The sequence below is a fragment of the Phyllostomus hastatus genome, unplaced genomic scaffold (genome assembly GCF_019186645.2).
Source record: "Phyllostomus hastatus isolate PE091 unplaced genomic scaffold, TTU_PhHast_1.1 phas_contig_254, whole genome shotgun sequence".
Lineage (NCBI taxonomy): Eukaryota > Metazoa > Chordata > Mammalia > Chiroptera > Phyllostomidae > Phyllostomus > Phyllostomus hastatus.
The window spans coordinates 20,971,587-21,548,302 of NW_025333810.1; the positions used below are offsets into that span (position 1 = coordinate 20,971,587).

Consider the following 576,716-nt stretch of genomic DNA (forward strand, 5'->3'; position numbering starts at 1 on the left):
TGCGGTTCTTCAACGGTTCAGCAAAGGACCGTGTTTATCCCCACAAATATAAAAATATATAAATACAAATACAGGCAAGTGATCTAAGAAGCCATTCATTGTTATCTGTTTTCATGTAGGGCTGTGGGTAGAATTTAGGTTAAAAATGAATTCTGCTAAGCACGTTGCAAAATAATTATCTCCTATATTTTACATTAGAACAAATTGACCTGCAGAGAAGTACCTTTTTATTTTAATTAAAACAGGAATGATTCACAACCTACACCATATTGAAAGTTCCAGGTTACTGCTCTCATATTCATTTCTGAGCTTCCCAGCATTTTTAGAAATACCTCAAGTTAAAAATCCTCATGAAACAATAAGGTATCACAACTAAACTCCCTGCTCACCTTCAAACACCACAGCTTTTAAAATAAAGGTGTCATCGAAGTGTGGACACACCCACTGCATCACCACTGGGATTAGTCTCTGGTTATGCAAATCTAACGCTGCCAGGCGGGAGAGTTTACAGCCTCAAAGACGGCACAGAGGAAATCCTGCTTCCCGCTAGGCTCAGGCCTGGAGTGTGTGCGGGCGTCACGGCGGGCAGGAGCTCCCAGTAGGTTTCGCCAAAGGGCGAACCTCGCCCGCAACTCCGGAAGCACCTGCGGGAGGGTCGGGAAAGCCCCCGGCATCACCGGGGCAGCCGATCGCTCCAGCACTACCGCGGGTACCACGCGCCTGAGGGACAGCGGCCCAATAACCCTGCAGCATCTCGCGAGATCTCGCCAGCTCAGCCTAAGTACTGCGCGCTCATAACTTAAAAAAAAAAAAAAAAAAAGCCAGCAGTCTAGATCCTCTAGAGCTGCCCGGTGTGGTGGCAGCTGCCTCGGGAGCTGCAGCATTCCGCGTGCGCCGAGGCAGGGCCCGCGCGCCCATTCGCTAGCCGTCGGCAGCCGGGTCTGCGGTGGCTCCGGCTACCGTCCAGTAGACGCGCAGCCCTAGGGGCGGGGAGAGAAGAAGGCGGCCGGGGGGCCTGCTCCTCATCTCCGCAGAGCGGGGCGGGGGAAGGAGGTGGAGGAGTGGGAGGAGGGCGACGGAAGAGGAGGTAGCGGCGCGGAGATCTTCCCGGCGACAGCGGTCAGGAGGTGCACTGCTGCTCCTCCACCGCGCTGCTCGTGCTCCCCGAAGCCCGGCGCGGACTGGCTGGACACGATCCCTGCGCTGGCTGTTCTCGCGCGGGGTCGGGGTCGCGCAAGACCTTAGGAGGGCCGGGGCGCCGGGGGAGCGTCCGCTGGGCGTCACTGCGGGACCGCGGGTGGGCGGGCTGAGGGGTGGAGGAGCCACGGGCCCCGCCTCCCGCGTGCTGCAGCTAGAGCCGCCACTGCCGTGGCCCCGCCGAGCCTTTAAACAGCGGGGACCGCCCCGCGCCGGCTGCACTCTCGCGCTGACTGGGCTGCGGGCGGCGGAGAGCCGGCCACCGGGAGAGCGACTCCCTCGTCAGGCGTTGCGACCGCGGAGGGCGTGCAGCCCGCGACGTCCGCCAGGCTCTCTGGGTCCGCCGAGGGTCGGGTGGTGATGGAGCCGAGGCCTACGGCGCCCTCCTCCGGCGCCCCTAGGCTATCTGGGGTCGGAGAGACGCCGCCAGCCGCCGCGCTAGCCGCTCCCGGGGTGGACCTGCCCGGCGCGGCTGTGCTCTCGGTGCCGGAGGATGCTGCGGCCGCTAGCCTGGGTGGCGGCGGGGTCCGCGGGGAGGGCGCCGCGGCGGCCGGGGACGGACTGGGCAGACCCCTGGGGCCCACCCCGAGCCAGAGCCGCTTCCAGGTGGACCTGGTTTCCGAGAACGCCGGGCGAGCTGCCGCGGCGGCGGCTGCAGCTGGTGTTGGGACGGGGAGCAAGGAGACCTCGGTGGATGGGAAAGCAATCGGCGAAAGCGGGCCTGCGAAAGGCAGCGAGGAAGCCAAGGGCCGCTTCCGTGTGAACTTCGTGGACCCGGCTGCCTCCTCTTCAGCTGAGGAGAGCCTGTCGGATGCGGCGGGGGTCGGAGGCGACGGGCCCAACGTGAGCTTCCAGAACGGTGGGGACACAGTGCTGAGCGAGGGCAGCAGCCTGCACTCGGGCGGCGGCGGCAGTGGGCACCACCAGCACTACTACTATGACACCCACACCAATACCTACTACCTGCGCACCTTCGGCCACAACACCATGGACGCCGTGCCCAGGATCGATCACTACCGGCACACAGTAGCGCAGCTGGGCGAGAAGTTGCTCCGGCCCAGTCTAGCGGAGCTTCACGACGAGCTGGAAAAGGTGAGCTCTCCTGGCCCTCCTTCCTTCCCCAACCACTGGTTCGCACCGACCGCGGGATGTGGCCGCTGGCTCTCCACCGGTGAGGTGGCGGGAATGGATGTGCACGACTTGCAAGCATCTCTGGATTCAGCTGTCAAGGGTGGAATTGCAGAGGAATGTAACTTAATCTCTTAAAAGTTTGCTGCGGGTTAGACTAGTTACGAGATACAGGAGAGATTGCATTTAATAACTTTCCTCTTGCACTTACATTGCTCGTTTATGCTGGTTTCCACCCGACCTTAACAATTACCATCCCTCTGAATGAGTTATGCTTCTGGACCCTGGGAAGGGAATGTACAGGAGGTATAGGTGAGAAAGAAGGTCAGTTCGTAGAGAAGAGCACACCTCCATCTGTGTTAAAGATTGTATTGTAGGGCTCACGTACACCCATTAGGGGTCCCAAGAGTGGGAACTTCAGTGTTTGAAGAAAAAATATTAAAACTCAATTCCTGCAGTCCTGAATATGCAAAGATCATAAATCTTGGGACATGGTGTTCCTGATAATGGCATAAATCCATTTTTAATGTAAACCTTTTGGGAGAGTACTATTTAAAAAGGCGGGGGAGGGGCTCAGCTGGGAAGGGAGGGAAGAGATAGAGAGAGATTGAGAGAGTGAGTGCTTTTTTCTGTGGAGGAAGTCCAGAAAGACTTTCTGGGGTCTTGCATAAGTAGTTAACACTTTGTGAAGAGAAAATCATTCCTATATCGTTTCTGTAATTCTATTTTATGGCCATATACGGCTTTTATCTTTTATTTCTTTATGGTACAAAATTGGGATTTCAAGACAACATTGATGCTTCTGAAATTCCATCAATTAATATTTAACTTTTTTATGGGTTGGGATTACTTGAAGTTTGCTTTTACAGTGTGTAATGACCACATTGATGGAATGTGGTGAATGCAGAGTTGGTACCGTACAGGTTGAAAAGATCACAGTGTGGACAAGTTTAAATACAGAAGTATGAAGTTTCTTTTTGATACGATTATTTGATCTCATAGTCATTTCATACAATAATGTATTTGTCCCAATGTTTGATAATGTAGCATTCATACAGTTTGAAATAATTCTCTCAACGCTTACAACTTATTGAATAGAAGCCTGACATCATTTAGCTTTGGATAATAGTACTCTTTTGTTATTCCGTTGTGGTATTTTGTCATATTAGAAGAAAAACAGTTTTCATGATGGTTACTTATACTCCGATAGTTTCTCTCAAATCTATTATTTTTTCCTTTCAAACTCAAAATCTTTACAAAGTTGATATGTACCTGGTAATTTTCCTTTTTTGTGTGAGAACTTTTATTATTGAAAACACCAGGTTTATTTCACCAGAGCTGAGTAGGTTAGCAGTAAAGCACTTTATATTTACCCGTAAGTTCTAGAAAGGCTTTTTGTACATTGAAGGATGTTATATTCCTTGAACTTGTATGCCTCCTAGGAAAGTGTTGTTATTTTAAATTAAGTTTTCTCGGTAAGGGAAAGGCATTTGAAGTTCCCCACAACTTTGGTTTTGTGTGTGTGTGTGTGTTTATTTTGGCATTATTGGATCAGTTTACAATGTCTAAAAAAGAACACCTGTATTGTAAGTTGTGTAGCAGTGGAAGGCACCCAGCTTTTCAGTTTCAGCTTTTTCAGCTTTCAGGGTTATTGTAAAGACTAGAAAATGCACATAAAGGCTCATGTTCAATGCTTGAAAAATAATGGCTAGTGTAGTTAGAGTTTCGATCTTATATTGGCCCTTCAGAAAGTATCTAAACTCCATGAGTCCAATTTTAGACCCTCTTAATTCCTACATTATTTGATGAATACAGTATGTAAAATGTTATGTTCAGAGTTTCACTTATGCAACAAGTGGTATAGTGAATTCTTTGTAGTTTTTTATATTCTACCACTGAGGTCCTTTATGGCCAAAAACCCCTCTAAAAACGTTTATTAGTTAACTAAGCATAGAATATAATATTGAAGATAATTTTGCTTAGAAGTTAGCAAATACATTAAAGAAAAGTTTTGTGTTAGGGAGTACATATCTGCCTATACCGCTGTTAGAGGAGGGCAGGAGTGGGGGATAGTACTGATTGGGCAGGTCCTAAAAGTTGTTTCTCATCCTGTCTAGATTGAGTTCTGTCTCCTTAAAACCTCTTCTAATGCTTCTAGCCCTCAGTGAACCAAATGTTATAAAATGTTAAGAGTTTTATAACATTTAATTTTAGCGCTTTATTGATTATCATGTAGTATAATACTTTGGTCACCAAATACTTAAGGATCTACCATGGGTCTGACTCTATGCTAGGAACTATGGAAGAACAAAAGAAGTGAAAACATAAGCTGTCAGAAACTTAGGGAACTTGTCTTCCTTCTACTTGAATCCTTTTCATTACCCAGCACTGTGATTTTTTGAAGTACTTTGCCTAAAAATCCAACTGAAGGGGATTAGTTAAATATCTGTGGTGTATCTTGCTGTATTATGCAGCCATTCTAGGGCCAGGACTCTTGAGTTGTCCGTTTATCGAATATTTACTGGTCAGAGGAGTTTCTTAGCTGTTGGACACATGGATGTGGCATTGTGCAATGAGGCAGTGATTAGGGAGACAGATACCGACTCAGTTTAAACATACACTAACCAAATAGTTGTACATATAACATAGTTATAAACTTTTTATTTTCAATGCTAGGGAAGCAAAGTATAGGCTGCTAGTGAGGATATAATAGGACCTAATTTTAATTGTGGCTGGGGAGGCCTGTTTCAAGAAGTGTGACATTAAATCACAAACCTGAAGGATAAGTTGATGATAGGGTAGGAAAACATTCTAGGTCAAAGGAACAGCATATATGAAGGTCATAAGGTGAGAAAAGGATACATCCAGAGAACTATAAGGAGGCCAGTGTAAGATTTTACTATAAATGTAGTTAGAAGTGATTGAAGTATTTTGTGTGAGGTAGCAACACAATCTGTATTTTAACATCTCTGGCTGCTGGGTGGAGAATGGACTGGCAGGGGCAAGGATGGAAGTAGGGAGACCCAATCTATTACTATGGTCTGGGGTACAGAAAATAAGCCTTGGTGGCAGATTGAATTGGATGTAGATAGGTTGGGCAAGGGAGTGAAAGAGAAGCTGATCCTCAGGTTTTGGACTTGAGCAACTGAATAGATGGCAGTACTGTTGCCTGAGATGAGAAAGATTAGAGAAGGAGTAGATATTGGCAGGGTGGGTAAAGAAAGAATTCTGTTTGAGTAGCCTCTAAGACATCTTAGTCCATGAGTCATGAGGGAGGGAGGCAGAAATATATGTGTGTCGTGTGTATGTGTTTGTGTATATGTGTATGTGTGTATGTAGTGTCTAAGGTTGTGGCTGAAATTACCTAAGGAGAGTGAGTAGATAAGAGAACAGGTACAGGTTCTGGGATTGAGCCTAGAGAATGTCCAAAGGTATGTTAGGGATCGGGGAGACACTAGCAAAGGGAATTAAGGAGAAGCTGGTAGGCTGGTCATAAGTAGATAGCTAGGAGAGTAGTGTCAAGGGAGCTGAGAGAAAAGTTTTTAAAAAAGCAGAAACTCTTCAAAACTGATGCCAGTAATTGATTTTTTTTAAAGTACTTCTAAAAAATACCCAAACTAGTGATTCCTGCCCCTAAGAGAAGAAAAAATGTAGAGGAAGGGTAAACAAAGACGTATTTGATGGAAAACTTCAGCTTGTACGATGGAATGCATGTGGAAAAATATGGTGGGTAGACAATACATAATAGCTCCTACTGGATTTAAAGCATCATTAAAACAAGTTTAAAAGGTAGCATTACCTTAACATAGTTGCCTTTGGCCAAAGCTTGGGAGCCTTTTGCTCGTGATATGTCAAGCCTTTGTATGTGGCCTATTTTCAGCCTTTTTCATTAATCGAAAGGGAGTTAAAGAGAGCAACTATATCAAGTGTCTTTTATACCTTATGAACTTGTTGAATTTTTAAATTTATTTCTTAGGAAATAAAATGATGATAATGGTGATGATAAGATGGGCACATAGAAGCTGAAGACATTGCTTAATGTCACTCTCACAGAAAGTGGTGCAGGAAGGCTCCCTGTGGAGCACGCCCTCACTTTTCTTCCCCCTTTCTTTCTCAGCATGTATCTCTGCTCCCTTTCTCCTAAGTTCTAAGGGTCCCTGGGAGACTTACTACCAGGGGGGCAGTAGGCTGTAGCCCCTTGTCCTGGGCCAACCCCCGAACCTGTCTCCAAGGCCCCCTTTTCTCTGACTCTTCCCCACTTTGGTTCACTTCTGTCACTGGGACTTTTACTTCTCAGTGAGTCCATGCAGCCCAGTGTGGCTCACTTTTTTCCTAATGTTCTGGGGAGCCAAAGCAGAGCACTGCCCCAGGCTCGCTTCTGTTGCTTCTTCTATCCTGAGCCCTTCCTTTGTTTCACTGTCCCCAGCTTTAATAAATGTTCTCTCAAAATTAAAAAAAATACATAAAAAGGAGGAAAGAAAGTTGTACAGAGGGTTTCACACCCTGGTTTTTCTAATTCTAATGCCAGAACATAGTAGTAATTCCCCTTTCTTATTTCTTCCTGCCTATCCCCCAGACTGGCTCTGGGATGGCAGGGATGCTGAGGGGGACATGTTGGGGATACCACCATCACCTCTCTACCATGACCTCCCAAGAGGGTAATGATCACATAACAGAGAAATGAGGAGGAATTCTTGTGATGATGTATCATATGACCGTCTCTTTCACTGGGATCTGAACTTGTGTCTTATTCATCTCCATACAGAGAACAGATACTTAATAAAGATTTGTTCATTGCATGTATCAGGGCCGACAATCCCTCCCACTTAACAAGAACTTCCTGTAAAACATAAACAAGTATGTTATCTCCTGACTCCTATAGCTGCTTTGGACTGGGCTGTGTTGATTCTTGGGCAAGCAATTCCACACACTACTAATTACTTCAGTACGCATCTTAAGTTCTTCAAGGTTACCCTGGAGGAACAAGGATGAGCCACGTCCCTGAGGTTAGGGAGTATTTAAGTTCCAGGAGTGAGTAAAGGTGGGACCCTGATAAGAAATGCTTGCATGTGGTAAAGTCACACTTGCACAGTTTTGCCAGAGGCTTTGCCCTGTCAAACCCATGCCACCAGAGGTTAAGTCTGTTTTATCCATAATACTGTATGCATTCCCTGAATGTGGAAGAATCATATGTATACTGCCATCATACTTGATGTCTCCTGTTTGTGTATTTGTCTTCATGCTCACATTTCCAATCCTGTGCAGTTGGTATCTAAAGAACTAAAATAATATTTCTTGGTTATGTATTGAGTGTGTTTGCCTTCATTAATTTTTCATTACATGTTTTATATATGTGTTTGGAAAGTCTGTAGTAGTAATCAGATTGGTTCCATTTCATTAGTATTCATTGAAGTGAAATGAATATTAATTTGATTATTCAACAAATTCTTACTGAGTACCAACAGCACTATTCTAAGTGCTGGGGATTTTAAGTGCTGGGGATACAGCCATGAACACAGCAGAGTTACGGAGCTTTCATTCTAATGGTAGCACACAATAAACAAACAGGTCACATGTAATTGTGAAGAAAACTGAAGGTGCGTAGATGGTGATGGCTGGGGTGGGGCTGTTTTGGAGGAGTCCGAGAAAGCCTCTCTGATAGGTGAGCAGACACTAGAAGGGACTAAGGGAGGAAGTATCTGGGGGTAGAACACTCTAGGGAGATGAGCTGCAAACACCAAAACCCTGAGACGGGAGTGTGCTTGGTGTAATCGGGAAACAAGGAGACCACTTGGGCTGGAGTGAGGAAGGGGAGAGCTTTAGGAGAGGAGGTGAAAGCAGTAGTGAGGAACAAATATTGGAGAACTATGTAGATCATGATAAAGACTTAGGATTTTACTCTTGAGTGATGTAGGGAGCCATGGAGGGCTTTGAGCATAGACTTGACAATCTGACTTACCTTTTTAAAATACCTGTCTGCTCTGTGGAGGATGTACTATAAGAGGGTAATGGTGGAAGCGGGGAGACTTGTTAGAAGCCTATTACAGTATTTCAGTCAAGATGATAGGACTTTTACTAAGATAATAGAGTGTGATACAGTGAGAGGTGTTCACATACTGAATATGTCTAAAAGGTAGAATTGTTAGGATTTGCTGATGGTTTGGATGAGAGGGTGTATAGAAAGATTGATGCCAGGGTTTCCCCCTCTTTCGAATGGAGTCTGTAGCTTTGGAGATTCTGAAGACATCTGGGAAGAGCAAGTTTGGGAGGTGGATTCAGGAATTGGATTTCATTTTAGAAGTGAGTTCTACAGTGGGGTAAACACCAAATTGCAGCTCTTGGTTAGTGAAATAAAAGAACTTAAGAAAATGAGATTTAAATAATTGTATAAAATGTACTTTTATGCTACAAATTTAGGTAAAGCCATGAAAATCAGTAGTTTTTTGAAGGGATGGGGAGCCTAATACATTGATTCCACAAAGTGAAAGTGTTGGGGATGGACAGCAAGGAAAACTACTTAAAATACTGAAGTTAAAAATATATCATTGTTTTTAAACAGAAAGTAATTGGCTTTCTATTTAAAATATGAAAGCTATCATCTGCCAGTGGCTTTGTTATTCTAACACTTTCACTAGATCCAGTAGCAGTTCTGTCTTAAAACTATTACACAAGCTATGGTCCTGAACTTGGGGATTTCTAATTAGAAGAAGGGGAAAATCTGAAAGCAAAATTAGCTTAGTGGACTGTTGTCTCTCTCTCTGCAGAAGCTAATTATGGGCTGGTGTGTTTGTATTACCCTTGGGCTCAGGAATTTCTCTGCTTTAAATGTTTACTATGCTATTCCTGAACATTCACAAATTAGATATTCATTTAGGTTAAAAACCACTGGCATGGTTCTTTCTTGAGTTGGTGTGAATAAGTTCCTTTAACAATGTAGCTTTGAGTTTAGTATGCAAATCACTTTGGAGGGTAGGTGGCTTGGTAGGGCAGGCTTGATTACTCCACTGGAGGAAGACTTAGAGGATCCATGACCATCTGCTGTAATATGACTTCTACACCATCATTTTACCTAAGTAATTCTTATTAAAGTCACCAGTCACCTCCATCCTTATCACCAGTACCAGGACCCTCCCCCCCCCGCCCCCCGCCCAAGCATGCAACCTTCCAGCAGCATTTGATGTTCTTTTGAAGTCTTATCATTTCCTTGGCTTCCATAATACCACTCTGTCTTTCCATTTTTCTTCTCCCTCTCTGTGGCTCTTTCAGCCCAGTGTCTTTTGCAGTTTCCTTTATTTTTAAATTTAGCCAGCCTCAAGGTTTGATTCTTGATTCTGGCTTTTCTTCTTCCTCTGGCTTCTTTCTTCTCTTCCTATGCTGTATTATCTGTCTGTAGGCTAATGACTCCCAACATTTTGTCTCCCACCCCATACCCCTTTTCTGAGTTTTAGGCACCCATTGCCTGCTGAACATTTTTGCTTTGTATCTCAAAGGCACTCCATACTCACAAACTTATGATTTCCTCCCTCACCCTTCAGAAGCAAAACAACCTAGGCCTTTTTTCAGTGGGCCCTATGTCTCCGTGAATTCATTCATATTGCACAAGTGAGAAACCCAAGTCATCCTTGACAATTTTATTCCTCCATATCCAGTCCATCACCAAGTTCTATCACCTCTATTTCCTAAATATTCCTTTTATCTTCACTGCTGCCATCCTAGACTCAGTTGTGGCATGTCCCTCCTACAGTAGCCTTGTAACTGGGTTCCCTGAATTCACTGTGCCCTCCCATCATTATTGTACCCAGAACAATCTTTTCGAAACAAAATTGGTTATGTCATCCCTTGGCTTAAAACTAGCCCTGCACCGTCTAGCTCTGGCCTACTTGTTCCTCAGTGTTAAAATTACTCAATGGCACAATTCCTTTGGCCATTTGTGATACTATCCACAAACTCTTCCTTTCTGCCCCTTCATAACACACAGTTAACTTTTCAGTTTAAATATTTTACTTTAATCCTTATTTCCTGAGAGAGGAAGCCTTATTGTTCTCTGGTATGGAACAACCCCTTTTTTCCTTAAAGCTCTTACTTCATTTAGTGATAGTATATTTATTAATGTGGTTGAGTCAACTGGAGCTGATGTCAGACTCCATGAGAAGCAGACTATGTTTGTGGTTGTTTGTCATTATGTGTGTAGTACCCTGTGTATAGACCTGACATAGCTGACTCTCAAGCAGTGCATATTGAATAATATAACTAGTTTCTTTTTAATGAATTAATGTAGTAGAAAAGAATCTTAAACTCTTTTATATGTCTTATATTTGTTATCTTTAATCTCTGTAGTTCATTTGACAGGCAAGTTGCCCCAATTTGCACAGTTGGAGTTTAAGGCACAGAAGAGCTAAGTAACCTGTACAGTTAGAAGGCCTGTGACTGGCAGAACCAGGGGTGGTAACATTCTTACTTCCAGTTGGTATTACTTCCAAAGATTTGGACTCCTGAGTTTCATTCTATGGATATATCTTTTCCTAGTAGAAAAGTCTTCAAAAAGAAATACAAGAAAGTTTCTTATTTGTTTTGAAGATATTATTTATTTATTTTTAGAGAGGGGAAGGGAGGGAAAAAGAGAGGGAGAGAAACGTCAATGTGTGGTTGCTTCTTGTGCGCCCCCTACTGGAGACCTGGCTCACAACCCAGGCATGGCCCTGGCTGGGAATTAAACAGGCAGCCCTTTGGTTTGCACACCCAGCACCCAATCCATTGATTCATACCAGCCAGACCTAAGAAAGTTTCTTACAAATGGAATTTTGCTAAATTTTTTCTTCCATTTCCTCTGCCTTTTCATATCTGCCTCCCAAAAGCGTAATCTAAATTTGCAAATGTTCTAGGGTTGTGTTTATTAATACTGTAACCACTAATCACATGTGGCTGTTAAACTCAATTTAAATTCAATTTAAGATTTCAGTTCAGTTATTTGAGTCACATTTTAAGTGCTCAATACCCATACATGGCTGGTGGCTATTATATTGGACAGTGGAGATGTAGAACATTTCCATCATCACAGAGGTTACTGTTATATAGTACTATTTAGGAGACCTTTTTCCTTTCCTTGTTCCTCCTTTTTCTTCTTTTCTTCCACATAGTCACCACTAGTTTAAAATTATTACCATTCAAATTTTCTTCTAATTTTGCATGGAATTCTTTCTTAAAGGTTTCCAGAATATATTAGGCCCTCAATGAAGTGTTTATTGAATCAGTGGAATTTATCTTTTTCTGTCTGAGAATTGAAATGTGGTCTTTAATTAGAAAGGCTGTGTCGAATTTCTTAATATGGTACAAATTGTTAGTGTTGCTAAAGCACTCTTAAGCTACATACCTATATTTGGTCTTCAAATCTACATTTGGGGGAGATGGGTTTTCAGGAAGTCTTGGTAGCAGTCTCATTTTGGAAGGTTGTGATTCGCCTAAAGCCACATAAGTAATAGTTGGTAAAGCTGAAATTTTTAAATATTTTATTTATTTATTTTTAGAGGGGAAGAATGTGTAAGAAAAACACTGATCGAGTGCCTCCTGTCTTACCCACAACTGGGGACTTAGCAGCCCAGGCTTGTGCCCTGATCTGGAATTGACCTGGTGACCTTTCTGTTTGCAGGATGGTGCCCAACCAATTGAGCCACACTGACTTTTTTTGAAATTAGGTCTTTGTTTCCCTATCCTCTTCTTCTGGACCAGTGATTCCCAAATTTCTAAAAGGATCACTTGGAGAAAAATTAGACTTCTCTCTTCCAAAGAATGTATAGGCAACTTTTGAAAACCTTTCTGGTGATTCCCAGAAAGTCAGGTTTGAGCCCAGTATCCCGGACCATGTTGCAAGTCTTACACTTACTTTGGTTGTCCCTACGACCGTAGCACACAGTTATTTTCTTTACTCAACTTTAAAATACCCCTGTGGTAGACATGTGCTAACGATCAAAGAGCTGGCTTTAATCATTAGACAGCTATAGACTAAATTACATTAAGTTGCCCATTATTGAACATCTGCCATATTTCAGGAGCTCTCTGTTGTCTGGGCACAATAACCTTCCAAACCAGGTAGTTTACAGACAGACAAACTCAGAGGCTATAGCAACTTGCCCACGTCTCACAGCCAGTAAGTGTTAGATGCTGCAGTTAAACCTAGGCATGTTAATGAAAGCTTGCATGTCAGTATTAGGACAAACATATATGTTGCTTATTAAGTGGTCTGTTAAGATCCTACAGGGAATTTAGACATAAAAGTACTGTTAAGTTTGAATCCTGATTAGTTCATGTGGAATAATTGGTCCTAGATATTACCTCTTTTTATAGAACCTAATGGTTTCAGCTGTAAAACAATCAGTCTTTACTACTTCGAAATTAAGCTTTATGATAATTATTCTCAGCACTGGCTTACCTATACATTTCTAGAAATAATAGATTTGGCTTGGAGAAATTACTATCCCACCTATTTCAATCTCAGTCATTTGGCAGATTTGCTTATCATTAACAAAGCTGGTCCAGTAATTAAGCAAAGCAACAACATGACAACAAAAAAGATTTTACATCAAAGGGATTCACCACATCTGCACTGGGGACTATATAGTTACACTTTATACATAGTTATAAAAAATATTGCTATCTGGTTTCTAGAACCAGGGCAGGTTAGAAGGGGAAATGAACACTGGGAAAGGTGGATCCAGAGATAGCCAGCATGTTGTACAGACAGAAGATAAGAAAAGCAGAAAGACAGTTCTCAGAAAATAGCAGCCTAGAAGAGCCCTTAGTGTAGATCCAAAGATAGGACTTAAGTTTTGATTATTGCAGCATCTCTAACATTGTGCTGGCACAAATTAGCAATAGTGTTTATAATCTTTTTTTTTTTTTTAAGATTTTTAGAGAGAGGGGAAGGAAGGGAGAAAGAGAGGGAAAGAAACATCAATTGGTGTGTTTCATATGTGGCCCAACCCAGGCATGTGCCCTGACCGGAAGTGAACCAGCAACCTTTTGCTTTGTAGGACGATGCCCAACCTAGTGAAACGGGTTAGGGCCAGTGTTTATAATGATAAAAAGTAGAGTCCACAAACTACACATTTTTGGAAAATTAGTCTCAAATCATCCTAGAGCATCAAATTTTATTTTATTTCATTTTTTAGCATGTATCAGTCAATATTTTTTAATTTTTTTTATTGTGGAGTATCAAATTTTAAAAGGCTGAGGATTAATCCTTTTCAAAACCAACACTTAAAGAATTTATTCTAAGAGATTTATTATGCTTTGTTTATTTAAAATGTTCATTGTTTTACTATGAAGAGAAAATAATATAGAAGGGTTGGACAACAAAGTGATTAAACTATAATTTTGTATGCTACTCTTCTTGTCTAGCATTAAATAACTTATTAGTAAATAAGTTTTCTGGGTCACCCATAGTACTCTTGTATTTAAGTGAATGTTTGCATGTATGAACTATATGACACATGTATCATAACTTCCATTTTCTCTTTGTAGCCTGTTTAGTCCACTCACATTTATTGTGATTTGGTTATAGTTAGGCCTGGTATTTTGCAGTTTGTTTTCTGTTTTTCATTCCTCTAAACTTTTTTAGTATGACTTTCTAGTTATATGTCTTTTTGCATTATTGTTTTAGTGCTTACTCTACTTAGAATTTTGAATTTCTTCAGCTAATATATGGGAACCATAGAACAGATTACTTTTCTTTCCTTAGTGCTCTAGTTGTCATAGAAATTATAAACCCAACAATACAATGTTGTATTTTTGCTTTCAGCAGTCATATGGCTTCAAAAGAGAAAAGAAAAATAGATACCACATGGGATTTATTTTTATTTTTCATTTCCTCCTGTAGATCTGTGTTGCCATCTTAGTACTTCTTCCATGATTACTTCTTGTAATGGAGGTCAACTGGCAACAAAATTCTTTCAGTTTTTGATTATCTGAAGATATCTTTATTTCACTTTTGAAAGATAATTTTGCTGGATGTAGACTTCTTGGTTGACAGGGTTTTCTTCGTTCAGCACTTTGATAAACACTTCAGTGTCTTCTGGCCATCATTGTTTCTAAGAAGGAGAAAGCTCATCTCTATATATGTTGTTTTTAAGATTTTCTCTTTACCTTGGCTTTCAGCAATTTGACTTGCAAAGGAGTATTTCTCTTTGTGTGTCTTCTTTTTTGGGTCTGTTAAGTTTCTTAAGTTTGTAAATTGATGCTTTTCACTGCTTCCTCCTTCTGAGATCTCCATTCTGCTGTTGAGTCCATCTAGTGAATTTTTCATTTTAATTATTGTGATTTTCAGGTCTAGAATTTCTAATTAAAAAAAAATTAGCTTCCATTTCTCTGTTGAGCTAACCTCTCTGTTGCTCCCTGGTACCACATTTACCTTTAAGTAAACTTGAACATGTTTATTATACTTAGTATGAAGTTACTGTCTCCTAAATCTACCATCTGGGCTTACTTGGGGTTAATTTCTAATGATTTTTTTCCATCTGATTATGGGTTATATTTTTCTGTTTACTAATATTTTGGTGTGAAAACTGGAAATGTAGATAATACATTGTAGTGACTTTAGGTTGTGGTGGTGGTTTGTATTCTTCTAAGGATTATTGTTTTCTGTTGTAACAAGTACTTGCCTAGGTTTAAACTTCAAACTGGGTCCTCCCCAGCTTACTCAGTTGCTCATGTCTCTGTTCCATTTTATGGTTTCTACCTGCTTTTTTTTTAAACCTGGCTCCTGGGGGAAGGAGGGTAACCACCCCTACACCAAATCTCAGTTGTTAGCTGAGATTTGGGGCTTACTGTTGCTATCATTCCATTTTTTTCCTAGAGATTCTCACTTAATTTCCAGTTCTTCTAGGTTTTGGACTCTCTTCTCTGATGGTTCAAGCTAATAAGGCTTCACCTAAAACCTTCCAAGTTACACATATCTAGGGAATGCTCTCAGTTTAAAAAGGCAGTGAACTCAGGAATCTCGCCCAAAGCAGCTCTGTCTATTAAAAGTACCTGTATTTCCTTTCTGGTTTTTGCTTTTTGTCTGTTTGCCCTAGGTTCGTTCACATGCATGTATAGCCAAGCTGTTAGTCATGAATTTGAATCTTGGTCTTTCCACTAATACTTGTGTTACCTTCAGAAAAAGGACTTGCCACCTCTTATGCTCAATTTCCTTCTGTAGAAAGTGATACTTAACAATGAGAAGAAATTATATGTTCATGTGCGAAATACATGAAATACCAAGTGCATGCCATGCACTAAATGTAATTTTTGTTATCACATGTTTATCCATGTACATTGTTTCTATAATATTCTGTCCATTTATGATGTCACTAGTCATATATTTATATTCTTGACAACTTTTGGTTTTTATTTAAAAAAGTAAAACATTTTGAAATGTAACTCACATTGTTAATACTATTAATACTGGAAGGTACAAATTTTCTGGTAACTTGAATTAAAATGTTTTCAAGTTGTTGGTTTGTTAACATTAGCAAGTTGTACGGGTTTGAAATACATAATTATGCTATTCTTACTGCATTCTGTTGTAACTCAGTCTTGAATGATCAGTAAAGAACATGATGGGCTAGGAAGAGAACTGAATTCTTTGGCTGCAGTCAGCAGTTCTGACTTGGTTCATTGTAAAGTCACATGGGCACACCATCCACTTTTATCTCAGGCACTTGAGTTTGAGCTTTGCATTAATGCCACTGGATATTAATAGACCATTGTTAACCAGAGCAGATTGGATGCCTGTAAAACAATACTTTGTTTTGAGAGAGTAGTCTGTATGGGGAGCATTACACTGAATACACCAATCACCGACAGCACGGATAGGAAATGTTGGTAGTTTGGGGATGAAATAATGGCTAGTACTTGATGAAAAAAAATTGTTAGAATAAACTCAGCCACTTTGGTATCTAAATTTGCATATATGTGCATCACCTTATTATTCATTTGGCTATGTTTCATATTAATTTAACACTTTGGCTTATGTTAGTATTAAGCAGATGCTTTCAAACTATATTAGTTTTTATCTTCAAAGTATCTTTATTAATACTTCATTAATACTAGTTCAGAGGTGGTTTATAGGATTTAATAGCATTTTTTGGTGAACTTGAACATTTTTGAAGTGCAATTTTGGGTTGATCTAAATCAATACTAAGATGCTTGTAAACAAAACAATAAATTCTTATATATTAACAGTGCCCTGAAATAAAGACTCCCGTTCCTTTAGTTGTCTTTAACAGAGGCTTAATTTGCTTAACTAAAGCTGGACCCAGAAGTTTAGCTTCTATTCTCAGACTGTGCAGTCCACCATGAACCTAGGCTAGCCTAGATGTAGTGTTTATCATTTGCCACTGAAGGAAATAGGGAAGGGAGGAAGTTATCATTTACTAAGCATGTTTTTATTTATAGAGAAGTTGCAGAACATTTCTACTAGTGGGATATGTGACCATCAAAGCTGCATTCTTTACACTATGTGCAACTGACTTGCCAGTGGCATAGGTGATAAATCCTTTCTCACCAGGCAGAATGGTGATACCATGTTTGTAAGTAAAGGTTATTGTTTTTGTTATATTTTTCCAGAGGTAATCTTAAACTCTGCCAATATCAAATTATTAGAAGCTATGTAGTAGAGTCTAGATGAATGATGTTTTGCAGTATTTATTTGTATATATTTGTTCAATATCCAGTTATTTAAACTCATGGCATGGGCAGTCACAATAAAAGATCACTTATTTCTTGTTTATAATAATAGCCAAAATTTACTTAGCACTTAGTCTGTTACTATCAGGCAATATACCAAACACTTAACAAGTTTTGCTACTCTCTTAAAGGTCTTTCTTTTTATTGTGGAATATAGCAGAGAGAAAAAAACATAAACGTATAACCTAATTAAATGACCACCACCCAGAGCTAGGAGCAGAACGCTGCTGGCACGCCTGGCAGTCAGTCCTTAGTGCGCTCTTTTCTGATCCCTCTACCAAAACAGCTGCTGTCAGGACTTAGGGTGATAATTTCCTTGGGCCTTTGTCCTGATTCCTCCCCCAAAATGGCTTTTACTACCTTTCTGGATTCCTGAACAACATTACAGTTGATCCTTGAATGATACAGTTTGAACTGTGCTGGTCCACTTAAATATGGATATTTTTCAATAAATACTGTACATGTATTTTTTTTCTTATGATTTCCTTAATATTCTCTTCTCTAACTTAGTTTATTGTAAGAATATAGTATATAATGCATATAACATACAAAATATGTTTTAACTGACTTAATTTATGTTGTTGGTAAGGCTTCTAGTCAGTAGTAGGCCATCAGTAGTTAAGTTTTGGGGGAGTCAAAAGTTATATGTGTATCTTCCCCTAATATCTACACCGTTCAAGGGCCAACTACAGTATAGTTTGGCATGCTTTAAAATATTACATAAATGAAATTATACTGAACATTTTTACCTTCTTTTGTTCACTGTGTGTATTTATAATTCATTCATTTTCATTGCTATTTCATTTTTATTCCATTGAATGAGATGCTACAATTTATTTGTTCTTCATGAGAAGAAACTGTGTGTTGGGTGGACGAGGAAGGAGGAGGCTACTTTTAAGCTCAAACCTACAGGGTAAGAAGGAGCCCAGCCATGTTCATAGTATATTATAGGCAGAGGGAACAGCAAGCAGAAAAGTCCCCTGGGAGAAAATACTTTAAAACCAGTATTTCAGCAATAAAGCAATATTATTATCTAATTAAATATTTCAGTTGGAGCCCTTTTAGTAATTTTCTAAGTTAAAGGATAGGAGTTTGAGGGTGTATAAAAAACTTAAAGGAAAATTAATAGAAATAGGAAAGTGATCTATGATTAGAAAAATATAGAAACTTCACTTCTAAAACAGACTACTATTTACCTTTAATCATATGAAATTTTACTGTGTGGTAACAAAACCACACAGGACGAATCTCAATAATTCTGTGTGGGTAATTTTATTTTTCAAGCCTTCCTGAAAGGGTGTGGGTCCAGAGGTTGCAATGGTAAAGGATATTAGGGAAGAAAAAATCTAGTATGACCTAGTATAACATTTGACTAAAAGGAATTGCTGGTTGAGCAGCTAATGTGGGTTTTTAATTGGGAGGAAAAAATCTGTAGGTAATACAGAAACTGAATGATCAGCATATTTTACCTACTCTCTCTACCACAATAGCCTCCAAGTAAACTTCCACAGTTAAATACACACACAACTTTATCTAGTACACAATTTTGTACTTAAAACATTTGACATACCTTCCCGGTGGGTTATGCATGGACACTAGTCTCCAGAGGTGATCTGATGCAGCTGTCTGTAACAGTCCTGTAGGGCAGAATGTCATAGATGCAGTGGACCCTGGAGGAATTTCTACAAAGCAGAGTTTTAAAAAAATTCTTTCTGGTGCCATCCAATGCAGAACTTCTATTTTTATGAGGCCGTATTAGAAGCCCTTAGGTTTGGAAGCAGAGGAAGAAGTGAAACAAAGGTGAGGAAAGGTGAAACAAAGTAAAGTGAAAATAGCTGGGGAACTGGGAAGTTTGAGCAGGATGATTTCCTGAGTTGGGTGATCTATCTTTAGTTCCCTTGCTCAAAGTAGATACCTAAAGTAATTTTCCTTGGCTCACTGTGACATGTGTAATTCTACCATTTGGAAGATTCACTTCACTGCCACATTAATAGACATACGATTTGGGGTAAGTTAACCTCTCAAAAAACTGTTTCCTCATTTGTTAGGGGAGGGAAATAGTACCTACCCCTCAAAGATGTACCAATACAGGAAAATAGGACACCAAGCATTAGGGAAATGTCTGACACACAGTAGGCTTTCAGTAAATAGTATTTGTTATTAAAGTAAGCCAGACAGATCATGAGGGTCTCACATACTAAGAACTCTTTGTCTATTGCTTGGGAATAAGTAACTAAAACTTAGAGATGTACAACCAGATTTTATAAGAAACTCTTGAAGTCAGAAAAACTATTTCATTGTATCTTGTAATATTGCTTAACAAAAAAAAATCTGGTATGTGTCACAGTAAACTTGAATTAGATTGGATTCTATGTGAGGTTTCATTTCACCCCTAAATATGCAAGCCACATTATTTCCTAACCTACAGACCAGTTCTTATCCAGGATTGAATTGGGATGTTCAGTTGACATGAGGAAAAAAAAAATCACCTCTTTTCCCTGTTGTATTTTCCAAGTATTTGTGTAGTTAGAGGAAATTGTGAGGGGATTGCTCAGAAACACATAGAAATAACGTGTATTTAACTACTAAATAGGCTTTTCCATCGTGTTTTTATTTAATGCAAGTGCTAAATTGGGGTAGAATTTAAAATTTAATTTCTAGAAGGGATTATTATATTGGTTTTATTTTGTAATCCTCCTTAACATTGGACTTGTGACTTTTTTGGTGGTTGTAGTTACCAGACTTCTTTAGCGTTTAAATGATACAAACTGCCAGAATAATTTGAAGTTGGATAAGTTGAATGAGGGTAGATGTTTTTGTATATTTTAAAATTTTTAAATGCTCTACCATAGCTTCTACTCTGTACTTTCTTCTTAAGTAAGCAATTATTAAATGCATTAAAACTGTATAGCTATGTTACCCCCCCCATTTTTTCCTGTTCATGTTGGTTTTTTTTCTGTCACTTGTATATTATTTAGTAAGGTTAATTTACTGTGTAAAAAGGTACATGAATTGTGATTGGGATCTAAATTTTATTTCCCAGATCAGAATGCTAGGCACAGTATAGTTTCCTAGTCTTTACTTGGCAGGGTTAGTCATTGTTTCGCCCACACTTTGTGACAGCATGAAAATGATTAGTCAATCCATAAAACTTTGTCTTAATGAAAAACTGAAATGATCTCATTTTTTTCTTTCTTTGCAATTTCTTCATCTTCAATAAGTAATCACTCTTGCTTTTTATTTTGTATAAACAAATACCTTATCTTACACAATCTTCACATCAACTATGCCAGTTACTATGATCAGTTTAAGAACCACTTTCTACTTGCAGAGGTGTCAAAAAATTTTGTTCCTCGAAACAAATAGACCTTTACACAGAAGCAGAAAGACTCACCATGGGTCCATAAAACATCAAGATTTAATACAATATATATTTCAGAGATGTAGTGAAGGGACAGAATTGTAGTGAAGCCCTTACCAATTTGCAAGAATTGAAGCTCAGATAGATCTGAGCTTCTCAGCAGATGCCACAAGAGCAGTGTTGACTGGACACAGAGCGCTGGGTTCCAGAGAAACTGCTGTCGTTGCTCTGAGAGGGTCAACTGAGTGTATAATCTTGTTCTTGTTAAAATGGCCAGGCATTGAGATGCCAGGCCACCTAAGAATAAGGTTTGTTCCTACTAATTCTTTTGAAATATATAACTATAAGTGAGTCACATTCTCACATTTCTAATGTGACACTGCATGAAATTTAAATTGGTGTATTATAATCAAGTTGTATCACACTAGAAGCCTCAGCTGCTTTATGTGGCTGTTTTATTACAAATTGATTTTCTGTTTAGAGAGCCTCAAGACTCCAAAGGATGGTACTAGAGGCCGAGATTATCATCTCCATTTTAGAGGTTAGGAAACTGATTTTCAGAGAGAGGCTGACTTGAAAAGAGAGTATTATTGAAAAGACACCTAACCTTTTTTTGATTGGTTAAGCATTCAATTTAATAGACGCTAGTGGGTACAATGGAAAATGCCCTGGATTATAGTTAGAAGACATATCTTTCATCTCTAGTCTCTACTATAAAAGTATCACCTCTAGAAGGGCTGGGAACTAGTATGGTGCTTGATAAAATAGAGTAGTAAGTATTTAATGAATGAGTGGAAGGATATATATGATTGTGGTTTATGCTGATAAACTTTTTTTTTTTTTTTTTGCTAATTCAGAATCTGCAAATAACATCACATCAGTAATTACTTGGGACATTTTAATACATTAAATACAGTTAAGGCAATGGAATGTTTCCCTCTTCAGAGTGTCCATATTTCAGCATCCTGAAGTCTACCTGTAAACAATATTGTGGCATCCTGAAGACCTAAAGAGACACTTTGGTACAGCTTTGCTTAATTGTTCTTTAAAACAATACCAAAACAAACACTCAAACATTTCTTCCTCTTTCCAAATTAAAAAAAAAAAACCTGTAGCTTATTATCTTTTGCCAACTGTGGTATGAAATTGCTGAGCAAATACCCTTTTGCTCAGGCTTTGCCAGTTAAACTGTAAAAACAATAAATTCATATGAAAAATGAATAGATTGGAAATAAACATTGGCAGAAATGTGTTTTATTAGTATTTTAACTGTTATTTAGAAAGTGTACTGTTTAAATGGTCTTGATTTCTCTTTGCACAACGATAAACACCTTTATTAACTTACTGTGGAAGAAAATGTGGTCATATATGACTTGATTTTTGCACAGTCATCTTTCATGGATGTTAAGTCCTTGGCCAGCGACATTGCAGAGACCACCTATGCTATGCATCATTGTATACTTGAGATAAAATTTTTGTGAACTTAGAAACTGGGATGTTCAATGAAAGATGAAAAACTGTGATATTTTAATGTAATGTGTACTTAAAGCATTTAAGAATGAGAAGCACATTGGTGTGCACTTCTGGAACTGAGAAGGATGTGATAATGTACACAGAACATAATCCTAACACTATAGGTTACAGAGATAGTTAAAGCAATGTCAAGGTTTTTGATTATAAGTTTTCTAAAAACTTGAAGAAGTGTTGATTTTTGTTTGTTATTTTAAAAAGAAATCTGATTTCATCATAGGTGGTCACCTGAATAGTGAAGAAAATTCTAGTGTTAGGGAAGAAACAATAGCTTGATTTTATAAGAATTTTTCACTGAAAAGTCATCATTAAACGAAGTCAGTGTGTTATGAGCACTGTTTTCTCTTAAGTCAAGCAGAATTGAAATATGAACTTTGTTATGTAAAAGATGATTTAAATCAGTGAGTTAAACGACAAGTTAATTTTTGTATATTGGAAACAAAATTTTGTAAATAAGTCATGTGCAGTAAGGAATAAATCTAAAATACATTTTATATTATAAAGAATTTTAATTATTAAGAACTTACTATCTTGTCATTCTTTTTTTGAAAGTTGAGTATCAGGAAATAAAAACTAATCAAAAAGAAATTATTTTCTTTTATTTAGAGAAAAATTGTTCAAGGTACACTGATAACTTCTAATCCCATTGGTTAAGAATTAGAGTAGTAATTGTAATGAAACATCTAAGTGGCAAAATTAATATTTACACACACGTCTGAAATTCAGAGGAGAGGTCTGATATGGAAATGAATGGGGTTATCACTTACTATTTATCACATTTAGATGGTGCCTATAGCTTCAGGCCTGGTAAGATGACAGTAGAAAGAAAATATGGAGTGAGAAAAGGAGATGGGTCTAGGACCAAGTGTTGAAGGGACTTTCCTGTTTTATTTCTGGGTAGAAGAGGGTGGGAGAAAGTATGGTGTTTCAAGAAAGAGGGAGTTGTTAATGGTATCAATTGTTGTTTCAAAAGTCCAGGGAGACAGAAACTGAAAATGTACATTGGATTTGGCAGCGGAGAGGTCTTTGGAGGTTTATAAAACTAGTTCAGTGTTGTGGTGGGGTAAAGCTAGGTTGGTGTATATTGAGGAATGTTCCGAGTGGTGTTAATGATCAAGTTGAGGAGGACAGTTGAATATACAAGAGAGAAGAGATTATCTGTCTACAGTGTAAAAATTCTCCTTTTCTATGCTCCCTGCAAATAATGACCATGGGGACCAGAGTTCTCTTTCATTCTTGTATTTTCTATATCCCCAGTGAAATGTTCATCTCCTCATGTTTTCTCTCTGTAAGTTTCTCTTTTCATTCTGTTTCCATAGCTTCACCCACAGGTTTGTCATTCTGGCCCCTCTCCTAAGTTCCAGTCATGAATTTTTTAACTGCCTGGTAGAACTCTTTAATTGTCTCATGTCTCCTCAAATTTAACAGGTCCAACTGAATTAATCATTTCCTTTTCAGACTGACATAATTTACTAGTTCTCTATTTCTTTCATTAAGAAATTTTAGGCCCTGGCTGGTGTGGCTTAGTACATTGAGCCTTGGCCTGCGACCTGAACGGTAAGGTCCCTGGTTCAATTCCCAGTCAGAGCACATGCCTGGGTTGCAGGCCAGGTCCCCTGTTGGGGGTGTGAGAGAGGCAGTGGATCGATGTTTCTCTCCCTCTTTTTCTCCGTCCCTTCCCCTCTCTAAAAAATAAATAAATAAATTTTTAATAATATATTTTTAAAAAAGAAAAGAAATTCTAGTTCCTGAGATCTTCCTATCTGGATCCTCCATTATTTCCTATGTCTTTTCCTTGTTTTCCCATTCTGTTCTCACCTGACTCACCCTCAATTCCTGCTTGGTCAATTCGGAATCACAATGCTTGGTTGATTCAGAACCCTTTTTGAAGGGTTATTTCCCGAAATAAATCCAAATTAATTTGTCCCACCTCATTTAATATGATGTTATCCATAAAATCACTTATGTGCTATTTTTGACATTTTTATCCATTATGTAAAAAACAAGTTGAAGATTTTATTTATTTATACCTTTATATCAGCATAATTTATAGTTCATAATTGTAAATGTGAAACTTTCCTGATTGTAAGGTCTTTATGCAGTTTTTTTAATGTGTAGACCAAATGCCCTACCCAACAATTTACTTACTTCTCTGAAACTGATGTATTTAAAGAAACAAAATACAGGTATCTCCTACTTTTTGAAAATTGGCTTTATGCCACTTTGCTTTTATGAAAGACCTGCATTAGTACCTGGTTTTGCTAACTGAAAAAAATCCAAAGAGAATTCTTCCACTTATGAAAAAAAAAGGCAAAAAGTGAAAATAGCATTCAGCATCTGTTTTGCAATGAGCCATTGTAGAGGCAGGGCTCAAGGGGAGTGGCACCACCAACCTGCTTCTCTGGGAGGTACATTCATCATCCTGGCATCAAGCCACCCTAAGCTTTGAAATGTCTGGGAGCATCTGTGCTTTGTTTATTATGTGTGTTTGCTAACAAGATGTGTCTTAAAGTAATTGCTTCTTCACTTTATGCCATTTCATAGTCTGTGCTTTTGGGTGTGAGAGAAACCTGTATGTGTATTCTACTTTGGTTTCCTGTTACTTTAAGAAATTAATACAATTATAAACACAATCTCATTGTATTTAAATATAATGATTGAACTATAGTAAAAATGTTTTTCATATTTTTTGAAATAAAGCTATTGGAACATGATGAGGAAGATAAACTTTCATTTTATGTGGACCCATCTTTATTTTAAAATACTATTTCATATATTATGGAGAGTCTTACTTTGTTTTTGAATATAGTTGTTCTCAGTATAGTGGAAACTAGCATAGTTGCTAATAAATCTTCAACTTTGAAGTGGAATTCTGATAAACACCCACAACAAAAATTTTAAGATGCCTGCATACTTTTGCACTATTAAAAAGATGCCTGTATCAATACTTAGTCTTAGGCTAAGTAGCCTATTATATACACAGACATACATCTTTAGTTTTCTTTTAAAAGAGATGGAAAGAGAGATGTCTTTTTGTGTATATTATCCACATTATATTCTTTGGTAATACTTGGAGGTTTTGTAATAATTTTATAGTCTTTCATAAGTTAACTGAACAGTACTAAATATCCTAGAATGAAACCTAAGGAACTGCTGTCTGCTTTAGAGTTAATTGAATTAAGAGGCAAACATTTTTGTTTTGGCTTTTTATTTGAATAATTGAACAGTTAAGTCATCAGGCCCCATGAGAAATGTTTTTAATTTGGGATACTCACTGATGCTTGACCATCTAGAATGCATCTGACAGTGGAAGTAACCAAAAGTGGGTTGCTCATGTGATTGAGCTACACAGACCCCTAGTCACAATTTTCTTTTCTATTTATACATATTTCTAACAAGTTTAATGGTTACTGGTTTCCATGTGCATACCAGAATCTAAGGGAGGGAGAGAGAACAATAAGGCAGCACATTGACTGAAATGAGGAATGACAGTCTATTGTCTGATATAAGAGATGAGAAAGTGACCAGAAGTAGTCATTTCAAAAAGTATTCATGACCCCAAAATTCCATTCTTAGGTGTATACCCAAGGTAAATGAAAACAAGTCCACATAAAAACTTGTAGACAGATGTTTACAGCAGCATTATTCATAATAGCCAAAATGTAGAATTGCCCCAAATGATCATCAACTGGTGAATGGAAAAACAAAATAAGGTAAATCTCATAAATTGAATATTTGGCAATAAAAAGGAGTGAAATACTGATACATACTATAGCATAGAAAAACCTTAAAAATGTTATGCTAAGTGAAAGAAGCCACACACAAAGGACTCAGAACAGCAAGTCCATAGAGACAGAAAGTTGGTAAGTGATTGCCAGGAACTGGAGGAAGGGGGACATGGCAAGTGACTGCTAATGGGTATGGAGCTTTTTGGGGGAATGATGAAAAAATTGATTGCGATGATAATTGTACAACATTGAATATTCTAAAAATCATTGACTTGTATACTTTAAATGGGTAAATTATGTGGTTTGTAAATTGTATCTTAAAGCTTTTTAAAAAATATAGCAGGTTGGGATGACTAAAAAAAATTTTGTGGGAGTAGGTAGTTCTGTGTTTCATAAGCCTTATAGTATAGTACAGTAATCATTGATACAGTAAGTAGTTTTGAAACTGTTTTTTGAAAGGGCAATTATTATAATTAGTTTCTCTTAGGATCTGTTTTAAATTTGTGAACTATCAGAAATGGTTAACATTAAAGTTCATTTTTAAGTTCTTAGTGATCTTTGAATTTATTTTCTATATATTTCACATAGTTGAAGTTATAGCTCTGTCTGTTAATGCAAACATAGGGGTTAGTTGAAAATTTTATTATTTTTCTCTTAACATCATTAAAAAGCCAAGGTAAAGTAATTTTCAAAAGATACATTTAATGGCATTATTGCATCTATTACAATATTTCTTCTGTTGCTTAAAAATCTAAAATTAGCAGTAGTTAAGATATATAAATTGGAATCTAAGAGCTAATTTAAGTTGATAATACTTTGAAAAAGCATATAATATGTTAAACAGAATTAAATGACCCTATGAGACTAACAAATACTGGACAGGGAAAATAAGGAAGTTTGGATGATGTTACAGATTTTGCTCTGTGGTAACAGAACTTGCTGTAGTTCATTTCTATGAATATTCAGTATTAACTAGAGGGTATCAACCACTGAAAATGTTTTTCTTTAATGTACTATAGGAAATCTAGGTCTTGGTTTTCAAGATTAAGTGATAATTAGTTTAGTTGGCTCATCTACATTTAAAGAATGGTATTTGCAATATAGCTGGTTTTTGTTCCCTGCTCTTGAGAATATGGGTAGACAAGCAACTGCAGGGATAGTATTAGAGACTTGATTCTAGGCCTAGACCATTTTCTGTCTTCTAAAACCTCCCTCCACCCTTCATGACCTGCTTAAGACACTGTTACTGGTTTGGCAATTTGTCATGACTTGGTTGTGTTGGGACTGAACAAAAGTTGAGAACCCTGGAGAACGAATAGAGAATAAGCCCCAGCTGTTGTGGCTCAGTGGAATGAGTGTCAGCCTGTGAACCGAAAGGTCACAGGTTGGTTCAATTCCCAGTCAGGGCACGTGCCTGGGTTGCGGGCCAGGTCCCCAATGGGGGGCATGCAAGAAGCAACCACACATTGATGTTTCTTTCCTCTTTCTCTGTCTCTTCCCCCTCTCTAAAAATAAAAATCTAAGAAGGAAACACTGGTTATGGAAATGTATTGTGTCAACCAGTTCATGTGTGAATCTGAGACAAATTGCAAAGGAAAAAATGAACAGCACTGAATGATTGAAACGAGTAAAGAGGAGTTGTAAGTGAATGTTGGGATACTTGGGAATATTGCTGTCATGGATTATAAAGAGAAAACTGTGTTCATTGGTGGTGAAAAGGAGCTCTAAATTGTTAATGTTGAAATTTCAGATGTGGGAAAGATGCCAACTAGGTGATAAGAAGTTGTGGACTGGAGGTCTGAATTTGTCTGAATTGACTGACCTAGCTAGCCTGTACTTAGCAAACAATATTTAGTATGTTGTTCAGACACCGCCAAAGTGTAATTAAAATTTGAAATTATTAAAATAGGTTTCCTGTCATATGATTTAAATTTTTAAAACTTAATAATTTTTTTTCAATTCATTGCTTTATATTTTCCTCAGGTAAAATATTCAGAAACCATTCATTCTTGGAAGTTTGTAATGTGTCCTTTTAAAACATGGCTAAGTGTATTTAGTAATGTTTGTTTTTATGAGATGATTTTAAATTTTAAATAATTCTTAAGCATTAATTCACATTTTTCCATTTATAACCAGGAACCATTTGAGGATGGCTTTGCAAATGGGGAAGAAAGTACTCCAACCAGAGACGCTGTGGTCACATATACTGCAGAGAGTAAAGGAGTTGTGAAGTTTGGCTGGATCAAGGGTGTATTAGTATGTATATATATACTTATATTTTAGAGTTATAACATTTCTATTATAAAACCTTAATAGTATACTCAAATTCTGAAGAGAAGTCTTTTTTTCTCTTTAAACTTTTTGATCTGAAAGTTAATAGAAGACAAAATTAATAAATAACTTCCTTTCGTTGTGCCTATTAAATTCAGTAAAGGAACTATATTTTAGTTTAATCAAATTATACTTGATTACCTCTAAACTGTATTTTATTGCCTCATAAATTTCACATAGCGTCACCTTTCAGTAGTTAAGTAGGAAGCTGTCAAATTGATGGGAGCATCAGACTCCAGAAAGCTGAGTAGGCAATAGATCTGAAATATACCTGTTTCCTTTTCTGCTACCTCATTATCTTTAGGAGACATGTCTAGAGGTTACAGGGAACAGAATAAAGAAAAAATCCTTTTCTTCAGTGTCGAGTTCATGTCAATAGACAGTTTTAGGTGATAAAGGTTCAGATTTACTGCTGTTTTCCTGTGTCTGAACAGGCACTAAGGCTCTATCTGACTAGAGTAGACAGGCTAAAATGACCTCTCATTGGGATTTTGAAAGCAAGTAATTGGAGTTGTATAAACATTTAGGGGAGAAGTAGAGGGAAAATCTCAGTTGTAGTAGTGATTTTATTACCTAGTCAACAGACTGAATGTGAAGCTCCAGATACTTTAGTTTGCCTATTCTTAGATTTTAGTATTTTAGACTGTATTCTGTGTATGAGCATAGTAAACGAAAGTAAATTAGGCATTGTCTTACAAATAGTTAGGATTTTTGAAAGATATGTGAACAACTGGCATTTTGTGTCAACAGATATGTAATATACAGTAGAAATGAAAAGAGGATATTATTTTTAAAATGCAAAAATTAAGCTTATGTGCATTGACAAAAGGAAACATGAACTACTTTTTTTAAGGACTGAAGTCTAGCTTTCTTGTTAAGTTGCTTCTGGTGCTTCAGATAACTGTGATGGATGTGTGTATGGACATATATACCCAGTCATATATTACATTATACATTTAGTTGCATTAGCTCACATTTAAGCTAATTTAAGCTAAGAGGTTCTCATTTACCTCTTTTAAAAAACTGTTAAAGGAAAGGTTGGGATAAGACTTATGTTTAAAATGACTTCCTATAGATTTAAATGTAGTTATCCTCCTTTTGGCTAGTATAGAATTTGTGCTGTATTATGTACTTGATCACTTTTTTTCATCTGTGACTCAGCCTCTCTTCCTTTTCCAGGTACGTTGTATGTTAAACATTTGGGGTGTGATGCTCTTTATTAGATTATCATGGATTGTAGGTCAAGCTGGAATAGGTAAGTGAAGCTACCTACTGCTTGACTCATTTAAAGATGAATGAACAGAAGTAGCGTGGTGCATGTCTGGGCTCTGAACTTTACCAAATAGAAGTAGTTGGAATCATTCTAAGCTTTCATCTCCCTTCTACAAGATTGTTGTCTTAATATTACTTTTTTCATAATTCTGATTTTATATTTCTAAAATGGGATAAAAATAAGGTAATTATTTTGAAATTTAGTATACTTGGACTGACCATTTCTAAATATGGCATGTTTAAATAAGAGTGAAATTCTCAGTCTTGTCTCTTCTTCTCTAAAGGTCTGTCAGTCCTTGTAATAATGATGGCCACTGTTGTGACAACCATCACAGGATTGTCTACTTCAGCAATAGCTACGAATGGATTTGTACGAGGAGGTAAATTCAGTCTTTTCATATCATTGTCATCAGATTATTGTTACTAAAAAAAAATGAGATTTAAATCTTATTTTTTTACCTTTAAAAAGCAATATATCCGTCTATATAGATACGAAAGCTACTACTAAACACTTTCAAGCTAGTATATTTGAATGTAAAAATTTATATTGACCCATTCATACACAACTTATGTGCTTTAAGTTATTTAGGGTGCTCTTTATATTTGGTAGCAAGAATGGAGCTTCTCATTAGGTTTCTTCTTCACTGGGCTGCCTGTTGGCCTCCTCCCAGGTTTCAGCCCTTGGATCAATAGAGCTTAAGGATCGTTCTGTATTTGGTCTGTACTGTACAAATGTAACCTCATTCCTTCACATTGAGGGAAACTTAGGCACAGTTCTTTCTCCATTATCTAACAACTGTTGTGGGTTATCCCTGGGACCCTGAATTCATAGCCTCAACTCTAGCTGTCTTCTGTGGGTGCCTGAGGCCTCTTTCATTGGAATTCATAAGATCTGCCTAGTTAAGCTTTTACCCTCTCAGGAAGAGTACCCAGGAGACTAAGAGAATGGCCCTGGGACCCCTGAGAACAAGAAGAAAAGAATTCCATTTTCCAAACAAAAACTCATCATTCAGCTAGAGAAAGAAGAAGAAATATGTACCAGCTTCTATAAAGTCATCATAGCAGATCACCTGAGAAAACTATCAACCTGTTCCATCTGCCTCAGCTATTTTTCAGACCTATACTGGACATTATATACACACAATTTCTGATTTGTAGTTTTCTTGGGTAGAGAGAGACCCAGATTGAGACCCATTTCCCCCCATTCTCTCAGAGGATTCAGATCACTGTGGTCCTGGGGGAAGCTGGTAGCTTACATCCATATGATTGTGACTATGCTGGACATGATCACCATTTGCTGAAGTTTCATGTGTGCATGAAGCCTGGATTGAACAACATTGGGGCATAAGATGTGGATGTGTCCAAAGACTTATCAGACAACACCAAAAGTTGCTTTTTGACTTCTTGTGTACTAGGTGCCCTAGGTGCCCCGTGCTTCATTTCTTTCTGCTACTATCAGGGAATAGAGTGGAAGGAGAAAGGGAATGGGGGGTGGGGTGTTCGAAGGAGTCAGGAAATCATTCAGAGAATTTCTCCTTATCTTCAGCTCTTTGAATCAAGGTTGTGAGCCTCAAGGGGGGAGTGGGGCATAAAGCCACCGGCAACATGAACCCCAGGCCATTCTCCATGTGAATCCAAACTTATGGGGGGTATAGATTTTCCTGCACTGTGGTTAAAAACCTATTTCATCTTTCAATACTACCAATAGTTTTCATATATATTCACAAATATATCTGTCTCAGAGACTGTCTTGTCTTCTGTCCTGGGACACTAAGGATGTATGAGAATGTGGAGTGCATAATGATGTATCCCAACTAATTACTGTATGTTGCAGTTTTGCCCAAGTTCCCTCAAAATGATAGAATCAGCTCACAAAGGAAAAAACTACAGGGAAAATTCCGTTGCCTCATACAGTTCTGAATTCTTATTACCAGATATTCATACACATGAGAAGGGAAATACATTTGCTGAAGTAATGAAACCTAAACAGGAAAAATTGAAAGGCTTTAATTAAAGAAATATCTAAAGACTTTGAAGATTTGCTAGATGGCTTTCATTATCACTTGTCAGTAGTGACTTTGGACACCTGGCTAATTCTTTACAGAATATAAATGAGTTGCATCATCTACACTGAACACTTCTTGGAGATTGTTTCAGTGAATGTAAGCCCCTTCTGTCTTCTCTGTTAGGTGCCTCATGGAGTTGGAGACCCCTAACAGGATTTATTGGTTTCCTGAGAAAACAGTATTTTCCACATGGGAGAAAGTAAATGCAGGCATTAAGCTGATGAGATTACATTGCATCCTGTATTCTTGATTCTAAATTGAAAGTAACAGATCAGTAATGACCCATAGATTTTATCGCAAAAGTATATATTGCTTCACTCTGTCCACAGAAATCACCTGTAACAAATAATCATCCCAGTAGCAGTGAGCACCCCTAGTGCCCACATTGTATATTTCTATTCAAAGGAACCAGGGGACCTTGGAGAAAAGGTTGATTCCAGATCTGGGCAAGAGATGTGCTAGAGGAGTTGAGACATCCTTTCACATCAGAAAGTAGGGAAGGTAACAAAGGCTAATTTTATGTCCAAAGGACCCAGGAGCTGACTTGAAGCTAATATGGACTGAAGTTTTCACAGTTTGAACAGCAGTACGATTATTATTAATAATAACGGATTTGGATGAAAACATGTACAATCCATGAGCTCACAGATATCACACACACAAAAAAATCTGTGTTTACCTTTGAGACATGCTAGGGAATGCTATGAAATTGGTAAAGATGAAGAATCTAATGTTGAACAAAGCTTTTCTGAATGAAAGTTTCCTTCCTTGGACTCAATGTAACCAAGAAATTAATAAAAGATTTTTACAATTTTGATAATATACTTAATATGAGAAGAAGGAAAGAGAATTAGAATATTACAACTTTGTAAACCCTTTCCCCAGTAAGAGTACCTGTGAAGTATCGTTTCCCCACAAGTTGAATCTGAATTGCATCATACCTGCAGCTCCAGGAATCATTTTATATAATACGCATATAGGGGGGAGAGGAACTTACTAAATGACACCATAGGAGGACAACAGCAAATTCCAGACTGGGGATCTCCCTGGAACAAGAAGATTTTATTCAACAAAATTTTCCAAGGAGCAAAAGATATATAGGGTGTTATGGTTGAAAACAAACTTTAAGAAATTCAATATATGTATATGTGTGACTTTGTTCACTGTTCCTAACAATAAACTACCTGCAGATTTAGTAGGGTGGGACCAAGAATCTGATCTCTTCTAGCTCAACCACTGAGGACTTGACTGGATTGCTTCCCTTGAAAGGGTTACATAGAGGACAGTGACAGAGCCAGAACGATGCCGAGGATCAGGGTGCCAAAGGCTTAGATAGGAGAAATGGAGGGATACTGTAGGAATAGTGATGTCTGGAGACCCATGACAGGATTTATTTTGGTTTCCTGAGACCCATCTTAATTTCCTATGAACTGAAAGTTGTTGATAAGGGAATTAATGGGGAAATAAATATTTTACCTATAATTTTGCTTACCTGTTGGAGTTGCTCTGGTTAGTAATTTCAATTTGAAGAGCCCCTTTTAAACTTGTGCAGTTACCTTATAGAAAGAACTATTTTGAGGTAGGACTTGATAGTTTAATTTTATATATCTTAATTCTTAACTGAATTATAAAGTCTGTGTTTTATTAATATTGAATAATATTTTATTTTTATTTGGTAAGGTATGTGTTTCCAGCCCTCTGGAAGTTGTGAAATGTGAACTTGTCCTAGTGTTGGGTGCTTTTTGCCACAGGAGAGATTTAATATTACCTAGTAACCTTAAATTGCCTTTAAAAGTACTTTTCAGAGATAAAACAGATACCAGTCTGGAAAAGTGTAGGCTGATTCAGTCCCCCTCACTCCCCAATTCCCCCATTCAGTCTTAGCTGCCACATTTAGACAGAGAGCACAAGGACCCCTTTTCCCCCTTGCACCTGCAATGGAAGTAGTTTTTAAATCTATGAACTGCTTGTAAACATGTCATAATGTCCAGTTATGAATGTTCAGTGTTTCTGGAAAAAAAAAAAAAAGGTAAAAACTCAGCAAATAAATGTTTAGTTTCAGGCTTGATTAGATTTTAATAATAATTTTGGGGGGCACTGTTTAAAGTTACTAGCAGCAGGTTAGTGAATCATCCCCTCAGTTCTCAGTCTCCACAGAAGAAGAATAGCAGTGACAAGTAACTGACCTCAGACCTTACCTTCACTTCTGGCACAGTCCCTGCCCTAGTAGACACAGTTATGTTCTACAGGCTATTGCCCAGAGCTCTCTCCTGTTCAGCAAGTCCTATCAATCTTCTTGAGAATTTGGGTTTTACAGAATTTAGTTGGGCTATGTGCAACAGGTTCTGCAACTTAGACGGTCCTGGCCAGCAGCCACTTTTGCTTAGATCTGCATTTCCTAGATTCACACACCAGAGTTCTCCCATCCTCAATTGTTACCTGTGATATGACCCACTTGCGAAATAGAGGGCAACCACAGGCAGCTTTTTATAAGATGGAAGTGAAAATTCTGGTCTTTAAATCATATTGTTATATGAACTGAGCAATAGAAGGGAAAAAGTTCCTCAACTACTTTTTGTTTTGGAGCATTATGTTAAAAGCAGAAGTCAGTACACTTTCTAATAAAAACTCAGGCTATATAAAATTTTAGACAGGTAGTTTTGAGAATATAAATATAAACCTTCATATTCTGTGACTAAGTTAAAGTGTTAAGTTACTTATATTTCAATCAGTCAACAAATAACTAAACAATGTGTGATAGGGTTTGTAACAAAGAAAATCAGACAAGATCCTGTTTTCTTGTAGTTTATGTTCAGAGAATAAAGGTAATTATTTGTTGAGACCTCATTGCTGGGCATGAGACCCTGGTCTTGACTCTTAGTGTATTTACTGTACTATAAATACATTGCTGTATTTAATGCAACATTCCTGTTGGTCTCATAATTTGTGTGGGTGATAACACAAAAATGGAATAATTTATACTTATTTTTCAACAAAAGTAAATTTTATGCAGATTATACTGGTTAATCTTTTTAAAATATCTGAAATATGTCAGAATTATTTCTATATACTTACGTCTTTTTCTTTTCTCTGAAATAATGGAAGACCTCTTCACTTTTGTAAGATAAAGCCAAACATTGGAAGTGAAAAGCCAACATTTTACATGTTATGGCAGAAAATTGCTTTCTATATTGGTATAATCAGATTTCCATCGACTGTCAGATTTTTTCTTTAGTTTGTATGTTACCTGCACCAATAGAAATGCCCGCCTTCTAATGTTGTAATTGTTCTCTTTTCCCTTTGCACAAATACCAGTTGCCTTTGTCACCTAGTTGGAGCACTGTTTGGGATGCTGCCTCAGCCAGTGCTTCCTGAATAGCTATTCTTATTAATCTCAATAAATGTCCAGTTACCTCTCTACTTTGAAAGTGAGCATTTTATTTTTAGATTAACAAGTCCCTTATATAACTTTATTAATTCCTATCATCACCAAGCAAGGAGTTGTAGGTTAGAGTTCAGCTCCAAAGTTCTTCCCTTTCATTGCTAATTTCTTTGAAATTGTAGCTTTTCAGATCAAATAAATGTTTGAAGAAACTGGGCTTAATTAAATATAACATGTTTTCAATTCAGTAAAATACTACTTATATGCCTTAAGAAGCTCAGATGTGAATCTGGCAGATCATTGTAAATAATTTTTGAAACATTTCAATTTTGCCAATCTTTAATGATTAAAATTATTTTAACTTAGTTCCCCAAAGAGTCTGCTGCAGAATTAGAGCTGTATGTTTGCTTTTATTTACTTATTTTTTATTAAGTTTATTGGGGTAACATTGGTTAATAAACAACAAATTTCAAGTGTAAACAATTCTATAATCAGATGTATATTGTATTGTGTGTTCACCACCCTGGGTTATATGTCTCTGCTTTCAAACTTTAACTTATTCAGGTGATCAGTCACAATGATAATGTAGTAGTACCCAATTCTGATCTGAAGATTCCATGTTTATTACTTTGCCTCTACCTCTTTGATTTAATAATGGCAACAGAATAGAGGAAATTTGCCAAACATTAACAGGCAAACAGACTTCTTATTGTGTATTTGTAAGGCAGGGTGTTAGAATGTAGTTCTTAGAACAATAACCAAAACATATATGGCCTGTTTTTTCATTCCCTCAATGGTGTCATTTGAAGAACAGTATTATTACATCTACTTTATCACTTTTTTTCTTTTTTGGGTTATGCTTTTGGTGTCATATTTAATAAATATTGCCTAACCAAAGATCCCAAAGATTTTCTCCCAGAACTGTTATAACTAGGTTTTCAGTTACATCTATCATCACATTTAGTTGATGTTTGTGTATGGTACAAAATAGGAATCAGTGTTCATATAGATGTCCAGTTACTCCAGCACTATTTGTTGAAAACCTTATCCCTTTTGTAGAAAAAAATTAATGGACCCTAATTACCCAAAGCCATCTATAGATTCAGTGCAATTCAAGCTAGTCAGAGAAAGACAAATACTCTATGACCTCACTTATATATGGAATCTAAAGAACAAAATAAACTGACAAAATATTTGAAACAGGCATGGACACAGGGAACAGACTGACAGCTGTCAGAAGGGAGGGGCGTGGGGGGACCAGATGAAAGAAGGTGAAGGGATTACGCAAAAAAAACACATTCAGGGTCCAGCAGAAGTAATGCCTGCTTGAGTGTGGTTGGTAGGGTAATGATATGGGTGTAGTAATTTATAGTTTTAATTAGAACATTACCTGAAATGTCATATGTGTGCTTGAGTGTGGTATTGTTATATTACAGAGTTACATGCTTATGATTTTGTAATAAAGGACATTATTTGTGCTGGATTATTTATATATAAATATATAAAAACATAATATATGTAATATATAAATATAAATATATATGCTGTATATGTGTGTGTTATATGTAACATGAAGATGCAGACAATGAGGTGGTGATAGCCAGAGGGAAAGGGGGTTGTGGGGTAGGTTGAGGTGGTCAAAGTGGAGGAACTGGGGACAGAAAGAGACTTTGCTTGGGGTGACAGATGCACAATTCAGTGTGCAGATGTCTTTTTGAGTTGTACACTTGAAACCTATATGGTTTTGCTTATCAATGTCCCCCAATAAATTCAGTAAAAAATAAAACATCTCAAGTTAGATGATACAAATAAAAAAATCCCAATGGCATTTTTCACAGAAATAGAAAATATTATTCTGAAATAAATAAGGAATCACAAAAGACTCTGGATAGCCAAAGCAGTCTTGAGAAAGGAAAAAGCTGGAGCTATTGTACTTCCTGATTTCAGACTGCATGGGCACCTAATATATGACAAGGTTACCAGGAATACTCAACGAGAAAAGGATAGTTTGCTCAGCAAAGGGTGTTAGGAGAACTGGATATTCACATGTAAAAGAATGAAACTGGATCCCTTTCTTATACCACTCATCAAAATCAACTCAAAAAGCATTAAGGACTTAAACATAAGACCCGAAACCATAACATTTCTAGAAGAAAATACAAGGGAAAAGCTCCTTGCTGGTGGTGTTGGCAGTGATTTTTAATTTTTTTAATATGACACCAAAAGCACCAGAAAAAAAGCAAAAATTAACAAATGGGGACCACATCAGACTAAAAAGCTTCTGCAGTGTGGTGATTGCTGTGGGGAGTGGGGTATAAAGGGACTAAATGGTAATGGAAAAAAGATATAGTAAAAATTAAATCCCCCCCCCCCCAAAAAAAAAGACATGGGTTGGACCATCTGAGACTCAGAACTTCCTGACTTAGTGAATAAAATGATTTATGTATTTATGCTGCTGGGAGTCACAAAAATAAAATAGATAGATAGATAGATAAGATTAACTCCATAAAGGAAAACAAAAGCAAACAAGAAAACCTTAAAAGTTTCTGCATAGCAAAAGAAACAAAGTGAAAAGACAAGAATGGCAGAAGACCTGAAGAGACGTTTTCCCAAAGATGACAGCAAGTTCATGAAAAGGTGTTGAACATGACTAATCATCAGGGAGATGCAAACCAATACCACAGTGAATTATGAGTTATCACCTCATACCTGTTAGAATGGCATTATCAAAAAGACTAGATAATAAAAGTTGGTGAGGATGTGGAGAAAATTGAACCCTTGTGCATTGTTGGAAGTATAAATTGATACAGCCACTCTGGATAACAGTGTGGAGGTACCTCAAAAAATACAACTACCACATGATCCAGCACTCCTAGGTATTTGAAGGAAATGAAATTATTATTTGGGAGAGGTGTTTGCATCTCTGTGTTCATTATGTTCATTGCAGCATTATTCATAATAGCCAAGACATGGAAACAACCTGAGTGTTCACTGATGGGTGAGTGAAGAAAATGTGATGTATATGTGTATACACACACAGAGAGGACTATTACTCAGCCATCAAAAAGGAGATCTTGCCACTTGCAACAATGTAGATGAACCTTGAGGGTATTATGCTAAGTGAAATAAGTTAGAGAAAGAAAAATTCTGTATAATCTCATTTACATATGGAATCTAAAAAAGTTTAACTCATGGCAACAGTAGAAAAGTGGTTACCAGGAGTTGTGGGGTGAGAGAAGTGATGAGATGTTGGTCAAAGTGTACAGACTTCCACTTATAAGAAGAATAAATTCTGGGAATCGAATATGCAGCATAAAGACTATAGTAAAATATACTGTTGTATACTTGAAAGTTGTTAAGAGAATAGATCTCAAGTATTCCTACCATAACAACAATAAAAAATGATAATTGTGTGAGGTGAAGGGTGTGTTAAATAGCCTTATTTTGAATGTATATGTGTATCAAATCATCACATTGTACAAAATGTTATATGTCAATTATGTATTAATAAAGCTGGGGGGAATATTAATTGACTTTGCATGTGTGATTCTGTTCCTGGAATCTATTCTAGTCCAGTATCTATAGATTATCTTTAATCCATTACCTCACTATCTTGGTACTGTAGCTTTAGTAATTCATGAAACTGGGTAGTGTGAATCTTTTAACTTTATTTTTCAAAATTGCTTTGGCTATTCTAGTACTTTTTAAAAATATATATTTTATTAATTATGCTAGTACAGTTGTCCCATTTTTCCTCCCTTCACTCATCTCCACCCTGTACACCCTCTCCCACCCACATCCCCCCCCCTGTAGTTCACGTCTGTGTGTCATAAGTTCTTTAGCTTCTACATTTCCCATACTATTCTTGCCTTCCCCATGTCTATTTTCCACCTACCATTTTTGCTACTTATTCTCCATACCTTTTCCCCCTCTCTCCTCCTCCCACTCCCCTGTTGCTAACCCTCCATGTGATCTCCATTTCTGTGGTTCTGTTCCTGTTCTAGTTGTTTGCTTAGTTTCTTTTGGTTTTGTTTTAGGTTTGGTTGTTAATAATTGTGAATTTGCTGTCATTTTACTATACTGTTTTTTTTTTTTATCTTCCTTTTCTTAGATAAGTCCCTTTAACATTTCATAAAATAAGGGCTTGGTGATGATGAACTCCTTTAACTTTACCTTATCTGAGAAGCACTTTATCTGCCCTTCCATTCTAAATGAAAGCTTTGCTGGATAGAGCAATCTGGGATGTAGGTCCTTGCCTTTCATGACTTGGAATACTTCTTTCCAGCCCCTTCTTGACTGTAAGGTCTCTTTTGAGAAATCAGCTGACAGTCTGATGGGAACTCCTTTGTAGGTTACTGTCTCCTTATCTCTTGCTGCTTCTAGGAGTCTCTCCTTCATTTTTACCTTGGCTAATGTAATTATGATGTACTTTGTTGTGTTCCTTCTTGGGTCCAACTTCTTTGGGACTCTCTAAGCTTTCTGGACTTTCCTTTGCCAGAATGGGGAAGTTCTCTTTTATTATTTGTTCCAATAGCTTTTCCACTTGTTGCTCTTCCTCTTCTCCTTCTGGTACCCCTATAATTCGGATGTTGGAACGTTTAAAGATGTCCTGGAGGTTCCTAAGCTTCTCTTCGTTTTTTTTTTAATTCTTATTTCTCTATTCTTTTCTGTTTGGTTGTTTCTTTCTTCATTTTGGTCCACTCTATTGTTTTGAGTCCCAGTTTCCTTCCCATCACTATTGATTCCCTGTGCATTTTCCTTCATTTCCCTTATTGTAGCCTGCATTTGCTCATCTAATTTGCACCCAAAATCAACCAATTCTGTGAGCTTCCTGATCACCAGTGTTTTGAACTGTGCATCTGATAGCTTGGCTATCTCTTGGTCGCTTAAAAGGATGGGTTCTGGGGCTTTGATTTGTTCTTCTGTTTGAGCTATCTCTCTCTCTCTCTCTCTCTTTTTTTGGTCTGGTCCAGCCTGTTACAGTAAGGGGCGGAGCCTTAGGTGTTCACCAGGGCGGGCACCCCAGTTGCTGGGTTGTGACGTTGTATGTGGGGACGGGGTCGAGAGAGAACAATGGCGCTTGCTCCATTCTGTGTGGGACCTCAGTCTCTTCTGCTGCTTCCCCTGAGCAAACTGGGCCCCTCTGGTGCCAATTCCCATGTGGGTGGGCTTGTGCACACCATGGGACCCTCCAAGGACCTCTCCTGTGAGGTTAGGTGTCTCTTCCTGTGCCTCAACTCCCACAGGTGTCCTCAGTCGGCCTCCCAAGGCTCTATTTCCCAGCGCTGGGATCCTGGGTTGTGAGCAATGCCTTGATTTACAATTACCGCCTTACTGGGTCTGCTGGTTGCCACCCCTTGGCCAGGGTCTGCCAGCTGCCACTTGCGCAACCAGGGTCCACCTGCTGCCGTCTTGCACGCCCTGGATGCCTTACGTGCCCAGTCCCAACTCTATCTTGCTCTCTGCCCTGAGACCCTCGCCTGGCTGCCTGACCCCGCACCTCCTACTGGTCTGGATGAACGGGTCTATTTCAACTTCTTGGTTGTCCGACTCCCATTCAGATCAATTTTCTGTCAGTTCTGGATGTTATTCTGTTTCTAAATTGTTGTTGTCCCTGTCTTGGTTACGCATGGAGGCATGGTGCTTCCACCTATGCCTCCATCTTGGCCGGAAGTCCTAGTACTTCTTCATATAATACCTTTTCATGTAAATTTTAGAATCACCTTGTTGATTTCTGTGAAGTATCCTGGTAGGATTTTGATTGAAATTGTGTTGAATCTAGAGGTCAGTTTGGAGAGAATAAACATCTTAACTATTGTCTTCCATTCTATAAACATGGTATATCTATTTCATTCTTTTGGGGCTTTAAGTTGTCAGTACAAAGGTCTTGCAAATATTTTTAGGTTTAGACTTAAGTATTTCCTGTCTTTGAGTGTATTATAGGTTACTTTTTAAAATTTCAGTTTCTAGTTGTTCATTGCTAGTATGTGGGAAAATGGTGGATTTTTAAATATTTACCTTGTAATATATTTGTATTAGTATTTTCCAGAGAAACAGAACCAACAGGGTGTGTGTGTGTGTGTGTGTGTGTGTGTGTGTGTGTGTGTGTGTGTGTGTGTGTGTAGATTTATTTAAAGGAATCGATTCCCATGATTATGGAGGCTGAGAAGTCCAAAACCTACAGAGTGGGCTTGCAGGTCTGTAGACCCATGTAGTCAAGTATGAAGGTCGTCTGCTGCAGAATTTCCTCTTCCTTGAAGGAGGTCTGTCTTTGTTCTGGACATTTGAAATACTAACTTGAGTACTGTCATTCCCCCCCCCCTTTTTTTAGGAGGAGCATATTATTTAATATCTAGAAGTCTAGGGCCAGAATTTGGTGGTGCAATTGGCCTAATCTTCGCCTTTGCCAATGCTGTTGCAGTTGCTATGTATGTAGTTGGATTTGCAGAAACTGTGGTGGAGCTGCTTAAGGTAATTCACCTTTTTTCTAGTCATTTGTTTCCCACATCTTTACTGAGGGCTCATGTGTCACTCAACATATATGTGCTAGGAAAGCAGTGATGAACGCAAAACTCACCCTTCGAGAACTTTAGTGTGTTAGGTAGACGAAGAAGAAAATCTTAGAATGTCAGAAGTGGGTAACTGTAGGAGACCTTGGCAACACAAAGAGGGAGCAGATCACTTAACTTGCCATCCATAAATGGGGGTGACCGAGGAGTGTTGAGGAACAGAGTCTAGACTTCAGCAGGCTTATGGGAAAGGTGGGATGTGGTATGAGGGGACAGGGGAGAAAAGGAAACAGGCCTGAAAGGGATGGAGTATGACATGTTAAACTATAAATATTTCTGTATGACTGAAATACAAAGTGGCAAAGAGATTTAAGACTAGAGAGAGAGGAAAAAGTACCAAGCCAGGAAGATTCTTGTTCAATATCAAATTAGGTCTTATCTTGATTGGAGTTGGGGACCATGACTTGATGAAATATTGTGATATGACCTAATGAAATATCTGACCACAGTGTAGGGAATGGATCGAGGGAACACAACTGGAGATGGAGACCATTTAAAAGGTGGTTGTAGCTATGCTAAGAGGGATGTAGTGTATATTAAGAAAATGATGAGGGGCTGGAGAGATGTGGGTGAATTGGACAGATTTTAAAAATGTTGAATAAGTGGGTTGATGGTAATGGGAGGGAGAAATTAGAGAGAAGGACTTCAGATTTATACACAGATTTCTGAGTTGGGGATTTAGATGGAAGGCAGCAGTCTTCACTTGAGATAGAGAACACAGGACAGTTTGGTTTTAGATGTCTAATTTGAGGAACCAGCAGGATATCTAAGTAGAGCTGGCCAGAAAGTAGTTGATAATACTGTTCCAAAGTTTAGAAGAGAATTTGTTTGAAAAGAATCATTGGATGTGTATAGTTACAAAGCAGTAGAAGAAAAATAGGATTCAGTATTATTAAATGAGAGAAACCTCAACTGACATTTCATGTTAGTTTGCTGAAACGCTTCTTCTGCAGTAGTATGTGGTACATTAGGAAATGTAAAATCTGAAAACAACGGACACTTAGATTGGCATTGCCCTCATCAGTGGAGGCCAAAAGGATGAGGGAAAGGAGGGCTGTAAGTAAACAAGCAGTAAGATCAAGTTCTTGTTCTTTTATTGTTTAGTTTATGGGGTTTTTTTTTTTTTGCAGATTTTTTATTGTATATGTTTTTAATTTCATTGATACTAAACCACAAATACTTTTTTGCTCATAGAATGGGAACAGTGTATTTGGACAACTGCATGGAAGTGTATTCATCTCTTACCTTTATGCAGACTAAAAAAGGCCATTTGAAGCACGAGTTCACTAATCACAATGAATGCAAAATATTTCTGCTATGTAACTTAAGAAAATCCTTAGTGTTGTACAATTTAGTCATATTATGATTTATATTTACTGTTAGGAATTCCTTTTTTGATTTACTGCATCTGATTAAATATAGCATTAATTTGATATTTTGATGTCATCAGATGCTTTACATAGGTTATCCTATTCATTTATTAAATAGGCATTTATTCAACTTCTACATGTAAGGCACTGTGATAGCTCTAAAATGTTTCAAAAGAATTAAAGAGTTTACCTAAAATAACTAATCTTGATCTTACATTTATAATTTCCTTTTGCTAGGAGCATTCCCTTTTTATGATTGATGACATCAATGACATCAGGATTATTGGAGCCATTACTGTGGTGATCCTGCTAGGTATCTCGGTAGCCGGAATGGAGTGGGAGGCAAAAGTAAGTAATGATATCACTGGAATATCTGGAAATATTTAATGTATGAACTTTCACAGCTTTTGTTTTAGGAATGCTATGAAGTGTCGTAACATTTTTAGATTTTCTAAGTTCCTAAGTGGTCATTTTCAGAGAGATTTATGTATAAGGTTACTTTCTAACTGACAAGATGGGGAAAATTTGGAGGTAGCCATAAGTCTAGGATCCAGTTAAACAAGTACTTTTTACATTTTTGACTTCCTACCTCCTCCAGCCCTTTCTATGATTTACATTATATAGACATGCTCAGGTCAGTATATTAGGTAGCCGTAATTAAACTGTTGGCTTTGTAATTTACTTACAAGTTCAATTTCAAAAATTAACATGGGGGGGGCAATAAAATTCAATTTAGTGCCATTAAGGATTAGAGAAGCTAATCTTGCCCCTTGTTACTGAAATCTCAGAAATCATGACTATCCAAGCCAGTACTATTGCTTCTGTAAAAAAAAATTGCTGGATTCATATATTAATATGTAGGCAGAGCACCCAAATACAGGGGTGGGCAAAAGTAGGTTTGCACAAAACACAGAATTTATTCTTGTATTATCATTAATGAAAGCTGGCTTTTTGAGCTCTTATGAGATTGTACATAAGTGCATTGTGCTATTGCTACTGTAGTAATCATAACCTGCATGTCTTTTCCATATGAACAACTGTACCTATAACTTTGCCCATTGCTGTATATTTCTGTATCTTTGAGAGAATATCCCTCAGTACAGCTTTTGTTTCCTGAGTAATGCATGTTCACAAAGGTGCTGCTGAGCATCTTAGTTGCTTCAGATTTTTTAGTGTTTACTTTATAGATTTTATAAAAATCACATATTTGTGTTATAGATGAGGTATGATAATATTTACCGGATCAAAAATTAGGACAATTTTTTCATGGTAGGTAAGTCATTAGTACAAAATTATAAACCATTTACTTATACATTTAACAAATTGACTTTACTAAAACAATTTCAATACTACCTGGGGCATTACCATATATAAGTGGTCTTTAGTTCCACAGATTTCACAGTTTTTCATGAGTATCTGCTCAATTTTATTGGGAGGCTGAGAGTGAAGGAGGAGAAGCAGGGGTGGCAAAATGGGTGAAAGAGGGGGTTAAAAGGTATAGATTTGCATTTACAAAATAAGTCATGGGAGGTAATGTTCAGTCATGGTGACAGTAGTTAATAATACCGCACTGTATATTTGAAGTTGTTCAAAGAATATATCTTAAAAGTTCTCATCACAGAAAAAGAATTGTAACTGTATAGTAACAGATGTTAACTAGACTTCTTGTGATTATTTCACAATATATATAAATATGAAATTATGTTGTACACCTTAGACTAATATCATATTTTGCCATGTGTAATATGCTCCCATGTATAATATGCATCCACATTTTTGGCCCAAACTTTCAGGAAAAAATCTTTCATTTTCATTTTTAATTCAATTTATTTATTTATATTTAGAAACAAAACCAATTACTGCATTCCAGGGCATTACTTTGCATACAGATATCATCATTGCTTTCTAGTTACACTTTTAATATATAAGCATAAATAAAAGAATTTAAAACATTTATATAGATACAGAATTAGTACTATCCATGTATAAATGCACATCCTTATTTTTCCCTCAAAAATTTGGGAAAAAGTACACATTATTCACGGCAAAATATGGTATATTGTTATATGGCAGTTATATCCTGATAAAACAAACAAAACAAAAAAAGTGAAGGAGAAGAAATGGTAGTTCTCATAGATTGTTCCTGTCTTCCAGTCCCATTGCTAGTTGAATTCCCCTCCTGGGTGTTCTCTTCTTTTTGTACTTTCCCTTCTTTTCATATAGCTGTCACTGAATCATCATGAGGTTTGGAGTTGGTCCGAAACTGGGTTTGTAGCAAATATGTTGTCCATGTCTCAAGACTGTACTGTCAGGTGAAGGGGACAGGAAAGAATGATACATAGAATGGAAAGTCTACAGTGTTATGTAATTCACATATAGTGCTTTATGATTTGGGGGAAGGCATGCACATCGTTAATGCATTGCAAATATATATGACATCATCCTAATTTGGCTATTCATTTTCCCCCCACTGTATTGAACATTTTAGGATAGTACTTTAAAGACTGTTCATTTAATAAAAGTTTACAGAACACCTACTTGGTGCTTGGCATTGTTTAGGGCACTGAGGAAACAAGACAGAAGTCCTTTCCCCCATGGAAGTTATATTACAGTGGAACTGAATCAATGTACAACATCAGAGATTTTATTTTGATTTTTAATGTTTAAAATTCCAGGCTCAGATTGTTCTTTTGGTGATTCTGCTACTTGCTATTGCTGATTTCATCATAGGAACATTTATCCCATTGGAGAGCAAGAAGCCCAAAGGTTTCTTTGGTTATAAAAGTAAGTGAAAAAGAGTATTTTTAAAGGTGCATATGATACCATTCTATTAGTAAATACCATTCTATTAGTATATTTTAGATATTTTGTGATGTAATTGAGTTTGATGTAGTGACTGATTGGCAATTCAGTTTAGTTTTGTATCCTTTATGTATGTTACAATTGGAGTAAAAAATCACTTTTATTTATCTTGCCATTTCATTATTAGCAACAAAAGATAATAGAATATAAAAAAAATCAGTGTTACTGAAAACAGGTGCTTTAGTTCTCTACTAATTTTGGGAATTTGTAAGTGAAAGGTAACTTTTGTTCTGACATGACTTTTTCGTTCTTTTAGTTGTATTTCTGAGACAGAAAGTAACTAGAAATATTAGTTTCTGTGTAATTGCAGTTAAAGTTTTTCTACAGTTTGCATTATTAATTGTGTGATAATTTTCGACAGTTTTTATCTTCTGTAACCCTTTTCAGTCTACATCTAATTGTCACTACTGGTGAAATTTACTTGCTATTATTTCCTGAAGGATCTATCTGTATCTTCTCCCCTCCTCTTCCAACTTGGCAGCTCATAAAAGTATGACGTAATTAGCTAGAATAGTAATAATTTATATTGCATTTAGCTAGCACATCTGGGCCTATTTCAGTCAGATGTAAATAAATCTAAATATACTTTGGAATGTGACTTTCTTTTTTGGTGGTTGATGCTGCTTGGTTCTCCTCTCATTATATAACTGAGGCAGTGTGAGGAGTAAACTGGTTATGTTGTTAAACTTGTCAGTTCAAATTACTGCCTAATAGGGGAATTCATTTTTTCCTTTTTGATATAAGAAGTGCCTCTCTTTCACTAAAGACCAGTCCCTCTACGGTATTTTGGATCCTATTTCTTTTACTTTCTCAAAGGCATTTATCCTTTTGTAATTGATTTGCTTCCATGTATCAAAACTCTCACCTCCATATAAGCTTACGAACTTACTCTAATAACTCCCATCCTTGAAAGTGCTGTCTCCTGTCTTTTATTCTCAGCCAAGTTACTACCTCATTTTTCAGTTCCCTTTCATAGACAAATTTCTCAAATCTGTACCTCTCACTTATTCGTTATTTCAGAATAATTTCAAACTTACAGAGCACTCGAAAAATTGATACAAAAAAAATCCCCTTAAACCCTACACCTAGATTCACCAATGGAGAATGCATTTATATTCCATTTTTTTGCCACATATGTTTTATCACTTCATAGATATATAATCATTGATACTATGATTACTAAACCTTTTGAGAGAAGTTTTAGAAATCATGGCTTTACCTCTAAACATTGTATGTAAGCACATATCTATAAGGAAAAGGACAATTTGGGAAGTTTAACTTTGGCACAAGGCTAATATCTAATATATAGTCCATATATAAACTCTTCCAATTGTTTCTATAAAAATCTTTATAGCAACTTTTTCTTCCTGTTCCAGGATCCAGTTCATGATCATGTGTTGCATTCAGTTGTCATGTCTCTTCATTCTTTTTTTAAATGGTTCTGTACATAATCTTTAGTCTCCTTGAATCTGGAACAGCTCCTTAGCCTTTTTCTGTTTTTCATGTTGACATTTCTCAAGAGTACAGGCCATTTGTTTTGGAGAACTTTCTCCAGTTGTATTCATCTGATTTGTTTGTATGGACTCAGGTTATTTGTGTTTTCCAGGAACACTACCTGAACAATGTTTTCCTTAGTTTATTCCACTAGGACACTCACCTGAGGTCATTTTTCCTTATCAGTGATGGTTTTAACATCGAAGAGAGTGGTACTTCAGAGGTTTCTTTATTGTGAGGTTGCCATTTTCTTCTTTGTAATTAAGTAATCTGTAATCTGTGGTAGGGTACTTGGGAACAGTAGGATACTGTTCCCATCATACTTTTACCAGATGATTTTATTTCCTTACTTTAAATCTTTCTCTGCTTTCTGTTTGTCAAGCTGACTTTCACATGGTGCTAGATCCAGTGTGTAGTATTTTAGTCCTCTGCTTCTCAGCAACATTATGCTCAGTTGTCCCATTCTCCTTGAAATACTTTTCTTGTTTTATGTCACACTGGTCACTGTCTGTCACTCCTGTTACCCCTCCTCTTCTTCCTCTCCTCTAAATGTCAGAGTTGCACAAGTCTGGTACTGGGACTCCTAACTATATTCTGTCCTTTGACGATGTGTTTCTCAGTGGCTCCAAATGCTGTAAGAGACTGACATGTTTCTATTCCTGGATTTCTTTTTTAAACTCCAGGCTTAACCGTAACTGCTTATTTGATGTCTCTCCTACCTAATCCTCCTCAGAATTTCCATTTGAGTACATGGAAGAAGCCAGGGTCTCAATGTTTCCTACTCGCCCCTTTCCTTTCTAATCTTTCTCCAAACAGTATTTGATTCTCCCCTCATAGATTGAATCACTGGAGTAACCACCCAATTGGTCTTCTTGCTGCAGATGTTGATGCCTTCAGTCCACTGTCCACACAGCATCCACATAAACCTTAATCACATCATGTCGTTTGCATGTTTCTAAGCCCACACTGGCTTTTCATTATATTTAGGATAAAATCTAAACACCTTTAAAATTTTGCATTGTTTAACCCCTGCTGATCTCACCAATCTGGTTTTATTCTTCTCCTTACTGTATAGGAGCTTTACATTCTTTTAATTCCTCAAAAGAGCTAAGCCTTTGTCCTACCTCTGGGACTTTTATAAATGTCATTTCTTATTCCTGGTGTAATCTTTCCTGTAATCGTCACCTGGCTGATTCTTGCTTAGTAAAGTCTCTTTGTAAGTATTGTTTCCTTAATTACAGTTCTTTAGCCTTCTGTAACCACAATGAATTAGATTCTGTCATTTTTAATCACAATACCCTGTTTCTATCAGTATATTTACAGCTTTTCATAATGACCTGTGTTTTTACTTTCTGTGTAGCTCTCCATTGCTACTCTTAGGTTCCATAAAGGTAGGAACACTGTCTCGCTTCTTGCTATTGTATCTCTTGACATACTAGATGGCTTTAGTACAGGACCTGGCACATTGTAGCTACTTAAATATTGAATGGATGGATGAATACATGATAGTTAATTGGTTGTTTTAGTGTCAGCACTATCAGAATAGATAGAAATAGTAGGACTAGTTGAAACTTTCATTGTTGAAATGGAAAGGACCTTTCCTAATTTACTTTAAATAAAATTATCTGGAAGCCCCCAAAATAGCCTCAAAAATCAAACAAGACACCACTAGGAAATAGAGAAAGCTGCACAGACAGTATTTAGGTTGGGTAAAAAATGGGTCCAGATTAGTATGATGTCCCTTTTGTTTTCCTACCTCTTTTCTTATTTCTTTGACTTCTGAGGTTGAGGGGGTTATCCACCCTTTGATTCACCTTTGGATTAGTGGTAACGGTCAAGTTAGGGGTGACTGAAACTGGATTATTAAGGTAAACAAAGAGTTTATTAGTTATTAGAACTGAAGAAATATCAGGGATCATACATACCACTTACTCTTGACCTAAATTATTATGGTCTAATTTGCTATCTGTTAATTGCCAAAAATATTTTGTTCTCTACAGCTGAAATATTTACTGAAAACTTTGGGCCAGATTTTCGAGAGGAAGAGACTTTTTTCTCTGTCTTTGCCATCTTTTTTCCTGCTGCAACTGGTATTCTGGCTGGAGCAAATATCTCAGGTGATCTTGCAGTAAGTACCATATTGATTATACATTAGCACTATATTGATCATATATTAAATGGTATACATATAATTATATTTAAAGGTATACTTAAAAAAATCTTCTTGTCTTCTAGGATCCTCAGTCAGCCATACCCAAAGGAACACTCTTAGCCATTTTAATTACTACGTTGGTTTATGTAGGAATTGCAGTATCTGTAGGTAAATAACCTTACATTTCTTTATATGTTTCAGAAATTTCATGATGTACATAGTATAAATAGTTATTTCATGACATTTTTAAATTTAGAAATATTTCAGGAAAAAAGACATGATGTGGCATATTTTAATTAAAAAACAGTTTCAAATAAACTAGTAGTGATCTTCTGTAATCACCTACTGCACCTCCTCCAGGATTTTGTTAATTATAATAAATTAGAAAATTATGTAAGATCTGCAAACTCTTAAAATTTCAGATATATTTATAGAAAATGTTATTTAAATGTAAAACTAAATGCATTTAACTCTTTTCTTTAAAAATTCTTGAATATTTTTATATATGGTGGTGATTTAGTACTTTCTTCTAATCTCATTATATGAAGATTGTTTCAAGACTATTAAGGAGTACCTAGCATTTTTTTATCATAAAAGCTGCTTTTGATAAATGGGATATACTACATTGAATGAAAACACTAAAGTCTTAATAATTTGAACAAAATGGTGTTTACCATTTTATTACATTTATGGACACATAGCAGTTTAGAACTTGAAAGGACAGTGGTCATCCAGTCTCTAAAATCAGTGTCTTATAGATGACAAAATTGAAGTTTAGAGATTTCACTACCAAAGATAACTGGTGCTTGCTTTAAAAAATTGTTTTCATGGCAAAGTAGATTTTAGTTTTTTGTTTGTTTTTCAAATAAATTCTTTATAGGCTATTTATAAGAGTAGTTTCTTTAATTGAAACATTCTAATCCAGAAAAAAATTACTAACTTAATTTACATATGATTTGCATACAGTGATTAGATGAATTGTCTCAAATTCATCAATTTTCATGAAACTATATACTTTACCCAGGAAACATATATTCTTTTTTTAAAATCATTGTTCAAGTACAGAAACATATATTCTTGAAATGTAAGCATTGTTTTTAATGCATAAACTCTATAAAGTTCAAATTTTATACTTAAAATTGTTTTAAGCATACTGTAAGAGTCAATCTTATTTTAATACCAATTTAAAGAATCACAAACTCCAAATTCAGACACTATAGAATATAAGGTTTCTGTAGTATTTCTGTAAGAAATTTTATTGTTGCCATATAGTCAGTCATTTTGGGGAAGTAATGACAGAATTCTTTTTACAAACTCTGCTGCTAATTTGTGTAAATGTAATTTTTAAAAATCACTAAACAAGAGTTAGAAATGCTAATAATCAATATTAGTGTGGTGGGCTAAATTCAGATTTTAAAAAGGAATTGGATGTTATTTAGCCTTATAATTCTTACATAAATTTCATTTTTAAAAAACAAATGCACTGTAAGCTATTTATAATCTTACCAAAATACAAAATTTTTTTTTCCTTTAAAAGTTCCTACCTAGTGTTCTTGTATATTTCATATATAAGATAAAGAAAATTTAGTTTCATAGCTAAAGAGAATTAGTTTCACTTTAAAGAATGATATAACTGAATATATTTCAAATTGGAAAGTAATTTGTTATAGCAGATAAATGTTTTCTGTTTTTATCTGATCCTGTAACAGTACTGGCCTTCATATCCCTTTTTTTCTATCTACACTAGCCCTTGGAGAATTGGAGTAGCCCTTTCTCCTGGTAATTCAGCGGCTGAACCAGGAAAGATTGCCTCTGCACCAATATAACTAGCTCAAAGCGATGGGGCCTTTTTTCCCACAAAATGTATTTTGGAATGTGAAACACATAGAAGTGTAACTACATTAGAGATAGAGAAGGCTCAGTTCTCCCCTCTGCTCCCCAGTGGTTTCAGAAGTACCTTTAAGGAAACATGGTTTTGCAAACATTTTCTGAAAGTTAGATGAAGCAATTTGAAAATAAAGAACTATGTGTAGTCTGTCCAGTCATTAAAATAGTCTGCCTTTCAAACTTAATTTTTTCTTTATTGTGAATTTTTTTCTGTAATGCTTATATTACCTCATGATAAGATAGTCGTGTTAAACTATTTCAGAAGTAAAAGTACTTTCTTCAAGAAAACTTTGTAAATGTTTATTATGGGAGTTTTCAATTTTGCACAAAAATGGAGAGCATTTTCTAATGAGCCTACTATAACAACTGTCACCCAGCTTCAAAAAAGTTTTCAAGAATTATCAGTACGTGGTTAATCTTGGTTCATATATACCCATTCACTTTGCCCCATAGGATATTTTTAAGAAATTTCTCAGATACCATATATTTTTTAATATCAGGGTAGACTTACTAGAGACAAAGGTTTAAATAGAATTATAATTCATCAGTGTTCAACTTATTTTCCAGTACAGAAAATATTACTTGAAGTCTGATCTTTTGCAGGTTTCAAATATAAAATATTTGGAATACAGGAAAATATTTCTGCCATTTGGAACTCTTCCAACACAGGGTTTTTATATTTGCTTAAGGACGTCTTAACCAAATAGGCCAGGAGATAGTTTTCCTAATATACCATTTATAGACAACCATTTCCAAGGTTTTTAACTGTATAGGTGTACATAACTACTCTTTATAAGGTTCCATTTCACACCTTAAATACTGAGGAAAATGGTGCTTTCCAAATTCTGTTTCATGTAAAGCTATCTTAACTGTCAGTGCAGTGTGAGCTATTATAAGCAGGTGTATATATATAGTCTATATATATATATCGACAATATATATCTCGACTATATATATATATATGTAGTCAGTATCAGAATTTCTTTATGGGTATATATATATAAATTTGAAATGAATATAAAAGCTAGCTATATTATTTGTTCTTATTGTCACTTGTGCTTCAGGCTCTTGTGTTGTACGGGATGCCACCGGGAACATTAATGACACTATTGTAACAGAGCTAACAAACTGTACTTCTGCAGCCTGCAAATTAAACTTTGACTTTTCTTATTGTGAAAGCAGTCCCTGTTCCTATGGCCTAATGAACAACTTCCAGGTGAGCATCAAATTTATGTTATATACACATTCTACTGTCTAGGATAGAATAATAATGACAATAAAAATAATGTCATTAAAAATCTAGAGGTCAGACTAACTTAGAAAGGAGGGCTCTTCTTACAGTATGCCTAGATATATTTTTTAAAAGACTGTAGGTAACTAATTGGACAAACAGAAAAATATGAAAGAGTAAAATCTGAAGTCATTAAAGAGCAAAAGGACCTGCAAGGGTAACACTGAGAATGTAATATATGTAGTACAGTTTCAGACAGGAAGGATGCGTTGGGAGCATCTCACACATATTTGTTGGGTCTGTTTCTGGATTCTCTGTCTATTTCATTGATCTGTGAGTCTATACCTCTACCAATACTATACATCTTGATTACTGTAGTTATATGATAAGCCTTAAAGTCAGGTTGATCAATTTTTTTTCCATTATATCCTTTTTCAAAATTGTTTTAGCTATTTTAGTTTCTTTGGTTTTCCATATAAATTTTAGAATAACCCTATGTTTTTATTCTGTCAACAACAAATCTTGTATGTCAGTTTGAGAATTTACATGTTTATTGTTTTGAGTGTTCCAGTCCATGAACACAGTATGGTTCTCCATTTACTTAGATCTGCTTTGATTTCTTTCATTAGCATTGTGTAATTTTCAGAATAAGAGTAAGTCACACAAGTAACATATTTTGTTAGATATATTCCTAAGTATATAATTTTTATTTTGAGCCATTTAAATATATTCTAGTTGAAATGAGTTGTTTTCTAAATAGAGGTGTCTCAATTGTTTTAAATATAAATACCTCTTTAAAAGTACTGGTCAGTATCAATAGTGTTATTTAATTAGATATGGCCTATATAGTCATGCTGTGATAAACCACTACTTAACAATAGAATTAAATTCTTAATGGATGCTTAAATGTTCCTGGACTTTTAAACTATACGAACTATATAAAGGTTAGTAATTGCAAGTATTTGGAGAATATCAGTCCTACTTTTTTATTATTACCTTTATTAAGATACTGAAAGTGAAATGAAATCTTTATAAAAATTTATAGGTTTTTTAGAAACTGAGAACAGATTATGTAAAGGGAGAAGGAATTATTAAAATTTAGAGGATAATTTTGAGAGTTGCTTGATAAGTCTTAGAATGCTAGAAAGAAACTCACACAAAGATGTAGTAGATTCAGGAGACTGAAACAAAATATTCTGTGGTAAATTTTATAATAGTTCTAATTCTAAGTAAAAAATAAATTAAAAATTTTCCTTTCTGGTGTTTTCCCAGTATTATGTAAACACAATAAGCAGAATGGTTGAGGGTTTAATATATTTCAGAACAGTATAAATTTTATGTAGAGTATATAAATTTTATAACAGAATTTTGGAACTTAAATTTTTAATGACATTATTTTTATTTTCTATTGTATAGCTTCAAGCAATTGACTGTACTTTCAGTGGTTTTACATTTTGAACCCAATTATGTAACAGAAGTTTGTTTTTGCTAGTCACAAGACTAGGGAAAATCGTAGGAATGAAAGAAACTATTCATGTTCAGCTAACAATTCAGGCCAATTCTGACATTGATATTGTGTATGAAAGGCACAAATGTTGGTCTCTGCCCAGTGACTGAAATGCCAATCAAATTTCTGTGTTGCTGCCTTAAAGTAGAAAAGTGTGTTGTTTTTATCAACTCTAGTATGGACTCATTCAAGCAAAGAGGAGTTGTGTACATAAAGCTGCTTTTCTAATTTAAGTAAATTTTTAAAAAATGCTTTGTAAAGTGATACATGTGAAAAAAGTCCTATGAAAATGTAAGTTGCTAGTCATTTGAAAATGAAGAATGAAGGGTGGCACACATAACTGAGGGGCATATAAGTTGAAGTCTCCATCATGAAATATATACAGAGCCACACTTTATAATGCCATTTTACATGTATTTGACTTTTAGTACTTCAGGAGAAAAGTGAGTTGGTCCACCTTATTTGTCTTAAATTTTAAGTTTTTATATATATATTATGTTTCTTATCGTACATGTTCTCTTAAACTTTGACTCACCCTTGTTTACTAAATAAAAATGTGAGCTTCTGTGCTCTCAGGCCAAGCACTTCATACTCATACTTCTATGCCACTGCCTTCTGTTGGGACAGGACTCCAGTCCCGGTGTGTGTGTGTCTGCGTGCATATGCGCGGACTCTACCCTCTTCCTTTATTTGGTGCTTCACTCTGCTTAGAATGCAACTGCTGCTTCTTTTTCATATGTCCAAATCGGTGTGCCCTGAAGATTTTGTTGAACTCTAAATCATCAACACATACAAACCTGACACACAAAATTTCACCATTCATTTTATTTGCCATGTTTTTAACTTTTATTAGACTTTCATCTTTTATCTTTTTTTCTTTTCTTTTTCTCTTCTTTTCTCCTTCTCTTCTCTTCTCTTCTCCTCTTCTCTTCTCTTCTCTTTCCTTTTCTTTTCTGACAAAGCCATCTTTTCCTTTTCTGCTTTGTTTCCATTATACATTGTAGGCAACACTGATGTTACCAGTATTGATGTTATCATTATTGTTGCTACTCAAATTTTATCATAAAATGGTAGGAAATGCAGAAGTTACTGTGTAAATATGTAACTAGAAAACAGGAAAGTTGGCAAATAGTATTTCCAGGTGCTAAACAGGGAACATTATTTACCTCAATTTGAGTTATGGAAGAAGAGAAAATGTAATTTTTTCTTCAAAACATAAAAGGTGAAAGATTATGATTTTAAGTAATGCCACTGGTGTCAATTTTGCCTTAATCCATCAGTGTATTGCATTTTCTGTTCTCCACTTTTTTCTTCATTTATCTCCTGTCTTTCCACTTACTTAGCTTAGAGGTCATTGAAAATAGGCATGGAATTCTCTTGTCATCTATCAATAAGTATACACAACAGAAATGAAGTCCACCCATTTTTATCTTGCTCCACCTTATATGAGGAACTAAAAAACCCCACAATTTATTAAAAATTGTGTATTTATTCTTAGATGTTTAAACTTCAGTCACCTTTAAAGTCATTTGATGCAATATACCTATCAAGACTTTTTACGACTGCTCAAAAGAGTTTTTGAACTGATCAGTTTTGATGCCTTTTAGTGCTTCTGCTGTTCTTTGTCTCATCTCTTCCACATCGGCAAAATGTTTCCTTTTGAGGACTTTTTTCATCCAGAGAAACAACACAAACTGTCACTGGAGTGAGATTGGGTGAACAAGGAGGGTGGGGCACAGGGCTCATGCTCGTTTTGGTCAAAAACTGCTGAACACTCAGTGCGGGGTGGGCAGGTGTGCTCTTAAATCACCCATCATGAATATACAAGAAAAAATTTTAGACATTGCAACATGACAGTTTGAAATATTTTACACATCCTGTATAAGCACAAATACAATTATCCCACTCAAGTAATTTAATGTTGATGAAATACTCTTCATCTAAAATGTAGATTCCATATTCATATTTCCTCACTTGTCCCATGAAATCCTATATAGTTATTTTCCCCACATTTAGTATCCAATCTGGGATCATGCGTGGCAGTTAGTTACCTTGTTATTTTATAATCTTTTAATCTAGAGCACTTCCAAACTGGCCTGTTTTTTTAGGATGCTAACATTTTAAAGAGTTAAGGCAAGTTATTTTGCACTGAACTCCTCAGTTTATATTTATCTGCTTGTCTTCTTATGATCCAAATGATCTATCCATTAAAAAAAAAAACTTCACCATTGGGAAATGTTTGAACATGTACAGAGAGAGAGAAAGCAATATAATGTATCTAGTGTACAAGTTTTCCATATTCACCAATTATCAGTACATGGCAAATTTTGCCTTATTTGTAATTCTCACTTCAGAAGTAAATCCTAGACATAGATTATTCTACCTGGAAATATTTTCACATTTATTTCTAAAAAGTACTGTTTAAAAAACAAACAACACCTCCTCAAGAACACCTAACCACAACCCCAACAACTATCTTAATCTCCAAAAAGGAAACAATCTTCCCAACAGAAGTATATCAAATCACCTTGAAATATTGCTGCCAAAAAATCTGTACTTTAGTCTGAATAACTGTCAAGATCTACCTAGTAGTTTATTAGAAATAGAGGTGAGAGGAACAGATTAAATAACATAGTGGAGATGCAGTTATCAAAATCATGAGTCAGGGGGTTTATAAGAGAAATGGCATAAAAATAGTATCATGTAAAGGAAAGGGTAAACCTGTAGATTTAAGAAGACTTATGAGAGACATCAAATGTAAAGTATAATCCTTCTGTGGATCCTGATTTGAACAAACATATTTTGAAAAGCAAGAAAAGAGGGACAGTTTGGGAAGTTTGAAAGCTGATTGGTTATTTAGTGCTGTAAAAGGAATTATTTAGTGCTTAAGCTGTGACAGTGGCTTTACAATTGCAGTTTTAAAAAGTTCTTACCCATTAGACATAAATACTGAAATATTTATGCATGAAATGATATCTGTGGTTTGATGCACAGTCATGTGGGGACTGGCCCCGAGGTGGTCATTGCTGAATTTGGGTGATGGATGCTTGGTGGCTGTATATGCTCTTCTCTCTGCCATTATACATCTTTGAAATTTTACAAAATAAAAATATTTTTTTAAAGGTCAGGGTTAGTGGTAGGTCTGTTTCTGAGTTTGTAATGTATATAACAAATTATTACTGTTTATTATTATCAGGGTTTCTATAATATTAATCTTCTTTATTAGAATAATAATGATATATTATGTTCTTTTTTAAGACTTATTTTTTTCATTTTCACCACTTCTTTTTAAGGTAATGAGCATGGTGTCAGGATTTGCCCCATTAATTTCTGCAGGCATTTTTTCAGCCACTCTTTCCTCTGCATTAGCATCTCTTGTGAGTGCTCCCAAAATATTTCAGGTAAGCATTTTAATGTTACATGCTTTATTAAAGGGGGGTTTAAGGTAATATACTTTAATCTGGGATTGTAAATATTTTTAAATTATTTGCTTTTGTCAATCCCATATATATATGTATGTATGTATGCATGTATATAATATATATACACACAAATCAAGACTGGTATATTTAATTTTATGTACATGAATACATATATTTACGTAAACATATATTTACATAAGGTCAGAGTGTAGCCTTTAAGTTCTATTTCCAGAAGTAGTGATGAACTTTTTCTTTATTTAGACATACTCTATTAGTATAAATTTTCATGTTGTCTCAACAAAGATAAGGAGTGCAATCCAGGACCATACATCAGGAGAATTAAAGTCTCTTGTTTACATTAGCATGGGGCTGACCTAAGTGTTTTATTTTTACAAATATTTGAATGCCTGATATTGCTATATAGTGTGTTAGGTACTCAGAGTATAACGATGACTGAGATAGATTTTATCTCCCTTTAATGAGCATGAAATGAACAGCTGATACTGAACAGAAAATATTTTTATTACTAAATCAAATCAATGAAATGTTGATTTTTGCAGCTTTGTTCTTAATGATGTGTTGTAGCCAGTTAGTACAGTAAAGATGTAGAATATATTTCTTAAAATAGTTTTCAGTATTTTAACAAAAATGATTAAGTTCTATAATTAGGATTTTTATCTGCTTTAAGTCTAGCATTTGGACTTGATTTAAAGTAGGTCACATCTCCATCATATTTCTCAAGCTTCCAAATGTCTTCTGTTTCTGTGCCTGCTTTTCTGATTCTTTCTTCATAAAAGGATTTCAGCATAAGGCAGGGTAAGGTGGATAAAAACTGGTATGGTAAACCCTTTCTGATTCTTGGAGTGTGTGAATCTCCTTTACAGTTTGTAGGTGAAGCAGCGTGGGACAGGGGAAAGTGCAAAAAGAATTAGAAACATAGGTTTCATTCCTGATTCACCTGTTGTAACTGTAAGCAAAGTTGCATGCCTGTTCTCCAACTGTGGCATTTATTTTATTGTTTACATTTCTTCATTAGGCTCTATGTAAAGACAACATCTACCCAGCATTCCAGATGTTTGCTAAAGGTTATGGGAAAAATAATGAACCTCTTCGTGGTTACATCTTAACATTCTTAATTGCACTTGGATTCATCTTAATTGGTTAGTCAAATAAATGGTGTGCTAATGTAGATTTTGATGCATTTATATTAGCTCTAAACATGAAATGATTAAACAATAAACAATGTTATTTTGCATATTATACTAAGTTTCTTTTTAATCAAATGTGTATTTAAAAATACTGCAAATAATAGCACTCAGTACATATTTTCTTTTTTAAAGATTTTATTTCTTTTTAGAGGAGGGGGAAAGACAGGGAGAGAAACATCAGTGTGTGGTTGTATCTCAAGGCCCCTCCCTTACTGAGTACCTGGCCTGCAACCCAGGCATGTGCCCTGACTGGGAATCGAACCTGGGACCCTTTGGTTGGCAGGCCGGTGCTCAATCCACTGAGCCACCCAGCCAGTGCCATATTTTCTAAAATTATTATCATCACTAAAGTCCCCATTAGGGCTGGGAAGAACTTTTAGGTTCTTGTCCCTAAAGCCAATAAAGGAACAGTATAAAGGGAAGGATTTCAGAGTCTCCCCTGAAGTAGGGCCTCTGCTGATCTGCTCTTTGGCACTTTGCCTCTGATCACCATGAGCTGATGGGTCTTATACTTGTATTAAAGGTCTGATTCATTAAAATTGTGGAAACTAACTCTCATGTAATGCTATGTATGTATTCGGTATAGCTGCTTTTTGAGAACAAGTGGGCAATATTTAGTAAAGTTTCCCGAAATCCAGCAATTCTCTTTTGGAGTATGTACCCTACAGAAACTTAGATATGTGCCCATAGACAGGAATATTTTTAGTGTTAATTATAATAGTCAAAAATGGAAGCTACCTGAACACTTATCAATTGAACAATGAAACTATAGAGTAATATTCAGCAATGAAAAAAGAATGAACTTGGTTTTATATAAGGATGAACTTCAAATAAATGTAAAATCACATTGCAGAGTGATACATATAATACTATTTATTTAACTTATAAAACACCCAAAACAATACCACATAATGCTAATTGACCATATATATGTATGTAGTAAAACTATATAGCATTAGAAAAAGAATATACCAACTTTGGAAAAGTGATGTGTATAGGGGTTTGTAACTATTCATAAGATTTGATTTCTGAAAAGCAAAGTACATGAAGTATGTATGGCAAGATGTATTTTTAAATCTGGATGGTTGATATAGGAGTAGCATTATACTATTATTGAAAGGTTTGAATAATTCATAATTTTGAAAAGTTAAAGTTGTCCTAATATACCAGTAAATATGCCTTGTTTCTTTTGCAGCTGAACTGAATGTTATTGCTCCAATTATCTCTAACTTCTTCCTTGCGTCCTATGCACTGATCAATTTTTCAGTATTTCATGCATCACTTGCAAAATCTCCAGGTGATTTTTCACTTTTAAAAAGTTTTTAAAATGTGGTAATGCCTTTGATTTTAGAGGAAATAAATTATTTGAGTGCATTTTTAAAATGGTATGTGTGGGATTTGCTCATTAATGCCCAGTGTGTGTTCTTCATAGTTGAGTCAGATTAAGTGAGTCTTCAAAGATCCCTTTATTATGAAGTTTACTGGTAATATTCATTTTTTTATTTTGTTTTCATCATTTAAGATAGCATTACTCCCAAATTCTGACCAGCACTATGAAGTAATTATTTTGCTTTTTGGGGGGTTTGTTTTTATTGCTTATTTAGTTGCTTTCTCTTTCATTTGTAAGAATATTTTGACTCAGTTAACCTGTCCAGAAAAATTTTTCACACAGTGAGTTCTGTGGAGTTCTAATATAGAGGGAGGTCTTTATCAACTGAAAATATCTTTGTTATGGAATTTTTGTTATAAACCATGACACTAGTTGGGCATCAGGGAAGGAAATGAAGGAATAAAAGCACTGTTCCATACAGGCATCAAAAAATCTCTCAGAAAAGGAAAGAATAAAGTGTGGAAACTTAGAAAACAAGTATCTTCGTTTCAGATTTTCTTAATTCTTTTTCAAATCTAAAAATATAAATTTAAGGGGTTGGTATGACTTTAAAAGGGCAACACAAGGGATCTTTGTGCTGGACTCTTCTTTAATGTGAATGTATGAATACCAGTATCTTAGTTGTGGCATTACAGTCCTGTTTTATAAGACACTGTAATTGGGGGAAACAAGGTAAAAAGCACCTGGAATCTCTCTATTATTTCTTATAACTTTGTGTGAAGTTGTAATTATCTCAAAATTAAAAGTTTAATTTTTAAAATACTGTAAATTTTATTGAAATGATTTAAAAATAATAGGTTTACCTGTGGAACCACCTATGAATGGATATTTTAAAGCATTATCTTCGACATTTTTTAGAATGAAGCTTAATTCATAAACACTTCACCAAATAAGATGTTTCTATAATTAATTTTTTTAGCAAATGGATGAATTTTTAACAATTCTTAAGAACATTTTGTTCAAACTGTTTTGTGTGTTGATTAGAATATGGGTATATCTCATACTAAAAATCAGGAAAGAAAGTCACCACACTATTAAGGGCTCAATTTAAACTTCTTTTGAAAAACCTTCTCTAGCTTTTAGCATTCACTGGGGTAGGTTGACTTACACTTTTTTGGTAAAGTGTTTATTATTGGATTTAGAACTAGTTAGATAGAATAATGTGGAAATAGATGTACTCTTTTTATGGCCATCAAGAATTGTGAAATTTAATTGTTATTAGTAATGGTCTATGACTTTACTGTTTCATATAGCTGTATACTTAATATTTAAAGCCCTTTCTGTGTAGCAGCCAAAAGGAAAGTTATTTTGTACATGAATATGTACTGTTGTCTAAAGCAGATGAGGTATGTGACTTTTATTTATGTATTTTATTTGTTATTGTTAGGATGGCGCCCTGCATTCAAATATTACAATATGTGGATATCACTTATTGGAGCAATTCTTTGTTGCATAGTGATGTTTGTCATTAATTGGTGGGCTGCACTGCTGACATATGTGATAGTCCTTGGGCTGTATATTTATGTTACCTACAAAAAACCAGGTCAGTAACCTTTTCTACTTAGTATTTCAACCTACAAACACCTAAAAGTTCTTCGTTATTTTTCATATCTAAGTATTATGTTTTATATATTATTCATTTACTTATTTTTTAAGATTTTATTTATTTATAGGGAGAAGGGAAGGAAAGGAGAAAGAGAGGGAGAGATACTTCAGTGTGTGGTTGCCTCTTATGCACCCTCCACTAGGGACCTGGCCCCCAACCCAGGCATGTGCCCTGACTAGGAATTGAACCAGCGACCTTTTGGTTCATAGACCTGCACTCAATCCACTGAGCTATTCCATTCCAGCTGGAGCTCATCTTTTATATATTTAAAATGTAGTTTGTCTACAACTTCAAATATATTTTTTCCAAATACATGTAGTTTCGTAAAACAATTACATTTTATTCTATGGAATTCCATTTTTACCCATAAGTTAAATTTTAAAACTATTTGTAGAAAAATAACAAATTTATATTTTTGACATTCTGTTGCACTCAGTAGGCTTTAAGATTATTCTCTGACCTGGCTGGCATAGCTCAGTGGATTGAGCGCGGGCTGCGAACCAAAGTGTTGCAGGTTCGATTCCCAGTCAGGGCACATGCCTGGGTTGCAGGCCATGGCCCCCAGCAACCGCACATTGATGTTTCTCTCTCTCTCTCTTTCTCCCTCCCTTCCCTCTCTAAAAATAAACAAATAAAATCTTTAAAAAAAGATTATTCTCTGAAAGGATTAGACAGTAATACTGTAGTAGCTGTTAGCTTAATAAGCATATGTATATGTATTACCTACCATGTCTTAGTACCTACTATAATATGTACAACGGAATTCACAAAATGCCAGAAGACATAGTATCTTCCCACTAGATTACTGTGTGGCAGGGAAAATTGGACAAACATGCTTTAACTGGGACATAGTCAGATTACCTAGAAGTATCTTATTGGTAACTGTTGGTATATTGTCACATAAGAAGATGATGCTAAGATATATTAGGATTGGTCCACTATTCACTATGGTAACCTATAACACAGAAGAAAGATCCAGTGGTACTAGTTTGAAAAATTTTGGCCCAATAGAATAGACTAGGGAGAGATTACAAGACTAGTTGCAGTGCAGTCATTTAAAACAGTGAGGAAACATTTTGTAATTCTAATACTACATGATGAAGTTTTGGATTAGAGTGGCGGCTTTACAAATGAAATGGACAAAGAAGGTATTATTTTAACCATCTTAGAAGCAATCATTTCTATAATGTGCCTATTACGTCTCTAAAGTAACAAATGCCTAAAATCAACATTTGTGTCCAGGGTGTTTATTCAATAAGGGGAAAAAATTGCCTATTCAAATAACTTAAAACTGTTAAGTACTATAAATAGGACTTCTTAATATTTGGAGAGCTGCCTCTTTCCCTTTTAACCTTTGGCTATATAAACAATAATTTTTAAATGTTTATTTATGAAAGACTGTTGAATTGCATGCATAACATGTCTGCAGTCCTGTCATCTCAGTCTTTTCTAATTTGTACTTTTTCTTTAAATGCAATTACAGTTCATATTAGCATTGTCTTAATGTTGTCCTGTGAACTTGAACTATTAAAAGTTCCAACTATAATAGTTTATTTTAGCAATTGATTTTGTAAATGTGTGAGCATTGTTTCCTTCTCTTTGTGTCTCAAATTGGTTATTGATTAGTTGTTAACATTAGTGTTCTGCTGTGTAACACTGTCTCCCCACAGATGTGAACTGGGGATCCTCCACGCAAGCCCTGACCTACCTGACCGCACTGCAGCATTCCATTCGTCTTTCCGGAGTGGAAGACCATGTGAAAAACTTTCGGTAAGTGATAGGTAACGTAGAAGCATTTTGTCTTGGGTGGCAATCAGTTATTTACTTGTTCATATGCTGACATTTCATGAAAAGTTATTTAAAGGCGTAGAATATTTTTTGTTTTGGTTGGACTTGGGCAGTTCATTTAAGAACAAGGTTGCGGGGGTGGGCTGGGATGGGAGTAAAAGGCAGAAAACTAATTGAACAACAATTAAAAGAATTTAAAAAAAGAAAAAAAAGAACAAGGTTGAGGTTCTTAGTTATCAAATTTTACGAAGAGATAAATTTTCTCCTACGTCACAAAAATGTGAGTGTTTTAGAGGTCTCATCTGAAGACTTTTGAATGGTAGGTATCATCAAGCAAACAGTGTTTTTCCCCCTGTGGCCACTGAAGTCATGTAACTACGATATAACTACTAAGTGTGAAACCCATAAAGATTTTTGACATACTTTATTTTGTAATTTATTGTAATATTATTCACTTATGTATATCCTAAGAAATTATAGATTATACTTAGTTAAAAGTACACTTGTAATTTTTTTTAAAAGATTTTATTTATTTATTTTTAGAGAGGGAAGGGAGGGAGAGAGAAACATCAATGTGCGGATGCTGGGGGCCTTGGTCTGCAACCCAGGCATGTGCCCTGACTGGGAATCGAACCTGTGATGCTTTGGTTCACCGCCCAAGCTCAGTCCACTGAGCTATGCCAGCCAGGGCAATACTTGTAATTTTTTAAAAATAAATCATTAGATGGTCATTCTCATACTGTTCACTTAAAGCCTGGCTGTGAACAGGTGACTTTCTGTAGTCATGAGAACCACCTCTTACTGGCTTCTGTGCAGGAAATACGGAAATATGTTCCATGTTTGTCAGTAAACCAAAAGGGAAAATGTGTTTTAAAGAACCTTAGGAGTGGATGAGCACCAGAAAAGACGTGCTCTACCAAATTTCTCCGAGTAAGAAAAGTTTTTGTGTATTCTTTTTGTTACTTGTTTTGATCCACATGTCCTGTTTTTTCTCAAATGAAAAGTCCACAGATCTGCAACTTTAGAGTAGAGAGAAATTGGGGGGAAAATTAAAAAAGGAATGAGAGCCCTCATAGGAAAACTTTAATTTCATTGCATTGTGGATACTTGATGCCAAGTATGACAGAAAATAGAAATCATTCCTTTATGGAAAAAGTTGTATCCCAGAACTGAAGAGCATATGTACTCAACAAAGTTAATTTGCTGTCGAACTTGTTGCTTTAGTTTATTATAATGAGGGGAACATTTTTTAAAAAATATTTTATTCCACTAAGGCTTTTAAGATTTTCATCAGAATTACACATTTATATAGTTTGAAGAGGAAAACTTAGGTTTGTCACTAAAATCAGTGTTTTCCCCACTTATCATACTCCTGTTCCTCTCATACCACAGGCAACCACTTTCAACACTTATTTAGTGTTTACTTCGTATTTCTAGACATGCTTGTCTTGCTACACTTTTTGATTTTTAATTCTAGTCTTTATCTATTGATATCGTTCATCCACATGCACTTCCCACACCCTCTCACCCTTCCCTTTACCTCATCCTCCCAGAATATTTTAATGACATTATTTTGATTAGATCATGCCTAGCATTTTTTATAACTTTTAAAGATGATTCAGAGCCAAGTCATGTGGTAAATTATGACTCCTTTTTCTTTCCTGTATGGCTTTGTTTTCTCTAAAGTCAATCATTTTTTTTTCCTATTTAATTTTTTATCACTATCACAGCCTTCATTAAACTTGCTGAAAGATTTTGTTTCCTTCACTTTGTTGTTTCTATGTCCTTGAAGTATCTTTCTCACTGTTTCCTGTTTCTTTAATTTGGGTTCTTAGATTTAGCCTTTTCTTAAGTATCTGTGATCTTTGGCCAGGGAAGTTTTACATTGGTGGGTAGGGCTTGTTAGTGAAGTCCTTAATGTAGATTGATGTGGCCTTGATGGTTCCTTTGAGAAATTTACCATATTTTGCCATGTATAATGCACTCCTGTCTATAGTGCACAACCATGTTTTTGCCCCAAACTTTCAGGGAAAAAATCTCTTATTTTAATTTTTTAATTCAACTTTTATTTATTTATATTTAGAAACAAAACCAATTATCCTATTCCATGGTATTATTTTGCATATGTGCATGTTGTTACTGCTTTCTAGAGTTAAGCATAAATAAAAGAATTAAAAACATTCATATAGATACAGAATTAGTACTACCCATATATAATGCACATACTTATTTTTCCCTCAAAATTTTGGGCAAAAAAATTGCACATTATACACAGCAAAATACGGTAAGTCATCTTAAAGGCTTTCTTTTTGATCTCACTAGATTTCCCAGAAAAGAATCTTTTAATCTGCTTGTCGCTAAACTCCTGGCTACCAGAGTTCTGACAGCAAAGTGGGACAGGAGCTCTGCGTACTCTAACTTCCGTATTTACAGTAGATGTGTCTGCCCTCCACTGTTGCTGGTGCCTCCCAGACCAGTGGCCCTCTCCAACAAACAAGTCCTGGCCTAATAGGGTTGGAAAGGGACAAGGACAGTTGCCCATCAGAGAGACGGAAATAATTTGGCTTTGTCTAGTTGCTTCTTATGAAAACCTTAAGGCAGTTCTCATTTCACTTTCTTTAACACATTGCCCCCACCACTTCCAGATGCACCTACTGCCTCTAACTTCTCTTAGGCATTTGGGTTATTTTTTAGGTGTAAAATCAGGTAGCTCCACAGATTTCTCTTATACTCATTTAGGATTTAGCCTTTTTTCTGGTTTGTAAAATATTGTATTGCCATTCCATCTATTTTCTAGCTTTTAATATTTTAATACTGTTATATCCTGTTGTAAATATTCTTTATATTTTTGTGGTTTTTGTGGCTTAAAAGATCCCATTATATCATGGAAATTTTTGAAGAAGGAGTTAAAATGAAAGCAGATGTTCATACTCTGTCATTGTTACTCAAAGTCATCCCTAGTATATTTTGCACCATACCTTTTTTGGTGTGATAAAACTATACCAAATTATGTAGCCTTTGTGCTGTGTTTACTATTTAGTAAAGATAGGGACTACTAGTTAATTTCCATAGTAATAGGCTATATTGAGTGTAGGTTAAAATACTATAACAAAAAGCTGAAAAAATACAGTGGCTGAATAACAGACATCATTGTTATGTGCTATTCAAGAGACGGGTGGTTCATGGCATTTTTGTTGCACCTGGTCATTCAGGTTCCATGTTCCTTGTATCTTCTCAGTCTGCCATTCCCTGGGAGGTGTTTCATCCATGTGGTCAATGTCATTGCCACATCCACAGGAAAGGAAAGGAAAATTTGGAAGATGGCCAGTTTCCTTATTAAAGGACATGACCTGGAAATAGGAATATTATGTGGGCTGTAAATCAGTTATAGGGCTATTTTTAGCTGCTAGGAAGGCTAGGAAATACAATCTGTAGCTGGGGAGCCCACACAGCCAGCTAAAGCGCAGATGGGGGCAGTGGGCTGTATTCACCGTGTGGGCCGTAGAGGACGACTGCACGTTTGATTGCCCCAAAGCGTTTCTCCCAGACAGAATTGGTTTTTAAAGTTATGAATGTTGGTATATTTTTCAGTCTTTATTTTATAACTAACTACCCTAACAATTAATTCGGTGACTAAGGCAGAATTTTTCATCTATTTGCTTTTTGTTGTTTTAATTACATAAATTCTTGTTTTAAAGAAGTTTTGCTTATCTGTTTGAACTTATAAAATAGATACCTGAATATTTTTTCATCAAAGATTGATTTCCATTTGTAGTTGGAGAAAATACATATGAAAGTCATGCCACTGTTGTGTGTTTGCAAAGGCATTTTAATTCAATTTTGGCTGTACCCAGAATTAATTAGATTTAAAACTTTTAGTTCAAGTAGAAGCCTTAGAAGGCTTTTCTGAACCATAGGTGGTTTTACTCATAACAGTCATAAAAATTAAGCTGGATTAGAAAAGGCTACTATTACAAAGTAGAAGTAATTAGGAAGTGATCAAGCTAAGAAGGACAGTGACCTGTTTTTGTAGGGCCATGCTGTCAGGAAGTTTTGTGAAACCTGTGAAGGAACTGGAATATTTATTACCTGTAGAAGATGAAAAGTTGTTACATATTTTTAAATCAGTATGGTCCTTTCTGTAACACCTACCAGAATCTCGATGTATTTATTTCCTGTTACTTTCGAAGAACACTTGGCATGATGTTTATTCCCAGAAGGTTGTTTCTGCATTTCCCATACATCAAAAGACCCTGGTTAAAAGTCATCTTTTATGAGAATCCTGTGGCCTGTGGCTTGAGGACAATTCCACAAATGAGATTCTAGCTTAATAATATATTCTTTTTTTTTAAGATTTTATTTATTTATTTTTTAGAGAGGGAAGGGAGGGAGAAAGAGAGAGAGAGAAACATCAATGTGCGGTTGCTGGGGGTCATGGCCTGCAACCCAGGCATGTACCCTGACTGGGAATCGAACCTGCGACACTTTGGTTCGCAGCCCGTGCTCAATCCACTGAGCTATTAATAATATATTCTTAGAGAAACAATTTAAAATCATGTCCATGTTACCAAAAACCTAAACTCTAATGTTGTTTTTCTATTTAATCTTAAATTAGGCCACAGTGTCTTGTCATGACAGGTGCTCCAAACTCACGCCCAGCTTTACTTCATCTTGTTCATGATTTCACAAAAAATGTTGGTTTGATGATCTGTGGTCATGTGCATATGGTAAGTGTCTGTTTTGTTTTCTATATTAAACATTTTTCACTCTGTGTATATAATCTATATTATGTGGGGCTTTCTAGAGCTGAAATAATTTGGGAAGGTAAACAAATCTGTTGAGCTTTTTAAAAGGTAGTTATTTTTGTCAAAATATTTTTGCTGCTCAACTGTCTTAAAACCTTATTTCTAAAAAGATATTGGAATTTGAAACCTTAACTGTTTTTCTTATTTATTTTTAGTAGTTTTTAGCAAACTATGTTGCCCTTATAGTATGGCTTGGCTAAGCAGAATAGCTTATTGATGACTAAGGAGCCTAAATGAAATTCAGTGTGTCTTTTTTCTTACTGATAATTTCTCAAAAAGTCCTGGGAACACTAGGAATGTTTACTTACCAGAAAAAGAAAAAGGAGGTTGAAGGAGGTAGACAAATCATGGTAAATATCTAGTATTCAGTATTTAAAAAGAGTAGAACAAATGCTGAATTTCCAAGTTGAAACACTTTTAATTATCCATTAATGTTTGTTTTAACCACAATGAAAAAAGAAATAATAAAAATAGTGGTAAACATTCATCCAAAAGTAGTTTTCTGGGTTTTTTTTGGCATCTTTGATATTGAAAATAGTCACTAGATGATGGATTGCCTGTTCTGCACAAGAAATTGGGGTATTTATTGTCAGATTAGCTTTTTCCCAAGCTTAATTGTTCATCTTGTTGTGGCGCTAGAAATGTGTGTTGTTTGCCCGTGTCTCGGCCCCTGCTAGAGCCGCTCTCTACCTAAAAAGCAGCAAAGTCAAAGCCATGTCTTGTGTGTTTGTGTGCATGTATGTGCAGTGCTGGAAGGACATGTGGAAACATGGATCCTACTTGGGACCCATCGAGTTTTCTAGTTTGCTTCAAGTTCATCAATTCACGCTGGAATCTTGAGCACAAGAAATTAAAAATGAGGCATTTTTTCTACTAGGAAAGACAAATTATATTTTTCCTTTACTTATTCATGTGTTATTAGGGTGTACTCTTAAACTTATTTTTAGATTTTTTTTTGCTTTATACATTTGTATATAATACATTTTATGAATTGTATACAAGGATCAAATGGAATTGCTAGTTAAAACTCATTTCTTACATTCCTGTTTTTCATCGTATAACAGAAGTATGAAGAAAAAGTATTTATATTGTATAGCTCATTCTGATTTTCAGTGATGTTCCAAGGTTACTGAAAATTAATAACTCAGACATTTGGGGCAAACAGTAAACAAACTGGGGAACTTCCTGTGGAAAAACAGGAGGCTACTTTTCTCTACAGGATCTCTTCTCCAGACTTAATAATTTCTAATTGCATTTATTTATTGAGAACTTCTTGTCTTTCAGTCTGTTTTTCTTCCTTTTCCTTCTACAGGCACCCGCTGTGTGCCTAAACTATTCCATCAACTCCATCTTTTCATAAGTATTGGAAAGAATTCACTGTCATGAAAATGAACTACTGTTAGTATACTTCTTTTCTGACCCTTCATGTTTAGGCTCCTTGTTTAAGCCCATGTAACAGCAAGATTTTTGTAATTGTGGAATAGGTTGCTTTTGAATTAAAGATATTATTAATATTTTTACCTTTAAGGGGCCTCGAAGACAAGCCATGAAAGAGATGTCCATTGATCAAGTTAAATATCAGCGATGGCTTATTAAAAACAAAATGAAAGGTTTTTATGCTCCAGTACATGCAGATGACTTGAGAGAAGGAGCCCAGTATTTGATGCAGGTGAATTTCTAATGCCTTTCAAATGACATTTTAGTTTTTTGTAAGCTTTTAAAAACTTATCTAGGTTTCATTCTTCATATTAATACAAATGGTAAACCTTTTTAAATTATTAAAGTAAGCTACTAAGATGTGTTTAATTTGAGAGTTAAAGGGACTACAGAAACTGCTTTTGGCTGACAAACCTATCATCTTAGCCTACTCTCTAACCTCATTGGTTTTGTTTGGTTTTGGTAGGAGTGTTAAGTAATGGCAGCCCTTATTTACTTTTTAAAGAAATTCTAGCTCTTTATTGTATTTCTCACTATTTATTAACTAGTACTACAACTTAAGACTTTTGTTTCAGTGTTGTGTATGGCATAGTAGCCAGATTGAAGGATTTGGAATCAGTCGTAGGTCTAAATGTAGCACTGCCACTTCCTTAAATACAGATTTTGGACAGAGCAAGTTAATAAACTTCTCTGAAACTCGGTTTCCTCAGTCCTAGAGGTTGTGAAAAAAATGGGTTGATACAGTGTTTGCCAGCAGATTTTTATAGGAACCCCTTTCTTAAAAAGCAGCTCTCTCACTGGTGTTAGTTGTGGTTCTGCTTTGTTAAAGCGGAGGAGGGAGGCTCAGAGTACTGTCATCTGAGCCCTTTCAGTTTTGAGTTTCTCAAAACTTGACAAACACAGGGTTAAGAATAGCCTTGGCAATTCTCAGAAATAACAAGGGGTAAGAGTGGCCTTGCATTGGCAGATACAAAGCTTTATCATAAGACCATAGTGATTAAGAAGTGGTATTGAAGTAGCAAACAGAAGAAATACAGAAACAAACAGAAGAAATACAGCCACCTGTTGAAGAAATTTAATATTTGACAGAGGTGGCATTGAAAGATGAGCTGGGCCAATTGATTATCCATATGAAAAAATAATATAACAGATCCTTACAAAGACTTCTGTGAAAGACAATTTTTAAAAACTTTTAGAAGAAAATATAGGGGAGAATTTTTTTTAATGCGACACAAAAAGCTGAACTATGAAAAGGAGATCACTTATTTTTTAGGTAAAATTGTAATGCTTTTGTGTTTATAAAGAAAACATGAAAATGAAAAAGGAAGCCACACCTAAAGAAGATAACATGTTACCAGCAAAAGAATATGGTTCAGAATATATAAAGGAACACTATAATATAAATTAATGAGAACAAAAGCAGCAAAGGATATAATGAGGAAACCTAAAAGACAAGTAAAAATTAAAACTGCAATACAGTTTTATTCCAAACCCATCAGATTGACCAAAATTAAGTCTGCCAATACTAAGTTTTAAGAATTGTGGAGAGCAGATGGAAATCTTTGAACTGCGTGGTAAAGTAGATTGACTTGGCAATGTTCTGCAAATTTGAAAGTGTGTAGATATCCTAGGACATTCCATTCGTAAGTGTATACCGTAAAGAAAATTTGGTAAGTGAAAAAGTGTATTTCAAAGTGCACACCGTTATTTGTAATAGTGAAAAAACATGAAAGAAACTTCAGCACCATCAACTGCAGAGTTGAAAATTGTGGTATAATAATGCAGAGTGGAATTCTATATAATGGTGAAAGGACATATACACACACACACACACACACACTGAGAGGAATAAACTTCAAAAAGTGTTAAGGAAAAACTGCAGGTTAAGAAAAGAATATGAACAATTTCAAGATAAAGATATGTAAATTTGTGATTTGCATATATAAATTTAAAATATATACATATGTTTATCTGTTGGGGTGTCTGACCTTTTGGCATCACTAGATGAGGAAGAGTTGTCTTGGGCCACACATTAAATACATTTCAACACACAATCACACACAAAAAAATCTCATAATGTTTTAAGTATATTTACGATTTTGTGTTGAGCCATGTTCATAGCCATCCTGAGCCTCATGTGGCCTGTGGGCCACAGGTTGGACACCCCAGGAAATAATGGAATACATAGTAAAAATACAAAGAGGGCATGAAAAAAGATACATAGGTCCTTGGTGTGTATTTGTAATGTTTATTAAGGTAGATGGCAGGTATATGATTATTTATTACTTTATTCACTTGTTCGTGAAATATTTAAAGATTTCAAGTAGACTGTGACTCCTAATCATAAGGTTGTTTCTAATGGGTAAACATTGCTTACTTTCATACAATTTATAGGAACATTTTAATAACTACTTTACATTTAATACATTTTATGAAGGAGATATTTCCTTAGAGCAATGGTTCTTAAACTTCATTATGCATGAGAATCATCTTGTAGACATGTTAAAATACAGACTGCCAAGCCCAACCTTTGAGGTGATTTCAGGGGGCGTGGGGTTAAGGCCTGAGTATTAGCATTTCTAATAAATTTCCACGTGATGCTTTTAGTGCTGGTCCAGTCCAGGTACAATACATTGATATTTCCACTTACAGGAGATATCTAGGATAAGCAAATTCATAGAGACCAGGGTCTCTATGATTCTCTATGATTGATTCAATGTTTACCAGGGTCTGGAGGGAAGTGAGAATGAATAATTATTACTTAATGGTTACAGAATTGCTGATGAGACAGTTTTTGAAATAGGTAGTGGGATGGGTTGTATAACATTATGGATGTAATTAATGCCAATTAATTGTACATTTAAAAATGGTTAAGATGGCAAACTATTTCATTATTTTTTACCACAGTTAACAAAAAAAAAAAACTAAAAGAGGTGCACCCAATGTTGGGAATAGAAATTTAAAATCTTAAAAAGATACAGTTCATTGGATTTTGGGGCATTTTTAGAGGAAGCAGGAGAGAGAGAGGTATCGCCTTTGTTGTTCCACTTATTTATGCACTCATTGATTGTTTCTTATATGTACCTTGACTGGGGATCAAACCTGCAACCTTGGTGTATTGGGATGACACTCTAGCCAACTGAGCTAGCTGTCCAGAGCCTGCATTTGGACCTTTGCTTCTAGGTTTTAGTGGCTGTTATCAAAATATGAGACTCAGAATTCCACTGTATTATTGATTTTTATCAGACTCAGTATATCTTTTAAGATGTATTTTTCCTATATTTTAGGCTGCTGGTCTTGGGCGTATGAAACCAAACACACTTGTTCTTGGATTTAAGAAAGACTGGCTGCAAGCAGATATGAGGGAAGTGGATATGTATATAAACCTATTCCAGTAAGTATACCCTTAATTCAGTAACTTGGTTAAAAAAATGTTAATTTTGGAAGCTTGCACTGATTTTTGAAGCCTGTTTTTCATATAGTCTCTTCTGGTAGAAGCATAAGAATGAAAAGAATCATACACGGTTATCTGGGTTTTGAATTGATGATCTATTAACAAAAAAAACCTGACTGTTCTGTCTCTTTATACACAGGAGCATTTGCACACATGTACACATAGGCACACTCATATACTCTGGCTTAGTAAGCTTTCTCACATCCCTACAGCTACTGCTCAGCGGAGTTCCTGAATGTTGTTGGACCCATCACCCTCTAAGTTAAGTCACTATAATAATATCGGATGCTGAGGGAGGCATTCTACTACTGATATGAACCTCAGAGTTTAGGTTCATTCATATCTCAAACTAATCTTGTAATTAATCATTTGGCTCATCTATTAGGTTATTCACATTTCTTTCTTTTTTTTTTTTTATGTACTCCTATGTTTTGCTTGTCCATCCCTTGAAGTGTAAGTCCTTGGTTTACTACTCATTTTTAGTCCTATTTCCAATGATCTCTAACAGAAGCCTTAGTTTTCATTTACATCACTTTAACTTCACTTTTATGGGTTTTCTAGTGGATTCTTTTTCTAATTTTGTTGCTTTGTCTTTCTGATTTTATTCAGTCCGTGTTGTTACGTATTCTCCTCACTGGAACTCCTTGTATCTGTGGATAAAGCACATAAATATTTGCCTGTGTCACGTATGATAGTTTGGTCTTTATAGAAGCTGCCTTAAAACAATTTGAGGAAGTAGCCAGCTCTCATACTTTTACTTTTTAAAAAAAATCTCTATTGATGAATAAAGTATATGATGAATGTTAAATTTTTAATTATTAAATGCTTTCAGTAAAATTAAAGCTTTGCTGGTTTGTCATATGTTGTGACTACTCTTTGGCTTTGGGTTTATTACTTTTTTGTAAACAAGGATTCATTCTACATTAAGCCTGTTGCCATTCAGTGGAAGAACCTGAAGTTTTTGCAATTTGAAGTTCTCTTAGTATACAGGTGGCAAACACAAGGCCCATGGGCTGTATCTCACCCTCCACCTTGTTTTATCCGGCCCGGCACCTTGTTTCTTGCTGAACTCCTTGCCCCTAGTTAAGGAGTTAGTTACATTTATACAGACCTAAAATTATATTCGACCCTTTGAAGGAAACCGCCAGGCTGATGTGGCCCCCGGTGAAAATGAGTTTGGCACCCCTGCCTTAGTAGATTTGAGGAGAAGTTGGGTTTACATGATTTGTAGTCTTAACAAAGGTTCCAGGGTTGGGGGGGAGATGTGGGAAAAGGCAGACAACTGTACTTGAACAACAATAAAATTTTAAAAAGTGGAAAAAAAAAAAAAGGCAGTTGTACATTTAAAAAAAAAAAGTTTCCAGAATTAAAGTCTGGTTTCAGTTGTGTATTAGGGTTTAATGTGTATTATTGTAAGTATGGGATGCTCCCATTTGTGTTTTAAAAAAAAATTAAAAGGACATATGAATACATCTCTGCAAATGCATGTAAATCCTAGAACTACTTTTTAAACTAGTTTTATAAAAATTTTTAAATTACTTAAAATACCTTTACCCTGACCAGGCCTGGATTGAGCATCAGCCTGCAAACTGAAAGGCCTCTGATTTGATGCCTGGGATCAGGACACATGCCTGGGTTGCGGGCCAGGTCCCCTGTTGGGAGTGTGAGAGAGGCAACCATTCGATACTTCTCTCATACATAGATGTTTCTCTCCCTCTCTCTCCCTCTGTCTAAAAATAAGTAAATAAAATCTTTTTTAAAATACCCTTTCTCCTTTCAGAAGTGATCCCTTCATACTGTACAGCCTGCTCTCATTCTCAGTGAAATCAGTCTTGTCTTCATGTGTTTCTCTTGGTTAGGACTACAAGTTTAAATTAGGGATATGATGGGATTCCTGAAAGTTGTTTTTCCATAATTTTAGCTTGTTTCCAATAGGAGAAAAACAGTTACTGCTTTAAACAGCTGCTGTAGGTAGACTGTCAGTACTATAAAGATCTACACATAAGTAGTTTTCGGAGGTGTTGTAGCAAAGGGGAAGGGAAATGGTGTAGGATATGAAACTAACATGGCTCTCACCATAATTTTTAAAGCATATTAAAGAATCAGACATTTAAAGCTAAAAGTAATTTCAGAGATCATCAATTAGTGCCTTCATTTTATAGAGGAGGGGATAAATTTTTACGATTTTTTCTTTTTTCTATTCTAGTGATGCCTTTGACATACAATACGGAGTAGTGGTTATTCGCCTAAAAGAAGGTCTGGATATATCTCATCTTCAAGGACAAGGTAAATCTTATTTGAAATAAGTTTTTCATTTTATTTTTTTTAATTTTTTAAAAATTTTTAAAAATATTATGCTATTTTTATTTTTTATTTTTAGATTTTATTTATTTTTAGAGAGGGAAGGGAGGGAGAAAGAGAGAGAGACAAACATCAATGTGCAGTTGCTGGGGGCCATGGCCTGCAGCCCAGGCATGTGCCCTGACTGGGAATCGAACCTGCGACACTTTGGTTCGCAGCCCAAGCTCAATCCCCTGAACTACACCAGCCAGGGCCAAAATAAGTTTTTTATTTTAAAAATATAAATTACTTTGTTAGAAAATTATATAGATTGGGTTGGCCAAAAAGTCCATATGGTTTTCTTCATTAAAAAAAAAGACATTTTAATATTCACCAATAACTTGACTGATTTGGATATTTTGAGTATATAGGCTAGCTCCCATGTGGTATAATATTGGTAGTTCTCGATGTCTCAATTTGATCACTGTCAACCTCAGCTGGTCTACCTGACCATGGAGCATCTTTCAGCAAGAAACTTCACAAACACTTTTGACACAGTCAGTCAGTCACAGTACCTTCTCAACACACTGCAAGAATTTTTTGCATTTCAGTTGCATTTTGACCTTTGTTGAAATAATAAAGCATAGTATTATTTATAGCGTTCCCTTGGGTAGTTATTTGTAGTGTTCCCTTTTACTCAAAAAATTCATAGTTTGGCTAATAAATCACATAGTTCTATAATTTGTCAAGATTTTGAATGTGATTGGAACTTGAAAATATTTTCATGTGCTTATAATCATTATGAAAATTGTTTTGAAATCCTTGTTATTCATCATCAGGATTTGAAGACAGGGATTTGGTTAGGCACAGGAATTAAGAGCACAGGCTTTAGAGTCAAATCTGCTTTAAAAACTCCAGCTGTTTTTCTGAGTAGTTTTGTAGGCTGAGCAAATGTGCTGACATCCAAGCCTCAGTGTCCTCATTGGTTACCACTACCTCATGGGGCTGCTGTGAAGACTGAAAAGGAGATGTGGCCTGTGAAGCTTTGAGCGCGGTGCTGGCACTGAGCTCACAGTTCCTGCTGTTCTCTCAGTGCACACAAGTCACTGATGGGGATTGTGGATAGATAGTCAATTTCCTATTATGTTTATCTTCATGATAAATGTTTTTATGGTGGAAGTTAAATGTTTACTAACTCTTTCTTAAAAGACAGAAAATGAAAAAAGTACTCCAGAATGAAGAATGGTACTTTCACCATGAGTTTAGGGAAGGACTCCATCCCCTAGTTTTGGCTCTGTAGTTACGGGTATTTTTCAGTGTTGTCTGCCAACTTTTGTGTATAAGAACATTTGTCACAGTTTACATTTTTCACATGTGTGAATGACTTTGAGAGAAGAGTTGGTTCACATTGCATACACCAGTCTTTTGTCTACCAGATTCCTGTGTTCCATGAATCACACTAATTACTGACTCCCCAGAACCAAATTAAAATGCCTGACATTTAACTGTGGCTCAAGAAATCAAAGTGAAGAGTCATTTCAGAGCAGATTATTTGTTTACATCAGAAATTACTTATTATAAACTTACTTCGTAATGAACTTTGCTTGAAATTGTCATTTAATTGATGTTATACTGTTCTTTAATGGTTAAAATAAGATTTAGATAATATTTTAAATGTTTTCATATCTACAGAAGAATTATTGTCATCACAAGAGAAATCTCCTGGTGTTAAGGATGTGGTACTAAGTATGGAATATAGTAAGAAATCAGATTTAGACACTTCTAAACCATCTGTTGAAAAAACTGTTACACATAAAGGTAATTTCCATTCAAACAAGAAATTTTATTAATGGTAATGTTTTAATTTGGAGAGAAGTAGTTTTTATTATGTAACATAGCTAATAAAATAACCTGTTGTCAAATTTGTGCTTTGCATTTCTAATTGTTCAGGTAAAATTTATGGCTTTCAAGAATATCTACAAAATAATTAATTTTTAAGGTATTAAAGTAGATTACAGAACAGAAACTATGCTGATTAAATACCTACTAACATGCTCTTGTATGTTTTTATTTATACTTGCTTTAGAGAAAACATTTTACTTTGAAGCATAAGTTAAATCTGAATTTGGAAAGAATGCATGATAACATTGAAAGGAATGAAGTTTAATAATTAATTTCCTGGGTTTTGGGGTTTTTTTTTTTGTAAATCAAGGTATTTAAATACCAGGGGATTTGTTATATGCTGAGATATTCGGTATATTTTTATATCTACTGCATCTGAAGTTGTTCAGGGAAGACAATGTAATAAAAAATCAAGTGTAATGTTATTTCTCAATTTAGTCTCTCTGAAGAAACAAGCTATTTGTATTTGGTTGCTAAACTGTTCAGCCATAATTATAGGCATAGTACTCCTGGCAGCTATGTGCTTTAAGCCACAAAGAGATTTTCAGATTTCACAAGACTTTCAGATAATTTCATCCACAAATCTATATGTCATGTTTATGAAAAGAGGGATGACTTCCAAATCTTACTCTCCACCCTCACTCTCTTACCTCTGTTTGGTCTAGTATCTCCATCTGTCCTATTCCCAGTTGACATGCAACAAGCAAAAATCTGCACTGTAAATCATCAAACCATATCATATTTTTGATTCCTGTAAACTAATTACCATTCTTTTTCTGAAATTGATAACACTGGACAGTTCCTGTCTCTGAAAATTGATCTCTTCTAGATTAATAAGTATTGATGTTGTTTTTTATTTCTTTCCTCATTTATCTTGTTTGCTTAGAATAATGGTAGTTGAGAGCTTAGTTGAGACCCATTTTGCTTTTCAGTTCTTTGCTGGCTTGATTATATTGTCTTTACAAACTTCTGTAAACTGATTATGACACCACTGTTCTTATGTTCCTGCATTTATGTTTAGTTTATACATTCTTTCATTTCCTCTTTTCTTTTGTCTTTTTCTCTTGCCTAAAACAAATCCTTTACAGAATTCGTTAGGAATTAATATATAAAACTATGATGGGAGGGGAAGAAGTAATATTTATTAGGCATCTACTTTGTGCCTCCTACAATTTAGTGGATGTTCTCTATACACTAGCTCATTAATGTATCACAGTCTTAGGAAGTCATTATTTTTATAAAGTAGGAAACTGGTTCAGTACATTTCTATTTATCTCTTTATTGTAAAAACGTAAATACTTTCAACTTAGTTTAAATCAGCTTCAATTTTTTTTTACATTTCTGAGCTCTTTGAAATGAAAACAGAATGTCCATAGTATAAATTTTTTTTATCTTTGAAGGCAGATAATATCAAATATCTACAGGAACAATAATAATTGATACTAGAAAAATAAATGTAGTAATTGAAATGTTTCTTGTTCCATAACAGGCATAAGAAATTAGCATTCAAAAATAGCATTAATTTTTTTGTGTTTTTCTATTTATGTTTCTAGTTATGTTCAAAATTAGCATTGAAACCATAGAAAAGAGGATACAATTTTAAAAGTCTTCAGAATTATAAACATTCTGGTATAGTTGTCATACAGTCATAGATATTTGGCATGTCTCTCTGGAGTACTGAGGCATATAGTAGTATACAGGGGAACAAAAAGAGCATCCTTTGAGTACTTATTTTGTGTAAAGCGCTGAGCTAAGTGCAGTAATGTTTGCAATGTAACAACCTTAAGAGGTAGGTATGTTTCTTACAACTGAGGAAAGTGAGGGGTTAGTGATATTATTGGAATGCTAGGAGTCTGGCTCAGGAGCCCACTGCAGTGTCCTCTTCTCTGTCCAAGTTGGAAGTTTTATATGTCTTAAACAAAGGATGCAAGTTTATATTAAGAAAAAAAAAATGAGATTAGGAAAACCATTATTAACTCCAAGAAAACATTTATAGGTATTTGAAATTTGAATATAAATGGACCAATGTATGCATACATGCTTACCATATGTATGTATACACACAATGTCATATATTTGAAAAATATCACTCCTGTATAACCTTGTATTTTAAAAAATTTATTTTTAAAAAAGGGGGAAGGGAGGGGGAAAGAGAGGGAGAGAAACACTGATGTGAGAGAGAAACATCAATCGGTTGCCTCTTGTATGTGCCCTGATGGGGTGCTGAACTTGCAACCCAGGAATGTGCCCCAGCTGAAAATCGAACTAGACAACACCAAACTAAGCCACACTGGTCAGGGCTAACCTGGCACTTTGTATAAACTAAGAGACTCTGTCTGATCAAATTTCTCACCATTTCAAGTGGTGATTGTTTTTTACAAATACCAAATATCCATTAAATGTCTCCAAAATTACTTTGTAGTCATTTGCATAGTGATGCAGTGGCACATTTAGAGTTTATGTAATATCTTCAATGTCCATTTTTTTTAATGTCATAGTTCTCAGTGAGCCATAGTTCATCATCTTGTCAACTGATTTCAAATATAAAGGTTCCAAAATTCTGCTAAGGTTTTGGTCAGTTGCATAGGAATATAATTCAGGGGTGAGTGTTAATCAGTAGCCCCATTGGAGATGTCTAAAATATGTTTGCTGTTTGAAATCCTGAACACTCAGTGTAGAAAAGATCGTCAATCCTGATTATTTTTCAGACTCTTTCTTTATACTGTTTTGTTTATTAATGTGCTCTATTTACATTTTTATTATTTTATTAATATAAAGGCAATTAACTTATATTTTGTGTTTTTTAAACATAATCTAGATGAGGAAGAGGATGGCAAGACTCCAACTCAACCACTGTTGAAAAAAGGCAGGCATTTTTCATCATTTTATTTTAATCAGTTTTTCATGCTGTTAACTGTTTAACTCCAACCTTATGATTTTCTTTTTTTACCTTAGTTTTTATTTTCATGGTGAGGTGATATTACAGTTACTTATTAAATGCAGATTAGTAAAAATATCATTAGTCCAATTAAAGATTTAAATCATCCCAGGAAAAGGTGACATATCAAAGACAAATTCTTTTAAATCATCATAGCATCTCTGAAATATTCAAATCCAGGAAGTCAACATTAATTTTTTAATTTAAACTGCATGGTTTAGATGATAAGTGGAGACACTGAAATAGGTTTATTCAGTGCCACTGCATTCTTTACCATCAGTGGTAACCAGCCAAGTCCTTAATTTTGATACTAATATATTTTTCATTTCAAAAATTACAATATTTCTCACAGTCCTGCTGCGTTTGGGAGATACACAGTCATGTCAACGTACATGAACTTTATGAGAAGGAGATAGAGGTGAGAGTTACGGAGCAGTGTGGTTTGGTAGCCATATTTCATCACGCAAAGTCATTCGTCATGTTTGCATATGTCGTGGCAGCATGAAAAGTGAATGATGGACATACTGCAGAAGTGATCAGATTTCCTCCTCTGGATGTCTGCTTTTAAAAATTTGGTCTAGGAGTTTCATAATAGTCATTTGCTTGCTCACAGAGCTGGTGTTGATTTTTTTTTTTAATTTCCTGGGAATATAAATGGAACTCCCTTGGTATGTTGTTCTTTCCACTTGTAACATATGGTGGTACCCTTCCTGGGAGTTCCCACCATCTTTCCATGGTTCAAAGAAAGATGTGGTTATATGGCTCTAGAATTCAGTGTCACATATGAAGGGGACAAATGCTAGGTAAAATGGGAGTTTTTCCTTGGACTGAGAGGTTTCACTGTGATAATTGTCAGATTGTATTGGTATGTCTTCCACTTCCTTCTGTGTTTCATATTACAGATAACAACATTTTATTTAAAAATTGTTTTTGAGCTTTAAATTACTGAGAAACCACATTACAAAAGAAATATATTCATGAAATAGTCATGAACTTGTCCAGTTAGCCTAAAACAGCTTTTCAAAAATCAAAATCCAGCAGTCAGTTACAATTTTCTTGATTGGTATTTATGATTTTCTTTCATTCAGAATGCTTAAAAATTCTGGAAATTAGTATAATTTGGATGAACTTAGCTATTGTAAAGATGTATTTATCTGTAACCATCTTAAAAGTATGTTTAAATATAAACAACTGAAAGCTTATGATGGATACCATATACAACTGTCTGCATTATTAACATTTGAATGTGTAAAAGTTAGAAAACTGTATGAATTCAGCAAAAGGGACTTTAATATTGCTCTTTTACATCTTATTTTTCTGCTTAATCCTTTAGAATCCAAAGGCCCTGCTGTACCTTTAAATGTAGCTGACCAAAAGCTTCTTGAAGCCAGTACTCAGTTTCAGAAAAAACAAGGAAAGAATACTATTGATGTCTGGTGGCTTTTTGATGATGGAGGTAAGGTTGTTAGTATATTTTTAACAGTTTTAAATTTACTGAAGTTGTGGGATCAATACTAAGAATTGACATGTACTCCTCACTGTAGACTCCATTCCAGTTTTGCCAACATTCCTAAAAGCAACAGGATTAATTTCAGAATCAGATGTCACACATGTTGTCAAATCTCTCCATTGTCCTTCGGTTTGAGAGGTGCTAAGTCCTTCCTTGAGCTTCCTTAAGCTTCATGACCTTAACATTTAAAGAAATATGACAGACCAAACATTTTGTACAATACCACTTAATTTGGGGTGCTTTTTGATGCTTCATTATTAGTTTCAAGTATGTATTCTTGGTAGAAATATCACAAGTGATGTTGTGTTCTTTTGTCTGTATCTCATCAGGTGGCACTTAATGCTGCTTCGTCTCGTCACTGGTGGAGTTAGTTTTGCCTATTAAGTAAGGTGGTTTCCACCATGTTTATACACTGAAGAGTTTACTATTTCCACCTTTTATAATTATAGGTATTTGGGGGATGAGGAGTTACTCTGTGACTATGTACTCTGTGACTATGTAATGGTACCATTGTTACTGAAACTTTTACCACCATCTTTAGCATCCATTGACACTTCTACTTGAATCTGTTGTTGTGTTGTGTTTATGGTGGCCAAATGATGAGTTTTCAACCCTATTATTTCTTCCTCATTTATCAGTTGGCGTGTTACTGTAAGGAAGAACTTTCTTTTTATTTCTATCTGTGTGGACTCATATTCCTATTTTATTCAGTGGGATATGATTTGTTATTCTCATTATTTATTTTGATACTCAAATTGTCCCTGATTTCCTGGTTAGTCTGACTTCTGTGTCCCAGTCACTCCTTATTTTCCAATACAGTAAGATGTTCCAGGCTCTGTTCTGTACTTTCCTTACACCATCCACTGAGTCACCCTTTATTCAAGGAGCCCTGATTCCTTTTTGTGGGGAGTGGTACTGAGAATCAAAGAACAGGGTGTTGGACATGCTCGTTGGTACCAGTATGTCACTGCCCCCAGGTCCTCAGAGTGGACAGATCTGAGCAATACACACGTGTGTGTCTGGATGTGTGCATATAGATTGAAAACCAGTTCCAGTCTGACACTGCAGGGTTCAGTCCAGCTTCTCTCTTTTTGTTTCTAATGTCAGTAAGAAATGACACACCCATTAGCTTTAATGAATATTCTCATTTTCCCAGTCTTCCTGCATGTGACCAATCTCCCAGCTTGGCCAGGCCCCCATCCCATGTCACTGAACTCCTCACGTGGGCCCTGACTCCACTGGGCCTCCCTCCTAGTCAGGCCTGCCTATGGCTCTATGACTGAATCAAGGAAGGACAGAAAGAAAAATTTTGTTTTATATTGAGTTGTTGTAAACATATTGTTAGAGACCTAATTGAATTAAAGGTTTTTCATTAAGTAATTTCTTGTTATATTTTTATGATGCAGGTTTGACCTTATTGATACCTTACCTTCTAACTACCAAGAAAAAGTGGAAAGATTGTAAGATCAGAGTATTCATTGGTGGAAAAATAAACAGAATAGACCATGACCGAAGAGCGTAAGTATACTTTAAATTGAAGAGCATTTAACTAGCAGTACTTTATTATTACTGTATAGATTTCATAGGATAAATGTTAGGCAATCCATAAAATGTCAGTCATGTTGCTTTGTTCTGTACCAAAGCTGAACATTTTCAAATAAAACCTCATTCTTTTTAATTCAGCCTTTATTTTTAAACTGTAGGTACTTAGTTTTCCTGATATGTAATATTTTTAATATATTGATATTTTAGAAAGTATTAATATTTGTTATTAAAGTATCAAGCAGCTTTTTTTTTCACATCAGCGAGAAATTGCACAAAACTTACACTTGCACACATAGGCTACATTTTGTAGACTCTAGACGTCAGAAACGCAGGTGCATTTGTCATCCGCCCCTTATTTGTCTGTGCCGTCGCCAATGTAGTTCTGGCCTCAGTGCTTCTCTGAGTGCCTTGTGTGGTGTCTCTGGACCTTTTTAGCATGTATTTTGCATATTGCTCCCAATTTCATGTTTGGAAAGCAGAACTTTGATCTTATGATTCTTCTGCCCAAAATACTAGATAACTTTTTCTGTTACATACCTTAGACAGTCTCTGCTAAATGTGACAGTCAAGGTCTTTTATAATGTGTCCTTCTGTTCCCCCAAGATGTGCCTTATACTTCAGTTTGCATTTCTGCACCTGCCCTAAATATGCATATGATTTCAGACTTTTACTCCTTTGTCTACTCTACTATAAACAGAGCTGTACTTCTCTATTAAAATACTCCATTCTTAACATTCAGGATAATTGTTACCTTCTTCCTAACACCTTCCCTAATTTTTTCCCTTCCCCTCCACTAGTTGTTATATTTCCTTCCCGGATCACGATACACTTGATACCACTCATTGTTTATTTTCCTGTCTTAGATTTGAGTTTTGTGGGTCCTATAACAAACACACAGCAGGCACTTAGTAGATTTATACCAGAGTTCAGCTAGGTGTTTACTCATTTCAAATAGTGAATTATACAAGAAGTAGTAGAAATAACTTAAAAATTAAACCTGTTGCTCATCTGTTTCCTAATATCTTAATTTAGAATATTCATGTTATTAGAAACAAAATCCTGTTTTATTTGCTTTTCCTGTTCATGTGTTTCAACTTTGCTGTTGTTGCCACCAAGGTATCATTGCCAGCTATGCTGCCAAAAAGGCATTTACTGAGAAATCAGAGGCTTGTTGAAGCTCCTTCCCATGCCTGTCCAAGTTCATTCTAGCCCCACAACCCTGCAGTACTGTGTACTTAATCTACCATCAATTATTATTGCTTCAGTTTGGTCCCAAATGTCACATTTGAGCCTTTTGAGGTATGCATTTGGCATGGAGGAAAGAACAATCCAAAAATAATTAGACAAATAACTGTTCACTTGTTTTTACTGAAATCCATATACTTAATATAGTTTGACTAAAGTTAATTTTTCAAGAACTAGCTACATTCAGATTTCATTATTAATACCTTTCTCTGTCCATTATTGAATACTAGGAGAGATTCAGAGAAAGTGAAAGAATATAACACAAAAGTCTCTACTCAGGGAACTTGAGACATCAACCTTGTGAATGTATCCAGATGGACTTGTTTAGAATGTGATAGGTATATTTCCTAAAAATCATGCTTTTCAGATATACAGATTCAGCCCTAAATAGAATAAAACTACTTATATACAGGCTTCATGTATCTCAGCACTCTTTATTTTTGTTTTAGGATGGCTACCCTGCTTAGCAAGTTCCGGATAGACTTCTCTGATATAATGGTTCTAGGAGACATTAATACTAAACCAAAGAAAGAAAAGTAAGTTATTGAACAAATTACTTTTGGATACTTTTGGGTTAACCTACTCAGACACTCCAGTAATAGATCATTCAATTTAAACTAATATGTGGACCTTTTGCATGCTGTTACTTACATTTGAAGTCAGCTTTCTAAATTTAGCATTGATAGTTGGCATGCTTTTATAATAGGTATCAAAGTAAGTCTAAGGGCCTTAAATTCTCAGAGAGTTCAATTACCACTTTATAAGTAATTTCTGAAAATTATTAATGCTACAGAAATTTCACATGGTTCTTCAAATTTCCATGGTTTCTGCTCACACTCACTGTGACCACTCAGTCCCTACTCCACATACAAATTACTTCACACTGTTTTGTTTTATTACTAAAATAGGAGAATCTAAGAGTTTGCCTATAATAATTGCATTCAAAATTTTCAAGATTCAAAAGTAGATTTGTGGAATAGTCTATCTGAAAATGATATATAGTGATTGTTATAGTTACATGTATATTACCAGGCAGAATTTTAATTATTCTCAGATAAATGTTGTATAAATGATGAAACTGGTATAAAGAATTCTTTTCAAATAAAAAATAATGAGGTTATACCTTGTAAGGATGTACTGAGGGAGAGATTTATTTCCTATTATACAACAATAAAAACCAGGAGCTTTGTATAGACCTGATACTTGAAAAGGAGTGTTCAGGATTCAGTTCCAGTGTGTGTGAGGAGGCTTCCCCACACCAAGCAATTTTCAGACACCAGCAGAGCATTGGAGAATTCAACTCAAGTAGGACACTTTCTACCCAGAAATAGAATCACATTGCACAGGTAAAGGGCTGATCCTCGTAGGAACTGCCCTCTACTTTTGATTGTAGTCACAAGCCCAGGCTGTTTACCTGTACTTCTGACCAGCTGGCTATAAATCAGATGTTCACATGACCCCCTCTTCACTGTCAGTTTGCTAGAATGTCTCACAGAACTCAAGAAAACCCATTTACTCACTAGATTACTGATTTGTTACCAAGGATATTAGAGGATACAAATCAATAATCAGATGAAGGGCTATATAGAGCAAGGTTTCCAACAGAGGAGCTTGTGGCCTTATGGGGCTTGGGGCCTGGCAAGGTGGCACTTGGAAGCATTCTGGTCTCCAGATAAAGAGAGAAAGGGACCAATGAGCTGTCCTCCCCAGTTTTATGGAGGATTCATTACATACTTGTGATTGACTGCATCACTGCTCAGTAGCAACTGACTCAATCTGGAGCACCTTCCTTCTTCTGGGAGGCTAGGGGTGGATGAGGGGAGATGACTGAAAATTTCAATCCTCTAATCACAAGGTGGGTTCTCCTAGCAGTTCGCCCCTACCCTTGGATGGGGTCCAAAAGTCATCTCATTAACTTTATAAAAACCTTTATCACTTTCAACACTCAGAAAATTCCAAGGGTCTTGGGAGCTGTGAGCCAGCAACTGTAGGTGAAGACCAAATATCTTATAAATCACAGTATTGCAATACTGAAAAAATGTTCTTCAGATTCATAGAGGATTGGAATGCTGTTCATGTTCTTTTACTATCTTTTGTCCTGTTAAGTATATTTGGATCTAGATATTAATTCTGCATGTTCTTAAATATTTAGTACTTGCCCACTCCTCCCTTCAAAATGTTCTGATACCTGTTCTTATACTACTTTCATTTAGTGGTGGTGCTTGCACTGGGATGGCCTTTGAATGTTTTGAATAAAGGAGTAACACAATTTGACTTACTGCTCGAAGGGATCATTCTGGCTACTGTGGTGAAAATTTACTTGGGTTTGGGGTGGGGTGGACATAGGAGCAGGGGCAGATAAAGGGAGATCAGTAGAGTATGGAGGGGGGCACAATAGATGGAAAACACTAATTTTTTAAATTATAATTTTGTGTTGAAGATCTCATCATTAATTCAAAATAAGGTTAATTGTTATTATTCTTTCTTTTAAAGTATTATAGCTTTTGATGAAATGATTGAGCCATACAGACTTCATGAAGATGATAAAGAACAAGATATTGCAGATAAAATGAAAGAAGATGAACCATGGCGAATAACAGATAATGAACTTGAACTTTATAAGACCAAGGTATTCTTTCTCTTTTGCTTACTTTTCATTAACCTTCCATGTTATTTTTAAAAAATAAGACATAAAAATAAGTATCAAGAACTACACTTTGTTATTTGGTGGGGGGGAGGGTGTAACCAGTGTGTAAATTAAATCTACTTTAAGTTGGGTTTATATGTGGACATTATAAATAAATAATTTTTAAAAATTATGAAACTGATTTTTATTATACCAAAATTGATTTTGGTTTCTTTTGTCTACTTCAGTTTTATGAACCATGATAGATTCTAATTTTGAAATGGTCTAGGAATGACTTTGTCTTGTTTAATTGCAGACATACCGGCAGATTAGGTTAAATGAATTATTAAAGGAACATTCAAGTACAGCTAATATCATTGTCATGTAAGTAATACCTGTACTGATTGTCTTAAGTATTTATTTTATGACAGTGCAATTAGGATTAATTTCTATACCAAGTACATATCTTTTTAATTCCCATAATGACTTAGTAGTTATAAAGAGGAAAAAACAAACTTTTAAAAATACACTTTTCTTAAAGCATATGGAGAAATCATTTAAGGTAGGAGGAAAGAAAAATCTTTAGCTTATGAATCTAAATTCATTGTCATAGTTTGTTTTGGATTTTTTTTTTTCTTTCTCCTTTCTCCCACCTTTTAACTTTGTTTTAGCTTTGGAAACAGTGTAGTGCAGCCATCAAGCTAAGGGGTACGATGGCCCGAAGTTTAAGTTTGGACCCAAGCATCTTCTTCATAGAAATAATGAAGTTATTTGGAGAATTAAATTTAAGAAGTGGTTTCTGTCTGAATCCCACTCCAAGTTCCCACCGACTTTACAGACAGACACATTGTCTTTGCAGTGAACACAGATGCTAATGCTCACTCTGGCTTTCCTTCCACTAAGCCAGGTTAGCCTGGTATTACTTAAACCCAAATTTTCTCAGTCCTGGCGCCTGGGTCCTTAAATAGGTAAGGAAAGCTCAGGCCTTCAAAAACACACCAAATGATTACATAAAATAACACCAAAGGATTATGCTTTTGATTAACAACAAACATTTAATGCACCAGAAAATTTTAAGTTTTGCTCAGTGATGATCAGATATCTGTAATGGAACATGCTAAAACAAAACATATTGCTAGAAATCGAGAAACACTACAGAGCATACTACTGCCCCATCTACAAATAGAAGTGAAAGCTCAGAGAGAGGATACAAATATGTAGAAATAATTATGTTTGAATTTTACTTACTTTCTAAATTCATATAGAAACATATTTTCCTTCTAAAAGAATTATATACTTATTGAAGAAGGGGAAAGTAGGGGTTTAATGTTAGGCACTAAATGTGTTATGCTATTCTAATGAAAAAAAATGTTTAAACCTTTTGTTCAAAGTTGAAAAAGTAGAAATAGTGTTATGGGAGTACAGTAGTTGCTATACTATATGCAGTGTTTCCCTGTGCTTAAAAATATTCTTTTACTACAGTAATTTTTAGTTACTATATTGTGACATAATATAATTTTTATTACATTTTATTCTTTTCAACTTAAATGCATTGCTGAATTTCCTTTCTCTTTTTGATACCAGGAGTCTCCCAGTTGCCCGAAAAGGTGCTGTGTCTAGTGCTCTCTACATGGCGTGGTTAGAAGCTCTATCTCAGGACCTACCACCCATTCTCCTAGTCCGTGGGAATCATCAGAGTGTCCTTACATTCTATTCTTAAATGTTCTACACAGTGGACAGCCCTACAGATGGTACTTCATTGCCTAGTGAAGTAACTGAAATCTTCAGTGACACGTTAACATCACAATGGTGAACTGTGACTTTTCTTTCACTATTTCATTAATTTGAAAGCACACGGGGAAATTTTTTCCATTGATACGTGTATGGAGACTTCAGTTGTAGTCAATAATGTGTCTCAATTTTCATGATGATTCCTTGTTGTTGGACTAAAGCTCATGAGAGTAAAGTTTTTCTTTGCTACTTGAATAGCAATAAAAGTGTGTTATTTTTGATTGATGAAAGGAATACAAAAAGCCTTTAGCCTTGCGGTGCCTTCTGAAAATAACCAAATTTCATCCATATATTGTCTTTTATAAATTTATAGAATGTCAAACTTTGCCTTCAGCCATTATTTTTTATTTTTAGTCTCTTTCACCATAAAATAAAATGGACACTGCTTTTCTTCTTCCATTGACCAGTTTAATGTTGAGTACTGTATGTTTTCTATTATTTTTGTAAAGGTATATGTTAGCTATTAAAGGTGAAGGTTAGGGCAAGTTAATGAAAAATGCAAAAAAAATGGGAACCAAAAAGTGACCCAAGTTTAGGTTTGTATAAATATATATAAAGGTAGACCTAGCAGGGACAAGCCCAATAAACCTTTTTTTTTTTTTTTAACTTCTAAGTGGCTCATACTTCTATCTTTATTCAATTATTATTAAAGCCTTAGGGAAGGTTGAAGATTTATCCAGTACTAGATACCGATGAAAAATTATATATTGTCATTCTTTGACAAAAATCCTCAAGATCATTTGTATTTATTAGAAGAGTGATTTGTCCTAGAGTTTTCCTCAAATCTGAGGGACTTTTAAGAAATGCTAAGCAATTTTTCTGGAGAAAAAATACTGTCATTTCATAGAATATCTCAATAAACACTACATGGAATTTCACTATACCATCCTTTATAAATCATTAAATGTTTCATCAAATGGTTAAATGGACCACTGGTTTTTTAGTGAAATGTTTTTAGGCTTAATTCATTCAGTTGTCAAGTACACATAGTCTTAATTAATATACTCAGGTTTGAACAGATTATTCTGAACATTTAAATCTAATCCACTCTTAATACTTCAAAACTTTTGTGTTAAGAAAACTGCCAGTTCGTGCTTTTGAAATGTCTGTTTTGACATCAGTCTACTATTACAAATACGACAGTGCATATGTACTGTTAGTAAAAGCTTTATATACAATTATTAATGTGAAATTTTTCGTTTTTTATTCAAGGAAGGATTTCCTAAAAACATTTCAAGGGATATATATCTACATGTCTGTATGTGTGTGTGTGTATATGCATACACAGATGCATATATGTATATATAATGACATTTATGTTGCTGGGTTTTTTGCATTTTAAGTGATCAAGACTCATTAGATTAAAATTTTGTTTTAATACACAAAAGTTCAAAATTAGATAGTTTCCTGGAGAAAAGAGATGATCATTTGAAGGGCATGTCATTCACAGTTACCATTTAGTTAGAAAGTGGAGAATATTTCATCTAAAGAGTGGGTTCATTGATGTAAGTTTTAATGGTGAAGAATTTATGCAGGTTTTAATGAATCTTGATAGAAAGCTATAAAAATTACTACTGTTGTTAATAGTGCAGTATTTTAGCTGCGTGAATATGAACTAAGTTAATATAAAAATGGAGATCTGATAATAATTTTGAAATCAGAATGTTAAGAAAATGAAGTAATTGTTTTTCCAAAATATTTTTTCCTACCTATAACTCACAGCATTGTTGCATTTATTACAGTTTTTGTAGTATTTGGGAGTAAAGATGGTAGAAATGTCGTATTACTCAGTAAACAATATTTATGTTTGAATTTTTTAAATGGATAATAGGGCATGAACTGAATGCTGCTATCTTGAAATGTGCACAGGTACACTTACTTTTCTTTCCGTGTTCTCCCCGTTCAGGAAACATCATTGTGATCTATACTGCAGGAACCAAATGTCATGCATCATACATATGTGTATAAAGTACATAAAATATATCTAAGTATGCATAATGGGGAGGGTAATATTCTCTGTGAAGTAATGTAAGAAGCTTTTCACTTTTTAAAAAATGCATTACTTTTCCTTAACACTAGATACCAGGTCAAAATTTTCAAGGTTATTATAGTGCTCTAATAAAGTTCAATAATTAGTTCTTAGAGTTGCTAGATAGTGTTAAAGCTATTCTACTCTATTTTATTTATACTAAATTTGATTATTTTAATGTCGTTTTTCAGTTCTAATCATTGGTGATAACTTGGAAACTAATTATGCAATGGCATTTGACAGTTCATTATTTCTATAGGTAAAAATTCAGTGGGATTAGCGGTGGTGAGGTAATTATTAATGGTTAATTAAATCAGATATTTATTTGTTCCATTATTTCATTGGTATTTTAGGTTTCCTTTTACATTCTTTTTATATGCTTTCTGACATTACATATTTTTAAAGACTATGGAAATAATTTAAAGATTTGAGCTCTGGTGGATGTTTACCAAGTTTGAAAATGTCATATTTTGATAATGCTGTACTATAACTGTCACACAAATGCTTTTCTAATGTTTTAACATTGAGTATTGCAGTTGCTGCTTTGTAAAGAGGTTACTGCAATAAAGGAAGTGGATTCATTAAAACTATTTAATGTCTACTCATATGTTTCATAAATCTATGTCAACTTTGGTTTTAAACTATTGTTGGTATGTGAGTTTTTAAATTGCTTTTACCTTAATATTCATGCCTTGGAATAATCACTATTGATGCTGATAGTGTGATTGAGCCACATAAGATGTAGCTCATTCTGATTTTTAGGAAAATTATTTATCTTTTTAAATTTTGCTTTATTTATCTTTGGTCCAAATAATGCATTTACGGATGAGGAAACTAGAAGATTAAATGGATTCATAGTTCCTGAATATAATCTGATTCTTTCCTTTCTAACATACTTGTAAAACTGATTTACAATTTTTTCAATTTCTCATTTCAACATTTTACAGTAGGTATGTTATATATGCTGGACAGCTATTTATCCCCTTTTTACTCTTGAGAAAGCAGCTTGGAGCAATATAGGGAGTTTCCCAAAGTCATGTGGTAAATCAAGTAACGGATGTTGGCCTACAGCCCAGGTCTCTATCTCCAGGGACATCTCTGTCATGCATTTACTGCTCTCTGAACCATAACTGAGAGGGCTGTGCTGGACTGTCACTTCCAAACTTTCTATACAGGTAGAAAAACACAGACTGACTTCAAGCTGCCTTAATAGATCTGAAGCCAAATGGATGTGTCCATTGTATAATCTTTGCTTCTTGCTTTTATTCTCTTTGGGGAGTTAAAAAAGAATTCAAAGGCCAACTATGAATGTGGCATTTCCTAATATCAGGAACATAACTCATCTTTGATCAAGCAGGGTTTTTCGTTCATTCACCAGAAGAAAGATAAATGTCCTTGATATGTGTCTGTCTTTGTGTAGCAACAAGATGTTTATAGGGTTTGAGCAAATAGTTGGTAGTTTTATGTTTAACTGTTCATGTAAATATGGCACAAATCCTAGGGTATACTCATCAGAAAGGACTGTTTAGTTTCAGTTCAGATAGTGGATACACAAAATATGTTGGTGGAGTATCCAATTTGACATGCTATTTTTTCGCAGACTACTAAAATACCTAAAGATGTAAGTCTTAATGTTCTTTATAGCATTTGGAGGCAGTGGTCATAGACCTGTTTCATATGTGTGACAGGCATTTCAGATAGACAATTAAATGGTAGCATTAAGAACTTCAGCCCATTTTTTCCCTTGTATCTGCCACTGAGTTTTCTGTTAGGCAAGGTAAGAGTTAGAACTATTGTTTTAAGGAAAATGTGAAGGATTCTGAATTTGTCACATGCTGATGTGCAGCCTTATTTGTAGCTGCTGTCCTCACAGATCAGGAACTCATTCCCAAAAGTAACAGTGTCTGGTCAACACATATACTTTGTTCTAGGGTATGAATGCAGAGCACCATACAATATGATCAGTGATCTGTGGACATGCAAAAACAGAGGACCCTGACTCAGTCCTTGTCAGATTTCATTAGAATACTGCGGAAGCCTCTGGGCCAGGTAATTGCGCAGATTTTGTCATAGGAGTTAACTTATCAGTATAAGAAGGGAAGTAGTTTGCAGACCAATTTCATATCCAGCTCTTCTATCTCTAATAACAGATACACCAAGAAAAAGTTTTAAAATTAAGACGGCAGTGTTTTTTACTATGGTAAGCATAAAGGCATATAAGAACTACTATAACACACATGATTATACTTGCTCTTTGACATTCTAAATGAAATTCAGCTCCAATTTAAGTCACTTTTAAATGAGATAGTCACAATTTGCAAAGCAGTGAGCTTCAGGAGTTTATCTGAATGACCAATAAGCCACAGGTTATTTTTATTTTAAGCCCACATTTTTTGCCTGAGTTCCTAAAAATGTTATTAGTTAAGAAACTTAAAAGGTGACAAAGGCAGTTTGGGAATGGGGAGTTGGCAGTAGGATAGAAAGTTATGTTCCAAGAAAAGAGGTTTATGGATTGTGAAAGATTTGCATCTTTATGGCTAACAGTCTTGCAGTCATGCTTCCTTTTGGGAAACGGTGAATTGTGAAGAACGGAAGTCAGAGTGGTTGTTTCCAGGGTTGTTTTTTCTGAATTTCTAAACCTGTTACTTAGCTTCTCCTGTTAGGTACATGGTACCAATCTCAGAGGTATAACCAATAGCTTTCAGGTATGTTTGTCTCTAGCTTTTCCATCAGTACAGATAATCTTTTGTTTACTGTCTGTGCACCTGTGACTTAACTGTTGTTGACAAATTGCATTTTTGATGGTAAGAAGCACAGGTGTATCATGTATTAAAACACTAACTAGAACAGGGGTTTTCCAACTTTAGTGTGCATTGGAATCACCTGGAGGATTTGTCAAACTGTGTTTTATTCCTGCCAATCAATCTCTTCTAAAGGAAATTCCTCCCTGTCACACACGCTGCTTCTCAGTATAATGCTTCTTTGTATTTGCCTTTGTCCTTTACCCATGCTTTATCTATTGAGTTTCTTCCACAAAGTACACATATTTTCATTTCCTCTTACATTAGCTATGAATTTAAATGACTTTCCAAATTCATCAGTGTGTTCCTTTCATATTAGTTATATCTTCATCAGTGGCAAGTATAGAACCCAAAGTAACCTAACAGAAAAAGGAAGTCCAGGAAGGCAGTTGCTGAGTTCAGGGACTCAAGTTAGTGCGAGCAGGGGTTCAGACAATGTCATTAGGGCTCTGTCCCTACCTTTCCTGCTCTGCAGTTTGCCTCTCGAGCTTGACTTGATTCTTCAGGTAAGAATCACCATGTAAGTATCCTCAATGGCTTCTGAAGAAACCATACTCAATCCCAATAGTGATGACTGTAGATAAAAAGAAAAAGCGGTGTGTTGGCAGCAGAATAACCTCATTATTTGTTAGGAGCCATACCCTCTCCCTTGGGTTTGCCCTTGGAGTCTGGGGTTTATATAGCCCAGGAAATTAGGAAGGGCTTCAGATCTTCAGTCCGATATGGCTGGCTGCTCCAGAAGATGGGTTGCCCAGGTCCCAGCAGTTGGTTCAAAGGTCAGCAGCTCAGTAGGCCAAACCTGGGCTACGGACAACATTACTAGGTTCCTGGATCTCTGCAACTAAATGCTTATTTATAACCATTCCCCCCACCCAGCACCTGCACAGCCACCCACAAGTGTGTGATCAGAGGCCATTAGGCAGAGGGTTGTCAATTCCCTTGTCTGCAGCAGCTGAATCTGCAGCACCTCTCCGTCCTTTCTCTTTAGGGTAGTGTCTCAGGAACTCACTCCCACACCAGGGGGCAGCCTCTCCTTTATTTTCCTTCCCCTTTCCTTGCCAGTGGGTCTTCATGACCCATGGGAAAATGCAGAAAAGCTCTGCTAGTAAGCTCTGTGTCACAGAAGTGCCTGCTGTTCCTACAGCAACTAGAAGTGCAATAACCATTTAGCAATGTCTTTACAAATACAATAGCAAGAGTCCTCACCAAAACAGGCAGAGTATACACTTTCTGAAGTAAATGAACAAAATCTATTTGGTATTTCTTACTGTTGCATTAAATTCTTAGCAGCTCACCTTGTTACCCTTGAATATTATGCCCAAGCAATCTTAACCCAACAAAAGCTTTAAAAAGCATAGTGCAGGATCAGCTTGTTGGGGGGAGAAGTCATTCATTAGTACCCACTCGGACGTGGGAGGGAGCCAGAGGGCACTGGCATCAGTACCAAATAGGAGGTTCTTACTGTAACAGTTCAAGTGAGAGATGACAGGTGAGGGAGGGATTGAACCAAGTAACAGAAAGAACATAGTTTAGATTCAGGAAACCTGAGGAAGAATTAAAAAAGGTAGTAACATATCACTCACAAAAATTGCAAGACTTAAGTAAGACTTGAAACCATGAAACTGGAAGAAAACATGAATAAAGCATGGCATGGGTCTTGGAAATGATAATTTGGACATGACACCTAGAGCACAGGCAAGGAAATAAAACAATCAGTGGACTACATCAAACTAAAAAGTTTCTGCACAGCAAAAGAAACCATCAGCAAAGTGAAGAGGAAACCTTTGGGTGGGAAAAAATATTTCCATATCATATATCTGATAAGGGATTAATATCCAAATTATATAAAGAACTCATACAACTTAATAGCAAAAAAAAACCTAAATAACCCAATTAAAAAAATGGGCAAAGGACCTAAATAGATATTTATCTAAAGAAGATACATAAATAGCCAACAGGTACATGAAAAGGTATTTGACATCACTAGTCATTAGGAAATGCAAATTAAAACTACAACTGAGATTATTTCACACCTGTTAGAGTGGCCATCATAAAAAAAAACAAGACAACATAAATGCTGACAAGGATGTGGAAAAAAAGAATCCTTGTGTGCTGTTGTTGGGATTGTAAGTTGGTACAGCTACTATGGAAAACAGTATGGAGATCCTGAAAAACAAAAACAGAACTACCATATGATCAAACAATTCTACCTTTGGGAATATATCCAAAGGAAATGAAAACACTAAAACACAATGGAATGTCATTCAGCCATAAAAAAGAAATCCTATCATTTTCAACAACACAGATGGACCTTGAAGGAATTATATTATGCTAAGTGAAATAAATGAGAGAGACAAATAGTATATGATTCACTTATATGTGGCATCTTGGGGGTGGAGGGGGAACCTCATAAAAAGAGATCAGACTTCTGGTTACCAGAGGCAGAGTCTGGGGGAGGCAAATTGAAGGAATATGGTCAGAAGGCAAACTTCTGATTATAAGATAAGTATGAGGGATGTAATATACAACATGATGACTATAGCAAACACTGACTGACACATGATATATAGGAAAGTTGTTGAAAGTAAATCTCAATTCTCATCACAAAGTTTTTTACCTTTTATTTTTATTGTATCTACACAAGAAGATAGATATTAGCTGAACCTATTGCAGTAATTATTTCATAATAAATGTAAATCAAACCATCATGTTCTATGCCTTAAACATATAGTGATGCACATCAATTATTTCTTAATAGAACTGGGGGTGGGGGGAGACCACAAGATGTAGTGTGGGTAGGAGTAGTGATGGGCATGAGATGAGGATGACATCAGGGTTTCTGGCGGGGCCAAGAGCAGGTGCTGAAATTGATAAAGCAGGAAGTTGAGCAGGTTTGGGGAAAGGTGTACCTGTGGGGGAGGAGGAAAGGAGCTCTTCGGTGTGGAGACACGTCAAAATGACGTAATATGGGAGGCAGAGACAATCATTTTGGGCTTACTGTTTACTTAGGTTTTCTGTTTCTTACTGTGTCAGTTTTAACGGTCACACATTAATTCCTATGCATTGAATTTTTTCAGCAATCAGTTGGAGCATGCTTTTATAGTTTCAAATTTTATACACTTCATAGATTTCTTTTTTCCCCATTTCTTGATTGGATTTCCGTTCCCTAGAAGAGGCCACACTCTTGGATATATCTAACACTTTCACTCATGTTCTCAGGTGACACGGCTGAACAAACAAATGCAGAGAGGCAATACTCCACATTTTAATTCTCACCCTCATCAGAAATAACCTAAATTCCATGGAATATTTTTTCTCATAATCCCTAAAAAGATACACTATTAGATATCAATCTGTGGAAATATATTCATTGGTTTCTGAAAGATAACACCACCTTGCAAATCTGTAGATAAAGCAAAACTCATGCTCCTATCTCCAACAGGCTGAACTGTTTCAAAACATCAAAGGAACTCTTCTGTTTGTAAAACTATGGCACAAAATTAGCTCCCTGGCAGGAAGCTGTACACAGAGCTCAGGTTGCACAGAGAGCTGACATGTCCTGTTGGAAGAACTTGTACTGGAATAGCTGATAAACAAAAGCTATCTCTTGAACTTTTAAAAAAATGATGAGGAAGGAAGTCACCAGTATAGTTCAGTGATAGAAATATTATTTTCTGCTTACTACAGGAGATCAGAGAAATTAAGAAGTTGAGCATGATGATACTGGAAGGCCCTTGTGTGAGAGGAAACATAATTGACGGGGCTTTCCAGGGCCAGGTGTCAGTCCTGACTCTGCTGCATACTGTGAGACGCATAGTCCCTCTAAGCTTTGCTCCTCAACTCAACAATGAGGAGAATTCTACCCACTTCAGAGAGGTGTTGTGAGATCTAAGTGAAAATGTGCCCACTGATGGCCTGTGGGGAGTGTTCAGTTGATGTGCACTCTTGTTCCTCCTCCATCTCTCCAGAATTAGCAGCAGGTAGACAATACTCCACTGTGATGACTCAATCTTCTTGCTCACCATCCAGGGCAATCCATCATCCAACTCTACTGATGGCCTTCTAAACATCTCAAATCTCCGCCTCTCCCCAACCAAAAGATTAGCTATGACATCAGTTCTGGTTTCCAGCATGGTGAGACTGACCATGTCGGGCCTATTCTAAGCCTAATGTGACAAGGAGGAAAAGTGGGGACTATAAAGCCAAGGCAGAGGAAGAACTCCCTGATCCTGGAGAGGCAGGCCCTCTGGTGTTGCCGTGGGCCACACATGTGGGCTCCTCACTCCTGCAGGCTCTCTCCCTCCACATGCCCTGCATGTGGTGGGTGCATCCCTTCAGAACCAGGGCCCACCTCAGAGCTACGTCCACCAACTTGTACCTTTGCACTGTCCCTCCTTTACACTATTTCTTTACTAGCTCTTCAGCAAACCCATGCAAAGGGCACTTCAGCTGAGTCCACATCTTCATTCTCCCTAGTCCTTTCTGTAACTTAGACCCAGATTTTGTGGACTGGCCAAGATTGATCCTATTTTGCTCTCAAATTATTGCACAAGGTTTCTCATTTGCCTCCCATAATTACATCATTTGCCTCCCATAATTACATCATTTTGACCTGTCTCCACACTAAAGCCAGGGTGAAGGCTTTAAAACAAAGTTTTGCCAATGTCATTCTTCTGCTTAAAACCTCTTGACCCCATTTCCAAGAACTTCAGCATCTTCTGAGTCCTTTGTCCCACTCTGTAGGTTCATTCTCAGCCACTATGCCGCTGGCCTTCAGCCCTCTACCTCAGCCAGACTAACCAGCTGCACAGGGCTCCCTTTTGCTTCTAGGCAGTTGGATGTGCCATTTTCTCTGGCTGATCTGCCCTTGACCGGCCTCTTCAAGAGAAAGCTCAAAATGACCTGCTGTGGGAAGTTTTATCTGATGCCACCAGGCTGCCTTAGGGCCCCTTTTCTCAGCTCTGCTCGCCCGTCTGCCTCTCTCACAGCCTCACCACGTGCAGCCCAGTTACCTTTCTTGGTTCTGGCTCCCTGTGGGCAGTGACCTTACATGGGGCTTACAACTTAACATTGTGGAATATGTGAGGAAATGAATGAAGTGAATGAATAAACAAAAGAACTTGTTTTTATCTAATGAACCCTTTGGACTGTGTAATTTACTTTGTTTTCCACTTAACTTTGACTGATAGGTCAAGGACTATCAGGAGTTTATGGTGGATAGTCAAGATATTAGGTCTCCTCCTGGCCTTTCATATCCTTTCTCTTACTCCACTCCTACTCCTTACTCAATGATATTAAAATATCGACACTTTCTGGACCTAAGAGGGAGTATTGAAATATTTTAAAACTAAATAAATTTTTTTTCATTGTGATAAAGCCAACTGAGCATCTACCATCAATGCCTTGTCTTGTCAAGTGTCTGAGGACCAAATGCCTCTCAAACCCATGATCTTCATACATACTTTATGAGCAAATGCTGTGTAAATATTATTCATAACTTTTCTTCATTGGCAAGATCCTGCCTGCTCTTTGTATGATAGCTCAAAAGTCACCTTCTCTGTCAAACTGTTGCCATACTCCGGCAGCCCCCTCGCTTGTCTTCTTGAGCCACCTGTGTTAATTACTTGATTTCCCCATTAGACTGAGAAACTGACAATCTCATATCTCCAGCAGCTTATCTTAGTTGTGAGAAGCTAGGAAATTTCAGCACAGGATTTAATTAATATGACAAACATCTATTGAACTACCACATCCCAAGTACTGCGAGAGGTGCAGAGAACATAAAAAAGAGTAAGAGACTGTTCTTGTCCTTGAAGAACTCACAGACTTCTATTGTAAATAAGTAATTGCAAAGCAATGCCAAAATCCAAGAACAGTGAAGCAGATTTTTAAAAAATGCTCTAGCAAAACACTCGCTGGAGGAATAGGGCAGAACTATTGATATGGGCCTGGAGAGTTTCCGATGGATACTTTTTTCATCTCCATAGTTCATGAGCTGGCGACGCCAGGAAACGCAGGGGGTTAGGGTGCCCGACTTGAAGGAACTCACAGTAACAGCTAGCAACTATTTCCATGTGTTATCTCTTTGAATCTCCAAACCTCCAATAAGGCAGTTTCCATTATCATGCCCATTTTATAAGAAGAAAAAGAGGGCTTCCAGAGTTTAAGTGATGTCCTTACCAAGGACTCTTACTTTGACCTTAGAGAAAAATCAGGTGTGATGTGCTGCCAAGTGACATAAAACTAGGAAGTCCTGACCCCGAGATGCCATACACTGGAGAAGAGGGCACCTCCAGAGCCCTGGCTTCAAGAGGGACCTTCATTATCCCAACACTATAGCCACTCTGAGCCAGGCCTAGACTGTAGGAGGCTGATCCCCAAGGGAGATGGACACAGTCTTGCATCTGTTCCTGTGCCCATGGACTCAGATGTGGGAGCAGGGAGAACAGGAGGAAAAGAACTGGGGGTGGGATCTGGGGCTGGGGAGCCGGGTGAGGGGTGCCCTCCTTTAAGACGTCCTTAAAAGGCCACTCACAGGTGACATGAGCCACCAAACCAGGCTCAACAAGGAAGTCGGGGTGGGCAGTGTGGTGGGGACCGCCCTGGGGCTCCTGCCCACCTTGGCTGAGAGGCAGTGGGGCTGGGAGTAAAATGCTCATGTCCAGAAAGGGAGCCAGTATTTAACTAGGTGTCAAGTGTTTCCTTAAGAATTAGACACCTGCTTGGCCAAGTCCAGGCAGCAGTTTATATTTTAACTGCCCTTTAAATATTTCTCGGTGGATTTGTTTTTTGAGGATTACTGAACAATTCAGTCCCACAGGTGTCTGCTGTTTTGAGAAAACTTTGTGCTGAAAAGTACACAAATGGAAGTAAATCCTTATTTATTGTTAAACCTCCAGTCTTTTGAAAGATTCTTTTTTGAGACAGGTGACTCTGAGGGCTGGCATAATCTCAGGGTCCTAAATGGAGTGGGGGATTCCTGCTGAACCAGTGTGCTCTCAACTCAGGTGCAGAAGAGCAGGAGACACCTTGATGGTTTCCTTCCTCTCCCTCCCTCCTTCCTCTCCCTGTCTTCCTCCCTCCTTCCTTCTTTTTTCTCTCCTTTTCTTCCTTCATTCCTCTCTTCCAATTGGTATAACTGTAGTTATGATTTAGCTCATTCCCTTCTGTCCTTTTTGTAGCATTTCTCAAGTTTCACTATTTTATTTATTATTTTTTGGAGGGGGGTGTTTTGAAGGACAAAAAAGTGATCTGAAAGTATTTTACTTTAAAATCATAATTTTTCCTTATTTTTGACTTCAGTTTTATTAAGCAACAGCCAGCAGAGTGAAGAATGGATATGGGTCCCTTTGCCTGCTCCTGGGGCTAGGTAGAGAACTCCCGCAGGTGGAGAACCTGCTCAACTCCGCAGCGACCTCTACTGGACCCGGGTCGCGGATTCCACGTTTACGCTAACGAGGGCTCCCCCGTGTGGCTCCAGGGTTAGTAACGTCTATGACTTGAATACTATTAACTTCCGTTGTCTTTTGAGCAGAGAAGACGCTCTTGGGTTTTTTTAGCACATTTCTTTTTGTCCCCCTCAGAGCAGAAGTTGTTTCCAGCTTTTCTCAGGCTAACATGGACTCTGGCAGAGGAATAAAACGAGGAATAAAACGTCCAGTTTCATTCAAGTAACCAAATCCTGCCTGGGAAACAAGCTGGGGTAGAATCATTGCAGGACGCCTCAAGGCTCCTCTTGCTGTGCAAATGAGGAAATGGGGAAAGACCTAGAAGAGACGAATAATATTCACTAGGTGCCAGGCACTTTCCATCATTATTTAATCTTAGAATATCCTGATTTAAGTAGGAATTATCTCCATTTCACACAAGAGGAAACTGAGGCTCTGAGACCCAAGATCTCAAAGCAATGTAGGCAGTGTTAAATGTCGACCTTACTAATTCCAAAGCTTTGCACTAAAAGAGACATCATACAATAGAGAAGAATTTCCTGCTCAATTCCCTCTCTCGAGAGATGCCACACTCAGAGGAAGTTCCTTAGGTTTTTAAGTCCAATAACCTCACATCTGTATGGCTCATCTATAGGAATTTTTTATTTTAATGAAGTCCAATTTAATAACTTTTTATTTTGTTGCTGTGCTTTTGATGTCAAGTCGAAGAAATCAATTTTAAATTCAGAGTCATGAAGATTTACCCCTATGATTTCTTCTAATAGTTTTATAGTGTAGCTTTTATATTGTTATTGATCCATTCTGAGTTAAATTTTACAAATGGTATGAGGTAAGAATCCAGTTCATTCTTTTGAATGTGGTTAACCAGCTGTATCATCACCATCTGCTGAAAGGACGTTCCTTTCCTCCACCACAAGGTCTTGGCAGCCCTGCTGAAAATCAGTTGACCATGAACAGATGGGTTTGTTTCTGGACTCTTCAGTTTTATTCCGTTGATCTGTATGACAGTTCTTGTACCAGTATGATGCTGTCTTGATTGCTGTTGCTTCATAGTACAAGTCTGCACTTCTTTTGTTAAATTCATTCCTAAGTGTTTTGCTGTTGATGCTATTGTGAATGCAATAACTTTTCTTAATTTTTTTCAGATAGTTCATTACAAGTGAATAGAAGTACAATTCATTTTTGTATATGGAGCCAATATACTCTTAACCTTAATCCTGTTTGAACTGTATTTTTGGTACTTGAAACTGAAGAACGCAAACCAATATTTTTCTCTAGACTTTGCCATGACTGGCTTCCCCAAAGGTTGTGATATAGCAATATGTTTAACAGTGTTTACAAAGAGCTTTCACATGATTTTATTTGATCCCCACTCATCTTGAAAGGTGTACAAAATGGATATTTTTTACCTGTACTTTAAAGGTGAGGAACTGAATGGTGAGGGACTATATGACTAACCTAGGGCTGAGCTTGGTGAGTGCCTTATCTGGTACCAGAACCCAGGTCTTCAGACTTAGGCCAAAGCCTTTTATGCAGTGATGTCCTGTAAACCTCCTCAGGCCTGACAGATTGACCGTCCTGATGGGCCTGCTTGGAAGCAAGGGCAGGGCAGGGCAGGGAAACACTGCCCCGAATAATGACACAGAAGCTGGGTCTGAGAGAAGGAGTCACGACTGCACTGAAACTCAAGGGACTAAATTCTAGTGCCCACTCCAAAAAGAAATCATTATTTATCAACTGCAGAACCTTTTTTTAAAGTCTTAATTCAAAAGAGAAAATGAAACTGCACACCCCCTGCCAAAAAATAGTTTGGAATATTTGTGGTAGATAATTTACATTATCTTAGGAACTATACAATCTCTTTAAAGTGCAAGACCAATAGCTGAGGAGGCAAATTAGGCACTGCATTTTTTAAAATAAACATAATTGTGATGAAAGTTGAGAGTCTCTCCTCAGACAACTGCAGTTCCGCTCCACCCTGCCTCCTCCAGAGCCCAGGGGGGCAGCCATCAGCAGATGGGGAGAAGTTTGGGGGACTGCCTGTGTACTGACTTAGAGTATTCAAGAACAGGTTTCAGAACTGAAGAACTCAACATCCAGAGCAGAGCAGAAGTGGACACCTGAATGCCTTGGCAGAAGGCCGTGATCCTGAGCCTCACCTGTCGTTTCAGTAGACACAGGCCACTCGTTGACTGTTCCCAGCAGTTCTCATCCCTTTCCTCCTTTTTACCTTCTCTTTAACACAGAATTAGTAGCAGCAAGAGCTGCTTCCCCCCCGCCCCCCATGTTTCTTGTTGCTTGTTTTTCTTCTAGGGACTGGACCAATCACTGTGTCCAGGACACAGAGACAGTGCAGTAATGAGATAAATCTTACATTTTTTGAAACTTTGAATCACTTTTTAATATGACTGACTTTAGGAGGAGATCACTAACCTAACAAAGGGGAACTTTTGATGTCCAGAGCAAAAAAAGAAAGAAAAGAAAAAGAAAAATCCCCACATACAACTAGCGCGTCAGCACAGCAGCATTGATTTTCTGGGCTCCCCATACATTGCTGCTACAACGACCTACACATTGTCAATGTGAAATCAGGAAGAGGGACAATTCTGCAGCCTTCCCACACTGGGACATTGTGTAGAAACTGCAAGGCTCCTAGAAGAAATCCTCTCAATGTTCTTGCTACAGGATCAGGCACAAGCATTTCTACATGGGGAAACTCAGGAAGGTGAGCCCTCAGGACTATCAGAATCACCCTTCAGTTAGAAAAATTTTAGGCACTACCAGACAAGCTGCAAAGTTGCCAGGACCTGGGCTTTAGGAAGAGAAAGGTATCATTCTTTCCATTCCCATACAGGCCTTTCTGCTTGGGATGCAGATCCATAGTGATAGGGAAGGATTAGGATCCTGTAATACTCATCAAGTATAGAATCAAGGCCTAGACAGAAAGAAGGAGCCATTACATGGAAACCAAAAAATGTTTTTTTCATCTCTTTTCTGAGTGTGGCATTTGCTTGCCTCAATGATTGTTGCCAAACCCCATAGGACCTCTGGAAGCACTCTAAGCACCAAACTGTAGGTGCCCTCCCATAAGTCTGAATGACAACAGCAAAAAGCAAAAAGAATTGTCATGACAAACATGATTTATTCACTGCTATTACCACCAATTGGCTGTCTGGGCAACCGGAGAACTGTAAACAAAACAAGGCAAGGAACATAACTTAAGAAGAGCTCTTCCACATGTTTCTTTGGTTGCTGTCCTGGAGTTTAGGAGAGAAACTTGAGGTTAGGTATGTGTGCATAAAAGTAGCAGATGCTATAGGTCTTGAACATGTAAGTCCAGAACCATGAGTTGTTATTCTAGCTCTCAGTGCTGTTACAGACAATCAAATACAACTTTAAACTCTGCCTGTGAAACCCAAAGCCGACATCACACTCAAAGCGAAAAAATTACAAGCATTACCCTTAAGATCAGGAACAAAACAGGGCTGTCCACTTTCACCACTCTTATTCTGCATAGTACTGGAAGTCCAAGATGCAGCGATCAGACAAGAAGAAGAAATACAAGCCATCCAAATGGGAAAGGAAGAAGTAAAACTCATTATTTGCAGATGACATGATACTATATAGAGAACCCTAAAGATTCCACCAAAAAACTACCAGAACTGATCAATGAATTCAGTGAAATAGCAGAATACAAAATAAATATCCAGAAATTAGTTGCATTTTTATAAATCAATAATGAGTTACTGCAAAAGGAAACTAAGAAAACAATCACATTCACAATTGGTTTAAAAAGAATAAAATACCTAGGAATAAATTTAACTAAGAAGCAAAAGACCCAAAACTCAGAAAATTTCAAGACACTGAAGAAAGTAATTGATAAAGATATAAATAAGTAGAAGCATATACTGTGTTCATGGTTAGGAAGAATTAACATCATTAACATGTCCATACTACCCAAAGAAATCTATAAATTCAATGCAATTCCTATCAAGATACTGATAGTGTATTTCACAGAACTAGAACAAATATTCCAAAAATTTATATGGAACCATAAAAGAACCCAAATAGCAACAGCAATCTCAAGAAACAAGAACAGACTACTTCTGGCCAAGGTGGAGGTGGAGGTAGACATACCGTGCCTCCTCACACAACCAAAAGAAGGACAACAACAATTTAAAGACAAAAAACAACCACAACTGCCAGAAAATCGAACTGTATGGAAGTCCAACAACCAAGGAGTTAAAGAAGACACATTCATACAGACTGGTAGGAGAGGCAGAGTCCAGAGGCCGGGAAGACAAGACTCATGACAAAGTGGTGGCAGGTGGACCCAGTGAGGTGGTGGATTGTGGAGGGGGGCGGGCAAGGCTGCAGCCCCAGCAAGGCAGTGGATTGCAGACTGGGTGGTCACACATTCACATGCAGATAAACTGGGAGAAACAACTGGGGAGCAGGACGGAACTTGCAACCCAGGGCCCCAGCATGGGAAATAAAGCCTCAAGCCACTGGCTGAAAACATCTGTGGGGGTTGGTGCAGTGGGAGAAACTCTCAGTCTCACAGGAGAGTTCGTTGGAGAAACCCATAGGGCCCTAAAATGTACACAAGCCCACCTACCTGGAATCAGCACCAGAAGGGCCCAGTTTGCTGGTAGGAAGCAAGGGAAATGACTAAAATACGGCAGAGAGTGGAGCAAGTGCCATTGTTCCATCTCAGACTCCTTCCCCACATACAGCATCACAACACAGCAACAGGGGTTACCCTGCCCTGATGAATACCTAAGGCTCCACCCCTCACTATGTAACAGGTGCATCAGGACAAAAAAAATGGCCAAATTGAAAGAACAGATCAAAGCTCCTGAAAAAATACAACTAAGCGATAAAGAGATAGCCAACCTATCAGATGCAGAGTTCAAAACACTGGTAATCAGGATGCTCACAGAATTGGTTGAATTTAGTCACAAATTAGATGAAAAAATGAAGGCCATTCTAAGTGAAATAAAGGAAAATGTACAGGGAACCAATAGTGATAAGAAGGAAACCGGGACTCAGATCAACGGTGCAAACCAGAAGGAAGAAAGAAACATCCAACCAGAAAAGAATAAAGAAATAAGAACTCAAAAAATGAGGAGAGGCCTAGGGACCTCCAGGACATCTTTAAATGTTCCAACATCCAAATCACAGGGGTACCAGAAGGAGAAGAGGAAGAGCAACAAGTGGAAAAGTTATTGGAACAAATAATAAAGGAAAACTTCCCCAATCTGGCAAAGGAAACAGACTTCCAGGAAGTCCAGAAAGCTCAGAGAGTCCCAAAGAAGTTGTACCCAAGGAGGAACACACCAAGGCACATCATAATTACATTACCCAAGATTAAAATGAAGGAAAGAATCCTAGAAGCAGCAAGAGAAAGGAGACAGTTACCTACAAAGGAGTGCCCATAAGACTGTCAGTTGATTTTTCAAAAGAGACCTTACAGGCAAGAAGGGGCTAGAAAGAAGTATTCCAAGTCATGAAAGGCAAGGACCTACATCCCAGATTGCTCTGTCCAGCAAAGCTTTCATTTAGAATGGAAGGACAGATAAGTGCTTCTCATATAAGGTCAAGTTAAAGGAGTTCATCATCCTCAAACCCTTATTATATGAAATGTTAAAGGAACTCATCTAAGAAGAAGAAAATAAAAATATGAACAGTAAAATGACAGCAAATTCACAATTATTAACAACCACACCTAAAACAAAAACAAAAACAAACTAATCAAACAACTAGAATAGGAACAGACCCACAGAAATGGAGACCACATGGAAGGTTATCAATAGGGGAGTGGGACGGGGAGAGAGGGAGAAAAGGTACAGAGAATAAGTAGCATAGATGGTAGGTAGAAAACAGATAGGGGGAGGGTAAGAATAGTATGAGAAATGTAGAAGCCAAAGAACTTATATGTATGACCCATAGACATGAACTAAAGGGCAGGGGGAATGTGGGTGGGAGGGGCCGTGCAGCATGGAGGGGAGTGAAGGGGGGGAAATGGGACAACTGGGGGGAAATAGCATAATCAATGAAATATGTTTTAAAAAAAGAAACAACAAAATTGGAGGAAACACACTACCTGATATCACACTGTTCTACAAGGCCAGTGTAATCAAAACAGCACGGTACTGGCATAAAAACAGACATATAGATAACTGAAATAGAATAGAAAGCCCAGAAATAAACCCACACCATTATACTCAATTAATATGTGACAAAGGAGGCCAAAACATACAATGGGGTAAAGATGGTCTATGCAATAAAGGGTGTCGGGGAAAACTGCACAAATATGTCCAAAGAATGAAACCAGACCACCTTCTTACACCATGCAGTTTAATCATATTTGATTATACATTATTGCATATGGACATTTTGGTATTATTTAGAAATATGTGCCCATATATTCATCTCTATAAATCACCTATGATGATGGCAGATGAGGTACAGATAAAATGCTAGACCTGGTTTGAAAACCAAGCTGACATTCAGAGGGAACACTGACCAAATGACGAGGACCAGAGTTCAGAGCAGAAGGGTTAGGTAAAACAGATACCCACGCTCAGCCCACAAGCTGGCAAATGGAGCATACACGCCTTCCTGTCTCTATCACACATCTCAGTGACACCCAAGTGAGTGGGTAAAAGCTTCCATGCATGGAGGCCCCCAATCAATTACTACATTGTCTGCTGCCATCTCAGAGTTCGCTCAAGGACAGCCCTGCTGCTGAGTGTGGGTCCAAAGGCCCAAAACAACTCAGACCCCAGCTGCCACCAAAGGAGTGCTCCCTCCTTCACCAACAGAGGCAGCCAGCCACCTGAGAGAAAATAGTTGGTCTTGTGCTATACCCTTTTCCTTTTCCCTTTCTGTCTTCCTCCTGTCATTACAGGGCTGGGAAAAGAACCAGAAAGAAGTTTTTGTCTTCATTTTACTCAGGTAACCCTCCCCTGACATACTAAAGAGTGTAAGATCCTTATGTCCCCATTGTCCTTGGACAGGTCCTTGCACATAATTGACCCTCAGTGAATTTTGTTAAAAAAAATTTTTATTGCCCAAGTGCTTTTTTTATTGCTTGAGACATTGTTAAAATTAATTGAATCTATAATCACTCTTAATGCACTTGTGGTTCTGTGTACCTCAACAATAGTGACAATGCAGGATAGTTTTGTGGCGCTTTCCACCTGCCTCTCTGTTTTTGCTTTTGCACATCAGAAAGAAATTACTTCTTGCCTGCTCTAGCTGAAGCCCTGAGTCCTGATTATGTGTTTATGTGGCCACAGAGAAACATTCATCTCAAGTAGAAGTGGCCGTTTTCTTGAGCTCTCACAAAAGGCTGAGCCAATATAAAGATCCCTTAAAAAACTTAAATACTAGTTTCTACAAGAAAGCAAATGCAAATATTTATCCAGAAAAAAATATTCTTCCCAATGCAAATTCAAAGAAATACAAATTAAAGCAAATATGAGGTGACATTTGCCACTACTTAAATTAGGAAACAAACATCTTAACATGGTAATCAAATATGCTAATATGTTTGTAGTGAATCCACTTTATTTTTATAGCATATTGGGAAGCAATCTGACAATATTAATGTCTACCAGTAGGATTTTAGTGAGCACAACTTCACAATGTAAATGGTGGCCCTCCACATAAAAGTGTTTATCTTGTAATCTTTGCTCCCAGGTGTTTTTTGCTTAAGGACATAATGCAAAAGAAGTTAAAAGCTGTATGTGAAGACACTGAAGACTTCCAGTGTTAGTAACATTACAGACTTGGTTACCTGAAAATCTTCTGACAACAAACATCTTGAAATCATACATAAAATATAATAAATATAATAAATATCAGGTATAAATAAATCAGAGTTACATGTATCAACATGACTAAATTTAAAAAATATTAGCAAGAGAAATGTTCATACAGTATGATAACAATTAGTAAAAAGTTTAAATCCTAAATAATATTATATATTGTTTCCAATACATACATTTATAGAAAAAAATGTAAAGCCAGCCAGTAATATTACCAAATTCACATTACTGATTACCTCTTCGAGACAGCTGGGAATATTTTATCAAGAGTGGTCTTTCTACTATATCCTTAATCTTATTTCTTTTTTAAAAGATTTTATTTATTTAATTTTAGAGCAAGGGGAAAGAAGGGACAAAGAAAGGGAGAGAAATATTGATCGGCTGCCTCTCACACACCCCCAACTGGGGACCTGGCCCACAACTCAGGCATGTACCCTTACTGGGAACTGAACCAGCAACCTTTTGATTCACAGGACTGTGCTTAATATACTGAGCCATACCAGCCAGGGCTAAATTTTATTTCTTTTAAAAACAAAAGATCTGAAGCAATATGGTAAACATTTGGTGAGTATTAAGATTTGACAAAAGTAGGTTCATGCTAAAAATATGTTATAATAAAAAAGATATTCACTCTATAGTGTTTTAACAAGAGATAATATAATAAATGTTCAATAAGTTTAGAGTTATTAGATAAATCATGACATTTAAATTTTATACAATATCATGCAGTTGTAAAAAATGAGCATTTATAAGGCATATAGTATAATCAGAATTAAGGGAGGCAGTTTTATAAACAAATTCCATAGACACTCATTCAAAGAAACATCATCCTGAAATCTAATACCGTAAAATTGTTAGAATCCAATCTTCCAATCTAAATCTCCCAAACATATTCAAAGCTCCTCCATTCTCAAAGCACAGTAGAAGCTCTTATCTTCTGCCCTACTGAAGATGGTAGAATAAGTAAACTGGCACCCTCCCACAACCACATCAAAATTACAACTAAACTAAAGAACAGCCATCATTGAGAAGATTATCTTTCTGTTATCCCTAATTCTTACTATCTCATAGGTAAGGTTAGCTACCTGGGAAACCTCTATTCCCCTTTTCCTCTACATTTTTAATGTGACTCCAAAACCAGTCCTACAGACTATTCTTTCATTCCTGAAGATTCTGGATTTATTTAGTTTTTCTATCACCAGTAACTCTAAGCCCGTTCCAGTATAAACCACTCAAGCATGTTCAAAGCCTTTCATTTGTTCTCCTCATCCATTGTCTCAGTCCTGCCAATTAATGGCCCTGGAACTGAACTGACAAAGAAGGAATTGTCCTTCATCTTATCCGATGAAGGAGAGGGAGTGGCCATGAACATACTGCATTAATAACATTTTTCTGGCTAGTAAAAATAAGTGAGCCCTGGCTGGTGTGGTTCAGTGGATTGAGCACCAGCCTGCAAACCAAAGGGTCGCTGGTTCAATTCCCAATCAGGGCACATGCCTGGGTTGCGGGCCAGATTCCCAGTAGGGGGTGTGCAGGAGGCAACTGTACAGTCATGTTTCTCTCCCTCTCTTTCTCCCCGCTTTCCTCTCTGGCTAAAAATAAATCAATAACATCTTTAAAAAAAAACAAGTAAAATGTTTATTATTTACTGTTAAGCAAAGAAAGTCACACTATGAAATTCATGTTTGCTATGACTTAACTATAGATTCAAACTGAAGTACCTTTCGATTTCAAGTAATAAGGTGGGCTAGGTATTTGGATCAACCTTCCCAGTGAAGGTAAAAAAAAGGAAAAATAGCAAAAAATAAAATAAATTTTTAAAGCATCAAAGTGCTAAATAATAAGGAATTATTGGGCCAATGTCTAAATGAAGGTGGTCACTGAAAAAGCTAAGTAGAACCCTCAAGACACAGTGCTCAGAAAGAATTTTCCATATCTTTCCAACATGAACTTTGGTTTTTAGGACCTTAAAGGGCACATGGGACCAACAAAAAAAATGTTCACGGCACACTCAAAGTAGGAGTGTAGCAGAAGATCCTCTCAGAAAATGCTGAGACCTCAGAGGTTCACAGTCTCAAGTAAGCATCTGTCTAAACTCCTGACTCTAGAGGAATACATTGAGGACTGCTTCAAAGTGAAAACAAACAAACAATCAATAGCCAGAAGCTTATCTCTACAAGGGTTTGCATTCTAACATTATCTCTTTTGTGGTCCAAATAACTCTATGAGCTTAATTGATAATTATCCCGGAATAATAATGCTCTGAGGTACCAGGAAGAAGCAACATCAGTCTTCTTTGAAAGTGAGTACTTTATCTTATGCCTCACTGAATTCTCATAATGACTTTCTCAAGAGAGTAAAAAAGTTAACTAGACTCACTGTGATGTCTACTTTCCTATGTTAATGTGACTGAACTAAGGGCTGTGTAGTAGCTGATAAAAGATTATTTCTGGGTGTGTCTGTGACAGAATTTCTAGGAGAGTGCCGTTTGAACCCATAGACCAAGTAAAGAGTATCTACACTCACCACTGTGAGCAAGCATCATCCGATTCCTTGAGGGCCCAAATAGAACAAAAAGGTGAAGGAAAGGCAAATTTTTGTTCTCTTTCCTTAAATTGGAAAGTCTTTTCTTGTTCTTGTACACTGAAGCTCCTGGTTCTCAGCCTTTGGACTGGCACTGACTTGCTTGCAGACAGCAAATTGTGGGACTTTGTAGCCTCCATAACTACATGAGCCAATTACTATAATAAATCCATATATAGATTTATTATAGTAGTAGATTTATATATAGTAGTACTTTATATATATATATGTAAAAAGCCAAAATAATTTTAGGACTGTATAAATGTAACTACTCCTTAACTGTTAAGTTGAAATTACATTCAGCCCTTTGAAGGCAACTGTGAGGCTGATGTGGCCCCTAGTGAAGATGAGTTTGACACCCTTGGTCTAGGAAATATCAATGGGAATGAAAAACTTATAAAAACTTATTATAAGCTTTTAAGAACACAGGCTTTTTTTCCAAAAAATTAAACAGAACTTCTTGACTGATTAACATTTAAAAAATTGGATAGACAGATTTAATAACAGATTCAACATAGCTGAAGAGAGGATTAGTAGACTAAAAGATAGCTCAGAAAAAGTTACTCAGAATATAGGAGAGAGAAATGAGGAGATGGAAAATGTGAGAGAGTGAGTATGAGATATGGAGGATAGAGTGAGAAAGTCAAAATACATTTGTTAGGAATTCTCATATAAGAGAAAGAATGACATGGGATAAAGGCAATGTCTGAGTTTAGAACACATACTTTAGATGCTCAGAAATAAATGAAGAACATAAATAAAAAGAAATTCACTCATAGATATTTAATAGTGGAACTGCAGAAAATCAAAGTCAAAAAGAAAATTTTATAAGTGGTAACAATTTGTGACGACATGGACCGAACTTGTGGACATTATGCTAAGTGAAGTCAGGCAGAGAAAGACAGATACTATGTGATACTGTATAGTGTCACTTATATGTGGGATCTCAAAGAGACAAACTCATAAAAAAAGAGACTAGCACTACAGTTACCAAGGGCTGGGCGGGGAGTGTTAGAGATGAGGACATGCCAATCAAAAAATACAAACTTCCAGTTATAAGATGCATCATTTCTGGGGACCTAGTGTACAGCACGGTGACTAGAGTTAACTACTTGTAAGAGAATAGACTTTAAATGTTCTTACCCCAATAATAATAACAAACTATACTTAAATAAGGTGATGAACATGTTAATTAACCTTATGGTAATCCTATCACAATATATGAATCACATTGTATATTTAAACTTACATAATGTGGTGTGTAAATTATATCTCAATAAAGATGGAAAAAACTAAAAAATTAAAAGCTGCAAGAAAAAAATTTGTTATCTTGACAGTAAGCTTCTCAACTGCAGCAGTAAAATTCAGAAGATAATAGACTTCTGGCCAAGATGGAGGCATAGATAGACACACTGTGCCTCCTCACACAACCAAAAGAAGGAAAACAACAAATTTAAAAACAAAAAACAACCAGAACTTCCAGAAAATCGAATTGTATGGAAGTCCAACAATCAAGCAGTTAAAGAAGAAAACATTCATCCACACTGATAGGAGGGGCAGAGATGGGCAGTGGGGCAGAGAGAACCTGTAGCAAGGTGGCAGCTGGAGGACCAGCTGAGGCAGCAGCTGACAGACAGGGAGGTCCCACATTTGCATACAGATAAACTGGGAAGAACAACTAGGAAGCAAGACAGACCATACAACCCAGGGTTCCAGAGCAGGAAAATAAAGCCTCAAAGACTCTGACTGAAAACACCTGTGGGGGTTGGTGAGGTGGGAGAAACTCCCAGACTCACAGGAGAGTTGGTTGGAGAGACCCATAGGGCCCTAGAACATACACAAGTCCACCTACCTGGAATCAGCACCAGAAGGGCCTAAGTTACTTGTGGGAAGCAGGGGAAGTGACTGGAATCCGGCAGAGAGTGGAGCAAGTGCCATTGTTCCATCTCAGACTCCTTCCCCACATACAGCATCACAACACAGCAACAGGGGTTACCCTGCCCTGATAAATACCTAAGGCTCCACCCCTCCCTACATAACAGGTGTGTCAAGACAAAAAAAAAATGGCCAAAATGAAAGAACAGATAAAAGCTCCAGAAAAAAAATACAACTAAGTGATGAAGAAACAGCCAACCTATCAGATGCACAGTTCAAAACATTGGTAATCAGGATGTTCACAGACTCAGTTGAATATGGTTGCAAATTAGAGGAAAAACAGAAGGCTATGAAAAGTGAAATAAAGGAAAATATACCAGTAACCAACAATAATGGGAAGGAAACTGGGACTCAGATCAAGGGTTTGGAGAAGAAGGAAGAAAGAAACATTCAACCAGAACAAAATGAAGAAACAAGAATTTAAAAAAATGAGGAGAGGCTTAGGAACTTCCAGGACATCTTTAAACATTCCAACATCCGAATCATAGGGGTACTAGAAGGAGAAGAGGAAGACCAAGAAATTGAAAACTTATTTGAACAATAATGAAGGAGAACTTCCCCAATTTGGCAAAGGAAATAGACTTCCAGGAAGTTCAAAAAGCTCAGAGAGTCCCAAAGAAGTTGGATCCAAGGAGAAACACACCAAGGCACATCATAATTAAATTAGCCAAGATTAAAGATAAAGAGAGAACCTTAAAAGCAGCAAGAGAAAAGGAGACAGTTACCTACAAAGGAGTTCCCATTAGACTATCAGCTGATTTCTCAAAAGATACCTTGCAGACAATAAGGGTCTGGAAAGAAGTATTCCAAGTCATGAAAGGCAAGGACCTATATCCAAGATTACTCTATCCAGCAAAGCCCTCACTTAGAATAGAAGGGCAGATAAAGTGCTTCCCTGATAAGGTCAAGTTAAAGGAGTTCATTGTCACCAAGCCCTTATATGAAATGTTGAAGGGACTTATCTAAGAAAAAAAAGATAAAAAATAAGACCAGTAAAATGACAACAAACTCACAGTTATTAACAACTGAACCTAAAAAAAAAAAAGTAAAATCAAACTAAGCAAAAAGCTAGAACAGGAAAAGAACCACAGAAATAGAGATCACATGGGAGGTGATCAGTGGGGGGTAGTGGGAAGGAGAGAGAGGGGGAAAAGGTACAGAGAATAAGTAGCATAAATGGTAGGTAGAAAATAGACAGGTGGAGGTTAAGACTAGTATAGGAAATGTAGAAGCCAAAGAACTTGTATGTACAACCCATGGATATGAACTAAAGTGGGGGAAAGTGGATGGGAGGGGGTGTGCAGGGTGGAGGGGAATAAAGGGGGGAAAATGGGACAACTGTAACAGCATAATCAATAAAATATATTTTAAAAAAGAAATTATGACTTTCCAGCAACTAGATTTAAAAAAGAAGATAATAAAATATCTTTAATGTGTTAAGCAAAAATAAGTGCTAACCTAATATCTTTTAAGGATGAGGATGAAATAGACATTTGCAGACAAATGAAAATTGTGTTCTAATCAGTAACCCTCACAAGAGAAAATTCCAAAGGTTGTACTTGAAGTGGAAGTAAAGTAAATCAGAAAGAATAGATATTAAGAATAAATGAAGATAAAAGGGAATGACTATATGAGTAAATCTTAGTAAGTACTGACCACATAAAGCAATAATACCTTGTATGTTTTTAAGCAAAACAGAATTTAAATAAGCAATTTAAGCAAAAATTTGGATAGCTTCCAATTAAAAGAATGAAAAGAATGAATAAATGAATGAACAGTATGAGAAATACTCAAGAAATCTCCCCAAAAGGCAAGAATAGATTGAAAAAGAACAGTAGAAATAAATACAAAACACAAAGATGTAGTATAATTTGAAATCAAGTAGTGTGATATGATACCTCTAGCTTCATTCTTATTTCTCAGGATTACTTTGGCTATTCGAAGTCTTTTATGGTACTATACAAATCTGATGATTATTTTTTGTTTTATTTCTTTAAAAAAGTCATTAGGATTTTGATGGGGATTGCATGAAATCTGCATATTGCTTTGGGTAGTATGGCATTTCAACTATGTTGATTCTTCTAATCTGTGACCACAGAGTATCTTTCCATTTCAATTGGTTTTTCAATCTCTTTTAATAATCCTTTGTAGTTTTTCAGTGTATAGGACCTTCACATCCATTATTAAGTTTATTCCCAGATGTTTTATAACTTTTGTTGCAACTGCAAACAAAATTGTTTTTATTTCTATTTTTTTAATTTTTCTTTTATTATTAATGTTTGAATACAGTTGTCTCCATTTTCCCACCACCACTCCCCTCCCCACCCTGCTTTGCCTTTGTCCATGGGTCCTTTACACATGTTCATTTACGACCCTTTCCCTTCTTTCCCATGTTATTTCCCTCCACCCTCCCATATGCTTACTGTCAGTTTGTTCTTAATTTCAATGTCCTGGTTATATTTTGCTTGCTTGTTTGTTTTGATTAGGTGCCACTCATAGGTGAGATCATATGGTATTTGTCTTTCACCACCTGGCTTACTTCACTTAGCATAATGCTTCTCCAGTTCCATCCGTGCTCCTTCTTTCTTTCTGCTGTATAGTATTCCATTGTGTAAATGTACCAGTTTTTTGATCCACTCATTTACTGATGGGCACCTAGGTTGCTTCTAGCACTTGGCTATTGTAAATTGTACTGCTATGAACATTCTGGTACATAAGTTCTTCTGAATTAGTGTTTTAGGATTCTTAGAGTATAATCCCAGCAGTAGAATTGCAGGGTCAAAAGGTGATTTCATTTTTAGTTTTTTTGAGAAAATTTCATACTGTTTTCTACAGTGGATGCACCAGTCTGCATTCCCTCCAACAATGTACTAAGGTTCTCTTTTCTTCACAACCTCACCAGCACTTATTGTTTGTTAATTTGTTTATGATGGCCATTCTGATTGAAATGGTATCTCATTGTGAAATGGTATCTCATTGTGGTTTTAATTTGCATCTTTCTGATGGCTAGTGAAGCTGAACATCTTTTCATACGTCTCTGGGCCCTCTGTATGTCCTCCTTGGACAAGTATCTGTTCAGATCCTTTGCCCACTTTTTAATTGGGTGTTTGTCTTCCTGGTGTGGAGTTGTGTGAGTTCTTTATATATTTTGGAGATCAAACCCTTGTCCAAGATATCAATGGCAAATATATTTCCCCATAAAGTTAGTTCCCTTTTCATTTTGCTAATGTTTTCTTTAGCTGTGCAGAAGCTTTTTATTTTGATGAAGTCCCATTAGTTTCTTTCTTTTTCTGAAATTTTATTATTAGTATATAGGAAAGCAGTAGGTTTTTGTACATTGATTTTGTATCCTGCAACTTTACTGTATTTGTTTATTGTTTCTAATAGTTTTTGGTGGAGTCTTCAGGGGTTTCTATATAAAGAATCATGTCATCTCCAAAAAGTGACAGTTTTACTTCCCCATTCCCAATTTGGATGCCCTTTATTTCTTTCTCTTGCCTGACTACTCTGGCTGGGACTTCCAGTACTATGTTGAATAAGAGTGGTGAGAATAGACATGCTTGTCTTGTTCCTGATTATTACATGAAAAGCTTTTAGTTTCTCACTATTGAGTATGATATTAGCTGAGGGTTTATCATATATGGCCTTTATTATGTTGAGATATTTTCCGTTCATATTCATTTTATTAAATGTGTTAATCATAAATGGATGTTGTATCATCAAATGCTTTTTCTGTATCTATTGATTATATTACAGAGAAACGATAATCAAAACAGCATGGTATTGTCAGAAAAAATTGACACAGAGACCAGTAGAACAGAACTGAAATCTCAGAAATAAAACTATATGTATAAGGGTAAATGTTTGACAAAGAAGCCAGTAACATATTTGCAATGGAGAAAGGAAAGCCTCTTCAATAAATGGTGCTGGTAAAATTGGAAGGCCACTTGCAAAAGAAAGAAACTAGAACACAGCTTGTGCCCATGTACAAAAATTAATTCAAAATGGATCAAAGACCTAAATATAAGATCTGAAACAATAAATTACATAGAAAAAACATAGGTACTAAACTTATGGACCTTGGTCTTAGAGAAGATTTTACGAATTTGACACAGAGGCAAGGGAAGTAAAGGCAAAACTAAATGAATGGTACTATAACAAACTAAAAAGCTTCTGCACAGCAAAAGAAATGGACAATAAAATAAAGGTAACCAATTGAATGGGAGAAGATACTTACAAACAACAGCTCTGACAAGGGGTTAATATCCAAAATTTATAAAGAACTCATACAAATCAACAACCAAACAAACAATCTAATTAAAAAAATGGGCAAAGGACCTGAACAGACATTTCTCCCAAGAAGACATACAAATGGCCAAGAGATATACAGAAAGATGCTCAACTTCACTAACTATTAGAAAAATGCAAATCAAAACTACAAGGAAATACCACCTCACACCTGTTAGAATGGCTATGTGGCCCAAAACAAAATCGTAAATTTACTTAAAACATTATGAGGTTTTTTATAATTATATGTTGCAATGTATTTAATCTGTGGCCCAAGACAACTCTTCTTCCAGTGTGGTGCAGAGATGCCAAAAGCTTGGATACCCCTGGTTGGAGAGAGAAAGGAACCCTCATCCACTGCTCATGGGAATGTAAACTGGTACAGCCACTATGGACAACAGTATGGCTTATCCTCAAAAAGTGAAGAACAGAATTACCGTATGACCCAGCAATCCTACTGGATATCTACCCTCCAAAATTTGAAAATATTTATTCACAAAGATATATGCAGTATTATTCACAGTGGCCAAAACATGGAAACAACCAAAGTGTTCTTTGATACAGGATTGGAGAAAGAAGATGTGGTGTGTATATACAATGGGACACTACCCAGTCACAAGAAAATGTGAAATACTGCCATTTGCAACAACATAGATGGACCTTAAGAATATCATGCTAAGTGAAATATGTCAGTCAGAAAAAGCCAAGAACCATATGAGTTCACTCATATGTGGGATGTAAAACTGAAACTCATGGACACAGACAACAGAATGGTCATTACCAGTGGGAAGGGGGTGGGGGATAGTAAAGGGTAATGGGTGCCTATATATGGGAATGGTAGATGGCTGACTTTGAGTGATGGGCACACAATGCAATATGCAGACTTGTGTCATAGAAATGTATACCTGAAACCTATATAATCTTATTAACCAATGTTACCCCCCTAAATTTAATAATAAAGAAGAAAACACAAGGGTGTCATTACAGTAACCTGAATGAATTGTATCCTCCAGGTAAGGGAAAAAAGAATGCCTGCTTGGATACACAAAATCCCCAGCCGTATATTGTTTACAAAGAGACATATCTAAATCATAAGGACAAACAAGGGTTGAAAGTAAAAGGATGGAACAGAGTATACCTGGTCAAGTCTAAAAACATGACTGGTGCATTTACATTAATATTTGAGAAATGAAACTTTCAAGTATGAAGCATTACTAAAAAAATAAAGTAGGTTGCTCTTAAAGGATAAAATGTTCAATTTACAAGAGAGCTATAATAATTAAAAATAATTAAAAATGTATATGCATTAATAGCATATCCTCATAAAATATAAAGTAAAAATTGACAGACCACCCAGGACAAAGAGACAAATCCAAAATCATAGATTTTCCCACACCCCTATGTAATTGTTAGAAAAAGCAGAAAACTGCAATGAAACATGCAAAGAAGAAAATACCGGTGGGATTATGCTTGACTTTTTTTCTTCTATTTTCCTCACCTCACACTTGTTAGAATGGCTATTATCAAAAAGACAAGAAATAAGAAATGTTGGCAAGGATGTGGGAAAAAAGGGAACCCTGGTGCACTATTGGGAAAGATGTAAAATGATGTAGCTACTATGAAAAATAGGTATGTAGTTTCCTGAAAAAAAATGAAAATAGGACTGACATAAGACTCAGCAATTCCACTTCTGGGCACTTATCAGAAAAAAACAGTCATTAAGTTAAAAAGAGACATGCACCTCACACTCACTGAAGCATTATTTTTAATAGCCAAGATACAGAAACAACCTATATCTTCATCAATGGATGAATGGATGAAAAGATGTGACATGTATCATATGCAATATAATGTACACACAATGGAATACTATTCAGCCATAGAGAGAATGCAATCTTGCCATTTGTGACGACATGGTTGGACCATGAGGACATTATGCTAAATGAAGTAAGTCAGAGAAAGACAAATACTGTATAAGCTCTCTTATATGTGGATCTTCAAAAACAAAACAAGAAAACCAGCTCATCCATACAAAGAAGAGATTGGTGGTTGTCAGAGGAAGGGGGTGGGAGATGGGAGACATGGGTGAGGGGGGTCCAAAGGTAAACAAAACAAATCCCCTAACTCAAATTTGCAATTACAGTTGAACAAGAGACAGAGGAGCCAAACTGAGGCTTCCATGCATTTGTGTTTTGAGGGACTACAGAAGTTGAGGTTGCCTATCTTTCCCGAACATCTCAGTGTCTGTGAGGGATTATGAACAGCAGAGGGAGAGGAAAGAACCCGTGGATCAGGTGTTAACAGCATGTTTTCCAAAGATTCTCCTTCCTGCTTTTCCCAATAACTTTGGTTTTGGAAAGTCCCTTGTGCTCCTCTGAAGTAAACCAAGCTGCCCCCCTGGGAGTGGGCCGTGGTCTGGCCATCGGCTCTGTCCCCTTTGATCCTGATTCCAGGAGGGAAATGACCTGGAAAGGAGCTGGGATCCAGTCCTGTGGTGGAGCAAACACACTTCCCAAGATGTGAAAAATCCCACTTGTTCTAAGTCATTTTGCTTCCTGCCTGGGATGTGAAAAGGGTCCCTTGTTCTCAGTGAGTGGGGGGAGTGCAGTTTATCCTGGTATGAGGTAAGGCACTTTATATTATTTTATTGTCTGTGCAGAATGAACTGTCACCGCCCAGATTATTACACAGGAGTCTTACAGTCTTACTTAGTATCAGAGGAACACACCCAGAGGCCAGAACAGTTCACCAGAGACTGAACGAACAGCAAAGTATGGAAGAGAGCCATTCCAAGATGAAAGATGTTTCCTGGTGCCGAGTGAGGTGATGGAAAAATAAAAAGCCAGACAAGTATGTACACAAATGTAGAAAGGGTACCTCTTCTCCAACTCCATGCAGTACTTAGGGCTTGCTTTTGCAAAGTGCCTTTCATACGAACTCTTTCCAAAACCGCTTTACAGTTAATAAAACGCTGTGCATTAGCCATTTGTTGGTGTGCAGTAATAAATCATGGTAGAGGCAAGGGAAAAAATTACATTCAGGAGATGACACTGCTGTCAACTGTCTGTGTGGTGGGGACCACTGCTGCTGGGCCACAGTAGGGCTGGCCTAGCTCACCTGCTCCACTCTTGCAGGGTCTTCTGAGGCTCAGTCAAGCAAGGATAACCACTTTTTGAACAGTAGCCACAAAGACTGGCTTCTCAGTATTTCTCAAGCTTCACTCACCTCCCCATGTCCGCTGTCTGTCCAATTTGTAAGGCAGAGATACCAAACCACACACAAATTGCCACTCATTAAGTTAGTTTTAAGTGTGACAGCTGAGGGTAAAAGGTTGAAGACACAGATACACAAGGTACAGAATTTGGGAGAAGTTTGACTAAATTTAGCCAAGACCCATACTCAATCTCGAGCCATCTTTAAGCCTCAACAAGAGATTTTCAAACAATAAAATTCTATAAAACAGAGTTTATTCTAGAAGCTGAAATAGAAACTGAAGTATTCATTTTATAAAGTAGAAATGTTTTTGCAGCTTTGCTCAGAGCAAGAAGTTTCTCTTTGGTGATTGTGAAATGGAAACAGTAGATGGCGATGTTTCCCTTATTTTGGGGGGAAATACCTGCTTGAAGCTGAATAGAGTCAACATTTAAAATGTTTCACTTGTGTTAGAAATATACGTATATCCTACTAGAAGTCAAAGAGTTTCTCTCAACTTTTTATGAGCTGCTTATACCTTTTGGCAGTGGTAAGGTTGTGTACTTCTATACTGCAAGGTGCAACCAGAGGATCAGGTACAGGGAGGACTGTATGCTAAGCCCAGGCCACTTGCTTTGACCTCCTAGTATATTCATCAAGGGAGGTAGTCAGGAGCTGACAAAAACCTAATGAATTACCAGTTTTGGAAAAATTACACTCTATATATTTGTTTGGAGGAAATGGTAGACAAATTGTAGGACTGATATGCTTTTACCACAGCAAATTTCAGAAACTGATAATAAAAGAAAAGCAATGGTAATAATATTACAAATATATTCACCAGTGTTGGCCATGATCCAGGAACTGTGCCAAGTATTTTTACGTGTTTACTATTATTAATTGTCAGAAAAATCCATAAGGTAGGTATCAGGACTCCCCATGTCACTGATTCTCAGAAAGTTTAATGATTTTTCCTGAGGCTTTAGAGTTAGTCACTGGGTCGGCCAGAACTCAATTTTAAGCCTGTCTGACTTTTTGCTGGCTACTCTAAACTATAAAAATAATTTCTCTCACTTGTCTAAAGTCGGTTAAGGTAAAGGCAAGTTTACTGTTTTTGGAATTGGCTTTCCCAATTTTGATTAGCTAAGTCAAAATTTAGATATGAGCTATATACATTTCAGAAATGTGAAATAAAGAAGCCTGTGAGGTTAGAATACTTAGAAAAAATTTTAGAACCTATATGCTACCCAAAATAATCAGATCAAGTTTGATGTGTGTGTTTGTGTGAATGTGTAATACACATACAATCCTGAAAATAATTAACATGGCAATGGCATTATGGACTGAGGAGCCTGCCTGCTTCTCTTTTAATGGTATCATTGCAAATTCAAAAGAGCTGTGTGGTACAAAAACAAGCTTCCCACGCTGCCATCTCATAAATCAATAAAAATGTTTCTTAACCATTATATACTTAAGTATAAGTTTATTTCAAGGAAACACTTTTCCCACAGTGAGCCAGGCAGCAACTTTCCTCACTGGCGAACTGCTACTTACTGCCGAGTCCCTAAGGATGTGCGGCATTAGAAACCTTCCTGCCTGCCTTCCTCTGGGAGGTTCGGGTAGCAATGGATAAGCCCACAGTCAGTACAAAGGCACTTGCTCAGAATCTCTGCAACACAGAATGTATGTGCCTCCTTTGTGAAGTCAAGAAAACTCCTTGGGACCAATCAAATCCTTCTGAAATCACCATGGTAGGAAAGAATTCCCCAAGTATGTACTTGTGATGTTAGTTACACTTCAGATGAGCACAATGAGCAAAGTATATAAAAGCCCTGTAAAGGTTGCCTTTGGAATATCTTCATTTTTAGAACTTAGGGTGGAAGAAAAGCAGAGGTAGAAAAAAATATCTGCCAATCCAGTTCCCAGCTGGGGTTTGCTCATGCCTTTGAATGTGAAGTCAAGGCCAACCAAACCATTCCATATCTCCTTTAATTTTACTTCAGGACAACCCGTGAGTCTTCCCAGGCAGGGGACAAATCTGGGTGAACGTGAACTCCAAATCCAAGAGTCCAGGCCCACCTTTCATGTTCACAAGATTGGGGCAAGAGTACAAATGAAAGCCCTGGATCCTGGTTTCTCATTTTAACTTTATAAATCAAGCTAAAAACTGTTGAATCAAATATGTTCTATCATCCTTCATTGACAAATATGCTTTCTGATAGCCTGAAGAGAGTCTGGATCCCCAGAGCCCTCAGGATTCTGCCCCAGAACATGGACATGCAGGGAAAGCTGACCCCTGGCTGCCCAAGAACCTTCTGTGCATGTGTGTGTACACCCCTGTCCACCTGCCCATTCTCCGATCTGTCCCTTGCCCTTCACCCCACCCCCAGCCTTGTGAACTGCCCTTTGGAGAAAAGACCCAGAGAAGCTGCTGATACGTCTTCTAGAAACTGTCTGGGACAGACATGAGATGTCCCATGAAATGGGACAGACATGAAAAGCTGCATGAAACGGGACCAATGGAGTGGGGAATTCTGGGGGCCATGTTTGAGCTTGGGGGAGAGGTGAGGGCCCTGGGCCATCGTGCTCGCTTGCCCCTGCAGACTTTCCACTCCATGGAGAAGGGCACAGCGGAGGACAGCCAAGGCAGGGCACACAACACATGGGGGCCTGGCTGAGGCCTTCTTGAATGAATCTAAATGCACCAAATGTAAGATGCTTCATAACTGGTCAACAGTATTTCTAAAGGCCAGCTTTCTCTGTAGAAAAGGAGGTCATAGGAAGGAACAGAAGATCAAGAATGGGCAAGGAAAGAGAGTCAAGAGAATGTTTTTCAGAAGAAGCAGGAGGAGGGTAAGGTGATAACTGCATGGCTCAGATAGAGGACACCAGAGATGAGCCCAGCTGCTTGAGGAAAGACATCGACTCCTGAACTGTAGGCCTAGCATTTTAGAAATTAGAGAAGTATGTGCATCTCTAAGAAGCACTGCCTTTAAAAATAGAAGAAAATCCGAGTCTCACAGGAGTTAACATTTTGGTTGTTGGAAACATAAATTACAGTCAGGCCACTATCTCAAGTTGGGAGGGACAGAGATGTGTGGGGTCCCTCAGTTACACATGGAGGAAAGGCAGCCTGGAATGGCCCAGGTGACCTCATGGCGAGGCCTCTTGGGGGAGCTGCCCTGCTGTCATTCACCCAGGCCTCAGCTTCTGCTCTCATTTCTTTGGGTGGCCACTGCACACATACCCGACTCTTAGGGCTCAGCCTCTCCTCCACATCATTTTCTATTTCTACTCTGTGGTGTGACCTATATGCAAACCTTCCCAAGAGATACTCTAATTGGATTATCCTTATCCACTATGAAACACACAAAGTCTTCTTGAACCCCTCCAGGTGTGCTGGTGACTATTAGCTGGGCTACTGAGCACTCCAAACCCACACTGGCCAGGGTACCTGGCCACCTGACCTGAGGCTGAGGTAGGCCTTGGACTCACACCTGACCTAATTCAAGGTTGGCTGCATGAAATAACCTTGGCCAGTCCAGAGCTGAGGGCTGTGAGCTGATTTGCTAAAATAAGGCAAACTTTGCCCATGATGTCTTTTAAAGCTAATTAAAAGACAAAACACACAAAGAAAATGATTGAACAGAAGGGGAGGCATTATGGTAGCCAAATGTTTACCAATATTTTGCTTTGGCTTGCTGCTCCATGAAGTGAAGCATTTGAATTCAGTGATCTCCAGGTCCTTTCGGGGCCTGCCTGCCTCTGATTTGATTTCATGTGCTGGACTGCAGCGTGGCCTCGTGGAGGTGAACACAGTGTTCGCAGACGCTGTCGTAGCGCCTTTCCCACGCAGGAACCGCCTGCTTTGCTTTCATTACCCCCTCGGAGAGCGGCGTCACCTCCCTGTCCTCTTTCCTCTAAGAATTAGTTGTGTGCCAGACCTCAGGAGGTCATTTTCAAAATCCACATCTCAGAAAAAAACACAGACCTTTGGTGACCACAGTGTTGAGGGGGCCTGGCAGAAGCTTTGCCAGGAGCCACGCTGTTGATCCTGGCAGGGTTTCTGCCCTGATGTGGACAGGGCATGGGAGACCAGCCTCGCCTGCTCTCACTCCCAGTTCCTGCTCCCCTGCTGTGCAGTAAGGCCTGGGTTTCTGACTCGCAAAGGGAGCCAAGCAGCTTGCCTCGGGCCAGGGGTTTGTGGCCTGTGCCCGTAGTCTCCCGAGCCAGCCTTAATGTGCTCAGATGAGCTTATGCCCAGAGAGAGACCCACGGCTGGAAAATGACTCAGGGCCAGATGCAATCAAACCCTGGACCAGTCAGGTCTTAATGAAAGCTGGAATATTGCAGATCACACCTAAAATATACATCATATAAAACATGCAGTGGGAGGATGTGAATTATTAACTAGAGTTTCCCACCTCTTTCCACCACGATGTCCTTGCCAGTTGGGCTGAGACCAGAGCCTGGCATTGTCCCTTGGGCTAGGGAGAAGTATCAGAAGGGAGCTGGAAAACAAAGAAGTCTGAGCTTTTAATTTCAAAAGCCTTGGATTCAGGTATTTTAGGACCTTGAGACAAGCAGCCACAACTAGTATGCACCCCCACTACATAAAGGGCCCTAGGCTGGAGGAAGGGATTGTTGAAAAAGGAAAGGAAAAAAAAAGAGTTCCAATTAACTTTGCTTATGAAGAAATAATCCAACATAGAATTATCATTCATCAGAGAGAGAGAGAGAGAAGGAGGAAGAAGAAGAAGGAGGAGGAGAGGAACAGCAGGAGGAGGAGGAAGGGGAAGAAGAAAAAGAAAGAAAGGAAGGAAGGAAAAAGAAAAGAAAGAAAGAAAGTTAGTCAAGTCTCCACCCAATTCCAAATAAACAAAACAAACTTAAACCTCATAAAATAATAACTACTTTTTTGCTCCACAGGCACCCAAATAAAACACGCCTCGCACTGAGTTCATGTCCGTTCTTCAGCCCCAGTCTGCTCTTCCTCTGGTATTTCTGAACTTGGTTGGTGGCAATACCACCCAAACAATGTCCCCTAAATTACTGTAGAAACCAACTTGTCACTTTCTACTTCTTTCTTTCTAACCCTCTTCTTTGCTGGTGCCAAGAGATTTATCTTCAGAGCTGGAATACTCCTCAGTGAACTCTCTTTCTGTTTATTTCATCTGCGGATAGTTAAGAGTGGTCTTCAGAACTTTTTCCTTCAAATCTCCCCTAAAATAATTTTTTACAACTATGTAACTGCTACATATTATCAAGCTTCCCTCTGAAATGTTTCATCATAATTTCAAATACTTGCAAAGGATCTAATCCAGCATATTATAGATACTGACATGTGTAAAGAAAAGCATTTTGTTTCTCATTGTTACTCTTTAAAATATATTCAATAAAATCTAAATACTAGTGACTGAGACACAGTATCATTAATTTTAAAAATATGTTTCAACAAATGGCATTGATACAAATTATGTCTATATGAAAAGAACTTGAGTCTGGGCTCATACATCAAATTCTACAAAAGAATTAACTCAAAATTATCATAGACCTAAATTTAAGACCTAAAACTATAAAATTTCTAGGAGAAAACTGTGTAATCTTGGGTTAGTAAAGTGATTTTAGATGTGACACCAAAATAACAACTCATAAAAGAAAAAAATTAATAAATTAGACCTTATAAAGATTTAAAAATTTTGCTATGTGAAAGACACTGTAAAGAGGATGAAAAAACAAGCCACTGACTGGGAGAAAGGATCTGTAAATAATATATCTGGAAAAAGACTTATATCTCTCAAAACCCTACCATAATAACAAAAATAAAATAAAATTTTGACAAAATATTTGGATACTAAAAAAAGATGCTATGTGGACAGCAAATAACCACATGAAAAGATGTTCCATTTCATCAAGGAAATGCAAATTAAAACTGCAGTGTGACACCATTAAACATCCTTTGAATGACTAAAATTAAAAAACATAAAACAAAAATCTGACAAGATCTAGTGCTGGTGAGGGTGTGAAGCAGTGGGAGCTCTCATTCATTGCTGGTGGGAATGCAAAATGGTGCAGCCAACAGTCTGGCAGTTTCTTTTAAAGTTAAACATGTACTTGCTCTGTGACTCAGCAATCCTACTTCTCATCAATGAAAGCAATCACTTTCATTCATAATGGCCAAAACACTGGAAATATATCCTTCCACTGCTGAATGGGTAAACACACGATGACCTGTGCGCAAAACGGAATACTACTAAACAATGAAAAGGGGTGGACGCTTTGATGAGCTCAACAGAATGGTTAAAGTCAGACCCCAAAGGCTGTATGATTCCACCTATAGATATTTGGGAAAAGATAACACTATAACGCTAATAGTCATTGCTACAGCGGTTACCAATGGTTGGGGCTGAAGGAAGAACAGACTACAAAGAAATAGCTTATGAGGATTTGGGGTGACGCAACTGTTCTACACCTTGATGGTGGTGGTGAAATCATTTGCCAAAACTTAAATACATGTACATTTTATTTTTAACACATTGTATGCGGGAAACGTATTTATATGTTTTACGGTGACTGGTGGTAGAGCACATGATAAAAACTACCTGCAAACAATGTGTTAAATATTCATTTTCACTTTACTCCAAGAATTATATCCTAATATATTTTTATAGTTGAAAGTCTGTTATTAAAGTCATTATCTCTTTCACAAAGTATACATAAATTGAGAATTAAAACATTTAAAAAATTTCATGTGATTATAAGTCTATATATAATTTTAACATGCTGGTTAGAGTTGTTTCTGCCATCCATAATAGTTCAAAATGGACCAAATTAGCTGAAATACATTATAAATTTTGGTAATTAATAAATGTAAATTCATATAAAAAGGCATTTACATAACAAGTAAATGTTTTTGAAATGTACCTCCTAATGAGATGGATGTTTATACTTTTTTTTAAGATTTTGTTTTATTTTCAGAGAGGGGAAGGGTGAGAGAAAGAGGGAGAGAAACATCTATGTGTGATTGCCTCTCACATGCCCCCCAATTGGGGAACTGGCCTGCAACCCAGGCATGTGTCCTGACCAGGAATCGAACCAGCAACCCTGTGGCTCACAGGCTTGTGCTCAATCCACTATGCCACACCAGCCAGGGCAAGATGTTTATATTTTGAATTATGCCTTTGTTTGCATCTTCTCCCCCACCCCCACTCCCACTCCCAAGTACTTTTGCCCTAGGGTGTTGCGCCTCAGTAAAGCTCTGGGTGCCTCACTTGCTCTCATAAGGGGAGAGGGTGACTGGAAGCACAGCCAGCCCGCCACTGCAGGCTCGCCGGTCTGAGGAAGGAGGACAGGAGGAGACTGAAGATCTGCCTGGGGACCACTGGGAATGACTCAGACACCTGCTGCCTTTGAGTTCATCCTTCCCCATCTCTGCCTCGGCTGCACCAGCAGCTTCTATCCCTGGTCTTCCTTCTCTGATCTGTGGTCCATCCAGACATCAAGCGTGTCTATCTCTCTGAATGACAAACTTGATCCAACACTTTCCTCCTTGGCCTTCAAAGTTCACTGCCAAATCTTCCCTCTCCCCTACCACCCTCCATGTACAACACCCTCTTTATCTATGGTATCCAAACTCCTGAGCCGCTCTTCTGTGAGCTGGGTCGTGAACACCCTCATTATGCCCTTATCTGCCCCACCTGTGCCCTCACTGCCTGGTCTCCGCTCTAGTCTGAGCGTTTGGTGAGCACGTTCTGTACATTTCTCAGCTCTCTTCCTGTGCCAAGCAGAGTGCCTGTCCTGTGAGAGGCTTTTAGGGGGTAGCAGAAAACTGAATGTCAGAGAAAGGGAAAGAAGAATACCGCTCTCTTTTTTAATTGCCATAAAATGTTTCAGTGTGGAACAGAAAGAGACAGAGAGAACTTACACCTATCAAACATTAAGGTTTATAGGACCCTAAAATGATTGGTCCATGCCTGTGTGGCATTTTAATATTTTTATAGAAAGGATATGCCAGATGTGAGCCTTGCCTTGTTGGGCTGTAAAGTCTGATTGGGAAGGGGCCACGTGTGTGTTCTCTCCATTTCTTCACACAGGGTGGGCTCTAAATATATATTAAATGACAATGAATTGCCAGAGGGTTAGGTTGGTTTGTTGATCTTGGCACTCAGGTTAACCATGGTGATGTTAATAACGAAATTCCCTTTCTGAACACAGCCCCTTTTCATCCACAATATGACATGCTGTGGCTTTGAAGTCTCATCTTATGAAGGGGAGAACAAAAAGGATGTTAGTGTTATAAAGTTCCAGTACCATTTCCCATAAATGCATCTTTTAATTGTACTTCCATAAAAACTGCTCAACTGTAGCAGATAGGGACCTCTCTTGTTCTGTCCAAGAGGAAACTGAATGAAGGGAAGGCTTGCCAAGTCACTGGGAGCGTGCGGGTTTGCACAGCAGCATCAGCCTGTGTGGGAAGGCTGCGTGCTGTACCCCGGACTCTGAGTCAAATTTGTGCCACCAGAAGGGACCAGCTAAGTCTCAGAGGTTGGGGAATGTCATGGAGTTGTGACAGCACTAGTCAGCAGCCTTCGTGGTGGATCAAGGTCCAACCACAGAATGCCTTTGGGTTCCTGGCTCCCTGCCCCCGTGAGAGAATGACTGGCAACCTTACAGTGTTTCGGTTTTACTTATTGTAAAAATCCACTAGTCTTTATTCAATCTGGCATCCCCATGGCCTCTCCAGATAATGTGTCGCAGACACACATGAGCCTTTTCGAAGCCCTGGGGCTTCCTGGCGAGGTGAGTAAAGGAAGCATGAGCAGAAGCAGCCACAGGCCAGGGGAGTTGGTTCCCATCTGCTGTCAGCCCGACCTTCTCTCTGGTCCAAGGCTGGTGGTTGCCCTTTGACACACAGCTTTGTCAGATCTCCCAGTTTACTGAGATTCCCCAACAGCTTTAAAGGGCTTCAGTGGTTATGGTTGTTAAAATCTGTAGATGAAATAAGTCTGGAAATTTAAGTAGAGAAACTTGCTGGGGGAATCAGGGGAGGTGGTGGGGGTGGGGGTCAGAGAAAAATTGCTGAGTGTTCAGCAATAAGAGAAAGAAAAACTGCCTCCCTCTCTGTTTTAGCCAGCCTAGTATGGTGCACCCCTCCATTATTAAATGCCCTTAAAAAATATACGAGAACACAGAGACTTTCTAGTGTCCTACCTTGGTCTGGTGGCAGCTAGGAAGAGGTAGGTTTGGAGAATGGGGATGGGGTGAGAGGAAGGGGGTAGGTTTCAGGAGGGTGGAGGTGCTAATGCCTTAGCCTTTCAGGGCCCAGGCTCCTAGAAGCTGAGAAGTTACTACTTTTCTGGGAGAGGGAATTATGCTAAAAGGGGTGGGAGGGCCTTATGTGCAGGCCCAGTGGCCTGGGGCGGGGACATGGGACTTGCTGTGGACAGGAGGGAGTGAACTATTTATTCTAGGGAGCTGAGACAGAAAAAGAACCCGGGCCTGGATCAAACCCGTGCTTCCCCTATAATTTTCACCTCTGACCACAGTTCCTTGAGAGTGTTGTAAGAGTTGTAGCCCCTTGAAAAATTGTAGCACTCTAGATGTTTCTTTAAACTTTTTCCCATCTTCACTCTGACAGATAGTATAATATCCATCCTGATGAAGGAAGCTCCAAGAAGTTATAAGCTTTTGAGTTAAGGAGTATAATTGTGGCAAAAAATGAATCAGGACAAGAAATAGACTTATAAACTTAGGTCAAGTTTGGAAGGTCCATGGGAGGGATCTGGATACAATGCTTTTATTCTATAGATGAATTGAAACAAAACAACAGAGTTTCTTGCCAAAGAAACAGCCAAAGCAGTAGGACAATCAGAACAAGAATGCTTAGTGATTGCTAATTCAGTACAAATCCTTCTTCACCAGGCTATTTTAGCAATGGGGCCACACTAACGTGCATGTACGTTATGCCTGTGTGTATGAAAGGGAGACAGAGGTGGGGATGGGTACTCAGGGACCCAGAGCACACCCCCACATACTTTTAGGCTGACCTATTCTAGTCCCTAGGAATGACACCCTTGCCATTGGTGGGCCCTCTGATCTCATAATACACACACTCCGCCAGCCTGGCTGTGGCGATGGACAAATATGGGTACATCTGCCAAAGGAGGTGGAGTTATCCTTTGATGAGGCTGAGTCACTGTCTTTGCAAGCTGCCAGCCAGCTAAGGGAATGGTTCCCTTCCCTTAGAAGAAGTCACTGACCCTCAGTGCACTTTGGCCCCCTGGTTGTTGAGAGGAGCAACCTGGCCTTGAGGCTTTGTGATATATGGTCTGGAGGATAGGCAGCCATGCAAATTCCTGTTCTGTGCAGGGCAGTGTCTTTCTGAAACCCTGCTGTCCATCAACCTGCTCTGGCCCCACCAGATTCACTGCGCAACAGAGCCTCATCTGGCACTGTCTTTAGGGCCTTACTGTCCTCCACAGAAAAACCCCATGAAGAAAAAAAGTAAAATGAGCTTACTAAATACAACCACCTATACTATTTAAATGAAAGCTTTAAAATTTAAGCAGTACAGGTAATTACTTTTTAAAAATTAATATACATAATTTAATAAATCTCCTGTGAATGTTTATTAGAGACATTAATGCCAACCCAGGGACAATTAACATATGGAGGACCTCTGTTTCATCTTAATTATGCTTTATTTGCACCAAGGAATTGAGATTTAATTTTTTTTCTAAACTGTGCTATTGGCTGACCTTGCCAGGATTAGGTCACTCAACACCAGTAATTCTTACCCAGACTCTCTGCAGACACTACACATTTGAGCAATCATTTGTTTCACTGTCCCTCTTCGCTAAAGCATCTGTTGTAGGTGGCATTGTTCCAATCCCACTTAATCAACAAATTAAACTTTCCCAGGAACAAAGAATGGTCCCTACAATTTCTTCAACTGCCCTGGCTTAAGTACAGCTTGGTAAAAGCTGAGGGGTGACTAATGCTACCAAAAATGGGTGTTCTGAATCTTGCATGGTGGTCTCCTCAGTTTGCAAGGGGGCAGCATCCCACATCCCACAAAGAATGTGATACACAGGGGGGATGCAAGCATCTCACAGGCAGGGCCAACTTGTGGGCACTATTAAATAATGGAAGAAAACCTTGGATATGCTAACTATTTAAACTGCACGTTGTCCCACAGTTTATTGCTGGAGCCATATACTAAATACTTTCTCTACTCTTCCCAAAACATATTATCATGGCTCTCAATATTGATGAGTTAGTCACAATGTTTTTATAAAATGTGCTTTAAAAGTTAATCTCACTTAAGCAAGGTCTCCCCTTTCTTTTCCCCTCTCCCTCTCCCTCTGTCTTTTAATCAAGAGTGTTTTCTGACTTCAGCTTATATGTAAATACCAAGACTCTTTCTTGGCTGGCTTCATTAATGATATCTCACTTTCCAAGCTGATTATGATGCTTTGGCTTCTTATTGCATGTGCTTTTTTTTTTTCTGTACCAAGAATGATAAGAGAAAAAGTAATTTACAATTCTGAAAAGTTACCCAAAATGAATTTTTGGAGAAGGAAGCTCAAACCCACCCAGATCAAAGTCCACAGGTCTCAAGATTCATATTTTGCTTGCCTTTGATCAAGGTATAATTTGGGTATAAAAGTAAAGTCCCTAAGAACTTTACTTTTTCTAGAAGGTTTAGGGAGGGAGAGGTTGGTATGTCTAGAAAAGGGAGTTGACATTTCTGGGTTGGCAGGGATTACGTGCTGTTTGGTGTTGAAAAAACCAGCCAAAGTATTGAATAAATTAATTTTGACACTTAACACTAAAGATAGCTGGAAAAGTCACACCAAAGGAATTTGTTCCACCTCTTGTAACCTAGACTTTCTCCATGTGGAGAGACATGAGGGAGGCAGTCAGTCATTTGAGTCTTGACCTGAACACAGGAGTGTTCACTGCAGGAAAACCAGCAGCAAGTATGGAATGGAGGGGATGAGTGCCTCCTCCCTGTCTGGCTGTGCTTGGCGTCCTAAAAAATGCCTTACTTTGTCTAACCCCAGCAGCAGTTTGGGGCAGGTACATGGCCATCTCCACTTTCACTGAAGTGGTGTGCCAAGGTCCTGGGTCATGGAGATAGCACAAGCCAGAGCTGGACCTCAAACCCTTGTCTTATTCTGAAGCCTGTTGTCTTTGTACTTTGTTACACTGCCTAAGCTTAGCCCAGAGGTGGAACAAGAAAGCTCTCTTCATGTCCAGTTGATAGGGATTTCTTTACTCAGTGATGAAGTCCATTTAGAACGTATTTTTTCTAGAATGCCCAGGATTTACCCACATGAAACCTACAAATTCAAATATCCCCCCTCAATTTAAGTAAACCATTTCAAAAGTTTTCATATTTAGAAATGATGATGAAATACTCTTCTTCCTCCAAAGGCACTGCCACAGACTGAACATTTGTGTCCACCAAAAATTTGTATGCTGAAGCCTAATCCCTAATGTGGTGGTATGAGGAGGTGGGGTCTATGAGAGGTCATGAGGGGGGCGCCCTCATGGATGGAGTTAGTGCCCTGATGAAAGAGACCTCAGAGAGCTCCCTTGCCCCTTCCATCATGTGAGGACACAGTGACAAGACAGCCACCTATGAATAAGGAAAGTAGGCTCTCTGCTGGTGCCTTGATATTGGACTTTGCAGACTCCAGAACTGTGAGAAATAAACTAGCATTGTTTATAAGCCACCCAGCCTATGGCATTTTTGTTACAGCACTGCAAATGGACTGAGATAGGCACATAAAATTAATTTCACCTTCTTCTGCTAACCATAAGAGAAAATTCTTTTAGACCTTATAATGGGCTAAAAAGAGGATCTATATTTTATGTTAGCCTTACAGTGACTTCTCCCTGGAGCTGCTAAGGAGTTAACATCTTTGCACATCAGTCTTTTAATGATTAACTCTGGAGGAGAAAGAAAGCCCTAACACCACTCAGGAGTCTTGTGGCAGGTGTTCCACGGCTTTATTTAAGGACCATACTTTCCAAATCAGATCTCTAACCAAACCTTGGCAGAAGGGCCTCCCTTTGGCTGTCTCCCAAAGTGCCTTCCCATGCATTTGGGGGAATCCTTCCTCTATGAGCTCAGAATGTAGTCAGATTGCCTGAGTCTTTTACAACACATAAGCCAAGGGTTTCTCTTGGAGTTTGACAAATGATTTCTACTTCCTTTTGCACAGGTACACAGAGATGTGTTTAGAGCCTCCTATAAAAAATTTTTTTCAGAACACTTAAAAAAAAGGCAACACCACAATGGAAAATAACTTTGTCATCTGTTTCTCGTTATTTTCTTATCTGTGTCTCATCCTTCATTTTGATAGGTGAGGTTTTATTTTTAGACTCTTGTCTGTCAGGCCAGAAGGCTCTTGCTGTGGTTTTCCATACATTTTCACCTCTATTCTCGTCAGTTCCCTTTTAATGGGGGATTGTTTGGGTTAACTTGGCTGGTGAAGTGTAAGTGCTGCTGGCATGCTTAGTGCTGGAGCTGTGCTTAAAGCATGTGTGTGGAGAGTGTTACATTTGCAAGCTGGTTTCGGGGTTGTGGTTATTCCACTCAGCATTTCCATTTTTAAATATCTTTGTTTTTTGAACCATCCTTGTGGCAGATCTGATTCATGACTATCAGAACTAGAGTCCATTTCTCACCACTGCTTTTGGAAGAAATGCCTCTTTATTTGGGAGCAGATTGGAAGAGGGGTCCATTTTGCTGCTGCTTTAAGAACCAGAATTAGAGGCACAGAAGGTTATCTGGGTATTTACTAATTGCTGAGTATTTACTAATTAATATTTATTAATCAATTAATTATTAAGTTGCATTCCAATGCATGTTCTTTTTTCTTGAAGTTACCAGTGCTATTTTTTATAACTTACTTTGCATATTGCCAGATCTTTCTATTTGCCTTGTTTTCTTTTCCTTTGTGAGAGGATAACCACATGGTGGTGATGTTTTACTAATCCAAATTTCTCAACTGTCTTTCTCCTTGTATCCCTTCATAGGGAATGAGGACTCAGATGAGTTGTGGCACTTTCTTTCCAAGGGCTCATTTCTCGTTCTGTTTGGGAGATGCATGTGCAGGGCAGGGGAGGATGGTGAAAGCAACGTGGCCCTTGGGGAAACCTTGGTTGTGGATTACATTTCCTTTGCTCAATAAAGCCCATGTGACCTCTAAATATTAAGAATCCTCATTAGAGATGGCAATTAGGAGAACATTTTTTTCTGTCCATTTATTGGATAATTTTGATGCTAAACCAGGCTGTTCTTTACAGCAACAACTTCCTGGTGGGCAAGCCTATTTTAATGGGATTCCTATCAACCTGGTGGAAGGGAGAGTCCAAGTCCCTAACCTGGAAGAGATGTGTGGCAGTTTAAAAAGTTCACTGCAGTGGACCTTTACCCTCTGTGGAGTGCCTCCCAGGGCAACTAAAAAGGGACGATGAAATTACCTGCATTTCCACAATACCCTTGGTTAAATGATAATAAATGTTGTTCCCACAGGGAAAGTCTGTCCTGGCCCCAGCACAGGACAGCAGTGGCTGCCTGTGGCATGCTCAGTCACCAGTCGGGGAAGCTCCTTAACACAATGTCATCTTTTACTCCTTTATTTTCCCTTTAATATTCCATACCTATCTCATCAATCAATTCTGTGTGCTCCACCTCAAATATATCCAGAGGCACCGCCCCTCCACCACCTCCACTACTTCTCCCTGGATTACCCCAGTGACCTCCTTTCTAGTTCAGCTTTTGCCCTTGGCCCTCCAGATAGTTCACAGGGAAGCTAGCTAGAGGGCAGATCAGATCATTTCACTTCCTCCTTAAAGCCTGTCAATGGCTTCCCATTTCATTCAAAATAAAATTTAACTCTAATAAAATTCAATCTCTTTATATAGGGCCTCAAGTTCCTTCACAGCCCCATCTCTCCAGCTCCCCTCTCTCTCCTTTTCTTTTCTCTGCATTCCACTATGTTAACCTCTTGTTCCCGTGAACATCCCAAGTGCAAACCTTAACATTCCAAGTTTAACGCTTTTTTTTGATTCTACATTTTTTAATTTTTGTTCAAGTACAGTTGTATCCATTTCCCCATCACCACTTTCCCCCCATCCCACCCACCCCCACCTCCCACTTTCAATCCTACCCACTGTGGCTTTGTCCATGGGTCCTTTACACGTGTTCCTTGGTGACCCTTCCCAAGTTTAGTCCTTCTCTGACTGAGTCCTCTGCTCTAGCCGTACTCAATACCTGGAAGTTCTTCACCCAGCCTTTTGCACTCACATGTATTTGCTAACTTTTTGTCATGCACGTCTCAACTCCTCAGCCCTGCTCCAGCCATTCTCCACAAGGGTCATCATCAATTTTGCTGTTTTCATCGTCCTTGTCACTAGCGCACGTTTCCTTATTCACTCCTCTTTATTTCCTGCCTCCTCTTTAGCATCTATGTTTCACAACATTGGGACCTTGGACATGTTTTCCTTGATGCCTGCATTTTATAAGTCTTTAAGACAGTAAGTATTTTTCAGTGAATGAAGAAAGAATGAATACACACAGAGAAGATGGTAAACTGGGGATAAAGGTTTTACTGCTGCATTTTATCTTTAATATTCATTTGTTTATTCATTTGAGAGATACTTAATTGCTTACTACGTGATAGGCACTGTTCTAGGTCATGTCAATAGAACATAAACCAAACGAGATCGTGCCCTGGTGGACATGCATTTTAGAGTGAGGACACAGATAACAAATACACAGATGTCAAAGGGTTACAGGTGCAGAGAAGAACTCTAAACCAGATTAAAAAAATAGGTAATGCTGCGGGCAGGTATGAATATTTGCAATGTTAAAATAAAAGGTCATCAAGAAGGGCTTCTCTCACAAGGTAACATCCAAAGGGAACAAGACATGTGGGATCTATTGGAAGAGAGCTCCAGGTAGGGCATATCCACTGACTTTAAGCAGAAGTCAGTCTGGTATCTTTCAAGGGCAGCAAGAAGGTCAGGCCTAGCAGGAGTAGAGTGGTGAGGGGAAGAGTCATAGAATTTAAAGAGACAGAGATAGAGGCAGATCACAAGGGCCTCGTGGGCCGTCATTGTGAGTGACACAGGAAGCTGCAAGGTTTTGAGCAAGTAGAGAAGTAATCAGACTTACATTTTTAGTGGATCTCTCAGGCTACTATGAGGTGAGCAGACTGTAGCGGGGACAAGAGTGGAAGCAGGGAAGACATTTGGGAGGCTCTTGCAATAATTATAGTGAGAGGTGACAGTGGTTTTAGCCCAGGCAGTGGAAGGGGTTCCAAGTGGTAACGTGTTCATATGTAATGAAGGTGGTGCCTAGAGGACTTGACAAAGAGTGTGAGAAGAGCGGAGGCAGAATGACTCCTTGAATTTTGGACTGGATGGTCGCAGAGGCCGCAACCAGCACCCCTGGCTCCATTTGCATTTGATATGCAAGGGAAAAAAGCACCAGATTGTTGTTACATATTTGAGACATAAACATTTCAAAGACTCCTAAAAAATGGAATAGGCACCAGGATTTATAAACAAGTTTGCTCATCTGGACTGCCAGGTTTAGCCTGAGAAGCACAAAAAAAATGCACCCAACTGGGATCTCCCCCACAATTACTGTGCTAATCATGTGGACACCAAGCTGTATAACTAGATTTTGCTATGCGTGTTGGCTAGTGAAAGCTTAGTGCTACTTCCTTTTGCACAGGTACAATGTACAGAGAAGCCTTTGCTTAAAACATAACAACCCCACCCCGAAATTATTGTTTAGAATAATGAACACTGTACAAACTACTGGTTTAGGAGGTCAGCAATTTGGGCTAGACTCAGCTAGGTGATTTTTCTTACCTGGTTTATGTATGTGGCTGTGGTCGTCCATTGGCTCAACTGGCACTGGCTGTGGGCTGGGCCCAGTGTCTCCAGCAGCCCAGCCCATGGCGCCTCACATGGATGCTGGGTTCCAGGACAGAACAAGCAGAAGCTACAAGATACATTGATGGGAAGCCTCAGAAGATGCACAATGTCACATCTACTGCATTCTATTGGTCAAAGCAAGTCACAAGGCAGCTCATTAAGCTTCTCTTGACTGGAGGAACTGCAAAGAATTTATGGCCATTTTAAGTATACTACATGCCAAATCTGTGGTTCAAAGTATAAGGAATTGAATGTACAAATTTTGTATTAGCCTCACTCTTGGCTCTTTTATAAGACTTATGCTTATTTGTAGTTTATTTCACTTTGCTTCCTATTTATGTTATCTTGCTGATTTTATACACACTAAAAAACTACCTTTAATACTGTTATTTATTATGCCTTAACATACTTTACAATAAACTTTTTTACCTTGATATCTGGGTTGCTTTGTCTTAAAGAACGTTGCCCATAAGCTTTCTGTGAATTTCAATAGTACTCCACAGCTTCAAAGTTAGTTAGCGGATATTTGAGGGAGCTAATATCTTCCTGTCTGGGTCTGGCTAGCACTTTCTCCAAAGATTTATTCCACCTCCATTCAATGAAAAGAGGATATTTCAGCATGCAAGACTGACAAACCACAAAAAATGTCTTCAATGTACACTATGGGGACATTTTACTTTAATTTCATCTCTGTGATTTGATGGATTTTAAAACATATCCATTGGAAAGAAAGAAAAACTCTAGAGCTGGTAAATTTAGCAAGAATCATGACCTTTCATTGTTTTTACTTTTATTTTTATTTTATTTATTTGTTTGTTTATTTATTTATTTATTTGTGGTTTCCTTCTTCTCCCAAGTAGCTGGAGAATGAAACAGATCCAGTTGGAAAACTGAGCACTGACATCCTTACCAACTGGAAAACGATCTATCATGATCAAGTTTCTTTGAGAGTTTCTTGCTCTCTCTCCTCATGTCTAACTACCAAACCAAATTCCAGGAGAGTTATTGTTCTGTTGGGACCAGCTGCCCACTTACTCAATTAGCTTCTCTGGGCATGGGGGCAGACCTCTTTTTCTAAATAACTAGAAGAAATGTACTTTTTTAGGAAAAATTCACCATATTAAAAAATGGCAGGATTTGGGTCAGAGCACCTCTTCCATTGAAAACACTGTGGCTAAAACCACTGTCACCTCTCACTCAATTATTCCAACAGCCCAACTGCCTTTCCAGCTTCGACCCCTGTGCCCCCTACAATCTGCTCACCTCCCTGTAGCCAAAGTGCTGCATTAGTGGGTCCCAGATCATCAGTATTCTGATTTCTTTCCCCACTATAGATCAATTTTGCTTATTCTGGAATTCCTACAAATGGAATCCTTTTGTGAATACTACTTTATGTAAGCCTCTCATGCAGCATAATATTTTTGAGATTCATTGATGATATTGTTTTTATTAGTTTGTTCATTTTTATTGCTGAGTAATATTCTAGTGCATGAATATGCCTGCTTGTTAATATATTCTCTTATTGATAGACATTTGGCATTTCTCTAGTTTTGGGTTACTATAAAAAAAGCTTCAGCGCAAATTCTTGTATATCTTTTGTAGACATATGTTTGCATTTGTCTGGGGTAAATACCTACCAGTGGAATTGCAGGAGCATAGGAAAGGTATGTAGTTAGCTTTATAAGAAGGTGTCGGGTCTATTCCAGAGTGATTGTAACATTTTACATTTCATCTAGTTATATATGAGTCTCCTTGTTCCTTATGTTGCTAACATTTAGTGTTGTCAGTAGTTTAAATTTTAGCCATTCAGGTTGGTGTGCAATTATATAATATTATGGTTTTAATTGTCTTTTTGTATTTATTCTTCAATTACAGTTTACATTCAATATTATTTTGTATTAGTTTCAGGTGTATAGCATATATGGATTGGACAACCATACACTTTACAAAGTGGTCTCCCTGATATTTCAGGTACTTCCCTGGCACCATACATAGTTATTACCATGTTATTGACTGTATTCCCTTAGCTGTACTTTGCATCTCCAGGAATATTTTCTGACTACCAATTTGTAGTTCTTAATCCCTTCACTGTTTTTACCGCCCACCCCCAAACCCCTTCCCTCTGGCATATAGTTTTAATTTTTAGTTCAACAATAATTATGTTGAATCCTTTTTCATGTGCTGAATTTTCATTTGTGTATTTTAATTTGTGAAGTATCTGTTCAAATATCTTGACTGCTTTAAAATATTGGGTTCTCTTATTACTGAGGTGTAGCAGTTCTTTATATATTTTGAGCACCAGTTCCTGTGAGCTATTTGTTTTATAAATATTTTCTCCCAGGCTGTGCTATGCCTATTTATTTTCCTAATGGTGTCTTTTGCTGAATAGAGGTTATTGATTTTGGCCAAGTCTAATTTATTATTTTTTTCCTTTTATGACTTTGCTTTATTGCTTTAGATTTTTACATTTGCATCTATGACTCTTTTGGAGTTAATTTTTGGTATGATGTGAGGTAGGGCTTGAGGTTTATATTTTCAACATGGATATCCAGTTATTCCAGCACTATTTAAGGTTATATTTTTCTTATAAAGTTTATTTATAAAGTTTTGAGTACTTACATATTACTTTTCTATTGCTGTTGTAACAAATTGCTTTAAACTTAATAGCTTAAACAACATAAAGTTATCATTCTATCGTTCAATAGCTTGGAAGTCTGACACAGGTATATACCTGAACGAAATTAAGGTGCCAGCAGGGCTGTGGTCTCTTCTGGAGGTTGTAGGAGAGAATGTGTTCTCTTACCTTTTCTAGCTTCTAGAGGCCACCCACATTTCCTGACTCACGGTCCTGCTGTGTGTTGAACTGCGTCCCCCAAGAAAATAACACTGAAGAACTGCCTCCTGGTCCCTGTGAAGGCAGACTTACTGGGAAATGCAGTAATGCGCCACAGAGCAGCATTTCGGTTGAACTACATGTACGTAGTAGGTGGGTAAGATTATAACGGAGCTGAAAAGTTCCTATCAGCTAGTGACTTGCGACGTCGCAGCCATCTTCACATCATAGCCATAGAACGTCACGGCCATGGCAATGACGTACTTCGTAGCCGTCATCACGGCGCGTAAGGCGGTACTATTTTGTGTGGCGCATTGGCGTGTGGGCGGGAATGTTACGAGCTGTGAACGCTTGGGGGCGCTCCCCCGACCCTTGATATTCCCACAGCCTTTTCCCATTCTAAACCTTTGCTGGAACTGGACACGCCCTTGTTTTTATTATGATTGAAAGATGCACTTTAAACAATAACCATTAGGAAAATTTGAAGAAAAACTTTATTACTCACAATCCCTGGAATGTACAAGGTGTGTCAAGGGCAGACATCGAGGTGGGGAGGAGGGGTGACATGGGGTTGGGGGAGAGAGACAGCTCTCTCTGCAGGGGCTAGGGTTCTGCTTGAGTGGAGGGTAGGGTTCGTGGGACCACTTTTTAATGACCAATTTAAAAAATATGAGCAGGAATTTGAAGAATGGGAAAAGATAAAAACAAGTAGTCCGAGGGGTCAGTTATCAGAATCAACCAAGATCTCTAAGGCAAAGGGCCCTCAGTGGAGAGGGGCCGGCCTGGCTCCTCACCTAGCCCTACTGCTGGTGATATGTTTATTCAAGATAGCAGGGTTTGATATCAGGTATTGTGATCCCTCCTACTTTGCTCTTGATTCTCAAAATTGCTGCAGCTATTCGGGGTCAATTATGGTTCCATATAAATTTTTGAAGTGTTCTATATCTGTGAAATATGCCATTGGTACTTTAATGGGTATTGCATTGAATCTATAAATTGCTTTGGGTAGTATGGACATTTTGATGATGTTAATTCTTCTGATCCATGAACACAGTATATGTTTCCATTCGTTTGTGTCTTCCTTAGTTTCTTTCTTCAGTGTAATGTAGTTTACTGAGTACAGGTCTTTTACCTCATTGGTTAGGTTTATTCCTAGATATTTTGTTTTTCTTGTTGCTATATCAAATGGGATTTTTTCCTGATTTCTGTTCCTGATATTTCATTGTTGGTGTACAAAAATACCTTTGATTTCTGAATATTGACTTTGTATCGCTGCTTTGGCAAATTCATTTATTAGGTTGAGCAGTTTTTTTGTTGAGTTTATAGGATTTTCTATGTACACTACCATGTCATCTGCAAACAGTGACAGTTTTGTTTCCAATCTGGATGCCTTTTATTTCTTTTTCTTGTCTGGTTGCTGTGCCTAGGACTTCCAATACTATGTTGAATAGAAGTGATGAAAGAGGACACCCTTGTCTTGTTCCTGACCTTAGTGGGAAAGCTTTTAGTTTTTGCCCATTGAGTATGATGTTGGCTGTAGGTCTCTTGTATATAGCCTTTATTATGTTGAGGAATGTTCCCCCTATTCCCACTTTGCTGAGTGTTTTTATCATAAATGGGTGCAGTACCTTATCAAATGCTTTTTCTGAATCTATTATATGATCATGTGATTTTTGTCTTTGCTTTTGTTTATGTGACGTATTACATTTATTGATTTGCGAATATTGTACCATCCTTGCATCCCTGGGATGAATACCACTTGGTCATGGTGTATGGTCTTTTTAATGTATTGCTGGATGCAGTTTGCCAATATTTTGTTGAGGATTTTAGTGTCTATGTTCATCAGCGAAATTGGCCTGAAGTTTTCTTTTTTTGTTGTGTCTTTATCTGGTTTTGGGGTTTAGGTGATGTTGGCTTCTTAAAGAGAGTTTGGGAGTCTTCCATCTTCTTGGATGTTTTGGAATAGTCTGTGAAGGATAGGGGTTAGCTCTTCCTAAAAGGGAACCCTAGTGCACTGTTGGTGGGATTGCAGACTGGTGCAACCACTATGGAAAACAGTATGGAAGTTCCTCAGAAAACTAAAAATGGAACTGCCTTTTGACCTGGTAATTCTACTGCTAGGATTATATCCTAAGAACCCTGAAACACCAATCCAAAAGAACTTATGCACCCCAAGGTTCATAGCAGGACAATTTACAATAGCCAAGTGCTAGAAGCAACCTAAGTGCCCGTCAGTAAATGAATGGATCAAAAAACTATGGTACATTTACACAATGGAATTCTATGCAGCAGAAAGAAGGAGCCTCTACTCTTTGTGATAGCATGGATGGAACTGGAGAGCATTATGCTAAGTGAAATAAGCCAGGCAGTGAAAGACAAATGCCATATGATCTCACCATTAACAGGAGCCTAATCAACAAAATGAAAAAGCAAGCAAAACATAGCCAAAGACATTGATATTGAGAACAGGCTGACAGTGACCAGAGGGGAGGGGTGGCGATAATGGGGAAAAAGGGTGAAGGGTTTATAGGAACAATATAAAAGACATGTGGACAATAACAATGGGGGGTAGAAATGGGGGGAGGTGGAGAGGGTTGGGGTAGTGAGGAGGGGTGGGGAAAGGCAGAAAGCTGTACTTGAACAACAATAAAAACAAAATAAATTTTTAAAAAAAGATAGTAGGGTTTGAAGTGGGTGCTTTGGCAATCTAAGCAATCAGAGGTTAAGGAGGGCACTTGAATTACAAAAAGAAAAGCCAGTTGTCAGTGCTGACACCTGTTTGTGGTGATGCTGGTGTAAACAAACCTACACAGCCAGCCATGGAAAGTACAGCACACGCAATTACGGTAGTGGGCTACACCATCTTGGTTTGTGTAAATGCACTCTGTGAGGTCTGGATCATGATGATATCCCTGGCAACATGTTTCTCAGAATGTATTTGCATCATTAAGTCATGCATGACTATAGTCTTTGGAGAGGTAATTTAAATTTAAGTTGGTATGAGGTCATACTGGAGGAGAGTGGGCTCTTAATCCAGTGTTATTGGCATCCTTATAAAAGAAAAGAAACAAAGGAATGACCCAGGAGGGGAGAACATCTGTGATGATGGGTGGAGACTGAGTGCTACAGGTGCGAATGAAGGAATGTCCAAGATTTCTGGCTAACCAGAGGGTGCGTGGCCCCACTCACACCTTGGTTTCAGAGTTCTAGGCTCCAGAAGCCTAGAACACAACACATTGAAGACAATACTGTGAGACAATACATTTTTATTCTTTTAAGCCACACTTGGTTTGTTGCCTTCTGTACAGCAGCCCTAGGAAACTCATATTGCCTTCTTTACTCATCTTCAGAGCAAACAGTGATGGGTGAAGTCCTTTTCAAAGTGCTTTTCTCTGATTCTTCTGTCTTCACATCTCTCACTGATCACAACCAGAAAGATGCTGTCTTAGTCTTTTCAGGCTGCTATAACAAAATGCCATAGACTGTGTGGCTTATCAAAAACAGACCTTTATTTGTCACAGTTCTGGAGACTGGGAAGTCCAAGATCAAGATGCCAGGACTCGGTGTCAGTGGGACCCTGCTTCCTGGTTCAGACGCAGTTGTCTTTTTGCTGTGTCTTCACATGGAGGAAGAGGATGAGGAAGCTCTTTGGGGTCTCTTTTATAAAAAGGGCACTGATCCCATTCATTAGGGCTCCACTCTCATGACCTTATCACCTCTTCAAGGTGGTACTTCCAAATACTACCACACTGAGAATTAGGACTTTAACGTAGGCATTTGGGGGGACACAAATACAGTTTATAGCATATTCTCTGTGTTTGGGACTCATGTGGTTACATTGGACCCATTTGGACAGTTGTTCAAGATAATTTCCCCATCTTTTCTCCATCGTAGGTCCTTAGCCTTAATCATATCAGCAAAGTCTCCTTTGCCAGGTAAAGGACCGCATTCACAGGTTCTAGGAATTACAATGTGGACATTTTGTGGACACTGTAGTTTGGCTATCATAACTTTTACTTTCCAAATCTTCTATAGTGCATTTTAAAAATCATTTCTGTGTTCAGAAATTAAAAATAAATGTTATTTAAAAAAAATCAAAGATTCCTAGATTGTACAAAAAATTGAGCCAAAAAACCCTCTTAAACATATAAAATAATATTAATAATATTCAATCATAAAGTTATTGTTTCTTTGGTAACTTGTTAATACATATGGTCATTGCATTTTATTACTGTGTTTTGGCTTAGTTATTAATGTATGTAAATGTTAAGCTTATGATACTATATTTGGCAAAATATAAATTGTAGAGATTTGCTTAATGTGTCATTTTAACAAAATTTCCATATTTTATGGGGTGTTTAACTTTATTCATAAGTATGAATAAATAAATAATAATAACTTTATTTTGAATAAAGTACAGGCTTGCAGAAGTTGTATTACTGCGACATAACTTCAATCAATGTAAACTTTGGTCATTATAATGTCATGTGATAGACATATATGTGTGTGTTTTAAGTAGCTAAATCTTAACACAGATTGGTAATTATTCCTTCAATATGGTATCATATCATACTTACAAGCTTCAGATCATCCTTTAAAGATGCCTTTTAATTTTGATGATAAAAAGCATTATTGTGAGTGATTTCTTTGTGAAGATCTTCAATATACATCTGTAGGATGAATGAAAATAATCAACTGTCCTAAAACCATGCATATGAGCCTTTGTAGCAGGGGAAAGATTTGTAGTATAGCCTCATGAAAAGTGCTGTATCTCAAAACTATTTAGGTGGAACTGGAGAGAGCATGCTCTGAAATCTGTGTTCAGTGATTTAAAATAATTTAAAAAGTGTAGAACATACACAGGTCAAAGATGCACGCCAGGAATTTAAATAAAATTGGTTTGTAAAGTGTGAATGAAGGAAAATATTTTTAAATAAGTATGTGACTAAACTGGTACATGGAAAGGAAAATTATTATTTTACGCCATTCCTAAAACTTAGAGATTCCATTTGGCCCCACATTCACTCTTTCTCTCTCTTTGTAGTCTCATTGGGAAACGTGGGAGTTCACCGTACACTTGGGATTGCCTCCTGTTTGGGCGTGTGTGTTATGTTAGGAGGCATGATTTGTTTGGGGGCTCATCAGGTAGCAGCTGAGAGAGCCAGGACCAGGGCCTTGGAGACACAACTGCTCATCCTGGTGCTCTGATCCCAGCATGACTCCAGTTTCCTCTTTTGAAGAGTGACTAGGATATCAGGAGGGATGGCTGCTATTAGGAGGACCCTGGAGAGACACTCACATGTCACTGACTGTCCCTTCATCAGTCCTTGAAAGAGACTTGAAGGAATTGAGGGAACTGGATGTTTGTAGTTTATGGACAAGATCTATGCTATAAAACAGAAGTTTTTTTCTTTTAAATTATCAACAGCAAAAGGCAACTTACAGATATACAAACTTTCAGGAACATGGTTGATATCTTTCCTCTATTTTGTTTTCACTATAAAACAAATATGAGGACAAAGTTAGACAGATAAAGTAGATAAAAACAAATTCAAAACAGACACCGGAAAACATTTTTTTTCTTATTCTGAAAACCATTTGTATGTAGTATAGCCAAGGAGACAAGGGTGAAGAATTAAGCTGCCACGTTGCTGGAGAAATGGTTTGCTGACATAACTGGCATTGGAGAAGCTGGCTCCTTAAGATGTGAATTGGTTTTGTTAAGCCAAATGCATTTATTCTTTCAAAAATGTCTTGTGTAATTATTTATTCTACACAGAGCTTCATATGCATGTACTCAATCAGCCCATGGGAACAGTTTAGCAGAATATTGCAGGAAAAGCAAAGGATGACAGCATGGAAAGAAACTTAATTAATTAAAGTGGTTGACATAAAACTACAGCATTTGATTTATCTTTCTTATACTTAGCTGTGCTATTTCCACCCTTCTTTTTGGGCATGATCCTCAGAGATCGTGAATGGTTCTTATGGCAGTTTTCCTTGGTCCTTTGTGAAATGTAGAAAACTTCCTCCTGGGCAGAGCAGACCCCACCTTTCTCCACACCTTTCTCCAGCATGTGCTTCAGAAATGAAGAGACCTGGCTGTGGTTTACCTTCCTGGGATCGAGCCCAGAACAGCTCTGCCCAATCCCATCATGCCCCAACTAGAGATGGAAGGATGCAAAAAATAATGAATACAAGTGTCAAAGCTCTTGAGAACAGTGTGAACCCATCCTGAGTAACTCCATCCTGCTTAGTTATTCATGGTAACAGAGGGCACAGGAGAAGGGATTGAGGAGAATGCAGGTTCTTTCTTCTTGACATCATTAAAACAGATGTTGATCTATTCTAGGCCCAGAGCTTGGAGATTGCCATACTTCTAATCCTCATAAAGTTAGGAGTAGGGTAGATATTAGAGTTCTTAAAATGCAAGCAACAACTTATTCCAACAATAAAGTGAACTGATTGCAAGGGTAGCTCAGAGAATTTTGTGAAAATTGAAGAACCAGGCTTACAAAGAAGATAGAATGGAAAAAAAATAAAAGCACATGTGCCACAAACAGAGAATGTTACCCAGGAAATCAGCAGCCAGGATCTAAATCCAGAATTGGATTTCTGCAAAGGCAGCCCTATACCCACTCTGCTGTGCTTCCTGTCAGGTCTACATGTGCACAAGGGTCATCACATGGTTTGTTTTGCCACTTATCGCAGTAGGGTGACTGCAGTGAAAGAAGAGATGACAGTTGGAGTGTGGTGAGTAGATATGGGTAGAAAAGGAGAAGGTTTGATTTTGGTAGCAAAATATTCTTATACTTCTTTCCAGTCTGTCCTATCTGGGCATCCTGACACCCCTGTCTGCTGGTTTTACCACTACTTCTCCACTTGCTCTTTCTCCCATCCAAGTGCTAACCAGGCGCGACCCTGCTTAGCTTCCAGCATCAGATGGGATCAAGCACATTCAGGGAGGTGTGGCCATAGGCTCGGACAGCTCTTTCTATTCTATTTCTAGATATCATTTTCCCAAGGCTTGGTTCTAGGTCTTCTTTTCTTCATCAACTCTCACCCGTGTTCCAATGATCCCTCACTAGCTACTGACAACAGGATATGGTCCAAATGGCTCAGCATGAACTTTAGGATTCCTCACCCTTGAGCCGCACCCTACTTCGTAATCATTTGTTCTTCATGGTCCCACCACTCAAGTCCCATTGGTCTGTCTTTACTTGTATTCCAATGTGCCATCCACATTATGACTCCTAATGTTTGTTTATATGATTCTGTCTTCCAGGAAATCCATCCTACTCTCTACCTTGTGTCCAAATCTGCCTCATAGTACAAGGTACGGCTCATCTCCCAACAAACCTACATTTCAATGGCCACTCCTTTTTCCAAGGCAAAACCTGGGCCATTTGTCTGAGATATTCACCATGGCCCTTAGGCACACACCATTTTATAGTCTTATGTGGGTACCCTGTTTCTTTGAATTGGTATAAGAACTGTGTAATCTCTTTCTAAGAAATTATTAGGCCTTTTCTCTCGTCCACAACACTACAGAAGAAACAGCATCTTTAGTCCAGCTTTGGATTGGGGGTCTTCTCATGTGACAAAATTATAGTCAGACCGTACATGAATGGGTTCCCTCAGTATAGGGGTGCTGGGGTCAAACAGAGCAGGAGGAAGGAGTAAACCCAGGAGTGGAAACCTAGGTAATTTATACGGACCAAGGGGCTGTTTTTTTGAGTTTTCAGTAATTGGCCATTCACAGCCTCTACTGCTCTTCTATTAGTGGGACTCGTGCATGTAGCCATGGTCGTCTGCGTAAGGCTATAATGTAGGCGTCCCCTATGGTTTGCTTTAAAACTCATGTAAAGCATTGTTCTGTTTTGCTTTGGAAAATGCCTATACTACATCCTGACACTTAATCTGCAGCTGTAACAGGGTTACTAATGTGAGTTGTTGGTTCTTGGCTATTTCAAAAGTAAGCCAACTTAATCTAGTAGTAATATCTTTTTTAGGCTCACAGGAAAAAGGAAAAATAATGACAAGCAACACAAGCAACCAGTGTGCTCTCCCTAAGCATTCTTAGTAAAACAAATACGTGTTTTTAAAGTTTTGAAGGTCTGGTTTAAATAAAACATTTAACCCTTTGAAAGCCAAGGCGCTAGTGTGCTTTCAGAGAAGTGTGTGACTTAGGTGGGGACTTCTCTGTGGCAGCCAGTGTCTCAGCATTCCAGTGTGTGCACAACCTTTGGTTTGTAGGCACTTGGGAGCAGTTACACAGAGGGTGGGGCAGACAAAACCAAAAGCAGTGCCTGAAGCCTGCTTGGAAAACATTTTTGGATTCAGTGTGTGCCAAAACCATAGGAACTGGCCTGTATCCTCAGGGTTTAAAAGAGATCTGAATAGGCTCAGCCTGAAGTGGAGAAAATGAAGAGCACCAGACTACAGCCGGGCACCCAGGGCTTGGGTCTCACCTCGGTGGAAACTAGCAGTGCAATTAGCTGGCTTATATAAACCTGGGCCCCAGTTTCCTCACTGGTAAATATGAGTAAGTTCCTAAAGGCCTTTCTAGCTCTGGCATTCCATGACACTAAATCATCCCAAAAGGGATTCTCCAGTGTCCATGTTCTTCACGTTTGGTTTCCTGGGTCTTTAGGTGTGAGGGCTCTGTGTAAGGGCTGTGTCCGTGGCACGAACTTCCAGGGCTGCAGCCCACAACTACTGTCTGTGAAGGAGATTTTATAGGCTCAGGAGCACTCAGGAGACATGCCTGCATGCTGTTTGTCTGGATGTGGTCCTACACCGCAGAGGGAAGGACAGTTTCAGGGCCAGGCTTAGGGAAGAGCTTTGTGTGAACGTGGAGGCTCATTCTCCTCCTGGTGGTGATAGCGATAGGTGGAGAAGAGGAAGAGCAGGGACAATTACTCAGTGCTTTGTGTGCCGGGCTGGCCCCAAGCGTGGCTTGTTGTAGTGCACTGAATCTGCTGGAAACCAAGGCTCAGGGAGATCGTGCACCTTGTTCGAGGGGATGGATTCAAACACAGGTCTGCCCAGTGACATCACATCATGGTGGCTCAAGTCATTTTTCTCTCCCCTTTTATTTACAACTAATTGGATATTCATAACCAAACCCTATGACCATGTGAACCATGTGAACAGAAGTGCTGTGCACATTACACTGGGACACCTGGAAATCTCCTACCCACCCGTGCATTCAGGTGGATGCAGAGGCTCTCAGAGGGCACTGCAGACCGGGGAGTCAGTGAGCCTGCCCCAGTCCCCACTGAGGGTCTCTTACTTACAAGGTGATACTGCCCTGGAGTTGAAATGTGAGTTTTTAATAAGCTGTACATTTTATCTCAGGATGTCCACTGCTCTGTACATGTAAACGATTTTTAACAAGAATTAGGGTTAGAAACACATACTTCTTATTAAGTAAGAAAACTGTGGCTTTGTATTTATTTGAGAAAGCAATCATGCTGAAAAAAGATAAAGGAAAGGAAGAAAGAAACCAAAGGAAAGAAAGAATCCAGAAACTTCACCCTGGCCAGGATTCCAAGTATGGCTGTCACCTTTACTTTCCGTGGGGCATTACTTAATCTCCATCTTTCTAGTCTCTTTAAAGATTCCTAAAGTCCTACCCTACCACTCCTGGCTTTCCTTTCTCAATGGATTTGTCTTTATCTTTAAATGGATTCCAATAATCCCCTCAAGGACCCAAAGATGTGTGATGTAGACTCTTTCCAAAGTTTTTGGAGCCAGAAAGAAAGTAGCTGTTTGAATAAATTATGTATACTCTCTTGTGGACTACTGCAGATTGGGGGTAGAATTGGCCACAAGCAGCATGGAAAGACATGAATAGAATTGATTGTCTTTCAAAGAGAAGGGAAATGTTCGGATTTTCAGTCTGTTCTTGAGAAACGTGAATATTTCTGAACTATTCAGTTGAACCACAGGAAATTGCCTTTTGTAGGTCAAACATGGCCAAATAATTGCCAGTTCCTCATGGTTCAATTTGACAAATGAATTGATTCATTTCCCTTGAAGCATTAAGGACATGAACGTAAACAATTGTAGACTCAAACATAAAGATGCTCTGTAAATTTTAGTTGTATTTCCCACCTCCACACCAAGTATTTATTCTTTGAACCAAGAAGGCAATGAATACAAAAAACAACAACAAACAAAACTGTAGAGTATTTTAAAGGGGCAGATTGTATGAATGATCCTGTTTGATATTCCTAGATAATGAAAAGGGACAGATGTTTGAATTGAGTAAAGTTCTTATATATCCCTGAGTTATTTTCAATGTTCATGTGCAAACATGACCAACTTTCATCTACCACAAGCAAGCAGCAAAATCAGATTTTAAAAAGCTCCAGGTCTAAATGCTAGGGGAAAGCAAATTCATGTCAGCTGAAGACCAAATTATTGCTTATCAATACTTACCACATGTACCTCGTAGATTTGGATCATATGTCAGGGCTTACATCATACTTTACCTTTGTGCAGTTTTCTGTAACTTAGCCGAGGTGATTTGATTTCTGAGGGGAAATTAATGGGAATGACAACATGGTACATATCGTTAGCAGTTAATTACCAGAGAGACAGAGATTACTGTAATCATGGCTGTGTCAGTGCTCGCTGTAAGAGAACTGCAATACCACCACCAGAGGCGCCTAAGAAGGTTCTTCTGGGAAGAAGTGTTTTCAAGTAGTTATTTTCTTTTAGCACATTCTTCTATGCAAAGCCTCGAATGGTCTCTTATTTTTTCTGTGTAAAGCACCTAAATAGTATGGATTCTCAACCATCCTCCAAAGCAGATTAAAGCTAAAATACGCCAGTTTTTGTGCAACACTCAATGCTAGAGAAGTTTGGTTCTGGGTAATTTCATATTACCACACTCTGCTGCACCAGAAATAGATGCCAGCTGAAACTGAACACGCTTGTTAAGTTTAGAGGACACCCCTAGGCAAGTACATACTTTCCTCACTCCATGCAGCAAATTTCTGATTGGCAAGGAATAGCGTTAAGATCAGCCATAATATTTCCTTGTTTTCTCATTCCTTGGATGAAAAATTTAAGCACAAAAATTCTCAAACCTTGTATCGAATTAACTTCTAAGATGTTTCTGTACTTGTTTCAATAGTGAATCAGAAGAGAGTTCATGTTAAATTACTTGTCACCTCTAGCCATTTCTCCACCAAGGAAAGTAACACTGCAAGACATAAGAAGCTGTGGATTATTTTGGGTGAAGATACCTTCGACTCGGGGTACACCTGCTGTGTACTTTTGCCTAAAAACTCCAGCTCAGGAAAGCCTTAGTGAAGGAAGACTCTGAGAGAATGTTGGACTTCCTCACAGGTGTGTTAGGGCGCTTTAGCACAAGGGCACTCAGAGCCTATGTGAGGAGGAAGTGGAGACACTGAGGTCCCTAGAAGGTGGGTCCTAGGAGGCTTAGACTCTCTTCCGAAGTGAACAACTAACTGCCGTGACAACGTCCTTCTACTTGAACATGAACTGAAAACTGCGGTTGTCAGTTGAACATGGCTGCTTACTTTGCGTCACAGATTTGACAACATTCCCTTGTCTTCCTGTAAATGTACCTGGTTCTCCTTCTGGTACTTTCTTTCATACAGGTCCCCGTCAAGCAAAGTCCCTGGTCCCTCCCACAGAAACCGCAAGGGATGTAGTCCCATAAAACTCTCAACCAGCCAACTACCCCAAAATAAGCTTTATTGCAAGAAAAGTGTCATATTTGATACATAGACCTACAAAAACAAACAAGACCCAAAACCATAAGTTTTTCCTCACAAACACTTGATTACAAATTTACAAGTTTTTTTTTTTAGTTATTAAAATAAAACAAAACAAAAGAACCGCAAACTGGATACAACTGGTTACTAATCTTTGGTCAGCATAGGTGTGCGAGGAAACCCGGAGCCTGCGTGTGCTTTGGCCATTTCACATTGAGGTTTGGTCACTGGTCCAGGGACAGGTTCTTGGGTTGAGAAGAACATGGACGCACTCTTATTATAGCACATTCTGGTACAATATCTTTTTAAATGACTAAAGCAAACTAAACATCAATTCATTGTACAAACATCTTTCATACACAATAGGCTATGATAAAATGAGGCATATGGTGTATAACTACAGTATTAATGAAAATTCTAAAAAAAATGGATTTAAAAAAAACAACATATATTCCTTGGCTGTACTGCATGATTTGTTTGCACATATGGCAATCCTGAAATAGCTTGAACATAATAAATGCACCATTAATCTAAGACAGCACCAAACACTACAGAATGCCAGGTGTTCCTTTTCAAAGGAACGGCAGTTCTTCAGCTGCCTACAGCACCACAAGTACGCAGCACGCCCTGGGTGAGAATGAGGTGTTGTGGGGAGCACATGTGCTTCCTTGAGGTTATGAGAAGGAAATACAGTACGGTTTGGCCTGCAACGCTACTGGTCTCACAAGCAGTCAAGGTATTTTGCTACAGTGTTGTGCTTCATCTTCGTCGCCTGGTGTGTCTGCTGATGTGGAATATCGTCACAATGAGCTGCTCTGGCTTTGATCTCTTTCGTAAAGGATCTAATGACATTTCTGTCTTTTAAATTATTGATTATACTGCCCATTCAGCTCTGTGAGGCTTTCTTTCTTTTAAATAATCAGATGTGTACCAGTTGGACGACTGGCAGAAAACCAAAGGAAACATCTCTTGAATCTACTGAATTTTTAAAAAAGCACCTCTAAAAGAAATAGCTCAATTTATAAATCTAAAGAAAAACAAGTGAGTTTCCCTTTTTGTTTACATAGTTTGTTCATTTCTCCATATATTACTGCATTAAAAATAAATAAACATCTATATTTTTTTTAATTAGCAACTATAGCAAAATACCCAAAGTGTTACAGACTGCTAACAGGAAAAAAAAGAGCTCACATTATTTTTGTGCATTTAGTGCCATATGCTGATCTCTTGAACATTTAGGTTTTTTTTAATATATTTTAAAGTGAAGTTATATAAAAAATACAGTAACCACGGCTGCCTTTGTACTCAAATCTTTGGCCACACCAGAGTCTAAATTATCCCTCCCTGTGAGGGTCAACATTCTGAAGTCTGAGACAGGGAGGAAAGAAACAAAAGCTGTCCTTTTTTCCCTCTTTAAAATCAGTCATTGACTTTCAAAGGCTTCTGAAGGCTGGCTGTGCGAGGATTTGAGTCTGGAACCCAGTCTGTAAGTGTTAATAGAGTTGAATCTGCAGCCTCATTCTGAGAGCCTCCCCGAGTTCCCCTAGGAGGTAGTCGTCCTCATTGCTGTCTTCCAGTTTCTTAAGCTCCTTCTTCCTGTACAGAGGGATGCTCGTGATTTCCAGTGTGTACGTGCCGGGCACCAGCTTCCTCTTGGCCGTGTGCAAGTAGCTGAGCCCGTTCCTTTGGTGGATGCGGAAGATGCCGTCGTCGTTCCCTTGGGAGATGACGTAGCGGACGTGGTTGTTGAGGGGCTCGATGGCAGGCATGAGTTCCAGGATGTGCTCCTTAGAGCCGAGGCCAGACAGGTTGAATTTCATTCTCATGGGGCTGTCCATGTCGACGCTGTCCAGGCTGACCTGTTCAACCTGGAGAAAAAGCAGGAAACGATGTGGGAAGAGCTTCTAGCAGCACAGGGAGAGGACTCCAAAGGGACCGCCTGCTGGGGCTGCAGCCACAGTGACAACCTATTGCTCCCCCTTTCTGTACTTTCCTCCAGGGTGCCGCGTGTGCAGGAGGCGACTGTACCTTCCATCAGCTGTGAGAGAAGGTCAACTCCACAGCACCTGTCCAGCAAATCTCTTGGCCTTAACCAGATAGAGTTACAAGGCTGAACTTACAGACAGCATTCACATTTCATTTTTTTTTAAATGAGTTTATAAGATATCATGCTCATTAGTAATAAAAGAAGACAACTTAGAAAATAATTGCAAGTCTTTTTTTTTTTTTTTCTGTAGTGAAAAGAAGAAGTTCAGCTGTTATCCAGCAGCAGCAGCAGGGACTGTCCCCAGAGGAATCTGCACTTGGAAGGCCTGGCCTGATTTGCAAGGCCCACAAACCACAAGCGGCATGTGGGAGCATGTTTGCTAAGAGCCATTAGTGCAGAGGGAGGGACCCGCAGAGACCTTAGTGCTCGGGTCTGAGCCAGCTTCTGTAAAAGCCAATGGGGCGGGGACCAGATACACCAAGTCTCAGTCAGAGGGATGGGCGGTTTAAGAATGCTACTTCAGTAAGACAGGCAAAGCCAGCAAACAAACCAAAAACACCAATGCTTTGATTGGGCACCTGTTAAGTAAGAGCTTGGCTACAGTGGCCCAGAAGTGCCCATCAGTGTTCAGACAGACTCATATCCCAAGAACTGCAATGGACTTCCCAGACAGAATTTCTGTGTTTGTAGTTTGGGATGCTTGATGAACATTACAATTGTTAGATTTAAGTCAGGTACCTCAGTCTTCTTAAAGTAAATGTAACATTGGCCTAGTTATTATTATACAATAAAACCACAGACCTTTTGGCGAGACAAAACTCATTTTACAGATAAAGTTTCTGGGGCCCAGGAAACTTTTTGAAGCAAGTTGCACAATTCCCACAGCCAGTTGGCTGTGGACTGTTTCTTTGGTGGAGGAATTTCTCAGTGACATTAACTGAAGAGGCTGGTGCTATCCCTGGTCTTTGGGAAAAATCATCGGCATCTCCAGCTATTACTCAGCGACATTCAGGCACCGTTCCAGGCACTTCACAGGATCAACTCAATCAATGCTCCCATCACCCTTCAGCAGTAGGGATTTTTTATTCCCATTTTTTAGATGAAAAAGTCGAGGTAGAAAGAGGTTAGGTAAATGTGCCCCATGTAACATCGGTGATAAGTGGGGACAAGTGGGGACAAGTGGGGAGGGCAGGGAACATATTCAAAGCCAGGCAGCCCGCGGCCCACCCCTTTAATCTCTCTGCTAAAGGCCATTTACGACCAAGAAACGCCAGCAGCAGGTGATTCAGATCTTCAGTTCCTTAAAAAAATTCAAGTTATTTGGAGATAAAATTTTTATGGGAGGAACACCTAACCTATAAATGTCACAGACTATGAGACTTAGTTGGCCGACATACTGAAAAAGAAAATCAGCCTAGTTTACCACAGATACATAAAACAATTGGACTAATTCAAAGTAATTTTTTTGAGTTATTTAAAAAATAACTATTTTCTAGGTGGACATCCTACTGCCTTTGGCATAAGTCCAAAAATAAAACATATCATCTGAAGCTGTGAATCACAAGTTCCCCCCCTGGCCTTGTGTTCTGAGCTGATAATCAGCTCCCTTTGACTGACCTGTCTCTGCCATGGTGTGTCCACTCATGCAGCCATTGCATTTCAAGACAGTCCTACTTCCCCAAGCCTGGAACCTTCATAAAGGTTAACTGCAGAACACATGTGACTCCACACGGATAAAATCTTGTGACAAAACAAAGAGAGGTTTACTCACAGTGGGAGTTTCTGGCTCATGGACACTTCTCTTCTGTCTGCCGTCTTTCTTCGAGTAGCCGTTGATTTTGCATTCGTAGCAGGCTTCCGGGGACAGGGCGTTCTCCTCGTCCACCTCTGCATCCAGGGGCAGGTACTGCCCTTTATTAAATCCCATTCCGGAGATACAGTGGCTATTTGCAACAAGAAGCAAGGTGGAGTTAGATTTTATCAGTAACTTTGACCACAGTTTTCTGGTGGTAGAGCCAAGATCTTTCAGAAATAAACCAATAAAGCAAACTCTAAGCTCACAAACATAAAAACCTAACAGTCTCCGTAACTCTTTTCTTCAACACTTCATACAGGAGATTTCCCTTATTCTGAAAGACAAAATCATGACAGTGAGCTCCAGGCTTCCCCAGTTTTATTTTCTAGTAGTACACTTTTTAAATTTAAGTATAATTGGAATACAATATTATATTAGTTTCAGGTATGCAATATAATGATGTCATCTTTATTCCTTAGGACGTGATCACCCCACTAATTCTAGTAATCATTTGTCACCATACAAACTTAGTACAATACTATTGATTATATTCCCCTTCACCCTTCTCACCACTCCCCCATCTCCCTCGCCTCTGCAACCATCCTTTGGTCTCTGTATCCCTGTGTCTGTTTTTGTTTTGTTTTTGTTTGCTTGTTTTAGATTTCACATTTAAATGAAAACACAGTATTTGTCTTTCCCTCTCTGACTTATTTAACTTAACATAATACCCTTTAGGTTCACTTAACATAATTGCCATGTTATTGCAAATGGCAATTATTTCTTTCTTTTAATCCTGGCCTGAGAGCGGACGTGGGGGAGGGAGAGAGAGAGGGAAAGAGAGAGTGAGAGGAAGGGAGAGAGAGAGGGAAGATGGGAGAGAGAAACAATGGGTTCCTTCCTATATGCACCCCAGCGGGGGATCAAACCCGTAACCTAGGTATGTGCCCTGACCTGGGATCAAGCCCACAGTCTTGTGTATGAGGCAATACTCCAACCAACTGAGCCACCCAGCCAGAGCTCATTCTTCTTTGGTGCTGCATAATATTCCATTGCATTATGTACCGCATCTTCTTTATCCATTCATCTATCAGTGGACACCTAGGTTTGTTTCCATATCTTGGCTATTGTAAATAATGCTGCAATGAGCACTGGAGTACATATAACTTTTCAGATTACTGTTTTCATTTCCTTCTGGGGCATCCCCAATTTTTAATCCTAAATAGACTAAAGCACTTGAGTGTCGCTAACTGCGGAAAGCAGAAGCAGAGTATGCATTTCCAAGAGAATGCTAAGAGAAGTTCTGTGGCTCACATCAAAGCTCTCTGCTGTAGGGACTGAGATTTTGGAACTTCCATTTGGGTGAGTGAAAGGGTCAATGTGTTGGCTCTGAATGACCCGTGTCTAGGCAAAGCCTTCTGTTTTAAGCATTATTATGTAGCGATGGTAGACGGGTCAGTCCATCCCCTCAGTGCCTGTCTCATACACTCCTTTCTGAGGAAGAGGAACCCAACGGACTCCTAAATCCCATTCCGGAGACACAGTGCTGCTAGCACTGTGCTGCCTTGATGGAAGGATGCAGGTGGACAGCACCTCAGCCCCAGTTGACAGGGGCCTGAGAGGCTGCACTTGGGAAAGTGTGATTAGCTGTAGGAAACACAGCCCTGCGGGGCCAGGCCCTAACCTCAACCCTGTGCTGAGAAGTGCCACACCGATGAGGCAGGTCTTTTCTGTGTGATAATATAAGGCCAGATGAGCAAAAAGAGGGACAAACTCGTTCCTCAGGGACCACTGGGCAGGTGCCTGCTAAAATTCATAGAAAAACCTGGGGAGAAGCCGTTTCCACTTGTACCTCACAACCCAGGTGTCCATGGCAAAATGTGAGCTGCATTTTAAAATATCTGTTACTCTCTGGCATTGAGGGATCTGATGGAATCATTTTAGGCCTTTATGTGGGGAAGAAAGTGGTATTTGTGCACAAGTTCAAGTCCTATGCATACCACAAAGGAAGTAATCCTGTAATATGGATATAATCCTAATGCCTTCTTGGTGCTTCTCCCTCCCATACCCTAAGTGATCTATGCTTTTGTCTCTTGGGCTTCTAATCACCATTCACTTCCCTGCAGGGCCAGGCCACCAGGCAGCCTGAACTTAGGAGGGAAGGCTGAGTTAGACCACGACCCTTGGACAACCTTTGCGTTCTGGTGTGTGGGAAGGCTGGTGGCTTACCCCTGTCCCACTCTGTAGTACCCCGGTGGGCAGCCGCAGAGGTAGCCCCCTTCCGTGTTGGAGCAGCCATAATTGCAGGGGTTCTTGGAGGACGAGCACTCGTTCACGTCGTGACAGGCACTGGAGAACTGGTCGAAGGAGAACCCTGAGGGGCAGGCGCACTTGTAACTGCCCAGGGTGTTGTAGCAGGATGCAGAGCCGCAGGCGCCGGGGTTGGAGCACTCATTCTCGTCTGGCGACACAAAGCGAGAAACTCTTTACAAGGGAAGGCGGCAGGGATGGGAGGAGCCCATGTCTCAGAGTCCCTATGATTTAAAAAACGTTCAGTCCCCTGGCTGATTTATAAAGCATATGAAAATAAAACATAAATAAAATGACAAAACCCAACAAATCATCCTAAATTTTTCCTGTAGAAAACCTTGCCCAACAGTTTTATATACTGTCTGTGCTGTTTATGAATACATCGGCAGCCCTTCGGGACAGGTATTTGCAGTCTGCCTGCTGGACTGCTCTTCTCTCAGCTGACGTCACTCAGCAGCCTGTTCTCTCCGCAGGTGCACAGAGGCAGTAGGTTACCGCTGCTGGAGGCTGTGGGGAGGGGGTAATGGAGAATGACTCTTCACAGGGAACTGATGGGGATGGGGATCGTTTTGGGGTTGCTGAAAAAATGTGGTGGTGGTGCTGGCTGCACACTCTAGTGAGAACACAGCAAAAACCTTTGAACTGAATACTTTAAAAAGGTGAATTTTATGGTATGTGTATTATATCTCAGTTTAAAAAAGCCTACATCTATTTTTGTATTTGTATCCATTCTCCCAGCAGTTCCCAAAGCCTTCATTATACTATATATGGAGAAAATATATAAAAATCTGAATACCCTAAATGAAAATGATTGCAATAAACACTATTTATTTGGGTCTATTGAACCAACAATCAACTTTTAACTGCTCCAGGGCCCATTTGGCGCAGACTGTGCCTTCTGAGAAGGTTCGCATCCAGCTGTCAGCCGACGCAGGTCTTACTAGTTCAATGGCTAGCATTATACTCTATAAACACCTGACAGCAGGATAATTACAGGTTACTCCTGCGGTTGCATTTATCATTTTTACAAACTCAAAACCCAATTGTGCTTTTAAATCTGGAGACTCCAGCTTTGCCTTTAACTGTCTGGTTGGCATGCAGTGTGTGGCTAGACTCCTTTGGGGTTTATGATAAATTCAAATCTCACCCTGGACACAAGTCGCTTCTGTTCTGTGGGAGATTCTCTCACAGTTTTGCGGCTCCAGTGGAGCACAGTGTGTCTGTGTTCTTAATACATGACAAGTGTCTGTGTCGGGCCACGTGGGGAAATGAGCCTGTCTGCCAGCGGGTGTGCGCCTGGGAGCCGGCAGCGAGAGCGAAGTGCAGAGCGGCCGGCGGGCTCGGCGGTTATGGAAGATGCAGATGGCGTCTCAGTGAAGAGGCCTCTCAGACAGGAAATTAAACTCCATTAAGTACAGCACTGAGGTTACCGAAAGGGTAGATGTTATTAGGCACATTTTTGTATCATGATTATGGTTTCAGAATTAAACTAGACTGCCAAATGTGGAATTCTTAATCACTGGATATAAAACCTGCTATGATTATCTAATATGTACACAAATCCTTAGCCTTCATTTCATGGGGAGAAAGTATATATATATATAAAAATTCCTCATAGCTATGCTACCTATTACAAATATAACTGCTATTTTATTTCTACCGACTGAAGACTTGAAATTCTGCCACAAAGGCTCACCTGCTTTTACAATTAAATATGACATTTATATGCACCATTTCTCTAACAGAGAATTTAAATTAGGATAGAATTTCACAAAATGATCCTTCTATGAAAATGGTAGTAGACATTGTGTTAAGTAGAAAACTTACCAGGCAAAACCAATTGATGGAATACATCTCATTTTAACATACCAGTGACAAAAAGTTTTAAAACATATAATATTTTTGGAAGCACCATGATATATTTCATATTTATATGCTATAAAGGTACATCATAGTATAATTTTATAGACTTACGTAGTCTGACTTTTACAGTATGTTCTTGTGTGAGACATACTTTGAATTGACTCAAGCCTCACCAAGCTATGTTTGAATTATTTTGAAAGGCCACAGAAGCAACTGGAAATTACTAATACTAAATAACTTAAAGCCTTATATATTAATACAATTTTTTTCCTTATATGAAAATGTTAATAATATTAATTTATTTTTAATTCTGAATAATTATAATGCTTGCAAATATTTGAGGATGCTACCTACATCTGTATAACCTATGCACCAGAATGTGATAAATGTTCTGTGGTAACTGGCTGGAAGCTTCCTAAAATATTCATTTGAATGAAAAGCTTTTTTCAATATTAGCACTTACAAAGAACCGTCATTGTCCTGAGACTGGAAGTAGTGCTGACAACAGTGCAGGTTTACAGTTGAACAGCACTGCAGTGATCTGACGCAGTGATCTGACGCAGTGATCTGATGGTTTGTGCCTCTGCCAGGACGCCCAGACCGGTCTGTCTAGGATTCCGCTCTGGTCTCCCCTCAGTCTGAATGACTGAAGATACTGACACACACAGGGACAAATAAAAATGATGTGTGCCTTTTGATTTGCATTTTGTCATAATTCTTGTTTTGTTTTGTTTTTGCTAACTTGTTGCTTTTATTAGTTCTTAATGGGTTGTTTAATTCTATTCCTGCTATATATTTGAGTTAAAATTCCAACTGTGTTATGTGGATTCAAGGAGGGAAGTCACAAGTTTTATTAGTGACTAGCAGGGGTTTTCAACCCTGCAAAGAAAACTCCAGAATCTGTCAAGTAAATCTCTGCTGTATCTTATTCACTCAGGGATCTGATGCTGAGAGACACCCATTCTGGCCCAGCAAGCTTACAAATACTTACAGTTGGGGATGTCTGCTTATGTGTCTTGAGTTTTGAACTCATCTTTGAAACCATCTATCCTTCTGTCCACAGGGTCCCTCCCGATGAGAAGGCACACTGGCCTCTGGCTGTACTCCAGTGTGAGATGTCCTGTGTGCCTGCCTTGCTGAGGTGCCCACTCCAAGGACCCCACAAAGGTCTTGATTTTGAGTCAGACCAGATTTAGTAAAAGCCTCTGTGTCTATTTTTGCCTTACATGTTTACAGACAGAAACTTCAGGAAACTTAAAAACTTAGAAATTGAGTTGATACTCCATACATATTCCTATTCTACTTATGATTACCTTAAAAACAAGAATTATATGTTAGCTGACATGTAAAATATTAGAGGATCATTCTTTTCCATTTAGTTCCATAGAATTAACTAAGAAGTCCATTTTACTTACTAAATAGTGTTGTATGTCATGTTTTATAAATGACACAATATAATAAAATAGTTTTATACTGTTTTAGTAGCTATCTAAAGAATTACCAGTCTCTATATTCTGAACAGTGTCCCTCCAATTTGCCTCTGTTTATAAATCAAGAAATCAGGGAATAGGACTTTTGCTACATTTTTTTTTCAGTGAAGAGAGAAAGGAAACTTATAAAATTATTTTGATTGTCAGTCTAATTCATCATTTTGATAATCCTTTAAAACTCTGTCCTTAAGGTCTTGATCATTAATAGTTTTTGCATTTTCACCAAGAGTATGTATTCGTGGTGTGGCCAAGTACCTGTGTTCGACCTGGCACATGGGCATAGAATACTCCTAACTTTCAGAGTTGGTTTCCTCCTTTGAAATTTATCTTTTTTTCTCATTTCACCAAACTGTCATTTGAAATTTCTTGTGAGAGGACCATAAAGGATAAACTCTGATTAATTTATGCAGTAGATTGAGCACAGTAAAATATTTGAAGTACATGTGAGGCAACTGAAATCACAACATAAGCAGGAAGCACCCTGCCATTTCTCTGCAAGACCACTGTTCTCCTTTCAGCTTGGTTACACCAGCGTCTAATGTCACAGTGGGTTATATGGTATGTCCATGAAGTGCATTCCAAAGGGACCAAGAAGTCAGGTTACTGGCTGGGTTCTCAAACAGAGAGTGGTATTCTCTTTGATCAATTGCTCCTTAAAAAGAGAATTTCCTTGACTATCATCAATCCAAGAAACAGAGCAGAGTACCTGTTTGGAATTTTTAACAAGATTTTCAACTGGAATTTTCAACAGAATTTGCTATAACTAGGTACCATTTGTACCTTAAAATACTTCAGCTCCTTCATTATACCTGTGTGACTGCACAGCTCAGATGGATGGTCCTCATTAAGTTGATCTGAATTCCTTCAGATTTGTATGAGGGAGATAGATGAGTAAGCCTTCAATCCCAAATCTAAAGATACTAAACCACTGATAAAAAGCCCCTGACCTTGTCAAATGAAGATGATAATTCTTTTTTTTTTTAACTCCCATTCCACCCCACCCACCCATCCCTCCCCCACCTCCCTCCCATTTCCACTCCGCACCTAGTTTTTGTCCGTGTGTCCTTTATATTTGTTCCTGTAAACCCTTCCCATTCTGCCCCAAAATTCCCTCCCCTCTCCCCTCTGGTCACTGTCAGCCTGTCCTGTATTTCAGTGTCTTTGACTATATTTTGCTTGTTTCTTTGTTTTGTTGTTTAGGTTCCTGTTAAAGATGATGATTCTTGACACCATCTTCAGAAACTCAAAATTATATCCAATAGAAAGTTAAAATTATAAATGCTCTCATTGAGTTACCTTTCAGGTACTTAAAATCATATTTCTCATTGTGGGTATTTTCAAACATACACAAGTACAGAGACTAATGTAATGGACTCCCATGCACCATTCTTAAGCACTGTTTTTTAAGTTTTAGGATTCAAAGTCTACATTGAAATGTTAACCTTTATTATTTGTTCATTTCACTTATGATGCTTTATGGTGAGAAAAGCAGATGCTACCTAGGAAGTGAGTACTCACCAACACACTGATTCCACTGGTAATGCTGGATATACCCTTGAGGGCAACCACACCTGTAGCCTCCTAGGATGTTCTGGCAGCCATGCTGGCACCTGTGGTTTCCATCACATTCATCAACATCTGCAAAAATAAGCCAGCAAGATCTTCATGTGACCTTTTTCTACTAGTCTTAAATATACTCCCAACACAGCCTGGGGAAACTATTATCAGGGAAACAAACAAGTAAGACACTCAAAGAGGCTGTGATTTTTCCAAGTCACATGGTTATCAGTGGTGGCACAAAGAATGCTTCTGAGATAAGATTTCATTCTTATACTATCCACCAGACCATGCTATGCCAATGCTCTAAATAACATCTTGATTTCAGCAAGTCGACCACAGCTACCACAAATGTTGTGCATATGGTCTGACTTATTCAATCAGTGATATAAACATATTTGCATTACATATTCTAGTAGATTGAAAAGCGATTGACATGTAATCCTCATTTTCAGGAAGATACAATCACTAGAGATTAGCTAAAAAGTGTAATTGTTTTGCACACAAATTTTTTTATTACCATTCAAGATTAATTAGAGGCAAATTTTAAGTATTTAAATGTTATTTTTAGACATGCTGCGGTATTATTACACATATGGGATAATTTCTTTGTTCATACATGCATACACTTTTGGAATGACTATCGAGGCTTTGAGATCTATCCATAAAGAATAAAATAAAATTGGCATGTCTGACGTGCATGTAACAAATTTATATGGATAATTAATAAATGGTATCTTATGTGGAGAGTCACAAGCTTAACTCACACGTGGCAAGCAGCTGTATGTTCAGAATACTTTCAAAGTCTCAACAACTTCAAATATAAAATATTAAAATAGAAAATTTTAAAAGAAATTTTCTTGGTGGAAAATTAGATACATAAAAATGCCCTACAATTTTTTTTAAAAGATTTTATTTATTTGTTTTTAGAAAGGAAGGGAGGGAGAAAGAGAGGAAGAGAAACACTGATACGAGGAAACAACATCGATCGATTGCCTCTTGTGCGCACCCTGACAGGGGACTGAACCCGCAACCCAGGCTCGTGCTCTGACTGGAAAGCAGACTGGTGACCTCTTGCTTTGCAGGTCAACCCCCAACCAACTGGGTCACATGGGTCAGAGCATAAAGATTATCTTAAAAACTTTGAATATATTTCTACAATTCATAATCATATACGGGTGGTGACTAAAATCAATAAAACATAAGTTGCAGTATTATATAAAATATAAGGGTGTTATATATAGTCTCACAATCTCTGCTATAAGTATTTTGTAAAAGATACCAATCATAATACATTTGTCTTATAAGACAAATACTGAAGAATCATGGGCAGATTTTTATTGCCACTTGAAACATTCCCTCAGACTTCACAGGAAATACCCACTGAAGGGAGACTGGAGGAATGCCCATTGTAGAAAAGAGAGTGAATCAAGAGTCCCAGGCCAAATAACCTGAAAATAGCCATATGTGTTTCCCAGTGCTTTTGGTACATTTCTCCAATTCTCCGTGATAATTGGTTCTTGTTCTTACACTTAACTTGTACACATTTAGGTATCATACAACAAAAGTCCTTTTTTTCCCCCCGGCATACTCCTGCATTACTGTAAACCATATTAGGTATAGAATTCTTTTTCAGTTCAATTCCTTTTTAGATCAATAACTGAGTAAACTGTTCAGTTACCTTAAAGCCAATTCATACTCCCCAAATTTCTGTTTCATCATATCACAGTTTTTTTCTGCCTCCAAAATAATATATGAAAACTTGTAAACAAAAATTAATTTCTGGGTTTTAATTTTTTAAACACCTTTTTCTTCTTTTGAGATGATTAAACTTTCTCATTCATTGGCTTGGAAGTAAAAGTAAAATAGTGTGTTACATTAGACTAAGGATTTTTGAGCAAATTAACTCACCTTCACAGTTGAGTCCAGTAGCATCAAGTGAGAACCCTCTCTGGCATTCGCAGCTGAAACTCCCAGGGGTGTTTTGACAGATGCCTTTTGCTCCACAGAGGGAAGGCTGAGACCCACATTCGTTGTTGTCTGGCAAAGCATGAAGGAGGAGGGGATCAAGCCTCCCAATTACTACATGACCCAAATTCCACTACACAAAGTATAAAGTGAAATATGAAGGCCTAAGTTTCACAACGTGAGAGCAGCATTTTAGGGAAATGTATGACACAGTTCACTGTCATATGAAAGGCAAAAGTGGTAAAAAAAACGTGTATTTCAAGAGACGTGAAATCAGAGCACATCCTGGTTTGACTGAGGACATGGTTTTTCATAATACAACTGAAGGTCCCTTAACATATGCGCCTTTTAATATAAAAAAACCCAGCGTGTTCATTAGCATGGGCTAAATTACGGTGTACCTTTAATCACGTGTTATGTAAGCACATATGGTTACATTTAGAATGCAATATAAAGGCACTGCTCAGAATACACCTACTGTGTGTGTGCTCAGACTACACAGGCCTTTTTTCCCTTTAAGTGTTGCTCCTCAGGGAAAAAATATAAGCAACATTTTTAGACCATTAATTATGAGGGATTGGTTTTAACTACAAGTACTGAGACACTATTCTACCATTTTAAGTATATGTATTATACATCTATTAAAAGTTTATAAAATTTCCCATTTGTAGTTTTGTCTTACCGATACACGCAGTGTGATGCTGTGTGAAACCAGGTGGACATTTACAGGTGAAACCTCCCAGGGTGTTGACACAGAGGAACTGGCAGTTGTGTTGTTTGGTTTGACACTCATCGAGGTCTGAAATGAGAGAGATACCCACACAAACCAGAGCAGTGTTATCTGGCTGTGCATCTTCTGTCATGAGGCCACAGGAGATGTATATTTTCTATTGGAAATATTTTGTCTTTATTTTTGCGGGAAGCTTTATAGACTTCAACATGCATATGACATGCAGTTTCTTTTCAAATACATGAGGGCATAAATATTATGGGCTACTATAATAGGATAACAGGTGATACATAACACAAAGTTTTCTTAAAGAAATTGGATGAATAACTGTGGTTTTCATAAACTGTTCTCAAAGTTAATACCGAAAGGTTGTAATTTTTGCATGTAATGCACAGTTTAGTACATAGCTGGCCACTTATTCCTATTAAACGAGGGGATTAAATAAAAATAAAACAGAATCTGGAAACTGATGAAGGTCTTAGCATAAACACTGAGTCAGGTTCTCAGGATCCAAATGAAAAAGACCATCATAAATACCAGAGAAAGCAAAAACACAGCATTTGTGATTCTAGTCATAAATGGAATTAATATTTGGACTGTTCTAACAGAAAACTCAAAGTGGAATTTTGGTTAGTACTTTAAGATGTGAAAATATATTTAAATGCATTTACAAAGCAATATAAGATGTAAATAAACAAGACTACTTATTATTTTAAAGCTTAAAAACACAACTTTAGCTGCATTCACTTATAAACAATGTGCAAAATTAAATTGATTGATTCATAATGGTTCACTGAATAGGTACAAGAGAATAGTACTGCTTGCTATTTTATTTATTTATTTTTATTTCTTGGAAATATAACTACATTTTCTTGAGAATAATCTGTATTTCAAAAATTTAATTAGGAATTTCCTCAGTCCATCAATTTTATACTGATGAGATTTAATATAAAATTGAATAATGAGTATAATACTAAAGCTATTTTAATTATCTAATTTAGTTTGAAAATTATTTTTAATACTACCTAAGCAAAAAAATTAAATTTACCAGTTCATTTTCCATCTCTGAAAGTAAGTGTAATAAAGATAGTTTGCAGAAATAAAATCTTAGATAAGAAGCAAAAAAAATCTTATTTTAGTTACTTGTCTATCTCTTTTTTCACCAAAATTAATTTGTTTTAATTCTATTTATTTCTGAATTTGTTTTGTTCTAAGAAGTGAACCACTGTAACTGGGTTTTATTCTGCCTGCCTCCTACCTACCATGTGTCCTTTATTAGAATTTCTGTGAGTATACAGTGGTCACTACGAAGGTGAGCTTTGATGAAGGAGGTGCACATGTTACAATCCCTGATTAGCTACACATGAAACTGAAAGAAGAGAGACAGACAACGGTCACAAATGTCAGCCTCTTCACTCACCTTTGCACGTCTTCCCATCCTCTTGCAGGACGTATCCCCGCGGACACGAGCACTGGTAACTCCCCTCACTGTTCTTGCAGATGAAATTGCATGGTTTCGGGGATTGGGAACATTCATCAAGATCTAAGAAAAAAGCGATGTGAAGATTAAATTCTTGGTTAAAAGGAACAACTAGCTTCTCTCCTCCCTCCATATTCTCACTTCATTCTTTTAGCTTTTCCTTATCAACTTAAAATGAAAACAGCCAGAGAGAGAGATGATGCAAAGAATGATTTTCACTCAAGCACGTACTAATTTACTTTATAGATCAATCTATGGACCTTGGACAAATACAGTATCTTGACAGTTGACTGGGCTCAAAACCCCCCCCTCAATTCTTTAGATTAATGTACTTTGCTTTACAATTTGGGGAGCATAAACTTAAGAGATTTCATTTCATCTCATCTCATCTCATCTCACCTTGGACGTGTAGATGTAGCAGAATTTCTCTTAAACTCTCTAGGCTGCCACTCCCCTAAGTATCTTGTGGGGTCATGGACTGTGCTGAAAATCCTCCACTTGCCCCTCCTGGTCCAGTCTTCCTTTTGGTCCACCCTGGTCATGGGCCCAAGAGACTGCTTCCTTGCGGTCTGTGTTCTGGCTGGCTCCTGTCTCCTCAACTCCCTCCCCACAAGACGGGCTCAGGCTGACTGACTCATTGGATCAGAGCTCACAGCTCCTTCCAGGCAGCCCTCCATGCACAACTTTCTCCTTCCAGGTTCCAGCAACCTCTCCCTCCTTTCTTTGGGCCCAGGAGTGGCATAGCCCCAGCACACAGCACTGTCCCTTGTGCTTCTGCACATGCTGCCCACACCTTTGTAGACAGTCCCTTTGCTAAGGCCTCCTTAAACTACCCTCATTTGATTATGCCCCCTTTTCCTGCTAGACTGTGGTTGATAGCAAACGATCTCCACTTCCTCTGTAAGACATAATGATTGATGCCCACAGAATGCTGGAAGCTCATGATTCCAGCCTGTTCTCTGTTACTTTCATGCCCAACCAAGAAAACCAAGTTTGGTTATTCTTGACCTTTTCGTGCCAGCTGGGCTTGTTATTGAAATAGGTACTATAGTGAACATCATGTTAAGTTGGTGAAATATGAAGGAGAAAAGATTTTTTTCTTTGATGAAAACAAAATTGAATACTTTGGAAATACTCAGTAAAGGTGAGTCATCCCTGCCCCTGAACTGTGATAGAATGGTTGTAGGTGAAACAAAAAATTAGAAAAAGAGATTGTCAAAATGTACTAGGTTTCTATACTGAACTGCTTTGCAACTGCAAATGTTAGATGATGCTTACTTGGTATATTTTATGTGAAATAGCAATGAGAAACACGCACAAAGCATTCTCTCTTTATATTGCAAACATCCACATCCACAACCAAAGCCCTTTTCTTTTATCAAAAAATGAAAAATGTCATTTATGCGTCTTAAATTAAAACTTAAAATGCTAAAAGTTCATTTTTTATAATTTTTGTTTCTCTGACAGAACAGACTTTTTGATGAATTGAACAGTTCTGTGTCCCACATGATGGGACAAGGCCCTGGACCACTATGAGGACATGAAGAACCATGTTACTGAAAGGAGTGGTATCATTTTAGTATAGTGTACACATTGCTACACTGCAGGGACCCTTAATAAACATACTCTACTGACAGTAAGTGACTTGTAGGAAATAGTAGCTGACAAGCTCCTAGACGCAGCGAGGCCTTGCCTTACCTACACACGAGGTGCCGCTGATATCTGTGGTGTAGCCGACCTTGCAGAAGCACCGGAACGAGCCCATGGTGTTGATGCACTGGCCGTTGGTGCAGAGGTTCGGCATCACCTTGCATTCATCAATATCTGTAGGCCAAAACAAAAACAAGACCAAAAACAAACAGAAGTTAATATCTGGTTACAACTGGTTAGAAACCAAGGGAAATTATGGAAGTGACATGCGATCACTAGCCACCAACATTAATAATGATGCTGAGTGCCTTTTCATCATTTGGGCTAATGGCCACGTGAAAGGGATAGAAAAATAATCCGAAGTGATAAACAGATGAAGCCTGTGTTGAAAGCCCTGTTTAAGTTTACTCTTTTTGCAATCTAAGTATGAATTACTTTGGGGGGATCTAGAAAGCCACCTTTGAGAAGTTCAACTAATTTGGAATTTATGGTAATTTTCCATAAATTGGCCTCAAATCTGCATTTGCATTAATTAGTTTATAAAGGGTTTTATTAGCAAATAATCAGACACAGGAGTGAGCATCTGTATAGTAAGAGAGGAAAATCATATTTTTCAGGACATTAATTGGCTGCACAAAAAAGTGGAAACCACGAATCAGTTATAAGAGTTGCAGGTTTGTAAATAGGTTACAAACAAAATAAATTCCAGTGCACACTCAAATAAATAACCAACATTTATTTAAGTAAGTATAGTTTGGGGGCTACAAGCATGGCCTTTGGGGTCAGATAGATATGGTCCATTCCTGAGTCCATCCCTTAGAAAGAGTGGGATCTCAGGAAAACTACTCCTTACTTTAGCTTGTGCTTTAGTTTCCTCATCTGTTAAAATGGGATTAATAGTAAATTCTACCTCTTAGATTTCATATGAAGATTATATCTTCTAAAGTCTTGACAGCATTCATAAAACGTATATACAAGCAAACATGTACTAATATTTTAGTGATTATTGTTATTGTATCAATTTGTCTACTTTTCCTTCTAACTGATCTGAATGAAATTCACAGCGTTGATAGTATGCAAGAATTTCCTCAACTCCTTACCTCTCCCATCAGTGGTATATCCTGGGCCATGAGGACATATCTTTTTGTACTGCGCAGTTCCAGGAAGTGGGCAAAGTTCACACTGGTGACCCCATCCTCGCCCCCCGTCACAGCAGCACTCTGACTTGGTGACAAGATTGCGGCTGCTGGACGCCATCTGACACATGGTCTGCAGCACCTCTGCAAAGCAGAGTCCCTGTCGGTTGTCTGAAAGGACAGTGGAGTCAATAGGCATCAATGTCATGGAACTGACTGACTTCATCATCTCCAACTTCAAATTACATGGGACAATCGGTACTTTTATCCTTAGCAATAACTTTTAAGGAGGTAAATATTCTTTTATACGGACAGTCACACTGTTTAAGGCAGTTTAACAATTATAATGTTTTGCTGGAAAAGTTCATAGAGTGTTTGATCCATATAGACAGTTTATTAAATTTGACAAAAAGTGACACTAATAGTTTAGAAATAGGTTTTTTAAATTTAATCCACCAGCAACTAAGTGATAGTAAACTACCATTCTTGTAGAATTAAAATAAAAGAAAAATAAAATGAAATTCTTTCCCTTTAAATAAGCAAACAAGTATTAGGATTTACTTTTGAGAAGCATTCTAGACTATGCTATAAATTTGGTACATATTCATTCAAATCTTTCATTTTCTGTATCTAAAAGACTGTTCAAACATATAGACTAAGCAGTTTTTTTTAGTACAAAGAAAGGGATTTCTCTGATGTAGATAGGCAAGGAGATCTTTACTATGGTCTTATGAACTATCCTAGTGAAACTGTTAATATACATTAAAAACAGCACACTTTCTACATAGGTTATCTTTTTAATGTCCCAAAAGGCTGATGGTTAGTGAAGGTCTAGACTGTCTAGACTAAAGACAAGAAAAAACAAAATATATTTTCTTGACTAACAATTTCCTAGGATTTAAAGCAGATGACATCATTCTGAGAAAAATGTGATGTAGTAGAAAGTTGCTGTTTTTACACCAAATCAAATGATGAGTAATCTTATTTCTCTTTGTTTGCCTTAAGTTTTACTATTCCGTACTTTTATACCTGCCCATAATTAACTAAAATGATTTATAATATATGCATTATAGTATAACACAATGTCTGAGATTTATATTTTCCACAAGAAAATATTTTCTAAAACATTTTTCTGTACCATAAAATAAAAATTAACCTTTATTGCATTTTTTAAAATATGGCCTTTACTTTAATATCATTAATATAGCAGAGCTTACCTCACATCACAAATATTTTCCTTTGGAATTAAATCATCCCCTGATGTAAGTTTTACTAAAGTCACATTTTCCATAGACTTTAATTAATATTAATTTTGGGAAGACTATTTAAGATGGTTATTTATATTACACATAGGCATGCAAACAACGTACACACAGACACATACGTCATTATTTAATAGGTGTGTATCTTTAGGAAGAGGTAGGTGGATTACTCAGATTGGGAGTTTTGTTCAGCAGACTAGGATATATGAGTAGCGATCTTCTGTGATGACATCATAAAACAGATGTTTTATTTACCAAGAAAAACAGACTCATATATCAGCTTACCGAGGCATTCAGTGCCTGAGGAACTTGATTGAAATCCTTCATTACACTCACACCTGTAGCTCCCAATTGTGTTAACGCAACGGCCATTTTCACAGATCCCTGGCTTGGTCCTGCATTCATTTTCATCTTTAGAAAAACAAAAATGTCAATAATGAGCAGATTAGAAATTTATACTTTAAAATTTTCTGTTAACGGGTTATATCTTATTTAAAACTTCTTCACCAAAATACTAATAGGATGAGAGAAAAACTAGTCATGTGTGAATACTCACTTTTAACTTTGACTCATTCTTCCAGGTGAGTTCTTTCTTAACAAAGCGTTTTCTTTCTCCCCGTTCCCCCCACCCCTCCTTTACAGGGAAGGGGTGGTGTTTGATGAAGAACTGGAAAATTGGCCCCCAAAAGGGATAGACTTGCCCTGAGACACCAGATAAGGAGAAGAATCTTGGGGAAGGGGATGCTAGTTTTTGTGATGCGAGAGAAAAGTTTGGGGCATAGGGAAGTAGGTGCTAGGGAAGGGTGTTTATTTAAATTTTTTAAAATAAGTTATTCCTTTCATCTTTATAATTTTTAACCTCCAATTTATTTTGCATGTGCTTTCTTTTTATTTGCAATTGCCTTGAATATCTTGTTCCTTTCCTCTCCTTTTTTTTTTTAAAGATTATTTATTTAGTTAGACAGGGGGAAGGGAGGGAGAAAGAAAGGGAGAGAAACATCAGTGTGTGGTTGCCTCTCATGTGGTCCCTGCTCCGGACCTGGCCCGCAGCCAGGTGTGTGCCCTGACTGGGAATCAAACCTGCACTCTTTGGTTTGCCAGCTGGCACTCAATCCATTGAGCCACACCAGCCAGGGCCATTCCTTTCTTCTCAACCTGGCTTACATTTTGATTTGGTATATTTCTTGTAACAAAGCACCAATCTAGATATTTTAAAAATTTTAGAAGTACATTTATTGTTAACCAGCAATTTCAACTATTTATTATGATTACTGGTATGTTTGTATCTTACCCTCCTTTTTATATTATTGTTTTATATTTACCATACTATTGCCCCTTGTCTCAATATTTTATTCTTGTTTATTCTATTATAGTTGTCCCAATCCCCCCTCCTCCATGCAGCCCACTCTGCCCCTGCTCCCATAGTCTGTCCCCACTCAGCTCTCAGATAGGCACTAATACTCCCTTGGCAATCCTGCTGTATGTCCTAGTATGTCTACGCTCCCATTTTTTAAAATGACTATCACGTATTAAGGCCCTTCCCCTCCCCACGATGAACCACCTGTCTGTACCCTCACTTTCAATCTTTAGTCCTTTTTCAACAGCTGAAGTATCTCTGGTTTTTCTCAAGTCCAAGTCTTTGAACTTGTACTCTGTATTTCACAATTCTCTTTTTTTCAATGAATCATTCCTTCAGCATACATTTTCTAGTGACTTACATCTTTAAAAAAAAAATCTCCCAATAACATATTATTCTTCCAGCTACTGCCACATTTTGGTTCCCCTTCGGGCAAACAAAAAAAAGTTTTTTCTGCTCAGTTCTTGGACTCTCACTTTAAAAAACATTTTAAAAAGTTTTTACATTTATTTTTAGAGAGAGGGGAAGGGAGAAAGAGAGGGAGAGAAACATTGGTCGGTGGCCTCTTACATGCCCCCAGCCAGGGATCTGGCCTGCAATCAAGACATGTGCCCTGACTGGGAATCAAACCGGAGACCTTTTGGTTTGTGGAGTGATACTCAACATTCTAAGTCACACTGTTTGACTCACTGACTCCCATTTTATTTTATTTTATTACAGCTTTATTGAGGTATAGTTGACAAATGAAACTGCCAGATAATTAGAGTGTATATGATACATATACCTTGTGCAAGGATTCTTCCTACTGAGTTAATTGACACATATGCATCAACTCACGTATTTACTTTTTTTGTGTGAGAATATTTAATTTCTACTCTCTTAGCAAACTTCAATTACATCATACAGTGTTACCAACTATAGTCACCATGATATATATCAGATCCTCAGACTTTATTCATCTTATAATTGCAAATTTGTACCCTTTTGCCAACCTGTCCCTATTTTCCCAACCCCTGCCCCCAGGAAACCACTTTTACATTCTGTTTCTCTGAGTTCAACTTTTTTTCCAAAAATTACATTTTATTGATTATGCTATTACAGTTGGCCTGATTTTTTCCCCTTTTAGTCCCCCTTCGCCCCAGCACCCCCCACTCCCTCAGGCAATCCCCCCACCATTGTGCATATCCATGGGTCATGTGTATAAGCTCTTTGGCTACTCCATTTCCTGTACTGTACTTTACATCCCCATGGCTGTTCTGTAACTACCTATTTGTACTTCTTAATCCCTCACCTCTTCACCCATTCTCTGACATCCCCCTCCCATCTGGCACCATCAAAACTCTGTACCTTTGATTCTGTCTTTGTTCCTCTCATTTGCTTTGTTTTTTATTCAACTGTTGACAGATTTGTATTTTTTTTGCCATTTTATTGTTCATAGTTTTGATCTTCTTTTTCTTAAATAAGTCCCTTTAACGTTTCATATAATAATGGTTTGTTGATGATGAACTCCTTTAGTTTTTTCTGATCTGGGAACCTTTTTATCTGCCCTATGATTTTAAATATCTTTGCTGAGTAGAGCAGTCTTAGTTGTAGGTCTCTGCTTTTCATGACTTTGAATATTTCTTGCCAGTCTCTTTTAGCCTGCAAAGTTTCTTTTGAAAAATCAGCTGATAGTCTTATGGGAACTTCCTTGTAGGTAACTAACTTCTTTTCTCATGCTGCTTTTAAAATTCTTTATCTTTAACCTTTGGCATTTTAATTATGATGTGTGTTGGAATGTGCCTCTTTGCATCCATCTTGTTTGGGACTCTCTGTGCTTCCTGCACTTGCATGTCTATTTCCTTTACCAAATTAGGTTTTCTTTCATCATTTTTTCAAATAGGTTTCCAATTTCTTCCTCTTTTTCTTCTCCTTCTAGCACCCCTCTGGTGTGAATGTTGGACCTCTTGAGTTGTCCCAGAGGCTGCTTTATTACTACCTTCATTATGGAGGGTTCTTTTTTCTTCTTGTTCTGATTGGTTGTTTTTTGGTTCCTTATGTTCCAAATCATTGATTTGATTGTTGACTTCCTCCACTTTACTATTGTTTCCTTGTAAATTGTTCTTTATCTCAATCAGTATATCCTTTTTTTCTGACTGGATCTTTTTTATGCTTCTGAGGTCCTCATTAAGTTCCTTGAGCATCCTTATAACCAGTGTTTTGAACTCTGCATCTAATAGATTGCTTACCTCCATTTTACTTAGTTCTTTCTCTGGAATTTTGTTCTTTAATTTGGGGCAATGTTTCTTTGCCTCCTTCTTTTGGCAGCCTCCCTGTGTTTGCTTCTATGTATTAAGTAGAGCTGCTTTGACTCCCTGTCTTGGTAGCGTGGCTTAATATAGTAGGTGTCCTGTAGGGTCCAGTGACACAGCCTCCCCTATCACTCCAAGCTGGGCAGTTGAAGTGCACCCTTCATGTGGGCTGAGTACACCCTTCTCTTGTAGTTGAACCATCTTGGTTGCTGTTGGCAGACCAATGGGAAGGATTCACCTAGGCCAGTCAGCTGTGACCCCTTACCACTAACTTCCACCCTCTGTGGAGGATTAGCTATGTAGGGGCAGGATGGTGGTGCTCTGATATGGTCCGTGGCTATCCACTGGGTGCACTGGCCCTGGGGTTTCCTAGATGGTACAGGCCAAGGTCAGCCCCAACCTGTGTTTTTCCAGTACCACTCTGCCTGAACTATAAAGCAATCTGAGATGGCTGTTGCTTGTGCTGGGCTTGGAGATCCCCAGGTAAAGCCAAGCTGTGAATCTAGGCTGGCTGCTGCTAATGCTGGGCATGGGGCTCACTGAGGCCAGTTGTTTGTTTGTTTGAAAGGATTTAGGAATTTGTGAAGCATGAACCAACACCAGCCATTCATATGGAAAAGCACCTTCAATGGATCCATAAGTTGGATGGGGTGGAATCTCTGAGGATCTGCAAGGTGGTCAAACAATGTTAGCCAGGCTGATAGAGTATCAAATATGGCACCAGCTTGCCAGCTCTGTGGCTCTGTAGGGGGAGGGTTTAGAAAAGGCACAATGGTTTCTGCTCACCTTGATGCCAGACACTTCAGTTTCTCCCACTGGTAACTTTCAAGCTGCTACCCCCTATGCTGGATTTCAGAGGGAGTGAGTCTGAGTAGGTGAGCCCATGTGTGGGTTCTTTAAGAGGAACTGCTTGGGACTCCCACAGTTTCTTCCACCGACTCAATCCCCACTGGTTTTTGCAGCCAGAAGTTGTGGGTACCTATCTTCCTGGCACTGGAACCCTGGGCTGGGCATTCTGGTGTGGGGTTGGAACTCCTCACTCCTGAGATACCCCTCCTGAATTTTTATCCACTACATGTGGGTGAGGGACCAGCTTGTTCCACATCTCTGTGCCTCCTACCAGTCTGCACGGAGATGGTTTCTTTAATTCCATAGTTGTCAGACTTCCATTCAACTCGATTTCTGATGGTTCTGAGTGATGGTTGTTCTATATTTTAGTTATAACTTTTATGTGGTTGTGCAAAGAGGTAAGCCATGTCTGCCTATGATGCCACCTTGACCAGAAGTTCTTTTTTCTGTTTTTTAAAGATTCCACATATAAGTGATACCATGCAGTATTTGCCTTTCCCCAGCTTATTTCACTTAGCACAATGTCCTCCAGGTTCACCCATGTTGTTACAAATAACATTACTTCCTTATTTTTAAAGGCTGAATAGTATTTCACTATACACATAATGTGTATATATGTATGATATATATATATATATACCATATATATATGTACAGATCATATTTTTGATTCATTTACCCACCAGACACTTGGAATGCTTCCGTACCTGACTATTATAAATAATCATACAATGAACACAAAAGTACAGATATCTTTTTGAGATAATGGTTTTGTTTCCATTGGATATATACCCAGAAGGGGAATTGTTAGTTGGTAGTTCTATTTTTAATTTCTTGAGAACATACATAGTGGTTGCACCAATTTACATTTCCACCTGCAGTACCCGAGGGTTCTTCTCTTTTCCCCACATCCTGGTCAACACTTATCTCATCTCTGTTGTAACAGCCATCCTAATAGGTTGGGATCTCATTATAGGCCCCCCCCGCCAATTTACCTCATGATTAGTGATGTTCAGCACTTTTTCATATACCTGTTCACCATTGTATATTTCTTTGCAAAAATGCTTATTTAGGTCCTTTGCCCATTTTAAAATCCAGTTATTATTATTATTACTATTTACTATTGAGTTGTATGAGTTACTTGGGTATTAACTCTCACCAGTTCTGTGGTTAGCAAATATTATCTCCTATTCCATAGGTTGCCTTTTCATTTTATTGATGCTTTCCTTTCCTCAGCAAAAGGTTTTTACTTTGATATAGTTCAACTTTTTGTTTTCACTTTTGTTTTTGGTGTTAAAAATAAAATCGTTGCCAAGACCAATGCCAAGGAGCTTACCAATGTTTTATTTTAGGAGTTTTATGGTTTTAGGTTTTACTTCCTAGTATGTGATCCATTTTGAGTTGATATTTGTGTATGGTGTAAGATAGTTGTCCAGTTTCATTCTTCTGAATGTGGCTGTCCAATTTTCCCAGCTCTATTTATTCAAGAGACTATGTTTCCCTATAGTATATTCTTGGCTCCTTTGTTAAACATTAATTGACCACAGGTTTATTTCTGAGTTCTCTATTCTTACCCAAATTGATCTATGTGTTTTTATGCCAATACCCTAACATTTTGATTATTATAGTTGTATATATAGTTTGAAATCAGGAAGCATTATACCTCCAGCTTTGCTCTTCTTTCTCAAGATTGTGCTGGCTATTGTGGTTCCATACAAATTTCTTGAAAGAATGATCTATGGTTTTCATTTCTACTTCCTAATCTCTGGTTCTTTTTGTAATCTATGTGCTCTATTGCAACATGTAAACTATTCCTGAAGAGGTCACCAAATCTAATTACTTCTGTCTATATCTTACTCTATATCTCAGCACCATTATACACAAGTGACTACTCTCTAAATGTCTGAATAATCCATTCTTGCAACTCTCATGACTTCACAATGACCTGGAGAACTTCCTGTCTTGCTGGCTACTTAGTTTTAGTCTACTGAATATTTTTAGTCACTCCAAATAGTGTGGTACCCAGAGCTCAGTCACTGCTTCTTCTACTCTGTTCTTTCTCAGTGTCCTCATCCTATCTTATGATTTTTAAAACACTACCTATTTGCCAGCAATTTGTAGTTACAGCCCACCTGATGTTACCACTGCAAATCTAGTATGTATCTGACACTTAACATGGTCAAAACAGAACTTTATCCTTCTGTGCCCATAATCACACCTGTTTCTTCCAGTCTTACCCTTATCATCAGTTTATAGTAGCTTTATAAAATCAATTATTCCAGTAAAAGCCCTAGGATTCATCTTTTGTACCTCTCCCTTAATCCACAATATCCAGTCAATCCATCAGCTATTTCTGTCAATTATCTCCAAAGTATATTCTGAATCTGTCCATTTCCCCATGTTTCTACACTGCTATGACTTGTATCTGAGCCTCCTTTGTCTCTCACCTGGATGATAAAAATAGCTAAATAAATTCTGCTTTCACTCCTACACCCTTACAATGTGTTATCTACAAGGCAATTGGAAATCTTTTAAAATGTAATTTAGAGATTAATAAAAACTATCGATTAACTGAAATTTTACTGTATTTCAAGCACCGTTCTAAGGATTTTTACATGAATTCCCTAATTTAATGCTTCCAATAATCTTCTGAGGTAAGTGATCTCATCATTCCTGTTTGTTTTTAGATGAGAAATTTGAGGCACATGGGAAGTCAACTTGCCCTAGGTCACAGAGCTAGTAGATATGAAACTAGATTTCTCACACTCACCATCCATCTTCAGGGTGCACACTCTGAGTCCCTCCGCCACAATGTGCTTAGCATAAAGCCAACTCTTTACCATGGCCTGAAATGCCCTGCCTACTTCATGCCACTCTCCTGGCAGAAACATCAGCTACACTGGCTTTCACTGATGCTTGAGGGGTCTTTGTTCTTGCTATTTCCTTATTTTTCCTTTCAAGTTCCCAGTTCAAATGTCACTTCATCAGAGATGCCTTCCTTAAAAGTGTATTTGAAAAAAATGCTTAATAGCAGCCCTGGCTGGTGTGGCTCAGAGGATTGAGTGCCAGCCTGTGAACCAAAGGGTCACTGGTTTGATTCCCAGTCAGGGCACATGCCCAGGTTGTGGGCAAGGTCCCCAGTAAGGGGTGTGTGAAAGGCAACCACACATTGATGTTTCTCTCCCTCTCCTCTCCTCTCTCTAAAAATAAATAAATCAAATCTTTAAAGAAGTGTTATCTAAAGTACCATATTTTGTTGTGTAAAATGAACACTTTTTTCCAAATTTTTGAGGGAAAAATAAGGATGTGCATTACACATGTGTAGTACTAATTCCGTTCCTATATAAATGTTTTTATTTTATTTATGCTTATGTGTTAAAAGTATAACTCTAGAAAGCAATAATGATGTCTGTATGTTCAAAAATAAATTCTAAAATTCTTTTATAATACAAAAACAAGTATCTAAATATAAATAGACAATTGAATTAAAAAATTAAAATGAAGTATTTTTTCCCCCTGAAAGTTTGGGCCAAAAACCTGGGTACTCATTATACACAGCAAAATATGGTAGTTCTCACTCAATCACTAAATCTTATTTTCTCCAAAAGATTTACCACTATACAAGATTATCATGGTATTTCTTTATTTGTTTGATGAATGCTTCTCCCTGACTAGAACATAAACCACTTGAGAATGGGTGGGGATAGGAGGAAGGAAAACTTGTCCTTCTAGTTTATAATAATATCCCTAGAACCAGAAACATAGCAGATGTTCAATAAATAATTAAGTAAATGAATGACTATTCTGCAATCATTTTCCATGGAGCAGTGTACTCTTCTGATATGCAAGTTTAAATATTTTCTACCAGAATTTCTTCTATGCCCTGACCAGTGTAGCTCAGTTGGTTGGGTATCATCCTGCAAAGCCATAGGTCATTGGTTCAATTCCTAGTCATGGTACATGCCTAGGTTCGGATTAGGTCTGTGGTCAGGGTGCATATGAGAGGTAACCTATTGATGTTTCTCTCCCTTTCTTTCTCCCTTCCTTCCCCCCTCTCTAAAAATAAATAAATACAATCTTAGAAAAAAAAGTATTTCTTCTACAAATACTCAAATATACTTAAATATTTTTCCTGTGTTTATTTGTTTAGCTTTCTTTTTTTCAGGGACTTCATTTATGTGTATGTTGACTTTGTCTTCCACCTCTGTTATCTTCTTATTAATCACTTCCATATCACATTACTAACTGCATTGGCATCCCTCTCTATTTTTTATTACTTCCAATGTAATATTAATTTCTGTGGTAGCTTTATTTCTTTCCTAAACTCTGCTAGACCACTATTTCTTGATATTGTTCCATCTTCTTTTTTAATGTCTTCTTTCTATTTGAATTTTATTGATATGTTAGTTATTAAAACTATTTCTCTAAACTCTTCTGTTTCCTGAGGTATCTTAGTCTATCTCTTATTTATTTTCCTCCCTCTACCCCCACGCTGCCTCAGAATATATACATCAGTTGCAATCTTGCATAATTATTCACCTTTGAACAATTTTCTCCAAAGGCTGTTGCTGAAAAATAGTGCAGGAGAAAATCACCAGTGTTGAACTGGACATAATCAACAGTTTCCATTCAGGTTTGTTGTATGAACACTCTCTCCCCAAATCTGTTACGCTCTCTGTCCTTGGGATGTGCACACTCAAGCTTTCAGGTAACTTAGGAGTTCAGTGTGGCTCTGGGTCAAGTTCTTAAGTCTCAATGTCGCTATGATTTCTCTTTTGCTTCTGTGTCTTTTGACACTGTTATGTAGTACAGGGCTGCTACAGAAATACCCCATACTTCTCTCACTCACCTATGTGCTTTATCTCCTATCCAAAGATTGTTGGATAAACTTTAAAACTTGGGGCAGTTACTGTATTTTGCCATGTGTAATGTGCACCACGTTTTTGTGCACATCATACATGGGATTATTATGCCCATGGCATGTAATCATTATACCCGTGTATAATGCACCTCCTGATTTTTCCCTCAAAAATTCCGGCAAAAAGTGTACATCACACACGGCAAAATATGGTACTTTTACAGATATCTATATTCTGCCAAAGCTTAAAGAAACACTATGCCACTGAACATCTGTGTTTTTGTTTGAAATTTTATATTATTTCAAGGATATTTTTCAGAGTCTGTAATTGGGACCACTTCTTCACTTAATCTGAGACTGTTCTCTCCCTGCCCTGTCATAGTTCTAAAACCTTTAGGGGATGGGAGTGGAATAACACATTTTTATCCTGTCATTGTTAAAATGAAGCCTTCTCCAGAAAGTATTCTGTTGGCATTTGCATTGAAATTTAATGACCTTAGTAAAATTTTTCTATTTATTAGACTTCTCTACTCATTCATTTCACAGCACAGATATGCCACATTTATTTAGCTATGCTCCTATGATGGGCATTGAGGTTGTTCCCTATTTTTTTTGTTGTTGTTGATACAAGAAAAAGTGCAGTGAACATTCTTGTATTTCCTCCCCCATGATAGGTTAATTTTGAAACAGCTTTACTGAGGTTTGATTTAGATGCTATATAATCTGCATGTTTTCAGTGTGCAATAATGATTTTTAGTAAATTACCGTGTTGTACAGTCATTGCAAACTAGTTTTCGAACTTTTCCATCTTCCAAAGGGATCCATAGCACAAAAGGGATCCTTTTGTATCCACTCTCTATTCCAACTCTAGCATCAGGCAATCACTAATAGATACACTTTAAAGAAATCTTATTTGGGTTTTTTGCCAAAATAAAAAAATTATTAGTGATCTTCAAATATTTTTCCAAAACTACCCACATTTTTTTCTAGGTACTAGAGGTTAGAAGTAGGGGACAGTTTCTTAATTAAAAGAGGGGAGCCTCTGTTCTGGAGGAGGAGGAAGACTGTGAAGGAGGTGTGGTGTCCCAAGTGACAACACTTTTGGGAAGAAGTGCTGAGACAATGGATGCAGTGGCCAGGACCAGTTTACACGGCAGGAGACTTTGGCTTGCATTACAAAATCACAACATTTTAAACTCCTGAAGTCAGCTTAGGGATCCAGCCCTCCTCCTCCCTTTACATGACTTAACTGAAGTTCAAATATGTTAAAAATTATGGCCAAGGTCACAGAGATATCTAGCCTTTAATGGGGTTCTGGAGATTATCTGCCTCTTCACACTCCTCATTCATGGAATGACTAAAAAGAGAGACAGAGAACATTAACTCATACTTTTATTTTTCCACATAAGCATAATTGTTTCAAGGAGTTTTCGACACTTCTAAATCTAGTGTTTTAGATTTATAGGATACAGAATTATGAAAAACAAGAGGGCCTATATTCTAGGACAGACCTCATTGCCACTGCAGTATCCAGAACCTATGATACTGGCAAGGACCCTGTAATGGAGGAAATCTGGCACAGCCTTGAAACAGCTAGAAAAATAGTGGACTTACAGTTAAGATAATTTGGGAATAGTACCATAAATCCATCTTGGCATAGGAGTATTAAGTAAGCGATATCATCCCTTAAAGCCTTACCTACGCAGCCTTCTCCGTCAGGCCTCCGGGTCATCCCAGGTGGGCAGATGCACATGAACGTGCCGATCAGATTCTTACACATCATGCCTCTAGATTCACAGTCATGTAGTCCTTCAGCACATTCATCCAGGTCTATACCAGATTTTTAATAGAAAAAATATTAAAATAGGAAATTCTCAGGAATGGGCTGTTGTTCAGTAGCTTTAAGCATATTTTTGGTTTTGGGGGTCCAAACATGTAATCATACATGTGACATAGAAAGGAGGAGTCCCGTCTTTCTGGGCTGTTGCCTATATTCTAGATTTATAAGTTTCAGCTTTGGTCCTAATGGTAAGAAGTCCAGGAAAAGGCAATCTTTGTTGTAATAAGAGCCCAAGAGTGTGACAGTTGGTGAGCTCCTCGACCCATCCTATCTTTGACCTGACTGAACAGACTACCAAGTGTCTTGTTATCTAGGTATGGAAATCTACCAGCAAAATGCTGTCATAAGCATTTCTGTAAAGCTCTGGAAGAAGATAGCTGAGAATTATAAAACCATTAAAATATGTTCCCAGAATGGCAAGTAAAGTTCTAAACACTCCCTTGCCTGTGGCCTTACCTTTGCACATCTTCTGGTCTTCCCTGAGTGCGTAGCCAATTGGGCATGTGCATTCATAGGACCCGAAGGTGTTCATGCAGCGGAAAGCACACAGCAGAGGGTTCTGGGCACACTCATTGATATCTGATCAAAGAAACAGGCAGCCATGTATGTGCTCAGCCTAGGGTTCTAATTATTTGTAAAGAAACACTGATGTATTTACTTGCAAGTTACACAGAAAGCAATGGGATAATCTAACTTCCACTTCTCGTGTGGAGAACTAGATATCCAACAAGTTCATCCTCCAACAAATAACTATAAACTCTGAAAAAAATACAAAAACTGCTACCTAGAAATGATGTTAGCAATAAGTTGAAACTCATCAAACCACCAGCAAGGAATGAGTTCTTTTTTTTTTCTCCCCTGAAATTACCCAGTCCGGGCAGTGACAGCACCTGGCAGCTAAGTCTTCACTAAAAACTTTCTCAGCTTCTGTGGAAGGAGCCTTGGGGCACACAAAGTTGCTGAAGAGTGACGGGAAATCCCAGAAAGCAGAGGGCCAGAGATGGAAAAACAGTATTTTTTTTTTCTTTGCATAAAGCCAGCCCAAGCAGCTGACTTAACCATGCATGTGTGGGGAAAATCAAAGAGGCTAACCACTAAGGTTCATAGGGCAAAACTGAAATCTGAACCACTGTTTTCCATAGGCCTGTCACTCAGCTTTCATTTTTACTTGAGTTAATTGTCTGCCAAGACAATAGCATTCATATTCTTAGAAGTAATATAACTGATCCCAGAAGATATCATTCACAATATCCAGGGTACAATCCAAAATTAAGCAACATAAGGAGGAGCCAGGAAAATGTGACTGGATCTTAAGGGAAAAGACAACCAATGGATATGAACTCAGAGATGACCCATATGCTGAAATGATCAGACAAGGGATCAGACTAAAGCAGCTATTGTAACTTTCCTTGAAGTAAAGGGAAATATATTTGTGATGAATAATCATCAATTGAATATCAGAACAATATAAATAAAAGCTGAGACATTAAGAATTCCTTTCTATATCAAGAAGAAATAATAAGAGAAGTATCACTTGCCTTCACAATTCATCATGGGCCCTGGCTCAAAGCCTTCATTGCAATTGCATTCAAAACTCCCAATAACATTGGTGCATGTGCCATTTCCACATGGATTGCCTATTGAACATTCATCAGTATCTGAAAAACAATACGAAAGTGCCATAACGCTTGGAGAAGTCTTAGTAATCGAAGCACACCCATGCATATCCATCTGGCCTCACACATTACCAGGATCTGTGTGGGGCACACTGGACTCTTGCCCTCCACCTCCCTCAGCCTCGGCCGGCTGGCCTTTGTGAAGTGCAGAGGACCCTGAAGGATCAAGCATGCAGAGCTCTGAGCCCCCATGCAGCTGTGCTTGCTTCAGAACTCCCAAACCCAAAGAGGTCTGTGGTCTTCTGCTCCAAGAGCAGGCATGGAAAGTCATAAAGTAAAATGGATCTCTTTCCCAGTTAGTGGTTTTGGCAATTATAAATCTCTAGACACATCAGAGTTTGTATATTTTGGTTGAAGGCAGAGGCTGGGCAAATCTCTCCATCTTCACATAAACCAGGCCTACTGGAAAATGTAGGATGGGAAAGTGCAGTTACTAGCTACCAAATCCCACCACCACCCAGGGTGCTTGAGAAACCTTTTGCTGAATATGAGACATAAAACAGAACTTTAATTAATGTGGAGTCAACACTCACCCACACAGCGCACTCCAGTATAGTCGAGGTTGTAACCCATTGGGCATTCACAGCGAAAAGACCCATCTGTGTTGATGCACTGACCATTTGAGCAGATGCCTGGGCTCTCGAGACATTCATTGACATCTAAAACACAAAACTGCCCGTAAACTTCCTCATATAAAAAGATATGCCAAAGCTGTGTATTCAAAAGACTTACAATTTTTAAAACATATACACATTTCTTCTACCCAAGAAATATACCATGTATCTACCACAACAGTCTTATGGTAAATGTATGCATATGATATATAATAAATATTGTATATGTATGCTGAATACAACGTACTAGGTACATACAGTAAAATTGGCATGCTTTATAAAATAAAGGTACAACAATACACTCATGTAAAGGAAGACTATAGGAGGAAAGTGTAACAGACCACACCTTCGCGGGTGTCATGAAGACTAGGAACGGTTCCATGGCCATACGGACACAAATCCTGGAATGCTACTATAGAGAAAAAACACAAATTCCCCATTATTGAAGATTCTCAACTAGCAGAGGACCTAAAAACTCATAAACAATATACATGTGAATTAGACTTCTTTTTCCTTTACAAACCTGCTTTTAACAAGAGCCTTTTATGTTATTTGTATGATGTATTTCAAAAGCAGCACTGAGCATATTTAGAGAAGGTCACCTGAGCTTGCCCAGCTCCTTCCAGGGTGGTACCTGCCGAGGGCTTCTAGTTCTACCTGTTTGCTCACTTATCACTGAGCAGCTAAAGAGCCCTCTCTACCACTCCTGACACAGAGGCCTAACCAGTTCCTAGCTTGCTGGGAACTGCCCTACAGTTCGGCTGTGTTAACAAGACCTGGAGGCTCTTGGTCTCCTCTAGGCAATGGTCATGGCGCTGACGCAGCCTCTCAGCGAGGACCCTGAGAGCCCCAGGCTGTGATACTGTACACGCTCGGGGCTTCTACAGCAACCTGGGGTGCGATTTTCATCCCCTGCTCATACCTCTCACATTTTCTTTGAAAGCAAGCAATGCTAACCTTGGGGAGTGGGGAGGAAGAAATAACAGAGTGACTACCGGTCCTTATACATGTTGAACACAGAAGTTGAAAGAAGTCTCTCAGACTAGGTTGCTCAGTGAACCCTTCAAGTGTATATGTGATGGGGTAATTTCACCTTTAAAATATTCATGAATTATATAGACAAGTCTACTTCTAACCAAAATTCCCAAACCAGTGCAAAGCGGTGTTTTGTACCGTTGCTCTCACCTTCATCGTCCTTGGGGCACAGCTCGCAGGGGTCCCCCCAGCCCTCTCCTGGCATCTTACTGCAGCAGCATTTTGCCTTTGTGGTGTTGAAAGCTTTGGGGACAGAACACTTTCCATTTTCAAAGTTCGTGAAGCAGAAGCTCTGGCGAGTATCTGTTCAAGAAAGCAGAAGCACAGTCCTCCTCACTGGTCATTTCGAAAGATGAACAACTTGCACAGAACTCTGTTTCTGACAGAACATTTCACATGGGGTGAACATATGCAGATCAGATTAGCAGTTAAAAGGTCTGGAAATCCTCAATTGCTGATTTCGTTTGCCAGTTTCAGTTGACTTGCCTATAAAATTTTATTTAATTACTTAAAACGATTAAAATATTTTTATAATGTGCTTGGGAAATTTGAGAAATTATGCTCAATATTATAATGACTTCCAGATCTTTTTCCACCATTACATGGTTGCCTAAAAAGACGATGTAAGTAACTTTCAGTTAGTTAAATCACATAAAAAACAATTCATATAGGAATATACAAAGCAATCTACGTCAACAAAACGAAAGAGTGAAACAAGAATTTTTCCTTCAGCATGAAATTTTTAAAATACGTAGAAACAGCTAATAATTGAAAGTACCTTAAAATCTGTCCAGTGCATATACTTCTTAGACTTACAGTCTTTTAAAGTAAATGTGCTTTCAAAGGGGACAGGGGTTCACGGGAGACCTACATTTTTAACTTACAGATGATGTATTTGCCATGCACATGTACTTTGTAGTGACAAATACTAGTATAATGATGCACTGTCCAACTTGGAAGTTTCTGAGGGTGAATTATGACAGAACAGGCACTTCAAAGCTCACCAAAGCATCTCCGTCCATTATCAGACAGCACAAAGCCAGGGGGGCAGATGCACTGGAAGCCCCCAGGAGTGTTGGTGCAGGAACCAAAAAGACAGATGTTGGGATCTTCGTCACATTCATTTATATCTGCAGAACAGCAGAATTCATTACTTTAATCAAATCAGTACTGTGCTCAACATTTCAAAATAAGTAATTTGTTCATACAGCAACAGTCTACTAGCCATTGGGTATTTAACATGAAACGAGATGCCATTATGTAAATATTCTACTTACTCTTTAAAAGTAAGCTATCATTGCCTAAAAGTCCAGTTTCAACCCACCATATGGCCCAGATTCCCATGTCGATCTCCAGCTCCTTGCACTTGACCCCTAGGTGTGTATGTATGCCCACCTGTCTGCCTGACATGACCAGTTCCATCAATGTCTTATGAGCATTGAAAGCTCAACTGGTCCCCTTCTCAGATGCTCCTCTCAGCATCCTAAGTTGGGATCCTGGAGTCACCTTTATTATTCCTCAACCTGACCATTTAACCTCCATATGCAAAGAGCATGTGACCTATCAATTTGATCCCCTCTGTACATTCAAATCCAACATCATTTGTCACTGGGATTACTGTAAACCCCCTAACTGACTGCAGCATCCTCCCCTCTTCTCTCCACAATGCCACCCGGTCTGTCTTTCTAAAACACACATCTATTTGAAAATCTGTGCCTATGGAACTAGGAGGGCTCAGAAGTATTTGGAGAATTTTATTACCTCCTCCCCAGAATGGTTCCTTAAACTAAACAAGAATTCCTTACCAGCGATTTTTTGTTGGAGGTGCTTATTTAAAGGGTTATTTTATCTAAATGAAGGGACATTACACAGTTCCAGGCACATTAGGATGCAAGCTCCATGAGGACATGACAGGTCTGTCAGTCTGTCTGTCTGGATCACCAATGTCCCTTTGGCTTAGTCTAGCATAATGTCTGCTACACACTATATCCCTAATGTATGTTTGCAGAATTTTCATTAGTGAGTTGTATCCCACTCTTTCTTTTCTTTTTTAAAAGGATTTTATTTATTTTTGAACAGAGGGGAAGGGAAGGAAAAAGAGAGGGAGAGAAACATCAATGTGTGGTTGCCTCTTATGCACCCCCTATTGGGGACCTGGCCTGCAACCCAGGCACATGCCCTGACTGGGAATCGAACCAGTGACCCTTTGGCTTGCAGGCCACACTCAGTCCACTGAACAACACCTGCCAGGGCCCACTCTTTCTTTTAAAACAAACAAACAAACAAACAAACAAACAAACAAACAAACAAAAAACCTCCCCTGCAATGCTACACACTGCCTGTAGCATTAAGTTCAATCTTCTGTGTTGGCCATTTGATGCCCTTTACCACACTTGTGTTATCTGTGTCTTCAAATGGCCTCCTCTGCTCTGCTCCTGTCTTTGATTAGTAAATTCCTATCCAATACTTAAGAGCCACCTGGAATGTCACCAATCCTTTGTGATGAGCTTCCTTGACATGCCACTTGTCACCACTGCTACCATTATTCATAGCCTCCTACTCTGCTCCCACATCCTGAACACACCTCCAGTGCAGTGCCTGTCACATTGGATCATAAGAGTATCTTTACAGAGCAGATTTATTTACAAAATATGTCTTTTTTGTTAGGCAATAAGTTACCTGAAGGCAAGCCTGTATTCCGGCACCTGAAAGGCGCTGTGTTCAGTATAATGTCCATTGTGTGTTAGAATGGACTTGTGTGTGTGTGTACAAGTGTAAAAATAGGTTTGTGTGAGAAGCGTTTCATCTCGAAAAAATTGATAGAAGAGAGTCAGACCTGAAGAAAATATTCTAAAAGTGACAAAAGTTAACTAAAAACCAACTTTTCAGAAATGCAAAATAGTGGCATTGCTAACAATGGATAGAGAATATAAAATATTTCTTAAGTATAATAAAATATAACCAAATCACAGGTGTTTTTTCGCTGAGAAAAGGTAGCTGAGTCTTTCTGACACAAGGGAGCACGTGCGTTTCTGTTTCCCTCCTAAGGGATGACATACTGCTACTGCTGTTCCATAATGGGATGGACCACAAGAATAATGAAGAACTGAGAATAAATATGGAGGAAGAAAATGAAAGAAAAAAATCTTAAGCATTCCAATAAATTTCTTACTAAGGTGTTTCTATTATTTATTATTTTTAAGTATTCAGAACACTAGACAATCTTACAAGGAGCTACACAAATCAGACAGAAAAGGGAAAAGGTATATAAACCAAATTGGAATGACTAGGGATATCCATTATATGTAATTATATGCTCTAAAAATAATTAAATTTAATGAAGTAAACTATTTCCTTCAGTTCTGTCTACATAAATCCCTTGAATGTGAACAGAAGAGCTACATGGAATATTTTAAAACGTGGGTAACTGAAAGGCAAAAACACCCTCAGCAATCACACTGAGATTCTGGTGCTTCTGAATTTCAACAAGACTGTAAAAACTAATTTGTATAAAAGTGAAATAAAGTAACTGTAAAAAGGTTGGCCTTCATCATGTCCACCAGGAAATTCTGGGACCCACTTTTGATGTGGTTACAATGTTCTTGTAAGCTGGAAAAGTTTCAACAGAAAAACATCTGTTATGACAAATGGATTAATATTTTCTGTTTTGACATGAGGCCTTCCTGAGGAGAAAAAAAAAGTCTCAACAGCATTGTCAAGATTTTCTGCTCCACATTTCTAGGACTCTGGACATCTTTAATAGCTGTTTTAAAATTGGTTGCCAAAGATTACAATTTTTGTAGACATTCTTTAAATTCAGCAGAAAGTCTCTACTGGCATTTGGAAAAAAGATTAGAGTGCACCAAAAATTCTTTTACTAGTAGAAGACTGCTGTTACTGAAAATCCCACATCCCTAAATTCTGCATTCCCATCACTCCACCTTCAAATAATTTCTGATGATTCAATAAGACAAATGCATGCAGCTGCACGTTTAACTCCTTGGGTGGGCACACTCGCAGTGGTCTGGGTGTCGTAAACTTCCATAGAGTCTGTACCAGGTCATGTTACACTGAACAGCTCAGGGACCTCAGAATAATTGGTAGCCTTACCAATGCAGTTCTCGCTCTTGACTTCATACCCTGGGGGACAGATGCATCTGAAGGACCCTTCCAAATTCTGACAGGTACCGGGAGAACAAGAGCCAGGAAGGGCTACACATTCATTGGTATCTTTAAAGAGAAACAAAATAAAAATTACTCAAATGTGAGATAACTGTTGCCAAGTGATATTAATGTAAATTCCACTTTGGCCTTCTGATCTGCTGGGTCACTAAGGACAAATATGCCCTGAGATACTCTTTTGACATCTTGGGTCTTCCTCATTTGACCAGAGGCAAATTTCCCTGTTTTGTTTCCTTTGTCTACTTTTACTTAGATGTGCATAGCCTCAAGCTCCCAATAAAAACACTGCACATGAGTCATTTTCAATTGTTAGCTAATTTCTTATAAGGAATATTTCTTAACTTGGTCACATGATCAGATGCTCAAATAAAATGTGAATGAGTTCTTAAGTGGGGACTGGGGTGGGGGGATAGAAAACAACAGAAAGACTGTTTACTATTCAGATACTTACCTATACAGTTCTTGCCATCTGGAGTAAGTTCATAACCTTCATTACATAAACACTTGAAGGAGCCAATTTCATTAAAACACCGTCCATTTCTGCACACCTGACCAAAAAAGGAACTGCACTCATCTATGTCTGTAAGCAAACAGGAGTCAGCTTTTAAGAGAGAGCTCTCACACATATACTGTGTCAAAAGTTGCAACTTAAAAACATATTTGTTGGTACACACTTACAAAAACCCTACACTACAATTGCTCATCACCACAGAGAAAACTGGTTCATATCCTCAGTATCGTGTGACTAATAAGATCACATCAAGTCCTACTGTATTTCAACCACAAGGGCACATTTTGGATATTAATATAACTCAGAAATTTATAACCAAGTAAAAGTTGAAGGTTTCAGGTGAAATTTTCCATTCTTTTCAATTGAAAAAAAATATTTCTTTTCTCAGAGGCAGAGGAATACATAAATTTAACTTGACTGCCTAATTTGCAATTGACCTTACCTGGAGATAAACTGACAATATTGAAAGGACAAATAATGGAGCATATTAAATACAGAAAAGTCAATTATATTAAAAAGGCTCTAGAATTGCTGACATGTTTTACTGACAGAATACTGAATTTGAAAAAAATTATCCTTTGGCGTTAGGTTTTCAGTGAAGCTCAGGGTTGACTGCAGTTGAGTAATTTTCTGGGCTGTGTGAGGACTGTGCTTTGATCAGAAACATGTCTGGGGCTTCAGTTCTCCGTGACTGTGCAGAGGGTCTGAGAAACCACAGACAAGACGGTGGTGGGTGAATACAATGTCCAATTAGCTGGACAATGTTTTCCCAGTTGCAGAATTTTGAAAAATAAGGAAAACAAGAGGAACATATGTTGGGTTAAATGAGGAGATAGGTTTGAGCCATGATGGTCTCGTAATGGCAGAAAGCCTAAGTTACTTTCACATCCCTTACAGGGCCGTGTGAAGTAAGCCAGGCTACGTGTCAGAGCGTCACCAGCACAGTGCCTGACACAGGGTAAAGGAGAAACACTGACAGCACTGGTGGTCATCTCTCCCATTGCCTCCTCCACCAAACACAGGCACCACCCCCTCTCATTAGCCATTCTTATTTCAGTCATTGTCTGTGAGGGCAGAGGCTAAAATCCTGCACCACTGCATAGTAGGTTGTTTTATTTTCCATTGAAAATCTGAAGTTGGTCACAAACAGAGGTCAAACAGGCTTCTGAGGCCAACCTGGAAACCCAGGCCCCACGCGCAGTTTCTGTGGGAAAGGGCGTCCCTGGCTTCAAAAGCTGAAGGAACATGAAGTTCCAACACACAACATGCTATTAAGTTGAACACTGTCAGTATTTGAGTATAAATCAAGAACAGATTATACTAAATAACTGTAACAAAGCTGAAACAATGACACGTCCATCTTCCATCCCAGTTAAAGGGTAGAAATAACCCCACAGCACAGCGCAGTCCCCATGCATCCACCACCTGCACAGCCTTCCCCCGAACCGACTGGTTGATTGACAGAAGCACTCAACCCAGCAAACTTTTGTGATTATTTACGCCAATACTAAGGCTTTAGTTAACTAGGAATTAATAATGTCACGTGCCTTTTGGCACACATTTGCAATGTTAATAATGAAAATGCTTACTCCTTGGTGTTATTTTTTATTTCCGTGTGTTGTGTGGAAATGGCACAGGAGTGCCAGGAGCCTGAGGCGGACTGCGTACTTACCCAGGCAGTCGTTATTATGAGTGAGCTCAAACCCGGGATAGCAGAGACAGTTATAGGACCCAACGGTGTTTTTACAGGTTCCGTTTCCACACGGATGCCGCTCACACTCATCGACATCTACAAAGAAACATCGGCTCGAAGGGATCCATTTTTAATGAAAAAAACACAGTCTATTCAACATTCATGTTGCTTTACTCATTTAGTTAGATTGTCCTCATGCAATACTAGGGAATCATATTTACTTAAAAGAAAATAAGTATGAGGTAGAAAAAAATGCTAAGTTATAAAATTATAAGAAAAAGTGCTGTTTAATGACTTACAGGCATACACAACTCTCAGAACATGGCTAAGCAAGCATCCCCTTGGAGGAGGTGGGGGTTTTTTTGTTGTTACTTTTGTTTTTATAAAATTTTTTGTTGTTACTCTATTGCAGTTGTCCCAATTTTCCTCCTTTGCCCAGCCCACCCCTGCTCCCACAGGAATGGAGGTGTTTTAATGAATAGTTTGCTTGTCAACTGTAGGGAAACTAATCTTTCGAAACCTTAAAACAATTCTGTTCTATTGAGCATTATAAACACTCTCCCAGACATCTAGAAACCTTTATTTGATCAGCACAACAAAGAAACTTTAGTTTCCTAGATTTTATGAATTAGTGGCATCTAGATTGAAGTCAATTAGAATGCAATATTGTTAGCCTTCAAAATATGAAATTGAGAAAATACTTAGAAAGGTCATTCTCAGGCAAGAGGGCAGATTTCCTAGACTATGAACTCCAGGCTATGGAACCTCTTCCGCTGTGGGGGTGCGGGTGGGGGTATTGTTCCTTAGGAAGAAAGCTCCGAGGAAGAAAGCTTTGTTTAAGAGAGGTATTACCAAGGAGTATAGCTGACTCATCCTGGATGAATTGTTAGGATTGAGGGCAGATTTCTCCACATGAATTTCTGAATAATAAATCTCTTAGTTTTTGGCAAATTATATTCTCTGTCTTATGCAAATAGGGCCAGATCCTCTACGAGTCCTTTGCACAAGCATCTCCCAGAGAACTTTTCCTGTCACCAAGGGACAAGCCCTTAGGAGGCAGTGGAGGAATGGAGCGGTTTCCCTGGTGCCCCTCACTGTATGGATACACCACAGAGTGAACTAGTTCTGCAGTCCTGAAATCTGACTTTACTCTTCACGTGGGTGTCATCTTCAATATCAAAAGAGCAGATTCACAATTTTAGCTTTTCCTAAGTGGAGAACATGCTAATTATAAATAGCCAAGTTATGGTTTGATTTTCCTCCTTCGAGAGCAAGGTGTGGAGAACACTTTTCGCAGAGATAGAGCCAGTGGCTGACATTGGATTAAAGGAGCTATGCTGAGTTCCAAGTTATCCACCTATCTGCATTTGAGATCTTATTAATCATCAGCTCAGCATGTACTTACTGAACACTATTACTGTTTAACTAACCATTACATTAGCTACTGTTGCTTCTAAAAGTTGTTTTAAGAGTTAAAACTCAAAAGAAGCAGATAAAGCCCATGTATTCAGTGATTTTGGGGGAAAAGTGTATATATGTATATATGTTTGTATGTGTATGTACATATGTTCATTTCAGAACTGTCACTCTTACTACTTACTCCCTGGCATTCCTGTAGTCAAAAAGGCTTTCCTCCATGGTGACAGAGAGGGGTACAGGGCAGCTGGTACCGCAGTGACTGCCACACAACCCTGAGTGCCCCAGAGCCCGTGTGAAAGTCATCTGGGGAAAAGGGTTGTGAACACTGAACCGAGGAACATATTGTGATGTGTCTCTGCTTGCAAATTTTATACTGAATGAAACCATAAACAATTCAACATAGTTAACTTTTTGCAAGATTGTTTCTGATAAAGGCATGTTAATTTGGCAAGTGACCAAACTGTAGTCTCTTCTGGACGAGCCGCTCTCGCCCCTGGAGCGCCGCTCCACCTCGCCCTCTGGAGCTAACGCCCCTCTTACCCATGCACATGGTCTGGTCCTGAGACGCCTTGAAGCCGTTGTGGCAGATGCACTGGTAACTTCCTTGCAAATCAACACACAGGCCATGACTGCAAACATTAGGAATTTCTAAACATTCATTGCGATCTAAAACAAAGAGAGACAATGTTTCACATATCTGATTTTTATTAAGATTCCTTCATTGTTTTCACAGGCATGTTTCTATAACCTGCTATTAATTATTACCCATAGGCTGAAAATGAACCATGACAACAGCTGAATCACAATAAAGACTTTAAAGTGTCTGAGTCTCTTTCTTTTAAAATCACGCGATTTTTATATGTTGACTGGTATCTCAAGGATACCATTTTACTTTCTGTCCAATGCTAGGAAAATCCTCTGAGGAGACCTCTTTTCTGAACAAAGTAACCTAATATATATGGTGAAACAGGTTCAATATCAATGAAGAGATTTACTAAGGAGATCTTTTCAAAACTGTCTTTGAAAATACTTTTTGACAGAAAAGCAGAGACGACTTTTCAGCATAGGAAATCTGAAGAATGCTGTGCTCAGTGCCCAAGAATGAAGTCAGGCTCCTTCTCACCAACACAGGCTCCGTTGGGCGAGAGTTTGAAGCCCGCAGCGCACTCGCAGCGGTAGCTGCCGGGACTGTTGATGCAGTCTGCATTTCGCTGGCACAGATTATCGCCATTGCTGCACTCATCAATATCTGAAAGAGCAATACATTCACTTGTACAATTTCAGTACTGCATTAGTATTACCTTTACTTAACCATTCGGTCACTGACTCCTAACTTCTGAGAAAGAAACTGTAGACCATTAGAAAGCTATCTAACACTCTTCATGTTCACCAAACTTACACAGAGGAAGGTCACGCATCGTTCAGGTTACCTTCACAGACCAGGAGCAAGTCATTGTAACTGAATCCTGTAGGGCATTCGCAGCGGAAACTGCCAATCTGGTTGATGCACACGCCATTTGCACAAATGCCTGGGATCTCTTTACATTCATCAATGTCTGGAATTGAACAGATTTGAACAAATATATGTGGTTCTGCTTAACATACTCACCCTGCAACCTTGAACAATGGGATGAGAACACACTCAATGACACCAAAATCAATTCTGTACTGGTATGAGTGATTTTGTGCTTCATCAAAGCATACAGGCCATAAAATACATTATTTCCTTTAAACAACAATGGAAAATTTAAGTAGCTGATTAAAGATACCAAATGCTTTCAGTGTCAATGTAGCAAATGGACTTCCTCTGGAATCATACCTCCTCTTCAACTTACATGTCAGGCTCCCCTAACTGCTGCTGATAAACACATCTGATAAAGAAAGTTGTGTCTTCTTAATTATATATCCTTTTTTATAAGTGTATTGATAATGAAGACTTAAAATGAAATTACTTTTATAATCTTTGAGGAAGAAAAGTAGAATGAGCAACAGAAAGTACATTTAGCCCTGGATGGTGTGGCTCAGTGGGTTGAGCACCAGACTTCAAACCAAAGGTTCAGGCACATGTCTGTCTGGGTTGAGGGTTTGATCCCCAGTTGGGAGTATGCGAGAGGCAACCAATCAATGTTTCTCTCCCTTTCTCCTTTCCTTCCCCTCTTTCTAAAAGAATAAATAAAAACTGGAAAAAAGAAAGTGCATTTAGAAGGAAGTAATTTATATAATTAATAACCTTGCAAATTTGTAAGGAGATTGGAAGAAAGGGATATAGCAAAAAAACACCGAACACTTAAACATGTATGTATGAAAATAGCAACTAAAAGTTAAAATGAGAGGGCTTACTTAGAGCCATGTGATATAATATGCACCAAAAGGAAAACCACAGGTTTCGTCGAGAGAGTCACGTAACTGTCGTCCCAAGCACCAGACCAAGCGGACAGAACAGCGTCACTGGTCACACTGGTCAGAGCCTGTGACCACGCTGTCTCTTTTCCATCCGACTGTATTACATCAGACTCGTATTATTACATTTCATGGGGCTTCAAACTGTAAAAGCACTGAATACATTTTTACAAAATTCTACACACATGTATTAAAATAAGCACAAGCTGAAAAAAACTCACCAACAGCTTTTCCTGTGTGAATGTCAAAGGTGAACCCAGGAATATTTCCACATATGGTTTTAAAGTCAGCTTTAAAATACAAACAAACCAAATTCACTCTTAACATTCTCCAACTCCTTCAAAATAAAATTTTACAAGTACTACCTTCACTGCCAAATACATTTTATATTATTCACAGCCAGACATTTTCATTTCAATCATGTTTATCTGGTAACAATATCCGCTCCCAGATTCGAGGTGAAGGTCGAAGCAGTCTTCGCCACCATCGTTACTGTTATCATCGCTATTGACCTTCTACTGCTCTGATACCAGAGAATAAATAAATCATTACAAGATTCAAAGTATCTACTGGGGGCACATAAATTATTTTTCTTTTGATAAGCTGGGCTTTAAAACTGATCCAACTTATGTCGATTTAAAAACCAAATTAAAGAACAAACGTAAAAAGGCATCACAAAGTTGCACAAAGGCATAGGCATAAAAAATAATTTTGTAATGATCAAGTAGGTTATAATGAATAATGAATGAGATGTAAATTCTGTATTTTTTAAAAACGTAAATGTCTGTTTGCTAAAATGTGAAACTGGAGGCACCAAAAACAATACATCATGGAAAAAAATAGAGACTGGAAGAATTACTCCTACTCATAGTTCACAAAACTAATAGAAACTGAAACAAACTCTAAGTTCATTTTTTCAGGTCCATAATTTATTCTTTGTCTTTTTATTGAGTTTATTGCATGACCCTGGTTAACAAAATTAAACATGTTTCAGGCGCATGAGTCTACATCACATCATCTGTGTACGGTATTGTGGGTTTAGCACCCCAAGTCAAGTCTCCATCCATCACCATTTGTCTCTCTATACCCTCCTCCACTTCCCTACATCCTCCCTTCCCCACAGTCCTACACACACATTCTAATATGGAAGAAGCAGACTGCTTCTGATGCCCACCGCTGAGTAAAACTCTTGAAGGGTATTAGGTAAAACATATACAACATACTCTACTCCAGTAGGAGGGTCTTCGTATGTTTCATCCACCAACATCCATCGCGCATCCAGAATATACTGAGAGGCACATAACAGATGCCCAATTTAATGGTTTCTAATTGCCTGCTAACCTGAGAACCGTAATTTATATACATCATCTCATTTAATCGTCAGTATAGCCATGTGAAGTAGTCACTGTCATTATTTATTATTCCTATGCTATATATGAGGAATCAGCTTCATAAAGGATCAATAATCTACATGAAGTCAGACAATAAGTGGCAGAGTCAATCTGAATATAGACCTGTCTGTCAAACCCAAGCCTTTTACCTCCTCTTACAAAAACTAAGTAGTATTTCATTCCCCAAACCAGGGATTTTCTATTTCCAACTGATGGGGTTTTTAAATTAGAGAATTGTAAAAATGTTTCTATTTGATTTTTTTAAACAAACTATGGCAAGATAGGGTTAAGAAAATCCATTCGCCCATTGAATCTGAACCACCACATGGCACCCCCATATCACTTTTCATCATCTCTCATTAGTTTCATTTCATCATCACATTACATAAAACTTTTTAATGCATGTAATCTGAGTAATATGTAGTAATGAATATATAATCATTGTTTCTATATTGGTCCTACTGGATCAACTTAGTATCTAAAATTATTAAAAATGACCACTTTCCAAAAACCTGAGTAGGCAATAATTTTAAGATAATTTTTTTGCTCGTCTCTATTTTCTTTCAAAAGAATCTATGCTTCTAAAAAATGTTTTACCATGTGACATCAGTTCTCTTTTTCTGCTTAAAAATTTCAGATAAGTTTAAGGGGGAAAATGCTAAAGACTACTTTGACAAAAAGTTTCTTTTAGGTAAAGTTTGCTCATTAAATCCATTTTTTGCATATTTTCCAAGATCGATCTAAAGTATAACACTACTGAACTTAATTTTAAATTACCACAAGTTTTTTTTTCCATCAAAACATTATACCTTCCAGATCTAGTCCAAAGACACAAAGTAGTTAGTAAAAAACTATTTTTTCAATGAATAAATGAAGGATTAACCAGCATGGTATAAGATAATGAATTAAAATAGACCAGGGCTATAAACTTTAACTCTTTAGCAATGGAGCTTATCTTCAGTGTCCAGACTTCTAGTCAACTGACATACCAGAAATTAGTGTTTGTACTCCCAGAGAGGGCCACTGGGGTTTCAGAACCAAGCATGTCTGGTTCTAATGCACGTTTGCTTTTACTAGATTGCCACCTATGTGCCTGTGTCACTGCCCTGGCCTTCAGCAGAAGTACGTGGTCTGTGCTTACCTGTCCCTGGGGTCGGGCATGGCTCACAAGGTTTGTTCCAGGCTTTGCCCACATTGTACGTGCAGCAGCACATCCTCTTTGTCACATTAAAAGGCAACTCATTCTCACAAGTGGTTCCATTATAGCTTCGGTAACAAAAGCTTTTTCTCATGTCTACATGTAGAAAAACAAGCCAGCCAATCACATCATCCAGTAGCTAACAGTGAAGGCTACCTACACGGAGACCCCAAACTTTCTCCAGGAACATAACTCTAAACAATGTCTCGGTCATTTAGCGGTGTCTTAAAATAATTCTTTAGGTGAAACATGAGTCATTTTTAGGTTATCATATCTCCTGTTTCTAAATAAGGGTTTTCATTTATAATTTTCTTGGGAAACAAAGTTAATAGATATTTTTTCTATATTTAAAAGCATTTATTTTAAAAAGTATTACATATTAAATTTCAAATGTTCTCATTTGTAAAATAATGTTCACCTCATTTATTTAACTTTATTTTTATTGTTGACACTATTGCAGATGTTCCTATTTTCCCCTCCTCTGCCCACCTCCACCAGCTCCCCCCTTCCCTCAGGCCATATCCGCTGTCTGTGTCTGTGGGTTATGCATGTATGTTCTTTGGCTGGTCTCTTTACCTTATAATGTTCATTTTATAGAAATGAAAAATGAAAATTGTTTAAGAACATGTAATTATTACATTTGATGAAATTTTCTACCTTAGACTTGTGTTTTTTAAAAAATGTAAATTTCCTTTTCTAACACTAAAGTGTAGGTGACATACAATACTATATTAGTTTCAGGTGCACATCAGTGATTCTATATTTCTATATTTTATAATGTGATCACTATGATCTGTTACCATACAAAGTTATTACGATATTGACTATATTCCCTGTGCTGTACATTACAGCCCCATAACTAACTTATTTTATAACTGCATGAAGGGGTAACAAAAGTTCAAAAACATGATACAGAGCCAGAATTTTATAAGACTTTGAAATACTTATTCACAGAGGTTGACTTTCTACATTTTATGGACTAATTCTGAGACACAAGCATCTCACATGGGAGGTCCACAACTGTGACCTAAGTGACCCCAGAGACCTTCACGTACCCATGCAGTTGTGGCCTCCGTTGACCTGCATGTATTCAGGTGGGCAAATGCAGGTATAATTTCCCAGCGTGTTGTAGCAGGTCCCAGGCCCACACACACCAGGATGTGCAAAACACTCATCAATATCTAGAGCAGGCAACAATATCCATTAAGATATTTCCCCAGGAGTTTATATTATTTAAACTACTGAACAAAGCATACGATGACTCCCCAAATCCATGTTTCCATACAATTCAGAATTTAAAGCAATTACATTGATAATACTCCAAAATGTGCACTGACATGACAGGAGGTGTGGTTTTCCTTCAAAAAAAATAATCCAGTATTAAGAAATAAATGATCAAAAGAAATGATTCCAGGGTGGCAAAAAATAATTTAAATGGAACCTGCATTTTTTAAATTGAAATTTCATATTTTTCAAATGGAAATGCTTTAAAGCCTGCTTTCCTCTTATATCATCTACACTAAATTTTAGTGCTAACTTTAAACTCAGTCCAGTTAGGAAAGTCTTTACGTTCACAGCTCCTTTTAAGTTAGTCCCCATTCAGAGATTCCAGCAGCAGAGCAAATGCCGATTGTCCCCCATCTTAAATTGTATCTCTCCCAGATACATGTTAGGTATAACATGTTCCAAAGGAAAGGTTATAATGGAAATGCTTCCATGTTTAATGTTCATCCTTAGAAGCCTTCACTGATCCCATAAATACTGAGATTTACTGTAAGCTAGGATGACTTGTAGCTATAATGATGAATAAGCTATGGACCTTGCTCCCCATCTGATGGGGACATGGGCCCCTAAAAGGATGACTGTAGTGCCAAGGGATAAAAGTAGGGGGGGAATGGAAGCAAGAAAGGTGTCTGCATCACCTCTGCATTTCTTCTTAGTGGTCCAACATGTAGTCCAATATTTAAAAATTACTGAAGAATATTAATAGACTCATTCAAGCTTACCTATTTTCCCTATGAAAACTATAATCCTAATTAATATTTGAACTAATAAGTTACTTGATAATGGATGTTTTCACATTTATATTTAATTAATCCATTTACGCATAAAAAAACAACAGTAAATTATAGCAAATGAGCTGTGAATTAATTTATCGGACAGTGTTGATACGAAAAGAAAAAAGCCATGAACCAGTCTCAACAGATTTTTTGACAGAATGTGAGGATGGAGCCCCTTCCCCAGGCATGATCAGGAATTTTGTTTTTGATAGCACTGATTGTTTTTTAGGTATAAATTCACCTCACCCTCACAGATGCGGGTTTCCTCGCTGAGGTAGTAGCCTTGCGGGCACTCGCACTGGAAGCTCCCGAAAGTGTTGATGCAGTTTCCTCCCTGGCAGAGACCTGGTAGCTCCTGGCACTCATCAATGTCTGCACAAGGGGAGACAGCGCACTTACAACCAAGACCATCGTGAAAGACAGGAGCTCTTGTTAGACTTTCAAACACGTGACTTCCATGCATCCATGTGAATGCACACTTAGACAGCAGGTTTAGTCTGACCATGGAGGGTCCTGCTTTGTTGGTGTTTTGCCACCATCTGAGAGGAGTTTTAAAAGCAAGATGTGGGTGATTACAGCTAGGAGATATCGGTAAAGAGAGTTTCTTTGCGGAACAGTCAGACATTAGATCACTGCAGTGGGTCATACTTTCCTGACTTACAAGTGGTTATTTAGCATCCTGGTGATTGACTGTCCATCTGAAATTGTTTAAAATAATCTTGTTGGGGTTGCTCCACACTAATTTTTTTTACCAGCTTTTTCTCTAAAAGTTAATGCTTCACCATGGTTAAATCTGGGTGAGAACTGAAGCTGCACTCACCTTCTAAGATGATTGTGATGGGATTGGGTCTGAAGCCTTCACCCCCGGGACACAAGGTGTAATATTCAGCTACAAAACAAAGAAAAAAAAAGAGATTTGATACCCATGTCCAAGTGGCTTAGACAATGAACGAGCCTTCAGTAATTGCCAGGCTCAAAACACACATACATTTTCTTTAGTAGCTATTCAAATACATTTAAAAGTATATTATGTTTTCCATGATATATGATCATTACTTCATAAATTATATAGACAGGACAATAAAAACCATTTGTTTTAAATTAAAGAAAACACTCCTTTGCAGACCATTTATATCACAACTTTTTTTGGCTAGTAAATAAAAACTTAAATACTTGACAATTTACAAGTTTCATCTACGTCCTTATCGAATACATGTCTCAACATAAGGCATAAAGTGAATAATCTCAGGAGTACAACACAGCTATGAACCTGAACTGAACCTCTGAGGAGAACCAGGAATAGCCTAATTTATCTGTGACACCATGGAGAATTGATAATATCACTATTCATATTGGATTGTGGTTAAAAATTGATTTTTTTCTTTTTATCATATCATGAAAAACAATAAGAAGAGAAGGACTCAAATTTGTTTTATGTAAAACACTCTTGGCTGGTTTCAGCATCATCACTGAAAGCAGTCCAAACGTAAAAGTTTGCCCTTGCTCTTTCTCCCGTCTCCAGTGCAAGAAAAAATTGCAACAGGTTTTCAGCTACCCGAATTCGTTCCCTTCCTCTGCTTCAGCTCCATACTCACTGCTATTGACAGGGGGGCACGTCTCACAGGGGTTCCCCCAGGCCTTCCCCAGGGAGCAGCAGCAGGAGGAGCGACTGACGCCCACCCCAATTTCAGTGTTGCAGGACAGGCTCCCGTCTCCTCGAGGACCAAACTTCAGGTAGCAGTTACCCACACGGTTGTCTGCAGAGAAACACAGGAGCTTAAGATTGCCCTTGCCATAGTAAGAATTCCTTTTTAGAGAAAAATCACTAAATGATGGAAGTCAAGTTCTTGTACATTAATATAAAAGGTTTGCTTTATCCTCAGTACAAAACAATCTCTTGCAAAGTGAAACAACCTTACTTGACATTTTAGTAAGAATTGAATACTAACTCAAGTTTTACTCCATATTTTCTTGGTCTTGAAGATAAGTATACCTGAAATGGTCCTATGAATGCAATGAACTATCTGTCAGCTGTGGGGCCTGAACCTGTAACATCCATTTTGTAAAGACTGATTCCACATTTCAAACACATCTGTAGTAGGTTCCAGCTTATCCTTACTTGTTCTTTTTCTTGATTTTGCATCATTGAAACACATACCTGATGACATTTTTGAAAACTTTGACAGCTCATAATTTCATTCATGAGAGGGCAGCTATTTCCTTTGCTCCACAAATGGAATCTATTTTCACCTTTAGATTAGCAACACCAATTAGAATCATCAATGATTTTTCTTCTATTTCCATATCACGTACTTCCTTCCAATAACCCTTGTCTAAACATCTGGGTTTACCATTTGTGTACCTAAGATCCACAGCAATTAAATTTTGAATACAGAAGAAGAAAGAACCTGGGATGATTCTTTCAAATTCTCATCAAATATTGCACGTTGATTTCTTATTGACTAACAGTCAAGAATATCATATTTCCTTTGCCTACAGAAATATATGGTTCACTTATTCTTTGATTCTGGAATGTGAAAAATTTCATCTAGGATATTGGCCTCTGAAGACTCACACACAGCCTGGCATTTTGCTTATATGATGAATTTCACCATTTTCTTTAGAATCCAGACTAGAGGGCCGGCCTCTGTTGCATCCATCTTTCGACACATCTAACAATTGTAAAACGTTTTCCACTGTCAATTTTCTTCTCCTGCCATTATGGCCAGAAAGTGAAAACTTTTGAACTCTCAACTGTGTTCAATAAATGCTCAAAGAAGATTCAAAATACAGTGTCTCCAGTCTGTAACAAAAGGTGTAACAAAAAGGTGTTACACCTTTTTGAAAGGTGATGTAATCCCTTGCACAAAACAACAAGTTGACAAATGATACAACAGTGACATTTTATTTCACTATTGGGTCATCTAACTAGGTGACACCATCATTTTCTACTTTGTAATTATGTTCTTTGTTTTTAGCGTCATTGGGCATAACTAATAATGAAATCAAGTGGTTCAAAACAAAATTAAGATTCCTAACATCTCATCATGTAACGGTATTTGTGAGACAACGTGTCTTTGTTCTTTGGAAAACCTCTAAGGAAGAATGAAGCCATGAAGCATCAATCCATATAAACAGAAATGCTCTAAAAAGAAACTGAAACAAGAAATTGATTATGTGCTGACAGTGAATCTGAGCACTGTGTTCATTCTTTGCAGGGCTGTCCCGGTCTGTGCTTCTACCAATAGAACAGAGGGACCTTTGAGGTCCACGGACCAACACTTCACATTACCCAGTCTAATTTTTGCCTGCCTATTAGATATAAAGTGATGTTTATATAATTGTTTTGATTTTTCTTACTCTTAATAGCTTTTGGCATTTGTTTATGTTTAACTTTTGGAGCACTCCCTTTTATTAGCTGCCTTTTCTTAGCTTTGGTTTGCTCCAAGGAAGCTTTTAAGGAATACTGAGGCTCCAGTGACTCGATTTCTGGGAGTGAAGCAGGCATCAGAATAATTTCAAGGTCCCAAATGGGATCTCACAGTGCAGCTTGGGCTGAGAACCACTTTTCGATCTGGGCTATTGCTCCTCCTCTGGCTCCTTTCCTCTTACTCCTCCCACTCACTCCACCCTCTGCCTCTGCCTCAGCCTCCGGGCTGTATCTCTGACACCAGTGTTCTCCTGTTACAGGCCTTTTGCACTGGCTGCTCCTTTGCCTTGAAGACAAGTTGTCTCCTCTCAGAGGTCCTGCTGGCATGTTCCCTCCTTTGAGGCTCTGACTCTCCCACCCTCCAAACAACACAGCACTTATCCTACAACCACCTCCAGTGTCAGAATTTCTTCTCGCTCTATCTGTCTCCCTGCCACCAACATGTAAACTCAAAACCAGTGAATTTGCTTAGTATACTCCCTCTGTAGCCCCTAGAAGAGAAAGCACTCAATATTCACTGGACAAATAAGTCTGAATGAAAAAGTCAGAACTTGGAGCAGCCATACACTATAACTCAATGTATTCTCTAAAATTTGAAAACAATATAAAAATTGTGTATAAATCGCCGTGGCAAACACTCCCCCATATACTGCAAGGTCTAGAAAACTGACACTGAGGACAGGGGGCAGATTTGCACTGAAGCAAGAATTCCCTCCCCCCTTTTTAAAAAAGTTTTTTTGTGTCCTGTCAAGAAATTCTCCAGACCATTAACTTCTAGGTAAACGCTCACTGAGGAGCAGAAACAGGGCAGATGGCAAACACTGGACAATTATTTTAAAACGATCAGAGATGTCAGGAATGTTGAAAACAGATTCTGAACCTTTATTACTACCTTCTTTGCCCCCCACCCCTGCCCACAGAGCCCCCAACTTGCTCCACTCCAATAGTTTGGCTAAAGAAATCCAGTTCTCCAATTCCTCTCCTCTCATCACTTCATTTGTTACACTCTTACATGGCCCTGCTCATAGGAGAGATAATGTATAATCCATTAGTTCTACCACTTCATGCTGTCCTGGCCAATGCACTGGACAGGGGGCCCAGCAGTGCACGGCTGTGCCTCAGCTCTGCCATTTGCAAGCTCTGAGATTTTGAACCAAGTCCTGCGCCTCTTGAAGCCTTGGTTCCCAAGCCTGTGAGAGGAGGAAGTTGGAGCAGATGTCTTGAAAATTCATTTCCAAATACAACTTGGCAGATAAACACGATAAAAATGACCATATAATTTGGTAATCTAGAATTTCTTTAGGGGAAGGATTGTTTTGTTTACAAATTCATTGTAGCAAATACCACAGTTCATTACCAAGTGGGTTTGAATATTTAGCTCTAAATAATTCTATTTGCTCATTTCAGATAGCTTTTCCTTACCAACACAACCCACACCAGTGGGGTTCAGCTGAAAGTCAGGTGGGCAGTTACACTCGTAACGACCGGGCGTGTTGACACAGAGGCCATTCACACAGTTGATGGGATCAGCACATTCATCAATATCTAGGAAAAACATTTAAAGTGCCCATGTTAAGATCTTTACTATGCTTACTGCTGTTTCTAAATATTTGGCGATTTCTTGTAACATAGTAGATCACTCTAAAGCCCTTAGTACAATACAATAAAGATTAAATCCTTGTATACTCCTAAAACAATTTCCACAGGTCCGTCACACAGTAATTATGATAATGTCATTTAATATCCTTAACAGATGAATAACTAAATGTTGGAATTCTGAAGAAGAAAAAAACTATGTCACTATTTGCTTAACTAAAATTATATTTATACATATGTATATGTATGTATGTATGTATGCATGCATGTGCAAAATACATAAAGAAATACTTTCCTAGTTTCATGTTAGATATTTAATATTAGGCTGTTTATATAAGAATGGATTAATTCCATTAAAAATAAATGTATCAGAATGCAATTTTCTGTTTCAAAAAAATGTTAGCTAAGCAGAAATCTGACGAATTTTTAAACCTTGCACAAAATATTCACTCCAACTAATAAGAGCACAGTTACACCCGTAGCCGGCCCACCTGTACAGTTTCCGCCTGTTCTGTCCAGCTCGTAGCCATCGTCACAGATGCAGTGGAACATGCCGGGCAAGTTGTTGCACGTCCCAAAGACACAAATGTTTTGGAAGGAGCATTCATCAATATCTGAAAATTAAAAAACAAATAGTCACCTCTTGTTTAGAAGGACATTTTGGATATTTTGATTTAATGTACAACATTAATTAAATTTTTTATTTCCTTGGGTATTCTTATGCAGTAAAAAATTTCTTTTTCTCTGACCAGGTAAATGGCAAGCAACTAATACTCATCTAGGAACAAATATAAAAGAAATATTATTTTATTCTACTGATGTTATTTGACCTGTCTTGGGTTATAATATATCTAAACAAAAAGAATTTCCCAAAGGCATAAAAAATACAAAAATTAAATATGAACAAATGAAAGGAATGAGGTAAGAATTAAAGGTAAAAACAAATTCAAACATTCTATTAACTTAGTGCAAACAGATGTTTTTTAAACATCTACAACATAGAACATATATAACACAATACTTTAAATATTAAATATATTATTAACATTACTTAAGTTTAACTTTTAAAAACTTTTTTATTCTGTAATCTGATCTGTTATAAAGTCAGTTTCAAAAGGGAAATAATTTTTCTCCTAAGAGCATGAAATAAGATCATTCATTGCTCCACATCCCTACAAATTTCATTAAAATAGCTTTATTGAAGTCCGAAATCCAGTTTATGAAACTCTTCCATGAGGCTTTAGCTCAAAGTCAATAAATAAGAAATTGCTCCTCATTCATATGAAAATGAGACCTGAGTGTGTGTGTGTGTGTGTGTGTGTGTGTGTGTGTACAGCTGCAGAAATCATCTGTATTTCTCCTCACAGGAAGAGGGCGAACATGCCATACACCAATTACCTCATATTCCGAGAATGCAGACCAGGCATGTCGTTTTAAGCTAGACCATGCAAATCATCCTAAAGTGCTTCCTTAAGTCTAAAAAAGTCTCTGGTCAATTAAAATATGCTAATTAAGATTAAAATAGTGAATTTCAACTATCTTAGTTTTAAGGGATGGTTCAAATTGTGTTTTAAGTTTAACTGATATATAAAGGTGTCTCCTTTTGTGTTGGGGCAATAAACAAAATTATTCTCTTTATATAAATGAATAAAAACTCATAGTTAATCACTGAACTGAAAATAGAATGTGTTATCAGCCATCTGAGTATGCATTTTACTTTTAAATGATCATTTAAATAATGTTATAGTTGTATAAAGTAAAATTTTTAAAGAGAATACTGTCTTGCATTCTCTTCAAGAGTATATAGCGTCAACTTGGGGAAGGTCTGGGAGAAGTTTTGGAAGGTCCTCTGCCACAGATAAAGGAACCAGAATTATGAAGAGGAAATTCTGTGTTATGTATAAAGAATTAATTTTGAAATTTTATGTTGGCAGAAGTGTCTGGCTACTGCTTACTTGTTCCTTTTCCCACTAGCTCTTGTCAAACTGACATGGGTAATAAATCATGTAATTCCATAACCATACTGACTCACACTTTCTACTAACTGGTTTCAGTGTTTAGAAGAAACCAGGACTGGGGAAAAAAATGAAGCTCACTCCACAGCTGCCTTGTGTAGAGTGGATTAGATTCTGCCCAATCCAGCAGGTCCGTGTAGAAGAATGAATGCTTTCAGTTTCTAATGTCATCTTCCCTAAGGCCTACTTTACATCCTCTTATCTGATTCTCTCAAAATTGAGGTATATTTATGGAAAATTCCACTTTCCTTCTTCAGTGCCACTTTTGTCACTGGGTCAAGCTCTACTCTGAGCCAACCTGGTTGTGTACTTTGGTCTCCGGTTGCTGCTGGTGAAGAGTGTGTATGTGTGTGTGTGTGCGCACGTGAGCACATGCCAGTATTTACTATTTCTGTTCATTTGATTAGACACTAGTGTAGGGAGAGTCTGTAATCTGGTTTTGTTTCATTATCTTTGTCTAGCAGTTAGCCTGAGGTATTTTTTAAAATGTTTTCTATGAATCACTAAATCTGTTAAAGCCTTATGGTTTATATGAATTGTTTTCCATCTTTCCTTTTCTTCATTTACATTTTGATGTACTACTTATGAACACAATGATGACCCAAATGATATGTAATATGAACTGGGTCTCTAATTTAAAAGAAAATCCAAATTCTTTTTCTTGGAAAGATATGAGCCTAGTCACAAAGCCCCATTTCTAGGAAAGTAGGATGATGTCATAACTTAGAGGAAGGAGACATTACTATTAGGCAAAAGGGCAGTCCCCAAAGAGGACTTCCAGTCCCAGACACACAGACAGCAGACGGAAACATGATGGCAAGTGCCAAAAATGGGCTACTTAGATTTTGATAAACACATTAAATAGCAGTGATTGGGGTAGGTAGTATATCATACTTTAAAAGCTGAATAGTTTTTCCACATGCCATTCATTTAGTGATAAAAAAAGAAATGGTTAAAAAAAAAAAGAATGAGCCAAACTTCCAACCGTTGGCTCATGGCCAGGAAAACTTCATAAGAGATGAAAGCTGCCTTCCTCATTATTCATTCGGCAAAATAATCCATGCTTAAACGAATGACTTTTTTATGTGCAGCATGTGCTGTGTATTCTGCTTCCAGGTGGAGCCTGTTCCAGCCCTTTTTGTGGTTTCATTTGCTGTAGTTGATCCAACTTGGAAATGAGTTGGAATCCTGGTGACCCACCTTGGCAAGATCTGCTGTCTGAGGCTGGAGTGAAGCCCATCTCACACTCACAGCGATATGCACCCGGGACGTTGAGGCATTGTCCGTTCTCACAGAGATTTATGTTTTCTGCACACTCATCAACATCTGGGGGATAAGCAAATTACATCTCTATTAAGTTCCAAATTTCATGACACATTTTCTTCCGTGTTCTACAACTAAATCTCACTGGCCTGAGTGAGTGTTCATTACTATGAAGCAACAATTAATCATATTCACCTAAATAAGGGTATACAACTCGATAGTGTAGCTAGCTATCTAACCTACACCCTAACATTAAACTCTAACATGACTAACAGGAGGAGTGCAGGGGTCTCTCACATTTGTCTCAGTCCTCTTCAATGCCAATTTGTTGCATCAGTAAAACATCTTGTAGGTATGGCAAAGATCATTGGACTAATCTCAAAAATATTGTTAGTTCATTTGAAAGCATTATAGTGTGAGAAGAAACAACTCATTTTTTCACTAGTTTAAATATTTTTGAGCAAATTAGGGACACACTCTGGGAATTAGGAAAGTTTTTTTTCTTGTCGTTATAATCCTATTAAAATATTCCTATCTTAATTATGCAAATGGACATTGTTCATTGACCTTAAAGATAATGTATTAATTCCATCTAACAAAAAAAGGGGAGGACAGAAACCTTGTTTGCTGAGGGCCAGTATCTGCCAGAGAGTGTGCGAGTTATCTGACGTGCATGTTTTCACTGTGGTCGCCAATCCTGTGAGGTTCAGCAGGGGAGGGACCAAAGCCAAGAGTGGCCAACTGAGCTGCAGGAGTCACAGTGAGCTGATGTGTGGCTGGGCCAGAACCTAAGTTACAGTTGTACCTGACACCAAAGCCACATCTTTCCCTACACATCACGGTGCAGAGAAATGCTAAGAAAAGTGAAATAGCCAAGGTTCAAGAGTAATAATGCTTTAAAATTGAATAGACATGTTTTCTTAAAGAGGTGTTTGAAAACGAGGAGTCTGTGTTTTTGATATCAATAATTAGAAAAAAAGAGTCTACCTTTTATTAATGGGTTTAAGGCATATACTGAAATTCAACTGAGAAACACCTATCTTACAAACAAAAGCATCATACTTTATGTCCAGAGATGATCCAGCCTTAAAAATTAGTATAAGAAAAAGATGTTTTATCCTCAAGGAATGTGGAATGAATAGCAGCTAAGTGGCAGCTACCATTTATTGAGCTCCTATAATGTGTTTTCTAAGCCCTTTATGTTTTATTTCACACTGGTTCTTTCAAAACCATGTGCAAGCTGAGATTTCAATAAACTCATTAAATAGTAGTGATTGGGTAGGTTATATATCGTATCTGAGGAAGCTGAATAGTTTTCCCACATGTCATTCATTTAGTGATAAAAATACCAACATAAGTGGCATTATCATTATTACTATGCCCATATTACAATGGGGAAGCTAAGCCCACACAGGTTAAGTAATATACTTAAGGCTGTACTGCCAGGAAGCCCCTCAGGCAAGGCCTGAATTCAGGTGGTCTGGGTCAGACAGGGCCTGCACTTTCAGTTGACGTGTTAATAAACAAACAAGGGAAAATGATAGTCATTAGCAGTAAAGAACAATAATAAATGCCATTATTTTAAAACCTACACCAATATTTTAGAAAATTTTTCAGGTTTTTGTGTTTCACATAAGAGAAAGATACATAGTTGCCTATAAGATTTTAAACAGAGATAGGGATTTCAGCCTCCTTTAATTAATTTTCTTCAAATAAAAAAAGCACATAAGTAGCCCAGAAAGTCATGCTAAAACACACTTTAGGACTCCACCCACCTGAGCAGGTAAAGCCATCTCCCGTGAACCCTTCAGAACAGGCACAGCGGTAGGAGCCAGGGGTATTCACACACTGAGCATTGATGCTACACTGGTGGGTTCCATTAGAACATTCGTCCAGATCTGTGTGCCAAGAAAACGTAGCAATAAAGTTCAGAAACAAAAATGGAACATTTAAACACTCAAAGGTTTTCATTTGTCTCAATTTAAATGGAAACTAGCCAAATGGAATGTATTTGAGTTGATTTCTAAGGTTCTAATTCTCTAAGATGTCAGGCCCATAATCCAAATTCCTGATGCCACAAACAGGGGCCAAGAGTATAAATTCAAGTAATTTTTGAGGTATCTAATCAACTAGCTTTTAATGACTAAAAGAAAACCAGGGTTATATTCCCTTCTGACTTCTACTCAGAGTAGATTTTATCACTGGTTTCATTATCAAAAAATGGGGGGGGGTGTCAATTTCTAAGATACCACTGAATTTCAGAACAGAAAAATGTAGCATAGATTTATCAGGTTCATTTTACAGATGAGGAAACTATATATGATTCTCGACTTTGTGAAGCCCATTGTTTAGTGGAAAAGACAGATGTTAAACACAGAAAATTAAGTTAAATACTGTTATGTGTACCAGGAAGAAACATTACAAAGTGCTATGAGAGAATAAAAAGATGTACTCCATCTGATTTGGAGTACAAAAACGAGGAAAACTCTAGTAAAGAAGTAATTTTTAGTTAACTTCAGACACAAATGATGAATAAAAGCCTGCTGAACAGAAGTAGGGAAGGGTGCTCCCCCAGAGGGAACAGCACAAACAACGATTCTGGGTAGGAAAAGAACTTGACGTGACAAATTAAAGGAGGTCAGAGTGACAATGCACCAGCAGGGGAAGAAGGTGACGGAAACTGAACTGGAGAGATAGCAGAAAGATGCTATAAGGTCTTACAACCCATGACAGGAAACTGATTTCATCCTAAATTCAATGGATTAAAATGACAACTGTGAAGACACCAGGTCTGTGTTTGAAAAGATCTGGCTGGCTGCTATCTGAAGAATGGATTAGTAAGAGGGCCAGAGAGGATACCAGAAACGGCTGAGACCAGAGCAGGGGGACGGCGATGGAAAGGAAGGAGTGGATGTAACGGATGTTATTTTGGAGAAGAGATGCCTGGGCACAGCGGAATCTTTGGTAATGGAGGCAGGCTATTTTGCAATAGCTGGCCAGAATGAGAGATGGACAAGCACAGAAAAGGGGGGCTAAAAAAGAGAAAAACAGTAGTCAAATGGGACTAGGAAAATGGGATGGGGATATGGCTGAAAAGCTGTTGTGATTAATGATAGAGACGGCTGCACTAGAAATGGGCAGCAAGTGGACGGGACTAGAAGTCATCACAGAACATTCCTTCGCAAAGTGATTTGGAAACTATGACAATTTAAATTCTATAGTCAGCTCATAAACATTTGACAAGCATATAACAATTAAATGGATGAAAAAGCATATTCAAATTATTATGTTATTCGTAAAAGATTTTAAAGCTATTCTTTAATGCTTACTGCAGGCTTGTAAGATTTTAATGGACAATCATGGGGAGGTCAGTTTAGCTTGCTTAATTTTCTACTTTTAATTGACCTGAACAAGTCTTACCATTTGGAAAATGCTTTATTATTAAGGCATGTAAAACACTGAACATATCACACAGCACTGTGCATGATACCGAGAGTAAAATCCAGTCTTCTGCCTCACAGCTATAGAGACTTATTAAACTTTGGCTCAAGAACTATAAAACTTAGAATATGGCGGCTGCCCTCCCATTCTCTTTCTTTGAATCAGATCTCTTGCAATCCAAAAACACATTTAGATATGTCTGGAAGAATTCTAATTTCTATTAAGAAGCTGGTATTGACCAATTCCTTCAGACTTAGGTTATCTGAAAAAAACAACAACAAACTTTTCATTCCCTTCCTTTATTTCACTGAGTTTTAAATCTCAATGATTACTCTATGAAAAGATTGGTTAAATATATTAGTCACTTTCATCATGCAGCTGTTTGGATTTCTGGCTGCACATCAAATAATTTTTACAGAACAACACACTAAAAAGCAGATGCCAAGACATACTGTTGTAATTTGATCATTTATACCAATGTTAGAGGAAACTCTTAGATAAGAACTCTTACAACTAAAGATAGCCTTTGCTTTTCAAGAGATTAAATAAAAGAGAAGAGCATGCTCATACTCAAGTATGTGGGTTGACAACTATGTAAAGAAGAACCTCGAAGAATTTTGTGCCTTAGCAAAGGTGATTTACATTTCAAACTCACCGATACATTTGATGCCATTACCAATCCAGCCTTCTCTGCAGCTACACTTGAAGCTTCCTGGGACATTTAGACACGAGGCATGCATGTCGCAGTTGTGGGCTCCAATTTCACATTCATCCACATCTGAGAAACCATGGTTAATATGAAGAAGATAAAATACAAGCTAATTAATTCTACTTCCCAGTAGATTTCTGTGTAGAAGTAATTTTAAAGTGTGGAAATATCTAAAACTGTAGGAAGAAAACATTTTTATTTTTATTTTCTGAAGAGTCCAACAAGATTTGAAAGGCCATGATGCAAATCAAGCAAGCCCTTCCCTAGAAGAAACTGCCAGCCCTTTTCTAGTGGAAGGGAGATGCTCCTGACCCGACAGATACGTGTGTCAGCCCCTACCCACGCCGAGGGCCCTTCTTCCTTCCTGGGCCCAGATAGAACTCCATGTAGAAGGCATTAGAGATGTCAAGAGAAATCTTATTTCTGCTGAACAGAGGCTGCTTTTCTTTCCTATTAATTTTCATGAAGATAAGAACAAGCCTGGCTTGTTAAAGTGATAGTATATTCTCCATTTAAAATTACATGATCATCTGCATTTTAAACATCTTTACAACATTTTACAGAGTTTTTTAAAACTATCAGTTTAATGGGTATGTTTCTATTTATTTGACAATATATAAAAATATTCACTGGAAATGTTACCTGAAAATGATGAAGTTTTGCCTATATAGCATACATATATACACATAGATATATGCATATATATACATGCATCAATATATACATATATACATGTATATGTGTTCCCCAAAGTTTTCTAGAACTTTGTAAAATAGAAATAGTCTGTTCTATCCAGCTCAGTGATTACATATTATAGATCCTGAAATCACACACACATACACACACACATACAACTACTGGTTTCACATTAACACTGATAGTGGTGAACATGCAGAGTAAGTACACCTTCCATTACTTGCTCCTTCCCCAAAATACAGCCTAAGAGCCAGGCTTCTGTCTAAGCCATCCTCCATCTGCCTTGAGCACAATGCTGTACAAGGGCCTTAAGTTGAGCAATGAGGAAGGCAGGTCCAAAGCAATGAGCTTGGGACTTCTAGCTCTCCCTGCCAGGCCTTTATGCAAAAGGTTAAATCTACCTAGTAAAGAAAGAGGACAGGAGATAATGGGGTGAGCAAAGAGAGAAAGGAAAGAGGGAAAAAAGACAGAGGCACTTGGGACAGGGGGAAGAGAAGACAAAAGCAAATGAAAGAGGAGAGGGAAAGACATGGGAAAGAAAGCAAGGGAAGTGTCTAAATAGAATCTAGACAAATTTTTGTTAGTTTACTGTTTATGTCTTTTGGTGCTCCTTACGTCTCCTGTTTGGGCAGCAGTCTTCCTGAGAAAGTGAACACTGCTGCAAGAGCCACTAGAAACACATCAGAACCTTGGGGCTCAGACTCCACACCCACTCTCCTCTCCTTGTCTGGACCTCAGCCAACTCCACGCTGGGCCGTGGCTGAGATGGTGTGCTACCACAAAGGTGAGCCAAACTCATCACACACACTCCACGCCAGTTACTCACCACACACATAGTCACAGCCCAGTGTGGCTAACAGCCTAGGAGATGTCAGTGAACAGATGATGTTTAAGGTTTGCCTCTGAAATACAAGGAGCTGAAACACAGAGGACAAAAGCTGGAGACCTACCTGTGCATCCTGTGGTTCCCTTCTTCACCGAATAACCCAGCTGACAGTGGCAAATGAAGGATCCCTTGGTATTCTCACATTCCCCAAACATGCAGATGTTTGAATTTAAGTCACACTCATTCACATCTAGAAAATTTATTTTCAATGCTTTAGTTATTACCTGTTCATCTTAGTAGTTAAAAAAAAGCTATCTTTTAAACTGAATAGCATAATGCTAAAATACACAAATAAAATTCAAAATGTAATCAATTTGCAAAACACAATATTGTAGATAAATATAATGCCTTTAAGGACTTTTTTTTTCCAAAAAATGTTTCCTTTTCAACTTTTACATCTTCTAACATAATAGCTTGAATTTTTAAAATAAATGAAAAAGCCCCTTCTTATGTTTACATGTATATGTATAAATGTGCATATATTTGTGTATGTGTATATAAACACTTATCCTGTTTCGACAGCACCCACCGATGCATGTTTTCATGTCCATTGAAGCCATGAAGCCATCATAACACAGACAGCGATACTCTCCAGGGATGTTGGTACACTGGCCACCATCACAGATATCAGGATTATTTTCACATTCATCAATATCTGATGATATAAAATTAACATCAAGTGAAAGGAAGGATGGCTTTTATTAAGTTCAGATGTTTCTTCCCATTCAGTTCCACCCAAATTATTTAGAGCCAGATTTATGAGACAAAACTAACTAGATGCATAAAGTCTGTGTATTTTCTGTACCTGCGCACGACCTCCCATCTGGCATCAGGGCGTAACCCTCACTGCAGCTGCACTCGTAGCTCCCTTCAGAATTGGTGCACTGGGTGTCGCAGCCTCCGTTCATTATCATGCATTCATCAATATCTGTGAAAACAGTGCTACCACATTACTTGTCAGGTTACTTTCTTAAAAAAAAAGAGACTTTTTCTTCTTTTGAAACTGATAAGGCTTAAATAGCTTTGGATTTTCTCCCCATGATTGGTCTTGATTTATCATCATACCATTAGTCTTTCTTAGTTCTTTTTATTTCCTTTTACAGCATTCCATTTGACATTTAGCTCTGGTAACCTAAGATTAAAGAGCTCAGAAATATATTAACTATGGAGTTTAGGGGGTTTTCTATAATAAAACCAAGGATTCCTCTACAAAACCATCAAACCACGGCATCTTAGAGACCTGCCCCCATCCTTAGACTCATTTTTAGGACAAAGGACTCTCATTGACTTCATTATATGAAGTACATGAAGTACATGAAGTATACGAAGTGGCAGAAGTTGTCCTCGGCTGGTTGGAGGACCCTAAGCTCCAGACCCACTTGACCTACCCCATACCTGTACAGCCCTGCCGGTCTGGCGTGGCCTGGTGTCCGGGATTGCAGGAGCACTGATACGTTCCAATCATGTTCACACACTTTCCATTTCTACAGAGATTGTCACTCAAGGAGCATTCGTTAACGTCTACAAATAGATACACAGAATTAACGTTTTATACAATAACACTACCACTTAAACTGTCAAGCACAGGCTGCACTGGAGCGGTGGTCTGCAAAGGGCTTCGTATACTTCAGGGGGAAGTAAGTTAATCTCCTGAGGCATCCGAAGAAAATTCTGGAATCTATATTTCTCTTATTTCTATCCACAACAGTGCTGTCCAGCAGAACTTTCTATGATGATGCACTTGTTCCATATCTGTGCTGTCCAATATGTAGCTCCTACTGAGCGCCTGAAACATGAATAGTATGACTAAGAAATTTGATTTTTAATGTTATTTAATTTTAATTACATTTAAATAGCCACATGTGGCTAGTGACTACCACATTAGGCCACACACATCTAGCACATGCCAGTAAGGAAGCTGCAAACATTTAATAGATGAGTTTACACTGGCACACGCAGCTGGTCCCATCAAATGGTCAAGTGCTGGTGTTTCCTGAGGGAAGGCGTCTGCTTCACTAAACAGCGGGGCTCATTACAGGGCCCTCACTTGTTATCAGTTTTCATCGTATTGTGTGTTTAGTGTGCCTACATATTATATTCACTATTTTAAAGTTAACTAACTTTTATACAATAAAAAGATACCTTTAAAAAACTCCTGCAACCCTGACTGGTGTGGCTCAGTTGGTTGGGCATCACACCACAAAGCAAAAGGATGCTGGTTCAATTCCTAGTCAGGGCACATGCCTGGGTTGTGGGTCTGATCCCCATGTTGGGGCACATACAAGAAGCAACTGATTGATGTTCCTCTCACATACCAATGTTTCTCTCCCTCTCTTTCTCCCTTCTTTCCCCTCTCTCTAAAAATAAATGAATAAAATCTTTAAGAAAAAACTTCTGCAAAGATCTGTGGAATAAACTAGTACTGATATTGAAATCGCAAGAGAACAGCAAGAAAATGGTAGTGACACTCTTCTTCATATAAGCTATTTATCAGACAAAATGTAACATAAAAGCAATAACAATATGATCAGATATAGCAAGACATTCATCGCAAATTCTCAAAATTAGTAAGGAGACTATGTGACATACAAATTTATCTCTATGATCATTGAATGTTTATTTTTTATATATACGCAAAAATATGTAACTTACATTGTACATTGTACCTTTGAGGGGTACCTTTTTCCAGCTCTAAGATCCATAAAAACTAATTAACAAAATAAACTGACCTTAGAAACAGATCTCTGAGTCACTGTTTGACAACCATGAACAAATATTTTTGGTTATTTATGTGAACAAGCCATTTGTACCACTATTAAAATGAAAGAAAAATATTTAAAACTTTTAAATTTACCTTTTTAAAATGTCTGTTTAGTCTATAATTTAAGATTCTTCTAATATATTAGCATCTCACTATAAATAGGGTTTATAAATAAATACACTGAGATACGCTTAAATTATCTTTTTAAATGGAGGTTTGTGATCTGCTCTATTTTAAACTGCCTTATTTGCTTATATGTTCAAAAAAGATTTCTGTGAAGAAAATGTTTCTTGGCTAAATCAAAGTTTTAAAGCCAGTATACTAGAACACAGTGAGTCCAGAAGCCTTTGTATATTTATGAAAAGCAGTTGGCTGGAATGCTCCACAACCAGTCACTAGTCTCGCTGTGTGGACCCTGATGTTTTTCCTGAGCTCAAGGCCAGTGAAGAGACCTTGGTGTTTCTGTGAGAAGAGGGAGTGGAAGGAGCTCACATTTACACATGTGCGAGCAGACCCTGTGATGGCGGACCAGGGCACAGAAGTAGACTCTGCTGAGTGATTGTACAGGTGAACTATCAGGGAGCAGCTTCCAATAGGAGCAGCTTTCCCACCCCATCCACCAGGAACCACATGGCCTCACACAGGGTCCTTCCACATGAGCTTGTAATGAAAAGGAGGCTAACCAGGATAAAGCTGGCTCATTCCAGCGTGTCACTGAAGCATTCTCTAAAGAAAGGCTGAACCCAAAAGTAGGGATTCCAAATTTCTAATTTTTAATCAGCTAGATTTCACATGCCCAAAACAAGTTTATTAGAATCAACCACTGATCTTTATCATCTTTACTAGTTGAGCTGGGTGGGTGCTAAGGAGACAAACTCACCCACACAGTCCTCACGTGACGGTGACAGCTCGTGTCCCAATGGGCAGTCACACTGAAAGCTGCCCTCAGTGTTCACACAGGTGCCACCCCTACAAAGGAGAGGGTTACGTTCACATTCGTCAATGTCTGAAAGGTAAAAATGTGAGATCCATTAAAGAACTCTGAGGAACAAATATTCACGCATACAGCATGGGAGAAAGAATCATTATGTGAGGTGGGACTCAAAAGACAAGCTTATAGGAAATGGGATAATGCTTGCCTCACTTTTTCTATTGCCAGTGGATAAAAGGTTCAAGTTCTACTCTCAAAGACAGTGAGCTATCAAGGAGTTTGTATGAAGTGAGCAAGCTCCCACGAAGTAAAAATAAATATTTGCTTTACATCACTCTAAACTCCAGATATCATTTATTGCTATCTACACCTCTCATCAAAGTGTAAGAAAAACCTTAAGACTTATCACTGCTACTTGGCACAAGGTGAGTCCTATAGGTCGCTGAAAACAAAAGAGTGGGCTAAGAGGTGGGCAATTCTAAAAGAGTTTGTAGTAACACAAATAAGGAAAATAACATGGCAATTGCATGGCTCAGTATAAAGGTTGGGGTCACCACATAATGTCATACATTTTAAACGAACCCTTCCTGAGTAGTTAGTCCATATTGATTTTAGATTCTTTGAATAAACAGAACCCAGTTTCAGTATCTCACTGTCTTACGCGCCAAGAGGTGGGGGCTCCCCAAGAGCTATCTAGGAGCAGACTTCCTGTCTGATGCGTAAAGCTGTTCTCTTGCACCGCAGCTGCCTGCCAAGCATGCTGTTAGCAGCTCTGAGACAAGCCGAGGTCGAGCTAAGGAGTCTGTGCTCGACTGGTTTTGGGACCGGAGAGGAAGAGCGTAAGCATGCTTACCCATGCAGTTCTTCATCATCATGAACCCACTCTCATAGCCTTCGAAGCACTCACACTCAAAGCTGCCTGGCGTGTTGACACAGATCCCACTTCCACAGAGATCGGGAGAAATCCTGCACTCGTCGATGTCTAATTCATAGGTTTTAAAAGAAATAAAAAAAATGGAATGAGATGAGGTGTGAAAGAACTGAGAGAGAGATTTGGCCTTCCAAGTGAAGGTGCAGCACACTTGAAACGCTGGAGTAATGGGTGGCTAGCAGAATGAAGGTATGTTTTGGGCAGATCAGCTGGAGAGGAACAGGACTTCAGGCACATTCCTTTCCCCAACTGCCAAAACTGTCACAGCCAACGGGCAGGTGGTGCCTTTTTGCCTTTAAGAATTCCGGAACTGTGGACTTCTTTTTGTGGCTTTGAAATTGTAACAGAAGGATGAACCAAGCAACTGCAGTATGAACTGAACAAGGCAGGTGGCAGAGGAGGAGGCAGTGGACACATGAACAAAGTCTCACTCATGATGCAAAGACCGGGCTGGTTCTGCCACACTAACACCCTGGTGCAAGAACAAGAGGCCTGCTGCCTCTCAACATGGGGCCAACCACAGGCAGCCCGCTCGCCTGGAGCCAGAGAGCGCTCCCATACGGCAGGGCAGAGGAATGTGTCCCAGTTCATGTTTTTGTGCCACATTCAGATGTGATCTAATTTTAAATATGTAAATTTAAAAAATGATGCATTTGTTACTTTTTATACACTAAATAGGAGTCTTTAATAGCTGCATTTATATTCTCAAAGCAGGATTCTCTGAGAAATCTCCCATGCCTGTAACCAAGATCTTTCACTGGAGAAGTCACGTCTATAAAATACAACAAAGAGAATGACTTATTAAAAATTTTTTTTGTCACAATGGGAAAAATTGATTTTGCCAGTGTTTGTTCATTTTGATGAATCTCAATGTTGAGGTTTTTCTGTAACAGGATTCGTAAGTCACTGATGTGTCTGTGCTGTCTTGGGGTCTCAGCCACTGCCTTTTCCCAGCTTTTGGTCTTTTGCTATTGATTCTCCCTAATGCAGGCTATACCAAAGAAGAAATATATAAGTACTTACTTTCTTTTAAATAAAAATCATAAAATCCATTGATTCAATTAAGCAGCAAACCATATGCATACTAATTCTCCTACTTTTTTATCTATTAGTATTTAGGAACTGATGGGGAGAGCCATTGAAGAACGTAGAACAAGTCCAATGGCAAAGCGGGGACAGACCTTGGCTCATGTGATGCGGTGGGAGCTGCAGAGTGTAGAGTAGAGACTCTGGAACCAGATACCTGGGCACAAATCCTCTGGGTGTAAGGCCTTGGGAGACCATTTAATTTCTCCGTATCTCAATTTCTTTGTCTGTAACATGGGCAATATAGTAAACCCACCTCATGGAAATAAGTGAATAAATATTTGTTAAGTGCTGAGAACAGTTTTTGTCTCGCAGAAAGTGCCGTATTTATGTAAGTTATTCCCCGATAAGAACTGGTAGAAAGGTAAGAGATAAAATGCATAGGTGAATAAAAATAATACATTTCAGAGAAAAGAAGTTGTAGTGTTGCTGAGCCACGGAGGCTGATAATCGGTGCAAGAGCCGGTAGGATGGGCGTGACTACCAAGGACACCAGACATGGGGACAAGACTGGCCTTGAACGCTGTGAAGAAGGGCAGCCAACAGGGACCTGCTGTCCCCTCAGCTTATGCCCCACAACACTGCAGTGCTGCCAAGTATCTACCTCAAGTTAAAGAAAGTCAGCCCAGAGCCACTGAGTGATTTCACTAATTTCATACCAAAAATAAGAAGTGGAGTCAGAACTGGAAGAACTCTGACCTTCTTTTCCCAGGTCTAGGATTGTCTGAGTAATGGGAGTTATTCTGTGAGAAGTTAAACAATCTAAGCCCTGCTTCAGGATGATAAATCTGGCGGTTGTGAAAATGAAAAGTCTGACTGTGGAAAATAAATGGGTTGGAAGATGTTAGAAGATTTTGCAATGCAGTAGACACCATGATATGGTGGCCAGTTGTCCCTTCAGGAAGAAAGGACTTACTTGTCCTTCCCTCTCAAGCTGTTGGGACTGTTGCTGACAGAAAGCATTGAGATGTAAACTGTCTTCAGGAAATGCCTTGGCTAAGAGGACTGCTTCCCTACAGTGACACCCTTCCTCTGGGCAAAGGTGTCCAAAGGTTGACCATGCAGTTACATAAATGCCTAGCCCCTTTGTCCTAACTCCAGACAATTCCAGTGAGCTACCCCACATCCAGAGCCCCCAGTGGGGCAGGCTGAGGGCTACACAGGGACTGCCTCACAGCCCAACTTCTCCCTCTACCCATTTCTGCTTCCTTCCCCTCCCTCCCCTAACTGTGGATTCTAGGAGCAATCCCTAATAAACCTCCTGCATGCTAATCTTTGCTCAGAGTCTGTTTCTCCGGGGCCAGCCCTGCATCTGCAATAGTCTAGAAAAAATACTGTAAGTACTTGAAACAGCCATGTTGAAATAAGAACATATGTAACTTTGTCACTTACTCATCAGAAGAGGGAGATGTCAAAATTAAGTTTGAGGTTTCTATCCTGAGTTAAATTATCCTATCAATTCATACAAGGAAGTCCCTAGGCAGATGAAGAGGGGGATGGGACAATGGGAGATTCAGGCAGGGAGAAACTGTCCAGATTGAAGTTAGAAAAGTTAGAAGAGTAGAAGGTTAGAGATAGCACCTAGGAGTCAGCTAACAGAGGCCACCCATGAAGTCATGATGGTAGGTGCATTTCCAACAGGCAGAATGCTGAGAGGGCAAAGGACCATGGAAAACGCTCAAGGGATGGGAAATGCCAGAGTCAAGAAGAGCCTGTGAAGATTAGAGAAGGTACATCACAGTCAAGGACGGGCAACTGAGACAGAAGTACCATGGAAACCAAGAGAGAAGAAAATCAAGGAGGGGAACTAGCCAGTGGTAAGGAGAACATGCACAAGAGGAAGATTTTTTTAACTTGAAAAAGTGTTTTTGCAAGAACATGTATATGAAGGAGGGCAACAGTCCAAGTTATACAGGGTTAGAAAGAAAACGGTTAGTGAAAAGAGAGGTGAGAGGTAGAAGCAGGAAAACAGGATGATAGGTTGGGGGAAGAGAAGGGCTGAGGAGATATTTTGTTTATGAGCCCAGGGAAAGGAACCAGTAAAGAGGAAAGGTGCTAGAGAAAGAACATATGTAGGGGAGGTGCTAGAGAGAGAAAGAAGTGAACTCTGGCAGAGCAGGGCCTGCAGCGGGAAAAGGGAAGCAGAGTGAAAGAGAGAAACTAACTGGAAAGTCGAGGAAGACCATGTCTCGTTCTCTAAAAGTGAAGAGATTATGGGAGGAAAAGGAAACTTTATTAGCAGAGAAGAAGAAGTGTGAGAGGGTCCTGCCAATCAGATTTGTTTCTCAATAAAGAAGGGAATAAATAAGGACATGAGAGGGTGTGCGAGTCTGCAGAGGCTTAGAAGTGGGCTGAGAGAATTTCAGCAAGTGCTGTGAAGAGGTGACTACACGTGTGGCCGAGCAGCTGCCAGGGCCTGGCTGAGGCGGAATGCTCTCAGTCTGCTCTGCTCAGACTCTCCCAGCCAAGCTCAGCGCCCACAGTAGAAAAAAATGGTGGGGGGCTAAGACATGGGATGGGCACAGGAGGCGGTAGCACAAAGCCAAGACAGAGGAACTTCAGAAGACCAGACGGAGACTTCTGAAGTGCTTTTGAGGTAGTGTAGGCTGGGTAGGTCCGTGAGTGAATCTGGTGCTACCTTATGAAACAGGAGGTTAGAAGGGAGTGAAGACACACATTTCAAAGAAGATTGTGAAGAAGCAGCACATGTGAGGGCAGAAGAAGAGGGAAAAGTCCAAAGAGTATAAAGAAAAAGAGTTTTAAAAATAAGATTTTGGAGATATATTTTAAGTTATTGGGATAATTTGTTATATTATTTAATAAAAAATTAGGAATTTCATATTCTTTCAAAACAAAGGGAATATTTATGTAGAAGGATATGAATGCTGACTAAAGAATAGTTATTTCAAAAACTGTTCATGGATGAGGAAAATAAGTTATTACTTTTCTGTTTTAAACTTTACTATTTTTAACAGAATACTGTATCAAGCGTATACAACTGCTGATTTAATGGCTATGTTCTTGAGTACTCATATATTCTGAAAATCACATTTTATGTTGTTCCTGTAGATATAACCAATAGCATTTTCATACTATTTTGCAGCACTCTCACCAGTCTGGAGAAGTGGTTTAAGAGTAGGGAGAAGGAAACAAACAAAAAAAACATACATGCTCTCAATGAGAGGGTGGGCTTTTTATGCCAATACTTTCAAATAACAAAAGGAAGAGAGCCAGGGTTTATCAAACGCAGCAAAAGAACAGTCTTACCTGTGCAGTTTCTCTCCTCCATGTCTAGAGCAAAGCCACTATTGCAACGGCACTTGAAGCTTCCGATGGTATTTCTACACTTTCCATAGGTGCACATCCCAGGAAAAGCTTTGCATTCATTGATATCTAGAAGCAAAATAAAGCTGGAATGGAGAGCTGGTTGATATAAAAGAGCAGGCCCATCACTTTAAGTTTAAAAGCTATGATAATGGGAAAGGATATATCCAAGTAATGATGGGGGATGTCAAAAATTTCAATGACCACATCGATACCACACAAAGAGTTTCAACTGTGAAAGATTCTGTGTTTGTCAAGAAGAGTTCTGATGCCCTTACTTCTGCCCACTTGTTTTGTAAAGTTCATGTGTGGGTCTAGAGGATTTATGGCTGCATGGAAGCTGCATCTTGCAGGCCATGCTAAGGAAAGCAGAATTACAGTAGAATATAAGAAAATTGAAATTAGCAGACCGATTTACATCGTTACTTCAACACCATCTTACTTAGGTGATTTATATGCCCAGGAAAAAGGTTGGCCACAAATTACATTTAACGAAGAAAATAAAGTGGGTGATCAAATGTTTGAAGCACACCAATTCTCACAGGATGTGGAGGGTTAGTGTAGGGGGACCGACACGCTGCTCAGTTACCTTTGTAGAAGGGCCTCCCAGTAAGGACATCCCCTCTGTTAGCAAAGCCAGGCCCCCTGGGGCACAGGGTGTCATACTCCTTGGTGCCAGGTTTGGGGCACTCCTCACACTCGGTGCCCCAAGCTGCCCCAACAGCACAGCAGCAGGCGTCCATGCGGAACTTCCCAGGGACAGGATGGATGCATTCATCTTCATCCCACTTCAAGTAACACTGCTCCATGCGGATGTCTACATGGAGGGTGAAATCACAGTTTGACATGAAGCTGTACACTGAACATCCAGGTACCAAGACTGCTTGGCACCTGGCATGATGCCAGGTCCTGGAGCTACACCCGTAGGTGAGAGACCCAGTCCTGGACCTCCCGGAATGGCCTCCATAATGACAGCTGTCTAATGAGAGCAAAGGTGGGTTCTCCTTTACCATTACTTAATTCTCACAAGCCATCTTTAGGAAGAAAAGGTTCCTTTGTGATAAGGCCCCTTCATACCATCACCTATGATCCCTTTCTTGTATTGCTTGCTTCAGAAAGAATAAAATAATTTCGGTGACAGATTCTCCTTGTTCACTGAACTGCTTAAAGTGGCTTCTAAGCAGTCCTGTTGGATTGTAGTCATAAATAGTAAATGATCAACACTATTTGCCAATCTGTACAATTGTTTTTTTATCCTCACCCGAGGACATGCTTATAGACTTTAAAGAGAGGGAGAGAAACATTGATGCGAGAGAGAAACATAAAACAGTTGCTTCTTGTATGCACCCCCGCCAGGATTGAACACACAACCTATACATGTGCCCTAATCAGGAACCTAACCCATGACCTTTTAGTTTACAGGATGACCGACGCTCAACCAACTGAGCCACATGGGCCAGGACTAATTAGTACAACTATTAAAATACCTTTATAAAGGAAAACTACTATTGTACAAAGGTTTTTCCCTGTAAAACTAATCTTTTGCATTAAGGTTTTTGCTCCAGGTTATATGAATCTACTCTAATAAGGGGCCAAATTATTTAAATGTCATATTTTCCCTTAGACCTTGAAGCATACTAAGGTTTTGGCATGCTAGCTAGGACCTCAGAAGATCAATCAATAGTCACAAAATAGGGTAAAGTAGCACCATTTATAAATAGCACATTTATCTGTGGGCCAATAAAGTTGTTGGTCAAACTACAGTCAAATGCTTCGCTGTTAATTTGCAAATATGGATAATGAGTTCAGAAAAGGTTTTCCTTAACCAAATAACATGTTTTATTTGGTAAGAGTATTTCAAGATACTCAATCGTTTCCTAAACCTCAAAACTGTTTAACAGAGGGAAAGAGATCCCTAATGGAAATGTAAAGACAAATAAATAAATAAATGTGCTTTCTACTTTATTTACTGTCGATAGTGACTCTTTCAAGTTTTCCTCCGAAGTGACACCAACTCTAGCAACTTCCTTTAGCTTCAAGTTACATACATTTCCAAGTACTGTAATTAAGAAGTCCTATTTTTAAAGAAAAAAAATAACTGGTACATTTTTATGCTGGTTTGGCAGACCGAATACAGGTAGGTATTCACAGATATACAAGGTATGTACTGCCTTATATATCTGTAGTAACATCAACTCGAAGCCACATTCTCTGCCAGCGTGAAGGTGACAGTAACCTGACAAGCCTTGTTACCACAAGGCACTCAGGGGCTGGTCTCACAGCCAGCTCCACCCTACACTGTCACCAGAAGAGTAAAGACATTAACAAGATGTGACAATTTTGATTAAGTACAGGTAGCCTGAGAACTCTGGCTTGAGTCAAATTGTTTCTGAAATAATAGAGGTAATTTGCTCAAGAAGCTATTCTAGGATTAGTTTTTGTTGTTGTTGTTTTAAAACCATTTGAACTAAGTATATAAAATGTTACGGTAACCTGGCTGAGTAATCTGGTGTCTTTACTACTGAGGTCTCTATCAATGTTTACATAAGGAATCTAAACACTGTCAGCACACCAGCCACATATGGCCTGAGAAGGTTTTGAATGGCTTGCACAGAAATTAAAATATAGATTGGGAAGCTTCTAGATGATATATGTACATGACAGCTTGCTGCAGTCCCCACCACTCCTTATTACCACTCCACTTATCTATGTTACCCCTGGAAGCGCTGCAGTTTTCGACCTCTGATTTAGATCAACTCTAACAAAGCAGTTTACCTCCACGTTTATTCTCAGAAAATTTTACATTTTTACATGACATTATCTTCTTGAAACTTTTTCACATCCCTAGCTACAATGAATTAATGTAGCATAATTGAAGTAGTGATAAAAACTCGTCACTCTGTACATAACCAAGGTTACATAACCAAGGTACAGAGATGAAAAATTCAGCATATCCTTTTAGAATATTACAGATGGTTTAATTTTGAGTGATGCTATTGGGAATTAATTTTGCTTAGTGATAATTCACAATCAATGATATATCATCATATGTATTTCTTTGGTCACTGAAGGCAACTTCATTAGTCACTTGAACAAGACTGATAGTCATCTTTAAACGATACTTTATTTTTCTCAAAACTTTGTAAATTATTTAACCATAAAAATCTGAAAAGAATTTTTCCTTAATCAGGCTTTGGATATTATAATTTCTAAACATTTCCATATGATTTTACAGTCCTATTTTATATCCAAATTTAAATATGTCATCAAAAATTAACTTAAAATGAATCTGTTAATTATAATAACTAAACAGTACAATGCTGCATTTTTTCTTACTACTAATCTTAAAAATCTCTGACATATACATAAATACCTTAAAGATCTTTGAATATAAAATAACATTACCATTGTTCATGCTTTGTCTACAAGCTTAAATTTAAAATACAAGCCTATATATAAGGTTATTTTTAAAACTGTTCCACGGTATATTTGATAAAATCCTATAAGTAAATAAAAAATTGTGCAAATACAATGTAGAATTAATACAAGTTTTTTTTCAATCACGAAACTCGAATTTAGACAAGTACGATGCTGATAAAGAGTAAGGTCAACAAGGCATTCCTATGATACAATGTTGAAAGAGCTTCTTCATTTTAGTTCTTCAGAAAATAAAGCATGAAGAAAATTTAAACTGTAAAGGTAGTCAAAGGAGAAAAGGGATGGTCAATGTTTTCAGAGAGAAAAAACGTAACTTTGACCTTGACTTTCCCACTGCAGTCTAAGGGCACAGCTGCAGTGGGCGGGTAAATGTTCCCTTCAAACCTTTGCCTCCAATTATTCTTCCATGTTTGAAATACAGTTCTCTTACTCCACTGACTCATTGTGAAAGACTGAACCTTCCTAAAATATCTGATTAACAAAATTGTAATTTTTGAGGTAAATTTTTGAGCAATACCATCTTTTGGTACTATACAGAAACTGTTTCGTTGAAACACATTCATTTAAAAATACCCATTAATGATTGTTCCTCAAAATATCTCACTTAAAGTGTTTCTAGCTATGAACCTAATGGTTTTGGACTGGTACAACCCAAAGAATAAAAAAATTCATGGTTAGCTTCATGCATAAAATACACAAGGGCATGACCCTTACCCAAACACACTCGGCCAGTTCCATCCAAGGTGAGGCCTTCAGGGCACTCACAATGAAAAGATCCTTTGCTATTAATACAGCGCCCATTTGGACAAACACCAGGAAACACCTCACACTCGTTAACATCTGCAGGGAAAAGGAGCAAGTGTAGGGATAAAGACGTCACAAATAGAAAAGGCAGGTGTAGTCTTACTTCCTACACAGCATATTCAATTTGCAATACAATGTGAATTATTACTTGAGTTAAGCAGAAATATTCCACAATACAGCCACCGGTTTTCCTAGGTACCAGCTGTGAAAATTACCGCAGCCTCACCCGCCCATAAAACACAGCCCAGACGTGTTCCTCTGCCAGCTGCTCTGTGCCTTAAAGGCTAGTGGTGGCCTCGTGAAAACTTTCACGACAGTATAAAGAGGAAAAGTGGGAAACTCTAAGCTGTTTCCTAAGAATAGTATTCTGAAGCATTTATTCATTCCATTGAGCATTTTTACTGAAATTTCAAGGTTATTGAAAATGACCTTGGCTCTCCAAAGTGTGAGAGCCAATGTTAATTTTACACACTGCTCTAAAGATTTACGGTGTCATCCAGCAAAACACCCACCTTCACAAGTAACACCTTTAATCCTGGCAAAGCCTCTCGGGCAAGCTGTATCTGTGAGAACAATGGGACACATTTTCACTTCATTGTAAAAGGAAATACAACTGTCTTAAGCTCAAAAAACAGTCTAATGGAATTAAATGGAGCTAAATAAAAACTACGAGCTGGGGCTTTAGAGGCCAAGGGCTCCGGCTGCCCTCTGCTGAATTCAGTGCCGCACAGGCCATGCTGTGGAAACTGCACCAGTGCTGAACCACTGTGAGATTCCCCTGATGACTCCTATGAAAGCTCCTTGTGGTTTCACATTGCCAACTGAATTACAAATAAAAGATTTAAAGAAATGTCATGTTCTACGGGGACACATGCAATCAAGGGCACTGGAGAATACCGATAGTCATCCAAAAGCTAAATTCTAGTGGATTCCCTGACTTGTCTAAAATACTCAGAAGGTTTGATGACAGTAAAAGGATATATCAAATATATATTTTAAGCAATGAGTAAATCCCACCAGAAAAGAGAACAGTTTAGGGATTGTAATGATCTTATTGTCTTCTTCACTATGGAAATACATAGTGAGCTAGCTGTCTAATGGAGGGAGAGGCTTTCCAATGGGAAGCCCAGAGCCCCCTGGCCAGGCCCCTACCTAGCTCGCAGCGCTCACAGGGGCTCCCCCAGGCAGCTCCGAGGGTGGCGCAGCACTCAGATTTGAGAGTGGCTCCATTGATGTTCACCTCACAGCGGTTGTCCTGGATGTTGAGCCAGCATGTCCCTTTCAGGCTGTCTAAAAAGGAATAGGAAAAGATGGGGAGCTCGCAGCTCTTATATACACCAATGCTACTTTTTACAGTATTAAAAAACCAAAAGGATTATTTATAATAAACTTAACAGCATATCCTTCAAACACATTTACATGCACATGCATTTAAATATAGTAGTATATTACATACACATAAATTAAGTACTGCACTATACGTATCTCACGTGATATGGTAATTAATACAACTATATCTGCTGGTATTCTAGGAGCGGCCACTGCTGCAGAACATTTTATGCTGATACTTGCAAACGCAGTGCATTATTGTAAAACATCTTAACTTTTGTGAGAAATACTCATAAGGTTTGTCCTTTATGGTAACTCCTTTGATATTTAATATTTTATCAAATAAATTTCTTGAAATAATCTCTAACTCCCCACCCAATAAACCACAAACAATGTAGGTCCTATAACTAGAGAGAAGCCAGTATTCCTCCAACTGGATATTGAATCTGATGAATAATTTGAAAACAAAATAAATCTAAAAGACAAAGAAAATAAATATCACCTATAACACTACCAGTAAGACATACCAAGGCTAATATTTGATGTATTTTCTTGCAGGCATTTTTCTATACATACTTATGCATAGTTTTATTTCCAGTTCAAAAAGCAACACATGTTTATGGTAAAGTATTTGAGGAAATAGAAAAGAAACTATAAAATTCATTTGTAATCCAACCATCCAGCAATAACTACTCTCAACATTTTTAGACTAAGTCTCCATATCAAATTGAAGTTCCTCATTAACTGACTGTTAAATAATTGATTTGGAAGCAACAACAAGGAATCCAGTTGAAATTAACATGGCAAATACTAATTGGGTAAAGTCTATCATCTACAAAGTTTTTCTTGTAGAACTGTGGCTCTCGGTTCAGTGTGCATGACATCACTGAGGCTCTTGTTAAGATGCAGATTCATGGCTCTCCAAGCAAGAGTCAGCCCAGAATATGCATTTGACCAGCTGCTCCAGTGGTTCCAATGCAGGTGATGTGTAAAACAATTCAACGAAATCTCAATAACATATTGTGGCACACAGATTTGGAAAACAATAAAGAAAAAGCATAACCCAATAGTATTTATTTTAAAACTCGATTAACAATATGGGCAGATAAAGTTTTACTGCTGAATTCAATAATAAAAACAAAACATAACCAGAAATAGAAAAGGAACCACAGTGAAACTGGCAGGCCCATGAAGGGATCACTTGTAATTTCTGATTCCCTCTGTAATACAGTGGTGGGTGTGAGGAAGTCACCTACAACCCAAGCTTTCTGGGACAGAGGTTAAAACAACACAAACGGCTCTGTTCTTGACTGGATACAAAAAGTTGTAGGGCAGGGATGTGGAGAAGAGATAAACAGTCAGTTTACATTTTACTGTTTTGAGATTCCTTTTGAGTAGAAAAACTGTATATGAATGAAAAGGACTTGCTCATCAGCACTTGTATCAGGCCTCAAATTACAGACTTTTTATAGGCTCAAACCTGTAAATTCCATAGCACAGAGAAAACAGAGAAGCTCCTGTAAGTAACCACTATGGATATAAATAGTCCAGATACTGTATGTTTTAAGGGCTAGGACTAATTACTAATTTATCACCTTGACTGCAGTCATTTTAAGATATATTGTAATAGTACTTGCTAATATTTATTGAGGTAGCCATGAGCACTAATAAAGGCTTTTCATGTATTACCTTATTTACTTATTAGAATAACCCTGTAAGTTATATACAGTTTGCAGATGAGAAAACTGAGACACACCGAGGTCAACTAATTTACTCAAGGTCACCACTCAATTAGTATGGTGTTGGCATCAAGTCAAACCTGCATGGTCTGATTTCACAGCCCTCACTCTGTAACACCATGCATTCTCTCTGTCTGTGTCTCTCTCTCTGCGCCGCTCCCTTCCTCCTTCTCTCTATTACTTATTTGTGTGTATACAACACACAAAGAATACACATGTAGTTACATAGTCAAGGGTTAGATAAGATTAAGCACTGTCATTTGCCAACAGACAACATGGATGGATCTTGAAAGTGTCATGTTAGCAAAATAAGACAGAAAAAGTCAAGAACCATATGCTTTCACTCATATGTGGCATATAAAACTGAAAGCAACAAATGAAAAAAATAGGATAAACAAACAAAAACTCACAGACACAGAAAACAGTACGATGGTAATCAGAGGGAAGGGGGGTGAGGAGCAGTAGAAGAGGGTAGAGAGAATCAAATATATGATGACAGAAAGAACTGACTGGGTGGTGAACTCGCAATGCAATCTACTGATAAATGATTACATATATGCATTATTATAGAATTGTACACTTGAAACCTATGTAATTTTATTAACCAATAGCACCCCAATAAACTTAAAAATTTTTTTCAATCTCTGAAAAAAATAAAGCAGGATAAGCAGATTAGAGGCTACAGTAATAAGGAGGGAAATAATGGGGGCTAAGACTGAGGGTTGTTGGTGGTGATGGTGAGAAGTAGTTGAAATATGGATAAACTTTAAGTACAATCAACAGGATTTGCTGATGGATTCAGTGTGGAGTTTGAGAGAAAGGCATCAGGCATCAAAGGCGACCGCGAAGTTTTTGGCTCTAGAAACTAAAAGAATGCAGTTGTCATTTTTCCGAGACAGAAATGATTCTAGGAGACACAGGTTTAGGCTGAAGGATAGGAATTTGGTTTTCGACATGTTAAGTTTGAAATGTCTACTAGAAATGTCTCCAAATGGAGACACTATGCAGACAGATGGAAAGACAAGTCTGCAATCAGTGGAGAGGGTGAGGGTGAAAAGATGGATTGGAGAGTCAATGTGGAGGGCACATAAGCATGAGTGTAGACATTCGAAAAGTAAAAGGTTCAAAGACTGACCTCAGGTGCACTTCAAGGTGGAGAGCAGGAAAATATGAAAGAAAAAAAAATTAAGAAACTGAACCAGAAAAGAGAATGGAGAAAAGGAGATCGAAAACGAAAAACTTCTTGAGAAAGGGTGTGTGATGAACTGTGCCAACCACTGCTAACATAGGCTAAGATGAGAAATGAGAACAGACCACTGGGTTTGGCAACGGAGAGGTCATTGCCCTTGTCACATCTGCGTAGCTGGACGACGGGATGCAGGCCCAAGCCAAACATGAGGGAAACTGGTTCAGATTATGGGGAGCCATCAAATGTGAGCACTGTAATGCATTAATAAAGTTTACTGTTCTATAATTTTTAATGATTTTCAAACAGAATACAATCGTCTTTTCAAGCCGTTTACAAAACAGTTTAAGATTAATTTATATTTAGGAAGTTTGCAGAACAGATTCTAAATTCCTAATTATTTTTAGTATCTAACTAATTCATGTGCTGTAACTTAATTTTAAATTTGTCATCACATCAGGGAATTTTTATTTTGTTCTAAATTTAGAGACCATATGAAAACTCAGTTTGTTTGCAGGCTAAACCCAGATTAGCAGCACTTGACAGTCCTATCAAAAAAAAAGTTTCTATATATACTACTTTCTATTTACTTCCTTTTTAAACTTAGAATTCTATTTTAAATGAAAAAAGTGGATAAAATGATATCTAAATTTTTAAATATTAAATAATTATCTTTCTGAGCAGCTTTAGGCTGGGATATTCAAATTTGATCATAATGCATAACAACACATAACACATTCCCTGAAACAAATATGGTGGGATTGCCCAACATAATGACATGGGAATAAAAAGCCTTTGTTCTTTTTTCATTAAGAAGTGTAAGGGTAAAAGGCCAAAATAACAGAAGTGTTTATGATGAAGCAGAGCTAAGATATCTTTGATTGCCCAAGTGGCATACAGATTTAGTTTTCTGAGACATTAATTAACTAATGCTGAGTTCATTTCCTTTGCATAATAAAATGACTCTATCTCAGTTGGAAATTGTGGCTTAGCAAAAATACTTCTGCCTTACCAGATCCAACCCACATGCCTCCTTCCCCCTCCTCCCACTCTGGAATTCTATACGAAAAAAAGGAAGGCCCCAGGCAGATGGCAGTCTATTTCTGAACAGGGAGAGCTGAGCAAGCCTCACATTTCACCAGCTGAGGTGGGATTTCCAAAGGGAAGGTTTTCACTGGTGACTCTGGACTTGGTCATTTCCCTTCCTGTAACAAATAGGTACTTAAGCATTATCATATTATCAGCCAAATATTGTTAATAGCAGACGTAATACTGAAAATACTGTTGTCTTTGGCAAATATTAAATTGAAAATTCACACTGGCTAGATAACAAGAAACTTCCAATGTACATGGTACTATGAAAAACTGAAATATTTTCCTAATACATTTAGTTCACTTTAAAGGTAGATACTAGCTAATGATACAAATGGTGGTACACTTAGCCCACAGGTGGCAAACACAAGGCCCATGGGCCGAATGCAGCCCTCCACCTTGTTTTATCCAGCCTGGCACCTCGCTTCTACCCAGCGGCAGCACTGAGCTCTTGCTTAACTATTAAGGAGTAGTTACATTTGTACAGACCTAAAATTACATCTGGCCCTTTGAAGGCAACCGTGAGGCTGATGTGGCCCCCGGTGAAAATGAGTCTGACACTTCTGGACTAGCTGATAAAGCCACAGACACTAGAAGCAGGAAAAAAATAGGGATATTTAAAAAAATTTTTTTTACCCTTACATGTGCAGAATTGTTCCTTATAGTAATTGGTCAGATGATGTCATTTTATGTATGCCCTACTGTCATTATCAAGAACTGACCTTAAAACAGTTTTCTCTTCCTTGAAGCCTATACATTTGTGATAGATGGAAGAAATGAGGAAACAATAAATTCTTTCTATGTGTTTAAAGCTTAAAATCTTCAAATTCTTGTCCTGTTAACTGAGTCCAAATGCTATCGAATTTTTGTTGAACACTGAACATTGTTTATAAAAAGTACGCAGAGGGGATTTGATTGTATTGATGCCTAAGGCATTCTTAGAGTAACAAATATAAATATGTGTGTGGTATGGAAATGCTTATAACCTACAGCATGATATATCTACTTGTAAGAAAGGAACACATCCTAGAATATAATGAAATTTAAGGGCCTGTCCAGTTTATGTGATCAGGTTTTACTTCTATGTTGACGACGAGAGAAAACATCTAGAGTAACTCCTAATTCTTAGCTTCCTGGAGTCATGTTCTGTTTGCATTCGCAGTGAGGTCCAAGGCCTCAGGTTATCGGTGCAGGGAAACTGACATGTTGGCACTTTGTGTGCATCTTACCAATACAGATCAATCCTGTGGAGCTGAGTTTGCTGCCGGGAGAACATTCACAATTGAAAGATCCAAGGTTGTTCCTGCAGGCCCCATTGACACATGGGTTGCTTTCACATTCATTTATATCTACAATCCAGAAGGAAAAGATTCTGTTAGAACTGCCATGTGTTTCTGGAAAATATTATTCCAACAAGCCATGCTATGCCAGAACGTCTGGTGAACTTGGCTCTCATAATTTTAATATGGATCTATGAAGCATAAAGTGAATGGGGAATAGAGACATGCGTTTTACAACGTGGATACACATACACACAACTGTGGACGCAGTAGGACTACAGGAGGCAGCCTATTTGAGAGGGTTTAGTATGTGAATCTTCACTATTTTAGCACAACTTTACATATATTGGATTAATCTTCCCCCATATTAAGATATCATTGTCCTGTGGGAAATTTGAATTTTGACTCCATGGAAAACAACACATTGTCAGGTGTGATGTGCGGTGCACAGAGGCTCACTGCATGGCTCCACGAAGTGTTAGAAATTCAAAAAGCCTGTATTAGAGATAAAACAGCACCATGCTGGCTTTAATGCCAGACTCCTGAATACAAGTCAGAAAATAAGGGGTGACATTTCATTACCAGGCACAGCATTCTCCTCCAGTCCTTACCCACCTCCCTCTCTTGTTAGCTTGTCCACATTTACATGTTTGGTGTGGAGAGTTGTTTTTTTTTAAAGTATATATGTTTGGTAAAATTAAAAAGCCAAAAATCTTTTAATTGCTTCATATAGACCTTACTAGCATTAATTTAATTTGAGTCCTAAATCAAATCATATGCCATAATCTAAACAATTCCTGTTGATAGTCAGAAGTAAACAGAATTAGAGTGTACCTATGTTCTCAAGTGGTGACTAATGAAAATGTCAAACCAATAAAATTAAAAAGTTGAACAGGAGTTAGCTAAAAATGAATACAAGTTTCAGGTACAATATTAGCAACAATATCAAAGACTGACTTTCAGTATAAATTCAACCACTCAATTTAAAGAGGGGGTATACAGATTTCTTTTTGTACTTGGTTAGTTATCTGAAACGGATTAACATATCTCAAGAGTTTTTTTGTTGAATACTAACTAGGGTCTCTGAGTTCACCAGAATACTTATACTTTCTTGGAACACCCCTTTGAATTAAATATAACATACCACATTAAGGAAAACACATAGATAAATAACTGTAACACTGTAATGCTTGCTCTTGAATGTCTCAAGTCAAATATAAACTAAACTGGTCCTGAAAAGGCAGAGCTCACTGTTGATTTTCAAGTGCGTAGACTTGAAATGCAAATTAAAAATCAATGTGGAAAACAGGTGTGTTCCTTCTTTGCTACTTCAAAACTACTAAAGAAGTATCCTCCAGGTGGTAATTTAATTTCTGAAGTAAAAATTGTTTGAGGAAATATAAATACATCTTTTCAGGTTGTCTGTAGCAAGAAAACCTCTTAAAAGAAAAATACAATAACAGGTTTTTGTAAATATAGCACAGATTTGGAATGAAAAAAATCTATTCCAGAGTACTGAAATTCTTTCCATAGAAACACAATGCAAAAAAAGAATCACATAGTCAGGAAGCAGATAACTAATACGAGGACAGACTATGGATAGGTCACCTATTCATTTGTCAGAAGCTCCCAAAACAGAAAAATGTATCATATGTTTTCAAAATCCCTATTTTAAATTAAGCAATTATGAACTCAAAAACTATAAACACATGCAATGACAGCTACAGATATCAACTGTTTAATTTTTCCTTAAATACAATGTTTTTATGTTATAAATGTCATGGAACCAGGAATTGAAACAGTTCACTGTACATTCCTGGAAATAAACTTCAAAGAACATCTGGTTTACATTTAACTAGTTATGTCACTGGAAACACAATCTAAACCACAGTGCTTGCTGTAAAAATTTTAACTTTCACAGGCTCTCAGAGCTCAAACAAAAAAGTAAAATAAATTTTTGTAACTTCAGTCTGAAATAGCAGAGGAACTTTATCATTACTGCTATTATATATTTAAAATAGCCTATTGAAAATGTGAATGACAAACAAAATTGGTTATCATAGCAAATATATACAGAGAAAGTTACAGTCTGTAATGAATCTGCTAATAATTCCCCATCTAGTCTTTGGAAATTAGTTTAGGAAGAACAGAATGAAGAGAAGTGCTTCAGGCAGACAAATTTACTGTGTGAATTTGATGGTGGAAATAAGGAGGTGACCCAAAGGAAAAAAAAGATTCGTGGCCTTTGGGTCTATTTTTTTGGCAAAATATTTAATAAAATGCAAATAACAGTGGGAAGAAAATGTAGAAGTAAAAGTTACTTGGTTAGGTTTCTCATGATAAACCATTTTTATTTCTACCAATGTCACAAGGTTAGAGCCAAAATATTTCTCTATCATTTCTTTTTTATTTACATAATACAAATTTCTTTCTTATAAATGACAGATATAAAATACATTTCATATTAAAGAAAAGGCTCAGATTTATCAGGAACAATTATCCTTTGGACAAAATGAGGGAAGAAAACTGTTTCTAATCCTTATTGTTGCCTGATTTTTGTATTAATGTGCTGTAATATTTATGTAATCAGTCAACACCATTATTAAACACCATTTGCTCCTACTCTTCAGTTGTTTGTATAACCATGAGCATCCCCGCTTTTTCTCTTTTTCGGTATGTTGGCTGTTAGTGCCCTTCAACTCCATCTTTCTTGTTACAATGGAGGAAATACTGGTGTGCTATAAATATCATTGACAATTCAGTTATACAAACCAAACTTTGGTCAAATGAAATCAAAGACACTATCTATTTAGTTCTCCATTGTGTGTATCTCTCACAATAGCACCGAAAGGTAACGTTGCTGTGGACAGGGAAACCAGTCCTAATACTCATCAGCTTCCCAGTTAAATCAAGAAGCTATTCTAAACTGTTCTTGCTTTCAGAGTTTCTTAACGTTTAACAGAAGCTTAATCCTCCAACAGACAATAAATAAAATGATAAAAGATGGTGAGAAGTGTGGAAAGTTGGGAAGAAAGAAGAAAATGATTAATAAACTCTTGAAATCCCTTCTTCCACCCACCAAAATACTTACTCATGGAGGAAATACAGCTAGAATACTTTTTTACAGAGTATGTTTCTCAGAGCAATTCTGAAGAATAGATGTTTGGGATAGGGGGCAGTGGGTGCTAGAAAATAAAGCTTGTGGTTGAATACATTTGAGAAGCCTTAGCTGGTTTAAAATGAGAGCTTTTATATCTTACAGAAAGATATTCAGAACTTTTGTGTGCCCCTGCTCATTCATGGAGAAGATGAACCTTTGAGTACTTTAACTGGCAACAGCATGAGCATTTTTCTTTGAGGAGCCTCTGCAAAATGGGGTGGGCAGGAGGTGAAACAGTTATCAGAACTAAGATTACAAAAACTGTATTTTATGCTGTTTTCTTTCCTTTTTTTTTCTTCAGGCTAATTACTGGTTTTCAGTGGTCCCTCCAATTCAATTCAAACTTAGAATGGCACATTGTAATTGCATTTCACTGACTTCAGCTGAATCATTTGTGCTCCGGCATCTCTTTCCAGTCCTAACTTGTTTCTGATCACAAGAATGCTTTGAAGTTAAACAATAAGATGAAGAGAAAATGTTAAGATCCTTTTGCATAATATTACCATTTGCAGTTTTCTTGGCTGTGGAGTCACTAAGAAACAAATACTTTAACAGATAAGGAAAGGGTTATTCAAAATAATTAAGGATGAAATCTCTTTTTAAAAGTTACTATTCAGAAGTAGTTATTACGTTGATAATATATGGGACAATTCTGTAGGCCCACAAAGTGAGACTTCGAAAGAAACAACAACTAGTAGTCATATGACAGATTATTCTGAAACATGCAGTACTCTGATCAAGAAACAAAAGCATAACTGAATGCACCTATTACTTATCTGGTATCTCTCTAAAAACAAGGCCTTCCCTAAGCATTTAACTCATTCGTGTAACCTCCATGGCAGAAAAATGTGGTTAAAAGAAAACAGCTTTTAAACAGTGGTGTATGATCTGTAAGCCCAAACAATAACTTTTAAATATCAAGTGAAAAGGACAATTTTTGAGACTATAAATTTAATTAAGGTAACTATTTTTAGTTAGGCCCCAAGTATTTTCTGGGCCAACCTCTGAGGTACTTTATCAATCATTTCATAAATAAAATGCCTAAGAGCTGAATCTGCCATTACAATTCTGGCTCCCCTAGTCCAATGTGTCACAGTGGTTTTTAATATGGGACAACAATATAAACAAACAAAAATCTGACATTATATTTTGGCAACTAAAACAAAGTGGCTCCTTTCACTTTTTTGAAAAAAGATTTTATGAATTTATTTTTAGAAAAGGGGAAGGGAGGGAGATAGAGAGGGAGAGAAACATCAATGTGTGGTTGCATCTCATGCACCCCCAACCGGGGACCTGGCCCACAACCCAGGCATGCGCCCTGACTGGGAATTGAACCAGTGACCCTTTGGTTTGCAGGCAGGTGCTTAATCCTCTGAGCCACACCAGCCAGCGCCCCTTTCATTTTTTTCACTTTCGTTTTTAGACTTCAAAATGTTTGTCCCAAATGTCTGTCATTACTTTATCTGATTGGAACAAAACTAACAGTATTCATAAACTGTTAGGTGCATACTATTTCTAAAACTGGCATATTAACTGAATGAGACTATAAAATTTTAAATATTCAAATAATACTCTTCTTGCGATATTGCTTTGTCAGCGTACTGGACAGTTATGGCTGTGTAGGTGCTTCCTTATTCACATGTAAGGCAAGGAACAGCTCGTACCTTCACACGTCTCCGTTTCGGTCCTGAACACATACCCTGGTGGGCATGTGCAGCTGTAACTCCCAGGAGTGTTTCGGCAGAGGCCGTTGTCACAGAGCAGTCTGTTTACCAAGCACTCATCAATGTCTGGAAGCAACCATCAGAAGACAGGAGTTATACATATTGAAACACAGCACAGTGACTGACGATGATTTATTTTTGTTTTTTTCTCATTCCTCCTCTTGACATAGACTTTTTGAAGCTACAACACATTCTTTGATCCCCAAATAAAATATACTCAGTTTTATTTGAATGGCAAATTCTTATGTTGGTGGCCACTTTTAAGGTGTTTTGAAGTCCCTGGGAGGTATATTATAGTTTGGAAAAGACACATCACTGTTTTGTTCTTCATTTACTTATTATCCTGTAGTGGGATTATATGTGATATAGTTTAAGCACTGGTGAAATTGATTAAATGATGAAACTCATCTACCTATATATGCTTGCTTATATGTAATAAAAATAAAACTTTTTAATTAAAACTATAATAAAGTATGCATTAAACGGTAGTTGAATAAAAGGTATTTACTAATATTATCCCATTATGTTTTTAACCTCAGAAGCAATTAATTATTAATAGAAATTAATGATGCATTTTATATATTCCTTTAGCAATCTACAACAGCCTAGAAAGTATTTAAAGCTAGAATTTAGGAAGATCCCATTGAATTTTATCTTGATATCCACACTCTCATTTTTGCAAGTATAGTTAATGACAGAAAAATAAAAATTTCAGCTTGGGGGTGAAGATTTCCTTTGACAAAAGTTACATTTTTAGTCTTGCAAATAACAACAGTACCTGACCAAACAATATACTGACATTGTAAAAATTAAAAAAAAATTGAAAAAATATTTCCTATAATTCTATCACTACTGATAATATGAATTTTTTGTGTTTTATCTGATCTTTTTACCTTTGGATATTATGTTTTTTTTCCAACTTTGAATCTTGATCTTTAAAAATTAGTGTTATATTTTAAGCATTCCCATAACTTCCCCTACATTGTTTGTTTTATCAAGTGGCTGCATCACAATTTATTTACCAATTACCTCATGATATGGGTTGAATTGTGTCCCTCAAATAAGATACGTTGAAGTCCTAACCCCTAGCACCACAGATGTGACCATATTTGGAAATAGAATTGTTATGTAAGTAATCCAGCTATCATAATCCAATCTGAGAGGTGTTTGAAAATAAAGGGGAAAGAGAGACAGACACACATAGCAGGAAGAGGATGTGAAGACGCACAGGGAGAAGGTGAACATGTGACTACAGTGATGTATATATAAGCCAAGAAAGACCAAGGATTCCTGGCAAACACCAGAAGCCAGAAGAGGAAAGGAATGGTGCTGAATAAAAAGGAATGGTAATAGCATCATTCTCCCCAGTGCTGTCACAGAGAGCATGGCTTTGGGCTTCCCAAACTGAGACCATAAATTGCTGCTGTTTCAAGCACCCCAGTTTTTGGTACTTTGTTACAGCAGCCCTAACAAACAAAAGCTGGAACTTGGCTTCATTTTATTTTTAAAACCTAGTTTTAATTTTTACCAAATTACGCATATACCTAATTTAAAGAGTTAAGTAGTGCCATGAATTGTGTTCAGTATGTGAATGCTCACTGAACCTGTTTTTAGTAGAATACCATGTGCTCAACTGTACTTGGAAGTTTTGCTGAAAGCAACTTTGCTTTGGTGAATAAAAGCTGGCTTGTTTGCATATATTCTATAGCTTCAATAATCTTTGGCTGGTGTCCTTCTCTGTAGGTGTCTAAACCTATTATAAGTACATGACATTTAATAAAGTTTTATATATCCATCTGTATGTATTTCTTCAACTCAAGATCATATGGGTATCCTCAAAAATAAAAGCCAGTACCATAAATGTATAAAATGTATTCCTTTCTAACCATAATCATCAAGGCTTCAATATAACAGTTGTCAGTGATTAGATATAAAAATTACTACATATAATGATGGGTTGAGTAACATTAATTTTATAAAAGCAAACTAAAGTGCTCTGTGGGAAAAATCTAGATTCTTTGCAAATTCTTGAATTTGTACTTGAGTGTTTTCAAATATTCTCTTTTAAATTACAAAAAAAAATCCATCCCAGTTATCATGTTTAGATATGTTACAGTATGTAAGTTAAAGTTATGTCAATCAGTAAGACTGTATTTTCTTAACTTAGTATTTATACTGCCCTGTTAATTTTTGAAGTCTATTTCTTAGTGAAAAATTAAAGAATTAAGATAGATGCAGAAAAACAACAGTCCAATAATTTAGTATGTGTCCATTCATTTGAGAAAAGAAAAATCTAAATACTAAGTTGTGCCACTAAGAAGTTTGTTACTGCATAACAGAATCTGTCTGATTCTAACATTTTTATCTTTGTGTACTAAGAAGAAAATAAGAGAAACTGTAAGATCTCTAGTTATAGTACTCTATTTGTATTTTGATTTCCCCTAAATTCTGGGATTAAACTACATGAAAGGCTCATACATAAATACGACAAATAACTTACCAATACAGTTTCTTCCAGAGGCATCTGGTTCATAGCCACTGTTGCAATTACAACGGTAACTACCACGTAAGTTTTCACAAATTCCATTGGCGCATATATCGGGATCCAAAGCACATTCATTGATATCTGCGGCAAATGTCGAAAGTTTAATACTCACAGACATTTTATTGTTTGCTGATACATGCAGGTTTAATAAAGATCACTCAACATATAGAGAATTTAACTTGGCAAACCCACAATTTGCCTACCTTCAGAAAGGGAAAGGAAATGAAAATAAGGAATAAGGATAAAACTGATACAGGACACTTCCCTGGTAAGTCATAATAGAATGGAGGCAACTGGCAAAAATTCAAATAGTTAAACCATGGAATGCATCTGTATTTATGACAAATTAACTAAGAAATTTATAGGCAGTTGGCTTAAAATCCAAAGGAAAACTCATCTTGATAGATATTATAACCATCTAATTAAAAGACAAAGATTTACTAGGGTGGTCTATGTAACTTTATGGTGCCTGAAGGCATGGAATATTTCTACTTTATTATCATATTTTTATAGTCAACAAAGTAACATGATACTTAATAAATGTTCCTCTGCTGATAAGTTGGAATTAACGGAGAGGCCAGTACAAATGTGGATACTTGAGAACATGATGTTTCCCAGTAAACCATGACAATGTCCCTCTCTGCCACCCTTGCTCAGTGGAACCTGAGGAATGATTTGCTTGTATGAGCAACCAAGCAGTTTCAACAGGGGGCTTGCTCTGTTGGGGAGGCTGTGTTGAGAGGGAACAAAATATAGAATAGGTATAAAATCAAATTTTGATCACTATGCTCAAACTTCGGTCATTATTTTGATGCTCTTGTTTTCTAGAATTTAAAAAATCATAAATACTCTAGAAATGTCAGCCTTTTCATTTTGTTTTTGGGAGAAACATATAAAAGTTTTCTTCTTTACTCTGGTTTCTGATATTCATTGCAAAGATGCATCATTACCCTGTCAACTAATCTGTAATTTGCCTCAAGTCTCCTCAGACATGAAAGTAGAAGAATATATATATAAAATGCAGATTAACAGCACCCTACAGTTTTATTTAAAAAAATGAAAGTATATGTTTGTTAACACAGAAAATAAATAAAATAAACACATATGTATTTCATATTTAAGTTTCTACTTTGGAATTTTGTTAATCATATTGCTAAATTTAAAATAAGAAAACAATAAATTTTACTTCTCTAGTTGGATAAAAACAGTTTTAGTATTCTTAGATATAAACAGTCCTAACAATTTATTTTTGGGGCTGTATATCCAAACTTGATCCATATCAAATATGTCTTAAAGATTTTTTAACCATGTCAGTACCATTATTTAATTTAAAAAAGTAATCTCAGTCTTTATCTTTTTGACCTAAATATCAACTCCAGCTTCTTCTTAAGCCATGGTATGCATAAAATCATTGGGAGTAGTTTGTTACTGACATTTTTAACAATGCACATTTAGTAACACATATTTATCCACTATGAAAAAGGTGCATCTACATAAAACTTAATCAGCTAGCTTATAACAACTGTTCTTAGAGATAATTTATCTTGCCATTCTACAGTGATATATTTTTAGAATATTAAATATGATTTTATTCATAATGTTACAGTAGAATCATAGAGCTATGAGGTTGCAGAATTATTATGAGGTGTAGAGCAGAACAGAGTTACCTCTTCCGTCCACGGTGATACCTACTCCACTACTGCACAGACCATGGAATTCAGCTATGTGATGAAAACAGACAGATTAAAAACTCTACACCATATCTGTTTTATACAAATCACATAAGTCCAAAAGAATATTAGCAAAAATTATGTGAATTAATTTTTAAAATAAAAAGTTACTATTTTCTAGTGCACAATTATTATAAGAATTCTAAAAATAGTCTTTCTTCCCCTAAATGTGCCAGGTTACCCTTCCACCAGCCGTATGAGAGCATCCATTTTTGCACACCCTCCCGACACTGGGGAAAAATCAATCATTTGTGCTTTACCAATCTGATAAACAAAAATGATAACTTATTTTCATTTTCTTTTAATTTTAGAACAACTAGGCATCTAATTTTATCTCATAATCTACTACTTTAATTTCTACCTTGTAAAATCTTATTTGTGCACACTGCACTTCTATGAGGATTTTAACTTCCCTTATTACTGTAAATCCCTCACAAATTATGAAAATTTTTTCTAATTTATGTGTGTGTTTTGCTCTTTACCATCTGTTTTGAAAGCCCTTTGTCATTACAAAATAACCAAAATGTTACATATTCTACAAGAAAATCATTTTTATAAAGTTTAATGTTGGGAGCTCACCGTATTGTTTCTGATATTTATCAATGATACTCATTAGTTAGTTCAGTTTTTCTTTACTGATGTAAATGCTGTCTTTATTGCATCCTACATTCCCATTTATTTCTACAATAGATGAACTATTATTGTTTTGCTAAAGTTTAAATAACCCAGTCAGGATTTTTAATGGAATGACAAGCCATTTCCTTTGCTGGAATGCAATTCTTCCATCTTCCATGTGGGAAGTTCTCATTTTTTTCAATACCATTTATTTCTATTCCTATCTGTTTCTAGATCAATTTATTTTGTTTACTGACTTTTTAAACCTAGCCTTGTTATTAATTTTTGTACCTCTTTCATAATATACATAATTCATTTTAACATATTTTAGGGCAAGACTTCCTTCATTAACTCTTCTTTTTAAAAATGTCGTACTCAGTAGTTCTAGGTGAACTCTCAAGGTTTGCACCATCTGTTTAGGATTTTTTACATAGTGACAAGCCATTTCCTTTGCTGGAATGCTTACATGGCAACTAACTATTCCTTCCTTTATGCTTTCCCAGTGTGTCATACATACCCCTTTCAAAGGTCTAATCACACTAAATTGTAATTTATATGTTCACCTACCTATATTATCAACTATAGCCAACTTTAAAGAAAAAAAGACTATTTTTTAAATCCGTATTGCACTTACATATACTCAATACAGGCTTACATATGCAATACGGATTTAGTAAAAGTATGAGCACAGAGGATCAACCTTATCGACCTAAGAGTCTGGAATCTCTAATAGACTGTACCCTAAGACCATTTTGTGTTAAGATAAAAATAAATAAAATCAAGTTCTGCTAAAGTTATAATAATCTTGAAAGCAAAAAGTAAATTTTGTGCTATTTGTCTTCATAACTGACATCATAGATCAAGGACATGGAGACTAACATTTTTATGTAAAAAAAATCTGTTTTAACAATCATAATTGGATCAGCAAATAAATTTTTCTATTTACCGTGTGTTCTCTTTGTTGAGAGATCTTAGGTAAATACAAGCCAAATCTCATTATATGAGGGGGACCCCAAAAAACTGAAATTTATTTATAAAAATTGTGTATTTATTCTTACATGTTTAAACTTAAGTCATTTTCAAAGTACTCTCCATTTGATGCAATACACATACTGAGACATTTTTTCCACCGTCCAAAACAGCTTTTGAACTCCTCAATTTTGACACCTTTAAGTGCTTCTGCCGTTTTCTGTTTCACCTCTTCCACATCAGCAAAACGTTTCCCTTTGAGGACTTTTTTCATCCGGAGAAACAGAATAAAGTCCCTCAGAATGAGATGGTGAATAGGGAGGGTAGAACATGGGGGTCATGCCATTTTTGGTCAAAAACTGCTGAACACTCAGCTCACTGTGGACAGGTGCACTCATAAATCGCCCATCATGAAACGGGCAAAAAAAAAAAAAGAAATCACCAAAGCAGAATGCACCATCTCACAGCAATGCCAGCAGATGCACTGATATAGATGGGTTCCTAGAACAATCACCGAGTGGGGGAGCCTGTACTACAAGGGGCCCGCCCTCCAGAAGATAATTCCATTTTTTGGGGTCCCCCCTCATATGTCTCACATACCAACACAGGTTTGTAGTTTGTTTCTTCAATTAAAAATAGTGACAACACACTTCAGACTTGATGTATTCTTTGACCAAATATCTAATGTTACATTTCTAGATTCTTTATCAGGCATGAAACTGGCCAATGGGATTACCTGAGTTTTTGGCAGGGCATGGCTGGCAGGGCTCTCCAAAACCATAGTCTGGATTGGCACAGCAGCATTCAGACTTGGTTACTGCACCCGGGAAAGGACGGACACACACTCCCTTCTTTATTCCACCATAGCAGGTACTGCGCATGTGAGTATCTAAAGTACACAGAAGAACAATGAGTTGAGGAAGTGATAAAGACAGATTTCAAAACTGAAGTCTTCTTTTAGACTAAGATTGGAAGCTTCTAGAGGGCATCTGCCACTTTCTTTCTTTCTTTAGCACCTATGAGTGTTACAAAATCAACAAATGTTTGTTGAGTGAGGGAAAGAATGAATCCATATCAACAACTCTTTTTTTTTCCTCCAAGACATTTTATGTGCTACACAACAGCCACTGTCCCACTTTCCTCCCAGGCCCTTCACTGAATCAGGTATACTTCCAGTTAGAAACAACACTCTGAGCTCTAATCACTGGCTATACTCAACTGACATGACACATTATTATTTCTATTTCTGAAGTTCTTATGAAAAATGAAATGCAGTGAAGTTAAACTACCTTGAGATGACACTGCTTAACCAAAAAATTTCTTCCTTCCTTTTCAACCCCCATTTACTCTTTTTACTGCAGACTCTCAATAAATCCAGTTTTAAAAAATAATAACTACCACTAAGTGCCCTTGGCTTTGTGCTAATTGCTTTACAGACATTATCTCATTGAACATCCAGACAACTCCACAGGACAGTGATTATTCACACATTACAGAAGAGGAAGGTCAGGTTCACAGGGATTACATAAGAAGCTCCAAGTCCTAGGCCATCCACTGGCTGACCTGGGATTCAGGCTCAAACTCACGTGACCTCCAAAGTCCTTCCTCCTTCTACTGTGTCATGCTACATATCAAAGGATAATATCCTGCCTAGTTTTCTCACTCTAAATTCTCATAAAATATGCTACAACTTTATGAGACACTAAATGATGAACTATAAAAAACTAAAATCATCATAAAGGCCAGAGAAGCAGTTCAGCTTTTAAGCAATATATACTAGCATGGTAATTCCATCAAATTATAAATATCTGTGATTATTCACAACTTGTCAGAAGTAATTTTATGTGCTTGTTATGCAAAGTGAGTCACCCAATGATTCTTATGATCTGGTAGTGTTTCTCATTAAAACAATAAGATTTATTGCTTCACTAAAGCAACGAGATGTGTACATGCTCCAGTGGAAGAGGGCCATGAGATTTACCACGCCAACCGTGTGCGGGGCACGTGTTGCCCCTTTCTGCTTCGGCTGTGGCCAAGTTTGACAGTCTGCTCTGAGTTACGCAGAAGTGTAGGACTCAATGCAAAGACAAATCTACACAAACACACACAGTTCATAACTCCCAATATATTTTTTTTGAGTTCTTTGGATGTCACCCATTATGTCAGAAGGCACCACACCACAGAAGGGTCAAAGTTATTTCTGTTTTCATGCTAAGAATATAAGCCATGCAAAATTTTTAGAAGCAGGTCAGTAAAAAAGCCTGTGGTGCCCACTTGAAGAGGGAGACAGGTTACATAGCTTCTGGTCTGTTTTACAGGTTAACAACACCAGAAGGTTCATGAAAAAGAAGGTGGTGTAACTTATGTGTGGGTTTTAGGAACATGCATTGTCCCAGGCTCTGATCCCTGTGGGTAACAGGATAACCTTACTTAAATTACTTAACATTTTTCTCACCCATTAAATGAGGATAGAGTTTATATTGTAAATGAGGGTGTGTTTGTTAAGCATTAAGCACAAAGTCTAGGACATACAGGAAATACTAAAAAAAAATCAGCAACCTCATTTTTCTCTTTTTTCTTTAATGAGACAGTCGGCCTTTTCCTCTTCAAAGACTGGAACTCTAACTCATATTATATTCTTCAAGTACAACTAAGCCACTATTACAGGTAGACAGGATAAGAGATGCCAAAGCCAGACTGCCCCTAGCACGTGCCCACAAGGATGCTTTGGGAGGGGACTGGACCTAAACGCTAAGCTGTATTTTTTCCATATGTTATCAAATTTCTCCATGCCATTTCTTCCTTAAAAATTGGGATGTTTAAAGGATTTTCTCAGGTGATTATTAGCATCTATACACATTGGTAAAGTACTACGTCTGCACACAAAATGTTAATTGTATTTTATTATTTCTTTAGTATCAACTTTATTGCATAAGACCATGCCTTAGATGTTATGCCATTATTCTAATTTAATAAAATAATAATAATTGTAATAGCTAACTTATTGCGCATATCCTATGTGCCTGACATTATTCAAAGCTTTACACAGATAAATCTCATAACTTATTTAACCCCCAAAGCAGCTAATGAGGAAGGGGCACAGAGAGGTAATATATCTTGTCCAAGGCCATACAATTAGTAAGCAGCAGAGCTAGAATGAAAAAAAAAAGAAAATTAACCTTTAGCTAACAGAAATGTCAAAGAGTATTCATCAAGATGCTGACATATTCTTTTTTTTTCAAGATTTTATTTTATTTTATTTTTAGAGAGAGAGGAAAGGGAGGGAAAAGAGAGGGAGAGAAACATTGATGTGAGAGGGAAACATCAATCGGCTGCCTCTCGATGTGTCCTGACAGGAGACCAAACTGGCAACCCGGGCATGTGCCCTGACCAGGAATTGAACCGGCGAGGCTTTGCTTTGTGTAACTAAGACCAACCAACTCAGTCACACAAGTCAGGGAAAGATGTTGACATATTCTTAAGCCAATATAACAGAATGTAAAAAAAAAAAAAAAAAAAAAGCTAAAATCCCAAGGTGCTGAATATCAAGTAAGAAGGTGAATTTGGACTTGGAATTTGGAATTAGTGACTTGGTCCCTAAACCCTTCCCAACATCGAGGCTATAAAGTTTAAGAGAGTGGCAATTAAGAGGGTTTTTTGAAAAGGATCTTTTTGGGGCAGGGCAGTAAGAGCTAGGTTATAAGTTGGAGGTGTTTCCCTCCTCACCTCTGAAACCTAGAAGGGCTTTGTAATCACCTTTGCCTCAGACACCTGACAGGGACACCTAATAGGCAATGGTGAGCAGCTATTCCTTCTGTAGGAGCCCTGGGAGGTGACACCAGCCTCTTCACATGGTAAAGAGGGCCAAGGATGGGCATGTCCTGTGCATTAGACGCAGGCCACAGTAAGAGAGGGTCCTAAAATGACCATGTGGAGGGGTGCTGAGGGGTGACCATCAAGACTACTTAAAGTGGACTGCTGAAAGACCAAAGATGGGAATGGCTGTGAAGAAGAAAAATGTAGTGTCTGCAGCCTTGGAAGGGACGTGGAATGCCTCTGAGGTAGCCATGAGTCGCCCACAAGGAGGAAGTCAGCTTTACACATGTGTGAAACCCCCAAATCTTGGAGCCATCCTAGGATAGAATCAGTGCCTGCACCTTCTCCCCTCTCCTCATGCACTCTGACCCTGGGGGAGTCAGAGTCACACCCTGCCTGTGAGTCAGGCTTCTCCATCGTACTAGTTATGGTAATAGTTTGATTTTCTGAAAATAAAAGTCCACATCTCAGTATCTAGGGAAACAAAAACAAATAAAAAAAGAAATCTAAAAGTTAAAGTGCTAACTCAAATAACAATTAATCACAGTGATTCATTTCTCTTTTCAACAATCAATGAATCTTAAATCATCACCAAAGGAGAAGACATGAAGAAAACACATCTAGCATCTTATGGGAACAATAATATATAATTTTACACACAGAATAGATGGTGTTTTTACTAAAAAGTTTAAGTGACCACAATTGTGAAAAAGTAGAGAGGGCTTTTCAAGAATTTCTAATGTCTTTTCTGTATGTTAACAAGGGAATGATTTTTTGTGTTTGAACACTGAATTCTTAACAACTACTTAATATGCTAGTTGCTTAGAATAAAAATTTCTCCCTCCAAAACTGGTTTTGTACCTATTGTAGATTTCAACAGAATCAAGAGTAAAGGAAAAAAAATCAGCTAAATGTATCAAAGCAAGTGAAAGTATTTTAGCTCTTTAAGCAGGAAGAAGCTATATTCTTCTAGTTCTGTATTTGAAATATCCCTGAAGAAAGTGCTGACAATTTTGTAAGCAGAAATAAATCCTAGATAAGATAGATTAGAATAACTTAAGTGGACAGATTATTTCCATCAGCTCCTGCCTCTTCTTTCCCCTGCCACCCTTCGGGATACAATGTTTTGATTCCCACAGGTCAGAGTAAAGTGTTATCAACTACATCTAAGAAAGAATTTCATTTCTCTCAAAATTACTTTTACACCAATGTGTATACCTGCCTTTTATTATCTAACCTGAAAAACAGGGGTGCGCAATAGCTAACACACACCAGAGGTCTCATGAAAGCACTTCAGAAGAAAACACAGCATTAAATGGATTTTGCTACTTTCTCATTAGAACATGCTGGTTGGTTTGAAATACCAATGACATTTTTGTTTTGCCTGCTTCTTTAAAGATGATGACTGATAACTCTGTTTGCTTTTTGTGGAATGCCTTTGACAAAAATATCCAGAGGAAATTTCAAAAGGCTTAGAATAAAATAAAATTCTTTTTCATACTCTTCCCTTGTTCCCATAGTTAGTTGCACCGTGATGAATAATAATCATAGAAAAATATTTCTAGCTTTTGATGTAAGTCCCAGTGCTAGGGTATTGATTATTCACATTTTAAATTTTGTGTGGGTGAGAAGAGTTTACTTAAGTATAACTATAATCCCCATTTTGTGCCTTCTTTGTTATTAACTACAAAAACTAAATCCACTGTATTTAGAAACCCAGTTATCTAAAGTTATCAAGGATGCTGGGTTAAGGACATTTTTTTCTTCTCTAGCATTTTTGAGAAACCTCTCCTTAAAGCCTTCTGAAGGGAGCTAGCTGGGGGTTTCTGTCCATTTTTTAAAAATTGCTTTATTGAGATATGATTTGCATACCATGGAACTCACCTACTTAAAAGTGTACGATTCAATAGTTTTAGCACATTCCCAGACATGCACAATAATCATTACAGCTGATACATGAACATGTCACGACCTCAGAAACATCCTCTGGCTCTCATCTGTCGCCCTGCCACCCCACCCTCTCTGCTCTAATAGCCACTGATCTGCTCTGTCACCGTAGACCTGCCTCTTATGGGCATTTCTTGTGAATGGGATCACACACTACGTGGCCTTTTGTAAGAGGCTTCTTTCACTTAGCATGCTTTCTAGGCTCAGCTTTGCTTTCTCATGTATCAGTACTTCATTCCTATTTACAGCTGAACATTATTTCATGGGATGGATGTACCTGTCACCCTTTCACTCAGACACTGAGATCATTACAGAATGCTTCACTTACCGACACACACACGTCCATCCACACCCACAGCCAGGCCCGGGGGGCAGTCGCAGCGGAAGGACCCTTCGTTGTTGATGCAGTGCCCGTTCATGCAGATGCCTGGGGTCTGGCACTCGTCCACATCTGCCCGGAGGGGAACACAAGTCGGGCCCAAACTGGGTAAATTTAACTTTATTTTTACCTGTTGCCAATTTGTGTTTTAATTTTCAACCCTGTGTTTTAATTTTATAATTTGTGGAAGAACAGAGATGTGATAACACATTTTTAAAAAGTTAAATATATCAGGGAAATAGTATATCTTAATGCAACTCTGAAACGTTTTAAAAAAAACTAAGTGTAAGTTTACGCATTAGGAAAAAAAGCCATACAAACTCATTTTTCATTATTTATTTGGCAACCCGGCTTAATATAAATAATATTTAATCCAAAGTTAAGTGAAGCAAATTCTTTAAAGTAAGGTAAACTTTTGTAATCACCTTTCATCTATACACACACAGTTTTAGCTATAAGGGATGTCATGGTACTAACTTTATCACTTCATAACATGAAAATAGTTTGGGGTATCTCTTCAAAATTTTAATCTGCTTCAATTTGTCAAAGGTAAATTAACATTAAATGGCTTTTCCAGAGGATGAAACAGGCCTCAAAGCACAGGGCTGCTAAAACATGAACACTTCAAGACTGTAGATTACAACACTTGTGAAAAGAAAATTAATAAAAAATAATTTCAAGAAAGCAGAAACTGATGAGATCTAGGTCATCTTTCTATGTGTTTTTAATTAAGAAACTCTGGAACGAGTTACACACTGTGACGCTACGCCACGCACTGGATGGAACGGGTTGGCAATGTCACAGCCGACCCAGCTAGCTGTGAGATGCCTTCCCAGTCCTGAGTTCCATCAGCAGAGCTACCATAGTTCTATTTATTCTGCACTCCTCTTTCTTGAATAGTCAAGAAGCATTTTTTTATTCAGGAATATGAGAATCAGTCTTGATTTTCTCCCTCTAATATCCCTCGAATTTCACTGCACTTACAGGGATTAGTTGTGAGTCTTATGTAGTACTCAGATAAATTTGTGCAGTTGAAGGCAGAAAGCATTCACAGAGTTAATTTTGTCTAAAAGGAGAAAACTGAAAACAAAAGTTGCTTCTAACTAGGAACTGCAATTTTTTTCATCTTACTAAATCCCAACTGTGAGTACACACGTAAGATAGCCTTACTTATTTCCGAGAGGCATATCTTTTGCTTACTAAAGTTATCACTAGAGACTGGCCTTCAAAATGGCTTTATAAACAACACAGTTGATAGAAATATTTAAATTATCTCTTCACTAAATCAGTGTAACATTATTAGATAATAATCATCACAAATGATGTATAGATTAGCTCTGTGGAAATTATGTAATACAAAGCCAATAATAAATGACAGCCAAAAATCTAGTCCTGAGAACACATAAAAGTGAAAACCTTTTAAGACTTTTCTTTCCATTTTTTATTCAGACAATGAGTAGAGAGAAATTATTTCTACAATGTCTCTTTCAGACTTGTGAGAACCAGTGTCTTAATTCCCTTAATTCTTCTTGTATCATTGTTATTTTTGTAAGGATATTACTGTTCCCTATATGACAATGTGTGTTTTTCTAGGAAGTTTTAGACACCTGCCTTACTGAATTATCAAGAGATATGAATAATATGAAATCCACATGAAGAAACTGAAGCAACTCTTGCGTGATTCATTCAGAGACAAAAGATGGTTTCAATCACAGTGACTTTCCTATCTCAAAGCCACACATACCAGTACAGTAACGCCCATTTGGAGCCAAGACAAATCCTGGTTTGCAGATGCACTTGAAGCTGCCATCTTCATTGATGCACATCCCATTCAAACACATGTTGGTGGTTGTACACTCATCATGATCTGTGGAGAAGACAGAGGAACTCACACCACTGGCCGTGAGGGGACCCTTTTCCTCTCCTTCCACAAACAACCACCAAATTCCACTACGTAAATGAGCTATGTGCTCAAGGATTTTTTCTTCCCTAATATGAACACCAACTGAGTGACAGCAAATAGTGTGTAGAATGTGAAGGGCCGTTAGTTTAAGGGGTGTGAAGAAAAGAATTAAGTAAATTTTGTGCTTAGTGGCCATTAAAATCACAGGGGTAGTGTTTTATTTTGATAAAAGTTAATATGATTTCAGGAGTTCCTCCTTTTCTAAGGGAATTAAAGCAACAACAAACCTCACTCTATTTAAAATAACCTGGACTTTCATTAGTGGGTGAAATGTGGGTTGCTGTGTGCACAGAGTATTTTTGTGGAGCACTGGTACCTGCTGTACTGCTAGACAGCACCAAGACCACAAATTTAGAGATTTAATTTTCAAAGAGGCCAAATACTTTTGTATTCCTCCAGGCTGAGGATGGGGGAGATCTGTTCTACCTTGTCAGTGTTGTATCCCCAACATGTGAAATGCAACAGGTAGTCATAGTTATTATAAAGAACAACTGCTACTTACAGTTAAACATATACCACAAAAGAAATTTCCAGAAGCAGTGAAGTATCCCTTGTTATAAATTCCTTGTTATAACATTTCAAAAAAAAAAACCTGTTGTTTCACTTAATAGTCTTGTGTTAAATGCATTATATTTTCCCTAAGTCACCTGAAGAACTCTCCCATGTGTCGTGTGAGCTTGCAGGGAAATACTATATATGGTTCTAAATAAAAATGCATATCCTTTAAAAATCTCTTGCAAGGGAGAAGGCAATTTCCATACCAACACAGTTTTTTCCATCTGTGGTTAATTCAAAACCGGCATTGCAAATGCACTGGAAACTTCCATCTGTGTTCACACATCGACCGTTTTTACAAAGAACCCCATTCTGGATGCACTCATCAATATCTGGGAACATTAAGAACAGTCAAACATTATTCTTATACAATAATTATAGATAAAAACAGTAAGATAATACATTTAATTTCAAATATCCGGTTTATTTTTACATGTAATATACAAAATCATGCTGCTTCTTTAGCAAAATTTCCATTTCTCACCACCTTTTTTTTCTTGGATAGGTAGATGTAAGAAATCTTAAAGCCCTGACTAGCTGAAGAGGGAAGAGAGAGAAAAATGAAACGGGGTGTGCAGTGAACCTAATAGAGGGCAAGTAGGGAAGCTGTTTTTGACACAGGTTTGCAGACCTTAAACGTCAGAGCAAGGAGTTGAGTAAGAATAAAGTAACTACAGAATATTTGAATTAAGAGCAACATGATATGAACCTCTGGAGTAAGTTTGTTTAAGCAACTACCCGTGGGTGAATAGGAAATGAAAGGGAAGACAAGCAGAGTCCTCTGCTAAAAGAATAATGAGATGAATCGGCAGTGAGGAATACAGCTTGGACAACAGTAAAAACTAGGCATGATTTGGTGTTGGATAGTGTGTGGGGTTCAAAGAAAACAGCAGATGAAAACAACTACAAATATTAAGTTCCGTTAATCAGAGAGCAGTAATGCTACTGATGTTACTTGGAGAAAGGAAGCCGTGATCTAGGGAAGAAAGATAAACTGAAAGCTTGTGAAGCCGAATACCACATTGCCTGGATTATATATGCAAACAGTGTTTATGTATAAAGGAACCCCTTCTGAAGGTAGTATTAAATAAATCTGTAATAACATAAGAGCACTTATTTCATTCCATGTTTTATTTTAATGAATCTACTTTTAACCTCAACAGCCTGGGTCGCTGTATTTCACGGAACATTTTCATATGTGAAAGCAAACTGCCTTACCAATGCATGCTTGCTTGGTAGGAGTCCTCTGGAATCCAGCATGACATTTACAATAATAGGATCCAGGTGTGTTAACACAATCTCCATTAGTGCAGGGATTTGATGTGCATTCATCAACATCTGCGAGCAGCAAAAGAAACCATTATAGACTTCACTCTATTTCTAGAAATGTTTGTTTAAAGTACATTTAGGCCCCCCAGATTTGAGAGGGTAGTCAGTGGTAATAATCTAAATAGCAGAGTATTTATAAATGAAGGAACATTCCTTTCTTTAAATACTGAGGCCAATATGGAGATTTATAAAAATATTGCCTATTGGAGAGTATAAGTGAAACTGCTTTAATCAAGAAATTATGATTTGTCTTTTTTAAAAAAGATTTTATTTACTCATTATAGAGAGGGAAAGGGAGGGTGAAAGAGAGGGAGAGATACATCAATATGTGGCTGCCTCCCACGTGCCCCTCACCAGGAACCTGGTCCACAGCCCAGGCATGTGCCCTTGACCGGGAAACAAACCAGCGACTCTTTGATTCACAGGCCAGCACTCAGTCCACTGAGCCACACCAGCCAGGGCAAGAAATTATGGTTTTTCAATGTGAGTAATGCACAGTGGTTGAAAGAAAGGGCTCTGTAAAGACACAGCCATGAGTCCAATAGGCTATTGCGCTTATTATTTTTAGTAGTCTAGGCAAGTGAATAGACTCTCTAAGGTTTAGTATAGTGTTAGAAGATCAATTGAAGATTTTTGGAAATATATATATGTATATTACATACTGTCACTGCTATTAGTTTTAATGAGATAGATGAATTATGTGATTTATTATTTTTGTGAACTCAACTATATATGTAACCATATATGCACTGAGGCTTGGTAACACTTGAAGTAACAAACATAGGATGAAGTAGAAAATAAAAATTAATTAAAACAAAGCTTATTGCTCTGGCTGGGTTGCTCAGTTGATTGGAAAATCATCCAGATATGCCAAGGTTGCAGGTTTGATCTCAGGTCAGGGCTAGTACAAGAATCAACCAATGAATGCATAAATAAATGGAACTCAAATGGATGATTCTCTCTTCCCCCACCCTTCCCCCCTCTCTCTCTAAAATCAAAAATTAAAAAATAATAAAAAACAAACAAAGCAAAGCTTATTATCTTCATTAGCTTCACATTTCTCTAAGATCTTGTAACTGGCACAAGAATTTTTCTTTAACATGAAATCAAATTTTATGCAAATACTAGGTCGGATCCTAAATAAGAGAAATGTCCCTGTCTTTCATTCCTTGTAGAGGCTTGATTAAATGCAAACCCATTGCAGAATTCAGAAACTATACAACCGAATGGCAGTCTCAACAGTTTGGAAGTCAACTCCCAGAGAAATCACACGGACTGGTGTTAGAAAAAGTTTAATTTATCTTCTCTCAGGAATACCAACTAAATAATATTTTGAATGCTGGCAAATTAAAAACCTGGCTGGCTGGTGAGGGCATAATGACTTGTCATTTCATATATATGTAGAAGCCATTAACATATACAATTTCAGCTAAATTGGAGAGCACAACAATAAAATCAATTCACAGGTTTAACCTTTTAATAAACAGATTACTCTTTTCACAGATGTTCTTAAAACAGGAACTGTACTCTATCAAACTCACCAACCTCAATTATATAAACACTCAGATGGAATGCAATTAAGCTCTCTCTAGTAAAGGAGGGGAAAAATCTCTAGCAAATAAAATAAAAACAACAAAAAATAACAAGATTAAATATTTTTTCAATTCATCCAAAGGCACCTTCGGCCCATTAACACTCACTTACATTTAAACTTGTGGTTGATAACATCAACCAAAATTCTACTGAGCCAAAGGAATGAAGCAAAATGAGAAAAGAGAGAGTTTAGAGCATTAGCAAGTATATAAAGTATAATTAAGAAACTTTCCATTTCAATGTCTCTGGTTGCATTTTGCTTGTTTTGTTAATTAGGTTCCACTTATAGGTGAGAACAAACTGACAGAAACCAGAGGGGAGGTGGGAGGGGATAAAGGTGGAGGGGGGAGGGGTTGTCAGGAACAGGTATAAAGGACACATGGACAAAAGCCAAAGGCAGGTCAGGTAGGAGGGAGTGGTGGGGGGAAAATGGAGACAACTGCACTTGAACAACAGTAAATAAATAAGATAAAAAATTTAAAAAATAAGAAAAAAGAAACTTTCCAATATCAGATACCACCTTCACTTTTCGGTATCGAAGATCCCTTAAGTTCTCTGTGATTATGTAATATCGAATGAAACAATTAAAAATGTGTTGTAGATGCATCTTTATAGAAGCTTCATTGAAAAGCTCTGTTCTGGTGAATTACATGGGAACATGCACCCAACCCTCTCTCAGGGAAAGTTTCTGGGAAGCTGGGCTACTTTTCTGGATGGCTTCCTCCCCTTGGAGAACCTGTTCCCAAGGACCCCAGTTGCTATGACAGCTCTGCCAGTTGTTTCGCCTCCATTCATTTCTGGGGCTAAAGGACCACTACTTTTTGGAAGGAGAATAATCACCAAAAAACTGTTAGTGACTTTACAATCTGTCTTTAAAACCCCATTTGCTTTCTAGGATACTGTAGGACTAATCATACATGAGCACGGCCACATTCTGAACCGCACACCTCAAGCCTCCACTTTACTCTGAGTCTCACAGTCTCCCACTTCCAAGTGTTCACCTCTGTCTGCCTTGTGTGGAGGACTGCAGACACCTGCATACCACAGTCTGTGCACGTTCACTTCTTCCCATATTTTCACTGGGGACTGAGCATTTTAAAGCAAAATTCACAGGACTTTAAACTCTTAAAGTTATGAAGAAGTAATTTTAAACTCCTAAAATAAACTCCTCAGATAACTGAGAAAGACATGGATTATCAAAATGGTTAAATTTTCAAGATACTATTGGGGTAAGACATATTAACCCTTGAAAAGGTTAGCAAACACTTTTAATTTGCAAGGGCTCTACAATCACCTCTGGCCCTACAGAAACAAAAATTATTTCTTACTATTCCAAAATAGAATAATTTAGATGAAGTTAAAAACCACTGCTAACAGCAGTTTGACTTATATAGACAGTAAAAGAGTCACAAAAATCCATTTTGGAATAGAACTCTCAGGAGAAAAAGAGAACAATGTGATGAGTAAATATAACTGTTTTCAGGTCTCAGGAGTAACTAACTCATAATAGGAGAATGAGCTCGATTCTACTTTTGTTGTCTTTGAACCTTCAATACAGTTGTTACTGCCTTTCAGGCCATCCCACATCCTCAGCATCTCACTGAAGTTCCCAAAGAGCAAGGGCAGTCTCTGATTCCTCCAAAGGCAGGTGCAATGAAAACAGTTACCACTTTATCTTGGGCTTATATCCTCTGTAACTTTTTCTGATATCCCAACTTGTTGTTTATAAACTCAAACTCACACTGGCTAGACGTTGACAGCAGAAAGAGTATAGCATGAAAAATATTAAAAACTAGCCCTGGCTGGTGTAGCTCAGTGGATTGAGCTCGGGCTGTGAACCAAAGTGTTGCAGGTTCGATTTCCAGTCAGGGTACATGCCTGGGTTGCAGGCCATGACCCCCAGCAACCGCACATTGATGTTTCTCTCTCTCTTTCTCTATCTCCCTCCCTTCCATCTCTAGAAATAAAGAAATAAAATCTTAAAAAAATATATTAAAAACTTAACTTCTGAAAATATGCCCCAATACTAATCTTTGTCCCTACTGATTACCATAGAAAGATAACTCTGCCTATGTCTTTCCTTTTCAGGGCTGGATGATGGGATCACATTGGAATGGAACTGTTTGCAGTCATGTGTGGGTAGAACTCAGAAGTCTGAGGCTTACACTAACATACTAGCTGTGCAGACACACGATCCCAACACTACATAAGACAGAGCTTGGGTCCCAGGAAAAGTAAGGACCTTAAGACACCCATTTCATGTGACTGGCTCATCTCTATGCATCTGGAGTTGTATTAACTAGGCATCAGTCTTGGGAGAATTGAAAGAAGTCACTGGAATCACTTTTTGCAGAGTTTAATTCTCTAGAGGAACCCTGGTTAAGAAGGCTGGATTGCCAGCGTGGCTGCAGAAAGAACTGTTGATCCCTAAAGGTAGTTTATACCAAAGGTTCACAAACTCTCCCAGACGAGAGGTGTTTTACTAGCTAGAATAAAGTGTGCCCTGGCACTTACATGAAATAAATGGTGGTCTCTGGCTAATTTACAGAAAATACTTAACTTCTGGCCTACATTCAGCTTTAATTAGTGAATCTTGCAGTGACACATGAATGACAAATATTAATAGCAAAACAAAAAAAAATCAATAAAATTTCAGGTTGACAAACTGAAACTGTGTACATATGCCTAAAAGGGAGTATTTTATATATTATATACTTATAATCCTGTTTTCTGGTGGTAAAAACATTTTCCACTCATATAATAATAATAAATATATCAGTATTTCACGGTGTTTCAAAAATAATCACCTGGTCTGTGACTTAAACAAGCACCAAGCAGTATTAGCTAAGCCAGGGCTGCTGGGCGTGGTTGGTTATACACGGCACACCCTTAGGGCACACCCAGGGTGTGATTGGTACCTGAGCCACTGCACATAGGGATCCTGAGAGAAGCCTTATTTAATCATTTTATCTTGTAGCTTTGAACATAGTTTAGAATGATCATTTTTCCAAAACATCATATTTGACTCACGTTTTCCTTCATAATCATAGTCCACTTAGACCTTTTTAGCAAAATTATAATCCTCACTCTCCATTTCTGGTCTCTCATCTATATTTTATAACAGAAGACCTGAACCTAAGTCTGATATTTAGTGTTATGCTAATTATGAAACATACACATACACGATCACTTGCTAACATGAAGAATAAATAAAATAAACCTCAAAAAGGCTCAATTCCCATATTCCTAAATCTGCTCTTAATAGATCCTCAAAACTCTGTTCATTATAAAATCCAGAAGATTTCTTTTCCCTCACTGTATTTGAGTGTTCTGTCATATTTAACACTTAACACTACTTTTCTCTTGAAAGTGTACCCATGCACAGCTTCAGTGACATAATACTTTCTGGATTATTTTTCTGTCTCTCCAACATTCTTACTGTTTTCTTTATGGACTTATGTTGCTTTGCACAGGATTCTAGCTGCAGTACTGTTACCCCTTCATTCTTCCTGTTGTTCAGTCTGCGAGACAATGTTCACCCTCATGGTTCTAATGCTACTTCTGTTACTGACCTGTAACTCCAGCCCTGAACACTCCCCTTAGCTTTCTTTAGATCTCTATAATTAAATGTTCTAGACACCTAAAACCCTATGTGTCTAAAAAAAATCATCAACTATTTTTCCCCAATCTGTGCCTTCCTCTGCATGTTAACGTCACCATGGTATGTCAGGGTTGTTCAGCTAAGAAGGAAAGAAAGCAAGGAGAGGCAGAGACATAAATCTCAATATTTAGGGCGGGGGATTCTTGAAGTGGCCTGGCTCAGCATTAGGTTAAGGGAGCATGTGGAAGTCATGTACACAGCAGAGGCAGCTTGGAAATTAGCTCTACTTCAAAAAGATTTTTTTTTCTCTCATACTCAGCCCAATTTGCTCTTACAGTGTAAAAGCTATCAAAACCTAAGAGGGATTAAAGACTCATGAGCTTACCTATGCAATCTCCATTTGCATCCTGCTTATAGCCCATGTTGCACTCACATCGGTAGCTAGAAACAGTAGGTATGCAGCGTCCGTTTAAACAGAGATTAGCATGGTGCTTACAGATATCTATGGTCTGGTTGAGAATAGCTATGGAGAATTAAAACACAAGTGATATTTTATCTCTATACCGTGGATTATATTTCTTAGAATTTTTTTAAAAGGATACCTAATAGTACATTAATTAAGTATATATATCAAAAGTTCACATTATTTTATATTATATTAAAACATTGATGATGAGTATCTAAAAGATATTCTTGAGACAAATGGTTGTAACTTGCATTTGTTAAGTTACGCATCTGGAGACTTTGCCCACAATAATATCTTTAAAATTTCAGGAATGTTCTACTGTACATTTGAATGCTTGCCATTTCTTTTTCTGTAACTGTGCTGAGTATTCAGATATAGTAAAGAGGCAATGTGCCAAAAAGAATAAACACCACACTGCAGGACATCATTAAATATTATTAGCAAGAGCCGTTCTTTTCAAAAGAGTGAACTTAAATGTCAAGTATGCCAATGCCAATTCTGGCCTGAAGCCCACGGTTCTCAATTTCTTAAGTTATTCAACAAAACAGGGTGAGGAAAAGAAAGATATTTCATTATAATATTTGGATAGGCACAGAGCAAGACTTATGCAGTTTATCTCAGTTGAGAAATGATTCTGGAAGTCAGTCAAGGGTTGTAAGAACAGGGCAGCTGCAAAGGGCCAAGTGAAACACACGGGAACCAGAAACGCGCTCTCGCACGGTGTCATCTAGACCTCAGGGTTACCGCGCTCTCATCTGTGTTTTCAAAGAAAGCCTGAGTCACTCATTCTTTTCCCCAATTTAAAAAGTTAATGAAACATAAAAAATAATATTTTTCTTACGAATTCTATATGACCACATTATATTTTAGACCCTGAAACAGATTTTTACATGTATACATATACATACACACATCTCTTGGGAAAAATGCTAGAAATTATACCATTTAAGGCAGAAAACTAAAGGGTTTATAAAAACATGAACGAACACTCACTCAGTCCAGTGATGATGGGCCCCTGGCCCCCGGCCCCTACACCTGCTCCCCCAACACCAGGAGAAAAGCCATTGCCTCCAGGGATGGGGATGAAGCCTGTCCCTCCAGGGCCATAGCCATTGCCATTGCCATTTGGGGCAAAGCCATTCCCCCCAGTGCCTCCAGGTCTGGAACCAGCACTTCCTGGGATCCCTCCTATTGGAAGCCCATCCACGCAAAGTCTGTGGTATTCCTCTAGAGAAAAAGAAAGGTCAGTTAAACACAAATGGATGTCTTTCTGCATAATAAAAGCAATCTGTATACTGTAATGGTCATTTTAGCTTATGTACACTACATGATGTGAATAAGTAGGGTATTATCCTGGTAAATATTTTCAATGCTAAAAAGTAGCAGGAAAAGGTATAAATGTTCCAGAACAAAATCAAAACCTGCATGTCATAATTTAACTAAGTTGCATAACCAAAGAATCATCTATAAGAGCATTTTGATTATATGTACTTTAGTGAAACTCATCAAGTTTCAGATTAGCTATGAATGCAAGAAATTTAACTGAATAGATGAAAATTAAAGCTTTAAGTAATTCATTCTATATATTCCACTTTGCTTGAAATGCCATCAGTATTGCACCTATATATGTTTCCTATCCCTTTTCTTCCCTTTAAGGGATTAAGATGGCTTCAGAATAGCTTTTCCAATGTGGATTTTAACAGAAGATAGTACTTAATAAGCTGTTACATCTGCTCCTTATTTATCCAAGTATCAAAGTTGAGCAGAAAGAAGAAAGGATAGTCATCACCTTTATTTCCTTAATTGTTCTCATAATTAGGAAACTATATCACAAGAAATGAAAACAATTTTACTCAATTGTTTCAGTATTAATAGTACTAATATACATTACTAGTGAAACTACGAGTTTCCAAAATTATGTACTACACATTAACTCTGGTTTTTAAAAAATTTTACAACTCAGTTTTGATATTTTATAGCTTAAAAGTTGTGAAAGAATATGCCTTATTTTTCTCCATAGCAAACATATAGGCACATATTTGTATAGGCATAGTTCAAAAAACTTAATTATTTTCAAAATAATACTTTAATATGAAGACAATATAATAAAATATATTGCGCCCTGGCTGGCGTAGCTCAGTGGATTGAGCGTGGGCTGGGAACCAAAGTGTCCCAGGTTCGATTCCCAGCCAGGGTACATTCCTGGGTTGCAGGCCATAAACCCCAGCAACCGCACATCGATGTTTCTCTCTCTGTCTCTCTATCGCCCTCCCTTCCCTCTCTAAAAATAAATAAATAAAATATTAAAAAATAAAATATATTGCTATACCTTTATGTGATAAACATTCATTGTAACTAACTATTCATATTATATTAACAAGAGAAGCTACTGCTCATTCATTCTAAAGTAATTTCCCAATTTAGCTTCAGCTATATGGCAGCTAATACAGAGTGTATGAGAGGCATCCTCCTACTCTTGTAGCCTTCGTTTTCAGGTCATCAAAAAAAGGAAATGTCTTAAAGGATTGGGACATTATAAGATAAGGGTACTTCTGAAATGGAATATAAATGAAAGTTGAACTTTGTCAGTCAAAGATATTCAAGCTCTGGAATGAAAGACCAGGTTTTAAAACTGAATTGAAATGCAGATGTCCAAAATCATTTTTTAAAATATTTGCACAAAGACAAATGATAATCAGCTTTCAGGAATTCTTCTGATATTAACAAATTGGGTATAATCAAAACTGATCCCAAATAAACAATGCCACCCTATCCCTCACAAAAACACCCAAGTCACATTGAAGACAATAACAGGAATACAGACATGACGTGACTTCAGAAACAAGAGCAGAGTATATTAGGACCTTAGTACAAATGGTCTTAACGCTGCCTGCCTGAGGAGACCAGCAGCCAGGAGCTCACCAGAGCCTCTGACGGGGCAGGCTTCGGGGATGGTTCCAAGGCCCCAGCAGCGGCCGGGCTCACAGCAGCATTGCATTTTTGTCATTCTGCCTGGAAGCTCTTGTGCACAGCGACCATTCACCAGGCCTGAGAAACATGTGCCTGTTCTTTGATCTGAACATGTAAAAATAAAACAGAAGATATGGCAGAATTATCTCCGATTCTTACATCAATCATTTCACACAAATGAAGTGAATTATTTTATTTAATCTCTAGGGTATCTTTTTATTTTCTTAATTTCTATTACATTGATTCATTCCTTTACTTATTTACTGGCCAATAAGTTCATTGAGCACCTATTCCATGCCACATCTCAGAGATACAAACATGAAAGATGTGAAGCAGGTATGAGCCCATAGTGCAGGGAGAAGCTAACTCAGACAGATTCGGACCTTGAAAGAAAGCAAAAACCCATCACATCCTAGATCATCCAGTCCCCTGCTGACCTGCTGATGTGTGCTATTGTTTGCCACTGAGATTTTTTGTGGATGTTTGTTACACAGCCATATCTGACTGATACAGGTCAATTTTAGAAAAGTTGATCAGAAGCATCTCTTTGAGACAGAGACTTGAATAAAGTGAGATCATGAATCATGTAGTTACCTAAAATAAGAGCTGTTCAAAGAGAAAGAAGGAAATGTGTTTGGTATCTGTGAAAAACAAGAGTCCAATGTGACTAGACAAAAGCATGCAAAAGGGGGAGACTATGAGCTCAGGGAGATACCAAAGGCAAGGTCACATAAAGCCCTGAAGACCATTAGGGAAGGACTTTGGATTTTACTTGGCATTTTTTAAGAGTTATTGGATGGTTTAAAGGAGACGAAACACAATAGTTTATATTTTTTAAAAAATCTCTTTGGCCACTGACTGCCGTGAGCACAGGAAGACCTGTGAAGATGACACTGAAGACCTTCAGGTGAGAGATGATGGTAGCCTGGATGAGGGTGGTGGCAGTGAAGATGATGAGAGGGCAGGTGTATTTTGAAAGCACAGCCAGTGGGGACTTGCGTGGGTGTGGAGAATGAGGGAAAGAGGACATTTCCTGAGTTTTTGACTTACACAGCTGGGGTGGGGATAACAAGGGAAGAAGTAGGATTAGAGGGCATAATACAAGGCTTGTCTTTAACGTGTTATATTTAGGATGTTAAATGTGTGAGCTTGGAACCCAGGGGAATGGTCAGACTGAAGACACATACCTGTGAATTTATCAGTGTACATACATGGTATTGGAAGCCATGAGGATGGACATTTTCAAGAACCAGGGGGTCATTGATTTTGTCAAATGGTGATGTAAAGTAAAGTAGGTGCAGACGCAGAGTGACCACTGGGTTTGGCAGGACTGCTATGATGAGTGTTGTGTGTTGTCCTGAAGGACTGGGGAGAGGGAAGTGACGTGATCAAACGTGACTCTAATAAAGGTCACTCTGGCCACAGTGTGGAGAAGGATCAGAATGGCAGATAAAGGGTAGAAGATATCATCAAAAGACTACCTAAAGAGTAAAAATGCACAAAGATAAAATATTAATATCATCTGTAAACTATGGGTTTATAATTGAAGCTACTCTTATTGTAAACAATGAAAAACCCGTGAGACTTATTCACTATACATTATTCAACTTTTATCAAGATGCTTTCAAGGAACATTTTGTCAATGGCCACAAGAAGAAAGATGTAGCACAACCATCAGGAGCTGATAGTAATAATGCCCTCAAAACTATTAATTACAAATGATTCCATTAATAGGTAAAGCCTAATTTTCTTGCACTAGAGATAGTTTAAAATAAATATATTATTTTTTCAAATGGTCCATAGTATACCCCAGATTGCTTTGCTTCTAAGCTATTGTTAAGTCAATGAATTGGCTTATGATATTCCATTAAGAATCACAATACCTCTTCCACTTCCCAAAGAAACCCAGTATGTATGTCCAAAGCAAAGTACAGATGATCTCCAACATGAGGATGGTTTGACTTACGATTTTCTGACTTTACAAACATGTGAAAGCAACATGCGTGCAGTAGAAACTCTACTTTGAATTTTGATTTTGATCTTTTCCTGGGCGACAGAAGTACGGTGTGCTACATTCTGCTGATGCTGGGCGGTGGGCATGAGCCGCAGCTCCCAGTTAGCCACTGGTCACCATGGTCAACGACGGACACTCTACAGTGTACTGTGCTGCCAGCATTTTAGGATATTGTGTTCTGGGCATGTTTAAGGTAAGCTAAGCAAAGCGATGATGTTATGTTTGCTAGGTGAGGCATATTAAATGTGTTTCCAACTTACAAAGAGTTTATTAAAAAGCAACCTCATCATAACTCGAGCAGCATGTGTACGAATTGGATGCGTGCATGTAAAGACACTGCAGACACTTTATATACCGCACAGGTTGGGAATATTCATTACACAAACCCAAAGTATCATATTCCTAGATTTACTTGATTGTTGCATTCCTCCAGGACAGGATATAAACTAGAAAGTCCTAAACTCTTAACAATAATCATGATTATGAAACAAGGTAGGCTGAATTGTACTTATCTCTTCAAGGTCTCTGAAAGGAGGAGGCTGTATGGTAAGTTTTGAAGGAAAAACAATGGCCTTGAATCAGGAGACCTAGGTTTATAACAAAATGCTAATTGATTTTACAACTATATTTAGTGAATTTAATAAAACAATATATGTTCTGTTTGCAGCAGAATAGTGGATGAATCATTCTGAAATGTCTCTCCCAGTAGATACATCCCAGGTAAATTACAAAAAACTATTTAAAAAAAAACATCACCTAGTTGGTGTGAAGGAAAGGAAAAAAGTCTCAAAATGAAGTTGCGAACAGGAATTTTAGGAGGTAAGTGAACAGAAAGGTTTCAGCTTTAGGGCGTGCTTCTGCAAAACTCCAGAGACTTTCAATTCCAGCTCTGGTACTTTCATAGGACCCAAAGCACAAGAAATAAAGAGCCCAGATTCTCCCTTCCAATGCAAATGTAATAGGGAACTCCCTCATAAAGCAGCGGCCCCAGAGAGCTGTATCCTTAGTATAAGGTTAATAAAGAGAAGGGCAGCTAAGACACCTGCCTGTCACTGCCTCAGTGCTGGGAGGAAGAGAAGAAAGATCTTTCCTAAGAATCTGTTACCACAAGCTCCTCCTCACACAGACAGCTTTGATGTCTCAATTCATATTAGGTCTGAAAAACTTCAAAGGAGGAATATAATATAAACATGTCCTCAGGTAGAAGTATTGCAAGCAATTGGCAAAAGCTAATACCACTGAAGACTTAATACTGACACCAGGTCTTAAAGAATTCCCATAAATAAAGTTCCAAGAAAAAGAAGTAGCCAACAGGAAAACAATAAGTATATAAATAACACATAAAGAAACAAGGCTCAATGAAAAAAAAAGCTACCAGATTAAACAGCAAATTTCAGATACTGGAATGGTCACACCAATTCTGACTTATTAACTAACAATAATTTATAAAATGTTAACTAATAACTAAATTATATTAATTTGTTGAAGTCAATTAAAATATAAAAATGTGAACAAAGGAAAAGAGCTTATAAAAAAGGTAAGAAGTGACAAAAGAATTCCATGAAACTTCTATAAATGAAAATCATCATGACTGAAATAAAATGCTCACTGAATATATTGCAGAGTTTTGCACATAGATGAAAACAAAATTACTGGGCTGAAAAATGTAGCTGAATAAATTAACTTCAGTATAGTTCAGAGAGATAAAGAAAATGTTAAGAAGAAGTTAAGAAATATGAACAAGAGCTTCAAAAGGTAATATATATCTAATAAGAGTACTAAAAGAGTTAATAAGCAGACTGGGGGAGAGGCAATGTTCAACAGATACTCCTTCAGGACTTTCTAACAAAGTTGCAGCAATCTCAGATCTAGGAATTCCAATTTTAATTTCTTTTTATTTTTGCAATCCAAAGTTGGAAAAATAAAAAGAAATCCACAGGTTCATATCACTGAAACTACAGAACAATAAAGGAAAAGTGAAGACCTTAAAAATAGTTAGAAAGAAAAAAACAGATTACCTGCTCAAGAATGATATTTAAATAATCACTGACTTCTTAATAGTACCAATGGATGCTAGATACAGTATCTTCTGTACACTGAGATAAAAATAACTGTCCACCTAACAGTCTATATCCCAAGAAGCCATCTTTCCAGAGGGAAAATCAAGGTTATTTTCTGAATACAAAAACAGAATTTTCCACCAAAAGTTTCTCTCTAAAGGAAATTTTTGAAGAGGTGCTCTAGGCAAAAGGAAAATGATTTCAAGTAGAAGGGTTGGAAAGCATTAAAGAATGAAGAGGAAAAAATATTGTTAGGTAATTGGCTAAAATCTAAACAGGCATTAAAATATATCAAAGAGCAAAAGTAATGATTAATTTGTTGCAAAGAAGGAGTGACAATGGCTAGAATTTTTTAAATCGGGGGGGGGGAATCAAAGTATAACCATTCTAATATCTTTTCTTATTTATAAAAGGGCAAAACAGATTAATTTTAGACTTGAAGTTACACATGCATATGAAAACAGCTAGGATAACTACAAAATCCACAGAAATAAAGCATGTAACTCTAAACAATAAAAAGATGAAATGTGAGGAAAGAGGGAATCCTGAACAAATCTTTAAAAAAAGGCAAGAAAAAGGAAAAGGTAACAAAAAAGCAAGATAGGTAAGAAGCACAAAGACGTTAATAGAAATAAAAACATTAGGACTTCTGGCCAAGATGGAGGCACAGATAGATACATGTTGCCTCCTCGCACAACCAAAACAAGGACAACAACAAATTTAAAAACAGAAAACACCCAGAACTATCAGAAAATCAAACTGTATGGAAGTCCAACAACCAAGGAGTTAAAGAAGAAATATTATTTCAGACAGGTAGGAGGGCAAAGACAAGCAGCCGGGGCAGAGAGGAAGTGACTGGAGTGGGCAAGGTGGCGGCTGGAGGACCAGGCAGTCCCACATTTGCGTGTGGATAAACTGGGAAGAAAAATGGGGAGTAAGACAGACCATACAACCCAGGGTTCCAGTGCAGGGAAATTAAGCCTCAAAACCTCTGGTGGTAAAAACTTGAGGGGGTTGGGAGTACAGTAGCAGGAAAAACTCCAGCCTCACAGGAGAGTTCATTGGAGAGATCCACAGGGTCCTAGAATGTATACAAACCCACCCACCTGGGAATCAGCACCAGAAGGGCCCAATTTGCTTGTAGGTAGTGGAGAAAGTTATTGAAAGCTGGATGAGAGCCCAGCAAGCATCATTGTTCCCTTTTGGACCCCTCATCCACATACAGCACCACAAAGCAGCGATGTGGATTGCCCCACCCTGGTAAATACCTAAGGCCCCTTACTACTTAACAGGTGGCTAAGACAAAAAAAAAATGGCCCAAATGAAAGAACAGAAATACCACTCCAGAAAAAATACAACTAAGCGATGAAGAAATAGCCAACCTATCAGATGCACAGTTCAAAACACTGGCAATCAGGATGCTCACAGAAATGGCTGAGTATGGTCACAAAATAAAGGAAAAAATTAAGGCTAGGCTAAATGAAATAAAGGAAAATATACAGGGAACCAACAGTGAACAGAAGGAAACCAAGAATCAAATCAACAATTTGGAGAAGAAGAAATAAACATTCAACCAGAACAGGATGAAGAAACAAGAATTCAAAAAATGAGGAGAGTCTTAGGAACCTCTGGGACAACTTTAAACATCCCAACATTGGAGTCATATGGATGACAGAAGGAAAAGTGGGAGACCAAGAAATTGAAAACTTTTTTGAAAACATAATGAAGGAGAACTTCCTCAATCTGGCAAAGTCTATTGACTTTCAGGAAGTCCAGGAAGCTCAGAGAGTCCCAAAGAAGTTGGACCCAAAGAAGGACACACAAAGGCACATCATAATTACATTACCCATGATTAAAGATGAGGAAAGAATCCTAAAAGCAGCAAGAGAAAAGGAGACAGTTAACTATAAAGGAGTGTCCATAAGACTACCGCTGATTTCTCAAAAGAAACCTTTCAGGCAAGAAGGGGCTGGAAAGAAGTATTCAAAGTCATGAAAGGCAAGGACCTACATCCAAGATTACTCTATCCAGCAAAGCTATCATTTAGAATGGGAGATAAGATAAAGTCTTTCCCAGATAAGGCAAAGTTAAAGGTGTTCATCATCACCAAGTCCTTATTATAGGAAATGTTAAAGGGACTTATCTAAGAAAAAGAAGATAAAAAATATGAACAGTAAAATTACAACAAACTCATAGCTATTAATAACTGAACCTACAAAAACAAAAACAAACTAAGCAAACAACTGGAACAGGAACAGAATCACAGAAATGGAGATCACATGGAGCATTCAGTTAGGAGGGGGAGGGGGAGAATGAGGGAAAAGGTACGGAGAATAAGAAGCATAAATGATAGGTACAACATAGACAGGGGGAGGTTAAGAATAGTATAGGAAATAGAGAAGCCAAAGAACTAGTATGTATGACTCATGGACATGAACTAAGTGGGGGGAGGATGCGGGAGGGAAGGGCAGTGCAAGGCAGGGGGGAATAAAGGGGGGAAATGGGACAACTGTAATAGCATACTCAATAAAATATATTAAGAAATAAAAATATCAGTTACTATAATAAATATCAATGAATCTCAGAAGACAAAGATTTTCATACTGTGCAAAAACAATTTGTATTTTGACTCTTCAAAGAGACACATTTAAAACACAAGGAAGCAAAAAAATGTGAGAGGAAAAATATAAAACAGGCATATATTTAAACATTACACTTCTACCCATAAAATGTGATACAAAATAATGAGATAAAATATACCAAGAGAAAATATATGGAAATTGACCAAAAAGAAAAGAAAAAGATGTTAAAGTCAATACATATTGAAAAAAGGTTCAATTCACTAGGAAAATACAGTATCTTTAAACATTCATTATCTTATAACATAGCACCAAAGTATATACATTGGTGTGGTGTGGCTCAGTGGATTGAGTGCCGGCCTGTGAACCAAAGGTTCCCTGGTTTGATTCCCAGTCAGGGCACATGCTTGAGTTCTGGGTCATGTCCCCCATAGTGGGTGTGCAAGAGGCAACCACACATTGACGTTTTTCTCTCTCTTTCTTTTCTCCTCCCTTCCCCTCTCTAAACATAAATAAATAAAATCTTTTTAAAAAGAAAGTTACAGAACCACACAGAAAAATTGAGATATCTACCATTATAATGGGATATTTATACAATTCTTTCAGTAACTAATAGATATAGTAGACAAAATTTGGTAGATAGAGAGAAAATTATAATAGTACAGTTAACAAGTTTAATCTAATGGATATATCTATGCAACAACTGGAGAAAACGCATCTTTTCCCAAGCCCATCTGGCTGGTTTGCAAACCAGAAAAAACCCTTATACTTTAAACAGCTCAGGAGTAAAATACAACAGCATATTGGAAGTAAATGAATATGTAATGAAATGAGTAGTTGTTCATCAGAAATCCAGCAGGAATCTATGGATACCACTCCTAAACTTTGGGAGTTTGCAATAATATTGTGAGGGGTCCACAAATCTTACCCTGAACATTGCAATACATGTGAGAAACACCTCACAATATGTAGGCACTACATGACTGGCACTTACAGAGATGCCATTGTGACTAAAAAAATACAAATTCATTATGTGTTTTCTCCAAGATATTGAATTATCATCATTCATGGATCTGAAAACATTTTCAATGTCAAAGAGAGGCTTTTGAAAATTCAATAAATATAAACAACTACTGTTCTACAGTTTGGAAGCCTCTGGTCTGATAGCATGTATTAAAGAAAACCACATCACTGGTGAGAAGGTGGAAGGGCAGAGAAAGAGGGATGGAAAGTAAGTCAGAATTTTTTTCATAAATTCTGCAATTATTCTTTTCTAATAACATCAAAGAGGCAAGCCATTTACCTCCAATCCTTTGAGTCAAAGACAGACCAGGATGAGATACAGATCAGTGTAGTGTGATGTCTCATAGTTAAGGTCTCCTCAAAATATATTTCAAAAGCAAAACAGTGGCTAGGAGTTAGGCTCTTTGCTTTGCATACCTAAAACTGAACAGTCCTTATAAAAGTACTATGTGTGTTGAAAATGTGTCATATGGAAGAATATCTGAAATAAGAAAGGGACACAATAAGAAAGGGACACCCCATAGAACTAACTAGGAGTTATCAATGCATGCCATCTCTTGAAATGGAGAATTATTAGGGGCAGAGGCAGATGGAACATATTTATTATAGCGTCAGAACGAATCCTTCTGATGTTTGGTATATGCTTAACTGTAGGACTGATATGTCACAGAAATGAAAACAAGTCTATTCCTCCAGTAATCTCCTATCACCCTCACCACACTCCCAGAGCAAGGTTTACATGAAGTCTTATTTAAAGCCACACTGAAAAAGAGGAAGTAATCCATCTCCTCTGATTAAAATATAAATCTATCTTGAAGTAAAATAATGGTACTATTATCAGAATTTGTTTCATGGCTTGACATTCAGTCTACACTTGATTTAAGAGAACTAACCGTTAATTATACAATGTGATGAAAACTTGGTAAAAGTTGGGGGTTGTACCTTGAAATAAATATGTCTCCTGTTGAGTGAGCTTTGCTCATTAAAAATAAAAGGTTCAGCCAGAAAACAGCAATGAGGTTAGGTCAGGTCAGAATACTAGCAGTGACAATAGCTGTTCAGTAAATAGTAGCCATTGTCTCAGGTTTCATCCCCTGATCGTGAAGGGCTGCCAGGCCCCGCCTCGCCCCCACCCCCTGGGCCTCTCTGATGGTCTGGAGCCAACATGGGCTCCCCTTGATTGATTCTGCAGATCCTTGCTATTCCTAAAATACCTTCATGTTGCTTTCATGCTTCCGTTACACTAGACTAACTAGAATCTGGGACAATGGCTCTTAGGGTTACTTCCTCCTTTAAAATAGTGAAGTGTTTCTTCCTCACTGTCTAATCTTCTCTTTCTGGGACATTTTTTTCTTCATTAAAACTACCATCCTCTTCCTGCAGTCACCTTTTGTATGATTCTATAGTTAAAACTAACACAGTGTTTGGTATTTTGTTTCATCTCCATCTTCCCTGTCCCTTTAGTTAAATATTTTTAGGAGTTTTGGGTTATCTTTCAAGTGTTTTGTTGTAAATGTGAACATGTATATGCAATCAACACTCATCATTCACATAACATGTGTGGTAACAGCACATCCTGGTATCTTTCTACATCACTGTATCAAGATGTTCCTCACTTCTTTAAACCAGTTTATTCTCCCATTTTTTGTCTCTGTCCTGCTCAAAAATCTTGATGGGCTCTCACTGCCCTCAGGATCAACTGAAAGTCCTCAGCAAGGCATTTTGGTTGCAAAATCAATAGGATGGGAATATCCATGACATATATAATTCATCATAAGTAAATTTAATCTAAGAAAATACAGACTCAGATTTTAAAAAGTCAAAGCCAAAGATCTCTTACATATTAAAATGTTAGGTTTATTTTTTTTCTCATATATGGAAAACACAAACTTATTCCAAATACAACATAGTTACTCAAAAAAAATTTTAGGCTGCTTCCTTAATTTTAACATTGGTTTCATACTTTTAGAATATTATTCTCCCTTCCTTAGGTGTCTTCCTCTGTTCCTGGATCAGGATGTTGACACTGAAATGAACTGGGACTAGTGCTCAGCACAGGACTCACTGTGCCTCACTCTCAGGACCTCACGCAGGCCCTGGGCCTCCAGGACCACAACTCAGAGCTATCACACCATGTCCAGCAGGGCACCAAACAGTGCAAAACAGTTATCAACCAAGGCAACATTCTTGCATTTGATATTACCTCATTCATTGATTTGTTGGCTTAGCCTATTCATTCAGAAAAGACTTATTAAGCCCAAACTTGTATGCAAGGTACCACATAGACATAAAGCTGCCTAAGGCAGGACCTAATGGAGCTCACAGTCTAGCCAATGAGTAAACACTCATACTGGAGACCTTGATATGTAGGCACAGGATCCCTGCCACCTTGATGTGGTTGAGAAAGCAGTGTAGTGTCACAGTAACACATGTGCAGGAGTCAGAGAGACCCAAATTCAAAGCCTAGCTGCATTTATTGGCCTTGTAATAAAAGTCACCTTACCTCTCTAAACCTTAGTTCCTTCATTTATAAATCTGAAAAATTATACCTATCACACAGGGTTATTACAAATCATAACATATGGGTCCAGTGTAGGCATGTCCTTCTCCTACTCCTCCTAGTAGTAATAGTAATAGTAATAATAAACATTTTATTAAAAATTTACTAGGAGAAACTAAAGTATAGACAGGTCAGCAGCTTACCCCAGGCCCCAAAGCTACGAGATAATGAGGTAATGTAGATATACAATTTCTTATACATGATACATGTTTCATAAGTGGTAGTAGTTATTTTCACTACCACCACCACTGGTTCTTCCATTACTGGTAGTGCCACCTTCTGCCACTTATGATGACAATACAATATTCTAAGGCAGCATCTATATCTCTCATGTTTACTATTGGATAGCAAGAACTGGCATATCAATGCATTTTACCACTGGCTACCACTGGCCACAGCCCTTTTGTTGGTAGGAAAAGACTGCTAGCTTACATCCCTGACTCCTGTATTTCATTTGTCCAGTTCACTTGGACCCTGGCAGTTAGTTGCACATATAACCTCCTGGTGGGGCTAGAAGACTACCCCAGTGACCCTCAGTGACCATCCTCTGTAAACCTGGATGCTGACTTAATTTTGCTAATTACTGAATCACATGAATCACTTTTTTAAAAGATTATATATTTTTTAGAAAGAGGGGAAGAAAGGGAAAAAGAGAGGAAGAGAAACATCAATGTGTGGTTGCCTGTTGCACTCCCCCAACCAGGGGCCTGGCCCGAAACCCAGGCATGTGCCCTGACTGGGAATCGAACAAGTGACCCTTTGGTTCTCAGGCCAGCATTCCATCCATTGAGCCACCCCAGCCAGGGCTGTATCACATGAATCTTTAATGCTCCTAAAGTCTAAGACTTACTCAATAATGGTTGACCTACACATGACCAAAGCACCGTTCCATCTTTCTGAACAAAGGAGAACATACAGATATATTTGGTTTTAATTTGAATATGCTTCAAGTTAGTTAAAGGTATCAATTTCTTTTTCATAATAACTATTTTCACTAGAACAAACAAGGTCTAAGTAAACAAGAAATTGACTACACTCATGATTCATAGCAACAGAAAGAAGTTTTAATTACTGCATTCTGCCTCAAAAGCAGATTTTTAAAAATCTTTCTCTTGCCTTTGTGCTCTAAAGCTGGTCAAGAGCAATATCTTCAGGAAGTTTTTGCTCATTTCCAAAATGACTCTGACAGCATAAAATAAACCCAGATGGCTTCTGAAACTGAAGTCTTTGCAAAGAGCACCTGGTCTATCAATCTCTCAATAGTGGTACCATTTATTTTAAACAACTCTTTCAGCCACTTTCCCAATGGTTTTATAATCGTTGCCATCTTCATACCTGTTTGGGCTGCTCTCTCATTATAAAGAAGCAGTGTATTGTGCCTTCAAAAATACGAGGCTTACCGATGCACCGAGAGCCATCTGTTGAGGTTACGTATCCACGTGGACAAACGCAAAAATAGCTTCCCACGGTGTTGGAGCATTCGCCACTTTCACATATCCCAGGGATGATGCTGCACTCATCGATGTCTAATCAAGGAAAGGAGGAGAAGATGATTGAGAAAGGCCTTTATTAAATACCTTGTAAAAGGGATTAAAAAAAAAGTATGAGCGCACTCATGGTTGATTAGGTCAGATCATATAACCCTGAAGATTCTCTTGTTTCAGGCCCTAAAGAATTTCTCACACATATCTATGGGAACTGAGATGAAAGTCAACTCCCATGGCAGTAAAATAAGGCCAACTAAAGCAAAACTCTATATCTTTTTTTTCCCAAATGCAATTTAAATTGGAAATAAGTAAAAATGTCAACATTTTAGTTTCCATTCTACATCAATTAGGAAATACCTACTATAGCCTTTAAAAGAAACACATATACAGGGGTTATATTTTAAAATATGGAGTAGCTACATTTACAAATTTTATAAGTAATTTTCACACTAATTATTTGAATCAGTGAAAGGTGGCAAATGTTTTTATTTTTCTATTTGGCTTCAGGAAATGGTTTTTGTACTTATATCTGAATATGGGCATATGTGACATTCTGGTAATTAACTTCAAGTCTAAAATAATACAGAAACATTGCAAAGGGCAAACTCCGGAGGCTTTGGGAGGTGTCCAGTTTTCCTATTGTACCTCTCTGCTAATTCATTCAGCTTACTCAATGCTGGGACTAGTCTATTCCTTTTCACATTAATGAAAGGTCCGCTTTCTTTTAAACTTTCACTAAAGCAGGAAACCTGGCCATTTATATAAGCTTTAATGTACTTTTCTTCCAGTTCAATAAGCAAAGAGAGGTGGAAAGTCAAACAAAGCTACAATCAGGTACACTGGGAGCTAATTGCTAATACATTTTAAAGGAAATGAGGCATTGTAAGGAAAATGCAGCCATGCATGCTGGGAGTTGGCTGTCCTTTTTAAGAAGCAGAGCTTGCAAAGACGGGTGAATACAGGGACCAGTTATAAAATCCACAAGCAGATAATTACTAAAATATGAATCTGAGCATTTAGTTTCTTCTTAGATTTTTAGTTACATTTAATTTTTAGAAATGTATCAATAAAAATCGCAGGAAAATGATACTGTTATTGTAAATACAAGAAAAACTTTAACCCTCACCATTAAAAAAATAGTTGGCAATGCCTTTCTTGAATTCCTCTATTAGTTTATTCATTCTTTTCTTTCCCATTTATTCTGAGAAGTCACTCTTGCCTACAAGCTGTATCATGAAATAACTATATGCATGTGCATCTTCTTGGAATATGTATATTAAAAAGTTAACAGATTTGGACATTCTCTGAAACAACATCTTCATTTGAGGCTTAAGTTAGCCACTGGAGGCACAGTTGCACATCAAAATCTACCAGTTCCCCATGAGAGATCTGAATTGCAACATGAATTGACTCCATGAGTAGCAAATACATAATGTGATGAGTTACAATCAGACTTAACCCAACAAAATGAAACCATGTGTGCAAAATTAAGATCTCATCCTAATAAAACTGAACTGATTCACAAAATAAAAGACATTACAACAGTTGTACTTAGATCACCAGATAAATTCATCAATCACTTCCAGACAAGGAAAAGGGGAAAAGAGACAAGCACGAAGTACAGCAGCAAGAAGCACAAACGTGAAGAACCAAGAAACTTGGCCTTCTGATCCCCTTCCATTTAAGGCTGTACCAACAACCCAGGCACTTATGGGGCCCAGGATTAATCCAAATTCTTAAAAATTAGGAACTTAAGTCTTTAATTTAAGCATTAACTCTTATTTCCAGGCATTTCCTTTCATAATAAAGAACTTCTTTGTGCTCTAACTTCCAAATACCCTTCCTGACAATAAAAAAAAGAGTACAAAATAGAAAGATGTTTGACATTTTCTTTTCTAAGGAAAAAAAATCTGGAACATAGAAGAGCACATGGAATGATGTTAAATTTGTGGTTTTTGTATTAAATATTTTATTGTGCAAAAACTCCATGTTTCACAATTCTCCTTAGAATTAAGCAGGAATTTTAAAAGGTTGGATTCAAAATAATTACATGTAAAAGGCTGTCAGTGAAGTATTTAAGAATTCTATGTGAAAAATAAGAATGTTTTTCATTTATTTTTGGGCTATACTGCCTCCCCCATATTTTAAAAATTAAAACATTTTGTATTTTTTTCTTTTTTGACTTCATTTACATGTAGTCATGCCCAAAATTTATTCATCAATTTAAACTTAAATTTAGCATTAACATTTATGTTAATAAGGATGTATGCATTTAGCTCTTTTGTAGTATTTCTTTAAGAGCAAATGTCATAATCAGATGTGGAAATATTATCTTCTCAAAAAGAAAACTGTATATTGTCTAGATGTATGTAAGTGTGCCTAGGTCCACTCATGGGAAAAGGTATTCTTAACAATGGGAATTGTTTCCATCCATGCTCTCTCTGCATATCTACTGTGCCTCCACCTACCTTTCCTTGAACTTTTTTTAAAGTTTATTTATCAGTGTGGACGCTTTGGTCTGCAAATACCAGACAAACTAATCCAAACTGACATAAACCAGAAATTTAATAACTTGCCTATGTGGAAGTTCAGAGCGGGCATGGACTTCAGGGTCAGATTAAGCCAATGTCTCTTGCTCAGTTTCTGTGAGATGCGCTTGACTGTGCTCTCCTCTGTGCTTTGACTTCATCCTTGACAGGACCAAAATGGCTGTAGCGGTCATAGGCTAGATCTCTGACTGGGAGATCCAGCAGAGGTGAGGGTGTCTCTCCTGTGGTTCTCACTGTTTGGACAGAAAAAAGTTCTCCAAGGAGAACCAAGCAAATCTTCCCTTTTGTTCTAATGTCCTCAATTCAGTCGCATGCCTATTTTTGAAGGACTCCCCTAGTCAGGAGAATGTGGTAATTGGAATAGGCCCAGAGTCCTGAACCATTCATTTACTATGACCAGTGGAAATACAGTTAGCTTCAGAATAGTAAAAAACAACAAAAACAAAAGCAAAAAAAAAGCATGGGTGAAAATACATCTGAAAATACGGCACAGTTGCAGAATGAAAAGTATACCAGAATGGTGGACAAACTGATGGAAATAAGCTTAACTAGTTAGCTGTGTGCTGAAGCCTGAAAAGCTTTCCCAAGGGTTTTGGCTTTTATTCTGAGATGATTAATGGTGTCTATGAAGGAGGTTAAGTTAAACCAGAGCATGACATAAGCAAATCAATATTTTAGGAAGACAATCCTTAGTGTAATGTAGATAGATAATAGTTCAGTGATAAAGGAGAGCCTGAAGTAAGCCTTATGATAAGGAAGAGAGCATGTATTCAAGAGATATCTAGAAGGAGAGACCAATAGGACTTTGCTACTGGATAAATATCTCAGGCTTCTAGCTTGATTGGCAACAGAGATAGTAGTGGTATTAACAGAGAATGTGATGCACAGATAAAAACATATTTTGAGATTAAATTGAATCTAGGACATTTTGAACTTAAGATATGTAAAAGGCAGAAATTCCAATTATGTAGCTAAAAATTTGAAACAGTACAGATGTAAGGCTGTACAAAGATGTACATTGTGGTTTATCATCAGATTGTACTCTATGAAGTACATTTTGAAGTTGTAACAATAGATGAAATCTCAAAGAAGACACATAGATGAAAAGAACAGTGCTTGAGATGGGAACTCTAAGAACCACAACCATCTAATGAAAGTCAAAGGAAGAAAAACTAGTATAGGAGGCTGGGGAGGAAAAGTCAGGGAAATAAGAGGAAGAGTGTGATGAACGAAAGCTAAGGAAGAACACTGTCAAAAGGAGGGCATTTTAAGTGTGCCATAGAAGAGTAAAGAAAGAGGACTGGAAAGTGTTTAGTAATTTGAAGGGGCTGAACATGTTTTTCTTTCTTCCTTTCTTTCTTTCTTTCTGAAAAAGAAAACTAGATCTAAGCAAAACCATCTGACAGGTTACTGACTGCCAAACCACATAACCTCATATTTGTCAACCAACATTTACAACATTTACTGTAAATCTTACTCAAAGCAGAATATAATGAATAATTTGGTAAGTAGTGCTAAGTGTGATCTCAGATATCACAATTCTAAGAACACTGCCCTAGAGATTGTCAATTCCAATATGTACCTCATACATAAAAGCAATCCATATAACAACTGTGTTACAGAGAACTTAGAACAAATAAAACAAGAAATTTTGTTTTTAAAAAGTGTTCTCAGAATCTTTTCTTTCCACATATGCCAAGGAACTTTATGTACTTGGCCTATTCTGCATAATTTTTTGGTATAAAATGGTATACGAGATTTGTCCAGAAGGTATCCAGCATGTACTATGGAAAATAGAGACATTTACTGAAGAAGATACAAGATACAAGAAACATTGTACATAGGGTAATGACACCTCAGTCTCCTCCAAGTAGGCACCTAGGGACCTCATACAGTTCTCCCAATTGCCATTAGCCACCCCATCATTTTTCCCTGAATTTCATCAATGGTCTGAAATCTCTTCCCATTCAAAGGTGATTTCAGTTTCGGGAAAAGCCAGAAGTCACAGGGCGCCAAATCTGGGTTGTAGGGGGTGCTGAGTCACCTCGGCAATCTGATGTTTTCCCAAAAAATTCTGCAGGAGACGTGATGCATCCGCTTATGTGTTGTTGTAATAAAACAGCCAATCACCAGTTGCCCATAGTTATGGCCTTCTGAATCATCTGAACAGTTTCCAAGGAGGAATGTTCAAGGTTAACACAAAATTTGACTCAGTCTTGTTGCTCTACTTGCTTAGTCATTTTGAATGTGATGACCACATGGTATATATGCTCACTCAATGGTGTCTACCACCCTCAATATCCAGTCAAGTTATCATTGTTCAAGCATGTGCATTTCAGTCCACTCTCCTTGGCTGCCAGGTTACATTGATGTCACACAAACCATTTTTATTATATTAACAATGGCTGAACTTTTTCTGGACAGACCTCCTATTTCTGTTTTATATTCAACTTCTATTAGTTAAAACACTTTGGAATTAGGAATATTTACGACTGCATTTAAATGAAATACATTGCTAATTATTTCAAAAATTTATAAGAACAATAAACATTACTGAAATGATAAAATAAGTTGTAAAGGAAAACTATTGTTTTCTTTTCCTTTTTCAGATTTTGAGAGCAAGGTGTATATCAACTGTACTCAGAATTTCATTGTATATTTATAAACAGCTTTTTAAAAATATAATAATTGTGTGGTAATAAAATTCACTCATTTAAAGTATGAAATTCATTTATACTTTTAGTATATTCATAGGGTTTTTAGTATATTCATAGGGCTCTGAAACCTCAGAACAACCTTGTTTGAGAACAGTTTCATGCCCCCAGAAGTAATTCCATCCCATTAGCAGTCATTTTTCCTACATTCCTCTAAGCCCTAGAAAATAACTAATCTATAACTAATATACCTATAACTAATACTACTTTTTCTCATATGTTTTAAACATTTCATATAAGTGGATTCATAAAATATCTGCTCTTTCTTTACTGAGCATAATGTTTTCAAGGTTCACTCATGTTGTGACATATATCAGTACTTCATTCTTTCTGATTGCTTAATAATATTCCACTGTATGGGTACACTCGATTTTATTTACTTGTTCACCACTTGCTGGATATTAGAGTTGTCTCAATTTGGGGGCTACTACAAATAAAGCATTTTGAACATTTGGGTAAGACTAGTTTGCTGTGGATATATGTTTTCATCTCACTTAAGTATACATACACAGAGTGAAACTGTTGAGTCATATTGTAACTCTATGTTTAACTTATTAAGAAACTGCCAATTTTTTTCCCAAAGTAGCTATAATATTTTACAGTATCACTAGCAATAAATGGAGGTTCCAATTTCTCTATATCATGCCAACACTCATCATTATCTTTTTATTGTAATGGTGTGAAGCAGTATCACATGTAGTTTTGGTTTGAATTCATTCCCCTCATAACTAATGATGTGAAGCACATTTTCATATGTTTATTGGCTTTTTATATATATGTTCTCTGGAAACTATTAAATTACTTCGCTCAGTTTCTAATTGAGTTGTCTTTTTATGATTGACATGTTAGGGTTTTTTATATATGTCCCACATCTGATACATGATTTAAAAGTCATGAATTTCCCTATGAACGTTAAGATCAGATTGTCAATTTCTGCTAAAAAAGAAAGTTTGGTTTTTGACAAGTACTGTGTTCCATCTACAGACCACTCTAGGAAGTATTGCCTTCTTAATATTAAAGTTTCTGGTCTATAAATGTGGGATGTCTTTCCATTTATTTAGATCTTTCACTTCTTTCAACAAGGTTTTATAGTTTTAAGTATGAAATTCTTTTACTTCCTTTGTTAAATTATTCCTAAGTATTTATTCTTTTTCATACCATTTTAAATAAATTTTTTTAGTTTCATTTTCATAATGTTCACCACTAGTGTATGGAAATATAATTCATTTTTATATATTGATATCTTATAACAGCAGCCTGGCTAAACTCATTTACTGGATCAAATGGTGTTTCACAGGATACATTCTCTGCTTTAGTGGACACCTTATTCATTTTAGCTGATCCCCTATGCACTAAAGGCATATCATGTGCAAACAGATATTTTTACTTCTTTCTTTACAACCTGGATACTTTTTATTTCCTTTTCTTGCCTAATTGTCCTAACTAGAACCTCTAGAACAGTGCTGAACAGAAATTTTGAGAATGAATATTGGTTCTGTCCTTGATCTTCAGGGAAACTGACTGTAAGTATGACATTAGCTATAGTTTTTCATAATGCCTTTTATCAGGTTGAGAATATTGTTTATCATTTTTATTCTTTTTTGTCCTTTATTCCACTTATATATTACATTACTTGATTTTCAGATGCTGACTCATCCTTGCATTTCTGGTATAATTCTTAACTGATGATGTATAATCCTTTTTTGAATGTGGCTGGATTTGGTGTGCTGATATTTTCTTGAGGATATTTACATCTACATTCATAAGAGCATTTAATGTATAGTTTTCTGGTATGTTCTTTCTGGTCTTGGTAGCAGAGTAATACTGTCCTCAGAAAATGTATTAGGAGGCACTCCTATGGGCTCTATTTTGGCTGTTTCTTTGTATTTTCTGCCTTAGATGTTAAATTAATGAGACATTAAACTGATCAGCTGTCAATCTAATCAATCTGTAATCAGCAGTCAGGCTGAAGCACCACAGGGTAGGGCAGAGTAATTCTGTGGGTGGGGCTATTGCTCCCTCTCAGGCTGATGCCATTCAGAGAGGAGTGCACTGCCTGAGAGGGATGGCTCCTGCAGTATGGGGGATGGGCTCAACATAAGGATTCTGGGGAAAAGTTTATGGTGGATTGGTATTAATTCTTTTTTGAATGTTTGGTAGAATTTACTATTGAAGCTAATCTGAACCTCAGATTTTCTTATTTTGTGGTAAAATTTTAAATTATTATTTCAATTTTTTAGTTGTTATGTCCTGTTTAATAATGAATTGTTACAATCTAGTCAGATTTCTATTCTAATGTCAGCTTGTTAATTTGTGTCTTTCTAGGAATTTGTCTTTTTTGTCTTTGGTATCTAACTTACTGGCATAGTATTATTCAGAGTATTACTTTATAATCATTTTTATAGGTCAGTAGTGATGTCCCTTCTTTCATTCATTATTAATAATTTGAGCTTTCTTGTTTTTCCTTGGTTAGTCTGTTTCCTTGTTTAGTCTGGATTCTTGGTTCTGGTCATCCTTCCAAACAACCAATTATTGCTTTTGTTGATATTCTCTATAGTTTTCTAAGCTCAATTTCACTTATTTCCACTCTGCTACTAATTATTGTCCTCCTTCTGCTTGCTTTGATTTTTTGTTTGTTATTCTTCATTTCTTAAAAGTGGAAGGTAAAATTATTAACTTGGGGTTTTTAATATAGGTGTTTGCAACTATAAATTTCTCTGTGGGAATTACATTGAATAAATCTCAGAAGTTTTGCATGTTTTATGTTTGTTGTTATTCATTTCAAATTATTTTCTAGTTTCCCTGTGATTATTTACACAATTGGTTATTTAGGAGCCTGTTGCTTAATACTGGCATACTTATGAACTTTCCATATTTCCGTTTGTTATTAATTAATTTTATTTAATTCCATTATGTTGGAGGGAGATCCAAGATGGCAGAAAGGTAAGTGAAAGCTATGCTAACCTCCCAGGACCAACCTGGAATTACAACTCAATGGTAGAGAAATCATCTGAATAACCAACTGAACACTAGCTGGAGAGAAGTCTTACAACCATGGACAGATAGAAGAAAATGTTCAGCACAATGTGACTGGTAGAGAGTGCAGAGGAGATGCGAGTGGACTGGCTGGCTCCCACAGTCAGCAGCTGAAGTGCTAGAGGGATATTTCAATATCCAAGGGTTCCCCCTGAGAAGTGTGGGGGTCTAAACCCCAAACTGGGCTTCCCAGCCTATAGCACCAGGGTCTGAAAGGAGCCCAGATAACATCCAGTTGTGAAAAGCAGCAGCAGTTCTGTTGGCCAGGGAGAGAAGGCTGTAGACACAGACAGACTTTTAAAGAGCCAAAGCACAAAATTTGATTTGCAGCCACTTATCCTGGGTGATGGCAAAGGGAGGGTAGAGTGGACTAGAGATGTTTAAGGAGGGTCTGGGGTTGGTGGCTCTGGGCTAACAGCTAGGGTGCAGCCTCCAGTATTCCTATGTTGAGTCCATCCCCCATACTGCAGGAGCCATCCCTCTCAGGCAGTGCAACTCCTCTCTGAATGGCATCAGCCTGAGAGGGAGCAACAGCCCCACCCACAGAATTACTCTGCCCTACCCTGTGGTGCTTCAGCCTGACTGCTGATTACAGATTGATTAGACTGACAGCTGATCAGTTTAATGTCTCATTAACTTAACATCTAAGGCAGAAAATTCAAAGAAGCAGCCAAAATGGGAAGAAAAAGAAAGAGATCGCAAATGAAAGAACAAGAGAATTTTCCAGAAGAACTACATGAAATTGAAGTTTACCCAGCAAGGCTATCATTAAAAATCAAAGGAGAAATAAGGAGCTTCCCAGAGAAGAAAAAGCTAAAGGAGTTTGTTAACACCAAACCAGTACTGCTACAAATGTTAAAGGGTGAAGAAGAAAGGAAGAAGAAAGAAAAAGAAGAAGGAGGAGGGCAAGACAGAGGAGAAAGAGGAAGGAGAAGAAGAAGACAAGAAAACAGTCTAACAATAAAATGGCACAACATATGTATCTGTCAATAATTACCTTAAATGTAAATGGATTAAATGCTCCAACCAAAAGACATAGGGTAGCTGACTGGTTAAGAAAACAAGACCCATATATATGCTGCCTCCAAGAGACCTATTTCAGATAGAAAGATACATACAGACTAAATGTAAAGAGATGGACAAAGATAGTTCATGCAAATGGAAAAGAAAAAAAAAGCTGGAGTAGCAGCCTATATCCAACAAAATGGACTTTAAAACCAAGGTTATAGTAAGAGACAAAGAAGAACAATATATAATGATACAGGGAACAGTCTAACAAGAGGGTATAACCCTAGTACACATTTAGCACCCAAAATAGGAGCACTTAAATGTGTAAAGCAAATCTTGATGGACTTAAGGAAGAGACAGACAGAAATACAGTCATAGTTGTAACACCCCTTTGATTTCAAGGGATAGAACTTCCAGGCAGAAAATCAACAAGGAGACAGCAGCTTTAAATGATACACTAGATCAAATGGATTTAATTGATATCTTCAGAGCACTTCTCCCCCAAACAGAAGAATATACATATTTTTTAAGTCCACATGGAATGTTTTCTAGGATGGACTACCTGTTAGGGCACAAAACAAATCTCAATAAATTTGAGAAGACTGAAATCACATCAAACATCTTCTCTGACCACAATGCTATGACATTAGAAATCAATCACAAGAAGAACACTGAAAAATATGCAATGACATGGAAGCTAAATAGCATGTTATTAAACAGTGCATAGGTCAACAATGAGATCAAGGAAGAAATCAAAAGATACCTTGAAACAAATCAAAAGGAGGACACAACAATCCAAAATCTGTGGGACACTAGGAAAGCAATTCTAAGAGGGTACTACATAGTATTACAGGCCTTGATCTCAACAATCAAGAAAAAGCACAAGTAACTGATCTAACTTCACACCTAAAGGAACTTGAAAAAGAACAATCAAAGCCCAAAGCAAGTACAAGGAATGAAATAATAAAGATTACAGCAGAAATAAATAAAATAGAGTCTAAAAATCAATACAAAAGGTCAATAAATCCAAGAGATGGTTCTCTGAAAAGATAAATAAGATTGACAAACCAGACTCACCAAAAAAAAAAAAAGAGAGAGAGAAAGGACACAAGTAATTAAAATTAGAAATGAAAGCAGAGAAGTAACAACTGACACCAAAGAAATACAAAGGATTGTAAGAAAATATTATCAACAACTGTATGCCAACAGACTGGACAACCTGGATAAAATGGATGAATTGCTAGAAACATACAATCTACCCAAACTAAATAAGGAAGAATCAGAGAATCTGAAGAGACAGATTACATCTAATGGAATTGGGGCAGTAATCAAAAAACTCGCAGTAAACAAAAGCCCTGGACCAGATGGCTTCACAGGTGAATTTTACCGAACATTCCAAGAAGAACTAACACCTTTCCCTCTCAAACTATCTCATAAAATTCAAGGGAAGGAAAGGTTCCCAAACTCATTTTACGAGGCCAGCATTACCCTAATTCCAAAACCAGATAAAGACGCTACAAACAAAGAAAATTATAGGCCAGTATCACTGATAAACAGATGCTCAAATCCTCAACAAAATATTAGCAAACAGAATATAGGGATGCATCATAAAGATCATACACCATGATCAAGTAGGATTTATTTCAGGAATGCAAGAATGGTACATTCGGAAATAAAATAAATGTGATTCACCACATAAACAAAATGAAGCATAAAAACCACACGATTATATCAATAGATGCAGAAAAAGTTTGTGATAAAATCCAGCACAACTGATCGTCAAAACTTTCAGCAAAGTGAAACTAGAGGGAACAAACCTAAACATAATAAGACTATATATGAAAAACACACTGCCGGCATCATACACAGTGGACAAAATTACAAGCATTCCCCTTAATAATGGGAACAAGACAAAGGTGTCCACTTTCATCTCTTATTCAACACAGTACTAGAAGTCCTAGCCACAGCAATCAGACCAGAAGAAGAAATTAAAGGCATCCAGATTGAAAAGGAAGAAGTAAAACTGTCTTTATTTGCAGGTGACATGATACTGTACATAGACAATCCCACGGATTCCTCCAAAAAGCTACTAGATCTGATAAATGAATTCAGCAAAGTAGCAGGATACAAAATATCTGGAAATCAGTTGTATTTTTATATGCCAATAACACACTAACAGAAAGGGAAATTAAGAAAACAACCCCATTCACCACTGTTGCAAAAAGAGTAAAATACCTAGGAATAAACCTAACCAAGGGTGTAAAAGACCTGTACTCAGAAGATTGTAAGACACTGAAGAATGAAAGTGAAGAAGATACAAGTAAGTAGAAGCACATACCATGTTCATGGATAGGACAAATTAACATCATTAAAATGTCCATACTACCCAAAGCAATCTGTAGATTCAATGCAATTTCTATCAAGATTCCAATGACATATTTCACAGAACTAGAACAAATATTTCAAAAAATTTTGGGGTGCTACAAAAGGGCCTACATAGCAACAGCAATCCTGAAAAAGAACAAATTTGGAGGAATCATGCTACCTAATATCAAACTATACTCCAAGGCCATAGTAATCAAAACTGCCTGGTACTGGCATAAAAGCAGACACATAGATCAATGGAACAGAATAGAGAGCCCAGAAATAAACCCACACCTTTATAGTCAATTAATATTCAACAGGGGAAACAAGCTCATACAAAGAGCTAAAGACTGTTTATTCAATAAATGGTTTTCAGAAAATTGGGGAGATTTGTTCAGAAAAATGAAACTAGAGCACCTTGTTGCAAAAATACATAAGAATTTATTCTTATACACAATAATAAATTCAAAATGCATCAGAGACTTAAATTAGAACTGAAACCATAAAAATCCTAAAAGAAAACATAGCCAGAAAAATCTTAGACATTACTTGTAGAAATTTTTATCAGATATATCTCCCTGGGCAAGGGAAACAAAAGAAAAAATAAAGAAATGGGACTTCATAAAACTAAAAAGTTTCTGCACAGCAAAGGAAAACATCAACAAAATAAAAAGACAATCCACAGAATGGGAGAACCTATTTGCCAATATATCTGATAAGGGTTAATATTCAAAATTTATAAAGAACTTACAAAAGTCAACACTAAAAAACCCAAACAATCCAGTTAAAAAATGGGTAAAGGACTGGAATAGACACTTCTCCAAAGAAGACACACACATGACCAATAGAACTATGAAAAGATGCTCAATTTCACTAATCATCACAGAAATTCAAATTAAAACCACAATAAGACACTACCTCACAACTATCAGAATAGCTATCATGAATAAATCAACAAACAAGTGTTGGTGAGGATATGGAGAAAGGGGAACCTTTTTGGAGAAAAGAATGTTTTTGCATTGTTTGTAGAAATGCCAATTGGTACATACTGGAAACAGTATGAAATACCTCATAAAGTTAAAAATGGATATGCCTTTTGACCCAGTGATCCCACTTCTGGGAATATGTGCAATGAAACCCAAAACACTAATTCAAAAGAACATAAGCATCCCTATGTTCATTGCAGTGTTATTTACAATTGCCAAGATATGGAAGCAGCCCAAGTGTCCATTAGTACATGACTGGATAAAACAACTATGGGACATTTACACAATAGAATACTACTCAGTTGTAAAAAAGAAGAAATTTTCACCCTTCTTCTGTGGATGAACCTGGAGAACATTATGCTAAGTGAAATAAGCCAGTCAGAGAAAGACAAATACCTTGTGATTTCACTCCTATGTGGAATCTAACAAAAAAACTGAACAAGCAAAAGAGAGACAGACTCTTAGATGGAAAGCAGATGACAGCTAGTTTTAGCCTAGTGGGGGGTAAAGGTAGAAGGACTGAGCAAAAAGGAACAAGGACTCATGGACATGGACAGCAGTGTGATGATTGCTGGGGGAGGGAGGATATAAGGGTACTGGATGGTAATAGGAAAATATAATCAAGATTATACAATTAAAAAAATAAAATCTTACCAGTAATTCCATTGTGAGCACATCTTTTATATGATCCTTTATTTAAAAAAATAAAATCTTACCAATAATTCCATTGGAGTACATCCTTTGTATGATTCTTTTAAATTTATGGAGCCTTGTTTTATATCCTAGCATATGGTCTATCCTGAAAAATGTCCTGTGCTCATTTGAGAAGAATATATTTTCTGCTGTTCTTAGGTGGAGTATTCTCTCAGTGTCTGAGATCTAATTAGTTTAAGTGTTATTCATTTTCTATTTCCTTTTTAGTGGTCTGGCTACTTGTCATATTATTTTTATCCATTAATAAATGTACATTATTAAATTCTCTCCTATTATTGATAAATTGTCACCTTTTCCCTTCAGTTTTATCACTTTTCCTTCATATATTTGGGGCTCTGTTGTTAGGATGTATATATTTTTATAGCCACTATAATTCTGATGAACTATTCTTTTTGTCATTATAAAATGTCCCTATCTCTAGGAACACTTTATTTCGAGTCTTTTTTTCTGATAACATTTTAGTTGGTTGCCATTTGCATATTTTTCCATCTTTTAATCTTCAAACTATCTGAAACCAAATAATATATGGTTTCACTTATATGTGGAATCTAAAGAAAACAAATAAACAAACAAAACAAAAAAAGACTCATAAAAACAGAGACCAGAGAGATAGTTACCAGAAGGGAGGGGTGGGGGTAACTGGTAAGAGGAGAGGGGAAATATAGCCAATAATATTGTGATAAATTTACATGGAGACAGATTACATGATTACTAGAATCAGTGGGGTAATCGCATTGTAAGGTATAAAACTGTCAACTCACTATATTGTACACCTGAAGCTACTATCGCCAATATAAGATTGTATACCAACTACACTTAAAGTTTAAAAAATTAAAAACAGAGTAGGTTGAAAAAGAATTTACAGATATACACACCCCTAAACTATTTAAATGTACACCAGAGTATTGCTATAATGCATTATATGATTAATAAAGAAAATTTTGGTAAAAATAAAATTACAATGAAAATCTATAAAAACAATATATTTTAAGTCCCCTCCTCTCCAAAATAAATTAATAGTTGCTGATTAAAGGCTTTCATTCTATCCCATACCATGTGCCTATTATACATAATCTCTAACCTCCATGTTTATAATGTATTAAGTAGGTAAATGTGAAACAAGGCACAATAATAGACAACTAACAACATGCCATCTCAACTCTCAACTCAAATACAAGAACCAGGAAAAACTCTTGCAGTACACAGTAGCTGATAATGAAGCTTAAAGAACTGGGAAAAGCTTCAACATACAGAGAAGATGTGAGAGGTTCTTCCAAAGAAAGAAAATACTATGAGCCAAAGTATGGATGTGGCCAATTAAAAGGTATGGATGAAGAATGAACAGTTTCCCATGAGTGGGGGGTATTTATAAGGAAGTGGAAAATACAACTGGAGAGTTAGAATGCCATTCTCAGGAATCTGTCCTTGCTTTTTAGCAATGAGGAGTAACTGAATCATTGAGCAGGAAAGGAGAATAAAAATTTTAATTTGGGCACAGATATCTGCCAATGCTGAAAAAAGAAGAACAGGGTTAGGTTAAGAATGGGGTCAGGGGCAGTAAAGGTAATGACATGGTCTGAGCTCCAGTTAATGAGGGTGGGACTAGAGGAAAGAATAAATGAAAGGATGTTCTGAAAGTAAGAGCAAGAAAAAGGGGAAAGAGACAGCATGTTTTCATTACTGAGCTAATGTTAATAAAATTAGTGAGAAAAAGTATTTGGGGGAAAATGAATAGTTTCATCATTAGTATTTTGAGCTAATAATATCTTGAAAACAGCTGAAAATCCTGGGTGGACCTTTAGAAAGTAATCAGCATCTATGAATGAAGTTAGTTGAAACCATCAATGTGAATAAAATCAGTAAGACATATAGAGAAGGGAAAATGTTAAAGACAGTTACTAAGGGATTATATTCATTTGAGATGCAAGTGAAGAAGATGGAAAACAAAAGAGAGGTCACAAGGATTATTAAGAAGATACTTAAATTTTAAGGAACTCAAATGTGGTAAGGAAAATAATGGTTCACATAAGGTACCAGGGTCCTAATCTTGGGAACCTGTAAATAGCTTAGTTTACGTAACAAAAGAGAATTAAGATGCTAATCAGTTGATTTTGCTATGGAGCGATAATCTTGGGTTACCTGGTCTTGGGATCAATGTAATCAAAGGTCCTTATAAATGGAAGAGAGAAATGGAAGTGGCAGATTCCAAGAGAGATTTGAAGATGCTACACTGCTAGTTTTGAAGATGGAAGGGGGCCACAAGCCAAGTAAGCACAACTTCTAAGGGTGAAAAAAATAAAAAAAATGGAGCATCAGCTATACACCCTAAAAGGAATACAGTGCTATCAATTTCTTGATGTTAGCCCCCTGAGACCCATTTTGGACTTCAGATCTGCAGAACTGTGAGATAATGGGTCTGTGTTGTGTGAAGTCGCTAAGTTTGTGGTGCAATGTTGCAGTAACACTAGGAAACTAATATATCAAGGAAATATACTTAAAAGAAGAAACAGGGTAATCAAGAACAGGAAATGCTATGAGGAATTCAAGAGAACTAAGGAATTTTACAAAAGGATAAGAAATAAGTAGAAATAAGGTGGTGAAGAATTTGAGATTACTGGTACAGACTAAGCTTTCAGGAAACTCTACAATGAAGAAAGAAAGAATATAATGAGAGGTGATTAAAGAGATGGAGTAGAGCGGTTCCGCGCTACTGTGTTTTAGGATGGCCTTGATCATAAGAGAACAAGACAAGAAAGAGAAGAGATGCAAGCTAGGAACTTAACTAATTAATGGTAAGAGTTAGAAGGAGCCTAGAAAAGTGATAGAATTAAGTGCAGAGCTGGAACGTTTTGCTCTGGAAATGGAAAATGAGGATGTAGTAATGGAGGGAACCTGAAGTTGAACAAGTTCATGTCAAATAGCTCAGTCTTCTCAATAGAGTAAATGTGTACAAAACTTCCATTTGCATAAGAATCACATTGACAGCTTATTAAACATGCAGATTTTGACTTCTAGTCCAGATGCTTCAATGCTCCCCTTCTGCTCCAAACACGTAACAGTGACAAATGACATTTAAAAAGAGAAAACAAAAGGACTCAGCTGGTTTCAAAATACAAGATAAACATTTTCTTGGACCAGAAATAGAATTGCGAAGCAGTGAGGCAGCTGAAACCAGGCGTTTGCTGGACTCCTTCCCCAGAAGCTGCCAGTGGTGGCCAGGAGATCAGTTATACCCAATGACAATATTGTATGATAACGTAGATGTGCAGAGGAACAAGGGGTCAGGAAAGGCTTCCACATAAAAGTGACAGTTAAACTGAAACATAATAAATAGGCCTGAAAGAAGCTATGAAAATAAAATGGAATATTGTTTTCTGAGCAGAAGAAAGAGCACAAAGACATGGCAATAGGAAGAATAATTTATTTGATGAACTAAGTAAATGTTAATGTGCCTAAGTCACAGAGCGTGTGGAAAGAAATGCAGCTAGAGAGGTAAGCAGAAGATGGCATTTAGGAACTTCATCCTGAGAATAGGGGACTCGAACAGGGGATGACATGACAAAATCTGTGTTCTGGGGAGATTGCTGTGGCTGCAGTATGGAAAAGGGAATGCAGGGCAACAAGCAGGTAGGTAGAGAGACCTCAAAGAAAGCTGTCTAAGTAATTGAAGAGAGAGACAGTGGCGATGAAGGCAGAAGTGGGTGAATTCAATATGTGTTTAAGAAGTAGAATCTACCCAAATGTCTTGGAGATAAAATGGTTGTGTCAGGAAAGGGAAGTATGGAGAGTGGTACCCAGATTTATGTCTTGGGATAAATGGTTAGGGCAATTACTGAGATGAACTACAAGAGAAATGCTGGTAAGGTACTCATACATGTAGAGTCAGCATAGTGGAGCTGAACACTCAGTCTGTGCATGCTGAGTGTGAGGTAACGGGAAATCGAAAGTATACATGCCCCATAGGCAGCTGCATAAGAGAAACCTGTGTCCCATTTTGGGGAGCTAACCACATATAGATCTTTTTTTATAGGAATGGGAAGAGTCCATCTAGTGATCCTGTTAAAATTAATTTTACTTGACTCATGAGAATATTCCCTAGATTACAATGGGTTCAAGAGTAAGTCAGAAGAAAGAATCATTGTAAATAATTCCAAAGTTTGATGTAAAGGGAAAGGAAAAAAGAGGACAGTAGCTCAAAGGGAAGATGGAAAAAATGTGTTTTTTTTTTAAGAATGATGGAAAACACCAAGGCTGTATCAAGGACAGAAAGCCTATTGTCTATCATGTAATATCAGTATCTTTGTGTTATTTCAGGATTTTACCATAGAAAGACTATGTATTCCTTCCTGATTCCTTGTCCCTCTTGTTATTGTTGATCTAAGGAAGTACATTTAAAATACAAGGTCTGTCCACAAGGTATCCAGCCTTGTAATAGGAAAAATAGAGACATCTGTTGAAGAAGATACAAGATACAAGAAACATTGTACATAGGACAATGATGCCTTGTTCCTTTCAGAGAAGGCACCTTGGGACCTCACACAGTTCTCCCCATCACCATCAGCCGCCCCATCGTTTTTCCCTGAATCTAACTGATGGTCTAAATCTTTTCCCTCTCAAAGGTGACTTTAGTTTTGGGAAAAGCCATTCACAGGGTGCCAAATCTGGGCTTAAGGGGGGCTGAGTCACCTAGGTGATTTGATGTTTCTCAAAAGAACTGCATGAGACTTGATGCATGAGCAGTTGTGTTGTCGTGATGAAGCTGCCAATCACCAGTTGCCCATAGCTGTGGCCTTCTGAATCATCTGAACAGTTTCCATGGAGGAATGTTCAAGCTTAATGCAAAATTTATGCAGATTCATTGTTCTACTCACTCAGTCATTTTGAATGCGATGGCCACACAATACACATTCTCACTCAATGTGGTATACCACTCCAACTGACTAGTACAGTGAAGTCACCATTGTTCATGCATGTGCATTCCAGTCTACCCTCCTTAGCTTCCAGGTTACATTAATGTCACATAAACCATACTCATTATATTAACAATGGCTGGACTTGTTTTGGACAGACTTGTAGTCCCTGGCCCTGGCCAGGTGGTTCAGTTGGTTGGAGCATCATCCTATACATGAAAAGATTGAGGGTTTGATTCCTGGTCAGGGCTCATACCAAGGTTGCATATTCTACACCCAGTCGGGTGTGTATAGGAAGCAACAGACCAATTTTCTCACACTTATGTTTTTTTTCTCTCTCTCTCTTCTCCTTCTCTCCTCTACTCCCTCCCTCCTTCTCACTCTAAATTCCACGGAAATATCCTCAGGTGAGGATTTTAAAAAATGGTCTTAAAAAAGAGTCTGTATGTTAATATTAATAGGCACTAAAGGAACTTTTATTTAAGAGTCTTGGTCTATGCAGGCAGATTAATAGCATTTTTTAAAGGGCTACTATTCTAGCAATGTAATGAATGGTTCCCTTTTGGCCTGAAATCAATACTGCATCTTTCTAAATACTAATCTGGAATAACTCAGGCATGAATTAAAGGCGACAAGAGGCAATTTCATCACAGTGCTTTTTAACATTACAGCAACAGTCAGAAAGCTATTTGTATTTCAAAATGCATAAAAGTTACTAATAACATAGTCAAACATCATGAGCTTAAATTTTTGGTCTGCATTCCTAAATGGTATTTCTTAGGAAGTGCAGCATTTACCAGCAGTGGCTTTTCCCTTCTTTTCTTTCCTTCTCTTTCTGCTTTTTATTTACTCATGGTGGAAACACTTTGTTTCCCTTTGTTAACCCAAGATAAATAAGAGCAAATTATTTACAAGTTTTAAAATATTGAAGACTTAAAATGATGAAGCTGAGTTCCTGTAGAAAAATACTTTTAACAATTGAGTGGTAAGCTGTTAAAACTATGTCCTCCATAATCGTTCTTTCTTCTAATCCTCCCTGCCTCCCACAATTACCTAAAAGTATTTAAATAAGGAAATTAAATCAAAAGGTTCCCTTACTGTTGAGTAAAACCTACAATTTCAACAACACAAACGTCAGGAAATTCCAAAGTTAAATTTACTATAACCATCTGGACTTGGCAGGAATGCAAGAATTTAATATCTTCTGTTCTGATTTTTCTTGTTAAACATCAGTATATTAAGATGCAATCATAAAGCCCTCAGGATTTAAAAAATTTTTGGCATAATACAGTAATAACCTTAATTTAAGAAATCTTGATCTTTTATCAATACTCTAATGATGCATCAAGTCATTTATTTTGTTTCTTCTAAATAAATGGCATTAAGTGAAAAAGAAATCTGTCTTATATTCCATTATAAAATTATCCTATCTGTGCTTTTCAAAATTATTACCATAAAAGGAAATAACTCAACAAAAATGGTACACGCAGTTAGTTACTAAGATACACTATGAGCAATTCTTATGAAGAAAGTTAATCTTTGAAATGGTACCATTGTGTTTTCTTGGGTTTGGTTGACTTCCTTATTTACCTGACAGGTTACACAGATATATAGCCAGTTTATAGTTGTAAGTAATTTTACACACACTGAACTACACAGACATATCTATGTATTATACACAAAACGGGTTGTGTAAGTGTCGACGTGTGAATACAGAGAGGTCACTTCTAAGGCTCAGCTTCACTTGAACTTTGATCAACAGGGCTATGCATGTCACCTGGTCGCATTCTCTGAGACAAGTGGCAAGTTTGATCGGAACAGCTGACTGGGAGGCTCACCCAGCCGGCGGCTGGACCGCCCTCAGCTCCCACTCTGACTGGGCGGCAGGAGCACGGACACCTTCACACTGCACACTGGGATGATTACTCTCTGCACGGGACAGAACTGTTGCCGATTCATAGCAGGTTATCTGGACAGTCCTCGAGGACCAGAACACCCGAGGGGGTCTTCACTGAGATTTTGAAAGACTTTCACAGTTGAAATTCCCTTTTCCTTAATTTATTCAGAACACCAGTTTGATCATTTAAGTAGAAGTTAACCTTTTGCTTATAGACTTAGAACTGTAAGTCATGAAGTTGAAAATGTTTTCAGTAGTTTCATTTAAAATAAAATATATATATATATGGTAGTGAGTATTTGAATCTGCAAGGGTGCAAGAAAAAGCAACTTTGTTATTTCTCCCACTGCCATTTGCATTTTCATTTGGCTGGTTCTTTCTTGACCCTAGGTAATCTCAGAAGCTCCCTTAGGTTTTCTTATCCTTTTCAGATGAGCAAATGGCCCATTCAAATTCAACAATCACATAGCTCTAATCTCTCATCCAGTTAAAGCTGCTCCTCAGTTTTAAAGCTGCTTCTGAGCCTGCTCCAGGCTTAGAAGCCTTCAGTGATGGGGAGGCATGGTTACTTTATTAATTCTTCTATCTCTTTATTCCTTCTGCTCTAGCTAGCAGCTGTTATGAATACTTTCAAGGTTGCAATGGGGACAACACAGCACAGGTGCTAGTGACAAAGGTCTTACTTGGTTGGCGGAGATAGACTTCTTTCTCATCCCCTGAACCTCTAAGTGTTGAAGTGTTCTAAGGCTCAGCCCTTCGACTTCTCTATCAAAATGCTGCCTTCATGCCCTGGCCGAGTAGCTCAATTGGTTAGAGCATTGCTGGATATGCCAAGGTTGTGGGTTCAATCCCCAGTCAGAGCACAGATAAGACTCAACCAATGAACGCATAAGTAAGTGGAACAACAAATCTTTCTCTCTCTCTCTTTAAAAATCAATAAACAACTTTAAAAAGTTATGATCTTCCCTTCATGATCTCATCTATTCTCATGGCTCTAAATAACAACTATAAGTTAAAGATTCCCGAATTTGTTGTTAGTCTTACCTTGCCCCTGAATTTGGCTCATATATGCCACCACAAATGTCCACCTGAATGTCTAATAGGTGTCTCAAGCTAACCATCTAAAACTGAGCTCCTGATATCTTTCCCCTCTATGTTCTAATCACAGATGTTCTTTTATCTCAGATAATGAGGTTATCTCAACCTCATCCTTTCAGTTCCAAAAGCCTTAGAATTACTCGATTCTTTTCTTTTCCTACCCTACAGATGATCTGTCAACAAACTGCTGATTGAACCTTCAAAATGCATCTGGAATTCAACCACTTCTCATCATGTTAACCAAAAAACTCCAGGTTCATGCCATTATCACATCTCACCTAGATTACTGCAGTAGCCTCCTAACTGGTCTCCATGCTTCCATGTTTGTCCCCTTATTATGTTTTTACCACCCACCAGCTAGAGTAAATCTTTTAAAACGAAGGTCAGAATATTTCACTGCACTGCTCAAAACTATGCAATAGCTCCCATCTTGAGAACTCAAACAAACAAACAAACAAAACTCTGGCTCCAGACTGCATCTCTAAAACCATTGATTACTAGTTTGTCTCCTTCTTGCCACCCTGTTCCAGTCACACTGGCCTTTTCAATGTCCTCTTCTTACCTCAGTATATCCCTGCTTCAGGGCCCCTGCTGCATGGTGCCTGCCAGGAGTTCTTCCCCCAGACAGCCACAGTTTGTTTCTTCACCGCCTGCATACTCCCACAAACATTTTATAGGCCCTCACCCTGCTTTGATTTTCTGATTTGTCACATCTGACATAATGTGAATTTTACTTGTTTATTGACTGTTCCTTCTTTCTATAATATAATCTGCATAAGAATGCAGATTTTTATCTGTTTTGTTCATTACTTTAGAGAAGTGTGCCAGGAACTCAATAAGTATTTTTCTGAATAAATTATTCTGCCATCAGTGCCCTCTGGACAAGGTGGCTTCAAAGCCTAAATGCTTTTGTTGGTATTTTGGGGAGCCTGTCAATGCTGAGGTATCTCAACTCTCACCACTGATATCAGACACACCTCCTCTAACTGGCCACTTACAACTCTCCCATCAGCCCTAGATTCCTGGCAGTTTACCCCCAGACTGGGTCACCTACTCTCTAGGAGTACATGTGGCCACAGCCTTTTTCAAGACCACACAACTCATCTCTTTTCTTTGCGGTCCTCATGTGGCAGATGGAAAACTCATGTATCCTTTGCCTTTCAAACTCTGGAAATGCAGACTTTTCAGGTACGAGTCAGGCTCCACTTCTTATATTCCCTGCTCTCACACTCTAGTTCATAGACAACGCATTCCAAAAATGATCCCCACTGCAATTCATTCTCTTCAATCTCTTTAAGGATTCCCTTTTACACAGCTGGAGGTAAGGAATGAACCACTGAAGGCAAAATAGTCTTTTCTTTCACCCCTTCTTTTCTCCCTCATCTCATTCCTACTGCTCACAAGTTACATAAATGATAAAGACAGTAGTTCCATGTTGTGCAGTAATATTCCTAAATGAACAACACAAAGAAATTCTAATTACTTCTTAAAGAGGAGCACATTCTAGAATACATTTTATTCCTAGCCACTACAAATCCTATATACACTAGTATACAGGATTTAATATAGAATTGCAACATTATACTTTTAAAAAAAAATCAAAATAACAATTTTCCATCATAAAACTATAAAAACATACAAGACATACTTCAAAATATAAAATCAAATTTCAAATAAATTCCAGAATGCTTTACTTCCTATTTTTCTTTATTAGTTAATTATAAAAAATACTTTTTCTATCATAATACATTAAGGAAAAATATTCCATATGGGAGGAAATATTATGAAAATCTAATTTGTGAATAGTTGTATCATATGAGTTTGCTAAATTAATTAATTTTCTAAGCCTATAACTAAATATTCAACATGGTTTTACTGAAGTATTGGATGAGAACTTTTTTTAGTGAACTTCATATGTTTTCTATTACAAAGCATCTTCCAGGCTGCAAGTCTGTTGTGCTTAGAACCCAACAAAACAAAAAGCAAACTCTGTTATTTTTTCAAAACATTCTTCAAAGCACTTTTGTATATGCCTTCATGTTAAAACAGAACCTATTATTTCAAGCATATAGCAGTAGTTTTAGAAAAAATTTCCTTATATTTTTGTTTCTATTGAAAAATTATATTTAAAAAGTAAGATACAATACTGACTGAGTGTAGGTATGTAAAAGTAGAATAGCCTGAAATGATATTAATGATGAGAGAATTTTCTTTCTTCTAATTTTAGGAATGTTCAGATTTCCAACTGCATTCTAGGTGATAGTAGAGAAGATTAGAAAAAAAGCAATACCATAAAGGAAAGTTAAAGGAGTTCATCATCACCAAGCCCTTATTATATGAAATGTTAAAGGGACTTACCTAACTCAAAGAAGAAGATCAAAAATATGAACAGTAAAATGACAACAAACTCACAACTATCAAAGACTGAACCTAAAAAAACCCCACAAAAACCAAAAAACCCTAAGCAAATAACTAGAAAGGAACAGAATCAGAGAAATGGATATCACATGGAGGGTTATCAGCGGGGAAGGATAGGGGAGAGAACAGTGGAAAAGGTACAGGGGACTAGAAGCATAAATGGTAGGCACAAAATAGACAGGGGGAGGTTAAAAATAGTATAGAAAATGGAGAAGCCAAAGAACTTATATATATGACCCATGGACATGAACTAAGGGGGTTAGGGGATGTGGGTGGGTGGGAGGGGGGCTGCAGGGCAGAGGGAAATAAAGGGAGGAAAAATGGGACAACCGTAATAGCATAATCAAGAAAATATATTTAAAAAAAAGAAGGGTAGGAAGAATAGAAGGTGATAACTGGAGGTAAGAGAGGTAGACCTAGAAAGAAAGATAATAGAGCTAAGTTTACTATGGTCTTAGCAGGGTGTTCTTCTCCCTTTGGAACATTGTGGCATATAACAACAACCCTGCGTTTCAGCTGAAGACCCCTTACCTTTGGAAATCACACAGCTTTCTGATGATGATGATGATGATGATGATGATGATGATGATAAGTCTTACAATGTCATTTCTCAAATTCTTGTCACTAAAAAGCCATATCTGCCTATCTATTTCTATATCCTTTGGTTACTTAGACTACTTTTTACTTAATATACCTCTATATAAATATCCTCATTTTAAAATTTTAACATGGGAGAAACATTAGGGTAGTGAAAATACTCTGTATGATACCATAAAGATGGATCTATGTCATTTTAAATTTGTTCAAATTCATAAAATGTACAACACCAAGAGTGAACCCTGAGGTACAGTGTGGATGTGTCAATGTGGTTCATCCCCTGTGACCCCTGCACTGCCTGGTGGGGCATGCCAATCATGGAAGATGCAGTGCTTGTGGGGGGCAGGGCACGTATGGGAAACCTCAGTAACTTCCTCTTATCTTTACTATGATCTGACGATGCTCTAAAAAATTAACTTTTTATTAATAAAACTGTAACATGATGTTTGAATCAACAATATTTTCAAGAATAACATCCATAAATATAGCTATAATGTACTAGTTGTATGTTTTCCTTAAAACATTTTGTTAAAAGTATTAAAACTATTAAAATAAAAGTTATTTATCCACGATCCACCTAAAATCATCTATCCAGTCACTAAGAAAATAGCTGCAGAATGAGGTAGAGAAGAGACAATTTGAAATAAGGCAAAAATAGTGATAAGGAAGAATGGATTGGCAATTTGAACCCACTGCCTGTTGTTGTAAGTAAAGTTTTTCTAGAACGCAGCCATGTTTACTTGTTTATGTGTTTATTCTCCATGGCTGATTTTGCACTTGTGCTAGGATGGCAAAGTTGCATGTCTGCGACAAAGAGTGACTTCCATATCCTAAAATATATATTATCTGGCCCTTTAGAGAAAAAGTTTGTAGACCCCTGATCTAGAAGGGTTTGCACTTGAGAGTGCGATCCAAGAGTCTTGAGGAATTTCCTTTAATTTAAGGTAAGGAAACTGGAAATCATAGTATTTAGGTGAGATTTATGGGACAATGAAAGTTCAGGATGTCAAAGAGAAGCCCTACTCCCTGTAAAATGAAAGCTGATATACAACTTTTAAATTAAACTGGAACACTAAAGGATATATTACTTTTCTGATCCCATCTCTTATCAGGTTTTAAAATAACTATCAAAAATACTGATTTTGCAGGATAAGAAGTACTCTTAATATGGACAACAACAAGATGAAAAGCTGTTTACTTCTATGTGATAGAATTATTATGATATTCTATCACAAATCAGAAAGGGGAAATTTTGATTTAGTCATATAGTCCTGGTAGCATTACCAGGAATTTGGAAGATGAAACCTGCGGCTGAAGAATATGCTACAGATTAGCATCAGCTACAAGTAGTTAAATCAAGGCATAGTAAATTTAATATGATGGCATATATCTGTTGGTAAATACTGCCCAAATTGTGTTCTGCCATTCACCAGAACTTAGCCACACTGGATACTACAAACTCAGAACTCAGCCATGCGTTTGTCCTAAATGTGCTGCTGTTGACTGGGACAAAAGAGACCTCAGAGAGTTTTCACAGCTAAACTGAGAATGACATGTTAGCATGTTAAATATGAAACCACAGCCCACCAGGAAAACCAAAGCTTACATTAAAAAAAAACACAGTAACTAACCTAATATCCATATGATGATGGTAAAAGAAACATCCTAATACCATAACTAAGTTTTTCATTTGTTTGTTTACCCTTAATGTTGCATCCTTGAAATAAATGCTACTTTAAATAGTTGTCTTTTGAAAGTAAGATAAACAGGTATTTGGAGAAACAATTTACCTGATTTTGGCCAATGGAGCAGATGACTACAGTTAAAATTTTCAAAATCGTTTCTGTTATCCTTAAAATATAGTTAATTGTACTAAAATCTAGCAAAGGCAAAGCATAGATGAGAAACACTTCACACTGAAATATGAAAGGATTACATTAAGAAAAAGATTCTAGCTTGGGACTAAGAAAGAGATAATGCAAGCATTTCACAGCTTTGCTTATTTATATCTTCACTAAATGGAAGCATCTAAAATAAATTTTCATGATCTTTCACACATTTTTTCAATGCCTGGGTATTATCTAAAATAAATGTTCATGAGTGCTTCATACATTTTTCATTGTCTGGGTATTGAATGAAGTATATACAACGTAAGTAAGTGACAATACTTGCAAGCAATGCAGTCCTGGATCAAGGTATTATATTTCAAGTTCTGTTACAATTTTACTTGACTACAGCAGGATATTTCTTTAGAGTAGACTAATTTCCTTCAGGCACTGAGCCATGGTAATTTGTGAAATGGCTTCTCTCTCTGTCTCAACAGAAGCTAAAGATGTATGTCAGGAATATTATAAAACTAGCATTTTATTTTGTTTATTTTGGTCAGTATTATACTTCTCCATTTCCACTATGAAACAGAAATTATTTAGCAAGTAAAATGAAGAAATAAGAAGGTATATTTTAGTTTATATTTTTTCCCCCAATGGCAAAGTTCAAACACATTCATCTGACCCTTTCATTGCAGGGTAGAATAGATTTTTCTATCATTAACACACACCTAATTTTATGTTTCTGAGAAAGGTGTTTTGGAGACACAGTTTTTCCAGTGATCTTCAGTAGAAACTGAAGTGCAAAAATAATGGAAATTAATTTACCATGCTTTTTTTCATATTTAAAAAGGATTTAAATATACAGTGGCACTGGGGAAACAACACTGATCCCCACTATTTGGGAAAATTTCTCTGAATCCTCTAAAATGCAATTTCCTGACCATTGTGTTACACTAAATCAATCAAGTCCTCTGGATCTCGAATGTCCATTTCTGTAATTTGGGTGGAACTGGGTTGGGGGGAGTAAAACCAGGCTGAGACCAGACAGGAATTAATGGATAATCTAAAACCACAGTTCCATGTTCCCTTATCATGATGATGGATTTGGGTCCACTTCATTGTTTGGGAATACTTTCATCAGACTAGGCAAATATATACTCCAGTAGGTCAATTTTTTTTAAGATGAAAAGAGCTTATTTATAGTGTACTAAACTGAAAGTCATAATTAAAATGTTATATTAGGACTCCTTCACAATTAACTTTTAAAGATCTCAAATCACATTGTTTATTGAATCTTTTACAATTAATTTGTCTGTGCTATCCCTGCCTTCTTTAACAAACACCTAAAGTGCAAAATGCTTTCTTTATCTTCTATAATACTCATAAAAACAATATGCAGAAAATACCATTATTTTTTTTCCATTGGAAAGACGAAAGCGTTGATTTGCTAATGATCAGGCAGTTCCCACAAGGTGCAGCTGAAGCACAGACCCTGACATTTGGACCTCAAAGTTTGGGTTATTGGCCATTATGCTCTCTTTGCTCTGCATTTATTTTTTGAGTTATACTTAAAATATAAATTGTCATTCCTCTCAGCAATTTTCCTCTTGTTACTGGAAAAAAACATTAAAAAATAAATGTTATAAAAGTTGAAATGGGATGTGAATATTCCTAATTTTGTTTCACAACCTAAATGACATGCTAAAGAAGATTTTTTTTCTTTTGAAATATGTCTTTTTCACAGACTTCATGTTCATAATGATGATGTTACCCACTGTGCCTCAAATAAAGAACTCTTTCTCCTCTCGGCTGTAATAAAAAAGTGTGTGTGCAGTTTTCCGTATAAGCCGTTTTGTTTGGGTGAAGTTAAGGCAGTGATGTCACTTTAGTGACTACACATGAAATATTGCTGTTAGTTGACTAAGACTGTCAAGGTAGTGCCCAAGATACTTAAGGCACATGTTTGAATAGTGGAAGTTATTTGTGGGAAGAAACTAAAAGAGTTTAAATTGGCAACTTCTGATAAATATGCCAGAAAGTGTTATGTGCTAATTCTACCTCAAATGTCAGCTGTTCAGCTGCCTCTCTGGACATCCTATCACTCTTCCTGGCTGGTTTCATTTTCTAGGATGTGACCTTTCCATTCATGAGACACATGGGGGCTTTCTAAAACCCAAGCCTGAAAATCCCCCTGCCAGCCTGGCATATGGCCAGTATGCCATTCCCAGTGATTTTTAAAAAGCATAAATGGTTCATATGTCCACTTAGATTTTAATTCTTAATACATATGCTCCAAATTTCTAAGCTACTCAATGTTTTGCCTCCAAACATAAATGAATCATAAAAAGAGATTCCTAAGAGCAAAGGACCTTTACTATCAATCCATCTGATTACAAGTAATTGTCTATTTAATAGAGAGAGAGGGAAAGAGGAGGGAGAGAATGAGAGACAGACACATCCTGCTAGATGTCATTTTTGCTTAGCATACATAGGAAAGCATGGCAAGTTAAGACAGGCTTTGATTCTCAAAGCTATTAGCTCCATTAAAAAAGTTTATAACATATAAAATAAGGTGTTAATTATACCTTAATGAAAAAAAAAAGACCAAATAAGCTGGAAGAGAGAGAGCCTAGGGAAAAGGAAGGGAAGAATATGGCAAACAACCCATTCTCTCATTCACATATTTATTCAACAAGCACTTATACTCTGTTAGGGACTGCAGCACTGTGAAAGGTGCTTGGAAATCAGATTATAAGAATTTGCTTGGGGAGTAGGAGTTATAAACAAGGAGTTGAAGACAATTTGGTTTGGGGTCCCAAGGCATCACAGGCAATTACAAAAAGTTCCCATTATTGTCCCTGTGTTAAGAAAAATTTATAATTTTGCTCTTTTGGGGGACAGGGTATGGGGAATTAGGAAGAAGAAAGGTTAGATTAGTGCTTGCAACATCTTTGTTTCTCCTATATGATTCCTTGGTCTGTACTATGAGCCCAAAGCCTCATAAAAGGACCTTAAATGGTAATCTAGAAGATCAAGTTAGCTCTGTAAGCCAGAACAGATTCGCTGACCACTCAGTAGATGCCTTCTCACAAATTTGGGAAGAGCACTGGGCATCACACAGGTTGGGGATGAGGTGGAGGTCACCCAAAGTGAAGGGTCCAAAACATGAGGCTCTTTGTCCCCCAGTTGGGCACCAAGCAACAGTAGGTGGGAACAGGGCTCCAGAATGCTAATGATGTTGTGACCTAAGCCATTTACGCAGAGATCAATCATAATAGAAACATGGATGAGTCATCTTTAGAAATAAATGGACCAAAAGAGAGGATAAATATTACTCTGGAAAGTCAAAATGGTCCTGGCTCCATGGTATACCTCTATATACACTGAACATGGGAGGGGGGCAGTGGGCCCTACTATGAAAAAGACAACGGGCTACAAGAGTGCCCGGAGTGTGTGTGTCTAGAACAGCAGGCAGCTACATAGACAAATCATAACTTTTAATAGTAAGTGAGAAAAGTTCCATGATAGCATCAAACCTTTTGTTGTAAAGTTTAAAAAACTGAAATAGTAATAATATTAATAAGTAGAGTATGTGTAGGTGTAATAAAAGTATCTAAGAAAGAAAAAGCAAGAAAACATTGAATCCCAGATACAATGTGATATTTATGTGGGAGAAGGGGAGGAAGCACCATGGCTAGTGCAGGTAATTATCGTGGTCCTAGCTTTTGTTTTTAGTGATTTCGTGGGTGCTTATTATATTATTTAAGATAATTAATTAAGTACAAGCAGGCTATGGATAGACTAATTAGATTATGTTAAGAAGCAAATCCTATGAATAATATAATTTTGTGCAACTCAGAGCTACATATATCTGTGTATATATGATACACAAATATATGTGTACATATGTAGAAAAAGAGAGAGATCACTGAAATAAGCAAATGTAAACACCATAAAGTAGAAAAAGTGGACCTGTTTTCTACTTTCTAAGTCCCAACCCACCCAAGGCAAAGGGGCAGCTGTGTTTTGACCACCACATCAGGTTTAATTTCAGGCCATGCAGCTCATTTGCAACTGATGGCTGGAATTTTTAGCAGCTTTTTGTTTAATGGTGATTTAAGAACAACATCTCCTTTCTTCACCCACACACCCTTTTAAATAATGCTTGTGTTTTTCTCAAGCATTATTTAAAATTATCATCAGCTTCATTGTAATTATCATCTCTGACCTACTTTACTCCTACTTTGAGTCACTGAACATATCTTAATAAGTTTTTTTTTTCCCTTGACAATGACAGGGCCATTCCAGTCAAACACATTTCATTTGATGCTTCTAAGCACTTAATGATTTGTAAAACTAAGAGTTTACGATTAAGTAAAAGTCTGCTCAAATACCAGATGTTCATTCCACAATTGCTAAGCATTAGATGTGCATAAATTATCTGCTTGGCAGCACATAGGTCAATGAGCATGGACACTTGAGCATCCTGGTGGGTAAAGGTGGCCATGCCCCAGCATGGAGGTTATAGTAGGTGTGCATGCATTGTTCCAGGACACCAGGAGGGAGACCAGAATTCTGCTGTAGCAATTTGTTGAGAGCTTAACAGAGAAAGTAACAAATAAATGGGTCTTGTCCTCCCTCTTCCTCTTTGTTTTTGATTTTTTTGAGTAATACATTTACATGGTTCAAAGCCAAAAACTTATATTACCATCCTCAAAGAGAAGTCTCCTTTTCTCCAAGTCTGTCAATTTCTACCCCTAGAATATCAGTTTACACAGATTTTCTAATATCCTTCTATGGACATAACTAAGTTCACACACACACACTCTTTATCTTTCTTTAAATTAAAATGTTTTACGACTTGCTTTTGTCATGTAACAAAATATCTTAAACATACTTTCATATTGATATATAAAGTCCACAATCTTTTTGTAAGGATGAATAGTTTCCACTGTGTACATGCCTCACAATTTAATCAGTTTACTATCATGTGCATATTACTGTATTTTGCTATTACAGAAAAGGAGGAATAAGCTTGTAAATCCATCATTTCTTGATGGAGGATAGGATACATTCTTAGAATTAAACTTATAGGATAAATGTTTTGTACATTTGTAATTTTCATAGATCATTCTAAATTGCACTCTACAGAAGTAGTACCAAATTTACACTCTGATCAGGAATTTATGTGAGTGTCAATTTTCCAAAACCCTCACAACAGCTTTTCCATTAGTTTTTATTTTATTAAGGTTTACAGGTAAAAATGTTATCACATAGTTTTACTTTGCACTTTCTTATTCTAATTAAGAATAAAGCACGTTTTAGTGTATTTGTCATTAGTATTTCAACTGCTGTCAACTGTCAATTCTTATCCTTGAACATTTGCATTGCGTATTTTCTTATTGATTTATAGAATTTCTTTATGTATTAGAAACATGTCTTTATTGGATATTATAGATTGCAAATGTTTTCCAAGTTTATCATTTGTCATTCTTACTTGTGTTTTTTTTGTCATGCAATTTATTTTATTTAATGTAACTGAAATTACCAATCTATACCTATAGAGCTTTCAAGTTAAGTAACATATAAGATAGTTTCTGAGATCTAAGACTATATAAAAATTCCCACAATTATTTTTAACATCCCTATGCTTCTTTTGTTGATATTTATGTCTTGGATTTGTTTAAGATTTACCTTGGTATAAGATGTGATGTTTGACAACACCAAATTAATTTTTTTAAAATGATACCCAGTCATCGCAATATCATTCACTACATACCCTATTATTTTCCCCATTGATGTTATACATTTGAGTTCTTATACTGGAATTTCAATTGTGTACCATTGGGTTGTTTGTTTACATGCTAGTACTATATTAATTTAAACATTTTAGCTAAGATATTTTAGTATCTAGAGAAGCTAGTTCTTTACTCTTCTTTAAAAAGTTTTTCCTCTCCTATTCGTTCATAGTATACTTCGCTATTCTAAAATGATTTCTTTAAAATTAAGGAAGACACAAACAAATGGAAGCATATACTGTTGGGAACTGCCCTGCCTGATTTCAGAAGCTGTAATCCCCCATGACTAAGGCTGAGTAAAGGACCTTGGGACCATAAGCCACTTAGGAGACAAAGCTTATCTTCTTTGTAGGGGCACCACCTCTGCCCCCTTTCTCTTCACCCTGCTAGGCCCCACGCAGATGACTTGTTAGCCAATGACAGATAAGATTCCTCATAAGAGGGATGACCTAAGACAGGCATGGTCATGAAGGGGCCCTCAGGGAAGGAGTTGGGGGGCTATAGAAAAAGGGAGTGATGCACCCTCACCCCTCAGTTTTGACATAGCCTGAGTCCTCATTCTGTCTGCAAGATGTTTCCTAATGTCTTGGCTGCCTTATTTCCCCTGTCTGACTTAAGCCTGGAACAATGCCTTAAGCCTGAAACAATGCCAGAGATGTTTGCGGCAGTGTGCTGGAAAGGGCGGGTTCTCTAGGGGGATCAGGCCTCAGAAAGAATGCATAAAATCCTATGAAACCTACTTTGCTAATACCCTCAATTTAAATGATAAGGGTCCAAGCATGAAGTGAGTTTGTTCCCCAAAGTTTTATGGCCTTTAACTATCTGACCCTGACTCAGCATAAGCTCTCAGAGTTCTTTAAATGCTATTACTATTTAATCATTTATGCCTGATAATGATTGATGAGTTTTACATATACACCCTGTATTCCTGTGCAAATTGAACCCAATAAAAGCCTGTCAAGGCAAGGGTTGGGGTGCTCTCCTCTTGAGAGAGTGGCCTTGCCATCCATTTTCCTCCACAGAACTCGGTAGTCCATGTGAATTTGTATCATTTAAGCCACAATACCATGGACACTGCTTGCCAGAGTCCACATCAATGTACTATGTTCGTGGATTGGAAGAATTAACATCATCAAAATGTTCATACTACCCAAAGCAATTTATAGATTCAACACAATCCCTATTAAAGTACCAATGACATATCTTGCAGATATAGAACAAACACTTAAGATATTTATATGGAACCATAAATGACCTCAAATAGCTGCAGCAATTTTGAGAAAGAAGAACAAAACAGGAGAGATCACAATACCTGATATCAAACTGTATTACAAGGCCACTGTAATCAAAACAGCCTGGTACTGGCATTAAGACCAGGCACATAGACCAGTGGAACAGAACAGAGAGCCCAGAAATAAACCTAACTCTCTATGGTCAATTAATATTCGACAAAGGGGGAAGAAGCATAAAATGGAGTAAAAATAGCCTCTTCAACAAATGGTGTTGGGAGAGTTGGACAGCTACATGCAAAAAAAATGAAACTCCATCACCAACTTACACCATACACAAAAATAAATTCAAGGTGGATAAAAGACTTAAACATAAGTTGTGACACCATAAAAGTCCTAGAGGAAAACATCGGCAGGAAAATCCCAGACATTCCACACAGCAACATCTTCACAGATATGTCCCCTGAAGCAAGGGACATAAAGGAAAGAATAAACAAATGGGACCTCATCAAACTGAAAATCTTCTGCACAGCTAAAGAAAACAGCATTAAAATGAAAAGAGAACCAACCATATGGGAAAACATATTTGCCAATGATAACTCAGATAAGGGTTTGATCTCCAAAATATATAAAGAACTCACATGACTCCACTCCAGGGAGACAAAAAGAAAACAATTAAAAGGTGGGCAAAAGACTTGAACAGATACTTCTCCAAGGAGGACATACAGAGAGCCCAAAGACATATCAAAAGATGTTCAGCATCACTAGCCGTCAGAGACATGCAAATTAAAACCACAGTGAGATACCACTTCACACTGGTCAGAATGGCCATCCTAAACAAATCAACAAACAAGTGTTGGAGAGGATGTGGAGAAAAGGGAACCCTGGTGCATGGTTGGTGGGAATGCAGACTGGTGCAGCCACTATAGAAAACAGTATGGAATTTTCTCAGAAAATTAAAAATGGATCTTCCTCTTGACCCAGCAATTCCACTGCTGGGATTATACACTAAGAGCCCTGAAAACATCAATCCAAAAGAACCTATGCACCCCAATGTTCATAGCAGCACAATTTACAATAGCTAGGTGCTATTGTAGCCCATCAGCAAATGAGTGGATCAAAAAACTATGGTACATTTACACAATGGAATTTTATGCAGCAGAGAGAAAGAAGGAGCTTCTACCCTTTGGGACAGCATGGATGGAACTGGAGAGCATTATGCTAAGTGAAATAAGCCAGGTGGTAAAGGACAAGTACCATATGATCTCACCTTTAACTGGAACATAGTCAACAAAAGAAAAAAAGCAAACAAAATATAACCAAAGTCATTGAAATTAAGAACAATCTAACAATAACTAGAGGGCAGTGGGGAGGGGACAATGGTGGGAAGGGTTTTCAGGAACTACTGTAAAGGACACATGGACAAAACCAAGGGGGAGGATGGAAGCAAAGGAGGAAGGTGGGTATGGCTGGGGTGGGGTGAAAATGCAGACAACTGTAATTGAACAACAATAAAATAATTTAAAAAAATAAAATAAAATGATTTCTTTAGACCTCTGCTATTGACTCGCTTCTATGAATAAAGATAATTAGTTCAGTTCCTCTTATCTGTACTCTTGTTCTCCTAGACCTTCAATTTCAGTGCTGAATCATAATGAATAAGTTGTTTTATCACAGTGGTACAGAATAAATTTTCATTTTAATGAACAGAAAATATAGCAAAAATCCATTGACTAAATATCTAATACATCATCTCTGAGAGGCAGTAGAACATACCTTAGAAAGAAAAGTTAAGGTTTTTCAAGAATCAATCCTTGTGGGTTACCTTCTCAAAAGGCTCCTTGGAAACCAGCTACATCTGACTGCTTCAATTGGTCAATCAGGTAGACTGCTGAGGTGGTAGATGTGGGCTGGAGTTGGTGACCTGTCAGATTAAGTACCCACAAGCACAAGGCTTGGCCCTTTGAACCCCGATGACACAAGGAAAGGTTTTCTTATTCATGAAGGGTGAAGTGAAGAAACAGAACTGGATGTTAGGTTTCTATATTTCCTTCAGAAGAGTGGCAATGCTTTTTTTTCAATCATGCAAACTCCACTGCTGGTGCCAGAATCACTAAACTGGATGTATTTCTGACCTTGCTAGATCACAGGGCACTACCCAGAAGCAAAGAGAGAACTGTGCTCCTGTCGCTGCTGCTGTCTTCATGAATTTCCCCCAAGAAATATACTCCCTGGGCTGGGGTGTGTGCTGCCAGGCTATCCACCCTTGTTTGCTCAACACTCACTAAGAGTGGAAGTTCTGGAATGAATCTAGCAGGTTGGAATCCTGACTCTCTGGTTTCCTACCCACATAAAACCTCAAGAAAGTTCCTTAGCCTCTCTGTACCTCAGCTTCTTTATCTGTAAATTGGGTTGATATTAGTAAACAACCTCTCAGCACTGTGTGATGCTTAAATAAGAAAATCCTCGTAAGGCAGTTTAACTATCATCTAGAATATATTAAGTGCTGCATAAATATTAGCTTTTATGAAGATGTTATTTTGGTACATATAATCTGCTGGCAGAATCAGACAAGAAAAATTATTAAACTGCATTGTAAAAAGTACCATTATAAAGAAATAACCTATTTTCTATGGGAGCCGAACGTAGGTTTGGGTTTAGCAGGTTGGGCTTTCTTGATTAAGAAAGAGGTAATTTATATTTTAACTTTGATGTTGTAAATTTCTTTTTAAAAGAACTTAAAAGATGATAGTTTTGTGGTTTTCATATTGGTGACCTAAAAAGTTTTATCTCTTTCCAATATTTACAATCTCAATTGAATCTTGAATCTCAATTTTAATATATAGTTTCCCTTTGGGAAATAGTCAATGAATTTATTTATCATTTATTTTAAAGTTAATACACTTTTGGTAATATGAGTAAAAGCAAGTAATTTTCAGTTGAGAACAGAAGTTTATTTTCCATGGTTTATCAAAGCAGAGTTGGAACAGCAGCTATCAGTACTGTGCCAACATGTTTTTTGAGTTTCATGAGCATAAACAAACTTATTTGTTGTCACAAGTCTCAAACAACTAAATGCTGTGGTAATGGAACAAAGCTGAAGACTCTTCAGAATAAACTGCAAACAACTATTTGACCTATAAAGAGCCATTGAAGGGAAACTTTCCAATACAGTGATGTTATTTTCCTGCCTTCCATGTAAGCCAGGAAAGAATAACTAGCTGAAGGAATGTTAAAGAAGGTATAGTCTGGAGGGGGGCAGGTCATGCAAGGACATCTGGCACCTATTTGTGTTTTATCCAAGTGGACTAAAATTCAAAATAACATTTTATTATAAAAAAAGAAAAATTCTGGAAAGTCTTCTGATATACCATTTCATATTCTATTAACATATTCTGCTTGCCTTCTTCATTTAAATTAAACAAATATTTAGATGAATGAATCTTTGAATAGAGCAAGTAACTGAAACAACCTTCTCTTTGGATGTGAAGAAATAGTTTACTCCACCAAGGAATCATTTTGCAGACTGTATGACAGAAACAGGAAAAGCTTTTATAGCTAACCTGGCCCAGGAGAAATAAGACACAGCCTCAGTAGGCATAAGAGGTTTTATTAAATCTGGGACCCTAACTGGGTAGGAAGGAAAATAATTCATTTTCCTTTAGGCACTCAGAGAGAGAAAGAGAGAGAGGGAGATTCCTTTTTGCTTTGGGCTCAGTTACAGCTTGGACAGTAGTCTATATCTGAACATGAATGAAAAGAATCCCATATGAGAATCCACTGGCCAACAATAAAAACAAAACAAGCCTCACTGATAGATATTGGGTCATATGTTTCAAACACTAAATTGGGAGATGACTGTCATATCACCATTTCTTCATTTTAATACTATAAACTATATATGTTCAAACTTAAATTTTCAGCAGAACAAGCTTTTTAGGGTAAGATTTTAGTCACAAAGACATCCCAATGAATAAGCCTGAGACAATTCTTTCTTTTAACATGAGAACAAAGAAATTGCCCCACAGCTCAGAAGCATTACCTGCAGGTAAAGGAAGAGGGACAATGATACAAAGATCTAAAAATGCCAAACTGCACTTAATGTTTATGCTCTTGGTCTTTGAATGACAACCAGAGCAAAATAAATTATGAAGAAAATGAAAAAAAAAAGTCAGATAAAGAGCAAATTCCTACAATGAAGATCACTGGCCTCTTAGCAAATACAATTTTAACTCTGGCCACAAATTTCACCTTCTTCTTGGACATTCAACCCAAGTCAAAGAAATTAACTTAGTATGCACACCACTTTCAATTAATCAACACATATTTTTTTTGGAGCCTGCAAAATATCATGAACAGTTCCAGGCTCTGGGATACAGTAAATAATATCATAAGTTTTTGTCCTCAGGGATCTTACTCAAGTGTTGGAGTGAGATGGTCAATAAACAAACACAAAAAAATATCGATGACACAATTTTTAAAAGTTAATAAGCAAACTTTACAGTTTCTCATTAATGCTAAGCCAGTCTCCCAGTCACTCAGATCCAAGACACTGGAGTGACCTTTCTTATTTCTGAACAGGCTTAGCAAATTAAAGACAGAAAAAAATTCCTTAGAGAATTTCATTGCCATATAAACAGAAATATAGGTGCTATCCTAGAAATAGGAAGAGCATCATTTTAAAATAAATCTTCCAAAGCTACTTTATTTTATATTCACATTGTAATCAACATAAAAAACTAACATATCTTACTTTGACAGTCAAAAGTTATTGTTATGGTTGTATTTTTACTTGGAACAAACACTAAATTTATGTCAACACTTTCACATTGACACTATATAAACTATACATAAACTGACTATAATTTAAAATCTGTCACTGAGTGAAGCAGTAATCTGTAGTCTCTCCAGATACATCATGCTACCAATTACATTAAATAATTTTACATAAGGAAATGCCACTTTATCTTTTATGTAGAACAATGTTAATCACCCAAAGAAAATCAGTAATAGCTGCTTTTAAGACATATCCAAATAAATATGACTTACACATAAAGTAAAGGTTTCATAAAACCTTAAGTTTTCAAATTCTAATTACCAATTCTTCCAACTCTGCTATTCCCCACCAATCCCGAATATTAAATCATGTAATTCTTTCTGGGCAGTGGTTAAACGGATTTGGCTGCTTGGGCAGAAGTAAGAAAGGAGACAACTGGACTCTGGGCTCTGGGTGGTGCCTACTTACATCAATACCCCCTTTCTTAAGGAACACAGACAAGTGTGAACAAAGACTTGTACTGTCTTTCTCTAAACTCTGTCTTGGCTCTATATGTTGTTTTGATGAAATCTGATTTAGAAAAGGCTCATTCTACTTTCAACTAAGGAGAAATATACATTGTTTGATGATTAATGGAAATGTCATAACCATTTAAATGAGTCAGTGGCCATGCCTTCTTACCTATAATCAGACACTATCTTTGTTCCTAAGTCTACCACCCCTGAATCTAGTTTGGATATGATTCCAGAAGTACAAAGTGAAGGGGGTAACAAAAGGCTGAGTGATAGAATCAACCCCAAAAATGTCGGGAAAGAAAACAGAAGTAAGTAGCAAGAATATAGCAGCAGCATTACCCAGACTTTCTACAGATTCTTAACTCCCTGGTCCAGTTCCTGTGCTAACTCAGAAAACTTTCCCATCTTCCAAGTATTTTCCTTAACCTTTCCAATACAGGCAGACTCTGATGACCAACATTGTGCTTAAGTATCATAAACTACTTGAACACTCTTGCTATCAGTTATAGAGAGGATTTATTTGGTCTTTAAAATAATTGCACATTTTATTACCTTCTCTTTTGGGTGAGCATGAAATTAAGTTTAATAATATAAATAAAATTATGAAGATTATTTTGGAACTGACTATAAATGAATTGAAGCAAATAGAAAATGTGGGATGGTGCATGTTCCATAGGCTCAGGGGATTATGATTTCTAGCATAAAAACAGTAGCATGCGCACCTACTCTGTCTTTTGTCTAATAAAATAGTTCATATTCCTGTTTGTCCTCTACAATTAAACTCTAGATTTACCTTTTTCCATTTTTCTTCTACACAGAGAAACACAACTTTTTATAACTAAGCACCGAAAACTAAACAGAAATACTGCCATTTGAAAAGAAAAAGAACAAAAGAATTATATGTACCAGAAGATGAGTTTAGTTACTGAAGGTAAGTGGATCTAAATAAACTTGTGGTCATTTTTTCACAAGAAGTAATTATAATATATGTTTGGTACTTTTAGTCTACTGAACTCAGAAACTGCTTCCAGTTACAATCATAGTAGGCATATGATAAAACTCAAATTCACTGAATTTCTCATATATATTTTTTCCACCTCAGTTAAGCTAGATTAGCAAAAACAAATTTCTAGAATAAGTCTTTTTAAACTTTGAGGAGATGAGAACACTTACGTCACACAAAAAATGATAAATAGCTATTTATGAAGACAATACTGTATTATATTTAGAATACTACCTTGGTTTAAATAAATTGATTTAGGTAATATAATAACTGAAAAGATAAACATTATACTTCAACACTAATAGAATTGTAACAATTATTCTAAATACCCATGTTCATTAAACCTAGACACACTTAAAAGTTTCTTGAATTTTATAATGATGAGGTTTTGGGTCACAAATATAACATGTTAATTTATTTGAGGAATGTTAATGGAATTTACATTTCAATATTATAATACAAAACTCATATTCTGGAAAATTATTTTTTTATATTTTTGAGTAAGCTATTCCTTCACAGAATACCTGTTGTGGTAATTTCCAAATCCTCCCTGGGTCAACTGTGCTTGTTTTTCAATTTGGTGGCCAGACGATAATATTCAATATAAAAAGTTAAAATATTTATTTTATAATATATGACAGAGTGCTGACTTGTAATGAATAATTTTACACATATTCCACTATATTTCACTTAAATTTCTCTTTACACAATTTTAATCTTTTATATATTCTTATAAGGGAAAGAGCAAACTAGTTCATTAAGGAAATACAATAAATGGCTGGATTAGTCCCATTCTCATTACAAAATAAAAACAGATACTAAACCAGATGCAAAATGTTCGCTGCCTCTTCCCAAATCAAACCAGTTGAATGTACAAACCGATACAAAACTACTCTAAAGTTATGACTCCACTTTCATATCAGCATAAAAGATTATAATTTCAGTTAAATCCTTCAAAGTTCAGATGAAAACATGCTTTCCTTGGATTCAGAGCCCTCAATGAGATGTGTGGAGACACTCACCTTCACATTTCTGCGTTGTCTCACTCTGCTTGTGACCAGCAGGGCATTTGCATTCAAACGAGCCCACTGTATTGATGCAATTTCCTCCCTGACACACTCCGGGAATGGCCTGGCACTCATCAACATCTGTAAGAAGAAGGCATTTTAAACATAAATACCACTGATTTTGATACTATCTATATCTGTATCTATGTCTATATATCTTTCTCTAATGTATAGAAAAAATTCAGTTGTTCTCAAGAGGATGGTGTGAGGTGAGTCAGGACCCCTTTGTGTGTATACTTTTTAATTTATATGTAAATGTTACATAAATGTTATATATTTCATTTTGTTTTCTGATTTTTTGTTTTAAAATTTCATTTTTAAAATCCATCCATGTTGTTATATGGACAACAAATCTCTTGCTTTGATTTGCTGCAGGATACTTCTGAGTGTTCACTCTCCTGGTGATAAGCACTCAGTATACCTCTGACTTCTCTCCACCTTCATAAATAATACAATGAATGTCCCTATTACGTCTTTCATGGAGTTGAGTGAACATGGATTTTGAAGTCTGAAAGAGACTCTTTATCCTTTTGCTGTAGACCCAGAGGAGAATGACTAGATCACAGGGTATATATACTCCCACAGGAGTACATAATGCCAATGGTCAGAAAGCCCACAGCAGTCTCCATCCCACCAGCAATCTACATGCCTTCGAGTGGTCCACAGCCCTCTTACTCTGTGTGAGGATTCCTGTGTTTTCTCTTCCCTGCCCACACAGGATATAACTGTCCAATGTCCTAATTTGCTCTGGCCTCATAATTGTAAAGGGATTTTAATTATTAATTTTAGTCTTCATATCTCTGAACATAAATTACTATGCTTGTTAGCTTTTAGATTTCCTCATCTGAAAGTTGTCTGCTTATCCATTCAATACTGTTATATTGAGGTTGTTGTATTCTTTTTGTAAATTTAAAACCTTTTCTGTTTTAAACATGGCAATTATGTTCCTCCCCCTTTAAGAGGTCTATTAATTTCATCCATTTAAAAACAGGCATCTTTAATATTGACAAAATTAAATTCAAGAAACTGTAATAAAGATTTTCAGACAAATGAAAGCTGAGACTCTACAAAAAATGTTAAGGGGAGTTCTTTAGGAAAAACAAATATCAGATGGAAATTATGGTCCACAAAAAAAAATAAATAAAAAGCAATGGAAATTATAAACATGTTGATAAATATAAAACACATATTTCTCACTTAAAAAAAACTTAAAGGTAACTGGTTGTTAAAAATACTAGCAGCAATAATAACCACAATGTGTTCTGGAGGTCACAAAAATATATAGAAACAGAAAGTACAACCACAATAGCATGGAGGATTGAAGGGAAAATGGAAGAATACATCACTTATTACATTATAAGTGAAGTGGCATAATATTATTTGAGAATAGACTATAGTAAGTTAAATATGGAAAGACAAACATGTTAAAATATAAACAAAGAGGCAGAGCTAATAATCCAATTGCATAGATAAAATGGAATACTAAAATATACTCAATCAGACTCACAGATGGAGAGAGCAGGATGACAGGTAGTTGAGGGGAGCTGAGGGGCTGAAGGGGTCTAGCAAAAAGGAAAAAGGACTCATGGACATGGACAACAGTGTGGTGACTGCTGGGAGGAAGGGGATATCAAGGGACTAAATGGTAATGGAAAAAATACAATAAATATTAAATTAAAAAAGAAATTACAGATAAAAAATAAAATATACTCAATCTAATAGAGGCAAGAAAAGAGAAGAAGAAGAATAAAGAATAGGTGGGACAAACAGACAAGAAATAGGAAGATTTAAACCCAATAATATTGATAATTACATGAAATGTAAATAGTATAAACAATCCAATTTTAAAGTTTGAGATTGTCAGGCTTGACTGGTATAGCTAAGTGGATTGAGTATGGGTCTGTGAACCAAAGGGTCACCGGTTTGATTCCCAGTCAGGGCACATGCCTGGGTTGTGGGCAAGGTCCCCAGCAGGGGGCACATGAGAGGAAACCACACACTGATGTTTCTTTCCCTATCTTTCTCTCTTCCTCACCCTCTCTCTAAAAATAAATAAATAAAATTTTTTAAAAAGTAGTTTCAGATTGTCAAATTTAATTTAAAAAGGCAAGACACAATTTTATATTGTCTTAGAAAACCACTTTGCAAGAGATAGCTTAAAAAGTGAAAGGATGGCAAAGATATATCATGTTCATTAATCAAAAGAAAGCTGGAGTGGCCATGTTGCCTAGTGCTATTATGCAAAGTGTTCATCAGAACAAGAAATACTACCATGTACAAAGATGGGTATTTCGTAATGACAAAATGTTCAATTCATTAAGAAGACATAATATGAAATGTGTATGCACAAATTATAAACTGTTAAATGCCCAGACAAAAAATGACAGAACTGGAAAGAGGAATAAACAATTATAGTTGGGAATTTCCACACCACTCTCTTAGTAACTAACAGAATAAATATACCAATAGAATAAGAATATACAAGTATAAGATCTAAACTATACTTTCAACCAACCTGTCCTAATTTATATTTCTAGAACATTCCACCCAACCTTAAATATTTTTTTAATTTACTTTTAGAGAGGGGGTAAGGGAAGGGGAAGGAGAGAGAAACATTGATGTGTGAGAGAAACATCAGTTAATCACTTCCTGCATCCCTGGCATGTGCCCTGAACAGGAATCAAACCCAAGACCTTTCATTTTTTGCTCTTCAGGTCAACAGTCAACTAGCTGAGCCACACCAGTCAGGGCTCCACCCAGCTTTAGCAGAATACACATTATTTTCAACAGCACATGGAATATTTACCAAGACAGACTATATTCTGAGGCCATGTAAAAGCATTCAACATAAAAGAATTAAAATCATCCAAACTATGTTCTCTAAACACAACAAAGTTAAACTAGAAATTAATAATAGAAAACATCTGGGATATCCCTAAATATTTGGAATTTAAACAATACACTTTGAAATGATCCATGAGTTAAAGAAATCACATGAAAAATTAAAACATTTTGAATTAAATGAAAATGAGAGCACAAGGTATCAAAATTTATGGGATGCAGATAAAGAGGTATGTGGAGGTGCATACGTAGCATTAAAATGCTTATTTTACAAAAAGAGAAAGATAAAATTGGTGATCTAAGTTTTTATATTAAGAAATTTTAAAAAGAGCAAATTAAACCTAAAGTAAACAGAAGCAAAAAAATAACAATGATGAAACAGAGCAGCTGTCAAACAATAAAAATAATAAGTACAAAACCAGCCCCTCTATAAATAAGTAAAAATGACAGATCTCTGCCAAGACTGACCAACAAAAAGAAGACACAGAAGGAATGAATGATCAATATCAGAAATAAGAGTAGGTGCATCACTACGAATTCTGTAGAGATCAAGGATCAAAGGAAATAGTATTAAAAACTAATTATATTGCACTAAATTCATCCATTAAGACAAATGTACAAATTCCTTAAGACAGAAAAATTAAGATTCACTCAAGAACAAATATATAATATGAATAGATATATGTCTATTAAAGTAACTGAACTCATATTTTAAAATCTGCACAAAGAAAACTTCAGGCCTAGAGGGCTCTTCTGCTGAACTACTTCAAACAATAAAGAAGAAACAACGGCTGTTGTATACAACCCCTTACAGAAGAGGGGGCACTGCCTTACTCATTTTCTTGAGCTAACATCACTCTGACACCAAAGCCAGACAAACATATTATGAGAAAAGAAACAATAGAATAATCTCTTTTTGGAATAGGCACACAAAAATTCTTAGCAATTTTAGCAATATATAAAAAAGTTAATATATCATGACCAAGTGGGGTTGTCCCAGGAATTCAAGGTTATTTCAACACTGAAACATCAATCAATTTAATTCATTATAGTAACAGATTAATGAAAACATAGTTATCTCGTAGATATGAAAAAAGCTAGAGGCAGAATTCAACACTCATTCATCATTTTTAAAATCTCAGGAAACAAGGAATAAAAGGAAACTTCCTCAACTTGATAAGGAGCATGTACAAAAAAACTACAGCTAACATACTATCAGGAATTGGGAAATGTCTGTTGATTTAGAATTTTTGAATCTGTCATTTTATATCTATTTAAATGTGCCTTAATTTCTCTCCATGTAAAGGATAATAATCTTTAATTCACTGTACTGTCATGGTAAACACTGTTTATAAAAATAAATATAAATTATATGCAAATTTACAGTATTCAAATTAGCAGGCTAAAATAACACATTTATTAATATATATTTAATTACCAAATAGCATATACTCATTGTAATAAATGTTAATGATACAAAAAGTAGAAAATTAAAGAGATAACCATTGAAATAAGTTAGCTGTTCTCTCACTTTTACAAGTTCAGAGTGGTGGTCTGTTTAACACAAGTAAGATAACGCTCTATGTGTTGTTCTGCATCTTGCTTTTTCTAATTAAGAAAAGATCTTGTGGATACTTCTCTATGTCAGTATATACTGATTTACCCTATTATTTTTTGAAAAGTCCAGAAGTTTAGTGTATGTTAATGTATAAAAGAGAATTCAAGCCTACGAAAGCTTAGCATCCTTATTATTTCTTCCTCGCTTTAGCTATTTGTCTATAAAATTGAGTACAACAGTTCAAAATATTTTTTATACTAAAATTATAGTAGATGTCGCTTTAAAAACTTTTTTACTGAATTTATTGGGGTGACATTGGTTAATAAAAGTATATAGGTTTCAGGTGTACATCATCTGTATATTATATTGTGCATTCACCACTGTAAGTCAACTCTCCTTCCATCACCATTTATCCCTCCTATACCCTCTACCTGGGTAACCCTGAGTAGGTGACAACCTAAACAATCAGAGTGGAACTCTTACACAGGTGCCCTTCCTTGATTAGTACTAGCTGCTCACAGAAAATGCTTCTCAATACATCAGCCAGAAAGAGGGCTCTTATCATCCAGTTTTCCAATCATGTTGATTGAACACAATTACTATGATACATTTCTATACTACCATGTAAAAAGGGTCTTAACTGAAACCCATAACAAAAGGGCCAAAAAAAGTGACAAAACTTTATATAGATCTAAAATATCAACCATAATCTAATCTTGGCAACTTTACATTGTTATTTTTATTTCATGTGCTCTCTCAGACCACAGAAACAGTCTTATTAAAGGATATCTGATCCAAACGAAAAGCAACTTGAATAAAATATATGACAAAAAGTTTTTGTACCGAACAGTTTAATTCAGAACATTCAAACCGCATTATTTTTAAAATGTACTACATTTCCACTCTCATTACAATGTGGTAAAAACATCCCTAGAAACCTCTTTTCCTGGCAGATAAATCAGAGAAAGAATATCATGGTATAAGCTGAAAAACGACGCCAAACCTATAAATCCCTTAATACTATTCATAAAATTTTTTGACTCCACATTTAGTAGATTCAGTAACTTTTCAAAGAAAGAAGCAAACCAACTTTACAGGGTTTATTTTGTAATTGCCTAAAACGTATTTTCCTAGAAAAAAATTAAAACCTTTATTTTTGAAGTATCCTAGACTACACAGCTATGCAGAATTAATTCTTTTAGGTAAATCAAGTTAATCATTAAAAAAGGAAATTTTAAAGCAATCTTGTAGAAATAATCAACTTGACCTAGAGGCATACACAAGTGCTCTCTATAAAACTAAAGAAAAGCAAGCCTCAGACCCTTAAACCATGTAAGAGTTTCTACATCTTCAAAATGCTAACATAAGCAACTACTAACATCTGATTAGTTTTCCACTGTCCAGATTCCTATACAGCTGTGTTTCCATTTACCCCTTCAATGCAGGCAAACATTATTATTTCTTTACATGTTGAATCACTTTAAATTACATGTAAGAATTTTATGGAATAAAATTTAATCTTTTGAAATTTAAACCTTATATAATCACTTCAGTCAACGTCTATATGGTTATAATATAACAAAGCAATAATAATTCTAGTTCATGAACTCATTTATTCTCTAATTTCTCCAAATAAACTTGCTATAAGACCAAAATGATTTTATTATATAAATTAGTATTAGATGGTATATTATTTTTAGTTCACATTAAAATATGAACAAATTTGTACAATGGTACACACATATAAAAATGGTTCATTTCATTTATATCTGTGGGAACTAAGGACCAATTGCTATTACTACATATAATAGTGAATTGTTTTGAACTTTGCCTGTCACCAAATTAGGTTCACTTTTAAAATGGTAAGTTCTTATATTTACACTCCAGATATTTCATACATAATACTTGTATTTCTATAAAACTAAATGTTAGCCATATTGGTTCCACTTTTAAAGTATAAGTTCTTATTTCCATTGTCTATGGATATTTACACATGGTACTTGCTTTTCCATAAAAGGAATTCCAGTCTTTAAGTACAGCAATGGAAGGATTGATCTCATTCTGAAATATGAGAAATACAGGTTATCTTGGCAACCATTCATATGGTTTGATTCAGCCAGAACACCTATTCATGTATTCACAGAATTTAAATGAATCGATGAGCATCCCAACAAGCAAATATGGGTAAGTTATTACCCATAGGACTCTGCACTGGTAATAAAAGGGAGAGAGCACAGTTCTTTCTCCATCTTATCTCAACAAATGTCACTTATCTGTGTTGTCAAAGCCGGAAACCTAGGAGATAAACTCCATTTCTCTTGTCTCACTTATCTAACATCATTCCATCAGTAACAAGTGCTTACTTCCCAAATATATCTCAAATCTTCCCGCTGCCTCTATTCTGGTCTTAACCTCCATCATATACCACCAGTACTATTGCAGGAACCTTTCTTTGCTCTCACTCTGAACCCTTTCATTAATACTCTACAGAGAAATGAAAGTAATTTCATTTAAATATAAATCAAATCAAGTATAGATTATTACCTCAGTAGTGTGTAGCCATGGCCACAATGTTTTTTACTCTGTGTTGCTCTACAGAAGCTTGAGAGGAATTGGGATATTGAATTAAAAAAATTGCTTATTCTTTCTTATGCCACAGGATTCTCTTTACCTATTCTTTTTATTGAAGTTTTGTCCCTTTCAATCTACAGATTGAAGCCTTTATCTATTTTAGAAAATTTTTCTATTTTATTTTCAAGCATTTTTTCAGTTCCTTTCACCAGCTTTCTCTAGTCTGACTTCATTATGTATCAGCTTCTTTATAATCATTCTTTACTGTTGTTATCTGACATTTATTGATTTCCTTAGGCTTAACCACTGTCATCAATTCTTTTCAGTTTTATGTATGTTTATATTTTTAAATGTATATGAGGTCTGTCCAGAAGGTATCCAGCCATATAATATGAAAAATAGAGACATTTACTGAAGAAGATACAAGATACAAGAAACATTATACATAGGACAGTGATGCCTTAGTCCCCTTCAATGTAGGCACCTTGGGACTTCACACAGTTCTCCATCGCCGTCAGCTGCCTCTTCATATTTTCCTGAATCTCACTGATGATTTGAAATCTCCTCCCTTTCAAAGGTGATTTTAGCCTTGGGAAAAGCCAGAAGTTGTAGGGCACCAAATCTGGGCTGTAGGGGGGCTGAGTCACCTGGGTGATTTAATGTTTCATCAAAAAAATGTGCACAAGATATATGGCATGAGCAGGTGCATTGTTGTGATGAAGCTGCCAATCACAACCCATAGCCGAGCCTTCTGAATCATCCAAATGGTTTCCTTGGAGGAATGTTGAAGCTTAATGCAAATCTGATGAAGATCTGTGGCTCTCCTCGGTCATTTTGAATGCAATGGCTGCACAATACACATGCTCACTCAACGGCACCTACTACCCACACTGACTAATACAGTGAAGGCGTCATTTTTCATGCATGCACATTCTATAGTCCACTCTCCTTGGCTGCCAGGTTACACTGATGTCACAAAAACCATTCTCATTATATTAACAATGGCTGGACTTTTCCTAGACAGACCTCATACCTGCATTATTTGCCTTCTACTAGGTAAAGATTTGAATCATTTTTCAATTTCTTTCTTGAGTATTATCAATTCATTTTTATGTCTGATTGTTTTTACTGAACTCATAACTCTCCTTTGACTTACTTTTTATAAAAGGACCATAATTGTTTTTCATATCCTTGAGATAAGAGAGAAATATACGAATTTGGTATTTACTTGGGAATTTTTCTTTAAAGCATATTCATTGGCCCTTTCTTTATGCTCTTCCTTCTTTTTTTTTTCAGGTTTTTTTTTAGGTAGGCCTTTCCTCTTTATTACTCTTTAAATGGTGCCATTTGCTGCTGAAGCAACAAAGGGGATAGCCAAGAGGAAATTAATTGGTTTGAAAACTTTTATAGGGAATACTAATTGAAAGGGTTTCTCACCAAATTCCCACATTTCCACCCCCAGTATAAATTTTCAACTTTCCAATAGTGACGTGGCTCCCACCTTCACCCCTTCTAGACACTGACTCTTGGAGTTGCTCACTGGTGGCTCTTATGTCCTCTTTCACCCACCCTCTCCTTTACCTCAGTGAGCGTGTCAGCGAGTGGATACTAGACATGACTTGCCTCCAAAATTTCTTTCTACTATCCTTTCTTTACTCTGAGGGTCTGCAGTAGAGCTATCTCTTAGAAGGACAGTCTCTTCATCTCCAATAGAAAATCCACAGCCGCTGAATAGCATTTCAGGATGCTGATACTCAAAGTAAATGCTTTTAAGATTCTCCTTGTCCCAGTGACTTACCAGCAACTGTATGTGTTCAGCACTGCTTGTAATGGGGGGCTGTAGAACTTTATTATAGAATGCCTTGTTTCCTGTTATTCATTTCCCTGTTAGTTTTTGTCAAGTTAAAAGGGGGATATTCTGCTATTTTAAATGAGAGTTTCTATAATCAAGTCTATTTTAAGTAAAAATTTTGTACTGTATTAGAACAGCCTGTATTCATACAATATGAATTAAAGTTGAACTTCATAATGATCTGGTTAACTTAGTCAATGTAGACAGCCAAGATAAACTTATCTTTTATAATTTACACTAATCAAATGAACCAAATCTCTTTTTCCTTAGTGTTATACAGAAGGCCCATAAATAACTTTCTACTTGGGGCATCTTCCTCTCAGACTACAGCTGAGAAATTAGCTGTGCCTACCTGGTTTCAGCTGAGATTTAATGCCTACATTTTTCATGAGCAGTCCAAGTGAAGAAATTCAATGTTTCTGTACCCTAATCCCACTGGAAAAGAACACACACCAGCATTTGTTTTGCAGGGAGTACTTTAGGGCCTGTACTGCTATTTCTTTGTTTAAGCCCTTGTCGTGTGTCCTGACCAGGGCCTGACTCAGGCTCTGTCCCTGAGTTCCACGCCTCTCGTGTTGTCTGGAACAGAGTGCAGCCTCATCATTGGCCTGTTCCTGTTGTCCACGATAAAGCAAAAGATAGAACTTAATGAGCAACTTTCTCCTGCCATTTTCATTTCAAAGCTTAATTCCTAAAAATCAAATAACCAATTAATAATCATGAAAGTTTTATTTTAATATAGTTTAAAAAATGTAAATGCATAGTTCATTTGAAAATCTAAAAGAACCTAAGTCTAGTGCTAATCTTAAATAAAATACTTCCTAATTAGAGTAGATTCATTAGACTGAAAAGATTAAAAGAGAAGAAATTACTTGTAAGAAAATAATACAACATAGGCATGTGACAAGTTATGACATTTTTAAATTTGTAAATATTCTTGGAAATGGCCTAATGCCAATTTTTATTTAGTATTTTTTAAAAGACTATTTATTTATTTATTTATTTATTTTTAGAGAGCGAGGAAGGGAAAAGAAAGAGAGGGAGAGGCCCACAACCCAGGCTTGTACCCTGACTGGGAATTGAACTGGCAACTCTTTGGTTTGCAAGCCTGCACTCAATTTACTGAGCCACACCAGCCAGGGCCTAATGCCAATTTTTAAAGCTTTAAGTCACTTATTTTATGACAGTTTCAATTTTAAGACCTATGTTAGTTAACTTTGGTTGTTTTACTATATAATAAGATGCAAGAAAAGAGGAGATTAAATGTGGATTCAATATGGAAGGAGTCAAGAATTGTTATGTCTGACCTCACAGCACCTAGCAGTCCACCTTTCTGACACTGCTTATTTTAGGCCAGAAAGTCATTATAGCAATAGTTATATTGATTACTTTCCTTGTAGCTTAATTTTTGAAAAATATCATCTTAATTTTCTGTCAGCCTTCATTTCTCAGTTATTCTGTTTATCACATGATCGTGTTAAGAGGGATTAGGTCCCTCTTAAGCCACAGACAAGATATTTTTCTATTTGCATCAGCTGTGTGATGACATTATGTTCAGAACTTCAGAATGTCCTCCCTTCATTAATATGAACCATGTTTTAGAACCAATATTAAGGTATTTATAATTATCATCTACACAGCTGAAATTTATTTTTAACTCTATAAAATGCTCATTATTCTATTAAGAGATCACTATTACAAAGAAAAGTATGGCATGCACATATGTTTTATGATGTTATTTTTTCATGCCCTATATCTTCCAAGTTAATTTGGCAGCAGTATTTGGGAGAGTCTAGGAATTTAAAAGGAAAAAAAATCACAGTAAGATGTAGCCTTAAAATAGCCTGACTGAGGATTAGTATTGAATTGAGAACTTTCTGACTATGCCACAATTTTGAAATAAAGCAGAACTTTCTAAGCTTGCTTTTCCAGACATTTTAACCACATGGCAAATTTCATTTTGCTCCCGTTGCTCTATTAATCCATTAGATGTTTTTAGGCAAATGAAGCCCAAAACTTATCTTTGCTGCATAAACATAAATAAATAAGCCTTCAGACATTACTAATCCTGAAGAACATTCAGGAAGTTTTAGATCAGCTCATTTTTAATAACTGTGTTCAGAAAACCACAGCTCTCTGACAAAATACCAAGGTAAAAAAGCATAAGTGTAAATACAGAAGACGAGGAAAGTCAATAATTTGGGATGTTAGGTTGAAGTTAAGGGCATTTCTGAACCTGAAATATCTCTATGAAAAGTGGTTTGGGAAGTATTTTAATTTTAATCCCATTTATTAATTCAAAAGATATTTACTGAGCATCAACTGTATGTTAGGCACTGTTGTAGATGACTCAGAGACATTAAGGAATAAAACAGATTTCTGCCCTAATGAAGCTTACATTCTAGCTGGAAGAGAATAAAAATAATAATGATAATAAATAAGTATATCAGAAGGTTAAAAATGCTACAGAATAACAAAAAGTGTTAGTCTAGGAAATCCAGTCAGTATCAATCTAGTAAATCTGCGCAGTACTTCATCTTTAATAGTAATCTATGTAAGTTATATGGTAATCTATATACTAATCTAGGAAATCTATGCATAGTGAATACCATATAGTTTATAGTATAGCTTATTTTCTATAGGAAAAATTGCTGTTTTATCAGGAACTATACATAATCAGGCTGGTAGCAGTATCAAATTGAGGCTATACACAAGCTCCTTGAACTACAATTCTCATTTGAGTTTTAAGACACAGGACAGGCTTTTGTAATGTGCCATGTATGTGGGCTGAGTAGATAACATCTCTGCCTCTGACATGGGCTGCTGACATCAATTTGAAAAACTTCAGATGTAACTTTGTATATGGTTTAATTATAACAAATATATCTAACTCCCCACGTCTCAAATATGAGTAATGCCATTTCTTTGAATAATACAAAAGTACTTTTCTCTTTTCCTGTGATCTTACTGCTTTTTCAAAATGTATTTATTTTTATTGTCATTCAACTACAATTGTCTCCATTTTTACCCCACCACACCCCCCCATCCCTGCCTCCCACCCTCCAACCTACCCCCTTTGACTTTGTCCATGTGTCCTTTACACATGCTCCTTGATGGCCCTTCCCCTATTATCCATGACAGATCCCAGAGAAGCCAGCCCTGGGGAGAGTTTTCTTACTGGTTTTTGAAAGTTCATTGCAAGAGCTCTGTTTCTAAGCTCTAAAAATAGGTTTAATACATGTGATTTGAGAAAAGTAGCCAAAAAAATAAGAGGTAAGAATTGTGGTGGCTGAAAATTAAAGTACTTATCCAGTAAATACGTAACAATTTTTGGCTCCTTGGCTTGGAGTTTACTGTTGCAGTATCCTTAGGGCCCCAATCTAGCCCTGATATATAAGACATATATATAATAGAATATATGTGTGTGTATATATATATATATGATATATATATACACATACACACACACACAGACACACACACACACACATATATATATAGGTTGGGAAGGTTTCCTGCAGACACAAATGTAACTAACTAGAATATAAGTTCTGAAATAACTATAATCATGGAAGAGACAAAATCATTCAATTTTTTCTCTAAAGACACTATTAATAACAATACCAGGTGCCTCTCTTTTCCATGTTGCCTGGACTCAGGCTCTCATACCTTGACTGAGATTAGAAAAAATGGACAAAATGTTTTTCCTGGGTGTTAACATGTCTATGGTTTGAGGGGCCTTGGGAGGGAGCATGTAGTGCCAAGTGGATGAAGACATGGAGTGGTTTGTCTTCTGATTGTAATAAATATTTTAAACTCTTTATTAATTTTCCCTAATTTCTCATATTATCTCCCATTTACCCATTTATGTCAACAGTTGAAAAATAATTATTTATTAGGTGGCCAAGAGATAAGCCATCTCTAGTCAGGTTTGCTCATGAAGCCCCTCTTGGAAATGGTACATGGCTAAAGGTCACCAGCCATAGTGGCGGGTCCTCCTCGTGCAGTGAAAGGCGATGTGACACGTGGGCGACTCTGTACAAGGCAGACAGCTAACTCACCTTGGCAAGCTCCCGTGCGGATGTTGGGAATGAAGCCCCGCCGGCAGGGCTGAGGCTGGGCAGGACACATCTCACAGGGGTGGCCCCAGGCCCGTCCAATGGTCGCACAGCACAGAGTCTTCGTGCAGACAATGCCTGTCAGCTGCCCTTGGCACATCTGGTTGTTGACCTGCGTGAAACATGGGCCTGTCCTGTAGTCTGGAATGTGAAAGGAGACAAAAAGGCAGGTTTCATCATGACAGCAGTCTCACCACACCAATACCTCCAAGTCCCTAACACAGAGGCTATTTCTTTTGACTAAAGTGTCTAAAAACAAGAGGCCAGAAAGTTTCATTTTAAAAATTCATCATTTTTCAGTATGACACTTCAGTGTAGTCTACACTAGACATTGTAAATGGGTGGCTCAAGGGCTGTGTCTGGGACACAGATGTGTTTTCTTGGCCCGCATAATGTTCTAAAAGAATTTAATTTAGTAGCCAACATTTTTAAATTGGGAAATTTCACATGAAATTTTCATTTCTGGCTTTTCCTGAAAATCTGGAAGCTCTGGCCCTGCTGGGCCTGCTGTGCTCCATGGCAGTGATGGAGCGAAGGGCTCCTTCCCTATGACACTGCTGCCCCAGCCATGCCCAGAGCTCCTCACTCATTCACATTTCCCATGTACACCTGCTTTAATGACTTCTCTGCCTAGCAAAGACTTTCTTATTAGGTAGGTAAGAGTTCAAAAAAATCAAAACAGAATCAATAAAGATGTATCTTTCCATATAACAAAGATAGAGTCTGGCAGGAGTAACCCCTGCTTGGGTGTGGTTGGTAGGGTAATAATATGGGTGTAATAATTTATGCTTCTAATTTGCATATTTCACCTACAATGTCATATGGTGTGCTTGAGTGTGATATTGTTACGTTACAGAATTACATGCTTATGATTTTGTGATTAAAAAGGGGCATTATTCGTGCCAGACCCTGTATTTGGCCAGTCTAATTTATTTATAAACATTTAGTTCTAACAACTTGATTTTTGTTTCCATGTCAGTCTGTTTACTTCTATGTGTAGCTCAGCTGTCTAGAAAGACAGTACTAATAAGGCTCATAGTCACAGATTCTTTCCAAGTAAGTTAATATTATATGATCTCCATTCTCTAGAAGATGACCATGCCATTGCTCAGTTCTGTCATTGATGATGATAAAAACTTTAGCAAATGTATGTCACATATGATCTGTAGGCAGCCTGTTCTAGGAATGTTAAGGATAGTCTATTTAGACCCCTGCATCTCACAGTGTGGTCCATGAACCAACAACATCATGCATCACTTAGGAGCTGCTTAGAAATGCAGACCCAGGTCCCACTCCAGAACCACTGCATTTTAACAAGATATTCAGGAGATCCATATGCATCTTAAAGTTTAAGAAGGACTAATCTAGACTATGGGCAACTTGAAAGCTAGGCATTCCTACTCTATTTCTCTTTTTGCTATAATTACTTCAATGAACCTATTAGATGATCAATATATATTCATTTAAGCAGAACTGAATCATTAAATAGTTTTTGAGTATTGCTGCTGCTGTTTTGAGAAACACAGTAAATCAGAGGTCAGTTCCTGAAGACTGACTAATTAAATGATTCACATTTGTTATAAAAACAGTAACAGAAATATATGGGAAAATTTTTTCCCTTTCACAGAGATTGTATGCATGCAGTTTATTAACTCTTGGAAATGTACTGAAATACATGATAATCAAGATTTCCTGATAAGCTCCAACAAAAAATGACATAATTCCATTTGAAGGGAAAGCCAGAATAAGTTTATTTGAGATTTTTGTGAGAGAAAAATAATCTCACGTTCAAAGAAGGGCCTTAAGAGTCAATAATGTTGATAAGATTTTTATGAAAAATCATTATTGGCAAACATCAAACTTGGATGTAATTTGACATTCAAAATCCTAAGCCAGAAAGACTTAGATATATAAATGTTATAGAATGACAAAAATACAACTTAGAACCACATAAAACTTCTATGTTTAATGAAGAGTCTTTCTCACATGGAGGAAAAGAACAATTTAAAAGTTCAATATAAAGAAACAAAATCTAAAATAGGTAACTTCTTTACCAAGCTGTTTTAACATTCTGTTACTCTACAGCTGAACTTCAACAAAAACAGTTCATTTTAATCCCTTGCATAAGAACAACAGATGTGCTGGCTACAAACCACGTTTCTGAAAAAGACAATCTTTGTAGTATATGTGTAGATGTGTCAACCTTGTAAATAAGCATGCTTCCCACACCACAAAAAGCCAGGTCATGCATACTTCAAACCTACTCTATTTTCCTCCAGACAACACATTATTTTGCCATTTTAAATAAATAGTAGATTCACAATAAAGTAAATTAAGTTCTGAAGAAGTTGAGGAGGAGCCGATTTTTCACAGAAAACAGATTCATGCATTCATACCTATATTGACATTCTGTAGTTTTAGGATTCCCAGAAAGAAGCCTACATAGCCTCTCATGTAATCCTATCCTTAAATAAATCAACTTATCAGGAAATTCATTCTTTCTAACTATAACATCTTAAAATTATGTCATTTTAGTCTGGCCTCTTCAGAGAAGAGGTATATCTGGACAAGGAGAGCTGTTTGTCCTCAGCAAATGAACTTTCATGTTGAAGGCTCTAATAAAGTCAACCTCAGACTCCCCTTCCGGGGATCGGAGTTTATAATATTCCTTCTAGCTTTTGCTAAAATTTCCTTCCAACTGATTACTTTAAAACTTTAAACTTACAATGGTACCTACTTATCCAAGAATTACTAACATGTATATAAACAAATATTAAATATTGAAAAGGGATTTAAATATCCTAATCAGATTAAAACATTCTGTTCCAAAATTTACACTATTTTGATTATGGCCAATGAGTCCTTAAAGACCTTAATTAAATGTTATTGGCTATGCATTCTCTTCATCAAGATGTCATCATGGGTCAAATATTGTATACCATCTTAATCATACATAGTCAAGGACATACTTGCAGTGTGATAGCAAAGTATAAAAGGAGAGAACTCCTTATTACTTGGTTAGCTGGATAGTGTGTTGGAAAGAGGTATTTTCTTCATTGTTATATGACTAAGAAAATTTTGTTGAAAATTAGCTTGTGAAACATAAATACTGCTATTTTGATATTCTAGTATCTAAGTGCAGTTAGCATGTTAACTTTTCATTATATATAACAAATATATATTTCATTTTTATTCACATTAAGCAAATGGTGCAGTTAACAAACTCATCGAAAGATTTGGGGCATCCTGCTTCTTTTCATTTCAAATAATTTAAGGTGCAACTTATACGTCATACATTCACCTCTCTTGAATGTAAAATTCAATAGTTTTTAGTAAATTTATTGAATTGCACAACCTTCACCACAATCCAGTTTTGGTTTTTGTTTTATTTTGGTTTTGGTTTCTCAGCAGACATTTATCTTTTTTTTTCATTTTTAAATTATAATTGACATACAATATTATGTCAGTTTCAGGTATGCAAGAAAGTGATTCCACATTTCTGTACCTTACAAAGTGATCACCATGATAAGTCTAGTAGCCACCTGTCACCATACACAGTTATTATGATGTTATTGACCATGTTCCCTATGCTGTGCATTATAACTCGACTTAATTTGTAACTAGAAGTGTGTACTTCTTAATCCCTACCACAATCCAATTTTGGGACATTTGCATCAGCCCAGAAAGATTCCTGGTGCCAATTTCCAGCCTCAGGCATCAACTAATCTAATTTCTGTCAATATAAAATTACCTTTCCTGGACAATTTATATAAATGGAAACATATAATATGTTGCCTTTTTCAGCTGACTTCTTTGTCTTAGAAAATGTTCTTGAGGATCACCCATGCTATGGCACAGGTCAGTACTTCAAATCCTTTTTACTGCTGAATAGTATTCCACTGTATGGTGTATTGAGTTCAAGATGCTAACTGTCTTCCTTAATGTCAACCTCAGGAAATTTTAGAAGTACAGAATATTTGAGAACAAAGCAATTAATATTTTTGTTTTAATAGATCAGTGCAAAAATGATGTACCTTTGACATTTAACAGTTGTTGATTCATTCCATTAGACTGCCTTATAAGCACAATTTAAAATTTATTTATTCAGGGTTGTGATTTTTAAGCTGAATGTGACTATACTCATATACAAAATTAGATCACTTAAATGAACCTTGGGTTTTATAAATTTACATTTATAATTTTGAGTATTTATACATTTAGTTTTTAATTAGCTTTATGAATTACTTGAGTACTTGAAGAGGTTTTTAAGTTGTACAATTGAAGATATTAGATGTATCTGACATATAAGAGGTCTGTCCAGAAAGTATCCAGCCATGCACTATGAAAAATAGAGACATTTATTGAAGAAGATAACAAGATACAAGAAACACTGTACATAGGACAATGATGCCTCAGTCCCCTTTACAGCAGGCATCGTGGGACCTCACAAAGTTCTTCCAGTTGCCACCAGCTGCCCCATCCTATTTTCCTGAATCTCATCCATGGTCTGAAATCTCTTCCCTTTCAAAGGTGATTTTAGTTTTGGGAAAAGTCAGAAGTTGCAGGGTGCCAAATATGGGCTGTAGGAGGCCTGAGTCATCTGGGTGATTTGATGTTCTTCCAAAAACCTCTGCATGAGATATGATGCATGAACAGGTGTACTGTCATGATGAGGCTGCCAATCACATAGCTGCAGCCTTCAGAATCATCTGACCAGTTTCTGCAGGAGAATGTTCAAGCTTAATGAAAAACTTGATGCAGATTTGTTGCTCTACTTGCTCATTTTGAATGCAATGGCCACACAGTACACATGTTCACTCAACTGCATCTGTCACCCCCACTGACTAGTACAGTGAAGTCATCATTGTTCACACATGTGCATTCCAGTCCACTCTCCTTGGCTGCCAGGTTACATCGATGTCACCCAAACCATTCTTGTTATATTAACAATGGCTAGGCTTTTTCCAGACAGATCTCATGTAAGCAGTTTAAGCTCTAGTCAGGTGGTTCAGTAGGTTGGAACATCATCCCATACACCAATAGATTATGAGTTCAATCCTGGGTCAGGGCACATACCCGGGTTGTTATTTGGATCCCTAGTCGGGGTGTGTACAGGAGACAACTAATTGATGTTTCTCTCTCTCTATCCCCCTTCCTTCCTTGCTCCTGCCTCCCTTCCTTCCTCTCTGTCTCTCTCTAAAATCAATAAATATATCCTTGGGTGAGGATTAAATAAATAAATACATAAATAAAGCAGCTTAAAAGGTATGGAGGTGTGTCATTAATAAGTATGAAAATGGAATCAAATAGTACTTAAAGTGACTACTAAAATCTGCTAGATTTATTAATATATTAGTAACATTTATAAGTTGAATTTAAAAGCTCACAGAATATACCCTAAACAATTGAAAGGAAGGACTTGAATAAATATCTGTACACCCATGTTCATAACTGCATTATTCACAACTCAAATGTTCACTGATGGATAAATTCATCAACAAAATAGACAGGATGGAATATTCAGCAGCCTTAAAAAGGAAGAAAATTCTGACACGTTACAACATGAATGAACCTTAAGGACATCATTGAGTGAAATAAACCAGTTACACAAGGAAAAGTGTTTTCATTCCACTTATGTCAGATACCTAAAGCAGTCAACTTCACAGAGACGTAATAGTGTGGTGGCCGCCAGGAGCTGGAGGTAAGGGTGAGTAGGGGTAGTGTTAAAAGGATATACAGTTTCAGAGACTTCCGGCCAAGATGGAGGCATAGGAAGACACACTGTCCCTCCTGGCACAACCAAAATAAGGACAATGACAATTCAGAAACAAAATAACAACCAGAACTGACAGAAAATTGAACTGTTTTGAAGTCTCACAACCAAGGAGTAAAACAGACACATTCATCCAGACCAGTAGGAAGGGTGGAGTTGGACAGCTGGATGGAGAGGGGTTACAAAACAAAAAGCGGTGGCACCGGGCGTGCAAGGCTCTTCAGGCACACAAGATGGCAGCGGGTGGACCCTGGGTGTGCAGGCAGTGGCTAGCAAACTCCGGGCATGGGGTAGCAACAGGCAGACCCAGCAAGGTGGTGATTGTGAAGTGAGGCACAGTGCACAAGGTAGCTGGCTGACCAAGAGGGTCCCACATTCATGAGCAGATAAACCAGGCAAAACTGGGAGCATAACCCAGGGTCCCAGGGCCAGGAAATAAAGCCTTAAAACACCAATTGAAAACACTTGTGGGGGTTGAGGTGCAGAGAGAGACTCCCAGCCTCACAGGAGAGTTCGTTGTAGAGACCCACAGGGTCCTGGAACATACGCAGGCCCACCCACATGGGAATCAGCACCAGAAGGGCCCAGTTTGCTTGGGGGAAGTGGGAGGGGACTGGGATCCAACAGAGAGCAAAGTAAGTGCTATTGTTCTCTCTCGGACCCTTCCCTCACATACAGCATCACAACCCAGTGACCTGCATTGCCCCGCCCTGGTGAACACCTAAGGCACTGCCCCTCATACATAACAGGAGTGACAAGACAAAAAAAAATGGCCCAAACAGAAGAACAGATCAAAGCTCCAGAGCAAATACAACTAAGCAACCAAGAGATAGCCAACCTATCAGATGCACAGTTCAAAGCACTGGTGGTCAGGATGCTCACAGAATTGGTTGAATTTGGTTGCAAATTAGATGAAAAAATGAAGGCTACGCTAAGTGAAACAAAGGAAAATGTACAGGGAACCAATAGTGATGGGAAAAAACTGGGACTCAAATCAGTGGAGTGGATCAGAAGGAAGAAAGAAACAACCAAACAGAAAAGAGTGAAGAGATAAGAATTCAGAAAAATGAGGAGAGGCTTAGGAACCTCCAGGACATCTTTAAATGTTCCAACATCCAAATTATAGGGTTCCAGAAGGGGAAGAGGAAAAGCAACAAGTGGAAAAGTTATTGGAACAAATAATAAAGGAGAACTTTCCCAATCTGGCAAAGGAAACAGACTTCCAGGAGTTCAGGAAGCTCAGAGAGTCCCAAAGAAGTTGGACCCAAGGAGAACACACCAAGGCACATCCTCATTATGTTACCCAAGATTAAAAATAAGGAGAGAATCCTACAAGCAGCAAGAGATAAGGAGACAGTTACCTGCAAAGGAGTTCCCACCAGTCTGTCAGCTGATTTCCCAAAAGAGATCTTACAGGCAAGAAAGGGCTGGAAAGAAGTATTCCAAGTCATGAAAGGCAAGGGCCTACATCCTAGATTGCTCTCTCCAGCAAAGCTTTCATTTAGAATGGAAGGACAGATAAAGTGCTTCTCAGATAAGGTCAAGTTAAAGGAGTCATCATCACCAAGCCCTTATATGAAATGTTAAAGGGACTTATCTAAGAAAAAGAAGATAAAAAACATGTATAGTTAAATGACAACAAACTCACAATTACTAACAACCACACCTAAAACAAAAACAAAACCAAAAACAAACTAAGCAAACAACTAGAACAGGAACATAACCACAGAAATGGAGATCACATGGAGGGTTAGCAACAGGGGAGTGGGAGGAGGGGGGGAAGGTACAGAGAATAAGTTGCATAGATGGTAGGTAGAAAATAGACAGGGGGAAGGCAAGAATAGTATGAGAAATGTAGAAGCTAAAGAATTTATGACCCATGGACAAGAACTAAAGGGGGGAATATGAGTGGGAGAGGGTGTGCAGGGTAGAGGGGAATGAAGGGGGGAAATGAGACAACTGTAATAGCAAAATCAATAAAATATATTTTTTAAAAAAGGGTATACAGTTTCAGTTTTGCGCTATGAAAAAAATTCTGTGAGTGAATGATGGTGATGGTAGCACAACAATGTGAATATCTTAAATGCCACTTAAGTGCACCCTTAAATTTGGTTAAGATGGTAAATTTTATATGTAGTGCAAAATTAAAAATACATTTTTAAAAAGCTCAAATAATAACCAGGGTTTTGGAATTCTATCCAAATAAAGCAAACCTGAACTTTTACCACCAAAATAAACTTTGAGTCTTTTCCATATACAAAGTTGCCATCGAGGACACAGAAGTACCCCACAGCAACCCTGACCACTGGCCTTGTGATGGGTATCTGTGCTGTTAAGGATCACGAGTGCTCACAATGCTGTTGGTTATCCTTAAGCATATCTACTGAGTACCTACTTCAGCTTTCCATAAGGTAAATTCTTAGCACTGGAATTGCTGGGTCAAGCATCCACTCTGAAAAATATTCACACACAAGTTCAGAACTGATCTCTGAATAGGTGGTACCAATTTACACTCTCAAGAGTAGTATAGGAGAGAGGCTGTTACCTTGCACCCTCTCTAATGTCGGGTAGAGGCAAATGGTTTGATTTTTGTTCACTAAATGGGTGAAAAATGGTATCTCACTATTGTTCTTGAATTATGACAACTCATTGTCCCTATTTTTGACAATCAAGAGAAGAAAATTAAATATGTGGCAGGCGCTTTACGCAAACCCTTTCTATAAGCTATCTGTTTTTATTCTGAAACCCCAAAAGTATTTTTCTGTTTTACAAATAAAAAAATCAGCAGTCATAGATTAAGTCATATGTGGAAATCAAAGAGCTAGAAAAAAGTGAAGTGGAGATTTGGATTGGAGATCCGCCTCCCTCAGTGCACTGCACCACGCCTGCTGCACTCATTAAACCCGACACCAATCATCTGCAGTCTTAGTTTTTGGTAGCTATGCCTTCCCCAACAGACCAAGCACTTTACCATTTTAATGAATATTCTCACAACCCCACAAGTGCCTCCTGCCACCCTCAGTTTTAATCTCCTAACTCCCAATCTACAAGTGCAGTCTTGCTTCGCTTCTGGTTTCTCCCAAAAATGAGTTGCCATCTAGCATGCTATATCAGGGAGAAATTCTCTCTGTAAATTGAGACCCTTGGTACATGAATGACCTTTGCTTCTGCAAATAGATGAGAAATTACTTTAATTACCACAGTTGCACTGCATTTTGTTCCTGACATAATACCATTATTTAAGATTCCAGCAGAACATGGACTCAGTAAAGAAGGACCTCTCTCACCATTTTCTAGTTTTTCAAAGCACAAAGCTACTACAGACATCAAAGAGCTCTTGAAGAATGCAGAGGTGGGAATGATAATTAGGTGCTAGTTAATGATGCAAACAAAATTACTATCTTTGATGTCACGATTCACATAAATGAAGGCCATCAAAGATGTGGTCCCAAATTCATGGACTGACTATGAACTAAAAGTGCACTCTCCCAAGAGCAAAACCAATTAATTTACTTTAAGGGCAATAAACAAGGTTGAAAATTAAAAACTAATAAGATTATTTAGAAGGATATCACTTTTGGAGACAAAAATATTTTGTCATGAGTTAATAAGGGGGTCAGAGACACAAATGATTAACACAAAAGATGGATATGATTTGACACAAGTCAAATTGACAAAGTACCAAATTTTATATGTGAAAAAAACCCTACAGTATAGTTAGGAAGGCCTCAATAATTCCAGGAAAAAATGACATGTGCTCACAAAATATTTCTTCATTATCAATAAACTCAGTAACAGAATCAATGAAAACCTGTGCTTGAACAGATCTTATATTTCCCTTGATCCAAATACAATGAGGTCATAAGACTGGATTGCAATGGCAGTGAATAAAATATTAGGCATGTGAGTTGACAAAGCCTTTCTATAATAATATGGATTCAATGTACTATTTTCTTATTGAAATTTCTGCCTAAGTTAACTCATCCTGAGCCTAAAGCAGCCCTAAGCATATTATTGAGTTCATCAAGCCAATAAATCACACTCTTCCCAGAAAACCTGATAGGAAATGAAAGGCCCTCCCTCTGCAGTTCTGTCCTGACATCCAGCTTCCAGTACAACATCTGACTAGAGGTGCTGGGATTTCCCGTGAGGAAATGGGCAAGTGCCACGTAACTCATTGTTGAGGTTTTAATTTTTTAAGAGGTTTAAGGTAATGCTGAAAAGCAAGGAAGACCACAGATCACATGCCTTTCTAAAAGGACATAGGCAGCATCTATCAGTGAATCCATTTGCTTGCAAAGGGGGGGCCCTGCCTCTGTGACTTGCTGCATGAAGTGTGGTCAACAGATCCCGCCACCACTATGGTCCAACATGGGTGGTGGTCTACACTGGAGAGGTAAAGGATTCTTGGCTCTCTGGTTGGAGCCTTGTTCCTGTTCTCACACGTTAGCCCTAGGAGAGGCTCAAGTGCAAAGAGATCCTCCTGAGACCTCAGTAGAAATGTCACAGTACTACAGCACTAGCTCAGTAAAATAAAAACAGTCACACCTTACACAGCCTGTAAGCTTGTAAGTGCTGCAGAAACAAATGTAGCCTGACTGGCAATGGTACTGAGGGGATTTGCTTCACAAATAGATGAATACAAAATGAAAGACTGAAGTCTGTCTTTGGTTCAGGAAAGTAAACCTTTTCAATATTCAGACTCAACAGAAGAACAGAAAAATGAATGGCCACTGCTTCAAGCTACACCAGCTGTCCAGAAGATTGGGTGGAAGAAAGAGCTTACAACAGAGCAAAATTTCTAAAAAATTAATATCATAATAAAGATAAGAAAACAGGGAACAGATCAGAATGTGAGTGATATAAATTCCAAAATAAGATTTTAAAAATAAATAACAGTAAAAAATATCTATGTTTAAATAACAAGTAGCTTTACATCTTCTGGTTAAGTGACTCCTGGTGTCCTGGATAGCAATAATGAAGAAAAAAAAGACAAAAAAAAAACAACCTCATGAAATCTCTGAGCCCTAAAAGAAAACAAAAAACTTTTCATTTCCAGAAAGAACAGACCAACTACAAAAAGATTAAATAGCCTAGCATTAGTCTTCTCATTTGCAGTATGGAGAGTTAAAATACAGTAAAACAACATATACAGGTCATTAAGTCTTGAGAAAGGATTCTGGAAACAAAAGAACTATATGATAAGATAACAGCTTGACATAATGATGTCAGGAATTTGGTGGTGGGGAGATATTTGCCTTAAAAAGGACTTAGAAATAAATTATTCCTAAAATCTCAGATTGGGACTGGGAGATATGAACAAGTGTTATAAAATGTCTCTTGGATTGAGAGAAACCGGTATTATTTAATTTCAATAGTACCTAAAACTTGTAAGAGAGAAATAGAGACAGATTTCAATATTACAGTGCGAGACAGGAAGGTAATCACTAGTTTAATAAAGAACATAACAGAATTTCTTAATTAAGGAAGAAAGGCAGTGGACATACAGAAGTAAAACATGCTCGATTAGCTAAAATGGTAACATAGGTGAAAAGAGGAAAACCACAAAATACAGTGGCATATACATTGAGAAAAATGGTGGGAATAAGTCAAATACACCGAAATCACAATATATGAATGTGCTTAATTTTTTAAAACAAATTAGTCATTTGTAGATCCAATTAAAATAACAAAATTCAGCTCCATTCTGCTTTAAGGAAAACCATCAAAATGAAATGATAAAAAAATAGTGGTAGGGAGAAAATGCAGACAACTGTAATTGAACAACAGTAAAGTAATAAAAAAAAGAGTGATACTAGGACAACAAAAATCAGGAAATGAATGAAGCAGGATATAAATAAAATGAAGCAGAAGTAGCAATAATCAATATCAGGTAGAGTAGAAGTCAAGGACAAGAAGGATTAACTGAGTCAGACAATATTACATCAATATATGGTTAAAAATTACAACTCAGGCCCTGGCTGGTGTGACTCAGTAGACTGAGTGTTGGCCTGTGAATGAAAGTGTCGCTGGTTCAATTCCCAGCCAGGGCACATACCTGGGTTACGGGCCAGGTCCCCAGTAGGGAGCACATGAGAGGCAACCACACATTGATGTTTCTCTCCATCTCTTTCCCCCTCCCTTCCCCTCTCTGTAAAAATAAATATAATTAAAAAAAATTACAACTCAGTAAGAGGATATAAGATTCATAGCTAAAACTATAGTGAAATACCAAGAACAAAAACTACAAGGAGAACTTAAAGTTGTAACACAGATCTCTTCAAATTTTATTTTCAAAAAATAAATAAGAACCTCACAATCAAAAAGCTTAGCAGGTGGATTTACAGTTTTGTAAATATATTACCATATAAACGAAGAAGTGTGATATTCTTCTTTTGTTCCATGAAACATTTATTAAGACAATAAAATACTCACAAACACACCATATTTCAGTGAGATTTAACAGATCCCTGGGGATAGCTACTGAAAATTTTATCTCACACAGTACGAAAGTCTGAAACTTTCCACAGTATTTTGCATAAAAAGGTTTTAAGTAATGAAGCTAATGACATTCACCATAAAAGAATAGCTTTGTAAAATTCAAGCTAAATTAGTTGATCCCTTTAAAAAGGATCACAACCCTCTGGAGAAATTTGAGCAGTTAAAAAATTTCACACCAATGTGGTATGTTATAATCTATAGCCGTGCTGTCCAAAACAGTAGCCATTAGCCACATGTGGCTTTCTAAATTTAAGCTTAACATTTAAATTAAATAAAACATTCAGTTTCCCAGTCCCACTAGCCACAAGTCAAGTGCTTAAGAGCCACGTGTGGTTAGTGGCTACTATACTGGCAGCACAAAGAACATTTCCATCATCTGAGGAAGTTCTGTGGATGCTCTGGGGTAGCTTACAGGGTTTGGTATTGAGGCACTAGTTCTTTAAGAGTTTATGTTTGAAACTATAAATCATTCCTATCTTTTTTTACTGCCAACCATGAACTCTGTGCAGTGCACTATACCCATGATTTAAGGTTATCTGTACAATAACCTTATTAGGTTGGCACAAATAGAATTCCTTTACAGACAATTATAGTAGGCTTAGATAGATTAAATAAAATTGTCCAAAGTCACATAGATGGTGCTTAACAGAGCCAAAATCTAAATGACAAATGCATCTGACACCAAAGACCAAGCAGCACTGATCATCGTGTGAGTGTTTGTAGGTGTATGGGGGGGATCCCGTGTTTGATCAATGGTTCCTGCACTGCATTAAATGCTCTTTTCTGTATACATTTATTCCTTCCTTGGTTTTAAGGCTGTAACCCCCCTTTTAGACTAATAAATGAAGCCTGGCTCATTAAATGCTTCACTGGCCACTTTGATATGCCTCCAAAGAGAGCCACCATGTCTCAGACACCTACATGTCTGCCTGGATTTAGAATTCCCACTCCTTTAGTGCCCAAGGGCTTCTCAGCTACAGAAATGCTCTCTCAGCAGGCACCCCGTGGCATCGAAGTCAACCCACTTCAAATCATTTCAGCAGCTTAGCTTTTGTTCTCTGAGTAGGTGGACAATGAACAAGTATCACTTTAACAGCGGGAGAGGTTGCAGTGCTCGGGGTGGTTTACAGATGATGCTGGCCAAGTGTCCAAGAAGACACAATATCTACAGAAGATGAAACTTAGTGCTCAGTAAACTTTCAGTCTAGTCTGCAGTGTTAGGTAGGTGCTAGGCTTTACTGCCAGCTTCCAAAAAGGATCCAGGTCATTCTAGATGAGATACACAAGAGCATTTTGAGAGCTGTAAAGTATCATTTAAATTTTAACTATTTTCAATAACAACTTTTAGAGATGGAACATCCTTGGAGAGACTATTTGATCTGATCATGTGATTAACAGATGAGGAAATAAAGTTGAGAAAGTTTCAACAACTGGCACCAAGTCAAATAGATTTGATGTAATAGCCCAGGCCCCTGACTCCTTCTCCTGCAGGCGTTAACAGAAAAAGGTAATTAGAAGCTTAGAACTGATGGAATCTGGGGCATGAAGGGCTTCCCATGACAAAATACACCTACTGAGTTGAGATTCAGAAATAGGGTCTAACTCAGTATTTCCCAAAACATGGTCAATGGAACACTGGTCCCACAGATTGGGAGGAGCATCATGTGAAAAAATCACGTGGTCAGATACAGGGGTGGGCAAGAGCTTTACAGTTGTAAGCACACAAAACATAGAATTCTTGTATTATTTATTAATTATTGTATTATTTATTTGCATATTACAACTATAAACCTGCATGGCCCACCCCTGTACATGTTCGAGTTGAACAAAGACAGAATTTGTGTGACAGAACTTCAGAAGCCTTTAATGTACTGATATGCATTATTAACTGCCAAGAGAGGCTATAGTAGGCGGTGTTCAAATTCACTTGCTCATAAAATATTTTTATCTAACAGCATTCCTCAGGACTAGTGTGGGATAAAACGCACTATGGCAAACACTTATCTAACTTTATCAGCAGATGAGTCCCTTGTAGTATCCTCAAACATCCCTGCCTGAAAAAGATTTAATAAAGTCTCTTTGGTGGAACTGGCTCTCCTCCAGATGACATCACTACTACCATAAATATCACAGGGAACTTTAGAGACTTGTGACATGACTGCAGCTCTCAACTGTTCTTAGCAGTTGCTACACCACTGCCTCATCTGCTCACAGTATGGAAAATATCTACAAATGATCAAAGGTCAGAGGTTTTTCTGTGCTTCTTTGCACTGTTCTGCTCTATACCGAGGATCCCATCTATTCTTGTAGGGCTAAGATCTCGTGTCCCATAACTGGTGATAGAAAGCACATGGTCCCATATTCCTGTATAGGTTTCTATTAGCAATGCAAGGCACAGAAAATAATGACATGCATAGGGATAAAGATAAGTAATATCACTACTATAAATACATTACATAGTTTTACTTTTCTGATCACCGTGACATAGGTGCTACTATGATGCCCATTTTGGAGATGAGGAAACTGAGGCACAGTGAAGTTTAACTTGTGCAATGAAACAAAGACAATAATTAGCTAAACCAGGGGAAAAAAGATGTGATAAAGACTCACACATTTAGCTTTCTTGAATTCCTCTTTAAAGCTACCACCAATACTAAGCTGAGGCATCTATCTTTATTATACATGGAATGGACAGTTCTGGACTCCCAGCCTGGCTTCACAAACTACTCGCCTATAGTCCTGAATAAGTTACTTTGACTCAGTTATCCTATTTGTAAAATTATATAATATGAGAAATTTACTATGGTTTATGATGTGGTTGTGTGCATGCCATGAGATAAAAACTTCAAGTGCTTAGCAAAGTGCGTAGCTTTCCATGAACACTCAGCACCTGCTAGCTGCTCTTACTATGGAGGCTATTAACAAACATTTTAGAGCACTCTCCAGTGTTTTATTTCATTATGGCCATTACTTGGACATTGCAAGGTGGAGGATGAGGGAGGCAGAAAAGCCTACCTAAACCTCACTATGACTTTATTCCTCACAATTATATATGGATACAATTTTCTTGGAAGTGATAGCTGGAAGAAACCACTTAAATGTATAACAGGATCCTTCCAAGAAATAATATACTTCCTCATGGAGTTATTTTCTGTATTATTCAAGTTCCCTCCTTCCCAGAGATCTTTTTGGAATCAAAGCCAGGTTTCACAGCCTAAAAATTAATGCTGTACAGCCAGAAAGAAATTATTTTGCAAAAAGATATACCAGACTCGGATAATTTTTGCTCACTGGAAAAAAAAAATCTTCCCTTTTACCTCGCCAGAAAGTACAATGGACAAATATAAAAGCACAACATTATCCCTTTATGCGGTCTCTAAAAGAAAGCACCTCTTTTCATCCATGACCCTTAGCCCAGCAGTACTGCTCTGACATGGCCACAACAGCACCATCATCGGTTTCTGAGCAGCCCTGTCATTACCTGGTTTTCAGATTATCTGTTACTACCTGCATCCTCAAACTCCAAGCCAGGAGACTAAGCCTTGTGCCCCTGGGAGCAGGCTCACCGTAGGGAAGAATTATGGCACAGAACACAATGAGATAGATTGTCAGGGCCTGAGCTTATGGGAGAGGCTCTGATGCCTAATGACAAAGATCAAAGGAAACCTCAGTTAAACATCCACATGTTTCCAAACTTTGCTAACATTCCAGATATTGAAAAACATCCTGATGCATAAGTAAATTTTCAAATTTCCAACCAGATGTTTGCTGGATTGAGTATGTGTCTCTGATTGCCTCCAAGAATTAGAGGATTACGATTCTTATTATTTTATGTTATCTATTTATATCTCTGTTCCTAATTAGTAAAGGAAATTAAACTTGAAATTTTCTACTAGAAAAAAACATATTCTTCAAGCTTCTATAAATATACTCACGTATTTCATATTATCTTGTTTGGTACATAATACAAAGGTTATGCCTGTCCCGTTTCTACTCACTAATTAACTATTCCAATTCCTAGCTAGCTACTGAGAGCTTATCTTAACATATAGATAGTAAATAATAAACCCCTTACTTTCCTTAATTAATCATACATTTTGAGGGCTAAACTTTTTACCAAAAAGGCTCTATTTTAATTCTTTGTAAATTTGTAAGTTGAGACCCATAGGATTGCTATAATACTGTGTTTAATACTGTTTCATTCTAAAGCTAGACTCCCAGCAAAGAATGGGTTTATAGAGTTCATGAAAAGCATGGTCAAAATATATGATAAATTGAATACTATATTTGAAAATGTTAATGATATATCTGGCTTGTCCTGCAACCAAACTGTTACCCTTTTAGGAGAAACCTCCATGGTATGCGCCTTGGTGTGAGGTACAGATACAAAGACATACTTAGAAACTTTTCTCAGCAACGAGAGAACAGTGAAGGTAGCAAAGGACTAGCTAGGAATTAAGCAGCCAAGACCTCAGATGAGTTTTCTGCTGGGAGCTTCTACTGGCTGTTACCTGTTCTCCAAGCTTGCTTTTCCAGATGGCTTGTAGATTCTATTTCTATCCGATGCATTCTTACTACATTCCTTTTGTTACTATTTTTAATTCAATGAGCCAGATTTGATTTCAGTTTTTTGCAACCAAAATCCCAACCAATACAGGTATTACTCTATCCACATGGAAATATTAAATTAAATTTCAAATGTTAGCTAAAATTTAAGGACTCTATATCACCTTTTTCCACTTGTACTCTTATAGGTAGGGAGTGAAGTTCATAGTCAGCTATCATTCCTTGCATGTGTGTCTGAGTTTTGATGAAAATTTTGGAACATTGATATATTAAGAATATTCTGCCCTAGAGTCCCAATTTTTAATCTTTCCCATGTAACTTGCAAGTATTAATAATTAAGATGTTTAAATGAGTCTTAACCCTTACAAAGGTACGCATGTTTGTTTCAGTAAAGATTCTTTGTAATCATTATAAAGTAAAAACCTGCTCTTAGACAATTCATACTACCTTGCCAACATGTGAGACCATGAAGTTTCTAAAAGACATGAATAAGAAATTAGGTGGGTTGCACTGATTCAGGGCTGACATGAGTAAAAAACACTTTATAAAAGGTGACATCCAACAAGTTGTGGAGAGAATGCATACTAGCTTAAATGAAATCCAGCCTTTTGAAAACTTACTTAGGACTGGCTGACTATTTAACTCATCTGCAAAGAAGCAGAGACAGTCCCAGAGCAATCTCTTACACTTGGGGCAGCAGACTGAGGAACGCTTCAAGTCCAGCCATTTCCAAGCTCTGAATTTTCACTAATTCTACTTTAAAACTCCAATAAACAACTCAAGACAAGTATGTCTGTGAGATACATAAATGTAATGACTTTGAACCCATAAAAGTATTACAAGCACTGAAAAACCTGGGTTGCCTGGGGGGAGAATGATGCATTTCAATATTTTGTATAAAGAATTCACACAACTCCACTCCAGGAAAACAAAAAACCCAATTGAAAAATGGGCAAAAGACTTGAACAGACACTTTTCCGAGGAGGACATACAGAGGGCCCAGAGACATATCAAAAGATGCTCAGCATCACTAGCCGTCAGAGACATGCAAATTAAAACCATAATGAGATACCACTTCAAACTGATCAGAATGTCCATCATAAACAAATCAACAAAGAAGTGTTGGAGTGGATTCAGAGAAAAGGGAACTCTAGTGCACTGTTGGTGGAAATGCAGACTGGTGCAGCCATTACAGAAAACAGTATGGAATTTTCTCAAAAAACTAAAAATGGATCTGCCTTTTTACCTGGCAATTCCACTGCTGGGGTCATACCCTAAGACCCCTGAAACACCAATCCAAAAGAACCTATGCACCCCAATGTTCATAGTAGCACAATTTACAATAGCCAAAGCTGGAAGCAACCTAAGTGCCCATCAGCAAATGAGTGGATCAAAAAACTATGGTACATTTACACTATGGAATTCTATGCAGCAGAGAGAAAGAAGAAGCTCCTACCCTTTGAGACGGCATGGATGGAACTGGAGAGCATCATGCTAAGTGAAATAAGCCAGGTGGTGAGGGACAAGTACCATATGATCTCACCTTTAATCAGAACATAATCAACAAAAGAAAAAAAAGCAAACAAAATATAACCAGAGACATTGAAATTAAGAACAATCTAACAACAGCCAGAGGGCAGGGGAGGGGACAGTGGGGAAGGGTTTTCAGGAACTACTGTAAAGGACACATGGACAAAACCAAGGGGGAGGGTGGAAGTAAGGAGGGAGGTGGGTTTGGCTGGGGCGGGGGGAGTGATGGGGAGAAAATGCAGACCACTGTAATTGAACAACAATAAAGTAATTTATGAAATGAAAATAAATAAATAAATAAAAATTTAAAAATCAGTTCTTAAAACATTTTAAGTGATAATGTCTGGAAAAAGTTCTAAAGTATATAGTTAATTCTCTTCAATAATATAATCCTGTTTATAGAGTAGATGAGTCTGGTTGTCAGTAGTGGCTTTTTAACAACTTTTCAATCCTACTATCACACCTCCCTTGACTGCGATGAGGTGACATCTCCCACCACACATGACAAAAGTCTGAGAGTGCCTGGGCTGGCTCACATGCTCCCAGAAACTGAGTTGCATTTGGCATGGGCAGGTGTATGGGTTGGGAAAAACTAATTGTTTAATGTAAAAACGTTCATTCAATATGTGTTTTATTTTTATAGAATAACAGCTTACTTTTCATTCTGTTACATTACCCATACTTGAGCACACTCATTCTCATTCATATCCTCACTCTCAATGTTATTCTAGGTCCTTTTAAGTTATTACTACTTAAGTGTTAAACAGACAAAGAATATTAAATATTTTAGCATGCCTAGAAATTACTTTTAAATAGAAATCATAAGGGAACAGATTAGTAAAAGAGGTTAAAATCTTCTATATAAGAAAAATCTCTAAACTAAAACTTCAAAGGCAAACAACATTCTAAGAGCAGGTAGCTGAACTACAGAAATACACATATTTATGTCTAACATTTTATAATATAATACCCATTATATATACAATATCATATGTATTATATAAACCCTTTGTTTATTGCATGCATATGTATATAACGCCCTATATACATACATAGACCATAAGCAAAGAATTACTGTCCAGAATACATAAAGAATGCATGCAAATCAATAACACATTTAGAAAAATAGAAAAAAGTTAATAAAAATTCACAGAATACAAAGAGCTTATAAGTATATGAAAAGATGTGCAAACTCACCCCCAGAGAAACAAAATTAAGACAATGAGTTATCATTGGATATACATCAAAAAGGCAAAAAAAGTGTGGCAAAAACTGTTCTAAGCACCTTAAAATATGAACTATGTCTGCAAAAATCCCAGCCATGTTAACATAACAAGAACAGTTTGTGCGACATTAATGTAACCAGGCAGCCAAGGAGAGTGGACTGGAATGCACATGTGTGAATGATGACGACTTCACTGAACTAGTCAGTGGGGGCAGTAGATGCCAGTGAGTGAGCATGTGTACTATTGGCCATTGCATCCAAAATGACTGAGTAGAGCTATGAATCTGCATCAAATTTTTTGTTAAGTTCGAACATTCCTCCACAGAAACTATTTGGATGATGCAGAAGGCTGCAGCTATGGGCAACTGGTGATTGGCAACTTCATCACGAAAACATGCCCACACAGGCATCACATCTTGTACAGAGTTTTTTTTGTGAAACATCAAATCACCCAGGTGACTAACCACCCCTCCACCCCATAGTCCAGATTTGACTCCCTGTGACTTCTGGCTTTTCCCAAAACTAAAAATCACCTTTGAAAGGAAAGAAATTTCAGACTATGGATGAGATTTAGGAAAATACAATGGGGCAGCGGATGGTGATTGGGAGAACTGTGTGAGGTCCCAAGGTGCCTACTTTGAAGGGGACTGAGGCATCATTGTCCTATGTACAATGTTTCTTGTATCTTGTGTCTTGTATCTTCTTCAGTAAATGTCTCTCTTTTTCATGTTACATGGCTGGACACCTTGTGGACAGACCTCATATTTTATGTCATGTAGTTCTCATAAAAGCTTTATTAATGCATGACTATTACTACCTTCACTTTACAAATAAAGCAAGTGAGGCACAGAGAAGTTAGACTAGGTGAATGAGCTACTGAATAACAGTCCGGGTGCCTAACTTCTCAACTCGACACCAGCAAGTGTTGGATAATACCAGTTAAGACAATTCTGGTTGAGAAGACTGTGTTCACAGTCAAGTGAACTGTTTTGAGGAGCAATCTAACAATACTAGTAAGAGGAAGATGCATATGTACAACTTTGTTTAGTCAAAAGAAACTCTTGCACATATGTACAAGGAATTATTTTAAAAGATGTTCACAGTAATGCTTTTTTATTGGGGAAATAATAAGGAATCTAAATGTCTATCAGTAAAAGAATGGGTAAGTAAATTGCTTTACATGTATGCAATGGAATACTTCACAATAGTTAAAGTGAATACACTAGTTCTCTATGTATTAACATTAAAAGATTTCAAAAACAATGTTGGATAAAAACATGGAGACTGACAGCACTTATGTTCATTTAAAATATAAAACAATGACACATATTATGGAAACACTGGATGTAGTAAATGTATAAAAAACACGGACTAACTCCACTGCAAGTCCATGGCATTCCTTCTGGAAAAGTAGCAGACTGGGAGAATGAAAAGAACACAGGGGATTTCAATTTTATCTACAAAGTTTTATTCTTTTAAAAAAGAGAAAGCAGAAGTAATCTGAAACAATTTTTTAGAAGTTAGTTTTCATTTGCTGGTATGCACATGAAAAATGCCTTGAAATGTCCTTTGTTATATTCCAGACTTTTAAAATTATCCAAAGTATTTTACTTAAAAAGATCACTTAATTAGGAACAGAGCATTTCTAAACAACTGAGTGCTCACGCAGAATTCTGCCCTATTTTCCAGGACTAAATCAAACTTATCATTTAAGTACAGAATTTATTCAAAGGCATTTCTCAGAGTTTATTTAAGTGCAAGAGATCAGACACATCTCACTCATGCCCACATATAAAAATAGATATAGGGTTAGAATGTTATCCGCCTGTACTCTTTCACCCTTCCATTTCAATCCTAAGACTTCTTTCCCATCTAAAGGCTATCAGAGGCAAGTCAAAACATAGAAGACACAAAACACAGTTGTTCTTATAAACCCAGAAGACTTAACATTAAGTAAAAGTTTTCTCAAGAAAAATTAGTATATAATAACTTCTTATGCCATACAACTGCATACCTACCATGAATGGAGTACAATATAGAAAAAATCTGGATTTTAAATGAAAAAATCTAAAGATATTAAATGAAAAAATAAAGTAAATGATAAATACTTACAAAAAATGTTTTCAGTATATTGGTCACTATTACCTCATTAATATTTTTAATGGAAGACAAGTAATTATTCAAAACGATCTGCTAACCAATGCTTAATTGCATAAAGAAATTATTGATCACAATACTCCAGTCTCATTTTTTTTTATGTCTTTAAAACACTTCTTTTCTATCTCAAGGCTTTTTCCTACATAGTCTCCTTTTCAATAACTTTATTCTTTCAACTCTCTAAATGAGCAGTTCTTTCTCACCCCTCAGGCCTACAAGTCATTAGATGTCCTGTGATTCTTTTGTGGTCAATCATATGAGAACAGATGTTCCTGCCAGGTAAAAGCCTTTAAGGACCAGGGTACAAATTACCATACCATCCTTCTTAGTTTTGGTTGCCATGGAGGCATGAGCTGAGGCAGAATCTCCTTTGCTCTGCATGCCTGAGATGAATAAAGCTCCCCTGGCAGCTCACACTGGACACTTGGTTATGTAGGGTGAACAGAAATGAGCCTTTGTTTATTAAGTAAACAAATAACAAAGACTTTATGGGTATTTCTTACAGCAGTACAACCTAGACCATCCTAACTACTACAAAGTCTCAGATTAAATATTTAAGCATCTTCTCAAAGTGGAATTTCTTATATAATCATTTAAAATTATTTTAACCCATTATCTCAGAAACCTGTTTGCTTCAGAGCATCTATCTATCTATCTACATATAATTGTTTCTTTGTTTTAAAATTTCCCAGACTGTAAGCACCATACAAAAGGGATTTCAAATATCTAGATTATAGTGCTTTCTCTAAAGCCTAGCACAGTGACCAGCAGATGAGATTTTCTTAGTATTTGTTAAATGAATGCATGCTTCATTTTGTTTCACTTAAAATTCTATGTTATATATTTTACTAATTCTGATACAAGAAATGCCAATGACAAAAAGAGTTAAAATGCACAATAAATTCTGACAACACATTAAATTTCTCAATTTGAACACTGACATGACTTACAAGCTATGTATTTTACATTTGGAACACAGCTGCTTAAATTTAGACAATATTAGTTTAATTTCGGATAAACTTAGATGCAGTTCACATCGACAAAGTGTAGACTTACATTTACCCAACATATAAGAACTCCTAAAGTTATAAAAATGGCATTTTATTGAAGTTATAAAAGACATATATACTAACCTAGAGTCCCTACTTTCCTGCTACCAATTTAATAAATGTTTCAATCACATTTATGACTATTTAATTTTCCACATATCTTTGGTTGCCAGGCTAAAACCTAAGGAGTTCGTGTTACAATAAAACCAGACTCAAGAATCTATTACAGAAATGAATTTAAGGCTGGCATCCACTGAAGCCTTAAATCTTCTTGTTCAATTGCCAGGGTGTGAGGTAAAAACGGCTGCTATCCTAACAGTCTTTGTCAACTGCCAAACTTTTGCCAGTGACTATATGTCAACTATGGATTGCTGGTGAGTTGCAATCTAATATACTTTGTGGTACAGTTTAGCATGCCTGGAGGTCTCCACTCTATAATATTTCACAATCTACCATCAGACAAGGCAAAATGCCAGCACTAGAAAGCACATTGAGACTAAATATGTTAAAAATGAACATTTCTATACAATCATGCTAGATCAGAGTCAATATTGACAATTACACCTGTGGCAATTTAACTTGGATTCCTGCTAAGAAGTATTTGACCAAGTTAGCCCACAAAACACCTGATCAAATTTTATTCAGCATATTTGTTCTTACAGAAATTATTTAACTATATTTTCCTCTGATTTGGATTTTTCTGTTATATGCTTTTAGACTTTTCATATCCTTTCATTTAAAACATTATTTTCCTTTTTATACTGCTTAAGATATGTGCACTGCACTTAGGTAATGTGTGACTCTATACCTGAATGATGTTTAAAACTCTGGCATTTTAGTAAACCTGTTTGTATCTATGCCAAGTGATCATAAATGAAAATAATAACTGATAAATGCATTTTTAAAAGGAAATTCTGATTCCTTTTCTATGTTTTATTGTTTAAGCTGATACAATGGTCCCAGTTTTTCCCCCTTTGCCCCCCTCCAGCCAACCCACCCCCCACTTCCACAGTCAATCCCCACACCATTGTCCATGTCCATGGGTCCTTCATACATGTTCTTTGACTGATCCCTTCACCTTCTTCCAAACAGTCCCCACATCCTCACCACCTACCCTCTTAGAGCTGTCAGTCTATTCCATGATTCTATGCCTCTGATTCAATTTTGCTCCTTAGTTTATTTCATTCATTAGATTCCTCTTTTTTTTCAAAAAAAATTTTTTTAAAGATTTTATTTATTTATTTTTAGGGAGGGAAGGGAGGGAGATAGAGAGAGAGAGAGAGAAACATCAATGTGCGGTTGCTGGGGGTTATGGCCTGCAACCCAGGAATGTACCCTGGCTGGGAATCGAACCTGGGACACTTTGGTTCCCAGCCCGCGCTCAATCCACTGAGCTACGCCAGCCAGGGCAGATTCCTCTTATAAGTGAGATCATATGGTATTTGTCTTTCACTGTCTAGCTTATTTCACTTAGCATAACAGTCTCAAGTTCCATTCATGCTGTCACAAAGGGCAGGAATTTCTTCTTTCTTTCTGCTGTGTAGTATTTCATTGTGTAAATGTACCACATTTGGTACAAATGGATTGTACCAAATGGATACCACAGTTTTTAATCCACTCATCTAGTGATGGGCACTTAGGCTATTTCCAACTCTCGGTTATGGTAAATCTATCAAATAATTATAAAGTACTTATATGCATAAGGCATTGTTCTGTTTTGTGAATGAATAATAATGCATTTATTCCTTACAGTGAAGTAGGTGTAATTACCATACTCAATTGACACATGTATTAATAGAAACAAAGGTTCTTAAAGGTTACGTACTATGTCCAATTAGGTACTATGTCCAAAGCAACATAGCAATATAAAAAAATTATGTATGTGTTGTGAACTATAATGCATGCCCAGGAGAACAATATAGTATAGAATAGCAGTACAACAGAAAGAGTAGCTTTTAGAGTTAGACCTGGGTTCAAATCTCAGTGCCATCATTTATTACCTGCTTGATGGTAACTTAGAGAAATAATTCATGGAAAGAGCCTACACATAGTAGGTGCTCATTTAAAAGTAGCTATTTATCATTATTTAGAGATGTTTTCAATAATTTTCTGTAAACTGTCAATATTTTCTAAGCATTATGATAAGTATGAATTATTTTTATAAAAAGAAATAAGGAAGACTTCCGGCCAAGATGGAGGCGTAGGTAGACAAACTGTGCCTTCTCACAAAACCAAAAGAAGGACATCAACAATTTAAAAACAAAAAACAACCAAAACTGACAAAACACTGAAGTGTATGGAAGTCTGACACCCAAGGAGTTAAAAAAGAAACATTCATCCAGACTGGTCGGAGGGGTGGAGACAGGCAGCCGGGCGGAGAGGACTCACTGCAAAGCAGCAGTGGAGGACTGGGGTAGGCAAGGCTGCAGCTGGCCAGCAAGGCCGCAATGGGCAGACGGGCCGAGCGGCAGATTGTGGACTGGGCAGTCCCTCATTTGCATTCAGATAAACTGGGAGAAACATCTGGGGAGCGAGACAGACCATGCAACACAGGGCTCCTGTGTAGGGAAAAAAGCCTCAAACCACTGACTGAAAACACCTGTGGGGGTTGAGGCAGTGGGAGAAACTCCCAGACTCACAGGAGAGTTCGCTGGAGAGACCCACAGGATCCTAGAATGTACACAAGCCCACCCACCCAGAAATCAGCACCAGAAAGGCCCAGTTTGCTTGGAGGAAGCAGCAGTAGTGACCAAAATCTGGAAGAGAGCAGAGCCAAGTGCCATTGTGCCCTCTCGGACCCCTCCCCCACATACAGCATCACAACCCAGTGACCTGCATTGCCCCGCCCTGGTGAACACTTAAAGCTCTGCCCTCACTAAGTAACAGGCACAGCAAGACAAAAAAAATGGCCCAAACAAAAGAACAGATCAAAGATCAAGAAAAAATACAACTAAGTGATGAAGAGATAGCCAACCTATCAGAAGCACAGTTCAAAACACTGGTAATCAGGATGCTCACAGAACTGGTTGAATTTGGTTGCAAATTAGATGAAAAAATGAAGGCTACGCTAAGTGAAATAAAGGAAAATGTACAGGGAACCAATAGTGATGGGAAGAAAACTGGGACTCAAATCAACAATCTGCACCAGAAGGAAGAAAGAAACAACCAAACAGAAAAGAATGAAGAAACAAGAATTTAAAAAAATAAGGAAAGGCTTAGGAACCTGCAGGACATCTTTAAACATTCCAACATCCAAATTATAGGGGTACCAGAAGGAGGAGAGGAAGAGCAACAAGTGGAAAAGTTATTGGAACAAATAATAAAGGAGAACTTCCCCAATCTGGCAAAGGAAATAGACTTCCAGGAGTCCAGGAAGCTCAGAGAGTCCCAAAGAAGTTGGACCCAAGGAGGAACACACCAAGGCACATCATAATTACATTACCCAAGATTAAAAATAAGGAGAGAATCCTAGAAGCAGCAAGAGATAAGGAGACAGTTACCTACAAAGGAATTCCCATCAGACTGTCAGCTGATTTTTCAAAAGAGACCTTACAGGCAAGAAGGGGCTGGAAAGAAGTATTCCAAGTCATGAAAGGCAAGGGCCTACATCCCAGATTGCTCTATCCAGCAAAGCTTTCATTTAGAATGAAAGGGCAGATAAAGTGCTTCTCAGATAAGGTCAAGTTAAAGGAGTCATCATCACCAAGCCCTTATTATATGAAATGTTAAAGGGACTTATCTCAGAAAAAGAAGATCAAAAATATGAACAGTAAAATGACAGCAAACTCACAATTACTAACAACCACACCTAAAACAAAATGAAACCAAACTAGGCAAACAACTAGAACAGCAACAGAATCACAGAAATGGAGATCACATGGAAGGTTAACAACAGGAGAGTGTGTCAGGGAGGGAGGGGGAAAAGGTACAGAGAATAAGTAGCATAGATGGTAGGCAGAAAATAGACAGGGGGAGGGTAAGAATAGTATAGGAAATGTAGAAGCTAAAGAACTTGTAAGAATGACCCATGGACATGAACTAAAGGAGGGGAATGTGGGTGGAAGGAGGTGTGCAGGGCACAGGGGAGTGAAGGGGGGAAAATGGGACAACTGTAGTAGCATAATCAAAATATATTTAAAAAGAAATAAGTAAATCATATAAAAATAATTGTATTATTTTGATAATTTGGGTTAGAGCCACACCCAGATCAAGTATTAAAAAATGATCAATTTCATATCAACTTAATTTCAACAAAAGTAAGCCACACTGATGGTGAGCAAGACTTGTGAGAAAGAAATAAGTGTTAGTTATGAGAACTTCCACTGACATATCTACTGAAGACAAAACCAGCACTGTTGGGATGAATCAAAGAATCTGCAGCAAATGCAAAAAGAACCATAATAACAGAATAATAAAAATCTCCAACCCATTTCTTAAAATTCTACCACTTATTCTCTTAAATAGAAACTGGAAGACAACAGTTTACTCCTTCATCATTGGAAATATTTTATGTACTTCAAACTGGAAATATTAATGCTAATGCCCACACTGAGACACTAAGTACATAGAGTAATGCAGGTGCAATAACCAGGTTTATGTACCCAGAGGGCACATTTCATTTCTAAGTTCATCCATTCACATTCAGGTACATGACTTAACATTAGCAGTAATAAGTATATGAATAATAAATAGCAATTTTCTACTTTACTGATTAATGGTTTCTATGAAAAACAAACCAGCTAACCATACATTCCTTAACTATTAATGACCCAGAAATCTTGGAATGCATTTTTTCTTTCAAAGTACAGAGTGTTCCTGAGTTTTTGCTGATCTATTTCCATAATTGTTATTGGATCCAATACTCAAAAAAAAAAAAGAAAAACATTCACCATATGCAATTTCTTCAAATATTTAAATGATAAAGATAACACCTTAGGCTTAGAGAAAATGGTATGAGGTAAACAGAGACAATAAACCCATATTATAAATTCTTAGTTAAGAAGATAAGGAGAAAATTAATTTTCAAAATGGGAAAGGTCCTCCTTTTTTGAATTACAATTAAGAAAGGGTACGTACAACCTGTACTAGTTTTAAAACTATGTTTTACAAGTTCTAATAACCTTTAAAAGGGACAGCAAGTTATTTACTGTACTTTCTGAAGTATAATTGGAATTTTCTTGATAAGACACTTTAACTTTCTGTTATGCAATCAAAAGTTCTTATAACATTGTAAACTGCAGTCTAGGCAGTGACAGACCTTGAGATTCTGAGACTTAACTGAGAACAAAGGCAGGTTATTGGCAAAGCCTTGCTGGCCTGCTTCCTGCAAGATCGGGTGGTAATGGGGCTTAGAGAATAATCACATTTTGTCCACACAGGAACTGGGGCAAGTGAAGACTGCCAAGGCTACCTTGTCCGTAGTGCTACCAGAGCACAGTACGGGCTGTGAGCCTGACGGCTTCAACACAGTGCTGCCACTTATTGCATAGACAGTCTTCCTACTCTTTAATAACGCCCAAGTTGCTTCTCCCAAAGTCATTCCAACATCGGAAGAAGGTAATTTCCTAATGTTAAACTTGAAGGGGGAAAGGGACGCAACAACAACAACAAACCAAGAAAATGCCCACCTTGATGAATAAAGAAAATCTGCCACCAGCTTTAAAGGAGGAAAACCAATCTCTGGATGAGGGGCATTTTTTCCTCAACATGTACCAAGACTACCCTAATATTAAATTCTACTGAGGGAATTAATGACAGAGGGTTTATTTTGAGATTTTATTTTTAATTATAGTTGGCATATACTATTATATTAGTTTCAGGTGCAGAGCACAGTGATTAGACATCTATAACTTATAAAGTGATCACTCCAGTAAGTCAGGACCCATCTGACACCATACACAGTTATTACAATATTATTGACTATATTCTCCAAGTTGTACCTTGTATCCTTATAACTGTTTTTATAAGTGCCAATTTGTACTAATGACATTGTTTAAAATATTTTTTTGCCATTCTCTCTCTGACAAAGCAATACTTTTTAAAAAATGGTCAGAGAGACTTAAGAAAAACTTAGTGATTATTAGATTATCCTTAGAACTCTACATTAACTCTATGATGTTCTTGGTATTTAAAAAAAGTACATTTGTCACAGAAATTTAGTTAACACCTTAAAGCTATGTATGTATCTTAACACCTTAAAACTACGCTGCTTATATAAACGTAATCACTGTAAACATCTATACAATCTGGTATTTTGTTTTCATTTTAAAATGAGGGCTCTCTTGTTTAAAAGTTCATTAAAAACTAAAAACTGTTCTGCCAAAAAATAAAATAAATTAAATTAAAAATGGTCAGTGAGGGAGAAAGTTGAGGAATCAGAAAATAAAATGTTACAAGGATAAATTTTTGTACACAGAGAGAGTCTATGGGAAGAAAATGGCAGCATGAGCAGCTCTATTAACTTGGTCCCCAGAGAAACAACCATAACTATTAAAAATATTTTAAAAACTATTTTAAGCCTCTGAATATTGTCCTGTGGGCATAAAGCAAACAAAGACACACTTATACAAGAAAATCCATTAAATCTAGGTAAGAAGAACAAAAGTCTGTGTCACATGAGCTGCAACTCGCTTCCTCCCTCCCCAACCCTAAGCTCATTGTGATGAGAGCTCCAATCTGGGCAGGTACTTTCAATAAAATGGGGCTCCATCTCCCCCTCAGTTCTCAGTTAAGGGCTATGGTATCTCTCCAGAAGGGGCAGCTGTCAGTATTTCTTACTCCCCTCAGCTTCATGTTATAGAGGTTAAATTCCAAGAGAGTGTGGTGAAAGGTTGGGGGACCTCTTTTTTCACCCAGCCCCACTTGCAGGATGAAGGCCTCAGCCCAGGAGCAGGAGGCCATGAATACTCCTCATTGCCATCACCCCAGCATGCTGGTGGGGCAGAAGTTTCAAGCTAGGAGAGGCAAGGCAAAACACCAGATGCTAGCCAACCCACACAGCATCCTACTCATAATATAGGATGTCATTCTTAGACAGCTCACTCTCCCCACCTCCAATCCAGAGACTTTGTCCTTAGGGAAAGGAAGAGCAAAAGAAGGGGGTTCTGAAGCTCTCTCCAAAAGAACTGACTTGGCATAGAAAAAGTAGGGGAAGTTCAAACCTAAGACTACTCTCAAAAACAATGAAGATTTTAATGGTAAGCAATTTACAGGAGGCTGGTAGCTCTATGAGGTCAAAAAACTAAATTACAGGTTAGCTGGTTTATCAAAGAGAACCAGAATAACACACAACTAATAAGAGTATTCCTGAGGTCAAAACAAACCTCAAAGACTGGCCTGCAAAACTACTCTTGGGAAGAGGCCTGAATTTATTTTTTAAAGATTTTATTTGTTTATTTTTTTAGAGAGAAAGAAAGGAGGGGAAGAGAGAGGGGGTAAAACATTGATATGCCAAAGAAATATCAATTGGTTGCCTCTCGCACACCCTCAACAGGAGACCGAACCTGCAGCCCATGTGCCCTGACCGGGAATTGAACCAGCAACCTCTCGGTTTGCAGTACCACACCCATCCCACTGAATCACACCTGCTGGTCAGGGCAAGAGGCCTAAATTTAACTGGATCAGCCTGTAGAGCAATTTATGACCCAGGGCGGTGTGAAAAATAAGCAATAACCAGGCCATCAGTGAAGCCCAACAGTTGGGTGTGATGACAACAAAAGCAGACAGCTTAAGAAAGACCAGGAAAGAAGAGTCAAAGGGAACCATGCTAAAACCACTGTCATTTCAGGTGACTGTGCATGTGCCCAAGGCAGGGCTCCCTGCGGAGTATCATCAGAGGCTTCACAGGGCAAGGGCACCAAGTGTGGCTAAGTAAATAATATGATAGCATTAAGCCACTGAGGGAGGAGAAACCCCTATCAAGAGTTGCTGCAGTATGTTACTTTAAATGTGAACATTTCAACCAAAAATTATGTGACCTGCGAAGAAATAGGAAAGCAGATTGATAACACATAGGGTAAAAGACAAACAATAGTAGTGGCCTGTGAGAGGGCCCAGATGTCAGGCTTAACAGACAAACACTTCAAGGAAACCATTATAAATGCTTCAAACCCTAAAGAAAACCATGCTGTCAAGCAAGGTATGATGACAATACCTCACCAAAGAGAGAATATCAATAATAAGACAGAAATTTTAACAAAGAACCACATGGGAATTGTACAGTTATAAAGTAAAATAATTAAAATAAAAAATTCACTAGAGGGGATCAACAATAGATTTGAACTGACAAAGGAAAATTCAGCAAGCTTGGTGATAGATCAGTAGAAACAATGTAGTTTAAAGTGTAGAGGAGGGAAAAAGGGATGGAGAAAAGAGAACAGAGATTCAGAGAAGTGTGTCACACCATTAAACACACCTAAGTATACAGCATGGAAGTACTAGGTGAAGAGGAGAGAAGAGAGCAGAAAAAGATATTCGAAGACTTGACAGTATAAAACTTCTCACTTGATCAAAAATATTATTAATCCACACCTACAAGAAGTTAAACAAACTCCTAGTCATATAAATACAAAGTGATCCATATATTTACACCTATCACAGTAAAAAATCTTAAAGAGAAAAATCTTGAAATCAGAAAAGAAAAACAACTCCCCACATAGAAGAGAGCTCCAATACATTTAGCATTGACTACTTACCAGAAACAAAGGAAGCCAGAGACACTGGAAAGATAAGAGCAAATTAAACCTCAAGCAAACAAAAAGGAAGCCATAGTAATGCGCAGAGCAGAAAATAATGAAATAGAGAAGAGAAAAATAAGAGAGAAAATCAATGAAACCAAAAGTTGGTTCTTTGTAAAGATAAAATTGACAAACCTTTAGCTAGACTGACCAAGAAAAAACACGTAAGACTCAAATTACTAACATCAGGAAGAAAAGAGGGGGAATTACTACTGACATTATGGAAAGAAAAATGATGAGAAAGTAATAATATGATGAGCATGCAGGACAGTATGCCAACAAATTAAATATATGAAATGAAAATTCCTAGAAAAACACAAACTACCAAAAATGACTCTAGAATAATTAGAAAATCTGTATGGATGCATGGAAGGTATTAACTTAGGAATTAAAGGGGTTAACTTAGGAATTAAAACCTACACAGAATGCTGGTGGGGGTGGTGCAGGGTGGAGAGCAATAAAGGGGAGAAAAAATGGGACAATTGTAATAGCAAAATCAATAAAACATATTTTTAAAGAAGCCCAACACAGATGGCTTCACTGGCAAATTCTAAGAAACATTTAATAAGAAAGTATTACCATTTTTTCATAAATGCTACCACAAATTATGAGAGAAGGACATTTCTTAGCTGATTCTATAAGGCCCTTATTACTTTGATACCAAAACCAGATAAAGACATCACAAGAAAACTGCAGACCAATATTTCTCATAAATACAGACACAAAAAAACCCTTCGACTAAATACTAGCTAATTGGATCCAGCAACAGAAGAAAAGATTATAAACCATGACCAAATAAGTTTATACAAGGAATGCAAGGTCAGTTCAAAATAGAACATCAATCATTATAAATAGAGCATAATAAAATAAAGGACAAAAATAACAATCATCTAAAACAAAAAGCATTTGACAAAATTCAATACCCTTTCATGATAAAAACACCCTAAAAACTAGGAATGGAAGGAAACTTCCTCAGCCTTTTGTAATAAAAGGTAAACTTTTGTAGATACAAGCCCTCTATAAAAACTCCAGAGCTACATTATACTTAATGGTGAAAGACTAGCTGCTTTCCCCTTAGGATCAGGAATAACATGAGGATGCCATTTCTGCTCAACATTGTAGTGAAGATCCTAGACAGGGCAAATAGGCAGAAAAGGAAATAAAAGACATGCACATGGTTAAGAAAGAAGTAGAACTAACTCTATTCACAGATTACATTATATAAATATGTGTGCATATATTCACATTCTTATTCCTAAATTGTCCACTAAAAAATATTGGGACTAATTAAACAGTTCTGCAAGGTGGCAGGACCTAAGATCAATACACAAAAATCAATTGTATTTCTATACACTAGCAATGAACAATTTAAAATAAAATTACGAAAACAATTCTATTTATAATAGCATAAAATACTTAGAAATAAATTTAGCAAGTATAAAACTTATACTCTGAAAACTACAACACACTGTTGAAAGAAATTAAAGAGCTGTAAATGAATAAAAAGATACCCCATGAAAGAAAGAGAGAAAAATTAATCATTTTAAGACCTTGTTGGACACCCTTTCCTAAATGTCTTCAATGGGTGAGTGTAGGGTGGGTAAGGAGGTTCCTTGTTTGAGTTGTGTTGATTATCAGCCTGATGGGCACAATTTTCAGGGCCGCTTGATGTCAACATGTAGAACACCAAATGTGAGACTTAAGAAAAATTAATATATGACATATGTGTATGTGTTCTTGATGAGGACGCCGAGCAGCTACAGATTTTCAGAGATTCATGGACAAAATTTCCTTGATCCACTATGAACTGTGAGCTGGATTTCCTAGATCTGGCTGGATAATCACAATAAATCTAATCCCAAATGAATGAGGAATAAAGAATCCAAGAGTCCACTCCAAAATTCTTAGAATGCCCTGGGTCAATAGCTACTATACTTACTAGTTAAGTAAAGACTATAGTTAAGGTTTTGCTTTAGTGTCATCCTAGTAGGCATGACAGGTAGTCTGAATCATGCAGAGCCACACTACACTAGGACAAGGATAATTCATAATATAGCCATCTAGAATTCTCCATGTTTTATGCCACATTGCTTTCAGTAAAGTGTCAAGAGAATGAGTCATGTTTTCTAGTTCATGGTCGTGTCTCTAGGCTAGTGGCAGGGTCACAGCTGTATTTCAAGATCTTTTTAATATGATATTTAATATAGGTAACACAAGAATTGAAGATGGCAGCTGTGTAGTCCATTTGCTCTTGCCCCTGGCTCAGATTCTTGGCTAATGTTCTAACCAAAAAACTGAACAATCAATAGAATCTTAGCTGATATGAATTTTTGAAGCCAGGGAGTACAGATGATGCTTCACAATGGGCAGTAAAGAGATTTTGTAAGTTGAAGGAGAAATATCCCATGTATGGCACCTGCAGCAGCACAGCGACTAGTCAGAAAGAAATTGCAGCAAGAGGTTATCAAGGCCCCACACAGCTTAGGCTCTCACACAGAGCTGCCATCAGCACCAAGCACCAAAGAGCTGATCCTCTTATACAGATTGGCCCCTCCCTTGAAACAGTTTATCAGAAACTATACATTACTAGAAATAAGCTGGGGCAATCCAAGAAGGGTGACACAGGGGCAGGGAAAAACACCCGAAATTTTCCAAGAAGACTAAACAGTACCTCCCAGGGGGTCCCACCCTCCAGAATACAATAGAAATCTCCTTCTAAAGGCTTCTACCACCTGAAGGTAGTACATGCAGTCCTGCCAGAAGTTGAATGACCCACTCCTGGACCTGGAGCTGATAAAAAGCCAGAGGCAGATCCAGAAGGAGAAAACAGAAAGCAAACACGAAACTGCTGAGACAAACTCCACCTCGTACTTCTTCAGTAAATGTGTTATTTTTTTCTCTCACATAGCCTTTTAATATTTTTCTTTTTCTTCAATTGTATTCCAACTAATTCACTATTTTTGTCTTTTATTTTTATTTTTATATTTTTGTATTATTTTTATTTCAAATCTCACATTGTACTCTTCCCTTATTTTACCCTATTTTGCTATCTTTCTTCCCTTTCTTATTTTCATTTTAAATTTTATTTTCCCCCTTTCTACATCTTGTTCCTTCCTTACTCTTACTATTCTATCAAATTATTCTCCCTCTATCCCCTCAAAATCATTTTTCTTTACTGTAGATATCTCATATTCCCTTTTCTTTTTCTTATAATATTGTTATTCTCTTTTTGCCTTTATTAATCTTTGCTCTTCTGTTGTTTTGAATTTGTTGTGTTTTTTCTTCAATTTTGTTCCTATTGGTTCTTTATTTTATTTCAAACTTCATATTTTACTCTTCCCTTTTCTTACTTCATTATTCCATCTCCCTTCTCTTTTTTATTTACATTTTAAATTGTATTTCCTCTTTCCTTTGCCTTCTTTCTAATCCCTACTCTTATTATTTCCCATCCCTCTTCCCTCTCAAAATAATTTTTCTTTCCTTTAATTATCTCATCTTCTTTTTTTCTTATCTTATAATATTCTTAGTCCCTTTCCACCTTTATTAATCTTTGCTCATTTGCTGTTGATATTGCTGATGTGGTCAGGGGTATTTTTGCTGGTGTGGGTTTGGTTTTCTGGGTACTTGTGCTTTGTTCTGCCAGCACCTGCACAACAAAATACAAGATGTGGTGGGGGTTGTGACTCTCAGCCAGCTGGAGGGGAAAACCCAACAAAGAACAAAGAATGAGCCATCAATAATCAAAGCCCAAATACAACAAGAGACCTCATATAAGCTGAATGAAGGGCATCCCTGTAGCTGCCAGTTCAGAGGATCAAAGACACTGCACCACTGAGTCCCACAGAACTCCTACCACAGAAGGCCACCCATAAAGACAGGGAGTCAAATCAGGACAATCTGAAATGCAGAAACAAACAAAAAGAGCCACCTAAAATAGGGAGACAAAAGAAACAACCTTTAATCAAAAGGAATCCCAAGTAAAAGTGTTAAATGAAACTGAGGCAAACAATTATTCAGACATAGAGTTCAAAATAATGATTATAAGGATACTCAAGAAATTCAGTGAGAACTACAAGGAGATTTATGGGAGCTACAAAAAGATTTATGGGAGCTACAAGGAACTTAGTGGGAACTACAACAGCATGAAAAAAAAAGCCATGGAAACTATGAATAAGAACCAGGAGGAAATTAAGAATATCTGAAATGAAGAATACACTAGAAAAAATTAAAAACAGGCTAAGTGAAGCTGAGGACCAAATCAATGAGCTGGAAGACAAGGTAGGAATAAACACCCAGTCAGAGCAACAGAACCAAAAAAAAAAAAAGAAAAGAAAACTAAACAAACAAACAAAAAACAAAAATGAGCATAGTTTAAGGGAGCTTTAGGACAACATGAAATGTAACAACATTCGCATCATAGAAATACCAGAAGGAGAAGAAAAAGAGCAAAGAATTAAAAAACCTGTTTGAAAAAATGACAGAAAACTTCCCTAACTTGGTGAGGGAAAAAAATCAATCAAGTTCAAGAAGCACAGAGGATCCCTTAAAAGGCCCTCTCCAAGACACATAATAATTAAAATGGCAAAAATTTAAGGACAACGAGATAATCTTAAAGGCAACAGGGGAGAAACAGCTAGTAACATACAAGGGAGTTTTGATAAGGCAATCAGCTGATTTCTCAACTGAAATACTATAAGCCAGAAGGGACTGGCACAAAATATTCTAACTAATGAAAAGAATGGACCTGCAATGAAGACTCTCATTTAAAATGGAAGGTAAAATAAAGAGCTTCCCAGACAAAAGAAGGCTAAAAGAATACATCTCCACCAAGCCAGCACTGCAAGAAATGCTAAAGGGACTGCTTTAAGAAGAAGAAGAAAAGGGGGGGGGGGGAACACAGGTACAAAGGGAAAAAATAGCAATGAACAAGTACCTATCAATAATAACCTCAAATATAAATGGATTAAATGCTCCAATCAAAGGGCATAGGGAAGCTGAATGGATAACACCTCATCCAAATATATGCTGTTTCAAGAGACCTGCCTCAGAATCAAAGATCTAACAGGCTTAAAGTGAAGGGATGGAAAAAATATTCTAAGCAAATGGACATGAAAAAATAAAGCTAGGGTAACAATGCTATATCAGACAAAACAGACTTCAAAACAAAGACCACAACAAGAGATAAAGACAATCTCTACATAATACTTAAGGGAGTGAGCCAACAAGAGGATACAACCCCTGTAAACATACATGTACACAACACAGGAGTACATAAATACATAAGGAAATTTTTGGAGGACTTTAAGAAGGAGACAGATGTCAATGCAGTCATCTAGGAGATTTTACCACCCCACTGTCAACAATGGATATATCTTCCAAACAAAGAATCAACAAGGATATTGTGACACTGCACCATACTCTATATCAAATGGACTTCACTGATATTTACAGAACACTTCAACCCAAATAACTTAAGTATACATTCTTTTCAAATGCACATGAATCATTTTCAAAGATAGAACACATGGTAGGACACAAAACAAGCCTCAACAAATTCAAGAAAATTGAAATCATATCAAGCATCTTCTTGAATCACAATGGCTTGAACCAAGAAACCAACCTCAAGGAAAAAACTCAAAAATATTCAAATACACAGAGACTGTTATTAAATAATGAATGGGTTAACAGTGAGTTCAAGGAAGAACTCAGCAAGTATCTAAAAACAAATGAAAATGGACACACCACAATACAAAATGTACGGGACACAGCAAAGACCATCCAGAAAGGGAAGTTCATAGCAATATAGGCCTACCTAAAGAAGATAGGAAAATTTTCAAATAAACAACCTAATCTTACATCTAAAAGAAATAGAGAAATGAGCAAAATTTAATGACATAGAGACTAAAAAACAATCCAAAAATCAACAAATCCAGGAGCTGGTTCCTTGAAAAGATAAACAAAATTGACAAACCTTTAACCAGACTTATTAAGGAAAAAACAAAGAGGACTCACATAAATAAAATCAGAAACAAAAGACAAGTAACAACCAATACCACAGAAATACAAAGGATTGTAAGACATTGCTATGAACAACTGTATGCCAAGAAACAACCTAGGTGAAATGGACAAATTTCTGGAAACACACAATCTCCCAGAACTGAATCAAGAAGAAGCAGAAAGGCTGAATAGACTGATAACAACTAGCGAAACTGAGCAGCAATCAAAAAGCTCCAGGTGTACAAAAACCCTGGCTTTGCAGCTGAATTTTACCAAACATTCAAAAAGAAATAACACTTGCTCAAACTATTCCAAAAAAAATTCAAGAAGAGAGAAGACTCCCAAACTCTTTACAGACCAGTATTATCCTAATTTCAAAATCAGGTAAAGATACAACAAAGAAAGAAAATTACAGTCCAATGTCTCTGATGAGCATAGAAGCTAAAATCCTTGACAAATATTGGCAACCTGAATCCAGCAATACATTAAACATATCATACATCATAATCAAGTGGGATTTATCCCAAGGATGCAAGGATGGTATAGTATTTGCAAATCCATAAATGTAATACATCACATAAATAAAATGAAAGACAAAAATCACATGATCATATCGACAGGTGCTGAAAAAATACTTGATAAAATCCAGCACCTATTTATGATAAAAACACAAACCAAAGTGGAAATAGAGGGAGTATTCCTCAACATAATAAAGGCCATATTCAAGAAACCTAGGGCCAACATCATACTCAACTGCCAAAAACTAAATGCATTTCCCTTAAGATCAGGAACAAGACAAGAGAGTCTGTTTTCATCACTGTTATTCCACATAGTATTGGAAGTTCTAGCCACAGCGATTAGAAAAAAAAAAGGAACATCCAAATTGGGAAAAAGGAAGTAAAACTGTCATTTTTTGCTGATGACATGATGGTATACATTGAAAACCCTATAGTCTCCACCAAAACACTTCTCCAATTAATGAATTCAGCAAAGTAGTGGGATACAAAGTCAATATTCAGAAATTGATGGCATTCTTGTACAACAGCAATGAATTGTCAGAAAGAGGAACTAGGAAAAATCCAATTTACTATAGAAACAAATAAAATAAAGTACCTAGGAACAAATTTAACCATGGATGTAAAAGAACTATAATTGGAAAACTATAGAACACTGAAGAAAGAAATTGAGGAAGATACAAATTAATGGAAGCATAAACCATGTTCATAGATTGGAGAATTAACATCATTAAAATGTACATACTATCCAAAGCAATATATAGATTCAACACAGTTCTTATTAAAATACCAATAGCAGAAATTTATATGGGACCATAAACAATCCTGAATAACTGTAGCAATTTTGAGAAAGGAGAACAAAACAGGAGAGATCACAATACCTGATATCAAACTGTATTACAAGGTCGCTGGTAATCAAAACAGCGTGGTACTGGCATAAAAACAGACACATAGACCAATGGAACAGAACAGAGAGCCCAGAAATAAACCTAATTCTCTATGGTCAATTAACATTTGACAAAGGGGGAAGAAGCACAAAATGGAGTAAAAATAGCCTCTTCAACAAATGGTGTTGGGAAAGCTGGACAGCTACATGCAAAACAGTGAAACTCCATCACCAACTTACACCATACACAAAAGTAAATTCAAGGTGGACAAAAGACTTAAACATAAGTTGTGACACCATAAAAGTCCTAGAGGAAAACATCGTCAGGAAAATCTCAGACATTCCACATAGCAATATCTTCACTGATATATGCCCTAAAGCAAGGGACATAAAGGAAAGAATAAACAAATGGGACCTCATCAAACTGAAAAGCTTCTGCACAGCTAAAGAAAACAGCATTAAAATGAAAAGAGAGCCAACCATATGGGAAAACATATTTGCCAATGATAATAGACAAGGGTTTGATCTCCAAAATATATAAAGAACTCACATGACTCCACTCCAGGAAGACAAAACAATCCAATTAAAAAATGGGCAAAAGACTTGAACAGACACTTCTCCAAGGAGGACATACAGAGGGCCCAGAGACATATCAAAAAATGCTCAGCATCACTAGCCCTCAGAGACATGCAAATTAAAACCACAGTGAGATACTACTTCACACTGGTCAGAATGGCCATCCTAAACAAATCAACAAACAAGTGTTGGAGGGGATGTGGAGAAAAGGGAACCCTGGTGCACTGTTGGTGGAAATGCAGACTGGTGCAGCCACTATAGAAAACAGTATGGAATTTTCTCAAAAAACTAAAAATGGAACTGCCTTTTGACCCAGCAATTCCACTGTGGGAGTCACACCCTAAGAGCCCTGAAACACCAATCCAAAAGAACCTATGCACCCCAGTGTTCATAGCAGCACAATTTACAATAGCCAAGTGCTGGAAGCAACCTAAGTGCCCATCCGCAAATGAGTGGATCAAAAACTATGGCATATTTACACAATGAAATTCTATGGAGCAGAGAGAAAGAAGGAGCTCCTACCCTTTGAGACAGCATAGATGGAACTGGAGAGCATCATACTAAGTGAAATAAGCCAGGTGGTGAGGGACAAATACCATATGATCTCACCTTTAACCGTAATATAATCAACAAAAGAAAAAAAGCAAACAAATATAACCAGAGACATTGAAATTAAGAACAATCTAACAACAGCCAGAGGGAAGGGGGGATGGAGCTGTGGGGGGAAGGGTTTTCAGGAACTACTGTAAAGGACACATGGACAAAACCTAGAGGGAGGGTGGAAGTAAGGGAGAGAGGTGGGTTTGGGGTGGGGAGAAAATGCAGACTACTATAATTGAACAACAATAAAGTAATTTAAAAAATACCAATAGCATATTTCACAGATCTAGAACAAATATCCCCAAAATTTAAATAGAACTGAAAAAGACCCCAATAGCTTCAGCAATTCTGAGAAATAAGAACAAAGTTAGAGGGACCACAATACCAGATCTCAAACTATATTACAAGGCCACTGTAATCAAAAACAGTCTGGTACTGGCATAACAACAGACACATAGATCAATGGAACAGAATAGAGAGCCCAGAAATAAACCCATATCTCTATGGTCAATTTGTATTTGACAAAGGGGGCAGGAGCATACAGTGGAGTGAAAAGTCTCTTCAATAAATGGTGTTGACAGAACTGAACTGGTACATGTAAAGAAATGATATTATACCACCAACTCACCAGAATAAATTCAAAATGGATAAGGGACTTAAATATAAGTCATAATATCATAAAAGTCCTAGTAGAAAACATAGGCTCCTAGGGCAAGGGAAATAAAGGAATAAAAGTAAACAAATGGGACTACATCAAATTAAAATGTTTCTGCATAGCTAAAGAAACCACCATCAAAATGAAAAGGGAATCAGCCACATGAGAGAACATACTTGCTAATGATACATCGAACAAGGGTTTAATATCTAAAACATATAAAGAACTCATATGTCTGAACACCAATTGTTTGTTGGAAGATAAACAACCCAATTTAAAAAAGGGCAAAGGACCTGAACAGACACTTCTCCAAGGAGGACATACAGAGGGCCCAGAGACATATGAAAAAATGCTCACCATCACTAGCCATCAAAGAGATGCAAATTAAAACCTCACACCTGTCATTAATAAATCAGCAAACAAGTGCTGGCAAGGATGTGGAGAAAAGGCAACCCTGGTACATTGCTGGTGGGAATGCAGACTAGTGAAAGCACTGTGGAAAAACAGTATGGAACTTCCTTAAAAAATTACAACTGGAACTTTCTTATGACCCAGCAATTCTACTGCTGGGAATATACCCTAAGAATCCTGAAACACCAATTCAAAAGAACCTATGCACCCTGATGTTCATAGCAGTGCCAAGTGCTGGAAACAGCCCAAGGGCCTATCCGTAGGTGAGTGGATTACAAAACTGTGGTACATTTATACAATGGAATACTATGCAGCAGAAAGAAGGAAGGAATTCCTACTTTTGTGACAGCATGGATGGAAATGGAGACTATTATGCTAAGTTAAATAAACCAATGTGCAAAAGACCAATACCACATGACCTCACTTATAACTGAAATTTTCTATAATAAAATAAACTAATGAGAAAAATAGAACCAGAGACATGGAAATATGGAACAGACTGAGAGCTGTAGGAGGGAGGAGAGGGGAATGGTGGAAGGAAGGGGAAGGGATTAGTTAAATAGCACGCATGAATGACTCTTGGACAACAGAGAGGGGATAGACTTGGGAGAGAGGGTGGGCTGGGTGGAAGAGGGCAAAAGGGGAAGAAAAAATTGGGACAACTATAACAGAATAAACAATTAAAAATAAAGTAGAAAAATAAAATAAGTAACACAAAGTCTCCAAATAGCTTTTACCTGAACTACTGGATGAGTTTGTTTCAATTCTAAATAGTTAAATAAAACACTTACTAGGCACTTGTAGCAAGCAATGTACCAAGTTCTTTATATACGTCAGAGTATACTTCTTGAAGTAACTCACAATTTAGAACCCCTATCCCAATCCAATGTATTGTCTCTCCTTTTCTAGCACTCGCCTGGCACTAAATTGGCCATGGGGGTAGCATCTGAAGGAAGATAACACTTAAGAGTCCTGTTACGAAGGAAAAGGAATAGGAAAGCCTGATCCCTTCATCCTGAAGTCAGAGGGAGGCTGAAGAGGCACAGCATGAGAAGCCCAGAGCAAGGTCAGTCAGTGCAGTGTGTTAAATACACTAATGGAAATGCAGAGTACAGAGCACATGTGCTTCCTTTGGGATGCTAGGAAGAGGCCGCCTCACAAATGCACACCAATCTGGGGGTGACCACATCAAAGTTATCCCTGTAGGGCCCCACTTAAGGTCTGGCCAGAGCTTTTGCAAAATGCCATATATATTCCTGATCATACTTAACAGAGAAGCAAAAAACCCCTCAAACATCTCACCACAGAGTTTTGGGTTTAATTAATGAATATAATACTTTCCACCAGATTCCCCAAAGCACCTTCGTGCCTCCTTCATCAACTCTGCCATTATCTGCTCAACTGCTCTTTGATCTTATCTGGTTCCGGCTTTAGGTTTTTCCCTGAAGTGCCACGTGTCTGAAAAATGCTGCATGGTATTCCCCAGCCCCTTGAGAAACCCTCCAAATTGCCTGTTTATCAAGCAGCTTTTCAGATAGATACCAACTCCTTTGCAAATCATTATCATTCCTGAAATAAAGACAAGAAAGTGATCAAGTTTCTCAGACCTCCCTCAAATGTAGAGAAATAAACTATACTTAATTAGCTTTGCATGGTCAAAAGCAACAGAAAATGCATGGTCTTGTAGTGAGAAATGAATACTTACGAATGCCGGCAATTATTCTAAAAAAATGAAGTATTATAAAATACAAGTGACATGAAAAGACACAATATCACATCCCTTGGTACATCTCACTGTAACCTACACTACTATAATGTTACTGAATATACTACAGGGTTTAACTCTAGCAAGAAAGGATGTCACAAGGCTGCTTTGAACAAGAGGGATTTTCCTTTTCTAAAAAACTAGATAGAGCTTTCAGTTTTCTACGTATGATTCCTAAAGTATATTTGGATTATTACTTAGTTTACCACATAGTAACCAAGCCAAGATTTGAAGCCATTATAAACATTGTTGGCTCAGTTGTGCCCCCTGCAGGGAGTGTGTATTTCTTACTGAGGTCACTGGGATTTAAAAATACATGATATGGAGAAAAACTTCAAGATAAAGTTGACTATTTTCAAATCCAATTTTGCCATGTCAGAAGGAGGCAAATCCAATTTTGATAACAGAATTGTCAGACATTATAAATTTTTCCAAAATAATCCAGTAGTAAATTCCATACAGACTAGCCACATTTGGAGCTCTAAATGTAAAAAGTGAATTACTGGATAAAATTTTAGAGATATTTAATAAATGATTTTTCAAACTTGTTTAATCATAAAAATATCCTGGGGTATTTTTTTTTTGTTAAGGACTTCATGCTAGACCAATGTCTCATAAACTTCACTTTGCAGTGGAATTACTTTAGGGACTTTTTAAAAAAATGCCAATGCTTCCCCTGGCTGGTGTGCATCATCCCATACGTACACCAAAAGGCTTCAGGTTCGCTTCCAGGTCAGGGCACACACCTACTGTGTGGGTTTGATCCCCAGTCTGGGTGTGTATGGAAGGCAACCGATCGATGTTTCTCTCTCACATCAATGTCACCTGAGAAGAAGTCTGGGTGTTGGAATTTTTAAAAGCTCCTAGGTGAAAACATGTAACTATAGTCATTGAATTCAGAGCACTGACTCTGATTCTCCCGGGGACAGGCAGAGGAGCCAGTGTTTTTGACAAAAACCAAGTGATTCTTATCAAGAAAGATGGATAAACACTGAACTAGCCCAATGTCTTCATTTTCCAAACAACAAATTACTTATACACTGACTTGTTTAAAGACACAGTTAATTTGTTAAATTCTAATTAAAGGTTCTTTATGACATTCAAAACGTAATTTTTTATAAAGATGAAAATGATCATGCTCAAGATATGGAATGTGCCTTGTAGACTATTTGTAAAGCAGATGAAGATATTTGCAAACACTCGGCTTCGCCCATGTGGAAGAACTTTGCATGCATTAAACCATGACATTCAGTACAGTCATGGGAAGCACAGTCTTTAATCCACAGAAGATGAGGCACCTGCAAAACTAGTGTTTCTTCATTTCAATGATGTGCACTTAATAAACCACCACAATATTACTTCAAAAGGGTAACTGCAGTGTCCCCAATTATATCATCTTCTTTCAGAAACCCTTATACCTGGCTTTCTAAGTAACTTTTCATACATTACATGTCAAAAACTTTTAAATGTAATATCAACTTCCTAGAAACCACTGGAGATAGAACTGTACCATAGAATCTCCCCTTCCTGAAGTTGATATAAACCAAAGCTACACACAAAACAATCTACCCTCAGCACCTAGAGTAGAAAATGGGCACAAACTCCTGCATATTCTTGAAAATGGAAGCCTAGGAATAAAACTGGAGAGAGTCATAATCCCTCTTCCCCTAAATGACACAGGGAATGAGAATAACTCATCAAAATCCAGAAAAACCTCACTAATTCTCCCTGGAAGCTGAGTGCGAGTTCAGCTTATGGAGAAATTGGAAGCAAAACTTCTCATCAGATAGCAGAAAAACAAAGAGATCCAGCCACGGCGATCTCTCCCAGACGGGAGGAAACCAGACAGTGAAGACAGGATACTCCTCACCACCCAGACTCAATTATCCCCAGCATCCCAACGAAAGGAGACACAAGGAATATAAGGAAAAAGACTCTCCTCCAGTGGGAAGTTGGGCTGAAGACCCTTCCCTTCCCAATGATTACGGGGCAAATGGGGGAAGTCCAGGCAAGCGAGAGTCTCTGAATGAAAAGGTGCACCAAGGACTGCAGCTGAAATGGGAGGATCCTCCATTTTCCATCTTGGATCATCCTTTTTGAATAAAGTGAATGTTTCCATGACCAGATGGTCCTGGCACATGCCATGTAAAGAATAACCTGAGAAAGTACAAACCTCAGATCTTTTCATTAAAGCTGCCCAAATCCCAGCTGAAGTCTTCCTCCCCTCTTCGGGTTCAGAAGACGAAGCACCTGAAATCCCTCGCTCTGAAATACCAGCTAAGACAGGAAGGCAACTCAGGCAAGTTAGAAATGGAAAAATGGAAAACTCACCTACATCGAAGTAGTGCAAAGAGAAGTTCTGGGCAGAGTTCTACCCATTTTAAGCAAGAAGAAGACAAAAAGAAATGGGACAGAAACTATGTAACATACTGTAATTAATTTCTTCTTAAGGTACAAAACAGATTGAGAAAGCAGGTTATATTAAAAAGCATAATCAAGAAAATAAGATAAATGAGTTCATTGCACTACAAAAGTACATGTTAAGAAAATTAATTCAGTAATAAAAAGGCTCAACAAAGCCTAGTTGATAAAACAAAAGAATCAAATAGAGGGGAAACTTCTAAGATAAAGAAACAAAATAAAAACACCTCACATAACTACAAAACCATTACATTAATTGGAAAAGACAAAACAGAACAGATGCAGCTAAAAAAGCAATTACTGACTAAGGTCAAAGCAATTAAAGAGCAGCTAACAGATCATAAGTCTGACAAAAAAGTCAATATAATTGAGGGAGAGAACCTAACAAATGAAGCATAAAAACTATCCAAAGACATAACAGAGGAAAATTTCCTTAAAACTATGAAAAAACTGTCTTTCCAGATAAAATGACCACACCATTTTCACTGAAACTTGTGTACAACACATAATTGTAAAGTAAACATTGTTCAGACATCTGGAAAAAGATAGCAGTGAACTTAAAAAGTTGGAAAAAATGGGTTTAGATTCAGACTTCTTCTAGTACATTTAATGACAGAAAACAAATGGATATCTATAAAAATTTGAGAGAAAAAGTAACCCTCAGATTTTTCTCCCATCGCAGCTGGAGTTCAAGCAAAGGCAACAAGTCAACGCAATATGGAAGCACACATTGGGACATGTACAAAGGACACATGGACAAAGCCAAAGTGGGTAAGGTCGAGGGTAGGAGGCAGGGATGAGTGGGGTGGTGGAAAAATGGAGACAACTGTACTTGAACAACAATAAAAAAATAAAAAATAAAAGAAATGAGAAAGCACTCATTGAACGCTTCCTAAATAAAACACTTGATAACAAAATCTAATCAACCAGCAGACTTGGTGGGGAAGCAATAATGAAGCATACAGTACTTAGTCCCTTCATGGTGGGGAGATAACAGAAACTGTATAACGTTTATCAATCAAGAAATAGTGACCTAAGTATGTCAACGAGCTGTTAAATTTTTCAGTAAAACTAGTAATAAAATTAGAAGGAAATTTTCATAATGTTTAAAGTGAGCATAACATAATAGTTAATTTTGCACTTATTTTGTAAGGACAAAAGCTCCCAATAAAAAAAAAATGGGCAGGCTTAAAGTACCTCTTCTTTGTGTTCAACATAAATTTAGTTTTTAACTTCTTGAGAGGATATGTTTGATGTGACTGAAACAAATAAAAATGCACCCCTACTATTTATCTAGTGGTATTTCCTGGCTCCTTGGCCATCCACTCCTTGAGAAATCCACACTGATTATGCAGACAATAATTAGTGGTGTTGCTTTTTTCAAGACCCCAAATTAAAATTCCCAAAAAGAGTGAGCACAATGATTTAGGAAGTGTTCCTCGATATGTTTCTATAATGATAACTAAACATAAGTTTAACTCTAGCAAGAATGCATGAAAGCTATTGCATTCCCCTAGAGAAGAACTGATTGGATTATATTTATTGTAACATCTATATGCTTTTTCAGAGATACACAGTTTCCATTCCTCTTAATATTCTTCTTCCACTTCATCAACCGCACAATTACTTCTTTCAAAGAGTTATACATGGATATTTTTATTGTATATTAGTGTGCAGCATCAATTAGTTCTAGGGAAGGCATTAAATTCAGATTTTTACACAAGTTGTTTTCCTACAAGCAGATAAAGAACATATATGGCCAGAGGAATTAATCTCAACACCTAAACCAATTTAGACCAAAAAGAAAGGATGAACAATTGCTTTCATTGTCCACTTTTTTAAAAACAGTTTTACTGAGGTAAAAATGATATAATAAACTGCACATAAAGTGTACAATATGTTCTTACATATGGTATAAATCCATGAAATCGTTACTAAAACCTACATAGTGAAAATATACACATATATATTTTTTCACCAGTTCATGGTTTGCTTTTTCATTCTCTCAATGATGTCTTTCAAAGGCTAGAATTTTTAATTTTGATGAAATCCAATTTATCAATTTTATAGGGTCATGCATTGGTGAAGTATGTAATGATCTGTGCCTAAACCAAAGTCATAAAGATCTCTTGTTTTCTTGTGGAAGTTTTATTGCTTTAGGTTTCACATTTAGATCTGTGATCCATTTTGACTTTTTGTGTTTGGTGGTAGGTATGGGTCCAAGTTAACTTTTTTCGTTTATGCATAGTCAATTGTTCCAGCACAATTTGTTAAAAAGACTCCATTAAAGTACCTTTAGATCTTTGTTGATGTATGTATGTGCGTATGAATCTGTTTTGGGATTCTCTACCTATCTTTATGGCAAATGCTCTCGATTACTATAGCTTGATAAAGCACTTGAAATCAGGTAGCACATGTCTTCCGATCTTGTTCTTTTTAGAATGTGCTATGGCTACTCCAGGTCCTTTGAATTTTCACATGAATTTTAGAATCAGTTTCTCAATTTATCCCAAATTATGCTGTGATTTTTATCAGGACTGTATTGAATCTATAGGTTAATTAGGGGAGATGAAACATCCCACAATATTGAACCTTTCAATTCAAGTACACAGTGCACCTTTCCGTTTATTTATGTCTTCATCAATTTTGCTTAGCAATGCTTTATAGTTTTTAATGTATAGGCCTTGCACATTTTTTGTCATAATTATCCCCATTTCATATTTATGGTACAGTAAATGATACTGTTTTTAATTTAGATTTTCAATTGATCACTGCTAGATATAGAAATACAATGGACTTGCATGTTGACCTTGTATCCTGCAACTCTGCCAAACTAACGTTTTCTACAGACAACAATGGCATCTGTGAAAAAGGTTTACCTCCTTTCTCTCCAACCTGTATGATTTTTATTTCTTTTACTGTCCTTGCTAGAACCAAAGAGTGCAATGCTCAATAGAAGTGGTGAGAATAACTATCCTTGCTTTGTTACTATTGTTATTAGAGTGAAAGAATTCAGCTTTTCATCAAGTGTAATATTAACATTTTAACATTTTAAAGATACCATTTAACATGTTGAAAACATTCTCTTTTATTCTCTAGTTTGTTGACAATTTGTTTCAAGAATGAATTTTGGATTTTGTCCATTTTTTTCTGCATCTATTTAGATGACTTTTTAAAAATTTGTTAATATGGTGATTTTTTAAAATATTTGATATAAGCACTAATTGGTTATATTAACCTTTTAATATATTGTTGTACACTTTGCTAAAATAGTACTGAGAAATTTTGCATTGTGAGAAATACTTGTATATTAGTTTCTTTCTTGGTATGTGTTCGGTTTTGGTATCAAGGTAATTTGGCATCATAGAATGAGCTGGGAGGCTTTACCTCCTGCTCAGTTTTCTAGAAGTTTGTATAGAATTGCTACTGTTTTCTACTTAAATGTTTGGTAGAATTCACCATGAGACCATCTGGGACAGGATTTTTCTTTATAAGGTTTTTAACTGCAGATTCAATTTCTTTAATTGACTCAGGGATATTCATGTTATTTATTTCTAAAGTAACCTTTGCTGATTTGTCTTTCAAGAAATTGCTTCATTTGTATTGGCTTAAAGTTGTTTGTGGTGTTGCCTCATTATCAATTAATATCTGTAAAATCTGTAGTGATTGTTACCTCTCACATTCTTAATGCTGATACTTTAGTTTTTTCTGATCAGTGTGGATAAAGGCTTGTCAGTTTTACTGATCTTTTCAGTGAACCAGCTTTTGGTTTCAATGATTTTTCTCACTGTTTCTGGATGCTACTTCATTTATTTTCACTCTAAATTTAATTTTTTTTCTTCTGCTTACATTGGTGTAATTTGCCCTTCTTTTATAATTTTGTAATGAATAGATGAGATTACTGATTTGAGACTTTTTTTTTACCTTGAGAGCTATGAATTTTCCTCTAAACACTCCTTTAGCAGCATCCCACAAATTTTGATACATTGTGTTTTCATTTTCATTCACTTTAAAATGCTTTCCAATTTCTTTGTTTTCTTTTTTAATACATAGGTATTAAAATGAGTTACACAGTTTCTGAATGTTTGGGTAATTCTTTGAGATCTTTCTGATATTGATTTCTAATTCTTTCCATTATGGACTGAGATACACTTTAACTGGAATCCTTTTAAATTTATTGAAATTTGGTTTATGACTCAGTATGATCTTCCCAAATGTTCCAAGTGCACTTGAAAAGAATGTGCATTCTCTGCTGTTGCATGGTGGAGTATTCTATAAATTTCAAATAGGTCAAATGGATTGATGGAGTTGTTTGTATCTTCTGTGTCCTTACTGACTTTCTATTACTTACCAAGTATTCAGCGAGGGGTGCTGAAATCTCCAACTATAATTATGAGTTTGTTTATTCCTCCTTGTAGTTCTCTCAGCTTTTACTTCATGTATTTGCAAGTATGTTATTGAGTATGCAAATGTTTCAAATTGTCATACCTTTTGATTAGCTGACGTTTTTATCATTATGAAATGGCCTTCTTTATTTCTAATACTAGTATTCACTCTGAAACTACTTGTCTGATATTAATCTAGCCACTCCAGCTTTCTTTTGACTAGTATTAGCCAGGTATTTCTTTTTCCACACTTTCAATCTATTAGTGCCTTTTATTCAAAATAGATTTCTTATGGGCAATATATAGTTGGATATTGCTTTTTTTAATTCTAAAAAATCTCTACCTTTTAAATGAAGTATTGCAATACATTATAAGATTATTGGCATAGCTAGGTTTAACTGTACTATTAATACTTTGTATTTGCTTTCTAATTGCCCATTCATTATTTGTTCTCCTTCTTTTGCTGCTTTCTCTTGAGTATTTTTTATTATTCTTACCACCTATTGTTGGCTTATTTGTTATAACTCTAAAATTTTTAGTGTTTGCTGAACTGTTTAGAGTACATATCTTCAACTTATCAAAGTCTATTTCAAGTAATATTACAACTTGAAAGAGAAATAAGAATCTCCCAGGCTTTGTGCTATTGTTTTACCATATTTTAACACAACTACTATAAACTCTGTAGAACATTATAATTATTTTTGTTTAAACAATCAATTGCTTAAAGGAATTTAAATAGTAAAAAAAAAACTCATGTGGTTGCCTTTATGATGTTCTTCATTCCTTTTGAATGGATTCATACTTGTACCTGATATTAATATTCTTCTGCCTAAAGAACTGCATTTAACATCTCACAGAGTGCAGGCCTACTGCTAAGGACTTCTTTCATCTTTTATGTTTGAAAAAAGCTTTATTTTGTCTTTGCTTTTAAAAGATATTATTTTAGATATAAAATTCCAGGTGAAGAATTTTTTTTATTTCAGTACTTTAAACATGCTGTTCCATTGTTTTTTGTTTTCACTTGCACTGTTTCTGACAAGAAATTTGTCATCTTTATCTTTTTTTTCTCTGTATAAAATGCCATTTTTTTCTCTAGCTGCTTTTAAGATTTTCTCTGTATACCTAGTCTGGAGTAATTTAATTATAATGCTTCTTGATATAATTTATTTCATGTTTCCTTTTGTAGGGCTAGGGAGTTCACTGATCTTTCAGTTCTGTCAGTTTACAGCATTCATCAAACTTGAACATTTTCTGACCATTATTTCTTCAAATACATTTTTTCTGCCATCATACCTTTGATACTCCAATCACATGTAGGTAATTACCAAAAAAATCAATGATATTTTCCTATATTTTTAGCCTTTTTTTCTACATTTCATTTTGAATAATTTCTATTACTATGTTTTCTGGTTCACTAATCTTTTCATCTACAATGTCTAACCTATTATTAATCCCATTGAGAATATTTTCCACCTCAGATATTGTAGTTTTTTCACCTTTAGAAATTCTATTTGGATTCCACACCTGCATTTAACATTTTGAACCTTTCCTCTAGCTTTATAGACATATCAAATACATTTACAAGAACTCTTTTATCCTGCTAGTCTGCTAATCCTAATATCTGTATAGGTTCTAGTTATATTTTGATTGATTGGTAAATTCTTGTTATGATCATACTCTCCCACTCATTTGTAGGAAATTATTTATTAATATTTGATTAGATGCAATTTATTGTGAGTTTTACCTTATTGAGTGCTCAGCATTTTTTATATTTTTAAAACTATTATTGAACTTTGTTCTTAAATAAATGATCCTTCTGGGTGTTGCTTTCAGGATGTATCTGCCAGGACCAGAACAGTATTTTAATTGATGGCTCTTACTTCCCATTACTGAAGCAGGATCTTCTTTTGTGCTCTAACCATTGCCCCACAGACTACATGGTTCTCTGTTCTGGTTTGAGGGAAAAGCAGTGATTCTGGGCTGTGTGTACTCTGAGTATTGTTCCTTCTAATTCTTTTATGTGATTCCTTCTTCAGCCTCAAGTAGATCCTTCACTTGCATGTGCTGATCAGTATTCTGCTGAAAATCTGAAACAGACTCTCTGTATAACTCCAGGGTTCTCTAAACTCAGCTTTTCCCTCTTCAGTTTTCTGCCCTGAGAACTCTAGCCATCTTGGTTTCCTCAGCATCTCAACTCCACCTCTTCAATGCAAGGAGTCTGCTAGGCTAGGCTTGGGTTCTCTGTGCCTTTAGCACAGCCTGGGAAAGTTCTCTCTTGAGCAGCTAGCTGATGGAATCTAACAGAGCCCTTCTTTCCGGAGCCACCACCTTTTGCTACTTGATGTCTCATGTCTTGATGTCCCATTAAACAATGAAGATCATTGTTTCACATTATTTTTTTCTGTTTCTCAGTTCTTTTCCAGCAGGTTTACCCATCTTGGCTAGAAACAGAAACCTCAATTTTGTTTTAAGCATTATGAGTTTTAAATACCAAATATTAATTTTAGAAGATCATACACATAAAGAAATTCTGGACCTATAAATTGAGAGGTATAATCTGAAATTTATGTACTAAAAATACTTCCCCAGGCCAAATAACAAAAGAATACAAAAATAGCAAGCATTTCTTTTGTTCAGTTGGCATGATGTATCCTGTTATCAGTTTCACATTGAACAACTGATACAATAGTTATTTAAAAAATGGAAATATACTGTTTTTTGCAATATATTTCACTTCAACAAGTTGTGCTTAATGCCTTAGTTTTGAGATTATACCACCAGTGTTCAAGTCCTACTTAATCTATTATATGGACTAATTTGAGCAAATTCCTTTCCTGTGCCTAGTTTTCTTACTTGTAATATGACATTTTAAAAAGGTATGTTTGGGTTAATTCCTCTAAAGCACTTATCATAGCCAATGCTCAATAAATGTCATTTTCCCCTAATATTAAATAATTTTGCATTTCAAATTAACACTAATAATTTAACCTGTGCATACGTGAATCACAATCTGAGTGAAAACACTATACAAACATAACAGATTCACTGCAATTATCTAGCCGACAGGTATTGAATTCTCCTGAGTGGCTGGTGCCTCTGCTGTCAGCCTCTCCCGCCTCCATTCCATTTTGTTTGCCACTCCAGACTAGCCTTTGCAGAGATCTACTTTCAAGTACAAAAGTCCTTCATAATCCCTCTCCCCAGTGCCTACTGAATACAGGGCAGCCTTTGACTCTGGCATTCCAGACTGGTATATTAAGGTCCAATTCTATATTTGCAGCCTCATCTTCTACTCTTCTCTTTCATTAACTGTGTCTTATAGACACACCAATGAAAAAGGACCTTATGATATCTGCACTTTTTTCACCCTATTTCTTCTACTCGGAACCCCAGTGTTAGTGTACTCACATATTTAGTATTCTTCCATATGTTGCATACTGTGTGGAGTACAGGGAACAGAGAGGCTATTTAAAATTTTTTAAAAACCTTGGCTCTTCACAGGCTCATAGCCAAGTACATAAACAGTCACAACACAATCATGGAATGGAAACACATGGGGCATATCATAAAAGGAAAGCATGCCTAATTTTTGGCCTGAAAAGTAGGTAAGGTGGGGGCAGGTGCTGTCAAGGGAAGCTTCACGGGGGACTGATCTCTAGACTTTTCGAAGATCCCCTCTGATCTACTTCTGTCAGATTTAACAATATGCAAATCTACTGATTACAAGTACCTCAGGAGAAATGAACTATACACCTACATTAGTTACACTGTGAATGCTTAGAACAAGACCTTGTGCATCGAGAGAGACTGAGACTAAAGAGACCAGTTAAACAGTGATGGACTACCAACAGCAATACTGGTATTTACAGTAGAAACAGGTCTAAACCAGGTAAGTAGGATTGAATTCTACTTACATAATTCTTTCCTTACATAGGAAAAATTCAACTACATAACGTGTAAGATAGTGATAATGATATACCATATTTTTCAATTGATCTGTACTGTCACAAAAAGCCCACAAAACTAAACAGTGAAACTAAGCATGTTCACAGCTGATGCACCCTGACCTGAGACAGTCCCAACGATCGGGAACAATCTCCTTCATCCATCAAGACAATTTTGTCTGAGAGAACACATATCTTGACTTTGTTTTTTTCATAATTATAGCTTATCATTTATTGAGCTCTTACTCTGTGACAGACACTGGCTGGACACTTTATCTCTCATTTAATTCTCATACCAGGAATGTGAACCTCTCTTGAAATATGCTATTTATTCTGGGTACTTCCACTTTCAATAAAAACAGCCTTAAAATTTATTAGTATATCTTTTTTTAAAGATTTTATTCATTTATTTTTAGAGAGAGGGGAAGGGAAAGAGAGGGAGAGAAGCATCAATGTGCGGTTGCCTCCAGCATGTGCCCCACTGGGGACCTGGCCTGCAACCCAGGCATGTGCCCTGATTGGGAATCAAACCAGTGACCCTTCAGTTCACAGGCCCATGCTCAACCCACTGAGCCACACCAGCCAGGGTAGTATGTCTTAAGTAGCTAAAAAAATCCTTTTATTCCCACTCAAAATTCTACTTTTAATATTGCATTTTAAACAGCCAGCCACCACACCTTTCTTTTTGATAACCAAGGAATCCAGTTAAAAGAGGCAAGCATCAACACTTATCATTTGCTGAGTGCCAGGTATTACATGACATCCTTTAAGGCTCACAAAAATAATTCCAGGTGGACACAGTAGACATGTATTATGTATGCAGAAACAGGGATCAGAGAAGACAATCACATTTCTAAGCTCACACAGGTCTTAATATTAAGTTTTGATTCAGATTACACCCTGTGTTTCTAAACACAACAAAGATCACTTAGTGGATGCCCACCACATGCCAGGCACTCTGCCTGTATGTGACCGAAGCTTAACACATTATTGCTTTTAATCTTCCCAACGAAAATCTACTGGGTAATGATAGGTCCACAATCCTTTATCTGAAACCCCTGGAGACAAATGTTACTTAGGAACTTATAATGCTTGGGAGTTTTGAAATACACAGTGTATATTCCATAAATCCCATCCCCACACACAGGCACATTTTGTTATTAATTCCTTTTGGCTACATCCTAATGAAATGTAACATTTCATTATATTTAATGTGTGTGTGCGTGTAGTAGCTTTGCCCAGTTTCCGTACTTTCAATGTTCTCTGACCTGATGCTGAAAGTAAAAAAAGGAAAATATTTATGGAGCTACATAAATGTAAAATATTTCAATATTTTAATTTTGTATTGTAGGTTCCCCTGTCTCTAGGTAGATAAATCAAAAACAAAGAAATATGTAAATAATGGCACTTAGAGCAGAAATAAATGAAAATACTGCTTTTGTTTAAAGCAGTCGTATAAAGCCTCAGGGCCTAACGGATGTGAACACATTCAGCCTCACTGCACAGATCGAAACAGCAGAGGCTGAAATCAAAGAACGCGAAAGAAAAACCCTCACCTCTCCCAAATCAGATCAATGAATGAGTGGATTTTTTCCCAAACTTAGATGATTTTCCTTACACAAACATCTCTGCTCCTCATCTTAGCATTACATCTCCCTCTTCTATCATTCTTCATTTTCTTCTTCCCATTCCTTCCTTCCAGCTCCCACTGTCTGCTTTTTTCCTCTCATTTTCCTCCCCCTGTGTTCTTAATCGCGTTCAAGATAAGGATGTCATCTGAGCTAGTGCCAAAAGTTAAGTTCTCACAGATCTTTTGGTATTTCTCTGATGCCCATTTAAGGCTAAGTTTAGCTTAGAGGGAGCAAGGTTATAAAATGCTCCCAACAGCCTCGTGAGTGCAGAACTGAACTGTGTGCGCACACGCAGGCACATGTGAGTCTGACATTGCAGTTGGCAGCATTCTCTCTCCTCCCTGTAATTTCATTCTCACTAATCTTCAAAGTACAAAAAAAAAAAAAACAAAGGAGGGAGACATCTTATTTCTGTAAAACAAATATTAGTTTAGTGACTGTGATAACTGGTAATTAATTATGGAGTTTAAATAATGTTATTTAGATAACATTAAATGATATCTCTTAAAATATCCATACAGGATATTTCTTAAAATATCCATACAGGAATTAGTGCAATACTGTTTGTCCTATTAGAATGAGTTGTGTTTTTTTCCATTGAGATCAACTTCAGGAAGACTTTTCTAGCTTTGTCTTAATCAGGGAGTATTTCCGAGCTCTCATACAAATTTGTTCCTACTCCTATTATAGTATTTTCTGTGTCATATTACATTCTAATGTTTAAAGTACACGACTCGTTCTGTTCTTTAAAGAGGTCATTTACTTCTCAACAGTGAGCATATATTATTTGTCTTTTAACTTGAGTTCCAAGTACTTAGCCTAATGCTTAATAAGCACTCAACTGGTATTTGATAAACATTTGTAAATAAATTTACTATGGTTACTCCACTGTATGGTCTAATTTGTTTAAAAGTCAAAAAGAAGTAAAATCCCAAATCCCAAAAGCATTAAGAAAAAAACTATAGATTTTTATAAGATTTGTGGATGGGAAAAGACTTTCTGAACACAACACCAAAGGAATAAATAATAAGGAGCTTTTTGGAGGAAATGAACATAACAAAAGCTTAAATTTTCACAAACTCAACAACTCAGCAGTGGAATTTCTATCATATATCCTAAGAATAAAATCAAGGATATAGATATATCTATATACATTTTTACCACAGGATTGCTACAATACAAACAAAGCAAGAAAAGAAAAAGAAAACCTGAAAATATAATTATGGTACACTGCTCTACCAAAGTACTTGAGTTTAAGACCTTCAGTAAGATTGTTTGATAGCCTCCTCCTGTCTTTATCCTCTCAATGCTACAGTAAGTTTGACCTGAACAAAGTTTCTTCATCTGTAAGATAAAAAAAATAACCTTGCCCTAGCTGGTGTGGCTCAGTGGACTGAGTGTTGGCCTATGAACCAAAAGGTCAGTGGTTCAATTCCCAATCAGGGCACATGCCTGGGTTGTGGGCCAGCTCCCCACTTGAGGCATGTGAGAGGCAATGGATCTATGTATCTCTCACACATCGATGTTTCTTTCCCTTTCTCCCTCCCTTCCCCTCTCTCTAAAAACAATAAAATCTTTTTTAAAAAGATAAAATAACTTTATAAATATATGGTTGTGCAGAATGTAGAGGCCTAGCCCTCAGTGAAGCTTTTACAATCTCTAACATAATATAATGTATTTCATAAAACAAAAGGAAGAGCAGGATATAAGTACATTTCATGTTACTGGAGATTCCAATCAGAATGGAAAGATTCCATTCTTTGTAAGCACTACATATGTCATAGAAAAAAGTATTTGAAGTCCATTCTCCAAAATGTTAAAAGTAACTCATTCTGAATGGAGAAATTATAAATAATTACATTTTCTTGTTTTATCTTATCTTATTTTTACCTTACAATAAATGTGTGTTGCTTTAGGTAAAGCATTACAATGAAAGGAATTTCTTCTAAAGAATACTGCTTATACAACTCCTGGAAGTGTGACATCTCTGAGCTTAGAAGTCTGCTGAGTACAGCATGCTCTGTCACCATACTCCCCTGTATTCCTGGTCATGCTATCAACTTGCTATGTTACTTGAATATTCATAGGCTGAACAAATCCACTCCACATACTCTACAATAAATTGCAAGACCATAGAATTCATGTTGATTAGTAAGTATATCAATCATTTCTAAACAAACTTGGATCTGGTGTACATAATTCCCAGAATTCAGAAAAACCCTGCTTTGCCTGTCTTCACTCTTGTTCATGGAGAATATGCCTGCGGTCTGAGTAGGGTAACTAGCTGTCAGTTACTTTACCTCCTGAAATGTGGGTGGATGAACAAAAATGTACAGGGTAATTCAAGAACTTCTGATTAGACTTCACATTCCAATAATGCAAACCTGAGTGGTAAATTGTGGTTGACTCCTAGAGCTGGGGCTAGAGGCATCACTATCATCACATTGGCACTGACCTAGGCAATAAGCGAGGTGCATCTGTTAAATTTGCAGCTTAGGCAGGTGCATGGTAATGCAGACTTTGAATGCTCAAGATTGACAATGAAACACACTGTCTCTTGATGGGGTGATATGGCATTCGAGCAGGGGCTGAGTGACTCCTTCTTAGCATGCTTTCTGTCCCTGAGTTCATGCATTAGATGCTTCGAGTGGATGATTTTGTGAAAGTAACCTCGAAGTGAAATCCTTCCATTTTTCACTTTACATAAAGGCTCGAAAGTTTAGATTTTATAAACTAACATTTGCAACTTGATCTCACTTTTTTCCAATTAGATTCAATTTTTAAAGTAGGATTTTTCTTGGAAGACAGAGGGGAGGGAATTTCAGGGGAACAGGGGAAGGGTTTGCAAGAACAAGTATAAAGGACACATGGACAATAACAAGGGGGAATGGAACTGGGAAGGAGGTGGGGAGGGCTGCGGGGGTGGGCCGGGATGGAGTAAAGGGCAGAAAACTGTACTTGAACAACAATTTAAATAAATAAAGAAAGAAAGAAAGAAAGAAAGAAAGAAAGAAAGTAGGGTTTTTCTTGAAAATGTCGAAAAAAAGTAAATCTCTCATCCTCCTTTTTAAGGTACATTTTAAAGGAAAATTCACTAGGCATAAGGGCATTTGGAATTTTACTGAACTTATACAACTTTTAAAGGAAGTCATGCTTAAATGATAAAAATAATTTGTAGTAGTAATTCTTACATAATTTAAAAGGGTCTGGAATATATTCTTAAGAGCTGATGATCCCTATATAAAGTTCAAAGAAAGTTCAATTAGAAAATAAAATTTCAACAATCACTTAAGTCAAAGAAACTGGAACAGGGACTTTGGGCAGGCCACATTTATGATCAAGTAATCATTGTATTTTGTCCAGAAATCTCTTAGGTAAGTAAATTCCTTTCTTGCCTGCCCACCTCTTCCAAGTTTCTACCGATAAACAATAAGATACACTTCAAGTGTTAGGGGGAAAAAACACAAAGTTTTAGTATATAAGGCTGATTCCATTTCTATGTATTCTCAGGTGCATATTAAGTGCAGTATTTATCATTTTTCAAATGCCATCTGTTTGAAAAAGAAACAAAAAGATTTGAGTACCTTCATGTGCCCTGGACACAGCTGGACTGCCTGCATTTTATAATCAGCATGTGGCCACAAAAACTCTTTATTTTTAATACTAAGTATAAAAGGTCATTATACATATCAGCAAGAGTGAGAAGAGAATTCCAAAAGGTTCAGCTTACCCGGCACCAAGATTCAAGTTAAAAACCATAATCGTGCCAGCCACTAGTTACCATCAGCCTCCGTCTCCAGCCCGGAAACCAGTCTGCCAGCAGCCCAGATAGTGGGAAAAGCAGCCATGTTTTATCACGCAACTGATCCCCAGAGGCCAATTTAAAGGAAAATTATGTGTATTCTACATTAAGGAGGAAAAATATCCCTAATTTTACAAAGTATTTTTTAAGAGAACAAAGAATATATATTTTGAAATTCTGTAATTGAAACACACCACATGAACTTTAAAGGTTAACAGGGCACACGAACCTAGTCATTAACTGCAACATAAACAAGGTGTTTTTTTGTATCTATGCAGACAATGTTTCTTGAGAAAAAAACAAATGAAAATCTTTTAAAGGTGTTTAAGTTCATGATTTCAATGTAGGAGTGGAAATTAACTAACTCCTTTGCAAAAAATGAAGTTTCAGAACTTGCATCAGAAGGGTAGAAATTTGAAATAGTTTTAAGAAATAAGCCCACAGTTTAAAAAATACCCTTTAGGCCAATCTGTTAGCTAATTAATTGTGTAATTTCTTCTGAAAATATGCTACTGTGCATGTCAGATACATGTAGGTCTTTATTTGCCTCACACACCTTCAGCAAAGACCAACAAATCCCAGGGAGTGAATAACTGCTAAGGAACAACGATGTGATGCCTGGGAGCCTCTGAGTCGAAACTACCCAGTTCCTTTGCCAATCGAGCTTGAAATTCACTTCAGGATGACCCAGCTGCAAAGCTTACATGACTTCCAGAGAAATGAGCATCATCTCCACCAATTATAATCATGTTTGAAATTTTGAATTTAACTATTTTCCATTCTATGGTGCTCAAATAAACTTAACGTCAACTTGGAAATTTGTGTTATCCCATTCTTAACAACTTATCTTCTTGTGCTAACATTTCCTAATTAATTTTTCTCTCCAAATAAAAGCATCTGGTAAAGACATTTAAATTTATCCAAAGTGTAACTATAAACTCTGTCATGTGTGGAATGTACTTCAGCCTCAAGAAATCTCAGTTACCTTAGGAGTAATATAAATACAATATAAACATGTATGTTAAAAGGCTGCATACATCTTACTTTTCTTTCACCATCTACTCCTAACTTCTCGGTTTCTCCTCAAGATTTAACCTGAGCACCAAGATGAAATTTTTGTCAGAGTAATGAGTTTAATTTTTAAAATATAAGGTTTCTTTGCAATTCAAAGCTTTTACACACACACATATATAAACTGTCGCCACTACTTATCGTAATATTTCAATGACATAGCTTCGTATACTCTACAGCTCTGCAACAAAGAAGGCACTATACAATTTTGGATACTATGACAAGCCCTGGAAAAATAAATTGAGGATGTATGTAGTTATAAATGATTATGTAATATTGTTTTTAGTTTAATCTTACTTTTACTCTTATGGTTCAGTGCTAAATAGTTATTTATCACATTTTATAAAGTTTAACTTCTTTGATATACCATTGGCACCCACTTGCTGCCATGACAGTATCATAGTTTACTTATAAGTGCATCAACGCAGGGATTGTCAGTAGTCTACAGTAGGACATGAGTTTAACTGCTAATTCAAATGATGGGAAATGCTTTCATACTGGCTTTGCTGACCATTTATAAGCATGAAGTGGACAATGCTGGATGCCTAGCCAGCATCCATTCCCCTACTCCTTTTCTTCTTCCCAACACAACCTCTACTGGGTTCAGATACCAAACTCTCCCCTCTGTGTGACTTTGGGAAAGATTACAAATAAGCTGCCCCAAGGACAGGTCTAAGTGTACATCAAACATAGTATGGCCTTAGCCATCCCCTTTGCGATGGACTGGTTCAAAAATGAAAGCTTAAGTCAATCAGCACAGAGAATTATTATTGGCTGTGATTAAAGGAGAAATTTTCTCCCTCTAGATGTGAACAAGGAAGCATGTTGCCTCAATTACTGATGGCATTCATCTTACAACCACAAAGAACTTCAGGATGGGGGAAACTGACACAGCAGAGGACAGGGTCAAGGGAAGCACAGTAGCTGTGAAAACCTTGATCACTTCCTACCTGAAGGCCATTAGCTCTGGACTTTCTGTTATATACTATAATATATTTCCTTATGGGTTAGGGCAATTTATACCATTTTTATTGGCTTTACAACCAAGAACACCTTCACATTATTTGTTTGACAGAGGCATAACTCCAAACAATGACTTCCAATTTTAATTAAGCGCATTATTACAATATGCCATCAGTCATCACTCAAAATTACCCTAAATGTGTAGCCCTAGATTTGGCCTCTTGTACTAAGTTCACTCAGGTGGGGAAAACTGAGACACTTCTGCTGCTATCAGCTATATTTCAAAGTCTTGCCATTCAACTTACAGACATAACTAAAGAAGAATGAAAATATTACTTCATTTGGAGAATTCTAATGGGATAACAAAAAATTATACATTTTTACAATTACAACAGACTTCTCCAAACAGAAGTTCTCATTTCTCTTTTCTTACCTCTTTCACACTGTGGACCGGTGAATCCATACACACAAGCACAGCGGTTGGGTCCAATACAACGTCCACCATTCTGACATCCGTTTTCACAGACAGCTGCACACAAACACAGCAAGGAGCTCACTAGAGAGTATGGTAAACCCCCCAGTGCAACATAGTAGTGTGGAGATGCAGCCAATAATGGATCTTACCTCTAAAACACAAGCTACTGTTCACATTATGCATTTATAAAAATATTTAAGTGTATAGTAAGACAAAAGCCTACACAATTCCTATAAATCACATTGTTAAGCAACTATCTGGTAAAAGTTGTTTTGTTTTTAAATCATAATCACAAGGCTCTAATGCTCATATAGCTAGAAAATAACTATTCAATCCTCTACTTCAGTTCTATTAACCTTACAGTCTATCTCCTACAGGTAAGGATATGAGTAAAAATGGGGAAATGTAGGGTAAAGGGGGCAGACTCTAAGCAGAAAGAGGGAGAAAGAAAGGAGGAGAACATGTAATATGAAAAAATAAGGAAGATATGGCAACAAAGCAGAGAAGCAAACGTCAGAGAAGAAAAAGAAGGCAAAAAAGGAGCAAGGAGTGAAATGAGGCAAGAGTAAAACTAATATGAAAAATGGGGGGAAATATCATCAATTCAGCAATAAAATCCAGAGAAATAACTAATGTGTAGAGAGCCATAATGTGTAGAGGTCATAGAGGAAGGGGAAAACCTCACTGTGTCAGTACAATAAGTTCTTTCATAGAAAATTAACCCACAGTTCAAAATTTTTAAGTGATGATGACAAACACATGCAGACACACTCTTTCACTTCATACTGGGGATGGGGAGACCAGGATCTGGGTTCAGTTGGCCCAGATGGATCCAGGGCGCCAGAGCTGAACCTGAGCCGCTCTCTTCCCCCACTGCACCACCCTCATGTAACTCAGCTCAGCAGCCAAGATCCCTGATAAGAAGTTGCCTGAAAGATCACTTTTTAGATTCCTTGAAAAATAAGTATTCCTGAGAACCATACTGCCAACTGAATTCAAGAATCATGTCTTTTCCACAGAAAATACTGAGACTAACAGCTTGTCTCTCAATCCACCCACATTGTTGAAGAGAAATGCTCTGTGCTCACAGATGAAGGAGACTATTACATTCTATGACCTGAGCCCAAAAATAGGATTGAAGGTTTTAAAGGGAAGTGAGGGAGCAAAACACAGTTATATGTACTTCAAGTGAGCCAAGTATAAAAAATGGGAGCTCAATAAAACAACTGACATTTAAAGATGCAGTAATGCTATTTCCTTACCGGGAATATTGAACTGGATTACCTATCATCAGCCAGACGTTCACAGTGGCTTCTGTTCTGCTGACAGCAGCAGGAACAAAGCGTACTTTGAAATGAAAGGTATCTTCATCTCAAAGCACCACCGTGCCAATGATCTTAAAATTCTTTGTGTGCAACAAGCTTTGCTCAAGGCAGGATTCTGTGTATGTTTGCACAAGTACATCTCCCTAAGAACCACACCTTTCCTCTTCTCCATTTGTCCCAAGGAGCACTGACAAATAATGACTGCCTTGAAATATGGGTAGAGCAGTAAGTTAGATGAATAAATGTAGAGGATAAAAGAAAGGAAATAAAGGTCATGAGAAAGGTGGGGGTGAACAAGAATGCTGGAAGAAAACAAAAACCTGAAACAGAACTCTCGATAGTAATTCCACAGAAACAATTGCCAAGATTCAAAGATTTCCATTATGAAAAAGATATACTTATACTGCAGCCCTGGCTGGTGTGATTCAGTAGATTGAGCACCGGCCTGAGTACCAAAAGGTCACTGGCTCGATTCCCAGTCAGGGCACATGCCTTGGATTGTGTGCCAGGTCCCTGGTTGGGGGCACATAAGAGGAAACCAGTCGATGTATCTTTCGCACATTGCTACTTCTTTCACTCTCTTTCTCCCTGCCTTCCCATGTCTCTAAAACTAAACAAATAAATAAAATCTTAAAAAAAGATATAGTGCAAAAATGTAGCAGTTGTCTACTGTAATTAATTATAAAGTGAGGAATTTTCTTTAAATATTGTCAAGCTATAAGAAATGAAAATGGAAGCCACTTTCCCAGATATCTTCTTTCCTTAGACGTATGCTAGCCTTTAAGAAGACATGAACAGGAAAAAGCACTCATGAGCAACACTCAGGATCTATCTCTGGGTAGGTGGAGAAGGACTTTGCTTCCCTCAGGGTTTTTCAAACAGAGCTTCCAAATGCCAGGTGGGAGAACAGGGCTGGATGGATAAGCCTTGAGCTATTCCTGGAAAGAGCTCATCCAGTAGAGATCAAATCTAGTTTAATTTAAACTAACAATGCCTCTCTGCTTATTCAAATTTTTTTTGGTTTGGAAACATAGTCATTGTTCAAAAAAAATTTATGTTAACATACAACATGGTTTTACTTTATTTTGCTATTTTAAATGAATTAAACATTTTTTAATTTCTTGATTTTAATTTTTAATATGATAAATATCAGTTGATCTATCCCATTTAAACAAAAGGTTTTCAGGAACCTCAATAATTTTTTTAAAATGTGAAAGGGTGCTGTGAAAAATGAATGATGAGACCCCCCTGATATAGCCATTTACTTATATCCCAGCTCTCACACGGGAGTGAGTTCTTCCAGGACAGGGACCACAGCGTGTCTGCCTTTGTATCCCCGCCATCCACTGCAGTAGTTGATGTACTGCAGGTACTAAAAAAAAGAAAAAATCCTGCAATGTGTCAAAATTTTGCAGCCCTTTTTACACTGTTTTGGGAAACAGAACCGTTCAGTGAACAGATCAGGAGTCCCACTGTCCCCAGTATATCCTAATCACATCTTTCCAGTTCCCAGCCCATAAACAGTGCTATCAGTCCCTACAACATAGGAGTATGAGGATCAAAAAAATGGCGACTAAAACAAAATGCACAGTGGCTGCACATTAAAGGTGTCCTGCAAACCTTCATTCCCTTTCTCTTTTATACCACAGAGTATTTGTATGAAAACAACTTGCTCTACTACATCTAAAGTTTACACCGAAGAGCAATAGCAAAAAAAGGGAAGCAGGCAATACATATAAAATTGGAACAACAAAAAGAAGAGGTCATTTTCCTTCTTTGGAATGAGTTATAATAAAAGTTATTTTATAAAATATTTTTAACAAAACATGACAGAAACAGAAATTTACACTCAACTGGAGTTGGAAAAAAACTTGAATATGCCTAAATTTCCATCATAGAAAGAGTGCTGACCTCCCAAGATGAAAAAAAATGCTTACATCTGGTATGACACAGAGCTAAGGGCAGAAGAGAAAAAGACATACTATAGATGGAAATACGAAGCTGGTTTCGTAACTGCTTACCAAGATGGGGAGAGGGAAAAGCATACCATTTCACACTGGTCAGCCTGTGAAACAGAACACTGACCATGTATTGTAGAAGTTTGAATATTTCCATTCAGTTCGTATTTACTGAGCACCTACCTTGTACAAAGTAATATGACAAGTATTACATTTTTATCAGACAGACTCCTATACCAATAACAAAGGTATAGACACTTGGATGTATTATGGTTGTTACTTTCACACAAACATCAGATAAAAACAGAAACCAGGTTGAAAGATTAAAAAGATGAAAGCAACAAAAGCCTATTGTTTTGACATATCAGGAGAATATGCATCTTCACTATTGGCTCTACAGTAAAAGCTTTCTTTGTCTTCCAGGACACCACACTCCCTGTTTTCCTCCTATTTCACTGTCTACTCTTTCTCACTCTTCTCTGCTGGTTTCTCTTCCTCTTCTCTATCTCAAAATGTTGGGCTGAATCAGGGCTCTGGTTTCAACCCACTGCTCTATCTACACAAGCTTCCTAGCGACCTTCATCTAGGTCTATCATTAAAAGATTATCTATGTAAAAATTCAATCTATTTGCTCCCAGATTCACATCTCTATCTCCAACCTCTCTGTTAAGATCTGAGTTCATGGATTTCCACTTGGGAGATCTAACAGATTCTTAAACTATCATATCCAAAGCAGAACTCCTGCTGTCCTGTGTTCTCAGCTCCACCTGACCCCCAGGCCGACCCATTCCCCACTTAGTCTTTCCCAGGTCAGGAAATGACATCACCATTCAGCCTAGAGCTCCACCAAAATCCTCTAGTTGTCACTCTGGATCTTTGCTTTTTCTTTTTCCCTTCCCCACCACATCCAGTCTACCATCAGCACCCACTTTCTTCCACAGATTCTACATCCCAAATGCAACCTGAATCCAAGCACTTATCAAGTCCTCAATTACTACAGCACCATTCACTGTCACTACTGCAGCAGCCTTCTAACTGGCTTTTCATTTTCTCTTACCCTTTCGACAATCCAGTTTCGACATGGCAGACAGAATGACTTTTCTAAATGTCAGATCATATCACTCCATTGCTCAAAATGCTCCAGTTGCTTCCCCTCATACTGAAGGTATAGTCCAAATTCCTTTCCTTAGTCTATAAGGCTTTACACCCCTGTCTCTGAACTCACCCCTACCATTATCTCCTTTCCTCCAGCCACATGAGTCATTGTTTCCAAAATACGTGAGGTCTGTTCCCACCACAGGTCCTGTGACCTTTTCCCGTAGAAACCTTTTCCCGTAGACTGAAAAGCACAGACTCAGGTCTGTGTTCAAAGTCATCTCCTCAGAGATCACCAATGCAAAATAGCAGAGAACTGCTTAACCTGACCCAGACTCTCTCCTCCTTACTCCAGTTTACTTTTCTAGACCTTTTCATTACCTAATTTGTTTTAGGGATTTACCTTTTCACCTACTTGTTAATTGTCTTCCTCATCAGAACACAAGCTCTGTAAGGTCTTGTTTGCTCAGTGCTGTGCTCCCAGCACCTCGCACAGTGTGGGGCCCCCAGCAGCCACTCCACACCCACGGCTGAATGAGATGAAACAAGTGCTTTCAAAAGCACGCTTTGTACACTCCTGGGAAAGCAGCTAAGCAGTTCAAATGCTTTTTATAATTCCCATTTTTACAAACATATTTCCAGAATTTTTCTGGATTCGCAAGCTGAAAATTGTTAACATCTGCTGCTTCTTTACTCTCCGTGGAGCAGTACCGTCTATATATACACAACATCGAACGTATCTTCCTCAAACCGTTTCTGGATGGATGTGTACCAGTTATCTTATCTTCACCTTTTATTGGCTGACCAATTAATTTTGTTAGTTACATGTTCTGCTCATACCATATGTTCTATTAGCCCTGAGATAAGTGTTGGGCAACGATGGTTTTATCTCATAATGTATCCAGACAGCAAATTTTCAGGTGCAGGCTGCTCTTCTGACCCCGTGCCTTTCCCTTTCCCCTGATTGGAAAGTGTGGCAACAGCAATATGGTTTGACATGGGGCAGAAGAACATAAACGTGCCCCATCCGGGAATGGAAGCTACTGGTCACCCCCTCACTTCGCATTTCTGTGTGAAGGGCAGGGAAGGGACACCCCCACCAGAGCTCTTTCTCCAGGACCTTCGGGAAAATACAGACATACACCCTGGACAGGTACAGCAGCTGAATTCCGGCTGACCAGGGCTGGTTTCAAGACAGACTTGGGCAAATATTCTGAGAGATGACTTGAAGCAAGGTTCTCTCCCCTTTTGTTCTCCTACAGAACAAAAACCTAAGTTTCAACAAGGTTAATTGTGTCTGTTCTCTGGCTCCTGAACTCTATAAACAACATGATCAGCTCTCCCAGTGCTTTTGTACCTATAAAGAAAGATAAAAATCTGCCTGCTTGTAAATGTCATGTTCATAGCAGACTTTTTCCTTTTTTATGATTATAAACTGGAGTCCACTGTCTAAAATTTGGAGAAACCTTAACGTGTGAAAAATACGGCAGGGAAATATCCATGAAACATGAAACTGTGCTAGAATCCCTGTTCCTCTGCTGTCCAGCTCTTCCCTGCACTCGCCCGGAGGCCCGCGCACACTGACCCGCAGCCCAGACCGGCATGCAGCCTGTTCTCACACTGCCCATGAGCTGCGTTGGTGGGATTCCACACTGGTGAGTGATCAAGAAAAACAAAAGAAGAATATTTTTGTGATAGTGGAAGTTAGGTGGAACTCACATTTCTGTGTGCATAAACAGAGTTTTGCGGACACACAGCCATGCCCCTTCATTTCCATGTTGTCTGCAGTCACTTCTGCACTACAATGGCAGAGTGTCGTACGTGGTCTTGAGACCATGAAGTCTAAAATATTTACCATCTAGCTTTTATAGGAAAAGTTGGCCCAGTGCTGACCTTAACAGGATATTTTTCTTTAAATTGATTCCCTATTTATTTAAAGTTATTTTAGAAGAAAAATGTACAACACTTATAAATGGAAAGCTATACTTACCCTAACTAGAAGACAATCTTAAAAATAACTTTAACAACCACAAGGAGATGCCACTTCATGTCTGACTATTAGGACACACATCATCCAAAAGACATACAGAAATAACAAGTGTTCATGAGGATGTGGAGAAACTGGAGCCCTTGTGCACTTCTGGTGGGAATATAAAATGGTACAGCCACCAAGGAAAACAGTATTACAACCCTGGCCAGGTAGTTCAGTTGGTTAGAGTGTCATCCTAGTACATCAAGGTTGCAGGTTTGATCCCAGTCGGAGAACATTCAAGAATCAACCAATGAATGTATAAGTAAGTGGAACAACAAATAATTGATGTTTCTTTCTCTCTCTCAATCTCTCTTTCCCTTTCTCTCTCTAAAATAGATAAATAAATAACCAGTTCTTATAAAAAGAAGAGTATTGTAGCTCTTTAAAAAATTAAAAATAGAACTACTACATGATCCAGCAATTCCACTTATGGGTATATTCACAGCAGCATTATTCACAGTGGCCAAAGGTGGAAGTACCTTACATGTCCATCAATGCACCAACAAATAAACAAAATATTGTATATACATAAAATGGAATATTATAAAGGGAAGAAACTTCTGATACCTGCGATAACATAGATGAACCATAAACAAAGTTATGCTAAGTAAAATAAGCCAGTCACAACATAACAAATAAGGTGTGATTATAGTTATATGAGGCACCTAGAGTAGTCATGTTCACAGAGACAGAAAGGAGAATGGTGGCTACTAGGAGCTGGGTGAGAGAAATGGAAAGTCCGAATTCGGTGGGTACGCGGTTTCAGTTCTGCACCATGAAAGGAGCTCTGCGGGTGGCTGGCGGTGACGGCTGCACAACGTGGATGTGCTAAATGCCACTGAGCTATACACTTAATAGTGGCTAAAATGGGAAATTTTAGGTTATACATATTTTACTACAATCTTTTAAAGTCTGAACAGCAGTAAAAATAAAATAAGTTTAATTTATAAAGAAGCTAGATATTCTTGCACACCTAAGACTCAGTCTTTTTATGTTAAAAACATGGATGAGCAATTCTTAGGGAGGCCTTACAGATTAGCAACAAAACTGGACTCTGCATCTAATGAAATGCAACTTAAGTAAAAAGGGACTCTCACAATTTATGGCTCAAGTCTCTTTAATGTCATGTCCTTCCACTCATGCATACTTAAAAACATGGTTTCCCAGCAGAGCCCACACCTTGGGAAACACTAACCTAAAGTATTCCCTCGTGATGTGTCACAATCCAGGAGCTACACTCCTTCCATCCTTGCAAAATGTTATTTCCTGGTTGATACAGGATATTCTCCAGTGACTGAAGATAAGAGCTTTGTTAGAATACAGCTCCCTCTTTCACAACAAAACCTGATTTCTAAAACATCATTTCACAGCCTTGTACTACAGTGTTAAGCAATTCAACATATTTCAGCAAAGGACAGTTTATAAGGTTGGCTCTCCAAGGGTTAATTTTGGGATATCCTAAAAAATCATATATACATAAACATATACAGAGAGAGAGAGAGAGAGAGAGAGAGAGAGAGAGAGATATTAAAGCAAAGCAAACTTTATAATTTTTTCAGAAATGTATACTGTTTTAGAGAGATAGAAGAAAAACAAGTAAACTCTTCTGGTGATATGTGTCAAATTTGATAAAGTACTAGTGATGCTCAACATCAATATTACTAAACACACAAAAAATTTCAAGTTAGAAAAAACCTTACATATAAAAATTAGAAATTCAGATGTAAGATATGGCTTACTACATAAAATAAAGGATTATAGGCTTTACAAGACCTTAAATTATGACTTAGTATAAAATACCCATTAAATCTAATATTTCTAATAAATCAAATCTATTCCAATGTTCCTTACGTTGTCCGCAGTAAGTTCCAATATACCCCTTCTGGCACTGGCAGTGGTCATCTGCACAGGTCCCACCATTCATGCATCTAACACTGCACTGCTGAACTGCAAAGGGCAACAAAAAACATAATATATCGATGGTCAGAATTACAGTATTTGTGAGAGTTAGAAAATCATATTAAATATCCAATTCAGTAAAAATACATTCCACAGAAGTAAATATTATGACCCATATATATCTGTATTTATTTGTTGTAAGTGTGCACACAAGCATATATGTTACAACATGTTATTAAGTTTGTGTTTAAGATATATTACACTTCCAATGTTAAAGGGAATAAACATAAAGTAACTAGTAACATAGTTTCTAAGATGCATGAAACAGTGTATCTGTCCAGAACCCAGGAGCTGAGTATCAGCCCTATGAGCTCCATACACTGCTGTCATGATGGACTTGGTACCCACTCTCATGGAGCTGCCACTCCATAGGGAGACAGACAGGAAACAAGTAAATGAGTACCACAGTGTCATTATAGATTGTGATAAGTTCTCCAAAGGGAACTGTGTTGTGACAGAGGAGAGAACTGTGCTGTGAAGAAGGATAGCGTGGAGCCAAGGAGGAATCTAGACACTGGAGCCAGACGAGACCACTCTGATGTGACATTAACCGAGTTCTGAAGGACTACAGTGAGCCACACATGAGAAGTACCAAGGAGGAAGCTCACAGGGAGAGGACTTGCCAAACCAAAAGACCCAGGAATGATAAAGAGTTTCCTCTGAAGGACTGAAATATTCACATGGTTATAAATCTTAGCGAAGCAGACAGAGGCCAGCTAGATAACGAAAGGCCTCCTCTGCCATTACCACAGGTAATGGGTTTGCATTACCACAAATGCAACTGGGAGTCACCGAAAGGGTGTACATAAGACAGTGAAGTGATATGATTTATATTTTTAAAAACTCACTCTAGCTGCTTTGCAGAGAATTAATTTAACAAGGGCAACATCAGAGTTAGGGAACCCATCAGGCAATTACTGCAATAGGCCAGGTGAGAGGTGACGGCTTGAACCACTCAGAAGCAGTGGTCATGGAAAGAAAACAGATTTGAGATATACTTTCCAGAAGAACCAGCAGGTCTTCTTAGAAAGAGTCGATGTGAGAAAAAGAAAAGCAGTTGCTTAAGTACTGGGTGGGTGGCAATGCCATTTGCCAAGGCAAGAGAAACTGTGGAAGAAGCAGACTGTGGTCGGCAATGAATCAAGAGTTTCATGTGGCCAAGTTTCAGACGCATTCAGATGGAGATGTTGAACAGGAAATGGACCGTGGAAACGTGAGGCTCAGTGGAAGGATCTACGCTGGAGACAGTTATGAGTTAGCAACATTTTGGCAGTCGTTAAAGACATGTATGCAAGTGAGGTCAGAGGACAGAACTCTGGGGAATCCCAAACATTGAAAGGAGACTAAAAAATAATAACCAGGAATAGGAGGATTGTAGGCCATCAATAGTACATAAGTGAAAGAAAAGTACTTCAAGAATATTAATAATGATTAATGGGAATTAATAGTGATTAATGCTTTGGGGAAGTGGAGCAGGATGAGGAATGGGAAGAAAAGTTTGTGATGAAAAGGGTACATTAGTCAAGGCTAAGTAAATAATTCATGGAGTCCCTACTACTAGAAGGGGGGGACCCCAAAATACTGGAATTTCTTTATAAAATTGTGTATTTATTCATAGATATTTAAACTTCAGTCCCCTGCAAAGTGTTCTTCATTTGATGCAATACACCTATTGAGACATTTTTTTCTATCGCTCAAAACAGTTTTTGAACTCGTCGATTGTGATGCCTTTTAGTGCTTCTGCCATGTTTTGTTTCACCTCTTCCACATTGGCAAAATGTTTCCCTCTGAGGAATTTTTTCATCCAGGGAAACAACAACAACAGAAAGTCCCTCAGGGTGAGATCAGGTGAATAGGGAAAATGGGGCATGGGTTGGGGGGTCACGTCACTTTTGGTCAAAAACTACTGACTGTGTGTGCTGATAAATCACCCATCATGAAATGGGCAAACACATTGAAAGAGTCTTCAAAAAAAATTCACTGACGTCAAACACAACCTCTCACAACAACACCATCTGGTACACTGACACAGATGGGATCCTAGAACACTCACCTAGCAGGAAAAGTCTGTACTACAAGGGGCCAGCCCTCCAGAAGATAAATTCCAGGGTTGTTTTGATCCCCCTTGTAAATTATATACCATAACCCGAGGGTGGGCCAGAAAATGTTCAGATGCCCAGGTAGAGGAATTAAGTAAAATTTCTTCAGGACTGAGTTTTTTGCTGAAGGCATTTATGAGAAAAATAAGAAAACAGGATAATGAAGATACTGGCAAGAGTTCCAGGCAATCAGACAAGGGAAGTTCAGAAGAAGGGAGGAGTAGAAGACATTTGCTAAAAAGTCTCGATGAATTTTGAGTAATAAGTTTTAAAAGGCTATGAAAATGACAGATTATCTTAAAGAAAGTCAAACTAGAGTTTTAATCAGAAGTTTCATCAGAAGACAATGACATTTCTTGTATGAATCTTACATTTTATATTCCTGAGTCAGAGTGATTTTCAATTACCTTTTCTTAGGGGAAATTTGGAGAGAGAAATGTTAAAAGTGTACCGTCACACTACTTTAAGGCAAACTTAAAGATTTATTTACTTAATGAGCAATTAAATAAACAACATTGGCTTCCTCTTTGTGATAATGTTATCTTAAACACTGGCCTAAAAGATTAATCTTGAACCTGAAAGACCCCAAACTTTCTCACTGGGCAGTGAATAACAAACTTAGTTCACTGCCACAGTGATCTGACCAAGTTGTTGGGGGTTCATACATGTGAAGCAAAACAAATCAATGTATGTGAAGCACCTGGTCAGTACTCAATAAATATCTGTTTTCTCCCCAATCCTCTTATCCTTCCCTTTCAGTTAACCCACAAAACAGGGTATGAGCTGCAGGAGTTAAGCAAAGCCATAAATAGAGCTTAGGGTTTGAGTCTATAGGTTTAGGCTTCAGAATACCTGAATTCAAATCCATGTTATCTTGGGCAACTTACTTCACTTCTGTGTGCCTCAACCTCCTTCTCTGCAAAATGGACTAACAGTAGTACCTCACAGTGCTCATGTGAGGATTAAATACAAAATATCGTCAAACACTTAAACCACTACCTGGCACACTGTAAAAATCTGTCAAGTTACAGCTGTTATTCACAAAGAATTACTTTTCCACTCAATCCAGGCTCTCTTTCGCTGCACAGACCAGAGCTTCTGGACCAGAAATAAATCATTTTTCTTAATGAAAATAATTAGCCCATTACCCCTTAGTTGTTGCTGGCAACTAAGCCAAGACTTTTACTCCAAAGATTAATAGAGACCAGTTAGTGAAAAAAATAATCATGGATTTATAGCTTCATTGAAAATGACATTTAGAATTTACTCAAAAGCTTAAGGATAATGCAGTAAACAAGGTCATAAGGAAACATACTTGATTTTGATCCACAGGTCGGTGATATTTGGCCACTGGAACAAGTACACATGTTAGGACGGGAACAAAATCCATCTCCACAACTATTTCTACATATTGCTGTAGAAAGCACAATAGGGAAGTAAATGAACAATTAGGTGTTAAACCACAGTGTAAAACACAAGAAAGCTATAGTTAAAAACAATATACCTGAAAAACTAAGATATAAAATGTGATATATAATATCTAATTTCAGATATGCGACAAAATCACCCATTGCAGACTTGAGAACAAGTCTCACAAGTATCCTTATGATAAAGTACAAACCAATAAAGCTATTTCCAAGTTCCATAATCCTAAATGTTGGTTGAACTCTCTTATCAATACAGGTTGTCTTTTCTGCTCCAGGCAGAGTTTATATGCTGAATTTACCCAGAGAGGACAGTTTTGGCCCTAGAAGTTGGGAAGGTTGAGGAAACCCAGAGGTCGTGCGTACTCTCAGAAAACACAGCCCGCTCTGTAGGGCACCCTCACAGGAGACAGGGAATGTGAAGCTGGCTGCCTCGGAGACTCCAGGCCCTAACGACTTGGCCCAGCCCCAGGGGTTCAATGCACATTCCTTCCCGGCTGGTATCTGACCTGCACCACCATCAATCTTTGTTCCCCTTAATAATTCCCTCTCTCCTTCCTCCAACTTTTCTTCTATATTATCTCCAGAACCTAGCCTATTCCCGCTGCTCAGAAAACCTGCTGCGACATTTTGATGGAGGGAGAGTCAAAGCCTCCTGCAGCTGTGACCTCCAAGGTATGAGGGTCATCACAGAAAAGAATGTTAGGCTCACTGACACAGCACATACCATGGATCCTCAAAATCATTAGCTGAGTACATTCAAATTGGAAGCCTCTCCCATATTTAGAGCCAGTGCATTTAGGAGCTAAGAGATTTATCTCTATACCCACAATTGAATTGTTTTTGTGAACAAAAGCTGTGTGCTTCAATGCTGCATGACTGGATGCATGAAGACAAGAAGAGAAGAGAGGGTCTGGGAGCACCTTGAACTAGCTATAAACATTTATGCCAATGTGCCTATGTCACGTGCAGCTACTTTCAGAGATCTACGGCCCCCGATAATGATTTGGGCATGTTCTATAGAAGCAAACTCACTCAGTAATAGTTTTTCTTTTCCAAATTGCCTTTTGACATTCATATAATATGGCCAGCATTACCATTAGTACTCTCTATAAATGAAAATATCATAGGTCATCATGTGAAGATAGAAAACTGATTTTAGGCAAGAACATTGTGCCTACCATGGAGTTAACCATTCTTAAAATATACTAGAACTTCTGATCACCAAAAACTTTCCAGCAAAAAATGTTCATTAAAATATTATTTTTCCCCAGCAGGTAGACATTTAATCTAGGCTTGGGCGATATACAAAGTGCTCCTATCCAGGTCCTAAATCCAAGGAAGGTTTGAAGGGCTGGAGACTGGTTATCCTCAGACAGACCCACGTCATGGCCACACGTGTGTGCTCTACATCTCTGAGCCAGTGAGATTCGAGAGTGCTTCTCACCTAACCATTTGTCCCTCTCACAACTGCACAAAAACCATGAGATCAAGAAAAACTGCAGTGAGAGGGAAAGAAGACCTGGGTGTCAGGATTTCAGTGATGCTGGGAGACGAGGAATGCACAGTAAGAGTATGTGGTACGCAAAAGGTCTGGGATTGAGTTCTTGTTCCACTGACCCACTCACTGCAAGCTTGATGGGAGTGGGTAGAACACAGCTTCTCTGGGTTTAGTTTTCTCACTGGTAGAATAAACTAAAGGATTACATTGGGGTGCTCTGATCTTTCTTTAGGTCTCAAAGGCTATGATTCTGGGCCAACCTCTTCCCACTATTCTACCAATCAAAAAACCCTTCATAGCATAATTTCACAATAAACAAGTTAGTAAGCAAACTTTTCCATTGCTTCATGTTATAACAAGATTTAAAAAAACAAATGGAAAGTGAGAAAGTCAATTCTATCCTTTTGGAAACAAATATATGGAAGCTTGAAAGTACCTCAGTGATCTTTGCAGGCCACAATTACAAATGGTAGCAACAAAATACAGAGACTAAGATGAAAATGCATTAGGTTTCCAGTAGTTTGAGAAATATTTTTCTTTCAATATCTTCTCTTCCTCATGAAGCCTGTTTAAGGCCAACATTAAAAGTCTAGAAGTTGACATTTTAATATCTTCCCTTAGAGAAAGAATGGTGATCTAAAATGTATTTAAAAATTAATCTCTGGTCCTCCTTTTCTACTTGTATTTTACTTATTTTCTTTTTGTAAATTGCTTCAAAGCTTTTCTTTTATGAAATGGTGGAAATTCAGTAAGTATAAAAATAATTCATTATCATCAGAAAATCCTGGAATCAAAATTGTTGATTTTGACTTTACAGTGATTTCAAGTTAGTTATTAACTCCATATATTATCATTTTAAATGTCAAAATAATTGGACTACTGAATTTAATACAGAAATATTAAAAGTTCAAATTTAGGTGAGACTCATACAAAAGACTATAAAGGCATTACATTCCCTCTCCCTCTATTTTGTGCACTATTTTATACTCTCAGTATTTAAAATATTTTCTAAGTACACTAACAAGTATTTTTGTAGAAATCTTGACACAAGTATAGTAAATGTTTCTTGGAGACATAAAAATCATTTCAAGTCTATACTTTTTATAGCTTTATGATACATGTACTTTCCAGTGTGCTTCATAAGTACCTAAATATTTTAAGAAGTAGAAGTGCAGGCTACCATATTGACTATTATGCTGAGATTTCCAAAACTGATTTTCTAAACAAGTATGCAATGTTATTCAAAAACCAAAAGTGTTTAAAGCTGACACTCAGAGGGCCATACATATATACATGGGTGTATTTCTATAGTAAATATTCTGGAAGGCTCTGTTCTCTGGAATTCCCATTCCACACTGATCCAATAAAATCTGACTTTACAGATTTTCAACACGTACCATAAACCAATCCCTTCTCCTCGGCTGCTCTCCAACTCAATAATGGCAGTCACATTCATTACATTTAGTGAGTCAGACTTTCCGCAGTGCCTCAGTCACTCCCGGCCAGTATGGCAGGTGTGGGGTGAGTGACGTTAGCTGTTTTAGGATTCTAGGAACCATGTAAGCTTAAAGCAGACATGGTAATGCCCTACTGGCCTGGAAAAGTAAATGCACCCTCCAAAAATGCCTCATATATATGACTTCTGTGATGGAGAGAAGAAAAGGCAGTACTCCTTCCTTTTTAATTTAAAATCAAAGGCTTATAATCAGAGGGTTTACTTACAATCTTTATGAATCACCTTAAAAAATACAGTTGTTCTTTCCTATTTTTGCCTCATTATTGGAGTTGTGGAATTTTTAGAGTAGAAAAAATTAATAATAAACCAGTCTTCACAACATGAGATTTCATTCCTTTTTAAAAACTGTACTAAAAAAAAAATTAAGGGTCTATCTCAAACCCACAAAACCAATAAATACATAGCCAGAGATGCCACTACATCCTTACTATCCCTTGATTAGTGTGGCTTGCCCTTTTTCTCTACTCACAATTGCATAATTGTTTATCCCCCAGAGAACATCAAGGTCAATATAAAGTCAAGATCGGTTCCCAAATTAGTATGCTGTCTACGATACCTGGCTCTCCTCCTGACAAGACGCATGTGGCTGTGCTATATAAACACACAGAAGAAGGCCAGCCACACTTCAACTCGCAACCTCACAGCCATGTGAAATTCGACAGCCCACAGGCCAGCACTGCAAGACTGGTAACTAATGATTTCTCCAATTAGAACTTGGGGAGCTGGGTATAAACTTTGGAAACTGACTGAAATAACCAAAACTTCTTTTAAAGTCAGATATGCAGGACTAGTGAACTTCTAAGACTCACACTTTCAAAGTCTACAGTACACTAGGGAAGTTTGGTTTGCAAATCCTAGATCTAAATTGTCTCCCCCAAATAAAAAAGAAAAAGTCAAGTCATTTGGAAGAGCTCCTTTTCAAAAATTTTGTTAACCTGGGTCAAGTGTACACTTGTGAGAGTGCTCCTTTCATATCTATGTTGTGTGGCTGTTGAGATGAAACCAGATATAATAAAGTGGTTTTGTACAAAGGCCTAAGAAAGCTTGATCTTCCTAAGTCTTAAACCTCATGCAGAGTCAAAAGCCAGTTAATTTACATAACCACCCTGTGGTCTTATCTGGACTCTCTTAGGAAAAAGTGGTTTTGAGTTATCTAGGGAATTGCTGTACTCCCCCATCAGTTTGTATTAATAGACATAGAAAGATAAAACTTCCAAGTATCTTTGAAACCTTTATCATTATTGCCCTTCAACAGAGCCTACAAGTGAAATTTAAGCCGATGCAAACCGGCTGCTTCTCCCCCATCAGTCAAACAGGGCTAGGTCCTAATTATCACAGATAGGTGGCCACTGGATTCTAAAAGCCAAGGCGTGTCCAAAAGACTACAGGGGAGAGAGACACGGGCCGAGAGCGCTGCCCCGAGCTGCAGTCCCGGCCGGGCACTCACGGACGATGCACTGGTTTCCTCCAGGGAGCGTCTTCCATCCCGGGCAGCAGTAGGAGTGGAACCTGGATCCGCACACGTTGGGCCTGCGACGGACAAGCGAGGTCACACACGCGTAGGGCGGGGTGTAGTAACACGTTATCGGTTTTCGCAGGCAAGTTGCCTAAGCCCTAGGACAGTCGGTTTCTGGACAACAAATCAACCAAAACTACCCTTCAAATGGCTGGGGCACAGACGGGGACCCAGGCGGCTAGACGCTGGAAGGGGGGAGGGCCTTTCCTCTGCCCTCCGTTGCTGCCTTTTTAAAGGCCGAAAAGAAACGGGGAAACATATAATTTGCTGCCCTTCTAGCCTGCGGATGCAGAGAACAAAGGGAACGTTCCGTTTCAAAAATCCTCACCCCAGTCCCTGCAGACCCACTGACTGCTACTCCGGCCCCGACGTGTCACGGGGGACGCGTGGAAAGGTGGAGCGCTCGGGGTCCCGACGGGAGCGAACCGCGTCCTCAAACAAAAGGCTGCGGAGCGGCGCCCCCGACGGCGGGGAGCGGGCGGCCGCCGGCCGCCACCCCGCCGGACCTTCGGAACCTGCTCTGGCGCCGCGGGCTGCCGCGCTCCGCGGTCCGCACCCAGGGGCCTCGGACCCACCCGCCGCCCACCCCCCTCCCCTCGCCCGCGGGAGCGCTTTTTGCCCGCGGGGTTGCGGAGAAAAGAAGGGAGGCGCTCCTGCAAGGCTTCGGGGTCTCCTCGTGGAGGGGCCGCGGCAACCGCCGCTGGAACTAGATTCGGGGAGCGGGTAGGATGGGAGGCTGCCAGGCCGAGGTTCCCCGGGTGTGGACTGCCCACCTACCCTCGAAGCACGTCCTGCTGTCCTCGCCTGCGGACGCGGCTGGCCGCCGCGGCGCCCTCCTCTCGGTACTCGGGCACCGCGAACCCGCCTTCGGAGCCCGCCGCCGCGGGCCGGACCTGTGGCGGCGGCGGCGGCTGCTGCTGGGGCCGTGGCGACTTGGGCGGCTGGGGCTGGCTGGCCATGCCCTGCGCCCAGATCGCCACGCAGCCGAGCCAGACGAAGTAGGACTGCAGACACTGCCGCCGCCGTCTCCCCATCGCGGGCGCCGGGAGCGCGCGGACCGTGGTCCGCGGAGAGGAAGCGCTCAAAGACAAAATCCCCGCGGCCCGAAAAAAAGTCAGGGTCTAGCAAGCCCTTAGTCGACTCCCAAGACTCTCTCGGGCTCGGGCTCCCAGCTCTACCGGGAGCCCCGGACCGAGCGCCAGTGCCCTGGCTGACCGCGGGGCGCGGACCCTAGCGCAGCGGGCGGCGAGGCGCGGCGGCGATGCGGCCGGCAGCCCCGCGCGGTCCACGTTGCATCCCCCGGGCCACGGCCCCGAACGACTCCAGGACCGCCGGCGGGCGGGGGCGGGAAATTACAAAAGTAACCCGAGCAGCCGCGGCGTAAAGTTACAAAGAAAGCGGACCTCAAAAGGAAAAAAAAAAAAAAAGGGCCTGCACGCAGCGGCTCGGCGAATTCCCGTGCGCTCCCGGCCCAGATCTTGGAAAGCTGCAAAAGTCTCCAGAAAGAAGTCGGCAGGCACACAAAAGTTGCCCCCCAAAAGAGGCGGATTCACTCCCGGCTCGCCCGGAGTCCCGCGGGGCAGCGACGCGCCAGCGGGCGGCGGCGGCGGCGGAGCAGCCGGGCTGAGGTGCGCGGGGCCGGGGCGAGCCGCCGGTGAGAGGGAGGGCGGGCGGCTGGGCTCCGGGACGGATGCGGCGGGCGAGGGCGCGGCGCGCGGGGGTTTTGAGGCCAGGCGGGGCGCGGGGCGGGCCGGCGGGCGGTGGCTGTCAGTGGGGGCTGGAGCGCAGCCGTCCACACGTGGGGCGCAGCCCCGACCGAGGGGCCGGCGCAGAGGGGGCGGGGACAGAGTAAGGGGGTGATCGGGTGGGGGAGGAACGAGGGGAGCTAGGACTTGGGGGGAGGGGAGGAGGAGAGAAGGGGGGCCAGGGGGGTAGGGTGACGCGAGGGGCGAGGACTGAGGTCGGGGGCAAAGGGGGCTAGCCGGAGAGGAATGCCGGCGCTGAAACGGGGGCTCGGGAAGAGGGATCGGCGAGCCCGGGTGCGAGAGGAAATGAGCGGGGGATGGGGGCGAGGTTAGGGCAAGGAGAGAAGTGGGAAAGGGGAGGGAGGACGGGGGGCCGGCTGGAGGGGGCGAAGCTGCAGTCGGCTTTGCTTCCCGTCCCCCTCAGTTGGCCGCTGGTTCTGTTTTGACTGCCTGTACAAAGCGAGCAGACGACGGGGGAGGGGGCGGCCAGGGACCGGATTTGGGAAAGGAGGCAGCAGCCCCTTCCCCTCCCCCGCCGCCCTCGCGGGGCGGCGGCGGACCGGGGACCGGGGACCGGGGTCTCTAAAAGTGCCTGGTTCTCTGGGTCCACAGTCGAACCAACCCAGCCAGCAGACGCCGCAAGTTTCAGAATGAGAGCTGCTCCTCCCGACAAAGCAGGAGTCGCACGATTTCAGGGAGACCCGGACCCAGACCCGGGGTGCGTGCATCCGCGGCCAAGCAGGAACCGAGCCTCGCGCGGGAGTTGGCTGCAACCTCAACCCGAGAAGGCCAGGCCTCCCCCACCGCCCCCCCACTCCCACCTCCCCACCGGGAGCGGCGTCAGTCTGAGGGAGCCGGAGCGGGGCTGGGCGTTTCCAGATGGAAACGCGCCCTCCGACGAGAAGGAGCACACACGCGGCCGCGGGGGGCCTCGGCAGAGAGCCGGCGCCGCGGTCCCAGGGAGTCAGCGCGGGGGTGTGCTCCGGGGTGACCCCTGGCAGGGCTCGGCCCCGGGCTGCAGCCGGAGCGGAGCTGCGACAACTGAAATGAGTGTAAGGCAGGGAGTGGAAGGGGCGGGGGGCGCAGGGCGGGTAGCTGGGTCTTGGGGCATGTCCTTGCTTCGTGGCTTGGACTCCCGATTAATCATTAAACCCTAGCAATTGGTGCATCCAGGCTGGCCACTTGCCCTCTGAACCTTTAGAGCCGCCTCTGCACTCACCCGCCTTTGGGGTCTTCCTTTGTGCCCCACCTTTTATAAGGTCTATGCGAAACCCTAGTAGTCTCTCATTCCATGGCTTTTCATAATTAAGAATCAACACCCCTGAAAACTAGGACTGCCATCCAAGCACAGTTTAGGAAGCAGTACAAGAGAGCAATGTCTGGATTATTCAGGCCAAAGAACCTTACTTTAAAGATATGTATACATTTTTTTTTTCCTGGCCCGAATTGCCCAGATGTGCAATTTGGCAGCCAGAATTCTCTAAGAGTTGGCAGAACTCCCTGCGTTATTTTCCCAATGTAGTCTGACAAAGTCTTAAGGTAGTATCCCTTCTTACAGTATTCTCATAATACATAAGAAAAAGTAGGAGTCACATAATTTCATGCGGGACATCAATTTGTTTAAATACAAAGAAATTAAAGACAGCAAGAAAAGTTTTTGTCATGCAGTGTGTTTCAAAAATGAAATTGTTTTAACTAAAAGAGCTAAATAACGTAACTATCCCCTGGGTTAGTGTTTCAATCATATTCTTGGAAACATGCAACCCTGTTAAATGGGTTTTCATTTAATATTTAAATGGCTTCATGGTTCATTCCTACCACATCAAATCCAAATGTTCTAAAATCACATATGCATTTATCCTTTGACTCAGCAATTCCACTTTTAGAAATCTATTTAAAAGATATACAGGCAAAAAATGAAATGATAAACACGTTTGTTCACTGCAGTACCATTAGTAATAGCAGAAGACTAGGAATACAAATTTCCCATCAATGAGGAACTGGTTGCATATACATAGCTTAATCCATTTGATGGAATACTATATAGCTATAAAAATGAATGAGGATCTCTGTATACTCTTATGAACTGATCTCTAGAATATACAATTCAATGAAAAAAAGCAAGGTGCAGATAGAATAGGCAAATCCATTGAGACTGAAAGAAAAGTAAGGGTTTCCAATGGTGGAGACTGGGGGAAAATGGAACGAAGAAGTATTGTTTAGTGAGTACAGAGTTTCCATTTAGGAGGGTGAAAAAATTCTAGAAATTAACTGTGATAATGGTTGCACAAAATTATGAATGAACTTAATGCCACTGAACTGTACATTTAAATATGGTTAAAATGGTAATTTTTATGTTACATATAATTTATCACAATAAAAAAATTGTATTCAAGGTTCCAGATATTATAAATTGCATGCTACCATTTGGTGTGTACATGTGTGTGTTTTAAAACCAGAAGCATAAACAAAATCTAATAAAAATGATTGTCTTAGAGAAGAGAGAGGATATGGAGGAAGAGACAGTGATGGAAGCTATACATTTCTAAACATGTTTGTTTTATTGTTCCAACTTTGAAACTGTGTATATATTTTATGTAATTAAAAAATTAAATTTAAAAAGGTCAATGCCTAAAATTGAAAACTAAAACAAATGAACCTAACATATTGGTGGCAAACCAGAGAGAATAATTAAAGTGACATTTAAACACAATATTTTAACTGTACATCCTTACTAGGATATAACCTAAGAATGAAATGAATCACAAAGAAGTCTGAAATTGCATTCAATGCCAATAATGTCAGAGAGAGAGAGAGTGGGATGAGATAGAGAGAAAGGGTTGGAGGGAGAGAAAAATGGATATTAGAAACCATGATTTCCTATAATTAAAAGAAATTAAAAAATAAAAACATTGCAAGCTTAAATTGAGTTAAAATGCTAATATGGAATCAGAACTTATCTTTAACTTTATCTTTCAAAAATTATGCATTTCCTGGTCCTACACATTGGAAAGACCTGAAAGTAGTGACAACCCGACAATAGAAAACACCCATTGTGCCCAGACTGTGGTCCCTAAATACCATTTCCCAGCAGAAGGAACGAGGGCTCCTTGAGAGTCTGATTTCAGGGCCAGGACAGGAAATATGTAGGATGAGTCTGGACAATCTGCCCTGTCATACTTGACAGCAAGGAAATTGTCGACAATTAGGGTCATGTCGAAAGAAAACTGGAGCTAACTTGAAAAAGATCCCACTGACCAAAGACAGGAAAACTTAAGCATCAAAAAAAAAAAAAGTGCTGCCAAGGATTGAAATAAATGAAATGTGTAAATGTTCAAGTGTTCAAAATAATACTTCAAACAAAATTTAATTGGTCACTTTTGGAAGTAGTTAGGATACAGTTAATTATTCTAGAAACACTAATAAATAAAATGATCAAACATTTATCCTGCCTCTGCTAGACAGACTCAGAGAAAGTACTACTTTTTAAAAACCACAGCTGTAAACACAGAAATGACAATTAGAAAAATCAAGACTTTGCACAGTCTAATAAAATAATGGACACAGGCAATAGTTATCAATGACTGCTAAAACCATTAAGTTGAGAATTCTCAACTGGGGGCTATTTTCCCCCTGGGGAACATTTGATAATACCTGGAGAGGTTTTTATTGTCACAACAAGATGGTATGTGGGAGGGTGGGTGAGAAGATTGAGGTTATCAGGGATGCTGCTAAATATCCTACAGTGCACAGCCCCCCCAGAACAGGCCCCTTCATAGGACAGTCCCCTCTAACTGGGTATTATCTGGTCTAACATATCAACGCACTTGAGAAATCCTGCATTAAGTGAACAGTCAATGCAGAACTTTTCAATGAATGATTCAAGCTTTTAGCACCAGTACCTACTGGTTAATTGTCAATTTCTGAAAAGCAGGACATCCAGACATTATGTGTCTAGTCAAGTGGTACAATAGAAGGCACACAGAACTGCCTATAAAATATGTCAAAAAAATGAACCTGAGTGTAATCATACATTTCCATCTAACTACCCGTTTCTTGGAATTATGGAGGGTAGTGAAACATACTAAATGATACCCAGGAGTATAGTCAACCAGATCTAGAACATGGGAAATACCACAGGACCAATTTTTCTTCAAATAAACGACACAGGAAAAGGAAGGAGAACTGATTTGGTCCAACAACCAAATGCAAACTTTGGAGCTTATCTGGGATTTTTATTTGAACACAGGTGTAAATTACATTTTTGAGGCAATCTGTCGGGTGTAGGGGGATTGAAAACTGACCATTAGATATTAAGAATGTATTTTTAATTTAGGGAGGTGTGACAATAGTATCATGGTTATATTTTCTAATACTGTTTCCCTATACTTACTAAAGTTTGGTGTGAGCGGACAACCTCAGCCTGCATTCCCACTAACAGTAGTGAAGTGTGCTGCCCACTGGGATGTGCTGGGATGGTACTGGAGGAGCTAGAGTAGAGGGACAGAGCTTTTATCATTGCCATCCTGTGGTGTCTTGTGTAGTTGGGAGAGCCACACAGAGAGCAGTAATAAGCACCCCTTTCCCTTCTAGCCAGGGTGGTATAGCCAAAGGTTAGAAGGGAGCTAGTACTTCCACACCTGCCCAACGATAACATAGAGCTCCTCCAACCCCAAGTGTGTCAACAGAAGCAGAACTTGAACTTTTACTGCTATCTAGCAGTAACAAGGCAACACTTCTCCCCAACCCTCTGCACAGTGTCACAGTAGGCTGCTAAAACAGATGACTTAGATATGATCCAAAGTCTAATATCCAAACATAATTGAAAATTACTCATCATACCATGAACTAGGAAAATCTCAACTTAGATGAGAAAAGAATATCTTACCAATGTTGAGATGACACAAATGTTAGAATTAGCTTGCAATGGTTTTAAAGCAGCCATGATAAAATGCCTCAATGAGCATTTGTGAACATGAAGAAACAAAAGAAAAAACATTTTTGGAAGTGAAAAATATAATAATCAAAATTTAAAAGCTTAATGGATAGGACTAACAGCAAAATGGAGAGGTCAGAGGAAAGAATTAATAAACTTAAAGTAAAATAATAAAAATTACCCAAACTAACAACAAAGAAAAAAATAGATTGAAACAAACAAACAACCAGAATTTCAAAGACCTCTGAGACTATAACACAAAATCTAACATTTGGTCATCAGAATCTCAGAAAAAGAGAAAGAGGGTAGAACTGCTAAAAAACTACCTGAAGAAATAATGACTAAAAATCTGTCCAATTTAGCAAAAGAAACAAACATACAGATTCAAGAAGCTGAGTGAATCCCAAACAGTAAAAACCCAAAGGAATCCATATCAAGACTCATCATAGTTACGCTCACAAAAACTAAAGACAAAGAAAGCAGTAAGAAAAATGACACCTTACTCTTAGGCAAAGACAATTTGAATGACAGATTTCTCACAGATAGCATGGAGGTCAGCAGGAAGTGGCACACATTTCTCAAGTACTAAAATGTAGGAAACCATTCTGCGTGGTGTGGGCCCAGCACCCACTTGGAGATGCACAGGACCCATGCCCACGGATAGGTTCTCCCATGGGGAATCAGGCCTGCAATGTGCCTAGGCTGCTCTGAGTCTTGCTCTTGCTAAAAAACTCCCTCACCCTGAATTGAGGACATTTACTGAAAAGTAACTTCCTAAAATCCATGCTAATATTCCAAGGATAAGTGTAACCGGTTCAACCACTTTTGCCTTTTCATTTGCAAATATCCCTCTTCTGTGATGTGATTAGCAGCACTGGCTCCTTTGTTTTCTGTAAAAGGTAACCACTTCCAAAGTGTCCATTCCCAGTCAGGGCACATGCCTGGGTTGCAGGGCCAGGTCCCTAGAAGGGGGCACGTGAGAGGCAACCACACACTGATGTTTCTCTCCCTCTCTTTCTCCCTCCCTTTCCCTCTGTCTAAAAATAAATAAATAAAATCTTTTTAAAAAAAAAGTAACCACGTAAAGCGAACCTGTGCATAGTAAATGAGGACCATCGTGTAATGTGCTGCGAAACCCAATAAAGGCCTGTCACGGGAAAGGCCAAGGCTTTTGCTCCCCTTGAGAGAAAAGCTATGCTGTCCCTTTTCCTCCACCAGACTCAGTAATCTGGGCAAATGTCTCATTTCATCCATAATGACGTGAACACTGCGGGCCAGTGTCTGCATCACTGAAAGAAAAGAATATTCAATGGACAATTTTATCCCCAGTGAAAAGATCCTTCAGGAATGAAGGAAAAAATCAAGTATTCTCAGATGAAGGAAACATAGGAGTTTTGTCTCCAGCAGATGCACCCCAAAATAATGGCTAAACAATTCTCTAAACAGAATGGAAATGATAACAGAAGGCATCTTGTAATGTCAGGAAGGAAGAAAGAACAAAAATGCAAATATAAAAATATGGATAAATACAATAGACTTTACCTCACTTTTCTAATTTATGCCTGATGATTAAAGCAAAAATTGTAATACTATCCCATGTGCTCCTCAGTGTATGGAGAGGAAATACAGGGTGGGACAAAAGTAGGTTTACAGTTGTGAGTATGTGAAGCAGAGTTCACTCTTTTATTATTATTTATTAATTATTTTATTATTTGCCATATGAACTGTAAACCTACTTTTGCCCCACCTTGTACTGTATTTACAACACTTAAATAGAGAACGGTAATGGCTCATAAAGGGTGGTAAAGTTTCTATACCAGTAAAGTGTTGGTACCAATAGACTGCGATAAATCAAAGGTGATCTTTGTGGTGGGGGAACAATTCTCTAAGTGATTAGTGGTGTTTACCCAGCTCCACACAGGTAATCAACTGGCACAGAACTGCACGCACACATTGTGCCGAGACCAGTCTCCTGTGCTTCATACTGTACTGTAGCTACATAAGCAGCCATTGGGAAAAACTCTTGTGGAGGCTTAACAGGACCTCTCTACTTTCTCTGTAACTTTCTGTGACTCCATAATTTTTAATAAATGTAATATCGTTGGGAAAAACATGTAAGGTTTCAGTTTTTTATTATTTGGCTCAACTCAGTCAAAAAAATTTTTTATCCTCACCTGAGGACATTTTATCATTGTTTTTTAGAAAGACAGAGGAAGGAATAAAGGGTTTGGAGAGAAGGAAAGGGAGGGAGAGAGGGAAAAAAACATTGGTGTGAGAGAGAAACATCGATTGGTTGTCTTTTTGTACACGGCAAAACACACCCTGACCAGGGACCAAACCTGCAACCCGACTGGGAATCAAACCTGTGACCTTTAGGTTTGCAGGACAACACCCAACCAGCTGAGCCACACTGGCCAGGGCTCAACTCATTTTTACCCATCTGCTATCAGTGTAAAGTTAAGCCATTTCATTTTGTGGGAGTGAAAGAAATGAGAAAGAAAGTAAATAGATGAAATAAAATTCAAAATGTTGACAATTGGTAAAGCTATGTGTAGTTCTCTATCAGTAATCGACATAGCCAGCAAGCAGAAAACCATGAAGGACATAGCTGAACAGAATAGCATCAGCAAATCAGCTGAATCTGGGTGACATCATAGAATACTTCAACCAATGACAGCAGAATACACATTCCTCTCAAGTTCACATAAAACATTCACCATGATAGACCACACTCTGGGCCAAAAAACAGACCTTAACAATTTTCAAGAGAATAGAAATCATACAATGGAATTGAACTAGAAATGAATAACAGAAAGTAGATGGAAAATCTCAAAATATTTGGATGTTAAACAACACACTTCCAAATAGCACATGTCAAAAAAAAATCTCAGGGAAAACTGAAGAATATCTTGAGCTAAGTTAAAATGAAATTGCAACTTAACAAAATTTGTAGGATGCAGTGAAAAAGTGTTCAGAGAGAAATGTATAGCATTGATCATATACATCAGAAAAAAAAAAGAGACCTAACATTGATGATCTCAGCTTTCATGTTAGGGAACTAGAAAAAGAAGAGCAAATTAAATCCAAAGTATAAAGTAGAGGAAAATAAAATATAAAAATTACAGCAGATATCACTGAAATTAAAGACAAAAGTTGCTTAATTCTTTGAAAAGATAACACACAGAGAGAACACAGATTACTAATATCAGAAATGAAAAACATCATTACTTACCCCATGGACATTAAAAGGATAATAAAAGAATAGTATGAACAACTCTATGCTACAAACTGGAAAACTTAAATAAAATGGACTAATGCCTTGAAAGACACCAACTACCAGGTCTCACACAAGGACAAGCAGGTACTCTGAATAGATCTATACTTAGTTTTAAAAAATTGAATTAATAATTAATGTTTTCCAAAAGAGAAAGTACTTGTCCAGATGGTTTCTACAGATTTAGTGGAATTTTGCCAAATGTTTAAGGAACAAATAATATCATTTTTCTACAATCTCTTCCAGAAAACAGAAGTAGAGGGAACACTCTCTAGATTCATTTTATGAGGTCAGCATTCCCCTAGTATCAAAAGTAGACAAAGAAATTACATGAAAAAAATTACATACCAACATCTTTCATGACCATACATGCAAAGAAATCCTCAACAAAATAGTTGCAAATTGAATCCAGTGATGTATAAAAAGAATAATACACTGTGATTTATGGAGACTTATTCCAGATATGGAATACTGGTTCAACATTTTAAAGTCAAATAATGAGGAAATACCTTCTATTGTATAAGGAAATACCTTCTGATTTTATCAATAGATGTAAGAAAAGTATTTGAAAAACCCAATACCCATTCATGATAAAAACTCTTCATAAACTAAGAAGAGAGGAGAACTACTTAACTTGACACAAAATAAAAAACAAACCTAGAGCTAACATCATAACTTAATGGTGAGAAACTGAACTCTTTCCCCCTAAGATCTGGACCAAGGCAAGGATCTCCCCTCTCACCAGTCCAACACTGTACTTAAACAAGACAAGGAAATAACAGTTATACAAATTGGGAAGAACTAAAACTGTCTTTGTTCACAATAACACAATTGTCTATCTAGAAAACTCCAAAGAATCAACAAAAACTTCTGTAACTAATAAGTGGCTATAGGAAATTTGCAGGATACAAGGTCAATATAGAAAAATTAACTGCTTTCCTATATATTCATGAACATTTGCCAAGAAATTCTTATGTATAAATGTAACAAAATGTATACAAGATCTGTATGAGGAAAACTACAGAACTCTGAAGAAAGAAATAAAAGAAGATATAAATAAGTGGAGAGATGTTGCTTGTTCATAGATTAAAAAGTCTCAATATCGTTAAGATGTCAGTTTTTCTTGACTTGATATATAGAGCCAAGAAGGTGCAAATTAATTCCCAGCAAGTTATTTTGTGGATATTGATAAACTGATTCTAAAAATTGTACAAAAGTATACAATTTTTAGTATACTTAAAATGTGCTTAGATTCTTCTAGTTATGATTATATGAAGAGGCAAAAAGCCCCAGAGCAGCCTACACAATACTGAAGAACAGTCACAATACTGAAGATTTACTATAAAAGCTACAGTAATCCAGAGTGTGGCATTGGATACATGGATGTATACATAGATACAAGGTCTGTCTGGAAAAAGCGCAACCATTGTTAATACAACAAGAACAATTTGTGCAACATCGATGTAATCTGGCAGTCAAGGAGAGTGGACTGGAATGCACATGAATGAACAATGACAATTTCACTGTACTAGTCAGTGGAGGTGGCAGACACTACTGAGTGAGCACGTGTGCTATGTGGCCATCACATTCAAGATGACTGACCAAGCAGAGTAACAAATCTGCATCAAATTGTGTGTAAAGCTTGAACACTCCTCTGTGGAAAATGATCAGATGATTCAGAAGGCTGCAGCTATGGGCAACTGGTGGTTGGCAGCTTCATCGCCACAACAGATCTGCTTACGTATCATGCCTGCTGCAGTTTGGCAAAACGGCGAATCACCCAGGTGACTCAGCATCCCTATAGCCCACATTCAGTGCCCTGCAACTTCTGACTTTTCCGAAAACTCAAATCACCTTTGAAAGGGAAGAGATTTTAGACAGTTGATGAGATTTAGGAAAATATGAAGGGGCAGCTAATGGCAATTGGGAGAACTGTGTGAGGTCCCAAGGTGCCTACTTTGAAGTCGTCATTGTCCCATGTACAATGTTTATTGCAGCGTGTATCTTCTTCAGTAAATGTCTCTATTTTTCATATTATATGGCTGGATACCTTCTGTACAGACCCTGTATTTCTCTAACTTTGTAAATGTTTGAAGGCCTTCATAAGGAAAAGGGGTTTTTGTTTGTTTGTTTGTTTGTTTGTTTGTTTGTTTGTTTTATACTACAGACTGGTTCCTGAGAGCCTTCCTCAACTGCCCTTTTCTCCATGTCTTCTGCCTTCCCCTAATAACCACAGACTTCATCCATACTCCAGGCTTCATCAATTTACCGATTTCTGTTTTCCAAATCAGTAATTTTTGCTTTAGCTATTATAACCTTATCCCTTATGTTTGCCTTGAAAAATACACAGTTTACTTTTCTAGCTTTTATTCAGATTTTTGGTTCAATACTTAATTTATTTTGGACCCTGTTTTAATTTCTTACGTGGGTAAAGCCATGAGTGCTGTCTGAGCTCCAGTGCAGGCGCTCCCTGAACTTTTGGATAGATGATGTATTATCTTTATTTTATACATTTTCACTTTGAATTTAAAGTATTTAAGAGAAAAATGTGTAATTTTTCTGTGGTTAGATTTTTCTACTTATGATTATTCATTTATAATTCTACTGCAGTATATCCATATATTATGGTCTGTTCTTCATGAACTCATGGAGATATTTGAAAATTCTTTGTGTCGTTGGTGTAGCCTTGGTTTCTGTAAATTTTCCATGGGGGCTTGAAGAAGAGGTGTATACTCTATTAGTTACAGAGTTTGGTGTATCTGTTAGTAAAAGTACTAGATTGGCCAAAAATTTCATTTTTTCCATACAATGGCTCTAGTAGTGCTCAGTTGTTTTTAAATTCATTCGAAATACTTTTGTTAGATTGTATTGTGACAGCTGTCATATCAGTGTGCATTTAAAAAAACCTAGCAAAATTTGTTAATTTTTGTGCAGCCATTTTAATATTGAAGATGGAAAAGGATATGTAACATTTTCAACCTATTATGCTTTAGTATTTCAAGAAAGACAAAAATGGGATTGAAACACACAAAAGAAAGGTCTGTGCAGCATGTGGAGAAGATGGGTGACTGATCAACCATGTCAAAGTGATTTGCAAAGTTTCTTAGTACTATTGACATTTTGGCCAAATAACTCTTTGCTGTGGGGCAGTATTATGCATCAGGAAATGTTTAGCAGCACCCCTGGCCTCTACCCACATGAAGCCAATAGCGGGAGATAGCTGACGTATTGATCCAAATCAATAGTTATTGGAGAAAATGAAAAATATGTCTTTTATGGAAAAACATAACAGACTTTTTGGCCAACCCTATACATAAGTTATTTTATTAAATTCTCTCTATAATTTATTTTGTTGTGCAGTTGATCTGTCACAAGCCTACAGAGCCAAGTTAAAAATCTACCATTAATACTGTCTCTGTCCATTCCTTCTTGGTTCTTGCAGTGTTTTCATCTCTTATTATAAATGAACACATTTATTTCAGCTCTTTCCTCATTGTAAATTGTGTACCTCATACTTATAAAATGAACCTCCATCCTGTTTAACAATTGCTTTGGATTTAACTTTGTGATATTAATACTTTGACTTCATATTTCTTTTTGTTATTATTTGTCTACTATGCCTTATTTTTTCATTCAATCTGAATCTTTTAGCTCTGGGTGTTTCTTGTACATACAACATATTGTTTGGTTTTGTTTTTCTTTAATCAAATCTGATAATCTTTGTGTGAATTTACCTCATTTACACTTGATGTCAAACAAATGCATTTGGTTTTAATGATTTCATCCAATTTTAGGTTTTAATTTTTTGTTCAAATGCTTTGCCTCTTGCCTTCTTGTATGTGGTTTTTCTTGCTGTTGCTTGGGCTAAGTATATGTGATAGACACTTTCCTTCTCATCATTTGGAAATGGAAACATGTATAAGTTTATATATTTTACTCAACCACAAATTCTTGATGTAGCAGTTTTAGACAGTATTTGTTGATGTCCCTATGAAAGAGTAGATAATTAGCACACTACACTTTCTCTTACCTCTTTTCTCTTTATCACTTTCTGATTTTATCAGCTGTAATGTTATTTTTAGTCCTAACAATTCCCTTTATAATGTGTAAATAATATACTTACACTGCCAGTTTCATTTATGCACCTTGATATTCAATAAATTTATTATTGATTTGGCACTAAGAAAGGTGAAAAAATGAATACATTAAATTTTCTCCCAATTTTGGTTTTATTATTGTTTTCATAAGTTATAATTTATCAATATGACATTTCCCTTCTCTAATTAATAACCCTATAATAATTTTGTTGTTACACATTTACATTAACCCATATATGCTATGATCTCTCAGGTCATTATTTCTAACTTGGGCAGAATATTTGTCTCTTTTTTTTGCAAGAAAAGTTTACTATTATATATTTCATGTTTCATTCATTCGTTTGTTTTTTAAAGCTGTCTGCCTATTATTTGAGAATGTCTACCTATTGCCTTTATATTAGAATAATTACTCAGTTTGGCATAAGGCTTAATATTTGGGGGTTGCATAATCATTTTATTCGCGCTTTGTAGACTATTGCTGGGTTTCCAAGAGCATTGGATGTGGTTGTGGATCGGTGTATGGCCAGTCTGATCTGCCCCTCCCACCTCTACCACATATTGAGACTGATTTTTCTCCCTGGAAAACTCTTCCATTACTTTTAAAAGATGTTTTATTAACTTACCTAAGACATGTTTTGATATATATCATCATTCATGATATTTTTCCTGAAATGTGATATGTTTTTCTACAGATTCAATTCTTACTAGTTTGAATATTTTTCTTTTGTTTTGCCTTTGCATATCTTTCCCATTTTGCATGTTGCTTTCCTTACTTCAGTGACACAAATTATCTTTGCTTTGGTATATTATTTGCTTCCCACTTACTTTAATCTTCTTCTTTTCATCTACATTCATTGTGATTATCTAAAAACTTCTTTCTTTGTTAGTCATGTGATTATCACCCAAGTCCATAGTTACTAAATTTAGTCTTTTTTTTTCCTGTTTGGTTTAATTTTGCTCTCAACTTATTTCTTAGTTCTGCAATTTTCCTCCTCATTCAATTTCATTGTTTAGCATCTCTTCTTTTATCTGGCTATCTGCTTTTACTAGGTTTATGTTCCCATTATGTTCTTCCACAATATAAAACCTTCCTTTTCTTCAATTATGCTTCTTCCTAGGTAAGATTTGTTGTTTGAGGCATACATTACTAGTGGCCTACTTGATATCCATTCTTCCCTATTTTTTTCATTTCCAGACCACTCATAACATTAAGAGCAATAATTTACCCAACTAAAAGGCAACATTTCCACACTCATAGCTCGTGTTGGCTAACACATTTCATCATAGTTTCCCTTCCCCCATGGGGACATTTAAATTAAATATGTCCATATTTTTTCCTTTTGCAGATGCAACTTTTGTGCATTGGTTCATCTTTCTCTGTTTGAGGATCTTAGCATAATTTTAAAAACCTTTTTATTTACGTTTCTTGCATAAGCTCTCTTTCTCTCTCTTTGTCTTTGTGTGTGTGCCTTTGTGTGTTGGAGGTTTGGACTCTCTCTCTCGAGTATTTTCCGTTGCATATTTTGAAATATATGTCATGAAGCTCTGTCCTTTTCTTTGAAAGGTATTTTGGCTAGTTTGGTCCTATTTGTTATTTTATCATTAGGGCTGGGAAAAGGGGGAGTTTCAGATGTTTTTATTCTACCATCTTAACTGAGAAGTCTGTACAAGTACTTTAAATAAATTTTAATCAAAGTAATACAAACAAATGATCACAAATCAAATCATGCAAAAATATTGTGATAAGAAATGACTGAACTCAGCTTTACTGTGGCTTAACCCCACCCTTACTCCCAAGATACATTTTTCTTTGTAAATGGAGGAAAAATTTATATACTGTGAAATGTATACATCTTAAGTTTAAAGTTTGATGAGTTGTGACAATAGCACATACCACTGTGACCCCATCTATTAAAATATAGAATATTTTTATCTCCTACGTAAAATCCCTTAAGCAACTTCCCAGTTAATCCCCATATTTCTCCTCTTTCCCAGAGGCAAGCCCTGTGTGGCATTCTTTCACCACAGATTAGCTCGTTTATTGTAGAACTCTATATAAATTGAACCATACACTCTGTACTCTTTTACGTCTGGATTCTTTTATTCAGTGTAAAACTTAAAGAGTTTTTTCATGTTGTAACATGTTTTAGTGGACTGTTCCTTTTTACTGCTGAAGAGTATTCCATGGTCTGTTTATATTACAATTTGTTGACCCATCCTGATGATGGACATCTCAGTTGTTTCCAGTTTGGAGCTATTATGAAGAAAACTGCTATGGACATCATAGTACATATCTTTTCATGTACATCTGTTTTCATTTTTTTTTGAGTAATTAAGTAAAAGTGAAATTTCTGGATCTTAGGGTAGTACTTTTAACTTTATGAGAAACTACTAGAACAATTTCCAAATTAGTTACATTATTTTACACTACTTCTAGTGATACATGAAAGTTTGGATTGCATTACATCCTGAACATTTGGTGTTGTCTTTTCATATTTGCCATTTTAATGATGCTGTGGTATGTACATTGTGATTTGCATTATCACTGTCTAGATGACTAGTGATTGATGTTAAGTATATTTTCATGTGCTCATTTACTATTTTTAGATATTCCTTTATAAAATGCATGTTCAAATTTTTTGGCGATTTTTATTAGTTTTTTTTTCTTTTTATTACTGAGTTGCAGGAATTGTGTATATATACTGGACACAAGTGTTTTATCAGATGCAGGTACTGCAAATATTTTCTCCCAGCCTGAGGCTCACGTATGTGTTGTTAATGATGTCTTTTGATGAGCAGAAGACTTAAATTTTGATGATGTCAAAGTCTATCTTTTCTTGTTTATTATATGGATAGAGATTACTAGCTAATAAATCATTACCTGACCCAAGCTCATGAAGATATTTTTCTATGTTTTCTCCATAAGGCTTTTTGCTTTTATAATTTGGCCTGTAATTCATTTCAATTTAATTTTGTGTAGGATATAAGAAATGAATCTAGGTTCATTTTTGTTTTTATGTAGCTAGTCAGTTCTAGTAGTGCTGTTTGTTGAAATACTTTTCTGACTTCATCACCACCAAACTCATATTACAAGAAATGTTAAAGGGACTTCTTTAAGAAGAAGAAGAAGAAAACATAAAAAATATGAATAACTAAAATGGCAATGACTACATATCTACTAATAATGTCCTAATCAAAAGACAAAGGGTGGCTGAATGGAAAAGATAATAAGACCCATACATATGCTGTCTACAAGAGACCCACTTCATATTGAAGGATACACACAGACTGAAAGTAAATGGATGGGAAAAAGATATTTCATGCAAAAGGAAATGAAAGAAAGGCTCAGGTAGCAATACCTACATCAGAAAAAATACACTTTAAAACAAACACTGTAACAAGAGACAAAAAGGACATTTCATATATAATATGAAATTCTCTACCAAAATTCTCTGCTTTTTCCTGATGATATTATCTGGAACCTGACATAATGATAAAATAAGCTATGATTATTAGTTGCAAGGTGAAGAAATTGACTATCATAAGCAGGAAGGGAATCTTTTAGAATGAACTTGGATAGTGCACAAATTCGATAAGAATTATAGAATGAGCCTCAAGATACAAGCAGACTCAAGCAGGAAGTTTTGGCATTTTATTTTAACAGGAATAGACCCTCTTTCACCTCTTGATATGATTGCAGCTACCCTTAGTGATTTGTATCTGCCCCTTCATCTTTATATCATTCACTCCTGGATACGAGGGTCCAGCGGCTAAGTGTAGGCACTAGCTCCCATGGCCTCTAGGGCAGGACTTACCCATCTGTCATCTGTAGTTGAAGGCAAGAATGGAGTCCCACCAAAAGTGCACACAGTAGGGAATAATTCCTAAAAAGGAAGCAGTTTGGATAATGTACAGGCAAAAGAAAGCAAACACACAAATCTAAATAATGAGATGTTTCTACAATATCTCAAAATTCTCAAAATGTATACATAGGGTCTGGCAGAAGTAACGCCTGCTTGAGTGTCGTTAGTAAGGTAATAATATGGGTGTAATAATTTATAGTTTTAATTTGAACATTTCATCTAAAATGTCACATGGTGTGCTTGAGTGTGATATTATGTTACAGATCACATGCTTATGATTTTGTAATAAAAGATTTTGTGATGAAAAGGGGCAATATTTGTGCTGGACCCTGTATTTCAGCCTATGATTGGTTTGGTAGTTATTCTGGGAAACATGCCTAGTTTGCTTGTTGCTCCAACTCCATTTTTTAAATAAATTCTTCCACTGTTTTCTATTAGTGTGTTATCAATTTCTGTTTATTACATGAAAGAAATTTCAATTATGTATAAATCATTTTATAAATCCTATTTATTTATTAAAATATTGGCATTGTGGAATAAGTTTTAGTTTTTGTTGCTCTTGCCTCCCACGAAAACATTCTGTGCTTTTATTTTTTTAAAGTAAATATTTAGAATTTTTCATATATTATTAACATGGCACTGATCACTAAAACAATATGCAGGAGGTATCAGAGTTTTGCTATTTATTTAAATATACAAATGCAAAATTAAAAGTTTAATAAGATGACCTCTTATTTCACTATTAAATAAAATTTTTAAATTGGTTGATATTCTTTATTATGTTAAAGATGTATTTTTAATGAGTACTGCTTTAAAAACAAGCTGTAACTGAATTCAAAGACATAATCTTTTAAATTTTATCTATTTGATAAATATTATATGAAGAGACTTCCTAAAATGGAATAATTCTTGCACCCATTATTTATATTATCAGCATACATTTAAATATAGTCACTGTTATTACTCCATAAATATTTGCCCCTTGAATTTTTTAAATTTTATTTATTGATTTGAGAGAGAGAGAGATGGAGACATTGATTTGTTGTTCGACTTATCTATGCATTCATTGGTGGATTCCTGTATGTGCCCTGACTGGGGATGGAACCCATGGCCACAGCATTTCGGGAAGACACGCTAACTAACTGAGCCACCTGGCTAGGGCTTTACCTGTTGGATTTTTATCTTTAAGAGTTTTAAAGGGAACACGTGAAACCTTTATTTGAGATTCTTCCTATATCTGCTAGAAACAAGAATAAGATTTTTAGGGATACATAAATCTTCTACAATATTAACATATATTACAGCTTTGACTTTTGTATTACTAAAATATTCATCTTGAAACTATTTCCCAATTTCTAAAGACATCTAATTTATTGAAGAAGCCAAGCCTTTTATCTTACAAAAACCTTTAAAACATTACCCTAATTTTTGTATTATTTTTATTTTTTGTATGCCTTTTTCATGCCAGTTTTTGACTCTTATATTTACACAATATGCAGAAAATTTATTTAATATTTTTCCTGAAAACTTGTAAATATACTCCATTATTTACTTTAAAAGAATAAAGAAAAATGCAAGCTTTTGTTTATTTTCCCCTCATCTGCCAAAGGAATTTCTCAATTAATTTAATAAAGAGTTTTTCCCTAGGAAAAACTAAAATTGATGCAAGTGGTATGAAATTACTAAGAGACTTGCATATTTAATTTTCCCCTAAATTTAAAGTTATTATGGATTTATTTGAATTTCTTTTACACTCTCCCATTTTCTTGTATTTCTGTCCCCCTTCCCTTCATCTCTCTGGAACAGTGAAAGTTTCTTATAAAAGTAAAGTCCTGCAGTTTCAAATTTCCCATCTTTAAACTATATTAGGTAATTTATGGAGTCAATTTTTGAAGCCAATTGCAATAGCACATTTAAGATTCTTGGATGAGGAAGCCCATAAATAAGATTTTCCTATTCAAACATAGAATGTCTCCTGCATATATGAAGAGAAATTTAAGCTACTACATGAAGGATGTTCATTCTTTTGGTACTTACTTCTTGAAAGTCTGCTTTAAATCCCTTTCTGAATATATAAAGCAAGGGATTTTCCTTATATTTGTATCAATACCTTTTAGTGACTTTATCACTAAGTTGATATTTTTAAAGTTTGACTAAAGAATTTTTGAGGTTTGATTCTCTTAGTGTTTCTTTTTTTTTAAGATTTTCTTTATTTTTTAGAGAGGGAAGGGAGGGAGGGAGGGAGAGAGAGAGAGAGAAACATCAATGTGTGGTTGCTGGGGGTCATGGCCTGCAACCCGGGCATGTACCCTGGCTGGGAATCGAATCTGCAACACTTTGGTTCACAGCCCACGCTCAATCCACTGAGCTATGCCAGCCAGGGCTTAATGATGCTCTTAGTGTTTCAAAAGAATATACACCTGGTTATCTTCTGTTCCCTGGATTTGTTTATTTATTTTTCATTTAAAAACATAGTCTTGAAAATTTTGACCTTTTTTCATGTAATGATTTTCACGATGACCTTGGAATTGATGTAAAAACAGGCCCTAGAACCACACAGCCTTGGTATTTCTCTCCTTTTTCTCTCTCCAGCCTAAATCTGGCTCTGCAGTTTCCAGTTTCTTAACGCTCCATTTTTATGACCTTGTTTCAGACTCGTTTCCCGGCAACTAGGTACCCTACTTAGCCTTCTCAGCTACCCTCATGCCACAGTAAATCTCTCTTTAGATAGACACACTTTTATACAGAACCAGATTGGACAAATCATCTCCTTCACTCCCAGCTCAGACACTATATTCACCCCCCCCCCACAGTTTCAGAAATAAATTCCAACTATGTATTTCAAGATAGCAGCTACCCCATCTCATACCTGATAGTTTTCCTGGCCTGGGGTTTCTACTCCTGTGAAACAAATGGGATTCCTCTCTAGCCCTACATACTGGGTCCAGTCACCACCGTTATCGTCCTTGTCCATCACTGGCAGCCACACTTTCGCCTCCAAATTTCCGTGTCTGTCCCTTCACCTAAAAGATAACTTTTCTTTTTTTTTTTCTAACAAAATGCTTTTAAAAACATATTCGCTTTACACTGTCTTTACTGGCTAAATTCCTTAGTATATATTTTCTAACTGCCTTAATGATTTTGATATAAAACTCTTTCATAGAACCGTAATTAGTTTGCATTTGCTTTTGGGTTGCTCCTTATATATGCATTTCCACAAATATATTTTTAAGTTGATGAATCAGGGTTCACCTGTCACTTTGGACCTATGGCTTGTTATTAAAAAATTTTTTTAATCCAGTATTGTTTCTCAAGGCTTATGATCTTATGCACTGTATTCAGCTATTCCCTAAGTTGGTTCTTTTCAATGGTTTGTGCAGACAAACATACACTCTGCTCTAACAAATTGGAACTCCAATTTAAAAAAAAAATGAGAAATTGAAGTAAACAAGCCCTTAGGAGTCAAAAATATTAACACTATGAGTGATTTCCTAGGGGAGCCACATTAAAAAACACACATAGTTTAGGGCTGAATGTCTGATAGCATGATTAATGAAGCAAGTGTAATCTGTCTTAAATATATTTACACTTATGTGAAATGTAAGCTTGGACCATGTAGAGACCATAAGTTAAATAGCAAAAGAAGATTCCAAGATGAAATCATTTTATTACATAGGAACGCTTAATTTGTCAACTTCGAAATCCCAGGACTCTGTCTTTTTATTTTCCGGAATCCATTTGCTTGTTTTGGTGTTTAGCCCAATGAAAGAGATCTCAGGAGATCATATTTTACAAGTGAATGCAAACATATGAAGCAACTTGATGGTTTAGAGTTTATATTTAAACAAGTTTGCATTATCCTGGTTTAATTATGTTACCCATAATGTAGACAAGTCATATTTTTATTAAAAGGGGAAGAAAAGCTGATCTCAGAAGCACAGAAACTAGAACTGCAGGGTCACATGAATCTATAGACTCAGCTTTGCTAATTCCATACAGATGTGCTAGTGCATTCCTGTAAATTTTCAGACTGAAAAGGAAATGTTAGTTACACCCTTCCTCTTTACAGCCTAGGGTAAAATATTTCACATATTGTACATATGCTTTACTAACAAAAAAGAAGGCAAAAATTAAGAAGTGGTCATATTGGGCTTGGCTTTTTACTATAAATGTAAAAAATGTATTTAAAACCTATACACAATTCCTTTTCAGATATCAATCCCCATATTTCAAAGTATAAGAGTGTGTTTTGTATTTTAAACAGTGATTAAGGGAATGTTTACTGAGAAAATTCATATGCATTTCTAACACACTAAATAATATAGTTTTCACATGAATATATTTACTTTTGGAGACAAGGATATAAACCTCCCCAGAAGGAATTACACAGTGACTGAGAAGACACCCATCACATTACCTAGAATCCTTGACTGACATTTCTGTGGTCTCCAAACTAATACATCCAAATGGCTTTTTAGTTAAAAGGCCCATCAACAGATGCACCGGTGAACAAGTGGCTTCTGGTCAGGTACTGAAGAAAGCGTTAGTACCATCATGGTTTTGCTGTGAAGGGGGACGTAGAAATCATCTAGTCCGGGAGAGGTAAATGGCATAGCATGGATGCTGACCCTTTCCCTCTTCCAGTCTTCCTTCCCACAGAGCCTGAGCTCGAGTATTTCTCAATCCAGCACTACGGGTAGCCATTGCTATTCAAACAGAAGTGACACATGTGATGAAGACTGTTTATTTGCTCTGATTTAGTGCAGCACTCTCATTTTCTAAAGAGTAAACTGAGGCTCAGAAAGCCTAAGAGACCAGTCAGAAATCACTTGACTGATAAGTGGCAAAAACAGAATTTGAGTCTCTGAATTTAGTCCTGAATACTTATATTTTGACAGTTCTCCAGTGGAAAGATAGGGAATTTTTCCTTATAATTATTCATTTATCAACTAATATCTAAAGGCATCTGAAACCAGGCATCCTCTGTTAAATACCATGCTGTGGGGAAAATGATCAGGCTAGTATCTGAACCATAACTAGAAGCGTCCTGCTATCAGCAATGGTTTTCAAGGAGTGTAGCTCCAGGGAAGTCATGCCTTCCCCGAGTCAGGGTTAAAACAGTTCAGGGACATGTGATGGCAAGTGTTGGAAGAGGATAAATGAAACAGATGTTATAGGGTCCTGTTTTAGGACCTGCATAAGGGTCTGTGCTTACACCTAAATGTCTAAATATAATGCAGCAAGAGCTAAGAGGGAAGCTGTTATTTTGTTTGTGAGAATTTGTCAACAAGAAGCAGAGATTTGTTTTGCATATATGTTTAGATTTGATACACATTGAGACATTAGCAGTAAAGCCTTATAACAACATGTTGGGCAAGTTTAAAAATTTGGGATCAGCTAAAGCAAGTTAGTGTGGTAGTTAAACATTGCTTCTATACTTCAGACACATCTTGCCTGCCAACAGAATTCTCAGTCAGTAGCTGCCTGTCTGAAGGACCTGGCTGGAAGCTGGAGGACCTAGGAGTGTGACTCAGTGTCCTGCATCTGAACCTCTTGGGGAGAAAGATGCTGGCCAAGATTTGGGACTGGTTGGCTCCTCACAGCCAGTTCATGCCTCTTGTCAGAGACCACACTTTTCCAGTTTGATATTTTTGAGGCCTTGACCTTCATAAAGAAGACTCATCTAGAAGAGCCCCATATGAGTTGGACATATTCGCAATCAAACTGAAGCCTGCTCTGAACTTGCAAGTTTGAAATGTTCTATTATTTGTCTTGGTTATGGCAAGAAGTTAGAGAGAAGGTGTAATACATTTCATGACAGTGTGCACTAGTCTTCTATATTTACAGAAGTCAAGAAATCTGGAGGAAGATGCTCCTTTGATATAGCTTACCAATGGAGCTAGAAACATTGAGGAGATGCTAAAAAAGCTTTAGGTGTAAGTGGGACATGGAATCTGGCTCATAACTCAGCTCCTTCCTCCCTGAATCTGGATAGCACTGAATGCATCTATGTGACAGGCATACTTTCCCCAGTTTTATATTTCTGAGAGCTTTGATGAGCACAACCAGGCAGGGCCAGATAATGGAATAAAGACAGATTCAAACATAGTACTATACTCCGCCCTGCAAGAGAACTGGGAGTGCTGGTGGATGACGACCGTGAATGTGGTGACCCTAGGGGCCAAAAGAAAATATTGCAGTATTCTTAACTAGCATGAAACTGTGGTAAAATACACCATATTTTTCACAGCAGGCTTTAAGAGAAAGATAATGGTTGTACTTGAAGCCAATAACCAACTTTATTTTGCTTAAACTTCTAAATTAACATTTTTAGGGGTGCAGATTTGAATCAGCATATGGAACACCATCTGGAATATTTATGGGGGATGAATGAGAGAGGCTGAGAGAGATACAGAGATGTGACCAGTACTTCAGACAGTAGAGCTTTGGGGGAAATGGGGCATCGTATTGTTAGTGGTCCTGGCAGAAAACAGACAGTACATTCAAAGTAGGGTAATTGGAAGAGGGTTTAATAAAAGGTTTATTAATCAAGATGTAGGCAGCATGTAGGGAAACCACAAGGGATAGTCCAGAATCCCTACATTAGTGTTTTTTTAAAGGCATCACTATCACTTCTACATCTGAAGGGAAGGACTGGTTTTCAGAACCTGGAGGCAGTGAGTCCCTTGATGAAAGGGCTGCCTAAAAGGGGTGCAGCCTTCTCTCGAAGGATGGGGGATACAGACAACACAGAGCTGTCTGCAGGGCAGGGGCTGGGGGAACTCCGTCTCTTACTCTGCTCTTGCCTCTGTGGGACCTTCCACTGACCACCGGGCAAAGAGCCCAATGATGGAAGCAACACAGGTCAACCATGTAAGGCACAGAACAGGGTAGAGAAAGGTGGAGGTAGGACCTGAAGGGGAAATGGAAGACATTCAGCACTAATCTTTGAGGAGGATGCTTAGAAAGTTTTGCTATTTAAAGCACTGTTCTGTCTCTCCATGAAAATATCAGTAAAATTCAACCTTACTAATCAGGGCTTCCTGGAATTAGGGGTGTGTGTGTGTGTGTGTGTGTGTGTGTGTGTGTGTGTGTGTGGTGAAGAGTCTTGAGTTTAACTTGAAGGCAGGTGACACTTGAGGTTTAGTCAAAAAAAATTCAGTTGAATTTAGTTACCCTTAGTTGAAAGATATTTAGCCATCAGTGTTTCTTTGTAAGAAATAAGAGGGGACCATTCTCCTTTTGACTTAACCTTAAAGAAACTCAATATAATAAAACAAATTCTGGAACTCTCTTCCTATCATGGGTAAAATTAAGACAAAACATTGATTGGGGCTTATGAGCTGCAAGGGTTCTTGGGCTTGTGACTAGAGTGCTTTCGTGGACAGGTTCCAGCATCTAAACTAGTATATTTTGCAGAATAGGTACTCAATTTTTGGGGCTGAAATGAACAACTGTATAAATGAACTGTATAGATTGAGAGGTTCTTGGTTCAAGCTAGTGGCTGCCTCTGATAGGATAAGCCAGGGGAAGTAACATGCCCCTCTCTAGAAGCAAAACATCTCCTTTGTTTTGTTTTTTCCTTCTTATCTTTCCTCTTCTACTACACAGACAGAGGGAAGTGAGCAGGCACAGAGGCCTGTGATGCTTAGCCACCAAAACTCCATCCAGACACAGACAGGAGAGGGGTGGCCGTTATGGAACTGTGTAAGTCCAGGAAACGAGGCTTGTTGCTGGGAAGGCTGTCTGGCTTTCCCTTCCTAGCTGCACAAAGACCTTAGCAACCCACACCCTCCTGCTGAAAAACAGCACCCTTGCCAACTTGTTACCTGCGTTTAACGGAAGGAGCCTTTTCACCACACACGGGGTAGACAGCAAAGGAGTACCGTTCATGAAGACTTTGTCGTGGAGTCTGATTTTACTTCCCATGGCATTAGACTACACTCTGAATAGTCTGCAACATAGAGACTGTGTCTGAATATATTGACAGTTTATCTTTCTTTAGAAGTGTATGTATCCAATGACACATTTCTTTAACCACCCAGTGCTTGTCTATGAACCACAGTGGATCTTTGAACATACTTGGGCTACAGCTTTCTCCCTACTCCTGTTTCTTCCTGCCATTGCTTTTCCATCGTCAATACAGATGTCTCCATATCTTTGCCAATTTGTTTGATGGTGTATAAAATACTGATTTAAACACTTAAGAATTCATTCTCCTGTTGTATACGTGTCAAATGCTTTATGAAGCAATAAATCAACCTAGGGGAACATACTGTACAATCTACAAACATCCTTACTCTTTCCCCATGAACCATAAAGATTTCATACATCTTTGTCTAAGGACTAATGTTTCAAGTATGTTCAGAGTGCATTGTTGCCGGGACTAACCTACCAGATAGTGTTACTCCTTGTATTTTTTGTGGTAGCACTTACACTTCCTACCTTAGTGATTTTTAGTGTTCAATTAGCTCATCTCTAGAAGTATCTATACTCTTAAAATTAAGTGCACTGTTGTAACTTATTTTAAGGAAACTTTAAAATGCATTATTAATGTTAGGGAAATGGGTAAGTCAAAACTTTGTATAAATGTTTTTTAGTTTCATTAAGCTGTTCCATTTACATCAAAAGAAGTTGAGACCCTCATTATTAAGTTTTAATTTATTTTAGAATGATGTAACTTGGTAGAGACCATAAAATACTGTGTTTCCACAAACATAAGATGCTTAAATTTAAACATTTTAACATTTTTAATGCCAAGAGGCCTTCTATAATGAATATGCATATTTAATGTGGTAGGGATTCTATTTTTGTGTGTTTTTTTAAAATCAACAAAAGCTGTTTTTAAATTGTCAGTTACATTTTAGAACCAAGAAAATGAGTCATTTCATAATTTTTTTAATGCATAAAACATATCAAGTACCTGGGAATTGTAATTTTTGGGTGAGTGTGCACAACTCTGCAGTACTTTTCTCCCCTTGGTTTCTTGCTGTCAGTATAACCAACAAATGCTGAGGTTCACCACTCCCAGAATGTTACTATTTGTTATTTTGTGATGAGATGGACACTTGAGTCCTAGGAAAGTGTTTCTTTCTCATACCTCACCTTATTTAGCCTTTCTTTCTAGGGGAAGGCAGTCATTTTTAAAGCCATAGTCTCTGGTATCTACAAACTCAAGTTTTGGGGGAGAAACTGTAAGGGCTGGGGGGCCATAGGCAGTGCAGTTCTGTGCTGCTCTGAAGCATGCAGCAGAATGCAGAGCAGATCACCCGACCTACTCCAGATCCTCCACTATTTGTCTTTCCAGACAGTTCATTTTCCTTCCCATCAAATTTGTAGGGAAATTGTAACATGCCCATGTTCTCATTATGAGGGTCAAGAAGAAGCTGGATATGAGGATGATATTACAGAGAGCTTCATGGACATGAGGAGGCCCATTGCACCTATGTCCCAAGATGCTGGCTTCCCCTAGGAAGGTCCTTAGAACACCAGGAGGTAGCTGAGACTGGGTTCTTTTGATCACTTGTTCATCTTCCTGAGGGAAATAAAGTATATTTCTGGAGAGAGCATAATCTCTGGAGGATAACAACCCATTTTTATGTCTTCATATTTGCACTGATTTTATTCACATCTCATCAGACCTCCTTGTGAAGTGTGTGCTTGGACGCACATATGGGGGCTCTCATTCCCAAAATATTATCCCCTGTTTTAATCTTCACCAATTTTTTTTACCCACCTAGCCTAAAAAAGCAACAACTCTCCTCCAGGCTCCCCTGACTGAGGGACTCAGGCTACAGGCTTTCTCCACCATTTGCACAACTCCACTGCATTCATAGGAACTATGAAATACTTCTCCTAATGTGAGTCAGTCACAGGTGAGTTCACTCCATGCAGTTGACTTGGCTTTAAAAAATAACATAGAGATAGGACATTTCAGCTCTGACATCTAAAGAGCTTGGAACCTGGCACTCCCATCGTCAAAGAGGTAAAATGCTGAACAAATCGAAAGCCAATGACTTTCCTTAGCCCCATCAGAAAATTGAGGTCACAAGGCAAATCACCAGTGGGAAATCTATAGAGACAAGGTGAATGCAGAAAACCACAGTCAAGGTCAGCTTCCCTAAAGCAGAAGCCATAGGAGCCATTAACTGGTAGGAACACTGCAGGGGCAATTCATCTTGATCTAATTAATGTTTCTAGAATATATCACACAACAACAGAACAATACACATTTTTCTCAAACTTGCAGGGAACATTCTGATCAATTGGTGGAGGCTGAGCATGAAATAGCTCAAGAGAAAGAAACTCATGAGGGGTCAATCTCAGAGGGGTCCCCATACTTTGTGGTTTTTACCTCCATTATGTTGTCAAAGTGAAGATCCAAGAAAAATCCCCTCATATTTCTTGCAGGAGGAGGAGAAAAGCAGTCATTATGAAACATGCTCAGAATGTTCTCCATAGCAAAGGCCTACTGTCCACAGGAAAGAGCTTTATCAGATTCTTATCTGATCTGGGAAAGGGCATCTAGCTAACCCAGCTTCCTCTAGTCCTCCTGTCTTAGCTCAGGAGGGAAAAAATAAGCCAAGAAACATTTCTGAAGATGACAGCACAATAATTTAGCCCATTCAAGAATGAGATTTAATGATAAGATTAGAGAATTGTACTTCCATTTCCCACATCTTACCACCCCCTTACTAGAATTTAATCAAAACAGAACTGCAAAGAGCTATGGAAAAATTCACATAATAGTTGGAGATTTCAATGGCCCTTTCTCTCCAGCAACTAGAAAATCAGCTAAGAATATAGCTGAACAAAATAACACCATCAATTGACTGGATATAAATGACATTTATAGAACATGCCATCCAACAACAATGTAATACACAATTTTCTCAAACTTGCATGGAGCATTTACCAATATAGACCAAATCTCTGCCATAAGACATACTTTAACAAATGCAAAATAACATAAATAATCCAAGGTTTGTTTTCAGACTGCAAAATAATTATATTAAAAATCAAAAATAAAAGTTTGATAAAAATCTCAAAGTATTTGGAGATTAGACGACATGTTTCTAAATAATACATGAGTTAAAGAAATCTCAAGAGAAATTTTAAAAGATTTTGAACTAAATTAGAAAATACAACATCAAAATTTATGGGATATAGTAAAAGCAGCCCATAGGTAGAATAAAGAACATGTAAAGTCAATAAGTAATGCTTCCACCTTAGGAAACTAGAGAAAGAAGAAAAATTAAACATAGAGCAAGCAGAAGAAAGGACAATAAAAATGATAGCAGAAATCAGTAAAATTAAAAACAGGAAATCAATAAAGAAAAATCAATGAAACCAAACTGGTTCTTTGAAAAGATCAACAAAATTGATACACCCCTACCTAGGCTAACTGAGAGAGAGAGGACACAAATTAGTAATATCATAAATGCTAGGGGCCATCCCTTTTGATCTTATGGACAGTAAAAGAATAATAAAGAGTATATTATGAATAAATCTATGCCACAAATTTGAAAACTTAAAAAAATGTTTCCAGTTCCTTGGCATTAACTATCAGAACCCAAACATGCAGAAACAGATAATCTGAATAGGCCTCCACCTATTAAAGAAATTTAATCAGTAATTAATAACCTTCTATAACACAAAGAACTAGGTCCACATAGTTCCAAACTTATTTTATGAGGCCAGCATTACCAAAAAGGAACAAAAAAATTATAGACCAATATCTCTCATGAACAAAATGCAAAAAATGCTCAATAATACATTAGCAAACTGAATCAAACTATGTATAAAATGAATTATACACTATGACAAAATGAGATTTATTCCAGGTAGGTAAGGCTGTTTTAACATTAAAAATCAGTGAATGTAATCCATCCCATCAACAGGCTATAAAAAGAATATCATGTGATTATAAGATTCATTTTACAAAATCCAACACCCATTCATCATAAAAACTGTCAGTAAACTAGAAGGGGAACTTTGTCAACTTGATAAAGAACATCTAAAAAATATCTGCAGCTAATACAGTCAAATGGTGAAAAACTTGATGCTCTCTCCCTGAGAGCAGGAAAAACACAGGATGTCCCTCTCACCACCCCTTTTCAACATTGTACTGAAATAAGACAAGACAAGAAAAGAAAAGGGGACATACATACTCAGAAGAAAAAAATAAACTTTGTTAACAAATGATATAATTGTCTAGAAAATTCCATAGAATCAGCAAAAAGCATCCTAAAACTACTAAGCAATGATAGCAAGTTTGCACGATAAAAGGTCAGTACAGAAAAGTCCATTGCTTTCTTATATGCTGACAGTGCAATATTGGAATTTGAAACAAAATCCACAGTACCATTTCATTAATACCAAGAGAGAAAGAAATTTTTAGGTATAACTTTAACAAATATGTACATAATATATGACTCTATGTATAAATCTACAAAACACTGATAGAAGAAATTGAAGGGAAGCTAAAGTACATGAAGAGCTACTGTGTGTTTCTAGATTGGAAGATTCGTATTGTTAAGATGTGCATTTTCTCAACTTGATCTATAGATTATACAACACTCAAAATGCCTATGAGCTATTTTGTGGATATTGACAAACTGATTCTAAAGTTTAAACAGGAAGGCAAAAGACCCAAAACAGCCATCACAATTCTGAAGATGTACAAAGCTTATACGTTTCCCCTGAGAGCCGGCAGGAGTTGACAGGACCCTTGCTAAAAAGGGAGTGCAACCCACGTTTCTGTCAGAACACACCTCGCAGCAAATGGGTGGGACACTCATTCTGGTCCTGACATATTTTTGGAGCCCTGCACCTGGCAGTTAAACTGCCTAAACACACACAATAACCTGTGGGACCCAGACAGGCAGAAGTCCAAGTTCTCAGGACACAAATGAGACAAATAGGAAGGCAATAGCTGTTCCTGAGAGAGAAGAGGTTGACAACAAATGGTTGCCTAAAAGCAAATTCTCAAGTCACAATTCCACGATCTAATTCTTACAAATGTGGGTTTTTTTCCTACCAATTTTAAAGGAGGGGCAGGCAGCATGAAATTTTACTTTTCTGTCCCTACCAGGCTCCATAAATAGAAATATAGGACTGACTTTGATCATTCTTACCCTTTGCTTGTTTCTCCCGGTTTTCCCAGGATCCCCTCTGGAGGCCCTGGAGTAAGGGAGGTTTTCCGGTGGGTCTCATCCTGGTCACCAGAAACTGCAGAGAAGAAGGAATTTTCCCTCAACCCTTTATAGTGAGTGCTTGGCTGAGACCCCTACATCTTTTACAAGGACACCTTGTAAATGGATAAGCTCATCTAGGTTAAAAGTTCTCCAGTGAGACCACCATAGTTCAAGATTATCTTTGGTTAAGTTAATTTACTTATTCAACCTTAAAACAAAATTTCATTTACCTGAGGCTTCACACTGAACCAAGTCCAGCTTAAAGCAAACCAGTCCGTCTCCAGACCCAGTTCTGTTTCCAGGTCGGACCCAGTTTGGCCACGGCCCCAGGCCGGGACCCTAGTCAGACCCAGGTGTTTCCCCCTCGGACCCGATTTTGTTTTCCCGCCGGACACAGTCCTGCATCCAAGCAGACCCAGTCCAACTCTGGGTGGTTTCTGAAAACAGTCTGAGAAAGGAATGTTCCAAGTCTCAAAGGCTTACGATTGGAGCTAGGATCTGAGAGCGACATACCCACAACCTCCAGAGGCCGCCAGAAAGCAGCAAGCTCATGGAGCTTAGCAGGTACCCACATCTGGTTGCTCCTTGTTACTGGGAGCCACTGGGGGTCCCTTTCAGTTCCCTCTTCTGATGCCAGAACTGTTAAAAGATACACTATGATACATTAATATTTGAAAAGTTTTGTTTGAGCAAAAATCAATTTGAGTCAGGCAGCACCCAATTTAGCAGATAGTGCAAGCCTTCAAGGTGATGTACAAAATGAGAGATTTTTATAGCCAGCAGTGAGTGGGAATAGGGAAGTTTTATGAGTCAGAAAAGCAGGTTGGTTATTGCCTGGTTACACTGAAAAGGGTGGAGGAACTACCAGACAGACTAACTAGTGCTGACCAGGTGATTCCTGGTTGGTTTAGGATTACATTTCTGAGAGAGCTGAAACTGTAAGTCTCAGTTTGGTGTCCTGAGGCTTGGCAGAAGCGACTCTATTTGGGCCTGCTTGCTCTCTGTCTCAGAACCAAAGCTGCTGGAATAATGATTAAAGCTAAAATTTGAGTCCTTACAGGCATGATCATACAGATTTTTAACACATTTTTATCCTCACAACAATCAACAAGAAGTAGGTATCATTATCACTTACTTTTTTGTGATCAGGGGACCCAAGCACAGAGAGTTTAAGTAATTGTCTGTGGTCAAAGGGCAATGGACCCAGGGTTTGAGCGCAAAAGTCTTGATCCAGAGCAAGTACAGTTAACTGCACTTGGAAAAACATCTCTGTGCACAGGCACAAGGTTTTCTAGGATATATACACAGAAATGGAACCGTTGGATTACAAGGTATAAGCATTTTACTACTTTTAGAGTCATTGTACTGGCCAGTATTCTCACCAGCACTAAATGAGTGTGTTCAGCTCCAGTCTCCCTCCTCGTGCACAGAACTTAGAGTCACAATATTGTGTGTGATCTAAACTGCTCACCTGTACTTGCTAACCACCTGAATCCCAGAAGGTTTGTGCCTTCAGCTCTACTTAACACATTGAGTTTTGCTTTGTTTTAATTTTGTTTTATCTTTTATCAATGTGACTACCCTTTACATTTTTCTCTTTTATATTTAACTTTCATCGTTACATGTTTGAGTAGAGAGCATTCTCAAAACAAGAACTTCAGCACCACCTGGACCTTCAGTTTTATTCATCTTCAATTATAAGCCACCAAATGTTTCTTAAAACTCTTCTCCCTTTGTTCTGTTTACCAAGGATTCAATATATATTTATTGATCATCCTTATGATGAACAAGACACTGTGGTAGATACAGGGCATACAAAAACAAATAAGGCAGAATTTTTTTCTCTCTGAAGAACTTACAAAGGAATTAGCCAAATAAACAACTAATTATAATGAAATGTGATAAGTGCTGGAATGGAAGTATAATCATATGCTACAAGAATATACATGACAAAGTATTTATTTTTGCTTTATGTGGGGCTTAGGGATGGTGACATATATGCTGGGAAGTGAAAAATGAGTGCAATTTTCATAAGCTTTGAGGAGAAAATGAAGGTATTTAGTGAAAGGGAGGAACATAAACAATTGCATAGCATATTCAAGAATCACCACATAGGGCAGTTCATATGGTGGATGAGGGGAAGTGGGAAAAGAAATTACAACAGATAAAGCTGAGACGGTAAGTTGCCCAAAGCTTAGGAAGTGGTTGCCTGGGGTGGCAACTGAGAGGGGAGGAAGAAAGGGTCACAGCTCACTACCACGGCCCCAGTTCAGCTTTTACTGTTTTTTCATAAGCCTGAATTTACATATCACTTTTTTTCTTAAACGGTTCTTGAAAACTTCTATCAGTGTTTAGACAATGACTCCTTTTTTTACAGCATAATGACTCCCCCCACTAAATTTCACTAAACAAGCATACTATGCACTATGCGAAGTTATATTTCAACATTGCTGTTTCAAGCAGAGACACACATCTAAATTTATTTCATGTAAGTTTCTAGTCAAAAAAATTACATGGAACAAATTTGAAATGCATGCTGTATTTGGATGACTCCACATGTTTTGCTTTGCTTATGAATGTCAAGCAAAAGGAATAAAGAGGAAACATCTCCTCCACTCTTCATTCTTATGTATGTATACTATTTCCTCATGTTTTGAAGCACATACTTTTCTATCCAAAGACTCCAATCTGTTATATTATGTCAAAACCTTCCTTATGAGGCAGTTATTTTAGGGTTAAATTCTCAAGGGAAAGAGAAATTGTCAAACCCACATGATTCTGATACTGAATGCCTGCCCAATATTCAAACACCTGACTTCCCACCACCATTTTAAGAACAATACTTCACCACCCCCTCCTCTAGCCATCATAAATCTTCTTCCTTTAGGAATATAATAAAACTTCATTATATTACTTTATATGTATAAACAGTGTTTATTCATTTTCAATTTGATATTTTTTATAAATGTGATTTTATTATTTATTTGATATATTATTATCTGTCTGAGAAAAATGTTGACTATATTAGATTGATATGGACACATCCCATATTTTTATATTTAACAGCTTTGTACTTAGTGGCATTATTTTTAGGAATAAGTTAGGTTCATTACAGAAAGAATAGATGCATTTGAAATCCACATAAGACCTCATTATTGAAACCACACTAATAAAAAAAAAATTTGCAATCTACTTCTATAGATTGACAAGATTGTACCTGTTGTATCTGATTCCAAGCAAAGAATTTAATTCTTACCATTTAGGCAAAAACAGATAATTTATTGCAAAAGAAAATTATCATATCAGTTATTTCAACACAGGATGTTGGAAACCACCAGTCTGGATAAGAGTGAGGACTTCTGGGGATCCCAGTAGCCAGAGGTGCAGGACCATCTTTTTATTTGTGCTGCCATTCCCATCTGCCTCATTCTTGTCTGTCTCTGCATCAGATTCAAATTCCAAGGAGAGCTATCTAATTGGCATGGACTGGTTATTTCCACACTTCCATGACAACTTTAAATGGGAGACAGAAGGATTTTTATTAACTATAAAAATAAGGAATGTGCTCAATATAGGGAAACAACAGATGCCCACCAGATTTTATCAGGAGCCTTTTAGTACATCCACATCCACACACACACCTTTTCCTCTCCATATAAAATTTTTAAATGCCCTCAGTTGACTTACTGACTGTCTCACACAGAAAGTGTTCTCAGCACTGGAGAGTACACTAACCAAATGATAACCATTTATTCAGCTTCAAGCCTGGGTCTCTGGATTATATATTATTCTTGTTCCTGCAGCTAGTCATAAAGCCTTGCCAGCTATTTATAGCTTCTCTTCACAACCCTTTTTATGTGTTGTTGTTGTCTTTGTTGTTTTTCTAAACACCTTTTAAAGAGTGGTGGCCTTCTTGTGAACTTTCACATGAGACATAATAATCATCACCCTTGGTCTATTCTGGCAGCTCCATTTGGACAAACCCTTAGCCAGTGCCTATGCACTAGTATAGTAATGCTTTTCAGGTTATCTTTCTTTAAAGAAATAACAGATAAAAGAAGTGCAATTTAAAAGACTGCCCATTGGAAGAATTGTCTTTCTCCACTTTCTTCAGGACCACAAATAAGTAGGACTGTAATTCAATAGCATTCTATACTAGCTGTTGGAGAAAAGCTTGGAGAGTCGTCTGAAAACCAAAGTAGGTTTTCACCCTCAATCATCCAGTCAAAAGGAATTGCCAGTGAATCTTTTGATATGAGTTTAAGAAGGAGTGCATCTTTTAAGTGTTTGACACAGCATAAATCTCTCAAATTCTCCCATGTGGCAGACTACTGGCTATTCACCAAAATTTTTATCCCTTTATTCTCTCTGGAATTATATCTCAGATATATCCAGCAGATTTCTTTGTAGTTAGGTGTGATCATGTCACTGTGTTCTAGTTAATGGAATGCAAGTGGAATTGGCTACAGTTTTCAGACCAAGACATTTTTAAAAATCTTACGCTTCTTTGTGGTCTTTTATTTTCCCTGCTACTGTGTAGGTATCATCTAGAGATGACAATGATCTAGAGAATGGCAGAAATTTAAGAGGCAAAATTCCTGGTTCTCTGAACCACTATGTAAATGAATACCATCATCCAGGAATACCCATATTGGACTGTCACATGAGCAAGAAATCCATTTCTATTGGGTTAATGCCTGAAACTTGTATGTATTTTGAGAAGTTAGTATTAGGCCCTTGCTTGAGGAACAATAATGTCTTACATTTGGCCCTTCCTACCATAATGGCCTTTACATCATGGGTCAGTGACCCAGTGTAGGGATTCTACCAGTGGCCATAGATGTCTATCCAAGATGTCTATACCAATAAGCTGGAAAAATAGTCATTGGATGGGTTTGTTGTTTCTTGGGCCTTGGGACTAAGTGCTCCATTCTGGCTGTTGATGCCACCAGTGTCACTCTATATGACCACAGTGATTTTTATGGGTCTCTGGAACTTAGATTTGCTAGAATTAGGTAACCAATGCTATCTAAAAGGTTTTTGCTCATTCTCTTCATTGTTTTTCACAGTGCATACTATTTTATGTTTGGGGAGGACTGGGAGGAAGGACTGGAGAACCTGCATAGGGTGTTACAGTAAAGCCTTCCTCCACATGTGCGATTTTGACTTTATTCTAGGGCATTTAAGTGCAGGGAATTGCCTCAGAGGCAATGACTCTAGTGTGAATGGCTCAAGTTGGTGTCTAGCTTATTTTTGATTATACAGATCTAGTAAAACCTTCCAACTTATTACTTATATTTCTATAGCTTCATGATTAGTAAACTTCAGCTAGAGGTCTCTGTGTGTCTGGCATTCTTGAGATTTTCATGATTGTGCTGAGTCTGTTGTTTGGTATAAAAACCAGGAATGATATTCCACTAGTATTCCACTTTGTCATGGCGAGTATCCTTTTTTTAAAATCCTTACTAGAGGATATGTTTATTGATTTGGGAGAGAAGGAGGGAGGGAAGGAGGGAAGGAGAGACAGACAGACAGACAGATGGACATCAATAGAGAGAAACATCAATTAGTTGTCTCCTGTGCGTGCCCTGATGGGGTATCAAACCCATAAGATAGGTTTGTTCCCTGACAAGATCAAACCCTCAACTTTTTAGTGTACTGGATGATGCTCCAACCAACTGAGCCATCTGACCAGGGCCTCTCCATTTTGGTTCTTGATGTGTTTGCTCTTCTGGACATTAATTATCTTGAATTTATTTCCTGATAATAAGGATGCATACTGTACTTCTGCCACCATTTGGACTTGACAGTCCAGAGTTCTTCCCATTTCTATCCATATCATAAAGCCCAATATGATGATTGAGAGCTAAACGCGACTGTATATTTATCTCATAGGATTTATATTAATCAACAAACAAGTGTTGGAGAGGATGTGGAGAAAAGGGAACTCTAGTGCACCATTGGTGGGAATGCAGACTGGTGTGGCCACTGTGGAAAACAATTTGGATTTTCCTCAGAAAACTAAAAATGGAACTGCCTTTACCCAGCAATTCCACTGCTAGGATTATATCCTAAGAACCCTGAAACACAAATCTAAAAGAACCTGTGCACCCCAATGTTCATAGCAGCACAATTTACAATAGCCAAGTATTGGAAGCAACCTAGGTGCCCATCAGTAAATGAATGGATCAAAAAACTATGGTACATTTACACAATGGAATTTTATGCAGCAGAGAGAAAGAAGGAACTCCTACCCTTTGCTACAGCATGCATGGAACTGGAAAGCATTATGCTAAGTGAAATAAGCCAGGTGGTAAAGGACAGGTACTATATGATCTCACCTTTAACTGGAACCAGTTAACTTTTGTTAACTGGTCAACAAAAGAAAAAAACAAGCAAAATATAACCAAAGACCTTGAAATTAAGAACACTCTAACAATAACTGGAGGGGAGTGGGGAGGGGACAATGTGGGGAAGGGTTTTCAGGAACTACTGTAAAGGACACGTGGACAAAACCAAGGGTGGGTGGAAGCAAGGGAGGGAGGAGGGTTTTTCTGGGGTGGGGAGAAAATGCAGACTACTATAATTGAACAACAATAAAGTAATTTAAAATATAACAAAAAATCTTTACCCTCCCCCCAAAAAGAGCATTGTCTAAATTCCTGTACTGAAAGAGAAATTTCTGCTCCATACATATGATTTTTTTTCTAACAAGATGTAAAACAGATAAATAGATGGATAAATAAATACATAAATATAGGTATGTTCAGTAACTAATACTTATTAAAATATTCTCCAGAACACTTCTAAAAATTACAAAATAAAGTTACATTTCTCACATGGTTTTGAAATATAAGAAATTCATATATACTAGAATAATTTAATATTTATTAAATGTTTTAACTGGATTATTCAGTTAAATACTACCCATAAAAAATATCTACTCTTCAGGCTCCCAGAAAGAAGTAGAACATTGGGCACCATGGAAAAGCCACACGTTGGTGATATTACTTGCCCATGTTTGTGAAACTTTTAAAAGTTCAATAATTTAAATCTTATCATCTCCAAATACTTATCCAAGATGCTATAAAGCCAGTACTCTGCCACTTACCTCCATGTACATATGTGATCTATTATGATGCACAGGGAAACATAGACACATTTGGAGATTCAGTAAAAAAGGTTTTAAGGTCATTTCCAGTGCACCTATTTTTTTCAGTTAAGTAAGAAGTTTATCATTTGTTGACAGTTAAAGTGGGAAAGAATGATGAGCTTTAAGTTAGTGATAAAGGTTGAAACTTTACCATTGTCTTTGGGAAATTGGAAATGGAATGGGTGGATAAAATGACTACCAACTAGCAGTAACCTTCCCTTCTCACAGAGCTAAGAAATAATGATCTTAAAAAAAAATAGTGATCTTGACTAAAATTGAGGCCAAACTGTGATGCTCCTGCTGCATTATTTTGTCTGACATGAGTACTTTTTGCAGCTGTTTGCATTTCTCCAGAGCTATTTAGTCAATAAGATGATCTTTTTTCCAGTTATTAAGATGGATTGACATTGGTTAGATCTGAATAAATATTCTTCTCCATTGACATTCCAGTGTTGAATAATCAGAGAAAATAATGAGATGGTAGCTAAACTCCAGTGGTTACAATACTGAAAGTAAAATGAAGTAGAAGCCTTACTTCAGAGTGAATACATCTACTAATACAATATGAAAAATTGAGGCGGAGGGATGGGTGGGTACAACTAATAAAAAAATAATTATCAAATGCACAGATTTTCTGTTGAGATCTTTGAACTCTGAAGAACGGTTTTAAAGAATTTAGCATAACTATAGAATTATGCATCCAGGAAAAAGTAAGATTATAAAAATGTGGCTTTTATTTGTGATCTATATTAGGATATTTGAAATTTCTGTCTTTACAATAATTTTAATAGTTAATTATTAGGCTATGGAGCTTAGAAAACTCGTTAAGGAAATATTATCCCATGAACCATGCATACTGTTCCTGTTCTTTTATTAGTTAACAACCAATTTGGTTTGTTCATTCCAATATGCTTTAATTTCCTTTCAGCTTCACCTTGATAAAAGAAAATTATATGACTACACTGACAGTAAAATCAAAGTAGTCTCAATATCTAAACAAATATGAAAAAGCATAAATCCTGTGTGTTTTTCTCTAGCACTAAGTAAGAGTGGAAGAAATGGTGTACCTTCATCAGAAACTAAAAGAAACGGTAGGATTCATTGTCCTGGCACTGAAATTTTTTTATGGTTAAAACACCAGTTTCTCAGTGTTATAGAACAAGCACTGCGAAGACTATATATCTTATCATTGGCACAACAATTTTATCATTTCTGGGTGGGAATTTGAAACTGTAATGCAATGTCACTTCACAAGAGATGAACAGTCCTTGCTCTTTGGTGGAGACAATACCTAAAATAGAGAATCAACTTTTCCCCCCACTTAAACTGAACAGAATAAATTAATTTGAATGATTACCATTGTCTTTTCTCTTAAAAAATGATGTTAAGAGGGCCAAATATAGCAGTAATCTTTGAAAAAGTCTCTTTAGATTCAAGTCTAGGAAGCTCAGATCTTTTATTAAAAACTCCAGCACTCACTGAGTCCCCTAAGAGTGATCAACCTAAGACATGTAATATGAAACCTGTGTGAATTAACTTTCCCCAGCTGGGGCAAACTACAGTGTCTTTTAATGCACTAATGGTATCAAAATGCATAAACATCAGATGCAACTGCTCTCTCACACATTCAATACCAATCCTGTATTATAATAAAGGAACTATAATGCTGGACCGTAGGGAAATCATAGCACATCCTTACATACTACGCGATGAGTTTATAAGAGCTTCTGTCAATCAAACCCTCTTCTCAGGTTTGATAATAGGATCATACCAAAGAGACAGGCATAAATTAGGACTCCCCAATATTAATGACTAATGGATTTTCCTATTTTCCATTGAACAGTTAAACCATTGCTCATTGGCTCATGGGGAATATTACTTTCCTTCTGGTCTCCAACAAAATAAAAATAATAAAAATACTTTAGGAAATATATTTTCAGGATCTGTTCTTAACTCATATCACCATTCATGATAAGTTATGTGACTACTGGACTTTGAAAGACAAATGAAACTTGTAAACACCATTTTTAAAAATACAAAGTTCCAGCTATGAGATTTGATCATAAAAAAGCCTTCATGATATTGTGATTCAAATCTTTCACTCGTAACTTCCTAACTTTCATTAATATTTTATATCAAAATGAAAAAAATTAATACCTTATGCTTTTCCTGAGAATACATTTTTCTTAATTAAAAATTTTATAGAATTAAAATGTAAGACTTACAAGGGGCATATGGATACACAGTCTTTCAGACATTCAGCTTTTTCACTTAGTCCTTATAGTTTACAAAATGTACAAAAGAGAAAATTGTTGTTTTAAAAACATGCACAGTTATAGAATTTCTGTTGCTATAGTGTTTCTATAACAATTCTAAAGGGCAATGCCCAACACTTCTCATCTCATCTCCTTAAATGAAATGAATCCAGAATTCCAGCAGCCTTAATTCATTTTATAAATTCTACCACAGACATTTTAAGTTAACTCATCACCATTAACATCCTTTCCTGTCTATATCTTTTAAGCTAAGCATATTAAAAAATTGACAACTCTAAAAAATATTCACTCAAATTAGACACATTGGTGAATATACTTAATTCTGAGAAGCTATATTGGGGTTGTCAGTGAAAGTAGCACAGCTACCTTGTAAAATAGAATTTGGTGACATCTTCACAAAAATTTCATGTTCTTAAGTTGCACAATAATTTTCCTACTCAGACCTCAGAGAAAACACACAACAACCACTACAACTGTTCCTTTCTACTTCCATTGTAGAGGAATTCTCAGAGAAGACAGGTTTCAACATCATTGCCATTTCAATTCAAGTGTGCATTACTCTTTTGAGATAAGGTATGGTTTCAAACTTCGATTTTAAACAAAAATTGCAAAATTGAAATGTACGGTCAGCCAGGGACTGACAAATGTAGATTTCAGGTTTTAATAAAAGCAAGGAACATTCTTGCCAAAAGATTAGATTGAATGTTTATCTATAAAGCTCACTATATATACCCCCTGGCTGTGGCAGGATGTCCTAATTCTCACTGGGCCAGGCAAGCTCCATTCTTTTCAACAGTGGTAGATTTTCAGTATATAATAGTCCTGTCTTCTGTATTCAATAATATTTCTTCTTCATCAGTTTGCTTTGTTATTCTGGCTTGTTCAAAAAAAAATTTAAGGCATTTTAAGGCATTGCTTTAGTATAGAAATAAAGATTGGAGGTTGTAGGACCAGGAATGAGATTCTAAGAAACAAAACTGAAGAATATCTTACTGTCTATAGAGTATGTCTACTAATGGAGGGGAAATTATTAATAGAAAAACACTCAGGTTTATACATCATTGACTCATTCAGAGACTATTGCTTACTGGGTACTAGATAGCCTGACATAGAAGAGCACATAGTTGACTGCCTTGGGGATACAGGCAAAGAGCAATTGCAACTCCTTGACAGACTTTGTACAGCTGTCTACACAGTCCTAAGGTTTGAGCAGTTGAGAGGTTTCTGGCAGAAGCAATAGTTAGAAGGAGGAGCTAAGGGACTTCTGAGCGCAAGGGAGGGAAAGACATTTAAAGTACTGTCTCCTCCCCTCCTCCAGGCAAGAAAACATGATACTTTCAGTGGAAATAAATGCAGGTGGAACTGCAAGGCAAGAAGGATTAAAAATTACACTCAATTGGCAGTAGAGGACTAAATTCTGTATGGCCTTGCAGGTATGCTAAGGTGTTTGGACTTTTTTCTAAGGTGGTGGGTAGCCATTGAATACATGATTTTAAACAGAAGAACGATTCGTTTTAGAAAAGTCACTTTGGTGTGCCTCGGTGTCAACAGGTGTCCTGGGGCAGAGTGAATCAAGTTTCCAGGGGGGTTGAGCGGCTACTGCTCGAAATCCATGTATGATAGGATGGCAGTCTGTCCAAGGGTATGGAGAGAAGTGAATAGCTTTGAGAGATCTGGTGAGGAGGAGAGAGGTAGGAATCCAAGTCCATTCTATTTGTTTGCTTTGGGGGACCTGGCTGATTATACTGCCTCTTACGGAGAGAGGCACAGTGCAGGAGAGGTCTGGGGCTCTCGAGGGACGTCTGAAATAGAGATTGCGTTTGGGTACTATGCTGCCTTGCTTCACCTTCAAATGGATTTGGCTGAATCTGGCTGAGAGAGGATAGCTGGCCAGGAACAAAGCTTTATTTCCGGTGCTAGATTTAGATTAACAGAGGAAACTTGAATTATTGGCCTCTATGGAAGCCACTGACTCCAGAGGAGAAATTCTCCCTTCAGCAATGCTGGGCACTAGTCCATTTGGAACCAAATAGCTGGAATAGGAAAAGACAAAAACTTCATTTGGATATTGTAAAAGGAAAGAGGATATTTTAAAACTGACCAAATAAAGAGGAGTTAATACAAGTATTACACTCTGTAGCAAAACTTCATTTCACGTATAGTTATTAAATTGTAAAGAAAAGATATTTATGTGGAAAATTTATACATTTCTTGAGTTTGTGCCTTGACTTGCAAAAATGTACTTTGCAGTTTTTATTTCCCTCCATTGTCTTGCTAAATATAATGCTCAGTTCTGTGCTGTTTTCAAGAATTGATCAATAGTTTGATTAGTCATACCTAATTTGGGGATTCCGTTAGTGGCAGTGCCCCTGCACTTAATTACTTATTATCTGTTGAATGACTCTATTTGTTTTGGGGCACCCAAGGCAGGAAAGGTCTCTTGGGATCCATAAAGCCCTGAGATTATATACAAAGCTGGTGCATATGTAGTCGACACCTCTGTCAGAGAGCCCACGAGCACTGAAGCTTGGGAAGGCATGGGGTTAGGCTTTTCCAGGTCTCAGTCATAAATCCTGCAATGTCCACCCCTCCCCCCACCCCACTCCTTTTTCTCTCACTTATGTTAGTTTAGGGCAGAGATTTTGACTCAGCATTATCTGGCTGAAGGCAGAAAGGGCTCTTTTAACAAAGCCATATATTCTTCCCTTCCTGCTTTCAGGTATGCTAGCCCCAAGGAAGTGACTGTCTTTCTTCTAAAATAGTGCAACAGTTTTGTCTCACATGGCTTTTGGTTGCAAGCAATGGAAAACAACTCTGCCTAATTTAAAGGGAAGGAATTTACTTGGAAAGGTAGAAACAAAGGGAGGCCAGGAAGAGGGACCACAGGCAGAGTCTGACCTCTCAAATGCTCTGGTGAGGGCACTGCCGCTGGCCCTGCCTCCACTGCTGACAGTGTCCCTACAGTAGAGCCACCAGCACTGCCTATCCCCACCCCTGAACACTGTACCATGAACTTCATCCCTGCATCACCCATTGAAGTTACAAAGGCTGGCACAGCAGGGGACAGGAGGTGGGCGGAGCCTGATGGCTGAGACTGGACACAGGTCTCCTCTGTCACTGCTGGGGCTGGGTCAGGGGCAGGGGCAGGGGCAGGGCCTACCTGACTTCTGTTGGCCTCTGTTTCTCACCAAGGATCGCACAGCGAAGACTCTTCCCTGTAGGAAGAGGTTAGTGTAGCCAGCAAATGGCAGATATTCCTTCACCCTGTGGCTACCTTCACTTGTCTTTCTGTACATGTTTATATTTAAAAATGCTTTCACCTACATAATGTAACTTCCTCATACCACTTAAAATGTGCTCCTCTCCACAACAGGAGAAAACCCAGAGTCAGGCTTCAAGTCCAGAATCTCTGGATGTTGTCCATTTTCTCTAGTTTTTGCACAATCCCACTTCAGAATTCTGCCACTGATGGCATGTATTACATTATTAATTACTGCCAACAAACCTCCCTAAGAAAAGGGAGCCTAATTAAAATGTGTAAATATAGCCATGACTCAACAACGAAGAAAATATAGGTAGAGGCATTGGTCTTTGTTTTTGCAAATGGCAGTAGCTGGTATTTATGACTTTCTTCTTCCACCAAAGTGTTTCTGTTTGCTTTTCCTTCTGCTAGCACCTCAGCTGTCTGGGATTCTTTACCCAGTTGGGGCCCCCCAAACCTTCATTTCTGAAGGATCTAAGCGTTTGGTGGTTCTGCCTGAATGGATTGCCAGAGTCTTTGATTAACTTTTAGCACTGGACCTGGTAATATGAGAAGGTGTTCTGTTTATTCTCCTCCCTGCTCCCATTGTATAATAGCAATCCTGTTTTGCCTTGAAAATTAGAGTCAGTCAAACCAGGCTGAAAAACACTCTCTCTCTCCCTCTCTCTCTCTCCTTTTTTGCCTGCTTTCACAGTGGCATAAAGGGTATGACATGGCCCAGTGGAAGTCACAGCTTCATTAAATTCTGAAAACATAATTCTCTTTTCTATAATCTTCACACCAGCAGAGCCTGGAGATGATGGGATGGAAAAGAAAATTTTGCAAGGTGCAATTAGTAACTAGGTAATTGTGAAGAGCATTTTCATTCCAGACCTTTGTTCCCTGGCTGAAACAAGTTGGCTTTGAGAAAAACAATAACTTACTGCTTGCCAGTTCAGAACAGTTACACAATCTACAGAAATGCACCATGATTTTTCAGGGTATTCCTCCACATGTTGACTAAAATTAATGTTCACTAGCCTATCTAACACTTTTTGAATCTAGATGGTGGGCACATGGAAAAACCAATGTGTCCACTGATCATATTTAATGTGAAGTAAATGCCTTGGTCAGAAGCAAAGTCGTGTGAGAGGCCAACACCTGGCTTGCCTTGATGTAGACAGAAGGCTCATTAGCCTTCATCTACAGATAGTGCTGGATGACACTAGAGTCCTTGGTACTCAGGAATTAGTGCTGGCTCTCAGACTGTGTCCTGTATTTCTCTAAATATTTGGATACTTTTCTTTTTCTGTAACACAGTTGACTTGGTAAATGCCAAAAGTCACACAGTTAGTAAATGGTGGAGCCAGAATCTGAACCCAGATAATCTGACTTCCAAATCTAAGTTCTTATCTCTATGCAGTGCACCTCTTCTCTGAATTTGTTCCTTGTGACTTTACTATCTTTCAAGGTCACCAGACTCTTCTTCATTAACAGAGACATGAGTCTGTGAAATGACCTTGTTCTAGGAATTGGGTGAGAGGTCAAGAATTTAATTTCTACTTTGGTGGTATGTTTATCAAACCCAGAAGTTTTTTCAATTATATGAATCAAGCATGACTTCAGTGAGTCGTCCTTCTATTTCAACCCCAGAAATCCCATGGTTGCTTAACTAATGCCAAAAATATCTAGGTTGGAACATTCTGATTGCTTTCGTAACTGTGCCTCCTTTACCTCTGAGGATGAAATGCCACATTATAGACATTTTACTGAACCAGGGAAACTGATTCATTGGGCATTTCTCCCTCTAGTATCCCCAAGGGAACAATCATGAAAATATCTTCCCGAGATGCTGGTGCTATTTTCACTAATGTATATGAAAACTGTGATGAAAGAAGTGAGTCCCGGGCCCTCCCAGGGACTGTAGAGGGTAGATTACAGTTCACACATGGTAAATCCACTATGAGCTTCCTGTTTTCTGAAGTCTTGATACTCCAAGGAATGTCTGGCATCTCAATGGATAGAGTATGAAAAAATAAATCTTCAATACCTGTACTTGCACTAGACAGAAAAATCTTTTATAATGTGTATCAAAATAAACAAAGGTATGTATACAATAAGGCTTATGACAATAGACAGCAGCCACCCTCACACAGCCCTACCTCCAATTTCTGCTTTCAGGGGTGAGGGTTATCAACTATCAGTATTTTTCTGCTATATTTCTAAGTAATCTGCTTATTTAAATAATTTGGCTGTCTTGAATTTTCAGTTATAGATATTGGCTACTGATGTCCAACTATGAAAGATAAGTATTTAGTTTTCTTTTACCACCACTCACCATCTGTGCCCACAATTTCCATTTCCCATCACTTCCAAAATAGTTATGGCATTTTTGCTTAAGTCAATATTGAGTGTCTACATTCCTTTGACTACATTAATACTGTCATCAGCTGAGTTTGTAGTATAGTCATATTCTACTTCTTGTAAAGCTTTTTGTTTTTCTTGGAGTTAATAATGAATTCTTTTTATATTTTTTTAACATTTTATATTTTATATATACTTATTACTAACAATAACCAAATTCTTCAGCCTGTGAATTCCTCACAGTAAATTAATTAATAAATCAAATACAACAGATAATTTATCAATCTCATTTTTTCTGAGCGACCTGTCTTTTTGAGCACTGGTTCTGCAATATTTGTTACCCGGGTCAGCTCCACAGCTGTTCTCCTGAGCTTCTGTCACATTAAGCCTGGGAAAGCTCTTTACTTTGCTCCTGTATTGAATCTCTCTCTCTCCTGGATGCCATATCTTTCTGTTTCTTAGTTTATTCTTAGTATTGGTGGAGCACATCCTACTGAGAAAGATTGTTTATAAGCAAATTTTTGAGATCCTTAATCTGAAAATGCCTTTATTTTACCCTTACATTATCTTCTCGCTTCTAGTCTGAGGCTATTATATCTTCTCTCTTTTTTTTTTGTACCTGACTTATTGAAGTTTATAGGATTTTTTATTAATCTGAGATTTGTTTATGAAAATTTATAAACATGCAGAAAAGTTGAAAAATTCTTACAGTAAATACTTATATATTCTCCCCTAGATTCTCCCCTTCTACATTTTCCTCTATTTATTTTTATCATATATCGGTCCATCCATTCATCCTCTATCCATTCATCAAACCACCTTGCTGTTTTGATGAATTTAAGTATTTGCAGAAATTAGTGTATTTCAGTATGTATCATCAACTAAAGTTTAATATTTGTTTATAGTCCTTGTTTTGTGAATGAAATTTCATGTGATAAAATGCACAAATATTAAACTCACCACTAGGTGAGCTTTGTACAATCCAAACTGTTATCAAAATATAGAACATCATCATCACCATAGAAAATTCTGTCACGTCTCTTCCCAAACAATGCCTGTTCTTAGCCCTTGAGGCAACCATCCTGAGTTTTTCCTCTTCATAGATTAGTTTTGCCTGCTCTGTAACTTCATATAAATGGAATCATATAATATTTATTCCTTTGAGTCCTAATTTTTAAAAAATCTGTATGGTGTTTTTGAGATTCATCCATGGTACTGTTCATTTCTTTTTGTCACTTAGTAATTGTGTGAATATGGATTCTCTGAGAAGCAGAAGGACAGTATTAGATATGTAAAAGATTTGTTGAGAGAAATACTTATTAAGGATAAAGAAAAGGGAGTCAAGGTAGGTAGGGAGAAACTTCAGATTGTCTTGTGAGCCTGATACCTGTGATAGAGAGGAGGATGGAAGGACTGGTAGGGAGAGCCTGGCACTGCCCAGCAGTTCTAAGAAAGTTTCAGGCAGGCTGATGGTGAGTCCTCAAGCTGGAATTGCCTGTTGAAGGAGTGCAGAGGTCTGCATTATTACACCGGCCATATGATCTGCTAGAGCAGCCATTAAGAAGCTTTACAGTGGATCCAGAGGGGCAGCACTGGGGCTGTGGGTGAGCTGTGCTGTCCCCAGCAGGAGCTCTAAGTGGTGTCAGCTCATGACCACCACAGGAGTATTCCTTAGCATGGACATGACACAACCGGTTTCTCCATTCTCCTCCTGACAGGAACCTAGAATATTCCCAGACTTTTTTGGAGGGGGGGTATTATGAATAAAGTTTCTATCAATATTCCTGTACAATTCTTTTTGAAGGCATATGTTTTTTAGTTCTCTGCTGTAAATACCAAAGAGTGGAATTGCTAGATCACTGGCTTAGGTCTACATATGTTTTACTAAGAAGTTGCCAGGGTTTATCCCAAATGGTTGTATAATTTTTCAGTCCCACCAATAGTGTATGAAAACTACAGTTGCTCCATATATTGACCAACATCTAGTGTTTTTAACTTTTGCTATTCTGGTGGATATGTAGTAGTATTTCATTTTAATTTGCATTTCCAAGAGGTCTAATGAAGACTGTTTCATGTGTTTTTGATCATGGATGCATTTGCTTTCTGTAGAAGGCCATTTGATTTTACTTTACTGACTAGAATGGTCCATGGACCATACTGTCTTGACAGGCATCTCCCTAATTCTCCTTCAAAATCTTCATCACAAAATTAGGTGTGAACAGAGATGTTTTGGCCCATTACATTCAAATACTTAATGATGTGAACTCTAAACCTTTCTCTGAGAAATGACATAACTTTCATTTTTCAAAAATATCCAGGTTTTTTTTTAGTTGAGAAATGTATCAAACACTTGTTTCTATCTCAGTTTCTATTTGTTCAGTGTAGCAGGTATAAATTAGATTGGCCACCTAGAGAATACTGTTTATTTGGAGGATAAGGCAGGTCTTCTCTGTAGTGGTTTATCTTCAGAGCTCTGAAGTGGGATCCAGATGGGGTCTCTGGTCTCAGGCATAAGATAAGAGGTTTGTGTGTATTGCTGCTTACTATAAAAGAAGCTACATAATCTGTCCGATTGGGGAAAAAAAAAGAGTTTCCTCATTTTTCCCTTTATTTAAACATTAATAGTGAGCAACATGGGACCAAGAACATGAGTTTTTAGGTCACAGTGATCTTGCTTATGGCATGTATATTTTAGATGTACTGGTAACTTACTGGAAATCCTAAGCTTCCCCACCCCCCCAAAAACACCACTTAATTCAAATATATGTCACTATAGCCTTTAACAAACTAAATTCATAGTTTTACACTTAAATTAAAGGTAAATTATAATTATGTCCTGGGCAGGTAGTTCAGTTGGTTAGAGTGTCAATCCCAATACACCAAGGTTGCAAGTTCAATCTCTGGTCTGGGCACATACAAGAAGCAACCAATGAGTACATGAATAAGTGAAACAGCAAACTGGTATCTCTCTCTTGGCTTCTCTCTCTCTCTCTCTCTTCTACCCCTCTCTCTCTTTAAAAATAATTTTCTAAAGAAAGTAAATTTTAATTAAAACCAAAGGTAGAAGCAATTGGTTACTCTGACCAACTCAAGTCAGTATCAGGGATGCACTGCTAACAAGTGTGAGAATTCTAATTCGTTCCTCACTGCTAAGCTATGTATGGAAGCCAACTGACTAAACACTTATCTTCAGAATACAGCATAATTCTCCAGAACCTCATTTTTTCTATTCTTCTAGGAAAACCATTAGAATATGAAAAATTACAGCCCTTATTATGATGATTTTTACTCCCTAACTTCTGGAAAAACCATTTGTGCCCCCAAAATACATTAGAAGTATCCTAACATCTAGGGTGGTCTGTTTTCTTTTTCTATAAAAATACACATACGTACACACACACTCAAAACTGTCTAACCTTCAGCATTAGGAGGGATGATCTATTTTGGGAAATTGATTGTAAAACCTCAAATGTGCTGGAGTTGAATAGCTGTGAGATAAATTTTAATCTTACCAGTCAAACCGTGGCTTGTCATTGATGCCATTGGAAGTGATATAAAGTGCACTTGGTCTACCACAATAAAATGCTCACTGTTGCTGAATTCCACTAATTTTTGAATAATGAAAAAAGTGTTCCTCTGAGATAGTAACTGAGATAAGATAGGACAAGCTGAAGTGGTTTCGAGTCCATTTTTGTGTGTCAGTGGAGACCTAATGGATGTGAGTTTTATTTTACCGCTTCTCCATGGTTCTTTCCCCCTCTTTTTGTTCTCAGGAAGCAAAGAGTGTTTTTTAGATTTCATTTCCCCTAAAGTTATTTTTTTAAGTTAAAATGGAACCTGGTATATGCAATCCCTATTCAGCAAATCACATACAGACATATATTTGTCTGATGTCAAACTGAAAAGTTTTCTTGGCGTTCTTAATTGAAAGAAAACTTTAACTTTTGAGTTAGTTAACAAAAACCCCAAAGTGAACACTTTTAAATGAAAAAAATCAACATTTGAAAATTTCACAAATGTTCAGTCATTGTGGAAGACTTGAAAAATGTGATTAAAAGAAGAAGGTAATTTAAAAGTTCCAGAGCCCATGATACACACCATTACTATTTTGGGATATGTCCACTAGGACTATTTTTAAGTAAGCATATATAATGGGCAGGATAACTTATTGAAATAATAATTTGTCTTTTGTTCTTTTGCTGTAGGTAATTTTTTCTTCCATTTTCCAAGATAGCAGCCAAGTCTTTTTTCCTTACTGTGAGAAGTTAATAATGGCTTTTGTGTGGTAGGGCCAGAAGTAAAAGTTGCCAGAAAAGAAAAAACAATACCCACTGAGAGCTTTTGTTAAAGGTAGAGTCATGGAGCAGTGGAATCAGATTGTCCTAGGAGGGGAGGATGTCCAGGAACTGGGCACACCTCAGGAGGAGAAAGGTTTGGAGACCTTCTCCCAGGACTGGGTGTAGGGATAGGTGTATGAGACCTTGTGCACCCTGCTGTCTCCTGTGACCCCAGGAACAGTCAGGGTTTCTTGGGGACCGGATGAGTGGTGTGCCTCTGAGGCTGGGTACCAACTACTGTGATGCTCTATTCTGATACTGACCCCTGAGCTCAAGCTTGGCATCTAACCAGCAAAGCTTCTGACTTCAAGGCACCAGGCAGGATTAGATGATAAATATGTGCCCAGTAACCATTTTGGAGTAGAGGCCAAGGGGAACAAGAGAGCAAGGAAAGCTTTCCCAAATATCCTGGCCTGCTTGTGCCTCTGGGATTCTTATGTAAGCCTAAAGGTCCTTGAAGAAGTCCCTACAAACTTGAATGAAGTAAAAACCCCCACCATTCAAGTAGATGGGCATTTGGAGGAACTACTGTGTTTCGGAGACACATAGTACTGTGACATTCTAGAGTAAAATTCTGAGATATTCTATGTGAGTCCACCTGGAATTGCACACAGGATGATTCATAAGCTGCAGAGCTGCAAACACTGATTTGGTGCCCTAATAATGACTGAGATGGAATTTCCTTCCATCCGAGGACTCAGGGAGCAATTTAAATTTATTTAAAGAAAATAAAGAAACTACTATTTCTTGAAACCTGGCACAGCAGTTCAGAGTGTAAACTCTTAATTGCTGCATAGGTTCAAGTCATGTGTCTGCAATTACTATCGGTGTGACCTTGGACAAATGTCTTAGCCTTTTCATTGCTTGGTTGTTTTATCTTTAAGATGAGATAAAAAAAAAAAGTACCCATATCACAGAGTTGTTGAGAGGAGTGAATGAGTTAGCACAGATAGAACAATGTTGGGCATATAGTAAGAGATCAGTAAACATTAACTGTTGGTGTTAAATTTGTGGTTGCCGGGACTTCTTCCCACTATTTATTGGTCCACATCCAGGACATATCTGCTCCAAAGACTCTCTATAACCCCAAAGGAGATTTACTTGGGTGACTATTTTTGTCCTTGTTGGGGAAATGGGCTGAGATGAAGCAGACTCTCAAAAAGCATGGTGACCTCTGGGTCTGTTAGTTGGCAACAATGAGATTGAGTTAGAGAGGACCTTACTGAATAGTTAATACTTGCAGTAAAAACCCCTCATGGGCTACAAGGTGATCAGCACAGAGTAGTGGAAACAAGGGAAAGCAAATGCAGCCTTTTTAGTATTTGCTTATGAGATGATTTTCTTAGGTCACAGTAGTCCTTCCTCCCCCATCCCCCATGCCCACATCCCCTACCCTGTCCACCCTCCCCTTCCCCATTATCTGTGGTTTTATTTTCCATGGTTTAATGGTCAACTGCAGCCTGAAAATGTTAAATGGAAAATCCAGGAAAAAAACAATTTATAACTTTTAAGTTGCATCCCGAGTAGCGTGATGAAATCTCACACCATCCTGCCAACCCACTCTGCCCCTTCTGGGATGCAAATCACTCCTTTGTTAAGTGTATCCACACTGTATACTCTACCCACCCATTAGTCATCTAGTAGCAACCTCAGTTATCACATTGACTTTCTCAGTACTGCTGTGCTTGTATTCAAGTTACCCTTATTTTACTTCATAATGGCCCCAACGCACAAGAGTAGTGATCCTAGCAATTTGGATATGCCTAAGAGAAGCCACAAAGTGCTTCCCTTAAGTCACAGGTGGCAAACCCAAGGCCTGTGGGCCGAATCTGGCCCTCTACCTTGTTTTATCCATCCCTGCACCTTGTTTCTACTCAGCAGCAGTGCCAAGCTCTCGCTTAACTTTTAAGGAGTAGTTCCATTTATACAGTCCTACAATTACATTCAGCCCTTTGAAGGCAACCTCGAGGCTGATGTGACCCCCGGTTAAAATGAGTTTGACACCCCTACCTTAAGTAATAGGGTAGAAGACCTTGACTTGGGGCATTTTATTATCCACATCATCTTAAGAAGAATGATGAGCACAGTAAGGTATTTTTGAGAGAGAGAGAGAATTAAATTCATATAACTTTTATTATAATATATTGTATAATTGTTGTATTTTATTATTTGTTATTGTTACCAGTCTCTTACTATGCCTAATTTATAAGTTATACATTATCATAGGTATGTATAGGAAAAATACAATAAATATAGGGTTCAGTGCATCCACTGGGGGTCTTAGAATGTATCCCCCATGGATAAGGGAGAACTATGTACAAAAGAAATGTAGAAGCTGAACTCTAAGAGCTCCATTTTTACTTAGAATGTCCATAAAAAACAAAAACTTCTTGGAAATTTTTGGAAACAGCACCCAGTGGCTGCTGTTGCTCTGAGCGCTGGGGGTGAAAACACATTGGATGTGCTGGTGGGGGCTTACGCTAGTGTACTGGGCTAGGAAATAAGGAAGGCTGTTTTGCTTCTGAGGATAATGATAAATTACTGAAAATTGAGGGTCATTTCTAAGGATAAGCCATTTTACCATCCCACAACACACCACACACACCCATTTGAAATTTGTCTTGAGCATGTGGTTGAGATGTAGCAGCAAGAGTGGTTTCCTGGACTGAGAAATTGTGACAGATAGAGGAATTTAGGCAGAATCTCCCTGGAATTCCTTCTGCTGTTTTTCACTCTTAAGTATGTTGTTCACTGCAGGTTTCTGGTGTATAAGCATTAGGGAGTCCTCTTTTATTTCTACTTGGTTAAGGGTTTTGTTTTTAAATGTGGTTGTATTTTATCAAATGCAATTTCTGTATTTGGTAGGATAATCATATGATTTTTCTCCTTTAATATATTTATAGTGGTGAATGATAGTAATTGATTTTATAATATTAATCCAGGCTTTAATTACAGTGATAATGTTTATGGTAATATTGCATGGTGTGCATTGTTGGAAGCAATTTGCTAATATTTTATTAGAGTTTCTTATTTTTAGGTTTCTAAGTAAGATTGTTCTATAATTTTTCCTTCTTATACTGTCTTTGTCAGACTTGGTATTTGAGATTATATTTATCTCATAGAATGATTTTAGGATCTTTCCAGAGTTTTAATTCTCTGAAGCAATAATTGTAAAAGAAGGATTACCTTTTTCTTGAACATAAGTCAGAATGTACCAGTCTATTTGATCCTGATAGGAATTCCTTTTCCTATTGTTGAAAGATTTTTAACCCATGATAATATTTCTTTAAAAGTTAAAATGTCAGTTCAGGATATTTAATTTTTGAGTCAATTTGTTACAATTTGTTATAATTTAGGGGGGAATTGATAATTTTATTCAAATTTTAAAATTTGTTGGTTTAAAGTGATTCATGTTTTCTTCCTGTGGTTTATGAGTGTCACTTTTATTTGTATGTATCCTTCTCTCTACATTCTGTTAGGGCTTTCCTTGATCAATCTAGTGATTTTTATTTATTTTACAAATTATTACAAAAGGATTGCTTTTAAATTTATTTTCTATTTTTTAAATTTCATCATTATTTTTCTACCTACCTAACATACTTTAGAATTTTCTTTTAGTAAGGGCCTTTAGGCACCAAACTTTCTCAGAATTGATTTGCCTGAAAACATCTTTAACTAATTTTACTCTTTTTCTCTAATGTAATCCAACTACTTTTATTTTTTATTTTAGTTAATTAATTTTAAAAAGTTTTATATATTGATTTGAGAGAAAGAGAGAGAAACATCAATTTGTTGTTCCACTCATTTATGTATTAATTAATTGCTTCTGGTATGTGCCCTGACTGGAGATTGAACCTACAACCTTGGCATATCAAGATGACACTCTCACCAACTGAGCAACCTAGCCAAGACTATTTTAAGTTTTTAAATAATTTTTTATTCTTCAAATACAGTTGACACACAATATTAGATTGGTTTCATGTGTACAACATAGTGATTAGACATTTAATAACTTATGAGGTGATCACTCCCAATAAATATAGTACCCATATGACACCCTACCTTGTTACAATATTATCGACTATATACCCTATTCTGTACTTTATATCCCCATGACTACTCTGTAACTACCAATATGTACTTCTTAATCCCTTCCCCCTTTTCACCCATACTTCCAATGCCCTCCATCTGGCAACCATCCAAATATTCTCTATCTATGAGTTTGTTTCTGTTTTGATTGTCCATTTATTTTGTTTTTTAGACTCCACATATAAGTCAAGTCATATGGTATTTGTCTTTGTCTGACATATCTCACTAAGCATAATACCCTTCAGGCCCATCCATATTGTTGCAGATGGCAAGATTTCATTCTTTTTTGTATGGCTGAGTCATATTCCATTGTGTATATGTATCACTTCTTCTTTATTCATTCATTTATTGATGGGCATTTAGATTGCTTCCATATCTTGGCTACTGAAGATAATGCTGCTGCATGTGGGTGCATATGTCTTTTTCAATCACTGTTTTGGTTTATTCAGAAAAATACCAAAAGTGGAATTGCTGGGTCCTTGTTTGTCTCTTACTACATCCTTTGTTTTAAAGTCTATTCTGTTTGGTATAATTATTGCTACACCAGCTTTTCATTTGTTTCTATTTTTGTGAGATATCTTTTTCCATTATTCTATTTTTACTCTGTGTGTGTCTTTTGATCTGAAATCTCCTGTAGGCAGCATGTATAAGGGTCTTAGTTTTTTATCCACTCAGTTACCCTATGTTTTTTTATTGCAGCATTCAATACATTTGCATTTAATGTAGTTGCTGATATATATGTAGTGATTGCCACTTTATTATTTGTATTTTTATCCTTTTTTCTTCATTTTCTTTAACATGTAATACTGGTTTGGTGATAATGAACTCCTTTAGCTTTTTCTTGTCTGAAAACCTCTTTGTATCTGCCTTGTTCTAAATGATAGCTTTGCTGGGCAATTTTGGTTAAGTCTGTACCTTGTATCACTTTGAATATTTTGTGCCAATCCCTTCTTGCCTGCAAAGTTTCTGTTGATAAATCAGCTGACAGGTCTTATGGGAACTCCCTTGTAGATAACTAACTGTTATTCTCTTTTTTATTTATTATTTTTATTTATTGATTTGAGGGAGAGAGAGAGGCATCGGTTTGTTGTTCCACTTATTTATGTATTCATTGGTTACTTCTTGTATGTGCCCTGACCTTGGCATATCAGGACAACACTCTAACCAACTGAGCTCCCTGGCCAGGGCCTAATGGATTTTCTCTTGCTGCTTTTAAGATTCTCTTTTTGCCTTTAACCTTTGGCATTTTAATTATGATGTGTCTTGGTGTGGTCTCTTTGGATTCATCTTTGGGGCTCTGTGCTTCCTACGTGTGTATGTTTATTTCCTTCTCTAGGTTAGGGATGTTTCCCATCATTATTTCTTCAAATAGGTTTTCCATTTCTTGCTCTCACTTCTCCTTCTGGTACCTCTATAGTGGGAATGTTGCCATGCTTGATGTTGTCCCAGAGACCCCTTAAACTATCCTCATTTTATTCATTCATTCATTTGTTTACTTATTATTTCTGCTGTTTTGCCTGTGTGAATACTGCTACTTATCTTACAACTCACTGACTTAATCTTCTGCATCTTCTAATCTGCTGTTCATTCCCTCTAATGTATTTTTAAAAATTTCTTACTAGTTCTTTATTCTGTTTTCTGTCTCCATTTCCTGTTTCCAATATCTTTATTACTGAGATTATTGAACATCTTTATAACCTTTGCTTCGAACTTTGCATCTAGTAGATTTCTTATCTGTTTTGTTTAGTCCCTTTTCTGGAGTTCTGCTCTGGTCTTTCATTTTGGACATATTTCTTTGTCTTCTCATTTTGGCTGACTTCTGTGTTTGTTTCTATGTGTTAGGTAGAGCTGCCACATATCCTGGTCTTGGTAGAGTAACCTTAAGTACTAGATATCCTGTGAAGTGCAGTGATGCAGTCTCTCTGGCCACTTGAGCCGGGTGCTTCAATTGTGTCCCTTGTGTGGTTGTGTGTGCCTTCCTGTTGTAATTGACTCCTGATTCATGAGGTTGACACATAATTGGGATGGATTGACTCTCAGGCTGATTGGTTGTGAGGGCTGGCTGTGGCTACAGTGGAGGAACTGTCATTCAGAATTGATCCTATGGAGCAGAATTTGCTTCAAATGGGCTTTGGTGCCTGCCGAATCTGCACTTTAGGTGTATCGTTTATAGGGGTCATTAAACGGTGTTTTGGTGTAGTCAGAAACTGGGCACCCATAATTTTGGTTTGGGGGCCTCTTGGCAGGGACTCTGATGCAGGCCAAAGTCAGTTACCATGCACTTCCCAGGACTACTAGGAATGAGTTCAAAATGATCTGCATGCAGTTGTCACTTGTACTTGGCTTGGAGGTGCCTGAGAGAGGCTAAGCTACAAACCAAGGCCAGCTGCTGCTAGTGCTGGGCTTGGGGCTGCTTGGCAAGAGATACTGGGGGCATTAAGACCAGATGCTGCTTGTTTGCAATTTGTGAACATTTGAGAGATTTTAGGAGTCTTTAGCATGGACCAAGCTATGTCATTAGTATGGAAAAAACACTGGAAATGGCTTGGGTAGGCCCACAAGTTGGGTGGGTTGGGTTTCAGGGTATCTTCAGGGTGGAGCAAATGTTGTTTACCAGGTTGATGGAGACTCAGATTTGGCACTTGCCTAAGCCTGAAGGCTAGGTAGTGGGGAGGGCTCAACAAAGGAACAGTGGCTTCTGTTGGCACTTTTGTTTGCCCCTCTAACCTTTGCCCTGAAGCCAGACAACGGCGTTTTTCCCCATGTGTCCCTGGTGCCTTTTGAGCTGCTTCCCCAGCATAGGAGCTCAGAGGGAGTCCATCAGCAAGTAAATCCATGCACAGGCCCTTCAAGAAAAACACCTGGGACTCCAGAAGGCCTCTGTCTCACCTGGCCACAATCTCTGCTGGTTTTCATAGCCAGAAGAAAGGGGCACCTTTCTTTCCAGCACAGGGACCCTGGGCTGTGGAGCCTAGTGTGGGGCTGGGACCCCTCACCCCTCAGGAGTACCTCCATAGCTGATATATCCCTCCTGATATTCAGATGCCACAGGTGGGTATCTCCTTCCCTGCTTCTAGTCTCAAAGAGGCTTCTTCAGTGTATCCTTAGCTATAGGACTTCTGTTAAGCTGGACTTCAGGCAGTTTTCAATAGCAGTTGTTCTGTAGTTTAGTTGCAATTTTGCGGTGGTCATGGGAGGAGGCAAGCACAGCATTTCCTACTCTGCCATCTTGACCCAAAGCCTACTTTTATTCTTAAAAGATATTGGTGGGTGTTATAATTCTAGGTTGACACATTTTCTCTCTGTGTGTCAGTTGTTCACTGAACAGTTATTATTTTAGAAATGATATGTTTTTCATTTCTGCTTTTTTGAAAAAATGCTGGTCATTCTTAAGAGTTTCTGTTTTCCTTTGGTATTTAAAGTTTCATTATGGGAAGTCTAGATATGGATTTCTTTATATTTACCCTGCTTGGCATTTGTTAGGTATTTTGAACCTGAGAGTTGATATTTTTCATCAGTTCTGTAATATTCTCAAATACTCTTATTTTTAAATAATTATTTCTGGTCCATTCTCTTTGTTTTTTCTGCATAGAACTATGTCTTGACACATGTTAGACTTCTTAGTGTATTCTTCCTGTGTTTTATTTTCTCTTTGTTTCTTTGCAACACATTCTGGATAACTAAGCTTTATCTTCCAGTTAACTAATTATCTTTTGACATATATGTAAATTGCTATTAAACCCATATGTTTATAATTTTTACCATTAAAATTTTAATTTTTAGGATTTTTATTTGATTCTTAAAAATATGCTTGGTCTTTTCTTATAGTTTCTTTTTTTTAAGATTTTATTTATTTATTTATTTTTTAGAGCGGGAAGTGAGGGGGTGGGGGGGAGAGAGAGAGAGAGAGGTCAATGTGCAGTTGCTGCGGGTTATGGCCTGCAACCCAGGCATGTACCCTGGCTGGGAATCGAACCTGCGACACTTTGGTTCGCAGCCCGAGCTCAATCCACTGAGCTACGCCAGCCAGAGCTTCTTATAGTTTCTTGATATCTGCATATATTTTTATTGATGTCTTTTATTTCTTTAAACATGAGAAGTACAATATTTTTAGAGTCTGTGTTCTGATATTTTTCGTTTCTGAAATTCCTGATTTCTGTCCCATCTCTTTGGGTTTTTTTTACTTATTCTTTTTCAGGAAGCTTTATTTCTTTATTTGAGTAGTTTTTTGTTTGTTTGTTTGTTTGTGATTGCTCATTTTTATTGTCAGTTTATTTCCAGGAATTTTTTTGAGGCCTAGCATTTAGGTGATTCCCCCAGATAGAATCGTATTTGCTTCAACTAAGCATGTGGGAACATTAAACTTTTTGGATCATTCTGAATTACATTTATGAATTGGGTACTTTTGGTCTGCCTAGGTAGTATAGGTTCAGACTAAAGGAGGCTACTTTTCTAGTCCCTAATTTTCAACAATAATTTTCCTGGTTTGTTTTTTTTTCAGTGTCTAAGTAAAGGACAGTTTATTTCTACTCACCACTGTGAAGCTCAGAATTTGAGAGTTCAAGTTTCATAAGCAGAGACACTCTCCTCCTCTTAGATTGCCCCCTTTTGGTGAGGCTTTGAAGCTTATCTCTTATTCTTGCCTATCATAAGGTTGTGAAAACCTCTGCTTGGGCAGTATCTGGAAATTATTTACTTTTCTTCCAGCCCACCTGTGCTTTTGTGAAGATTTACAAATTATTTTTATCTTTCATTGATTTCAATGAAGGAGTGGTCCAGGTACTTAGCCTACGATATCCTACTACTATATTAGCAGAAACTGAACAGTATTATGTATTTATCTCAATCTTCTATAACTAGCACATCATATCTGTGGTTTTACTGATGCTTTACATTTAAAGTATGTGTTAAAATTAGTGGATTTAAAATTGATTAGTGGATTTAAAAATGATATGCAGATCAGGCATAAATTATAAAGACAGTAAGCCACATGACTACTTTATTGACAAGTGTCAAGAGTATATCTATAGTGAGCAGATTCAGAGACTCCTGGCCTATGTTAAAAACAAAGCTGACATAGTGAAAGAATAATGAATGAAGCCAGAGCATCCACAGTGAAGAAGAGAAAGGTCAGTAGCATTTCTCAGGTCAAATAGATATGCAAGTTTTGAAAACCCAGAATCTTCATCAGGAGTCCACATAGTTTTAGATGTGTCATTGAGCACGAATCATTGAAGGTCACATCAGAACTTCTGGAAGCTCAGCTGTCCTCTGCAGGTCCACCTTAAATACAGAAGGCCAGAGTCATTTATGGGAGGCTACTTTGTGTGCTGGATGCCCCCTCATCATGAGGTGCCAGGTGCACCTCATCAGTTTTAGTGTTGTGCAATATACAATGTGACTACAGAGCACATTTTAGTACAGAACACTCAAGCCAGGAACACAGCCCCTGTTTATCACCTTCTCCCCACCCCAGGCTGGCCAAATCTTGTTCAAGGATGTTTCTGAACTCAGTGCTGTGGCATGAGAACAAAGATCAGTTGCTCAGACTTCTCTGGCTTGATATGAACAACTAAACTTTTGGAAACACAGGTCTAGTAGAAACAGAGTTTGTTAGGAATTATGGACATCAGGCAAGATCTCAAAGTGAAAAGATACCACATTCAAATGATCATAACTTGAAGAGAGTGTATTTATAAAAGGGACTAATTACAAAGAAGTGTGTGTAGTGGTGGTGGAGAAGCAAGAGATAGTGCAGAAACCTGGAGCTAGTAGAAGCAAGTTTTCACTACCCCTAGAGCTAAGTGGACAGTGGTGGAAGATATTACCAGAACCCAGAAAAAGAGACTCTCTCATAGAATTGATGTGTAGAGTAGAAAAGTGACCTTCTGTCAAGGGACACAGACTGCCCCAGGTGAATTAATAGCATGGACATTGGGAAAACAAATACTCTGTCCTCAATTTCCTCCCACTCTCAGCTTCCTTTTGGCCAAACCAAACTGGGAACCAGAGGATTGGGAGCCCATTGATGTAATCCACACAAGTCAGCTTCCCTAAATAATGAGCAAGGTGGAGAAGAATAGAGAGTCCATTTGGAGGAAGAACTAAGTGAAAGATTTCTGGCATATCAGCAAAACTGACCTCTAATCCAACATTAGTCAACAACTGCATCAATTTGTAAATCAACTGAAATTGCTAATACTTCACATGCATAGTCATCAGAACTTCTGTACTCCTATTTCAACAAGAATGTATTCAGTGTGCCAATCATACTGATTTTCTTCACATTTTGTAGTTTAGTCTTTCTAATTTCACCTACTTTATTCTCTTTGGATGTTATTCCAAAATATTCTAGTTTTCCAGGATCTCTGCCACTGGTCTATTTTTTCCTCCTGAACATTTTTAAACTGCCTTGGATAAGACCCATGTGGGCAGAGTACTTATTGATATTGGGTCATGCTAACTCATTTATCACTTCTGTTTTACTGACTCTGAACCCAATGCAGTGGAGTATGCAGCCAGTTCAGAATGTGCACTAGGGTTTTGCCCTTTTCAGGAATCATGTTGGTCATGATTGTATGGTGACTTTTCTTGATGCATATAATATGTTTGGTAGTATAAACAAATAATATATAACTTTGGTGTACTTTGGAAAATTTATTTGGTAATGGCATTCTTAGAACATTTGAATGTTGCACTATGATTGGTTTCTGATGAGGAAATAGCAGTTTAAATGAAGTGGCACCAATGTACCATGTTTTGGAGAGGACTACGTAAAGAGGAGGCACAAAAGAGTTAACAGTTTTTGATCACTTACCATAGGGCAGTTGATGTGTGAGGTGTTCAACATGTGGCATTTAATTGAGTCACATAAATATTGCAAGTCAGATCATCTGTACTGACAGAAACATTCTAAGCTTTCAGAAAAATATTATTGAATAGCATTTTTAAGGTCTTTATATCCAAAGTAAAATAAATGTTTGAGGTAGGACACCACCCAGTGGAAGCCCAAGAGTCCAGTTAATGTTTAATGGAAAGGTCTGTGTGTCATGCAACACTTATATGTGGTGAGTGCCCTGGACGGCTGTAGTGGCCTCCCAGTTCCCTGATTTCTCATGTGGTTCTTTCAATCCATCTCTGCACCATTGCCTACATTCTTCTGAAAAAAAAATCAGTGTAGCCACATTGCTTTTTTACTTAGAACTTCAATTTCAATAACTGTAATGGCACTTAGGCTAAAATTCGAATCCTCAATATACCCCTGTAAGGCTCTGAATGACCAGACTTTCTACTTCTCTAGCTTTGTGTCACATTATCTCCCCTACTTACACCGAGATCATTCTTACCAATTTTTTTTCCTGAAAAATTCTTGTCCTTTCAGGTTTCAGATTAAATGTCACTTTAGAAAAGCATGGCTTTAAACCTCAGTAAGGTTCTCTGGTATTCTCCAAATAGCATCTTTCACTTTCCTTTCAGATTCCTTACTGAGCTTTGTATATACGCATCTGTTTCTGTGGTTGTTTTTCTAATATCTGCCTTTCCCGTCAGACTGTGTGTTCCATGAGGTCTATTTTGTTCACTGTGGTATTTCTATACGTGGCAGAATGCCTAGCATTACTAGGAGGCACTCAATAACCAAATGAAAGAACAAATGACTAAAGTGCAGAGCCTGTTCTCAAGGCATTCTGTTTAGGGGCTGCAGTGTAAAGAGATACTGTTGTCACTGCAGGGTGGTAAGTGCTGGGAAAGAGGGCACATGATAGCACATGCAGAGCCGAACAGGTTGCTCCCACATGCAGGTTCAAGCCACTGGAGAAGAGAATGTAATTGTTCTTGGAGAAAAGAATGAAATTTTTCTTTTTAGTAAATATCATATACAGTATATGATAACTCAACCAGTAACAAGGGACTGATGGCGGAGGTACTCAAAAGTGATAAGAACACAGATACAGCCTTTCAGGCATTCACTTCAATTTTCATTACCAAGGACTAAGTACAAAGGTAAATAAATGAAATGCAAAATGTAATTAGGATCAGAAGAGAAGTAGCTGTGTGGATAGTAAGAGGGGGGCCATATGATCTCACCTTTAACAGGAACCGAAACAACAAAACAACAAATAAGCAAAATATAGCCAAAGACACTGAAATAGAGAACAGGCTGACAGTGACCAGAGGGGAGAGGGGAGGGAATTTCAGGAGAAAATGGGAAGGGTTTATAGGAACAAATATAAAGGACACATGGACAAAAACTAGGGAGGGTGGAAATGGAAGGGAGGTGGGGAGGGCTGGAGGGGGTGGGCTGGGATGGGAGTAAAGGGCAGAAAACTGTACTTCAACAATGATTAAAATAAAATTAAAAAAAAAAGAGGGGGGCCAGATCATACTCGGAGGGATTCTTGATAAAAGAACTCTTTGAAGTTGACCTTGAAGCATCTGCAGGACTGAGATGGATGTTGGGTAGTGGAGTGTATAAAGAAAGATGCATTCTCATCAAAAGAAACTAGGTAAGAAAAGATATACAGTCACGGTACTGTGAGGATGGTTTGAAGGTATGAGTTGTTTTGATTCAGCTGAAAGTGTTATGTAGGGTCTTTGATAGGCAGAATTCTAAAAATCCTCCTCTCCCCAAGATTCCAGTCCCCAATCCTTGTAACCTGTGAATATAATGAGACATCATCATTATGAACATGTTACTTCTCATGGGAAAAAAAGGGACTTTGGAAATAAAATCAAGGCTACCGATTGGCTGATTTTAGAATTGAGAGGGTATCCTGGATTATCCAGGTGAACCCAGTTTAGGTATATGAGCCCTCAAAAGCAGAGATCCTTCTCAGACTGGAGACAGAAGACGAAGGCAGGAGAAGTCAGATTCAAAGCCTAAGAATTCAATGCACCGTTGCTGGCTTTGAAGAAAGAAGTGCTGTCAGCCACAAAATGTGGGCAGCCTCTAGAAACTAAGAACAACCTCTGGTCAACAGTCATCAAGGAAACAGGACTTCATTCCTATGATTGCATGAAACTGAATTCTGCCAACAACCTGAATGTTCCTGGAAGTGGGTTTTTCCCCAGAGCCTCCAGATATGGGGAAGTCTGGCTGATAACCTTGACTCAGAGCTTTCCTACATTTTTAACCTACAGAACTATGAGACAATAAATAGGTATTGTTTTAATCTGTTAAATTTGTGGTAATTTGTGGTTATATAGCAATATACAACTAACAAAAGAGCATACTGTGGATGACTTTAAATTGAGATGTAGATCTGTTCATTGGTGAGCAGTTAAAAAAATGTCATCAGGGTCCTGGAGCTTTAGATCTCCAGCTCTGGCCAAGCTACAGATTAGGACAATGAACCATCTGAAGAAACCATGTTTCTTCTTCCTCCTCTTGCTTAGTAGTGGCCATAGACAAAAACGGTAGTCAAGACACAGAAGAAAATCTCTTTGGTTCTCCCAAAGACTAATTCTGTAGGGTTTCCCCCCTTTGAATGAAGATACTTTATCTGTGGATGTCTGTTGAAGCTGAAGCCTGAGTCACATTTCTCTTGTGAAAGAATGCCCATCTACAATGAAAGAAAATTAAAAATTGGTGTTTGAGGGCATCACCTGACTCATTTTATTCCAGGTTTAGGGAATGCTGTCTTCCTCTCTCAGAAAAATGTAAATCCTGAACCCCCAGCATGACTTTGGAAGGAGAATGGGGGGTCAGCCACCTTTCAGACCTTCACTTTCCCTCCCAGTGGTCCTCAGAGCTTCTACCACCAAGCAGGATTTCTAGGAGTTTGTCCTCTACCCCTCTACTCAAATATGGACAGAAGTTCTTTCTTGTTCCCATTAGCACAGTTTAGACAGGCTGGACCTTCAAAATGACCAGGGGAACAAATGAGAAATACATCGAGGGTATAAGCATAACAGACATGTTTGCATGCAGAGCACCTGGGTGAGTCAATCACTACAGACTGCTCCACCTGGCATCCTGCCTGGAGATTGGTGCAGGCAACCACGGTTCTCAGGAAACATCCTCATGTCCTTACCCAGATCCCCATGGTCGCCACTACTTACTGCCTGCCACTTAGGCATGGTCCTGTAAACATATTAGTATAAACATTCTCTTATAGGCCTGTTAATCTTAATAAACAGAGACTTTATTATTCTCTTTTCTGATTACAAAGGTATTATTTGTTTATTGTATAACATTTGAAAGTAGATTACATTGTAGAGCATAAAATAAAAAAGCCCATAATCTTATCATCTATTTACTTTACAAAGGGACATATTTTTAAAAATGTCATTGGTTTACTTTTTGGTAATTAGTTCTCCTCTCTTAATTACAGATTAGATAGCTTGACCATTCTTCCATCATCCAGGCCAGGAGGGAGTGCTTTCTGCCTCCCTTACGATCTCAGTTTGTCCATTCTCAAATCAGGAGCCCAGGACCCCTTGCCCTTGCTCACCCACCTCTTAAGCCTCCTGTCTCTTATCACAGAGGTGTGGCTTTGCTGCTATGTCTCTTGAAGTAGAGAATGCAAGCATGTTTAATTTATCCAGTACAATGTTTGAGATAGTTGAATTTAAATATCTGTAGATAAGAGAAGGTACTGCCAGATTCACACATTTATTTCACCTACCTAGTTCCTGTGGGCAATCCAAATGGGGACCATCACCTTAAGGGGAAAATTGTAATCTAAAATAACAAAATAATCAGTCATATTATAACATGAGTTATATAAATATCTAGTAGGAGATTGTTCCCTTCATGCAAACCCACTATCCTATTACTCATTAGGGAGGAAATAAAAACACTGGCCCATTATCAAAGGAGAAGGCCACAAATATGGTACAGATGTGGTTCACATTTGAAGGCTGTGGAGTGGTCCTCCTGTTCCTACAGCTTCAAAATTCTCTGTCAGCTGCCAAGAGAGAAATTAAAGTTTTCATGGCCTGTAAGTCTATGTTAAAATACTAATGGTTGTGGATAGAATAACACACCAAGGCACTGATGTACACTAACGTATTACTGAAGATTAATTGATTATGTCAATAAATGTCATCTAGGATAATAAAGCAGCCTGGAGGAAATAGAACTCAAGATGAAATAAAAAGAGAAGATCTAGATTGTCGTGCCTTGTTTGAGGTTACATCTACACAATGAGGAAATTAAAGGGGGAAATTAATGAAAGAGAAGAAATCAAGAAAGCTGAAAATAAATTTCACCTACTGAACTATTTTGTTGGAACTTGGTTCTCATTCCCAGGCTTCTCCAATTTGTTCTTCAGCCTCTCTGGTCAAATGAATCATTGTTCCACCAGTGATAACTGTTCCAACCCATCCAACCACCCATCCAACCCTCTAGTTTTGAACTATACCAGAATATTCCTGGCCTGGGCTGGGATGAATAAATGGATAAGGAGAATTAGACACTGCTGACTGGAAAATGATTTTTTAAAAAGCAGCCAAGGAGGCATCATTTTATTTTTTTCTCAGGAAGTCATTCAAACAAGATAGAAAGACAAGCAGATGACCATTCTCCTGAAGGGATTGTCACGGGGCCATTTTAGAAAGAGAGTCCATTAAAGCTATTTGATCTGTAGTATTCTTATTTTGGATATTCTTTTAAAATATTAGAAATTGTGTGTGGTCCCTGTACAAGGATAACATGCAAATTTGTGAAAGGTTCTGTATTTTTAAAAAAATATGTAAAAAATAAAAATATTAGAAGTATATAACTGAGATTTTTAAAATAGTTTGAAGCTTTTCTGGATTTTAAAGTTTTGTATTTCCTTGGGATATTTGAAGAGTTGGTGAAACATCTTAAATTAATCATTTTAAATATTTCCTCTAAATTGGATTTGGTTATTTCATTTCCAAATTATATATTAAGAAGAATGTTTGTAGAACTCTAATTTATGTAATTCTAGTTTGGTTTTCCTTGGGATAAACCTCCATGAAATACATTCTCCAAATTTTTAATTATTCTATTATTTTCATATCACACTTGGTTTTATATGGCCTTCTAAAGTCTGAAATAGATAGAAAGTGTTTCTATAATCTGTAAATTACCTTTGTGTTATAAAAACCTTTTTATTTATCATTAGTTTTTAAAAAATCAAACAGGTCATTCAGCCAACTACATTTCTTCAACTGCAAATCAGTAATAACAATGAAATTTGTTTTCAAAGTTGCTACTCAGGACTCACTTCCCTCCTGAGTATTTCTTTTCATTTCTATAGAAGTAATGTCTACATTTTACAACTACATGTATAATGTATGGATGGCAAGTTTCAATGCGTATTATAGTGATGAAATAGCTTGTTTATTGACAGCAGTAATTCAGAATGCATTATAGTACATTACAGGAGAGATCCAGCTTCCTTCTTTATGTTAAGAAGGGCAATAAAATTTAAAAGGGGGAAAATCTTCCTCTTACCTCCTCATATTTACTTCTAAATATCAGTTGAAGACACAGGATAAATGTGTTATTATATGTTGGAAACATTATGTGGAGAACTACTGTGGAAGAGGCTCCTGGAGGAAGAAGCACACTCAAACTTGCTTATTCCTCCAGGCCGCACAGCAAGACTATGTATCTCAGTGTTCTTTGTGGCTTGATGTCACCAGGCAACTGAATTCTGTCTAATGCAACATGGATGGAATCCATGTGTGCCTCTTGCACACTTGGTCATTTAAAAATTCTTACACCATTTCCCATGCGTATTTTTTTATCAGTTTCCTGGTTGTAGGCAGAAAATCCAGCAAGATATTCCTAGCCCTTATGGGACCACTGAGTCACATGATGGGAAAAGCCTTGGCTCCTGAATAATGCTGACCAGGAGCTCCAAATTAGACTTTTTATGAGTGAGAAATTAACTTATATGTATACACCACTGAGCTTTGAGGATTTGTTACCAAGATAAGTTAATTTAATTACCTTAGCTGATACAATTGAAAACCAAAGGTTAGAATCCCTGAAATGAAGTTCTGAGGTCTTGAAAGTTAAAGGAACCAGGTTTCTACACAACTATGGGCAATTCAGTCCTCAATTTCCAAATGAGGTTAGTGAAAGCTGGTAAAGTTAGTAAAAAATTCTCATCTCTTAATAATCAGTGAAGATTTGAAAATGTAGAAAACTGTAACTAGATCTAAATCAATATCAAGAATTATTTAAGAAAGGCAGAAACTCAGAAAAATAAATTAATAAAAAAATCTTATTTTATAGTAAGTTGTGTGCAGAGAGATATTAGCCTAATAGTCACAGGATATAAAACAAAACTTTAATAGAATGCCATTTGATTCTCAGAGATAACCAGAGCAAAGCAAGAAAGGTGAAGGTTGTTTTGGTATTCTTTAAAAAAATTTTTTTAATTGTTCTTCAAGTACAGTTTTCTGTCTTTTACTCCCATCCCAGCCCACCCCCTCCAGCCCTCCCCACCTCCCTCCCATTTCCACCCTCCTAGTTTTTGTCTATGTGTCCTTTATACTTATTCCTGAAAACCCTTCCCCTTTTCCCCTGAAATTCCCTCCCTTCTCCACTCTGGTCATTGTCAACCTGTTCTCTATTTCAGTGTCTTTGGTTATATTTTGCTTATTTGTTTGTTTTGTTGTTTAGGTTCCTGTTAAAGGTGAGATCTTATGGTATTTGTCTTTCACCTCCTGGCTTATTTCACTCAGCATAATGCTTTGCAGTTCCATCCATGCTGTTGCAAAGGGTAGGAGCTCTTTCTGCTGCATAGAATTCCATTGTGTAAATGTACCATAGTTTTTTGATCCATTCATTTACTGATGGGCACCTAGGTTGCTTCCAACACTTGGCTATTGTAAATTGTGCTGCCGTGAACATTGGGGTGCATAGGTTCTTTTGTTTTGGTATTCTTTAAAGATGTCAGGACATCTCCCCACGTAGAATATTAAGTTCCAGGTTTGGTTTCTTTAAAAAGAGGCAAGGACTTTAAAAAAGTTGTGAAGGAATCTGAGTATAGAACCTTTCTGTATTTTTGTTCCAATCTTGTACAATTTGATCACTTATATTTAAATTGACAATATCTTTTTATTGTGGCTTGTCTTTATTGAAAAAATGAACCAGTTTTTAGAGAAAATGATTTTTTGCATTCATTTTTCATTGTTTTATATAATATTTAACAAAAATTTATTTTCACATTCACAGATATAGTAGGTTGCATAGCAGAATGATTCATTCTTGGTAACCACTCATGTGGTAGTTGCCAAATGGTGTGTGCATGGCAAAGATGGGCTACATAGCAGTGAGTGTCCACAGGCATTACTCACATGGCTTTATAAAGGGAATGCTGAACATTAGTGAGTCCCGAGTTGACTAAGAGGATCTGGGTTATATGAGAATGTAGACTAACTTTTTGACTGTGTTCACTCCACTTGCATGACCTCAGCTCCCTGGAACTTTCCCTCCAATGGTCAGAGCATGCCTTGGAGGTTATTACACCTTCTCTCCTGTGATGACCACATGGGTCTCCCATTTGGTTCCCATTTTCAAGACCATTTCTACCTGATTCTACCAATATAGACATCATAAAGCCATTTGACACTGGCATGCCTTCTGACAAGTTCTGCCACTGCTGACAGTATCACCACTCCTGCTAAAGATGTTGCTGCCATTGGGCACTATACCTGTGCTGTGCTAAGACTTTTGTGGCATCAAAGCTATGTTCCATAGCAAAATGGACGTGTGAGATGCTTGTGTTCTATATCTTACTGGAATTGAAATTGAAATAACTTCTTCAAGCTTTGATGATAGTATTCTTCCTCTCCACAGTTCACCCCCAGCTCATGGCAGACCCATCTCTATATATACAAGGATTAGGGACACTAATTCAGGTAAGGCTGGGGAGCAAGGTAGGTACCAAGTACTTTTACAGAAGTCTATGCATTCTAATGACCGAAGTGAGTCAGGATTATCTGCAAGACTCTAGTTTCTCTTTAGGATTATTTATTTTCCAGGAATCTCCTGTTTTTCATGCAAATACACTTAGATTCAGGCTTGCCTGCCTCCAGAATGGAACACACCTGAAGCTTGTGATGAGGCTGGGTAACCTAAAAATATGCTTAATTATGACTATTTCCTGAATAAAGCCTAACCTAAATTAAAAAAGTGTGTTATCTTCCTGCATAAAGAACTATCCTAAAATGTAGTGGCTTAGAAAACAACAGCCCTTTTACTATATTATGATTTTGCATGTCAGAAATTTAGGAGAGCTCAGCTGGGCAATTCTTTGGCTCTATGGTGTTGACTGGACTTACTCTGTGGTATTCAGCTAATGATTGTGTTGGACGGGGGGATCCAACATGGCTTCACTCACATGCCCAGGACCTTGGCAGGGATATTGGAAAGCTACTCTCAACTGTTAGAGTCTCTTTATTTGTCCTCTGCAACATATAGTTGGACTTCTTACCTGCAAGTAGCTATCCCCATGTGATAGTTAATTTTATGTGTCAATTTGGCTAGGCTACTGGGTCTAGATGTTTGCTCAGATGCTATTCTAAATGTTGATATGAAGATCTTTTGTAGATGTGATTAACAGTTAAATCAGTAGACTTTGAGTAATGCAGATTACCCCTCCACGATATGGGTAGGCATCATCCACTCAGTTGAAGGCCTTAAGAGAAAAAAGCTGAGGTCCACAGAGGAAGAAAGGATCCTGCTTCCAGATTGCCTTTGACCTTGAGACTACTAGATCTATTATTTCTCGAGTTACCAGCCTGCCATCCTGCCAAAGTGCCCTAAAGGTTTTGAACTTGCCAGACCCCAAAGTTGCATGAGTCAGTTCCTGAAAATAAATCTGTCTATGTATCCACCCATCCATCTATCTCCTATTGTTTCTTTTTCTCTGGAATATCCTGGCACACCCAAAGAAGAGCATTCTGAGGGACAAGAAGTGGAAGCTGTCACTTTCTTAAAGACCTGTGTGTGGACACCGGCATATCCTGTTATTAGATGCTATTGGACAAGTAGTTTTAATGTAAATATAGATTTTAGGGGAGGGGACACAGAACATACCTTTCAATACAAAAAAATTGTGGCCATCTTTACCACAATAATAACATTTATAAAAATGCATTGCTGGTTCGATTCCCAGTTAACTCACAAGCCTAGGTTTCATGTCAGGTCCCCAGTAGGGGACCACACATTGATGTTTCTCTCCTTCTCTTTCTCCCTCCCTTTAAAAAAAGAAAATAAATGCATTGTCCTGCCCTGGCTGGTTTGGCTCAGTTAGTTGGGCATTGTCCCTCAAACCAAAAGGTCACTGGTTCAATTCCTGGTCAGGGCACATGCCTGGGTTGTGGGTTCAGTCCCTAGTCAGGGCATGTATGGTAGGCAACCAATCAATGTTTCTTTCTCAAATCAATATTTCTCTCCCTTTCTTTCTCCTTCCCTTCCCCTCTCACTAAAATCAAAAATAAAATTTAAAAGTTTAAAAAATAAAATGCATTATCCTATTATATTCTCGCCTTACAAAATATGCATTATTGACCCTATTTTACAGATGAGAAAATTGATGTTCAGAGAGATTAAATGGGAAAAGTAGTATTTGCAGTGCAATAGTGTAACTCCAGGATCCTTGCTCTTAGTTATAGTGATGTGCTGCCTCTAGTGGTGTGCTGGTGAACTGGCTGTCCAGTTGGGGTGGGGGAAGGCCCTAATTTGCAGTGTTTATCAAATTATGTTGTATAAATTATACCATTATGGTAAATTTTGATTCATTAGTTAATGCGGACCTAAACGTTTGCAACCTATTGTAGACACTTGGCATCACACAGGAAAAAATTCAAATGCAAGCCAATATAGAGTTTAAAGTGAAAGAGAGTTTATTAATGAAGCAGTGAGGCAGAGAATAGCTACTCTACAGGCAGAGAAACCCCTTCCTAGTGGGATTTACATCTTTTATTGAGGCTCATTTATTTGAGGGGTAAAATACTTAAAAGGGGGGAGGAATATTCAGGATTTTTCTAAGAAAGGGGTGGAAACTTCTCAAAAGAGCCCCATTGGCCATGTTGTGTCCTTATATGGGCTTTCCATGTTTGATCATGGCAGTGTAGGGTGTGTTGTTTAATATGCTAATATGTTACAATGAATGTATAACACAGCTATGGGCTACTGCAAGGTGAAATTAGTTGCCATGTTGTATGGAGCCGGTCTTCTCCCAGTTCTAAGCCATCGATCCATTGGGGAGTTGGTCTCATGATCTCAGTGGTAGCCTCTGTGGCCCTTATATATTACAGCCACTTCACCACACCCTCATCTTAGTTTCAAGTTACTAACGTATTGTTACCAAACTCAGAGTTGGGAAAGGATGTTCATAATTAGCTCTAATGAGCCAGTATGAGCTACTTTCAGAATGCCACTGCATGGTTCCCCCAACTAGAGAATTGATGCTACTGGTCTAACAAAGAAAGAGAGGGAGGGAGGGAAAGAAAAGGAAGGAAGGAAAAAAAACAAGAAAGCAAAGGAAGGAAGGAAGGAAGGAAGGAAGGAAGGAAGGAAGGAAGGAAGGAAGGAAGGGAAAAAAGGTCTTTCTAATGGAAATCCAAACTATGTTCTGTGCTTGGAAGAGGAAGAGAATAACTATATGGGGGGAAATGTTAATTCATTTTAAAAATCAAACTTTCACAAGGTTTTTAACCACAATTTCATTTCCGATTAAAGGCTGCTGATCTACTTGTTCTGCACAGACTTTTAACTTGGTAGCCAGGAAGCAATTTGCTTCTCCCAGCCTTTATTTGTTATGTCCTTAGGAAACACTGACCTATTTTCTTAATTACCCAAAAGAAAATGCAAATGAAGTAAGTAAAATTGATCATCCCTTTTTCCTTATCAGTTGGGCCATTCCAGAGCTACAAAGAGGATTTTCAGCATACTTGAATGTCTTCAGGATTTGAACCTCCTCTGTTAAGCACATGACATATACAACTGTTATTTGCCTTTTTAAATCCACTTATTTACATTAAATTATTACTCAGCTTGACATAATCAAGCCAATGACAAAAGGACCTATTATTTTACAACTGAAGAAACCTATATGATGATAGCAGATATTGTTGGTTGCCTGCTCCAGAGCTTTGTTGATAAAAACTAAATTTTTATCAATTATCTAACTCTTCCCCATATGACCCTGGGCTAAACTTCCACTTGCTTTACCCAGTTATTGAAACCTTATCATTCTTGACAATGACTTCCTTGGAAAAAGGCAGGTGACTTTATTCTAGCCCATGAGGCTTGGGAGAAGACTGCTAGTGTGATCAGGGAAAGGTTTTCTTATTCTTAGAAAGCACTCTTTCCTCCATTGGATCTTGTCATGTTGATAAGTGACATGTGGCCCAGTAATCCCCATGAAAGAAGACAGCAGGACTATGGTTTGACCACGGACAAGGCTGACACCAAGAGAATTTCAGAGGAACAGAGCCAAAACGCTGTGGTACAGTGTGCAGAGCCTGTTCCACTTATGGAAGTCATGCTAATCATCTGTCTCCTGATTGTTTAAGATAGTTGAGTCAGGATTTTCTGGTCATTGCAGCTCAAAGCTACAACTACCCACCTCTTCACTGAAGACTGAGAAAATTGGGGTCCACAGATAATTACCTTTTTTGACTGTTGCACACAACTAGTGGCAGAGTTAAGACTAGGACCTCATTTTATGACATAATCCTTGGTGGTCTGCAATGAAATCCCTTCTTCCCTACTCCCTTTCACCCAACAAATGTGGAGAAGTCATTTTTGTGAGTTGGAGACTTAACTTAGTGAGTCTTGGCAAAGACTTGCTTCTGGGCCTGACACTTAAACTTACCCCACTCTGTTACTTAATATGAGTGGGTACACAATATCAGATTTCAATATATATAAATGAATATTTCAGAGATAATTACCTTAGAATTATGAGTTAAATATTTTCTCCATTACATACATATTTTAAACCTCATTCTATAATTGCAGTAAAATATTTCAAAGCATGTGGTGAGGTATATTAAATATTGGTTGGCATGCAAAATTTATATTCAGATGTATATAGCATATTGAGTGCATATATTATACATACCTCAGGTGTGCAGTGTTTGGGTGTAACAAATTTTCATTGATCCCTCCAGTCAATAAAAATCTCTAGTACCCAATGAACATATTGATTGCTGACTTAGAGCTGCTACATGAAAGCTCATCTAATCCCCATAAGAGCCCTATTACTTAAATATTATTATTGTTCTAATTTTAGAGATGAGGAAACTGAGGCCTGAAGACTAAAGGGACATGCCCAAGTTTGGTCACACAAATAGTGTAGGCAATGGCAGGCGTTGCCTATGGTCAGCCCTGTGTCCCACCTTTGGAGTATCTTTTTTGGTGGATGCTGGAGTGAGTGGGGTAGAAATGGAGGGTGAATAATGGGGTCTGTTTTCAGTGGGGCTGAAATCAACCCTTTTAAGGGGTTTAGGGGTCAAGGCAGAAGGAACTCAAATCTTGATAAAAGGTAACAAAAGCCCCATTCTACCCCTCTTACCCAGCCATAGCTAGTTTTAGGTATTTTTAGCTACAGGATAGAGCTTCTTTCAGGTCTATAAGTAGATATACAGAAAGATAAATATATGGTCAACATCTGAACCAGCTCTTCAGTAATGATCATTAGGGAGAAACTGATAGTCTAGACATACAACTTTCAGCACACAGTCCATGCTACTCACACTCACTGGAATAGATATATGAACTAACACAAATATAAGTATTGCTTGGATTACAAATGGCCCTGAAGCACTGAGAGAAGTCTGACAGTCTTGCTAATCTTTACTATAATTCCAGATCATCATAGACAGATTGATTACCTGAACATACTGGTCATTATGGATATAAATTCTAGGAATCCCTGCTGACTTAATTTTGGCCACATGCAGGGTCAATGAGGCCCAGAAGGCAATTGTTCAAAGAGTCATCTTGAATCTTTACTTCAAATAATCTATTAAAAATTTGAGTGTGTTTTTGCAAAGTTCTGCTAAACCTGGTTTTGACACCAGAATATGTAAATATCCAGTGGCCATAAATGTCAGTCCTTTTAATTTATAAACATATAATGACATAGGTGACAGATAAGTCAATTTTTAGAATTATATACATTTCTTGAACTATTTACACAATGATTGCTTAGATTTTTACTATTTAATCTTGATGTATGGAATTACTGGGAGTTGGTACTACCAACAAAACAGATGGCAATTTAAACTGAAGCACTGAGTACAATTAATATGACATTCCAAAGTGAAGTGCCAGGACACTACTTAAAAAAATAAAATTAGATACAGTACTCTTAGACCTTTCTTCCCATCTACAGAATAAAGGAGTCAGTACGTGTAGGGTCCAGAGAGGATCTGGGAAGAACGTTTTTAAAGGGTCTGTTGGAGAGAGGGTGCTACTTAACATTAAGTTTGAGAAAAGGGTCTTTAAGGAGAGTACAAAAGGAGAATTTCTTAGTAAGGAACCCAGGTGCTCTAAATAGTAATTTCCCTTCTCACAGGGCTAGGGATGGGGTTGCATTACCTCTTAGTCTATAGAGAGGAGACTTGGATGAGACCACTCCAAGAGTGTGGACTTCCTCTAACCTGTGAATCTCTAGAATGAAAGGTGTCAGGCACCACACTGGCAGTTAGCAAGGGGAGAGTAGCTTCATTCGGTGTCCTGCACTTTCATATTTTTTGTGGCTACAGAATGTATACATGTAACCCATGAATCAGGTATAGACCTGAAAGTCAACACAGAGAAGCTTCTGTCCAAGAGGGCAGCCCTATACGGAGGGATGAACAGACCTTAGCAGGTACAAACTGAAGACATCATAGTAGTTCTGGAAACTGAGAAAGGATTCTAGTAGCTACGCTGTGGGGTAGGCTATTCCTTAATTTTAAAATAAATTTAGAGTTTTAACTTACCTGGTTCATTTTTAGTGTTTGTATTGAGACCATTACTTCCAAAGATGGAGAATCTAGCCCCATAAAATAAAATTAAAAGACAGTGGGAGACAAAATAATGTGTTTTGTTGTTGTTGTTGTTGTTTTACCTTTTTTATTTTAATCATTGTTCAAGTACCGTTTTCTGCCTTTTACTCCCATTCCAGCCCACCCACCCATCCCTCCCCATCTCCCTCCCATTTCCACTCCTGCCCCTAGTTTTTGTCCATGTGTCCTCAATATTTGTTCCTGTAAACCCTTCCCATTCTCCCCTGAAATTCCCTCTTCTCTCCCCTCTGGTCACCATCAGCCTGTCCTCCATTTTGGTGTCTTTGACTACATTTTGCTTGTTTCTTTGTTTTGTTGTTTAGGTTCCTGTTAAAGGTGAGATCATATGGTATTTGTCTTTCATGGCCTGGCTTATTTCGTTTAGCATAATGCTTTCCAGTTCCATCTATACTGTAGCAAAGGGTAGAAGCTCCTTGTTTCTTTCTGCTGCATAGAATTCCATTGTATAAATGTATCATAGTTTTTTGATCCATTCATTTACTGATGGGCATCTAGGTTGCTTCCAGCACTTAGCTATTGTAAATTGTGCTGCTATGAACATTGGGGTGAAAAGGTTCTTTCGAATTGGTGTTTCAGCAAAATAACGTTTTAATACTATACTCCAAGAGTGAGTTGTATTTGTTTAATACAACTCTATATAATGCACATTAAATGCTGGTTTTTAATAATCTAATACATTAGTTTAGAAAAATGATATATAGTTTGAAAACTATCACAGGAATACACAGTTTCCATTTCTATTTTCAAAACTTAATTGTCATGTTACTTTCTCAGAAGAAAACAGTCATCTGAATAACTTGTCAAAATTAACAAATCAAACTAAATTCAGCATGTCAATCACTAATATCTAAGACAACTGGTTTATTTTCCATTTCACATCTAACCTTTTTATGTTCATAAAATCCATCCTCTTCACATCTAATAGCATGATACTTTTTCTTATGTTCAAGTCTCATTTTTAGTCTGGTTATAGTGTGATTATATCTGCTGGGCATATATCATGTCTGATATTTCAATTAGACATGGAGGTAGAACTAGATCTAAAAATATCTTGTAATGATAACTTCTTTTCCTTTTGTGACTTGAAATAATCTGTCATTATGTCAATTTACTATATTTAACTATAGAATAGCAACATTAAGAAAATGTTTTATTTGTATGAAACATCTGTATTTTCTCATTCACAGTTACTTGCTAGGTCCTTATTTGTTTATTAATTTTTAATTTCCCTGAGGATATCAATGGCAGTTGATTCTATATTTTTCTAGTGATAAATCCCAGTACTTTATCAACATTTGAGCACATTAATTGCATCTTTGTTAATAGATTTCACAATATGTTTCTGATGTTTGCTCAGATGACATTATTCTTAATTGAGGAAGTCAGGAAATAAATTGCCTCTCTTTTTTCCTGCTGATATAGTTTGTTATTATTTTGTAATAATGAGAAGTAAAATTTTCATTTTTATTACTACAGGAATAACCTAATGTGCACTGTTATCTCTAGGTAGATTAGAATCTTGGGATTTACAAAGAGAAAGTGAAGAATTTGAGGCTAGAAAAGAAAGGTAACAAAAAAGGGATATGCCAAAATGTACATCACAGTATGAGTCTTCATGAACTTATACTTTATGAACTTATACAGGAGGTAAAAGACCTATACTCAGAAAACTATAGGACATTGAAGAAAGAAACAGAGGAAGACACAAACAAGTGGAAGCATATACTGTGTTCATGAATAGGAAGAAATAACAGCATTAAAATGTCCATACTACCCAAAGCAATTTATAGATTCAAAGTAATTCCTATCAAATACCAATGGCTTACATCATAGAACTAGAACAAATATCCCAAAAATTTATATGAAACCACAAAAGACCCTGAATAAAAACAGCAATCTTAAGAAATAAGAACAAAGTTGGAGGAATTATGCTACCACATATCAAACTATACTACAAGGCCCTCGTTATCAAAACAGCATCATGTTTGATTAAAAACAGACATTTGATCAATGGAACAGAATAGAGAAATCAGATATAAACCCACACTTTTATAGTTAATTAGTATTTGACAAAGGAGACAAAAACATACAATGGGGTAAAGATCATTTCTTCAATAAATGGTGTTGAGAATGTTGGATGGACACATGCAGAAAAATAAAACTAGATCACCTTCTTGTACCATTCACAAGAATAAAGTCAAAATGAATTAAAGACTTAAATGTTAGACTTGCAACCATAAAATCCCAGAGTGAAACACAGGCAGTCAAATCTTAGACATTTCTCATACCAATATTTTTTGGATATATCTCCTCAGGAAGGGAAACAATAGAAAAAAATAAATAAATGAAACTATATTAAATTAAAAAGCTTTTGTACAGCAAAGGAAACCCTAGACAAAAATGAAAAGACAACCCACTGAATGGGAGAACATATTCACCAATACATCTGATAAGGGGTTACTATCCAAAATTTAAAAAGAACTTGTTAAAAACTCAATACCAATAAGCGAACAGTCCAATTTAAAAAATGGACAAAGGACCTGAATAAATGCTTCTCCAAAAAAGACATGCAGATGGCCAATCAAAAAGATGATGACATTGAAAATATGCTCAGTGTCACCAATCATCAGAGGAATGCAGATTAAAACCACAATGAGATATCACCTAACACCTATCAAAGTGTCTATCATCAAATAAAGCAACAAATAACAAATGTTGGTGAGGATTTGAACAAAAGGGAGCCCTCATGCACTGTTGGTGGGAATGCAGGTTGGTGTACCACTGTGGAAGGCAGTATGGAGATTTATCAAAAAATTAAAAATGGAACTGCCTTATGACCCAGCAATTCCACTTCTGGAAATTTACCTAAAGAACCTGAAACATTAATTTGAAAGAATATATGCATTCCTATGTTCACTGAAGCATTATTTACAATAGCCAAGGTTTGGAAGCAGCCAAAGTGTCCATCAGTAGATGAGTGGATAAAAAGTCGTGGTACCTTTACCTGATAGGATACTACTCAGCCATGAAAAGAAGGAAATCCTACCCTTGGTGTGATGTGGAGAGCATTATGCTAAGTGAAAAAAAAACAGTTAGGGAAAGACAAATACTATATGATTTCACTTTTTTATGGAATCTAATGAACAAAATAAACTAACAAGCAAAATAGAGACAGACTCATAGATAGCAGCCTGATAGCTCTCAGAGTTGAGGGGGAAGGTGTTGGGGGAGATGGAAGGATTGAACAAAGAGGAAAAAAAGAAAAAACTGAGAGATATAGTCAAAATTGTGATGACTGCTTAGATGAGCAAGCAGATGGAGCAGGAGGTGGGTATAGGGGGATAAATAATGATGGATGGAGATTTGAGTTGGGGTGGTGAACCCACAATAGAGTGTACAGATGATATGTTGTAGAATCATGCACCTGAAACTGGTACAATTTTGTTAACCAGTATCACTCCAATAAATTCAATAAAAAGGGGAAAGAAGAAAGAAAAGAAACCAAGTCTCACTGAAGAAAGGGTAATATTTATAGCTTTTAAGAAATGGGGGGAGGTGAAAGAAAAAGAGGGATGAGAAATCTTTAATGATTCAGGTATGAAAATAACAGGTTTTGAAATTTATTTAAGGAAAAATCTAAGATTTGTAAAAATATTCTACTAATTGTCATTGATTTTAGGATTATTTTTCATTGTCATCAATATTCATGTTATAAATTGATTTACCATTTTGAAAGTAAATAGAGCTTTTATGAAACAGAGTAAAAGATTGCACCGAAGTGTAATTGCTCAGGCAAGAAAGACAAGAATTTACAATTGGAAGGACACTGTTAACTGCTAATTTCAAGGGGCATGATAGTGTAATGGAAAGGGTGTGGAGTAGATGTCTTGTGGATACTGTACTGCAAATCATCCAAAACACGAGCTGCATAAATTATTTAAACTTTCTGGCCTTCAACTGCCCCAGGTGGAAAATGAAAGAGTCAATCTAAATAATCTTTAAAGTCCTCTTCTGCATCTACAGTTCAAGAAAAATGCTTTCAAAGTCTTAAAAGACTTCAAATCTTTATCAAAGATGATGTCATTCATTTTCAAAATGTTCTGATAGAACCCCCCAAATAGGAGCAGCTCATTTAGACAACATGTACACAATGACACTGCAGTGTAAACTTATTCAGATCATGTAAATCATTTGCGTCTTAAGGCTCATGTAAAATAGTACTGTTGGTCGAACCTCCAACTCTGTCATAATCTATCACTTGTACTTATGAAAGTGAGGTGTTTTACAGTGCTCCCTCCCATATTATGCAATGTAATGGGATTCAAACTTAGCACAAGTTGCTCTATGGAAAAGTTTCATGCTGAGTCCAAAAGGAAATGACTTGATTATTCACCCTTGACTTTAAATTGTGTGTGTGTTTACAGAGGATACAATGCAATTTTTATTATATGTCTAGTAGAGTAACTAAAATCAAAAACAATGACAACACCAAATGCTGGCAAGAATGTGGAACAATGGAAACTCCCATTCATTACTGCTAGGAATGCAAAATGGTACAACCACTTTGGATTACAGTTGAGCAGTTTCTTATAAAATTAAGTATATTCTTACTATATGACCCTGCAATCACACTGTTTGGCATTTACCCAAATGAGTTGAAAACTTGTATCTATTCAAATACTTGCATGTGAATATTTATAGCAGACTTATTTGCAATTGCCCAAAATTGGAGGTAATCAAGATGTCCTTCAATATGTGAGTCAATAAATAAACTGTGATATAGTCACACAATGAAATATTATTCATTGCCAAAAAAATGACTTACCAAGCCACAAAGACCATGAAGAACCTTAAATAAATATTACTAAGTGCAAGTAGTCGATCTGAAAATCAATATAGTATGTGACTCCAAATATATGATAATCTGAAAAGGCAAAATTATGGAGTCATTAAAAAGATCGGTGATTGTCAGGGGTTAGGGAGGTGGGACAGATGATTAGCTGGAGCACAGAGGATTTTGGTGGCTGTGAACCTATTCTAAATGATCCTCTAATGGTGGATACATGTTGTTACACATTTGTGAAAACCCATAAAACTACACCAAGAGTGAACTCTAATTTAAACCATGGACTTTGATTAATGATGGTATCAATATTGGTTTATCAAGTTGTAACCAAGTATGCCACTCTGGTGAGCGGACGTTGATAGTTAGGGAGGGGACATATGAGAACTCCCTGTTCTTTCAACTTGTTGTGAACCTAAAACTGCTCTAAAAAATAAAATGTATTAAGTAAATAATTTTTTCCATTTTAGTGAATGGAAATTTCATCCTCATTCTTGCCCAAAAAACAAATAAACAAGCAAAACCAATTCTAAAATTAACCTTGACATTTATTCTGTCATATATCATATCCTATCTATCAGTAAATCACATTGGTTCTATATTTAATTTTAATTAAAATCTACTTCTTATCACCTCCATTGCTACCACAAAAGCCTAACCCATTATGATCTGTTGTGTGGATTATTAAAATCATTTTCTATAAGGCTTCTAACAGGTTTTCCTGTTCTACCTTTGGCCCACACTTCTCTAAAAGCCATTGAAGTGTTCCTTTATTATAATAAAGTAATTATTATTGCTTTATTATATTATTACTTTATTATAATATTACTTTATTATATTATATAATATATATTATATTATTACTTTATTATATTATTACATACATATTACTTTAGAATATCAACTCTATGAATATAGATTATACTGGAAAAAAATTGATAAATATAGAGAAAACATTTGACAAAAGCCAACCACCATGTATTATTCCTTTATTATAATAAAGGAATTTATTATATAATTTATTATATAATAAATAATAAGTTCCTTTATTATAATAAAGTAATTATTATTCCTTTATTATATTATTCCTTTATTATAATATACATTATACATTATATATTATATTATTACTTTATTATATCATTACTTTATTATATTGTTCCTTTATTATAATAAAGTAATTATTATTACTTTATTATATTATTACATACATATTACTTTAGAATATCAACTCTATGAAAATAGATTATACTGGAAAAAAAATGATAGATGTAGAGAAAACATTTGATAAAAGCCAACCACCATGCTTGATAAAAACTCTCAACAAACAAGAGATTTTCTTCCTTAACCAGAAAAAGTAAGAAAATACATTTACATTAAAATGTACAGGTAACATTATACTTAATGGTGAAATACTGAATGCTTTTCCTCTAAGATAGGAATAAATAAAAGGATTTCCACTCTCATCAATTTTCAACATTATATTGGAGGTCCCAGCTAGTACATTAAGGCAAGAAAAGAACCAAAAATCACTCAGATTGAAAAGGAAGCAACAAAACTCTATTCAGAAATGATATGATTACATACATAGAAATCCTAAAGAATCCACTAAAAAACTAGGACTAATAAATGGATTCAGTAACTTTGCAGGATACAAGATCAATACAAAAAAATCATTTGGATTTCCATATATTGGTAATGAACAATCCTAAAATTAAATTAAGAAAGCAATTCCATTCAGAGTAGAATCAAGATTGACCAAATCATATTTCAGTTCAGAAACCTCCATCCGTTTCCCTTTATACTTAGAGTAAAATTCCAGTGTGTTCATCATGCCTTGTAAGGCTCTGCAAATAAGCTTACTCTCAGCTACTTCTCTAAACTCATCTTTTCCCATTGTCTCTCTCGTTCACTCTACTTCTGTCCCATCAGCATCTTTTCTCATCCTCAAGTCTGCCAGGAGTGATGCTTGGAACTCTTGTTTCTAGGATACTTCCATGGTCTGGTTTTGCACTTCTTTCTGCTACTACATCTCTGCTCAGATGTCAACATATTAGAGAGGGTGTCTCTCATCATCAACATAAAACAATACCCCCAAATCTACCCTCATTGCTTTTTACCCTCTTACTTTGCCATAACATGTTACAAGTGTAACAAAAGTATATACTTTTTACTTTTCCTATAATATTTCATTTTGAAAATATATTTAAAAATCACAATAAGATTATCACACTCAAGAAAAACTATATTGATCTAATCCTATTACCTATTTTTCAGTCCATCGTTAAATTGTTCGGTTGTTCCAATAATAGCTGTTTAATCTCAAGTCCAGGATTTTAGCAAAAGAAATCGCACATTACATTTTAGGACCTCTTCAGATTTAATTTAGAATGGTTTCCAGCTTCTTTTTGTCTTTCATGTTATTAACAATTTTGAAAAATATTATTTAATTTCAATATGTTTAATTATTTTTCTCATGATTAGAGTCCTATTCAAATTTTTGGCGAGACTATCACACAGGTAATGCTTCCATCTCATACCAGGAGAGTGTGGTGCTACCTAGCTTTACATTTTCCTCATTGTCCTGCCTGTTTATCTTCTTTCTTCTCATTAGAACATCAACTCTATGAAAGCTGGAAGTTTGTCTTCTTTGCTCACTCCTTTATTCCTAGATTGATAGGTATTTGGTAAGTATTTCTTTGAGGGAATGAATTAATCCAGAGCCTGTGAGATTTGTCTCCACTGCTATATAACAGCTGACTGCCCTAATTTTCTCTTGGGCAGTGCCTGGCAGCAGGCTCATTAATCCTACATCCAACATTCTGAAATGGCTGAGAAGTCCCAAAATGGGTGTCTGTCTCAGAATTTGTAATAGCCATATACACAAACATTGTTGATCAAGTGTCCAAACATATGTATGCCTATTTATTTATATATTACATTCCTATGCAATGTTTTAATAAGTACATTCTAAATATATGCATAAATTGTTAAAAATGACTTTAAAAGTAAATACAAATAGAAGTTGTATTGTTTTATTTTTAGATTCCGATGGCTTATTTTCCCCATCCCTGGAGGGCATACAAACTTCCCTTTTGCAGATCACTGTTTTTACCTATCCTTGAGCAGAGATATTTTCGTGTGTTGAATGTCCATAGGAGTCTCTTCACCAATCAGAACTTAGGGAGGGATCCCAGAATTCTTAGCTGGCTTCTGGACAATCATGTGTTGCCTTGACCTGTAAAATCCATCCATATCTTTTGAGACCTTCCTAAGAGACTTCTAAAAGTCACTCAAAGTTGATAGTATTTAAAATGAAGATTCTCTAAATCCCAATTTTTGACTTCTAGATGTTCAGCCAGGAAATATCTTTAGTTCTTGGAAAATTATAAATTCTCAGAGGATAGCCCTTCCAGACCAGGCTTTAAATGATGCAGCTCAGAATGTTACTAGGAATTTGAATCATCTAGCACGCCTTTGAAAATCAGTCCCATAATTATCTGAAGGACTCCTTTAATTAAATCCATGTTTCAGGATGCTTAATCCAAACTGAAACATTCCAGAAGTGTACTTACCGAAAATAATATATTGTGACCGTTTAAACCCTTGGTGCTTTAAATCAACTACACCATAATGGGTCCTTCAGTATCAGGGTCTTTGTTCCCAATTCAAAGTCTTGTTTAAGAAAGATAGCTTTCCTAAGTGTAATATCAATTTATGCCACTGTTTCTTTATTTTAATTTTTTTGCATGTTATGTCTATATCTCCTTTTCTCATGTCTCCTTTTCTTATGAAATTACATGAAATATGTAACTTACATTTTCAGTATGTTTATAGTTATTCTTCAGTACATTTCAGTGACTTAGGGCAAGGTTTCTTAGTGAATAATCAAATCACTTTTGAAAGTGCAACAATCAAGGCTTCAAGGAAGTTGAAGTGTCTTTCCTTGTGAAACATGGATTTTCTGAGAAAATAAGATTTTCGTGTGCCCTTGAGTATTCTCAATTTATTTATGGTGATTGAGTATTTGTAAATGCATCATGCCATTTGTTTAAATGAGGAAGATAGTTTCTTTATATTTTTAGAATTTAAAAATGCAGCTTAACATTTTGAGATTTCAAAAGGCATTGATGATATACTACTGACTTCAAATGAGTGTACAACTCCTAAGGGGAAGAAAAGTTCAGTCAGTGTTATAAATTATGTTTGGCAAATGTTATTGGAGAATATTTCAGATATTGTAGCAATAATTCTGCTCAATCTTTTATTCAGGACACATTGTCATTTTCCTTGTGAGTCTGTGAGTGATTAAAGGTCTTTTGGCCCATCTTGTTAGACAGATATTGTTGACCCTATAAACAAGACATTTTAAAAGACAGATGTCCAGAGATTCATCAGCAAAAAATTTAAAAAGCCATGAATTAAACAGCACACACACACTCACATATTTTTCATGTATAACCAGCAGCTATTTTCATTGGCATCTGCTCTGGGTGTGCAGCATTAAACTTTACAGTTTTTTAAGCATCTCAGGTACCATTTTATACCATTCATTTGTGTCCAGCTTTCCATTATTGTTGGCAGGACATCCTTTGGAATGTCTGCTCTACTCAGGGTGATCTGGTGCCAGCCTCTCAGAGAGAAAGAGACAAAAAAAAAGAATCTGCAATTTACATAAAAAATAGTGGTATATAATAAAACTGGCAAGAAGGCAAATGTCCTTAAAAATTTTCATATCCTGAACAAAAGAAGGGCAGAGCTTTCCCAAAACATTCACAAGCTCTTGCTCTGTGATAAGGATCCTCAGAGAAAGACACTTTCCCTTAGCCTCACTCAGAAGTTACTTGGATTTCTAAGTCAGTAAAACATCTCAGAGACATCTAAGCATGTACTTTTTAAATTAAAAACTGGCTTTGCTTAAAGTACACTTGAGACAGAAATGGTCTTGGATATATTTTCCATAGAAGCACCTGCTTTGGGTGCAGCCACACATAGAAGGATTTTGGCAAAATAAATTGTCTAACCCATTCAAGGGATGATAGTTTGGATACTGTTCATGGCACCTTTCAAAAGCAATTTTTAGTGTTTTGTCTAGACTTATATTCCGGGTCAGCACATGGCCTTAGGACACTGTTCATTGATTAAAATCAGAGATGAGATGAGGAAATTCAAATGAAAGCCTTACCCTCTTTAGTGAGGCTGCGCCTCCAACTACAGGGATTTGAAGAGAACACTGTTGTAAGAGGCCAAATATGTCATTATGAGCCAAAACAAGTTGTTTTGCAACCAGGATTACCTTTGTAGTCTTATAGTACATTTTAAAACTCTAGGAAAAATTATATTCTAGGAATATTAATTTTGGTGATTGAAACATAGGATGGTGACTCAAGATTTAACAAAATTATATCACAATTATCCTTATCTTGTTTGTGAAATATATATGTATGTATATATTTTTGTGGCAATGTTAACAATGTTTTCAGTATAGCTATCTTTTGATTCACTAATATCGGCAACAATCTTGTATAATATGTGTCATTCTGTGGGATACTTCAAATATTGAATAGTAATAATTAATTGTGTCCCCTGTCAATAGTGTCTTGTAATTTGTTGATTTTGAATGATCCCTATAAGATTCTCCCCACCAGAGCTGGGCCTACCTGAGCGAAGAGTAGCTAACACAGCGATACTTCTATTCAGCTCTGCAATTAGAATGATGGAATTTGAGATAAATTTTCTGTGAGTTTCTTAATCCAAGCCCAACAGATTTGAACAAGAAAAACAAAATCTAAATGAAAAATTTTCATGTCTTTAAGAACCATTCTATTGAAGTTGTTTCCCTGATATTGATTAAATAAACACGTTGTCTACATTACATGTACTGGCCATGTACTTTACTTTTTGTCAATTTTGGCCTTTAATCCAACCCCATTTTACACATGAGTATGTTTAAGCTAAGAGTTGTGAAATAACTTGGCCAAGAGCCTCCAACTACTAAGTGATGGGTCAGGGCAAGACTTGAATATGAATCTAACTGATCCCCAAACTCTTGCTTTTGAATCATGATGCTGTGATGCCTGTACAATGCTTTTATTTTCCCTTTGACATTACCATCAAGGTTCAAAAAGCTTATACTCCTCCAAATCAGGTGATTTTTTTAACTTTTCAAGGGATATGCAAAAACCTATGTGCATGTAGGTATATGCATTTCTTCTAGGAGCATGGATCATAATTTCTCTCAGGTTCTTAAGCTTATCTATGACTGAAAATGGTTAAAGACCACAATAGAGCAGCATTTTAGTAACTAGCAAAAAGTGCCTCTGCCACTCTAAATAAAGAATCAGACACACCATCAAGGTATTTTTTAAGAATATAGGCAGAAAATGGTACTTGAAAAACAATTTAAAAATGTAATAAAAAATAAAAGAAACTAAAGATGAAAAAAAAATAATATGTAATTAGCCCTGATTGGTGTGGCTCAGTGTGTTAGGCATCATCCTGGAAACTGAAAGGTTGCCAGTTCATGCTTGGGTTGCAGGCCAGGTCCCCATTTGGGGGCCTGCAAGAGGCAGCCAATTGATGTTCCTCTCCCTCTCTTTCCCCCTTACCCTCTCTCCAAAAATAAATAAAATCTTTAAAAAAAATAATATGTAATACATATGCAAATTACAAATAGATGTATATAAAAGAAAAATGCATAGTTTGTCACTACTTTTATTTATACCAGTAACATTTCATAAATTGTTATGATCATGGTGTTCTTCAAATTTTGATGTAGTTTATGTCATGTTAGAAACCAGAAAGAAACTTTTGTGTTCTCAATTAGAAGTGATTGAAAAATATGTAATTTATGCACAGAATGTTACTTGGAAAACATATTTTCTTCATGTTGTATATGTTAGCATAAGGAGAAAATATGGTATTCTTGTGTAGAGACTCATAGCACTGCACATAGAGGAATCTGATGAAACCAAAGGAACATAATTGATAAATCAGGATGCTTCTGTGATAAACCAGATATGTCATAAGTAGTTGGTGCTTCTTCAACACAGAAAATTAGGGGTAACATAAAGTTAAATAGTGCCTTGAGATATGTGGTAATGATCATTGAAGTATATTAAGAGTAATAAATCCTATTTTATGCATTATGTCAATTAACATTGGCATTTTATTACCTTTCTTTTTCTAATCAGCTTATAATTATGAGACATATTGCCTTCTCACTGAGATCATGATCCCCTCTACCTTCTGTACCTTCAGATTTTCTTTTTGTCTCAGTACATAAATATCATCTAATACTTTTTCCTTCCCTTCATATACATTATGAGTCTAACTCATTATTGCAATATGCTTACAAGGGTTATCGATAACCTCCTCAATGCTGTCTATTATCAATTTTCGGACTTCATCTTATATAGCAGCTCAGAAGCATTGACACTGATAAACATGCTTTCCTTAAAATTCTCATTTCATTTTGTTTCTGTAGCACTACTTTTTCATGGTGCTGCTTCAAGTTTGGCCTTGATTCCATTTTAGTCTCTGTCATGGGCTCTTGTTCTTTTGCCAGCACGTTAAATGTTTATGTTCTTCAGGTTTCTGCTGCTAATCTTGTCTTCTCATTCCATATTCTTCCTTCCCACCCTCATATGTCATTTGAAAGCTTGGTTTCAACTACCATTTAAGTCACAAAAATGCTATTTTACAAAGAGGACCAATTCATAATGATAAAGGGAGTAAATTTATCAAAGGAACAAAAAATAACCTAAGTATTTGTGCACCTAAGAGCTTCAGTATACATAAGGCAAAAACTGATAGAACTACAAGAAGAAGTAGACAAATGCACAATTTTAGTTGGAAAATTGAACACATTTATCATAGTTCATAGAGAAATATACAAAAGATTAGTATATAGAAAACTTTCACCATTTGACCTTGACACGGGCGTTTATTATACAACCCACCAAATGACAGCAGACCACGCATTACTTTCAAGTACACATTGAACATTCACCAGGAGAACCAGCATCTCTACTGTAAAACAATTCTCAATAAATGTACAATGATTGGAGTTATAAGAAAATGGCCTCTGATCAGAACATAATTGTTAGAAACCAATAACAAAAATTTTTGAAAAATTACCAAATATTTGAAAAATAAGCAATACACATTTAAATAATTCATTGAGCAAAGAAGAAATCACAAGGGAAACTTAAAAGGATCTCAAACTGAATGAAAATAAAAACACACTATCAAAATTTAAGAATTACAGTAAAAGCAATAGGTAGAAAAATATATAGCTTTAAATGTAAAGAACATCTAAAATCATTGACCTGAACTTCTACCTTAAAAAGCATGGAAGGTGGAAAGAAATGTCACCTAAAATATGTGAAAGGAAAGAAATAATGAGAAAATCAATGAAGTAGAACACAGAAACAATAGAGAAAATAAATGAAACCACAGCTGGTTCTTTGATAAAATCAAAACAGTCAATAAACAATTAGCCTGACTAAGCAAGAAAAAGAAGACAGAAATTACCGATATCAAACATGAAAAAGGAGTCATCAGTCTGTATTTTACATTAACAGAAATAATATACCAACATCATAAACATTTATAAATAAATTTAGCAGTTTAAATGAAACTTAAAAAACTTTAGATGGCACCAGTTATCAAAACTAATAAAAAAGAAATAGGAAATCTAAACATCTTGATATTTACCTAAAAAACTGAATTCAGAACTCAAAACTTTCACACACACACACACACACACATATACACACACAAACTCTAGCGTGCATAGTTTCAAAACTAGTCAATATTGCCAAATATTTGAAAAGAAATTGTACTAATCCTATGTACACAAAGGAATTAGAGGAGTTGGGGATACTTCTCAACTATGTCATGAGTTCAGCATGACTCTGTGCAAAACTAGACATTATTAAAAGAAAACTTTACCTCCTAATAGGCAGCCCAGGGCCAGTCATGGGCAGCCTCTGACATTGAGCTGCACCAGAGTCCCTTCCAAAAGGCCCCACCACCAGCGCAGCTGGGGGCTGGCTTCAGACCACTACAGAGCATCACCTGATCTGCTCCACAAGCAGCGCACTGAAAGGGAAGTCCCTGCTGGGACCTGTGGGTTGGCCGTTGCACAGCAGCTTGTGCTCTGTGGTCCTGGCCAGTCCTCATGGCCGTGCAGCCTGAGAATCAGCCCCACCCATGGAGTGAAATCTGACCATTTGCGACATCATAGATGGACATAGAGGGTATTATACTAAGTGAAATAGGTCAGGCAAAGACAAATAACATATGATTTCACTTATATTTGGAATGTGAAGAACATTATTTGTTCTTTAAGCAAAGGAAAAACCAAAACAATAACAGACTCATAGATCCAGTAAACGAACTGATGGTTGCCAGAGGGGAGGGGTTTGGGGGATGTGTGAAAGGGTGAAGGGATTAATAAATATAAATTAGTAGTTATAAATTAGTCATGGGATGTAAAGTTCAATGTAAGGAATGATAGTCAATAATGTTGTAATAACTACTTATGGTGCCAGGTGGTTACTTGAATTATTGGGAGGAATCATTTGTAAGTTATGTAATTGTCTAACCACTGTGCTGTACACCTGAAATTAATATAAAATGATATTGAATGTACTTGAAAAATAAAATTTAAAAACATATTTAAGAGAAAATAAAACAGCATATTGCAAACCTGTACTTTGGAAAATATATCCCCCCAGAAAACTCTTAGAGAAATTTACAAAAGCCTAAATACATGTAGCCATATACCATGTTTATGAATTGGAAGGCTCAGTATTCTTAAAATGTCAGTTTTCTTTAAATTCAGCCACAGGTTTTATGCAGATCTGATCAAAATACCAGAATTTGGGGAAGGGTGGGTAGAAATATTCATTCTGATTTTAACATGTAGAACTATAAAAGAACTAGAATATTCAAAACAATTTTGAAAATGAAGGGCACAGTTGGAGGACTGATTTCAAGACATCATCAAACTGCCACTATTAAGAAAGAGTGGTATTGGTGTTAGGATTGTCATACAGATCAATAGTGCAGAAGAATAATTCCAGGAAAAGATCTGCCTATATTTGTAATTTTGTTTTTTAAAAAAAATACTCCAATGCAATTCAAAGGGGAAAATACCTTTCAATTAATGGTGGTAGAACTGAATATTGACTTTGGAAAAATAATTAACTGTAAGCCTTACTTCATACCATACTAAAAAAAATAATTCAAAATGATTTATACCTGAAAATACCAAGTGGGGCAAAACTAGGTTTACAGTTGTTCCTATGGAGAATAATATAATAATTAATAAGTAAGAATATAAGAATAAACTCTGTGTTTTGTATACTCACAACTGCAAACCTACCTTTGCCCCACCCTGTGTATAGTAGTTTTAAACACATCTGAAAAGTTAGCCTCCCTTCAAAATGCTGAGTCTTCTTGAATATAGGCCAGCTTTGAACATAACCAGCCTTAGCAGCTTGCTCTCAGAAGAGAATGTATGTGACTGCATGACTTCTGAGGCTAGGTTATACAATCTGTGACATTTTCTTTCTGTCTCTTTTGTTCAAAATGTTGTTTGAATGAAGTCATCATAACGTAAGGAAGCACAGGTCACATGTAGGTCCTCTGGCCAACAACCCAGCTATGGCATGAGCTGATAAACCCTAGCAACCACCACGTGTGGGAATGGATGAACCTTTAAATGATTTTGGCCCCAGTCTTCCAGCTACTTCAACTGACATTGGAGCAAATATAGCAATGCTCACCAGGCTTGGTTCAAAATTCAGATTCATGAACCAACTAAATAATGCTGCTGTTCTAAGCCAGTGAATTGTGGTATGTTTTGTGATGTAGCAAAAGATGACTAGAATGATGTAAGAGCTAAACTATAAAACTTTAAAAAAGAAAATCTAGGGAAAATATTTATGTTTAGGATTAGACAAAGATTTCTTTAAGAGACATAAAACCAAAATAACATTGGTAAACTAGTCATCAACAAAATTAAAGAACCTCTGCTCCTCTAAAGACGCTATTAAGACAATGAAAAGGTAAACTCTGTAATGCATCTGTCTGACCAAGGCTGGTATGTAGAACATATAATAAATTCCTGTATCTCAAAAGTATGAAGACAAATACCCCATTTGAATAAGGACAAGAGATTTATATGTACATTTTATAAAAGGGGATATATAAGCACCCAATAAGCATACAAAAAAGATGCTCAACATTATTAATTAATCATTAGGAAAATACATCTTTAAGCCTTAGTGAGATGCCTACATATCCACTAGAACATCTAAAAATTGAATAGGCTGACAACACCAAAAGTCAGCTAGCATGTAGAGCACTTGTAGTTTCTACCTATTGTTGGTGGAAATGTAAAATTGTGCACCATTTTGACAGTTTTTATATAGCTGTGCAGCCCCTTTGGAAAACAGTTTGTCAGTTTTTAATGTAGTTTTTATATAGTTAAACACCAAAGGACTCAGCAATTTTATTCCTTGGTGTTTATTCAAAGGAAAGAAAATCATATGTCTGTACAAATACTTGTACAACTTGGTTCTCAGACAGCTGTATAGGGTGATGTGTTCTAAATTCTGTACTTAATACCTTTTGTTGGTTAAGAATTTTAATTAGACTCACCACTCCTTTCCTTTCTCAAAGGATGCACGGAGTGAGTCCCAAGGCCATGGACACACTCCTGCACCCCTTTGCTGCACTGTGGTCAGATGTTCCCCTGGTCCAGTGCCATGCTGTGTGGGATTCTGCGCCTGTGAATCAGACATTCTATAAGCCATAGGAGAGTGATGGTGACAGGCAATATAGAGAAAGCAAGGATATACAAGGTATAAGCTGTATCCAAGGATTACCACTGACAAAACTGTGAAGCTTCTTTTTGGCTACCTATATTTGTTTATTTTGCATAGTCATTGTCCCTAAACTGCTCAGGATGCAGGGAGTCCAGGTTGCTCACAGAGGCAGATCTTCAGGTACCTTCTGTGTTAGTCAGAGTCCTACAAAGAAGCAGAACCAGTAGGAGATAGGAATGGAATTGGCTCCCATGGTTACGGAGGCTGAGAAGTCCCATGATCTGCCATAGGTGAACTGGAGACCCAGAAAAACTGGTGGTATAATTCAGTCTGAACCTGAAGGACTGAGAACCCAGGGGAGTGGATGGTGTAAGTCTCAGGCCAAGGGTCAGAGAAGAGGAGAGTTGTACCACGCTACCAGTGAGGTAGGGAAAAAGGAGCAAATTTCTCCTTCCTCCACCTTTTGTTCTGTTCAGGTCCTCTAGGCTTAGATGGATGGAGCTCACCCACTTTGGAGAGGGCCATCTACTGAATCTACCAATTCAAATGCTAATCTATCTAAACACACCCTCACAGACACGTCGAGGAATAATGTTTAATCTGCGCACCCTGTGGCTGGTCAAATTGACAGATAAAATTCAGCATCACATCTACGTGGAAACTGCCCTGAACATTAAGATCATTACTCTCTCATCTCTCTTCCTTCCTCAGTAGCCTGATCTCAGCTGGCTGTTAAGGAGGGAGATGATTTGGTAAATTTTAGACTAAATGTAGATAATAATAAAGTTCTAAATGTGTTATCTTTCTGGAAGATTTGCCTTTTAATCAACCAAGGTAACCACTACTTTTTAAAAATCTCAGTGACTCAGCAATAAATCTCAACATACTATTTTTAGGTATTAAAATATAGTATGGATTGAGCACGGGCTGCGAACCAAAGTGTCACAGGTTTGATTCACAGTCAGGGTACATGCCTGGGTTGCAGGCCATGACCCCCAGCAACTGCACATTGATGTTTCTCTCTCTTTCTCCCTCCGTTCCCTCTCTAAAAATAAATAAATAAAATCTTTAAAAAAATAGTAAAGTTTTATGTAGGGGCCTTCAGTGAACCTTCAATGTACATCACATATGCAATTTCTCATGTTGTAAGGGTAATCCTGGATAGATGTAAATAAAAACTTTGCCAGTATATAATATAGAAAAATGTACCAATAGAATCAACCCTTTTAAACTCAGCTTTCTCAAATATAAAGCATTCTCTATTGTCTACAGGGAATTGTTAAGGATGAATGAAAGAAGTATTTTGTTTTCTCCAGAGAGCATCTGCATATTAATAAAAAATTTTATATGCTTTTTCAGTAAATAGCCTGGAATAGGGTTTCTATCCCTGGTGACAACCCAATCTCTGGAGCATATCCCTTTATTGTAAACCTCATTTAAAGGAGTAATTTACATAGTTCATGGACCAGGGTTTCTATAGAGAATTGTGAGAACCTTTTATAAAAGCAGGGCAAAAAATTCAAATCAGTTCCAAATGTTTTATGCTTCCCTTACATTTTATCTTGAAATTTTTATTCATTATTGAGAAAAATTGGCTATGTATACATAAAAAGTAATATCTTAAGTGTCTAAATTCTAAAATATATATGCATTGTGACTGCTGATAGGCCAGTCTAATGACATTTTGAATTATGATTTTATTATATACTATTAGTAAAGGCTGCTTGAGTTTATTTTTCATTATTGTGCTCTGAGGCATTTCATCTTGTCTACTGTTAATATATGTAACAATATTAACTTTTCTAGGGACAGAGACAAATCTTTTCCACCAATATAAAAACTATAAATGACTTTTTACATGAAAGTGGAAATAAAGGTAAAGTTGAAAATCTTACTTGTTTCTAAAAACTTTGGAAAAAAGAAGCATTCTGTTTGGTTAAGAAGTCATTTAAGTGGAGTAATTTGTAGAATAAATTCCTTCAAAACCAGAACTTTCAAAAAGGCAGACGAGATCCAAAGAAATGATGCATACTGATTCTTGGTTGGTGCCACACAAAAACCTCACATTCTATCTCTCTGAAATATCTCTTTCCAATTTAGTTTTTGTTTTCATATTCTAGGCTGGCAATAAACACTGATATATATGCCATAAATCTAGAATTTAGACTCTTTCCTCTCACTAACCTGCCTAATTTAACTGGTTACCATTGTTATTTTTACTTCTGAAATCAGTCTTGATTGCATCTCTTTCTCTTGATCAAGCTCACCCTTTTTATTCTGAATTATAATAAAAACACTCTGACTACATTTCCAATCTGTAATTCTCTTGGTTGATATTTTACTGCATCAAAATTCTCTCTCTTAAAAGCAAATTGGAAGTGCATTCACCCCAGCAAATAGTCGTGCAGTAGAACTTACAAAACCTATGTCCATGATCCCTGAACTTGAATGGTCAACAGAATCATAAGAGGAATTAGTAAAGAGCATAAATTCATAGAGTCTGGAAATCTGCATTTTCAACAGTTTCTCAGATGATTATGAAGATCACCCTCCAACCCAGGGGTAGGAAACAGTGATTTACAAAATTAAAGGGTAAATTCCTTGGCATCATGCCTGAAGCCTTTCATTATGTAGACCCTGATTACCTTGCCTTTCTCATCTCCACCATTAACCTGAAGGTTAATATCACCAGAATGGAACATTTTAATGTTGAATTAATAATCTCTCAGTATCTCAAATATCAAGTAATTCAAAATTAGTGTGGTTATAGATAATTAACAATAGGGCCCTGCTTCTAAAAATTAGGATGTATACATTCTTGTTAAGTACACATGGAGTGTTTATAAAAACTGACTGTAGGTTGATTCATAAGGCAGATCCTATGATTATATTAAGGAATTGGCATCATGAAGGCCACTTTTTGACAACAGCACAATTTTAGAAATTCATCAAAGTACCTAAAATACATTTGATTAACTCAAAGCATAGTTTTTAATAACTCATGAGTTAAAAATCAAAAATAGAAAATATTTGAAACTAAGTGATAATGGAAATACTGTCTATCAAAGTTAGTGGAATATTGCCAAGGTACTTGTAATGTATACCTTTCATGCCTATAGTAGAAAAAGAACTGAAAAAAATAAGGAACTATATGATTAAACTTAAAAATTTAGAAGTACAATAGAATAAATGAAAAGAAGAAAAATAATGAATAAAGCAAGAATGACATAGAAAACAAAAAATTGCTTTGGATTTATATGGAATTAACATATTTGTTGGTCAAAAGTAGTTGAATACTAGCAGTTACAGTTTAAACTAAATGCAGTAGAGACAATTATCCAAGCCTGAAGTTGATCCTTTGTAAATATGAGTAAAATGAAAAGAGAATGGCCATTGGTAGGAATGAAACAAAGCTGAAAAAAAGTCTCTTCTTGTCACTTACTATTTGTATGACATTGAATAACTTAAGTTTTCTGACTTTCAATTTTCTTGTGTGAACAATAACAATTATCTTCTAACAAGAATTTAATGAGACACATAATTTCTTTTACTTCTTTTATTAATTTAAAACACTGTCTTTAAACCCATTTTCTAGAGTGGAACCTCATGAACCTCAAAGGAAATAAAATGTGAATACAGACGATTTGTTTAACACAGATCACATTGTAATTAATATCACTATGTTCCACCAAATTGTGTTTCCGAGAAGCTATAGTTCCCAACCTAGCAATGAGACACTCTCCTTTGTAGTATTTTAGTATGATTAGAAGAAGTAAAAGAGAGGACATGTAGCAGGGGAAAATAAAGACCCTCAAAAATGTACTTCAATCAGGAGTCAGATCCTAATTCTATGGCGAATGGATAGGCTTCCTCCTGTCTTCACTGTGCAGTTCTCCATATGTCTCCAATTTTAAACAAAGCCACTCCCAACAGGAGCTCTGCCTCAGAGAAGCCTGAGAAAGGGCTGCGTGTCAGAGTCTTCAGGGTGCTGAAAATGTATTTGCTCTGACAGGATCTTGAACACCTGCAGTTATTTCAAAGGAATTTTGATCCAACAATAATTCACATAATTTATCATCTGGAGATGCCAAAAATTCTTTGAAAAACTGTGCTGTAGTTAGCAAAAGAAAAAAATGATGGTGGGTGGCAATATTTTCACATAGGATGTCTCACATAGGGAATCATTATATTGTTTTTTCTTTCTAGCTTTTGTTTCCTCATAGTTGAAACATGGACCACTGATTGATTTTTTGGACACCATTGTGTATTTTCAGTTAATGCATACAAAGGGATTATTCCATTATTTCAAGGGACTTGGGTTTTCAGTTTTGTTTTTATCTCAAGTAAGAGAAAACTGGGAGTCACATACCTTAATGATATTAATAATTCTTAGAAATTCTATGATTTTCCTTCTACAAAATCACACTGAGTTTTGAAAATATTTAGTAAAAAAGTGAAAAACATGTTTAATCAGGAAGAATAAAGATTTGGATTCTTTACAATCCCAGTCTTAAAAGAAATCATCTAAATGGGGACCTTGAGCAAAGCTGAAGTAGAGAGGATACTGTGCTGTGATTTCCTTTGTGAAAACAAACAGAAGTGCTCAGGAAAACCATCTGTGGATAGAGAAAAGCAGGCTGGATGTGTCAATTATAGAGAACCCACTCTGATTGATACTAGGGAACTTTTGGATCCATTCAGTATTCAGAATGAGGAAGATAATTAGTGCTTTCATAAACAGATGACTGCAAAGTGGAGTTGACTGGAACAAATCTATAAAAAGGCTTCAGGATATCATTATGGAAAAGTTAATTAGAAAATATGCTTATAAAAAATTAATTTCTTCTGAACTTAATTTAATGAGTAGCTTTGTATTTAAAAGGATACTAATATTAAATAGAAAGAAGGCAGGCAGTTAGTGCTATCATCTCAATGAACACATTCGAAAACCAAAGAGTATTGATTCTATTGAGAGGTGTTTACCGTCTCGTCCCCTGGCAGCCCCAGAATGAGGTTAAGTCTGACTTCTCTGGCGGGCTGGCCCGCAGTGAAAACCACTGGGTGCAGTGCTGCAGCTTTCAGGGTGACGGCTGAGTTTTCTGGAGAAGTAGGGAAACCTCTACATTTTCCTGTTCTCTGGTTCTTCCCATTTAATAGAAACCATGCTTCATAGGAGCAGAATTGCTGGATATCAGTGTCCTATCAATCACGTGAAACACCTTAGTAGTAGTTTTGAATCTTCATCCTGAAAAATCCGATGTTTCATTGATTTGCATGAATCAACCAGGATTCAGAAAGGGTGGTTAAGAGATGTAGTGTGTGCAAAAATAAAGTGCCCATTTTCAGACTGGATCAACTTGCCATAGAAAGTATCGCCAATATCATTTTCATTTAGCTCTTCCAAACCTCAAGATTTGACTTTTCCTGCTTGGCAAAAATATAATTGCATGACCATACTCCTGGGAGACTTTGTTCTGCACCTCAGAAAAAAAAAAAAGTTACACCCATAGCCATGTGTGAATAAAAGAGCACAGATGGATTATATGGAGCTTTCTTCCAAACAGGTAAAGGGGATTAGGCAGTGGAACATTGAAGCAACATATTGATATTTAAACAAGCATTTCTTCTTCATCCTTTTTTTTTAAGTCCATATTGATTGACCTACCAGAGAGCAGAATAGAAGAATGTTGTGGTTTTACTTGGGAGGTGGGTTCAAAAGCTTTTTGCTGCTAAATAGTATGGATGATTTTTATTTTATTTTATGATGGAAAAATAGACTTATCCTGAGCAACCCTATTCACAAAAACTCAGTCCAACTTTTCAAATGGATACTATTGAATCAAGTGCTCTAAATTAATCTTCAGTTTTCTGGCTTCAGAAAAAAAAATACCATGTCCATTCTGAAATGGAACAAAGTTTAAACACAGCTTTCTCTTCTGCTCCTGGGTGGTTTGACACAATTCTAAACTAAAGACTTGTGCACTCACAGCATGACCAAGATTACCTCCCCACTCTCCTGCTGTTTCTTTATGGTGGCCCTTGATTACAAACCTGCTATTACAGCCTTCTGGAATCCTTAACCCTTTCAAAGTAGTTTTTTCTTTCCTCTTTCTTAGTTTGTTCCATACATTAGTGATGGGTCTTGCTGAATCACCTCAGAACTTGGGACTTTTGTAGACCTGTTACATAACCATAACATTTATAGGCTTCTATGGTGCAAATGTGGAGTTTACTAAAGTTTAATTGTTAAATTGTACTTTTTTTATTGCTATAAAGGCTTGCCTTAGAGTTTGTGAACAAAAAGAGTGTTGGTTCAGAGCATGGGGCCCAAGAACACTACTTTGTGTGCAAATCTGAGGATCCCTTGCTAGCTCCATGGCTTTGGGGATGTTTTGACCTGTCTGATTAGTTGTGTCATCTGAAAACGGTTTGAGAGTGAAAGCTACCTCAGAGAATTGTGGAGATTAAATTAGTCAATGTGTGCAGAACCTAAAGTTGCACTTGACATATAGGAGCTCAGTAAATTTTAGCTCTTAGTGACTGAAAGTGTAATGTCACTTTTAAGATGTAAGAAAGAATAAACTTTTCAAAAGTGATTCTCAGAATCCTGTAAATGATTGGTTTAAATTAGCCACATTGATATATGTCATTAAAGCCTAAGATACAAAGTATTTAAGTCTATGTATATGGGAGGATTAGGTTTTTCATTATAAATATTTAAGAACTAGGTAGCACGAACTTATCACAAAAGAATTAGCATATGAAAATAGTTTAAATTATAACTATAATTTATAATAAATTAAAATTACAAATAGATACTGAACGAATGTGTTCAGTCCTAAGAACGTGAAATCCAATGATACTCTGAGACATGCAGAGACAGAGTTCCTGCTGCCCCATAGTGGTAGTTCATGTCATTGCAGTCTCTTCCCTGCAGGTGGCCAGTGGGAGGGACCTCATGTAAATCTAATCAAGAGAGTGCTACAAAGGTAAACACAACCTTCTCTAGTCTTATCAGTAAAGACCATTGGGGAAAATAAACGATAGGAAAAAAAAAAAAAACAGGATCCTGACCACATAAGGAAAAAAAAACAAGTGTCAGAAAGAGCTACCCTGGGAAGTATGATGCCTGGGAAGATGCCATTAATCCAAGCGGCATATACAGAATGTCCCTCAATTGCTTGTGAGTCTATATGAATGGCTATGCAGACTGGCCATTGCAAATCTGCTCCTTTGTTCTTTCTATCTATCTAATCTAGTTTATCTAAACTATCTAGTTTATTTGTCAAGAAATACTACATTTGTAGTAGTACCCAATGTAGGTGTACTTAGAAAACTAATAATTTGGTGACACTTCAAGCCATCATATTTGAAAAATATATATCCTTATTTAGAAGGGAATCTGAGCTTACAGGGCAAAAGCATGGCATGAAAAATTGCAACATCCTCAACTTCTTCTATGTCTTTCTAAGCAATTCAGCTCTGCCTCCAAACTTGCATTTCCTACTTAGCAATCAAAAGTTCTATGATTCATTAAGGCTACTCATTCTTAGAAGGCAATCTGTGATCAATCATTGTTTCCAGAGAATGTCTCTTATCCATTCAAACAGCTTATTGAAATATTCGCACCCCACATACAGGTCTCTCTCTAACAGGACCTCTGGTCAGTAGATTTTTTTCTTCATCTCATTGTTATTTCAATTGAGTATTGGCAACTGCTTGATATTGGTGTGTCAAATATTGCCTGGTTCTGCTCTGTCCAGGCTTTTAAACTTGAATTTCAACATCTCCCTTGCTCCCAGATCCAATATGTTGTCACGCTTGGTCCATTTTGACCCTTCAGCATCAGCACCAGCACCACTTCCCCACCATGCTTTTCTCTCCTTTCTCCTGATGCTGCAAAGGTCAAGCCCTGATTATATCTACATTTTGCCACAGCTAGAACTCATCCCTCCCCCCACACACACACCCCATCAAGAAACTGTGTGGTAGGGAAGAGATAGTACATGCTTTGGAGTCAGAAAAACCTTGGTTTGAATTCCAACTTCACCACTTACTTTGCTGTGTAATCTCTGGTCATTGATCCTAATAGTCTTCATCTTAAAATGACAAAATAACTTCTCTTCAAATAGTTATTTTTATAGAAGACTCCAACATACTGTTGGGCACAGTGTTAATTCTTGTCAAAATGCCAGTTTCCATTTTCCCTTTTCTTCTCTGTGGAAGATTTAAGGGTAGGACAGTGGAAACTGTTGTCTTGGTTACCAGTTATAAAGGAGTGCATTTTAAGTTGTAGAGAATTTAAAAGTAACAATGTAAATGACTAAAAGATCATTTGCTTGTTATATTGGGCATTTATAACTTTAAAAATGATAAAATGTTTCTCTAAAATATTTTGTTGCTCTAAGTTCTAAAGAATTGCTGCCTTTGCTATTGAATTTCAGCAGTAACTTTAAATTACAAGAGCTTCAAATTAGCATGTTTGTATACATAGACATTATTCCAGAGAATGCCCCATCAGGTAGTCCCCCCCAGGCACACACAGACAAGCTATGTGTTTTTGTTCCCTTAGTATGTTCCTGTCAGGTCGGAAGTATTTAAGCATGCTGCAGATACGGTTTAGATCTCTCAACCCTGTGATATTGCATGTCTCGCATTTAAACAGTAAATCTAAAATAAACAGTGATAGCCCAGGGTCTATAAAGATAAAAAAGCAGAATGTGAGTTAGTTCCATTCTGTCAGTTTATGTGAGCATTTGAAGTGTGTGTGTTTAAATTTTTTAAAACTCTTGTGAAATAGAATGCTTATGAATCTCTACCAAATTCATCCTATAATTAAGGCTGTAACTGTCCATAGAATATTGGTTGCCTCATGTGAAAGAAAATTTTCAAACTTAAAATTAACAAAACATATTTCTAATCAACTCTGAATAATGAGAGGTTGACAAATCTGCCTATATTTTCTATTGACCAAGAATATGCAGAAATCTCAGTTTTGATAAAGTTGCAAAAATTAAGGCTTTTTAACAGGAATTTTAATGTTAATATTTATTACTGTGGTGGCCCAATGTGTATACATAAGATTTTCTCTTTTTCAAAAGTATGATATATGATGTAAAAACATTAAAAAGTTTTTTTAAAAGGTTTTACTTATTTACTTTTACAGAGAGAGAGGACAGGAGGGAAAAAGAGAGGGAGAGAATCAATAGGTTACCTCTTTTATGCCCTGAGCCAGGGCCAGGCCCTTAACCCAGGCACATGCTCTGACCTGACAGGAGCCGAACCAGTGACCTTTCCCCTTGTAGGATGACACTCAGCTAACTGAGCCACACAGGTCAGAGCACATTAAAAAGTTTACCCATTGTATATGTATATATGTGTTTGCTCAATAATATTAATTTTGTTTTTAATTTTTAATGGCATAATAATATCACAAAATTATAGAAGATAATCTTAATTGTTGCTCCTCTTTTCTGTCCATTACCATTTATTTCATTTCACAATTCTTACAAAAAATAATTCTGTTGTAAAGAGGAGATGGTGTTATAAAGTGATCCTTTTTGCATGTCAAACGTGGCATTGACTCATCTGAACTCCAGGCCTTCTCTCATCAGTTCTTTTTATACATTAATGCAGTTATATTCCTTGAAACACAGATCTGATCACACCATTTACTTGTCAAACATTTTCTGGAGTTTATTCTTTTGTATAGAATAAAATCACATTAACCTCTCCTAGTGTCTGGCAGTCATGGCTTGCCATCTCCTTGAGAACATTATCTCCCCATCTTTCCTGTCCTGTGTCCCTTGTTCTAGCTACTTACTTATAAGTCCTGACATAGGTCCTCTTACATCCTGCATTTCGACCTGTGCTGACTGTCACCTCCAGGCAGGATGTCCCGTCTCTATTCGTATTTCCTAATCCCACGCGGAACCAGAACCAGCTCTATGCTATCCTTTCAAAAGCCTGTTCTGATACTCTAAGGAGAAAAAAAAAGTATTATGCTCCTTTACTCCAAATTCTCATAGCTCTTTGGGCCATGAGGTTTCCCCTCTTCTGAATTTTTGTATCTTTCATGGTGTTTGTATATTTCTATTTTTAGATTAATGTGTTTATACTTTTCTCTCTTGTAGTAAAAGCTTCTGGAAGGCAAACTTTATGTCTTATTTATCCCATTGAGAGAAACATCAAGTGCTGTCATAAGTATGCTGCCTCTCCTGCTTCCCATTTTCCCTTGCTGTACTCCCTGAGATCTTCAAGTTCATGGATCTGCACTTAGCCTGGGACCTGAGACAGCCCTGAAAATCAGCATACAATTGTGTGTTTACATGTGTAACTGTTCTACTAAATGAGATGGACTCAAAGGGATTTAATGAGCCACCATCCTTTCAAGAATGTCCACTGGGCTAGTTTTTCTGGCTCTTGGATAAAATTTTGTCAACTTTCATAGATTTTCTGCCCCTTTCTTATCATAGCTACAATCTCATTGCAGAAATCAGAATGTCCTGACAGTGCTAAATTTTACCTGAGCCCTGTCTTACTAGAAAACACTGATGGTTAAGAAATCTTCCTCTTTGTGTTCTAGGAAACAGCTTATGGTAAATAACCACCATTCTCCATGTGACTTAGATAAGACAAATGCATGCCCCTTCATTTACCTACAAGTGGGCCAGGCACAGACCCTGTAAATTTTCATTCTTTGCTTCATAAATGAACAGCTGAACCTCTTTTCCCCACTAATCATTAGGATCCTTTGTTGACTGAACTGGTTAAGTTTCTCTTCTTCCCCTGAGAGTAACAGTAAAAACTGGAAGCTCTTCTCTAATTTAGAGTTTCCTTCTGCCCCAGCACAGTACTGCTTTAGATCTAGGAGGCCCCTTGCTTTCTTTTCTTTTCTTTGTCAGTTCTTCACCATTTGCTAGCTACAGCTGTGGCCTCTCCCAGCTGGCAGTGGGGTGACAGGGTTTGTGGAAGGGACTTTGGCTGCTGTCGTTGAGATCTGGTATTGATGATCTCTGGGTTTTTCCTTCTTGGTACAGATTTGTTGGTTTCTTGGAAAGTTCCACCACTGGGAATAGCCAATGCCATCTTCCCTCCTCCAGTTGGCTAGCTCAGCCTCCACGCCTCAGAAGTTGACCTTTCTGCTGGGTCATTGTTCTTATTAACCTCCTCCTCTCCAAGAGTACTTCTGAATCATGTCCCTATTAAAAGGAGCCCAGACTGGTTCCCTCCTGTATGATTGTTTCTTTGGAGCAAAGCAGCTCACTCCCAGTGCACCCCAGTGTTTCTCAGTAGCTCAGTGTCTTCATATTTCTCATTCAGGAGGTAGAGCCTAGCTCACTGTGTCTTCCAAGTACTCTAGACAGCATGTAACCCTCTCACTTGGCTCTACTGCTCTCTGTGCTCTGCCCTTCCCCACAGGAAGCAATAAGGAAAATACTTTGGCTATCTCAAGCTAAGAGAATCCTCCCTCAGATCCTCAAGCCACACAACAAACAAAGGATTTCAAAACCAGCTTTTGCAAATCTTGCAGAGGTAGTATAGGACCTTAATTTGAAATATAAAGATTTGTGACACCTACCTTTGTGCCTTTGCCAAAACTATGCAGAAAAGCACCCTTTTACATAAATTTAATTTTTTTTCTGGAGCAGTTGGTCAAACTGGTCATCAAATTCTCAAGATTGTCTTCAACCCAAAGAATGGTGAGACTGACACGTTATACCAGAGGGCCTGCTGCACACCTTCATCATGCCCATGTTGTTCACTCAGCCTTGGAAGCTCTTAGTCCTGTCTCAGTGTAATGTATTTCTGTTTATCGTTCAAGATTTAGTAACAAAATTCTCTCTTTTCTGAAGCCACTCTTTTCACTCCTCCATCATGCAGAATACATCCCTGCCTTTCACGTGCTTTCACCAGCTTTACCCATGTGTCTGTATAATGCTTCCCTTTTAATTAATGTTTCAATTCAACAAATACTGACTGAGTGCCCTAGATGTGCCAGCTCCAGCGGGAGGCCTTGAGGACACAGCAGGGAGCAACGTAGACATAGTCTCTGGCCTCATGGAGCCTTGTTTTTCCCACTACATCAGGAGCTCAGGGAGGGAGGATTTTCTGTTTATTAATCTTTGATCCTCAGCCTTGTGGGAAGTGCTGAATATATGTACTAAAAGGAGAATAGGCTCATGAGGTCTGAAAAAAGCTTTTGAAACTACACTGAAAACTCAGAATCTGGCATAGTTGCTTCTGTGGGGTTGGTGTGGTTGCTGGCCTCTGGGGCTGTTTCAGAGCAGGACAGTAGGAGTGTGACTTGCTCATAGATTTTTGGGTAACATTCTTCAGCATCTAAAATAGTGCACTGTTGATAAATTATAATATTGCATTTACTCAACTTAGTGTGTAAGTACAACATGGGAAAATATGCACTTGGTGATGATCAAAGAATAATAAACCAAATTCTTTATCCTAGAGGAGTTTACAACTTGATGAAGAAAAGAGAGGCAAAAAAACTGTATGACATAAAGTAAAATACATATCAAAAGAAAAGTGCAAATGATGGTGTGGGAGAGGCCAGAAGTGGAAAATGATCATGGGCACTGTGGTCTTAGATAAAAGAAAATCTTCATAAAAACAATGTCATTGGCACTGAAACTTGAAAACTGTAAATTGTGAAAAGCAGAGCTCTTCAGGCAGAGAAGAGCAGGAACAAAAGCAGGGGGACAGGAAAGGGCAGTTTATGTTAATTGATCTGTAAATAGTTACATGTGTACATGTCTCACAGTTTCCCAGGTAGAGTTCGTCCTTGGCTCCTAAGCACTCACTTTAGTTCTTAAAGAACAACATGAAGTCTTTAGAGCTTGTGATGCCCCAGTGACTTGAGACCAGTCAGTCGGGGATCTGTGTAAAGACTTTGGGAGTTCAAGGGCTTGTCCCTCTCTTTAGGGTCTGCTCTTAGTTAGTGGGAAGAAGACTGCATGGACATATTTCTTACTTAAAATTAACAAACTATTTGTAACAGTTTTTTCTTTTGTAGCTTAAGTCTTATGATTTTTTTAAATTGCCATTGAGCTTTCAATATAGATGCACTAAAAGTAAAATCTAGGGCAGTATGTTCTTGGGATCACATTTAAACTCAGCGACCACCATCTGCCCTGCCTGGGAAGGGTCACAATTTTGATTCTGACTCAGAATCAAAATAGTTTTCCACCTAGGTTAGGCATTTTCTTCCACATTTATCTGTATTCTCCTGCATTGATTTTGTGTTTTTTGTCAACTACCTCTTCCTAGATTTTTTTTTTTCTGGCATACTTTCACTTTATAGGCTCTCTGTGTAAAGCCAGGAAAATGAACAGTTGCTTGATTTATTTCTCTCAGTCTTTAAATCTGCATGGATTGGTGCTCAACTAATAAGGCTAATTGGCATTACTCATTATCCCCACTGGGGTGTGGCAGTCATCAGGCTAATTTACATTGTTTATTTCATTAACCCTCATCTTAATCCTTAAAACAGACAATACTAGCCTACAGCTGAGGAAACCGAGATTCAAAGAGATTAAGTAAATCCCTTAGCAAGGGTCAGGGCAGGACATTTAAACACACTCTGCCACCTTTAAAGTCGGTTCTGTCATCGCATGGTCCTTGAACTTTGAGATGTGCAGTTAAAGTTGTATGTATTTAAACAATTTGCTATAAATTTAGAAAATGGTACCTTTTTATGAGAAATATAAACTTAAATAAATATTTAAACATAATAAATAGTTGTTTTGTTTAGACTACTACCATAAATGTTAACATGATATAAAGCAAAATATGATACCATCTCCCCTTTGCACATGTATCATCAGTCACTATGTTCAAGTGACAGAACTAGTGAAATACAGCTCAGAAGTTGCTGAGGCTCACAGATGAATGCAGAGACTCTCTCAGCTCTGCCCCTTCTTTGCAGATCAGGAAACTGAGCATGGGAAAGTTTGAGTCATTGCCTGAGGTTACTTGGATGGTGACAAAGCATGACTAAAAGATGAGTTCCTGACCTCTACTGTAGGACTTTTTGTTACTAAAATATATAGAATTATACAAGTCTTAACAATATTAAGTCTTCCAATCCATGAACACAAGATGTTTTTCCTTTTTTTTTTTTATGTGTGTGTCCTTTAATTTCCTTTACAAATGTACAGTAGTTTTCAGTGTACAAGTCATTCACTTCCTTGGTTAAGTTAATGCCTAAGTATTTTATTCCTTTTGGTATAATCATAAATGGGATTGTTTTCTTAATTTCCTTTTCAGATAGTTTGTTGTTAGTGTATAGAAATGCAACTGATTTTGTATGTTGATTTTGTATCCTGTAACTTCCTTGAGTTCATTCATTAGTTCTAACCATTTTTTTTTTTGTAGAGCTTTTAGGGTTAGCTTTATATAAGATCATATCATCTGCAAACAGATAATTTTACTTCTTTCTTTCTGCTTTGGAAGTATTTTATCTTTTTTCTTATCTAATTGCTTTGTCTAGGACTTCCAGTATTATTTAAATAGAACTAGCAAGAGTGGGCATCCTTGTCTGGATCCTGGTATTAGAGGAAAAGTTTTCAACCTTTCTCTGTTGAGTATGATGTTAGCTGTGATCTTGTCATATGAGACCTTAATTACATCGAGGTACATTCCTCTGTACTTAGTTTGTGGAGTGTTTTTGTTTTTAATCATGAAAAGATGTTTAATTTTGCCAAATGCCTTTTCTGCATCTACTAAGATGATCACATATTTTAATTCTTCCTTCTGTTAATGTGGTTTGTCACCTTGATTGCTTTTTTCATCATTTTGACTTTTGTATTTTTATTTTTTTATTGTTGTTCAAGTACATTTGTCTCCATTTTTACCCCAACACACCTCCCACCCCACTCATCCCCACCTCCCACCCTCAAACCCACCCCCTTTGGCTTTGTCCATGTGTCCTTCATACTTTGTTTGTTGAACCATTCCTGCATCCCAGGGATAAATCCCACTTGATTATTGTGTATGATACTTTTAATATGATGTTGACCTCCATTTGCTAGTATTTTATTGAGGATTTTTGACTCTATGTTCATTATAGATATCGGTCTGTAATTTTTTTTCTTTGTATTATCTTTGTCTTGGTATCAGAACTCATAAAATGAGTTGGGAAATGTATATACTGTTGATAAGAATGTAAAATAGTGCAACCAATGTGAAAAACAGTATGAAAGTACTTCTAAAAATAGAGCTACTATGTAATCCAGAAATCTCATTCCTGGATATATATCCAAAAATAATTAAAATTAAAATACATGGATAGGCCTGGAAGACATTATACTAAGTGATATCACATATAGTAAAATTATGAAGCCTTCCACTTATGTGAGGTATTTAAAAGTCAAACTTATAGAAGCAGAAAATATAATGGTAATTGCCAAGAGATAGTGGAGGAAGAAATGGGCAGTAGTTCAATGTCTATAAAGTTACAGTAATACAAGATGAATAATCCAGACATCTGCTGTATAACATAGTGCCTAAAGTTAGCAATATGATGTGCACTTAAACTTTTGTGAAGATGGTGTGTCTCATGCTAAAAAAACAAAAAACAACCCCCACAAACAAACAAACAAACAAACAAACAAAACAATCTCACCCTGGTTGGATGGCTCAGTTGGTTGGAAAGTCATCCCATACAGCTAAAGGTTCTGAGTTCTATACAGGTCAGTGCACATACCTAGGTTGTGGTGGATTCAGTTTCCTATTGGGGCATATACAGGAGGCAACTGATCAATGTTTCCCATCAATGTTTCTCTCTCCCTTTCTCTTTCTCTAAAAAATTGATAACCATATCCTTGGGTGAGTATTTTTTTTAAATCTTGTTTAGACAAAACTCAATCAATGCAATTCAGTGGTGATTTATTTTAGAATTAGCTACAAAATACATATAAACATAAAGAACATAATTTTCTCCTCCACTGTTTTGTCTTATTTACTACATGTTGTATCCATCTACTTGGTCCATCTATACCATCTCCTTTATTTGTTCCTATGTATGGAATTCTCATTCTGTTTCCACATTTTCTCCTTGACCTCCATAATTATTCAGTTGTTTTATTAAATACCAATCTCAATATATTTATGATTATATTATTTTTGTTAACTTCCATAAAATATATTTCTCTATTTGTCCCTTAATGTGGTTTACCTTTGAAATATCATACCAGTATCAGTGACCCTTTAGAATTATTCCTAACATTTAATTTTTTACTTATACTTCTGAGTCTGTGTTACTTCCTAAGTATTTAATATTAGCTGTCATTTTGTCATTACTGTGTAATCTATTAATATCCAGCTTTCATCCCATAAAGTAAGCACTGTTGATATATTTTATTTTTTCTTAAATATTAGCAGCATAGGAGCTGTGGCTAAAATGTGAGCTGTGGTCTCAACATCTGCCTCTGTCAGCAATTAGCTAGGAAATTAAGGCCGAGTCACTTATTTATATTTCTCTTTCATTTTTCTAAGCTGTGAAATATGACTGATAATCATCCCAGTTTGTATATATGTGAGGATTAAATGAGATCACACATTTAAAGCCATTATTTAAAAAATGCATTCCCAACTGAAAGTCTGTCCCAACACGTTCATATTGACCCCATTCAAAAAACAGGAGATAGGCATTCTCCCTCTTTCTATATATATATTTCACAAATATCTTTAAGACAATGATAAAAACTACATTTCATATCCTTTATAATCCTCTCACCACTTTACCAAATAATTTTTTTTTCATTTTTACAGTAATCACAAGATATCTACAATTTGGAATTCCTGTTCATGAAACAATTATAAACATTCCCCACGGTTTTAAGCTTCATAAGTATAATTTTAGTGCTATATGATACTCCTGGAAGTTGATAATTAGTGATTTATCTTAACCCTTTTCCTTGTTATTGGGCATTTATATGGTATAGCAGAAAGTGCATGGATTTTAGGATTAACGTAATTGATTTAACTATTGGTTGGGCAGTATTGGGCAGGCTTTTTAACATCTCTTAGCCATATTTTTTTAATTTATAAAATGGAAATAATTATTTATATCTTTCAGGATTATTTCATTTAAAAATTTGTATGGATAAAGCTATGATGTGAAGTGGTTAGCAAAATACCTCTCTCCTACCCTACTCCAAAAGAGTTCGCACCCATCTCCACTCCAATATTTGCTCAAGTATTTGTCTTTAGAAGAATAACTGGACTGCATGTGTTGTATTTTACTAAAAAACTGGGTTATCAAGTCTAAACTGAGCCCAGGTGGAAAAATCTTTCTTTTAAATGCTGCTTTCATGCTCAAAATTGAACACAAAACCAACCCACAAAAACTGATTTCTAATTCAGTTATCTTATTCAGTCAAGTTACATGAGCATCTAATACATTATGTATTTCATTATTTTATCTTCTTTTATTGAATGTATTGGGGTGACACAATTATACAGGTTTCAGGTGTACAATTCTACATCACATCATCTGCACACTGTACTGTGTATTCACCACCCCAAGTCACGTCTCTGTCCATCACCGTTGATCCCCCCATCGAATACAAAGGAGAGTAGCAGACTCAGAAGTATAAGACTCTGCCTATAATCTCTAACTATACATTCCAGTAGGTCAAAGCAACATTTCTATAGATTAAGTCAGTCGAGTATCCCTTTTTTAATAATCTAAAGAAAACTGCATCAGAATTTTTACAATAAATTCACAATTGGAATAGGTGATAATTATTAAAATCTGTTTCCTTACTTTCCACAGGTGTACTGAGATACCATTAATTTTTTATGTCACCTCTCAGAGCCTTTTCCAATTTCAAAAATATGTGTTGGAACAAAAGGAAAAGATTTATAGTAAAATAAATTCTTGGAAGTACAAATGAAATCACCAAAATATGAGAAGCGAATTTTGGATCCATGCTGAATGCTACTCAATCTTCTTTCCTTCCTTATGATTCTCTTAGAATATTTCATTGCTTGGGTCATTAAGTAATTCTGGATAGAGTTAGGGGTTTTTTAAAATCAATATTGACCTAAAACACAATTGGCATTGAGCTAGGAGTTAATAAAATATATCAATCACATGGTACATTTTATCAGTGAGATGACATTAAAATGAAATGTTTTCATCTAAAAATATGTATAAGAATTGACTTAGGAAAGGTCATTGCAGGCTATTAAACACAGACCATTATTTGAAAGACTTAAAAGTCCATTTCAATTGGAAATATGATTATATATATATTATTAGATATGAATTATGCTAAAATTGTGTCTAAAATTTCTGATAAGCTTCCAAATTGGCACTGTTCAAAGTAACCACTGTGAGGAAGAGATGGTATAAAGACCAAAGCTCAGCCTCTGAAATGTTTTCTGAGTTGAGCTTGAAGTAACTTCCAGCTTTTATCTTCAGTGTCTTTCTTGCAACCTTTTAGCACTGAATGCTGAATTCTTGACAAAAATTTAAGATTCATGTTTCTTGGCCCTGGCTGGCGTAGCTCAGTGGATTGAGCACGGGCTGGGAACCAAAGTGTCCCAGGTTCGATTCCCAGCCAGGGTACATTCCTGGGTTGCAGGCCATAACTCCCAGCAACCGCACATTGATGTTTCTCTCTCTCTCTCTCTCTCCCCCCCCCCTTCCTTCCCTCCCTAAAAATAAATAAATAAAATCTTTTAAAAAAAATGACAACAGGCAACACAACAATAGTTGTCTGGTGTGAATGAGTCAAAATTAAAAAAATTTTAAAAAAAGATTCATGTGTCTGAAGATAAACACAGGTGTATATTTTTAAACTAATTTCAGATACAGAAGAGTCAGAACTTGGTTGATGCTTAGGGTATATCTACTATCTTGAATTATTGGCATGGTTTTTGTGCTTTGTTTTTTAGTCAGGTGGTTTTCAGTTACAAGTCAAAGGAAGGGCTAGCATTTAAGTGGTGTGATTTCAGGGATAACTAGGAACATTTCTCCTTCTCCCAACTAAACCGAATTTCCCTATCTGCTCTATGGTACTTGAAATTCCCTTAATAAAGAATCTAGATTTAAATTCCACACCTGAAGATAAGAGAAGTGGGGATTAAAACACAAATACTCCCTTTGAAAGAGACTGCATTGACTTAAAGTCACACTAAAATATTTGGTTATATCAGATCCTTGACTCAAAGCAGTTTTTGTTGTTCAGGTAAGAGGAGGAGAAATAAACTTCATAGAAGGTAATATGTGTTAGAAGAGTTTTATCATGAAAACTGTTTCCACTTTTTTACCTTCCTTAAGCAAATTCATTTTAGCTACATTCAAGTGTGGGTCCCATTCTTTCATTTGGTAAATATAGTATTTCTCTCTCTTTTTAAAGAACAGTTTGCCCTGAAATATTGGATGCTCTTAGTGCCTCTCAGTATCCTAGTTTGGAAAAAACAGACTAGAGCACTAAGGATGTGTATTTGGCAGTTTTTTTTCCTTTTTCTTTTTAAAAAATTTTATTTATTTATTTTTAGAGAGAGGGAGATGGAGGGGGAAAGAGAAGGAGAGAGATGTCAATGTGTGGTTGCCTCTCTCATGGCCCCTACTGGCGCCTTGGCCTGTGAACCAGGCATGTGCCCTGCCTAGGAATTGAACTGGTGATCTTTTGGTCTGCAGGCCATTATTCAATCCACTGAGCCACACCAGCCAGGGCCGTTTGGCATTACTGAGCTTCTATTTGACAATCTGTAAATTGTTATGAAGAAACTTATAAAAAATGTTACATGAGTTCAGTTATAGGTGGAATTTTAAAATAAAAAAATACATGAACAAATAAAACAAAACAGTTTCATAGATACAAAGAACAAATTGATGGTTGCCAGAGGGAGTGGGGGTAGGGCAGTCTGAAGGGAAGGGTGAAAATGGTGAATGGATGATAATAGTCAACAATGGTATAACTGCATGGTGGCAGATGGTCACTAGATTTAGGGGTGTGATCACACTGTCAGGTATATTAATGTCAAATCCCTACATTATACACCTAAAACTAATGTAGTATTGCATGCCACCTGTACTTTAAGAAAAAATGAAAGATAATAAATAAAATTTAGTTGGAGTTTTAATTTTAGAAAAGCTTATAGATGTCTGAAGATGGTATCTTTTTTGAAATTCCCAAGAAAGTGGATACTGCAAACTTCTTACTGGCCTTGAGAAAGATTCCAGAACAGATTATTAAAAGATTGGCTGTCTGGGCTCAAATGATAAGTGGTAATCACTGGGTTTATTTAAAAAAGCATAACTAGTTTTGGATTTATTCCTTTTTGTGACTGTGGATTAGGAGCATGGTATGGCCATAGTGCTCCCTAATTTCAGTAAAGCATTTAATAGACTCTCAAATGTATTAGATGGAGGAATTTGATCTGGAAAATAGTATAGTTAGATGGATTTGTAACTTGTTAGGGAACCACATGCAAAGATCACTGATTAAAATTAACTTATGTTATCTCTGGCCCTGCTCTATTCAATATATTCAATTATGATTCTGATAAAGTCATAGATGATGTGAAACAGCATGGTGATCTAATATATCAGATGATGAAATCAATGTTCAGAATTGATTGGTAGGCATTCTGTACTGGCAGGCTTATAGTTAATAGGAGTAATTTAGGACCCCAAACTCACTGCTCAAATTTAAGATGAATTACATGTGGTTTAAGAGCAACATATGTGAGAAAGAAATATGGATGGAAGTACTCACTGCACAGCAAGCATGCTGACAGATCTGTTCTCCTCTGTGCTGCTGAAACCATACACTATGGTGTGGTTTCAAGACATGAGACCACCTTTTAGCTGTAGCACAGATAAACTATAGTGTGTCCAAGGGAAGAGACTGAAGTAGTGAAGAAAACTTGTTTGTATAATGAAAAGTTTCTGTATATGAAATTTGGATAGTGTTACCATTTTCTCTGTCATGTGGGAACTGTCATTTGTTGAAAAATCATGCAAATTTTCTGGAACTTTAGTCAATGCTGGGGACAGTGATCATTTCTAGTATGATGATATAATCATCTTCTCATCATAGGCTATGGAAGTCAGAGAATACAGCTCTGATGAATTAAAGATAACATTCTTTGCTCTCCCAAAAAATGAGAAAAGAAGAGAAAAAATGTATGAATCCACTGTATTTCAAAAAGCAGTAAAGAAATCAAAAATTTTAAGTTTCATATTGAATTGTTAAGAATTCTTATTAAATCATAAGAATCAGAGATTTCTGCCCTGCTTTTCCCCCACAATAATGGTGACTTCTAGTTTATCTTTACTTCTACATTATTCCATTCTTAATCTTAATGCTGTCCACATACACTCAGTATATGTTAAATGAAAGTATTAATTAACTTCTTTGAAATGTATACCAAGTAATAATGACCTAAACAGTTTCAAAGGACAAAATGAATTATTTTTATACCAAGATTGTAGAAAAGAAAACCTGGAAACTTTGAAGTGACCCATTTCTGGAACTTGGAAAATCAAATCCTGTTTTAAAAAATTAAGTCCAAAACATTTTGGCTTAGATATTTCTTTAACCTCCATCAGCTTAAAGGAACTTTATTTAAAAATATAATTTGGAAGTACATACCAGCCACTTCATAGCACAGAAAGGAACAGAATGGTGAAAAATAGCAGCAATTATAGAACTTGTCATTCCAGAGTCTAAAAGGTAAAGTATTAGCAACCAGAAAGGATAAAGTTACATGTCCTTTTGTTGCTGGCACCACTAAGAGAAGAAAGAAAGACTGGGATAATAAAAGAATAAGATTTTTGCAATTTTGTGGCTTGGGTTACTAAGCACTTACAATAAATAAAGCTTCAAACACAAGCACACCATCTAAGACAGCTATGTATTAAAAACCAAAAAGAACCTTCAGGACCAAATCACTATTTTTCCAAAAACTGAACTAAATTATTTTGTAGAAACAAAGTACTCTGAATGATTTGATCATTTAAATCATTCAAAACAATCATATTTGTTTGTTTTAGCCATAAGTCTTAAAGTACTTGGTTGGTTGATAAAACCACACATTGAGTGGGAGCCAGTTTAAAGTATACCAATAATGTTTATGTGTTCTTTTGATATTTAAATGGTTATCAGAGTTAGAAATTAAATGATTGATCTAGATGTTAAATTCTTCTGATAGTCCCTGAATCTCTCCAAAAGAATATGTTTTGCAAGGTATCAGGAGGTAATTAACCTAAGATTATAACATAGAGAAATTTCTAACCTTCAGTCTTATCAAACTATTGTGAAAATTGGTGATTTAAGAGAAATTCCAGTTGTTATTACTACTTAGCTAGGTAGGATCTCCAAAGCAAATGAAAATAAAGGTTAACAGAGCTTGCAACTCTATTTTTATGAACTTGAGTACTTTGGCTATTGGCGATTGCAATGTCTGGAGAGAGAAGAAAAAGAATTGGTGAAAAACACCAGTGAAAATTTCCTGTTGGTGTGAGAGAGTGCAAAGGTAAGAACATCCTAAGAACCAATGAAGATAATATTGTCACATGAAGGCAAGCTTCTAACCCTGTTGTCTTTATTAGGAGGCATTGGAAACAATACATGGAGATCAGCTTTAGATCAGCTTTAGTTACTTATCTCAAGAAACTTCATTCTTACCAAGTGCAAATATTGTAGGGAATAGGTTTAAAACGATTTCCCTGAAAGAAACCACTAGGCTTATTTTTGGATTGTCAAGACGACACTCTGAAAACTGATGAAAATGTTACTATTAATTTAAAACATTTTAACTTCCAGATGTTTCCAGGAATTCCAATTTCTTAGAAACTTTGTTAAGTTTAGTAAAGCTCCTGTAGAAGTAACTAAATTTAATGGACGATGGAATAATAAATTGGCTTCAATTTAAAAATTATTTCCTAAATGCTCAGCAAACTCATATGGTGATTCTCAAACATATAGTATTGCAAAATAAGTATGCAATGAAATTATACATGAATAGTTATCTTGGATCTTCAAAAAATTATCTTATGAAGATGCAGATAATTTTCAATAAATCTCCATTTTAACATTAAAAAATTGTGAGGTATACATACAGGAAAATATAGAAAACATAAATATACAGTACAGCCATATTTGTGAAGTCAACTCCTATGGAATTCATTCTAGGTCATGAAACAGAACTTGGTTTGTACCCTAGAAGCTCCCTGTGTGCTCCACCTGATCATTACTTTTGCTACAAACATTGTCTTCTTTTCCTTTATAGATTTGCCTTTTCTCTGTTCATGTCTACACAGCAAAGTTTAGTTTTACCTCTTTCTGGTATTTACATTAATGGAATCATAATGCACACATTCTTTTGTTCCTTGCTTCATCTGCTGAATCATGTTTGTGAAATTCATCGATGTTTTGGGGAGTACCTATAGTAACAATGATTATTTCTGCATTGGTATTCTATTGTATGAATATATTGTACTATAATATATTTTTCCATTCAACTATTTTTGGACAGGTAGTTTGTTTTCTAATTCATTGTTTTGATCAATTCCTTTATGAACATTCTATATGCAAATCTTGTATCACACATGCTTAAGTTACTTTAGGAAATATACCTAGAGTAAAATTATTAAGTAATAGAATATGCATGCTTTCAACTCTATTAGGTGACTCCAGATTTAGTCTTTTTTATTGAATTTATTGGGGTGACATTGGTTAATAAAAGTGTATAGGTTTCAGGTGTACATCATTGGTATATTGCATTGTGTGTTCACTACCCCAAGTCAAGTGTCCTTCCATCTCCATTTATCCCCCTATACCCTTCTGTACCCCCTCCCATCACCCTTTCTGTCTGGTGATTACCATACTGCAGTTAAATGAATGTATTGTACATTATAGCATTATTTTTTGTTATTGTAGGGCTATGTCTTTTAATACATTTTATTGATTATGCTATTACACTTGTCCCATTTTTCCCCCTTCACTCCCCTCCACCCTGAACACACCCTTCCACCCACATTCACCCCCTTTCTTTCATGTCCATGTGTCATACTTACAAGTTCTTGGCTTCTACATTTCCCATACTATTCTTACCCACCCCCTGTCTACTTTCTACCTACCATTTATGCTTCTTATTCTCTGTACCTTTCCCCCCTCTGCTCCTCCCACTCCCCTGTTGATAATCCTCCATGTGATCTCCATTTCTGTGGTTCTCTTCCTGTTGTAGTTGTTTGTCTAATTTGTTTTTGTTTTTGTATTAGGTGTGGTCATTAATTATTGTGAATTTGCTGTCATTTTACTGTTCATATTTTTATCTTCTTTTTCTTAGATAAGTCCCTTTAACATTTCGTATAATAAAGGCATGGTGATGATGAACTCCTTTAACTTGACCTTATCTGGGAAGCACTTTTTCTGTCCTTCCATTCTAAATGAAAGCTTTGCTGGATAGAGCAATCTGGGATGTAGGTTCTTGCCTTCAAGGATTCTTTTGAAAAATCAGCTGACAGTCTGATGGGAACTCCTTTGTAGGTAACTGTCTCCTTATCTCTTGCTGCTTCTAGGATTCTCTCCTTATCTTTAATCTTAGGTAATGTAATTATGATGTGCCTTGGTGTGTTCCTCCTTGGATCCAACTTCTTTGGGACTCTCTGAGCTTCCTGAACTTCCTGGAAGTCTATTTCTTTAGCCAGAATGGAGAAGTTCTCCTTTATTATTTGTTCAAATAACTTTTCTACTTGTTGCTCTTTCTCTTCTCCTTCTGGTACCCCTATAATTAGAATGCTGGAATGTTTAAAGATGTCCTGGAGGTTCCTAAGACTCTCTTCATGTTTTTGAATTCTTGTTTCTTCATTCTTTTCTGACTGGATGTTTCTTTCTTCCTTCTGATCCACTCCATTGATTTGAGTCCCAGTTTCCTTCCTGTCACTGTTGGTTCTCTGTACATTTTCCTTTATTTCATTTAGTGTAGCCTTCATTTTTTCATCTAATTTGCAACCAAATTCAACCATCTGTGAGCATCCTGACTACGTGTTTTAAAATGCATCTGATAGGTTGGCTATCTCTTTGTCACTTCGGTGTATTTTTTCTGGAGCTACGATCTGTTCTTTCATTTGGGCCATATTTTTTTTTGTCTTGACGCACCTGTTACGTATGAGGGGCGGATTCTTAGGTGTTCACCAGGGTGGGACAATCCAGTGGCTGGGTTGTGAAGCTGTATGTGGGGGAAGGGTCCAAGAGGGAACAATGGCACTTGCTCCGCTCTCTGCCAGATTTCAGTCACTTCCCCTGCTTCCGACGATCAAATTGGGCCCCTCCGGTGCTGATTCTCATGTGGGTGGGTTTGTGTACCCCTGGGGACCCTGTGGGTCTCTTCAACGAACTCTCTTAAGAAGCTGGGAGTTTTTCCCAGCTCCTCAACCCCCACAGGTGTTTTCAATTGGTGTTTTGAGGCTTTATTTCCACACGCTGGGGCCCTGGGTTTAGAAGTCTGTCTTGCTGCCCAGTTTTGCCTGGTTTATCTTCTTGAGAAAGTGGGACCGCCCAGCCCACCAGGCGGGGTGCGCCAAGGCAGGGTTGCCTTGTGCTCAATGCCTCTCCACTATCTGCTGCCTCGCTGGCTCCACCAGCTGCGGCTTTTCGCACCCAGTGTCCACCTGCTGCTGCCTTGCGCGCCCAGGGTCTGCCAGATGCCCTGCCACTAGCCTTGTCTGTCCCAGCTCCCTGACTCTGCCCCCCCTACCGGTCTGGATGAATGTGTTTACTTTATTTCCTTGGTTGTTGGACTTTCATACAGTTCAATTTTATGTCAGTTCTGGTTGGTTTTTGTTTTTAAATTTGTTGTTGTCCTTATTTTGGTTGTGCAAGGAGGCACAGTGTGTCTACCTACACCTCTATCTTGGCCGGAAGTCCCATTGTAGCATTATATTAGAGTTCTTATTGCACCCCAGTCTTGCCAGCATTTGATTTTGCCAGATATTTATTTGTTTGTTTGTTTATTTATTTTTGTGAGGCAATTTTCTTTCATTTAAAAAAATTAAATTTTTTTTTTACTTTTGATTTAATCTTTATTGTATTTTTTCCATTTAGTATTATATTTTAACATTTAGTATTGTATTTTTTAGCATTTAGTGTCCTTATACCTCCTACCACCCGACAATCACCACACTGTTGTCCATGTCCATGAGTCCTTTTTCCTTTTTGCTCAGTCCGTCCACCCCCAAACCTCCCTGCCCCAACCAACTGTCATCTGCTATCCATCTATGAATCTGTCTCTATTATGCTTCTTAATTCAGTTTGTTCATTAGATTCCATGTATGAGTGAAATCGTATAGCATTTGTCTTTCTCTGACTGTCTTATTTCACTTAGCCTAATTTCTCCAGGCCCATCCATATGGTTGCAAAGGGTAAAATTTTCTTCTTTTTTATGACCAAGGGGTATTCCATTGTGTAAATGCCCCATAGTTGTCTTATCCACTCATCTATTTATGGACACTTGAGCTTCTTCCATATCTTGGTGATTATAAATAATACTGCAATGAGCATAGGAGTGCTTATGTTCTTTCAAATTAGTGTTTCAGGTTCCTTTGGACATATTCCCAGAAGTTGGATCACTGGGTCAAAAGACAAATCCATTTTTAATTTTTTGAAGTATCTCTATACTGCTATCTATTTACTGCTATATCTATTTTTCTCAGTGGCTGCACCAGTGTGCATTCCCACCAACAGTGCAAAAGTGTTCCCCTTTCTCCAAATCCTCACCAGCACTTGTTTGTTGGCTTATTGATGATAGCCATTCTGACAGGTATGAGATAGTATCTCATTGTGGTTTTAATTTGCATTTCCCTGATGATTAGTGACATTGATCATCTTTTCATAGGTCTATTGGCCATGTGTATGTCCTCTTTGGAGAGCTGTCTATTCAGGTCCTTTGCCCACTTTTTCTATTGGGTTGTTTGTTTTTTTGGTGTTGAGTTCTGTAAGTACTTTATAAATTTTGGAGATTAACCCCTTTCAGATATATTGGCAAATATGTTCTTCCATTCTGTGGGTTTTCTTTCTATTTTATTGATGATTTCCTTTGCTGTGCAGAAACTTTTCAGTTTGATGTAGTCTAATTTGTTTATTTTTTTGTTTGTCTCTCTTGCCTGGGGAGATATATCCAATAAACAATTTCTATGAGCAATGTCCAAGATTTTGCTGCTTATATTTTCTTCTAGGGTTTTTACTGTTTCTGGTCTAACATTTAAGTCTTTGATCCATTTTGAATTTATTTTTGTGTGTGGTGTAAGAAGGTGATCTATTTTCATTTTCTGTGCACATATCTGTCCAATTTTCCCAACATCATTTACTGCATAAACTATCTTTAGCCCAATATATATGCTTGCTTCCTCTGTTGAATGTTAATTAACTATAAAGCCTTGGTTTGTTTCTGGGCTCCCTATTCTGTTCCATTGATCCATGTGTCTGTTTTTATACCAGTACCAGGCTGTTTTGATTACTATGGCCTTGTAGTATAGTTTGTTATTAGGTAGCATGATTCCTCCAAATTTGTTCTTCTTTCTCAGGAATGGTGTTGCTGTGCAGAGCCTTTTGTGGTTCCATATAAATTTTTGAAATATTTGTTCCAGTTCTGTGAAATATGTTATTAGAATCTTGATAGGAATTAACATTGAATCTATAGATTGCTTTGGGTAGTGTGGACATTTTAATAATATTAATTTGTCCTATCCATGAACATGGTATGTGCTTCTACTTACTTGTATCTCCTGCAGTTTTCTTCAGTGTCTTATAATTTTCTGAGTACAAGTCTTTTACATCTTTGGTTAGGTTTATCCCTAGGTATTTTATTCTTTTTGCAGCAATGGTGAATGGGATTGTTTTATTAATTCCCCTTTCTTTTAGTTTGTTATTGGCATATAAAAATGCAACTAACTTCCAGATATCAATTTTGTATCCTGCTACTTTGCTGAATTCATTTATCAGCTTCTTTTATAGTAGCTTTTTGGAAGAATCTTGGGGGTTCTCTATTTACAGTATCTTGTTATCTGCAAATAAAGACAGTTCTACTTCTTCCTTTCCAATTCGGATGCCTTTTATTTGTTCTCCTTGTCTGACTGCTGTGTCAAGGACTTCCAGTATTATGTTGAATAAGAGAGGTGAAAGTGGACACCTTTGTCTTGTCCCCCATCTTAAGGGGAATGCTTGTAGTTTTTATCCATAAGATGCTTGTAGTTTTTATCCATGAGTATGATGTTGGCAGTAGGTTTGTCATACATGGCCTTCATTATGTTTAGGTTTGTTCCCTCTATTCCCACTTTGCTGAGAGTTTTGATCATAAATGGGTGCTGGATTTTATCAAAAGCTTTTTCTGCATCTATTGATATAATCATGTGGGTTTTATGCTTCACTTGTTTATGTAGTGAATCACATTTATTGATCTGTGAATGTACCATTCTTGCATTCCCAGAATAAATCCTACTTGATCATGATGTATAATCTTTTTGATGCATTCCTGTATTCTATTTGCTAATATTTTGTTGAGGATTTTGCATCTATGTTTATCAGTGACATTGGCCTATAATTTTCTTGGTTTGTAGTGCCTTTATCTGGTTTTAGAATTAGGGTAATACTGACCTCATAAAATGAGTTTGGGAGCCTTCCCTTCTCTTGAATTTTATGAAATAGTTTGAAAAAGAGAGGTCTTAGTTCTTCTTGGAATGTGTGGTAAAAGTCACCTGTGAAGCCATTTGGTCCAGGGCTTCTGCTTACTGGGAGTTTTTTGATTACTGCCCCAATTCCATTAGATGTAATCTGTCTCTTCAGATTCTCTGATTCTTCCTTATTTAGTTTGGGTAGATTGTATGTTTCTAAGAATTCACCCATTTCATCTAGGTTGTCCAGTTTGTTGGCATACAGTTGTTCATAATATTTTCTTATAATCCTTTGTATTTCTTTGGTGTCAGTTGTTACTTCTCTGCTTTCATTTTTTATTTTAATTATTTGCATCCTTTCTCTTTTTTTCTTGATGAGTCTGGTTAAAGGTTTGTCAACCTTGTTTATCTTTTCAATGAATCTCTTGGATTCATTGACCTTTTGTGTTGACTTTTAGACTCTATTTCACTTATTTCTGCTCTAATCTTTATTATTTCCTTCCTTCTACTTGTTTTTGACCTTGATTCTTGTTCTTTTTCAAGTTCTAAACTTTAGGTGTGAAGTTAAATTATTCATTTGAGCTTTTTCTTGTTTGTTGAGATAGTCCTGTAATGCTATGTATTTCCTTCTTGGAATTGCTTTCCCAGTGTCCCACAGATTTTGGATTGTTGTGTCCTCATTTTGTTTTGTTTCAAGGTATATTTTTATTTCTTCCTTGATCTCATTGTTGACCCATTCATTGTTTAATAACATGTTATTTAGCTTCCATGTCTTTGTGTATTTTTCAGTGTTCTTGTGACTGATTTCTAGTGTCATAGTGTTGTGGTCAGAGAAGATGCTTGACATGATTTCAGTCTTCTCAAATTTATTGAGACTTGTTTTGTGCCCTAACATGTAGTCTATCTTAGAAAACATTCCATGTGGACTTAAAAAGTATGTATATTCTGCTGTTTGGGGGAGAAATGCTCTGAAGATATCAATTAAATCCATTTGATCTAGTATGTTGTTTAAAGCTGCTGTGTCCTCATTGATTTTCTGCCTGGAAGATCTATACATTGAAATCAAAGGGGTGTTACAACTATGACTGTATTTCTGTCTGTCTCTTCCTTTATGTCCATTAAGGTTTGCTCTACATATTTAAGTGCTCCTATTTTGGGTGCATAAATGTTTACTAGGGTTATATTCTCTTTTTGGACTGTTCCCTGTATCATTATGTAGTGTTCTTTTTTGTCTCTCACTATAGCCTTTGTTTTAAAGTTTATTTTGTTGGATATAAGCTGCTACCCCAGCTTTTTTTTCTTTTCCATTTGCATAAAATATCTTTTTACAACACTTTACTTCTAGTCTGTTTGTATCTTTCTATCTGAAATGGGTCTCTTGGAGGCAGAATATGGGTCTCTTGGGTCTTGTTTTCTTATCCATTCAGCTACCCTATGTCTTTTGGTTAGAGCATTTAAGCCATTTTCATTTAAGGTGGTTATTGATAGATACATATGTAGTGTCGTTTTATTTTTAGACTGTTTTCATCTTTTTTTCCTCTCTTTTTCTTCTTCTTCATCTTAAAGCAAACTCTTTAACACTTGATGCAGTACTGGTTTGGTGTTAACAGACTCCTTTAGCATTTTCTTGCTGGGAAGCTCCTTATTTCTCCTTCCATTTTAAACAATAGCCTTGCTGGGTAAATTGGCCTTGGTTGAAGGTTCTTGCTTTTCATCATCTTGAATATTTTATGCTACTCTTTTCTTTGCCAGACATTTTAATATGTGCCTATTGAGAAAATCATGATATTTCATTGTAGTCTTAATTTGCATTTTTCTGCCAGTAAGATTGGACACTTGTCATGTATGTACTGGCTGTTTGAATCTCCTCCTTTAGATGTGTCTGTTCAAGTGGTTCAGCTATTTGTGGAGGCATTTTTTCTTTTTCATTTTGACTTATAGTAGTTTTTTATATATTTGTGATACTAGTTCTCTGTCACTTTTGAGTCTACAAAACAAAATTTGAAAAAATCAGTGGCTTGTATTATTTTCACTTTATTTCTGATGTCCATTGATGAACAAGATTCTTAATTTTAATGTGGAAATAGTTGTCAATTTTTTCCTTGAAAATAATGTTTATTTTTCTTCCTTGAGATGATTTTCCTACCTTATAATCATTAATGCATTCTCTTATGTTATCTTCCTTAAGCTCTGTCTTTTCTATTCTCCAAAATGGGTCTCTGAAAAGGTTTTTGTAAAAATTGAATTTCTTGCTTACATTTTTGGTAAAACTGGCTGAGAAAACCATTTGACCTTATAGTTATCTTTGTGGGAAATTGTAAACTATTACCTCACTGTATTTAATGATCACAACATTTATTAGGCTTTTTATTTCTCCTTGAATTATTTTTAAGTTATTTTTCCCAGAATTTTCCCATTTCATTTACCTTTTCAAATGTAATCTGAGGTTGTTCATACCATTCTTTAATTGTCTTTTTATGTCTTCTGCACATACCGTAATGTATCTTTACAAAATCATGTTATTGAATGTTTGTTTATTTTCTTTTTCATTGGTTCTTATAATCTCATAGTTCTTTGTCAAAGGTTTTTTTCAGAGAAAAACTTTTTTGCTTTATTTTTCTCTGTTTGTCTTCATTTTTATTAACTTTGAGCTTCTCTTTATTATTTCCTTTCTCTATTTACTTTGGGTTTATATTATTGATATTTTTTATGCATGAGCTAAATGCTTAGCTTTATGCTTAGCTTATTAATTCCAATTATTATTAATTCTTTACATTAGCATCTTAAACCATCTAGTAACTCCTAAGAACTGCTTTAGTTAGATGTATCATGAAAGCTTTGATATATTGTATTTTTATTATTATTAGGTCTAAACATTTTAAAATTCATTTGATATTTTTCTTTAATCTGTGTTATTGAGATGTTTCTTATTTTCAAATCATACTATATTTTTTCAAACATTATATCCCAATATTCTGCTACATTTAGTTTTGAATTAAATAGCCTCTTTGACACTTAAGATTATTTAATTGGAGAAAATTTAAGATGGCAAATTAAAGGAATTAACTTTACTTTGGCTTCTCCTACATGATACAATTGTCAAAAATACAAAGATCAGGCAACATGAAACACTGTAATGCATATCTTCTGATCACATCTCTTTTTACTTCATGCATCTACTTTTCTGACTTATTTCCCATCCATCCCAATTCCCTGACATCTGTCATCTGAGCCCCCTGAACATCAAGGTTAGTCATCAATTAAATTCCCTATATTTAAATATTTTTAATGAAGATTCCCTCTACCTTGATGTTATTGCTGAAACCTTACTCTTGACCTCAGTGGAGACTGGTCTTTTACACTCCTTTACATTGGGCTGGAAGTGTTATTAGTGACTTTTTGCATGCTCATTGATGTTTTATGATTATTCTTTTCACCCTGGTTCTAAAAATCACTATGATTCTCATGTCATTATATCAGACATTATCCCTCTTTGTTATTTTTACCTATAGTTGCCTTGGTCACCCCTTCATAGTTTTAAAAAAAATTCAGTTCTTAACTCCTTGCCTCTTCTTTCACCACCACTTGTCATACTTTTTTGGTGAATTAAATATCCTCATAGATGATCTTTCCAAAATTCTGCACCATGTGTTTCCTTATGTCTCTCCTCCATTGATCTTGTACTATACCTTGGCTTTTAGTTCCATCACCATAACCTCGACCTTGTTATTAGTAATAAATGCCAACATTCCATAATATCATTTTAAAGAAACTCATTCACCCATGACTACCTCCTCCTTTCTCATTTATTTTCTCCAGTATCCGGGGGCAAAGATTGTTTGTGTTCCATTTGTATTTCCTTGAACTGATTTCACCTGAGGTCTTGGCTACCAACAAGCTGACAGCATCCCATCTTAATCACTTGTGCCTTTCTTCTTTCTGTTTCTCCTTTTCTGAGGGCTTTCTCAGAGAAAAAGAACTTCTGTCATAGGAATTTCCTCCACTATGTATAGTGAAGATGGCACATAACATCCTCATGGGAAACCTTCAGCCAGTGGGAAGAGAGTCCATGAATAACATCCCAGTCTCTGGTAGGATAATTTTCAGGACTATCTTACATGTTTTCCAGATTGTCCCCTGTGAGACTGAACCCTGGTTGCCTAGCTTTACTGGATTTACTTTCTTCCTGTCTTACTTCCCCACTTCCTCACTTGTGCTTTCTGGGACTGCCTCCCTAATAAACTACTTGTACTCAAGTCCTTGTCTCAAGGTCTCTTTTGGGAGCAACCCAATCTAAGATATATAACAATTCAACAATTGTTCAATCCCATCTGGGACTTACACTCCATTGATCCCAGCATCTTTCCTCTATCCCTCCCTGCACCCTCTCATGTTCTAACTTCTTTTCCCACTCATTTTAAATTGCATGATCATAGTCACATGCTTATATTATAGTCACTCCCTTGCATATGCCTTCAATTCCCTTGTTCTTTCCAGCTTTTGTGATAATGGTCTGGCCCAACCTTGACCTTTGTAAAGTCTGACTATAAGCCTACTGTTTATCCCTTTCTCTGATTTATTATGAAAAATCCAGAAGAATATATTATCTATTTGTTTATTTGTCCATTGCCCCCTACTAGAATCTAAATACTATGAGATCAGAAATTTTTGCTCATCTTCCTTTCCATATCCACATTGCCTAGAAAGGTGGCTGGTACATAGTAGGGGCTCATTAGTATTTTTTAATAGCTGAATAAGGTTGTAATTACCCAAATAATACCCTTTTATAGGCAATTTTTTGGGCAGCATGAAGTTCAGAGTTATCCTCATCATCAAACATCAAAACCAGATTTTTCTGATTTCAAGCTCTAGGTTTTTAATTACTGTTCTGTACTACTATTCTCTTTACTTCACATAAAAATAACATAAGACAGACAACATGTTAGTGGGCATTCACAATGTGCCAGGCATTATTTTATGCAAAGATGAGAAAGTCCCTGAACAGCAATGTGTAGTTATAAGAACTCTGGATTGCAAGCTGAGAGACCAGATTTGTCTCTGTTGCCCCTGGAACCACAAATAAAACATTTAAATTCTCTGGTCATAATTATTTTCATTCACCCATCCATCAGTTAAATGCCTCCTAAATGTCTGGAACAGTGACAGATATTAGAAAAATGGTACTGAAGAAGAAAATATCCAACCGATTGAGCTGATTTCAGTCCAATGAGAGAGACAGTCATTGTGGCCAATTACTACACAATGTGAAAGGTGCTGTGACAAAGGAAAGTATGGGATGCTTTAGAAACACAATGAGGGACATGAATTGGGGAGGATGTTTCCTCTGTAAAATTAAGGCTTTATACTGAATAGGGCTCAGAAAGCTCTACCAGTGACCCATGATACTCTGTGTAACTAAGAGAAAATCCTCAGAGAGGGCAGTCATACCCCTTTGCCTTGAGTTAGTATCTACAGAAATTTAAGGACTCATTGTGACATTATCACTTTATACTTTTATCTTCTTTTACCCAAGGTTAAGCCATACCATATCTTAAGACTTTTTTTCATATGTAGAACCCCTACATTATTATCAGCTCATGTTCCAGTAAAGAATGCCAATGTCCTACCGCATCTACTGATTTTGACTCTCAAGAGCTGGAGCTTATAATTGTATGACTCTATACTTGCTTCCTAGGTGATACCCCAGAACCTAACTGTGCTGAGAAACTACCTCCTAGTAGGAACTCTCAGAAAATAAGGCCCTTTGGATTGTCGGAAATTAAACCCTCTAGCACAAGATCTAAGCCATTAGTTAAAATCACAGAGTAGTGTTATAAGGTGTACCATTATTTCATTTAAGAATGAGCGTCTTAAATAGTATCCTTGTTGTTAAAGTGGCTCAATTTTAAAACAGCTTCTCTGTCAAAAGGGGAGCTACTAATTGGTGTACTACTTCCACTGGCAAAAGTTCTTGTTGGTCTGGAGCTTGGGCCTTAGTTTTCACATTAATCTCAGAAAGTATTGTCCACATATAGAGATACATTAGACTTCTCTTAAGAAAAGCCAGAATGTAGTTACTTCCCATCATGTAATTTTTCCATTTGGGGGTGGATTTTAGAGCAGCAAAGGTCACATATGCTGCTTTTGTCAACAGAATCCAAGAGGCTCTACCCAAGTGTTTGCAAAATATTTAGTCTCAGACTGAGACTAAATAAAGAGGGAGATATGCCCAGCTGAGCTCAGCCTTCCAGCAATCCCCACCAAAGTACCAAAGGAGCATCTTAGTTTCTTTAGATCTGCCCTGCTATTAGTTGATAGCAAATGGAACAAAAGAACAACAGAAAAGTCCTGGTTAGATTTCTATTACAAAGAATCATAAAAATTAATAAATTGGTTGTTATAGCCACTAAGTTTTGGGGTAGTTTGTTACACAGCAAGAGATAACCAGAACACTAAAAGGAGAAGCACTAAAGGAAGTGCTACTGAGCTGAATCTTAAACCCTCAGTAAAATCTCCAGCTGCAGTATTCACCAAAATATCTATTGTTTCTGTTCCCACATGATTTCTGTTCTTTTTTAAGTATATTTTATTGATTATGCTATTACAGTTGTCCCATTTCCTCCCCTTCACTCCCCTCCACCCTGCACACTCCCTCCCACCCACATTCCCATCCTTTAGTTCATGTCCATGGGTCATACATATAAGTTCTTTGGCTTCTATATTTCCTATACTATTCTTAACCTCCCCCTGTCTATGTTCTACCTACCATTTATGCTACTTATTGTCTATACCTTTTCCCCCTCTCTCCCCCTCCCACGGCCCCACTGATAACCCTCCATGTGATCTCCATTTCTGTGGTTCTGTTCCTGTTCTAGTTGTTTGCTTAGTTTTTTTTTGTTTTTGTATTAGGTGTGGTCGTTAATTATTGTGAGTTTGCTGTCATTTTACTGTATATGTTTTTTATCTTCTTTTTCTTAGATAAGTCCCTTTAACATTTCGTATAATAATGGCTTGGTGATGATGAACTCCTTTAACTTGACCATATCTGGGAAGCACTTTATCTGCCCTTCCATTCTAAATGAAAGCTTTGCTGGATAAAGTAATCTTGGAGGTAGGTCCTTGCCTTTCATGATTTGGAATACTTCTTTCCAGCACCTTCTTGCCTTCAAGGATTCTTTTGAAAAATCAGCTGACAGTCTTATGGGCACTCCTTTGTAAGTAACTCTCTCCTTTCCTATTGCTGCTTCTAAGATTCTCTCCTTATCTTTAATCTTAGGTAATGTAATTATGATGTGCCTTGGTGTGTTCCTCCTTGGGTCCAACTTCTTTGGGACTCCCTGAGTTTCTTGGACTTCCTGGAAGTCTATTTCCTTTGCCATATTAGGGAGGTTCTCCATCATTATGTTTTCCAGTAAGTTTTCAATTTCTCGCTCTTCCTCTTCTCCTTCTAGTACCCCTATAACTCAGATATTGGAACATTTAAAGATGTCCTGTAGGTTCCTAAGACTCTCCTCATTTTTTAAAATTCTTGTTTTTTCATTCTGTTCTGGTTGAATATTCATTTCTTCCTTCTTCTCCAAAGCATTGATCTGAGTCCCAGTTTCCTTCCTGTCACTGTTGGTTCCCTGTGTATTTTTCTTCATTTCACTTATTGTAGCCTTCATTTTTTCATCTAATTTGCAACCAAATTCAACCAATTCTGTGAGCATCCTGATTACCAGTGTTTTGAACTGTGCATCTGATAGGTTGGCTATCTGTTTGTCACTTCGTTGTATTTTTTCTAGAGCTTTGATCTGTTCTTTCATTTGGGCTTTTTTTGGGGGGCGGGGGGTCTGGGCATGCCTGTTATGTAATAAGGGACTAAGCCTTAGGTGTTCACCAGGGTGGGGCAACCTATGTCACTGCGTTGTGATGCTATATGTGGGGGAGGGGTCTGAGAGGCAACTATGCTGCTTGCTCTGCTCTCTGCCAGTTTTCAGTCACTTCCTTTGCCACCTACGATCAAATTGGGCCCCTCTGGTGCTGATTCCTGGGTGGCTGGGCTTGTGTACATTCTAGGACTCTGTGGGTCTCTCCAACAAACTCTCCTGTGAGGCTGGGAGTTTCTCCCACTGACGCCTCCACAGTTGACGCCACCACACTGAAAGTCTGGGTTATGCAGTCTGTCTCACTTCCCACTTGTTCCTTCCAGTTTATCTGCATGGGAATGTGGGACTGCCCAGTCCACAATCAGCCACCTAGCAGGGTCCTCCACCACTGCCTTGCTACAAGTCCTCTTCGCCTGGCTGCCCATCTCGGCACCCTCCTACTGGTCTGAATATTTCTTCTTTAATTCCTTGGTTGTCGAACTTCCATAAGTTTGATTTTCTGTCAGTTCTGGTTGTTTTTGTTTTTAAATTTGTTGTCCTTCTTTTGGTTGTGTGAGGAGGCACAGTGTGTCCTCTCCATCTTGGCTGGAAGTCCCTGATCTCTGTTCTTTAGGCTTAAGAGTCATAATGAACTCTGGGCTTCTTTAAACTACTAGTCAGTTTGTGTTTGGGATGAAGTGTAAACTACAAGCCCCTGATTCCCTCTGCCACTGACTGGTCATCCTTCCGTGACAATCCTTTTGACCTCATACTGTCCATATCATATTCTTATCTTAGTCATCTTCGGTCTTTAGGAAATATGTCCCCATTTCCTCAGTGACTTTAGCATCTACTTCTAAATCTTCCTTTCTATCCCTTCTATTGTTGTAATCATCAGTGACTTCAATATCCAGATTCTTGGCCCTTCTGACACTCTACCCTTGTGGTTTCTAACCCCCTTGATTCTATGTTATTCATCTCTACTTCTCTTCAGCCAGTAACTGGAAATATTTGTCTTTGACCTTAGTTATTCTTGGAAACTATCCAGTGTCGTCTCCAGTTCCACTCTCTAATCACAATCTCCTTTTTCATTCTCCAAAGTTTGACCTTAGTTTCTTTTTCTATATATATTATTTCTATTCTAGTGGCTTCCTCATTGCCTTGAAGCTAATGTAGTAGGTCAAGATTTCTCATATCCAGTTAAAAATTATATGCTTCTGCAGCCAAACCTCTTATATTCAACATAACCTGAATCTTACCTTTCTTTTTTTAACATCCCTGTTTCTAAATTTCAAAACCAGTTTTCTAAACTCTGTACTCTAATCCCCAGGCCATCTAAATTCTCCTTCCTGGATCTGACCTCAACTGATTTTCCTTTTCCTATTCTTTTCACCACTCCAGCCATACTATGCTTTCCTCAGGTTTTTTAATAAATCTCAGTCTCTCCCTACTCTGGTCCCTCCCAACTCCTTTTCTTTCCAAGAATGCCCTTACCTCTTTTTTCACCTAGCTACCTTCTATTTATCTTTTGTGTCTCTTGCAGTCACTGTTACTTTCTTCCTAACACCCCATTTCCTTCTTCCTTTTGTTAAAGAAGAACCATCTCTGACAGTTTTGTTCAAATACTGGAGCACATATGTACTTCTGAACCCCTCTCCATGTGCAAAGTTGAAAGTTTATTAACAATAAGCCCATTTTGGTCATACTACTTTTCTCACCAGTGGCTGGTTTGGGTATTAGCATATAAATGATGTATTCATATATCAATCAGGGCATATTTAGGAGACACAAACTTTATCAGTTATCTTAACAAATAGTTAACTGACCAACCAGATAGTGGAGAAGTAGAAAGGCAAAACTGGAATACTCAGGTATCATGCAGGAAATAACTTTAGGAATGAGGAAAGATAAAAAGTTGAAATTATTAAATTTAACAGTGCAGAGAGAGGGCCCTATGGAGCTGGGCCCCAGACATCTGCAGAGTAGATTCTGGCTGGCTGGTGTCAGTGTTTCTGAAAGAGTATAATGATATTGGTTCTGGTAATATGACAAAACAATGAACCCAAGTTATTTCACTGCTCCTCCAGGAACAAACTGCTGCCACCAGACTGAAGAAACATTGTTGGGGTAACCCTAATAAGAACAGAAAGCAAACAGCAAAGAAAAAATTACCCCTCTCTCCTCCAGCCTCACAGTCTCTCTCTAGCACCCTCTTTTGGCAGAGCATAACAGGTAGCACATTCCTTGTTCCCAGACATGTTCACCCATATTCATTTCTTTGTATGCATTTTAATGCCATTCCTTCGCATTGTCCCACACACAGACTCCCCACGTAACCTCATAATCCCCTCCATATTACAAGGTCCAGCTCATGGCCTGCTAGTCTATTCTAACTTTCCAATTTAATGTGAAACTTTCCTTCTCTGATCTGCATGCCTCTCCTAGCATGTTTATTTTCTGCTTCTTTTTACACTGAGTTATGCACATGCATTGACTCAGGCATTTAAAGCATAAATTTAGAGTCAGGAAGAACAGGGTTCAAATGCTGGGTCCATTACTTGGTAGCTCTGTGTCCTTGGATAAGTTATTTAAATCCTCTAACTTTCAAATTCCCTGTGTTAACTTAAAGGCACAAGGATCTTCCACAATCTCTGCTCAATAAAATTCCTTTAATGAATACAGTGTAAAAGATCTTGGTATATTTCCATGATTTCTCAGACAGTATTACAATATATCTAAATGTTAATTGTTTTACATACTATTCTTGTGCATTAGTAATCAAGTATAGGCATGTCACTGGAAGGATTTCTCTGTGAATTTGGTGAATTAAAGTGGAAATAAATAGAGTTCATTCTCTTCTTTCTTGAAAAGTTAATAATGCTAGATTCCTTTGGATTCTGTCACAGAATGATAGGCTGAAACAAATGATCATTTCAAGGGTGATACACTATTAAGGTTCTGGCCATTGATTGTTTCTACACAACAATTTTGGATGTATTTTCCCCAGCAAAAGTCAAAGTTCTAATACCTATAGCTTTATAAATTACGAGTAAGTCATAAATGGATTTAACATAGATTAAAAGAGAACATAATTTATTTGTTTCATTTTGTTCATAACACATAAACCTAAAAGACTGTGAGAAGAAAGTGTAGAATTCTGATAACATTGATTTGGAGGATCCAAAGAAATCCTAGGGATTTATTGGCTAATCTTTTGTCCTTTTAGAAATGTGCTATCTTTTAAAATTACTATATAAACTTCAGGTATATAACATAATTCAACATCTGTATCCACTACAAAATGATCACCCCCAAAAGTCTAGTTACTATCCATCGCCATGTAATTAACTGCCTTTACCCCTTAGGTAACCACCTTTCCCCTCTGGTAACCACCAGTCTGTTCTCTGTATCTATGAGGGGTTTTGTTTGTTTGTTTAGAAAATTTGCTATTAATCATTAGAAATCAGTTTGTCCTAACATTTCTGCAGCTGTTTCAGATTGGAAGTGGTGCTGTCCTGCCAAGACTGGATCTGTGAGAGCCAATTGCATTTTAACAACAATGAGAAGGAGGGGAGAGAAGTATCGCCAACCTGGACGTGGGCCAAACTGAACGGGAATTCAGTTCCTGCTGTTTTATTCTTGTTATGGACAGAAAATAATGAAGTTTTACATAAAGTCTAAAGGGAATTTAATTTGCCTAAAAGCCTAAGCTGTTTCTAAAATATGGGGTGAGGGGTTAGGTTAAAGGAGAGTTTGGGGGATAGATTGGAAAGAGAGGGATGTCCGATAGTGAAGCCTAAATTGTATATGCATAGTTTAATGGGCCTTTGAAAACAAAGCTTAAGTTTCCCTGCTGTACTTTAGAATTTTTCAAGAGTGAATTGCATCTTTCCTAAAAGCAGGTTTAACCTCTAATAATGAGGATATAATCTAATCTCCGACAAGGACTGTATTAGGAAAATAAAGGTTTTATTCTACATGTTTTGAAAGCGAATGGAAATTCTACCTCGAGCTCCATCAAGATTGGCTTAACCACCAATGTAAATTACCCTTATTTGGTTATTGATGTCATATGCTAATGCTTTTTGAAGTAAGCACAGACAATCAGTTCAGATTTGTAATGAAGCAGACATAGGCCTCAACACTGTTACAAGCTTGGTGATCGTGGGACAGTTCCTTCATTCCTCAGCCTCAATGTCCTCATCCGTAAAGAGGCAATAAAGTATAGGTTGCAGAGTGAAGTAAGTACAGTAAAGTGCCTTATACAATTCCAGAACACAGAGGACATGCTCAATAAGTGACAACTAGTATTGTTGTTATATTTTTCTAGCATTCAGATCTTAATTATAGATTCTAAAGAGGCTTTGATACAAAGGTAATAACATATTTCTACTATACCTAAAATGGCAGAAGCACAATGCATACTCTTCTGTAGAACATAGTTAAACTAATAAAAGGTTTTCACCTCTGCCACTCTAAATTCACCCGTAATTCTGAGTTACCTTCCCTGAGTTACTCCTATTTACTTGTCTCTGTCAAGTCAGCAGCAGGAAATACAAGGTTGACTCTTAGGCCTCAGATAGTCTTAATATTGCTATGGAGAAAAAAATGAAAATGACCAGTACTAGCTTTGTAGTCTTAAGAGGAGGAGAAACTAGTGGACAAAAAGCTTTTCTGAATGTAATCTTTATTTTGAAACTGTGCTGGAAATTATAGACCTTGCCTCTTCTATTCCGTTAGCCCCCTGAAGTTAATTGAAGCTAAATTACATAGTGCAAACTTAGACGAGGAGACTCCTAGGAAATGTGTGCTGCTTTCTATAATGTATTATTCTACATGCCAACTTTGAGAATAGCAGAACTGAATAATTAAAGTTCAGCTGGGTCATAAATAAGGTAACATGAGATATAATTAATTCTCTACAGTTTAAAAGAGGCCATCTTTCCTTTGAGTTCTTGTTTCAGGTCCAATGAGAAGTAGCTAGGAACAGATGGGGTGGGGGTGGTGCAGTAAGGGGAATTCTAATTCTTTGTAAATAAAAAGATCTTGTACTCTATTTTGATTTGTGTTTGTGCCCAAAAGGAATAAAGGCCAAGAGGCAACTCATTGTATGATTGAAGAAGCAAAGCTTGTTAACCGTCTCTCCACAACATTCCAATATTGCTTCCTCTCTTTATTTTCACTTGATCACAATTATTCATTCTTACCAGAAAGAAATTTTAATCATATCAAAGTAATTTTCTCACCCTTTTTTTCACCTCCTTCTCTCTAATCTCATGGTTGACTGGAAAAATGAATAAATAAGTTCCGAAGAGGCCAAACTCAGAGCCTTTTGATGATACAGAGGGAATCCAGATGTTCACCCTGCCCCCCACCTCCTATAAAGGGTTTCGTGGAATTTGTTGCTGGCCATAATATGCCTCCTAAAAGAGAGGAAACTCTTTTATATTTACAGGTAATATTAAATTAAGTTTCTACATTTTGTTTCAAATAGCAAATGAAAAGCATATCTTTTAGTGCTGGCTTTTACCTCTCTTGACTAGATTCTGTCTGTATGTTCTCATAGGTGTCCTATCTCAACATGATGTCATTTAAGAATGAATTATATTTGAGACCATTCATTTCTTTTCAATTCCATACTTTCATGCCTCTGACTAGTCATAGACACACATTGCTCTGATCTGCTGCCCTTTTAGAGGAAAAGAGACACCAGAGTGGTCACCAACATAAGACAATAATAGATGGTAGGATACAGTTTTGTTGTGTGTGACTTAATTTAAGTCCGTGGCAATGATTTTTTTTCTTGACTAATTTCAGACAATCATGTCTCAGAGTTGAAATAGGCTACTTTCTCCTAGCACTTTCCAACTTTAAAATGTGTTTTTAAAATTTATTTATGAAATATGCTTGTGGCAATGAATAAGAACATTCATAAAACCCATATACATTTAATAATCCTTCAGCATTATGAACTGTTTCCTTGCATGGCTCTACCCTGGCTGGGAAAAAACTGGGAATGAACAAGTGAACCTTATCCTGTATCTCTAATGTTTGAAAAAACACAAGAGGTTTTAAAAATGAAATTCTTACCACCCTCTCCAAGTTAAAGTACCTAGACTCTAACTTGTAGAAATTCAAGCCCAATAAATTAAAGAAGAGGAGGAGGAGGGAGGTGGGGAGGTGGGAGGAGAGAGAGGGAGGAGGAGGGAGAGGAAAGGAGAAGAGGAAGAGAAGGAGGAGGAAGAGGAGAAGAAGAGAAAAACTCTCAGGAGTTTCAGAAAATGAAGAGGGTCGGATAGAGAGATAATCCCCAAACCAGGACAAAATTGGAAGAGGAATTTGCACAATAAAGTATATTAGTTAAGTAATTGATTTCAAGAGACAAGTCATTCTGAACCCCTGTTTTATGGATGAATGAAATTCTGAAATTTGAGATAGGTCACCATGAATTTCAGAGCAGCCACTAGCAAATAAAATCACAGCAGGAACCTTCCTTAAAAGTCTGGATTTTTTTAGTGGGTTAATAATGGTAGCAACTCTTAAGATAAAAATCTTTTAGAAATGTGAAGTTTTAAATTTATATGTTTGCCTAACTGACCATGGAAACTTAATATATGGTATTCTGTTTGCAGGAAAAAAAGAAAAAAATTAAAAGAATGTATAAACTATCCAAGGTAAAACAAAATCTCAGTCCAAGTTTTTCTGAAAATATAGGTTTTGTTTGAAGAATAAAAGGTTTCAATTATCACTCTGGCTCTGCCAAGAGAGCAAACACAGCAGACAATTGAATTTATGAGACTGTCAGTGTCGTTTTACCTAAAACATAACTTCCCTCCCATATCTATTCTCACCCCTTGAGATATGGGATTAAGATGCTATTCTCACATCCTGGGACAAGGGATTAATAGTTCTCCACTGTTATTTCTCATTTTTTAATAGCTCTATTGCATTGCTCCATTGAGAATATAATATTACATGTAAAACTACAGGAGAAATCTCATCAAAGAATTAATGAACAAAAAGATATAAGAAAACCCTGTTAACCATAGAATATATTTATAAAGTCTTTGTGTTGTTTACTTAAATACTTTATATGATTAGAAATAATACAAGAAAGAGTTTAGGTAGAAAGTAATTTTTGAACCAGACATGTCAATCACATGGAATGTGTCCACAGCCATTGCTGAGAGTACAGCCACAACCACCTACATGCTGGACCCTGAAACCCTTCCCAGATGACTACAGCTGATTGGACCAGGGATGGGCACCAGACCCAAGTGTTACCAATTCAGAGATGGGGCAGAAGATCATTAATTGCCAAGCATAAAAAGCCCTGTCCTAATAGGGATGGTAGTAATTATCTGGACTTATTAGATGTTCTTTCTTTCAGGCATTTGACCTGAGAATATGAAAAGAATCTACTACACAGTAACAGGAATGAAAGTAGATTGATACAAGGGGAAACATTCAGAATAGCTTTAAAATGATAATGCAGCTGAGGTTCCCAGCACTGCCCAGAACACCATCAGATCCAGTATCAATGACACCAGGCTTAGACTCATGCCAAAATTCTTTCTCTTTTATTATCACACATATCCTTGTAACAAACCTACATTGCAGAAGCTAGCCTAAACAAGTTGTGAATTCTTGCAGTCAAAATAGCCTAAACTAAGCAGAGATAGAGATGACAACCACAAACTAACCTTTATAGAGTATCATGGTTATGCACAGCACTGGGGATACCAAGGGAAGCTTATTATAATGTGCTCTGATTTGAGGTATAGAAAATAAAACAATAAGCAGTAAGAGGTACACTAAGTGCCAAATACCTGATAGCCACTCAAAACCCTCTGGGAACAAAGCATATTAGTACTAGTGCACTAGTTAAGGATGCAGACTTTGGACACCCATGTTGTTTGTTGGTTGAGTAAATTTGGTGGTTATTTAACCTGTGGTTCCCAAAACAACAGCATCAGCCCCTCTTAGAACTTGTTTCACATGCAAATTTTCAGGCCCTCTATATCCAGAGTCAAAAACTCTGGGGGTAGGGGAGAACAATTTTTATCTTAATCTCTTATCTTTATTTTACTTTAACTAAATAAAGAAGAAAATAAGCAGGATCTAAGATAGAAAATTCGGAAGGGGGTTATTATTTGTTACTTAATCATGGAAGTTTAACTGAGAAGATATTTATTTATTTAATCTTTATTATATTTTTTCCATTACCATTTGATCTCCTTATTCCTGCCTCCCTCCAGAAATCACCACATTGTTGTCCATGTCCATGAGTCCTTTTTCCTTTTTGCTGAATCCCTCCACCCTCTAATCACCCCTACTAGTTGTCATCTGCTCCATCTGCTCTCCATCTATGAGTCTGTCTCTGTTTTGCTTGTTAATTCAGTTTGTTCACTAGATTTCACATATGAGTGAAATCATGGTGTTTGTCTCTCTCTGGCTGGCTTATTTCACTTACCATAATGTTCTCTAGGTCCATCCATACTTTTCCAAAGGGTAAAAGTTTCTTCTTTTTATGGCCTAGTAGTATTCCATTGTGTAAATGTCCCATAGTTTTATCCACTGATCTATTGATGGACACTGAGGCTGCTTTCATATCTTGGTGATTGTAAATAACACTGCAATGAACATGAGGGTGCTTATGTTCTTTCAGATTAGTGTTTTGGGTTCCTCTGGATATATTCCCAGAAGTTGGATCACTGGGTCATAAGGCAGATCCATTTTTAATTTTTTGAGGTATCTCCATACTGCCTTCTACAGTGGCTGCACCAGTCTGCATTTCCACCAACAGTGCAAAAAGGCTCCCCTTTCTCCACATCCTCACCAACACTCATTATTTGTTGATTTATTGATGATGGCCATTCTGACAGGTGTAAGATGGTATCTCATTGTGGTTTTAATTTGCATTTCCCTGATGATTAGTGACATTGATCATCTTTTCATAGATCTATTGGCCATGTTTATGTCCTCCTTGGAGAAATGTCTATTCAGGTCCTTTGCCCATTTTTAATTGGGTTGTTTGGTTTTTTGGTGTTGAGTTTTGTTAAGTACTTTATAAGTTTTGGATTTTAACACCTTATCTGATGTTTTGGTAAATATGTTCTCCCATTCTGTGGGTTGACTTTTTATTTTATTGATGATTTCTTTGCTGTGCAAAAACATTTTAGTTTGATGTAGTCCCATTTATTTATTTTTTTCCTTGCTTTCCCTTGCCTGACATAAAAACAGACACACCAATCAATGAAACAGAAGAGAGAGCCCAGAAATAAACTCACTCCTTTATAGTCAATTGACATTTGACAGAGGAAGCAAGCACATACAATGGGCTAAAGATAGTTTATTCAATAAATGGTATTGGAAAAATTAGACAGATATGTGCAGAAAAATGAAACTAGATCACCTTCTTATACTATACACAAGAATAAATCTAAAATGGATAAAAGACTTAAATGTTACATCAGAAACCATAAAAATCCTAGAAGAAAACATAGGTAAAATCTCGGACATTGTTCATAGCAATTCTATATCTCCCCAGGCAAGGAGAAGACATTTAAGCAAAACCCTGAAGGGAGAGGAAGAATTAACCATTAAAAAAATAATAAAACCATAACAAACAAACAGAAAATGGTAGAAAAAAATAGAATTTAACAATGAACAGATAATATTAATGATAATAACAACAATAGTGAATTGTTAATACCAAGCATTATGCTATGGACATTCCATGGATTATCTCAATCTTCCCAGTAATTTTCTAGAATTATTATTATTTTTATTTAAGTAAATTTATTCCACTGAAGTAAATCATCCAAGATGACAGAATACGTAATTGTTGGGGCCAGCATTGGAACACAGATCTATCCAGATTTGTAAATATAGTCCAGAATCTACCTGACTTCAATGCCTAATGAAATCTCTAGTCACTGACCCTTGAAAACATGGTATACATTTCCACCTCCTAGGATGACCTCATCATCCTCCATATTTACCTAATCCTATCCACCCTCTAAGCTCAACTCAAGTACAACCTTCTCTGCGCTTCAATAATAATAACAATAATAAATTAGCCGCCATTTGTGGACTTCATTATGATAAAACATTTAGTCTTTATAACAACACATAATCAGGATCTTGAGACACAGGTTAAGTCATAGTTCTCAAAATTCTGTGTGCATCAGTCCTCAGAGGGTGTGTTAAGATAAAAATCATTGTCCCTCTTTCTAACAAGTTCTGAGAGGTGCTGATGCACTGATCTGGGAACTACTCTTTGATAACCACAGGATTAAATAATTTTCCCAAATTTACCTAGTCAGCAATGGCAGAGTCAACTGAGCTTTGTATTCAGGGGCATGGGTATCCAAAGTCAACATCCTGAACTAGTACACTAGTACTAATATGCTCCTTCCCTATCGAGTTTTTGATGAATACCAAATATTTGGCACTTTGTGTACTTCATACTTTTTATTGTTTTTCTATTTATTAATTTTCCTTTTCCCTAATAAGTAAGGCCTTTTCATTTTGGCATTCACTCTTAGAACAGTGCTTGCCTAATACATGGTAGAACTCGGTGTTTGTTTAATAGGTGAATGGATTATTGTAATTGATACCAGTGTCTGTGGCAGTTATACCTACCTATGGAATCTCTGAGCAAGTATTCAGCCTACATCAAGCCACATTTTCCAAAAACATCTCAATCACACCTGTGGCCAAAGGCAGATGATGAAAGAGACCATCTGGAAGGTAGAAAAATGGGAAAATGCCTCCCTTTCCCCCTTTGTGATGATTTAGTGATGGTGATTAAAACAGAGTCATCCAAATACATATTTACCACAGATGACAGCCAGCATGTTCAATTTTTACACATCTCTCTGCCTCTCAGTTCCTGTTTCGTAACTCCCTCAAATATGCATTCATAAGTTTCCCTGGAAAGATGTTTCTTTCTTTTTAGCAAGCAGCAGTGGTTTAAGATTTATTTCTTTGTTTGTGTGTGTGTATATTTATTTATTTGTTATATCCTCCTGTGGCTGAAAATATTTCTCCTATCTTATAATTTCCTTACTCATAAAATTTTCTGAGGTTATTTTAATAAATGTAGATCACTAGCACTATATATACTAATATACAGTGTCTGGTATTTTTGCCATAAGCATGTTTGCCATAAACATCTTTGCCACAGTATTTTCACCACGAACCTTTTGCTACACAATTGTCTGTAAAGGCAATTTTGCTGTAAAAGATAAATTAACAGCTTGACAGTTCAATGAACATTTGGCAGACTTAATTTAAGCTAATCGTCAATTGGTTTCATTTCTCCATGAAAGAAATTCTTACATTATTCTCATGTTTATATGAAATTTTAGCCTTCATAATGGTCAGTACAGTGACTAGTAGACATGGTGGCCTTAAAACAGATGACGACTATCTATAAGCCAGAGTGCAAACCTACATGCTACTTGTATACTGTACTAGAAAATGATAACATCTCAGTTTGCAAATCTTTCAGTGAGCAGAGTCCCCTCCCACCCTCCAAAACCACAAGTTTACCTTGCTATGGTAGACGGGATAGAGGTGGCTAATAATTTACAACTGTTTTTGAGAGCATTAATTATTCATTTTTTAACTGGAAGTGGATACCTCTCTTAATGAAGGAAGAAATTGTAGTGGAAAAGAAAAAGTGAGGAAGCATCAAATGAGACGAATCAAGGAAAAAAATATATATATAACACTAGGAACAAAAGACTTCAAAGACAAAGTGTTTTCATTTTTTTGCAATAGTCTTAAATTTTGTTATTCATTTTTCATGTTTCATTATGTCTTTTTTACTGACCATCTTTTATTTAATCTTTTATGGCAAAACTGCTTTATGGCCAATTAATTATGTGGCAAAAATGTCTATGGTGAAAATGCATTCAGGAAACAGGTTTACAGCAAAGATACTTACAACAGAAATACCTTGAACCTATTAATACATATCACACAATCATGGCTAATGTAAAAGTTCATGTTTAAGTTCTTTTTTTTTTACAGGACTCCTTTTTTTCTTTTTAAAGATTTTATTTGTTTTTAGAAAGAGAGGAAGGTAGGGAGAAAGAGAGGGAGAGAAACATCGATGTTTGTGAAAGATACATTGATCAGTTGCCTCACACACACCTCCAACTGGGACCTGGCCTGCAACCCAAGCATGTGCCCTGACTGGGAATCTAATTGGCAATTTTTCGATTCTCACGCAGGCCAGCACTGAATCCACTGAGTTACACCATCCAAAGTGTCATGTTTAATTTCTTAGAGGATTAACATATAGAAGAGTATACAGTGGTTATATTATTCTGAAGAACCAAAACTAAACATACACATTTTGAAAAGATTATGTGAAGTATGATAAAAAAATGGAGATCTTTTTCTTGGTAAATTATTTATAGAAATTTGTTTATAGAAATTATGTTAAATTGTTTATAGAAATTACAGAAATTCTGTATAGAAACATAACCTTCTCTGGTGCCTAAATGAAGACTCTGCACAGGTAGCATACATTTAAGGTGGACATGCACAGCTGACTTACTTCAAGACATGTTTGAGGCATGCCAGTCAGTTTTCAGAAACAGGAGTGGGTAATGGAACCTCCCACTGGGAGGACAGACACTGGGGGTACTGGGGAGGTATTCTGAGACCTTTTCTGAAACTTGTCCTATGCTCTGAGAGAAATGTGTGACCAATTGTACGCAAAGACCTTATTTCCAAATGAGGTCACATTTATGACTACCAAGAGTTAGGTCTTGGATATATGCTTTTTAAGAGTCACCCTTCAATCCATTACACCCATATTTTTCTAAGTTTTAACATTTTATACAAACATAATTATCCACTGAAAAATTAACATTGGTACAATAGTATAAACTACAGATTTATTTGGATATCATGAACTTTTCCACTGTGCAGGAAAGCATTAACTAACCAGGTTTGAGTTGCTCAACTCTTGCACATTCCAAAAAAGGTATGTCTTCAGGACTGGCTTTTAACTGGATCCTAGAAAGTACCTCTGATATTATGTTGAATATATATATATATATATATATATATATATATGTATTCAACAAATACTTCTTTCCAGCCCCTTCTTGCCTTCAAGGATTCTTTTGAAAAATCAGCTGACAGTCTGATGGGAACTCCTTTGTAGATAACTGTCTCCTTATCTCTTGCTGCTTCTAGGATTCTCTCCTTCATTTTTACCTTGGCTAATGTAATTATGATGTGCGTTGGTGTTTTCCTCCTTGGGTCCAACTTCTTTGGGACTCTCTGAGCTTCCTGGACTTCCTGGAAGTCTATTTCCTTTGCCAGATTGGGGAAGTTCTCCTCTATTATTTGCTCAAATAACTTTTCCACTTGTTGCTCTTCCTCTTCCCCTTCTGGTACCCCTATAATTCGGATGTTGGAACGTTTAAAGGTGTCCTGGAGGTTCCTAAGCCTCTCCTCATTTTTTTTTGAACTCTTATTTGTTCATTCTGTTCTGTGTGGTTATTTCTTTCTTCCTTGTGGTCCACTCCATTGATGTGAGACCCAGCTTTCTTTCCATCAATATTGGTTCCCTGTGTATTTTTCTTCATTTCACTTATTGTAGCGTTCATTTTTTCATCTAATTTGCAACCAAAATCAACCAATTCTGTTAGCATCCTGATCACCAGTGTTTTGAACTGTGCATCTGATAGGTTGGCTATCTCTCAGTCACTTAAAAGGATGGGTTCTGGGGCTTTCATTTGGTCTTCTGTTTGAGCGCTCTCGCTCGTGCTCTCTCTCTCTCTCTCTCTCTCTCTCTCTCTCTCTCTCTCTCTCTCTCTCTCTCTTTTTGGTCTGGTCGCGCCTGTTATGGTGAGGGGTGGAGCTTTAGGTGTTCACCAGGGCTGGGCACCCCAGTTACTGGGTTGTGCCGTTGTATGTGGAGGCAGGGTCAAGAGGGAACAATGGCGCTTGCTCCATTCTCCATGGGACCTCAGTCCCTTCTTCTGCTTCCCCCGAGCAAACTGGTCCCCTCTGGTGCCAATTCCTGTGTGGGTGGGCTTGTGCACACCGCCGGACCCTCCAAGGACCTCTCTTATGAAGCTGGGTGTCTCCATGTGCCTCAACTCCCACAGGTGTCCTCAATCAGTGTCCCGAGGCTTTATTTCCCAGCGCTGGGATCCTGGGTTTTGCACAGTGCCTTGCTTCACAATTGCTGCCTCACTGGGTCTGCCGGTTACCACCCCTCAGCTGGGGTCTGCAAGCTGCCACTTGCACACTCAGGGTCCACCCACTGCAGTCTTGTGTGCCCTGGATGCCTTATGCACCTGGTCCCAACACTCTCTGCTCTCCACGCCTCAACTTGTGCCCTGCTGCCCGACTCTGCTCCTCCTACCGGTCTGGATGAACGGGTCTATTTCAACTTCTTGGTTGTCCAACTTCCATTCATATCAATTTTCTGCCAGTTATGGTTGTTATTCTATTTCTAAATTGTTGTTGCCCCTATCTTGGTTGTGCAAAGAGGCACAGTGTGTCCACCTATGCCTCCATCTTGGCTGTAAGTCCCATGTTGATATATCTTTTTACTAGTGATGTCAATCTTGATTGTCCGGGTAAGGTAGTATTTGCTAGAATTGTCCACTGTAAAGTTATTATTGTTCTCTTTGCAATAAATAGTATTTGCAGGTGGGGAGGCACTAGCTTGTCAAAAAATCATCTGATTTCGAATGTTGGCAACTAAGCACATTTTTAAGAAACACAATGTTAGCCCCATACCCTGCAAATTTACCTCAGGGTTAATTCAGTTCTGGGTCACCCTCTGGACAAAAGCAAGAATGGAGGGAAAGTGGGCAACTAGGCAGGGCATAACTGGAAATTTCAAGTAGTCTTGGGGTGTTAGCAAAAGAGATTTAGGAAACAAACTTGCACACCAGTCAGCACTGTGTCACCCAAACACTGTTTAGGAAAGAGTCTGAGACTGTCTTCTCTCAGATTTGTTTGAGACAAAGGTAAGGTGGCCTTCAGCTGATGTGGGTAAGTTTTCTGACTTGGTAAGTTTTAGCCTAGGAACAGCTGTGTTACAGGAGCACATCAGTGGCTCTGTTGAGAAGAGCTTCCAAAATTGCTGCATGTTTAAACAGTTGTTCACTCATTGAACTTCAAACCACCTTTTCAAACCCTCTGTTTCAGTGTTAGGTGTTCTTGATAGTATGAGCCATATAAAAAGCTGCTCCTAGCACCACTATAACATGGCTAGGCATATCATGACTTCTAGGAATGGCTAGCAGGAGGGCAAAAAGAGGATAGTAGAATAACTTTAGATCTTGGCATAATTGCAGAGCAAAATTGGAGATGAATGACCCACATAAGGTTTTGATTTTCTGTTTCTTTTATTTGTGATGAGCTGCCTTCTCTATTATTAAGAATAATGAGCCATAATCCTCAAATAAATACCCTTTCCATTAATATAACAGGTATTTGGTGACTTTAGGATATAAAAAATACATCTTGGTAAACCATTCAAGATTCAAATGACTATTTCAGATTTGTTTCTTCATAATTAGTCTTTAAAACTAAAGAAATTCATCCAGTAATCAGTCACTCACCAATCAAGATCCCTCTTTTTATTTTTAAGCATGAATCATGTTTTCAAAACACTGGTTTCTAACTAATAGGGATCTCATCTTTTCAACAGGGCAACCTTCATGTCATAGATCAAAGCAAAGATGAGGAAAATGAGAACATTTTTTCATCCATGTTATTTCTTTCAAGTGGCCTGATTTTAAAAAAAGTGTTCAGTGATAGAAGTTTGAAAGAGTTTATCTAGACTTTTGATAGGACTCACCATCTAAGTTTGCACCATGAATCACAGATATAATATTTATAGTTTTGTTATTTCTTGCACTAAGAAAATGATTATAAAATGTATGCCCTTCATCTCACTTTAATTTCTTCAGGGAAAGTTTGGCAAGGATAATAGTTCCATTTTGGATGCAATTCAGCTATCTGATGAATGTTACATCAAAATGTGTTTGATCCAGTTCTTCTTGTTGGCTCAGCTGATAAGTTAATTCCAAGTGATTGCCATGAAGGCAAGCATCACAAGCCCTATCCTATCGTCGGAAGGCATGTTCTTGGCAAGAAAGAAGCCCACATCTGTGAAGTCTCGAAGCACGTCCTCTTTTTTCCCTTTCTGAGATATTTTTTCCTATTTCATTATACCTAACTACATATTCAGTTGGAATTCAATCCCTGTGGCCTCAAATACATACACATTTTGATTGATGGATGATTAAACATCAAACATGGGTTTGAAACTTTTGTCTGAAAGGCTTGTTTTTTTTTGTTTTGGCTCTAACATTCTTTCAGTCAGCTAAGTTCCCCAAACCAGTACCTGTTCCAGTTCATGTTTCAGTGTCAATACAAAACTCTTGATCAAGCAGAGAACTGTTAATTTTCTAAAGGGTGGCCAAGTATGCTGCCCAAATTCTAGCCACCCCATGTTTGGGTAAACTGTTCGTATATGTAAAAAATTGTTTGCTACACAATTTTAATGGAACTTCTGAAAACCATTTAATAAATTTGTTTTCATTTGTAAAATAAAGGGAATAGAAGTAGATCATTGCTAAGATGGTTTCATATTCTGAAACCTTTCAAACTTAGGCCATTTAAATATAGTGTGTGATTCAAAAATTTATCCTGACTGTATTATCTTTATTCAAGGCGATGTTGTCACTTAGTATTATGCACTCGATGTAAATGATTTTTTTTCAAGTAATGATCTGATTGTAGCTAGTTACCTAAAACTTGCCCTAAGCACCTTGTGTGTTATTTATCTTCACAGATTTGCCCCTTTTTTCACCTTATTGTACACATGTTATCAGAAAGTATATAGCAGACTTAGAATGCTTTTGGAATCAGGGAATACTTAGTGATAATTTTTAAACTGTGAGCACCTCTTGTGTCACAACATATCTGGTCTCCATTCAAATCTGCATCTGGTTGTGTAGAATTATTTTTCAGTTTCTAAAATATCCTGTAAATTCTAAGTCTCTAAAATAATCTGAAAAGTAGCAGAATCACCACAAAGCAGGACCAAAAATGGGCTGGTATCCATTTAGGATATCTTTTTGCAGCAAACTAACTATACTTTAAAAAAAACTAGCTCATCATATATTTAGGTACTTGTTAAAATGTTGATATTATACATTAAGAATAATCTGGAGAAAGAAAGTAAAAAATGGAGACACCCTGGGTGTTTGAGAGTACTTTGATGGAATTATGTCAACTAAGTTCACGCATCAGTGTTGGGAAATCTCTGGGGCCTGACTCAAACAGACTTCTCTTTTTGGGCAGACATCTGGCGACTCCAGCTTTTGGCTTGAAGCAGTTGCCAGGGGAGTTTCAGCTACAATTCCACAGAATTCCTTTACAGGCTCTTTATGGTCTTTTTTCCTTGCTGGCACTAAACAGGTGACATACATTCCACACTGATAATTAGTGTCATCTGGCTTGGGGCCCCTACTTCTCTTTTCAGTTTCTGATGTCCTTTGCAATGCTGCCTTGTCCCCATTTTACATTTGTCACATTGAACCATCTCAAATAGCACCAGTAAAAAAATGTTTTGCTTTTCTCCTCCTTCTAATGCTTCCACTTTCTCTTAAATGCAACATTTTCTCTTTGTTCTTTTTAAGTTATGCGTTATAATTTCTTAGAATAGCTCCTCTTAAATGCAGCATTTTTTCTTTTTAAGTTATGTATTAGGATTTCTTTGATGATATCTGGTCAACCATTCTAGTCTCACTGACATTTGCTGAATTTGCCATCTCCGTGTGGTTTTAAATAGCTTCTAGTACTTACATATACATATTTATTTCATATAAAGGGCTTTAGATCAGTGATATGGACTAGTCATTTAAAGTAAATTCTAATGCAAATGTCATAAAACTCACCACACAGATCAGTTTGGCTTAATTACTTTTTAAAAAATGGCTTTTTCCCTAGCAATACTGCTTGTCCATGAGGTCAGAACACTGTTTTATTTTGGTTCGGCTTGGTTTATCTCCATATCCCTGTGTCTAGAAAAGTGCCTACACTTAATAAGAATTCATTGAATTTTTGTTGTTACTGCATGTTGGTGATGCTGATATTCAAATAACATCAAATAATGATGAACATTTATTGAGACTTCTATGTATAATTCAAATATGAATGCTGATACATTATTAAAGAAAAATTTTAACACATAGCTGAGCTGGAAGAAAATTATGGGAATTTAAAATGTTTCTCCTCAATTCTTTGTCCATCCTTTAAAGCCCAGAATCTGAGTTATAATGAGCCACATGCCAGATATGAGTACAAGATAAAGCCTGGGGCCAAAACAAGACTAGAGGTTAAAAAGAGATTTCCACATAAAATCAAGCACTCATCTTTACCGGCTGATGTGTCACCCTCACCAAAAACAAACACACAAACAAACAACAACAAAACCCAAGCCCACGGAATTAGAAAGTGATGATATACACTTTGGCTCTGCATAGAGCAGAATAAGGAAAACAACTTCTTTGAAAATTCATAATCCAAATTTTGTACTCATTTGTGTTGGAAGTCAGAATTCATACTGCTTGTATGACTCTCAAAAAAAGGAAGAAAGAAAAATCCTCTTGGGAGATCATAAATTTTAATCCCAAGCTTCAACCAAGTCTCTCAGGTTATGAGAGACAGGTTATAAAAGTACATTATCTCACCATTAAATCCCTAATTCACAAGAAACAAATTATTAACAGTGAGATTCATGAAAACAATAAAGCACATAATTGATTTGTAAGAACTGAGATATTAGACATAAAGATTGCAGGGTAAAATATGTTTACTATGTTTAAATGAATACAGGAAGAAGTTAAAAGTATAGCTAACAAACATTTAGGCAGTCATATTTAAAAATCAGTGAGATAAATTTTCTGAAAATGAAAAATGGAATGGCTACACAGTAGATTTGACATGGCTAAAGATAAATAACAAACTGGAAGACCTATCTGAAGTGTCCAGTAGTAGAGAAAGAGAAAATAAAGAAACTGCATGAAAGAATTGTTAAGAGACATAATGGGCCTTGCTAGAAAATTCAACAAACATCTAGTGAAATTATTTAAGGGACAATTAGAAAGAATGAGTGAGAGGCAACTCTCTTTAAAAAGAGCTGAAAAAAGTCCAGAAATCTTGAAAGATACCACTCTATGGTTTCAAGAAGCCTAACAAGTCATAAATAAAAATGATTAAAGAAATTAAGAAAAAATGTATATTGATTTTCATCAAAATGCAAAATACTAAATACAAAGAGATTTTTTCTCAAAAATGTTGATTGATTTTTAGCTTGTTAGAAACATTTGTCTTATAGCACTTGTTATAAACACAACAAACAGATTTTTTAAAAGATGATGGAAGAAAAGTAAGAAAGGTATCATTAAGTAATACCTAAGAACAGGAACTCTGGAGCCAAACAGTCCATGTTCAAATACTGGCTCAGACCCCCACTATCTGGATAACATCAGGCAATAAGGTGAATGAACTCTCTGTGCTTTAAATAATTAATTTGTGAAGTAGGGATGACAATTACATTTCCCACCTGATACTCATAGCGTTGTTATGAGAATTAAATAAACTGGTATTTGTTAAGTGCTTAGAACAAAGTCTAGCATGTGGTAAATGCCAGATAAATATTGTTTAATAAGTACAATTTAAATATACAACAGAACAACAATCTGACAACTGATTTCTCAACAGCAGCAAAAGAATACAACAGAATAATATATTCAAAGTTATGAAAGAAAATAATTATTCATCTAGATTTGTGTACCCAGAAAAATGTCACATAAAGATACTTTTAACAAAACAAAGAGTCAACTCTGACAGTCCAACAGACACTTTGCTAAATTCCTCCTAAAGGACATATGTAAGGAAGAGTAAAAGTGATCCCAGAGGAAAGGTTTGAGATGCAGAAAACAATGCTGAACCAAGAAAATGGTACACAAGAGGCTAAATCTGAACAAATGTTGACTCTAAGAATATGAAAATAGCCCTGACCAGTGTGGTTCAGTTGGTTGGGCATCATCCTGCAAAGCGAAAGGGAGGTGAGAGTGCTGGGAAGGAAGAAAAAGAGTTAGTGAATAGCTAGTCTTTGCTTTACTCTCTTCTTCTAGCACCAGCTATCTGTTGTGTCCTTCCTTCTACCCATTCATTCCCCTAGAAGGAGATAGCCCAAAGTCCCATTCATGTACTGCATCCATTACAAAGGTCAGGATCTCTGGGTGTTTTACTGCATATTACAGTTTATCAGGTCTAAACATTGGCTCCTGAGACCCATACACTGAAGACAGATTTATTGCCCCTACCCTTCCAGTCTATCTCCCAACACACACACACACACTCACTCACTACACAATGGTGGAGCAGGGACAAGAATATTATAATTTAAATTTCTACTTGGAAAGGGAAATTTATAGCAATGATAAAAACCCAAGGGGTAAGCATTGTCAAAGTCTTCTACTCTGGGTAAATAGAGTTCCTTAATTAGACCTGCTTCTGCTCAATGGCAAGAGCACTTTTGTTCATTGTTCTTTGTGTCCTCTAGTTCTGCTTTCTGGGAGGTTTGTCGCTGCCTATTATCTTCATGGCCACGACTGAAGCAGATTTAGAGAAGTATGATTTCTAGGGCTGTAAAGCTTTTGTAGCCTACTCCATTCTGGCCCAAATTTGGGACACCTGAGATTGTTTTATGACCCAAACATTAAAGCCCCTTTCAGTCGAGGGCTGTTATTTATTTGTCAGTACAATTCCCTTGAAAATTTAGTAGGCTTTGGATTGATTTGCTTTTCTTAGTTTTATGCATCAGTAAACATGCCCGCATCCTTTCCTGGACATAATACTCAAGCCTGATGTCTTCACTTCCTCGCCGCCAAGCCTCTCAATGGAAAGACACCAACCTTGAAACAATTAGTTTTAGGGGGAAGGCCACACTTTAATCTGATCATCACCACAGGACTGACTGAGCCTGAATGGGGCTTTATTGTTCAAGGGCTTTTCACTCATTTCATTTTTAAAATATTTCATTTATTTATTTTTAGAGAGAAGGGAACAGAGGGAGAAAGAGAGGGAGAGAAACATAGATGTGAGAGAGAAACACTGGTTGCCTCTTGTATGTGCCCCAACCAGGGACAGAACCTGCAACCCAAGGGTGTGCCCTGATGGATATCAACCCAGCACTCTTTCACTTTGTGGGATGACACTAACCAACTGAGCTGCACCAGTCAGGGCTCACTCTTATTTCCAATGTTTAGAGTTGGTAGCAGTGAACCTTGCAAATATTTTCATGTCTCACATCTCTATTCTATTTTATTACTACTTCTAAACAGCCAGTTCTTGCCTGAGACTATTTCTGTCTCTGACAGTATTGCTACATGCATCCAGTAAAAATCAAACTTCTAATATTTTCCCAGACTTGCCACCTAGATCCAAAGGTTCAAAGGCAATTGAGTGTAATAGAAGATGTAATAGAAGTATCAACAAAAATTAATTACTGTCTAGTAATAGAAGATGTCAGTGACTAAGATGCTCTGTCACTGTATAGCAAGGGCCTCCACCTTCCTGGAACCCAACACATATAATTGTCATTTGGTCTGTAATTTGATGCCATATGTTCCTACTGTGATCTGGACCCACTGCTATTCTAATACTATCATTCACTATTTTCCCCCTAACTCTTCATACTCTAACCTCACTGTGTACCTTTACTTTTCAATAGCCCATGTACCTTTTTGGTTTGGAGCCTTTGAATTTGCTGTCATGTCTGTGGGTATATAATTCTCTTCTAGACATTCACATGCCAGGTCCCTCTTACAGGCCTCTACTCAAAAGTCAACTTTGGGGTTTTTTTGCTGAGGTCTTCCATAGCCACTCTACTATGAATCCATTAAGTTATCCTTTTGATGCTCATTTTACTCATAATTTTGAGCAGTATGACACCTTTAAACTGACCACAGTGTACTTTTGATGTGACCCCACTGATTTTGGAAAGCTTCTTTGTTTCTGGCACTAAAATGTGTCCAGGTTCACATTATGCCTTCTTTATCCCAGCCTTGAAATAAATATTTCTCCAAAGAGCCTCATGTTTTAGAGTATAAAAATAAAAATAAAAATAAAATAAAGTATAGAGTATACTCTATAGAGTATAGAGTATAAAATAAAAATTAAAATTTAGGTACTAGAGGTACTCATTGCTACTGAGATGACATTGCTTTTAGATTATCAGTAGATGTGCAGGAGGAAGACATTTTCCTCTACTCTTCTAGATTGTTTCAGATAGTCTAATAATTAAATTGAAATGAGACAGATTAACAAGAGAAAATAACCAAATTAATTACATAAGTATAGGAGGTCTGCCTGGAAAAAGTCCAGCCATTGTTAATACAGCAAGAATGGTTTGTACGACATTGATGTAACCGGGCAGCCAAGAAGAGTGGACTGGAATGCGCATGCATGAACAATGACAACTTCACTGTACTAGTCAGTGGAAGTGGTAGATGTCATTGAATGAACATGTGTACTGTGTGTCTGTCGCATTCAAAATGACTGAATAAGTAGAGCAATGAATCTGCATCGAATTTTGCATTAAGCTTGAGCATTCCTCTGCAGAAACTATTTGGATGATTCAGAAGGCTCTCAGGGATGATGCAATGAGTCTGGCACAAATAAAAGTGTGGCACAAATGATTCAAAGATGGCTGATAATCTGTTGAAAGTGATCCACATTCTGGAAGGCCTGAGGAATGTTTAACATGTGTATGGGCTGCAATGAACAAAGATTGGTGACTTGACAGTGTGAGAACTAGAAGCTGATCTGGGGACTCCAAAAACTATGTTTGGGATTTTGACGCAGGATCTTGGCATGAAACATGTCATGACAAAATTTGTTCTGTGGCTTCTGCTACCAGAGCAGAAGGAACATCATGCTGCAGTTGCCAATGACTTGATTCAAACCACTACCAATGGACCAGATATTACGGGGCAGCTGATGGCAGTTCCAACAAAGGATTTGTGGAGTGTTGTGAATAGTGGAAGAGATGCTGGGAGAACTGTGTGAGGTCCCAAGGTGCCTACTTTGAAGGGGACTGAGGCCTCATTATCCTATGTACAATGTTTCTTATATCTTGTATCTTTTTTAGTACATGTCTCTATTTTTTCATAGTACATAGTACATGGCTAGATACTTTCTGGACAGCATGGGAACCCCACATACATGAGAGGGAGGTTCAGAGACAGAAAGGGAAAATGAGGTCTCTATAGCATCTTGAGGCAAGGAGTGAGATAAGGTGCCCTGGGGCTCTGAAAGAGAGGAGGGTAACTTGCTGGATAATAAGGAGAGAAAATATTCAGTAACTAGAATTTTTCCCTGCCATATAGATAAGTCATAAAAAGTTAATCCTGATAATAACTTATTATGGTCAGGGCCCAGAATTTAGATTCTTCTGAGGAGTTAGAGAGGAGCAGAAATTTCTCCTGAGCCCGTGGAGTCTTGATTGCTTTTAGCTCAAAATAATTTGCATACCACAGAGGTGCACTTCGGGGAGACTTCTTATGAATTCCTTTACAGACAATTAATTTCAATTTTAAGTGTTTTGTGATTAGCTGTAGATTTTTAGAATAATAGTTCATTTTCATAATTCAAAAGTTAAGATCATATAGAAATACACACACAGTGCTTTCCTTCCATTCCTTCTCCTTCTAGCCTATTCCCCTGTCTTCTGCTGGTACCTGTATTGTTTCGTTTCTTTACACATACTTACTTGGTAACCCTACCGTGATAGGTAAATAGTTTTATTAGTTTCTTGCTCATCCTTAAGAAAATGTGTACAAATGTGTGCTTGCAAAATGAAACAAATCAAACATTAGTTTACATGTTTAAGGGACATTTTTTCCCCTGTGAGCTCTCTTATCTTTTCCTCATAGTTCTACTAGGATTTTTGTTCTTTTCTCCATTTCTAGTGGCTCTTTACATATTATAGGAAGATTTGCCTTCGTCTATAATAAGTGTAAGTTTTTTTCTCAGTTGATTATTTCTTTTACAATTTTCTTATGGTGTTTCTCCTCACACATGGCATGTTTAAGTTTTTACTTTTATGTATTCTCATTTGTCCGTCTTTTCTCATATGACTTTTGGATTTTATATTATATTTAGGAAGGCCTTCCCTACTTTAAGATAATAAAAAAAATCCACCCGTGTTTTCACATAATATTTTATATTATTTTCTTTTATGGTTTAATACTTGTAATTATAAAAATTATATTTTATAATTTTATATCTTTATTCTTTTTGGAGTTTTTCCTGGAGTATGTAGTGAGGTATCAGTCCAAATTTATCTTTCTCCAAATGACTATCCACTTATTCTAATATCAGTTCTTAAAAAGTGAATCAGCAGCTTTGATATGAAAAGCCTGATTTATCATATTCTTATTTCCCATATGTATTTCAGCCTATTACTAAAAATTCTATTCTTTTTTTTTAAAGATTTTATTTATTTATTTTTAGAGAGGGAAGGGGGGAGGGGGGAGAGAGAGAGAGAGAGAGAGAGAGAGAGAGAGTGAGTGAGAGATGTGCGGTTGCTGGGGGTTATGGCCTGCAACCCAGGCATGTACCTTGGCTGGGAATCGAACCTGTGACACTTTAGTTCGCAGCCCACGCTCAGTCCACTGAGCTATGCCAGCCAGGTTAAAAATTCTATTCTATTCCATTAGTCTACTTGGTTATTTGTATAAAATAAAATATCATTTTAATTATTGATATTTTATAGTATATCTTAGTACCTGGTTGGGCAGGAGCCCTGTTTATTCTTTTTTGGAGTTTCCTGGATACTATTACTTGTTGTTTATTTTTCTATATAAACTTTAAGATACAGATTTCAATTTTCAAGAAAAATTATTTCAGCACTTTTATTGAGAGCCTGAGTCTTTTTTTATTATAAGATATTTGAATTAAGATGGTTAGACTGCATATTCACATCTCAGTTCTTGAAGTTCCTAACTGCTTAAAAACAGAGACTTTTCTGATTCAAATCCAAAAATAATAATAATATAAAACTACTTTACTTAAGGCACTGTATATTCCTGGTACCCATGATTCCAGGTTTTTCAATTTATAGACTTAAAAGCTTTCTGGAAGCTTTGCCCGTGGTGGTCACTCGTAGGCAAATTCACTTTGCAAGGTCACTTTGTCAGGCTTTCCCCCCAACACTATGCAGTTCCAAGTTTTAAGCTTTTTAAAATAAAATCATTTTCTCCTAAAATGATTAAAAGTGCTCTAGGGAAGAACCACTGGTTTGGAGGTCTGTATACAATTGTGTAATTTCTGGCTCAAGTAATTTCTACTTTGCCTGGAATTTTAACAATAATCATGAGGTTTTACACATTGAACAAACAGACTGAGCTCTTCAGCCGAGGAGTCTTTGGTGACTGACTTGAATATTCCCAAGAGACATACAACTGTGAATATTGATGGAAGAATATGTTTGTCTCTCTACAAATATTTAAATTTAAATATTTAAATGCAATTTAAATTACATTTTCTTAGAGAAGTTACTTTAAAATATATAAACATTTTACTAAGGTGCAAAAATAGTGCCATACAAAAAGAAGAAAAAGCCCAGTGATACATGTGGTAAAGCTCTCATAATAACTATACTTCACCCACACTGCACATATATATTTTTTGTGATTACTAGCTACATTATTGAATAGGGTACCTTAATAGACATTATGTGCAATGTGGGTGAATTTGAGTTTATTATAACAATTCTAACATACATTTCCTGACATCTCTGGTATTCTATGCATTATAGTGAATGTTGGTCTCCCTTTGGTATTTTTTAAAAGAGAGAAAAATGCAGAAATTTGAAAAACTGACCAATATCTAATTATGTTAATGTGTTAGAAATTTATGGAACTTTCAGTACGTACTTATGTGTGATCTCTGATTTCACACCATCATTTGCAGTTTGTTTATTCAGCACAATTATTGAGAGCTTCCTCTATGTCAGGCAACAAGGCAGGCACCTGGGATGTAAAGATGAAGATAATTCCCATTATCAATGAACTAAAAAACAAAGCACTGGGGGGACTCAGACATATAAAAAATAATTACAAGACATAATGATGAGAACTTCCCAAGCCCTGTCTTTGAATATTTGTAACAACCCAATGACAAGTCTTATAACCTCTAGATGAGGACTGTGATAGATGGGAAAATCAGATATAATTTGGAAGTGTGTTAAAAGTTGTAGGAAAATGCACAGCAGTGGGAAGGTTCCACAGGTGGGGTATAGTGGTCAGATGAATCTTTGTGAGAAGAATTATGGTGAGCAATATGATAGACTCTATGTTAGGTAGTGCTGTAGATAGAAGACAATCAATAAATACGTAGAGTGCAGGTTAAACATCACATGTTGGTGGACTGGTTATGGTTGAATCAAGAGAAGTAAGGTATTTCCATCTTTGTTTCTTGCTTAGATAATTGGTAGGATAGTGTGATTAATGGAGATTACAGAAGGTGAATACATATGGGGAGAAGATAGTTTGCTTACTTAAATTATAATTTCAGATTTTTCTAATTTATGATTTGTAATTCTTGTATAAGTATCTTTCTTTTTGTCTAATATTCTTTTACTTACTATGTATATGTAAATCTGTTTTATGTACAATAAATATTTGCTCTAGCAAATAATGATACCAAGGCATTCTATGAGTACTCTTTCCCAAAATAGATTCAGGTAAAATAGGCCTCTATGCACTTCATGGGCGAGTAAAACTTGAAACTTTGTTACTGATATTAGTTTTGAAGCCATACACACAATTCAAAACATACATAAACTGGGTGAAGGCAATAAAAGTGAGCTAAAAATAACCCCAGCATTCAAAACAACGAAACTGTATATTTTACTTGCATTGGAACTACAATGTGAACAGCAAATGTGCACAAAGGTGCACTGACACTCAGGTGACGGCAGGGCTGGTGGGCAGTCACTGGGAGTCCTGCTGGAGTCTGCGCCGAGGGCCCATTTCTTCACCACCACTCTTTCCCTGGGTTCTTGTTTGAGTTTGTAGTCAGACCGGGAGGCCTTGAGCGAGTCTCCAGTCCACATGGAACAGTGCAGTTGTGGGGGGTGGGCAGCGGCGAGGCACGGTACCTTCGCACTGTCTGTTTTTGATGGCCAAGGCTTCCTCCACCATCTTCCCTTTCACGCTATCAGAGGGGGCAACAACCCAGCTGGCACAACTGCAGAACTACAGACAAATGTTTTCAACCTGGCACCCACCATCCACTTGAATCTGCAATCTCATTACATCACCACATGCTGGAGTCCCCACCAATCCAGTTCCAACACATTTTCTTAAAGATTTTACATATTTATTTTTAGAGAGAGGGGAAGGGAGGGAGAAAGAAAGGGGAAGAAACATCGGTATGTTTGAGAAACATCATGGGCTGCCCCTTGCACCACCCCAACCGGGGACTGGGAGGCTGCCCAGACACACGCCCTGACAGGAGTGCACTGGAGACTTCACTTTGCCAAAGGAAGCCCAACTCACCAAGTCACACCGGTCAAGGTTAGTTCTGACAGCTTTAGCTGTCTTGTCAAGACACCCTATGTTTCTGGGATTTTCATAATGATCAACAACTTTCTTGTGATAGAGCTGGGCCCGGAGCTGACAGCTCCTGGGAGGCAGCCGCGGGCTCAGGAGCAGCAAGGCTGTCACGGCCTTCCCTCTCAAGTAGCGCACTCTGGCTGCCGCCATCTTGTGGGCTTGCGCCTGCGCAGACCAAGCCTGAGCCCACGGGAAGCCCACGAGTCGGTTTCCCTTATTTTGCTTTTTCATGGTGTATTTGTTTGTAAGAGAACACAAATGTGATGTTTTAAAAGACTTTTATTTCTTGCAGCCGAACTATAAGATAAATCCGCAAGTAGTACCAAGAATAAAGGTAAAGATAAAGCAATTGTAACAGGCACAGTGGGAGAGGCCTTCAAAGTGGTTTCTCTGCCTCTGCAGCATGAACAATATAAGGACACACCTTATTATTATTTAACTTTTCTGATCCAGAGTCATTATTTTGCCCTTCTCTGCCCCAACCCCTATCTAGCAGCCTGGGTACTAGAAATCCTACCTCCTTCCCTGCTACTTGTGTCCACACACAGGGCTCTTTGTCCAGGAAGCAGCTTGGGTGGACAGGCAGGGGTCCCTGAAGGAGATCTTAGCTCTAGCAATGCTGCACCCCGGTCTAGAAGGTAGATGCTGCAGTGACTCTCAACTGATTTGGAGGTTAAAGCTGTAAAGCTTGATGCAGATGCAGACTTGCTGAAACCTTAGGACATCAATTTCTAATTTAATTCCCACTGGCGTTGCCTTGAGGTCACCATGACCATATATTCTTTTAGCCTCACCAGATGGCATGCTTATTGAGAGCAGAAGGGAGGGAGGGAGAAAGGGGGAGAGAAACATCATGTGAGAAACACCAGTTGGTTGCCCCTTGTGCATGCCAGACCAGGGACCAACTAGCAACCTAGGCACCTGCCCTGACCAGAATCAAACCCTCAACCTTTTAGTTTGGGGGAGGATGTTGCAACCAACTGAGCCCCACCCACCAGGGCATGACTACATTGTTTTAATTAGAAATACCAGAATGATTCCATGGCACAGAGTATATATAGATTTTAGTGGACATGTAAAAGGTTAGGTACCTGACATGCAGGTTGGCAAATACTTCCTGGAGCTCTCCAACCCTATTTCATCTTGTTGTGTATACAGATAGACTAATATTTATGGTATTCCTTTTAGTAAAGTGTAAGCATGTATAGGTTCTTACCAATGGAGTTCTACCTTTGCCAGATTCTTTTTGCCTATTGACTGGTTTTACAAATGACCACGAGGCCCCAGGGCATGGTGGATACTCAAGATGTAGCCTTTGTTCCTGAATCTTGTGAAGAGGGATATGCACACAAGGAACATTAATCTTAGCCTTACATTAGAAGGACATCTTAGATGAGGAATGCAGAAAGTTTCTCTAGAGGAACTAATATGTAAATTAAGACCTAGGTTGTAAAAGAGTTAGACTGAGTGGTCTAAGTGAATTTTCAGTACAGTTTGTGTTTATCTATCCCAAATCAAAAATTTCATGAGGGTTATTTTTAACTCACTTTAAGAAGGGATGTGCTTTGAAATCAGTGAAGTTGAAAAAAAAAAAGCCCTTCATGAAGTTTTTGGATGGTTTATCAGCATGAACCAATGAGTGAGTAGTCATCGAATGGAAAGGGGATATTTTTAAAAATGTATACATTAGTGATATTCACTTGACAGTCATTAGCCTGTTCTGTTCTATTCATTTGTTCAACATTTTTTACTAAATATCAGGTGCTGTGTTAGATCTTGGGAAATAAATTATGAACAAGACAGAATCTCTGCCCTTATGAAACCTACAATCTAATGAAAAAGATTACACAAATAATTACACAAATGGAAATATGAGAACAAATTAGGATTAGTATAAAGCAAAAAAACAGGAAGTTACAAGGTACTTACTAATACAAGAGTTTGTGATGTAGTCTGGGAGGTGTTAAAAAGTGCTTGCCTGAAGGAAAGTGATATTTGAATTGAGATCTGACAAACTAGCACGAGTTAATTTGATGAGAAGAGGCAGAGGTGAACAGTATTCCCCAGACTGTTGAGGAGGTCCGAGTGGGGAGAAAGAAAGAAAAAGTCAGCAGGCCAGAGTAAGTTACAGCATTGTAATGAAGGAGAGGGTGAGGCACAGGAGTCAAGGCCAGGATGGGACGGTGTGAGGCTGTGTGAGGAAGTTCGCTCTATTATGGGATCAGTAGGCTATCACAACTGGATAACATTTTTTGTCCTTGTTTTGTTTTAGAAAGTTCATTCTGGTTAAAGTCTGAGCAAAAATTGGGAGGAATTAGAGTGGTTGGTGAAGAGACTAGGGAAGTCCTTCAGGAAAGCAAGAATGGTAACTAAGCAGGGTAGGCTGTGGAAATGGAGAAAAGTAAATGAAGTAAGATGATATTTTTAAAGATGGAATTAACAAAGCCACCAGTAGTGGCATGGAAATAATATTTTAGAGATTTCATTTTAAAAATTCTGATTTATTGCCTAAAATCTGTAAAATAACACTAAAAATATGCTCTATGATCTTGGCATTCCATCCAATCAATTTGTTCACTTTCTTCTCAATGTTCATACATTATTTCTACATATGTGTACTTCAGATATTTTCTAGACTTCTACTTGTCTGTCTTCAATAAAAAATGATTTCAATGAGTAACATAAAACTACAGTTCCTTAAAATTAATTGAAAACTTTACAGTAGTTTTCTTAGTATAAAGCAGAAATAGTTTAAAGCGCAGAAAGGGGATTCTGGAGCTAGTGTGGAAGGATCCTGGAATAATGTATTCCAGATGAAAACACAGCAAGATTGGAAAGCCCAGGTCCCTGAGGACTCTTCCTTTTCAGTTCTCTTTCTATTCCCCCCCCAACCCGCCAACCTCATCTCTCAACTGTGCAATTGGAGAACTCCAAATTTCCATAATTTCTAATGCTTTTCCTGTAATTCCTCAGAATTCCCAAGGGAGAAAGTATCCTACTGTCATTGCCTTGTATTTTCCCTTACCAAAACTGCATATAACACATCTTTTGAACAACCGTCTTTTAAGAATTTACTTGCCCAAACCCTGAGTTTATATCCTATGTCTCATATTGTTATGTCTCTTCCTACTTGTGAACCTCCTCTTCTAATTATCTGCATTTAACCAATTTCATTAAGTCTTTCTCATTTTGGAAGGCTATTGTTTACTATACGTTGGGGCCTAAGAACTAAATCATTCGTGGAAAAAATTTTAAAGGCAGCTGGGAAATGTCTCTTGAAAGATAGTAGAGCTATGAGGTTAGATGATGTAGGTTCAACTACATGCTGGTACTAGACAAATGAATGTGAGTCACAAAGTTTCAGCAGGGATATGGAGGTGGACACAGAATCAAGAAAATAATTGAATTAAAGAGAGAACATGAATTATGACAGTATTCTCCCCAACAGTTTTTGGCTTCTAGGGTTTCATCAGATCAAAATTCTATAGCATAGAAAGCAGAAGGGGTGTGTGTGTTATCTACTTCACTTTTAGGAAAATGAAAAAATTTAACATCACTTTTCCATTTTCTTGACAGAAGAAAATTGAATGTAAATAGATAGTATATATACACATAGGTGATGATTAAAATTTATCAGTGTTTCAGGCCAGACCTACTTCTAATGAATATAAAATTGGAAGACTGTATTAACAGTGGTAATGGTCTTAGAGGAGCAGATTGAAATACAAAGAAAAGTATAAAGTTAAATGTAGTACTCCTGCAGCCCTTTCTCCCTAGAATGGTGAGGTTCATGTTAGGTTTGCAGAAGTAGGGCAAGCAATTGCCCTTTGTCTGCCTCTTCAGAAAGATGTGTTCTTGGCTATAGCTATGACACTGAAAGAGAAGAGCAAACTGTAAGACATTATAGCTGTAATGTCTTACACATTGATCTTAGACATCTGTAATGTCTAAGACGTTACATCTTACTTGACTATAATAAGATCATCAGCCACTTAACACAGGGTATTTGTTGGTTAAAGAAAAGCATTTCCATAGGTACTAGTTTGAATTGTATTCTAAAAATCCCATTTGAATTAGCTGTCATTCAGAAAGCATTTTACCACAAACCATCTTACAATTTAATGTATATATTTATAGTGCCAGTTTTTTAAAGGGTTTCAGCTTCACTACCCCAGTGGAACATTCTTTTCCTGGCAAGGCATTCTAATTTGGAAGAAGAGGAATATCTATTTGTTCCTGGCAGGTTGCTTGCAAGCAAAGGGAGCAGTGACTGGCGTAAACAAGGCAGGCAGTTGATATTGTTCTAGAGGTCATCCAGATGTCCATATCCTCCTTCTACCAAATTCTCGGCAGCATTAACCCTAGAGGCAATGCTTGTGTGTCAATAGAGAATTCACCAGGCCCAATGAGGAGGTTAGCATCCAGAGTAGGGTAGATGCCCCAGATGCTAGTAATTTGTAATTTGCAGTAAAAAAATAAGAATTTTCTAGGTTTTTTAAATAAGAGATGATTTTTTTTTCATATTTACATACAAGTAAATAAACTTTTATGTAAGTAACTCTCAACCCAGATGCTGTTCAATGAGAAATGTTGTGGGGGTAAGAGTCAGCCAGCAGAGTGGACTCCCTTCCTTCTGTTTGTTTGCAGAAATGAAGAGTGCAGGAATATGAAGGAAAGATTAATTAGAGATATATGAAGAGAAGGAACCTATTATCAAAGCAGCAACAATGTGTAGTAGATATAGTTAACATTAATAGTTTTACACACACACACACACACACACACACACACACACACATCTTGGTTGGATAAACTTTGAAAAACCCTACACACCAAAGCCTTGCTTAAGCTGGCCTTCCACCCCATGGGCCATGCCTTCACTCTGGTAAGAATGTTTATGGCTTTCTATATACATGAGATAACATTAGGATAGACTTTGTTCTAAAGCTGTCCTCCAGATGTCTAATTTCCAAACCTGCACTAACTTGTTTTTAGGGTTTAAAATATATTACAATGATTTAATTTCATATTCTTATATTTTGATGAAAAAGTTTATAAAATTGTAGTTGTATTTCAACCTGGAAAGTATAAAACAAGTCACAAAACAAAACAAAAATACTGTAGCAGTGTCGGGAAGAATAATTTTTAATATATATTAACATTGATATATATATTTCTGATAATTGTCTAAAACTAATAAGGGAATCTTTTGATGAGCACGGTATTCTTTTATCCATAAGAAATTCACTATAGTGTTTATAGATTTAGTTAATTCATCATTTTTTATTAAATCAGAGTCATATTTTCTTCTCTACAAAAAGACTCTTAAGATACCTTTCATGTCTAATTTACTTTTATACCTCTCACAAATTTAAATATAGTTAATTATCACATATTAGTTGAAAAAATAAATTTATTCTATCACTGATATGTTTCCTTTTATGTGTTCATGTATGGTTAACAGTAACATGCAGTGGTCCTTAAAATATCCCAGAGGAAATGACAAACTAGAAAATCCTTAAGAAATTGTCATCAACATTTTTCTTCTTAAAATTTTGCACTCAGGGAAACTTCACAGAGTTTTCTACTTTCTCTTTCAATCAAGAATTTACATTCACTCCAAATTCTTTCCTATTTGACAAATACATTTAATATGATAAATAAGTGTAAGCTTTTACAAAGCAGCCTTTAACTTTATATATTAAAAAAACATATTAAAATCCATCTACATTTGGGTTGGCAATGTATCTTCTTGATCTCTATCCTAAAGAAAACATACCCAGTCAAATGTGTGATTTACTTTCATAATTTTGTCCCAAATCCAGCTGTTCTTCATTAGTACACTTATTTCCCAGATCCTAGGGTAAATTTTCAGATAGCAGGGTTTTGTTTTGTTTTTTTAATTAGTCCTTTCTTTTTTGGGCTTTAAAAAACCTGATTTCCAGACATTGTTGCAAAACTGATGATCTTTCATTAAATTGCTTAAATAAATGTGAATTTTTAAAAATGTTTGAAGATTTATTTTGCCATCAAATCAATACCAATAATATAGATGTTAATCTTATTTGAGATGCCATGTTATAGTGAACAGAGCTGGCCTTATAGATGTGTAGTATAAGAACTAATTACAAGGTGACATGTCAGGGACAGGCAGGCTCTATGGAGCTTTATCCAGTCACTTTATGGACAAAAAGCAGGTGAATTTTCTCTTTATATTAAACTTCTCCCCCTATCAAAAGGCAAATACTCCTATGAGGGTGGTGCTTGAAATTCTCAGCCATTTTTATTTTGACATAATAAAGGAAAATGAGTTTCTATAAATCTACTGAAAGAAGAGAACACAAACTGAATGACTGAAAAAGGTAAGATGTAGCGTGGAAAGCTAAAGTGGACTTAATGAGAGATCCTGTGGCCAAGGATAAAAGTCCACCACTGTCTCTTGCATTAGTTGCAGTGATCAAGATCCAACCACCATGTTTATTCCAGTTACCATGCTCTACAATAAGTTAACAACTTAAGTAGTAACCTTTTTAAGAGTGACATAGAAGATGCTTGTTATTTAAAAACTCTATATTTCAGTGACTACAAACCAAGGAGAATAAATGAAAGTCATGGTTGAGCAACTATGCAGAAGTTGGGATCAGAGTCATGGTGTATATTAATTATGTGGAACATAAAATTCTTCTGAGGAACAACTGTAGAGTAATGGAAAGGGCTATGATGAATATAATTCTGTTGGGATGAAGCTCAGGTATTGCAGGAACAAATGCCAATATATTTTCCATGCAGGGATTAATTACATGGTCAACAGCTGGAATTTACAAGGAGGCGTATTAAATAAAATAGCAGGCAAGCTTGAACTGCATTCCCACAAAAGCCATAAAATGGGAATACCAAGAGAACTGGCTAATGTAATCTTTCACCTATTTTTTTAGGCACAGCTGTCCATATAAGGTTAGGGAGATGGAAATTTGTGAGTACCAAACTGTGTGCCACATTGTAAAGACTCAATATGAGCAATTTTATGCAGCTGTTAAATAAAATCTGTGCCTTAGAATGGGAGTATCTTAAATTCACTTGACTTTGAGTGGGGACAATATATATATATATATAATCTCCATCCACTATTTTCCTTTCCATTCCCAAAGGGAAGTCTTCCTTTTATGCATTGGTTACATGAGCTCATTTCATACATGCTTCCTCCAAAATCACTGGAGAGCCAATCAGTTCTGGAACTTGGCAAGTTTCTGAAAATGAAGTATGGAATCTTTAACAATGGAGGTCAAAGCACATAATGATTTACAGTAACTTTAGCTGCATAACCTAACTTAGCACAATTCAAAAATCTTTCAGAGGCTACCACTACGTTTAGAATTAAGTCCAATCTCTTTCCTATTTTCTACAAATCCTTGCATGCTACATCCCTGCCTCTCTGTCCAACCTCATTTTCTAACCCCCTCTCCTCTCTCACTACATGGAGACACACTGGCCTCCTGCCAGTTCTTCAAAAGGCTCCTTCCAGCCTCGTGGAATGTGGTCGCCTCTCCCTGGAATGCCGTCCCCCCTGCCCTTGGTATGTGTCTCTTTTTCATCCTCTGGGTCTCAGCTTACTTCCCTCTTTAAAGAGGTCTTCTCTGACCACTCTTTCCATATTAGGTCTCATAATTTTATCAGAGTTCCGTATTGATTACCTTCATAGAATATAACACAAATCATAATTACTTGTTTACTTCTCGAATATCTCCCACTCTGGACTACAACTACCACGAAGGTTGAAAGTAAGCACATGTCATCAGTACCTAATAGAGAGTTCAGACATTCTACAGTGCTTTTCAAAACTGGGTCATAAAATCTGGGTTGTGAGATATCATGAGCATTGAAAAATTCAGCAGAAATGAAAATATCAGAGTACATTGCACAGGGTGAGATAAGTATGTTTTAATCAAAATATTGTCTCCAAAGTTGGAGTATATATGTGTGTATGTTGGATCATGATGTAAAATGTGGTCCTCAGGGGAGAAAAAAGTAAAAGCCACAGGGGAGAAAATGTTCAATAAATATTTATTGAATTAATAACCTTTTCCCAAATGGAAATGCCTGTCTACAAGTCTTCCCATACTTAAGACTGTTCAGACTAGGACGATGCCGATGTTTCTTTTCAAAGGTACTAGAAAGTTTCCTTTCCTCGAGAAAGGAAAACTTGTGCTGGTTGCCAGCTGAAATTGGTTAAAGCTTCATTGCTTTGCATTACCATGTTGTTTCCATTCTCAGTGTAGAAGTTCCTGTGACATGTAACACTTAAAGACTTATTGGTTATCTACATGTTAATATTCTTTAAGATTCTTTCCCAAAAGAAGGTTTTGAAGGTGAAAGATTGAGAGGAGATCATGAAGCCTTTGAGGAAAATAGTAACATTTGCATGGGGAATGTATTGTCAGCACGGTTGAAGAATCTAGAAAGTACACGTTGAATTAGTTTACTCCAAATATTTGTCTACTTCACAATTTCCAAAAGCAGGGTGCTCATGCTTTATGTGGTCAACCAGAGAAAAATGTAGTGGTAGAGAGGAAACTGAAGTGTGTGTTTTAGTTAGTTATATGAAGTGATCTGCAATGGTCCTATTGAGCTGTATCTGGTTACGGCACTAGCTTGTAGCTCCCTCATAAAAAAATGCATTCCATATATTATAGTGATATTAAAACATATTTGAAAATTTTAGTTGAGCATCCACTTTTGATATAAAGGAGAATGGAGAATAATTTGCTTTTATTTAGCAGTCTTACTTGCTTCTGGGACTTAAGAATTCTTTCTACCCAGCATGGTTAAATTTAAAATATTTCCAAAATTCCTTAGAAATCAGGAAAAAACAAAATAACAAACAAATAATTAAAATAAAAGCATTATTGTCAAATTGGGAGTTCAATATAATTCCATTTTCCTTTGGAGTTCAGCTTGCTGGGAGAAAAGTCTTTATTCACATTCCACCCAAGCGACCATCATCCACACCCACTTTCCTTTAAAAGAAAAACATTTACTTTTGTGACTTGGTCATAATGAAATACAAAGGACCTCTTTGTGTGTGAAAATGAAACTGGGTGTGAGCCTTTTAAGGAAAAATTAAAGAAGGATGTGTATGTAGGGGGTGAAATTCCCTAGTCTTGCTCAGCTATTCCTGCCTACCTCCTACTTGGAACCAGGCTGCCCTGCATGGCAGGGCCAGATGTTGTGTATTGGGGAGCAAAACAGTGCCTCCAATGGCCTCGCAGATGAGGTGATCAAACAGCACCAGGCTATGACCGTTCACACCACTAAGTTAGAGTGCCTGCCACAGAGCAAATCAGCCAGGCAGCATCAAACAGATGTTTTCTACAAGACTGACATGTATTTTTTTTTGGAATTTTTGCACCCTATTTGGGTTTCCAAGCAGAACAAGAGGTTGTAGTTAAAATAAAGCAGATGGGAACAACCTTATTGAGGTAAGTTGTTACATGAGCTGGGATTCGTGCTTTTGTGAATATTGTACTTCAGGAAAACAAAACAAACACCTCAGAAATATGAAAAGAAGCAGCACCTTCAAGGCAATTTCTGGAGTTGGCTAGGAGATTCTAGGAAGCTTGGTCCCTAGCAACTCCCTCACTCTCCTCCCTCTGCAACACTTCCAATCCCCTGCTTTCTCTCTCATCCTCAGTTACTCTAGGCTCTGGATCTTTCTCCTTGCCTCTAAGCCCTTGTGGTCTAGCCTGTCCTGAAACCAGCCTTTGTTTTCCTCCTCTTTTCTCTAACTCATGCTATTGTCCTGCCTTCCACTAGAAAATTTCTTAAGCGAGTGATTTTTACCACCCTGTCCACTTGTTCTAAAGCCACCGTGGTCCTATCATGGTACTGAGACTGTGCCACAGAAATTCACCAAATGATCCTTTATGCTTAGTATTCACTGGTCTTTTCCCAGCTTTATACAGCTTGTCTTCTCTGAAGCATTTGACACTATCTCTCTGCTTTTCGAAAAATCAATCCTCTCATGCTTTTAGGTTTTTTTCTTTTTTAATACTGTGATCAGTTTTTCATCTCTCTCTTTCATCTCTATCTGTATCTTTGGTTATCTCCTGCTTTCTAACATTCACTCTGTGGTTTCTCTTGTGATGGCCAGATTAATTTTTGATTAGGCTATATTTCTTCCCCTTTGTCCTCCCTTCTATCTTGAAATTCCATTCTTGCTATATCAGCTATAGTAATTCTTTGAAAACCTTTAATCATATGATGTCATCTCTCCACTCAAAACCTTTCAATGGCTTCCTGTCTCAGGCAGTCAAATCTAAATTCCTTACAGTTCTGACAAGCTCCTGTGTGATCTGGGCCAGGCTTGCTTGCTTTTTTTTTTTGAGTGAGGCCCCTGACTCTATCCCTTGCTCATTCTTGCCTCACTCTCTCCTTCAAGGCCTGCCTGTCTCAGGGAATCTGCACTTGGTGCTTCTTCTCCTTGCAATATTATATAGGTGGCTTGTTACCTTGGCTAACATGTAAACAGATCCCTATTACCCCTTATGCCCTTTCTTTACTTTCACCCAAAGGACTTATAATTATCTAACATATGTTTGTTTATTTATTTATTTTCTTGCCCAACCAGAATATAAATTACATGAGAATAGAGATTATGAATGCTTTGTTGATAGTTATATCTCCAGGACCTATTGCAGCACTGTTTGGCATATAGGAGATACCTGATAACTATGCTGAATGAATGAAATTTCAGATATCTTTAATGTTGCAAATAAATTATTATATACGAGGTCTGTCCGGCAGTCATTGTTAACATTATATTCATATGACATCAAGGTAACCTGGCAGTCAAGGAGAGTGGACTGGAATGTGCATGTGTGAACAATGACGACTTCACTGTACTAGTCAGTAGGGGTGTAGACACTATTGAGTGAGCATGTGTACTCTGTGGCCATTGCATTCAAAATGACTGAGTAAGTAGAGCAACGAATCTGCATCATATTTTGCATTAAGCAAAACATTCCTCCATGGAAACTATTCAGATGATTCAGAAGGACACAGTTATAGGCAACTGGTGATTGGCAGCTTCATGGTGACAACGCACCTGCTCATGCATCACATCTTGTTCAGAGTTTTTTAGCCAAACATCAAATCACCAAAGTGACTCAGCCCTCCCTATAGCCCAGATTTGGTGTCCTGTGACTTCTGGCTTTTCCCAAAACTAAAATCACCTTTGAAAAGGAAGAGATTTGAGACCATCATTGAGATTCAGGAAAATACAATGGGGCAGCTGATAGTGATTGGGAGAACTGTGTGAGGTCCCAAGGTGCTTACTTTGAAGAGGACTGAAGTGTCATTGTCCTATGTACAATGTTTCTTGTATCTTGTATCTTCTTCAATAAAGAAGAAGAGACATATTCAATAAATATGTCTCTATTTTTCATAGTGCATGGATGGATACTTTATGGACAGACTTTCATAAATATTAATCTATGTCCTGGCTATGCTGCACCATTGATCTATGTCTATCTTTATGCAAATACCATAGCATCTTATCATAAATCTGTATAGTACATCTTAAAATCAGGTGCCATAAGTCCTTCAAATTTTCATTCTTTTTCAAGATTGTTTTGGCTTTTCTCATTTTTTGTCATTTAATATAAATTTTACATTCAGCTCATTAATTCTTTTAAAAAGTCTTTTAGAGTTTTTATTGAGGTTGTATTGATATAGACATATGTACTAATAGCTATATCGATCCCATTGCACACCCACTGAAATGGCTAAAGTTTAAAAGACTGACAGTACAAATTTTGATATTAACAAAGTATTGATAAAGATATGGGACAACTGGTGCTCTTACATGTTGCTTGAAGAATACAAAGTTGTACAGCCACTTTTGAAATCAGTGGAACAGTGTATTATAGTCATATATGTACTTACCATATGGCCCAGTAGTCTCAGTCTTAGGTATTTGCCCAAAAGGAATGAAAACATATTTTACACACAGGCTTGAAAGTGTCTATGAGAGCATTATTCATAATAGCCCAAAAGTTGGAAACAACTCAGATATATATCAAAAGATGAACAAATAAGCAAATTAAGTGATACTATATATTTTGATAAAATGAGTAAAAAATCAGTAATAAAAAGCAAAATGTTAATATACTCAATAGCATGGATGAATCTCAAAAAGAGTGTGCTAAAATAAGGACAGCAACAAGTTGACATTGCTCTCTCTCAGATCAATAAATAAAAATGTAAAATAGAGAATACTAAGTGAAAGGAGCTAGACACAAGAAACAACATATTGTATGACTCGATTTACATAAAATGCCCACAAAAGACAACCCTATGGAGACAGAAAGTGGATTAGTGGTTGCGTGGGACAGAGGACAAGAGTGGGGTGAAAAGTGTAAATAGACATGAAGGATCTTTTATTGGATGATGAAAATATCCTACAACTGATTCACGGTCATGGTTGTACAACTTGGTAAACTTATTAAAAATTATTTTATTCTACATTTAAATGGTGAATTTTATTATATGTAAAATATGCCACAATAAAGTTGTAAAAATCATTATGCTAAATTAATTATAACAATATAACTTTATACTACATGATACCACTTACATGAAATTCTAGAAAAAGCTGAACTGTATATAGAAGACATGAGTGGGTGCCTGGGGATGGGGGTCAGGGAATAAGACTGACTGTACAGGGGCAAAAAGAAACTATTTAGGG

General features: G+C 37.2%; 2 protein-coding genes and 1 pseudogene across 3 annotated transcripts; 1 reads left to right on the forward strand and 2 right to left on the reverse strand.

Annotated features, from left to right (window-relative positions):
• The first annotated feature begins 1,407 nt into the window (after nucleotides 1-1,407).
• SLC12A2 (solute carrier family 12 member 2) lies at nucleotides 1,408-91,354 on the forward strand. Of its 2 annotated transcripts, XM_045837961.1 has the most exons (27): nucleotides 1,408-2,289; nucleotides 27,802-27,921; nucleotides 29,176-29,251; nucleotides 29,553-29,648; nucleotides 41,048-41,187; nucleotides 42,893-43,003; nucleotides 45,331-45,439; nucleotides 49,012-49,139; nucleotides 49,247-49,331; nucleotides 52,115-52,266; nucleotides 57,082-57,189; nucleotides 58,247-58,370; nucleotides 59,614-59,715; nucleotides 61,196-61,351; nucleotides 63,085-63,184; nucleotides 67,818-67,929; nucleotides 69,536-69,676; nucleotides 72,732-72,838; nucleotides 75,105-75,184; nucleotides 76,871-76,996; nucleotides 79,899-79,946; nucleotides 81,352-81,474; nucleotides 82,935-83,046; nucleotides 84,768-84,854; nucleotides 86,812-86,947; nucleotides 87,261-87,328; nucleotides 88,529-91,354. In XM_045837961.1, the coding sequence occupies exons 1-27, from the start codon at nucleotides 1,558-1,560 to the stop codon at nucleotides 88,662-88,664; spliced, it is 3,615 nt and encodes a 1,204-aa protein (XP_045693917.1). In that variant the 5' UTR covers nucleotides 1,408-1,557; the 3' UTR covers nucleotides 88,665-91,354. The 2 variants fall into 2 exon arrangements, with proteins under 2 accessions (XP_045693917.1, XP_045693918.1); XM_045837962.1 differs by lacking the exon at nucleotides 79,899-79,946.
• A 61,063-nt stretch (nucleotides 91,355-152,417) lies between these two features.
• FBN2 (fibrillin 2) lies at nucleotides 152,418-408,649 on the reverse strand. Its single transcript, XM_045838059.1, has 65 exons — nucleotides 408,299-408,649; nucleotides 407,453-407,535; nucleotides 402,880-402,978; nucleotides 399,358-399,453; nucleotides 391,055-391,150; nucleotides 329,407-329,604; nucleotides 316,479-316,604; nucleotides 275,928-276,053; nucleotides 264,244-264,396; nucleotides 262,315-262,548; nucleotides 261,241-261,378; nucleotides 255,551-255,670; nucleotides 254,539-254,664; nucleotides 253,559-253,681; nucleotides 251,764-251,886; nucleotides 246,409-246,561; nucleotides 244,026-244,079; nucleotides 242,314-242,439; nucleotides 239,754-239,879; nucleotides 234,879-234,998; nucleotides 229,456-229,593; nucleotides 228,816-228,866; nucleotides 228,214-228,339; nucleotides 224,651-224,878; nucleotides 224,005-224,130; nucleotides 219,574-219,702; nucleotides 218,670-218,795; nucleotides 216,424-216,549; nucleotides 215,834-215,956; nucleotides 215,558-215,683; nucleotides 215,093-215,218; nucleotides 213,393-213,515; nucleotides 211,072-211,194; nucleotides 209,234-209,359; nucleotides 206,510-206,632; nucleotides 205,845-205,967; nucleotides 202,588-202,749; nucleotides 201,813-201,881; nucleotides 201,239-201,364; nucleotides 199,988-200,113; nucleotides 198,876-199,028; nucleotides 196,565-196,633; nucleotides 195,374-195,499; nucleotides 195,067-195,192; nucleotides 194,484-194,609; nucleotides 192,504-192,620; nucleotides 190,772-190,900; nucleotides 190,249-190,368; nucleotides 187,143-187,268; nucleotides 186,289-186,441; nucleotides 185,450-185,515; nucleotides 185,023-185,148; nucleotides 184,352-184,471; nucleotides 183,270-183,392; nucleotides 182,672-182,803; nucleotides 171,904-172,029; nucleotides 170,321-170,527; nucleotides 169,269-169,394; nucleotides 167,511-167,633; nucleotides 166,043-166,159; nucleotides 165,304-165,432; nucleotides 163,354-163,473; nucleotides 158,402-158,633; nucleotides 156,152-156,323; nucleotides 152,418-154,261 (listed from the first exon to the last, which is right to left on the reverse strand). The coding sequence occupies exons 1-65, from the start codon at nucleotides 408,553-408,555 to the stop codon at nucleotides 153,887-153,889; spliced, it is 8,742 nt and encodes a 2,913-aa protein (XP_045694015.1). The 5' UTR covers nucleotides 408,556-408,649; the 3' UTR covers nucleotides 152,418-153,886.
• Nucleotides 408,650-438,568: 29,919 nt separating this feature from the next.
• Nucleotides 438,569-564,124, reverse strand: LOC123818071 (annotated as a pseudogene).
• Between the last annotated feature and the right edge of the window lie 12,592 nt (nucleotides 564,125-576,716).

What these genes read in the sequence shown, in the direction of transcription:
- SLC12A2 (XM_045837961.1), top strand. Translation starts at nt 1,558, where the DNA reads ATGGAGCCGAGGCCTACGGCGCCCTCCTCCGGCGCCCCTAGGCTATCT. An exon ending in ATCACTTGCAAAATCTCCAG is followed by an intron (nt 59,716 to 61,195) that starts GTGATTTTTCAC and finishes TGTTATTGTTAG; the next exon opens with GATGGCGCCCTGCATTCAAA. An exon ending in TCAACCACTGTTGAAAAAAG is followed by an intron (nt 79,947 to 81,351) that starts GCAGGCATTTTT and finishes TTAATCCTTTAG; the next exon opens with AATCCAAAGGCCCTGCTGTA.
- FBN2 (XM_045838059.1), bottom strand. Translation starts at nt 408,555, where the DNA reads ATGGGGAGACGGCGGCGGCAGTGTCTGCAGTCCTACTTCGTCTGGCTC. An exon ending in AGGAAACCAGTGCATCGTCC is followed by an intron (nt 402,979 to 407,452) that starts GTGAGTGCCCGG and finishes TGCTTTCTACAG; the next exon opens with CAATATGTAGAAATAGTTGT. An exon ending in ATATACCACTGATGGGAGAG is followed by an intron (nt 169,395 to 170,320) that starts GTAAGGAGTTGA and finishes TTTGGCCTACAG; the next exon opens with ATATTGATGAATGCAAGGTG.